The sequence below is a fragment of the Scyliorhinus canicula genome, chromosome 11 (genome assembly GCF_902713615.1).
Source record: "Scyliorhinus canicula chromosome 11, sScyCan1.1, whole genome shotgun sequence".
Classification (NCBI taxonomy): domain Eukaryota; kingdom Metazoa; phylum Chordata; class Chondrichthyes; order Carcharhiniformes; family Scyliorhinidae; genus Scyliorhinus; species Scyliorhinus canicula.
The window spans coordinates 40,458,114-41,034,829 of NC_052156.1; the positions used below are offsets into that span (position 1 = coordinate 40,458,114).

Here is a 576,716-nt window from a genome sequence, read left to right on the forward strand (position 1 = left end):
TCTGAGTGTCCTGACTGCCCATTGGTTGTGTCCTATTCTGAGTGTTCATTGGTTGCACGTTTGCATATCATGACACTTCTGAAACCTTCCTACATTACACCAGTGAGTGTGAACGTGTTTCATTGGCTGGAGAGCACTGAGACATCCAGTTGCGTGCAAAGCACTGTCTTTCCTCTCTATTACATTTTAAAAATTCATTCATGGGATGTGGGCATCGCTGGCTGGGCTAGCATTCATTGCCCATCTCTAATTGCCCTTGAATGGAGTGGCTTGCTAGACCATTTCAGAGGGCAGATAAGAGTCAACCTCATTGCTGTGGGTCTGGAGTCACATGTAGGCAAACCAGGTAAGGATAGATTTTAGGATGTTAGTGAACCAGATGGATCTCTTTACAACAATTCACAATGGTTTCATGGTGATAATCATAGACTTTTAATGTCAGACTTTTATTGAATTCAAATTTCACCATCCACTGTGGCAGTTGTGTCGCTGTCTCTGGATTACTAGTTCAGTGTCAATACCATTGCACTGCCTCCCTTGTACATCTTCCTAATGACTCCACTGGTCTCGCAATTAACTACATCATAATATCTTTGCAGCAACTCTTCACAAATCAGAAAAGGCTTCAAATACTGATTCAATCTTCCTGAACAGGTTTTCTATTTGCAGATTCCTGTTCAGGTAACTGCAGAGTGTATGAGAAACCAGCAGCTCTGAAATTTGTTTATTTCTTTCTTCACGTGCAGTAGGAAGGAAATCACCGGCCACATAAATCTACTTGTTATCAATGTCACAAAGCTAGCTTCAAACCTTGTGGTTGGTAATGACCTGTTTGTAGCCAAGTACCTTGGGCCTGATCATTTGCAACATAAACCCAATCAATTATCTGGCTAGGCTGATACGTTTTGTCATTAGACAAAAGGGCAAAGATAAAAAAAAGAGAGATGACATTATTTGATATTCCAAGTTACTCATGTATCCATGCTATTGTGTGACATTCAACATGAGACACCAAGGCACAAAATGCTCATCAAAAAAACAATGATTTTGTTGGATTCTACCAGTAACATTGTACTAGTCTGCTGGACTACAGCGCCACTCAAATCTCATTAAATACAACCAAATCAGGCTTACAGTGCTGATCACCCACCGGTAGAAATGATTCAAATCACGCAGTGGAACTTGACCACTGCATTCCGTATTATGCATCCCAGTGCATGTATTGTCTGTGCTTCCAATCGCATTCCATACATCTTCAAAAATAGTGATCTGTGAGATCAAGTTATTGAAAGATTCGCCTTTGGAAAAAGAGTATTGGAAGGCTTTTATCATCTCTCGCCCTGTCCTCAAAACTAAAGTGAGAACGTGTTGAGGAAAGCAACTTGCTGGGGAACTTCACCTCTCAGCACAGTTAAATGAACAAAGAGTCTTCCTCATTCTCCCAACCACACTCCAGGCAACATACATTTTGTTTTAAGAGAAAGAGTTTTCATCCCTTTTTTTTTCCTATTATCAGTTGCCGGAGGGTTAGGGTTATGTCACCGGGAAGAATCCGGCAAGCACTTGAAAGAGTCCAGGCTATCCATGAATATCATCAATGCCGCTCCTTTTCTTGCAGCTCCTACTCCGTTGGAGTGAGATTGAAACTACATCGGTATCAGGTAGGAGTTCAGCTAGGGGATGTAATTATCCTTTTTTAAAAGAAAAGATGCAGATTAAATTTTTTACTATTTACATGAATGAAAGGGCAGCACTATGGCACAGTGGATAGCACTGCTGCCTCACAGCATTGAGGTCTCAGGTTCGATCCCGGCTCTGGGTCACTGTCCGCGTGGAGTTTGCACATTCTCCCCCATGTTTGCGTGAGTTTCGCCCCCACGACCCAAAGATGTGCAAGCTAGATGGATTGGTCATGCTAAATTGCTTATTAATTGGAAAAAATGAATTGGGTACTCTAAATTTAAAAAAAAAAATTTATGTGAAGGAAGTCCCATTCAGATAAATTCATCACATTGGGGAGCATCTGATCTTAAAATTGGTTCTGCTGTATATCCTTGAATATTGAAAGTCACCAAAGTCCCAGAGAACCATAGGTTACTCTCCCCATTCCCCTTTACGAGAGAGCGCGGACTGGTGGTGATTTAACCCAAGGGTCACCAAACCTCAGGGGGGGGGGGGGGGCAAAGTCGAGAAGGCGGGGCCCTTTAATAGGCAACTTCAGCCGGTACAGAATTTGAACCCATGCTGTTGGCATTGCTCTGCATCATGAACCAGCCGTCCAGCCAACTGAGCTTAACTGGCCCAGTCTTACCAATCTATTCACAGGGGCAGCACGATAGCGCAGTAGTTAGCACTGCTGCCTCCCAGCCCCCGGTCACTGTCTGTGTGGAATTTGCACATTCTCTCTGTCTGCTTGGGTCTCACCCCCACAACCCAAAAAGATGTACAGGGTAGGTGGTTTGGCTGCGCTAAATTTCCCCTTAATTGGAAAAAAAGAACATAGAACGTACAGTGCAGAAGGAGGCCATTCGGCCCATCGAGTCTGCACCGACTCACCCAAGCCCCAACTTCCACCCCATCCCCCTAACCCAATAATCCGTCCTAACCTTTTTGGTCACTAAGGGCAATTTATCATGGCCAATCCACCTAACTTGCACGTCTTGGCGCTGTGAAACCACAGTGCTAATCATTTATGCTAAGGTGGTGCCCAGTCAACCAATCAGCAATCTTTTCTCTGGTAGTATAAAGAGAATTGGATACTCTAAATTTATATATAAAAACACAATCTATTGACAGACCAATTTAAAATAAATTGCAGAAATTGTGGCCTAATAATTTCTCAATTTTTTATGATAAGTTTAAAGCCTCAATATTTTAATTACATTAGTTAGAATGCAACTCTATTTACTGTACACCAACACACACTCTTCATTGCTCATCACATCTGTTCATAACCAAATGGTCACAGGAGTACCAGGGCGCACGGTAGCACAGTGGTTAGCACAGTTGCTTCACAGCTGCAGGGTCCCAGGTTCAATTCCTGGCTTGGGTCACTGCCTGTGCGGAGTCTGCACGCTCTCCCAGTGTCTGCATGGGTTTCCTCTGGGTGCTCTGGTTTCCTCGCCCAGTCCAAAGGTTAGATGGATTGGCCATGCTAACTTGCCCTTATTGTCCCCCAAAAAAAGGGTAGGTGGGGTTACCGGGATAGGGTGGAGGTGTGGGCATTGGTAGGGTGGTCTTTCAAAGGGCTGGTGCAGATTTGATGGGCCGAATGGCCTCCTTCTGCACTGTAAATTCTATGATTCTATGACTACAAATTTAGATTTTCTTTGACTAACGTGCATGTGGAACTGGATAGGAATAAAATTGAGAAACCACTCCTTTTACAAAATTACTGTGTCTGAGTTTATTCCTTCAACTGCCATGTCCTTGCTTCTTGTAACTTCTGAACAGAGCTTTCCAAATGAATATTACCTCCAGGACTAAGCTCCCCCTGTTGGTTATATATGTAATTACATTACATCACATACTCTCAAACATTGCAATAGCCTTTTTAAAAACTATTTTGCAGCTATTTCTCACCTGCCCATGGCCAGATAGCTGCAGAATTTGTTTTTTTTTAAACAAAGCATTTCAAATAAATCACTAATGGTCAAATAGAAGTTTTGCAACTTTTGTAGAAACTATAAATACAGAAAAAATTTAACTAGATAAAATTAAACACATTGCTTTTTCTCAAAATAATAAAAGTATATGCTTTGGCTTGACCATTTTTCTTGCTGCTTTAACCAGTCATTCTGATACCTCGTATACTGTACAGATGTAGCACATTAAGTACAAAAGAAGACATGACACAGACTAACAATTCGCCGTAAGCCCATCCAGTAGAATTGCAAACAGATTAGGCAACATATCCATGATTTGGCAAATTCAGTAGTTATATCTGTGCTACTGAAAGTGATGGAATCTATTCAGTCAGTGTAAAGTTTATTAGGTAGCTTTCTAGTGAAGAAATTACCTTAATGAAATTCCATTAAATTATAATGGTTAATAATGCATCCTTAGAATGAACAATGAGATTTTTTAGTTAATTTCTATTAATATTTTGAGTATTTTGTTCAGTTTTGCTCAAATGCAGTAAAATGTTGCCTGATGTTCTGTATAATCACCTGAACAGCTAACTTAAATGGTTCCAAGTGTATCAATCCAGCTAGAATTGGTCCAAACAATAACAGCAGTCAAGAAGGCTACTGTCCAGCAAGGCTATGTAGACATTAATCAAATATTTCATTCAACAGCATGATGTTAGAGAGAACACATTAAACCAGAAACGGTGGAGACAGAAGATTCCAGCTTACAGACACATTTGGCAGTATTTGTCAAGTATACACAAAAGACCAAGGACACCATCACAAGGAATAAAAGTGCTTTTCCAAAATGCTCCTTATGGAATGCAAATACTGTACAGGTAAAATGCCGTGGACTTCTACGAATTTTATTGATGATGTCAAACATCTGTCTCTATTCTTTTCCGATTTACACAACAGTCCGTTTCTTCCATCTGTTCATAGTCCCCACTAATCTCACTGGTATCCATACTGCAGTCAGATTCATTGTCCGATTGGTCCATTCTTTCAAGCTTTGGTTCTTCATGGGACATCCTGATCCCATTTGGAGTTAGGTGCGTGTGCCTGTCACACCCCAAAATTCCTGCATCACCTAACGAACGTCGCACAGCCTCTTTAGCCTGTCTGATGCAGTTCAGCCACTGCTGCTTGTTGAAGGCATCATTTGCCTGAAGTGAGTGGGACTGCCCTTCAGAAGGATCTACAAAGCTGACTCTGAAGAAGTTTTTTGCTGAGATAGAAACAAAAATAAAATTTAAAAATAACATTCAGTAAAAAGTAAAAGTCTACATACCATAGCTTCCGCTGCTTTTGCATCCAGAGGAACATGTAACTGGGGCACAAACCAGTTTCATGGCTTGTTTGGGGATGGGGGGAGTGAGAGTGGGAGGCTCCCTCTTAGATTATGACCAAATTTTCAGGTCCAGCATGAAAGGTAGTTATTTTAGTTAATTGTCTGTATCTAGTTACAATTTTTGAAGGTTTTTATTAAAAAAATTATCCTCACCGAAACCTGCTTTGTATTTATTTGAATGGATTTTCATGGCAAAAGTACAAATTACACTTGTGTCTAATTTGATATTGTTAGAATCTATGTGAACATGTAGTATATTTTTGGGTTAAACTTGGGGGTTGCACACAAGGAAGAAACTCCATGCCTACATTAGCATTGTCACTCAATTTCTGAGAAATTAATTTTAGAATCCATAGAATCCCTACAGTGAGGGAGGCCATTCGGCCCATTGGGTCTGCACTGACCCTACCAACAGCACCCTATCTTGGCCTGCTCCCCCGCCCTATCCCTGGAACCCCACCCAACCTGCACATCTGGACACAAAGGTGTCATTTAGTATGGCCAATCCACATAACCAAAGCATTCAAGCCAAACACATTCAGGTCTCCTTTCAAAATAGCAAGTTTAACTGAGAAAATAGTTTTATCCTCTCCTGTTCCATCTTATTTCTTTCTCAACAATTTTCTCCTCTCTCCTGATGAGCTGACTCAATACTGGGGTCAAATTTCATGATACAGCTCCTTGTCCAAATAGCTAATTTTCTTGTGCCAGCTTTGACCAGAAAGCAAATTTTCAAACCCAATTTGCTTCTAAATTATGGTCTGTGTTTAGGGATAGTAATGAAGCTTCTCTGAAACTGACAACAACTTCTGGAGTCCACACATGTGCAGCTAAACATGGAAATCTAGAATTTGTTGTCAGTTCTTCTATTCTTCGCCATAGGGTGCGCTGTTGAGGGCTCAGTGGAAATGTGAACAATTGGAAATCTATAATCTGGTATAAACTTCCACTGTTAAATTCTTTGTTTTGCTATAAAAACTCAGTTACACCGTGCTAAATGAAGTGCAACTGACTTTTTTAATGTCCCAAATGTCTTAATTGTTGCTAAATAACTTTATTGGTCCTGAAGGAATAATTTTATATTTAATCGAATGTTAAATACCCAAATTTCACCTTTGTTTTATAAAACATTGATATTTTATCTTCCATCTTCATTCCATGTGACTGTCCCAATCATTTATCTCACTCTCTGTAAAATTAAACAAGATGATAACCACGCCACAGAGAGCTAGATTTTTGTGGGGCGGTCTGTGGTGATGCCCTCTGTTCGCTGCTGTTTTCAAAATCTAGCTCTTATATTTCTTAATGCGCCTGACACCATTTAGCTTTGCAACATCTTCAGTGGAAGTTAAGTGTTTGGTGTGAATGGCAGCAATTTCTCTCCCGTGGGCAGCAGGGTAGCACAGTGGTTAGTACTGTTGCTTCACAGCTCCAGGGTCTCAGGTTCGATTCCCAGCTTGGGTCACTGTCTGTGTGGAGTCTGCACGTTCTCCCCGTGTCTGCGTGGGTTTCCTCAGAGTGCTCTGTTTCCTCCCACAGTCCAATGATGTGCAGGTTAGGTGGACTGGCCATGCTAAACTGCCCTTAGGTTAGGTGGGGTTATTGGGCTATGGGATGTGTGGAGTTAAGTGGGGTACTCTTTCCAAGAGCCGGTGGAGACTCGACAGGCCGAATGGCCTCCTTCTGCACTATAAATTCTATGAATCATATATGAATTATGCATAGAAACACACAAATAAGTACACACAGAGTACAAGGTAACGGAATCATTTTGTACTTACTTCTCTCATTATTGCTGAAGGCGCCTCTAATAGATCCACCTAATCGTACCTCCCCATCCTGTAGGTCATCCAGCACCAGATCTCCGACAGGGATGGGCTGCCTATACAGCTGGTAGCAAAGCTGCTCACTGCATGTCACCACTCTGGTAATTACAAGCACCTCTTGAAACAGGAAAACATGGAGCTTCTGTGAAATGAAGTAAAAATCAGTTTTGACTTTCCTTTTAATTCTCCACTTTTTAAATCACACAACCAGGATACTTTGTGTAATAATAGTTGCAGAATTAACGAGTTAAAAAAGTGGTGAAGAACAACCAACAGTTACATGAATATGATTTTGCCTTCCACCAGGTGATGACAAATAGTTAAGCAGTTTTAATTCTGATATAAACAGCCCATTTATATATGGTTCACAAATATATTATATGATTGATCTACAGAATCATTGTACAATAAATCATAATACTGTACATTGGCAATGATCTGCCTGCTTTTCAAATTAAATTAACTTTGCCAAGGGGGAAAGAGGTCTTGTTTTGATCTTTAGGAAGTCCCATCTTAGGGATGTATTGATTCATGCAAATCGTTGTTTCCTGCTTTATGAATTGGAAAACGAGACCAATAGCAACTGGTTATCTTTATCTTGATGGGAGGCATCAACTCTGAATTACAAAATATCTATACTTTAATGACATTTCATAAAAAAAATACATGTTTTTTGACAAACAAAAAATGTCTTCATCCTTCTAAATTTCACGTTAACCTCAATCCTCTAAAGGTCAGCCTGTGTGTGACTGATCTGTGTGAAGTGAGAAAGAAAGGAAGCATCATCAAACGGGAAGGCCTGGTCGAAAGCTGGAATATTAAAGTGAGACAGCTTGAAAGAGCAGGCTGGCTTCAAATCTATTAACCCTTACTTAACTTACACAACAGATCACACCATCAATCTATACCACCTAAACCACCTTCCAGATGCAGTGCCACCTTCAAAGCCCAAACCAATTCATCTGGTCCAAAACTACTCAAGTTTCTTATTTATACTTGTCAATATAATTTTTTACAAATTTTTTAAATTTAAGATAGCAAATTATAAAAATTTGGATTCTCTATTGTTAAACCATATAATTAATCCAATTGTAAACAGGTTATTTCTAAATCACTAATGGCTAGGTTTTCTCTGTCAAAACCCAGTTTTTCTGAGTCAATCTTTTGGCAAGGTAGAGTTTTGGTCATCAGGGTTTAAGATAATTGAAAATCTTACTGTTCATAAATAATCTCAAGATAGCTCAAGAGGAACAAGAAATCAGAGATCACTTACTGCTCCTCTATTGTTCTTCAAGTCTCCGTGACAGCAGAGCACTTTTGAATTTTCAATCAGTGGATCTTTTTGACTCTCCTCAAGGAAAACAAGCCTCTCCTTATAATACTGGCATTCTGACTCCCCCGTCTTCTTGTTGATTTCAGCGACAATCCCTTGAACAATGCTAATCTGGAAGCAAAATAAGAATGGACAATGATTCATACAAGCTCCTATCTCTAGAGATAACATTAGCAATTGGGCTAAGAAATCAGTGGTGCAGTAATATTCCACTGTGGTTGAGGGGAACGTTCTAGCAAGTCAAAAGAGCCAATGTGCATTTGTTAAGTCAGCCAAAGCCGAAATTTGAAACCCCGAGTACCCTGGACTGGGAATTCCAATAATCACATCACACGGATATAGAGTCCCTTTAACTTTTGCATGAGCTTGTACATTTTTCTGGACTTAACTGCATGTGTGATTGTAAATTAAAAACTGTCCAAAGCTTTGCATTTCTCCTTCTCACCATTTAGCTACAACATGTTTCCATGCGAGGCAAAAAAACTGCATATAAAGGTTTCAATTAGTGCAAATACATTCAGTGGACACGCAGACATTCTACACAGCTATTTTGAGCTTTGTGCACTCTCAGAATGTATCAAGTCTCTCTAAGTCTCAACATTGTGATCTGTTTTTCCTGAAGGTCAGATCACTCTGCACAAACAGCAGCTGCATCAGACCATTCTCCGCACTTGACTTTCATTAAGCTGCTGTCTGAACAAGTGCTTCCAGAATCTGCGTCCCAATGAATTTAGGCATTACCGTCCTTAGCCTCGCACTGAGGGGATAATTAAAATTCAAATCGGAGGATACAGTATGTTTTGCACATTCTAAGTGTCATTTGGAAAGGTTTTGCTGGGAGATTCCCGCCGGCTCTGTCGGCGAGTTCCCCACCGCTATTTAACAGTCATTTTTTTGGGCCCTGGGGAGTTTCTCCCCGGCCAAGCTGACACTTTGAATTGTTCCCATCACTGGAAGCTGAACGTGCTGGCCAGACCGGCTCCTCAGAGCTCGGCTCACCATATTGAAAGGGTGCCCTGAGCTCTAAGTGAGCTTGAGGGCCCCCGCCACCCATGGACAATGCCACCCCACACACAGATCATAGAACTTACAGTGCAGGAGGCCATTCGGCCCATCGAGTCCGCACCTGCCCTTGGAAAGAGCACCCTACCCAAGGTCCATACCTCCACCCTATCTCCATAACCCAGTAACCCCACCCAACACTAAGGGCAATTTTGAACACTAAGGGCATTTTAGCATGGCCAATCCACCTAACCCGCACATCTTTGGACCGTGGGAGGAAACCGAAGCACCCGGAGGAAACCCACACAGACACGGGGAGAATGTACAGACTCCGCACAGACAGTGACCCAAGCCGGGAATCGAACCTGGGACCCTGGAGCTGTGAAGCAATTGTGCTATCCACAATGCTACCATGCTGCCCCACATGGGCATTACTGCCCACCCCCAAAAGTGATAACACTCTGCTATGGGATCACTGAGGGCCCCTCTATTCAGTCCTTCCCACGCCCCCTTCCAGAACCCCAACCTTCACGTCCTCTCCAATCTTCCAGAGGCCTCTTCATATCTGCTGTGCATGTCCCCTTCCCCCACCCTTATGGCCGGGGACAAGTCCCAAGTGAAGTTCTGCCTGGTCCACATTTGTGTGGACCAGTACTGAATGGTGCCCGGCTCGGGGACTCCTGGCGAGGCTGTTAGATAGTGGAAGCTTGGCAGATCCTGGGCGAGCATGGCTAAGTGGGTTCAAAATCGACTTAGGTGCGCGAGGTTTGGTCGTGCCCATTGTGGCTGGGATCCTGATCGCAAAGGCCCGTGAGGTCAGGATAGATCTCGCAGGGCGTACTGGCTGCCAGGGAGTCAGCAGGAGGCTTTTCCCGCCACTCGTGTTTGAGCACGACATGGCCAGTAGATTGTGCCCACAATGTTTGAACCAGGGGCACACTGAAAAAGATTTTCTTGGTAACTCTGGGAGGTGAAAATGTTGCGAATAATATTTATTTCAACATTTAATTAAGGTGAAGATGTTTGACGGTTCTGATTTTGCGAAAACATTAAAATCCCCTTTGCAAAACCTGAGAAGTAAAGCAAATGCCCCTAAAAAAATTACATTCGATGTTTAATAGTGATTAGTTTGTCGTCAGGCAGTGAAACTTCATACCGGTTGCCAAATGGCAATGGAAGAGTGTTTATCACATTGCCTGATGGAATCCTAGCAACTTGTCAAATTTCAACGCTGGATTAATGAAGGTTTAATAAAAAGCTCGATCTGGTTTTAATCTCATAGCTGCTGTCTAGATGTTTTGAATGCACTCTAGTAGTTTTGGCATCATCCAGTAAGTGGCTGGTAACAGAATAATCTTTCATTCAATTGAGATTTCATCACATAGCAATGGAAGGGGAGAACAAATCACTATTTTCAGATCATTTTTTCCAACTAAAATCTATACATAAGTAAATACAAAGGCATTTTATTCCACATTTTAAAGCTAACGCCTCAACAATATTTGAAAAACGTTCTGAAAGAACAAAAATTTAAATTAATTTCAAACACATTGCTACTGTCATTATGCAAATCAGTGAATGCGATTTGGAAAGATTGCTTTTTTTAAAAAAAAACCTTTAATCATCAAGAATCAGTGGGTAGGTTAATTACTTTAAAGAAGGTTTTGCATTAATATGCAAATTAGAAGAAACAAGCAGGTAGATTCAATGCTACTTTCCCTCCTCCTGTTTAGTGTCAAATCTTTCATCCTTGAAAGACTGGGCTTTGTACAGCAGCAGGGGTGTATAAATCAGAGCAAGGATGTGAAGAGGAACTCATTAATAAATTATAGCATGGGAGCACGTACGACTACAGAAATTGGATGAATCGATTTCCCAAAGACTCAATATTGTTTTTAACCAGCTTTCTTAAATGGAGGGGGGGGGGGCAAACAGATTCCTTTATTGAAGGGGATCGGGAATGTTTTAGAAATTCGTCTGATTTGTGCCCTGCCCAGTGAAACCCTGGGAACAGGTGGCACTTTAGCATTCATAATTCCACCCAAACACAGAAACCTGGTAAATTGTGCAAAGAAATTTGAAAAATAAATCAAGTGGGTCTTTCAGTCATATCTGCTGGCACCACAGCATTTAAAAGGTTGCACAGGAGTTTTCTGATGGTTTATCTGTACCCAGCAGTTTTATAGGGACCTTCAGCACCACAAGACATGATCAATTTATCATGGAAAATGGAGGCAATGCTCTCGAGGGGTGTTCCACAGTGATGGCTGGTTTCAGGCCAACCTTTCCCCCAATCGCTAAACAAATAAGCAGATCCACAAAGTTGTACTTATCTCCCTTTGGGAGGTTATTGTGGATCTAACAAGTTAAAAAAGGAAAAGGTTTAGCAGCTGGGGCAAGTCATTTCAAGGAAATCTCAGGCCATAATGACAAATTTAAAGCCAAAATATTAAAGGTGGGATTGGAGATATAAGCCTGGATTCAACGACTCTGGCAATGTTAGTTAAAGCCCCCTCCCCCCAAAAAAACACATTTTTCCAGCTGGAAACTTCTACTTAAAGCAGGGTAACCCTTGCTATCTCTCTGATATTATAGGAACGTGAGGAAAACATGCCCCCAATCCAAGGTAAATTGTACCTTGCCTAGAGATGCCATTCCCTATTAAGTTTAATGCTCTGCATAGAATCCCAATGAAACCTGATAATTGAACATACTGGGAGTGACATCCCTGTGCTATAAGCTTGAGATCTTGTGGTTGTAACTCAAGCTCAACCATCTGAACTGCAAGGAAGTTTGCAAAGCAAAGCTTTTATTCTACAGTTCAGCCAGTCTGGATTCATTTCTGTCCAAAGGGGGAAAATCACAGCGTTAAAATTAATTCTCTTTTGCTACTTACTGCTTCTTCCAAGTGCTGCTTATCCGGGTGGTCATTTGGAGTATGCCTGAGGATTTCTTTTAAGAGCAAAGGATACTTCACCAGTCGACTACGCGGGATATCCAGAAAATTCCAGAGATCCAGCTTACGACTAAAAGGAGATTCTAAACAGCGTTGTAGAAAGTCATGGACTCGATGATCTTGTTTCTTGTGATCCAAAAGGGCTTTGGCTGCCACCTGGTTGCTGCAGTAACTATCGTAGGAGTTTAAGCAAGGGAGCTAAATGGAAAAAATAAATAAATGTAAAACGCATGGCAGCTTAAATCCCTGCAGCACTCCATGGCAGTGTCACTGAATCATTGTAAAATATCGAAAAACTGAAAATGCTGAGAATCTACATAAAAACAAACTGGAAATGCTGGAAATACACAGTAACTCACATTTAGCAAACAGAGGAAACAGGTTAAAGCAATGCCTGCGAGTACCCTCCATCAATTCAGTCCTTTATCTCACAGATGCTAACTGACTTGCTGTGGATTTCCAGCATTTTGTGACTTTAATCAGTTACTGGTGCAATTTAGGACAGTTTCCCCAAGTGTGCAAAATTTCACAAACTTTATTCATAATTTTTCACCGGCAAAAGTCCGTTTTCTATCACAATGACAAGAGTTTTCAAACAACGACTGCCAAGTTCAATGCTCACCAAAAAAACCCATCAGGGAACTTTTGAGTCTAAAAAGAGGACTCTATTGAATGAGCATCTGAACTAACAGGCTGTAGTGCGGACCCATTTGCATGGAGTTGTAAGACTGTCTGAACCGTTTGCATGGAGGTTTAAGAAGAACAGCGAAACCGCATTCAGCAAACACCAACAAACAGCAATTTGAAAGTGACCAGTTAATCTTTCTTTATGTTGTTGACTGAGGAGTAAATGTTGCCCTGAAGGTAAATAAAATCAGTTCAGACCAGGACAAGATTGAACTGGCAGGAACTGCCTCTGAACTGGTCTCATTTGGATTTTACTGCAAGTGACCAATGCCGTGGTAATTCTAAAGGAATTCTAATTCATCAGGATGCCAAAAGGGCCTACCAGTTGCTGAGTAGGCACTGTTCAGCTAACTTCAGCTGCACTGTGGCACCTGTTGTAAATTTCACTAAGAGTTAGAACAGGACTCGGTGCTAAGCTGGGTACTGGGGCATTAAATCTCAGTCAGTGGACAATGGGGTCGGAAAGGGTTTCGGTGATAGGCTGGGGTACTGGGCATAAACTTTGGTCTGGTAGGTTCAGGAGTGAACTAGACCGCTGTCCCCATGTCTGACAATGGGTGGGTTACCCCAAGCACCCTCCCTCAGTGGATGTGTGGCCATAGGTCCTCCTCCCTCAGTCTGTGACTGGGGCCAAATATCATGCCCCGGCTTGGGTCACTGTCTGCACGTTCTCCCCATGTCTGCGTGGGTTTCCTCCAGGTGCTCCGGTTTCCTCCCACAGTCCAAAGGTGTGCAGGTTAGGTGGATTGGCCATGCTAAATTGCCCTTCGTGTCCAAAAAGGTAGGTGGGGTTACTGGGATAGGGTGGAGACATGGGCTTAAGTGGGGTGCTCTTTCCAAGGGCCGGTGCAGACTCGATGGGCTGAATGGCTGCCTCCTGCACTGTAAATTCTATGATTCTATGCTGGAAGCACACAGTGTGACTGGGGTTTATGCCTTGACGCATCTGGTGTTGCTGTTTTGTTAGTGTTCATGTGTTGCTGTTTTTTTTTAAACAAACAATTTTAATGAGGTATTTTTGGCATTACAAACAGCAACAGTATAAAAACAATGTACAAAGAACAATAAACGTAATGCAAACACCGACTCCCATCTCTCCAAGACCCGCCTATTTAACCCCCAATTCTTCACTACCCTAGCCCCCCCCCCCCCAAGCGGAGAAGTCGATGAATGGTTGCCACCTCCGGGCGAACCGTAACACTGACCCTCGCAAGGCGAAGTTCATCTTCTCTAGGCCGAGAAAGCTCGCCATGTTGGTTAACCAGGTCTCTGACTTCGGGGGCTTTGAGTCCCTCCAAGCTAATAATATCCGTCTCCGGGCTACCAGGGCGGCAAAGGCCAGAACATCTGCATCTTTCTCCTCCTCGATTCTCGAATCTTCCGACACTCCAAAAATCGCCATCCCTGGACTCATTGTCACCCTTGTTTTCAATACTCTGGACATGACGTCTGCAAACCCATGCCAATATCCCCTAGGTTTTGGACATGCCCAGAATATGTGGACGTGGTTCACTGGTCCTCCCGCACATTTCACACACCTGTCCTCTACTCCAAAGAATCTACTCATCCGGGCCATTGTCATGTGGGCCCGATGGACCACCTTGAATTGGATCAAGCTGAGCCTTACGCATGTAGCGTTGACTGCTCAATGCGTCCGCCCATAAGCCATCCTCCATCTCACCCCCAAGCTCCTCCTCCCATTTACGCTTCAGCTACTCGGTCTGCGTCTCCTCCGCCTCCATAAGCTCTTTGTAAATGTCCGAGACACTCCCCTCTCCCACCCACATCCTAGACACTACCCTATCCTGGATCCCCCTTAGTGGCAGGAGTGGGAAGGATGACACCTGCCTGCGCGGGAAGTCCCGCACCTGCAAATATCTGAATTTGTTCATTCTTGCCAACCTAAACTTCTCCTCCAGCGCCCTCAAGCTAGGGAAGCTCCCTTGCAGGAACAGGTTCCTATCCTCTCAATTCCCGCCTTCGCCATACTCGAAACCCCCCAATCCAAGCTCCCTGGAGCAAACCGGTGGTTTGCACATATTGGGGACCAAACCGACATTCCCACTGCTCCAACATACCTCCTCCACTGACCCCAGATCCTCAAGGCCACCGCGGGCTGGTGGAGCATCTCACCGGCGGGAACGGTGGAGGTGCCGTTATCAACGCCCCCAAGCTGGTGCCCCTACATGAAGCTGCCTCCATCCGCTCCCAGACCGACCCCGCCCCCACCACCCACTTCCTTCTCATGGCTATGTTAGCCGCCCAGTAGTAATTACTGCAATTTGGCAGGGCAAGCCCCCCTCCCCCCATTCCTCTTGAACATCACCTTCTTCACTCGTGGGGACTTACCCGCCCAGATAAAGCCCAGAATGATTTTGTTAACCCTCTGAAAAAAGGACCATGGGATGAAAATTGGGAGGCATTGGAATACAAATATAAATCTCGGTAAGACCGTCATCTGCACCCTCCCAGCCAGCGACAGCGGTAGCACATCCCATCTCCGAAACTCGCCCCTCATCTGCTCAACTAACCGGGACAAGTTTAACTTGTGTAACCGGCCCCAGTCACGTGCCACTTGTATCCCCAAGTACCTGAAACTGTCCCCCACGAACCTAAACGGTAGCTCCCCCAGCCGACCCTCCTGACCCCTTGCCTGGACTACAAACATCTCGCTCTTTGTCATATTCAGTTTATATCCCGAAAACCGTCCAAATTCCCCCAAAGTCGCCATAATTTCACCAATCCCTGCCCCTGGATCTGTTACATATAAGAGCAGGTCGTCTGCGTACAGCGAGGCCCTATGTTCCACCACCCCCACAGAACCAGCCCTTTCCCGCCCTTGAAGCCCTCAGCGGCTCTATAGCTAACACAAATAGCAGTGGGGAAAGGCATACCTGTCTTGTCCCCAGGTGCAGTCTAAAATAGTCCGAGGTCGTCCCATTCGTCCTTACACTAGCCTCCGGTGCCTGGTACAACAGCCTAACCCAGTCGATAAAGCCCCTACCGAACCCAAATCGTCCCAACACCTCCCATAGATAGTCCCATTCCACCCGGTCGAACGCCTTCTCCGCATCCATGGCCACAACTACCTCAACCTCCACACTTTCCGGGGGCATCATAATCACGTTGAGCAGCCTTCTTATATTGGCCACTAACTGCCTGCCCTTGACAAACCCGGTTTGATCCTCCATAATCACATCCAGCACAGAATCTTCAATCCTGCAGGTCAAAACCTTGGCCAGCAGGTTGGTGTCCACATTAAGCAGTGAGATCAGCCTATATGACCTGCATAGCTCCGGGTTCTTGTCCCGCTTCAATATTAAACAAAATAGTGGCCTGTGACATTGTCGGGGGCAGCACCCCTCCATCCCTCACCTCATTGAAAACCTTAACCAGCAACGGCATCAATATCCCCGAGGATTTCTTGTAGAATTCCACCGGGTACCCATCCGGCCCCGGGGCTTTACCCGACTGCATTGCCTTCAAGCCCTCCCCTATTTCTTCGGCCCACATCTGGGCCCCCAGCCCATCCACCAGCTCCCTGCCCACCCTTGGGAAGGTCAGTCCGTCCAAAAAGCATTTCACCCCTCGGGCCCCGTGGGGGGTTCCGAGCGATAGAGTCTGCTGTAAAAGTCCCTAAACGACTTGTTTAGCCCTGCCGACTCCCCTACCAAATTCCCATCCCCATCAACCACCCTTTCTACTTCCCTGGCCGCCACCCTCTTCCTAAGCTGCTGTGCCAACATTCTGCTGGCCTTCTCCCCATGTTCGTAAAACACACCCCTCGCCTTTCTAAGCTGCTCCACTGCCTTGCCTGTGGACAACACCCTGAACTCAGCCTGCAGCCTCCGACGTTCCCTTAAAAGCTCCACCCCTGGGGTCGCCGGATACCTCCTATCCATCTGTAAGATCTCCTTAACCAGTGGATCCGTCTCTGCCCTATCCGTCCTGTTCCTATGAGCTCGGATCGAAATCAGCTCCCCTCTCACCACTGCTTTCAGCGCCTCCCAGACCACCGCTGCTGAGACTTCCCCCGTGTCGTTGACCTGCAGGTAGTTCTGCATACACTTCCTCAGCCTCTCGCACACCGCCTCGTCCGCCAACAAGCCCATGTCCAATCTCCTTTGCAGGCACTGGAAGCTCTCTTCACCAACCTGCAGTTCCACCCAGTGTGGGGCAAGATCCGAAATAGTGATGGCCCATGCCCACCACCCCCGCCAGCAAATCCCTGCTCAAAATGCAAAAGTCAATCCGGGAATAAAACTTTTGCACATGAGAATAAAATGAAAACTCCCTCCTCGTCGGTTTCCTAAACCTCCCTGGGTCGACCCTTCCCCCCCCCCCCCATCTGCTCCATGAACCCTCACAGCTCCTTTGCCATTGCTGGCACCCTCCCCGCTTTTGAACACAACCGGTCCAGGCCAGGGTCGATGACCGTATTAAAATCCCCTCCCATCACCAGCTTGTATCTTCCCCAGCACCCTCTTTATGAATTCTACGTCGTCCCAGTTTGGTGCGTACACGTTAACCATGACTACCTTCCTCCCCTCCAGCTTGCTGCTCACCATGACATAACGGCCCTCCTCGTCCAAGACTATACGGCCCACCTGAAATTGTACCAGATTATTGATTAAAATTGCCACCCCTCTAGTCTTGGTGTCCAGCCCCAAATGAAAGACCTGACTGACCCAAACCTTCCTTAGCCTGGCTTGATCCACCACTTTCAGGTGTGTCTTCTGCAACATCACCACGTCCACCTTCAGAGCCCTCAGATGCGCGAACACACGGGCCCTCTTGACCGGCCCATTCAACCCTCTAACATTCCAGGTGTTCAGCCTAGTTGAGGGGCACCGCCTCCCCCCTCCGCCGATCAGCCATCCCCTTTCCTGGGCCCACCTCCAGCCCATGCGCCGTGTCTCCATCGGCCCGCCTCCTGGCAGCCCCCACCCCCGACCTTCTCTCTGTCCCGAAAGCCAAGTCCCTCCCGCGTCAGCAGAGCAACTCCCCCCCCCCCTCCCCCCAGCAACACCACTTTGTAACTTATCCCCTGCCATATATTGAACATAAACACACCCCCCCCACTGTGCTCCCGTAGACTAGCTCACCCAGCTAGCTTGGTGGCCCTCGCCTCTGGCGTCAAGATGTCTCCTACCTATTGGTCCCTACCCCCCTCCCCCACGCCCATCAAAACCACTTCCCTCATCAAACAACCCCAAACAATCTTCCAATTACCATAGGAGACAACCCAAAATGAAAAACCCACAAAGAACCCCCCAATAGTGCAAAACAAAATAGTAAAAAGCCCCCACCAGCCACCCCCACCAAAACACCGAAAACCCATAGAACTGAATAACTTTTACTTCTCCCATCTTAACTCAAACTTAAAAGCAGAAGAAAAACAACAATCAAAACACATAAACATCACTCAGAAAAGTTACAACTTAAAACCCAAAAGTTCTCAGTTCAGCACCAGCCCGTTCTTCTTGGCAAAGTCCATCGCGTCTTCGGGCGACTCAAAATAATGGTGCTGATCCTCGTGCGTAACCCAAAGACGCACCGGGTATAGCAGCCCAAATTTCACCTTCTTCTTATGCAGGCTCGCTTCACAAGCCTGCCCTCCTTCTGGCCACCTCCACACTCAGGTCCTGATAGACATGCAAATTGCTATTGTCCCATTTGCAGCTCCGTGTACGCTTGGTATGCTGGAGAACACACTCCTTGTCTCAAAACTCTGTGGAACCGGACCACCATTGCCCTTGGGGTGTCCCCCAGCCGCGGCTTCCTCGCCATTGCCCTGTACGCCCTGTCCACCTCCAGCTCGACCACCATTTGGTGCTCCTCCTGGTCCATCAGCGCTTTCTCCAGCTTCTGAATCATCTGATCCTGGACATCCAGCCTGCGCTCCAGCCGATTGATCGACTCCTTTATCGGGTCAAGATAGTCTGGCAAAGCCCTCTTGGATGACCTGCTTCAGCTCCTCCATCGATGATTGGGCTGTCACAGCAGGGGTCCGGACATCAGCCATGTTGTCTTCAGCCGCAGCCTCCACCCAGCCCTAGCTTATCTTTTTATTTCTTCCTTTTCGGTCCCTTGGGGTTCTTCGTTCCATGCACCAATGTGCGGATCCAGAGCCAAATTATCTGCGCCTTCAAAGCCAAAACTTGAAACCACAAAAAAGTCGGGGAAAAAGGTCCAAACGTCCGGCCGGCCAGAGCGGGAGCCACCAAACTTACTCCCTCATAGCCGCCATCAGAAGTCTTTCATGTTTTGCTGTTTCTCCATCTCTCTCTCTGTCTGACGTGTTTGTGTTTCAGGGTTCATGCCCTGGTGTGTGCGCGCACATGCATGTGTATTGTGGTGGTGTTTTGGAGCTCATGCTCTGATATCCCTCTTATTGTGGTATACATGCTTTTGGGGCTCATATTCGGATGTCCCTCTCTCTCAATTGCAGCAACCAGCAATGTCACCCCCCCTCCCGCCCCCAACCAGTTCTCCCCCTGGTTGCAGTAACTGCCCTCAAATTCACCCATGATTGCAGCAATCCCTTCTACCTCCCGCAGTCATTGCAGGAAGGTTCTGCATGATTGCTTCCACCCCCCCTAAATTCCCGCAAGCTTCCACCATCTCCTCCCCAACAGCCCAGATTGCAATAAGAGTCAGGAAAGGCGGTGGAGAGTCAATCAGTTGTGATATATATTTCAACATATTTTATATTGGACACCAGTTATGGAAATATTAGTGCGGCACTAACTGTTGTGTCTACGGCTAGGGTACTATGGAAAAGTCACCTACTCTTCTTGGAATCGTTAACACCTACCCTAGCAGGCAGATAATGTCTCGGTGTAACACCTCACCAAAAAGAGAGTGCAGCGCTCCATCAGCACTGTGCTCGAGTGTCAGTGTAGATTCTGTGTTGTGTTCAAGCCCCAGAGTGATTGGTGTGCTACTAACTGAGTCATGAGTAACACTCATTGAAAATAGACACATGTCAGACCTTTAGCAAGCTGCCATGGCCATCCATTAATTCAGCAGCAGAAGTCAGAGACCTTTTTGATCGGAAATGCCCCCCCACCCAGCTCTCCCTCTGTTCGCTCAGTTTGGCTAACACATAATTGCCCATAACCACAGCAGTTTATTTGTGTATCTAGGGAGTCTGTAGTTAGAATCATATAATCACTATTGTGCAGAAGGCGGCCATTTGGCCCACTGAGTGTGCACCGACCCTCCGAAAGAACACCCTACCTAGGCCCACAACCCCACCCTATCCCCGTTACCGAGTAACGGGACAATTTAGCACGCCCAATCCACCTAACCGGCACATCTTTGGAATGTGGGAGGAAACCAGAGCACCTGGAGGAAACCCACGCAGACTCGGGGAGAATATGCAAACTCCACACAGTCACCAAAGGTTGGAATTGAATCAGAGTCCCTGGCGTTGTGAGGCAGCAGTGCTTACCACTGTGCCAACCAAAGTTGCTTTCAGAAATTTAAAGTAAAACATATTTCTGCACAATCTTAGACAGAACTTCAAAATTAATGTTTTATTTTCTATTTCTATCTGAGGCTTAAGCATACATGGTTAAATTCTAATTCTTTCTACAAGACGAGTACACAATTTTTAAAAATGTCATTCCATTGAAAGTCAAGGACAAGAATTAACCAGATTGTGCAACTCATGCAATACACAGCAACATATAACGATAATGCATTTGGCAGTGCAAAACTATTAATAGATACAGAATGGTCCTGCCACTTAAGGATTCTATCATGAATACTGCATTGCAGCATTAATAATACCACTGCTGGCGACAGTTGGTGCTGTGGAATCCATGCTGCAATGTAAATGTAGTAGGTTTCACCACACTTAATATTGTGACGATTGGAGGATATTAGGAATATTGGCTTCTAAATATTGGGACAAAAAAGTGTTAAAAGACTAGGGGTATAGTGCATAAAAGGGATTTTGTTTGGCTTCTCGGAAACAAAGGTGAAATTGACGAAGGAATGGATTTTTCAGTCTTGCTTAATGGACTGTGGTTTGACTGGGGAGGTCCCTGGGGAAGTTAATGTGCTTTTGCAGCCTGCAGATATAATTTGTTTTTTTACTTTGGAAGATGAGGTCATTGCTGGGTAGAGCCCAGAAAGGCAGAGAGGCATTGAGGCTTGAGAGAGAGGAGCTGAGATCTGATCTACGTGACTCTTGAGTCCACAATTCTTTCCAAGTAGGATAGTTTTTTTAGAAAGTAATATTTTAAAGCAGAGCAGTCTAGTCTGAAGATAAAGAAGAGGCTGAAATAACCTAATGGATGCAGCTATTTGATGATATTCAGCCAGAGTCTGAAGGGGTTCTGACTGGAGCCAAATCTGTTTTATAAAGCAAGTATTATTCCAAGACTTGCTAATTTTAAGCTCGATTAAGAGCGGAATGTTTCTTTTCTTGGTAATGGGAAATTGTATAGTTGTGTTAAAGGGCCATGTGGGCTTTCTTGTAAGCTGTTCTTTTTGGGTGTGAAGTTAAAAATGTAATATTGTATTCATATAAAGTTCTGTTTTAGAAATACCAAACACTATTTTTTTCTTGCAATCACTCCTGGAACGAATCATTTTCCACAGTCGTCCAAAATAAACTAAACTATTGGGGATTTGGTCCAGTATCCTAGCCAATGTCGGGGTCTAGTCTGGGACCATAATAATATCCAAAACTATTACAAAATCATTTTTCTTGTGGTAAAAAAATAGAATTAGTAGACCTGTAACAGAAATGGCAACTGGGGTAGGTGAAGAGGGATTCAGTCAGTCCTTAGTAAGGTCCTCAGGAATGACTTTCTCCTCACGTTTTACAAGAGATCTGCGAGTCTCTTGTTACAGAAACGCAAATTAAATCACAGGCAAATTCAGTGAAAGGGAGAATCCCAATGCTGCCCATCTCCATTAGTAATTGTTTGCTAGATGGCTAGACAAACCACAAATGGAAATTCTCAGCAGGTCTAGTAGCCTATGTGCAGAGGGTAAACAGAGTGAGGCGTCAGATCAATGACCCAGATGAAAGGTCACAGACCAGAAACACTGGGAAGAAATTTACTGGCCTCCAGGTGGCAGGAGCAAAGGGATGAAGCCAGTAAAATGTGAGGAGTTGCATCAGGATGGCTCCCGGCTGCAGTCCCACTGCTCGGGAAATTTTCCAGTGGCGGGCTGCATACTAGATTGGCTTCCCAACCCATGCATGCGAGCAGAAAAGAGAAGCACTTAGAAGTCACATTAAGTGGGACTGCTGGCACATTGCTAATGGCGGTGTGTGCCCCCCCCCCCCCACCCCCACCCCCCACCCCGGAGGGGTCATCAGTTTCATTCAGATGGCTTCGCCCCAGGAGCCCTGAAGTGGGGGGTGAGCAGATAGACGTCGGAGCCAGAGGTTCCCTGGTCCAAAGAAGGGGCACAGGGAGGAAAGAAAGCCCATGTGGCCCCGACAAGTCCCCCAACCCTGGGTTTTCCTCTGCCAACCGCAGGGCATACCAGCTGTGTCAAGGGCGGCACGGTGATGCAGTGGTTAGCACTGCTGCCTCACAACGCCAAGGTCCCAGGTTCGATCCTGGCTCTGGGTCACTGTCCGTGTGGAGTTTGCACATTCTCCCCGTGGGTTTTGCCCCCAACACCCAAAGATGTACAGGGTAGGGATTGGTCACGCTAAATTACCCCTTAATTGGAAAAAATGAATTGGGTACTCCGAATTAAAAAAAAAATTTATTGTCCAAGGGTGCCTCCGTTTTGAGGCAGCCTCCTGGTCTCCTGCTTGCATCGGCATTTTGACAACCCCTCTCTTGGTGGTGCTGCTGAGCCTTCAGATTGGGCCAATGGCATGGAGGGCCTGTGGGCCCAGAGGCTGCCAATTGGGGACCGGGTAAAATCGCCAAACAGATTTCGCCGTTAACAAGTGTGGCCTTGGCACCTCAAATTAGACCTGAAGCCCCGGGTCCCCGTTTCTCTCTCCACAGATGTTGCCTGACTTGCTGAATACTCCCAGCATTTTCTAATTTTCCGATTTCTAGAATCCACAGTACTTTGGCTCTTGAATTTCAGCCAGTTTTCACCCAATGGAAAGCCTTATTTAGTCTATTCAGTTTACTGTCAATTTTAAGATTAAGGCTTCATATTTGTTTCTTTAAGGTCGGTGATAATTGCTAGCTCAATATCAAGTTTTTTTGTTTCCTCCCTCATAATGACCTTTCACCATGGAAGGCCTTTTAGAACCAGCAACCTATTTATATGAACAGCCAAAGGAGCCTGCCATTCTTAATGAATTAATTCACTTCAAAATAATCCAAAACAATGGTCACCTTTACTATTATAAACTGTGATAAATGCCCACCATGGATTGCTCTCCACTTTTCTGTTTACTTGTGTTGACACATATACGTTTGAATCCAAGTCCTGTTAACTTCACACATCTTCAGTAGTGAGTGATCACTGACCAAGAAGACTCTTGTAAACATCGAAACAGAAGTGCTATATTTCCATAAATGTCTTCGATCACATAGGCATTGGAAATAATACCAGTTTTGCCATGGGAGTCTAACCGCGAGGTATATTTACATTGCTGTTGATGCTCCAGAAGATTGGATTGTAGCAGTGGCAAACAACACCGTGTTCTTGCTATATTTGTATGCCACATATCTTCGCTGGAGGACTAGCAGAAACAGTCCTGCCCTTTCTGAGGCTGCTCAGAATTCAGCGCACATGAAAAGCAAAACCATGGGCAGTTGGAAAGACTGAGATTAACTCATTCATGTGGCAATATGTTCTTCATAGGAGCAGGACCCGAATGCCACTACCAATAGCATGCAATAGGCAAATATATTTTTCTATTCACTTTGTTTCAAAAGTCATTTCAATTTCTGGGTGTTGAACTGTGGGAAAGAACTCCCTCAATCAACCCTATACTAGTCTGTACGACCCTTGCAATTTAATTTACAGTAGTTCAGATTTGCCCTTTCTACTCTAAACTTTTTTGTATCCCCCTACAAGATGACATCTCAGCTATGTCCTTTTCAGACTGAAAAGCCCATGTTTTACTAATCATTAATCATAATCCGTGACCTTTTGCACTAGCAATTGGCTTGTGGTTCTTCTCTTCACAGCTTCCAGCACTTGAATGCCGCCTCTGTATCTTGGCAAGTACAAACTAGGGCACTGCGCAGTTTGATCCCAACCATCTCCGACCGTTATTCCACTGGCTATGTAGTTCAACATTCAACTGAGTTTGTTTATTGCTGCTGCGCAAGGGAGAATGCCAAATCTACTAACAGTCACGGGTCGCTTGCAACTTCATCCGTGCTTATTTCTAGAGTGCTGCACCCTGCTTCTAACGCTATGTGAATCCATACTTAGCTGTGAATCAAACTGGTAGTTCTAAAGAGAGGTCTGTAAAATTGCAGCAGAGTAACCATCAGCCAGCAGGAAAGGGAGAAGATAGGGGAGACAGATAAATTATTTCGGCTTGTTGGGGGGAGTATAAAGGTGGAACAGTATAAAAATAAGATCTAAACCTTTCAGGAGTGAAATTAGCAAATACTTCTACACACAAAGGAGAACTCTCTTCCACAAGCTAGAACTGACACTTAATCCATTTTTAATTTTGAAGCTGAGATTGATAGATTTCTGAAAACCAAAAGGTATGAAGGGGTATGAGACAAAGGTGGATATATGGAGTTAGGTCACAGATCCGCCTTGATCTTAGTAAATGGCAGATCAGACTAGAGAGGCTAAATAGCCCAACTCCTGTCCCTGTGTTCCTAACAATTCAGCAGCATTTCTATGCATATCTGAGGTGTTAATTTTCTCCATAGTTTGTTTTAAAACAGTTAGAATTGAAACATGATTTATTTTTAATTGAAATCATCGCCAGCCTCTAGAAAATTGGAAATCTAATAAGAAAGAGAAGCTTGATTAAGTAAATTTTGTATAAAATAGGGGGCAGCACGGTGGCGCAGCGGTTAGCACTGCTGCCGAAGTCCCAGGTTCGAGCCCGGCCCTGGGTCACTGTCCATGTGGAGTTTGCACGTTCTCGCTGTGTTTGCGTGGGTTTCGCACCCACAACCCAAAGAAGTGCAGGTTAGGTAGACTGGCCACGCTAAATTGCCCCTTAATTGGAAAAACTGAATTAGGTACTCTAAATTTTTTTTAAAAAATGACATTTTGTATAAAATACAATATCTGAAGAAATGTTTTTCTGTTATTTCATGTATACACAGGCATATGGTAGTGGTTACCCGCAACTTTCTACATCAAGAACAGGGCAAGGTGGTAAAATGTCAAAGTATGAAAAGCATAAATTAAATCAATCGACTCCTGTGGATATTTAAAAGGGATGTATTTACATTATTTCATGTCAATGTTAACCGCCTTCTTTTGGTGTCAATGGGATCTTTGTGCTGTTCAGGTTAGGATTCGGCTCAGCTGACACCAGCTGAATTCAAAGCTGCTGGATTTGTTATTGTCAGCTGTGGGGAGGATCTTATTTTAACCAGACTGGCTCTGCATGGTAGCTGGGTTTTGCAAATCTGTCAAGTGTCTGGGAGGGTTATCGTGGCCTGTACGAGATGGCACTTTTGGGAACTAACAGCACAAACATACCAATGAATCAAACATAAAAGCAGATTTAAAAAAAATAATTGAAACAATTTCTTACCCAGCCTACAAGGATATTGCCAACGTGCTCTGTCGTGCCATCTGGTTTCCTGGCTTCTCGGAGTCGACTCAGAAGATCTGACCAAAAGTAAATGAGGAAATATATGGGTCACAGCAAAGACGCTTTCCCCAAGAGGAAGTGCATAAACGTTTACAGAAACATGACATTGTTCCATGTGAACCATTAAGCTATTTATTACATTTGAGGCAACCTTCACACAACCACTGTCTGTTCAATCGGAGAAGAAAGCCGTACCTTCATGCAAGGGAATAAGGGAATCCAGTGTGCCAAATATCTGATTCAGCTCCTGTTCAGTCATAATGGAGAGTTTGAGCATTGGATCATGATAAGCCTGCATGAGAGAAACCAACATCGAACATTTAATAATGCATATTTTTGCAACTTAAGTGCATTTTGCAGAGAACATGTAACTGACTTGTTCATTTATTGTAATGCTTCTGACCGACACATGGGAGATCCAATGTCTTTTTGACAGTTGCAATTTCGTAAGTAATATTTATCAGGTTAATTTCACAACAGGATTTATTTTAATGAAATTTAGCTGGTGGGTACAAAAAAAAAGCTTAAAACAGCAAATTCATTGATCCCACAATTAATTCAAGGAGATTTAAGAGCTGCTTGCACCTGGGGCCAGTAGTCCCACAGCATGGTGCGCTGTTGCAGCAGAATGCTTATTCTGCAAAAATACAATTCACATCTTCAAAAATAAAATGGATTGGGGGTACCATTTGACTAATGGCCCTGGTAACACTCTGGAAATAGAAATGAGCACATGGCAGATATTTAATTAATGCATAAATCCAATTGCTAATAAAATAGATATCAAAAACCAATAATGTTCAAAATATGATTGTTCAACAGGATTAAAAGAAGCAAAAATCCCAAATTCATTTTTTTTATCTGACAGCTGGAAATAAGGCCTGCATCACCTTTTTTGCGAGCTTCAAGTCTTCAATTAAAACTTGTTCTCCCTGGGAAAGTTCAAAAATTGCCTGCAAAAGAAAGATTTGGCAACTGAATCATTGAGGAAACATTGGTCAAAATTAGACCAGTGACACGTGCGCAATGTGATTACGTTGACACTGGTTGAACCCAATCCCAAGCAATCAATCTAATCTCTCCAAGGCAAAATGGTATTCCCAGTGTGTTACTTCCCTGAATTTATCTTATAAACATTTCCAAAGTAGAGTTGTGGAAAAGGTGTATATTTGAACAAAAACATGGAGAGAAGAACAACGTTTAATAGTTTTCAAGTCTTGAATTATGTGCAGAGCCCAAATGTCATCTGTTTTAAAGTTGCTTGGCGTGATATATATGAGAGGAGCTTTGTGCCATCCATACAATATATAATTCATTATTAAAAATGCACATACTTCCTACACAGTTGTCTGTTGCCATGATTCTGGTGGTCACACAGTTTCATGTTATATTTAAACATTTAACCTGTCATTTTGAACATGTAGGTTACAAATCCTCCATGTAACGGTTGGCAGTTCACAATTCATTTGTGGCCTTTGGTCAGGAGCCAGAGCTTTGAAGTAAATTTTTGAAATCTTTCAAGTTCCTTTGCCACCTTGCATATTAAATAAAAACCCAAACATGGGAAATGCCACAGGAAACTTACTAACACTTCCTTTTAAATAAATTTAGAGTACCCAATTTTTTTTTTTCCCAATTAAGGGGCAATTTAGTGTGGCCAATCCACCCAGCCTGCACATCTTTGGGTTGCGGGGGTGAAACTCACGCAGACATGGGGAGAATGTGCAAACTCCACACGGACAGTGACCCAGGGCCGGGATTCGAACCCGGGTCCTCATCGCAGTCCCAGTGCTAACCACTGGCCCACGTTCCGCCCCCAGAAACTTACTAATACACTTAAAAGAATTTTGCATCTCGCACAACTGTCGACGAGTCCACATATCCTGATGCAGTGCTACAAAATTGAAATTATAGTATCTTGAGCACGTGAACATCATTCCGCCCAACTGTTCTATGTCAATACGTGGGCCTCTTACTAAGATAATTATCTCTTACCACTTTTCCCCCTATCACTCTAGATGCCCTTTCCCATCATGTGTCAAGCCTCCCCTTAAATGCATCAATGTCTTCTTCAACCACCCGCTTGACGATAAGTTCCATATTCCCACCACTCTGAAAATAAGTAGCTCCTTTGTTCGCCATTTGATCCGTTAGTGACTATCTTACACTTGGATTCCTTCATGAATGGTCTTCACAGCCATATTATCAAGTCCCTTAGTCTAACTGCAGGTGCAATCCAGGAGCAAAACATTTAAATAAATAAACTTGAAGCACTGAAAACACCAACAAGTACAATTATCTTCAGATTACCCTCAGGATGCTATACAGAGAGACAATATTTAACTAAGTGACACTGAAGGTACGGGTCACTTTATCGGCAAAATTCCACCACTGTGGTCCAGAACACCAATACGTATTGCATAGGAGATCTACTGATATCTGAAAATTCCTGGAAATCGGCCCAAGTAAGTTTCCTTCCCAGGTTCCTAGCCCCAGTTCCTTTGTATTCACCACCAATAAGTTCAAAACTGTCTTAACTTTCATTTTAGTAGAGCTTTAGGCAATAACAAAAACCAATACGATATTAAACAATTTTCAGACATCAACACATTATTCTGTTGATTCTGTTTTGATCTTAAAATGTGGGTGATGGTGGAAAGGTCACATATATTTTTCAATTCTTAGCTGCCCTGAGGTACAGGCTGGGAGTTCTTGAGTACAATTTCCCAACTGTACAGTTCCGGTCTTATTACTTTTTTATGAAGAAGTTTTCCAGTTTGACTATGTATTCTGGAAATTTATATTGCAGTTTCCGTGCTGATTTGTAAATTAGTTTCACACAATCACTAATTGATGGCAAATTAACATTTAAACATCTGCTTTTACTATAAACGTGTATGCTATGATAACAGAATTCTTTTACCAGAAGCTAATTTTCTTTCGTATTATTGCAACCAGTGTCTACGTGGGTTTCCTCCAGTTTCCTCCCACAGTCCAAAGATGTGCAGGTTAGGTGGATTGGCCGTAATTAATGTGTGGGGTTACAGGGATAGGGCAGGGGAGTGAGCCTAGACGGAGTGCTCTTTTGGAGGGTCGGTGCAGACTCATGAGCCGAATGACCTCCTTCTGCACTGTATGGATTCGAACTTAGTTACTTTGGTGTTACAGGTATATTCCGCACTCTTGATATTAACACAATTACAAATATTGTAGGAGAAAGGACAGATTAAATGATACCCACATTGGACAGAGGATGGTTAAATGATCCAATCTCTCACAAGCAAAAGAATATGATAGTGACATTTTTCAGTGGGAGGGTTCCCTATATTGAAAGGTTGGCAAATTGTTGAAAAAGTTGACATGGTCAGTCATACAGCTACTATAGGGAATCAATTAACTCAGTGACGTTGAAGGTATGGGCCACTTTATTGGCAAAATTCCACAACTATGATCCAGAACACCAATAAGCATTGCATAGATCTACTGATATCTGAAAATTCCTGGAAATCGGGCCCAAGTAAGTTGCTACTTACTGACAAAATATTTGGTTCTCTACAATTTTGATAAGTTAACATTTCTGTAATTTTGCAATAGAATTTACAGTACTTTTAAAAATAAACTCTATGCAACAAATCAACAGCTGAGCAGGTTTCTCCAGTGTTGGAAGAACAATTTAAGAATATCTTTACTGGTTAGCTTTGCAATAAGAATGTTTCAAGTTGCTTGCACTCTCATTCTTAATCTATAAGGACATGGATGTAAATACTTGGGGGTCAGAAACCACATTTCCAAGCCAGGGGATAGTCATTACTGGGAGCGAAGCCCATCATTGATTAAATGAATAAAATGTTTTATTTTTTGGCAAAAGAATAAAGCTGCTTTGCACTCATTCGTACCTCTTGCCTTTTGATTTCCTTAGCTGTGAGCATTTGATTGACACGAATGTCAAATGTTTCACTCCAGAGTTTGCTATCTCGACGCTTTGCAATAGCAGGGGGCCCATGTCTAGAAGAGGGTCTCGGGGTGAAAATTTCAGGTCGGCTGTCACTTCGAAAGCTAATGGAACGCTAGAACGAGAGAGAAAAGAATTGCTACAAATTCTGCACACAAAATACACATTGAAGTAGGGCATTACGTAACTGTAATTGAATGATTTGCTGCAAATGTCACTGTAATGGAAAACTGTTTTACAAAATGCAACACTCAAGAGGATTTGCAATTTGACACCTTTGATTTAAAGTGCACTGTTGCTCATAAAATTGCTTAACCATGTGAAATAGACTTGCTTTAATGCCCTGCAATAATCACTGGTTCCATAGTACTATGAATGAACGATAGTTCTTTCAGCCAGAAATATTATGCACTGGAACAGGCCCAGTTAATACACAAGAATATAAGGTTAAGACTGTTTTCAGCACAATGCAAAAAACGCTGACACTCAAGTAATGGAGAACTTCTGCTGCATGTATAAACTAAGGTTCCCTTGCATCTATGTTATCTGTAACCTTGAATTGTGCTATTTACATTTACACTTCAGGTTGCATTCACACTGCAACTGCAGCACTAACTTTGCTTCACATAATTTCTAAGAGGTGTTAATTTGATTGAAGATGAAGTGTCACCACAGTCACAGATGACCATGGGCTGCTCTCCCCTTTTGAGAGAGAGCTGACTGGTAATGATTTAACCGGAGGATCACCACACCTCAGGCGAGGGGCAAGGTTGAGAAGGCGGGGCCTTAATGAATAACCTCAACCGGTACAGGCATTGAGCCCATGCTTTGGCATCACGCTGCATCACAAACCAGTCATCCAGCCACAGCTAACTGTCTCCCTGAATGCATGCAAGTACCAGAATAAGAACATAAGAACATAAGAACTAGGAGCAGGAGTAGGCCATCTGGCCCCTCGAGCCTGCTCCGCCATTCAATTAGATCATGGCTGATCTTTTGTGGACTCAGCTCCACTTTCCGGCCCGAACACCATAACCCTTAATCCCTTTATTCTTCAAAAAACTATCTATCTTTACCTTAAAAACATGTAATGAAGGAGCCTCAACTGCTTCACTGGGCAAGGAATTCCATAGATTCACAACCCTTTGGGTGAAGAAGTTCCTCCTAAACTCAGTCCTAAATCTACTTCCCCTTATTTTGAGGCTATGCCCCCTAGTTCTGCTGTCACCCGCCAGTGGAAACAACCTGCCCGCATCTATCCTATCTATTCCCTTCATAATTTTAAATGTTTCTATAAGATCCCCCCTCATCCTTCTAAATTCCAACGAGTACAGTCCCAGTCTACTCAACCTCTCCTCATAATCCAACCCCTTCAGCTCTGGGATTAACCTAGTGAATCTCCTCTGCACACCCTCCAGCGCCAGTACGTCCTTTCTCAAGTAAGGAGACCAAAACTGAACACAATACTCCAGGTGTGGCCGCACTAACACCTTATACAATTGCAACATAACCTCCCTAGTCTTAAACTCCATCCCTCTAGCAATGAAGGACAAAATTCCATTTGCCTTCTTAATCACCTGTTGCACTTGTAAACCAACCTTCTGTGACTCATGCACTAGCACACCCAAGTCTCTCTGAACAGCGGCATGCTTTAATATTTTATCGTTTAAATAATAATCCCGTTTGCTGTTATTCCTACCAAAATGGATAACCTCACATTTGTCAACAAAAGAAACTGGCATCATAAAGCTTTTGTACATCTTTTTTTTTTTTTAAATCTTCATTAAAACTCATAATAATGTCATGTGACAGTGAATGTGCTTCAGCAAGATTCACTTTATGATAATATTTGATAACAAGTAGGAAATGGGGTTTGTGAATAAACTATGCATTAATTAATCAGATTACACAGGGTCAAAAATAATTTAATTATCACCTATTTACTGTAGGATTTATTAATATTTTCTTTCAAGTTAACAAAAGTATTTTTTGATACCCGCTGAGTGAACGCATTTTTTCTAATCTATTCCTTGAAAAGCACTGTGCAACCTGGCGGGTCCAGCTAGCCTCATGTCTCAGCCTCTATCATTGACTTCAATTAAGAACCACTAGAAGGTGCTAAAGAGCAGCTTGAGGTTGCCAGCAATATTCCATTTTCGGGATGTGCTTAATAGTGACCGGTAGTTTGTGACATAGATTAGATTGGAAAGTTATTGTGTGAGGAATGGTATTTTAACTCCATTGCCAAGTGGCTCCATCAAACTGCCCTGAGGGCATTTCAAACAAAGTTTAGTCAGTCACACTTTTTATGTTTACCAGATATCAACAGTAAAGACTTCAACTTAAAACTGCAATCAATGGAAACTTGGACAAACTTCTTGGTATTAGTCAGCCTTCAGCTGCCTTGCCATATGCAAGCTTTTAAAGACACGAGCTGAACTGTGCTGTACACGTTTTCAAAACTCGCCGGGATTACCAAGGTACAAACTGGTTTTCTCTGGCCGTATTTTATTGACAGGAGGAAATACAGGGCTCAGTGACTGCCATCACTTCCACTTTTTATTACAGTACGCAGGAACTGAAATTGAAAGCCAGTTGACAATTTCCATGGCCTTTTAGCATTCTTTCATAAAACTGGTGAAAAATACTGCAAGTTTACGCCTGTTACTTGCGAGAGTGACTCTCCAAGGGAAATTAGAAATATTTGTGTTTGAAAACAGTCTTTATATTCAAGTTCCTGCAGGTTAAGTGCTGCAAGTAATAAAGTCTCACAACAGCTGTACAAATATACTTGCAGCAGTAGACAGGGTGCCAGGCACAGCTTAAGTCTAGCCAAAGCATAATTTGCTTTCACGCTCAGCACAACTGGAACTAATGCAGCTCTTTTTCAGAAACATCAGAAACTTTTCACATATAAATTCTGGGAAGAGATTTATCACCCCCAGGGAATGCAAGAATCTCAGTGCAGTCACGCTATTTCCCTACCTTCTGGATCAAACATTAACTGAAGTAAATTAGTAACCTTCCTTCCCCCGCCTCTCCAGGCAGGGCCTATTACTGGTACAACATGTGCAGCACAGCACAGAAAGAAGCACAACAGAGCCTTATTCTGCTTTTGACCAATGGTAAAATTCTTCAGCACTTCATGGCTGCATTTGTATTCCTGACTGTATTTGTATTCCTGAAAATAACAATCAAGAGTTAACATGATCCGTGAGATGCTGCAACTTTCTCTTCTAGCCTAGCTGAAAGTGCTGGCAAACTGGGCCACAATCTCACTGATCCTCTCGCACCGTGCCCAATGCTAATAGTTAACACTGAAAGCTCACAATCTCATTTAATCACATAATGGAAAAATTGTCTTATGTTCCTTCACAAAACTAATTAAGATTTTATTATAAAAAGCTCTGTTTTACAGTTTGACAGTATTTTAATTAAATCCATGACTAGATTAAAGAACGTTCTTGGAAGAAAATTAATCACATAGCATCAGTGCGGAGGAAACCCTGGGACATTGCAAACAGGGATTGCTGTATGAGAAAGGCTAGGCTGAGTCCAGGAAATGCAGCTTATGTCGATTCCATATAAACTACAAGAAGTGCCACCATCAGGGACAATCCGTGCTAGGAATCAGAAATAACGGTTTGTCTCTAGGATTATTTGCATTACTCTTTCGTAAAGTATTATATTGACCATGTACTCCTTGGAAGACTTGCTTTAGATTTAGAAAGTATCATCTTTTAATTACTGTACCATCTTCCCTTTGTAACATACAAAATTCAAACATGAGCTATCACAATGGTGTGATGCAGCTCAACATCTTGTAGATTTCAATACTCAACATTATGTAGCGTCTTTGCTGAATTAAAATTCCAACGGCAATGGGAATTTCCTTTATTCTTTCGCAGGATGTGGGCATCGCTGGCTAGGTCAGTATTTATTTCCCATCCCTAACTGCCTTTGAGAAGGTGGTGGTCAGCTGCCAATTTGCTGCAGTACGAGTGATGTAGGTATATCCACAGTGATGTTAGGGAGGGAGTTCCAGGGTTTTAGGAATGGTGATATAGTTCCAAGTCTGGATGGTGTGTGGCTTGGAGGGGAACTTGAAGGCGGTGGTGTTTGTATCTATCTGCTTCCCTTGTCCTTTTAGATGGCAGAGCTGTCAGGTTTGGAAGGTGCCGTCATGGCGAGTGGCTGCACTGCATCGTGTAGATGGTACAAGCTGCTGTCACTGTGCAGCGGGGGTGGAAAGAGTGGATGTTGAAGCTGGTGGGTGAAGTGTCAATAAAGTGGGCTGCTTTGTCCTGGCTCAGGTTGAGGTTTATGCGTGTTGTTAGAACTGCACTCATCCAGACAAGTGGAGTATTTCATGACTTGTGCTTTGGAACGTCAGGTGAGCTACTTGCCAGGCTCTGACCTGCTCTTGAAGCAACATTATTTTTTATAGCTAGTCCAGTTCAGTTTCTGGTCACTGGTTACCCCAAGAATGTTTTTTTTCCTTTTTTTTTAAAAGAATGTTGATGGTGGGGAATTCAGTGATGGTAATGCAATTGAATGTTATGGGAGATGGTTGGACTCTTTCTTGTTGGAGATGGTCATTGTCTGGCACTTGTGTGGCGCCAATGTTACTTGCCACTTATCAGGTCAAGCCTGAATGTTGTCCAGGTCTTGCTGCATATGGGCACAGTCTGCTTCAATATCAGAGGAATCACAAATGGTGCTGAACATTGTACAATCATCAGTGAGCATCCCCACTTCTGACGCTATGACGGAAGGAAGGTCATTGATAAAGCAACTCAAGATGGTTGGGCCTTGGATACTACCCTGAGGAACTTCTTCAGTGATGTCCTGGGACTGAGATGATTGACCTCCAACAGTCACCACCATCTTATTTTCTGCTACATATGACTCCAACCAGTGGAGTTTTTCCTAATTACCATTGACTCCAGTTTTACTATGGCTCCTTGATGCCACACTTGGTCAAATGCTGCCTTGATGTCAAGGGTAGTCATTCTTACCACACCTCTGGAATTCAGTTCTTTTGCCCATGTTTGGACCAAGTCTCTAACGAGGTCAGGAGCTGAGTGGCCCTGGGGGATTCCAAACTGAGCATCAGCAAACAGGTTATTGCTAAATGCCGCATAATAATAATCTGCAGTGGTTTGCACTGCTGCCTACGGCGCTGAGGACCCGGGTTCGATCACAGCCCTGGGTCACTGCCGGTGTGGAGTTTGCACATTCCCCTGGGCGGTGCGGTGGATTGGTCACGCTAAATTGCCACATAACTGGAAGAAAATTAATTGGGTACTTTAAATTTATAATAATAATCAATAATAATCTTTATTAGTGTCACAAGTAGGCATACATTAACACTGCAATGAAGTTACTGTGAAAATCCCTTAGTCGTTACACTACTGCGCCTGTTTGGGTACAGGTGGGGGGAGAATTCAGTCTGTCCAAATTACTTAACAGCAAGTCTTTCGGGACTTGTGGGAGGAAACCCACGCAGACATGGGGAGAATGTGCAGACTCCGCACAGACAGTGACCCAAGCTGGGAATCGAACCTGGATCCCTGGTGCTGTGAAGTAAAAGTGCTAACCACTGTGCTACAGTGCCACTCATCACACTGTCGATGACACCTTCTTCCCTCAACCCTAACTTCCCTCACTTTTGTGCGTTTTTGACCAGATATGAACAATAACAGATCACCTGTCCTAATTTTAACCTGAAAACAACCATAATGAAATGCTTCTGCCAAAGTGCAGTGGCCTGAAACATTCATACGTTTTCTCTTGGTTAATACTATTTCACTTGCAGAGCAGTGCCAGCATTTTCTGTTTATATTTCGGATTCCAACATGCACAACATTTTGCCTTTGCATCACAACATAACGTCTAGCGTTTCTAAAATTGAAGTTCCAACATTTGTTTCCAACTTTTTCCTTCCTACCCCCCCTTTCTCTTCCTCCCCTGTTACTGGTGTGGATATGCAGCTCCATAGCAATCCTCACAGCAGTCCTCACTCAACGAGTCTGAGCAGTAAGTGTTCATGAGCAATGTAATCAGTGGAGGGGAGGTCACAATTCAGATTCATTTTATCCTCACTTAATGACCTTAGCTGCATATGTTCTGCATCAGATGGCACAAGGCCGAAGTCACTGAAGGCAACACTGGACAATATTTCCCTTCCCCAGTTCAGGGTGCAAGCAATTGTAGTGAGCCCACCAATGTGCCATGAAGCTCAGCTACTCGACTTGGTTCCTTCCTGCGTGCTACACCTGCTGAGCCATTAGGTACAAAATCGAATTCCTGATGATATCCATGTCACCAGTTGTCTGTAATGCTAATTGTATGTTAATTATAGCATTAGCACACAATTATATTGTCTTCTAAATTACATTATTTAATTAAGTACTTTGACCACATATAAATAGGGGACAGCTGGGACGAGAGGAAAGCTGGGAGACTGAACAAGATCAATAGACTCACTTAAAGCGTGGATTCAATTAACATGTAATGGTATATAACCTTTCTCTATGTTGTTGATTATTACTATTTTGTATTTTAATGCTGCGTGAACAATTGAGGTAGATTTAGAAAATAATTTAAAGACCAGCTCCAACAAGCAAAGGTAAAACTATTAGTCATTACCCTACTGGGCTGCTATCTGGAGATTCACATGCTGACTAGCACTGAAGCAGAAGAATGGTAACTCTCCAGTATTTATTTGTTATAATAGGAAAAGGGGTCTTTTGTTACAGAAACACCCCGAATTATGAATATGGAAAGTAGTAGAAGAAATAAGTTGCCTCATTTGCAAATAGATAGAGAACAGAATCATAGAATCTACAGTGCAGAAGTCTCCATCGAGTCTGCACCCGGCCCTTGGAAATTGCACCCCATCCAAGTCTACGCCTCCACCCTATCCCAGTAACCTAACCTAACCCTTTTGGGCACTAAGGGCAATTTAGCATGGCCAATCCACCTAACCTGCACATCTTTGGACTGTGGGAGGAAACCGGAGCACCCGGAGGAAACCCACGCAGGCACGGGGAGAATGTGCAGACCCAAGCCAGGAATCGAACCTGGAACTCTGGAGCTGTGAAGCAACATTGCTAACCACTGTGCTACCGTGACCCCAAAGAAGAGATAAAGACAAGGAATTTAGCAAGAAAGGAGTGAATTAAAATCTGGCACGTTAACTTGAATGCAAAATGTCAGAAATTTAAAATGTGGAACTGACAGCATTATCTTTAAAGCATTCAGGCATTGGATTTCTAGGGAGAACCAAAAATGTTCTTTTTGCACATTCTGACATTTGAACATACATTAGAACAGCACTGGAATTTTGCTCCTTTGATGTGATTCGTTCACTGTTAACTTCAAATTATTAATTTGTATTCTTACCTAATCAGCTAGTATATGGGACAGCTTCTAAAAGATATATACAACTGATAGATATATGGTTTGGAAAATATTATGAATCATATTCAGTAACTGTTGGCTTGGGATAAACATTATGAATGCGAACGACATCCTTTGATGGATTTCCGAGTGCAAACCAACTAATACTCAACTGTGCACCTTTATAATTCTTCTCAACATGCTACAGCGATAATAAATCCCACTGAGGGATCTTACCTGTAATGTCTGGCTGAATCGTTTCAGAGGTGTGGCTTTCACAGGAGGAATGAGATTAGCTAAAGATGTGACCCGGGAAAGCGGCTTCACCCGTTTGTTACTGGGTTCCTAAAAAAAAAACAAGAAGGAGTTGGTGAGGATGTATCGGAATAATTCTTCATTTGTTCCAGCCTATGAATTATTGCTGGGCTAACCCAAACACAATGATACCCTCTATGCCATTGAGGCTGAACAGAGCTCACTGACAAGATGCTTATTGTTTCTCATGACTGGTCACAGGCTGCATCTCTTTATCCTTGCACATTATAATTCTACATTGAAAAATTCATGTTCACATAATAATGTGCCGTGTCCCCAGAGTAAATTTACACTAATCAATAGCCAGCAGTCTGGAGGACAAACACCTCTGCTGTGCATTAGGAATTTTCATTAGACAAAAAACATTATACTTTCAGAAACACCACACATTATTTCAAAATTTATATCAAGCTGCAAAGTAGGAAAGCTACATGCAATGCAAGGGGGTTAATTCCTCCCGGTTGAATGGACATGCATGTACCTTGTATTTTTTAATCTCCATTCCCCAAGCTGTAGAAGGCAGAGGCTCAGTAGAAAGAATTCCAGGAAATTATTTCGAAAAACCTCCATAAAGAACCCCAAAATAAACATCTCTGTATCTCAATCGATTCCAACAGAAAATTCTGTTTCTCCTCCTCAGACCCGTGAAGCAGGTTTCTGCAGATGCTCTGGGGTTTCAGTGCATGCAAGCAGTCCTTCTAGAAGAATCATTCTCTGATTGCAGTCCTATATTTGACAGCGCGCTGTAGCATCCACAATTAGGTAGAGATCAACACAGCACAACGCAGCTGCTTTAATAAAATTCCAACAACATGCATCTTTTCTGTCACCCCTCTCGGGACCAGTTGTATCAGGGTTATGATGTCTGCAAGATCAGTAAACATTTCTCTTTCCATCTTAACCGAGGTGGTAGTGAAAAGCTGCTTGCAATATTTTCAGACATGAATAGTTTCACCTTTGAACTTCAAAAAGCACCATTGCCTAAAGTATCAAGTGTTCATTTGCAGAAACATTTTTCAACAAAGGATCCAGAAACATCTTGCCGTATTTCCTTCTGTAACAGCAGATACCTTTTGCAACATGCCAGGTTTCACTCTTACCCCCCCCAGCTTCAATGACTCTCAAAGCCTCGTCCTCAATTACCTTCTCCTTGATATCAGCACTCTGAGGCCTTCTGACGTCAATGTAGTTGCATTCATATTCTGATCAAACCTTCTACTCAAACCCCTGAATAATCCTCCTATACAAAAACACCTTGCTTAATAACCTGCACTACCAGCTGACTGAACAGTAGCTGTGCGCCAGGCTTTCAGAATGTTATCCAGACATAAGGCCACAATTTACATCTTTGCAATGTTTCTCAGGCAAATACGTAGATTTATATTTTAACAATACAAGTGATTTAGCACCCCATTGTGTGCTCAGTGACTTTCACATCTATGAACTCAGTTTTCAGTCAGATTACTGTAAAGTTACCTCCGTTTAAAGGTACAGTAAGTAACCTTTTCCAATTTTCTTTACAGGTTGAATTTATAGATAGGCGACACCCTTACCAAAATTTATTATAGCTTTTGATCAAAGAAAAAGACAGAGCTTAAAGACATAAATAACATAAAGATATGTTAAAGTTGTTTATTGCCATCTTTCAAATGTTTAAATTATTCCTGTGTATGTACAGAAAAGGTCAACTTTACTATTTCAGGTTTGTTCATGAGTTGCAGCTTCAATACTAAAGGGTACACTAAAACAAAAAGGGTGTGGCAAATAGGTGGGCAGACTGTAAGTTTCAAATATTTCTTCTGATGTCCTATTATAGCTGTAGGTTTGCCTGGAATGCATGTCTTGGATCTGAGACTTTGCGTTTAGAATATTTCAGCACCGCAAGGATTTGACATAAAATCAAAGTTTTGTGCACAAGCAATGGAAGAGTTTCAACACCCAAGACTGGCAAGATTGGTTAACAGCGCTAAATTAAATGACGTTAATGCCAATAAATTTCAACTGTTATTTAAAGCTGCAGTGCATTATAAATTGCACCTGTATTATTATATTCCCAGCATCCAGTGCTCCTAATTTTCTTTTTTTACAAATCAAGTTTTGATGCCAATTATCCTAAACAATGTTAAAGCTGGGAAAGGCAAACAGGTCAGATTATTCTCTCACAGTCAATCAAGAGCACACACCACTAGTTTACAAATTTATGTTCAAAAGGGTATGAAATGATTGGTTAAAGCATAATTTGACCATGTCAGAGCAGAAGGAAGTGGGTCACTTCCATGGTGCTTTAAACTCCAGATAAGAGCAAGTTTTCATAAGTCATAGAGGTTTACAGCTCAAAAACGCCCTTCAGGGAGGCACATGGCGCAGTGGTTAGCACTGAGGACCCGGGTTTGAATCCCGGCCCCGGGTCACTGTCTGTGAGGAGTTTGCACATTCTCCCAGTGTCTGCATGGGTTTTACCCCCACAACCCAAAGATGTGCAGGTTGGGTGGTTTGGCCATGCTAAATTGCCGCTTAATTGGAAAATAAATAATTGGGTACTCTAAATGTATTTCAAAAAAAGAAAAAAGGCTCTTTGGCCCATCATATCTGCACCGGTCTAAAACAACCACCTAACTATTCTAATCCCATTTTCCAGCATTTGGCCCATAGCCATGGCATCGTAAGTGCACATCTAAATGCTTCTTAAATATTATCAGGGTCTCTGCCTCCACCACCCTTTCAGGCAGCAAGTTCCAGACTCCCACCACTCTCTGGGTGAAGACGTTTTTCCTCTCAAAATCAAACCATTTTCCTGTCTTTGTTTTGGTAACTAGAATTACAAAAACATTTCTGCTCAGATTCAAAGGAAACAGAACCTGTTTGAATTCATGGTTTTATTTTAATTTGCAGTTAGTTTGGAGACCTTGATGGGATCACTGTATTGTGCATAAATTATTTGCCTAAACAAAACAATAATTTAAGTAACAATGCCTAGAACTAATCAAACAGAAGTACTCCTAGAGCAAAAATGTGCAGCTAGCAATCAAATCAGTCAATAGCCGGTGTGGACAGTATGGAGATTAGTGACTTTTGGAATAAGCTGACCACACAAAAAAATAATGTACTAAAAATATTTCTCTCGAAGTAACAGATAAACATTTTTAAAAACAATTGAATTTACTGTTGTGGGTTCTGCCATTTGAAATCCTTGGTGTGATTACAAACTTGGTAATTATTTTCAGCTAGCCTCCATTAACTATATGTATTGTATTCAAAAATGGAAAGATTAAAAGAAACAATTCCCCCCCCCCCCCCCCCCCAGTCAATTTTCACTTCCTCTTTCGAGCAACTTTACTTCTCTGTTGCTCCTCGTCCCCCTGCTTTCCAGTCTATGATGGCAACACCCTTTCAATTCATTGGTGCTGATTGTTCAAGTGGTTTCGATAGCGTATCAGCTGACACGGCACGTATGTAGTGACACATTGCATCATTTTCCAGCCACTGGATGCTCCATGAAGGAGAAAAGTGGTAAAGTGCCCTCCAATTCCAATATGCCACCTGGGAATGGAATGCTCCATAATCACAAGAAGAAAACTGGGAGAGCTCCCTGCAATTCCAAAAGGTACGTTTGAGTGGCAGGCTGGGAAATTAGCAAATTCTTTCATTGTATTGGTTACAGATTTTAATGTGAGGCAAAGAACTTAAGAAACAGGAGCAGAAGTAGGCCATTTGGCCCTTTGACCTGCTCCACCATTCAATCGGATTGTGGTGAGCCACGTACGGCTCTTGTATATTATTGTATTTACTCACTGTTACTGTTGTTGTGTTGATGTCGTTGTTGGCTCCGTCTGTGGCTCTGCCCCTCTGAAAAGGTCTATAACCCATCGATCCGGGACAGCCTCTCAGTGCGGGAGGAGCTACTGGTGGGCACATTCCAGCTGATTAAACCCACAGTTCTTGTCAACTACCCGTTCGACTGAATTGATTGGTATCAATTTAATCAGCTAGATTTTTTTCCGATGGAAGTCGTTTTAAAACCAGAACGCCTCAAACTTGACCCGCAGGCGCCGGAGGCTACAGCAATATTTGAGCATTGGCTTAATTGCTTTGAGTCCAACCTCAGCTCCTTCGCCGCCGAGGTCTCCCCGGAAATTAAACAGCGTCTCCTGAACACCCGGGTGAGCCACAGGAATTTGGCTTCATACACGGAGGCAGTGGAGCTGCTCAAACGACAGTTCGTAAAGCCGGTGAACAAGGAACTCGCTCGACACCTCCTGACCACTCGGCGTCAGCGCCAGGGTGAGTCACTGGCTGAATATCTGCATGAACTGAGAGTACTCATCCGCAGTTATAAGTGCAGGAGTGTCACAGTGGTCGAGCACGCGGAGCTGATGGTCCGGGACACCTATGTGTCCGGTCCAGCTACATCCAGCAGCGGCTTCTAGAAAAGGGGGCCCTTGACCTCGAGGAGACTGTGAAACTGGCTACCTCGCTGGAAGTGGCCTTTCAGAGCCTGAATGCCTTCCCATCTGACAACGCGGCATCCTCGGGGATGTCGGAGGCACAGCCATCACCCGACCCAGACGTGCCTCATTCCTGTGCTGCGCGGCAGCCTTCCAGCTCCGGAGGACCATGCTGTTACTTCTGCAGTCAGGGCCAGCACCCCAGGCAGCGTTGCCCGGCTCGCAACTCCACGTGTAACGAGTATGGCAAGAAGGGGCACTACGCTAAGGTATGCCTAGCTAAGCCTAAAAATCAAAATCAAAAACCAAAAGCCTGTCAAGCCCGGTGGGGGTTTTGTTTGATAAAATTTTACAGGAAAGAAATGCAGAACTTTGGACAGATGAAGACTCCATACTTTCCGACACAGGAAGGCTTCACCTTCATCCAACAGGTTCCATTGGAGGAGCATGTACGAGGGCCAAAGGGATCCAAAATAATTTCTTCCATTTTTATCAGCAGCAAACAAGGTAAGAGAAAATGGTGGGTCGCTCAGGTCAGCCGGCGTGGGTCGCTCAGGTTGGCCGGCGTGGGTCGCTCAGGTCGGCCGGCGTGGGTCACGGCGGTCGGCTGGGTTGGGTCCCGGAGGTTGGCCGGTTGATAAAAATGGGTCCCCGGAAAAAAAGTTTGAAGAACACCGGTATAAGCTACCAATGAAATCAACAGAAAAGCACTCTTAAGGGCCTGTCAAAGCAGTGATTTTCTCCAACATTTCAAAAGAGTTAATTTCACAAAACACTGATCGCATAAACAAAATATGTTCTGCCAAAGAGCTGGTGAGAAAAAGCATCACCCAGTGTAACACGCGGCCAGATCAGATGGTCTTAGATTAACAGATCTCAGCCAAGGCAGCAGTTGGTATGCTGCATATAACTTCAGCACCCTGGCTAGGAGTGGGGGAGGATTTCAACAAAAGGCCAGTGTTCCCACTTCAAATCACTACCCAATGATTCATAGTAAGTGATCATGCACAGTTGTCAGCTCAGGATACTCTCACAAGCCCTCTACAGTTCAATAGTTAACGGAGATTCACTATTTAGGTCAATGTAAAAAGAACTGTCTAATTGAACCAGGTATCAGATGGTGCCAGGTTTTCATGGAACCTTGTAATTTGCATTTAAAATGCTGTTAGGTAGAAAAACGTCCCAAGGCATTTTACAGAAGTGTGAGCAGACAAATATTGAGAATGCATGAGAGAGAGACTTATTGGTAAGAAGGTGAAGTTTGGTCAAAAAGATGGGTTTAAGAGAGGTGGACAAGGCAAGGTTTTTAGGGGGAGATCTTGGAGAATGCAAATCAGAATTATGAATAAGAGATGCCGAGTGACTGCGATCTAATTTTGACCAACAAGGACAATGAGGTAATTGAGACGAATCAGTGGAGCAATTTTGAATGAGCTGGAAGTTTATGGAGAATGGGAGGCTGGCCAGGAAAGTAGTTGAACAGTTTTAATTTTTTTTAAACGGAAACCGGAGCACCCGGAGGAAACCCACGCAGATACAGGGAGAACGTGCAGACTCCGCACAGTGACCCAAGCCGGGAATCGAACCTGGGACCCTGGAGCTGTGAAGCAACATTGCTAACCATTGTGCTACTGTGACAAAGTGAAGGATAGAGGTTTTAGCAGATGGAGTGAGACAGGCGATAACATAGAGGTGGAGGTAGATGATCTTTGCCATGGAGAATATTTAGGATTAAAGGTCTGTTTGGGGATGGATAAGGCCAAGGTGATAAATGGTCTGGTTCAGCCCGGGGTATTCCTGGGTAGAGGAATGCAATTGGTGGCAAGGGTGAAAATGATAGCTTCCATGATCCCAACGATTACTTGAAAGAAGTAGCGGCTCATCGAAGACTGTATATCAGACAACAGGGAAGTAAAGCGGTGGATGGGTAGGGTTCAGCGTCATCAGCATAGATATGGAAACTAACTAAAGTCTGCAGATGATGTCACCAAGGAGCAGCAAGTAGATGAAAGGGAGGAGGGGCCAGAACCAAACCTTGGGGACGCACGGTAATTTTTATTTATCTTTGTTGTCATACAGTGAAAAGCAGTTGGCACAGTATTAAAAAACAAGATCAACATTAGACAATACATAATAGAAATCACATTATGTTTTTAACAAGTCTTCTGAAAGTCAGTACATTTCCAGTAAATTTAAAAAAATAAATTTGAAGTACCCAATTATTTTTTTTCCAATTAGGGGGCAATTTAGTGTGGCCAATCCACCTACGCTGCACATCTTTGGGTTGTGGGGTGAAACCCACGCAGACACGGGGAGAATGTGAAAACTCCACACGGACAGTGACCCAGAGCCGAGATTTGAACCCGGGTCCTCAGCGCTGTAGGCAGCTGTGCTAACCACTGCACCACCGTGGCGTCCTTACATTTTCAATAATGGCACAGGATTGGATACAGAAGCCATTTCAGGCAAAGCTGTGTCATGACTGGATAGGTAAGAGTGAAGCCATGAAAGAATGGAGTTGGATAATGGAGGAAAAGGACTGAAGAATGGCAAGGCTGAATATCTGAATACAGACATCAGGGAGGTGATGTCATCGCTGACTCTGGTTAAAGATGGAAAACTAATTGGAGAGATTTAAACGTGGAGTTACAGTAAGGATAGCTACAGATTTGGATGGCAACAACTCACTCAAGAACTTTGGACAGGAAAGGAAAGTTGAATATTGGGTGGTAGTTTGCAAGGAAAGGTAAATTGGATGTTGGATTTTTGAGGAGGAATTGATACAGTTTTGAAAGCATTGTGAGCAGTATCCGAGGAAAGAAATTTGTTCACTGTGTTAGCTAGCATGGGAGTCATAGAATTTACAGTGCAGGAGGCCATTCGGCCCATCGAGTCTGCACCGGCTCTGGGAAAGAGCACCCTACCCAATCCCACACCTCCACCCTATCCCCATAACCCAGTAACCCCACCCAACACGAAGGGCAATTTTGGACACTAAGGGAAATTTTAGCACGACCAATCCACCTAACCTGCACATCTTTGGACTGTGGGAGGAAACGGGAGCACCCGGAGAAAACCCACGCACACACTGGGAGAACGTGCAGACTCAGCACAGACAGTGAACCAAGCCGGGAATCGAACCTGGGACCCTGGAACTGTGAAGCAATTATGCTAACCACCATGCTACCGTGCTGCCCAATGGAGTCCAATGATCAGGGTGCCAATCAAGCGGGCTGCTTTGTACTGAATGGTGTCAAGCTTCTTCAGTGTTGTTAGAGCTGCACTCAGCCAGGGAAGTGGGAAGCAATCCATCACAGGCCTGACTTATGCCTTGCAGATGGTGGAAAGGCTTTGGGAGACAGGTATGTCGCAACATACCCAGACCTTGTAGACCTGCTCTTGTACTCACAGGGTGGAATTTTCCGTGCAACCCACTGCATGTTTTTCGGCGGCAGCCGGCACGTGGGGTTTTCTGGTCCCGCCATTGTCAACGGGATTTCCCATTGACTGCATTCTTGCTGCCGGGAAACCCGTGAACCGTCGTTGGGACCAGAATATCCAGGCCGTGTGAACAGCCAGTAAATCCCGCCCACAACCTTTGTGGCTGATCTAATTAGGAAGAAATAATGGGAACTTGAGAAAGGTACGGCAATAATTATGGGTGATTTTGATCTATCTTTAAATTGGACAATCAGAGACACAAATGATGTCTCGGAAATAATTGTGAATCAAGAGGTGAAAGGGAGAAACTGAAAACAATTACAATCGCCAAGGAAAAGGGTACTGAGAAAGTTATCAGAACTAAAGACTGCCAAGTCCCAAGGACCTGAAGGACTTCATTCTAGGGAAGTGGCTGCTGAGATATTTGATACATTGGTTTTAATTTTTAACAATTCCCCAGATTATGTAAAAGTCCTATCAGATTGGAAATCAACAAATGCAACTCCTCAGTTCAAGAAAAGAGAGAGCTAGAACGCAGGAAGCTACATGCCAGTTAGCTTAACATCCATCATAGCAGATATTAGAATCTATTTTTTTAAAAATAAAATTAAAATGCCCAATTCTTGTTTTTCAATTAAGGGGCAATTTTGCATGGCCAATCCACCTACCCTGCACATCTTTGGGTTGTGGGGGTTGTAATGTTCGTGTCAAATGGCCTGATTTATTACAAGAACATTTGTAGTTAGTTATAAACGATTTATTAACTTTAACTGTAGGTCAACTACATACAAGACAACAGATGAAAAATAGTAAAATAATGCGAAGCAACCTCTCTCTTCAAATTCCTTCAGCCAGTCTGAGGTCAGCTGACTTTAACATTCACTTATATACCAGTGAGACACCTAATGGTCAGTCAGTGAATTGCAACACAACCATGCTATCACTACAGGGGTGAGACCTATGCAGACATGAGGAGAATGTGCACACTCCACATGGACAGTGAGCCGGGGCCGGGATTGAACCCAGGTCCTCGGCGCCATGAGTCAGCTAACCATTGCGCCACTGTGCTGCCCTAGATTCTATTATTAAGAAGGTTATGGCAGAGCGCTTAAATTTTAATGCAATCAGGCATATTCAACATGGTTTTGTGAAAGGGAAATTGTGTTTGGCTAATTTATTGGAGTTCTTTGACAAGTAACATGGTTAAAGGGGAACCTGTGGTTGTGGTGTGTTTGGATTTCCAAAAGACATTTGATAAGGTGCCACATCAAAAGGTTATCACATAACAGTTCATGATTTAGGGGGCAACATGTTAATATGCAAAGGATTATTTAGCGAACAGGAAGCAGTTGGGATAAATGGGTCATTTTCAGGTTGGCAAGATATAACCAGTGAAATGCCACTGGGACTACTGATGGGGCCTTAACTGGTTACAATCTATATCAATGACGTTTCCGAAGGGGCTGAATGTGTGGTCGCTAAATTTGTTGATGACACAAGTAAATTGTGAACAGATCATAAGGGGTGAGATTTTCCAGACGTTCACGCTAGCGGGATTTCTGGTCCCACCGACAGCACAGGTTTCACAGCGGCAAGGGGTGCATTCAACGGGAAACCCTGGTTTCGCTGCCGGCCAAACCGCAGCGAAACATGCGCTGGGTTACTCAGTAAATCCCGCTGAATGAGTGTGTAAAGGGATATAGATAGGTTAAATGAGTGGGCAAAAATTTGGCAGGCGGAGTATAATGTGGGAAAGTGTCAACTTGTCCACTTTGGCAGGAAGAATAGAGAAGCAGTATATTATTTGAATTAAGAGATTGCAGATCTCTGAAGTACAGAAGGATCTGGTGTCTTGGTACATGAATCACAAAACATTAGTATGCAGGTAGGCAAATAGAATGTTGGTGTTTATTGTAAGGGAATGGAATATAAAATAGCAATGTTTTACCATAATTGTACGAGGCATTGGTGAGACCACATTTGGAATGCTGTGTGTAGTCTGGTTTCTTACTTAGTAAAGGATATAATTGCATGAGAAACAGTGCAGAGAAGGCTTACGCAACTCATTTCTGGGATGAAGGTACTGTCTTTTGAGGAAAGGTTACACTGGTTCGGCCTGCTCCATTGGAGTTTATAAGAATAAGAGGTGATTTTATTGAAATATGCAAAATCCTAATCGGACTTGACTGGGTGAATGCTGAAAGGATGTAGAGTTGAGATCACAATATGATCAGCTATAATCTCATCAAACAATGGAGCAGGCTTGAGGGGCCAACTGGTCTACTCCTTCCTCTAATTCACAAGTTTGTATGCACTTCCTATTTACTGTTACGTTTAGTGAATAACACAAATTGGTATTGCCTAAAAGTATCCACACATAGTCTACCGGAGGACCTTAAAAGTTTAGAAACTTAGTGACTGAGTTAGCACCCACTTCATCCATCTGTGACCTGGCTTAAATTTTGTTCAGAGGAGAAGAAATTAAAGTCTTTCCTGCGCTCCTCGGTTTGTCAGTTGAAACAACCATATGTAAAATGAATTCAGCCAATATCAACCTATCTCCTGCTGGGCATGAATCTACAGCAGAAAGCTGTACATAAATCAAAACACATTGGCACTGGACAGGCAATTCACTCAAGTTGTCAGCTTTTTGAAATGGAAATGTCACATTGGTGTAGCACTTGTTCTTTGGAGGTTGGGGTTAACATTGTTGGAGGGAGTATATAGGAAACCTTATTCTGTATTTGGCTGAACTACAAAGGATGCCAGTAAAAGATTGATTTCCTCCCCAGTGCTGACAACTCCCACCCTGAACATTTGAAAATCAAAACAGAAAACTCTAAAACAAAATAAGAGGCAATATTCAAAACTACAAATGCTTATGCTATAAATTAGATACTGCATATATTGATTATTGTTTCCTTCATTTCAGACATTAGGGGGGCGATTCTCCAATATTCGTGACGGTGTGAACCGGGCCCAGGTACGGCAGAGCACGGTGCTGGAGCGGTTCATGCCGCTCCAGCCTCCTTTCGCGATGCCAAACGGGCGCCGTGTCAACCCCCGCATGCGCTGTTGGGCCGCGCCAACCTGCGCATGCGCGGGGGACTTCTTCTGCACACCGGCCTTGACTCGAGATGGAGTCGGTGTTCAAGGGCGGGGGGGGGGGAGAAAGAGGACGGCCCACCGATCGCTGTGGTCCCGATCACGGGCCAGACCCCATCGGACCCCCCCCAACAGGCCGCCCCTCCGACCGTTGGCACAGTGTTCCCGCCGGCAGCGACCAGAGGTGAACGGCGCCAGCGGGACTCTGTCGTATCGACGCGGCCGCTCGGCCCATCTGGGCTGGAGAATTGGCGGCCCCGCTGATTCCAGCGGCCCGCGCCGCACCAAACTCGCCGGCGCAAATGGCACCGATTCTCCGCACCTCTGAGAATTGCACGCCAGTGTCGGGGCGTCGTGGCGAGGTTGCGCCGATTCTCCGGCCCCAGGCTCAGAGAATCACCCCCTAGATTTAGGAATTAATTAAATCGGTCACCTTATTTTGAACCAAATTGTGACCCCCCTATTTTCTTGGTCAATGTAAATGGGATGGAACATTAAAGAGCCTATTAGGTCCAGCCCATAACTCAAAACAATTTTGAATTGGGGGAAAGAAACACTATTTATTCTGTTGGTGGGCATTTTGTGATACTGGACTATGATATAAATTATAGGTGGCCCTGTAACTACATTTGTGCTCCTATATTACTGTTGAGTTCTGATGAAACAAAAGGTACTCTTTGGCTTGGATGTCCATTTAGAAGAAGCAATTTGTAGAAATAGATAGTGTGTACACAATGCTGTTAATATCAGAAAAGACACAAAATGGCTGTTAGCTATTTTGTAATATTAATGACACAAAATGACTGAACAAATCACATTCCCTGTAAACTGTCTCATGAAAACCAACCATGGGTATATATAGGGAGCATCCTAACAGCCACTGATAACAGCCTCACAGAACAAGACATCCTTGATAAAGCTCAAGGACTATAGCTGGAGACAGGACATATCATGTTAGTTTTGAATGACTTCTGTATGAAGTTAGGGGTGGGTAAGACAGCACCAACTTTAACCATTATGTGATAACTCAGATGCTAGGAAAATTGATTGACTGCATGTAATAAGTGTGATGCGATTATAGTTGATTGATTGTATGTAAACCAGAATACAACTAATTCTGCCCCTTGAATCTGTATGTTAACCCGTGTGAGCCTTAGCTTAAGTGAGATAAGGTGCCGTCAAAGGCTGCGGAGTCGCAGACCTCGTCTCCCAGAATTCTGACATAATAAACTACATTTTAATTTATACTCAGGCCTTCGTGTGAATATTTTCACCTCTAACAATTCCGATCAAAATCTCAACTTCTTGACACTTCTGTCCATCAGTATTCTTCAATATATCTCTTCCATATGGTTGAAGAGAAAAGTTATCAAACTCTTACAACTACTTCTCAATGTTTTGTATTGATGATTTCCCCATTAAATTTTGGCATTCAAGACCAACCACAGTGTTTATAATAGGAGGCCATTATCACACAGCGTTTCAGTGAAAATTAGCTCTGATTATTAACTCATCAAGGAGAAAGAACGAGGCAAGACAGTTGCTCCATTGTCTGCTTAGGATTGAATCAGTGACCTGAACAAATCTCTAAAAGGGGCTGCAACACACAGACCTGAAAAATCACAATGAATTCCCTTATATTGCTCCTCTTATTTAGTCGCATTAGCATTGTTCCCAAAGCTGTAATCCTTTGACTAAGGCCACAGGAGAATGAATAAGGATTGGTGGCTACCATAGTTCACACAAAGGTTGACTGCAAGACCCTGCTGGACCAGTCCGGCTCCAGCATTTCCAGAGATGCAACTAATCCTGACAAAGACATGTAAAATGCAGCAACTGAAAAGTATGGAGCACGGTCTAGAAATTAAAACATTACGCCAGATTTTACTAGATTGTCACCGTTAGAAGCACAGAAAGGAATTCCTACTGACGGATTTCAGGGAAAAAAAACATCTGTCAATTGCACTTATCTGTGATTCACAGAGCGGGTCTTTGAATTTTGAGTTTCAGATTTTCTCCTTTTTTGTGCCGATAGCTAACTAGCATACTCTTACAGCTAATTATCTTGTTGGAATTCACAGTATCCACAGGCTAGGATAAAGATTATGCTCTATCCTTTTGCAGTATACAGAGGAATGAAGGATGAGGTTGGGAGTGGTGGATCGTGGCAGAGAGACGCTGTTGGGAGATTGTGGTGCAAAATTACTACTGGGAGGAGCAGGATGATCATGAGTGATCAACTTGGCACTGATATGGCTAGGAGGGCCAGACTTCCATTGGAGGTACTGGAGTTCTACAATTGCCTTGCTTATTTTATTCATCTCCTTAAATCAGGTATTTTAAAAGACAATGTGTGCATGATCTGCTGTATTGGATTTCATGGAAGAGTGGGGGTGGATTAACAAGTCTCATGTAGGATGGGGAAAAAAACACTACTGCACCAGATATAACAAAGGCATGCATTGATACGTAGGTGTCAGAGCTCCAAAGTATAACAATTATACATATCACCCTAATTACCATTTCTATTCTATGTCATTTAACTGAACATCAAAGCTCTAAAGAATCGCCACTTCCACAGTCGTTCCTAATGTTTTCCAGAGTAAATTTCTGCGATAACAACTCGTAAGTATACAACACATTTAGCATAGAATAAAACCTCAAGATATTTCACAAAGGCCTAGGGAAAAATGAATGCTGAGCCAAAGAAATACACATCAGGAGAGGACAAAAAAAAAGCTTCTTTCTGGCGGCATGGTGGCGCAGTGGTTGACACTGCTGCCTCACGGCGCCAAGTACCCAGCCCCGGGAAACTGTCCGTGTGGAGCTTTCACATTCTCCCCGTGTCTGCGTGCGTTTCACCCCCATAACCCAAAGATGTGCAGGGTAAGTGGATTGGCCTGCTAAACTGCCCCTTCATTGGAAACACGTTTTTAAAAGCTTCTTTCAAGAGGGATCTATGACAGTTTTAAAGGGAGAGGGAGGCAGGCAGGGAGAGGAGTTTAGGGAGGGAATTTCAGTGCATAGTAAGCTTGGTGGCCAATTACATGACCTCCTGTGGTAGGGCAAAGGGAGGAGAGGTGGCACAGGAGGTCAGGGGAGGAGAGTTCTGATGTTTGGGGTGGAGGAGGTGTTGAGGTTGCTGCAACAGATAGATGAGTCTATGAAGGGATTTAAACACCAGGATGAAAATGTTTAATTCCAACTGTTGGATGACTAGAAACCAATGCAGGTGAGCAAGGACAGTGGTCATTGGTGAGTGAGACCTTGTACACAATAGAAGAATGATTTGGAATTTTTTTTTAATAACTATAATGATTTATGGACATGCATTTAAAGAATATCATCGAACATCTGGAAAAATGATGCAGCATTGATATGAAATGGCAATTATTCAGTAGATTCAAAGCAATGTATGGAACGACAGATCAAAACTTCAATCATAGCTTCCTTTCATAGTCTTCAAAGAATGACTGCATTGGATTTCTTGTCCAATGATTAATCTGTGGTAGATTCTGATGCCCCAAATATAGCAGCTGGACATCCTAATGGATCTTAATGTACTGAACCCTGTAGTTTCAGCTGTCTGTACAATAATCTGAAAGACAATCTGTACTTTGAGTTTAAACTAATTATATGGTATAGTACACCATGCCAAGTTTATTTTTTTTTTTTTTACAAAGAGATACGCCTCATTATCTAATATAAACCTATAAAGAAAATAAGGATTGCTTCCTTCTTTAACACCAGATATTCTTGAAGGCGAAGTGTATCTTAATTTAAAACATGTAATTCAAGAGTCTCTCTCGCTGTAGGATTTTTTTTTAAAGGATTTTTAAAAAATGCTAACCACATTCATTGCTTCCATAGCTACACATCTGTGAAGATTGAACTACCTTCTAATTTGCAGCTGTTGTCAAGGTCTCTCATTGAACCCGCTATTAAAATCCACAAATGCTACATAAAAGAAAGTTTGAGTATGCCAACTTGAAACCTATTGAAATATCTCAGATAATCAAAGCAATTTTGCTTTATCACAGCAATAAAACCTGTTTCGTGTAATATTTTGGATAGAACCAGCAACCAAAGCCAAATTAAAACAACTTTGCACCATTAATTGGGAAAGCAAGAACCAGCAAGAATTATTCGTGATCTGGGTATCAAAGATAAGTTTCAAATTGCTTGTGTACTCAGACTAGAACTGTCTGAAAGATTAATAATTTAACAAGTACAACTGACTTCTGCTTTAGGACTATATAAAGTAAGGCATTAATCTGCATTAAAATCTGCCTGCCTGGTCTGGTTAGGTGCTAAGTCAACCATTCAAGACCATAACACACAAACATTAAAAAAATACTACATTTGACTAGAGGCCGATTGTGTACAGTTCATGTCAAATGTTTCCTGCTGCAAACTAACTGGATTGAGAAGTTGGATTCAAGCATTTCCAAAGCCTTAAATCTGGTTGGTATTAAATTATGCCAGAGACAGAGGAATCTTTGTGCTGTGCATGTTAGCATTTCTTTTGAGTGATTCACAATAACCTGAACTATTTTTACCATCACACACCCAAGAGGAAGACTCCTTCAAATAATTAGTGATTTAATAGTTTATTGACCTGTACAAAGGTATACTAAATATCATCCTTCGGACGAGAGGAATTGTTCTAGGATCTTTGAATACTTTGTAGTGATTGGCAAATCTTGTTGTTCGAAATGTAGCTGATATGTTGTTTAATGTTTATACTTTTTTTTTTAAGCTCTTCCGATTTCCTCAGGATTAGTTAGTACTTGATATTGTACAATGCCAGAAGAGACCTGAAGGTCCATACAAATGTCATCTTAGAAAACTTATAAAAGCTGAGTAACAGCTTCACAAATGTAGACATAGCCAAAGAAAGGTGGTCAACTCAAAGACAGCTGATTACACATGATAAGGGATCGCACTGTAAATGCAGTGCGACACTGGCAGGCCAGAACTTATGGCAAAGATACATGCAACAGGGGGCAGCACGGTGATGCAGTGGTTAGCATCGCTGCCTCACAGCCCCGCGGTCCCAGGTTCCATCCCGGCCCTGGGTCACTGTCCGTGTGGAGGTTGCACATTCTCCCTGGGCGTGATTCACCGATCGCAGGACTAAGTGTCTGCGCCGTTGTGAACGCCGTCGCGTTTCATGACAGCACGGAACGGGCGCGGGCAGTAGTGATTCTGGCCCCCACGCCGCTCCAGCCTTACATGCGCAGTGGCGAAGCGCCAACAGATGCATGCACGGTAGACTCACGGAACACTCTGACCCCGACGCAACATGGCACGGGGGTTCTTGGGCCGGACGCGCAACGAAGTAGTCCTGGGGGGGGACAGCCCGCCGATCGGTGAGCCCCAATCGTGGGCCAGTGCCCATCGGAGGCCCCTCCCCCAGGGACGGAGCCCTCCTGCCCCCCCCTCCCCCCACAGGCCGGCCTCTGACCCTTCGCGCAGAGTTCCCACCGGCAGCAACCAGGTGTGGACGGCGCCAGCGGGACACTGCTTTTTCCGTGCGGCCGCCCAGGCCGGAGAATCGGCAGCCCTGCCGCGTACAGCGGCCCTTGACCGGCGCCGCGCCAAAGGCGCCAATTCTCCACACCTCGGAGAATCGCGCGCCGGCATGGCGCGGTTGCGGCGATTCTCCGGGAATCCCGCCCCCTCTGTTTGCATGGGTTTTGCCCCCACAATTTCAGACCGTAAGCAATTTCTAAATTGCTTTCAAATGCACCGTTTTGTAACTACAACACCAGTGACCAAATGTTGCATGTATCTTTCTTTTAATAAATTTAGAATACCCAATTCATTTTTTCCAATTAAGGGGCAATTTAGTGTGGCCAATCCACCTACCCTGCACATCTTTGGGTTGTGCGGGTGAAACCCACGCAGACACGGGGAGAACGTGCAAACTCCACACAGACAGTGACCCAGGGCCGGGATTTGAACCCGGGTCCTCAGTGCCGTAGTCACAGTGCTAACCATGAGCCACCATGCTGCCTTCCCAAGCGGGATTTGAACCTGGTACCCTGGTGCTGTGAATTTACAGTGCTAACCTTTGTGCTTCAGTGCCACATGGGGATGGGAAACATATCAGCCATGAATGAATGGCGGAGCAGACTCGATGGGCCATATGGACGAATTATGCTCCTACATCTTATGGTCATGTGCACTCCCTCCATAGCAAGATCAGCCTTCCACAGACGAGGCCAAAAACTGCACACAATATCCAGGTATGGTCTTACCAAAGCTCAGTATAATTGCAGAAAGAGATCTCTGTTCCTGTACTCAAATCTTCTTGCTATGAAGGCCAACATACCATTTGCCTTCTTTACTGCCTGCTGCAACTTCATGGTTACTTTCAGCAGCTGGTGTACATGGATATCCAGGTCTCGTTGCAGCTAGGGCAAGGGAGTGGCCTAGGTAGGGTGCTCTTTTAGAAGGTTGGTGCAGACTTGATGGGTCGAAAGGACGCCTTCTGCTCTGTAGGAATTCTATGGTTCTTCTTCACATTCCCATCTCTCAATCTCATTCACATAATAATTTGCCTTCTTGTTTTTGCTGTCAAAATTGATAACCTCACATTTATCCATATACTGCATCTGCCATGCATTTGCCCACTTAATAACTGGTCCAAATCACACTGAAGCATCTCTGCATCCTCCTCACAGCTCACCCTCCCTCCCAGCTTTGTGTCATCGGCAAATTTGGAAATATTACATTTAGTTCCTTCATCTAAATCATGAATGTACATTGTGATCAGCAGGGGTCCTAGCGCTGATCTCTGTGGTACCCCAGTGCTCTCTGCCAGCCATTTGGAAAAATGGCCATATATTCCTACTCTTTGTTTCCTGTCCCTAAACCAGTTTTCGATCCATATCAATACACTACCCTCAATCCCAAGTGCTTTAATTTTACATGCTAATCTCTTAAATGGGACTTTGTCGAAAGTCTTCTGAAAGTCCAAATAAATCACATCCATTGGCTCCCCTCATCAACTCTACTAATTACATCCTTGAAGGATTCCAGTAAATTTGTCAAGAGTGATTTCCCTTTCATAAATCCATGCTGTTTCTGTTTGACCCTGCCACTGTTTTACAAGTGCTCTGCTATTAAGTCTTTTATAATGGACTCTAGCATTTTCTCCACCAACATCAGCTGACTGGTCTACAATTCAGTTTTTTCTCTGCCTCTCTTTAAATTACATTAGCTACCCACCAATCTGTAGGAACTGTTTAGAGCCTACAGAATCTTGCAATATGACCACCAATGCATCCATGATTTTTAGAGCCTCTTCCTTAAATACTCTGCGATGTAGATCAGGCCCTAGGGATTTTTGGCTTTCAGACCCACCAATTTCTCCAGCACCGTTTCCCTACTCATACGGATTTCTTTGTTCCCTATTATAAATTCTCTCGTTTCTGACAGTGTGAAGATATCAAGTATTTGCAACTAAAGTAATAATAATTCCTATCTCTTTAAAACTGTTGAAATTACTAATTTCTTTAATTGAAAGTAGCGATAATTACACACTAATGTTAATTTTCCCATTATTAATTATAAAGTAATTTAGTGTTTAACTGTATTCAGGCGGTAGGCATTATCTGTGGATTCAGTTAACTGAAACGGTGGTTGTTGGTTTTGGAGGTGTATGCTCATACTGTACATCTCTAAATAAAAATTTATAAAACGTATAAAGATTAGGCTCCTATTGCATCCTTCACTGCTATCTGGATTATAACACCCATGAATGTTGACCGCTTTAACGCAGCTGAGGAAGGTTTCTGCAACACCTATGTTATGGTAACAAATGGGATCCCAACAATTTTTGCTTAAACTAATTGCAATCAGCTCATGTACAGAACATAGTTAAACATCCTGATTCATATGCAAACAGGCCAGTGGTAAACATAACAGTGTACCAGTGAATTTCTAAATATGGAAGGCTCATTGTAATTTATCAATATTGAGTTCATTACCACTTCAACCCGGGCAGCACGGTGGCACAGTGGTTAGCATTGCTGCCTACGGCGCCGAGGACCTGGGTTCGAATCCCGGCCCTGGGTCACTGTCCGTGTGGAGTTTGCACGTTCTCCCCGTGTCTGCGTGGGTTTCGCCCCCACAACCCAAAGGTGTGCAGGTTAGGTGAATTGGCCACGCTAAATTGCCCCTTAATTGGAAAAAACAATTGGGTACTCTAAATTTAAAAAAAAAATTACCACTTCAACCCCACTCTATGTTCAAATCTCAGCAATCCCATCAGGAAGTGGAAACAAAATCCTCAATAATGCAAATTAATGTATCCACAAGAGGAAACATCCTCAGCTCATCTTGAAACGGTGTTACAATTAGACTTGAAGAAAATAATTCTGCATGTAAGAAATTAGCCAGAAAGTATGAGGCAAATGAAAAGTTTTTAGAAGCTGCAATTTAGCAGCTTGATTACATGCAAACTCTATTTGTAACTCTGTTTCTCAAGAACCATCAACTCAAATTTTCCTACCTCAAATTTGTGTACAACCAACAGTGGGAAGAAAATAGTTTTAACAGGCTTCAGTTCTGCTCCTAATTGATTTGATTGTTTTGAAAACCTCCAGTTGTGCCTGCTGACTGATCTGAATGGTTCATATTAACAACCCCCAAGGCCACTAAAAATAAACACGAATATATCTTGTAAAATGCTGACAAGTTGACTTTCGGAATGAAAAAGTGATGACTTGCGTATGGGTTTCTGGCATTTCACACCTGGGACAGCACTTGGGCCTTACAATTAGTTGCTGTGACCTTGAGCTGGGGAGAGGAAAATCCTGCTGCCTACAGAACATATGTTCAGTACAAGCAAGTGAGGAAGAGGGAATACTCATTTTTTAAATCAGTAAAGTGATAAATATTGTATAGTTTTATACTGAAACTAATTAATAACACTGGAATCAGAAGTACATCATTACTGTTAAAAATCTGAACTATCTCCCTAGTAACACAAGTACTAATGTATCCACAGCAAGGAAAGCCTGAGAATAAAAAGCAGCCAAAGTCTGCTGACCCACGATAATACCCGAGGCTAAATGAGCTACAGTTTGAGATACAGGTGTGCCACCACCACAATTCCCTCCCCATTGAGTCACTTTCTACATCCCACAATTTTAAGCAAACTGAGAACCTTAGGTAACCTGGGCAACAAAGAATACATTTAAACAAACCAAACAAAAATGCATTTTTAGTCATTGTTACTTAACCTTCCAGTCACATATAATGTTATCTCTAAAATGAAATGAAATCCTTTTACAACACTGCTCCTGTCATGAGAATAGGAGTGAGGCAGGTATCCATTTACTCTGTATCTATTCTGTACTGTTTGTTTCAGTTCTTATCTGAAAAATAATTAATCTTGGAAAGGACCCGTCAAGCACAAAATATTTTACTGCAAAATGTATTTTTTGATGTAGAAAGCACCACTGAAAAATGGTCTTGAAATGTTTCAACTGTAAATTCCATCTGAATTAATTTTTAGACTGCACATTTTCCACGTTTTATTATAAATTACCCTTTCTCCACACACCAACCCATCCACCCACAAGTGGCTGGCTGTGCCAATGCAAATTAAATTAATGAATTAGCATTAATTACAATTTAAAAACCGATAACCAAACTTGTCCTAAACATTGACATCCTGTCTTAATGGGAAAATGAGAAGGTCAATCAAGTTTAACTTTTAATAACTAAAGCCAAAGAGACTAGTTGGAAGACTTGAATGTACCCAAACAGATAGAAGTCATAACCACTGTGAGCACTGTTGCTGTTGCAACATGCTGAAGCTAGAAGGCGTCCGAGTCTTGTTTGTTCAGAGCATAAAATTCTGGACAGTCTGAAAACTCCTCCCTCATCCAAAAATACAAATGGGGGTTTGAATCAGCAGTGAATGCCTTAGCGACGGTTGTGTAGTTATGAACTGCACATGAAGCTCATTTTGTTGAAATTTCCTCTAACAGCAAAGAAATACATTGAGTGATTCATAGTGACCTGAATCAAAAGACAATACAAAGACAGACTTGCAGCTATCTGTATCTTCACATTTAACAATCAGCTTTGACAGGAAGTGGCTGTTATGTAAGCACATGATTTATTCTGTATTTGACAAAAGAGTGCCAAAACGTCAACACTACTTGGAAGACCATGTGAAGACAGAGGAATTGATTTAACAAGAATACAAAGTTACAAAGTTGCTTAAAAGGCAAGTAGTGACAATTTTAATTAGAAAGATTGGAGAAGGCAGCTTTTTAGTTATTTTGGGATGATATTGTGGGTCTAAGAGATTCTCAGGTAAAGTGATAGACGTAATTTCAACTTGTATCTGTAGGCTAAAATTTGACTGGCTGAATGAGACAATTCAGTTCACCATAAAATAAAATTGTACTAAATCAGGTTTCTCCACAGGGGCACAGTAGCACTGTGGTAGCACAGCTGCTTCACAGCTCCAGGGTCCCAGGATTGATTCCCGGCTTGGGTCACTGACTGTATGGAGTTTGCACATTCTCCCCGTGTCTGTGTGGGTTTCCTCTGGGTGCTCCGGTTTCTTCCCACAGTCCAAAGATGTGCAGGTTAGGTGGATTGGCCATGCTAAATTGCCCTTAGTGCCGAAAAAGGTTAGGTGGGGGTCACTGGGTTAGGGGGTTACAGGGATAGGGTGGATGTGTGGGCTTAGGTAGGGTGCTCTTTCCAAGGGCCGGTGCAGACTCGATGGGACGAATGGCCTCCTTCTGCATTGTAAATTATATGAATTCTATTCCATCTAGAACTGACAAAAACTTAAAACACACATGCAACAGGTTAGCAAACACTCATTTTCTAACATCTGTAATCAGATTTATCAGACTGGTTTTTTTATTATAATCTGTGATACCTTTTTCCTCCCTGTCAGCCTGACTTAAATCAGCATAAATTCACTCATAGCTCAGTGAGTAGCTGTTGAATGAAACTGACAAGTAAATCAATGCCATTGGTTTGAAATTCCAATCAGAAGATACCACCCTATAACAGGTACATTCCCCATTTAAAGTCTCAATTCCCATTGAGAGGTTGCATGGACAAAAGCAACCAAAGATAAATTGTGCACTGCAAGTAGATTCAAACAAATCTATTTGGGATCATCTGTAAATACAGGGATGGAGTCTTGAGGTTCGTCTCTCCTCGCCAGGGTGTGTGCACAGTTATATCCTGCTTCAGTATTAAAAAAGAGCACACACCCATATGGAAACTACACTGTAAAGGTTCACACAATAAAATTCCTATACTTTTCCCGAGTCCAGTAGGGCTAGACAGCTCTCCCTCCCCCTCTGCCAGGCCTAATCCTCAAAGGGGTTGCACATTACTGTATCAACAAAGCACAAACCGCTCAGCGAAGCAGCCAGGATGGAAGTGGCAGACTTTGGAAATCAGAGAGGATTTCACATCAGCTGTTGTCTGGATCGGAGACTTCAAAAGACGGGGGGGGGGGGGGGGGGGAGGGGGAGCAGTTTTCATTCTTAACAATGGAGCTGGTCCATTTACTACAGCGAGTTAGTGAGGGGTCCAAATGATGGGAGAAAAGAAGGCGTCTGACAGCTAAAAGGCTGTCGCTGTGAGGGGAATACTAAATCGGTTTGTCATCCCTCCAACATTGAGAATTTATTTTAAAATAAACAATTGCAAAATTATGCCAAGTTGAGTAGTTTTATAAGTGACGGGTTTGACTGAAGAAAGGTGTTTCTGAAGTAACAAGACAGTTTACAATAGAAAGAGGGAATCGTACAAATCATTTTCAATGCTGCGCCTCATATTCGGAAGCTTAACAATTTACTTAACCATCTTAAAGTTGGTCAGCACAAAGCAACTGCTATCGCATGCAGACAAAACACAATACGGTACCTCGGTTTCTTTAATGCTCGAGCTCACAGTCTGCACTTCCAAGGCACAGTTTGTCCTCTTGGCTGCAATACAATATGGGTAATCCTTGGCCACCATGGTGGCAGGTGACGATATCTTGGAGTTCACTGTTGAGGACAGTGTAGTGCGGAACTCGAGAGTCAGGCTGTGCCTTGCAGCCACGGTGCTGCCGAGCGCTGTAGCAGTCGGTGCTCTCTGCTCTGCTCTCCTTCCCCCTCCGCGCCTGCCCGCATGGCCCGCCCGACTGGAAGTCAGCAACGGGGGGGAGACAGGCTGCCGCTGACAGCAGCCCGAGAGTGGGAGCGCCAGTCAGTCAGAGCGAACAACCCGCCCACAGGCAAGCGAGCCACTCACTGTGGAACCGGATCGACGGAATGGAGCAAATCGCCTAACCGCACAAAAAAACAGCTTGGACGGAGAGAGAAGACGCAAACTTTCCGCCTCGGTTAACGAAATTCTGCTTCTTTTGCACTTTCTCACCCCCTCCCCTCCCCAGAAGTGACTAAAGTTTGATCTGCACGGTAAAAAGGGGGTTCCCTGATTTGTTAGTTTCAGAATGTAGTGAGCCTCGATACAGAACGTTGTAATTGCTGGTTTTGTTACCCTCATTGGTGGGGCTATTACATTTTGTCTATTTTTACACAAAATCAGAGGTAGACGCAATGTTTCTTCTCCAGCACTGAATGTTAAGCAGCTCCCAGTTCTCTGTAGCCACGGCATGCCACCCCGGTGACTAGGAAACGTGAAGGGGAGCCTGAGGAAATCTCTGTCTTTCCCTCCTACTTCCAATCCAAATCCAGCAATTCAAAACATGGAGCCTGTGGTGTCAAACCATTGGTTTGAATCAGCACCATTTAACATTTACTGTGTGCCACGCTCTCGGGCCACCCTCTTCAGCCCAAATTGAGAAGCTTGTCAACAGGTTTATTTTGAGCGACCCGCACTCGAAAGACCCAGCGATCGGGGCGCCACAATCACCTGCAGCAAGTGCGCGTTCGCCCAGGAGAGAATTAGCCCAAACCCTGGTTGCCGCCGCTTGATATGAACTGAGGGAGGTCAGATTATGACTTTCACTGTGATGCCTAACATTCATGATTAAGTTTCAGGTCCGTCGAGTGGCAACTTGGGACCGCATGAACGGCTACAGTCCAGGAATGAGGAAAAAAATAACCAAATTGTATTGTTCATCCCATCTCCACACCTTCTGCTTTCTCCTCATCCTTCAGTAAACCGCCTCCTCTCAAATCTGTGGCCACTGTTCCCACAAACCCCTCTCTGAATCAGGTTTCCACCTCGAACAAAGCATCGAATTGTTCCACATCAAAGTCACATTTGACACCCTCTGTGACTATGATGTATTATTCCTCCACAATCTGCAGCCTTTCACACAACATGCCCCTCTAGTATTTTCTAATTTATTCAGCCTCTGCTTGGTTTCACACTTATCCAATTGTAGTCAATCTTCAGCCATGGCTTCTCTTTTCCACCCCCACACCATTATCTGTGAAGTTCCCCATGGATCTTTTTCTTCATTCTTTCATGTGGGCATCACTGGCAAGGCCAACATTTGTTGCCCATCCCTAATTGCCTATGACCTGAGTGACTTGTGAGGCCATTTCAAGGGACAATTAAGAGTTAGCCACATGGGCAGAACGCTAGCACAGTGGTAGCACTGTTGCTTCACAGTGCCAAGGTCCCAGGTTTGATTCCCGACTTGGTCACTTGTCTGTGCGGAGTCTGCACGTTCTCCAGGTGTCTGCGTGGGTTTCCTCTGGGTGCTCCGTTTCCTCCCACAGTCCAAAGATGTGCAGGTTAGGTGGATTGGCTATGTTAAATTGCCCTTAATGTCTCAAAAAAAGGGTAAGTGGGTTATCGGGATAGGGTGGAGGTGTGGGGATAGAATCATAGAATTACAGGGCAGAAGGAGGCCATTCGGCCCATCGAGTCTGCACCGGCCCTTGGAAAGTGCACCCTACTTAAGCCCACACATCCACCCTATCCCCGTAACCCAGCAACCCCATCTAACCTAAGGACAATTATTTTCCTATTAATAAATCCACAGCAAACCTGAGATAAGATGAACTCAGAGTGTTAGTTTATTTGCACACACTGAAACCAAGATTTACAGGGCAAAGACCAAAGGGAAAAGAATTACTGTTTCACGTGAGACCTGAATCAAACTCCATTCTTGTATTCCTTCACAAAGGGTGGCAGGTTAAAAACCAATGCTGGATAATTCACTTTTCCAGGAGGGATGACTTTCAAAATGAGATAGGCACGCAGAGATGAATCAGTCTTTTAGGCGATAGTACAGACGTTCCGTAGAAAACGGCATTGATGTGACCCGGCATTCAAAGCTGGACAGAGCCCTTTTATGAACTGCTGCTAGGTAGATGGAAAAATGTCAGACTGAGGTTTCTAAGTAGCAAGCGGCAATATTACTGGTTCCACCAACTGGGTGGGGGGTATGGGGGGGGCGGCATATGACATGACTTCACCCCTCCATTTTCCATTTTGGCTTTGACAAAGGGTATGTATCCCTTTGTCTGGGTCCATGAGATTGTTAATGTTTCAACCATTAAGTCTTGAAGAGGGGTTGCTGGGCCCTTTCGCCCAGCAGATGAATCCGCTCTGCTTGGCTTGGCATGGCATGAAATGTAGGTTGTATAATTCCCATTGGACTTGGTCTTGTAGACCACAGAGGATCTTCAGAGATAACGAGGTGTCAGCTTCTGCGAAACTGACAAATTAGTACTTAGAGAAACATAGAAACAAAGAATATAGGAGCAGGAGTTGACCATTCGGCCCATCATATCTGCTCCACCATTCATTATGATCACGGCTAATCATGCAACTCAGTAACCTGTTGCGGCTTTCCACTCATATCATAGAATCCCTACAGTGCAGAAGGAGGTCATTTGGCCCATTGAGTCTGCATCAACTCTCCAGAAGAGCAATCCACATCCCCCACCCCTCAACCCAGTAACCTATTCTACACATCTTTTGACACTAAGGGACAATTAAGCATAGCCAATCCACTTAACCTGCACACCGTAACCAACACATGATCCCTTTAGCTCCAAGTGCTATATCTAATGCCTTCTTCAAAACATACCTCAACTGCTTTCTGCGGTAGAGAATTCCATAGGCTCACTACTCTCTATGGAAAGAACTTTCAAATCTCAATCCTAAATAGTTTACCCCGTATCCTTAGACTGTGACCCGTGGTTTTGGACTCCCCCACCATCGGGAATATCATTCCTGGATCTACCCTGTCTAGTCCTGGTAGAATATTATTGGGATCCAGGAGATTCCCCCCTCATTCTTCTAAACTCCAGCGAATATAATCCCAATCGATACAATCTCTCCTCGTATGTTACTGCCGCCATCCCAGGAATCAGTCTGGTGAACCTTCACTGCATTTCTTCCATAGCAAGAACATTCTTCCTCAGATAAGCAGACCAAAACAGCACACAATATTCCAGGTGTGGTCTCACCAAGGTCCTGTATAACTGCAGCAAGACATCCCTGCTCTTGTATTTGAATCCTCTCGCTGTGAAGGCCAACACCTTCATGCCTTCATCACTGCCTGCTGCACCTGCATGCTTACTTCCAGTGACTGGTGTACAAGGACACCTAGATTTCTTTGCACATTCCCTTCTCCCAATCTATAACCATTCAGATAATAATCTGCCTTTCTGTTTTTACTACCAAAGTGGATAACCGTACATTTATCCAAATTATACTGCATCTGCCATACATTTGCCCACTCACTCAACTCGTCCAAATCACACTGCAGCATCTCTGCATCCTCCTCGCAGCTCACCCTCCCACCCAGCTTTGTGTCATCTGCAAATATGGAGATATTGCATTTAGTTCCTTCATCTAAATCATTAATAAACATTGTGAATAGCTAGGGTCCTAGCACCGATCCCTGCGGTTCCCCAAAAGACATTACCTGTCACTGGCAAACAGATCCGTTTATTCCTACCCTTTGTTTCCTGTCTGCCAACTAGTTTTCTATCCACCACAAAACATTATCCCCAATCCCATGTGCTTAAATTTTGAACGCTAATCTCTTCTGTGGAACCTTGTCAAAAGCCTTCAGAAAGTCAAATAAACCACATTCCCTTGCTCCCCCTCATCAACTCTACTAGTTACATCCACAAAGAATTCCAGTAGATTTGTCAAGCATGATTTCCATTTCATAAATCCAGGCTCTGTCTGGTCTTTCCACCGTTTTCCAAGTGCTCTGCTATTAAATCTTTTATAGTGGACTCTAGCATTTTTCCCACTATCAACGACAGGCTGACTGGTCTATAATTTCCTGTTTTCTCTCTACTTCCCTTTTGAAATAGTGGGGTAGCATTCGCTACCCACCAATCTTTAGGAACTGTCCCAGAGGCTATAGATTCTTTAAAAATGACCTCCAATGTACTCTGGAATGTAGATTATCAGGCCCTGGGTATTTACCAGCCTTCAATCCCATTAATTTCCTCAACACGCTTTTCCTACTCAAGTTCCTCCCCCTCACTAAACTCTTGTGTTCCGCAACAGTTCCGGTGCGTTATTTGTGTCCTCCATTGTGAAGACAGAAAAAAGTATGTATTTAGTTGGTCAGTCATTTATTTGTTACCCATTATAATTCCCTTGTTTCTGACTAAGGGATCTACATTTGTGTTCACCGATCTTTTTCTCTTCACATATCTATAGGAGCTTTTGCAGTTAGTTGTTATATTCCCCACTTGCTTACGCTCGTACTCTATTGTCCCTTTCTTAATCATTCCCTTTGTCCTTGTTTGCTGAATTCTAAACTGCTCCCAATCCTCCTGCTGTTTTTTTCTAGCCAATTTGATTACCTCTTCCTAATACTGTCTCTAGTTTCTCTTGTAAGCTATGGTTTGGCCACCTTTCTCGTTTAATTCTTGCAGGAATAAACAATTTTTTCAGTTCACCCATGTGCCATTTGAATGTTTGCCATTGCCTATTCACCATCATCTGTTTAAGTAACGTTCCCCAATCCATCATAACCAACTTGTGCCTCATACCATTGTAGATTTCTTTATTTTGATTCATATTATGGTTGCTAATCCCAAGGGGCCTCGCACAAATAGATTGCCAATTATTCCGTTCTCATTGCACATTACCCAGTCTAGGGTGGCCTGTTCTCTAGTTGGTTCCTCAACATATTGGTCCAAAAAACCATCCCGTAATCCAGGAATTTCTCCTCTACGGTATTGTTACTAATTTGATTTGCCCAATCTATATGCAGATTAAAGTCACCCATAATTACAGATGTTCCTTTATCGCATGCGTCTCTATTTTCCTGTTTAATGCCTTTTCCAACATCGCTACAGCTTAGAGGTCTACATACAACCTCCACTAACAATTTTTGCCGCTTGGTGTTTCTCAGCTCTACCCATAGATTCCACATTGTCGAAGCTAATATCCTTCCTCACTATTGCATTAATTTCCTCTTTTACCAGCAATGCAACTCAATCACATTTTCCTTTTTGTCCGTTCTTCCTAAATACTGAATACCCCCGGATGTTCAATTCCTATCCCTGGTGACCCAGCAGCTATGTTTCCGTAATCCAGACTATATCATTACCGGTTACACCTATTTGTTCAATTAATTCATGCACTTCATTCCGAATGCTCCGCGCATTAAGACACAAAGCCTTAAGGCTTGTCTTTTTAACATTCCTTGTCCCATTACCATTATTTTTCATTGTGACCCTGTCTGATCCTGGTGCTTGATTTATCTGCCTATCACAGTTCTTATTCCCTTTTGCCTCTTTAGTTCTTGTCCTTGTTTCTACTCCTCTGACTCTTTGCATAGGTTCCCTTCCCCCACCATTTTAGTTTAAACGCCCCCCCGACCAATCTAGTAAATACTCTCCCAAGACATCAGTCCCGGTCCTGCCCATGTGTAACCCATCTAGTTTTACGGTCCCAATTCCCCTAGAACCGGTCCCAGTTTCCCAGGAATCTGAAACCCTCCCCCTTGCATCATTTCTTCAGCCATGTATTCATCTTATTCTATCCTCCGATTTCTGATCTGACTAGCATATGGCACTGGGTAGTTCACTATCTTTGAGGTCCTACTTTTCAATTTACTTCCAAACTCCCTATATTCTGCTTTTAGGACCTCATCCCTGTTGTTCCCTATGTCGTTTGTGCCAATGTATACCAGAACCACTGGTTGTTCACCCTCCCCCTCCAGAATGTTCACAAGTAGCCACTCTGAGACATCCTTGACCCTAGCTTAAGGAGGCAACATACCATCCTGGAGTCTCATTTGCAGCCACTGAAACACCCCTTACAATTGGATCCCCTATAAGTGCTGCATTTCAACACTTTTTACTCCTCTCCAGTGCTGCAGAATCAACTGTGGTGCACAAATGTGGCTGTTGCTGCTTTCTCCAGAGAGGTCATTCCCCCAACAGTATCAAATGTGGTATATCTGTTTTGCAGGGCAATGGCCACAGGAGATTCCTCCACTGGCTGCCAAGTCCTCTTCCTCCACCCTTATTTGTTGAGACATGCATAGTTTCAAACATTTTAAAAGGTCTTTGTCCAGTTTTTATAATATTACAAATTAGCCATGAGGATATCTCTATATATTATAAAAATATAGAGTGTGAGGTCTTAATGCCCTGACATGAACCAGATTATTTTTTCCCTAAACAATCAATGATAGGTTCAAGGTCACCATCACGGAGACTGGTTTTCAATTCCAGATTTATTAATTGAATTTAAATTCCACCAGCAGCCATGGGTGGATTTGAACAGATGTTCTCAGTACATTAGCTTGGGCCTCTGAATCACTATTCCAGTGAGACTATCATTGTACCACTGTGTCCCCCATCCTACCTTCTTTCCTCTTGTTCATTTACATGCTTCCATGAGAATGTTTTGCAGACATGGAACAGTTTCTACAAAAACATTGATGATGCCAAGCTGTACCTTTCCATTACCTCTCCTGATTCCCTCCACTGCCTCTAGTCTGTCTGCTAGTTCAACATCCAGTCTTGGATGAGTCACAGTTTTGCTCAGCTAAACATTGAGATTCAACTGTAATTATCACCTATTGGTAAACTCTACACCCACACCACTGATTCAATTTCCCTCCCCAGCCACTGTCTCAGATGAAACCAGGCTGCTTCCAACCTTTGCATCCTATTCAATCCAGGCCGAGCTGTTCACCCCATATCCTGTCCATCGCATAATGCCTACATCCATCGCCATTACACTGCTCACCTTCATCCCTACGGTAGCCAATCTACTATTGAAAAGTTCATTTAAGGCCTTGCCATCTCTAGACTTGGTCATTCCAATGTTCTACCAGGTCTCCCAGTCTCCATATACTTCAGTTTATCAAAATCTCTACTTCTTGTACCCTAATCCGTACTTAAAGCTCTCTCACATATCACACTTGTCCCTGCTGTTATGATTAGCTTTTATTGTCCTCTGACTAAGGAAGGGAAAAAAGAACTGCAGCTCTGAATCCTGATCTCTCTGTAGCGCAGAGTTATTGAATAGCAGGCATATAATCAGGTTAGAACTCAGCTCTACGAGATTTTAAGTTTGGGTTGATGATTTGTCGCAAAAAATGCTGAAAATAACATAGCAATTGCGAGGCAGGACCATGTAGACAGTTGCAGGAACTTCCTCAACTATGGAAATGGTGATTGAGATGCAGAGATAATCTAAAACATTCCAAACCAAGTGCGAAAACTGAACTATAAAACAGATTCTGCCAGTGGACAATGACGGGCAGTGCTCAAAACCAGCGCAAGTCAGAAGAATCTAAGAAACAGAAGCATGAGCTGGTCATTTGGCCCTTTGATCCCACTCTGCCATTCAATAAGATCGTGGCTGATTTTTTTTACCTCAATTTTAAGTTCTTGTACTGTTTCGATATCCCTAGATTCCCTTAGTATCCAAAAGTCTGTTTGATGGCTGTTTTGATTTAGTCAATAACTAAGCTTTCAAAGCTCTTTGGATAACTCCAAAGATTCACATCACTTTGAGAGAAGAAATTTCGCCTCACCTCAGTCATAAATGGAGCTTGCGATTACACATTTATTTTAATTTGTAGAAAATCATGAGATAATTCGTTAAACATTAGCAAAATATCGTAAGATGCTGGAAATCTGAAATAACAGAAAATGCTCAGCAAGTTAGGCAACATCTGTGAAGAGAACAACAGTTAACGTTTCGAGCCTGTCACAGTTACATTTATCTATGTCAGTATTGTTAGGAATGATTACCCCATAGTCCTTGTTGAGACAAAGTTCTGTTATCATAATGAAAAAGTAACTTCATTGAAGCCTACTTGTGACAATAAAGGATTATTATTATTAGTGAGGATACACTCTATTGTGAAATGTGACACTATTGCTGTGGTAATGGGATAGATTTGGAATAGATCTCTTAGCATGGTGGTTAGCATCAATGCTTCACAGCTCCAGGGTCCCAGGTTCGATTCCCGGCTGGGTCACTGTCTGTGTGGAGTCTGCACGTCCTCCCCGTGTGTGCGTGGGTTTCCTCCGGGTGCTCCGGTTTCCTCCCACAGTCCAAAGATGTGCGGGTTAGGTGGATTGGCCATGCTAAATTGCCCGTAGCGTAAGGTTAATGGGGGGATTGTTGGGTTACGGGTATACGGGTTACGTGGGTTTAAGTAGGGTGATCATTGCTCGGCACAACATCGAGGGCCGAAGGGCCTGTTCTGTGCTGTACTGTTCTGTGTTCTATCTATCAGTTCAAACTGGTCATCCATTGGATATTCTGGGTCATCAGCAGCAGAATTCTATCTCGCCACCATTTGTAACCTTACAACCCGGAATTTCCTTACTCTACTTTTATCGTCAAGCCAGGAGGTCAATATTGGTTCAAGGAGTGTAGAAGACCTTGCCAGGCGCAGGAACTATCTAAAAAATGTGCCTAACTGCTGAAGCTACCACCCAATATCTCACTTATCTCCTTTCATTATGACCTTGGCAGCATCTTCCTTGGTAAAGAGGCATGGTAAGCCATGCCTTCAGCCTCCATGAACATAAAACCCCATCTTTTGATCCCTAATCAGTGCCACCTTTCCTCTTCGCTTTTCTGTATTTATATCCCCATGGAAGACCTTTGGATTCCCTTTCATGTTAACTGTTGGTCTTCTTGGTAGCACAGTAGTTAGCACAGTTGCTTCACAGCTCCAGGGTTCCAGGTTCGATTCCTGGCTTGAGTCACTGTCTGTGCGGAGTCTGCACATTCTCCCCGTGTCTGCGTGGGTTTCATCCGGGTGCCCCGGTTTCCTTCCGCAGTCCAAAGATGTGCAGATTAGGTGGATTGGCCATGCCAAATTGCCCTTAGTGTTCAAAAAAGGTTCGGTGGGGTTACTGGGTTACGGGGATAGGTTGGAAGTGTGGGCTTAAATGGGGTGCTCTTTCCAAGGGCCGGTGCAGACTCGATGGGCCGAATGGCCTCCTTCTGCACTGTAAATTCTATGATTCTGAAGAATGCACCAAGCATTCCATACTGAAAGCTCTGGACGCCCACAACTAATGAATTGGATTACAGCTCTGCAATCCAGCAAAATTGAGTTATGAATGAGTGTGGAAAATTAAACAAGTAGCAAGATGAGTAGGTTCCAGGAAACATCCTTAACTTCAATGATGGCAGGGCCCAACCTATGACTGTAAAAGATAAGGCTGAAGCAATTGCAACCATTTTCAATCAGAAGTGCGAGAGGATGACCCACCTCAGTCTCTGCTGAAGGTCTCTACCATTACAGAAAATTTTATTCACTTCGTAAGATATTAGGAAATGGCAAGCCACACTGGGTGTAGAAAATACACCTATTCTCCTGGTTGTTGTGCTGATGTGTATCCAGAACTAGTTGTGGATACAAGAGCAAGTCAGAAGCTGGTTATTCTGCTGCGAGTGACTCACCCTCCTCACTACTCAAGCCTGTCCACCATCCACAAGACACAAGTCAGTAGTGTGATGGAACACTCTCCACTTGGCTGAAGTGCAGCTCCAGCAACACTCAAGAAGCTTGACACCATTCAGGACAAAGCAACCTGCTTGATTGGAACCTCGATTGCCCACTCTCTCCATCACCAATGGTCAGTGGCAGTAGTGTGCATCATTCTACAATATATGCTGCGTCAACTTGCTGGGGCACCTTCCAAAGCACCTCCCAAAGTCCACTTCACTATTCTCGGACAGCAGACACATGGGATCACCACTACCATCAGTTTCATCTCCTAAGTCACATACCAAGTTGTCTTGGAAATATAATTGCTGTTCCTTCAAAATCTTGAAAGTTCCTCCCTTACAGCACCATAGGAGTACCTTCACCACATAGACTGCATCTGTTTAATAAGGTGGATTATCACCACCCTCTCGAGGGAAATTAGGGATGGACATTAATTTCTGGCTTTGCCAGCGATGCCCACATCCTTTGAGTAAATTAAAAAGAAATCATTCTTATATTCCATGTCAGGCATTACTATTTATTTATGTCTGCGAGGGCAAGAGGAAAAGACACAAACTTTGGACCAAACTATGGGGGATATTTTTTTCTATGGGAATTCTTTGGCTCGTTATCCTAAATTTGGTATGAGAGCCACCAAAAACATGAAGAATCGTTTAAGTTCAACTTAAAGTCACACCAGGCGAGCGGGAATTCATAACTATCTAGCTTGATTTCAGTTCACAGAAATGCCAACTAGTTGCATCTGCATTCATCTCAATGAAACTGCAGGGGTGAGCAGGCCGATTATGACAACCCCTACCTCTCCTGTTCATAGCTGCATCTTATTACCCTGATCAGAAAATGACAGAAACAAGACCTTATGTTATTTTTGGAAGCAACAAGAAAATCACATAACTAAGTGAGATCATGTCTGTAATGGTGGGCTGCACAAATCAAGGGATTCATTATGACACTGGTTCATTGCTAGATAACCTGCTTCTATTGCTCACTGCTCAGGCTCAAGTATAGACACCAGAGTGTACCTGTGTGAACAAGACCGTGGCACACATTATTGATTTCAGGAGAGTAACAATTGAGGACAAGATAAAGCAAACATTTGGTTATCTCTATCTTTGGGGGGTTTCTTTCCTTTTCGACCCTCCATTGTTAACAATACTTCTAGGGTCAGTTGAGGTGCAGCCCGAAGTCTAGTCTTCCAACTTTTGCCCTGATGGGCATTTCATCAGCCTCAATATTAACCCATCCTCCCCACTGCAATGGAAAGAGGTTGGGGGGGGGGGGGGGGGGGGGGGGGTGAAATTCCATAAACAGTGAAACGCACCCCAACCTGCCATGTCTGCACCTGTTGCGAGTAGCAAGCTGTGCAAGTACTGTGCCTCGGAGAGGTCGGGACACTTCATTAACTTGTTTTAATCTGGCTCCCACAGCATAATTTGAAAAGTCCTTTCACCCAAAGGGTGTTGGGGTTCTGCAACTCACTGTGTGAAAGGGTGGTAGAGCCAGAAACCCTCATCACATTTACAAAATACAAAAACCTGCAGGATTACAAAGCAAGAGCTGGAAAGTGGGTTTAGGTCGGATAATTCTTTCCCAGCCAGCAGTCACAATGGATAGAACAGCTTCCTTCTGGGCAGCACGGTGGCGCAGTGCTTAGCACTGCAGCCTCATGGCACCGAGGTCCCAGGTTCAATCCCGGCCCTGGGTCTCTGTCCATGTGGAGTTTGCACATTCTCCCCGTGTTTGCGTGGGTTTCGCCCCCACAACCCAAAGATGTGCAGGTTAGGTGGATTGGCCTCGCTAAATTGCCCCTTAATTGCAAAAATAGAATTTTTAAAATAAATTTTTTTAAAAAAAGAACAGCTTCCTTATGTGCCATAAACCTTCTGTGGCACTGGATGTTTGGAATATTGAGAAAATAGGGCATGATCCACATTGTATTTCCCTGAGGATTACTTCTAAAGAAAATTAGCCCGCCCAAGAGAATTTAATCAACTCTGTGATTCTATTCTATCAAGCCAACTGAAAATCTTTTTTTTCAATTAGGGGGCAATTTAGCCACCATCCCCCTTTCTTTCCCTTCTGTTGGTACAGTGGCGAGGCTATCTGGTCTCTCCAGCGCACAGTTTAGTGCTTGTACCATTTGTTTTTGTAGAAATGTGTTGTGAACTGTTTTAATAATTAGAGTATCCTACGCCCCCCTCCCCTATATTGGTACTGAGGGGAGGGTACCCTGTTTCTCCAACACAAAATTAGTGTTTGTAACGTTTGGCCTTGTATATATTTTTTACTGTTTTAATAAAAAGATATGGCCAATCGACCTACCCTGCATATCTCAAATCCACAAGCCACATAAAAATCTAATGGTTAAAAACAAATACACGGGGGCGCACGGTGGCACAGTGGTTCGATCCTGACCTCGGGTCATTATCTGGGTGGAGTTTGCACATTCTCTCCGTGTCTGTGTGGATCTCACCCCCACAACCCAAAAAAGTGTAGGCTAGGTGGATTGGCCATGCTAAATTGCCCCTTAATTGGAAAAAAAATGAATTTGGTAATTTAAATTTATTTAAAAAAAACAAATACACATACCACTTTTTTCATAAACACAGCAAAGGATTGATCAATACTTTTTCTCCTCCACCCTATTCGCACAGTAGAACTTTTAGTCTTCTACTGTATTTCAGTACACAACGCTAATGTTTCAGAAGCTACTTTGCATTCATCAAGGTGTGTAGGATGATAACTGGCCACTTTCACAGAACTGATGAGCTGGCCTCATCATCGAAACCAAGAATATTTCAATAATCCCTATTAAAATCATTACAAAACAAACATTTTGGGCTGTGTCAAAAAACTATCGTGGCCTTCCTGCTAAGAGCTTTAACAAAGAGATTCTTTTGTGCATTTTAAATCCTCAACTGTTATGCAGTTTACTGAAAAGACAAAGAAACACAAATGATCAATTCCAATCAAACTGATAGTTGACATACTTTGAAACTAAATCTATACAATAATGCTGGAAATAGCTAATGATTGTAGCAGACCTGGCACTTCTTAACTATCTTGTCTTATGTGTTAAAATATTGGCATAAATATTATGCAGCATGAAGATATGGTCCACAGCTGGAAACATCAATATCACTAGCCACCAGCAGCTATGATCACCCACCACACGTCCGTGCACATTGCACATAAGGTTAGCTGCCTGTGACTACTGAATAACAGGTTTCCACAGGACTCATTTTTAATATTTACACCGGTGATATCTGGTGAACCCTGTCAAGGGAATATGGGTCAGTGCCTATCATTCAATCGAGAGTTCTTGCCAAGCAGAAACCACAATTGCAGAAAATGTGAAAATACTGGAGTCTATTTATTACAAAGCTATGGGCGTGTCCGAATCCTCATAAAATGCTCATCCCTATTCTTTATTTGAGCACCTGGCACGCAATCTCCTACCTGTGGTACTGAACTCGGGCACGAGAACTTCATTAAATGCCCTTGTGGTCTCATATATTGTCAGAATCGGATGAAAACTGTGGCCAATTTAAAGACTAGGCTCAACAGTCCACAAGCTAGCAGAGTCCAGCTTGAGTTGTCAAGCCCTCCAAAACAACCATTTTAATGCTTGTTGGCTCAGTAGCTAAATGTTGCACACAAGCATGGACAGAAAGTACACATACAAATCGTGTTGACGTACAGCTGAAGATTCCTGTGGCAGTCATTACAGAAGTGTTGAAGGCACACAGAACGTCTGGCTACCTGACCTCTCATTCATCTTCCTACCATCTTTTAGAAGAGAAGTCACATTAAGCAGAAAATACAACCTCTTTCTCGCATACTTATATCTGCTAAAGATTTCCACAAGTACTCAAAATGGTGCCTTACCAAAAGAAACTCCTTCTCGTTAATTACCAAAGCTCAAAACCGTGGCATTTTCACCGAACATCAATGAAGTCAAGTATCAGGACCTGATCATAGACACCCGGTTCAATCACACACTTTCAGCATATTATGGAAAATATGGATGACTCGGGAGTTGCAGCAGAGCTTCACAATGGACAGGGCACATCAACCACCCACTACATAAACAGAAGATGAAAGGTAATCTCATGTGCAATTGCAGAGACATTATCCAAAAAAACAATAAAACAACAACAGTGGGCAGCATGGTGGCACAGTGGTTAGCACTGTGGCTTCACAGCGCCAGGGTCCCAGGTTCGCTTCCCGGCTTGGGTCACTGTCTGTGCGGAATCTGCACGTTCTCCCCATGTCTGCGTGGGTTTCCTCCGGGTGCTCCGGTTTCCTCTCACTAGTCCCAAAAGACGTGCTGTTAGGTAATTTGGACATTCTGAATTCTCCCTCTGTGTAACCGAACATGCACCGGAATGTGGTGACTAGGGGCTTTTCACAGTAACTTCTTTGCAGTGTAAACCTACTTGTGACAATAAAGATTATTAGATTTTATTATTCCAGTGAATCGAAGGGGGTAGCAATTTTATGAAAGTGTTTGGGAGACTACTTTTGTTTTTATAAATTTAGAGTACCCAATTCATTTTTTCCAATTAAGGGGCAATTTTGCATGGCCAAGCTACCTGCTCTGCTCATCTTTGGGTTGTGGAGGCGAAACCCACACAAACACGGGGAGAATGTGCTAACTCCACACGGACAGTGACCCAGAGCCGGGATCGAACCTGGGACCTCAGTGACGTGAGGCTGCAGGGCTAACCCACTGCGCCACTGTGCTGCCCGTTTGGGAGACTACTTGAAGTTTGGAGAATTCTGTGCTAATTATACAACAGACTTGGGATATAATCATATTGCACTGTGCATTTACAAATGAAAGAAGATGACTCCATAATGAACAGCTGTCATTAAAAATCCAATAAATGTCAGTTCCTAGCATTACATCCATGGGAAAGATCTTTCGAACATCAAGTTTCCCCATTTACAATTTCTTTGCACAGAGGAAACCCCAATCACAGATCTCAGTCGCAATGTACTTGCTACAAATACAAATGATTGGAAGTTTTATCACAGTGGATCAATTAAAAAGTCTGACAATCTTGCACTGACTATCAACTTTTTCCATCATAAATTCCTACATCCATATCTGTATTGAAATTGTGAGCGCAAAGTTATCACACTAATACACCATCACCCCAGTTGAGGCACTGCACATCCTAATCCAGTTATTTGCCTATCTCTACTTTAGCTACACATTTGTCCGCATTCCCCATTTGCAACGTCACAGGAGACTGATTAGTAATACATTAAAAGATTAGTATTTGACATGGGGTTATTGTCCACAAAAAGCCACTTCCTCTATCAAAAACATTTTGGTTAGATTTGTACGTTGAGGGTTTACCCTCACAACCCAAAGATTTGCAAGTTAGATGGATTGGCCACACTAAATTGCCCCTTAACCAAAAAAAAAATAATTAGGTACTCTTTAGAAAAAATATCAAAAAAAAAGATTTTTACGTCATTATTTTTATGACACAAATTAACAATGGGAAAGCCCCTCTTCTGCTGCCCTATTTCGCGGCTTCTGTAGTTTGACTGTCAACCTATCCACCTCACCCACCTGGTTTCCTTACTTCAGCAGAGCGGTGGCTGCTCCTGAACCTAGTGCTTGGGCTGATCGGCCCAGTGGCATGCAGGGGGGGGGGGGGGGGGGGGCAACGGTGCATTGGCCCCGGGCATCCATTGGATGGGGGCATCCAATCAGAGAAGGAAATATATATATATATATATTTTTTTTAAAATTTAGATTACCCAATTATTTTTTTCAATTAAGGGGCAATTGAGCGTGGCCAATCCACCTACTCTGCACATTTTTTGGGTTGTGGGGGCGAAACCCACGCAGACACGGGGAGAATGTGCAAACTCCACACGGACAGTGACCCAGAACCGGGATCGAACCTGGGACCTCAGTTCCGTGAGGCGGTTGTGCTAACCACTAGGCCACCGTGCTGCTCCAGAGAAGGAAATAAGATAGTAATTTTAAAATTTCAGCGGTGATAAATCAATTTTTGGAGGCTCACCACACTGCAGAGGCAGTTGTTAGCCCTTTATTCCTTTAACATGGTGTACCCTTTCTGTCTTGAGAAAATGGTGCTTCTCCCCATCCCCCCACACGCATGCGCATGATGTACGTGGTGCAACCATCAAAAGCAACAAGCAGACGTGGCTGTTGGTTCCTGCGTTTCCTCGAGTCATAACTCGTCTTTTCTTCAGCTTTTTGTGCATCTAGATTAGTTCTTTTACCTACTCAGGTCAGTGAATAGCTCTAAAACGGGTGCAACTACATTTTTAATAGGTTTTTTGGTGATATTTAATGAAATATTTACGTGGGATGTAGTAAGAGTGAAGCCTGGATGATCAGAGGACTGCTATGGCATTTAATCTCGGAATAGGAGACATTTATTCCTTAACATGCTAATATTCGAATACAGATACCACTAATTTGCAAGTCTATGATATAAATTGCACAAAATTATCAGTGGAGAATCAGTATGAAATGATTTGATGCAAAGGAACAAAGAAATGAAATATGGTTTATCCGTCTGCAACTGACCGATTGTTTACCATTTTCTTCCCATTTTCTCATGCGTCTTACGGTTTTTGAGATAGAAAATGAAATGTTACGAGTATTTTGTGTACAACCGAGTGGAGCACGGAACAGGAAAAAAAAGAGGGCCAGAGTCGAAGAAGAGTCCCATCAAAGAGGGGCATTAGATGCATGGATAAAAAGAAGTAAAGAAGAAGTATGAGAACCTGGAGAAGTAAAAGATGATGTGGGTGCAGAGAAGGATTTTTCTGATACGATTCAGCTCGGTCAGAACATAATACTCTCTCTCCTCAGTCTCGTTGTCAGGATGATGATCCATGTGAAGAAAATAAAGGAGATTTTAGCATATTTTTGCAAAGAAGCGATTTTGGCTGTTTGAAGAAACCGATTCCAGATCATTTGAAGATGACAATATTACAACATGGCCCTGAAAGATATCAGAATAAAAGTGGTCCATTTGCTGAGAAGGATGGGAGATCATTTTCCAAACAGTGGTTTGATAAAGTTTCCACAAACGGAGAAATTGTGGAGAGAAAATGGTTGTTATACTCTCCATATCGGAAAGCATGCTACTGTTTTGTTTGCTTTTTGTTTTCAAAGGAGCATTTGTCGTCTGTGTCAAACTTTGGAAAGGAAGACGGTTTCTCCACTTGGAGAAAATTAAATCCAACAATACCTGACCATGAGAAAAGCCCTTCTCATAGAGCTCACATGAGGGAATACCTGAACCTCGTAGTTCGACTCCATCATTCAACTACGATAGATGCTGAACTTCAACAGCAAATGTCTGCTGAAAAGAAAAGATGGAAAGCTATAACTGAACGGATTGTCGAGGTTATATCCTTTCTGGCAAAACAGAATCTGGCCTATTGTGGACATCGAGGAGAAGGAATATCTGGGTTATCAGAGCCAGGGGAGACAGTCAGTGAAAATACAGGAAACTTTCTAGCAACAATCAGACTTTTGGCCAAATATGATGACATCTTAGCAAAACACTTGCAGAGAGGGAAAGAGAAACCAAAAAGTGTCACCTACTTGTCCAACAGAATTCAAAACGAAATAATCAATCTTCTTGGTGAAACTGTCAGGAAAAATATAATTTCCGAAATTAAGGACGCAAAATATTTTAGCATAATGCTGGATTCAACTCCAGATATTGCCCATGAAGATCAGGTTTCTGAAATTCTGCGTTACGTTCATATTGATGAAAACAGAAAAGTAGAAATAAAGGAGACATTTCTGGGATTTTTTCAAGTCAACAAGAAAGATGCAGTCAGCCTGGTAAATAAAATTCAGGAAAAATTGGAAGTAGACAAAATTTCCATGAATGACTGTCGTGGTCAAGCATATGATAACGCAGCAGTTATGGCTGGAGTGAGAGGAGGTGTTCAACAAAAAACTCTTGAAGTTAACCCAAAAGCTGTGTTTGTGAACTGCGAGAACCACAGCCTCAATTTGGCCTGTGTCCATGCAAGTGAGGTGCAACCTGTTGTTACATTTTTTGGCATTCTAGAAAAACTCTTTACTTTTTTTTCTTCATCTACTTCTCGTTGGGAAGTGTTAAAATCATTTGTCACTCGGACTGTGAAAAGACAGTGTGACACAAGATGGAGTTCCAGCCATGATGCTGTGCAAGTAATCCACGAAGAGTGTGACAACGTTATTGCAAGCCTTCAACACCTGCTGGAAGGAGAATTTTCAAGGGAAACTAAATCTGATGCAGGATCGCTACTGAACTCTATTCAACAGTTCCCGTTTATAGCTTTATTAAATTTTTGGTACTCAGTTTTATCATCAGTGGAGAAAGTCTCAAAATATTTGCAGGATCCGAAAATGGGGTTCCATGAAGCTTCTTGTGATCTGAGAGGACTTATTCATATCTTGAATTTGAAGAATGACAAAATTATCCACAATGCAATAGATGTAGCCAATGAATATTGTGAAAATTGGGGAATACCAATTGCACGAACAAGGAGAAGAAGAATAATGCCTGGAGAGTCAGCAAGAGATAGTGGACTGACGGCACAAGAAGAAATGAATAGAGTAATGGTAGAGATTGTGAACAGATTAAAAACTGAAATTGAAGACCGCAGTGTCCGTCTTCAAAGACTCAGTGACCGATTTTCTTTTCTTCTGAACGTGAATTCAGTAGTGATTGAAGATGAACAAGAAAGAGAGAAATTAAAAAAGGAATGTTCAGACTTTGCAAATTATTATGACAATGATGTGGTTGCAATTCAGTTATATGACGAAATTATTGATTTTGTGATGCTCCTTCGAGCTGGAGGGAATAGAGTTCCCCCTGATCCTAAAGATGCTCTGGAGTCTTTATTGCAGTATGGGAGGGATGTCTTTCCGACGCTGTGTGTTTCATACAGATTACTGCTTACAATTGCATTTTCAGTCGCAAGCTGTGAAAGGTCATTTTCAAAACTGAAATTAATAAAAACATATCTGAGGTCTTCTATGTCACAGGAGCGACTGACCAACCTGGCTTTAATAAGCATTGAAAAAGAATTTCTCACAGCTGATGTAAAAAGTGAAGTAGTTCAGGTGTTTTGTGACAGGAGGTATCATTTGGGGAAAAGAACTTAATAAATTTGATTGATTTATATTAAAATCGAATAAAGCGTTTAATTCATGTTTCATCTGTGTTTATATATTCAAAATGTTTTCCTTTCTCATAATATTTCTCAGTATATTAGGCCTTATACTTGAGTCTTTGGGGCATACAATCAAGATTTGCCCCGGGCATCACCAGACCTCTGCACGCCACTGGATCGGCCTGACCCATTTTTCACTGCTGGGTTGCTTTTCTGGTCGTTTCCTTCCCCCGTTTCCTGTGCTCATTAATATAGTGGTTGCACCTTAAACCTTGGGACTCCAACTCCCCACGTTGTTACCTCTAACCCATAACTCTGCAAACTGACTCAAATCCCGACCTAGAAACAAAATTAATTCCTAACTTGTACTCAATCTCATTTTTAAAAATATTAAATTTAGAGTACCAAACAAATTTTTTCCAATTAAGGGGCAATTTTGCATGGCCAATCCACCTAGCTTGCACATCTTTGGGTTGTGGGGGCGAAACCCACGCAGACACGAGTAGAACGTGCAAACTCCACATGGACAGTGACCCATGGCCAGGATCGAACCTTGGACCTTGGCGCTGTGAGGCAGCAATGCTACCCACTGCGCCACCGTGCTGTCCAACTCAATCTCATTTTACAACATAAATGTATAATCTTTAAAAGTGTTAACAAATAACTGCCTTTTTTCAGCTCACATATAACAGTGTGCTTAGTTTTTTCCCCCTCTTAACCTGTTCAAGTGATATAATGAAATCTGTTACAAGGGCACCAAATACTTAACTGGGTATTCTATACAAGTACAGAGAATTAAATCTCCAAGCATGTAGGCAAACCGAGGGCTTTTTAAAAAGTGGCTCTTATATATTTTGAAAACTTATCTTGGTATGTCAATGTGTGTACGATGACATCATGTCTCGGGTATCTGTGCTTAAAGTGATTTTTGAAAATATTTAGTTACATATTTGTAAAATAAGAGCCGTAGCAAACTAAAAGCCTTCTTAAAACTTAACTACTGTACACATTAAGCTTGTAGTGTCTTTAACTTATCTGTCAGTCGGTGTGGGCACTGAAATGAGACTTGCCACAGTAGGGACATTTAAGTGGTCATAGGGATGGTGAAGCAGTAGATCCTTGAATCATCATGAATAATGCTTGAGGAGATCTGTTCGTCATCAAAACCAAAAACAACACACCCAGATGAAGATGCTGAGACAGGTTTGAGTAACTGTAGAGCTTTAGTGACCCCCCCCCCCATCAGTAAAAACTTCATTTGCTGAAGGAACAAGATCACTTAGTGTAGATTTGTGTAGTCCTTAAAAGCAAGAATTCTCCGATAGACCAGGACAGTTTGAAAAAGTGCACCATTATAGCGTTATGTCTGAAGGTTTTAATTTTGTTTGCTTACTTCCTCAAAGATTTTACAAGATTGGTGATTCTGTTCCAGCACAGGAATATCAATTTTGTGATGTTCGCTCCCAATTTATCAGTAACATACCCAGAAATCAGCAACACAAACTTGACGCCCCCCCCCCTCCCCCCCAAGAACTGTGAACCACGCGTGTGGCTAACTATGCCCACTCTGTGTCTCCTCAGGAAAAGCTATCCCATAATCGGCAGGAGGGCCCCCAGACTGGTGGTTGGGTGTTGGATTCGAGAATCCTCACCTCCTTCGTGGAGCGGTCCCTGGAGGTGACTGGTGTGGCCAAGGACAGGGCGGTCACCAACGTGGAGGCTGGCGGATGCCACAGAGGTGAGGGACCATCAGGCTCTGCCCGGAGGACCTGTCAAACGTGAGTACTGATTGCCTTATTGACTGACCCATCTCTCCCAATGACCACATGTCCGTTCCCCCGTAGGTCCAACGGCACCGTCCCATGCCGGGCAGAATCCTCTCCTGACCCCCAGGAGACCACCTTGTAGGAGAGCTCCGTGGATGTAACTGTTATAGTCTCGGCACAGCTGTCAACCCCACCCTCTAACATCGCAGATACACACACCTTGGTGGGGAATGTTAGTGATCAGGCTTCTGGGGCACAATCTGGTGAGTACCACACTGCTGATGATGCACATCAGGTGGAGGCAGGAACCTCCAGACAAGACAGCAGTTGGAGGTCTGTTGGATCCCTGGACCCAGCTGGATGCCAGCTATAATAATAATGATCTTTATTGTCACAAGTAGGCTTACATTAACACTGCAATTAAATTACTGTGAAAATCCCCAAGTCGCCACATTCCGCCGCCTGTTCGGGTACACTGAGGGAGAATTCAGAATGTCCAAATTACCTAACAGCACGTCTTTCGGAACTAGTGGGAGGAAACCGGAGCACCCGGAGGAAACTCATGCAGACACGGGGAGAACGTGCAGACTCCGCACAGTTACCCAAGCTGAGAATCGAACCTGGGATCTTGGAGCTGTGAAGCGGCAGTGCTAACCACTGTGCTACCGTGCTGCCTCAGGTTGATGCTGAACCTCGGGAGCAGGGTTACCTGGAGCTGATGGAGACGATAGGGGGCGGCTGGGACATTCAGAGGGAGATGACAGCGTCACTCCGGCAGATCCACTGCCAATTGGAGGAGTCTGAGAGGTTACGGGTGCAGGAGATGGCGCCGGCAATGAGTGGCACCGAGGCCAACACTGCTAGGGTGGCGACCACAGTGGGGAGCCTGGTGCACAACATCATAAGTGAAGGTGCCCAAGGTGTTGCGCAGTCGGTGACGGTCATGGCTGAGGGTCACGGCAGTATGTCCGCCTCACTGGGGATGTACCAGGCCGATATTGATGAGGTTCTGCGGGACATGTCCCGCTCTCAGATGGGTAAGGCCTAGGCGCTGCAGAGCTTGTCCCAGTCACAGGTGGGCATTGTCGAGGCGCTGCAGCGCATGTTCCAGTCACTGAGGAACATTGCCGAGGGCGTAGACACAATGGTGCAGACCATGGGGAATCGCCAGGGCTGGCAAAGCCAGATGATGCAGGGGCAGCCAGGGCTCGGACCAACAGCCCCTCCATCCCAAGGTGAACCCCAGGGCCTATGGGCACTGACCGGGAGAAGGGGACGCTGATTGCCAACCTGGACCCGTCCAATGGGGTGGCGACGGTGGCCTCCAGCTCTCCTAAGTTCCACCATTCTGATGGATCAACGCACAGGACTGGGCGGCACAGCTGTGCATGTGCCGTTGACATGTGAGCCGGGGCCCTACGGTCCCAGGGCCCCCAGGGGACGCCTGGCAGGGGCATCGAAGGCCACAGAACGAGGTAGGCAGCTGGCTGCCTCCACCTCAGATGTGCATCCTGGGGGGACACTTAGACTTAGTGGTAGAGCTAGGAGGGCCAAGCACATCGAGGATCACTGAGGGCAATGTGGAGGGGGGAACTGGGTAGATAGGGGGTGAGAGGTGGGTCGGGGGCTGAGGGGGATGGGGGGGGCTGCACAATCTTTGGAGAGAGGAACAATATTAACGGGTATAATTTTCTGGTCCTGCCCACCACAGGGGTTGTCGCAGCTGGAACAGTAAATTGGGTGGATCAGCAAAAGGTCCGTTGTCTTCGGACGAAAATTTTCGGTCCTGTGGCAGGTCAGGTGGGAATGGAAAATCTCAATGAGTGCTTTGGGTTAATGATCTTTCATTAGAAAGAAGCTGTAAGAAGGATGCAAAGAGACTGCAAAGGGATGTACTTCAATTTGGTGACTGGATAAGAAGGTGGTAGATATGCTGAATAGTCTCATTCTGTGCTCTACTATTCTATTATTTTATAACATGGAGAAGTGTGAAATGCTCCACTATGGTTGGAAGAATGGAAAAGCAGGGGCGCGATTCTCCGCAAATGCGGAGAGTCGTAAAGGCTGCTGTGAAACCGGCCGTGTTTCACGGCAGCCTCCGCGCCCCCTCCCGGGACCCGATTCACCCCCCCGGTCGGGGCTAGCATCGTGGCCCCGGGAAGAACGGCAGCGCGGGCTTAGCGAACATTCGCTAAGCCCGGTCGCCAAGACTCACGGCGGCTGACGCGCACGATGACGTCAGCCGCGCATGCGCGGGTTGGACGGCTCCAACCCGCGCATGCGCAGATGACGTCATCGCGCATATGCGTCAAACCCGCGCATGCGCGGTCCGTCATGCCCCTCAGCCGCCCCGCGGAGCGGCGGAGGGACAAAGAGTGCGCGGGAATTGGACCCGCTACCCGCGATCGGTGCCCACCAATCGCAGGTCCATGCCACCCTTGGCACGGCCGTGGTGCGGCCATGCCAATCGGTGGCATGGTTGTGCAGAACAGCACTTTGCGGCCGTTTTCACGAATGGTGAGAGCAGGTGTGTTTAAATTCGTGAAAACGGCCGTAAAGGCCTGGGAACTCGGCCCATCGGATTGGGGGGAATCGCTGTTCGCCGTAAAAAAACGGCGAGCAGCGATTCGTGTCATGGGGCGGCCGTGGGGGGGGGGGGGGGGAGAATAGTGGGAGGTCGGGAAAAATGTCGGGAAGGCCCTCCCGCTATTCTCCGACCCGTCGTGGGGGGCGGAGAATCGCGCCCCAGATTTTTTTTTAAAATGTGAGACACTAGAAAATGTTGATGTGATAGTGGCACAGTGGATAATGCTACTTCCTCACAGTGCCAGGGACCTGGGTGTGATTCTGGCCTTGGGTGACTGTGTGAAGTTTGCATGTTTTCCCTGTGGCTTCCTCCCACAGCGCACATAGATGTGCAGGTTAGTTGGGGGTTAGTGTGTTTTTCTTTTGGTTGTTGTTAATACTGGTTTCTTGTTGTTATTTTCTGTTTTTGATATGTTTTGGAAAATCTCAATAAAAATTATTTTTTAAAAAATAGATGTGCAGGTTAGGTGGATTAGCCATGCTAATTTGCCCCTTTGTGTCCAAGGATATGCTAGGGTTAGGTGGATTGGCCATGATCAATGCACAGAGTTACGGGAATAAGGCAGGGGTGTGGGCCCAGGTAGGGTGCTCTTTCGGAGCGTCGGTGCAGACTTGATGGGCCAAATGGTCTCCTTCTGCACTGTAGGGATACTGTGAGTTAAAAAAAAATTTAGAGTACCAAATTTATTTTTTCCAATTAAGGGGCAATTTAGCGTGGCCAATTCACCTAGCCTGCTCTTCTTTGGGTTGTGGGGGTGAAACCCACGCAAATCCGGGGAGAATGTGTAAACTCCATACGGACAGTGACCCAGAGCCGGGATCGAACCTGGGACCTCAATGCCGTGAGGCAGCAGTGCTAACCGCTGAAGCACCGTGCTGCCCCGGGATTCTGTGATTCTATAAGGAATTTGAATATCCTTGTACTCAAACGACAGTAGGTTGACATTTTTTTTAAAATTTAGAGTATCCAATTAATTTTTTGCAATTAAGGGGCAATTTAGCGTGGCCAATCCACCTACCCTGCACATCTTTTTGGGTTGTGGGGGTGAAACCCACGCAGACACAGGGAGAATGTGCAAACTCCACACGGACAGTGACCCAGGGCTGTGATTCGAACCCAGGTCCTCGGCGACACAGTCCCAGTGCTAACCACTGTGCCACGTGCCGCCCTTACTGTAGGTTAACATGCAGACACAGCAAAGAATTAGGAAAGCGGTTAGAGTATAAAAGCAAGATGTTTTGCACAATTATACTGGGCTTTCATGGGCCCATACTTGCAATATTGATCATAGTTTTGGTCCCCTTACCCACCTACCTGTTAATATTGTTCCTCTCTCGAAAGATGCTGTGACTTGCTGAACTATCACGTATTGAATTGCAGAGCAGGCGTGAGGGGTTGCCTGGCCTATTACGGTTCCTGGTTCTTAAGTTGTGACGCGGTCACATTTCATTTAGCAACACAATAGCTACACCATCGCTCCCTCAGCCCGCCACCATCTCAAAACAGTCAAATACTCAACGGAGCCAGTGCTAGAGGGAAAGGACAAGACATAGAAAAAGGAGGAAGTAGGCCATTTAGTCCTACGCGCCTGCTCCGCCATTCAATATGATCACGGCTGATCCTCTACCTCAACACCATACTCCTGCACTCTCCCCATATCCTTTGACACCTTTAGAGTCTAATCTATCTATTTCCTTCTTGTGTGTTCAGTGGCTCCACAGCCTTGTGCATCAGAGAATTCCATAGGTTCACCACCCTCTGAGTGAAGAGGTTTCTTCTCATTTCAGCCATAAATGGCCAGCCTCATATCCTGAGCAAACTCACAATTTTTTACACTCCTATTATAAGCCTAGTAGAAACTGACTGTAAGCTGTGGCTTTAATGACTCCGTTTCAGCATTATGTTCCTCCACCTCAGGATAAGAATGTCTACTCTAATGTTGTATCGTTGTAAATATGAGTTAATGGAACATGTTCATAGCTGCAGAATGCTGCTATTAATACACCTGTGCTTTTGTAACTTGTTTAAGATGATATTCTTTAGTAGAAAGGATGGATGGCACGGTGGCACAGTGGTTAGCACTGCTGCCTCACAGCGCCAGGAACCCGGGTTCGATTCCAACCTTGGGTGACTTGTCTGTGTGGAGTCTGCACGTTCTCCCCGTGCCTGCGTGGGTTTCCTTCGGGTGCGCTGGTTTCCTTCCACAGTCCAAAGATGTATAGGTTAGTAGGTTTGGTCATGCTAAATTGCCCTTAGTGTCCAAAGGTTCGGTGGGGGAGTGGGCCTAGATAGGGTGCTCTTTCAGAGGGTCAGTGCAGGCTCGATGGGCCAAATGCACTCTTTCTGCACTGTAGGGATTCTATGATGAATGCTCACTGGTCCTTAGCTACAAACTGAAGTGGATTACTTTGGAAAAAAAACGCATTGTCTGATTTAGAGCTCAACTCCTCAAATTCCAGCCAATATCTGGAATTTTGGGATCAGTTAATTGGAAAACGTTAAATTCTGACAATCCCAGGCTTCCGTTACAAAAACATTGTTCTCTCTCTATGCCAATAAATTTGAGCCTACTGTATGAATATTATAACCCCCACAAATGAAGAAAGTAATTCAAAAACTAAATATATTAGGCAGAATTTTTGAAAGAGGTCAGGGTCCAGATTGGAAGTTGGTGAGTCTGCAATCTGGTGCCACTGGCCTCAGTGCCCATTCCCCACTATTTCCTAACTATTTTGGGAGAGGCCAGCGCGGGGTTGGATTGACTGCATGTGGCAGATGGCCAATTACTACGAGTTAAATATAAGTATTAAGGCCCTGTCCCTACACTGACTGGGATTTCCAGTTGGCAGATTGGCCTGGAACCTATCCAGGTCAATACAATGGGCTCAAGGAAGGAGGGGGTCACGGTTGTTCATGTAAGGGACACCCACCCTAACCTCAGTTGTACCCGTAATGGCTACTGGACCATAAATGCAGCGTCTGGCTATTCCCTGAAAATAAAATAAACGTATGTGCCCTCGTCCCTCACTGTTTACATCCTCACATCAAAATCCCCACCAGTGGGGTTGCCAGGCTCTAAGTGCTGGAAGTCTCCCATCGGCCCTCCAGTATTGGGAGCTCATCTCCCATTCCTGATTGGACAGCAAGCCTGATCCCTGTTCTTTGATTAGCTGAAGCTTCCAAAATCATGGTGTGTGTCTGAAATATGCTGTGCGGGATTGGGACCCAGGACTAACCGCATGTCCAGTTTCTGATAAAAAAATTCAGGCCCTGGGCAGCACAGTGGCGCATTGGTTAGCAATGCTGCTTCGTGGCCCAGGTTCAATTCCGGCTCTGGGTCACTGTCCGTGTGGAGTTTGCACATTCTTAGCGTGGGTTTCGCCCCCACAACCCAAAACGATGTGCAGGGTAGGTGGATTGGCCACGCTAAATTGCCCCTTAATTGGAAAAATTGAATTGGATACTCTAAATCTAAAAAGAAATTCAGGCCATTATTTCACAACTTTGAGGTTAACAAGAATAATTAGTTACAATTAACCCTTTTAAAGAAAAAGAAACTAATCGTGGAATACCCATTACACAAAGAAAGAGAAGATGCATTGCCTGGGGTAAATCTGTAGTCAATCACTCTATTTTTCAAATACATGGATGAGGAGATCAGTTGGCCCATTCTTTAGAAAACCATTCTTTATAAAAATATATCAAAATACTTTCACTCTTTCCTATGCATCAAATTGATATTAGGATCATTCAGCACAAAACGTTAGGCTCTAAATTTGCTATATTGATGAGTATTTAATTGTTCAATTATGATAATCTTCTATGTCCTAGCATCCCAACTAGTATTATGATTACAATATTGCATCTATATTTGCAGCAAACATCAAGTATGAAGGTTCAGATTTGAGAACAGGTTTGAATTCATTTATCACAATTATAAAAGAGAGCAGTTTATACAAAAATCCACGTGGAACTGTTTTTTATTTTTTCAAATTTAGAGTACCAATATTATTTTTTTCCAATTAAGGGGAAATTTAGGGTGGCCAATCCCCCTATCCTGCACATCTTTTGGTTTGTGGGAGTGGGACCCACGCGGACACGGGGAGAATGTGCAAACTCTACACGGGCAGTGACCCGATGCCGGGATCGAACCTGGGTCTCAGCGTCATGAAGCAGCAGTGCTAACCACCGCAGTTACAAAGAAAATGCTTACCTGTTAATTTGAGAATATATTTTAGTTAAGAATGAACACTCCCTCAAAAGATATAGGGCGGGATTCTCCGACCCCCCCCCTGACGGGTTGGAGAATCGCCGGGGGTCAGCGTGAATCCCACCCCGCCGCCGGCTGCAGAATTCTCCGGAGCCGGTTTTTTGTCAGGGGCGGGGATCACGTCGTGCCGATCGGGGGATGTTGGCAGTGGCCCCCCGGGCGATTCTCCGGGCCCCAATGGGCCTAGCGGCCGCCCGTTTTCGGCTAGTCCCGCAGATGTGGATTAGACAAGGTCCATACCGGCGGGACCTGGCTTTGAGGGCGGCTTGCAGAGTCCTCAGGGGGGCTCGGGGGGGGGGGGGGGGGGGGGGGGGAATCCAGCCCCTGGCCCCCCCCCCCCCAATGGTGGCCTGGCCCGCGATCGGGACTCACCGATCTGCGGGCGGGCCTGTGCCGTGGGGGCACTCTTTCGCTCTGCGCCGGCCTCTGTAAAGCTCCGCCATGGCCGGCGCGGAGAACATACCCCCTGCGCATGTGCAGGGATCACGCCAGAGGTTCTGCACATGCGCCAGAACACGTTTTTGATCATCTGACCTGGTATTACCTTACGTGATTCGGCGTTGTATTTTGTTTTACAATGCTCCTGTGATGCCTTGGGATGTTTTATTAGAACATAGAACATAGAACAGTACAGCACAGAACAGGCCCTTCGGCCCTCAATGTTGTGCCGAGCCATGATCACCCTACTCAAACCCACGTATCCACCCTATACCCGTAACCCAACAACCCCCCCTTAACCTTACTTTTTTATTAGGACACTACGGGCAATTTAGCATGGCCAATCCACCTAACCCGCACATCTTTGGACTGTGGGAGGAAACCGGAGCACCCGGAGGAAACCCACGCACACAGGGGGAGGACGTACAGACTCCACACAGACAGTGACCCAGCCGGGAATCGAACCTGGGACCCTGGAGCTGTGAAGCATTTATGCTAACCACCATGCTACCCTGCTGCCCCTATTAGGTTAAAGGTGCTATAGAAATATACGTTGCTGTGCCTGAAACTGAGACCCCTAATTTCACTTTTAGTCACCCTCACCATGAAAAGCATAATATTCAAGTTAAAAATTATGGCCGGGATTCTCCCCCAACCGGCGGGCGGGCTGTACGCCAGAGTGGTTCCTGCGCATGCGCCAACTCGCACCGACTGGCGGAGGCCCTTCGGCGCCGGTTGGAGCTGCGCCAACCACTCCAGCGCCGGCCTAGCTCCCGGAAATGCGGAGGATTCCGCAACTTCCGGGCGGCCCGACGCCGGAGTGGTTCACGCCACTCTTTGGCACCGGTACGGCCCGCCCGCCGGTTGGGGGAGAATCCCGGCCATAATTTTTAACTTGAATATTATGCTTTTCATGGTGAGGGTGACTAAAAGTGAAATTAGGGATCTCAGTTTCAGGCACAGCAACGTATATTTCTATAGCACCTTTAACCTAATAAAACATCCCAAGGCATCACAGGAGCATTGTAAAACAAAATACAACGCCGAATCACGTAAGGTAATACCAGGTCAGATGATCAAAAACGTGGCCAAAAATGGCATGTTTTAAGGATGAGGAAAGTGAGGTAACGATGGGGAGAGGTGTAGGGAGGGAATTCCAGAGCTTTGGGCCCATAGACAACTGAAGGAATGGCCATCCATGATGGAATTATTAAAATTGATGAAGCTAAAGAGGCCAGAATTAGATGCAAGCAGAAATCTAGGATGATTGTGGGGCAGGGGGAAGTTACAGATATAGGAGGGGCTGAGGCCACAGAAAGATTTGAAATCAAGTACACAAGACATTTCTTGACCAGAAGTCAATGTATGTCATTAAGTACAGGGGTGATAGGTGAATGAGACTTGGTGAAGTTAGGACATGGGCAGTAGAATTTTGGATAACCATTCTGTTTAGGGAGTGTGGAATTTTGGAAGCTAGCCGAGAGTGCATTAGAATAATGAAGTCTGGAGGAAAAAAAAGCAGTGGGTTTTAGTAGCAGATGTGTTGAATCAGAAGTGAAGTCGGGTGATGTTATCGAGATGGATATAGGATGTCTTTGTGATGGTGCAACTATATCGTTGGAAGTTCATCTTCAGATTAAATACAACATCATCAAGGTTGTGAACAACTACATCAATGTTAAATGCTCACTTTACTCTGTTTCAGTACGTCTTATCCCAGCCTCAGAAAGGCACCCCCTATTCCACCAGTATGGCACGTTTCCATTTCCCACTTCAGCCATCCTGTGATCTTTGATGATTGCCCAAAGTAATTTTAGCTAAAAAGCATGTTTATGCAGGAATATTTTAAAGCAAAAAAAGTTTTAAAAGTGCATTCAACTGCAAAGTTGCTGCTTGGCATGGGGTTCCTGGAATGTGGAAATGCACCTGTAGATCATAGAGCTGGAATAATATAAAGAAATATTCAGCTAATAATTGGTAAGAATGTATTCTCATACAGTCAAACAGCGGTAATTACCGTGCATGAGGGCTAATTAGAACCATCCCCCTGAACAGCTGGAGTACAGTTTGTGGCAGACACAGAAACCTTTGAATGTTTTTCATTCCAGTTTTCTTTGCGTGACTACATCGTGTTTCTGTGCACAACACACGGGAGGCTGCGCAAATCTTTCCAAATCGCAGACCCAACTGCCTTTGAAAATGGTATTTTTCCTAATAATACACCCAAACCAATTTTTAAAAAATGTAAAAAATGAAATTGCTTTCTCTCATTTGTACATAATTAGACAGAGAGTGTGCAAAATATTTGACGGGAAAAAGTCCCCAGTATTTAAAACATCTCTGTGAAACTGAACACCAAGGCTGCGATCCAATGGCCACTCTGCACCTGAAAAGCAGCTCGCCACGCCGCAGCCTGTCCGATGAAAGCCGAGAGACCCCGCTCCTGGGATCTACCTGGCTCGCCGCACCTTGCGAGATTCACATTTTGGCAAATCTGCATATTAGAGCGAGGCAGTAAACCTCACTAATGTGCAGGTTCCCAAGGTGCCCGAGGCTTTGGGATTCAACCCCTACGCCTTGGAGAACTCGGGCGTGCGCCATTCAGCACTGGTCCCCACAAACGGGAACAAGACAGAACGGCGCTTGTCTCCCAGGGGATCGGAGGACCCAGCTACATGCCCTTTGGGCAGGGTGGTGCCCTGGCACTACTGATGCCACCATGCCACCTTGGTAGTGCCAGCCCAGCACCAGAAAGGTGGTGCCCTGCTTGAGTGGGGGTGGGTTGGGATGTGGTGTGGTGGGGTGGGGAATGGGAACCCTCCCATAGTGCTCTCCCGTAGTGCATTCAGGCCTGTGTGGAGGTCGGGGATCAGCCATGATTGAATGGTGGAGCAGACTCGATGGGCCGATTGGCCTAATTCTGCTCCTATGTCTTATGGTCTTATGGTTTTGGCGGTCTTGGAGATCGGGACGCTATTTGATCTCCCCACTGTACTAAACAGGGCTATGTGTGCGCTCGGCCACGCATTCCTTGTTCAGGCCCCTTATTCAATGTGCTCACTAGGGGACTTTGTTCCCTTTTGGCAGAATCGTGCCCCAAGAAACAACAACCGTTTTCTTTTAGTGACAATCATTGCAGTTTAAAGGATGGGGAGAACCTCAAATCAGGCCTCCAGTTAACTGCCCGACTTCGAAATGTCAACAGGAAAGATCTGTCTGGAAATCTTGCTGTTTTGGTTTTGAGTTTTGGTGTTAAGAGTCCAGCTATATCTCATCAATCTGGCCATAGCTGTTAAAATTCATGCCTGTCCTATTCATTGCTAGAGTACAAAAGAGTGAGACAGAATCTCCTATTTTGATGGTTATCAAGATCGTGATTAAAAGCAATCCAAATAGGAAACTATGTTAACTTTGCCACAGGGCTTTGTTCAACAACGTAAATGGACCTTAATTAGGCTGCTGCAAGTCTTTAAGGTGACACTGAATCTTCTGCCTTTCCTGCTGGAGTTAATTCAGCAAAACATAACCCTTCCATTTAGATAGGCATTCCTTCATAGGCCTCATGATTAAAGTGAATAGATCGCTCCCTACTTCAACTAACTCACTTATTTCCAAACACATGGGGCTGGATTCTCCACACCCTGACGCTGAAATCACGTTCGGCAGCGGGGTGGAGAATCCATTTTCGAATTCGGGACCGGCGCAGGTTCCGCTATTCTCCGCGCCCCCCAAAAGCGGCTTAATCGGGGAGTACACCGCAATGAGTATCCACCGCCTCAGGCCATTGGCTGAGGCCTGCCCCACTATTTTCTGTCCCCGACCGGCTGAATTCCTGACGGTGTGTTTCTTATGTCCTGCCGTTCGGGAAACTTGCAAGGCGACTGCGGGCTCAGTCTGGGGCCGCCACAGTCGGGGGAGGACCAATCGGAGGGTAGAGGGGGTCTAATTTGTTACTGTGGGCTATGTGTGCGGTCGGTCAGGGTCGGGCGAGCGGCCGATCGGGAGCATTAATTCGGCGAACCATGTTGCGGGCTGATTCTGTCTTGGAGCATGGTGCAGCCGCTGGAGGCCACCCCCGTGCACAAGCACGGCCTCTGACCCGCAAATGCGGGGAACCGTATTGGCAGCTAGATCTGAGAGCTGCACGACAGCTGCCTGCTAGCCCCCTGTAAGAGGGTGAATCTGTGGCCTTTTGATGCCAGTTTTCCTGGCGTAAAAGACCACAGTTTTCACGACGGCATGGGGACATAGTCCCTGAAACAGAGAATCCAGCCCATGGTGGGAGTTTGTTAAAAATCTAGGGCTGGATTCTCCGCCATGGGGATGCTCCGTTTTGCCGCCAGCCCAGGGGTTTCCCGAAGGCGTGGGGCTGCCCCACAGTGGGAAACTCCATTGACCAGCCGTCGTAAGGGAGCATCCCGCGGCATGTTGCACCAGAAATTTGGTGCGGTGGGACGGAGCATCCCGCCGGCAGGGTGAAACAGAAATCTGGCCCAGCGGGGCAGAGAATCCTGCCCCCAGTCCTTGATGCAGGATGGATTAAAATATTTTGCTAAATTATCCAAGAGAACGCTCAGTTTAATATTCACACTCACAAGGTGTTCCAACTCTGAAGAAAAACACACACTAAATTTCACCCAAGACCGCTTCCCTAATCCTCTGGAAGACACAGAATGGGGCGGCTAGTTTTGGGTGGGGTGTCTCTGCCACCTTCCAACAGCCATGGTCAGGGAGCGCTTTTAGGTTTAGGTCATCAATTTATTCCAGTCAGATTTACTAAGAGATGGATATCAGAATCAAACCAGATCACCTGCAGCTGGATCCACACTCACCCGATGCCAGAAAGGACTTTAATCACTGGCTGACTTGTTTTGAGGCCTAAATCCACGCTGCGAACCCCACACCGACGGAAGCTCAGAAGATTCAGGATTTATACTCCAGGTTGAGCTCCAACGTGTTCCCATTGATCCAGTTCGCCCCGAGTTACGCGGAAGCGATGGCACTCCTAAAAGAGAACTACGCACAGAAAGCAAACACGCTCTTCGCCAGGCACGTACTCGCCACTCGCGGTCAACTCCCTGGTGAGTCTATCGAAGACTTCTGGCGGGCTCTAATCCCACTCGTACGGGACTGTAACTGTCAGGCCGTTACAGCCACTGAACATTCCAATCTCCTCATATGCGACACATTCGTAACGGGGAATGCGTCGGACCCCATCCGACAACGACTGCTGGAAGGGGCCATAGTCGACCTAATGGAGACAAAAGCTTTAGCGCTCTCCATGATGGTCGCATCTCGAAACGTCCAGGCCTACCCCGCTCGCCGCGTGGCCCGCCCGTCCTATCCCTCCTGGATCCCGCAAACGACGCCCCGGCTGGGGCCCTGCTGACACAATATGCCTGTGCTGCTCGCCAATCCGCGCACCCCCGGGTCCCCGTTGCTACCTCTGCGGTCAGCAGAAGCACCCCTGTCAATGCTGCCCGGCCCGCGCTGCCACTTGCAAGTCCTGCAGTAAAGAGGGCCACCTCGCAGCTGTGTGCCAGGCCCACGCAGTCACCGCTATCGCACCCGCAATCGCCCCCTTCCCCCTTCCGAACGCACAATGGGCGCCGCCATCTTCTCCTCCTTGGGCCACTTGCGACCAGTGGGCGCCGCCATCTTCCCCTCCCAGGGCCAGGTGCAGCCAGTGGGCGCCGCCAACCCCCCCCACACTCCACGTGCGGCCCATGGGCACCGCCACCTTGCCCCGCCCCCGCATGTGCGCTCCATGGGCGCCTCCATTTTGTTCCCTCCAGGACCCCCGGACGCCGCCATTTTGTCTCCCACACGGGGCTGGAACGCCAGATTGGGGTCGCCGACACTCTACATCTGAAACCTCGGACGACCACCCGCAGCTCGCCTCGATGACACTGGACCAGTCTCGTCCTCACAACCTGGCCACCGCTTCGACGATGGTGAAAATCAACGGCCACGTGACCTCTTGCCTGCTGGACTCCGAGAGCACCGAAAGCTTCATTCACCCAGACACGGTAAGGCGCTGCTCCCTCGCGGTCCACCCCGCCAACCAACGGATCTCCCTGGCCTCTGGATCCCACTCTGTCCCGATCCGAGGGTTCTGCGTGGTCAATCTCACTGTCCAGGGCGTAGAATTCAGCGGTTTCCGCCTCTATGTCCTCCCCAACCTCTGTACTGCACTATTGCTGGGCCTGGATTTTCAGTGCAACCTCCAAAGCCTCACCCTCAAATTCAGCGGGCCCCTACCTCCACTCACGCTTTGCGGCCTCACGACCCTCAAGGTTGACCCCCCCTCCCTCTTTGCCAATCTAACTGCGGATTGCAAGCCCGTCGCCACCAGGAGCAGACGGTACAGCACCCACGACAAGACCTTCATCAGGTCCGAAGTCCAGCGGCTGCTTCGGGAGGGTATCATCGAGGCCAGCAACAGCCCCTGGAGAGCTCAAGTGGTAGTAGTAAAAATGGGGGAGAAACACAGAATGGTTATGGACTACAGCCAGACCAGCAATTGGTACACGCAGCTCAACGCGTACCCCCTCCTACGCATATCTGAGATGGTCAACCAGATTGCGTAGTACCGGGTCTTCTCAACAATTGACCTGAAATCCGCCTACCACCAGCTCCCCATTCGTAAATCGGACCGTCCATACACTGCCTTCGAGGCGGACGGTCTTCTCTATCAATTCCTTAGGGTTGCCTTCGGCGTCACTAACGGGATCTCGGTCTTCCAAAGGGAGATGGACCGAATGGTCAACCGGTACGGTTTGCGGGCCACGTTTCCATCCTAGACAATGTCACCATCTGCGGCCATGACCAGCAGGACCATGACGCCAACCTCTCTAAATTCCTCCGCACCACCACTCTCCTCAACCTTACGTACAACAAGGAGAAGTGTGTGTTCCGCACGACCCGCCTAGCCATCCTCGGCTATGTAGTCCAAAACGGACTTCTGGGGCCTGATCCCGACTGCATGCGCCCCCTCATGGAGCTTCCCCTCCCCCACTGCCCCAAGGCCCTCAAACACTGCCTGGTGTTCTTCACCTACTACGCCCAGTGTGTCCCAAACTATGCAGCCAAGGCCCGCCCACTCATACAGTCCACTCAATTCCCCCTTGCGGCCGAGGCACAACGCGCCTTCGCCCAGATCAGAGCAGGCATAGCCAAGGCTGGGATGCATGCAGTAGACGAGGCATTCCCCTTTCAAGTTAAAAGCAACGCTTCAGATGTCACCCTCGCCACTCTAAACCAGGCAGGCAGACCCGTGGCATTCTTTTCCCGCACCCTTCATGCCTTTGAAATTCGGCACTCATCCATCGAAAAAGAGGCCCAAGCTATCGTTGAAGCTGTGCGGCATTGGAGGCATTACCTGGCCGGCAGGAGATTCACTCTCCTCACTGACCAACGGTCGGTAGCCTTCATGTTCAACAACACGCAGCGGTGGAGAATCGAGTTCTCCACCTATAATTTCGAGATTTTGTATCGCCCCGGAAAACTCAACGAGTCCCTCGACGCTCTTTCCCGACGTACATGTGCCAGCGCACAAGTAGACTGACTCCGGGCCCTGCATGACAGCCTTTGTCACCCGGGGGTCACTCGATTATACCACCTCGTCAAAGCCCGCAATCTGCCCTACTCCGTCGAGGAAGTACGGGCAGTCACCAGAGACTGCCAGGTCTGTGCGGAGTGCAAGCCGCACTTCTACCGGCCAGACCGCGCGCGCCCGGTGAACGCCCCAGCGCGGATTTCAAAGGGCCCCTCCTCTCCACCGACCGCAACACATATATCCTCAGTGTGGTCGATGAATACTCAAGGTTCCCCTTCGCCATCCCATGCCCCGATATGACGTCTGCCACCGTCATCAAGACCCTCAACACAAACTTCGCTCTGTTCGGATTCCCTGCCTACATCCACAGTGACAGGGGATCCTCATTCATGAGTGATGAACTGCATCAGTTCCTGCTAAGCAGGGTAAGTTACAACCCCGGGGAAACGGGCAGGGAGAGGGGGAGAACAGGACGGTTTGGAGGGCTGTCCAGCTGCCAGAAACCTCCCAGCTTCTCACTGGCAGGAGGTCCTCCCTGATGCACTACACTCCATACGGTCACTACTGTGCACCGCCACAAATAATATACCCCATGAACGTGTTTTTACCTTCCCTAGGAAGTCCACATAGAAACTGAATAAGATTGCTGTTGTGCCAAATATTCTGAAAGTAGGCTGTATTCAACTCGACTGTGAGATTTATTTTAACAAGCATTCAAAATTACTTTTGCCTTGGTGCATTTTTGAATAGAGGTCGTACACAGACAAAATGCTCAGCAATGTGCGGACGAGCCAGATTTCAGACAAGGCTGGAAGAGTCTGCCCACGTTATAAGTACTGTCATGGCTGTGGCATATGAATGCTTGTTCACTTCCATGGAAAGGGGGGCGACCACCTTGGAGAGTCAAATCTGGAGGAATGCTCAGTCGCCGCCAGATATGTGCTCGAACCTGCACTCCATTGTGCTAGCCAAGAGGGGGGGAGGCACCGTGACCATTCTGCAGGTGCCCCTTCTCCTTAAGGAGCTAAGGAGGTGCCATCTCACACTGACTACGGGAGCGTCAGCAAAAAGGCTTCATCTCAGGACATTCCACAGGCGTCCTGCCTCTCCACCTTCCCTCTGCCAGTGACCCCATCGCTTCCAGCAGATCAGGATGAGGAGGGTGCACTTGTGCAGGAGACCCACCACAGGCATTGGACCATCAGAGGACAGTCGCCAATAGGTCCTCTCAGGCAACAGGGCATAGCAGTCAGCCTCCACTTCAGCTGTGAACGTCAGGGCTGCATCTTGGCGTAGTAATAGAAAAAGAAAGATTAAGAAATGAAAAGGCACCAAGTTGGCACAGGGGTCTAATCACTTGATATGAAATACACTTGTAAATGTAGTTTAATTTCACTTTATTCATGTACATTGTATTTCCATGATGTTGCTAGTTGCTGCAATGGTCATGCGCATTTAAGGACATTACACTTTGTCTCCGATCAGTCTTGGATCATATGGTCCTATGGATACACCATTGATTGTGTCACATCATCAGTAGTGGCTTCTCTGGGCCGAATGGCCTCCTTCTGTACTATAAATTGTATTAATTAAGTCCATCTCTGAGTATTCTGACATGTGTAGGATTGAACCTTGGGCATCAGTTGTAAAGTTGAGGCCTTAGAACGTAACTGACACCCATCAAATAGTGTTTGCCTGGTTTTCATCCCTCAGAAGCTGCTGACCGAGCAGCATCTACAGCAGGGTTATTGTTTGCTTGATGGGATCTGCATGACAAGAGTTCTTTGCAAAACCTTGCCACCATTTGGAGAATGTGTCAGAGAGTCATGAGGGCGTCCCTGCCAAATTAAGGGTGATGTATCTTCCAATGTAGGGTGCATATGGGCTTGCTTGTGCCAAATGTCTGCAGCATTTTTACTTTCAGGTGCCAGAGGACAAAGGAATATTGCAGTGTTATACAAACATATGAATCAGGAACAGGAGTGGCCATTCAATCCCTCGAGCCTGCCCGGTCATTCGATAAGATCATGGCTGCTCTGATTGTAACCCCAACTCCACATTCCTGCCAACCCCCGATAACATTTGACTTCTGGTTAGTCAAGAATCTGTGTGGCTGTGCTTGAAAACTATCCAAAGATCTGCCTCCACCACTCTCCGGGGAAAGGATTCCTGACTCTCAGAGAAAAAAACTTCTCCTCATCCCTGTCTTATTTTTAAACCATGTCCCCTAGTTCCAGTCTCTCCCACAAGGGGAAACATCCTTTCAGCATCCACCCTGTCAAGTCCCCTCAGGATCATATATGTTTCAATAAGGTCACCTCTCATTCTTCTAAACTCCAATGGATACGGGCCTAGCCTGTCCAACCTTTCTCTCCCCCCCCCCCAACTCCCTATCCCAGGTATCAGTCAAGTGAACCTTCTCGGAACTGCTTCTAACCCATTTATATCCTTTTTTAAATAAGAAGGCCAAAACTGTACATTGTACCCCAGGCATGGTCCCATCAATACCCTGTACAACTGTAGCAAACCATCCCCACTTTTATATTCCATTGCCCTTGCAATAAAGAGCAACATTCCATTTGCCTTCCATCCACTTGCTGCACCTACATACCAACGTTTTGTGATACATGTACCAGGATACGCAGATCCCTCTGTACCTCAACAGTTCTTCAACGTCTCTCAGGACTCCTGCAACACTCCAAAATATTCAGCTACATGTTTGGGAATAGTAGGCTTCATCTCATGCGAAGCCGGCATCCCATCAGCAGTTCCGCTGGGTGATTCATGTTGTTGCGTGAGGAGTGGTCCTATAGTCGAATCGAAATTGTGCCAATTTGGTCTCAATGGATGTCGCAGGCCGTTTCTTCATGCCCGTTTTAAATGTCTACATTGCCACTTCCGTCAGCCTATTTAACTATGGGTGATAATCTGCTGTTATGATATGTCTTATGCCATTGGATAGCATGACGTTTTGGAACTCACTACTAGTGAAGGCAGTGCCGTTATCAGAAACCAGGCCTTCAGCGATCGCATTGTGCCCAGTGGGGATCTGGGCTCACCAGATGAATCCCAGAGATCCCCAAATCGGGCTCTGTTCCGGGCGCTGGGCTGATTGTGAGTCATCCGACTTGTTCCGCCTGGCACAATCTGGATATCGCCTTTGCTGGGCGAGATCCAGATCTGCATATTTAAATTAACTATTAGGCACATTTAAATATCCGGATGCCTGATTCACCCAGTGCCCGGGAGTCAATGGCCGTGCCTGCAAGACCTCGCCAGGGTACCATTTAGTACTGGTCTCTACAAATGTCAACATCGGGGGGTCTCGTAAGCCATTAGAGATCCCCGCGTGGTTGGAGACAGGGCAGGGTGGTACCCTGGCACTCTCCATAGCACCTGGGCACTTTGGCACTGCCAACATGGCACCCTGGTAGCGTCACCCAGGCACCTTGGCAATGCCAATACTGCTGTTCATAATGGTACCCCGATCTGCGAGCAGCTATTCCTGCTAGCAAGATCAGCTCGCCAGTAGGGAATCTCTCCGTATGGCCTTGGCGGGGAGAAACTCAACGATGCCAAAAAACGGCAAGTGCCATTGAATAGTGGAGTGATTCTCATCTCAGCAGATGCCGAAAAACATACTGTCAAATCTGCCCAAAAGCAGACGTTAACTTTCGTCCGCTGAATCGTGCCCCTAGTATTCTGTGCTTGCAGAAACTCTGTCATAATATCTAATAGTGTGAGGGGTAGTGGAGCCGATGCGGTGTATCTCCCTCCATCTGGAGTGTGCATCTACCAGGATCAATAACATGGAAAAAAGGCCCGGCAAAGTCCACATGCATTCACACCCAAGGCCTGCCTGGTTACTCCCATGGATGAATGGAGGCCGAGGGAAGGAGTTTTTAATGTTTTTGTGTCCAAGTCCTAACTTACTTTGTAGACACTGACAAAGTTTCCAAAAGATTTAGGATCATCGTGACCTCTTTGAATACTGGTAAAGGAGCTGGGCTTGTGGGAAGATTGAGGCAACTGAACACATTGGCGTTAGCTATCCGGATTCCAGGGTGGTGCTCTAAAAGGTATTCATAAACTGCAAATAACAGGGTCCAACCCTGTATCAGGGCAGAGGCAGTGGGGGGGGGGGGGGGGGGGGAGAGAGAGATTGCCTGGGGTGGTTTGGCTACATTAAAGGAGCTATTGAAATGCAAGTTAATGTTTAGACCGTATAACCTGCTTTTCTTTTGTATACGAGGCAGAGGGAGAAAAGAGAGGAGATCAGACAAAATATTTTGAATCCATTTATAAATTGCAAACAGCCAATGCCAATATTATGTTGACAGGAAGGAGTGTCTGTTATGTGAGAATGAAGGTTGCATTAATACATCTCAGTACCAGTTTGCTTTACCCTCAGACAGCCTCTAGCTGTCTGAAATGACTAGGCGGGAGGAGTGAATTAAATGTAGAATGGATGACTTCAGAAAATGTTAATGAATAATTGCTGCCACTCCAATGTTCAAAGGCATGTGTGCAGAGCATGTGGGTGTGTACATGTCAGAATAATGTTCTTTGCATTTCAAAAAGTTGGTGCTAATCATATGTTGCAATTGCCTGTGGCTCCTCTCGGGATCCAAATGCTTCTGCTATTTCTGCTCATAGTCTGAACATTGCCAAATAATCCCAGTGCAAAAGGTACAGTGCTGCCACAGAATACAGTCTGAAGAGGGCAAAGAGACACTCTTGATGAATAAAAACTTGCATTTGTGTAGTGCCTTTTACATCCGCATGATGTCCTAAAACACTTTACAGCAATGCAATACACTTTTTAAAAAAATTACAGTTGCTATTGTAATGTAGGAAGTGCAGCAACCAATTTGCACACAAGACCCCCAGTTCAGATAATCTGTTTTGTGATATTGATTGGGAGATAAATGTTGGACAGGGCACCAAGGATAACATGCCTACTCTTATTTGAAATAGTGCCATGGGATCTTTTACAGAACCATTTTGTGGCAAAGAGGGCCTCGGTTTAATGCCTCATCCAAAAGACAGCACCTCCGACAGTGCAGCATTCCCTCAGCGCTGCATAGAATCCCGACAGTTCAGAACGAGGCCATTTGGACCATTGAGTCTGTACTGACCCTCTGAAAGAGCACCCGACCTTGGCTCACTCCCTCGCCATCCCGTAACCCCATTTAATCGTTGGGACACCAAGGGGCAATTTAACATTGCCAATCCATATAACCTGCACATCTTTGGACTGTGGGAGGAAACCGGATAAACTGGACATAATCCACATAGACATGGGCAGAAAGTGCAAAATCCACAGTCAGTCAACCGGTCAGAATTGAACCTGGGTCTCTGGTGCTGTGAGGCAGCAGTACTAACCACTGTGACACCCCACTGTACTGCAGTGGAGGGTCAGTCTTGATTTTTGTGCAAGGTCTGGAGTGGGATTTCAATCTGCATCTGGCTCCAATGTGAGAATGTTAACAGCTGAGCTGTGGCTGGTAGTGTTGTAACTGCAGACTGTCAAGCAAAGCTTTAATATTAATCAGGTGCCACATTTAAAGTCAGCAGCTGTGATGGGTAAAGAGACTATAACAAGAGCCAAACAGGTGCCAGCTTTGGCTCCAAAGCTATCTATGTAGCCGCTTTGGAGCCAATCTGAATTAATGTTGAAGTCCAAATGCACATTATGATGTGAGACTTATGATCAGAGCTAAACTTGATTAAAAACAAAAACAGAAAATGCTGGAAATCCTCATCAGGTCAGGAAGAATCTGTGGAGAGAGGAAAGAGTTAACCTTTCAGGTAATGACCTTGCATCAGAATTGGAATATATTTTAAGTAAGTGAAAGGGGAAGGAAGAGTGGGAAGAGAACAAAAGGGTAAATCTGTAATAGAGTGGAAGACAGGAGAGATTAAGTGACAAAACGATTGGTGGGCAGAGACCAAAGGGACTGGGAATGGAACCAGTAAAGGACCAAAAGATGCGCCTGGAGGAGGTGTGATTGGCAGATGATGGAGAGCTGCCATCTGAAAGCGGCAACAAGGAAAGATTGTTGATCTTCCCAGCCAGTAAAATTGCTGTCCAATAGCAATCTCACATTATTGGTAGTGACACCATGATCCATCATGATATCATTATGAGTACACAAAATGTAATTCCCTGCAGTGGCACAGTGATATCTCTTGTGGCTTAAGCAATGAGACCAGTAATTTGTGCAGACGCACTGGGTAAACCATTAGAACCATTAGAGTTGATCTGTGCACACAATATCGGGGTCTACATAGCACCTGGTTTACAGGGAAACTGACTGGCCTACGAAAGTATGGAAACAGGAGATCAATGCACTGGGGTTGCTTTTCCAACACCCAGCTTGCAATATAAAAAAGCAGCTTCAGTCTAGGCTCACAGGCAAGGATTGGCCACTTGGGAGAGAACTGGAGGGTGACTGTGGTCGGTTGGAACGACTGCCCGGTGTGAGCTCCCAACTTCAGGAGAAGGTGCAGAGGGAATGAACTAAGTACTTATGGATGAAAAAGGTGAGACTGGTCATTTTGAAGAAAAATTGGATGTATTCTTGTCCATGCATTTTAAAAGGAAGATCAAGTCACCAGTAACACATAGACCCAGATAACAAATGTTTTCAAATCGTACACATACCATCAAATTTAGACAAAACTATGGCATCATATCAAATATCCCATTCTTCATTGGCTCTTTCTAATGTTTCAGTGTAAGGCAGATCAGCGATTTTTAAAAGACCGTTAAATAGATACATCAGTTGAAGAGCACGCTTTTTTTTTCAAAGCAGTGTCTAGCTCTTCAAGTGAAATATCAGAGTTGTTCCATTTTGGATCAAACAGCCTTTATTCATCATTAGCTCATGAAACTGGCTGATGGTGGGCTTGTAAAATGGCTTTGAAAAGTAATCTGTCGGTACTCGGGCCAATTTTCCTTTTATCTCACTGAAAAGCAAAGACCTGTGTGTGTTGGTGTTCTGGCACACCCGATGGTATGCATTACTGGCTTGCCTGAGACGCAAGTTGCTATCTCAGGCAGCTAGCTACCAGCTCTGTCAGTGGCCTCCAGGCTTTTTTTGTGAAACCTCAGCTGTGTTCAGCTGCAGATCTCACGCTATTCCCTGTGGAAAGCTAATTTACATCAGCTTGAGTTATACATCAGGTTACTCAAAATATTTTAGCTGCTCACATTCTAACTTTCTGAAGGTAGTCCCGGGTTTTCTTAAAAGCAAGTCACATTTTCCAGGATAAAATGTTGCTGTTAAACAAAGCTGGCAGCCGCCTCAGGAATTTCTATTCCTATGGTTACTAACTGAAGTTCTTAAACGACTTTCTTTTAACTAGAGTAATATGTAATACACTAAAACTTTTGCACTTCTTTTTAGCAATGACCAGATAAAGAATATCTTTACACGCTGGGTAAGTATTCAGCATGGCACTTGGTCATTACAAATCAGAAAATATAAGATCAATCTCAAGAAGACAACTATTCTTAACTTTTGTTAGAATAATATAAACTCCACCCCACCCCACAAAATTCCATGGCTGTTTCAATGTACCCCTGCGATATCTTTGGGCTGAAGATTGCAGGAGCTGCCAGATCTCTGCACAGGACCTGGTATTACTGAGTTCCAGTCTTCCTGAAGTGTTTCCCCTTTGGCCTGTAGGGTCCCCACCCACCCTGGGATGCCCCCCTGGGTCAGTGGCAAACGTTCCTGGTTTCTAGCATTGATATCCTGCTGATTCTCAAGGTCCAGATTTTTAACATATTGATGATTGATCAGTATTAGGAACAAGGGTACAAGGTTCCCTCTAGTTACTGGGACAAACCGCAGCTAGGAAATAGAATTTAAAAACTAAACCAGTTAAGCAGAACAGTCGAAGACAATAAAAATTAATTAAAAAGAAATGCATGTCAAATTAGTACTTAAAGATAAAGTATGGTAGGTTGCTAAATACAATGGGGACCAACAAGCTGTGTACACAAAGATTTGATGCATAACCACATTAAGCTACTGTTCGCAACTACTGTTCTGGGATGGCACTGAGAAGGAGCCAGGCACCTCCCTCTAAGTAAAAAGCAAATTACTGCAGATGCTGGAACCTGAAACAAAAACAGAAAATACTGGATAACCTCAGCAGGTCTGACAGCATCTGTGGAGAGAGAAGGGAGCTAATGTTTCGAGTCTGGATGACTCTTTGCCAAAACCTCCCGCTAAGTGGTGGGGAAACATTCTGAGAGAAGAGTTAATATTTTTCATTCTAAGCTTCACATTATTTTAGGAAGGTCTGGGAGCAAGTTACAGGCTGCAGGGAATGCATGACTCAGAACACTGGAAAGTCGACTTTATAACAATCTCACATTAAAACAAAATGCACTGCACCCTCAAGACATGTTAAAATCAATTGCGAAGAATGATGACTAACATCAATACCACTTTGTTTTATCCTATTCAATCCAGTCAATATTTTCTATTCAATATTTTCTTACTGTGTGAGCTAATAGCTTCACTGGGGTATTAGTCAGAAGGTTGACTGAACCGGACAGTGTGAAAAAGTTGAACTATTATGCACCGCTGAATCATTCCTGACCTATGACTATATCTCCTTGTGTTAATTCAGCTCCCTAACTGTTCATCTTTCAGATCAATATCCATGATGATGTCATCACCATTCACTGTTGAAACAAAAACATTAAAAAGAAACATCCAACATGCAACAAATGAATCCTACTGTTAATCAAAATGAATTGTATCTATACTTTTCATTCCACCGTGCGACTAGGCAGGGAGGTCCTATGTCCTCCCTGTTGTTTGTACTCGTGATTGAGCCATTGGCCATCGCGTTAAGAAGTTCGAGGGTATGGAACGGGATAGTGCGGAGGGAGGGGGGGGGGATAGAGCATAGGGTGGCCTTGTATGCCAATGACTTGTTATTATATGTGTTGGAACCAAGTGTGTTAATAGGGGGTATACTGGAACTGCTTCGGGAGTTTGGGTCTTTCTCGAGGTACAAATTAAAACTAGACAAGAGTGAATATTTTGGGGGCAGCAGTGGTTAGCTCTACTGCCTCACGGCGCCGAGGTCCCAGGTTCGATCCCGACTCTGGCTAACTGTGTTGAGTTTGCACATTCTCCCCGTGTTTGCGTGGGTTTCGCCCCCACAACCCAAAGATGTGAAGGGTGAGGTGTTCCAGAGGGTGAATGCCTCCACATCGCGCGCGAGGTTGGGACTGATACAGCTGAAGGTGGTATATAGAGCGTGTTTTGTTATGCTTCTTCACGTAGCATAAGCTGCTTCCTTGATGTATACTCTGACAAAGGAAAGTTCAGACTTGGAGATAGGTTTAATACATCTATTGAACAGTTAACAATTCTCCTACTTGAGTTTGGCTCTCCTGCTAATCTTACTATAGTAACTCAGTCTAAATAACCAGTCTGCTCTCGTCCATGCAGTGGGTGTGATGCTTCCTGATCTGCCCCGTGTCTCTGAGTGTCACCTATGGAAAGAGAAAAAGCTTGTGTGCCCTGTCCCATTACCCCTTGTGGTAGTGTCACCCCTGGGTGTGTCGTGACTGCCCATTGGTCGTGTCCTATCTTACTGACCTATTGGTTGAATGTGTGTGTCATGATGCCTCTGGTGCTCCCTCTAGTGTTTATTTAGTCCTAGTGTATCTACATTAACCCCTTGTGTATTTACAGTGTCCTAGTGTATCTACATTTACCGCTTGTGTATTTACAGTGATGCATATAACCACAGAGTGCACCTCACAAGGGCGAGATTGAGCCGGCTCTGTGAGGGGGTAGACGATGTGTGTAAACGTCGTGGGGTTGGGGGGGGGGGGGGGGGGGTCCGCAAACCACGTTCATACGTTTTGGTCCTGTCCAAAGCTGGAGGATTACTGGAAGGAGGTTTTTAGGGTAATCTCTAAAGTGGTGCCTGTGAAACTAGACCTGGGTCCTTGGGAGGCCATATTTAGCGTGTCGGACCAGCCGGGATTGGAAACGGGTGCAGAGGCAGATGTTGTAGCCTGCGCCTCGTTGATCACACAAAGGTGGATCCTATTGGGATATAGGTCAACCTCTTCACCCTGTGGGGAATTCTTGATTCTTGAACAGGTCAAGTTTGAACTGAAGGGAAAGGTGGAGGGGTTCTACAATTCATGGGCATCATTCATTATGCACTCTCGAGAATTGGATTACATCAAACATTAGCGGGGGTTTGGGAGGGTTGGGGGTAGGGGGACTGACTGTATGTGTTAACGGTGACTATGGGCAGCACTGTGGCGCAGTGGGTTAGCCCTGCGCCTTCACGGCTCCGAGGTCCCAGGTTCGATCCCGACTCTGGGTCACTGTCCGTGTGGAGTTTGCACATTCTCCCCGTGTTTGCGTGGGTTGCGCCCCCACAACCCAAAGATGTGCAGTCTAGGTGGATTGGCCATACTAAATTGCTCCTTAATTGGAAAATATTAATTGGGTACTCTAAAAATTATTTTTTTTAAAAATGGTGACTATGGGTGATTCCTGATTCCAGTTTGTCATTTGTTTATGTTAACTTGCGGGCTACTGTTTGGGGGTTTGGTGGGAGGATGGGATTATTGTTGTTGCTATGGGGATTGACATTGCATTCATTACTGATTATTGTTTATTGTTGGTGGGTGTAAATTTGGGAGAAAATGTGAAAAAGGGGGAGAATAAAAATATTTTAAAGAAAGAATTAATTGTAGCTGATTTTTTAAAAAATCCTTCCTTCAGTTTAAGCCCATTAGTGGTCTTGGCAGAGCTTTTCCTAGCGAGAATGAGACCAGGAGTATACAGCAGTACATTATAGGGAAAAGTATTCTAAATTTGGGTAATCGGAACTCGGGGGCATATCAGATGGGAGTAGGCGAAAGAATAGCTGGTTCAAGGTCTCAGCCTTTAAAAACTCTGAATACAACATTCAAGTTACTTGCCAAGTGATACGGTTACAATGGATGAAAGAGCTGTCTAATTTCTTTTCATGTGAAAATACGGGGGAGTTGTGGTCCATACGACTCAGAGTAAAAGGAGATGGTGAGGAGGGTGGGTGGGACAGAATACTGTGAATACAATTTTCCTCACTGGTGAGTGTGACCAAAACTGATCTTCGGTTGTGGGAGGGGGATGTCATGTGACTCTCAGTACCCACCCACAGATGCAATACTGTGATAATGGCAACATTGCACTCACTCACCACTTTTACAGATTACTAATTCTACCTGCTTCTTAACAGCATCTCTCTGGTAAGTGCCAAGAAAGTACATTCTGTCCCATCCTTATTACTAAACAATATATGTTTCTAATACAAAATTTATAAAGCCACAAAGTGGGAGAAATAACAGTGGAAGCACACAGAACAGCGTGAAAAACTGCAAACAATAAACATTTCCCCAACCAAATTGAGCTAATCTGTAATATATAAATAACTTTAGCTGCAAAAATCTAACCAATATCGGGAAAAATAACATCAGATGAATCAAATCAACATTAACTGTCAGGCACACTGCATTCCTTTATGGAGAAGAATAATACCGAATTTCAGAATGTCCATTAGGGATGAGGGAACCAAGATACAAATAAAAATTACCACATTTTAGAAATCCTCCCCAAATTCCTTGGATCATGAGCTCTCTCTTCTACTGCACTTCCTTTCCCACTGTTAATCATCACTGGTTGAATTTATACACACATGGTTGACCATCTACTTAATCCAAGTCAGTACTGACTGCCATGTAACAAAGCATGCTGCCTTTTCAGAGATGAGCAGTACAATCCATTCTATAAATGTTATTATTATCCTGTCGTTCCTGAATTTGAAATCTGCAGCTTGCTCGGTCAAACCCTGTTCCCAACAGGTTCAAAATGAGCGAGTGATTTACAACTCAGAATATTCGCTCCTGTAATTCAGATGAGTTCACACTTTCAGTCGATACAATAGAGGATAAATTCAGACTTGCTTTAAATCCAGTTCAATCCCAGTTGCCCAATATGACACAAAATAAACAAACAATGAAAAACATTCCTGTGGTAGAAAAGAATAATTAAACTTTTAATTAGAAAACATAGAAAGATTATGGTGCAGAAAGAAGCCCATCCTGTCTGTGAAGGCCAAAAAAAAGGGGAAAAAGAAACTAGCCGCTCATTTTAATCAATTTTCCAGCACTTGGTGCGAAACCTTGCAGGTTTGAGCAGTTTGTTGCAGATCCAGGTACCTTTTAAATGAGTTGAGCATTTCAGCCTCAATCACCAAATTAGGCAGCAAATTCCAGATACCCATCACCCTCTGCGTGAAGAAGTTTTTCCTCATGTCCCCTCTAATCCTCCTTCCAATCGCCTTAAATCTATATCTCCTGGCAACTGACTCCCGCAGCCAGGGGAAACAAGTCTTTCCTGTCCAGCATGTCTAGGTCCCTCATAATTGTTTACACCTCAATTAGGTCAACCTCAGCCTCCTCTGTTTTTAAGGAAGCCGACCCTAGTCTATCCAATTTCTCCTCATTGTTTGCAATTCTTCTGAAGATTTAAAAAAAATCAATGATTCATAGGTAGAGAATTCAATAGATTTAAAAAGGTTGCTGCCCTGGTTTAATTCTGAGCTTAAATTTAACCGTCTGATTCCTTTTCCGCAAGCACACATATCCCTTCAATGAATTTCATTAATGCATTTTGCGTTGATGCTTTGTCGGTTTAATGAAAATGTAAATTTTGATTCTGAGCTCTTGCTCGAGAGTTACAATAACCTGACCCACCAATTTCAGATCCTCATTATTAATACAAGGAACTCGTCTGAAAGATGCAGTGTCAGCAAAGTGAGATGGTATCCATTGTATCCATTACAGATTTATTGTGCAGATTTTATTACAGGTTGTTTTTTTTTTAAGTGTCGTGTACCCAGCAGAAAGGAAAACTATATTTGTAAACTATATGAAAAACGTATGGAGTTTCTTCCTACAACTGAAAGCCAGTTCTGTAAAATCAATATGGCCTGAAGCATTTTCCTCCTCATAATGGAACAATAAGCCCTGTAATGATGAGTGGTTAGAGATTGTTCAAGTCAGTGTTAGACAGGGACATTTGAGCTGCCTGATGTGTGTTCTAATATCAGTGTGACAAAGCCAGTTAAGCAATAACCTTTGATAGTTCACTGAACATGTCCCAACATCACCACTGCCAAAGGCAACAGGACCGAGATGTTACCCTGAGTATCAGCAATTGATAGGTTGATTGTACAGTATTCTACAATTCCTACAAGATAAAGAATCGGGATATTCTTCAACCGACATGAAAGCCAGGATTGACTGTCACCCCAGCATTTCAGGACCTTTTGTGTTATGATAACATCTGAGTGTTCAGTTTCATACACTGCATTTATTCGATTTTCAATGTTCAGTCTAAATTGTATATTTTGAATGATTATTTTTAACAGACGTAATTTGACATCTGCTTTGCTTAAATTAAGCAAGCCCTGAAATGCTTAATATGCGGTCTGACAATCGTTTGAGATATTTTCATATTTGTTACACAGTAAAGTTAGATCTATCATTTATAGACTACAGCAAGCTATATGCACCAGCAATAGGGTACTACGGTCCTTAGATGCTTTACTTACTGCAAGCTAAGCAACTAGAGATGAGGTTTTACATGAGAAAGGGGGCAAAAGGCCACTTTTATTGGAACTAACATCATCTGAAAAATCAAATTGGTGTGACAGCCCACAAATCCCTAACATTGCAAATCAGTCCATTACTCAAAAAGGAAGCGTATGACTGTTCCCAGGTGATGAACACATGTAATGCACCAATGATTCTCCACATGAGAGGTTGCAATGTGTGATTGACCTGATGAACTGATATGATAGGTCTCTTTTTTACAAATTAATAAGTCATTAAGAATTGCAGAATTAATCAAAGTTAGAAACTACGTAATGTTTTCATTTTTTAAGGGGGGGGGAAACAAATCTATGGCTTTTCTCAGAAAGAGTCTTGCGCTTCCCCTCCCTCAGCCTCTCACACACTGTACTAGTAGCCAGCACTATATACAGTTCTCTGCTTATTCATGTGATGAGAAGGAAAGCCCATTTTACAAGCCTGGATGCCTCTGGATGCCTCATTGGCAGTGACATTCATTCAAATAGACTAAAGAACAATTGCTGTATGAGAGAGGAGGCACACACATAATTATTTCATTAAAGTGAACAACCAAAACTGTCAGAGCTAATTTATCAAGTAAATAATGAAAGGCCACAAGTTAATTTTCACATCAGGGTGGATAAAAAAAAACAACAATGTTTACCAGCGTAAAAACTATGCAAAGAAAATACATACAAACAAGGAATAACAGGAGGCCATTTGGCCCCTTGAGCCTGCTCTGCCTTTTAATAAGATCCTGGCTGATCCAATAGCAGCCTCAGACCTGCATCCCGCCTGCCCCCGATAACTTCTCATCCCAAGAATCTATCCATCTCTCCCTTAGATGGTGCACGTAATCTAACCAAACTGGAACAAAATCGCGTGATAAGCGCGTTTAGCCAGGTGCTTCCCTCAGGGTCTAATATAATTCAATCAAGTCACCTCTTACTCTTCTAAACTCTGATGGGTACAAGCCTAACCTGTCCAACCTTTCTTTTAATTTTACAGTCCCTTATTATTATAGTTAACAAGACGATAAGGGCATCAACATTATTTGAGGCTTTTTTTTATCCACCCTGATGTGAAAATTAACTTGTGGCCTTTCATTATTTACTTGATAAATTAGCTCTGACAGTTTTGGTTGTTCACTTTAATGAAATAATTATGTGTGTGTCTCCTCTCTCATACAGCAATTGTTCTTTAGTCTATTTGAATGAATGTCACTGCCAATGAGGCATCCAGAGGCATCCAGGCTTGTAAAATGGGCTTTCCTTCTCATGTTTTAATGTCATTTCTGTAATATTCTTTGATTGGGCTGTTGTTGAATCTTGGTATTGTAGTGTGAACAAAGAACATTAAACTTTGCTTTATGAACAGTGACCCAAGGCTGGGATTCGAACCCGGGTCCTCAGCGCCGCAGTCCCAGTGCTGACCACTGCGCCAACCACTGCGCCACATGCCACCCCGCCATTTTTCTTTTGTCTGAAGCTTCTTGGAGACCAAGAGCCTGCATGTAAAAAGTGAACAGTTGCTTGAAAGCATGCCGTTCACATCTACATGACCAGTCGTGAGCAGTTGGTTGGGAGTCTTCAATGCTTCCATCTCACTTCGACGACCCTGGTAGTATTTCATTTTACAGCCGATTTTCTCGAGACTGATTGTTCTCTTGTGTCTTCTCAATGTATCTAACTGTCCATGACTGTTCGCTTTCAACTCCCCACTCCTGGTACCATGAGGTTTTCTGATTGGGCTGATGTTTAATCTTATTGCAGTGTGAACAAAGAACATTAGACTTGCTTTATAAATAAAGTTACTTTTTACTAATACTACACTAATGAATAACTAAGATGTCTAAGATCAATACAGTTGGAAATAATGGTCTAACACTAACTTACACTAAGATACTACAGAGCTACTCTAATATGCGACTGCTACAAACTCCTTACTAACGCATTCTCCTGAAGACATGGTGCGTCCGGGTCATGTGCCTGCATATTCGCACCACCTGCTGGTCGGATGCTGGAACTGCCACAGTTATATACATATTATTATTTACATAAAGATGATAATACAGATGACAATCTACTTATCATCACAGTTTCCCATGTGAAAATACCCCTACTCTCTATGGTGGTTTCTGGAACACGCTATATTCTAACTGGACATAAGGCAGTAAAGACACATAAGTCTACTTATAATAGATAACGATAACTTTCATCACATGTGAATATTTAGTGCAAGAAGCCAGAAATTATCACATCTTCTTTGGGCATTACACTGTTTACTTCTTTCCTTTATGGGTTCGGAGTAAAATTCAATCCCAACCAGGTTGAAAAATACATGGGAGCAGCGTGCTCACCTATCTACACTCCACCTGCCACCTGTAACGCACCCTCACCTGCCATGTGTAATACACCTCACCTGTCCCTCTGAAATACTTGTCTTCCTATAATTAAAAAATATATAAATTTAAAGTACCCAATTATTTATTTTTTCCCAATTAAGGGGCAATTTAACGTGGCCAATCCACCTACCCTGCACATCTTTGGGTTATGGGGGTGAAACCCACGCAGACACAGGGAGAATATGCAAACTCCAAACGGACGGTGACCCAGGGCCGGGATTCGAACCCGGGTCCTGAGCGCAGCAGGTGTCTTCCTATAAATACCCCCTTTGTTATATATTGCCTGTCGCCCATAATACCACCTGACTGTCCCACAATACATTCCGCCTGTCCTCCTGTAATACAACCAAACAGTTCCCTGGTAATAACACCCGATTGTCCTCTTGCGATATTCCCTGTTTACCACCTGTAATAAACCCCGCCTGTCCGTATTTCATAAGCACACCTACCCCATAATAGCCATTTTCTGCTCCCAGTAATACCCCACCTGTTACCCTGTAATCCACCTGACGGTCCTCCTGTTCCCCTATAATCCACTTGACGATCCTGGTGTGACACATCCTGTTTCCTACCTGTAAACCTGGTCTGTTTCCAATTAATATATGCACGTGCCCCATAATAGCCCCCGTATAGTCATCGCCTGACCCCTTGTAATAGTCACCGACTGACCCCTTGTAATACTTACCGCCCGACCCCTTGTATTTGTCACTGCCCAACCCGCTGTAACAGTCACCGCTCGAACCTTGTAATAGTCACCACCCATCCCTAGCAATAGTCACTGCCCGACCCCTTGTAATAGTCACCGTCCGTCCCCTTGTAATAGTCACCACCCATCCTCTAGCAATAGTCACTGCCCGACCCCTTGTAATAGTCACCGTCCGTCCCCTTGTAATAGTCACTGCCTGGCCCCTTGTAATAGTCACCGTCCATCCCCCTGTAATAGTCACCGCCCGTCCCCTTTAATAGTCATCGTCCGTCCCCTTGTAATAGTCACCGTCCATCCCCTTTAATAGTCACCGTCCGTCCCCTTGTAATAGTCACTGCCCGACCCCCTGTAACAGTCACCGTCCATACCCTGTAATAGTCACCTCCTGTCCCCTTTAATAGTCACCGTCCGTCCCCCTGTAACAGTCACCGTCCATCCCCTTTAATAGTCACCGTCCGTCCCCCTGTAACAGTCACCGCCCGTCCCCTGTAATAGTCATCGTCCATCCCCTTTAATAGTCATCGTCCGTCCCCTTGTAATAGTCACCACCCATCCTCTAGCAATAGTCACTGCCCGACCCCTTGTAATAGTCACCGCCCATCCCCTTGTAATAGTCACTGCCTGGCCCCTTGTAATAGTCACCGTCCATCCCCTTTAATAGTCACCGTCCGTCCCCCTGTAATAGTCACCGCCCGACCCCCTGTAACAGTCACCGCCCATCCCCTTTAATAGTCACCGCCCGTCCCCTGTAACAGTCACTGCCCGTCCCCTGTAACAGTCACCGCCCGTCCCCTGTAACAGTCACCGCCCGTCCCCTGTAATAGTCACCGTCCGTCCCCCTGTAATAGTCACCGCCCGTCCCCTGTAACAGTCACCGCCCGTCCCCTGTAATAGTCACCGTCCATCCCCTGTAATAGTCACCTCCTGTCCCCTTGTAATAGTCACCTCCTGTCCCCTTGTAATAGTCACCGCCGACCCCTTGTAATAGTCACCGTCCGTCCCCTTGTAATAGTCACCGTCCGTCCCCTTGTAATAGTCACCTCCTGTCCCCTTGTAATAGTCACCACCGACCCCTTGTAATAGTCACCGTCCGTCCCCTTGTAATAGTCACCGTCCGTCCCCTTGTAATAGTCACCGTCCGTCCCCTTGTAATAGTCACCGTCCGTCCCCTTGTAATAGTCACCGTCCGTCCCCTTGTAATAGTCACCTCCTGTCCCCTTGTAATAGTCACCACCGACCCCTTGTAATAGTCACCGTCCGTCCCCTTGTAATAGTCACCGTCCGTCCCCTTGTAATAGTCACCGTCCGTCCCCTTGTAATAGTCACCGTCCGTCCCCTTGTAATAGTCACCGTCCGTCCCCTTGTAATAGTCACCGTCCGTCCCCTTGTAATAGTCACCGTCCATCCCCTTGTAATAGTCACCTCCTGTCCCCTTGTAATAGTCACCTCCTGTCCCCTGTAATAGTCACCGTCCGTCCCCTGTAATAGTCACCGTCCGTCCCCTTGTAATAGTCACCGTCCATCCCCTGTAATAGTCACCGTCCATTCCCTGTAATAGTCACCGTCCATCCCCTTGTAATAGTCACCTCCTGTCCCCTTGTAATAGTCACCTCCTGTCCCCTGTAATAGTCACCTTCCATCCCCTGTAATAGTCCCCGTCCGTCTCCTTGTAATAGTCACCGCCCGACCCCTTGTAATAGTCACCACCCACCCCCTTGTAATATTCACCGCACGCCATGTTGTAATATTCACCGCACGCCCCCTTGTAATAGTCACCACCCACCCCCTTGTAATATTCACCGCATGCCCCCTTGCAATAGTCGCCGCCTGACACCTTGTAATAGTCACTGCCTCTCCCCTTGTAATAGTCACTGCCCTCCCCCCCCCCCGGTAATAGTCACCGCCTGTCCCCTGTAATAGTCCCCGTCCTTCCCCCCCTTTAATAGTCACCAACTGTCCTCTTTTAATAGTCACCATCCGACCCCTTGTGATAGACATGCCTGTCCCCTCTGTCATAGTCACCACCTGCCCCCCTGTCATAGTCACTGCCTGTCCTCCCTGTCATAGTCACTGCCCAACCACTTGTAATAACCACCGATTAACCCCGTGTAATAGCCACCACGCGTCTCCTTGTAATAGTCACCACGCGGCTCCTTGTAATAGTCACCACGCGTTTGTCTCTAATTATCACCGACTATCCACTTGTAATAGTCATCATGCGTCTTCTTGTAATAGTCACTGCCCATCCCCCTGTTATAGTCAACGCTCGTCCCATGTCATCGTCACTGACCGTCCTCTTGTAATAATCACCACCTGTCCCCTTGTAATATTCACCGCCCAACTCCTTGTAATTGTCACCTGAGGCACTCTCAATTACGACGCGAAAGCGAGGTCAGTAATCAAAGGCTTTAATAAACAGAGAACAGGGCAGCATCCAAGAGAAGTGTGCTCGCAAAATGGAGTCTCATCTTAAATACTGTTTCCAGGGGGCGTAGCCAGAGGCGGAGTCCCCAGGGTTCCAAGCCTCTTAAAGGGGCAAAGTATTAAAGGTAAATAACAATCATCATATCACCACGCGTCTCTTTGTAATAGTCACCACCCGTGGTGGAGGGATAGAATAGGGCAGCACAACAATTCTCCACAGGGTTATTCACAGAAAAATCCAGTTAGCTCCACTGTCCATGTTCCTCCCCATATTCCTGCAGTTTCTTCTTGGTGAAGTGTGCAATCAATTCCCTCTTGAAGGCTACTATTGAATCCACTTTTTGTCCTCCTGTTTAACAAATTTGTTTGCCCCTTTCTACACTTACAAAGGGTCTGTGTTAACAAAATGGTGGTGGGCGAGAGGGGTGGTGGTGGAAGAGGAGCAACGGACTGTCACAACCTCAGTGATTCCCCAAAGCCAGAAGGATTTTTTTGGAAAGCATATTTGGAAAACCTTTTTATTTGTAGTGGATCTCATTCTCAGAAGTCTTGAAATCTGGCTTTCAGAGTAAACCAAAAGGCTTATTATAGGATTCAATAGGTACCTTGTGCAATGAGCATGGTGTTATATAATGCTTTATTCTTATTGAGCACGCTGGAAGCTGTGGCAGTTCCCTTTAATTGTCCCTATATATTAATATGGAAACAACTTCAAAGCATTGATGTATATCAGCCAAGTAACTGCACTGAGCAAGTCTGTTCTCCGTCAGTGCTGCTGGTGTCTGACTCTTCACTGAAGGATTGAGGGAACAGAGCCTGCTCTACATTGCTGCCAGGCACAATATTATATATATGTTCATTTATAAGTTCTACATTATGTGCTGCCGTGCTTTCAAGACTTGAATAGAGTTAACTGATTACTAGTAATCACTCTTCTTCACTAGTCCTAGTGCCTCAATTCTATAAGGAATTCTATTTATAGCTGTTGAAGTACGGGGAAGGACTTGCATTCATAAGAGGACAGTTAAGCTTTCAAATTTTACTTATTAGCAAGAATATCCCTCTCAGAATTTGGCCTGCCACCGTTTGCCAAGTCTAAACTGTTACGTACCATTTACAGCTTAATTTCTCCTTTATTCTAGCCTGTTTCTGATGCTGGTCAGAACATAAACACAGCTCAAACATTGTAGTCTGGCCAAAACACCAGCAACTCTCTTAGTTCTGCTCCAGTCCTGTTATTACAGGGGGAGTGATTGTTTGATCATTCCAATGTTGCAATGGGGATTATGACATGAAAAAAAATCCTCATCAAATTTCCCATCAGCCATGGTTTTCAGCTGAACTGTGTCTAAAACCAAGCTGTTTATGTGTTTACCCAATATTGCCAAATGGGATTAAATGTTCCACTAGAAGGTGGCCTTCAGAATATCAATATTATTAATATGGTTGAGTGATTTTTGAAATCTCCCATTCAGCATTCTTTCCACCTTTGGATTTTTGGTATTTTGAGTGTCACAGCATAGATTACGTATGACCATGTTGGCAAAATGAATGTAATTAAAGACAATATTTGGAACTTTTATATGGTTAATAAAAGTGATTTATTATAGATGAATGCTTCTGAAAACGGCTTTAAACTTGGTCATCTCGGTAACACTAATTGTCTGCTTATTTTCTTTGCAACTGCCTGCAGTGATTCGGTTACAGTTTATGATTCAGAAGGAATCAACCATGTAGCAGAAGGTGGTGTGTTATGATTTTTGGAAACGGAATGCCCAGGCTGTGCGTCCAATGGTCATGCTGCGCCCGAAAAGTAGCTTGCCGCAGCACAGCGTGGCCGATTACAACTGGGAGCTTCCGGGATCTATCTGGCTCGCAACACCTCACGAGATCTGATGTAATCTCGCGAGTTGTTGCGGTGTGAATCCTGCCCACATCTCATATTAAAGCGAGACAGCTAGTTTCACTTTTAAGTGCAGAGTCCTGAGTTACCTGTGGCATTGGATCAATCTCCTTTGCCTCAGTGATCTCAGGCGAGCGCGTTCAGCACTTGTGTGCAGCTGCATCAAGCTGTGCGTGGACCCCCGGTATGCAAACACCAAGTGTCACTACATACTGAGGTTCTACCTGTCCCTGGTGTTACGAAGGTTGGGCCTGGCCTCATTGTCGCGGAACGCTCCAAGTAGTTGGACTGTGCCGTACCACTGTCCTTTGACCACAAGGCAATGAAGCAGTGGTCAGCACGTAATGTCCTTGAGGCCCTCAGGGAAAAGGAGACTGTGGAGGACATTGGATGGTTCCCTGAGCAAACTGTCAGCCATCTGGCAGAACGCCTCATCACCAGAACTTACAAACAAGCACCAAGACCTAGCTTGGCTGGTGGTGAGAAGGGCCCTCCCCATCAGAGTCTTCATGTACACCCAAAGGCTCAGCACCGTTGCACGCTGCCCTCGGAGTGACTGTGGGGGAAATGAGATGGTCACCCACCTCCTTGTGGAATGTGCCTTTGCAAAGAAGGTCTGGAGAAAGATGCAGTGGTATTTGTCAAGGTTCACCCCGAGCAGCTCGGTGACACAGAACTCTGTGCTCTACGGACTGTTTCCAGGGACAGACACCGAGACAAACATCAACTACTGCTGGAAGGTCATCAACTCGGTGAAAGACGCTCTTTGGTCTGCCCGAAACTTGCTGATCTTCCAGTGCAAAGAATTGTCCTCGACCGAGTGTTGCAGACTGGCACATTCCAAGGTCCAGGACTACATGCTGAGAGAAGCACTCAAGCTTGGGGCAGCTGCCGCCAAGGCGCAATGGGGAAAGACCACTGTGTGAGGTCTTCCAACAAATGTACACCGAGGGGTGGGTAACAGTGTAAAACCCCTCGGGATAGGTCATCAACACTCCAATGTATAAAAGAAACATGACAATGTAAATATTTAAGAAAGAATTGTAATGCAAAGAAGGATATGTGTGTAATGTCATCCCAATTGAATGGAATAAAGTCAAGGGAATATGTAATCTTGATGGAAATGTACAGTCAAGACAATTAGGAATGCTCTGCAATGTTTATTAGAAAATTTATGAATAAAGTATATTTTTTGAAAAAAAAACTTGTCTCCAGAAATGGGGACAAATGGGAACAATGCTTGTGGGGATTTCCCAGTGGATTGGAGGCCCTCATGTGCATTCCCTTTGGGCAGGGTGGTACTCGGGCACTCGCTGTATTGTCCGGGGGCCTGGGAACTAATGGCCGTGCCTGGGAGGCCTCACCAGGACACCGTTTAGTAATGGTCTAATAAATGTGGGCCAGGCATAACTGCACCTGGGTGGTCTATCAGGTCTTTGGAGATCCCTAGATAGTCTGGGACAGGGTGGTATCCTGACACTCCCTTTGGCACCCAGGCACCTTAGCACTGACAGGGTGCCTGGGTGGCACTGCCAAGGGTCTGGGCCTGATTGGGCCATGCCTGAGAAAGGAGGTGTGAAGGGTTGGGGGGGTGAAGGTGGTTTTAAATGGGCCTAATAAATGTTGGGGGAGGTGAAGGGTGGGGTCCTGAAATGGGGGATCCATAAGTGGTGTGGGGAAGCCTGAATAGGGAGGAGGCCCTCAACGACCCCATAGCGGGGCATCCTCACCTGGGGGGTGGGGGGGGGGGGGGCTAATGCCCATGTGTGTGGGGTGTAATATTGCCTGTGGGTGTGAGACCCAAAGGCTCACTGAGAGATTAGGGCATTCAAAATGGCTCCTCGATCTCAAGGAGCCGGTCTCACCAATGATTTCAGGTCCACAGTGTTGAAAACATTTCTCGGGCAGAAACTCCCCAAGGCCCCAAAAAAGATTAAGTGTGGTTGAATAGCAGTGTGGACCTCACCCAAAAAGACAGCAAAACACCAAAAACGCCCAAAATGACACTTAGAATTTTTTTGGTTGAATCGCGTCCTCTATCTTAAATAGTCAGTTACATTACAGATATACAGTTACTTGAATTCTAAACCAAACTTCCTCATTCAAATTTCCTTCTGCACCCATTTGATTGCACCTCTAAAACTCAAATCAGGTACATATCAGAAATTGGAAGATCAATTAGTCTGAGTACTGTTTCAAAGATTCAGAAATGGGATGAAATTTCCAGGGCCTTCAGGCTTCTTCCAGTAATGTTATCCCTTTACATCTCCTCCAACTGTCCCATTGTTGTAGACTCCCATTCAACTCAAGCATCGCTAGCATATTAAGCATAATCATCCAGGTCAGAGCTTTCCTGGTTCTAATATTCTTAAAATCTAGAATCTTCTGTTTATGAACTCCCTCTCTTTTTAGCTTGGCAATGCTAGAGGTCCATCTTACAGTTAGCAGAGGCCTTTAATTAACTATATTTTTAACACACTTTTGGCCAACTCACAGAATTTCAACTGAATCCCGCTTACAGGTGTCAGAAGGTGAACATTCATTTATCACCGGAGACTGAATAACGTTTGACGGGGACCCGACTTGCTCCACTCCAACCTGCTCCGTTGTCATAAAGCGCTGATCTGATTGGCCCCAGCTCCTACAATCAGGCGCCCAACCTATTTTAAGTGCATTCCTCCCCCCACCCCCATGGGAAACATGTCTGCCAGGAGCTCGTAAAATTCAGCCCGATCATTGAAGAAGTCTGATTTACAGTTTAAGATCTTCCCAAACGTATTACAAGAAGTCAGTTTCTCAATGAGATTAGCATGTCCAACCTTGTCAAAATAAGAGTCCAGAAATCTTGAGGGTTAATGGTCTAAATTTGTGTTGTTGATTAAAGGAATCATTCTATTGTGAGCCATGAGATCAACAATGCTACATTTGAAGCCAAGTTAGTGATTATATTCCACCAGTCAAATGCAACACCAAAAGGACACTCTTCTCCCATGTTAAGCAAAGAGAATCCTCTTCCCATGGTAGACTACCAAGGATCAGACACATACTCGATAAGAAGCAGGACACCTTTGACACTAATATAACAGCACTGCTAGGAAGGGGGTTTCTTTTCTACCATTATTACAGCGCAAGCTTTTTTTCAATTTAGTTATTTCTCTAAGAAAAAAGAATACTTTCTTGCTCTAGAACCAAATGTGGTGGGGTCTATCTTCCAGCCTCAGAATGTTCCTGGTGATCAATCTTCTTTCTCAGGAGGTCCATCGTCCCACCTCGCAGTGCTCCCAGAGACACATCTTCATTTTCCGGAGGTCCACCTTCTTTCTTCAAGAGTGGGTCAGTGATATTGTGAGTCTTTTCAATACGGCACCCAGATAAATTGGCAGACTGTGTATCATCAGGCCTGCCCTGCTATGGAGTATGACACAAAACACCAGTTGCATAATTAATGGGGTCGGGGCCAGAAAATGTGGCATGTTTTCCTGCTGGCCTCTGCTGTGGGAAACACTCCACGTTCCTGTCGCTGCCACAAGACAGTCCCAGGATGGGAGAAGTCCACTCTAAACCTCACACAACTTCCACGGGGACAATGATGAAGTTCATGTTTAGCTCTGCTTACAGTGCAGGCCAGTTTAACTATCAATTATTTCAGCTATATCTTGGAGAGCTGTAAACCACATGAGGTCCAAACTGCACAAAAAACCTCTCCTAGAGAAGACCCAGATAAATTCCAGGCTATCCTCAAACTGGCCTTTTGGTCAATTATGCCTAATTCTTTAATTTATTTTTTAATCTGATGAAAAAATTGTAATTTTTAACCTTTCAGATTTTACTGAATAGATTTAAAATTAATTTAGCTCTAATACACCAAGCAAAAACAGTGTTATAAGCAGTGTAGTCATCGCGTCTAGAGCTAAGTTTTATGATCTTACCTATTTAGCTGTTAACCTCTTAAAGCAACATGACCCCACACGTTTAAGTGCAATAGACTGCAAGCTGCTTTAATCATATTTATCGTATTTCCTACAGTTAAACTTTAATTTATAAAACTAAAAATTATATACTAAAACTATGGTCTAGAAATCTGCAACGAAGGGCAACAGGCATGACTGGAATAAAAACTGCATAGGAGAAAATAACACATATTTAACACTGCGTTTTCAACATAATCTGTAATCGCATACAAAGTGTGTAGTTCACAGAGATGGGCGTTGCATAAAATAAGAAAAACTATAATTCTGTAACTAATTCTAGAAAATCACACTCTATAAATACTAGCTGTTAATTGAGACCTATCTGCGCTTTGCCACTGCTATTCTCAATTCTTAGTGTGAGAATACTGCATTAACTGCTTATTAAAAAACAACTTGTGCTATCAGCCAAAAGGGGAACATCTCAAAATGACATGTTTTTTCATGAGAACAATGGAAGTACTAATTCTACATGGGAATAAAAATATACAGCAGATGATTGCAGGGTATGAAATCTGGACTGACAAAACTAGAGCATTGCATGTGTTTTTATCATTTCACTTCAGATATTCAAAATTGGGTGTGAAGGGCAAATGGTATTTTGTGGAATTTAAATAACAATGAATTCTTTCAATACGGTGAATAGGATTGATACTAAAAGGGTTCAGTTTATTTTTCCCAATTCTAGTTTTGCATCAATCCAGCCCCACCTGCTGAAATCCTTTGCAGAATCTGTAATCCTACAGAAACTGCCAAAATCCTATGTCAGACAACAGAATATTCTTTTCATAAGAAGCTGAATGCAGCTGATTTTCCATGGCCTTTCTCAAAGTCTTGTTGGTTACATTGAGTGAAGGTTGTGTCTTTTGTTGAGCACAGGCTACCACTGACCTTTCGGCCACTTGGACCTGTTTTATTGAAACAGAACAGCCATTCCATTTAAAAAACAAATGAATTGCTTTCCATCTTGCTGAGGTTGTGAGCAAATGGCAGGTTCAAGTGAGCTTCGCTGGGCATCTCCAAAGAAAGAAAGAATGACACTGATGCTGAGCATTGCTGCCTCACGGCGCCGAGGTCCCAGGTTCAACCCGGCTCTGGGTCACTGTCTGTGGAGTTTTCACATTCTCACCGTGTCTGCATGGGTCTCGTCCCACAAAACAAAGATGTGCAGGTTAGGTGGATTGGCCATGCTAAATTGCCCCTTAATTGGAAAAAATGAATTGGGTACTCTAAATTTATTTTCAAAAAAGGATGACACTGATGCAATTATGTTAATCTTTTTGACCATGCATTCTGTCTTACTCTAAATGTCGCTTTATACTTTTAAAAAGCTTATGTACTCTGACATTTTTAGTCCTCTGATCTGCAGGACAGGGCAGAGTTTCCACCTGCGCTAATGGCTCTGGTACGGGCCCCACCAGAAAGTAGAGGCTCAAAAGATTAGAGTATTTCTGGGAACAAACAAGTCCTGGGTTCACAGGAAACTGGTGAGATGTGGCTGGGTGAACCTGTGGGGAAACATTTTTGAGGACACATCAGCACTATTTAAAACTGCTTAAACCAGAACTAATTAGAGGAAGATAGTTATGCTCTCTCTTTCCAGTGCAGTAGGCTTATTGGCCTCACAAGGTCAGCAAAGGTAAGTTTGATGGCAGCAAACTGTCATTTATCTGTATTTAAAACATTACAGACTACAGACCAATATTATCCCTAAAATGTAGCAACAGATTTAATGGTTAAAGCGTAGGGAGAAAATGGAAAGTGTATGCTTCTATGTCATATCATCAAAGAATCAATAAAAAGTATGCATTTCCTTGGATGAGAAGTGAAAGGCGTTCTCCCAAAGTTGTCAAATATACTAATGTGTCACTCACTCTGTTCCCTTAGGTATAGAAAAAGGAAGGACATAGATATTTGTCCATTAACAGAGCAGGAGGAGGAGGCAATTGACATTCAGGATCCCACTCAGCTGGCACTGGGTGCTGCATAATGTACAAGGAAGCCAGAGGAAGAGGCCATGGAAGCAGACAAAGGAATTCCTGAAAGAAAGTAAGGAAATGCTAGCAGCTGGCTGAAGAGCTTCGAGATGATGATCGTAGAAACCCTGCCACGTGAAGCCGCAGCATCAAGGTCACTTGAAGGACAAGCAAGGTTCTCTGAAAAACTGCATTACCTGGCATACTTTGTCGGAATATCAGAGTGAACTTTTAAATGGTGCAGAGTAGACTTTTCAATGGTGCAGAGTGGCCAACAATGTGAGTGGTAATGCAGGAATTTTTGCTTACATGGATACAGCAGAAAGGTCTCGAGGCAAATCATCACCTCAATGCGCAAGATTTGACTGGTGGCATTTAGAGCTCAAGTGGTAAAATGAAAATCTATGGATTCAAGGTCTCCATGACACAATTTTGGAAGTTGCAGGATATTCAGCATACCTACCCCCAGGGATTAAGAAATATTCATAATTCCATGAGGTCTTTTTCCCTGCAGGACAGTGGCAATCAATATCCATCTCTCATAACTAGTGGGAGAGCAAAAGATGGTTCTGAGAATCCAGGCATTCCTCAGCACATAAGCACCAAGGTGTACTTTATTCAGTTCTTTCAGAGGTTTCTAGAGATGGAAGAAAGCCTGCAGATCAAGGGTGTGGAAAGATCACACTTGGAAAATAAATATATTGAAGGTCCTTCCTCAGACTCTGCAGCCCTTAGAAAATAACCACATTCATATAAAGAGGTTCATGGATAGATATAGCAGTCATCCTCTTTTCAAAGCACAGGCATCAGATGAAATCAGGTTAAAGGGTTAAATGGGACTGAGGAAAGGGCAAAAGTCATAAAGGTGGAATTTAAGGCGAAGTGTAAATTGAGTGTAACAAATGGCAGAACCGCTCTTCCCAGAATTACATGTTCCCCACCTACTCAACAATTCCACCTCCCTGTTTAAACTGTTTCTGAAATTATGCAGAATGACAAATTGTACATTAAACCTACGACACCGGTTTCTCCATCACAAATAAAAAAAAGGCAACACTGGTAGGGAAAGATCAGTGCTACCCTGCTTAGCATTAATCTAAAACTTTACATACCTATTTGGCATATTGTTAATTGCAAGCACACAGAGCAATTGTACACAGAACAATGCCAAATAAGGCATGGTTTTGCATACGCTTAGGAAATACTGGTTCACTTTGGACATTGTGACCTGTGAGTTTTAGTAGCCGAACTATTGGAGTTTCCAATAGTTTCTCAGCTGTGCAAAGTGCGGGGTCAAGTTTGCATTCTGATCAAAGATTCAAGGCTGCCCCATGGTTGTGAACCCTATCGAAATTTACTGAAGGCCAACAATTATGTCACAATGCTCCTCCTCCTTTATGCTGATCTATGTAAAGGAGCATTTTCCAGGAAATGCACACTGCTAGATATAGGTTACATTATATGTGTTGCTTTCTTTTTCTTGACCTAGTTTTACATTTTTAATTTAAGCCATTCAAAGCCATGAACGTTTATTTCTCAGTCCTGGTCTTGTTGAAATGTTAACATTCAGAGCACAGCAACAATTGAAAATCGCTTAAAAATAATCCCATTTTCAAGTTTCATTTTCTCAAAACTCTGAAGTCATCCACGATGAATTTATTTTATATTTTGATTACAAAAAAACAACACTGCAACAAAGAATAAAACTAGGACTGGACTTTGCTTTGAATTTTTCTTTGGAGAGTTGAATTGAGAGCGGGGAAGCCAAAATGGAGACTGTTTTTAGCAGACTCAATTCTGTAAAGCCCATTTCCCTCTGATAGACAATATTTTGTGACATTTATCTCAAACTCCCATCATTTTCCACTGCAATAACAACCTGGGAGTTTCATTTTCTCTCATAGCTTGTTTGCATAAAATACCTTTCTTTGCATTTTTGACCAGTTGTTTTACAAAAAAAGTTAATAATTGGAGGTAAATAGCACATAAAATAATGTTATATAAACAGTGCACGCCAGAAGTAATTACATTTAGAGTTTTAATCAGGCCTTTTAATCTATAATTGGTCTCATTTACCCACATTTTCTTGCACTTATCCTGTTACTTGATGCAAAGTGGTTTTGGGTGTGCATCAACACAAGGTGACAATATAGCTGAAAAGTATGAAAGCTGTGGTCTCGAGTTTCCTCCTCTCTGCTCCTCCTGGCCCAACAAAGAAAATAAAACTTTGTTTCTGATCATCTTCTGACAGGCCTTCGTTGACTGAAAGTCACAGAGGTTTTCTATTAGGGCCAGAGTCAGAGTTGCAGTCAGGGCCTGATGATCTAGTTGGATTCTGACCAGTAACATTAGAGAAGGTTGCCATGGGCTTTGAGCACACCTACGCAGATCATAGATCATAGAATTTACAGCGCAGAAGGAGGCCATTCGGCCCATCGTGTCTGCACCGGCTCTTGGAAAGAGCACCCTACCCAAGGTTAACACCTCCACCCTATCCCCATAACCCAGTAACCCCACCCAACACTAAGGGCAATTTTGGACACTAAGGGCAATTTATCATGACCAATCCACCTAACCTGCACATCTTTGGACTGTGGGAGGAGACCAGAGCACCCGGAGGAAACCCATGCACACACGGGGAGGATGTGCAGACTCCGCACAGACAGTGACCCAAGCCGGAATCGAACCTGGGACCCTGGAGCTGTGAAGCGATTGTGCTATCCACAATGCTACCGTGCTGTTGGTAAAAGTTGGAAGTGGTGGGATCCAGCCCAGGCAGGAAATCAACAGGATTTTACCGGCTTGCTCAATTTCTGCTGGTTTGAATAGGGTTAAATCGACATCTGCATTTTTGGTGTAAGTAAATCTCAGAGCAAAATTAGTTCAGGTGATTTGAATACCTTTTTACCGTTAAGAAAGCCTCTGGGTTATAGGGCGGCACGGTGGCGCAGTGGTTAGTACTGCTGCCTCATGCCACTGAGGACCCGGGTTCGATTCCGGCTCTAGGTCACTGTAGTGTGGAGTTTGCACATCGCCCCCCCAACCCCCGTGTCTGCGTGGGTCTCACCCCCACAACCCAAAGATGTGCAGATTAGGTGGATTGGCCACGCTAAATTGGACAAAAAAGTGGGTACTCTAAATTTATAAAAAGAAAATCTCTGGGTTTTAAATTTCTGGCAATAATCTACTGCTTATTTATTCAATGTAGTCAAACACTATAATCTCTTTACCAGCAACAAGCACCCTTTCTGGTAAAGTCATGTAAATTGTTTTTTAAAACCATGGGCATGATTCTGCGCCTCGTTACACTCTCGCTCAAGTGAAATGAGGCCGGTGAATAGCAGTTGAGGCCAAAGATGAGAACCGAGTCAGGGGCCAAACAGTTTGTGATGCAACCGATCCGCTCCCGTAGGCGAAATAAGGATCTCGCCATAGCGTGGCGAGAAACCAATTATCAGCACTTAAGCCCAATTTCCACGCAATTGATGGGAGCCACCCCATATCCAACGGCCTCCTGTCATTCAGTGGCCTCTCCAACAAGTGCTCACGCTGGTGCCGATTAGTACTCCTTTTGAAAAACGCGAACCTGGTGGAAACGCTTCTGTGGAGAGCCGAGGAGGTGATTAGCCATCATTGCCCACATGCAAACAGCCCGGGGCACTGGTCTTGCCACCCAGAGCTCGGTGGGGGAAGGGAGGGGGGCGAGGGACCCTCGGCTGAGGAACCTTCCGCAGGGGTGGGCCACCATAGGACGGTGGGGGGCATTGCAGGGGCAACGGGCGTGCAACTGCTCACGATGCAGCTTAAGTGCTGCTCGACCTTGTTAATGGGGGCTGGCGAGTGCGGTGTGGGTGAATCAGCTGGTGAGCCTTCATGTGCGGTGAGAAGCCCGTGAGGCCTCGTTAAATAGACCAATTAACATTGAATTGCTGGGCCGAGCGCCGGTTAGCTTGCGGCAATTCCCGCTCGCTACCACGCTTGGAAATGTTACCGGAGAATTGCGCCACATGCCTTTCTTCGATGATTTGTATTGCATATGTTTCTCAAAGTATTGAGTTACTTCTGCATGCTAACTGTAAACTTCTTTTTCTATTTCACCCTTTATTTGTCTTTCTCTCTCAATTTTTCTTTCCCTTTTACTCTCACCCTCGAGTACTTCAGTGATCTGTCCACTGGCCTGACCTCAAAGCTAACATACAGCATGCAGGGAGCATTGAAATGTTTGAGAAGGTAAAAAAGTACATAGTTTCCGCTGCATTTCCTCTGAGGGCCTTATTGAGCATTCTATTAGCCTAGAAAGCACACAGAAGTACAGACTGATGGAAAGTTATCTCTGGTTGGATAGAAACCCTCCACATATAGGAATGGAAAGTTATATCTGTTTCTTTGGCAAACAGGCAAGGTTGTTTTTCTTGCAATTTTGAACGCATCGTAGTCTTTATGCTCACAGGTTTCTATAAAAACAAGACCTAGTTGTTCCATTTTGTGTTTCCTGATTTGCAGGCATTAAGATTTCAGTCACTTTTTTGAAATCAGCATTGAAGCAAACATCAGAACTCGAGGCATGCTGCAATTCTCTGCTGCTTTCATTCCACCTTCCAGTTTTAGATTTGGGAAAATATAAACTGATGAGGTGAGGTTTCTTCCTGCACCAGTTGTCAATTTCAACTTTGAGCAGTCTAGTATAATCTGAGGAATCCATGTTCAGAATTGGTATCTTAGTTAAGGTAATGACGACCTGAATGGTAGCCTGCGTCAGCTTCTTTGAACTCCATTATTGTATCAAACTGGGCCTATTAATGTCATCTGCTACCTTCAGAATAATAACTATGAAGCTATGACGCTTCTTTCTGACATGAATACTCATTTAGGTAAGGTACTGAGGGGCAGGTGCCCGGGATTTGCACTGCAACAAGAGTCCACTAGGGAGAAATTTACTTACATAGTGCTATACTGTTGGAACCAACAATTCTACGGACACGTGCTTGTAGGATTAGAATAGCGGTTTTAATATACTTACAACAGAGCTAGTCTGTTAGCCGTTGAACTTTCGGTGAACTGGCTGGCTGACTCTGTGGCACGGATCTTTATACAGCAGCTCCAGGGGGAGGAGTTCTGGGCGGAGCCAAGGGAGGAGCCCAGTACAAACTCTCGAGTACTCCCAGAGCTACTCCCCCTGGTGGTCAGGTAGTGCAACTGCACTTACAATATTGATACATGTATCTACTTGGAACAGAGTGTCATTGGTAACTATAATGCTGTGTGAATCTCATTCACCACATTTACGCAGGCTTACTTCAATTCCCCGGGCAAATAGCCCTGCAGGCTGCTACTTATATGACCCTTGTAGCATTCACCATTGATATCACTGAAGAAAGCCACCTGGACCATATAGGTAGCAACCTGCAGCACTGCTTGCCCCAAGGAATCGAGGTAAGTTTGCACAGTGCTGCCAGAAGTAGTGCTCAGCAAACAAAATTTCTCCCCCAGTGTCTTCATGAAACGGAGAAAACATTGGTGAGAAAAATGCTGAAGAAAATCTAAATAAAAACAATATTGTGCAATTAAGTAGACATTTCCAAGAGCAGGAAAATACTCCAAACTGCTGCTTTTATCTACCTGAAAAAAATTAGAAGACCATTTTCAAAATTCACAATGCTGCGATGCCACAAAACCTGGATGAGCCAATCATGTAATCAGATTATTGCAAAATTTCCAAGCATTGAAACGTTGCAATGGAAACAGATTGCTGCATTTAAAGAAAAATAACACCATCATGTGATGCGTTTATGATGCTTTGATACAAACTGCATTTTGGGTATATAAATAACCTCAAGGAGGAAAATATCCATTCTACTCCGACAATTGTTAAGCTGTATCAATATTAATATAGTTACAACAAATGCCCATGCAGTCCATATATGATGTGTGTATCTAAAAACCGCAGCTCAAGGAAAACGATTGTCACCCCAATTGAAGACATCAATCATGTTAATGCTACACGATGTGGGACAAAAGGTTCACTTACAAAAGGGACCTTTAGCCATAAGACTCAATGGCAGTAAGCAGGAATTTTTAGGACACTTCATCCCATGTGATGTAACTCAGCAGCAATTCCATCTCCCCCGGCTCGTGTGCGAAGCAGTAAAACATAACAATTTATTCCGAATCAATCTTAAATAATATTTCACAGCAATTGGAAGAGTTTATTTCTGCCCCTCATGTCACTGGAAAAAGATAATTGAAAGGATCTACTCCAGTGTGTTTTACTCAACATAAGCAGAAAGAAATGTCTTTGGATTTAAGCCAATGGAAGCGCAGTTTGTAAATGGAGGAGCTATGGAATATATCTCCTATCTCTCCGAGGGCACATAAAATTAAAATGCACAGGATATTTTATAGCCATTATCTTCAGCTCTGAATAGCAATAGTCAAATCTTAAATGAAGTTACGTCTGAGCATGGAATGCCATGCTGCTGCGCAGCACCGTTCATGTGAGGCTCTTGTGTAATTTAATCAGCACATTATGGCTAGGACTTTCAATGCCTTTTAAACCCTTTATCTTTCACAGACACAATGTTCTGTGCTCTGGTTTTCCACAGACAACAGTGCTTTTTGTACTCCCACAACATTGCAGTCTTTGTGACTCATTATCCACCATGCAATGAAAAAAACGTAACCATTTGTGGTCAATGACACATGAGGTGCTAAGTTGCATTGCCCTGAAAATGGGCATGGGACCGCAATGGGCGATTAACTGGCACCTGTTTATTGCAATGCGAGTAATGCACCAACATGGGGAGTCCACAACGGGATTAAAATAAAGACATAAACATGAGGCCTGGTCTACCTCACTGGGTACACTCTCTCTTGCCGGTCGGTTCCACACTGGCCAACCTTTTATACAGGTAAACTACCCACCCCTGGGGGGGGAGCTAATACTCCCCGAGGAGCACGGGGAAACAATCATCCCCACACCGCATGTCCGGGGCTGGTTATTACACAAAAATCGTGCTGCCTACTCATTTGAATTATCTCTGCATCCAGTCAATGGTAATTGCTCTGCTCATTGGTTGGATGAATCAGCAGGGAGACAATATTGTGAGTAGCTAGCACCCCTTAAAGTTAGTCTGCATCACTTAAAGCTAGCCTCCACCGCTTAATGGGGCAGTGTATTGTGGCAGGAGTCAGTGTTTTAGAACCATGATTGAATTTGAGTGAGGAATTGCAGAACATGGGAGAGAGCTGGCTCCAAGGTTTCCGAACACTGTACTGGAGATCTTGGTGGAGGAGCTGGAACACAAGAGAAACGGCATGTAGCTGCAGGGGGGAATGAATCCCTCCATACTTGAGCTCAGAAGGCAGTGGGAGCAGATAGCCGTAGGGTGCCAGCAATCTAGCCCTAAGGACTTTAATGCAGTGTCACAAGAAGATCAATGACCTCATGAGTGGTCAAATTCATCTTCAAATGCCCATTCCAATGAACTGCAGCCTCATCTACGGCTCAAATCACCATATTCCCATCACTCCCCTACCTATAATCTCTATGATTCAGGCCTCATACCCAATTGTCACAGCTTTACCTCACCCTCCCACACTTGGCACTGCTGCAGGCCTCACATCCACATCTCACAATTGTCACATGCTGACAATTATTCAACCACAACATCCATATCAGCAAAACAGATTGTGTGGCACTCACTGAAACAATTTATTGTCTTGCGGTATACAACTGGAGGTAACAGAAGGTAACTGTGGGTGTGTGTGTATGTGTGTGTGTGTGTGGGGGGGGGGGGGTATATTGTCATACCTGAGCCCCACTTTTCCCATCCTCACTTGTCCCTCACCCAACAATCCCTCCTGATTTACAAGCAGAAGGTAATGTAAGCATGCTGCTCTTAATTTACTCCCGCCACTCACTCTTGTGCCTTTTTCCTTTCAGTTACTCAGGAGATGTAACCCGGTTAGACAGTGAGCGGCATAACTTTGCACTCACAGCCACCAGCTCTGATACCAACACTCACTGTATCTTATAGACCAGTGGCAGGATTTGCACCTGGAAAGACACCTGGCATGAAGGAGCTGCAGCCAGGGCAGAGATGGTGCAGAAGCCAATCCACTGGAGGTTTAACATGGTTTCCATTGCAGGCGTCTCAGGTGAGAACTTCAATGGGACAGAGTGTAGAAGTATGTAGATGGATGGGTATGAATAATGATTAGTTTATATTTACATGCAATATGGTATGTCCTCCCAGTTTCTGAAGAAATTTTTCCAGAAAACCAGTGTGACTAAATTGTGGAAAGGCAGACACTATTTTCACTGCTCGTCAACTCGAAGAGAAAGGCTTTTGAGTCCATCAACCGGGCAGTGCTATGGAAAACCCTGTCAAAGGCCAGCTGTCCAGAAAAATTCATCAAGATCCTCCGACTCCTCCATGACAAGATGTCGGTCACAGTCCAAACAGACAGAAATAAGACAGAAACCTTCGAGGTCAGGACTAGAGTAAAGCAGGGATGTGTTATCGCCCCCACCCATTTCCTATTCATTATCACCACCATCGAAGCTCGTGGAGCTTCAGTATGCGGATGATATCGTCATCTACGCTCTCTCAGAAGAGAATCTCCAAACCATGGTTGACACCTTCACGGTTGCAGAACAAATAATCGGTCTCAGCCTCAAGAAGATTCAAGTCCTTTACAAACATGCCCAAGGGCAAGGTTTCATCTCTCCCTCCACTAAGATCAATGGAGAAACCCAACCAAATGTGGAACATTTTCCATTCTGGGGGAACTACCTCTCCTCTAAGGCTGACAGAGATCCAGCATTGTATCCAATCTGCAAGTGCCTCCTTTGGAGGCCTAAGGACAAGATTATTTTACGACTGCGACATCCATGCTGACACCAAGGTCTTTGTGTACAAGACAGACGTCCTCCCAACTCTTCTATATGGCTCAGAAACGTGGACTACACACAGACCTCACCTTAAGGCTCTGAAGACGTACCATCAATACTGTCTAGATGGATTCTCCACAATCAGCTGAGAGGACAGGTGTACCGACATCAGTATCCTTGAAGGGGTCAGGAGCACCAGCATCAGCGCCGGCCCTAGGGTTGCTGGCGCCCCGGGCAAGCTGAACTACGGCGCCCTTGGGGGGGGGGGGGGGGGGGCGGACCCGAGTGGGGGGGCGGACCCGAGTGGGGGAGGCGGACCCGAGGGGGGGGGCGGACCCGAGGGGGGGGGGCGGACCCGAGGGGGGGGCGGGGCGGACCGAGCGGGGGGGGCGGACCGGGGGGAGCGGACCGAGCGGGGGGGGGGGCGGCCGAGGGGGGGCCGCCCTGGGGGAGGGCGGCCACCGCGCATGCGCTGGTTGGCACCTGCCCAACTGCGCATGCACGGGACCCGAGTCTCTGGCGCCCCCTAGCGCATGGCGCCCCGGGCGACTGCCCGAGTTGCCGGTGCCTTGAGCCGGCCCTGACCAGCATCGAATCCACGATCATCCAAAACCAACTCTGCTGGGCCGGCCATGTGCTTAGGATGTCAGAGTTCCCTCTGCCAAAGCAAATCATCTTTGCCCAGCTCAAGGAAGGCTTCCGAACAAGAGGTGGACAAAAGGAGCAGTTCAATGATACCCTGAAGGCTTACCTCAAGAAATGCAACATAATGCTAACCACTATGCCATTGTGGGGCAACACGGTGGCATAGTGGTTAGCACTGCTGCCTCACAGCGCCATGGACCTGGGTTCAATTCCACCCTTGGGTTACTGTCTGTGTGGAGTTTATACATTCTCCCTGTGTCTGCATGGGTTTCCTCCGGGTGCTCTGGTTTCCTCCCACAGTCCAAAGATGTGCAGGTTAGGTGGATTGACCATGCTAAATTGCCCCTTAGTGTCCAACGGTTAGATGGGGTATTAGGAATAGGACATGGTGCTCTTTCAGCGGGTTGGTGTAGACTCGATGGGCTGAATGGTCTCCTTCTGCACTGTAGGGATTCTATGAACATCAGCGTCAATGCTTGGGAGACCCTTGCTCAGAAGAGACCGACTTGGAAGAACCTCCTGATTGAAGAGACACAATCCTTTGAGGACACCCCACAGCAGGGACAGGCCTGGAAAAGGAGCTTGAGACAGGAATACCAGCGATCTAGGGTTCAAGGAAAGTCTCCCAGAAACATCTGCCAAGTGTGCGGCTGAAAATGCTGCTCTAGGATCAGGTTCATCATCCATGCAAGGACCACAGAATCCATGACCAGCAACACAGAGTTTCTTAGGTGGATGATCTTACTCGTTAGCGAGTGATAGCCGAAGAAATACAAGGTATGGCCTCACTTATAATTTTGCTTTGGAATGTTTACTATGTGGGGTATTTATTGTTGTATTGTGGCCAAGCAGATGCTGCGATATCAGTGACAGAGGTTAGGTAAGATGTCGGACTGATAGCAAATTGGGATTGCCTATTGCTGGTACTGTACTCAGATGAGTGCTTCACTGACAGCCTGGGAGGAAAAGGGCTGTCTAGATTGCCTTCGCCCTCCCTCTTGCTCTCTTTTTGCCCCTTAACTGCTCGTCATTTAGCTAATGGCAGGGGCTGTCCATTATGGCAAGTTTGCACAGCATGCAGCAGACCAAAGTATATCTTGACATCTGCTCTGCTGAATATTACAGGGCCCTTCCAGAGAGTCTAGGCAGCAGAAACTTTGTTTCAGCCATCTATTGGTTTGATCTACCACATTTTGTTCACCAGCACGACTTTCATTGAATGAATGCTGGGCAAATGCGTGTTATATTGCACACCAGAATCATCAGCCAGGTTCTTGCCATCCAGTAGCCACTCTTTGGTTTTCTGTTGTGGCCCAAATGCAGGCGGCACAGTGGACTGCTGGAGAATGAGGCATCATGACTGCTGCCAGGTTACCAGGCATTGCCCTGCATGATTCAGTGCGTATGGCCACACACCAGCTAGACACGAGGAAGTGGAATCCTTTTCAGCTCAGGTAATACCATAGATTTGACATGCGATGCCCATAAAATGATATATGTGAAGTCATTGGCCCTCTGCACCAAGGGGAAGCCTGAAATCCTATCAAGGTCATGTGCTCACTCTGCACGCATTTGGTAAGTGTAATGTAGTTAGCTGTCTTTAGAGCACTTCAGTGACCTCCTTTGCACAACAGTGGACGGCAACTGCAAAATGTTGCAATTTTATCCAACTTCAGCATTAAAGTTCATGGCTACAGTCAACTTCCTGGCAACTGGCAATGCTGTCCTTTCCCCTGCTCTGATGTTGCAGTTGTAGCAAATGCCAGATTTCAGTAAGGATATTCTTTGTGAAGCACGGACATATCACATATTGTTCTTCGCTGAGGTCCAGAAGGAGAATTGCAGATATGGCCTCTAATGAAAGCATTTGTTGCTCTCTTCTGATATCTTGTCCTGCTCCATCTGGCTTCTGCTCATTCTCCCAGTCATGCTGGATTCCAAGATGAATGTCCACTAGTGCAGCCATGTCTGGCAGCAACTATTTTATGCAGAAGCCTTGAATTCAGGAAAGAGTCCTCCAGCACCTGCCACACCACTCCCCCGTGGACTGAGTCAAGTTGAGTCAACTGTAGAAAATACCAAACACTTGTAGGATCATAGCAAGAGTCAGAGGGAATCAATCAGCAACCTACCTGTATGCAGTTGATGATCATTTTAAATTGCAATGGTGGGGGATTTCTTCCTGCTTCTGAATGCAAATTCAGCTGTTTGAGGTTAACAGAAGGCTTTGGGTGCTACATGATCCCCAAAATGCCAATGGCTCGCATTCATTCAACATGTGACTTCATGATATGCATTCACTCCCGAGTCCTGGTGGACATTCATTGCATCCATTCTTTTTTTCCAATTTAGGTGTAATTTGGCGTGGCCAATCCACCTACCCTGAACATCTTTTGTGGGGTTGAGAACCATGTAGAAAGAATATGAAAACTCCACACGGACAGTGACCATTGCATCCATTGTAATGTATCCATCAGCTTGGCATGCAGCAGAGTTTGACCCATAGGTGTCGTGTGCACATGCTGCAGACACCATTTTGAAGCTCTAAAGGCACTTGCCATGCCAAAAAAAACTATTGAAAAATAACCCAATTTCTTGCCCATGCAATGTGATTGAATGTAGCAAGTACTATTAACAGTTATTTTGTGAACTGTGGAGGATCAAAGTAATTGCAATTATATGTGACATTGTAATCCACGGACACACGGCGTATTCCCGTAACAGCCTCCCCGAACAGGCGCCGGAATGTGGCGACTAGGGGCTTTTCACAGTAACTTCATTTGAAGCCTACTCGTGACAATAAGCAATTTTCATTTCATTTCATTTCGATATGAATTCTCATACAGCCCTTTAGAGCAACAAGCCAGACTAAAAAAGGTCTCCTCGAAATGCTTATTTGTCCATCTCTGTTATGATCTTAGACCAGACCCCCAAGTTTCTGGTACAATCTGGTTCAAGACCAATAGTGTTTTGTTTAAAGTAGGCAAAGTTTGAGATTTAAGAACATTTATTGAGTGAATAAAGCCACATGGTTCAGTGGGATTTGAATAAGCAAAAATAATCTTTTACTATACAAAGTCAGAAAGATAAAACAATTTACAATATCTATTTTATACTATAACATTCAGTGTATGTATGAGGTACATGTGAACTAACAGGCAAACTGGTTGAACAGATCATGCTGCAAGTTGGCATGATCTTCCCAAAAGGGAACAAAGTCCCCCTGTGAGCACGTTTAGCTGCGTGTTTCCCAACGCTTGCAGTGCCGAGAAACACATGGCTTTGAATAAGGGGCCTGAATGGGGAACGCACGGCCGAGGCCACATACTGCCCCATTTTGTACATTCGGGAGCTCTGCTCGCCAGAACTCCCCATTGTAGCGAGAGGTCGGGATGCCATTTTTAAATGGCACCCCAATCACCGAGGCCCCCAAAAGAATCCTCAACCTCCACCACAGCCCAAACACAATATGAGAGGGTTCCTGGGCCACCCGAACCCCCACGCTGGGCAGCCATGGCCCGATCACGCGTGCGCGAAAAATGCCAGCTTGGCAGTGGCCAGGTGGCACTTCCAGGGCACCAAGCTCTCACTGCCAGGTGGCAGGAGTGCCAGAGCACCACCCTGCCAAATGGGCATGCAGCTGGGAGCCTCCAATCCTCTTGGAGACACCCACGAGTACCGTTCTCTCTGGTCCCCGTTTGTGAGGACCAGTATCAAACAACACACGCACGACAATCCCCAAGCAAAGGGATTGAATTCCAAAGCCTCAGGTACCTTGGGAATCTGCACATTAGAGTAAGGCTTACTGTCTCGTTCTAATATGCAGATTTGCTAAAAGGTGACCCCACCCATTGTGGGCAGGATTCACCTTGCAACGTTCCATGTTGTATCTCGTGAGGTGTTGCGAGCCGGGTAAATCACAGGAGCGGGTTCTCCCAGCTTTCAATGAGCTGTTTTTCCGGCGCAGCGTGGCCGGTGGATCGTGCCCTGTGTCTTCAAATGTATATTATGAATGCACTGGGATTTACACACCTTAAAAGAAACAATCATAAAATAATATATTGCTTAAGAGTTGGTGGTGTTCCATTTTATTCTGTATCCCTGTGCATTGTGCATATTTTCAAATGAGTGGATTTGAAAACATGTATTTTCGTGTCTTAATACTAGCTTTGGCGTGTTTCATATCTCAGGTACATATTTGTGTCCAGTTCACATATTTGTGGTGAGGCGTTCTAATGTTATTTTATCATGCAGAACATTCCGAAATCCAGAAATGCCTCGGTCCCAATCATTCTGCCCTGGAGAGTGTATCATGTACAAATGCTCAATTGGAAATACTACTCTGCGCAACTGTACCATTTCCATTGGAGAGTTTGAAAGTATATTAACATCTGAATTTTGGCGGAGAGTTTCCAGTGCAGACACAACATCATTTATATATACAATATAATAACATCCTTCGGGAGGAGTGGAAGCATTTCCCACATCACGTTGGGATTAAACGGTACAGATTACAGTGAATGTGAAATAACACATCAAATTTAGTGTATGAAAGTGAAATCATATGGTAGGAATACATTTGACTAGTATTCCCTTGAGTTTAGAAGGTTGAGGGACAATCTAAATGAGGTGTTTAAGATGATAAATTTTATTAGGTTTATTAGGTTAGGAATGGCAAAGCTTTTTCCCCAAGTGGGGAAATCCAGAACAACGGGACATAATATTAAAATTAAAGCCAAGTGAAATCAAGCCCGACACTATCCCACAGAAGGTAATGGAAACCTAGAGCTCTCTTCCGAAAGACTGTACATGCCAGGTCAATTAAGATTTTCAAGACTACAATTGTTTTGTTAGTTCAGGCTATCAAGGGATAAAGGCCGATGAATGGTGTAAAGATCAGCCATGACCTACTTCAATAACAGAACCAACTTTTATGTGGTGTGGGGGTTGGTAGTTGCTCAATGGCCTACTCTGTTCATATATTTGTGAAGCAGAAGATAGCAACATTGGGATCTGAGGTAGGGAAGGCATATATGACATAGGGTGGGATTTATCAGCCCTTCCTGCCCACAGGATCTTCCAGGATCTTCCCTGCAATGGTTCCCTGGCGGTGGTGCGGGCGAGCCACGTAGAACTCCATAGATATCGGCGAGACCAGAAGATCTCGCTGACGGGACTGGGGGCATTCTGGCCAAGTTTGCCGATGATACAAAGATAGGTGGAGGGGCAGGTAGTATTGAGGAGGTGGGGAGGCTGCAGAAAGATTTAGGCAGTTTAGGAGAATGGTCCAAGAAGTGGCTGATGAAATTCAACGTGGGCAAGTGCGAGGTCTTGCACTTTGGAAAAAAGAATAGAGGCATGGACTATTTTCTAAACGGTGACAAAATTCATAATGCTAAAGTGCAAAGGGACTTGGGAGTCCTAGTCCAGGATTCTCTAAAGGTAAACTTGCAGGTTGAGTCCGTAATTAAGAAAGCAAATGTAATGTTGTCATTTATCTCAAGAGGCTTACATAGAACATAGAACGATACAGCGCAGTACAGGCCCTTCGGCCCTCGATGTTGCACCGACATGGAAAAAAACTAAAGGCCATCTAACCTACACTATGCCCTTATCATCCATATGCTTATCCAATAAACTTTTAAATGCCCTCAATGTTGGCGAGTTCACTACTGTTGCAGGTAGGGCATTCCACGGCCTCACCACTCTTTGCGTAAAAAACCCACCTCTGACCTCTGTCCTATATCTATTACCCCTCAATTTAAGGCTATGTCCCCTCGTGCTAGCCACCTCCATCCGCGGGAGAAGGCTCTCGCTGTCCACCCTATCTAACCCTCTTATCATTTTGTATGCCTCTATTAAGTCACCTCTTAACCTTCTTCTCTCTAACGAAAACAACCACAAGTCCATCAGCCTTTCCTCATAAGATTTTCCCTCCATACCAGGCAACATCCTGGTAAATCTCCTCTGCACCCGTTCCAAGGCTTCCACGTCCTTCCTATAATGAGGCGACCAGAACTGTACGCAATACTCCAAATGCGGCCGTACTAGAGTTTTGTACAACTGCAACATGACCTCATGGCTCCGGAACTCAATCCCTCTACCAATAAAGGCCAACACACCATAGGCCTTCTTCACAACCCTATCAACCTGGGTGGCAACTTTCAGGGATCTATGTACATGGACACCGAGATCCCTCTGCTCATCCACACTACCAAGAATTTTACCATTAGCCAAATATTCCGCATTCCTGTTATTCTTTCCAAAGTGAATCACCTCACACTTCTCCACATTAAACTCCATTTGCCACCTCTCAGCCCAGCTCTGCAGCTTATCTATGTCACTCTGTAACCTGCAACATCCTTCCGCACTGTCTACAACTCCACCGACTTTAGTGTCGTCTGCAAATTTACTCACCCATCCTTCTGCGCCCTCCTCTAGGTCATTTATAAAAATGACAAACAGCAACGGTCCCAGAACAGATCCTTGTGGTACGCCACTCGTAACTGAACTCCATTCTGAACATTTCCCATCAACTACCACTCTCTGTCTTCTTTCAACTAGCCAATTTCTGATCCACATCTCTAAATCACCCTCAATCCCCAGCCTCCGTATTTTCTGCAATAGCCGACCGTGGGGAACCTTATCAAATGCTTTACTGAAATCCATATACACCACATCAACTGCTCTACCCTCGTCTACCTGTTCAATCACCTTCTCAAAGAACTCGATAAGGTTTGTGAGGCATGACCTACCCTTCACAAAACCATGCTGACTATCCCTAATCATATTATTCCTATCTAGATGATTATAAATCGTATCTTTTATAATCCTCTCCAAGACCTTACCCACCACAGACGTTAGGCTCACCGGCCTATAGTTACCGGGGTTATCTCTACTCCCCTTCTTGAACAAAGGGACCACATTTGCTATCCTCCAGTCCTCTGGCACTATTCCTGTAGCCAATGATGACCTAAAAATCAAAGCCAAAGGCTCAGCAATCTCTTCCCTGGCTTCCCAGAGAATCCTAGGATAAATCCCATCCGGCCCCGGGGACTTATCTATTTTCACCTTGTCCAGAATTGCCAACACTTCTTCCCTACGCACCTCAATGCCATCTATTCTAATAGCCTGGGTCTCAGCATTCTCCTCCACAAAATTATATTTTTCTTGAGTGAATACTGACGAAAAGTATTCATTTAGTATCTCGCTTATCTCCTCAGCCTCCACACACAACTTCCCACCACTGTCCTTGACTGGCCCTACTCTTACCCTAGTCATTCTTTTATTCCTGACATACCTATAGAAAGCTTTTGGGTTTTCCTTGATCCTACCTGCCAAAGACTTCTCATGTCCCCTCCTTGCTCGCCTCAGCTCTCTCTTTAGATCCTTCCTCGCTTCCTTGTAACTATCAAGCGCCCCAACTGAAACTTCACGCCTCATCTTCACATAGGCCTCCTTCTTCCTCTTAACAAGAAATTCCACTTCTTTGGTAAACCATGGTTCCCTCGCTCGGCCCCTTCCTCCCTGCCTGACTGGTACGTACTTATCAAGAACATGCAATAGCTGTTCCTTGAACAAGCTCCACATATCCAGTGTGCCCAACCCTTGCAGCCTACTTCTCCAACCAACACATCCTAAGTCATGTCTAATGGCATCATAATTGCCCTTCCCCCAGCTATAACTCTTGCCCTGCGGGGTATACTTATCCCTTTCCATCACTAACGTAAAGGTCACCGAATTGTGGTCACTGTTTCCAAAGTGCTCACCTACCTCCAGATCTAATACCTGGCCTGGTTCATTACCCAAAACCAAATCCAATGTGGCCTCGCCTCTTGTTGGCCTGTCAACATATTGTGTCAGGAAACCCTCCTGCACACATTGTACAAAGAATGACCCATCTAATGTACTCGAACTATATCTTTTCCAGTCAATATTTGGAAAGTTAAAGTCTCCCATAACAACTACCCTGTTACTTTCGCTCTTTTCCAGAATCATCTTCGCCATCCTTTCCTCTACATCCCTAGAACTATTAGGTGGCCTATAGAAAACTCCCAACAGGGTGACCTCTCCTTTCCTGTTTCTAACCTCAGCCCATACTACCTCAGAAGAAGAGTCCCCATCTAGCATCCTTTCCCCCACCGTAATACTGTCCTTGACTAGCAGCGCCACACCTCCCCCTCTTTTGCCCCCTTCTCTGAGCTTACTAAAACACCTAAACCCCGGAACCTGCAACAACCATTCCTGTCCCTGCTCTATCCATGTCTCTGAAATGGCCACAACATCGAAGTCCCAGGTACCAACCCATGCTGCCAGTTCCCCTACCTTATTTCGTATACTCCTGGCATTGAAGTAGACACACTTCAAACCACCTACCTGAACACTGGCACCCTCTTGCGAAGTCAAATCTGTGCTCCTGACCTCTATACTCTCAATCTCCCGTACCCCAAAACTACAATCCAGGTTCCCATGCCCCTGCTGAATTAGTTTAAACCCCCCCAAAGAGCACTAACAAATCTCCCCCCCAGGATATTGGTGCCCCTCAGGTTCAGATGTAGACCATCCTGTCTATAGAGGTCCCACCTTCCCCAGAAAGAGCCCCAGTTATCCAGAAATCTGAATCCCTCCCGCCTGCACCATCCCTGTAGCCACGTGTTTAATTGCTCTCTCTCCCTATTCCTCATCTCACTATCACGTGGCACGGGCAACAACCCAGAGATAACAACTCTGTTTGTTCTCGCTCTGAGCTTCCATCCTAGCTCCCTAAAGGCCTGCCTGACATCCTTGTCCCCTTTCCTACCTATGTCGTTAGTGCCAATGTGGACTACGACTTGGGGCTGCTCCCCCTCCCCCTTAAGGACCCGGAAAACACGATCCGAGACATCACTTACCCTTGCACCTGGGAGGCAACATACCAAACGTGAGTCTCTCTCGCTCCCACAAAATCTCCTATCTGTGCCCCTGACTATTGAGTCCCCAATTACTAGTGTTCTACTCCTTTCCCCCCTTCCCTTCTGAGCAACAGGGACAGACTCCGTGACAGAGGCCCGTACCCCATGGCTTACCCCTGGTAAGTCGTCCCCCCCACAAGTATCCAAAACGGTATACTTGTTACTCAGGGGAACGACCGCAGGGGGTCCCTGCACTGACTGCTTCTTCCCAGTCCCTCTTACAGTTACCCATCTATCTCCAGTCTTTGGTGTAACTACTTCCCTGAAGCTCCTATCTATGACCCCCTCTGCCTCCCGAATGATCCGAAGTTCATCCAGCTCAAGCTCCAGGTCCCTAACACGGTTTTTGAGGAGCTGGAGTTGGGTGCACTTCCCACAGATGAAATCAGCAGGGACACTGACGGCATCCCTCACCTCAAACATTCTGCAGGAGGAGCATTGTACTGCCTTCCCTGACATCACCTCTAGATTTAAAAAAAAACAAGAAAAAGAAAAAGAAAGGAAGAGCTTACCTGATATTACCTCAAACCCTGCTCCCGCTGAAAGTTAAGCAAATTTAAAGGCACTCACTCACCTTCACGACAGGTCCCTGCTCCCGCTTCCCAACCACCGTGGGGTGGGGGGGTTGGTTAGAGGAGGAGGTAGGGTGGGAAACACTCACGAAGTGTTTCGGGTTTAACTGTCAGTTGCCAACAGCCCTTTCACAAACCACCTTCAACTTAGGCTGACCGCACTGCACGTATGCAAATTTCCCCAGAACAGCTGATCAGTAGCTCTGCTCTGCTGCCCTCTGCTGGAATATAAAAGCAGGGATGTACTTCTGAGGCTTTATAAAGCACTAGTTAGTCCCCATTTAGAATACTGTGAGCAATTTTGGGCCCCATACCTCAGGAAGGACATACTGGCACTGGAGCGGGTCCAGCGGAGATTCACACGGATGATCCCAGGAATGGTAGGCCTAACATACGATGAACGTCTGAGGATCGTGGGATTATATTCATTGGAGTTTAGGAGGTTGAGGGGAGATCTAATAGAAACGTACAAGGTAATGAATGGCTTGGATAGGATGGACGTAGGGAAGTTGTTTCCATTAGCAGGGGAGACTAGGACGCGGGGGCACAGCCTTAGAATAAAAGGGAGTCACTTTAGAACAGAGATGAGGAGAAATTTCTTCAGCCAGAGAGTGGTAGGTCTGTGGAATTCATTGCCACAGAGGGCGGTGGAGGCCGGGACATTGAGTGTCTTTAAGACAGAAATTGATAAATTCTTGATTTCTCGAGGAATTAAGGGCTATGGGGAGAGAGCGGGTAAATGGAGTTGAAATCAACCATGATTGAATGGTGGAGTGGACTCGATGGGCCGAATGGCCTTACTTCCACTCCTATGTCTTATGGTCTTATGGTCTTATCCTGCCAGCAGTCAATGGTGAGTTGCCTCTGCCAGCGGAAACCACGTTTCGGGGCGGGGAACCCTGGCCCTGTTCCAGAGCTTCACTGCGGCCTGGAAATGGTGGTTCTATCTATTTGAGCGTGCTGTCTTCAAGCTCACGCAACAATAGTCAAGGAAACGTTTAGCAAGTGCCTATAGAGACAATCAGACACATGACAGTGAAGAAAGGGGGCACGGTAGCACAGTGGGTAGCACAGTTGCTTCACAGCACCAGGGTTCCAGGTTCCGAATCCCGGCTTGGGTATCTGTCTGTGTGGAGTCTGCACGTTCTCCCCGTTTCTGCGTGGGTTTCCTCCGGGTGCTCCGGTTTCCTCCCACAGTCCAAAGACGTGCAGGTTAGGTGGATTGGCCATGCTAAATTGCCCTTAGTGTCCAGAAAAGGTTGGGTGGAGTCACAGAGATGGGGTAGGGTTATGGGCTTAAGTAGGGTGCTCTTTCCAAGGGTCAGTGCAGACTCGATGGGCCGAATGGCCTCCTTCTGCACTTTAAATTCTATGAACTTCTACGAAGGATGTTTTTGTTTGCTAAACTCAATAAATGAATGCATTTAATTTCACATAATTTACATAAAGTTAAACACTTCTGTAATTTGAATTCCAAGTACAACAGACATGACCAGTTCTACAAGGATAATCCTGTTGGGTCGATAAATGTAGTTAAGATAAATGTTCAGTGTTTTTTCACCAGGATGTGGAGATGCCGGCGTTGGACTGGGGTGAGCACAGTAAGAAGTCTGACAACACCAGGTTAAAGTCCAACAGGTTTGTTTCAACCACGAGATTTTGGAGCGCAGCTGATTTCACCTGAGGAAGGAGCTGCGCTCCAAAAGCTCGTGTTTGAAACAAACCTGTTGGACTTTAACCTGGTGTTGTAAGACTTCTTACTTTTTTCACCAGGTCAGCTTAGTCAGCCTGTCAACAGCTGTTGAAAGGAAGTAAGACTAAACTGCTCTGAATGATTAGAAAGTTTTCTATCTTGTAATGTTTCTAATTGGTGCAGGGCGAGTCTATCAATTATCTGAAAACTCACTGTGTAAACCAGGGGTGGGCAAACTTTTCCGTGCAAGGGCCACATTCAGAAATTCACAATTTTAAAGTGCCGCATAGTATATTAAGTAAAATAATTACTTCACCCGGTTATGATTCTGGGCGCCTCATATAGAACATAGAACAGTACAGCACAGAACAGGCCCTTCGGCCCTCGACGTTGTGCCGAGCAATGATCACCCTACTCAAGTCAACGTATCCACCCTATACCAGTAAGTAACCCAACAGCCCCCCCATTAACCTTAAAAAAAATAAAAAATTAAAAAAAAAATAAACCAACCTCACATATCCCTTCCATCAGGTGACACCATTGATCAATTATGTCAGCTCGCAAACCTCTTGCAACCTCCTCTGTTAATACCTAAGTTTAACCTTCACCATGCCTGTGGTGAACTGTCCTGTTCTCCAAACTCTCAGCCAAGATTCAGACATGAACATACCCTCCAACTCTGATAGTAGTGATACAGAGGCACTAAAAGGGATATTTAACATTTCCAGTTGAGCACTTTCAGATTATACAAGAAAGCAGCTCACTATTTTCAAGGGTTCGGTGCATAAATATGAAGGGCAGGATTCTCTGATCCTGAGGCTAAGTGTTGACGCCGTCATAAACGCCGCTCCAGCTGCTGATCCCGGCGTCAATTGGGCGCCGCGAGGTCTGCGCATGTGCAGGGGCACCGGCGGCAATTCACACATGTGCAGTGACTCCTTTCTCCGCACCGGCCCCGACGCAACATGGTGTAGGGCAAAAGGGAGCCGGCGCGGAAGAAAGGAGGCCCCCAGCCTGAGATGCCGGCCCGCCGATTGGTGGGCCCCGATCGCAGGTCAGGCCACAACGGAGGCCCCCCTCCGGGGTTGGATCCTCCCACCCTCCTCCCCACAGGCCGCACCCAGACCCTTCCACGCCGAGGTCCCACCGGCTAAGAGCAGGTTAGAACGGCGGCGGGATGACTCAGGTTTTTTGTTACGGCCGCTTGGTCCATCCTGAGCCGAAAATCACCCGGGGGGGGGGGGGGGGGGGGGGGGGGGGGGCACACCTGTAGAGCGGCCCCCAGCTGGCGCCGGCCGATTCTCCGCTCCGTGGAGAATCACGTCCCAGCATCAGGACAAATTTGTCAATTGTGATTATACTAAACAAATGGAATCAAAGGCGATGGCACAAATATTGCAAAATGAGTCAAGCAAAATATCTGGGTGGGCTAAACAGCACATGGAATTGTAGTTCAGCCCAAATAGCAAAATATTCTGGATCCAATGGAAAAATTGGTGCACAGTTCTTGAATACTGATTCATTAGTTAAGGATTAGACTGCAAGAGATCTTTTAACCTTAACAGATTTGATGGTCAAATGTGTCCAATAAGCACAGTGCAGAAATCATCACTAGAATATTGTGCTACTTTGCCAAATGGTGGAACACAAGTCAGGAGATATCGCAATCAAACTCGACAGAACGCTGGCCAGGCTACATTTCGAGGACTGTGTCCAATTCAGAGCAACAAGAAATAGTGTGGTTATTCAAGAACTGGAAGATTTTCAGAGTTATGAGGAAAGAATGGAGTGACTTGGGCTATTTAACTTGTAACAGAAGTGCCTGAAAGGAGATCATGCGGAAGAGTGTAAAATAATTAAAGGAATGGAAAAAGGATCTGGAATTGCACTTTAGTTTTAACAAATGGGAGTAAGACAAGGAGACACAGGTTCATGCACTCAAACTAAGGACTGATATCAAGGCCGGAATTCTCCGACCCTGCCGCCGGCTTCCCTATTCTCCGACGCCGTCAGGATTCTCGGCACGCTGGTCGGGGACTGTTGACAGCTCCCCCCCACCCGGCGATTCTCCGGGCCCCGATCGGCTGAGTGGCCAACAAGTTTTGCCCAGTCCCGGAAGTGTGGATTACTCACCTCATATGCGCGGGACCTGGCAGGTGTGCAGGGGCCATCCTGCGAGGGGGAACCGACTGCGGAAGGGGCCCCATCGTGGCCTGGCCCGCAATTGGGGCCTACCGATCTGCAGGGGGTTGGTTCCGTAGGGGCCTTCTTTCCGCCGCGCCGGGCCCTTGTAGGGCTCTGTATATTACCCGGGGGCCGGTGTGGAGAAGGGAACCCCCGCGCAATACACAGAAATAGGCCGGCAATTCCGCACATGCGCGAGATCACGCCGGCCGTTCCCAGCGCGGGCCGTTCCCCGCCGGCTGGAGCTTTTATTAGGGGATCTTGTGAAAAGTAATTTTGTCATGTCTGAGATGAGGCTTATTCAATATTCCCAGTAATAGAGTATATTATCTGCTGTTATAGAATCCATAGAATCCTTATAGTGCATCAGGAGGCCATTTGGCCCATTGAGTCTTCACCGACCTCCGAAAGAGCACCCTACCTGGGCACACTCCCGAGCCCTATTCCCGTTACCCCCCGTATATTAATCATGGCTAATCCACCTAACCTTCAAATTTTGGGCTGTGGAGGAAACCCATGCAGACACTGGAAGTACAGAGAACAAAGAACAAAAGAACATACAAACTCCATACAGTCACCCAAGGTCGGCATCGAACCTGGGTCCTGGTGCTGTGAGGCAACAGTGCTAACCACTGTGTCACCATGCTGCCCATTAATGCTTTTAATATGTTTATCAAAGCTTGTAACTTTCCAAAAGCTTTGTCCAAAAATTATGGTGGATGTACAATCGTGTGAGAAGTATAATGTAACAAAATCCTTTTGAAAAATGCACTATTTCATTAAAATATGTCAAAGTTGAACCCCGTTTCCCTTTGTTCACTAACAAACAATGTAGGGAGGTAAATTGGACTGAAATCATTCTGTCACTTGTGCATGGTGCTAAACTGATGAAGATGAAATAAGAAACTCTGACTCCCCACACAAAAGTTAGCCAGACAATTTTTTATGAAGCTGTGACAGGAAACAACTATATCTCCATTCCATGAGTGGGTGGACAATAATTTAGGTGTTGATTGGTACAAGGCAGGGCTTACACCCTCACGAAGGAGGAAGTCCCACCCTATGGGACAGCAGCCAGGCCCTGGATGCAATACTTCTCGCATTGGCCTGCTGCCATACTTCTTCACTGGTACAGTGCACCATGTCTGGGAATCCTGGATAAGGATAGTTCACTCCTCCTGGTGACCAACAATTCCAGTGCAGCAAAGGAAAACGAGGAGACCCTCCTGATACACCATACCTGCTATTTTGTTTCAGACAACGGCCAGTGTACACTTCCCCTTTAAGGGAAGTAGGTTGTCTATACTACTCGCTACTGACACCTGATTTTCAATTCCCCTATCAGTAAGCTGCCAAGAAACGTGATAGCAGGCTCACCAATCTTAATTAAATGAGTCATCAGTACCAATTTTGATCATACCATACCCTTATGTGATTAGGGGTGTGCTCAAAAGACACCACCTATTTAGTAACAAACCTGCCTCCACCGCCCCGCGCGCGCCCCTCACCTCTCAACCCAATGTTGTTGTCTAATCTTAAGAAATACATGTTTGCAACCATGAATTGTAAATGATTAAATGGTACTATTAATGACCCAGCCTAAGTGCTTGAATGAGCTTAAAACCCCCAATTTCTGACCTGAAACCATTGTAATTGTGAAGAATTGGCCCTTAAGATACGACCCTGACCAGACTCCTGCAGAAATTAGTTCTTTAGCATCAAAAGTTAAAGGATGCATTCCGTGAACACTTCCGCAGGGAGACTAAAGGCAAGTCCATAAACAATGGGAATGAGGCAACAGATGTCACATCATTTCCTTTTACAAAATATAGTTTCATTGTAAAGTCTATTCTTAACTCTGTCACACTCTTAACATTTTTTACTTGTCCTCTAGAGATAGGAATATTGCAAAGAAGTTACGGAGGCATCAAGGGAGAGAAATTCTCACCTCTATTCTTATCTTATATATTCTACTTAGATCAAATTCCTTTTTTTATCAAATGTTATCAATTATTTTGTCAAATTACCATGCAATAAATTCTGAATTGTGAATTTAGTACGCAATCAGACTAGAAATAATAGGCATCACAATGCAACTGAGCTCCCCTCCCCTGATAGCCATACATGTCAGGGTTTTTGATAACAGCTTCGAGCTGGCTGGCTGATTTTCTTCTAAGACGCTGAGGATAGCTGGGGGCTCAAATTGCTGGTCCAGCTGCGATTGGTCACTCAGCACAATAGGCAACTGAATTTTGGGACCCTTTGTTCTGCAATGCCTTTACTGACTGGGCCAATGGGAGTATCCGCGTGCATTGACAACATTTGGGTCATTCATTTAGTTCACTGAACAAAAAGCATACTCAGTGAGTGAGGAATCTAAAGTAATATCAGAATGAGGGTGTTTTGTGGAGATATTGAATGATGTCTAGCAATCATTGCTGGACATATATTGAACAAGTGCACACAGAAGTGTAATACGACCCAGTGAACACTCAAGTTATTAAAAATCTCCACTTAGCAGTGTGGTGTACTGATTGCTGCACCACAACCTCACTGGGAGCTAAGACATCGCCTCCAAATGCAGGTTACTCATTGACTTCTTTCTCCAATACTTTTTGTAGCATTTTGCTTTTATGACCCATCGTCAGTGTCCTAAGTGATTCATTTCTATTCGGCTTGTAGGTCAGCCAGTTCAAGCTCAATGAAAACGTTAGTACTAAGTTTCATACTGGCAGATGACCATGTTTATCATCTGCGGTGTTTAGTGGGGTTTGAGCCTGGAAGCCTATGCTGTAAATAGGACAGATTGCTTCAGATGACTGTGTTTTAGATGAGTTGAATGAGTTGGGATTTCATCCTCTTGCATTTCTCTCTGTTTCTAATATACATTTGCTTTCCAAGACGATCAAGCCATTTTTTATTTGATTGTCCCAGATGCAGCAATCCGAGGCGATTTCTCCCAGGACTCGAAGTGGATATCAAAACACCTAAGTGAAACCTTTAGAGTGTCATCGCTAGCACTTCCTTTGATTGTCATGAGAGTGTACCCCAAACACGGGTTCCCCATTGAAGATGTGCCTTGGTTGGCTGATGTCAGGCATTCTGAGTATATGATCAGCTCAACTAGTTGTGACTGTCTCAATATGATATGGATGCCTAGCATGCCAGCTCAGGTGAGCACCTCTCTGTCTGGTATTACTCTGGCATCGCTCTGAACTACCCCAAAGTCGTAGGATGGGATTTTCTACTCCCACCCTGTCTTGTTTTCAGTCAGCGGACGCTGCTCTCCATTGTTTCCAACTGTTTCCTTGTGAACTATGATGAGGTACGTCCACAGAAGTACAGATCATGGTTCTGGTAGCAATAGGGGAAAGAATATAGCACACTCTTTATTCTGGTTGCCAGACTATGGGCCCAATTTTAACTCCGTAACTGAATGGCTTTTGCTTGCTCTATGTTGCCGTTTCACAGAGCTTTTGGCATCTGATAGCTACCATCAGGTGATCTATTCCATCGACAAATGAGGTCACAGATCCAAGGCTCAGTTGGAGCTGGCCGCCCTGATAATTTCTAGGCCAGTAGCATATATTAAATCTACAGCCATTCCCCTCAGTGCCCCACATTAGTGGAACAGAGGTGTAAATCAAACTGCCCCGGAATAAGTGAATATGATCTCGATCAAGACTAGTAACGTTTTTTTAAAGATGAAATCCAAAATCCCGGTTCTTTACTGAAAGAATGAATCCACAAGATTCCATTTATTTTACTAAACAAGAATCAAGCAAAGCAAACACTAAATACCACCTTGGGTAACCGCCTGTTTTCTAAAACCCAGAATCAACATAATTCCTATTTAGCTTAACAGGAAAATTGTGGTTGGTTATGAACTATAAATTTCAATATTGCTGAAAAAAAGAGACATGCTGTCAAAGCTTCTCATCTTGCACTCACAGGACAGAATGGTAAAAATACCAAATCAATTTACACTGCGTGAGCCAAGGGACCTGATTGGTTAGCAAATGGACTTTGATTGGCAGAGGTGTTGCCATGGGGAATGCACCAGGGAATAATTAACTGTCAAGAGTTTTAGCAAAACTGTCAATCCTCAAGTTTTATACTACCAAGCAACAATAAACTACAAATTACACATTACACAGCAGATATAACAAAGACAGTTCTTACTAATTGGCTTGGCAGTCCACTCAAGAGATATGCCATTAATCTAAGTCCCTCAAAACTCAGTCTTCCTCATGAAGAATTTCAGTACCTCTGCTTTTAGGATTTAGCCTGATCCCCAGTCGAAGGAAGTGCACACCAACCCAGGTTCCATGGGCAAATCTTCACCAAAAATAGCAAACGTCTTCAGAACATCCTCAACTCAAGTTACAACATGGCTTCAGATCCATGCAGGAGATGGCAGAGCTATATTTACCGCCTCTTTTGTGAAGTTCACTATTCCTATTCACGTCATCTTACGACTAATGTCCTCATCATCGTGTTGCCTGTATATTCCATGGGGGAGGGGAATATCTGGTGAGGTCCTCCTTAAATACTGCCCAATTTTTTTTTTGCTCCATCCATGCTACTTCTCTGACATGGTAATGAGATCTAAGGATATGCCTGCAGGGAGTACCATACCAGCTCCTGAGGGGAGCTTGTCAAAATCTCTTGGTGGACTTTCACTTTGAGAAGCAAGTTCAGGTCTGTGTTGGCAGAGGGAAGGAAACAAAAATGGTTGTTAAAAAGTCACTTCTAGCAGCATAAAATTATTTTTGAACCCTCCACAATCTTCAGGTTGGCAAACTCCTCATCTTCGTTGATCCTGGTATCAAATGTATCGGTTATTTCTTTTTCTTGGAGCAATTTGTTTAAATGTATGACCCCTTTAATTTTCCTTTGCGCACCCACAAAAGGGGCTGACTTTTGCACAACCTGCAGGAACATTGGGTTGCTGTGCAGCAGCTTCACCTCATAATTCACAAATTTACTGTGAGTGTATAGCAGGAGTCAAAGTAGGAAAAATATCACAGCTATACCATGGGCCCTCAGCTTCAAGGGGTTTTACTATTGATACAGCTGTTATTGTTCTGTTACTGCGATACTTTCCAGAACACCCAATACCCAGCTGAGTGCCTAAATATGCTGCTGACTCGTGTCAATTTAAGAGACTGAAACTTGACAGGCTGTTATTTTACAAAATTGTCACCATTTCCCTTCCACTTCACTGTTGGAAAACATCAGCAAATGAAGTTTGATGTAATTGAAACTAGTAACCTGAAACTACCTGCACGAGGAAACTCAATTTAGCCGTGTCAGAGGAGCAAAGTGATGGTGTGAGGTTCACTGAACTGCCACACAATGCAAACAGTTACACTGAACTTGTGGTCGCTAATGTTGAAAACTGAATGGAATTCCTGAGAAGAACCTCATAATTGCATAGTCGAGGATAACATGACTGATTATAGATGTACTTTATGCTAAGATATTCTTCCAAAACAAATAATTTAACAAATTGTCTTCTTCCTAGAAGAAGGCATTTTCAATTGTATCCATCAGACAACAACCTGCTGAACCCATCATTTTGGATCTCCTGCCCAGATCTGGATCTGCCTGGATCAAATACATCTGTGGCCAGTTGCTGTTCCGCCAGGGATCAATATCCTTCCGGTCCGGATCTGACGGTAAGAAGTTCCATAAGAAATGGGAATATAGGTCAACAGGACAAGTGCAGCTAGAGGGAGAAAGATTGTAAACTGGGGTTGTTTGGTAATGTTCCAGTGTGCCTTTGACCATGGGATGTAAAGTATGAATGAGAGGAAGATATGCATCCACAGTCGAGTCTATATAACTTTTTCACTTGCTGCTAGTATAATGAAATGAGATGCTACCACCAGATTTGTTTATGTATTCTTAATATGTCCTATAATTTTATTAATATTTCCGTAAAGTTGCATCTAGTTCATTTTAATCTGGTCACAGAATGTAATACCATCATGTTTGGTTTCATTCAGCAAAAAATCAAATGGGCAAATAGCTGGATAACACAATCCAAAGGGCTGTAAAACCAGTTCTATACTTTGGAAGAGTATTTATTTTCAAAAAATTTTTTTTCGAGCGCCCAATTCTTTTTTTTCCAATTAAGGGGCAATTTAGCGTGGCCAATCCACCTACCCTGCACATCTTTGGGTTGTGGGGGTGAGACACACGCAGACAAGGGGAGAATGTGCAAACTCCACAAGGACAGTGACCCAGGGCTGGGATCGAACCGGGGACCTCAGCACCATGAGGCAATAGTGCTAACCACTATGCCACTGTGCATTCATTTTTCTTTCCCCAAGTATAGTCAGGTAAGAAAATAATTTCAGCTATAATTAGATAACGTTAATGCTTTAATTTAAGTCTAATCTTGTTGGGCGGACAAGTGTGCATCATGAAATATCTTGGAAATAAAGTTTAAATCATTGTTCCTATGAATTTGAATATATTCTAAGCTGCTGATGCTGACAGACCTTTAGTGTTTTGAGTTTGGATTTTATCACCAATGAGTCAACAATGCTAAAAACAGCTTTTATCTAAACCTCCAAACAAGATAAACTGCGGAATAGAAATAGCATCATTAAATTGACGGAGTTTTAAGAGCAGGATTGCCATGTCTGGGGGGCCTGGCTTGTAATCCACAGCTGTAGTTAGGGTACATTCAGAGTGAATTAACATTATGCATCTCTGTAGTGGTAGTTCTTTACAAAGCTGAATATAGATGCTGTTAGAACTGTTGCAGGACTTCTGTAAGTTACAAACCAAGACTGGGGAAGGAAGACACAACAAGACATCAGCTTCATACACGGTGTACAATTAGTTCTCGAATTTAAAATGTTCATTGGTAGTTTCTTAGTCATAACTACAATGAACCAAAATACAAATCTTGAAGTTTGTTTTAAAATTGATTGTACGCTGCAAAATTATTAACTTCACAAGAAATGTGATTTTCCATTCGGCGCCTCAGCTGATAAAATGCTGAATAAAGTAATCCCTTTTTTATTTGAATGTTACTCAAAATAGCACATTAATTTGTGCTATTAGGTTGGAAACCACAGTCACTCTTTTGTAAGACTATGTGCACCCCACACATTGTAGATTTATTTTTGTGAACTATGTGTACACATTGCTTTATAATATATTGCTTGTTGTTTATGTTTAAAATTAAAGGAGAACTGAAAAGAGGGAGTACATATTCAGGGTGTAAAATTGTTATGGATTGACTGTCCATAATATAATGGATGTAGTATATTTGGACTTTCAGAAGGCTTTTGATCAAGTCCCCCACATGAGGTTGATTACCATAATAAAAGCACATGGAATAGGAGGATATAAGCATGGATTAAAGATTGGCTAACAGTCATAAAACAGAGAACAGGTGGTGCAGTGGTTGGCATTGCTGCCTCACGGCACCAATGTCCCAGGTTCGATCCCGGCCCTGGGTCACTGTCCATGTGGAGTTTTCACATTCTCCCCATGTTTGCGTGGGTTTCACCTCCACAACCCAAAGATGTGCAGGTTAGCTGGATTGGCCATGATAAATTGCCCCTGGAAAAACTGAATTGGGTATTCTAAATTTACAAAGAAAAAAGGAAAACAGAGAACAGGAATGAACGGGTCATTCTTGCGTTGGCTGGCTATGGCTAGCTGGGTACCACAATGGCCCCAGCTGTTCACAATATATATCAATGATTTGAATGTGGGGACCAAATGTAATACTTCCAAGTTTGTGGATGATACAAAGCTTGGTGGGAATGTATGTTGTGAGGAAGATGTAAAACGGCAATAGGAGAATTTGGACAGACTTAGTGAGTGGGCAAGAACCACCAATAGATGTCTTGTAACTGGATGTGAACCATCCGCCCATTATAAATGGTGACATTTCATACGATTGTGGCTAACAGGACACTTGGTGCATTTTACCCACACTATCCATGTAACCCTTTACATTATTGTTAATCAGAAATCTACCAATCTCTACCTTGGAATATTTATATTTGTGCCCTGAGTAGAATGGGCATGTTGAGCCAAATAGCCTTTCTTCTTTTTGGATTTAATGTTCTTAAAACCTCCACCTGTTCTTGGATTGTATTTAATTATGATTCTGGACCAGAGCCCAACAGTGCCTCGGACATTGGACAGAAACTCCAATACTTTATTTAATTTGTAAGACTGTGAAGTAAAGACACTTCGCGTCAGGAGTGCTTTCACGCACAAATAGGGATGTGAAATAGCGAAACAAACTTTATTACTAACACATTATTATTAACTTTAAGATCAGAAAGATTGGTACAGCCAATGTGCCAAGTTGGTATATTTTGCGCATTGCCGATTGGGCCAGAGGTGCCCTATGTGGGTGTTGCGGAGGGGCGGGAACCCTTCAATAGTGCATTGGGGATTGGGGGGGGGGGGGGGTCAGGGGTCGCATTGGGGGGCTTCGGAGTTCGGGATGTCAAGGTCTCTTGCTGCACTAAAGAGTTTTGGCAAGCGAAGCTCCTCAGTGCACAAAATAGGGCTATGTGCAGCCTCGGCCGCGTGTTCCGCACTTAGGCCCCTTATCTAACGCAGGTGCCGTTTTATAACCATGAGTTGGCTCATTGGTGTGAGCGCCGGAAAACACGTGGCTAAACGCGTACCCTATGGGACTTTGTTCCCCTTTAGTTGAATCTCACCCACTATCTCTAATTTCCCTTGTAAGTCATGGTTTCGCCACCTTTCCCATTTTACTTTTGTGCCAAGCAGGAATAAACAATGATTACAGTTCCCCCATATACTCCTTGAATGATTGCCACTGCCTATTCACAGCCACCCCTTTAAGTAACGTTTCCCAATCGATGATGGCCAACTCGCACCTCTTATCATCACTGTTTCCTTTATTAAGGTTCTCCTCTCCCCTCACCTCACTACTTTTATTGCTTATTTAATGTGAAGCTCTTTAATTTGTACTGCATTAAGACTTTGATCATGGCTTGTGATACTAGTGGCAGATCATACCTGTGGTGAATAGTCTCATCTACTTCAGTATTAATCAAAACCTCACTCAGTTTAGTGGAGCTACACTAATGCAAATAAACAAGATTACAAATATCATTAACATAGATTACGGAAATTGCAGAGCTAGCTATTAAATAGGAAAAGGGTACCATAACTCACACGTGAGTTATACCCTGCTCAAATGTCAATTTGACCTTATTTTTCTCAAGAACAAGCTGAACTGATCTTTAAGCCTGAGGTATAACAGTCACTTGACACTGAAGTTTGATTCCTTTGTGGAAGATAGATATATACAGAGGAAGTCAATGTGTCATTGCCTATGCCACATACCGCAGACCAATTAAACTGATTCACATGAACGAGAATAGCTCATAGCTGTAGATTCACACAAAAAGCAGAAACCAATATTTTGGGTTTGGGCCAAATGTTCATCCTTTGCCATTCATTTTTTTTTCTTTGTTTTTTAAAATAAATTTACTGTACCCAATTCATTTTTTTTTAATTAAGGGGCAATTTAGCATGGCCAATCCATCTACCTTGCACATCATTTGGGTTACGGGGCAAAACCAATGCAAACATGGGGAGAACTTACAAACTCCACACGGACAGTGACCCAGAGCCGGGATCGAACCTGGGACCTCGGCGACGTGAGGCCGCAGTGCTAACCCACTGCACCACCGTGCTGCCCGAGTCCTTTGCCATTGACAGCTGCTTCTCAACACAGTGGAGGTAGCAACTCAAATTATTGGACAGGTGCTGCTGTCCTTCTCCTTCTAGGCAATGGAGGTTGTGGCTGTCAGAAATCTTGAAGTTGCTGTAGTAAATCTCGATATTGACAGGTTGCTGCAGCACATCCAACAGACAGAACACACAGTAGCCACAGCATGCTGGTGATGGAGGGAGTGGATGTTTAGGGCGGTGAATGGATTGCAAATCAACAGCACTGTATCATCCTGAATGGCATTGAGTCTCTTGAGTATTGTGTATGTGTGATTACGGCCTGCCTCTCACAGATGTCGAAACAAGTACTCCCACCTCATAAAAGTCATTGTAGAAATGCACTGTACTATTGGGACACCATTTTCTAGTGCAACAAAATTTATGAAGAGATCTCAAGTGAAATGGTATAACACGGATGGGAACTTTATAAATGTGAAATATATAGTCAAGAGAAGGAAGACAAAAATGCATGTTGTAGCTTTTCTGAAACCTTTAGTTCCAGGTATCTTTTGTATCGATTCCACAAGTTGTTCACTTCACAATCAAATCCACAATGTATGGGACCTCCAGGAGTGACAGGGAGGGCGGAGAAGGTCGCACATAAGGTAGCTCCTGCCATGGTCTTTGATTTTTGGACTTTTTAACTCGGGGATTTTGGTTATCAAAACCCGCCCATCGTATGGGATAAGGAAGTTGTCGGCAAAACTATGTCGAAATGTATGAAGAAGGTTGGTGGCAAGAAGATGACTACAGGGGGTAATCCTTCGCGAAGCCAGAATGTCCATGACGCTCAGCAGGAGGGAATGTGGCCTTGGGTGTGGCTGCTCATGTCATGTGGCAATACTGACTGGGGTGATGGTGCAGGAATTTTGAAAAACATTTTGCGAAGCATTTTGAGGAGTAGGGCAGGATGATGATGGAAACCTTTTATGTGGTCAGTTGAGGAGGCACCTAGCCCGATTCGGGAGAAGCTGGAAAAAACCTCCTGGGCTGTGAAGGAGCATTGCGAGGTGATGAAGGGTGTGGAGACGGACTCATCATGGCACTGTGGTTGAATCATCTCATTGGAAGCTGAGATGTTGCTGGAGGAGAAAGGAACAAGACCCTGAGGACAAAGATGGATGACTTGGACAACACGTCGAGGAGACAGAACCTCAGAATTAAGGGGTTTCCGGAGGGGGTTGTGGGCCCAAAGCTGACTGAGCACTTTTCTCAGATGTTCAGATGTTCGACAAGCTTTTGGGCTGGGGGCGGGGGGGGGTGGGGGGGGGGTGTGTGTGGGTGGGCACGCGAATGGCCCCTCCAGAGTTGGATCGGGCCCATTGAGTACTCTGGTGGAAACCTCAGGTTAATGAGCCGCTGCGGGCTGTGATTATTGGATTCCACTGCCTCCAGGAGAAAGAGCGGGTTTGGCAATGGGCCAAAGTGACTCTGGACTCAAGGTGAGAAGGAAGCATCATCAGCATATACCAGGATGTCGGAGTGGAGTTGGCCAAGTGGTGCGCAGCTGGTAATAAGTCAAAACCAGCGCTGTTCAGGAGTGGAGTCAGGTTTGGAGTACTGTACCGGACCAGGCTGAGAGTTACTTTTTGGTCGAAAGATTATTTTTTCAATATGTCGGAGGCATCGGAGGCCTTTGTCAAGGAGCATGGACTTGGAAGGGCAGCACGGTGGCGTGGTGGTTAGCACTGCTGCCTCACAGCGCCGAGGACCCGGGTTCGATCCTGACCCCGGGTCACTGTCCTTGTGGAGTTTGCACATTCTCCCAGTGTCTGCGTGGGTCTCGCCCCCACAACTGAAAAAGATGTGCAGGGTAGTTGAATTGGCCATGCTAAATTACCCCTTAATTGGAAAAAATAGAATTGGATACTCTGGATTTATTTTTAAAAAGGAGCATGGACGTGGACTTGAATGGATTGGATTGGGACTTTAATGGGGACAGTTGGGAGGGGTTGGTTTGAGATGTATTGTAGTTGATATCTGTTGTATGTTTGAGGGGGCTACGATTGTCGAAGGGTAGTGGTCAGGATAACAATATCGGGAATACATGGCCCCCGGGGAGAGTTTAGGTACTGTAATTATGTTGGGTTTTGGTTACTCTTCTGTAGCTGGGAAGGGTTGAGGAGCGTTGTTTTCTTTGTTCTTTGAGCATACACCCTGGGTGGGGGGTTACCGCAGCTAGCTGCAACGTTTCAGCTAGTGAATGGGAGTGATGTGGAGGGAGGGACTAAGGCTTGTTGGACCTGTTTGAACAAGGTTCAGTAAGCCTGGCTTGTTTGTTTGGATGGGGAGAGCCAGAGGGGGAGATAGGAGGGAGTTATTTCTCTGCTAAGTTATTTTCAGGTGTATGAGGGGCAGGGTTGGTGGCTGACTTGGATGGGTCCTGGGCCTGGGTCTACCGGAGTTGGTGACCTTTGTCTTCTATCTTTAGGAATTGGTCACAGTCAATGGTCCAGTTTGGGGCGGGACCGGGTGGGGTAAGGGGGGGGTCTGTGGTTTGGGGTTTTTTTTCTTTCAAGGGTAGGGGTTTGTCAATGGTATTTTGCTAGTATGAATTTGTTTAGATTGCATTTTAATAAAAATATTTATTTCTAAAAATCCACAATTTATTTCAACTGTTTTGAAAACAGCAATTATTCTTGCTGTATTTTGCACATAATATCATTTAAACTTTTCTGGTTTCCTGTTTTCCAGACAAGGTGGCTTCAGCCCTTGCGAATGATCATAAATTAAACCAGAAAGATATTTGTATAGCCTCAGCTCGTCAATATATTTTGAGAAGTTAGCCATCAGAACCAGAGATACATCATCGTTAAGCACTTGGGATTAACTTAATTTCCTTCCCATTTATTACATTACCTAAAGTTCTAAAATAATCTAGATAATAAAATGACCTGATAGCTAAAAACCTTTAATTCTGAGGAGGGCCAGCTCGATGTGCTCATATCCTACTTCCTCTGGTGACTCTCTCAAACCTCTGTTATTGACTAAAGTTGTCGTTCTCCCACAGAAAGTCCTTAATTTAAAATGTTACATAGGAAGTGGTTTTGTTTGAACAACTTTTACACTGATTGAGGAAACTTTTCCAACTATTATATTGCCAGATGTCTTTTAGCATTTCTACAAACCATTGATAATAGTAAGCAAATTACAGTCCAAAAATGTAACAAATTTTAGAAAACGCTAAAGATGCATTAATGGGAACCATGCACAAAATAAATAGAACAAAGTAAATATTTGCTATGAAGCCAAATGGCATTACAAAGGTAACACCCACATCTGACCAAAAGGACCTTCGCTCCTTTTGAATAGGTCACTGGAGGTGTAAGGATGGGTGGCAGGAAGTGGGGCTACAATTAGAGAAAATAAAATTAAAGTTCAAAAAAACCCTGTAGCTCAGTGGTCTTTTTGCTTTAGGGAAGAAACATTTCACCCACACCAGTGAAGGAACTCACATCCTGGAAAGTTTGAAACTGTCACATTGTTCATCCAAGGTAAACTTTCCTCTGTTAAATTTCATCCTGCTGAAGTTTTACCATAATAGAAATGGGAGTGTTAGCTAACATCCCAAGTACAGTTTGTGTTGGCATAGTGACTTTAAAAAAAAAATTTACAAACTTAAATCGAAGATACAAGTTACACAAACTCTGTGAACTCTCTAAATAACATCAACCTAGCCAAGGACAAGGCAGCAACTGGCGAGGAGTAATTGTGAGACACAAACACTTATTCTAGTAGTCACTCAGAGTGAAATGCGTTGAGTGAGATTTTTGGATGAGGTGGTACCAACTGTAGAGTATAGACTACTTTGGAAATCAAATGAAGAAATCCAATGGTTAAAGAGCTTGCCTGACATTATTAGTGGTCACTGCTAAGTTGAACTTGAAACTCTGGTTGAAAAATAAACTATACACATACATCAAGTGATAATCTAAATCACTGAAAATAACCTTTAACTTTCATAAAGACAGGAAGATTATAAAACAAGGTATTGTTTAGGTCTGGGATCCAAAGTTAATTCCAGCCTGCACTGATGGGTGAAACTTTCTCCTTTCTGATGATGGCTGCCATTGATATTAAGAAGAAAATTAGGTTGATGTAGTCTACATGGACTTCAGTAAGGCTTTTGACAAGGTCCCGCATGGGAGACTGGTCAAGAAGGTCAGAGCCCATGGGATCCTGGGCAATTTGACAAATTGGATCCAAAAATAGCTTAGAGGCAGGAGAAAAGGGATGATGCTCAAATGTTATTTGTGTGACTGGAAACCTGTGTCCGGTGATGTACCGCAGGGATCGGTGCTGGGTCCCTTACTGTTTACAGTGTACATTAATAATCTGGATGTGAATCTGGGAAATAGCTCAGATTTAGCTCACTGAGCTAAATTGCTGGCTTTTAAAGCAGACCAAGCAGGCCAGCAGCACGGTTCGATTCCCGTACCAACCTCCCCAGACAGGCGCCGGAATGTGGCGACTAGGGGCTTTTCACAGTAACTTCATTGAAGCCTACTCGTGACAATACGCGATTTTCATTTCATTTCATTTTCATATGATCAGCAAGTTCGCAGATGACACAGACATTGGTGGTGTGGTAAATAGCAAGGAAGAAAGCCTTAGATTGCAGGATGATATAGACGGGTTGGTCAGATGGGCGGAACAGTGGAAATGGGAATAACACTGAAATTGTGAGGTGATGCATTTTGGGAGGACTAACAAGGCAAAAGAATACATAATGAACAGTAGAACACTGGGAAGTACAAAGGACCAGAGGAAGCTTGGGGTGCATGTCCAAAGATCCTCGAGGCAGCAGGACAGGTAGATAAGGTGTTAAGGTGGCAAAATGGATACTTGCCTTTATTAGCTGAGGCACAGAAGACAAGAGCATGGAGGTTATGATGAAGCTGTATAAAACTCTTATTAGGCCACAGGTAGAGTGCTGTGTGCCGTTCTGGTCGGCACACTATAGGAATGGTGTGATTGCACTAGAAAGGGTGAGAAAGAGATTCAACGGAAGTTACCTGGGCTAGAGTGTTGCAGCTATAAAAAAAGAGGCTGGTTAGGCTGGGGCATTTTCCTTTGAGCAGAGAGGGTTAGGGGGGACATGATTGAGGTGTACAAAACTATGAGGGACATAGATGGGATAAGTAGAGGGATCAATAACCAGAGAGCATAGATTTAAGGAGATTTAGAGGGGATCTGAGGGAAAACATTTTCACCCAGAGGGTGGTGGGAATCTAGAATTCACTGCCTGAAAGAGTTTTAGAGGCAGAAACCCTTGTAATATTGAAGAGGTATTTAGATGAGCACTTGAAACACCATAGCACACAAGGTTACAGATGAAGTGCTGGAAAATCTGCTTGATGGCTGCTGCAGACACGATGGGCCGAATAGCCACTTGTGGTGCTATAAAACTCTATGATTCCATGATTTAACCAATCCCCAGTGGGAGCAAACTGTATCACATTGTTGTCCACGATTCAATAATAACCGATCAAGCTAATTTCAGTGAGGCTTTTACTATGACCGGTGAGGGAAATGCTTTACAATGTCATATTGATGGAGTCCAGGATGCTTTTTGGGTTAGCGCTGAGCACATTGGGGCCACTTCCATTCTTTTCCAAGCAGCAGAACACTGATCATTCATCTTTGTTTTGCATTAGGGCAGCACGGTGGCACAGTGGTTAGCACTGGGACTACGGCGCTGAGGACCCAGGTTCAAATCCCGGCCCTGGGTCACTGTCCGTGTGGAGTTTGCACATTCTCCCCGTGTCTGCTTGGGTTTGACCCACTCGACCCAAAGATGTGCTGGTTAGATGGATTGGCCTAGCTAAATTGTCCCTTAATTGGAAGAAAAAATAATTGGGTACTCTAAATCTAAAAAAAAAATCTTTGTTTTGCATTGAGCAGTTTATGATGAATGTGAATATTGTTATACATTATATTTCATATCTGTGGCAGTAATGTTATTAAAAGCCTAGGTTAAGGTATATATTAAGTTTCTGCTAAAGCTGTAATTAAGAAGTCAGAAATGGCGAGGTCATGATTGATTCTAACTATTTACTTGTTTACGTATAAAGGATTAATTGGATATTGTTATGATTGGTGGAGAATCCCCGGAGAGTAGATAATTAATGAGGGATTATATTTAGTCCTAGTTAAGCAGGTCATGTGGCATTTTAATGGGATACAGATGGGGAGCCAGGTCTGTAATTTTACAGTTTGCCACAGGATTTGAGTCCGATAAAAAAGAAGGATTTTAAGTTGAACAGCAGTTTTGCCAAATGCTGTTATGTTGAAGAGAAATGTACTGCTCTGCTCTTAAAAGGGTCTCTCTCTCCAAAAGTCCACATAACTAAGCAAGCAATCTGTTTACTAATTTTAACTATAAGTGGCATTTGAACTGTACTGGGTTGCTTAGTTGGAGTTAATAGCAGGCATTGATAGTAAGTTTATGTTTTTCCTTGTGTTTAAGAACTTTTTAATTGATAATTGTGAAGTTATTTTCTTTCATGTTAATATGGTTAATTCTGTGTTTAAATTACAGTTTGTTTTAAAATAAAAGATACCTATTGGTCAGAATCATCATTCCTGGGATGAACTATCCTTTCCTCACAGTTTTACAAATGGAACAAAAATGTTTGGGGTTCTTATCCGGTACCCTAATAACTCTTGGGGTCTGGTCTGATATCCTAGCAAGTTTACAATATGAGCAACCAATTGGATAATGAAAATTAATGAAATAATAATGTTGCTAACAAAGCAAACAATGCCATAATTTGGACTGCAGCATAATCAAACAGCCAAAGATGGCAAGGTAAATTCAGGATCTATTTCAGGGAATTTCAGTTTCAAAACAAATTCACTCGCGAGACACAGGCCCATCAGGGTACAGGGTTAGCACTACCACACCTCTGCTATTGGTTTGCTGCATGAGTCAGTGAGGGACGTGACATGACATTACTTGAAACCAAATGATAGCTCAGGAGGCAGTGGAAGCAGTTGCATTTCCATCCTAATGGTCATGATATGCAGCATACCACAACAAACCTTAATACAAGCTCAGCTGAGTCCTGCAGGGCTCCTTAGGACAGGTGCATCAGTGGAACCATTGCTGCAAGATGTCAATGGTGTGCCCTAGAAAGTTCCTTGCGACAGCAAGTCTCACATTGTAGCCTGCTGTATATTTGTGCCTGATGGGAGTCAGAAGCTGTGCCATGAGAGTTAATCCTGGTCACGCAGTTGTCAGCCTTTGACTTGTAACGTTGGATCAAATACAGCTGGATCAGAGGATTGCTGCAGAATGAATGGATCGTGATTGCTGCCAGGACAATAGCATTTTATCACACAGTGCATAGTCTCTGATTGCATTCCAGTTGCATGGGAAGGTGGTGGCAATGGGGTATTGTCACTGGTATAATCATCCAGGGACCTGGGGTAGAGCTTTGGGGACCTGGATTCAAATCCCACCAGAGCAGATAGTTAAATTTGAATTCAATAAAAAATATGTAATTAAAAGTCTAATAATGACCATGAAACTATTGTTTAATGCCCTTTAGGGAAGGAAATTTGTCATCTTTACCAGGTCTGATCCACAATAACGTGATTGACTCTTAAATGCTCTCTGAACTGGCCTAGCAAGTTGAAGGGTTAATAGAAATGGACAACAAATACTTGTCATGCTAATGACGGCCACATCCCATGAAATAATAAAGAAAAATGTTCAGGGTGTAATAAAATTGGCTAAGTTCAGATGAGAAGCACACAAAGTCATATATGTGCAGACAATAGTACTCGGCATCATTGAGCAATCTGCAGTCCATGGAAAACCTTGCGTTCACTCTTGCTGTTTTATCTGTGGCAAGAAAGAATGAGATGAAAGCAGCTTGAGGCATAAAAATTATGATCACGGTCACCTCGACAGCCGGAGATAACACTGTGCTTGACCTGCTTTGAGTTCCTCAGTCTTCAGCCAATTCAATTCACTACAAGTGATATCAAGAAATGGCAAATGGCCGCAGGCACTGGACACTGAAATGACTATGGTCCCTGACAACATTCCCACAATAGTCCTGAAGACTTGTGCTCCAGAATTTGCTGCACCTCTTAGCCAAGCTGTTTCAATACAGCTACAACACTGGCATCTATCCAACAATGTGGAAAATCGCCCATATATGTCTTGTGCACAAAAGCAGGACCAATCCAACTCGGCCAATTACCAGCCCATCAGTCTACTTTCCATCATCAATGAAGTGATGGAAGGGGCTATCAAGTGGCACTTGCTTAGCAAAAACCTGCTCACTGACCTTCAGTTTGAGTTCCACCAGAGTCATTCAACTCCTGCCCTCATTATAAAAATGCTATTTCTTACAGTCAAAATGCTCAGCACAACATTGCCCCCAACCCTTCGCAAGAGGAAGGAACCTGAAGAAGATGATGCTGAATGCCCTGTAGAGAAATAAAACATATGCTTTCCATGATTCCCTAGTTTCCAATTTCAAACTTGCTACCAGAACTAACCTGGCAAAAGTCAGCCATCTTGCCACAAGGAGAATAGATTTGTTTTCCGATCATAAGGCAATCTGCAACTCATTTGATTATTACTGTTGCTGTTATTTGGAAATTCTGGGCCAATAAATCTACAATATAAGAGAGTTTGCCTCTTGTACACACTTCCTGTTTGCACATTTCTTGGAAAGTTACACTTTGTACTTTAGTGGAAGTAAAATAGCAACAAACTAGAACTGAAGAGATAGAAAACATAAGATTCAAAAATGGGAAAAAAAAGTATCAAGAAAACTCCAGTGAGAATCTATGAAGAATTTTTGAACATAACAAAACATAAACAACTTGTCAGGAGGGCTGGTACAGGCAGAAAGGAGAACCAATCAATACTTCAGTTGGTTAAAATTTGTCTTAGGGACCAGCGTTTCTAGGTGCAAAATAAGGTTTCATTCACTCTAAGATGAAATTCTTCACAATAACTTTGCCACTGTCCTGTCTTTTGTGCCTTGCCCAAATTTAGCACAACACCCTTCTAACATGCAGTCAACTGGTTAGCAATATGATTAAGAATTCTATTTGTTTGGTCATGCAGACAAATAAAGAGCTTTGCATAATCAACAGAAAAATTAAAGTGTTGCTTACACTTCCATCGAGGCTACATAGACTGAGTGAATCTTCATCTCTCTTTCTCTGCTTCCGTTTCTTCTATAAAAATAGAACAAATTAGACCAGTTAGACAATGTAAAGAAAGATAATAACAAATTTCAATTGATGTAGTGCCTTTCAGAGCCTCCTCTCTAAAAGTGCTTCACAGCTACTACTGTTAAAGTGTTAATGTTATAACATAGGAAAATCCATGATGTACATGTGGAAGTTGACAACATTAGTGGAGGAGATTAAGGGGGATTTTAAGAGGTGGGACACTGCACTTGACGTTAGCAGGGAGGGTGCAGGTGGTAAAGATGAATATGCTGCCAAGGTTCCTGTTTATTTTTTAGACCTTCCCGATCTTTCTCCCAACGCCTTCTTCCGGAGGGTGGTGCACTGATCTTGGAGTTTATATGGGCGGGGTAGGTACTGAGGGTGAAAAGGGCTCTGCTGGAGAGGCAGAGACAGAAAGGGTGGTTGGCGGAGACAGAAAGGCGAGCCTGAGCCTGCTGTATTGCTACTGGGCGGCGAACGTGGAGAAGGTGAGGTGATGATAGGGGTACGAGGAGCCTGGTGGTGCAGTCAATGATCAGGTATGGAACCAGTTGAAGAGGCATTTAAGTTGCAAAGAGTGTCAGTGCTGACACCACTGTGCGGGAACAGGTTCAAGCCGGGGGAGATGGATGGGATGTATGGGAAGTGGAGGGATGCGGGGCTGAAGTGGGTTAGGGACATATTCTCGGAGCGGATGTTTCGGGGATTGGATGAAATGCGGGGGAGGTGGAGCTGCCGAGGGGCAGTGAGTTTAGGTATATGCCGGTGCGGGACAGGAGTGGAGGACGTTTCCCAAGCTATCGGAGTACACGCTGTTGCAGTGATGCAACCATCAAGTCACAAGAGACGGAGAGTTGAAGTGAACAGTGGTTTTCTAGGAAAGAAGCTAGAACTATGCTTGCCTGCGACTGCTCTGTACTGAGTGCCGCCTACAGGCTGCAGATCTATATACCTCACCTGAGGGGGCGGAGCCACAGGCGGAGTCCACAAGGGCATCAACTTAATACAATACAATGTAATGTAATACAATGGTGAATGGTAGCAGTAATACATTCACCACATGCAGCAACTGCTGCTTCCTGATGACTTGGGCGAGGGTGGGATTGGAGATATATTTGGGTGGTTGGGGAGCAGGGCGGGGCACAAGTGGTGAGGATTAAGAGTAAATGGGAAGAGGAGCTGGGAAGGGAAATAGGTTGGGGGCTGTGACGTGAGGTGATGCAGCAGGTTACCTCAACCTGTTCCTGTGTGAGAATGAGCTTGATTCAGTTCAAGGTGGTGTATGGGTACACATGATTTGGGCAAGGATGAGTGGGTTCTTCCAGAGGTGGCCAGCGAGTGTGAAAAGTGTGGACGGGGGCCGGCGAATCACGCACACATGTTCTGGGGCTGTGAGAAGCTGGAGAGCTATTGGTAGGCGGTGTCTGGGACGCTATCCAAGATAATGGGGTAGAGGTCAGGCTAGACCCTGTGTGGCGATTTTGGGGTCTCGGAAGTGCTGGAGCTGCTGGAGGGGAAGGAGGCCAATGTTGTGACCTTCGCCTCTCTGATTGCTCGGCAGAGGATCCTGTCAAATTGCAGGTCAGATGCGCCGCTGGCGGTAGTGGCTTGGCTGGGGGAATCTGTATGACTTTCTCCGGTTGGAGATGTTTAAGTTCGAGTTGAGGGGGTCGGAGGAGGGCTTTGAGGTGCAGTGGTCTGTTCATTTGAGGAGTTGTTTGTCGCAGAGGGTAGAGAGGATGGAATAAAAGGGGGAAAATTGTACAAACTGTGGATTGTGATTTGATGGACTCTGTATTTTGTTGATGTTACATGTATTTGGAATAAAATACCAGCAAATCTGTGCAGAACAAAGTCCTACAAACCAGCAATGAAATAAGTGATCAGATGATCGCATGGGATAAATGTTGGGCAGGGAACTGAGGGAATTATGTTCAGCTGAGAAGACAGACACACCTCCAGAAGACAGCACCTTCAATATTTAACGACTACTGAAGTGTCAGCTTAGGTTAATTGCTCATGCCTATCGAATGAGTTTAAACCTAAAACCTCCAGACATCGTAGTTCAATGGTACCATTCAATAATCTGGATGGCAGCACGGAGGTATCGGAGGCCATGCCCCACTCCCCACCTACAATCTTTGACAGCACTCTACTCCTTTCCCACCCCCGACATCCGCCGCTGGCATTGAATCCCTGCCCCCCACCTGCCGCACCTACAATACCCTGGAAGCATAGCCAGCAGTCCCTCTGCACCACACATCAATGCCCCCCACAACAACCATGGGGTTCCCACTAGGCCTGGCCTCTGACACTTTATCTGGCACTGGTTACCAACAGGTGGGGGGGGGGGGGGGGGTGCACTAAAAACATTTTAATCCATTCAGATTTATTATCTCGTGACGTTGCTCAGGAGGGATGGGGAAAATCTCGAAATGCGATCTCTTCGCCGAGAATCGCGCGTTTCCTGATTCTCGCGAGATTTCCCGCCACGCCGCCCGATCCCACGGACGGTGAGTGCGGGCTCAAGGCCATGCCCACTATCAAAGCACTGGAATTTATTTCTAGTGGTATATAATTCAAAAGTAGTGAAACAATATTAAACCTGTTTAGAACCTTGGCCAGTACCACTTTGGTCCCCGTGGTATAAAAAGGACAGAGAAACAGATTAAATATGTAACTTAGATATTTGTGATTATATTAAACAGGTTTCCCTCTGATAAAATAACACATTTGACATAAATGTTTGGAGAATAATAACGAACTGCACAATTTCCACTTTTTTTCCTGGATTTTGAGTTTATTTTCCTCCGTTATGTGTCAAAGCCGTATTCCTATTTCCCAGCTGGAGTCAGGTGTCTGGGTTCCAGTTTAAACTTTCATCATCAAAATATGAACCTTTTTGGTTCTACACAGCAACACGTTTATTTTTATGTACAAATCTAAGAAAGATGGAAAAACAGTATCAGGTAAGAGTGCAACACGCGTTTGAACACTCCCTTCCCTTGGGTAAGCAAGAATCTTTCTGACAAAATTGTTCCGACTGTAATCTCCATCTCAAATTGCTGTAACTCACTCCAGTAGATTTGTCGAAAGGATCAATGCCGACTTCGGGGAGCGGGGGGGGGGGCAATCGTAGTTGGTAAGTTTACTCACTGAAAACCTAAGATTAGCCTGCATTTTCTTTCTTTCTTTCTTTATTTTTCTCTTTTTAGAAAATTAATTTAGAGTATCAATTCATTCTTTTTTCCAATTAAGATTAGATCCAGTGGACTTCTGTTTCACAACCATCATAAATAGTTTATTTTAAAGTGTGAAATTGTTTTCTTTGTATTATTGTTATCTTGCTGCTTGGCATCTATATTCAGAGAAACCCACCTCGAAGTGTCGATGAGGGTTGACTTGGATAACACGCATCATTAGACTGTCAAGGAAGACAGCAATTGGGAATATGTAGGATGCGTGGTGCTGATAATGTGCAGGCTAAAACAAGCACTGAAAGGGACTGGAGCCTCCAAAATTGGTGTTCAGTTGATAAAGTTGTTGATAATTGAAAACGCGTTGAAGAGAGAATACTAATAAACTGGTCAAAATAAGAAAGACATATTGATGGAAAATTTGGCTCCCCCATCAGGAAAGGAGCAGATGGGGAAGAGCAGTGGCCATGAGAGTTGTTTTATTTTCTGCCTGTTGCCACAACATTTTGTACAGAAACATATCAATAATGAGACAGAAGTAGCCTTCCATGTTAGCGAGCAGTATATGAGCCACAGATTCTTTGCAACATCAGTGTCCTGTTGGACCTAGAGAAGAACTCCTAACTCCACATCCTCTCCATCATAAAGGTCATCTACCTCCAGCTCCATAACATCAACTTCCTGCGCCCTGCCTCAGCACTGCTGAAACACTAGAGCCTTCATTCCCTTGAGACTTGATATTCCCACTCTTCCTATGCTCTTCCAGTCAGCTTCTCAACTTCCACACTCCATAAACATTAACTCACCCTTTGCTGCCCCTATCCTAACCCACCCCATCTCCCAGACATCCATCATCCCTGCATTGGCCAACAATTTATTAAAATGTTCATCCTCATTCAAACGATTCCATGGCCTCACCCATCTCTGTAACCTCATCCACCCATACAACCCTCTCAAAAACCTTCAACCTGATCTCTGCTGCATTCCCAGTTTCCTTTGTATGATGAAAGATGGGTTCATATTTCAGTCAAGAACCAAGCTGTGCACAAAGTATAGGGAGAATGGAAAAAGGAAACAATAGGAGCTAAGCTAGTTTCTGAGGAGATCCAAAGATATTTTATAAATATTAAATAGTAAAAGGGTAGAGGGAAGGGTGGGGTCAATTAAGGACCAAGAAGGAGACCATCATTGGAGGCAGAGTGCATGGCTGAATTACTAAATTAATGTTTTAAAAAATAATAATTTACAGGATGTGGGTGTCTCTGGCTTGGCCAACATTTATTGCCTATCCCTAGTTGACTGTAAGACGGTGGTGGTGAGCTGCCTTCTTGAACCACTGCAGTCCCTGAGGTGTAGATGCACCCACAGTGCTGTTAAGGAGGGAATTCCAGGATTTAGACCCAGCCGCAGTGAAGGAACGCAATATAGTTCCAAGTTTGAATGGCGAGTGGAGACTCAATGGTTAGGAGAAGAGATGGGAGATTCTGTGGTCGCGAGCGAGACTCCCGGAAAATATGTTGCCTCCCGGGTGCCAGGGCCAGGGATGTCTCGGATCGTGTCTTCAGGATCCTGAAGGGGGAGGGTGAGCAGCCAGAAAGTCGTGGTGCACATTGGTACCAACGACGTAGGTAGGAAAAGGGGTGCGGATATAATAAATGAGTTTAGGGAGTTAGGCTGGAAGTTAAAAGCCAGGACAGTCAGAGTTGTCATCTCTGGTTTGGTGCCACATGATAGCGAGGCTAGGAATAGGGAGAGAGTGCAGTTGAACACGTGGCTGCAGGAATGGTGTAGGAGGGAGGGCTTCAGGTATTTGGATAATTGGAGCGCATTCTGGGGAAGGTGGGACCTGTACAAGCAGGATGGGTTGCATCCGAACCAGAGGGGCATCAATATCCTGGGAGGGAGGTTTTCCAGTACTCTTCGGGAGAGTTTAAACTAATTTGGCAGGAGTTCCTTTAAAATACTTGGTAAATACATAGACATATGTGTCGTTCCGTCAGTGCAAGTGTTTCCGCAGCTAAGGTACTTTTAACTATTCTCTATTTTCTTCGATACCCAGGCTAATGCTAATGCAGTATGGGAACTGGATTTGTAGTCCAGCAACTAAGGTAGCCGATGTTCAGGACGTCAAAGCGTGTAGTGAGACAGTGGGGAAGGTAACACTGACAAAGGAGAGTACTTGCAGGCACGGAGATGGGCTGAAGTGTGTATACTTCAACGCAAGAAGCATCAGGAATAACTTAACGCATGGATCGGTACTTGGGACTACGATGTGGTGGCCATCACGGAAACTTGGATAGAAGAGGGGCAGAAATGGTTGTTGGAGGTCCCTGGTTATAGATGTTTCAACAAGATTAGGGAGGATGGTAATAGAGGTGGGGGGTGGCATTGTTAATTAGAGATAGTATAACAGCTGCAGAAAGGCAGTTCGAGGAGGATCTGCCTACTGAGGTAGTATAGGATGAAGTCAGAAATAGGAAAGGAGCAGTCACCTAGTTGGGAGTTTTCTATAGGCCCCCCAATAGTAGCAGAGATGTGGAGGAACAGATTGGGGAACAGATTTTGGAAAGGTGCAGAAGTCACAGGGTAGTAGTCATGGGTGACTTCAACTTCCCAAATATTGAGTGGAAACTCTTTAGATCAAATAGTTTGGATGGGGTGGTGTTTGTGCAGTGTGTCCAAGAAGCTTTTCTAACACAGTATGTAGATTGTTAGACCAGAGGGGAGGCCATATTGGATTTGGTACTTGGTAATGAACTGGGGAGTTTCTTGTTGATTAAAAACAATTGGGAAACATTAATTACTAGCCTGTCAAGTCATGAATGATGTTTAACAGCATGCACGTACAGTGTCTCGTTTCTGCTCCCCAATGCCAAACCTAAGCTGGTGCCTGTGACTGTAACAAGCTGCAAATAAGTTGGTAACAAAGAATCTGGTTTCAGTAAAAGGCCAGAGCTGAGCTCCCGGCCCCATTTGTTTATATGTGAAAGGCTGAAAATTAAAGAGTTTCAAAAAGAGATTTCCCTGCCCCCCCGAACTGAACTCACACCAAACAGTCAGAAGTTTCACCAAAGTTCCTATATTAACAGGTGGGGCTGAGAAAGACGAGTAAAATGTTGTATTACGGATGACCATGTTAAAACAGTGCTAGGTTTTGGAAAGTAATATTTACATAAAAAACCAGAATGAGCTGCACATATTACGTCAGCTAAATTTTGGATTTTCAACAATTTAAGTTCTTAGCCTGGATTTTACACTGGTAATAACCGTAGGATCGCCAACTCTGGCTGGACATATTCCAGGAGATGTCGGTGAAAGTGCCATCACGGAAAGCTGGCGAAGTTGCGTGAGTGGGTGAAACCAGAGAAAAGACCTGTGACACTGAGTGAGCAGGAATGAACCTGTCTCAACTAAATTCCGCAACAGAGTCTGAACAATTCATTCTCCTGTCAGTTGTTCTCGGGCGACGGAAATCACAGTCCGCCCGGTCACCATCTATTCAACACTAAATAATAACATTAATGAAACTAATTAATTACTCTACCAGCATCCGATCAATGTCAGCCAGGCCGAGGTTCACGGACTCCCAAGAACCCTGCCATTTGTGCATTCTTGAGGAGCCTGTGTTCCGTGCCTACGTTCAAAGTTCTATGCTGCACTCCCTTTTTATTTTCTTGACTGCCCTTTCGTTGAAGTTTTGTTTGCACTTCAATCCCACGCTCCTGATCCACGGTCACCCAGTGTGGATAGGGGCGGGAAAGGAGGAGGACCTCCTCATGAACCTGCTCCAGGGCCTGGCAAAACTCGCCATCAACAGCTCCAGGCAGCGGGCAACCAAGGGGGTCACCCGGCTGGACTCTCTGCCCCTCTTCTACGGCTACGTTCACGGCCGGACATTCCTGGAGAGGGAGCATTCGGTGTCCACGGGCACCATCGACGCCTCCCGTGTCCGGTGGGTGCTGCAGGGGCTGGAGAACCTCTGAAACACATTTTGATTTGATACTTGGCAAGTTTCTGTTGCTTTTTTTTCTTTGGGCAGTGACCCTACCAGGTGTGGCCCTTTTGAAGTTGTCCCCGAGTTTGTTTCTGTTCATATATTAAGTTGATCAACCCCAAAAGACCGTCAGCCAAGCCAAACTTTGGCTCATTTTCAGCATCCTTTCCTCCAACTCTGCAGCCCGAGTGGGCATTGCCTCAACTGATAGGAGCACTGATCACATGGTCTGTAGGCTGTGCAGATATTTCCGCCAAGTGGCCTCTGCCAACGTTGAGCTGGACTTTTCCGTAGTTGGGGAGTAGGTTCCTGAGGTGGGGTAGGTCAGGTGGTACAGGAGACCAGGCCATGATTGACAGGCGGCTGACCCTGCCCGCCATTGCCGGAGCAGACGTGTTCCCAGAATCTTTTGTTTAGTCACTGGGAGATTAAGGCAGATTCTATGAACTCTCAGCAATTCCGGAAGGGTTGGCAACCCTCAGTCATAGTGAGATTTTCAGCAGTCACAGTTATTCAGAAATCCATAAGTTGTTATTAGCGATATCCTGCTCCTGCAGAGTGCCAGAAAACTGGCAGATAGCCAGTAATTGCTACTTTACGTTGAGGGATTCCTCACTAAATTTGAAAATAGAAGAACATGTAGAAATAAGAACTATAATAAAGGAGTCAGCATGGATTTCAAATGGGAAAATATTGCTTGACCGACCTTATTGAATTTTTTGAGGAGTTAACAAAGAGAGTAGACAATTGTAATGTAGCAGATGTAATTTATCTGAACTTTCAAAAAGTCTTCAGTAAAAAGTCCCTTAATAGACTAATGAAAAATGTTGGAGAATTTGGAGTTAGGGGACAAGTGGCAGAATGGACAGCTGGCTGACCCCAAAACAGTGGGAGTAAAGGGCATTTATTCAGAGTGGCGGAAGTTGGGAAGTGATGTTCCACAAGGATCAGCATTGAGACCAGTGCTGTTCACGATTTACATTAATGATTGGGACATTGGAATCAAAACACAATTTCTAAACTCGCGGACAACTCCAAATTAGGATGGATAATCAATATGGAGGAGGATTGCAACAAACTGCTGGTGGACATTAATAAACTTTCAGAATAGGAAAATAATTGGCAAATGTAGTTCTTTTTAAAATAAATTTAAAGTACCCAATTATTATTTTTTTAAATTAAGGGGCAATTTAGCATGGCCAATCCACCTACCCTGCACATCTTTGAGTTGTAGGGGTTAAACCCACACAGACATGGAGCGAATGTGCAAACTTCACATGGACAGTGACCTGGGGGCGCGATCAAACCCGGGTCCTCGGCGGCTGAGGCAGCAAATGGTGTTCAAAGCAAAGAAATATGAAGTAGTACATTTGGAAAGAGGAATAGTGAGGTCATTTATTACTCGGAAGGTCCTAGTCCAGGTGCGTTGGGGAATAAAGGGATCTCAAAGTACAAACACATCAATCACTAAAAGTTGTGCCACTTGTTAACAAGGCCGTACAATGAATTGACAGACTGAGTTTCTTCTCTCTTGAAAAAGGGTTGAGGGGCGATTTAATAAAGGTCTTTAACATTGTGAAAGGTTTTGATGCAGAGAGAATATTTTCTTTTGTAGGGAATAGCATAACCAGAGGCCACCAATGTAAGATATCCACCAAGAAATCCAATAGGGAATTCTTTACCCAAAGAGTGGTGAGAATGTGAAACTCTCTACCACAGGGAGTGGTTGAAACGAACAGCATTGATGCATTTAAGGAGAAATCAGACAAGCAAATGAAGAAGAAGCAAATAGAAGGTTATAAATAGTCGATTTAGAACAGAGCAGGTTCAAGGGGAATATAAACATTGGTGTGAGCTGGTTGGGCTGAATTGTCTCTTTCTGTACAATACATTCTATATAATCTACAGGCTGCACCATAACATTTATTTCAGTGGTAATTCTATCAGCAAGAAATGGAGTGGTGTGAAGTTCTGTACTTACCCATTGTATACCCACTAAACATGATGGAAAACCTAGATCTGATGCATTCAAGAGCAAGTATATTTTTAAAATATATATATTAGAGTACCCAATTCATTTTTTCCAATTAAGGGGCAATTTAGCATGGCCAATCCACCTACCCTGCATACCTTTTGGATTGTGGGGGCGAAACCCACGCAAACATGGGGGGAATGTACAAACGCCACACGGACAGTGACCCAGAGCCGGGATCGAACCTGGGTCCTCCATGGTGTGAGGCAGCAGTGCTAATCACCATGCTGTCTCCAGGAGTAAGCAAATTCTTAATCACAGTATGTAATAATTACTGCCAAACAAATGTCTGGTCTTGAGAATTTAATTTGATTAGTACTGGGATTTCATTCCTTCAGAATTTAGGGTTGGAGATTTATATAAATAATACTCTATCTCTCCTTTTATCTCACTTTCTTAACCCCATCTTTCTTTCCCAATCTTTATGTCACTTTCAGTACATGATTTAAATCTTTTTTTTTTATAAATGTTTTTATTCTCCATTTTCACATTTTCCTTCAAAATTTATATCCCTCCCACAAACAGTAAACGGTAACAAATACAAAATCAATCCCCTTAACAATAACAATGATCCCATCCTCCCACCACCCCAAACAACGGTCCACCTGTCAATATATGCATCCAATAAAACAAACCCTCCCACGGTGGAAACAAAAAACAAAGGAGAAAAAGAAAAAAGGAGTCTGGGACCCCCCATGGTCACCATAGAGTCCACTCCCCCCACACTCAATGCCGTCCAGCCTCTGAAAGAGTGCCATACATGATACCCAAGAGTTGTAAACCCCGCCCCCCCTTCCCAACTCCTCCTGTCCACTGCCTCTTGTAAAACTCCTTCCCCCAACCTCGGTTCCTTCCCCCCAACTTTCCACCCCGGCTAGACCACTCGGACCCTGTTTTGCCAGGCTCCGATGGCCGCAGCCCCTCCCCCCACCTCACTCCCATTCACTGGCAGGCTTAGACTGGCCAGTGTGGAGGCCCCCGCCCGGGTCCCTTTCCCTTTTGCCCGGCCCTAGGAAAGCCCAGAAATCCCCTTTTAGCGCACAAACCCCACATATCCACCTACACCCCAAAGAGCCCTCACTTTGAGTAAAAGTCCCATCACTTCCCTTGTCCAAATATATACAACATCGGCTCCTTTAGCCCATACACTCGCACGCAGTGAAACAAAAAAAAAGAAAATACAGTCATGAAGTTACATCGGCGCATGGCCATTTCTCAATTTCTCAGTTCTGCCACAGTCCTTCTGCCTTCGCAAACTCCTCCGCTGCCTCCGCTGTTCCAAAATAAAAGTCCTTGAGCTTGTAAGTCACCCTCAGCTTCGCTGGATATACAATGCCGCACTGCACCTTGCTAATGTACAGTGCCCTCTTCACCCGGTTGAAAGCAGCCCACCTCCTTGCGAGCTCCACTGTAAAGTCCTGGTATACACGTATACCAGCTCCAGCCCACTGAACCACCCGCTTCTGCTTGGCCCAGCACAGGACCTTCTCCTTCACACCGTACCTACGGAAGCAGAGTCACTACCCTTGGCGGCTCACTCGCCTTTGGAACAGGCCTCCACGGCTGATGAGCCCGATCCAGTTCATATCGGGAGGGATCATCCCCTTCCCCCAATAGTTTCACCAGCATCGCAGCAAAATACTCAGTCGGCCTCGGCCCTTCAACTCCTTCGGGCAGCCCCACAATCCTCAAATTCTGTCGCCTGGATCTGTTTTCCAGGTCTTCCATTTTTCCTCGCAGATCCTTGTTAATCTCCATCACCTTCCGCATCTCTTTCCCCATCGAGGTAAGTTGATCACCGTGCTGCAATAATGTCTCCTCCACGTCCTTCAGCACCTCTCCCTGCTTCCGCACCTCCGCCACTGTGCTCACCACCGCCGTTGTCACCGGGGAAATCACCTCCTCCACCAGCACTTTCAAAACTGCCCCCATCTCCTTTCTCATTGTCTCCATGTATTTTGTAACCTGCCTTTCGAATTCCGCAGCCATCACCTTAGTTATTTCTTCAGCTGTAAGCAATGCGGCCTCCCCTGGTGCTCCAGCCTCCATTTTCCTTGGTGACCCCGCGGTGACCTTTCTACTCCCCGATGGATTTTCAGCTGTTTTCAGTGCCGTTTTTTTACTGGTCCTCGACATATCCCTTCCCTGTGCTTTCTCCTGGCCTTCACCGCCTTCACTGCCCCTAGGACCAGGCGTCAATCCCCGACAATGCTCTTCCCTAACGGGAGCCCTCCAACGCGTGGCTGCGTCCCGCCCGCTGTCACCGGAAGTCTATATGATTTAAATCTAATTTATACTTCCTGATTTAGACTCGGTGTAGATTGTTCAATTAAATCCGTTGAAGAGCCTCACTGTCCTGCTCATAGCCTGTTCATAGAAGCCACAGGCACCCAGTAAAGGCTGTCCTATTAGAAAGGCCCCATCAGATGCCTAATAAAAGCGAGTCTCCATCCCAAGGCTTGCAATAAGTTATTCCTTAGGAACTGATTTCAAAATCCAAAGGCCATTTTCTTAAGTATTGACTTAAATAGTAAATATTGTCCACATGGAGAGCCCTGCTAGTCGGCATATAGCATCGCAATTTTCAATGATATACACATTAGATGTAGGCTGATAAAATGTGAAGACTGCGTCCTAAACTTTGACCGTAATACTGGAACTCAAATAGCCAAAGGTAAACATTAAAATATTTTTCTCTGGAATATCTCGTATTGTATTGGAGTTAGTCCAGCCGTCTAACTTAATTCCTTGAAATAGCATAGAAATAAATCCAAGTACAAGACAGCCTTTTTAAACAATCTCAATGTAGATGTGTGCTGTTTCTCACAAACCTGAAAGTCTCTTTCAAGTCATTCGGACGTCCTGGACAATATTTGATGAGTACGGGGCCAATGAAAGTTTCCATTACCTTTCTTCGTGGTCAACCTTTCCAACTGGACTAGAACCAAGAACAAGTCAATGTCTGAAACTACGATATTTGCACAAGAGGTGCAAATAGTGTGGAAGGGAACATTTTGAAAAGGAGGACAGCAATGCTTGATTTTAGGAGGGTAGGTATGTGTGTGTGTGTGTGTGTGGGGGGGGGGGGGGGGGGGGAGTGGCGAATACTACTTACTAGATGTAGATTGTAAAAAAAAGACTGTCCCACGGCAGTGATTCTTGGTTGCTGTCGCCAACAGCGCAAGTGTAGGACTTCCATCCCTTGGTGGGGTTGCTCAGTAACTCTTGCAATCCCAGCAGTACAAGGTCTCATATTAGGAAAGGGGGAGAGGGGATGTCGGTAAAACCCATACGAAAATAGTACCTCCGTTCCTTCCTGCTCTTGTAAAATTTGTTTGAAAGATCAGGCTACCCTCTCTCGCCTACCTGACCATATCAACAGTGTTATGGTGTAAATAAGCTCATTGACCGGTAATTATTTTAATACATCTGGTGGGTGCCCGCCCAAATGCAGGCTACTCAGTAGTCGGTGAGAAGAGGGTGGGTTTGCTATCCTTCACATTTTAAATGCTCCCCCCCCCCCCCCTCCCCCAATCGCACTGCTAAAACATGCCTGGAGGGGCACGGAGGAGATAAAATCCAGTCCATTAAAGATAACTGGAGAATAATGACCCAGATCCTCCAGTCTCCAAATGGTTGGGGATCGGATATATCCCAGAAGATGCTCTCGGGACCCATCAGAAGTCCCAATGCAAGGACTCTGTGGGAACTGCCCAAGAAGTTTCAACTGGGCCATTCCCCTGCTCCCCATGACTCTCTTAGAAGCTCTCCACCCCTGAGCGAGAATCCAAGATTTCAGACGGTTCTGACTCACTTACCTGGGTAAGTAAGAACATTCTTACACAGAAACATACCTTGTGTAGCACCTGGGTAACTATACAATTGATACCCCCTATTCCCTCACCGACTACTGACCTTCCATCTATCCCCAACATCCCTCCAACCTGGCCCATCTAACCCCCCAACCCGACTCTTCCTGACCCCACCACCAAACTATTGCCCCAAACCCCCCAACTAAGCCCATGAACCCCCAACTACCCTCTGATCCAACCCCACAACTTCGTTTCTCCAACCTGACTTGACTAGCCTCTGCCAAGGCAACCCGACCCACCTACCTCCCTACCCACCTCACCAATATGCCACCCTGCCCACCCCACCTGCCACCTCACCCACTTAGCAACTACCCTCCTTACTCACCCTACCCCTTTACGTCACTCAGCCTACCCCGTTACCCATCCAACCTCCTCACTCACGTACCTTACCCCCTTACCCAGCCTACTCCTTCACCCACCCTACCCCTTTAAACACTTTACTTACGAGAATACAGCACCTGGTGCAGTAAAAACGGGACATGGATTCTGCACTGCTCTACGAGGGTTGCTGCGTTCAGTCAGTTTTGAACCATCCTCCATCAGAAGATTGTTCAGAAAATTCTGAGGAAAGAAAGTGTGCATTTTCTTCCTGATCAGGGTCAGAGGTAGGGTTTCCAATCCTGATTGGATCGGAAGAACTGGGCCTTGATCATCATTCAACTAGTTTAATGACACTGTATTTGTTAGTAGCTCCTTCTCCATCACAACCTCTTTTTTGTCTTTCTCTAGATTTTGTGATTACAGTCTTGTGTTCCTCTTACATTTCTTCAATTTATCCCCATTTATAGACTTGATAGATCCTTATTTCCATTTCTGCTGAAGTAGTCACATTAACCTGGCATCAAGAGCAGATCCTGTTGTTTTTGAAAATGAATTTATGTCTAAGATATGAGTAACACTTGCTTTTTGGAGCTATTAAGATTTATACTTTGTAGAATTTTCTTTACGTCAACTAGTTTCCTGGAAAAGGATAGGGATATATTGATAACATTCCAGAGAACCAAGGTTCCATACCAAGAGAACGGATTGAAACAAACACTGAAATAAGCCATCATTTTGGAGCAGAAAATGCAAACACTGAACACTGCAAGGCAACTTCAATATGCTTCAGTATAGGTTGCTGCATGTATAAACTGTTCATCACTGATCACATTTGGGTCATACATACAAAAGAACACAAATCTGGCTGGAATCAGCCAAGTCTAGATTATTTTATAACTTTTAGTATAATAGGTGCTGTGGCTGTCACTATGGAAAGTTACACAAAGCTACATATCCAAGATGTAGAATCTGACGGGCGCGAACATTCATAAGACGCACGGTAGGATACAAAGAATGAGAATTATCAAGATATACTACTAAACTCCCACACTCGAGGGGTCACTTTCCCCAACCTGCACCCAGGCTAGGGTTTTTATACTGTGGAGCAGAGCCGTCCCTGTTAAGAGGAAAACTCCATCCTGAATCTCCGGGGGAGTTCATACTCGTTATGAATTAATGGGAACTGGATGGTGCAGATTCCACTACTTCCCAGGGGTTCATAAACTCTCCCCCCCCCCCCCCCCCCAACCTCTGGCCGATCCACAGGACTCTGTATCCACTTTGCCTGGTGTTGGCGTTCTGCCATTCAAAGGGTTGGCCCTGGAGGTGTATACCTGATTGGTGAGTGGCCCTTCCACACAGAGCGTCAAGGCTGGAGCGATGGGGCTGGTGTTGGAGGAGGAAAGGGTGCAGGTATCACCGTTGGTTCTGGATCTCTGTCTTCCTGCGGCATGGTGTCCATGTTGGAGTTTGAAGCAGGATCAGAGAAAACGGCATCGGGTATCTCGACCTCCTGGCCGGTTGCGGAGGAGATTTTGGCTGGGGGGTCTGCGGACTCTAGGCATCTGCGGGCGGACACTGGCAATGTTTAGAGGCCGCCGCGGTGCGGTTCACATGGCCGTTAGATTTCTGGCCCAATACCCGTACAGAATAAGATACCGGCCCTTTCTGGGGTACCATGATCCCTGGGATCAACGAGGCTCCATCACCGAAATTCTGAGGTTCTGAACAGACTAGCAGCTAAACTGCTGCCACAGACCTGTCTCCTCCCATTAATTACATCATTTCTATTCCACTAACTGGGTTATGACTATCTTACTAATGCTAAACACAGCCCCTCAATTATCTAAACCCCAGGGAACCATAAACAAAGTCCATTAGCCCGATATAGATAAACAATTAAATGGTTATAATCAATGATTCGTTAAGTGGGGTTACAGGGTTATGGGGATAGGGTGAGGCGCAGGCCTAGGTAGGGTGCTTGTTCAGTGGGTCGGCGCAGACTCGATGGGTCAAATGGCCTCCTTCTGCACTGTTCTGATTCCATGACTATATTGGGTTTGTTTGTGATTCGCTTCTTCCAATAGATACAATACATTATTGACACTCACATCAAGGCTCATGAACAAACAAAACAAACTCCGATGAAGCACTGGATAACAATGTCAACGGATGGTTAAAAAAAGCAACCGATCACAATCCAACAGCTAATCCAACCCCCCCCCCCCCCCCCCCCCCACCAAACTCTGCCAGTTGAAATTAACAGGACTTGTTTTCAGAGTGGTGGGGGTTTTCAACGTCTCAGCAATTGTATCTTTTGACAACTACATTGTTAAGCGAATTGAATAGTTAAAGACAAGTCATGAGCATTGGATCACTGGAAAAATGGAACGTTTTGGTTATTTGGAGAAGGGGAGGAGGTGGCGGCAGAGGGAGATGGGAAATGGATAACCTATTGATAGTTAGGATAATGCCACAGGTAATGATCAAGCAATGGCAGAAATATTCATTTCTTTGCTTCAGTGTTTACCAGAAAAGGACAGTGAACATTATATTAGAGGATGAGATTAGAAAAGAGTTAACTGCATTTAAAATAAAGAGATGAGAAATATTAAATAAACTAAATTAAATTAACGTAAAATAAAATGCTTGGGCTACACTTTAAAATAATCTAGGGAAGAGATAACAAACGCCTCATTGCACATTTTTAACAATATTTAGAGAAAGGTGTAGTGCCAGAAAACTGATGTATAACTAACGTATACCAATGTTTAAGAAGGGAGGTAAAACTCGTCTGGGATAATATAGACCAGACAACTTAACACTGGTTATCAGAGTTCATACTATAGGAGAAAGTGAAAATGGATGAACATCAAGAAATTAAAATGATTTTAAAAAGGAAAGTCTTCTTTGACAAACATGGTTGATTTTTTTTCTGAAAAAGTAACATTGAGAGTAGACGAGGGAAATGTAGTAGATGTAATTTATCTATATTTTCAAAAGGCCTTCAATAAAATACAACATAATAGACTAATGAATAAGGTCAGAGACTGGGAAGGCATTGCCAAGTAGCAGAAAGGATAGCTGATCCATTCAAGGTAGAAAACAAAGAGTGGGGATAAAGTAAAGTTATGTAGGGTGGCAGAAGTTGAGAAGTAGTGTTCTACAAAGACCAATGCCAGGGTCACTTTTATTCACAATTTATATCAATGGTTTAAATTTTGGAATCAATAGCACAGTTTCCAAATTTGCAGATGACACCAATGTGGGATTGGGTGCAGAACAGTCAATACTGAGGAGGACTGCAATAAATGACAAGACAATATTAACTTGCAGAATGGACAAATGAATTTCAATATAGATACATTTGAGGTATTGCTTATTGGCAAGAAAAAGGAGATGGCATATTATTTAGAAAATAAGACTCTAAACAGGGTAATGAACAAAGGAATCTGAGAGTACAAATATAGAAATTAACAAGGCTTAAAATTAAAAGACAAACAAAACACTAGAGTTTATTTCTACAGGCTGTGATTAGGTAGTACAGAACTTGAGTATTGCTAACAAGAGAGACATGTTGCTGAAGCTTTTCATCTTGCACTCATCAGTGAATGACAAATTTCAAATGATCACAACAATTTCTACTGCAGGAGAAGAGGGTCCTGATTCATTGCTACGTCAAATCAGATTGGCTGAGGCATTGCTACAGATAAAGCAACGGGGAACAATAGGCTCCACAAACCTGAGAGTAATTCAAAGGGGCTTGAACATATTCCTTTTGTTTGCAGAGAATGGATCCCAGCGTACTAATGTATTTTGTGTCTGGCAAGGATCAGGATTATTCACCGATTGCTGGAATGATCTCATTTCAGCAATATTTCCAGAGGCACAGAATTGAAAAATAAGGAAGTTATGTATAAAACCTGTGTTGAGTCTCAGTTAGACCACACCTGGAATATGGTGTAAAATTCTGGTTGTCATGTTCTATATTAAATATAGATATTGAGGCACTGGAGAGCGTGCAAGATTTACAAGGATGATACCAGAGAAGTCTCAATATGCCTATCGGGAAAGGACTGACAAACTGGCCCTCCTTTTCCCTTAAAAAGAGACGGTTAAGGTTTGACCTAATAAAGGTCTTTTGTTGGAGTAGACACACAAGCAATATTTTCACTTCTAGGTAGGAACATAACCACAGGGTGTCAGTGTAAGATAGTCACCAAAACAAAAACAAAAATCAAACAAGGAATTCAGAAGAATCTTCTTTACCCAATTAGTGCTGAGAATGGGATCCTCACTACCCATTGAAGTGAACAGGATACATGTATATAAAAGAAAGTTCGATAAGCATGCGAAGGAGAAGGGAATAAAGGGTTATTCTGATAGAATTATACGAGGAAAGATGGAGAGAGACAAGATTGAAGCTTAAACGCTGACATGGACTGGTTGGGCTGAATGGCTTGTTATTGTGCTGTATTTCCTCTGCTATTTTATGTAATTCATGCAGATTATGCACAGAACATTTTATAGAAAGTAATCATGGAAGCTTTTCAATTTTTAATGTAAGCATTCTAATGCCATAAAACTGAATCAAAGATGTTCAAAATAGAATGTAAGCCAAAAATGCTCAGAAAGCACTATAAAGCTCACGGATATGACTCTGGTTCCGGCCGCACTTCAATTCTTAGGCAGAAATATACCGTCTGTTCAAAATGGGCATAGATGCTGGAGACTCGGGCAGCTCGGTGCTGCAGTGGTTAGCACTGCTGCCTCACGGCGCCGAGGACCCGGGTTTGATCCCGGCTCCGGGTTACTGCCCATGTGGAGTTTGCACATTCTCCCAGTGTCTGTGTGGGTCTCACTCCCACAACCCAAAAAGATGTGCAGGGTTGGTGAATCGGCCACGCTAAATTGCCCCTTAATTGGGAAAAAAAAAGAATTGGGTACTCTAAATTTATCTTAAAAAACAAATAACTGCTGGAGACCCCATAGAACCATAGAAAAGTTACAGAACAGAAGGAGGCCATTCATCCCAACTTGTCCATGCCAGCCCAAGGACACCCAGGTGCCCTTTCTAATCCCACCTTCCTCCACCCGGTCCATCGCCCTGTAGCTTAGAGCACTTTGGGTGCAAATCCAGGTACTTTTAAAAAGAATTTAGGGGACGGGATTCTCCCTTCAGGGGACTTAGTCCCCATGCCCACCTGAAAACAGCCGAGAATCACTCCGGACTTTTTCCTCGAAGGTCCGGGGTGATTCCCCATTTTCCAGGGGGCTACCAGAGCCTCGGCGTGCGTCCCGCAGCTCTTGCTGCCAGCGGGACCCTGCTAGCCAGACTGCACGGGCGGCATGCGAACGGCGGCCGCATGCGGGACCGCGCATGCACGCGGCAACCCACCTCGGCGAGGCGCTGCCGACATGGCGGAGCCACACAGCATGCCCGCACGGAGGAAGGTAGGTCCCTCCCAGATCGCAATGGCCCGCCAATCGGTGACTCCCAATGGCTTGGCCATCGCTAAGGCCTCCCCCAGGAGTCAGATACCCCCCTATCCCCACCAGGACCACCACTGCGGTCGCGGATCCCAGCTCCTGTTGGGTGGTAACACATGTAAACCACGCTGGTGGGAGTTTGGCTGGTCAACCGCGGAGAATTGATGCGGGGGCCTGTTCCAATGGCCCCCAACCTGCGCCACGTCGACCGCGCGCGCAGGACTGGCGGGTCCGGGGAAGCGCTGTCACGCTGGATTTCTGGCATGAATGGCTATTCTCCGCCCCGGCGCCGGGTGTGATTCCTGCGCGGAGGGTCGGAGAATCTCGCCCAGGATCTCTGCCTCCACTACCAACTCGGGGCAGCGAATTCCAGACTCCCACTACCCTCTGCATAAAAAAGTTTTTCCTCATGTTTTTCCTAAAACTTCTGCCACGTATCTGAATCCATGTCCCCTGGTTCTAGAATTCTCCACCAAGGGAAACAATTTTATCCTGTCCATCCTATCTCTTCCCCTCATAATTTTGTATGCCTCAATGAAGTCACTCCTCAGCCTTCTTTGTTCCAAGGAAAATAACCCCAACCTATCCAATCTCTCCTCATAGCCACACTTTTCTAGCCCTGGCAACATTCTTGGAAACCTTCTCTGCACTCTCTCCAGAGCAATAATGTCCTTCCTATAATGTGGTGACCAGAATTGCACACAACATTCCAGTATTCCAGTTGTGGTCTCACCAGTGTTTTGTACAATTCTAACATTATATCCTTACTTTTACATTCTGTACCTCTGCCAATGAAGGAGACCATTCCATATACTTCCTTAACAACCTTGTCTACTTGAATTGCTGTATTTAGGGACCTGTGTACTTGTAGGCCAAGATCTCGCACTTCATCTACCCCCTTAGTATATTCCCATTTATTGTGTACTCCATGCAACTATTCAACCTCCCCAAATGCATGACCTCACGCTTCTCTGTGTTAAATTCCATCTGCCACTTTATCGCCCACTCCACCAACCCATCTATATCATTTTCAAGATTATAGCTATCCTCTACACTTGGCCAATCTTTGTGTCATCTGCAAATTTCCCAATCATGTTCCCCATGTTCACGTCCAAATCGTTAATATGTAACACAAACAGTAAGGGTCCCAACAACGAGCCCTGTGGAAAACCACATGAAACAACTATCTAATTGCAAGGGCAGCCATCGACCATTACTATGTTGGGGAGGGTTTAAACTAATGTGGCAGGGGGATGGGAACCAATGCAGGAAATCGGAAGGTAGTAAAACAGGGGCAGAAACAAAAGGCAGTAAGGGGGAAAGTGTAAGGCAGAGAAGCAATAGTCAAAAATCAAAAAGGGCAACAGTACAAGGTACAGTGACTGAGGGAAGCTCAGTGAATAGGCCAAGTAATACTAAAAGGAATAAAACGGGATGTAAAAACATTATTGGTAAGCGATGAGGCAGGTTGTTACATGAAGATATGGCTTCAACGAAAAGGAAAATTAGAAGAAAAGTTAAGAGGAAATATAACTCAGGAGAGGTTACTGATCGAGGTGTTAAGATTCAAAACAGAGGTATAAAAGCCAACATAAGTGTACTTTACCTGAATGCTCGTAGTATTCGGAATAAGGTAAATGAGTTGATGGCGCAAATCATCGTGAATGACTATAATTTAGTGGCCATTACTGAAACATGGTTAAAGGATGGTCAAGACTGGGAGTTAAATATCCACGGGTAACAAACTATTCGGAAGGACAGAGTGGATGTTAAGGGAGGTGGTGTAGCTCTGTTATTTAAGGATGACATCCGGGCAATAGTAAGGGATGACATTGGTGCTATGGAGGATAAGGTTGAATCCATTTGGGTGGAAATCAAGAATAGTAAGGCGAAAAAGTCACTGACAGGAGTAGTCTATAGGCCACCAAATAGTAACATTATGCTGGGGCAGGCAATAAACAAAGAAATAACTGATGCATGTAGAAATGGTACAGCAGTTATCATGGGGGATTTTAATCTACATGTCGATTGGTTTAACCAGGTCGGTCAAGGCAGCCTCGAGGAGGAGTTTATAGAATGTATCCGCGATAGTTTCCTAGAACAGTATGTAATGGAACCTACGAGGGAAAAAGCGGTCCTAGATCTGGTCCTGTGTAATGAGACAGGATTGATTAATGATCTCATAGTTAGGGATCCTCTCGGAAGGAGCGATCACAATATGATGGAATTTAAAATAAAGATGCAAGGTGAGAAGGTAAAATCAAACACTAGAGCTAGCTAAGGTAGACTGGGAGCAAAGACTTTATGGTGAAACAGTTAAAGAACAGTGGAGAACCTTCCAAGCGATTTTTCACAGTGCTCAGCAAAGGTTTTTACCAAGAAAAAGGAAGGACGGTAGAAAGAGGGAAAATCGACCGTGGATATCTAAGGAAATAAGGGAGAGTATCAAATTGAAGGAAAAAGCATACAAAGTGGCAAAGATTAGTGGGAGACTAGAGGACTGGGAAATATTTAGGGGGCAACAGAAAGCTACTAAAAAAGCTATAAAGAAGAGTAAGATAGATTATGAGAGTAAACTTGCTCAGAATATAAAAACACATAGTAAAAGTTTCTACAAATATATAAAACAAAAAAGAGTGGCTAAGGTAAATTTTGGTCCTTTAGAGGATGAGAAGGGAGATTTAATAATGGGAGATGAGGAAATGGCTGAGGAACTGAACAGGATTTTTGGGTCGGTCTTCACAGTGGAAGACACAAATAACCTGCCAGTGACTGATAGAAGTGAGGCTATGACAGGTGAGGACCTTGAGATGATTGTTATCACTAAGGAGGTAGTGATGGGTAAGCTAATGGGGCTAAAGGTAGACAAGTATCCTGGCCCTGATGGAATGCATCCCAGAGTGCTAAAAGAGATGGCTAGGGAAATTGCAAATGCACTAGTGATAATTTACCAAAATTCACTAGAGTCTGGGGTGGTCACGGCAGATTGGAAATTGGCAAACGTGACACCACTGTTTAAAAAAGGAGGTAGGCAGAAAGCGGGTAATTATAGGCCAGTCAGCTTAACTTTGGTAGTAGGGAAGATGCTGGAATCTATCATCAAGGAAGAAATAGCGAGGCATCTGGATGGAAATTGTCCCATTGGGCAGACGCAGCATGGGTTCATAAAGGGCAGGTCGTGCCTAACTAATTTAGTGGAATTTTTTGAGAACATTACCAGTGCAGTAGATAATGGGGAGCCAATGGATGTGGTATATCTGGATTTCCAGAAAGCCTTTGACAAGGTGCCACACAAAAGGTTGCTGCGTAAGATAAAGATGCATGGCATTAAGGGTAAAGTAGTAGCATGGATAGAGGATTGGTTAATTAATAGAAAGCAAAGAGTGGGGATTAATGGGTGTTTCACTGGTTGGCAATCAGTAGCTAGTGGTGTCCCTCAGGGATCAGTGTTGGGCCCACAATTGTTCACAATTTACATAGATAATTTGGAGTTGGGACCAAGGGCAATGTGTCCAAGTTTGCAGCCGACACTAAGATGAGTGGTAAAGCAAAAAGTGCAGGGGATACTGGAAGTCTGCAGAGGGATTTGGATAGGTTAAGTGAATGGGCTACGGTCTGGCAGATGGAATACAATGTGACAAATGTGAGGTTATCCATTTTGGTAGGAATAACAGCAAAAGGGATTATTATTTAAATGATAAAATATTAAAACATGCTGCTGTGCAGAGACACCTGTGTGTGCTAGTGCATGAGTCGCAAAAAGATGGTTTACAGGTGCAACAGGTGATTAAGAAGGCAAATGGAATTTTGTCCTTCATTGCCAGAGGGATGGAGTTTAAGACTAGGGAGGTTATGCTGCAATTGTATAACGTGTTAGTGAGGCCACACCTGGAGTATTGTGTTCAGTTTTGATCTCCTTAACTGAGAAAGGACATACTGGCGCTGGAGGGTGTGCAGAGGAGATTCACTAGGTTAATCCCAGAGCTGAAGGGGTTGGATTACGAGGAGAGGTTGAGTAGACTGGGACTGTACTTGTTGGAATTTAGAACGATGAGGGGGGGATCTTATAGAAACATACAAAATTATGAAGGGAATAGATAGGATAGATGCGGGCAGGTTGTTTCCACTGGCGGGTGAAAACAGAACTACGGGACATAGCCTCAAAATAAGGGGAAGTAGATTTAGGACTGAGTTTAGGAGGAACTTCTTCACCCAAAGGGTTGTGAATCTATGGAATTCCTTGCCCAGTGAAACAGTTGAGGCTCCTTCATTAAATGCTTTTAAGGTAGAGAGAGATAGTTTTTTGAAGAATAAAGGGATTAAGGGTTATGGTGTTCGGGCCGGAAAGTGGAGCTGAGTCCACAAAAGATCAGCCATGATCTCATTGAATGACGGAGCAGGCCCGAGGGACCAGATGGCCTACTCCTGCCCCTAGATCTTATGTTCTTATTACCCATGTTCTACAATTTTGGTGCATGGGAGACAGAGTTATGTTAAGGAGGACTGGACACTATTGTGGTGTGAAAGCATGTGAAAGTTGCTTGCGCCTGAAAATTCTGATCTTTTGTGCTGCAGATCACATTTACACCACATTTGTGTCATTGTTGCAGCGTAATGTTTCAGGGAATTCCATACCTATCATTCTAAAAGGGCAGGTTGTATCAGTGGTGGGAGAAACCGAGTCAACCTCCGGTCAACAACCTTTCATCAAGACAAGAGAGGCTGTGAACCTGGAAAGTCAGCCCTGTCCCTCTCTTCACAGATGCTGCCTGATGTGCTGGGTCCTTCCAGCATTCTCTGTTTTTATTTCCTATTTCCCACATCTGCAGTATTTTACCCTTATCCTATAATTTTAGAGGGAGGGTGCAAATTGGGAGCCTACCAGATTCAGTCTGGGTATTAGCACAGAAGCAGTACAAAATACTAATCTCAGGGCAAGAGGAATAACGCAGCACTGCAATGAGGGGAATTTCTGTTGTTGTTAAACAGATAAACTAATAGGCTTACTCAGACCCTTGTAGCTTCAGCATTACTAAAGCATCTGACAACAAATTGAGGTCCAAATGTGATTGCAACACAAGTTGTCATTAAACCAAGGGGCTGAATATCCCAATCCCACCAGCAGCGGGACGTTTGGCAGGCACGGGAACTTAATTTGGCGTAAGGCCAAGAATCAATTTCCTGACGAAGGGATGAACTTGAGCAATTGTGTCCTCGAGACCAAGTGGGGTGAGCTACCCCACAAGGAATGTCGGGAAACCTTTTTGCATTCATTAGCAAGTCAAGCGTACTCATTTAAAGGCCGGCCGCAAGAATTAAATTCTCCATCAGTGAGGAATTAGCATATTCACATTTACGACTGCATGCACCTGGTGAGCTTCACTTCTCGCACAACTTTGAAGTGAGTGGTTGACGTTTTGGAAATGACATTAACGCAATAGCGTGCATGAGGTGTGGGACCGCCCAATTCCGAAAGAAATGCCCTGCAAAAGGCAAACAATGCCTCCAATGTGGGAGACTGAATCACGATGCTGCACACTGCAGATCTGCACTCCAAGTTAAAACTCACAAACAGAACTTCAGGAAGAGTAACATTGGCAGTGTACAATGTAAAACAGATGAGTCTGATCAAGATAGTGCAACATATCCTGAAGATTATTGCCTGGATAAAACATTCCAAGAGGGAATTAGTGAAAAGTTTGAAAACTCCACAGAGAATACATCGCAAGTGAAATCAATCCATGCCATTGATTCCGAAGCTGAATGGAACAAAATGTTGGATGTCAACAGATGCCCGATTAAATTCAAGCTGGGCACCGGTCCCACCACTAACCTGCTTTCGAAGCTCGACTTCTCGAAGCTCAAACAAGCTCCCAAATTCCTTCCAGCTGCCTGCAAACTTCAAGACCACAATGGCAACGCAATCTCGTCATTGGAGTCATGCCATAGAGTAGTGTCCAACAAACACAGAGACAAGCCTGAGATTTGAGATTATCCGATCAGACAAGTCGTTGGTCTTAGGTGCGAAAGCCTGCAAGCAATTGAACCTTATTCAAAGCATTTACACACTGACGTAGTCTCATGAAGCTCTTCAGAGCAGAATTGAAGGAATACTGGATCAATATCCAGATGCCTTCAGCGGAATGGGCGCACTTCCATTTGAGTACAAAATTTTGCGGTGTGCTGATGCAAAACCTGTAGTTCAACCACCAAGGAGAGTCCCTGCACCACTGAGGGAACGGTTAAAATCAGAGCGAACAAATCTAAGAAAAAAGGCATTATCTCCAAAGTAATTGAACCACCTGACTGGGTCAGTTCAATGGTGTGCGCAAAAAAGCCTTCGGGTGATTTAAGAATCTGCATAGACCCAAAGGACCTAAACAAGAATGTAATGCAGGAACACTACCCGATCCTAAAAAGGGAAGAAATTACAAGCGAGATGGCACACACGCGCATCTTCACAAAGTTAGATGAATCTCAAGGATTCTGGCAAATACAACAAGAAGAATCCAGTAGGAAGATCTGCACCCTCAATACATCTTTTGGCAGATTTTGCGACAATCGAATGCCTTTTGGAATCATTCCAGCGTCTGAAATATTCCACTGCATCATGGAACAGATGATGGAAGGAATAGACAGAGTTCGTGTCTATGTGGATGATATTATCATCTGGTCTTCGACTCCAGAGGAACATGTGTCGACTGCAGAGAGTCTTCAAACCCATACACAAGCATGGCCTCAAGCTAAACAAATCCAAATGTAGCTTTGGAAGGTTCACGCTCAAATTCCTGGGTGACCAGATATCAGAACATGGTGTAAAACCGGACACAGACAAGATAAAAGCCATTGAAGCCATGAAAGTCCCTGAGGACAAGAAAGCAGTTCTTCGCTTCCTTGGAGTGGTGAATTTTTTAGGCAAATTTATCCCAAATCTGGCCAACCACACAACATCTCTAAGGAATTTAATCAAAAAATCAACCTCGTTTGAGTGGACGACAGAACATCAGAAAGAGTGGTTGGAGTTAAAGGTGAAACTCACAACTGCACTTGTCTTAGCATTCTTTGATCTAGATCGTGAAACCAAGATTTCGACTGACGCAAGTCAGGATGGAATTGGAGCAGTGTTGTTACAGAAAGACGACACCTTGTCATGGGTTCCAGTAGCATATGCATCATGTGCAATGACACCGACAGAGTCTCGGTACCCTCAAATTGAAAAGGAATGTTTTGGTCTCCTCATGGGTATCTTAAAATTCCATGATTACGTTTACGCCTGCCAACATTCACCGTTGAAACGGATCATAGACCGCTGGTGCTTATCATTCAAAAGAATCTAAATGACATGACTCCTCGATTACAAAGAATACTACTCAAACTTCGGAGATATGATTTCAATCTTGTATATACGCCTGGTAAAGATCCAACCATTGCAGACCCATTGACTGGTTCAGTCACTTCGTCAAGTGAACCACTAGAGATAATCCAACACATTGAGTCTCAGGTACAAATGTGCACAGACAGTTCTAAACAGCGCAATGTAAGGACACCTCACCTCAAAGACCATGATCAGAGCATGCAAAGAAGCTTTCTCTCATCATGGCATACCGAACACTGGTATGACTGACAACAGACCGTGCTTTCACAGTCAAGACTGGACTGAATTTGCAAAACGCTACAACTTTAAGCACATCACCTCTAGTCCATACTACCCACAGTCCAACGGCAAAATTGAAAAGGGGGTCCACATAGTCAAACAGCTAATCAACAAAGTCTCGGATTCAACATCTGACATTCACCTAGCACTTCATATCATGCTACTCCATTATCGACTGGCATGTCACCGGCTCAACTTCTGATGAACAGGGATCTGAGAACAACACTTCTGGCTCTGCAACTACCTAATCCAGATCATCTGCCAGTAATACAGAAGATGAAACAGTTTCGTAATGCTCAAACACACTACTACAACATGCAACCACTCTGGGATCACTATCTCCAGAAGATACCATTGGAACCAAAATTCCTGACGGAGGTTGGTCTGCTCTAGCTGTCATCATTAGACAAGCCGCACCCAGATCATACATTCTCAAAACTTCTGATGGCAACATCATTCGTAGAAATCGAAGGGCACTTCAGAAAATCATACTCCCACAATTGTTTTTTCCTCAAGTTCCATTTTGTGAAGAAATATTTCAGGACACCAGAACCAACAACTCTACTAGTTGTGATTCACACACAACTATCAAAACATCGATGTCTCCACCGCAATTTCTAAGAAGGTCATCAAGAACAAGAAGACGACCTAAAAGACTGAATTTATGAACATTTTGTTGAACATATTTGCTGTGTACATATCATTTTCTTACCTTTAATCTCACTATCAATTTTTACTTGTTACCAAGCAAGAAATGTAAAAACAAAGGGGGGGGGGATGTAATGATATGTAGACAGATATATAACTAAATGGTTCATCACAACACCTAGCTGTAACACTACGACTAGAAGGCATTACAAAACCCACTATATAACTGAACTCCCAGAAGCTCTAGCTCTCTTTTCCATGCAGGATTTACAAGATAGCAGCAGTAAGATCACGGCCTAGACACCAAGTGTGGCTTAGATACAGTTTGTACAGTTATTTATCCTTACTTTATTGCTAGAGTTGGTTCAGTGGAGTGTCAAACTCATTTATTAGTTTTATCGTTACTTAATAAATTCTTTCAGTTTACTTCAAAGACTCGAGTGTTCATCAACATCATCTACAATTAGTAATGGCATATGTTACTTAAACTCAGTAATATAACATTGGCCTTCTTGGGGGTGTGGTGAGATAACCACTGTAGTTATGTGTACTGCAGTAGGGGGATGTATGCCTGTACCTGTAATACAGGTTCCTCCGGTCAGCCCCTGCCGGCTAGCTCCGCCCACAGGGAGCTTATGTATAAATGTATGAGAGCTGCTCAGACCCTTAGTCTACTGTTGCAGATGGAGGGACAACATCGTACAGCAATAAAGCCTCTATTGTACAAGTCTCTCGGCTTTGAGTATAATTGTTAGCGCCACAATTTATTGCTGTACGATTTCCCAGTCACCATGGACATCAGAGTCAAGCCTGACCGTCTGCAGCTGGATCCGCATTCGCCTCACGCCAGAAAAGACTTTGATCACTGGCTCGCAGTCTTCGAGGCCTACATCTCTTCAGCAGACCCTCCCCCGACGGAGGCTCAGAAAAAGCAACTCCTGTACTCCAGACTTAGCTCCAGCGTCTTTCCGCTCATTCGAGATGCGACCGACTACACCGCAGCTATGGAACTGCTCAAGGAGAACTATGCACCATCAGCGAACACCCTGTTTGCGAGGCATCAACTTTCTACTCGCGTCCAGCAGCCGGGTGAGTCGATTGAGGACTTCTGGAGGGCCCTTATACCTCTGGTACGAGACTGCGACTGCCGGGCCATCACAGCCACGGAACATTCTGATTTACTCATGCGCGATGCCTTCGTTACAGGCATTGCATCGGACCCCATCCGGCAACGACTGCTGGAAGGGGTCGCCCCCGACCTCGCGGCCGCAAAGGCCCTGGCGCTCTCCATGATGGCCGCCTCCCGTAGTGCGCACACTTACTCCGCTAGCCACTCGGCCCACCCGTCCTACCCCTCGTGGACCCCGCAAACGGCTCCCCAGGCCCATCCGTCCTACCCCTCGTGGACCCCGCAAACGGCCCCCCCAGCAGCCGCCCCTGCGCACTATGCCTGCGCTGCCCGCCGCACCGCACCCCCTGGGGGTCCCCACTGTTACTTCTGCGGCCAACAGAAGCACCCTCGCCAACGCTGCCCGGCCCGCACAGCGACCTGCAAAGCTTGTGGCAAGAAAGGCCACTTTGCAGCGGTGTGTCAGTCCCGGACGGTCGCCGCTATCGCGCCGCCGGTCCCCACGCCTCAGCCGCTCCCTCAATGGGCCCCGCCGTCCGCTTCCCCCGACCCCACGTGCGATCAGTGGGCGCCGCCATCTTTTGCCGCCCCCGCCACGTGCGCCCCATGGGCGCCGCCATCTTCATCCACCACAGCCATGTGCGTTCCATGGGCGCCGCCATTTTGTTCCGACCCCATAACGTGCGCTCCATGGACGCCGCCATTTTACCCACAGGTACTGCGGATGCCGCCATCTCGTCTCCAGGGGCCGCCATCACGGGACACGGGTCGCTACCGCTCCTCGTCGGACTCATCTGACTCAACCGCCGACCAACCACTGCTCGCCTCCGTTACGCTCGACCAGTCCCGTCCTCGCAACCTGGCACCCTCTTCCACATCGGTGCTGGTCAACGGCCATGTGATCTCCTGCCTCATCGACTCCGGGAGCACCGAGAGCTTCATCCACCCGGACACGGTAAGGCGCTATTCCCTTGCGATCCATCCCGCCGACCGGCAGATCTCCCTTGCCTCCGGTTCCCACTCTGTCCCGATCCGGGGTTTCTGCCTGGTTAAACTCACTGTACAGGGTGTGGAATTCGACCGTTTCCGTCTGTACATTCTCCCCGACCTCTGCACTTCACTCTTACTAGGCCTGGATTTCCAGTGCAATCTCCAGAGCCTCACCCTCAAATTCGGTGGACCCCTACCTCCCCTCACCGTTTGCGGCCTCACGACCCTCAAGGTCGAGCCCCCCTCCCTCTTTGCTAATCTGACTGTGGATTGCAAGCCCGTCGCCACCAGGAGCAGACGGTACAGCACCCAGGACAAGGCCTTCATCAGGTCCGAAGTCCAGCGGCTGCTTCGGGAGGGTATCATCGAGGCCAGCAACAGCCCTTGGAGAGCCCAGGTGGTAGTGGTTAAGACCGGGGAGAAGCACAGGATGGTCGTGGACTACAGCCAGACCATCAACCGGTACACGCAGCTCGACGCGTACCCCCTCCCCCGCATTTCTGATATGGTCAATCAGATTGCACAGTACCGGGTCTTCTCTACTATTGACCTGAAATCCGCCTACCACCAGCTCCCTATCCGTAAATCGGACCGTCCCTACACTGCCTTCGAGGCGGACGGTCGTCTGTACCAATTTCTGAGGGTTCCCTTCGGCGTCACGAATGGGGTCTCGGTCTTTCAGCGAGAAATGGACCGAATGGTTGACCGGTACGGATTGCAGGCCACCTTCCCGTACCTCGACAATGTCACCATCTGCGGCCATGACCAGCAGGACCATGATGCCAACCTTTATAAATTCCTCCACACCGCATCTCTCCTTAATCTCACGTACAACAAGGAGAAATGCGTGTTCCGCACAGACCGCTTAGCCATCCTTGGCCACGTAGTCCAAAACGGACTACTGGGGCCCGATCCCGACCGCATGCGCCCCCTCATGGAGCTCCCAATTCCCCACTGCCCCAAGGCCCTCAAACGCTGCCTTGGGTTTTTCTCTTATTACGCCCAGTGGGTCCCGCAATACGCAGACAAGGCCCGGCCACTTATCCAGTCCACACATTTTCCCCTCTCGGCCGAGGCACAACAGGCCTTCGCCTGCATTCGATCTGACATAGCCAGGGCAGGGATGCACGCCGTAGACGAGACTCTGCCTTTCCAAGTAGAGAGCGACGCTTCAGATGTCGCCCTTGCCGCCACGCTGAATCAGGCCAGCAGACCCGTGGCATTCTTTTCACGCACCCTCCACGCCTCCGAAATTCGGCATTCCTCTGTCGAAAAGGAAGCCCAGGCAATCGTTGAAGCGGTGCGGCAATGGAGGCATTACCTGGCCGGCAGGAGATTCACTCTCCTCACTGACCAACGGTCGGTAGCCTTCATGTTCAACAACACGCAGCGGGGCAAGATCAAGAATGACAAAATCTTGCGGTGGAGAATCGAGCTCTCCACCTTTAACTACGAGATCTTGTATCGCCCCGGCAAGCTCAACGAGCCCCCAGACGCCCTCTCCCGAGGTACATGTGCCAGTGCACAAGTGAACCAGCTCCGTGCCTTGCACGACAGCCTTTGCCATCCGGGGGTCACTCGCTTGTACCATCTGATCAAAGCCCGCAATCTGCCCTACTCCGTCGAGGAAGTACGGACAGTCACCAGAGACTGCCAGATCTGTGCGGAGTGCAAGCCGCACTTCTACCGGCCAGATCGCGCGCGCCTGGTGAAAGCATCCCGCCCCTTTGAACGCCTCAGCGTGGACTTCAAAGGGCCCCTTCCCTCCACCGACCGCAACACCTACATCCTTAGTGTGGTCAATGAATTTTCTAGGTTCCCCTTTGTCATCCCATGCCCAGATATGACGTCTGCCACCGTCATCAAGGCCCTGGATTCCATTTTCGCCCTGTTCGGTTTCCCCGACTATATCCACAGTGACAGGGGATCCTCATTCATGAGCGATGAGCTGCGTCAGTTCCTGCTCAGCAGGGGTATCGCCTCCAGCAGGACGACTAGCTACAACCCCCGGGGAAACGGGCAGGTAGAGAGAGAGAACGGGACGGTATGGAGGGCCGTCCAGCTGGCCCTACGGTCCAGGAACCTCCCAGCCATTCGCTGGCAGCAGGTCCTCCCTGACGCGCTCCATTCCATTCGGTCGCTACTGTGCACCGCAACTAACAGTACACCCCATGAACGTGTTTTTGCCTTCCCTAGGAAGTCCACATCCGGAGTGTCGCTCCCGACTTGGCTCACGACTCCGGGCCCAGTCCTTCTCCGTAGGCATGTACGGCACCACAAGGCGGAACCCCTGGTGGACAAAGTACGCCTTCTCCACGCCAACCCTCAGTATGCCTACATGGAGTTCCCCGACGGCCGCCAGGACACAGTCTCGCTCCGGGACCTGGCTCCCTCAGGTGCCGATCCCATGCCCACACCCCTTCCTGCGCCAACCCCAGCGCCCCCCTATTCGTCCCCATCAGGTCCATCCCTCATCCCCCTGCCCACCCTGGAGGACACGGAAGATTTCGGCTTGCTCTCGGAGTCATCCCGCCAGCAGCCAGCACCAACACCGCCAGCACCTGCACCATAGGGGCCATCACCACCTGTGCCGACGTCACCACCACAGCTACGCCGATCACAGCGGAACGTCTGACCACCGATTCGGCTGAACCTGTAACCTGCTAACCGGATGGACTCTTGATTTTCCTTGTTGGACCCTCTTGTAAATAGCATCCTTTGTATTAGAGTTACATGTCACCCCCGCCGGACTCATTTTTTACAGGGGGTGAATGTGGTGAGATAACCACTGTAGTTATGTGTACTGCAGTAGGGGGATGTATGCCTGTACCTGTAATACAGGTTCCTCCGGTCAGCCCCTGCCGGCTAGCTCCGCCCACAGGGAGCTTATGTATAAATGTATGAGAGCTGCTCAGACCCTTAGTCTACTGTTGCAGATGGAGGGACAACATCGTACAGCAATAAAGCCTCTATTGTACTAGTCTCTCGGCTTTGAGTATAATTGTTAGCGCCACAGGGGGACCGCTCATCAATGTCAGCCTCTTGATTGAGATCAGGTGCTGTTGGCCAAGCTGTGCAAAAGCTGGTCTGGGGAGGCAAGGCCAGCGGGGAGGGGCACAACAGAGACTGGATACAAGATGCAGGCTAAGGGTGGAAGGGTTATTATCATTAGGGTGTCCCAGAATGCGGTTGCTCACATCAGCCTTGTGGCCACAAGGAATAGGGAGGCAATCCCAAGCCGGTGGCATTAAAGGTCACCATTGTCCAGAGATGTGCAGGTTAGGTGGATTGGCCATGATAAATTGTCCTTAGTGTCCAAAAATTGCCGTCAGTGTTGGGTGGGGTTACTGTGTTATGGGGATACGGTGGAGGTGTTGACCTCGGGTAGGGTGCTCTTTCCAAGGGCCGGTGCAGACTCGATGGGCCGAGTGGCCTCCTTCTGCACTGTAAATTCTATGATCTATGATCTTTGCCGGTGATTCCTTCTAGGGCTCCAAGGGACCTGTGAGGATTCTCCCAGTTAGCAAAACACATGTACATCCAGGATGTGACAGATGCCCTGTTCAGGAGAGCGCACCAATTTTTCCAATTCTATCTGGATATGTAAACCTGGCTGCAAGAGTGTCAAGGCTTTTCAGCAAATGCAGGTTTCCCACAAGTGCAAAGGGCTTTTGATTGTACATATGTGGCCTTGAATAGAAAAGGTTTCCACTCCTTGAATGTGCAGCTAATATGTGGTCACAGAAGCATGTTTGTGCTTGGTTCCCTGGGAGCTCTTACGATGCCAACATTCTGACCCACTCCAAAGGGCCACATGTTTTTGAAGGACCTCAGCAATTGTCGGTCTGGCTCCTTGGGTAAAAGGGTTACTCCTAGAAGACTTGGCTGCTGACACCAGTTCGACTTTTACAGAGTACTGCTGAGGAGAGGTACAACGCTACACATGCCTCCCCAAGTTGCACAATTGAGCAGACAATAGGCCTCCCTAAAGATGAAGTTCAAATGTTTGGTATTCACAACAGTGCGTCTGGAAACATAATTGTGCGTTCCCAGCACAATATCGCGCTACAAAGTGGGGGGTTAAAAATACTGTGTAGAGCTTCACTCTTTAAACCATGAGACTGCATCTAGAGTGTTCCTTGCCACTCGCACAGCCGTCCGGCCCCTGTGGCTGGGGGCCTCCTTTCCTACGCGCTGGCCCCTGTAGTCCTGCACCATGTTGTGTCGGGGCCGGCGCATTGAAGGAGGCCAGTGTCACTGAGCATGTTCTCGTTGGCGCCAATTCCGCGGCCCACAGTTCGCGCTGGAATCTGCAGCTGGAGCGGCGCGAACCGCTTCAGCACCGTGCTGGCCCCCTGTAGGGGCCAGAATTAGTCATGGGAGTGACCCGTTAACACCGTCGTAAAACGCGACAGCGTTTACGATGGCGTGGACACTCTGCCGTGGGATGGGAGAATCCCGCCCAGGATGCTTGTTAATCACACTGGGGAGGCCTCAAGAGCTGGCATAGGCATGAACATCAATAAAATGAACATCAATTTATAGAAGTATATTCAATGGCTATACACCCATGCCACCTGTGCACCTTTGAAACTTTGGCCACGATCCAATGGCCACACTGCACCCGAAAAGCAGCTCGCCATGGCACAGCATTGCCAATAAAAGCCGGAAGACCCCGCTCCCGGGATTTACCCGGCTCGCAACGCCTCGCGAGATCTAACTCAATCTCGTGAGACATTGCGATGTAAATCCTGGCCATTGTGGGCGGGGATCACCTTTTTGCAAATCTGCACATTAGTGCGAGACAGCTAGTTTCACTGTAATGTGTAGATTCCCGAGGTGCCTGAGGCTTTGGGACTCATCACCTTCGCCTGGGAGACCTCAGAAGAGCACCGTTCAGCACTGGTCCCCACAAACAGGGGCAAGATTTAAAAATGGCGTCCCTATCTCTCGCTGCACTGTGGCGTTCCGGCGAGCGGACCTCTCCAGTGTACAAAATGGGGCTATGCGCGGCCTCAGCTGCATGTTCCCCACTGAGGCCCCTTATACAATGCGCATCGCGTTGTATAATCATGTGTTTCTCGCCACTGCGAGTGCTGGGAAACACATGGCTAAACGCACTCGCTCTGGAACTTTTTTCCCAATTAGATGAATTGAACTCTTTATCTTTCTTTTTCGATTATTACATTTAGGTGCAGCCCCAACATCTACAGCTGAGGTGAAGGCAGTTTGTTGACTGCTATGCTCTGTTGAGTGTGATGACTTTGGCGGACATCCTCTGCTGGCCTGAGGCCTAGAGGGCCCTGATCTGCTCAGGGTCTCCTGCTCAGGTGCAGGTGCACTTTCCTTAGTCTGACCTGTTGGAGGTGATGGTGTCATTGACAGGGGAAAGGTGGAGTAGCAAGGTACTCTTGAAGCGTTCTGGGATGAAGGACAGAAGGCAAGGTGCCCTGACCCCCTTCCCGCCTAGCTGCTGTTGAACTGTACCCATGGCTAGAGCAACAGAGTGCAGGTCCATATTTATATCTTTTCACAGTAACTTCATTTGAAGGCTACTTGTGACAATAAGCGATTTTCATATCTGGCAGCCACTGTGTTACACTGGACCTGGATCTCCAGGATCGCCGCTTGCAGGCCGGAGCCACAACAGACAGAAGGTGGATGGACCCCTCCAGCTTTCAGTCCAGTCTGCGCATGGCCTCTGGCATCTCTACCTGATGATCCCTTTCCTGTCTCTGCATCTCCACTCTGAGGAGACATAATCCTCAGTGGTGGTGTTGGGCTGGTCTCTCTCGTGGGCTTCCCACTTTTCTTGCTGATACCAGGAATGGAGAAAATAACAATTTAGTGGATGCCTAAGCAGGTTCCTTAATTAACGTGTAACTCTGTTGACACATCTGAAAACTGGAGGCACCCTCACTGACTTCCTGTGGGCTTCCTATCCCGCCTTCAGCACAGGCATTATCCTGGCCCTCCATGGCTAGCTGACTGCCTGACTCTCGAAAGAGGTAAGGACTCAAATGTCCCCTCCGGTCTTGACCTACTCCCTCTGGTCATGTCTGTTCTTGTCCTGCAACCAGACAGAAGGACATGGGTGCATGAGTAGTTTGGGTACAAGCATGCCTATGCCAGCTCTTGAGGCCTCCCCAGTGTGATTAACAAGCAGATGCCCTCTAACTGATAGAAGAGAGCATCAAGTCGGTGCAACATCGAGGGCCGAAGGGCCTGTACTGCGCTGTATCGTTCTATGTTCTATGTTCTAAGTGTTTGGCAGTGTACATGTCCCATCTGCTGCTCAGTCCTGCAACCCAAACTCCTGTCCGACACCCCTGTGCACGCAAACACTTACCCGATGCCCTTATTAATGTCACTTTGCAGTGAGTAGACAGTGCCACTTATTTTGGCAGAATGCAGCAAATCATTCATCCTCTTCCTGCACTACTGGCCGGTTCTCTGGTGGGTCCCATGGTTGCTAACCTCCGCTGTGACCTCCACCCAGGCTGCAGTGGTCAGATGGGAGAGTCTCCTGCTGCCATCTCTGGGAACCAGCACCTCCTGCTTTTCCTGGATGGCCTGGAGGAGAACCTGCTTGGAGACTTTGCTATAGTGTGTGGTCACACGTTGTCTGTTCTGTCATTCTGGTTGGTGCAGAATCCAGAGCTCCTGGTCTGTAGCCAGTGAATGGCTGTCTGCGTGCCCTTTAAATATGGCGCTCAGACCTGCAGCAACACTTCTAATTTTCTACATACTCACCACTGGATGTTCCAGAGCAATACACCATGTTATACTGGAGCTTAATTATCCATTTTATCACCGTCTTGATATGGCCAAAGCTGACAGAACAATGCCTATAGGGTCTTACAGAACAGCTACTTTTACAAGAAAATCTGTTAGAAATTATCAATCTACCGCAAATGCTTAGTTGTAAGTATTATCTGCACAGATACAGATACCGAGCAAGCTCCCCACTCAAAGAGTTAAACCACAGAGGGTGCTGCAAATAAACGAGTTCCTGTTTTCAGCTAACATAAACCACTGCCTAAGTACTATTGAAGACTGTAGTTTATTTCAGAGTATCTGTAACAATTTCCTCCATTTGCTACTGCTCTTTGCCAACATATATTCATTAAATATATTAAAAGTATACATGGTTCACTTTTACACTGTAGCATCACTCAACCTGTAGAACACCCCACCAAGAATGAACAAGCGGCAGGCTGCACAAACCTCGTATGTGATTCAAACAACGTGCACCGCAGCTTTAGAAAGCCAGAATGCTGATTAACGTGTATTTTAATTTCTCAAAGCTTGCAGCATCATAGTAAGTATAAGTTTTTAAAATGTACAACTACTTTGAGGAAACATTTTTTAAAAAATTCGAGATGTACTTAACATAATGCAACTTGCCTTTCATCATTCTATTTGCAGGCTCAATTTCTTAACTGATGACATTTCCAGCTACCCAACTGAAATTGCAACAAAACCATTCTGCATTTCTTACCTGATGCACAAAGAAGCAACACCACACCATGAGGCACTTGTAAGTGTTCACCAGCGAAGAACTTCAAGATTCTTAAATTCTTTGAAGTAATGTTTCAGAGCTTACTCTCGGCCAAAATTGCCCCTAGCTTCCCTCTTAGCTGTACTCCTCCTGAAGCAGCCGGAACAACAGGAAGTGAGACAGGAGCCTTTCACATCTTTGGTTATCTGTATCTATGCAGAGTGCAGATGGACTGCAGAAGCCAGTAATGCAATTTTAGTGCTTTGCCAGGTGCACTTTAATTGCGTAAATGCTACTGCTGTGGAGACTAGATTGAATATCCTTCCTTGAAGTTGCTGCATCCTTTGTATTGTTGGGCTGGACAGGCCTATATGAAGCAACTAAGCAAGTTTCAAATCTCCCAAGTCTTGATTCCTAACAATTGAAAGGAAGCTGAAGCCAGGAGCAAACAATTTGCTTTGGGATCGTTTGAACATGGATCTTTTTAAAAGTCTAATCCCTGACGCAACAAGCATTACTAATCGTACTTATTGATAAGCAGCACTGCTATGTTGCCAAGGAAATTAATAGATTTATTTTCCAAGATTCATAGAATGATTACTGTGCCTGGAATGATATCTGTTCCTGCAGTTGGTGCATCACTTCCTCGGAGTCCTGGATTACTCGTAGGTCAATTGCTTTAGGAAAATCATGTTTGAGCCACTCTTCTCCAGTAATTAACAAGTGAGGCAATTTGGTGTTAGATTGATGCTGAATGTCTCCTTCTGGATAATTTAGTGGATGTTTTACATTGACATAAAAGACCTAGCAAAATGTGTTCTTGTAGTTTGGACTGCGGCATTATAGGGAATATACAAATCTATATGCTAAAAAATATATATGTCTCCAAAGTTCCGAAGTTCAAATGAGCAAGTTATGTTTTGGCTTCATGCAAACTTTCTGGAGAAAAAGTTACTTATTCTGAATCTTTGGCTAGGACTTTCAAGTCCTACCAGGGGGAGGAATGGAGGCAGACGGAGCCTGAAAATCCTGGGTTTGTTGAACTTGGTCAGGGCCGACATTGTTGCCTGTCCTCATGTGGCAGGTAGCCGATTAGGATTTTCCAGTTGGCTTCCCAGTTTCCGCACTGGCAGGTAACAGTTTAAACGTCTGAAGGCAGGCACCTGACGGCAGGCCAGTGCTCGAGTGCACCAGGCCGATCTAGAGGCCCTCCAGTTTGAGGGCCCTGAATCGGACAGGGAACTTGTCTCCATGTCAATCTGCGAAAATCCGGACGAATGACCATTCCCTGCCCCCAGATGCAACCTCAGGACCCGGAAACCATCCACAATTCCGTTTTCTGCCCTGGGATGGAAGACCCCGTCCTCTTATTTTATTTATTCTTTTCAATTCAGGAAATACTTGCCTCAAATGTCTCAGGACAAATGATAGTCCCAAAATCTTCAACAATTTTCTTAAACATATATGACTGCATAACTAATAAGCCAGTCTTAGAACCAAGGCTCAAACATACTGGAATCAATCCCAAATATAGCAGTCCACATGATTTTGAAACAAATCTTGGCCTAAACAAGTCAGTCATCACTGGCAAGAGATGCTAGAACAGCCAGCTTTAACCTTTGCCCACCAAGTACTTTCATCATATTTGTAGTCGGCGTTTCCAACTCTGGGTGAATGTGTTCCTGGATGTTTGATCACATGACCTCTTACTTCTAACTGACCCTTCCTCATGCTCCCCCCATTAGTCAACCAAAACATCCGTTCTCATGGCACACTGCCTTCCCACATCAAGTGGAAAGCAAGTTTATTACCTAGCTGGATGATTCATGGTTGTCAGTCAAACAGCCTTTTTCCCTTCGACTTCCAATAATTTTATAACCAATAAACAGAGACAAAGAAAACGAGAAAGACACAATTAATTTTAATGCTTCTCTGATTTTCATCAGGATCACTCACACTGTCCTTGAGATTAACCTTTAATTCCTGGAGACTGCAGGCCAATCCTGGGGGGCTAACAAGGCTAGCTAGGGTGTAATTCCTACATCCACTGTTATCCCTAGTACCCTAACCTAAGCCGTGTTTGGAGAATAGGTTTTTCAATTGCAGCTAGAGGTTTAAAACTATGCTGATCGAGGGAGGATACCGTGCCTCATGATTCAAGTAACCAAAAAAAACCCAACTCAATCTGGAAATCTCAGTCTAATCCAGTCAACTCTTAATGGAATGAGATATTAAAGCAGGCAACTTTCTGATGAGGGGGAGATACTAAAGATATAAGAACTGTTCCTTTTCCTTCACAGATGCTCTCTGACCTGCTGTATATTTCCAGCATTTTCTGTTTTTGACTTCAGTTTTAAAGTTTGCCTTTCAATCTATTGCATCAGAGGCAGGATCCTTTAGCTAGGTCCATTGTTATTCCCAATATCCTGGATTATGTATAGGGAGTGGACCTTTCCTTTAGTGGCAAGAGATTTGGAACTGCCCCAATCTCATTGTCCCTGAATTTCCTTCCATTATCTTCTATACAGCAAGCCTTTGGGAAAAAATAGTCTATTCAATGTTTGAAAGCTATTGAGAAACTTCAGAGCAATATTTGGTCCAGATTTACTATATAAAACCCCAGTGATTTGAGTCAGAAGACATGGTTGTACTGCACGCTCACATGACTATTAACAGGGAAAGGCATAACCGCCTGCAAATTCCAGTAGTTATTTAAACAACCCTCAATAGCTGGTCAGACCCTCATGATTGCCACGATGTTGCAAGATAGGATAGAATAAGATGTGAGAGTAGAGTTAGGGGTGCTATCTCACAATTTATTGAAGAAAAACAGGAATAATACCGCAATTATTCAGCAAAATCTCCTTAGGTTAATGCTATGTAAGCTCTGACCCAAAGGAGGAAATAGTTCCGTACTTGTTCCAGCCTTTGGCTATGAGGCTCAAACAAATGTTTTTAAGGCTGCGTTTTCTGCTAAGGTGTGCCTGCGCAGTTTGTTGCACGGCCCCCATTTTTATAGGGGCAATGTGCCACGTGACCCAGCTTATTTACTTTCAAGAAATGTGCATCATGCATCAAAACAATGTGATTGTCAGTACTTTGTAAAATCATATTTAGTTCTGCAATGCTATTTATTCATTGATCCTTCTCAAACGGAAGAGATTTGTGAACGTGCGGATGTTTTAAGGCAGGATTTCGCACCTTTGCTAAACCCCTAGAATTATTGAGCTCAATACAACATTGCAGCAGTTTGTTTTTCCTATCTTGACTGAATCTTTTGGATCACTGAATATTTAGCTACATGTGTTCGCTGTTGACATAAATTGCTAGATGGCAGAAGTCATTAAAGTGAGTTGAAGCATTGGCATTCAGTAATGATTCTGGATTGTCCCCGTTTCTCCTCATAAAATACATTCTCCAAGTCATTAAAATGCTTCTGAGCTAGATATTCCGAGCAACCTTCTAACTAAATAATGGGGGTCCTTAAACTAAGATCATATTTCAGTAACCGAGTTAGAAAGAGAAATGTGTTGGGTGAACTGATTTGTGTACATCATTGGATTTCTGTGCATGCATGGAGCAGTAAACATAGGCAGATTGGTATTGGCAGCCATCTTGCATCGCCATATTGCAAGAGACAGTGGGTGGAGACAGTAGGGCGGCACGGTAGAATTGTGGATAGCACAATTGCTTTACAGCTCCATGGTCCCAGGTTCGATTCTGGCTTGGGTCATTGTCTGTGCGGAGTCTGCAGATCCTCCCCGTGTGTGCGTGGGTTTCCTACGGGTGCTCCGGTTTCCTCCCACAGTCCAAAGATGTGCAGGTTAGGTGGATTGGCCATGATAAATTGCCCTTAGTGTTCAAAATTACCCTTAGTCTTGGGTGGGGTTACTGGGTTATGGGGGATACGGTGGACGTGTTGACCTTGGATAGGGTGCTCTTTTCAAAAGCCGGTGCAGACTCGATGGGCCGAATGGCCTCCTGCACTGTAAATTCTATGAATTCTATGAATTCTCCAATTTTGAGAACATGTGATGCAGCCAGGGTGCTGCGGAGGCTGGTGGGAAAACATAATAAATCCTCCTGTCCCTACCAAATTAATTATTCGGTAATTAAATTACGAGGTGATTTATGCCATATTCAGTAGTGGGGCAGGCCTGGGTGGCACATAGTCTGTCGCCATGTCTGGGTGCCACACTGAAAAGACTTCCAGCATCACTGAGCCAACATTGCAGAAAGGTGGATCCTGTGAAAACGCAGATAGATCACCGGGAGCACTATGGGACTGGAGATGGATCTCCTGGGAGAGAAGATGGATCTCCAGGAACATTTGGAGGCTGGAAGATGGACCCACTCCAGGATAACCTAGTTGGTGTTCCTTGGTCCAAGGTTGCAGGCGGCCTCTATTCCGAACTCCAAAGACAGCCCCAGGCATTGTTCGGGTGAGTCCTAACATCTGCACGCCATATTGTTCCAAATGTGTTTCATGCCACCATGTTTTCCCACTATCATGGAGAATTTGGCATGGGACGTTGGGCTTTCATCTACAACTCATTAATGGATGCAAATGAGGTTCACACCAGCCTCTGCTGGGTTTTCACCCACCATGGCAGGTAGCAGTAGAAGATCCCACTGTTAATCCTGTCTGCCGTGAAACCCATATTTGGGCCTCCAACCAAATTCTCCCCTACGCCTGCCGTTGAACCCACAGGTGAGGGCTGGGGAGAATTCCACCCAGTGTATTTTATTGCTTCTATTCATCAGGTATGCTCTGCCTGAAGGCAGTCTGTGGCTTATAGTACTCTCTATCCTGTACCAATTTTTTCACTTGCCAATAACTTTCAAGCCATCTTGCATTGATATTTTCTTTCTTCCTCTTAATCCATTTGAAATCTTCCCTCCAAAACATCTCTTACAAGTCATCATTGTCTCTCAATATATGCCCTACCTAGACTCCCTGTCTGTTCCTAATTATGTTCAGCAGATGTCTTTGTACACTTTTCTCAGTACTTCAACATTTATTACGTTTTCTTACCATTTTCCACCAAACTTACATTTCAAAGCTTTTTAGTAAGCTGGTGTCCTCTTTCTGTAAGGTTCAATATCACATCCAGACAAAACAACACTCCAATCAAGCCCTGACCAAATGTCTTCTTGAGTTGTCTATTCAACCTTTCAGTATAGTGCCATCGCTTCTTACCAAATATGGTCTTTTACATTGCTAACCTTGTTCTTATTTCCTTGTTGCATCTTCCACCTACAGTTATTATGCTTCATAAATACCTAAAATCTTGTACATGTTCTAGTTCTCTCCCTTTTATGAATGTGAATATTTATTGGTGATTTTGGGATATGCATTACTTTGGTTTAGCCAATGTTCACTTTCATTCCAAAGTTCACGCCAGCTGTTACTAGGTAGTATCTACTAGCTTTTGTAATCCTACTTCTATGCTTGCTACAAGCAAGCCGTGCCAGATGCAAATCTAACTGATGTTATCGTTTCCCTCCCTCAATCTTAATGTCAGATTCTGTGTCTTCAAATGTTCCTTTGATGGATGTTTCTGCATTAAGCAATGTTGAAAAGCAACATCTTTCTAAACACCTCTTTCAATTACACATGGGACAGGATTTCCCATCATGCCACCCGATGAGTCGATGAGAACGCACCCCAACCAATACTGACAGCCCCACAACCATGAAACACTGGAGGGGTGTTAACTGGCTAAGCAAGAGACTTCCTCCACCATTTAAAGAGGAAGTCCTGCCTTGGATAGTCAGGTTAAGTGGTGACCACCTGTTGGGACTACAGGCAGTTCCCAAAGAAGAGGAGGTTATGAATGCGGAACTTTAGGTAAGTCTGGGGTATCATTGGGGCCATGCTGTCAGGCACCAGTGGCAGCGGAGTGAGGAAGATGAGAGGGAGAGGCAACTTTGAAAGGCCAGGGGAAGAGTGGGTACTGTCTAAAATGGGCACAGGAAACCCCCAAAAGAGAATTTCCCCTCCCCCCATCGACCCCTTGCTCGACAGCAGTAAAAGCTGCCAGGCTACCCACCTGGTGTTGGCTTTCCTCTAACACAGGTTATATAGCAGCAGGGCGGATGAAGTGCTTAAGTGGCCATTAGTTGGGCAATTAGTACCTCAATAGGCCTAGGGACAGGTGGGCTGCCCGTACTTCCACTGGCTCTGTGAAATGAGAGACAGGTCAGATGACGTGCAGGCTACGCACTGCATTTCACAAGCCCCCTACCTTCAAGACCACTGGCAACAGACGGAAAAATGTCACCTATGATTACAACTCCCTGCCCTGTTGTTGTCTGTCCCTTGTACAAAATTCTTATGCGTTGTCTATCTCTCCATTCTGATCCAAAGATCTTTCAGCAGTGTCAAGTGCTGAACCCAGTCAACCCGATTGAATCCTTTTGAAAATCTAGAAAACATATCATTCCTGTCCAAACCCTAAACAGTGCTCACTCATATATTATACCGTATAATGTTGAGTGCTGCTTCTCTAGTGCATGGTAATCAAACTAATTATATGATTGCCTATGCATCGAAGGTCGCGTTGAGAATTATAACAAAGCAAGTGGATGGGAAGGTACAGAATTACATTGGCGATGACAAGTCTGGATTCCAGGAAGAGGGATGGGAGAAGCAATCGGTATAAGATTAATGAGTGCCAAAGCAAAGCTATACATAATTTCTATGGAATTTTTGTATATTTTAGTATGTAAATTAGAACAAATAACAGATATTTTAACATTAGTCTACCAGTAAAAGGAACACTAAGCAAAGGAAAAACTTCAGCTATTTCATCCAAAGTTCAAATTCATTATATTTACAGTTACTTAGAATTTACAGCACCGCGGAGGCACAGTGGCGTAGTGGTTAGCACTGCTGCCTAACGGCGCTGAGGACCCAGGTTCGATCTTGGCCCCAGGTCACTGTCCATGTGGAGTTTGCACATTCTCCCCCTGTTTGCGTGGGTCTCACCCCCACAACCCAAAGATGTGCAGACTAGGTGGATTGGCCATGCTAAATTGCCCCTTAATTGGAAAAAAAAGAATTGCGTTCTCTAAATTATAAAAACATTTTTTACAGCACCGAAACTAGCCATTTGACACAACAGATCAAGTCGCCGTTTATACTTCACTCGAGCCTTCTCTCAGCCTACCTTATCTAACCCGCATGTATTTATTTAGCCTCCCATGGAGTGCATCTATGCTCGTCACCTCAACCACTCCAAATGATAGCAAGTTTCACATTCCAACCAGTCACTGGGTGAAGAAGTTTCTCCTTAATTCTTTATTGGATTTATTAGTAATTATCTTATATCTGTGACGATGATAACTCATAGCGTACTAAGTGGTTTGTGAAAACTGCAATCTTCAGGTCTAAGCCTTTTTCAATCTGAAGGTGATTTTGCACTTGTTTAAATTGGATTGGGAGAATCTGGTGACCTTGAATCAACTTTCTGCTTTTATACTTTATCCCCGAGACAGAAGCACAGCCCCGGTTTCCTGTGGATCGACAGTTCTGCCATCGGAACGAAGCTGCAGAATTTAGTAAATGCTGGAAGCTCCCTCATGGAAGGTGGTCTCCCCAAATCCAAACAAAACAAGGTCAGAGTAAAAAAAAACCTGCCTTTTTTGAAAACAGATTGCAAAGATAAGCATTTTTATTTTTTTTAATCCTTTCTGCTCATGTGACAGCAGTTCAATCACGTATAAAGCATGTTTGAACATATTTTTGCCGAGTGCGCACAAACATAAAATATGTACAGATTTGTGACATCCATGAAATATTCTGCTTTGAAGTGTCATTTGTTAGGGTTCAGCAGAGAAATCTTCAAATTCTTCCTTATGTCAAGGGGCTTTCATGATCGGATAGGCCACAAAAAGGAAGTTATCAGATGTTGAGAGCCTGATACTTCAGAAAGCTTAGAGAGCGCATGCGTGAAATTTAAAAGGGTATAAGGAAAGCAAAGAGAAAGCATGAAAAATATTGAAAAGTAAAATCAAGGAAAATCCACAGATGATTTCCAGATACAGAAAGTGTCACAGGGTAACTAAAGGAAAGGATGGGGCCTACTACTACCACAAAAATAACTAGTATGTGGACGTAGAAGAGGTGGGTATGGTTCTTCACAAAAGAGGGGACGATACAGATTCTAATTAAGGAAGAGGAATGCAAAATATTTGATTGGATTAACATAGTGAGTGAGGTAATACTCAGGGGATAGGCACCTTTCAAAGTAGACGAGTCATCAGGCGCAGATTGAATACAATCCAGGGAGGGAGAAAACAGTACAGGCTGTGGTCTTTCCAATCCTGTCTAGTGGCAACCATGATGCTGGAAGGGCAGATGACTTCTAAGATGGCATTGATGTGACCATCAATTCACAAGACACGAGATTGGAAGTGAACAGTGGTTTTAATAGTCTTACAACTGAGCCTGCATGACGAGGTGAACTGGCAGCAGGCTCACAACTGCAGATCTTTATACTTCCGGTTAATGGGAGGAGCCATGGACAGAACCATGGGCGGATACAAGGGTGGAGCCCAGCACAAACTCCTCATCTCCCCCTATGGGCAGAGCCGTGCAACTGCTCGTATACCGAGCTTACAAGGACACAACACATACAATATAACAGTGTGAATTACTAGGATTGTGATTCACCACATTCACCCCCTGTAAAAAAATCAAGTCCGGCGGAGGTGATGGGTCTACAAATTGAGTCGGTCCGGCAGTCGAGTCGTCCTCTGAGATCGACGAAGCGCCGGGGTTGCAGCCTCTTCTGGTGGCGGGTGGTGGCGGTCGGCGAGGGTACGATGGCGGACTCCGGGGATGATTCGGTCAGAGCTTCGTACCCGACTGGTTCGACTGGTGACGGGGAGCGCCGGAAACCCATAGGCGCGGGGGCGCAGAGCACGGGCAGTGAACCTGCAGGCGTGGGGGCGCCGGGCGCAGGGGGGTTGGGTGGGGTGTAGTGTGAGGGGCGCCTCGGCAGTAGTAGTGTTGGAGTTGGATCCTGCAGGCGCCAGGTCCCGGAGGGAAACAGTGTCCTGAAGGCCGTCAGGGTATTCGATGAAAGCGTATTGGGGGTTCGAGTGGAATAGTCGCACTCTTTCCACGACCGGTTCAGTTTTGTGTGGCCGGATACAGAGCCCACAAGGACAACACAGATTAGGGCGAGAGAGGGCGACGCCGAGGGCGAGGGAGGGCGACGCCGAGGGCGAGAGGGGGCGACACCGAGGGCGAGAGGGGGCGACACCGAGGGCAAGAGGGGGCGACACCGAGGGCGAGAGGGGGCGACACCGAGGGCGAGAGGGGGCGACATCGAGGGCGAGAGGGGGCGACACCGAGGGCGAGGGAGAGCGCCACCGAGGGCGAGGGAGGGCGAGAGGGGGCGACCCCGAGGGTGAGAGAGAGCGACACCGAGGGCGAGAGAGTGCGAGAGAGCGAATGCAGGAGAGCGAGTGCGGGAGAGCACCGAGGGTGAGAGGGTGCGGCACCGAGGGCGAGAGAGAGAGAGCGCGAGCGTCCGAGAGCGGGTCCGAGAGCGGGTCCCCGAGCGAGCAAGTGCGAGAGCGTCCGAGCGAGTGAGTGCGCGAGCGTGAGAGTGCGGGTCCGAGAGAGCGGGTCCGGGGGTGCGGGTCCGAGCGAGCGGGTCCAGGCGAGCGAGTGCGCGAGCGCGAGAGCGCGGGTCCGAGAGCGGGTCAGAGAGCGTGGGTCCAAGAGCGGGTGTCCGAGTGAGCAAGTGAGAGAGAGCGGGTCCGAGCGAGCGAGTGCGAGAGCGTGAGCGCGGGTCCGAGTGAGTGGGTCCGAGCGAGCAAGTGTGCGTGAGCGCGGGTCCGAGAGAGTGGGTCCAAGCGAGCGAGTGCGAGAGCGTGAGCGCGGGTCCGAGAGAGTGGGTCCGAGCGAGCGAGTGCGAGAGAGCGGGCCCGAGAGATCGGATCCGAGAGCGCGGGTCCGAGCGAGTGAGTGCGAGAGAGCGGGTCCGAGCGAGCGAGTGCGAGAGAGCGGGTCCGAGCGAGCGAGTGCGAGAGCGTGAGCGCGGGTCCGAGGGAGTGGGTCCGAGCGAGCGAGTGCGTGAGCGCGGGTCCGAGAGAGTAGGTCCAAGCGAGCGAGTGCGAGAGCGTGAGCGCGGGTCCGAGAGAGTGGGTCCGAGCGAGCGAGTGCGTGAGCGCGGGTCCGAGAGAGTGGGTCCAAGCGAGCGAGTGCGAGAGCGTGAGCGCGGGTCCGAGAGAGTGGGTCCGAGCGAGCGAGTGCGAGAGCGCGGGTCTGAGAGAGTGGGTCCGAGCGAGCGAGTGCGAGAGAGCGGGCCCGAGAGATCGGGACCGAGAGAGCGGGTCCGAGCGAGTGAGTGCGTGAGCGCGGGTCCGAGCGAGCAAGTGCGAGAGCGTGAGCGCAAGTCCGAGAGAGAGGGTCCGAGAGAGTGGGTCCGAGCAAACGAGTGCAAGAGAGCGGGCCCAAGAGAGCGGGTCCGAGAGCGCAGGTCCGGACGAGCGAGTGCGAGGGCGCGAGTGCGAAGGAACGGGCCCGAGAGAGCGGGAGGGGACACCGAGTGAGGTTAGCAGGGAGTGGAGGTAGGGGTCCGCCGAAACTGAGTGTGAGCCCAAGGTGAGGGAGATAGTTTGCCGTGCAGGGAAGATAGGGAGTGAACAGCGTCTTACCGGATCAGGAAGTACAAACCTCTCGGTGCTCCCGGAGTCGAAGAGACACGGTGTACTGTATCCATTGATTTTAATGGCCATCATCGAACTCTGGAGGTGCTTCGGGCACGATTGGTCCAACGTGACTGCGTTGAGTTGCGGGTAGTCGGCGGCTCAATCAGCTGTGCTGGAGTGACCCCATGATGACTGTCCGCTGAGGTCGTAGTCTTCGAGGTGAGTATTAGAGGTTGAAGAGGATGGAGCCCAAGATGGCCGTCCCCATGAGTTGCACATGGCCGGCCGTATGGAGGAGGATTGCCAAGATGGCCGCCCCCATGAGTCGCACATGGCCGGCTGCATGGAGGAGGATTGCCAAGATGGCGGCCCCCATGAGTCACACATGTCGGGTGGGGGCGGAGTCGGCATACAGGCTGCAGCATTTTGGAGCCTGCGGGCCTGTGAGTTTTGGAAGCGAGTGCTCTGGGCTGCGGGAGAGTTTGGAGAGAGGGATTTCTTCACCAGGCAGACCCGGGCACAGTGTCCTTTGCGACCGCAGCTGCTGCAGGTCGCGTTGCGGACTGGGCAGTGCTGCCGCGGGTGCTGGGGCTGTTCACAGAAATGGCACACTGGGGCTGCGTAGTGGGTGGGTTGCTGCGCGGCGCAGGCCTGGGGCAGTCGCTCGTCGGGGGCCCAGGATGGGGTCGCTTGGTCCGCGGGGAACGAGGTGAGGCTGCGGAACGAGACCTCCGTGGTGGTAGCCAATTCTACAGTGTTCTCCAAGTTCTGGGCCCCTTTTTCAAGTAACTGCTGGCGCACATAGTTTGACCTGAGCCCTGCCACGTACACATCCCGGACAGCGAGCTCCATATGCTGTTCGGCTGATACAGCTTGATAATTACAGTCCCAAGCTAAGGCTTTGACTTTTAAATCGCGCAGGAATTCATCCAACGGCTCCGCGGGGCGCTGGCGGCAGGTCGTAAAAATGTGGCGCGCGTAGACCACGTTGATGGGCCTCACATACATTCGATCTAGCATGGCTAGGGCCTCCGTATACGAGGTAGTACTGTTAAGTTGAGTAGAGATACGGTGGCTCACCCTTGCGTGCAGTAGGCTGAGTTTCTGCTCCTCTGTAGTTTCTGATGTGCTTGATTCAGCCAGGTAGGCCTTGAAACATCTGAGCCAGTGTAGAAAGATTTATTTTCCCTCTGCAGCCTGCGGGTCGAGTTCTAGTCGATCTAGTCGTTTTCTTCAAGTTTCCTAACCATCAATTCACAAGACACGAGATTGGAAGTGAACAGTGGTTTTAATAGTCTTACAACTGAGTCTGCCTGCAACGAGATGAACTGGCAGCAGGCTCACAACTGCAGATCTTTATACTTCCGGTTAGTGGGAGGAGCCATGGGCAGAACCATGGGCGGAGCCAAGGGTGGAGCCCAGTACAAACTCCTCATCTCCCCCTATGGGCAGAGCCGCGCAACTGCTCGTATACCGAGCTTACACAGACACAACACATACGATATAACACAGTGTGAATTACTAGGATTGTGATTCACCACAGGCACCATTGTTTAAAAAGGGAGAAAGAGATTAATGGACTAATTACAGGACAGTCAGCCTAACTTTGGTGGTAGGAACGTTAGTTTTAAAACTCTGAAGAACCAGTACTAATCATCATTTATAGATGCATGGATTAATCAATAACAGTCAGTATGGTTTTGTTGAGAGAAAGTCTTGTCTGATCAATTTGATTGCATTTGTGGAGGTAACAATAAGGGGATTGATGAGGTTAGTATGTTTGATGTCATATACATGGATGGTCTGACATGGCAGATTGATCAGAAAAGTAGAAGCTCATGTAATCCAAGGGACAGTAGGGAGTTGGATAAAAATGGACTCAGTAGCAATAAGCAAGAGGCAATGATCAAAGGCAGGTTTTTTTGACTGGAAGGATGGTTCTGTCGGACTCAGTACTGGGTGCCTTGTTTTTTCAGTATACACCAATGATTCAGGTTTAATTCTAGGGTGACCATGATTAATGTTTGTAGAAAAATTAGTCATGTGTTTGAAAGTGAGGAAGAAAGTTGCAGGGCAGAATCTTACCAGAATTTGGCAAAGTGTCAGGCACACACAGAAAACTGACTTGGAACTCTTCAGTTCATCAGACAGTCTTCTCACAAAATCTCGAGCCTCATTGCCAAGAAAAAATTGATTGCGGGCACGGTTTATGCCATCACTCTGGCGGGGCGGTGCAGGGCCTCATCGTGCCGGGAACCAGCTCCAAACAGATCAGGCACCTTCTTTATAGGGCGCCCTGACTAGAGCTGCAGTCAACGAGCTCCCAGCACACATCACGGAGGTCTCAAGGGCTCTCTCGTTTCCCCCCCAGCCTCCCCCCCCCCCACCAACATTCATCGCTGCTATAACACCCTAATCTCCGTTATCCCCCCCCCCCCCCCAATAGGGTCCACCCTGCACTGCTCCTGGCAGCACAGGTTGGCACTGCCAGGTTGGTATTGCTAACCTGTGTCAGGGACAGTGCCAGGGCGGGGCGCAGGCACGTCCTTCTACCCCTGCCGAGATATACTTATCAATGCGCCCCCAGAGTGATCCCTCTTGACTGCCTTACACCTGGCCAAATCTGTTGTAAACTTTGGCGAGGTATGAATTTTTAGTGAGTGCCGGAGCATTTGGCAGGAGGCCACTAATAAATATTGCAACTCATTCAAATTTATCAAAATTAGGTTCATGCCCACAAGGTTTGAATCTAGTGACGTTGCCAGTGAGGGCCGGAGAAAATCGGGAAATGCGATCTCTCCAGCAAGAATCATGCTTTCCGATCATTGCAAGATTTTCTGCCCAAGGCTGGGCTCAAGATCCTGCCCGTAGACTGCAAGGTGATATCAATGGACTGGTCAAGTGGGCAGAAAAGTGGCAAATGGCAGCCAATCACTTTGAAGAATTCTCACAGACAACAAACCAGTAAGTAAAATGCACTGATTATCCTTCACTACTTTATCATTTTACAGGGAAGGAAAAAAATGGGACATGCGTACGGATTAGGAAGCTGGATTTTCATAAAGTTTAAAAAAACAATTATATTGAAGATAAGCAATTTGATCATAATGGTGAAATATGGGGCTGGATTCTCCGTCAGTGGGATCCTCTGTTTCGCCAGCAGCGCACTCACGCCCCCAGATTTCCTGATGGCGTGGTTTGCCCACAATGGGAAACTCCATTGGCCAGCTGCCAGGACGGAGAATTCCGCTGCCGGCGGGGGCGCGCTGCACCAGAAAACAAGTGTGGCAGGATGAAGAATCCCACCCATGATGTTCCATAAATTAGTGGTAGATGGGGAATGGTTCCGAATCCTGGGTGTCTTTCTCCTGTTGGCGGGGGTTTGGGGGGTGCCTGGGCAGGGACTCTCCGAGGAGCGGAGATGAGGAGGTAGTGTGGGGGGGGGGCAGTTTGAGCGGTATGAATGGGGGCCTCTGTGTCGATCTCCAGGTGAAAGTTGCCACACTAGCAAGGATGCTGGTGAACTGGAGCAGTAAGAGGGACGGGGGTGGGAGGGGAGTGTGCTGGTGATGCAGGTAGTTTGTTGGGTGGAGGAAGGGGAGAGAGGCGTGGGTAGCCATTATGAGTGGGCCTGGACATGAAATGGAATTGGGGGAGGGATAATTTTGCGATTAATTGGGATTATGGCCTCAAATGGGGGGCCAAGGAGAGATGGGGTGGGGGGGGGGGGGGAAGAACCCCGGGTGGGGATAGTGACTTGTAATGTGCAGGGGTTGAATAGTCCGATGAAGTAATTGCTGGTGTTTGCGCACCTGAAACGTTTAATGGCGGAGGTAGTTTTTCTGCAGGAGACACACCAGCAGGTGAAGAATCAGGTGAGGTTCAGAAAGGGGTGGGTGGGGCAGACGTTTTACTTTGGGGTTGATTCCAAGTCTAGAGGGGTTGCGATCCTATTTAGTAAAAGAGTGGCACTTATGGCCAGCGAGGTGCGGGTCCCAGGGAGCTGGTAAGTGATAGTGAGTGGGGTTTTGTGGGGAGTGCGGCTGTGTTAGTAAATGTCTATGCGCCCAATTGGGATGATACAGAGTTTGTCAAGAAGGTGGTGGTGGCCATCCCAGACCTGGATTAGCATCAATTAATAATGGGGATGATTTCAACTGCATGACCCTCAGATGGATCAGTCGAGCCCAAATTCACCACTCCGGTCGGGGGTGGCGAAGGAGCTAGGGGTGTTCATGAACCAGATGAGAATGATAGACCTGTGGAGGTTTAGGCATCCGGGAGAAAGGGAGTTTTCCTCCCATTTTCTCCCATGTGCACCGTGTATATTCCCGTACAGATCTTTTCATGGTGGGGAAATCGGTGCTCCCAGGGATAGTGGGGGCAGAATATGCGCCGAGTGTGGTCTCGGACGACATGCTGCACTACATGGATGTACGGCTTGATTTAGGCCGGGCGTAATTTTGGAATCGGACCGTTGGTATTCAGTAGCTGCCGGCAGAGCAGAAGACGTTGCAAGGGAACTTTGGTCTGGTAATGGTAGGGAAAGCAGTGGGCCAGCTTCAGCAATCACGAGGTATTCTGTATGAGTATGGGGAGAAGGCCAGCCGCCTTTTAGCACATTAGTTGAGATGACAAGCAGCCACGTGGGAGATAGTGCAGCTGAGAGTTTGGTGGGGGGTGGAGTGAGGGAAGAGTTAGTGACGATGCCGGAGAAGATTTATGACGTATTTGAGACCTTTTACAGGGGGGTGTACAGGTTAGAGCCCCCGGGGGGAGGGGGGGTGTGGAGGTGGGGCACATCTTGGATGGGCTGGTGTTCCAGGAGGTAGAGAGGGGGAAGGAACAGGGACTGGAGGTGCCACTGGGGCTACAGGAGGTAATGGAGTTGATTGGATTGATGCAGTGAGGGAAGGCGCCGGGGCCAGATGGCTTCTCGGTTGATTTTTACAAATAGTTTTCGGCCTTGCTGGCCCCATATCTTTTAGGGATGTTAAATGTTTTGTTGGTTGGGGGGGGGGGGGGGGGGGGGGGGGGGCTGCTCAGTACATTGGCTCAGGCATCAATTTCTTTAATCCCCAAGAAGGATAAGGACCTGGCTGAATGTGGGTCATACAGGCCCATCTCCCTTTTAAACACAGATGTGAAGGTGGTGGCTCAGGTGTTGGCTAGGTGGCTGGAGGGGTGTGTGCCAGAGGTGGCCTGTGAGGATCAAATGGATTTCGTGAAAGGGTGGCAGCTGTCAAGCAACATTAGACGATTGCTGAATGTGGTTATGACTCCCGTCATGGGATAAGGTGCCAGAAGTTATTGTATTGATGGATGCGGAGAATGCGTTTGTTGGATAGAGTGGAGGTATCGGTTTGAGGCCCTGGGGAGGTATGGGTTAAGGCCTCAGTTTATCCCTTGGGTGCTGTTATTGCATGTTGCCTCCACGGCTGGCATAAGGAAAAACTCAATGAGCTCAGGAGATTTCTGGCTATATAGGGGCACGAGGCCTAGGTGCCCACTGTCCCCACTGCTGTTTGCACTCACTATCAAATCTTTGCCATTGCTCTCTGGGTATCGAGGGAGCGGTCGAGCAGCGTAAGGGGAGGTGGGGAGCTTAGGGTCTTGCTGTATGCGTTGCAGTATATTTCTGTTATCATGAAATGCTTCGAGCGGCTCGTCATTAGACGGATCACTGACAGCCTCCCAGACGGTCTCGATCCACTGCAGCTTGCCTATCACTGCGACTGGTCCACAGCAGAAGCTATCTCACTGCCTCTGCAATCAGCACTCGAACACCTCGAACACCTCGACAACAAGGACACCTATGTAAGACCGCTGTTCATAGGCTACAGCTCCGTCTTCAACACCATTATCCCAACAAGACTAATAACCAAACCAATCTTGGACTTGACCCCTCCCTGTGCAGTTGGATCCTCGACTTCCTCACCAACAGACTGCAATCTGTCAGGATAGGCAACAGCACCTCCTCCACAATAATCCTCAACACTGGGACCCGCAAGGATGTGTGCTCAGTCCTCTACTGTACTCCCTGTACACACATGACTGTGTGGCAAGATTTAACTCCAACTCAATCTATAAGTTTGCGGATGATACGACTGTGGTGGGCCGCATCTCAAACAATGACGAATCAGACTACAGGAGGGAGATAAATCACTTGGTTGCATGGTGTACCGAATACAACCTCTCTCTAAATATTGGGAAGACCAAGGAACTGATCATCGACTTCAGGAAGCATAGCACAGCTCACACTCCCGTCTGCACCAATGGCTCCAAAGTGGAGATGGTCGATACCTTTAAGTTCCTGGGTATCACCATCACCAACAGTCTGTCCTGGTCCACTCACGTTGATGCAACAGTAAAGAAAGCCCAACAACGTCCCTACTTCCTATGGAAGCTAAAGAAATTTGGCATGTTTGCATCGACTCTCACAAACTTCTACAGATGTGCGATAGAGAGCATCCTATCCAGCTGCTATTCAGTTAGGCCCACGCCCCATCCTATCCCCATAAACCCACCTAACCTCCTGGACACTAAGGGGCATTTAGCAGGGCCAATCCATCTCACCTGCACATCTTTGGATTGTGGGAGGAAGCAGAGCACTCGGAGGAAATCCACCTTGACACAGGAGAACGGGAAAACTCCAAACAGACAGTGATCCAAGAATAGAATTTAACCCGGGTCCCTGGCGCTGAGCAGTACTAACAACTGTGACATTGAGCAACCCCCCCCCCACCCCCCACACACACACACACTGTGCCACCTTGTTGTTCCAAGACGATTTGGTGTTTGTATTGTGGCAGGTCAGATCCAGGTCCCAGTGATAGACTCCCTTTCAATCTATGTATTTGTTTTTATTGCTGTTGTTTCCTGCCGTATATTTCCTCCTAATGCTAATCTTCCTGGTTTGTGCATGCATTATGTCAGACGGTAATACATTTAGCAGCAGTTATGTAGAGTTATGAGATCATTTTAATTATAGCACTTGATAGTCATGCAGACATTTAACTGATTAATTTCCTTCAACTCAAAACTACAGTGAACATGGTTGATGTAATGTGGTGTAACCTAATATCATGCATATTGAATAAAATCAGCACAATCATCTTATTAGGTACATGGAAGAATGGTCGAAGGATAATAATATGCAGAGCAACAAAAGAAATTGCGAGTGAAATAGGCCGAAGATTATCTGCAACATTTTCAGCGATACAGGATTCTCAAAATGTGCTTATAATGGATATTGGATATGATTGTTGTAAAAGTGTTCCAGTCGATTCTTGAACAAGGGCAATCTGATACCTTTGGAATCTTTTGTAGAATGCTTTTTATTCGAATAGCCTTGAGAAGTTGTCATAGCGGGAAGGTTGTTGATGTAATATCATAGGCGGAGAATTCTTAATTGTCCAGGTTAGTCAAAGAAATTCTTGCATTTATAGAGTATTTTTATGACCTCTAATCACTTTACTACCAATGAAGTACTCTTTAAAGTGTGGTCACTGTTGGAATTTAATAACTGTGGCAGCTAACTTGTGTTCGGCAAACTCCCCCAAACAGCAACACAATAATAACCAAATAATCTGTTTTTTACAATGTTGATTAACAGATAAATATTGACCAGATCACTGGCGACACTCCCTGCTCCCCTTCAAAATAGTTCCATGGGACCTTTTACAACCACCCGTGCACGAGGATGAGGCATCGGTTTAACGTCTCAACAGAGACACGACATCTCCAACAGTGCAGGACTCCCTCAGTACTGCACTGGAGTTTCAGCCTTGATTTTTGTGCTCCAACCCTGGAGCCAGACTTGAACCTGGAACCTCGCGATTCAAAGGGCAACATAACAGTAACCGAGCCATGTCGGCACAATTTTAACCAACAATGTGTTATTATGGCAGTAAAGTTATGGCGTGTACATGAGGGAGAGATGATGAGGTAATAAACAGTCACACAAAAATACATGGAGCAGGTCACATCCAGGTGGTATGGTAATGTTAACGTCCAGTTCAAATATTGCACATATCCAACTTTCAGCATGACTTCATGATTGCGTCCGCCTGCTATTGCAATGTTAATCATACATAAAAGACAGCAGCTACACTAGTTCAGGTTATACATGTATAAAATTAGCAGCACTAGGGCTCATTAAAGTCCATTCACAATGGGTCCCAACGTGATTGGTTTTTGAAAAATATATAGCACAATGCCTAATTTTGGAAAGAAGTTATTGTAATACTTGCAATAACCAGGGTTTCCCCTGCCCCACTTTCTTCCAAAATTCAGAGCCCAACTTGTCAAGTAGATGGAAGAAGCTTTCAATGATTACCAGGATGAATCTGTTTTGACTCCACTTAACAGACTGAAATAAACACAGTTCCAACCTACTAAAGCTGTCTTCTTAAGTAGGATACATGCAGACACTGAAGCCAAATCAGAGTTATGGCTGTTCTTTCCAACTTTCACAACTGTCTTACTTTACAATAATAGCACGAAACAGCATTACGGAGGTAAAACATTGTTAAATGCTACTATAGACTGGTCATTCTTAACTTTAACCTCTGGAAAAATCAAGTTCCATGTGCTTTTAGCCTGTTGCTCATGATGACCTTGTACATTTTAGTTTATTCCGGTGACCTGTGAATTATCCACTCAAAACTTAGATAAGTAAGTAGATTTTACTTAATTTAAAAAAAAATAAAGGCCAGTAGACCAAAATAAAACCAGTTGGAGATTTAACACGTTTAAAATAGTTTACAAAAATATCCAGTAGTAGCTGAATGTTATGGGGCAGGTTCTTGGTGGTGCTGGAATCTTGTTTCATTCAGTGTTCTTTGTCTTCACAATGCAGAATTCATAAGACCATAAGACATAGGAGCAGAAGTAGGCCAGCAAAAGTAGGCCATTCAGCCCATCGAGTCGCTCCACCATTCAATAAGATCATGACTGGCCTAACATGACAATCTCCAACTTCATTCCCACCTGTTCCCCATAACCTATGACTACCTTCCTGATTAAAAATCTATCTCAGCCCCGGGAGGCAGATTTATTATGGTTAGCGGGAAGCTAGAGGGAATGGCAGTAATGCTGGTGAATGTATATGCCTCAAACTGGGATGATGTCGCGTTTATCAGGAATGTGAAGGGGTAGATCCCAGACCTTGACTCGCACTGGCTGATCATGGGGTGTGACTGATGTACCATCGATTGCACGCGAGGCGAGTGATTTACCAAAGTCTGGCTTTAATTGACTAGAACACAGCTCTGCGATTGTCTCCAGTGGAAAGGGACGATCGTCAGGCGTCTGAACATTTATACCTCGTTAATAGAGGCGTGGTTAACTCAGCCTCTCGGTCAATCGGTCGAGAGGCACATGACCGACCAGGGCCAATGGTAAGCCGACGTTCTGGCCCAATGGCAGACGAGTATGCAGATCATATCACCACAGTGACTTTAATATGGTCCTGGACCCGAGGTTGGACCGGTTGAGTGCTAGATTGGGGAAGCTATCAGCAATGGCAAAGGAACAGCGGGGGTTCATGGAGCGCATGGGAGGGGTGGATCCGTGGAGATTTGACAGACCAAGGAGCAGGGAATATTCATTCCACTCCCATGTACAGAAGGCGTACTCCAGGATAGATTTCTTTGTGCTAGATAAAACACTGTTAGCAGGGGTTGAGGACACGGAGTACTCAGCAATTGGTTTCAGATCACGCACCACAGTGGATAGACCTACGGGCAGTCACGGGACTGTCCCAGCGCCCACAGTGGAGCTAACAAGCGGATGAGGAGATCTGTGAGCGAGTGAGAGAGGCCATTTGGGGGCACATAGAGATCAATGACACGGGAGAGACTGCAGCTGGGGTAGTCTGGGAGGCATTGAATGCGGTCATTCGAGGGGAATGTATTTCGATTCGAGCCCCCAGGGACAAAATTGAGCGGTCGGAGCTGGACAGGTTGGTAGGGAAAATCTTACAGGTGGACAGGAGATATTCAGAGTCTCCAAATGATGAGCTCCTGAAGGAGTGTCAGAGACCATCTGGACCCATGTGGCCCCACCTTCGTGACCCACGCTGGCCGACCTTCAGGACCCACGCTGGCCGACCTTCAGGACCCACGCCGGCCGACCTTCAGGACCCACACTGGCTGACCATCTAGACCCATGCCGCCCAACCTTCGTGACCCACCATTATTTCTTACCTTTAATGTGACAGGTGGGCCTGCTTGGACCCCACAATCTCACTTGCTTTGTCATTCACTGTTAAATTTATGCTAAGGACGTCAGCTGATGATTTAAGTTCTCACTACATCCTTCGAAGAAAATCAAGAGGTTTGTCCTCGGCCTTGCCATGCTTAATCTTCAAACGGCTTTGAAGTTTTGAGAGTTTGAAACTTTAATTTGCTCGTACTTCCCAGCATAAATCACGCATGAGCTTTGCGTCCTGATTTGCAATGGGACAATTAACAAAGCCACACGTCAAGAAATCATCTTGCTTTGTTCCTGTTTTCAGTTTTTTTCTTTGTTTAAAAAGATCCATCTCCACATCTTGGATCAGTAAGTTTGCAGATGACACAAAGATTGGCCGGGTGGTTAACAGTGAGCTTGAGTGTCTTGTGTTACAGGAAGTTACAGACAAGATGGTCCAATGGGCAGGTAAGTGGCAGATGGAATTTAATCCTGAAAAGTGTGAGGTGATACACTTTGGAAGGAGAAATATGACAAGGAAGTATTCAATGAACAGTATGACACTGGGAAGTTCCGAAGAACAAAGGGACCTTGGTGTGTTTGTCCATAGATCTCTGAAAACGGATGGGCAGGTTGATAGGGTGCTGAAAAAGTCACATGGAATACTTGCCTTTATCAATTGAGGCGTAGATTACAAAAGCAGGGAGGTCATGTTGGAGTTGTATAGAACTTGGGTGAGACCACAACTGGAGTACTGTGTGCAGTTCTGATCGCCACATTATAGGAAGGATGTGATTGCACTGGAGGGAGTGCTGAGGAGATTCACCAGGATGGTGCATGGGATGGAACATTTAAGTTATGAAGAGAGGTTGGATAGACTTGGGTCATCATCCTTGGAGCAGAGAAGACTGAGGGGCGACCTGATCGAGATGTACAAGATTACGAGGGGCGTGGACAGGGAGGAAAGGGAGCAGCTGTTCCCCTTAGCTGAAGGGTCAGTCACAAGGGGACATTTTTAAAAATAAATTTAGAGTAGCCAATTATTTTTTTCCAATTTAGGGGCAATTTAGCGAAGCCAATCCACCTACCCTGCACATCTTTGTGTTGTGGGGGTGAGACCCACACAGACACTAGGAGAATGTGCAAACTCCACATGGGACAGCAACCCAGGGCCGGGGTCGAACCTGGGTCCTCAGCATTGTGAGGCAGCAGTGCTAACCACTGTGCCACAGTAGTCACAAGTGGACATAAGTTCAAGGCGAGTGTTAGGAGGTTTAGGGGGGAATGCAAGGAAAAACATTTTTACCTCGAGGCCTGTAACGGTCTGGAATGCACTGCCTGGGAGGGTGGTAGAGGTGGGTTGCCTCACATCCTTTAAAAGGTACCTGGATGAGCCCTTGGCACATCATAACATTCAAGGTTATGGACCAAGTGCAAATGGGATTAGGTAGGTAGGTCAGGCGTTTTTCATGTGTCGATTCAGACCCGATGGGCCAAAGGGCCTCTTCTATACTATATATTCTGTTACTCCTGACAGTCCTGTTGCCTTGTTTGCTCACAGCTTGAAAGTGGAGGAATGTCTCATCTGTGATTTTGCATCAAAAGCACCTAAAGGGTGCGTAATGACAGTGGCCGGGATTCTCCCCTACCCGGCAGGGCGGGGGGTCCTGGTGGGATGGAGTGGCGTGAACCACTCCGGCGTCGGGCTGCCCCAAAATCTACGCACCTTTAGGGGCCAAGCCCTCACATTGAGGGGCTAGGCCCGCGCCAGAGTGGTTGGCACTCCGCCGGCTGGCGTGGACGACCTTTGGCCACATGCCAGCCGGGGCCGAAAGGACTTTGCCGGCCGGCGTAAGTCCGCGCATGCGCCGGAGTATCAGCGGCTGCTGACGTCATCCACGCGCATGCCTCCACGGCACAGGCCCTCCCGCCGATCGGTGGGCCCCGATCGCGGGCCAGGCCACCGTGGGGGCACCCCCCGGGGCTAGATCACCCCGCGCCCCCCACAGGATCCCGGATCCCGCCCGTGCCACCAGTCCCGCCGGTCAGGTAGGTGTTTTGATTCCCGCCGGCAGGAGAGGCTTGACAGCGGCGGGACTCCGGCCCATCGCAGGCCGGAGAATCGCTGGGGGGGTGCCCGCCGACCGGCGTGGCGCGATTCCCGACCCCGCCGAATCTCTGGTGGCGGAGAATTCGGGACACGGCGGAGGCGGGGTTGGTGCCAGCCCCCGACGATTCTCCGACCCAGCGGGGGGTCGGAGAATCCCGCCCACTGTACTTGCCGGACTGAAGACCTGCTCTCTGCGGCCACATCTGGCCGGAAGACTGCATTGTTCTATTTAACAGCGAGTCGCGGCCGGCATTCTCCATTTAAAAGCCGGTCACGACCATTGGGCGCTTCTCCTGCGATCAGGAACGCCGCAACCGATTGCTCCGCGACCCCCATCGACACTTGCTCACAACCCACCCGCAGGTTGTGACCAGCAGTTTGAAACATTCACTGCTAAGCTTGCTTTAGTACTTTAAGAGTTAATCATGGATGACCATTTAAGGTTTACCTAGTTATTTGTTTATTACAGTGTGGTAATTTTGGAACAAAACCGTAGTGCTAGGGAACTCCTAGTCTCCGGGTGCAGCTGCCATTTATGGTTCATGGTATTCATCATCTTTTCCACAAGACCTCACCGGGTATTGTACAAAGTGAAGCTTTTGAACCCTGGAGGAAGCAGGTTGACAGGAAACATACAACGCAGTGAAGTCTACAAATTAAGCAAAGGGACAAGAATAGTTACTTGGGCGGGGGAAACACCACATAGAGGAGGAGGCTGGAAATATGATGGTCACAAAGTAAAGTTGATTACCCAAAAATATTTCATTTTTTTAAAAAACGCGACACTCATGTCCAAATGGGCAAATGAAATAACAACAGGTCTGTCAGCAGTTTGTATTCGTCTGTTCAATTTTAAAAAGCAACATTTGTTACAAAAAAAGTCTGCAGTAGCCAAACACATGCAACAACAGGAAATCTTACAAATAAGAATAGGAGCAATTCTTGCCAGGCAAAGTTTATCAAACGCCAATGATTTCTTGGGAGGAAAAAAACAATTTTGCCCAACAAAGAAAATGCAATTTTCATTCTCATTCGTTTTTATCAGCAATTTGTCATATCTTCAAATAACAGCAATGCCACCCGTCAGAAATCACACAATCAAGGGCGGCACAGTGGCGCAGTGCTTAGCACTGCTGCCTCACGGCACCGAGGACCCGGGTTCGAATCCCGGCCCTGGGTCACTGTAGAGTTTGCACATTCTCCCCGTGTCTGCATGGGTTTCATCCCCCCAACCCAAAAATGGACTGGCCACGCTAAATTGCCCCTTAAGTGGGGAAAAAACAGAATTGGGTACTCGAAATTTATCAAATTAAAAGAAATCACCACAACCTGTAAAAAAAGTTTGAGGGCCAAGTTTTAAGTTAAATAAATAAATCACAAACTCTGGATATCTTTAGCTGCACAGAGGAATGGGACAGGGGTGTCCCACGTTCCTCCTTTTGTTTGTGCTGGCGATAGAGCCCTTGGCCATTGAGTGGAGGTGCTCGGAAAAGTGGAGGGGAATATTTGGGGAGGAGGGGAGGGGTAGAGCTTTACATGTCATTGTATGCAGACAACCTTTGGTTGAATATTTCTAGCCCGGGTCCCAAGGTGGCCGCTCAGGCAATTTGGGGTTTTTCGGGATACAAATTGAATTTGGAGAAGAGCGAGTGGTTTTTGGTTTCCTCTCCGGGGGCGGGGGCTGGTTTTGGGGAATTGCCGTCTCAGGTGGCAACTACTCACGTCAGGTACCTGGGGGTGCAGGTGGCTCAGGACTGGGCCCGGCTCCGTAAATTAAATTTCACAAGCCTGATGGGTATGGTCAAGGCAGAATTGTTGAGGTGGATCAGCCTCTCCCGATCACTGGCAGGCCAGGTGCAGCTGGCAAAGATGAATTGTCATGTGAGAGTACCTTTAGGAAATGGGTGTTTCAGAAATGTACCTTTAAGAAATGGGCGTTTATCAGTGATGTCAGAGTGTGGGTAGAGCTGGGCTGTCTATCAGCTTTTTACTTTTGTTTTAGGCTGTTTGCTGCAGGGCGTGTTTTAGTTTTGTTTTCAGTGTTGGAGCTGAAGCCAGACAGAGCAGGTGTACTGTTGATCTCTCTGCCATGAAAAGACAATCTCTTGATCATTTGGTGAAATCAGAATTATAAATGTTCTCAGTAGTGAATATAAACCTAATGCGCTTCTGTTAAAAGGTGTTTCTTTTGTCTTCTAGATGTTGTTTGGGAACGTATTAAGCATTACTTAGTGTTGTATTCTTTGGGGGTTGTATGTGAATTAATGGTTGCTATGACGTTCACTGTAAGTTTTTAAAAGGTTAACTTGAGTTCATAGATTAAACATTGTTTTGCTTTAAAAAATACCTTTCCATTTCTGCTGTACCACACCTGTTGAGTGGGCCATGTGCTCCCCATACCACAATCTAGCAAAAGTGGTGGGTCAGGTGAACTCCATGATACACTTTGGGGTTCTCTAAACCCTGGCCCATGACAGAATATCTTGCCACAGTTTTTATTTTTATTCCAGTGCTTACCGATCTTTTTGTCGAAGGTGTTTTTTATGGGGGAACGGTTGATTTTGTTAATTGTGTGGGTAGGTAAGGTGGCATGAATTCGGAAGGCAGTGCTTCAGACAGGGCGACAGGCGGGGGATTTGACTCTTCCGAATCTGATGTATTACTAGTGGACGGCGAACGTCAAGAAGGTGCAGGGCTGGGCCAGGGAGCCAGAGGCGATGTGGTTGAAGATGGAGGCAGACTCTTGTAGGGGGTCAGGCTCCGGGAGCTGGCAGCGGCGCCACTCGCGTTTGCACCAGGCAAATTCCCGGGGAGTCCAGTGGTGGTAGCCACACTGAAGATGTGGAGGCAGTTTCGACAGCATTTTAAGTTAGGGGCGGTGTCGAAGCTGATGTCGGTGTGAGAGTCATGTGTTTGAGCCTGCGAGACTGGATGCTAGGTTTCAGAGATGGGCGGTGTGGGGGCTGATGGAAATGGAGCATTTATTTTTGGAAGGGTGGTTTGCGAGTTGGAGGAGCTGACGGAGGAGTTTGGGTCTGTAGGGGAGGCCTTTAGGTATGTAGGTGTGGAACTTTGCAAGAAAGGTTTTCCCGACGATTCTGGTGACACCTCCCTCCTCATTGTTGGAGGGGCTGTAGTCGGTGTTCAGTTTGAGCCATCTCGGCAATTTATGGGAAGATTATGAAGGAGGATATGGCATCGCGGGGGAGGGGGTAAAGACCAAGTGGGAGGAAGAGCTAGGGATAGCATTGGAGGAGGGTGTGCAAGACTGGGGTTGATACAGTTAAAGGTGGTCCATAGAGCACATTTGACGAGGTCGAGGATGAGCCAGTTGTTAGAGGGGGTGGAGGATAATTGCGAGCAGTGTGGGAGGGGTCCAGTCCAACATGTACATATGCCCTGGTCCTGCCCAAAGGTGGAGAAATTTTGGGGGTCGTTTTTCAGCACCATGTCAGCCATTTTGCACTTGGATTTGGAGCCCAGCCCCTTTGGGGGCCATATTTGGGGTGTCGGAATTGCCGAAGCTACAGACGGGCATGGGGGCAGACCTTTTAGCCTTCGACTGGCTGATTGTTCACAGGCGGGTCCTGTTGTGGTGGAGGTCAGCCTTTCCGCCCAGTGCCTCACTATGGCTCGGGGACCTGTATTCGGAAAAGGTTCAGTTTACTTTGAGGGGGGGGGTGAGCGATTGAGGGGTTCCACAAGAGATGGGTCTGTTTATTCTTCAATTTAATGAGTTGGTTACCGTCAACTGCTGGGGGGGGGGGGGGGGGGGGGGGAATGCTGAGAAGGTTTTGCAGAACAAGTAAAATACACAAACAAACAATGAAATTGATTAAATTACTCATCAAAACTATTTGTACATTCCAAACCCTATTATAATATGAAGAGATCTGAGTGGAAAGTACTTGATGTTCAGATTCGGACACAGTCACCACCCATGTATTTCTAAGATGTGACCTTCAGGAGATTCAGTGAGATTGTCTACTAGAGCTCAATCTTAAAAATTCGGGGGTTAAGGATTTAAATTAGACCCAAACTAAATGGAAGAACAGGAATATGAATTTGCAGCTGATTTACATTGAAATTCTCAATCTAAATGGCAAAGAGATTTCTCTGACGGAAGCCATGTGCTGACTAAAGCACTAGAGTCTGAGGGCGCAATTTAAACAGAGTCACTACAAGGTCTCCCAGGCGCAGGTATTCCGTCCCAGGTCTTGGGAGACTCCGGCACCAACATATTTAAGTGAGGCTAACCCAGCGAGGGCAAGATCCAGATTGCGACGTCTCGCATGTCGCAAATCCCACGAGAGGTCCCAATTCAGGCCACTAAATCGGGCCCGTACAGTTATTTACTGCACAGAAGGTGGCTATGAATCTATGGGTGAATCTATTTTGGATCTTCATGGAGCAATCCAGTATAGTTGTAGAGTAATTCATTAGAGGTAGACCTAAGTTTTTTCTTTTAACAGCATGGCATTTAATTGTTCAAGCTTAACATTATCATCGAACAGTTTTCCAATGTAGAGAAATAAAGACAAATTTGGCCTAACTCAGCTTCACTTTCCATAGATGGATTAGTATACAAACTGGATATGGGAAAACTCTTAGAATTTTAAAGGTGACACTGAAGGCAGCAACTCCACGGTCTACGATTAAGCTCTGACAGGGGATATTGTAAATATAACAACATGCTGTTCTGCTTGTTTCTAGTCAGATTTTCTCTGATATCATTGACTCTTCACTGTGGATTAATGGGTGTTAGATACAGCCCAGTATTTCACCAAGTGTACGTATTTCACGCGGAAACATGGACTGAGTACTGACTGCTGAGAAGGGGGTAGTGTAAGGGCATGGCACATAATAAATAATAATAATCATCATCATTACTTATTGTCACAAGTAGACTTCAATGAAGTTACTGTGAAAACACCTAAGGGTTAATGTGGGACTGAGCACAGTACTGCCCAATGACCGATGTCAGAGAGCATATGAGCTGCAACTAGGGGTCATTGTAGTGTTGGACAGAGCCATGTGTAGAAGCAAGCATGGAGACAGCTAGGACCTTTACTGTGCTTATGCATATAATTTCTAGTAGTTAATTAATCCTTAATGCTGAATTAACTCTGACTACAAATACCTTAAGACCTACTGAACTATGCCCATTGGGCGGCATGGTGACACAGTGGTTAGCACTGTTGCCTCACAGCTCCAGGGACCCGGGTTCAATTCCGGCCTCGGGTGACTGTCTGTGTGGAGTTTACACATTCTCCCCGTGTCTCCGTGTTTCCTCCCACAGTCCAAAGATGTGCAGGTTAGGTAGATTGGCCATGCTAAATAGCTCTTTAGTGTCCAAAAGGTTAGTTGGGGTTACTGGGTTACGGAGATAAGGTGGAGGCACAGGTTTAAGTAGGGTGCTCTTTCCAAGGGCCGGCGCATTCCCGATGGGCCGAATGCCCTCCTTCTGCACTGTAGGGTGCTATGATTCACTTTACAACATGGTGTTGGAGAACGGAACAATTCAAAACCACGCAGGGACTGCAGAAGACAATTCAAATCCTGCAAAACTGAAGGGAAAATTAAAGAAGCACTCTAACCTGAAGAAAAAGTCACAAAAGCAAATTGCCAGATAGAAACTCCGAAGAAAGGCTTGGAAGCGGAGATCTAATAGAAACTTACAAGATAATGAATGGCTTGGATAGGATGGACGTAGGGAAGTTGTTTCCATTAGCAGGGGAGACTAGGACGCGGGGGCACAGCCTTAGAATAAAAGGGAGTCACTTTAGAACAGAGATGAGGAGAAATTTCTTCAGCCAGAGAGTGGTAGGTCTGTGGAATTCATTGCCACAGAGGGCGGTGGAGGCCGGGACGTTGAGTGTCTTTAAGACAGAAATTGATAAATTCTTGATTTCTCGAGGAATTAAGGGATATGGGGAGAGAGCGGGTAAATGGAGTTGAAATCAACCATGATTGAATGGTGGAGTGGACTCGATGGGCCGAATGGCCTTACTGCCGCTCCTATGTCTTATGGTCTTATGGAAATAACATTTCTGAATGCAGAAGATGCCACTAGCAGGGGTAAACTAAAAATGTAAAATTTGTATTATGTTCTGAAATTGTCATTTACAGCACAGTCCCAGAAAACCGATTTCCAACTCGAAGCCTGAACACGTGGGGCGGGATTCTCCCGTACCCGGCGGGGCGGGGGGTCCCGGCAGGACGAAGTGGTGTGAACCACTCCGGCGTCGGCCCGCCCCAAAGGTGCGGAATCCTCCGCACCTTTAGGGGCTAGGCAGGCAGCGGAGTGGTTTGTGCCCCGCCTTCCGGCGTGGGAGGCCTTTGGCACAGCACATTTAAACCCACTTAGCCATGAGAGACTGAGTCCTGCCCATTGTGGACAAGACCCAGATTGCAATGCCTCGCGAGATCCACAATGGCCGTTGAGAAGCCCAGGGGAGGACTCTCCCGGCATTTAGCGGCCACGCCCGCTCCGAATCCAGCAGGACACGGACAGTAGATCACACCCTAAATCTTACAACAGATGGGGTATGGGAGGGCAGTTTATATCAAAGCCCCATCTTGTCCTGTGCTGACATCCATACACTCACCCTTTCATTAGATGCCAATTAGAACTGTTGTACCCCTTCAATAATTCTCTAATATTGGTCACTAAATAGAGACAGGAGCAGTAGCCTGACCAGAGTGCTCTTCCTTAACTCATGGTCAATTGTATTCTGCTTTAGCTAAATTTGACGGAATGTAGTGGTTCAAAAATATGGCTCAACACCATCTTCTCATAAGTAATTAGGGTGAGCAACAAATACCAGCCTTGCCAGTGATGCTCACATCCCATGAAAGAATAAAACAAACTAGCAATATAAATGATTTTAAAGGATTGGAATTATAATACATATACCTCATAAATAGGAAACATGCTACTATGCATTTGGAATGTATTACATATGAATTCTGGCACTGTTTTTGCTGATGTACTATCTTTCCTATTTGTGTTTTGATCAGTACTGCCAGTACTAACAAAGTTGACCATTAATGAGCATCATAAATATAGGGATGTGTACAATGCCTCAGATGGATGCTGAATAGGCAATACAAGGTTTGAATGAAAAGAAACACACTCAGCAAAACCAAACTCAAAGACAAAACAAAGGTAGGGATGAACTGAGGCTTAGCAGGACTAAAAAGAAAAGGAACTGTGGCTCGGTGCAAAACAGTGCAAGCCAACAATATTTTAAGCACTCAACACCTTTCATTATAAATCATAACCAGTTAAACACTATCCAAGTAATGTTATCTTGCATGTATAATGCATGCTGTTGGATGGAGCAGATGACACTGAGATGTGGGCCTTGAAATTGGATTGAGCCTGAAGTGAGGTGCAATCCACTTATAGCACTGAAACGGATGAAGACCCAAAACTGGTCTGTTGCCCTCTTTAGTACAATGCAGGCAAGCTGCAGGCACTACTTGCAATTTGCCAATCACAGGGGGTCAAGTAGGTTAGAGCCTAAGGTAGGTGCAGCATGCAAGGCAGCAACCTGCAGTTTTAATGTGTTCTTCTGGGTTCCACGGTAAAACAAGGAAGACTGGAGAAATATCAAGTAATCCTGAAGGTAAGAAACACAATTCTTTCTGTGTTCAATGCAACTATACTTCTGGTTCAGGCGCTAAAACAGGCCTAGGGCCTCTGTCTAAAGGGAAAAAATGCATTTACATAGCATCTTTCACACCTTCCCAAAGTAATTTACAGCCAACAAAGTACCTTTGAAATATATCCACGGTTATAATGTAGAAAGTTAGAAAACTGAAGGGATCTAATGCCGGTTCAGGGTGGCTGGGACAGGAGCTGGACCCTAAATTGAGCATCCCAGCATCCATTTTCCACATGGAAAACAGGCATAATGACAAGAAATCCAATAGGAAATTCAGAAGAAACCCACTTACCCAAAGAGTAGTGGAACTCACTACCACAGGATGTGTTGAAGTGAATATATAGATTCATACCGGGGAGAAGGGAATAGATGTTTAAACTGATAGATTTACGAGAAAAGACAGGAGGAGGCTTGAGGGGAGCATAAACTCTGGCTGGGCCAAATAGCCTTTTGTTCTGTGCCATAGGTAATCCTTTGTAATTAGCGTCACCACTTTTTGGTTTTGAAAATTGAAGAATACCAGGGTAAAAATATTGCAGTCCAGCTACAAAAGACATATCCTGGTAATATTACTATTCTCTCTCTCTAGGCCCTGGTTTCCTTCCTGCACAGATCTGGGGTGCGATTCGCCGCAAATGCGGCGAATCGTAAAGGCTGCCGTGAAACTGGCCGTGTTTCACGGCAGCCTCCGCGCCCCCTCCCGGGACCCGATTCTCCCCCCCGGGCGGGGCTAGCAGCGGGGCCCCGTGAAGCACGGCGTCGCTGCCTTAGTGACCGTCGCTAAGTCCGCGCGCCAAGCGTCACGACGGCTGACGCGCACGATGACGTCAGCCGCGCATGCGCGGGTTGGATGGCTCCAAACCACGCATGCGCGGATGACGTCATCACGCAGACGCGTCAAACCCGCGCATGCGTGGGCCGTCATGCCCCTCAGCAGCCCCGCAGACTGATCCTGCGGGGCGGCGGAAGAACAAATAGTGCACGGGTATCGGACCCGCTGCCCGCGGTCGGTGCCCACCGATCACGGGCCCATGGGAACCTTGGCACGGCCGTGGTGCGGCCGTGCCAATCGGTGCCATGGTTGTCCGGGACGGGCACTTTGCGGCCGTTTTCACGAATGCTGAATGCAGGTGTGATCGCGGCCGTCAAAACTGGCCGTAAACTCCGCGGTATTCGGCCCATCGGCCTGCGGAGAATCGCTGTTCGCCGTAAAAAACGGCGAGCAGCGATTCGTGTCGGGGGGCGTCCGGAGGGGGGGGGAGAATAGCGGGAGGCCGTGAAAATTGTCGGGAAGGCCCTCCCGCTATTCTCCGAACCGTCGTGGGCAGCGGAGAATCGCGCCCCTGTTTTGGCACCTGCTCAGAATCAAGTATTTTTTTCACCAATTAAGGAGAAAGTGTGCATATGATCTCATGTTTATTTCCCTTTGCATATTGCTCAATTAGATGTCAAATCAAATTAAGCACATCTAACTGTGCTTTCCCAGCGCAACTATATCTATCTAGATTCAAAATCCAGGAATATGTTTCCCCAGCGTTCACACATATAAGATTTTGTTGCTCGCCGTATCAATTTAAATGCAGAATGATTAAAGTCTGTGATATAAAATATACATCATTGACTTAAGGTATAATTTTCACTGTTCGTATTCTCAGAAATCTGCTCCTATAATGTATTGCAGCATTCTCAGTGTCTTGTGCGGAGAGAGTGCAATGGGAGGGTCATTCTGAAAATATTCCTGTCCAAACATGGATCATTACTTTTGATTGGGAGCAAACATTTAAACGTATTGGCCTGGAGCTCTCCTTGACCGTACAATTCCACAATAGTATAGCATCGCAAAGAATCAATGAATTTAAGCACAAATTGTGTCCAACGCAACTCGGGTTCCTGCAGTTTTTGTGCTAGATTTTAAAATATTGCACTTGAAACAGAGCCCACCCACAAAACTGGAAACACCCCAAAGTGAATTACTACCATTAGGAGTTTCCAGAATTATGTTCATTTGCAGCCCTTTGAGGAGGTGCCAAACAATAAACTTTAACTTTTGGATGCAAGATCACTACTGTTTTCAACATTTTTTAAAGTTTCAAATAAACCTTTGTTTGAATTCACTAAGTAACTCACTACTGTATTCCAATCTAACAAGAAAAGAGTTTCTTTTAAAAGTCCTTTTTCAGCCATTTAAAATCAAGTTACTCACAGGCAGTGGATTGACACAGATTTTAAAAGTTTTTTATGCCATACCCATTTTCAGCTATATTAATCAAAATTTCCTAAGTCACTACCACTCTTCCCTGTATCGAGGAATGTTTTAGAGCAAACCTTTTCTGAAAAAAATGTTGGAAAAACTTTTTTTTATTAAATATTGCTCGACTGGGCTGGTACATGACAGCATTTGGTGATATGCAAGTGAGTCAGAGCAGAAACACAGGATGAAAGAAGCACTTGCAAGTCACGCCCATTCTGGCGTGACTTCCACCCTAATTGCCGATTTTACTCAAAGTGGAAACAATGCCCCAATAATAAAAACAATAATCTTTATTAGTGTCACAAGTAGGCTTACATTAACACTGCAAGGAAATTACCGTGAAAATTCCCCAGCCACACTCAGGCACCTGTTCCGTCCGGTACACAGAGGGAGAATTCAGAATGCCCAAATTACCTAACAGCTCGTCTTTTGGGGCTTGTGGGAGGAAACCGGAGCACCCGGAGGAAACCCACACAGACACGGGGAGAACGTGCAGACTCCGCACAGACAGTGGCCCAAGCCGGGAATCAAACCCGGGTCCCTGGTGCTGTGATGCAACAGTGCTATCCACTGTGCTACCAATATATATTCGCTGTAAGACATTGAGCTGAACAATGTGGAGATCCACTTTGGGTGATTGCCAACACGTTTACTCAAAGTTACCCTCCCATGTTCAGTGCATAGCAATCTATCGGATTGCACAGCTGGGCAGTGTTACAGGGATAGGAGGGGTGAGGTCATGGATGGATATAAACACAAGGATGAGGATCCTGCGTAGAAAGATATACTGACTGGGAGTGCGAAAGATTAGAATGTACCCAATGAGGATAGATATGGTAACACAGCCACTCACTCTTCCTTGGAAACCCTGGACACCAACATATACTTAAACCTCTAAAATTAAGAATTGGAAAATTAAACTTGGTTATTTGTCCGATTGGAATCTCTGGTTAAGGAAGCTCTAACTCAGGATCTAAATTGCTTTGAAACCATGATATAAATGCAAAACATTTTTCAGAATGCACCAGACAGAAACAGGCCATTCAGCCTAACTTATTTGTGACAGCGTCTATACTCCACGTGGTCTCCTTTCACTCTAATTAGTTGTTCCTACACTGTCCCCTTCTCCCTCATGTATGCATCAGCTTTCCCCTCATGCACATCAATGCTATCTGCTTCAACCACTCGAAACGACAATAGTAAAAAATTGATTTTTTTTTTCTGTGTAAATTTAGTTGCTCGCATGCAAAAACTTAAAACACTTCAGGGTGATACCAGAAGATCACTTATATCAGCCTTCCAGGCCACATGAAAAATAGCCCTCAATTGTTAATCTTTCCCAAATGCTGTCAATTATCTTGCAGGAGAAGTGTGCAACAATGGCCGAGAAAAGAAGGGCCGCGGAGGAGCCTGACATTAAAGCTTTGAAGACACAGGCCACGGAGATATGGCACTGTAACCATGGAAACTAGTGAAGTCAATGACACAGCACAGGTAGGAAATTAATAGGTGTGCACCTCGACACCCTCCATGGTACCACTGTGAAGCCATATACAATCACAAACTGCCACACTCATCTCTTTCTTCTTCGTGCTTAATTTGCTCAACCATTCTCAACTTGTACCCTCTTTTAATGTGTTCATGAAGGGAGAGAGACTAAAGGGGGAAAATTAGCAGTGGAGCATTTCATGATGGTAAATTCCCCCCTCCGCCTTTCCCCCATCAAAGAATATGCAGGGAACATTTGTTGGTGCGAGGATGATCCCAGCTTTTTGCAAAATGCCCTGGTATCCTAACAATTTTCTCCAAATTGCTCAAATGTTCCAGTTTTCAACTCTCCCGAGTACCCTCCTCTTTAACTCACCTCTTGCGTTCCATTTACTGTTGACAAACATAAACCTTCTTGTGCTGCACAGACTTTGTGACTTTCTTTTCTTTGGGAATTGCAGCATCCAGTCATTTCATGCAGTTTTCCGGTTCGAATGTTTATTTTGTTCTCAAACTCGTCGTCATCTTCTAGCTTATGAATGTTTGATTTAGTTTTCTTCTCATTCACCCGGTGCTCCATCTCTGCTAATTAATTTACGAAGTGACTGGGCCTCCCACAAACTCTGCACGATCCATACGTGGGGTATTTCTTTCTGTTTGTGAACTTGTATGGTTGTCCACAACTCTTGAACATCTTGAACTCTGCCTGGTATGCATTCTTTGTTGCTGTTTGACTACATCAACCTTTCTTTAGTTTCCCTGAATTTACATTCTCTTTCAAACTTGTTTAAAAAACTGTCAACAGGCTCACCTGGTTCCTGCCTCAGGCTTTTGTTAAGAATACTGGACCAGGCCCCAACATTTGTTGGTTTACTGGATAAGAAACAAAACCAATTTTTCAAAATTTGTATAACTGTGAGGAAAGCATACTTCACCCCAGGAGAGTAGTGATGACTCTGATCAATGGGTATTTTTAAAGTTAAAACAAACTTTAATTTAAACACAGAATTAACCACATTATCAAAGAAATAGCTTATAATTATCAGTTAAACAGTTCTTAAACACAAGGAAAACTTCAACTTGCTATCCAGACCTGCTACTAACTCCAATTAAGCAACTCAATACAGTTCAAATGCCACGTATAAATAAAGTGAGCAAACAGATTCCTTGCTTAGTTGTGTAGAGACTTTTGGAGAGAGACCTTCTTTCAGGAGCATTTGGTAAAACTGCTGTTCAACTTAAAATCCTTCTGTCTTATCAGACTCAAACCTATGTCAAACTGCAAAACTGACATGCATACCTGACTCCTACCATTAATTAAATCATCGATATCCCACTAAGATATCATAGAACCTGCTTAGCTAGGGGTAAATACAAGCCCTCATAAGTTATCTATTCTCCAGGGAATCTCTAGCAGTCATAACAATGCCCCATGAGCCCTCTATATCCAAACAAGGAAATGGTTAGAATCAATCATGGCCTCACCTTTTACAACCTCTTAACTGTAGCTTTAGCAGACACATAGTCTGGATAACTTAAACTAGTTCTTTAATAATATTACTGCAAAAAATATATATCTTAACCCAAGCTTTTAAAAATATTACTGCAACAGATATAAAACATAATGGGCGGAATTCTCCGACCATCCGCTAGGTCGGAGAATCGACGCGGCGCCTCGCGAATCGCACCATGCCGCCCTGATGCAGAGCGGAGAATCGGCGCCACTGGGGCCGGCGTGGTCGGCGCGGCGCTGGTCAGGGTATGCGCCGACGGGCCTGCACGCCAATTCTCCGGCCCAGATGGGCCAAGCGGCCGTCAACAAAAAGCCGAGTCCCGCCGGGGCCGTTCTAACATCCTCTGAACCGACGGGACTTCGGCATGCAAGGGTCCGGGGAAGGCCTCTGGGGGGGGGGGGGGGGGGGGAAGAGAAGCTGGGGTCCAACCCCGGGGGGGGGGTGGTGGGGGGGGAGGCCTGTGGGGGGAAGGGGAGTCCGACCCCGGGGGTGGGGGGGGGGGGCGGCCTGCGGGGGGAAGGGGAGTCCGACCCCGGGGGTGGGGGGGGGGGGGGCGTCCGTAGTGGCCTGGCCCACGATCGGGGCCCACCAATCAGCAGGCCGGCCTCTCTGTCTGGGGGCCTTCTTTCCTCCGCACCAGCTCCTGTAGCCCTGCACTATTTGGCGTTGGGGCCGGCGCTGGGAAGTAGGCCACTGCGCATGCGCTAGTTGGCGCTAGCCCAATTGCGCTTGCACGGACCCCGCGGCACCTGGTTCACACCGAGATCGGCAGCTGGAGTGGCGTGGGTGGAGAATCAGAACGGGCGCTGACGCCTGAGTAAAACACTCCCGTTTTTACGCCGGCGTCGGCACTCAGCTGCCCGATGGGAGAATCGCTCCATATATATCAATTTCTACATTCATCACACTTTGAAATTCATTACGGTGGATTCAATTATTTGACTTTGGCTGCTGATTCTGAATGTGTGCTGAGTTTTTCAAACATTTTGTTTGCATTTTTACTGTCACCTTCATTCAGCTATTAAATATATCTAACCCCTTCTCTCCTGCCCACAAAGTTAGCTGACTAACTTTCCCTTTGCTACTGCCTTTTTGAAAGCTACTGTTACTTAACTTCTCAAATGTCTCTACGGCATCATTCACCATGGGCTGAAGCTGTGCATTAATTGTTGCCACAGCTACAGCGGCCATTTCATTTCTGTACAATCAACTCAGCTTTTCTCTCTCTCTCTCTCTGGTACTAACTTGGGTTGATTTTTCTCAATCTAATTTAGCATTAAATCGGATTAAAATGTTTGGAAATCGTTCACAGATACACATTGCCAACGTGTCATGTGCTCTGGTTCCCAGAGTTTGAAATAATCTCAAAACACTGGAGCTTCAAGTGCATTTCTTACAGTTCTCCATGTGACTGGAGGACTGATACATTGTCGCTCGGCACCTGACTGCAGTGCAGAAGTAAATGTGGCAACATGGATGTACATGTACATAACAATTAGTTCCTATTTCTTTACAAGTAATATAGTAGTATATAGTAAAGAAGCATATTTTCCCATCAGAACACTGCTTTCATACTGATGTGCGATCAATGAACACAGAAACGAAGGAGTAGTCCGAATCGAAGGCTTTAATCTACAGGTGTGCCCAGCAGCAGGAGTACAGAAATGACCTGGCTGCTGGGAAACCACGGGTTCTTATACTCAGCCTCGTAGATGGAGCTACCTTCCTCCCGACCAATGAGAAGACAACACTTGGGCCAATGGGCAGCGAGCCTTCTACACCAATAGCAGCTCACACTCTCAGGTACCGTAATACCCCTAGTCATACTACCACACATACATCATGAGCGGCGCGGTGGCACATGGTTAGCACTGCTGCCTCACAGTGCCAGGGACCTGGGTTTGATTCCAGCCTTGGGAGACTGTGTGGAGTTTGTATGTTCTCCCTGTGTCTGCGTGGGGTTCCTCCGGGTGCTCCGGTTTACTCCCACAGTCCAAAGATGTGCAGGCTAGGTAAATTGGCCATGCTAAATTGGCCCATAAGTGCCCAAAGGTGTGCAGATTAGGTGGGGTTAGATGTTAGGGCTTGGGAGTGGACCTCAGTAGAGAGTGCTCTTTCGGAGGGTCGCCGCAGACTCAATGGGCCAAATGGCCTTCTTCTGCACAGTAGGGATTCTATAGTTGAAGTGCTGAAAATATAAGATGTAAAATGTTGATGAGATTTTGTTGTTGCTGGATGGGAAAGTAACCTTATAATTGATTACATCGCGGCTAGGAGGGGTCCTAGCCTGGGGGTGGGGGGGGAGGGGGGTTAGGGAGGGATACCGGGTTGCTGCTGAAAAGACCAGAAACGGGAAGTGGAGGACTGGAGAGGTGGGGGGAGGGGGACATCGCCATGGGGAGCGGGTCAGAAGGGGAGGGCCGACCCGGGGCGAGCAGGGAACAGGACATGGCTAATCGGCAGGGGAAGGGGGCGGGTCGTCCCGCGACCCAGCTGATCACTTGGAACGTGAGGGGGTTGAATGGGCCGGTCAAGAGATCAAGGGTATTCTCACACCTGAAGGGACTGAAGGCTGATGTAGCAATGTTACAGGAGACCCATTTGAAGGTAGTGGACCAGGTTCGCCTGAGAAGGGGGTGGGTGGGACAGGTGTTCCACTCTGGATTGGACGCAAAGAACCGGGGGGTGGCGATTCTGGTGGGAAAGAGGGTGTCGTTCGTGGCGGAGGAGGTGGTGGCGGATAAGGAGGGTAGGTATGTGATGGTGAAGGGTAAGCTGCAGGGGGAGAAAGTGGTGATGGTCAACGTATATGCCCCGAACTGGGATGACGCGGGTTTTATGAGGCGCCTATTGGGCCTCATTCCGGGTCTGGAGGCAGGGGGCTTGATCATGGGGGGGGGACTTTAACACAGTGCTGGACCCCGGGCTAGACAGATCGAGCTCAAGGACCAATAGGAGGCCGGCAGCGGCAGAAGTGCTGAGGGGGTACATGGAGCAGATGGGAGGAGTAGACCCATGGAGGTTTGGTAGGCCGAGGGCGAGGGAGTATTCCTTTTTCTCCCACGTCCATAGAGTGTACTCCAGAATCGATTTCTTCGTGTTGAGCAGGGGGCTGATCCCGAGGGTACGGGAAGCTGAGTACTCGGCCATTGCGATCTCCGATCATGCACCACATTGGGTGGATGTGGAAATGGGGGAGGCGCGGGACCAGCGCCCGCTGTGGCGGCTGGATGTGGGGCTGTTAGCGGACGACGAGGTGTGTAAAAGGGTCCGGAAGAGCATTGAGAGCTATCTGGACTTGAATGACACGGGTGAGGTGCAGGTGGGGATGGTCTGGGAGGCCCTGAAGGCAGTGATCAGGGGAGAGCTGATCTCCATAAGGGCGCACAGAGAAAGAAAGGAGAGGCAGGAGAGGGAGAGGCTGGTGGGGGAGCTATTGGAAGTGGATAGGAGATATGCGGAGGCACCAGAGGAGGGGCTGCTGGGAGAACGGCGCAGCCTGCAGGTCAAGTTCGACCTGCTGACCACCAGGAAGGCAGAGACGCAGTGGAGAAGGGCACAGGGCGCGGTCTATGAGTATGGGGAAAAGGCGAGCAGGATGCTGGCACACCAGCTTCGCAAACGAGATGCGGCTAGGGAGATTGGGGGAGTGAAGGAGAGGGGCGGGAAGGTAGTGCAGAAGGGGCAAGAAGTGAACGGGGTCTTCAGGGATTTTTACAAGGAGTTGTATCAGTCTGAGCCGCCGACGAGGAGAGGGGGAATGGAGGACTTCCTAAACAAATTGAGGTTCCCAAGGGTCCAGGAGGGGCTGGTAGAAGGGCTGGGGGCGCCAATAGGGCTAGAGGAGCTAGTCAAGGGAATAGGTCAGATGCAAGCGGGGAAGGCGCCGGGGCCAGATGGGTTCCCGGTGGAATTCTATAAGAAAATGTGGACTTGGTGGGACCGGTACTGGTACGAGCCTTTAATGAGGCGCGAGAGGGGGGGGGTTCTGCCCCCGACAATGTCGCAGGCTCTGATCTCCCTGATATTGAAGCGGGATAAAGACCCCGTGCAGTGCGGGTCCTACAGGCCTATCTCGCTTCTGAACGTGGATGCCAAGTTGCTGGCAAAGATCCTGGCAGCTAGAATAGAGGATTGTGTGCCAGGGGTAATCCATGAGGACCAGACGGGGTTCGTGAAGGGGCGGCAGCTCAACACGAACGTGCGGAGATTGCTGAATGTAATTATGATGCCGGCAGTGGAGGGGGAGGCTGAGATAGTGGTAGCGCTGGACGCGGAGAAGGCATTCGATAGGGTGGAGTGGGAGTACCTGTGGGAGACGTTGGAACGGTTTGGGTTTGGGGAAGGGTTTATTAAGTGGGTGAAGTTGCTCTACTCGGCCCCGACGTCGAGTGTAGTGACAAACGGGAGGAGGTCGGAGTATTTCGGGCTCCACCGAGGGACCAGGCAGGGATGTCCCCTATCCCCCCTACTTTTCGCACTGGCGATTGAACCGTTGGCGATGGCACTGAGGGGTTCAGGGGGGTGGAGAGGACTGACTAGGGGAGGGGAGGAACATTGAGTATCGCTGTATGCGGATGATCTACTGCTGTACGTGGCAGACCCAGAAGGGGGAATGCCGGAGATAATGGAACTATTAGCAGAGTTTGGGGACTTTTCGGGGTACAAACTAAATTTGGGCAAAAGCGAGGTTTTTGTGATACACCCGGGGGACCAGGGAGAGGGTATTGGGGGACTCCCCTTCAAGCGAGCAGGAAAGAGCTTTAGGTACTTAGGGGTGCAGGTGGCAAGGAACTGGGGGACCCTCCACAAGTTGAACTTTTCCAGGCTGGTGGAACAGATGGAGGAGGAATTTAAGAGGTGGGACATGGTACCGTTGTCGCTGGCGGGGAGGGTGCAGTCAATCAAAATGACGGTCCTCCCAAGGTTCTTGTTTTTATTTCAGTGCTTGCCCATCTTCCTCCCTAGGGCCTTCTTCAAAAAGGTGACGAGTAGCATCATGAGCTACGTGTGGGCGCATGGCACCCCAAGGGTGAGGAGGGTCTTTTTGGAGCGGAGTAGGGACAGTGGAGGGCTGGCACTACCCAATCTCTCGGGGTACTACTGGGCGGCAAATGTGTCAATGGTGCGCAAGTGGATGATGGAAGGGGAGGGGGCAGCTTGGAAACGAATGGAGAGGGCGTCCTGTGGCAACACAAGCCTGGGGGCCCTAGTAACGGCACCATGGCCGCTCCCCCCCACGAGGTACACCACGAGCCCGGTGGTGGCGGCCACCCTCAAGATATGGGGGCAGTGGAGGCGACATAGGGGGGAAATGGGAGGTCTGTTGGCGGCGCCAATAAGAGGGAACCATAGATTCATCCCGGGGAACATCGACGGGGGATTTCAGAGCTGGTACAGGGTGGGCATACGGCAGCTGAAGGACCTGTTTATAGAGGGGAGGTTTGCGAGCCTGGGAGGGCTGGAGGAGAAGTTTGAGCTCCCCCCGGGAAACATGTTCAGATATTTACAAGTGAAGGCATTTGCTAGGCGGCAGGTGGAGGGGTTTCCCCTGCTCCCCAGTAAGGGGGCGAGTGATAGGGTGCTCTCGGGGGTCTGGGTCGGAGGGGGGAAGATATCAGACATCTACAAGATAATGCAGGAGGCGGAAGAAGCATCAGGGGAGGAGCTGAAAGCCAAGTGGGAAGGGGAGCTGGGAGAGCAGATAGAAGACGGGACGTGGGCGGATGCACTGGAGAAGGTCAATTCTTCCTCCTCGTGTGCGAGGCTGAGCCTCATTCAATTTAAGGTGCTGCATAGAGCTCACATGACGGGGACAAGGATGAGCCGGTTCTTTGGGGGTGAGGACAGGTGTGGCAGATGTCTGGGAAGCCCAGCGAACCATGTGCATATGTTCTGGGCATGTCCGGTGCTGGAAGGGTTCTGGAAGGGGGTGGCAAGGACGATGTCGAAGGTGGTGGGGTCCAGGGTCAAACCAGGATGGGGGCTTGCGATCTTTGGGGTCGGGGTAGAACCGGGGGTACAGGAGGCTAGGGAGGCCGGAATACTGGCCTTTGCGTCCTTAGTGGCTCGACGAAGGATATTAATTCAATGGAAGGACGCGAGGCCTCCAAGCGTTGAAACTTGGATTAACGATATGGCTAGCTATATTCAGCTAGAAAGAATCAAATTTGCCCTGAGAGGGTCGGTACAGGGATTCTCCAGGCGGTGGCAACCTTTCCTTGACTTTTTAGATCAGAGATAGACGTTCGGGGTCGTGGCAGCAGCAACCCGGGGGGGGGGGGGGGGGGGGGGGGGGGGGGGAGGGGAGGGAGGGGGGGGGGGGGGGGGAGGGAGGGGGGGGGGGGAGGGGGAGGGGGGGGGCAGCAAGGGTCGTGGGGGGACATGCACGACTGTAACGCGGGCAAGTCTGCTCGCTGCTCATGTCTGAAACTGTAGGCTGCCTTGTTTGTTAAGGTTGCCTGGGGGGGGGGGGGGGGGGGGGGGAGGACTGGTGCGCGCGATGAGGGCGGGCGAGGGAGGGACATTTGCCTAAAGGGATTGTGTTGTAAATAATTTAAAAATTAGTAGGGGTAAATGTTTGTATGGAAAAACTCTTTCAATAAAAATTATTTTTAAAAAAAAACCTTATAATTGATATAGTTTTTCAACCTCCCATTTATTTTGGGGTAGACATCAACAATTTTACAAGTGGTAGAAATACAGCAAGATTTAGCTTTATTTCTGTCAAAAAATACTGGCCAGGACTTTCTGGGGTGGCGGGACCCATCACATTCGCCAGCCAAACCTCCAGTGACTTCCGGCAGGACAGGAAAATCCCGGTGGTGAGTGGGGCCAGTAAACCCCTCCCACTGAATGCGTGTGGTTTGATTTTATTGTTCTGCATCATGCCATTTTGCCTGAAAACAAATTATTGGCAGGTATCCTGCCGGGCGTGATTTCTAAGCATTTTCAGTTGTTTCAATGAAGGTTCATCGAGTTCTTGCACAGGAACAAAGTATCAGTTTTGTACATGGTCACTGGAGCAAGATTTTATTTTGTTGTCTATTGCAAACACCAGAAGCAGGAATTAAGATGGAAGGAGAATGAGACACACTTCCTCCTGTTTTCTGTTTGTTGTGCTGGCTGAGATTCTGACCAGAATACTCACGTTAGTGGGGCAATGTCAGTGTTTGCCAACACTGAGGCACCCTCAATTACGATGCAAGAGCGAGGTCGGTAATCAAAAGGCTTTAATCTACAGAGAACTGAACAGCATCTGAGAGAAGTGTGCTCACCACATGGAGCCTTATCCTATATACCGTTTCCTGGGGGCGGAGTCCCCCAGGGTTCCAAGCATCTTAAAGGGGCAAGGTATTAAAGGTCAGGCACCGTTTACAGCAGTTATTAATACTGTTCATCACAAACACCAACAAATCTGGTCGAGAGGAAACCTTAAAAGATAGAAATAGGTGGCAAATATAGAATACAACAGTCACACTCAAGTATGGAAGAGGGTTGAAGGAGTTTGAAAAGAATTCCACATATAAAGATCAATTTTGAACGGTACGTTTCAGTATAAACTTTGGTGATCCTTTAGACAGTTTTAAAAGGTGCTGGATTAACTTTTTATGAAAAAGCAGATTTGATTAGTACTACAATTTTTGTTGCAAGACGAATTTTGATTACAAATGTAATAAATTAGTCTTGCAAGCGACACCAGAAAGCAAATATAACACGAGTGCTCTGCAGTGTTGCAAAGTAAAATGCCAGTATGCAGCAAAATAAATATTTGGGGTCTGTTTTTAATCCTGTCTGCTCCAGGGGAAGCCATTCAGGCAGTTAATATCATCCAGGAGGCTGCTGCTCCCTTCCCATTGCACTCCATTTTTGTCTGTCCTTTCAAGCAGACAGAAAGGCCACGTTCCAGAAAACTCTGGAGTCCTTCTTTCAATGTCACTGGAGACCCAATTTCCCACTTCAGCAAATGGCTCAAGTGGAAAGTCCAACGTGACCTCCCTGCCTGGTAAGGTAGCTAAAGCAGAGTTGGAGCTAGAAGTAGCCCAAACAGCAAACTGTTCAATAAATTCCATGTGGGGCCAGAAGGATGACGCTCTCCACAAGAAAGGTTTAAGTGGTCCCTGCCTTGGGTGGTTGCCCCATCCTGGCCACAGCCCACCCCTCACAAATTTGCCAATCGCTATGTCCCTGCCAAACATCCTTGTCATTGTACGAGTGCCAGGGAGTCCATCTTTGGGTTCCAATGGCAGGTTCCTGCCTGACATTCTGCTCCTGCCCACCGGCCAAGTGCCACTACTGGAAGGATCCTTCTGTTTAACCCCTGTCTGTTCCCTTTTCCCCCTTTTAATATCCGTCAACCTATTCGCTTTTGCCATTTTGTGTCCATGGATGGTTAATGCCTTTAAGACCAAGCAGCTTGGGCGGAATTCTCCGCAGGGGGCCGAATTCGTGAAGGCCTCGGAGCCCGCTCCCCACACCTAATTCAGCCCACCCGGGGGGCTAGGAGCAGGCCTCCGTCTTTCCCGGCCGCGACCCTGTCGCGCCGAGAATGTGAAGTCATCCGTGCATGCGCGAGTTGCCGGTTCCAATCCGCGCATGCGCGGATGACTTCATGGCGCGGACGGCACGAACCCACACATGCGCGGTGCCGTCTTTCTCCACCGCCGCCCGGCAAGACGTGGCAGCTTGATCTTGCCGGGCGGCGGAGGGGAAAGAGTGCGTCCGTTTTGGACGTTGGTCCGACGATCGGTGGGCACCGATCGCGGGCCTGTACCCTCCCGAGCACAGTCGCGGTGCTCCCGTCCAAATCGGGCCCCTAGATGCCCCAAACGGGCATCTGGTGCCCGTTTCACGAATGCAGCGACCAGGTGTGGTTGCTGCCGTGGTGAAACGGGCATGAAGGGCCGGCCGCTCGGCCCATCGGGCTCGGAGAATCGCCGTTCGCTGTGAAAAACGGCGAGCGGCGATTTCTCCGAGCCCGGGGGGGGGGGAGAGAGAATCGCTGGGGGCGCCGGGGGGGGGCGTAAACAATGTCGGGAGGCCCTCCCACGATTCTCCCACGCCACGTGGGGAGCGGAGAAATCTTCCCATCATCTTTAATTTAAAAACAGGAAACTCCAGCGGATGTCCTGTTTGGTCTTCAGCAGTGGTGACCCGGATTGACTGGCTTGGCTGGAGGTAAATGAGCGATTCCCAAGAGCTGGATTCTTCTCAAGGATGAGGCAGTAGGGCAACACGGTGATGCAATGGTTAGCACTGCTGCCTCACGGCACCGAGGTCCCAAGTTCAATCCCAGCACCGAGGTCCCAAGTTCAATCCCAGCACTGGGTCACTGTCCGTGTGGAGTTTGCACATTCTCCCCGTGTTTGCGTGGGTGTCACCCCCACAACCCAAAGATGTGCAGGGTAGGGGGTTTGGCCACGCTAAAGTGCCCCTTTTTAGGAAAAAAAATGTCACTAGCCTCAGTCCCACCAGTCTGATTTTTGCTCCCTGTGAAAATCCAAGCGTATATAAATGTTTTATGGATGAATATTTGACACCTAGCTTGTACAATGTTTGAGCACTCACCACAGATCATTTGGTTTAAGATAAGTAGGAAGGATCGAGGTTGTGGGGTTCAGATTATGTGATGAATCAATTAGATTATGGATGTACTGAACACATGCTCATATTTTCATTTGATTTAGTTTTTCTGCAAAATAACAAACTTTCTATATTTTTTGTCTATTGGTTTGCTGACTTTCAGAAACTCTTTGTTGCTCCACTCATCTGATGATACTTAGCAATACATAGTATTGGTTTAGGATGTTGTTAAAGTATAATGTGTTCCATCAGTAATTATGTCCGGGAAGAACTTATTTGATCACATCTGGTATGGTCCATAATTGATGGTTGTGATTAAACCAGCCAAAACCAGACTATCTATTGTTTCATTTAAAAAGTAGCAGATTAAATCTCAATAAAATCCAATTCTTCACATAACACAAGAAACATTTTTCCTGATCTTTATCTCCAAGGGATCTACATTTTCTAGAATTAGGGGCCTCACGGTAGCATGGTGGTTAGCATCAATGCTTCACAGCTCCAGGGTCCCAGGTTCGATTCCCGGCTGGGTCACTGTCTGTGTGGAGTCTGCACGTCCTCCCCGTGTGTGCGTGGGTTTCCTCCGGGTGCTCCGGTTTCCTCCCACAGTCCAAAGATGTGCGGGTTAGGTGGATTGGCCATGCTAAATTGCCCGTAGTGTAAGGTTAATGGGGGGATTGTTGGGTTACGGGTATACAGGTTACGTGGGTTAAGTAGGGTGATCATTGCTCGGCACAACATCGAGGGCCGAAGGGCCTGTTCTGTGCTGTACTGTTCTATGTTCTATGTTCTATGAGGGAAAAGGGGAGGACACTTATTTTCCTCGGTGTGTGTTCTTTTATATTGCCACGAGATTGACTTGCCGAGGGTATCAGGCTACAAACCCAATGCAGAGATGCAAATGATACAGGAAGGGACATGTCTGACCTCCGGTCTCACTTACCTTTACATCATTGGTGCATTGACCCTCCCATTGAAAGGATGTGTAAAGAAAACTAAACCTAATGCCATATGATCCCCCACAGCAAGCTCAATGGAGATCCTGGAGGTAACTCCAAGAGAAAAATAAGTCAAGTTGGGTTTTTCTGCATCCCACAAAATGATCTTACGGCCTGAAACCTTTTTATTGTAGTTCAGTCAGGGGATAGGTCATCCTTGGGACTTGATTATTCCCAGAGATAGGAAATAGCTGGATTGTTGGCCCTCAGCAAGTTCAGCTTTTTCTTCGAACCAGATAATTGGGCCCCATACAGTTTTCAATTTGTTTTCACCTTGTACTACTTTCAAAAGTCCCTGTTTAGGATGAGTCAACGCTTACTCCACTGGTTACACAGCCAATTCTCCTTTATTGTGACATTACAATTCATAAAGATTTATAAAATCAGTACAATACAGAAACGGGCCTCTCAGCCCATCACATCTTACATACCAGCCAGTCTTCAGAGGGCACATTATAATGCCAGGGCCAGATGCAGTTGGGCAGAGCGTGGTTGGAGATCAGTTGAGTGGCCTCTTACATATGAGACTAGAATAGTTAGCATTAAAAAAACACGGGTTATATCCTACAAGTGAACCTTGCACAGTGTAAGACAGTGCTTGAAAAGTTACAGCTGAATCGGGAGAATAGGTGAAGATTGGATATGGTAATTTACCGGTTGGGTAAGAAGGATTTTATTCATTTAAAAGAGAAGTTTTATTCAGATGAAAAAGGCAGAAAATGACAAGAATATTCAGTAGGTCAGTCAAGATTTATGGCGATATGTTGCAGGTAAAATCCTCTACAAAACAGTCTGCTAAGATATCTAATTCCGTTGACGAGCTCAGCATGCAGCAAACCTTGCACAATTGTGGAGAAACTAGCTGTATTTATGTAATGAGTAAAATGAAGAGTGAGAAATCTACCATATAGGGTAGACATTGAACTACAAATGAGTCAAACAATACGTCTGTGTCAACCACACAGATCTGATAATAGTGGTAACTCACTTCCTTTACACACGTTTCTTTTCAGTAAAAGCATTAAACTATTTTATTTTAATTTTCAGATCCTTGAGTCGAACATTTGCTCATTCAAAGGTGAATACAAGACATGAATGAAGCTTCTGCATGCCCTCTGAAAGGATGCCATTAATACTATCAACTTTACAGCAAGGGCTGCAACGTTAGCATGTGTATGGCACCTCCTGCATACGAATCTACAGCTGTAGCAATTTTTGTGAGTTTCTGTTCATGTTAAAGATTTAAAACAGTGCAGTGGTCGGCATGACACATTCCGGCTGAATAGGCAATGTAGGTGGAGGTCGGCGCTGAAAGAGTGGGCAGGAAGAATTCAGCTCACGTGCAAGAGAGTTTTCTTCAGGTAAAAAAACAACGGTTGAGCCTAACACCAGATAATTCCATAGAAAACATTACATACAAACCCTTCACGGTGCCATAGCAGACCATTCCTGGTCTCTTTTAATTTGTGCACGTAACTATTGCCCGAACAGAGACATCCCCCAATATAGCATTTGTAGCGCATATGTATCTTCTTCAAATATGCCATGTCACACTCACAGTCTGAGAGCTTCCCTAAAAATTGCTGCTCTCCTTTTCATAAAATAATTGTCTACAAATCTGAAGTAAGATTATCTTGTGTCTTTTCAAAGGCAAGAATAGAATGAGTCTCCTTCCATCATGAACGCAACATATGGCACAAGCTCCATTTACAAAAGAAAACAGCTGCTGTCTCAGAACCTCATTGGCAATAGTACAGGATTTTCATGAGCACCAGTCCAACAGACAAAGACCCTCTCTTGTGGTGCCTCGAGCATTTATATTTCCTTGGTGTTGCAATGTGGTGGCACCTATCACTCCACATGTATATTATGCAGCCCTGGGCTGAATTCAACTACAATGAGAACTTACCTTATTTCTAGACCGAACTCCAATGGGAAGAATGATTTACTGCAGTGAAGTTCTTTTCACAGGTGAACACAGTTAATCAGGGTATTAACAAACAGTGCATCTGCGGGGGGCAGAATGCAGCTAAAAATGCTGCTGAGCCTGTTACAATGTTCTTCTTGTCACAGATTGGGGCAGCCGTGTTCACCAGGTACACACTTTTCAGTTTCAAAGGGCAATCTATTACGGTTGACTGGATTTAGTTGAAGCCATTGTCAAACCTGTTGAATGAGTAATACTCACAGCAAATACAAATACTGCACAATTGAGGAAGAAACCACCATCTTCGCTGGCCAACAGTCAGGCAACAGCGTTCTCACCTATTACTTCCAAACATTCTCTCATGATTACTATGAGAAGCTGGGGAATAGTGTCATTGCATGTTTCCAGAATTTGAATATTGATGGAAAGAGGGAATTGTTGCCGTCTTGTACACATCAGGACAGGGGCAACACGGTAGCATGGTGGTTAGCATAAATGCTTCACAGCTCCAGGGTCCCAGGTTCGATTCCCGGCTGGGTCACTGTCTGTGCGGAGTCTGCACGTCCTCCCCGTGTGTGCGTGGGTTTCCTCCGGGTGCTCCGGTTTCCTCCCACAGTCCAAAGATGTGCGGGTTAGGTGGATTGGCCATGCTAAATTGCCCGTAGTGTCCTAGTAGTAAGGTTAAGGGGCGGAGTTGTTCTGTTACGGGTATAGGGTGGATACGTGGGTTTGAGTAGGGTGATTATTGCTCGGCACAACATCGAGGGCCGAAGGGCCTGTTCTGTGCTGTACTGTTCTATGTTCTAAATGCAAGAATATAAAATTTCAAACTAACATAACAATTTATACTATAGAACATAGAACATACAGTGCAGAAGGAGGTCATTCGGCCCATCGAGTCTGCACCAACCCGCTTAAACCCTCATTTCCAACCTATCCCCGTAGTCCAATAACCCCTCCTAACCTTTTTTGGTCACTAAGGGCAATTTATCATGGCCAATCCACCTAACCTGCACGTCTTTGGATTTGGGAGGAAACCGGAGCACCCAGAGGAAACTCACGCAGACACGGGGAGAACGTGCAGACTCCGCACAGATAGTGACCCAGCAGCGAATCGAACCTGGGACCCTGGAGCTGTGAAGTCACAGTGCTAATCTCTTGTGCTACCATGGTGCCCAGTCAACCAATCAGCAATTTTTTCTCCGGTAGTATAACTTATCGTGAGCGCTTGAAATTTGAAACTCTTGCATTTGACCAAGATGTAAAGCTTTGGCAATTGTGTCTCTCTTTTCAACAGTATTCAAGTTCTGTATGGGAAAGTGACTGTGGTTATAAATTAGCTGTTAATTTATAGATATGCAGTTTAAATCCAGTATTGGTTTATCATTTGTAAACTCTCCCTTGAAATTATGAAATAAAGCCTGCCCTCTTCAGAATGTTTATAGTTAACACATTATAGTCACTTGTATGCTAAAATAAATTGTATTATAATAGCCAGTTCGAATGGACAGGAATACCCAAATTGCTTCCCTCGTCCGCTGAAGGCACTGACACTTAGAGGATATTGGTAATTTTCCATGTGTGAATCTAAACAATCAGTTGATAGACTATTCAACCTTGTGGGGAATCATGTCCTCCTTAATGTCTTTCTGTGAAAACTGTCCCATAAAATGTCAGCCTGTTGAGAAGAGCATTCATTGTGGATTGGCCTCATTGGATTTCTACTCTCATCTGGCACAAGAATCCTATTTTATATCTCCCCTCCATGGTCCATGGATGCTGGGATTAATTGTAGCAACTAATATCCTATCAAGATACTTTGGAATGGGGTGGAGGAAAATAGAACAAAATAAAAACATTTTTTACAACTCCATTTGTAAAATATTTTTGTGTCTCAACTTGACTCTTTTAGTAGCACCAATCTTACGTCAAAAGACTTTGGTTCAAACCTCACTCGAGTGCATAATTTAGGCAGTGATGCCTAAGCTACTGGCCGTGGGCCATATAGAGCTCCTCAATTCTAGGCTACCTAGCCCAGAGCCCGGACAACCAAGCGTTGATATTTCTTATTATCTGGTTTGTCCAATTTGCTGTGGCCTGGAAGATTGGGGGAAAAAAATATTGTTTTATTGTTCTTAGTGCAATTATCTGACTAGTGGGTAATTCCTAAATTGGAACATCAGAGGCCTGTTGATATCCAAAACTTAAGCTACAGACAAATGAATGGATGCATGGTTTGAATTTAAGGATGTCTTTATAACTGAACAGTTTTCTCTGCATACTGCAGAGAATTCAGCTTCAATTCCGGTAACTGTTTGTATGGAGTTTGCATTTTCTCCCCATGTCTGCATGGGTTTCCTCCGGGTGCTCCCCCCCATAATCCAAAGATATGTAGGTTAGGTGGATTGGCCATGATTAAAATTGAGGGATGTGTAGGTTCGATGGGGCTACAGGGATAGGACGAGGGAGGGGGCATAGTTAGGGTACTCTTTCAGAGGATCGGTGCAGACTCGATGGGCTGAAAGGCCTTCTTCTGCACTGTAGGGACTCTATTTAAAAAATGCATTCCCCCCTCCTCAATCAACACTGAAATCAGAGTAATTGGTCATTCACTTAATTGTGTGATCTTGTTAATTCATTGTATGTGCAGCATTTGAACGACGTGGTGTAGGCATACATTTATATACAGTCCCATACCCAGCCTCTTGGATTAAAGTGCAGTTAAGGTTAAGAGACACTTACCCCCTTGAAATTCCAACCGCTGACTGTAGAAAGCAGGGAGGAGGTGCTACCTTGCTGTAAGGTAGACCTGGGAAACAAAAGAGAAAATAGAACTTTTATTTCAGAACCTTTTCCAAACATCTGTAACAGATTTAAAATCCACAACTGTCCATGGATGATTTGTCAATTACAATAGAGCTCATCTGTATTTCAAAGGCAATTAGGGATGGCCAATAAATGCTGGCCTTTCAATTGATGCCCACATTCCAAGACAGAATTTTTAAAAATCCATTATTTCTCCTTATATTTGGTACTACACATGATCATGTTAAATTTCACATGCTCTTGTTCCATGTCCATATGTAGCAAGACCTGAACAACATTCAGATTTGGGCTGATAAGTGGTAATTAATTTTTTCACCACAAAAGAGCCATATAAATGGCCACTTTCAACAAGAGTCAATCAAACTACCTCCCCTCAACATTCAATGACATTTTTTTCACTGAATCGCCAACCATCAACATCTTGGGGGCACCATTGGCCAGAAAATTAACTGGACTAGTCATGTAAACATTATGGCTACAAGAACAGGTCAGGAGTTGGGAATTCTGTGGCAGGTAACGCAATCTCCTGCCTCCTCAAAGCATTTCCTCCATCAGCAAGTTACAATTAAGTAGTGTGAAGGAATACCGACCCCATACTTGGGTGAGTGCAACTCCAACACTAAAGAAGCTTGACGCCATCCAAAATAAAGCAGCCAATTGATTGACATCTAATACCTTAAACATTCACTGGTGCCAAGGCTGTAGTGTGTAGCATCTACAAGATGTGTTGCAGCAACTCATTAAGGCATCTTTGGCAGTACGTTTTAAGCCTGCGACCTCTACCACATTGGATAACAATGTGGGATGGTGGGAATACCAACAGATGCAAATTCCCCGCCAATCACACACCATCCGGATTTGGAATTATGTCACCGTTCCTTCACTGTATCTGGATGAAAATCCCCAAATCCCTCCCTAACAGCACTGTGAATGTGCCTACATCAGATGCACTGCAGCAGTTCAAGACGATAATGCACCACCACGTTCCCAAGGGCAATTAAGGATAAGAAAACAAATGCTGACCTTGCCTGTGACACCAACTGCCCTTGAATGAATAAATAATATATATACATTGGTGATATCTGAAAATTGGACCAACTTTGTTAGCTTTTGAATCCAAAGGCTGGATTTTACATGCAAACTTATTCCCTGCCGACCACTTCCGGTTGCGGCTATGCCTGGGTAGGTCGCACGGTCGGCACCTCCCGCCGATAACGGACTTTTGGGCCCTTTTAAGGAGCCTCAGCGGCATTTGTTCGACGATTCCCGGTGTGGGAAGGTAGCAGTGAGGGTCCTCCAGCACTGTATGGAGTGGACCAGGAGCGGAGCAGTCAAAAAGTGGCTTGATGAGCCATCAATTGCACGAGAGATGAGTTGCTATACAAAAGTTAGGCTTTAATAAGCTAGAACTTCGCCCTGTGGTCGACTACAATAAAATGGACGACCGCCGGGCGTTCTGACTATTTATACCTCGGTATGGAGGCGTGGTTAACTCAGCCTCTCGACCAATCGGAGAGCCGTCATATAACTGGTCTCAACCAATCGGTCGAGAGGCACATGACCGACCAGGGCCAATGGTAAGCCGGTGTTCTGCACCAATGGCAGACAGCTATGCAAATCATACCACCACATTCACCCCTTGCGGAGAAAGAAGCCGGGGGGGGGGGGGGGGGGGGGGGGGGGGGGTATGAACGAGAGCCCGGGGGGGGGGGGGGGAGGAGAGAACTGGTGGTATGAGTAGCAGCCGGGAGAACAAACATTTTCTCTCCTTTTCTTTTATTACATTTTTGGCTTCCCACTGGCCCAGACAATTAGCAATATTACACAAAGTCCCAACAAAGTCCATGGAGCTGTAGAAATTTAAATCGATTCGATCAGTCTTTTCGTGGCCCGTGACGTCCTGGCAGACCGCCGCAGTGGAGTAGGTGACGTCGGTTCAGCCGATGGTGGTGGTTCCGCTGACGTCCTGGAGTCCGGGAGCGATGGTCCTTGAACAGTCTCCGTCACCCGAGCTGGCTGTGGAGACGCCATGTATGGGAAAGGGGTGGCCTGGGTGGGGCGCTGGGGGTAAAAAAACAGGGGGGGGTCTGTGGTGAAGGGGGGGAAGGCCGCACGCCGGCGGGTGCCAGGTCCCGGAGGGAGACCGTGTCCTGCTGACCGTCGGGGTACTCCACATGTGTATACTGCGGGTTAGCGTGGAGTAACTGGACTTGTTCCACCAACGGGTCGGACCGGTGCACCCGCACATGCTTCCGGAGCAAGATGGGTCCGGGGGTGGGCAGCCACGTCAGGAGAGGAGATCCGGAGGATGACTTCCTGGGGAAGACAAGAAGACGTTCATGAAGTGTCTGATTTGTTGCGGTACAGAGGAGTGAGCGGATAGAATGTAGGGCATCGGGGATAACCTCTTGCCATCGGGAAATAGGGAGATCTCTGGACCGGAGGGCCAGTAGTATGGTCTTCCAGATGGTACCATTCTCCCGCTCGACCTGTCCGTTACCCCGGGGGTTATAGCTGGTCGTCCTGCTAGAGGCAATGCCCCTGTTGAGCAGGAATTGACGCAGCTCATCGCTCATAAAGGAGGACCCCCGATCGCTGTGTATGTACGCGGGGTAGCCGAACAGGGAGAAGATGGAGAGGAGGGCCTTAATGACGGTCGATGTGGTCATGTCGGGGCAGGGTATGGCGAAGGGGAAGCGGGAGAATTTGTCAATTACCGCCAGGAAGTAAATGTTGCGGTTGTTAGAGGGAAGGGGCCCTTTGAAGTCAATGCTGAGACGTTCGAAGGGGCGGGATGCTTTGAACAGGTGTGCGTGCTCGGGGCGGTAGAAGTGCGGTTTACACTCGGCGCAGATGTGGCAGTCACGGGTTACTGTCCTGACTTCCGCGATGGAGAAAGGCAGGTTGCGGGCCTTAATGAAATGGTAGAGACGGGTCACCCCTGGATGGCAGAGGTCCGCGTGGAGGGAGCGGAGGCGGTCTATCTGCGCGCTGGCGCAGGTACCACGGGACAGGGCATCAGGAGGCTCATTGAGCTTCCCAGGATGATACAAGATCTCATAGTTGTACGTGGACAACTCGAGCCGCCACCGTAAGATCTTGTCATTCTTAATCTTGCCCCTCTGTGCATTATCAAACATGAAGGCTACTGACCGTTGGTCTGTGAGGAGGGTAAACCTCCTGCCGGCCAAATAGTGCCTCCAATGTTGCACCGCTTCGACTATGGCCTGGGCATCCTTTTCCACAGAGGGTTGGCGGAGTTCAGAAGCCTGGAGGGTTCTGGAGAAGAAGGCCACGGGTCTGCCCGCTTGGTTCAGGGTGGCCGCCAGAGCTACTTCTGATGCGTCGCTCTCGACCTGGAAGGGGAGGGACTCGTCGATGGCGTGCATCGTGGCCTTTGCGATGTCCGCTTTGATGTGGGTAAAGGCCCGGCAGGCCTCCGACGATGGCGGGAAGGTCGTGGTTTGAATGAGGGGACGGGCCTTGTCGGCGTAGTTGGGAACCCATTGGGCGTAGTAAGCGAAGAAACCCAGGCAGCGTTTGAGGGATTTGAGGGTATTGGGGAGAGGGAGTTCCATCAGGGGGCGCATGCGTTCGGGGTCGGGGCCTATCACTTCTTTACGCACTACGTAGCCGAGGATGGCTAGACGGTCGGTGCTAAACACGCACTTATCCTTATTGTATGTGAGGTTAAGGAGTTTTGCGGTTTGGAGGAATTTCTGGAGGTTGGCGTCATGGTCCTGCTGATCGTGGCCGCAGATGGTGACATTATCAAGATACGGGAAGGTAGCCCGTAATCCGTACGTGTCGACCATTCGGTCCATCTCCCGCTGGAAGACCGAGACCCCATTTGTGACACCAAATGGAACCCTAAGGAAGTGGTAGAGGCGCCCATCTGCCTCAAACGTGGTGTATTTGCGGTCACTCGCGCGGAGGGGGAGCTGGTGATAAGCGGACTTAAGGTCCACAGTGGAGAAGACCTTGTATTTCGCGATATCGTTTACCATGGCGGAAATACGGGGGAGAGGATACGCGTCCAGTTGCGTAAACCGGTTGATGGTCTGGCTATAGTCGATGACCATCCGGTTTTTCTCCCCAGTCCGGACCACCAGCACTTGGGCTCGCCAGGGACTGTTGCTGCCCTCGATGAGCCCTTCCGTCAGCAGCCTCTGGACCTCGGACCTGATGAAGGACTGGTCCTGGGCGCTGTACCGTCTGCTCCGGGTCGCGACGGGTTTGCAATCGGGGGTGAGATTAGCAAACAAGGAGGGGGGGTCCACTTTGAGGGACGCGAGGCTGCAGACAGTGAGGGGAGGTATAGGGCCGCCGAATTGGAAGGTCAAGCTCTGCAGGTTGCACTGGAAGTCCAGTCCTAGGAGTGCCGGTGCGCAAAGGTCAGGGAGGACAAGGAGTTTATAATATTTTAAAACCTTCCCTTGGACCGTGAGGTCCGCGATGCAGCACCTGGTGATGCGGACGGAGTGCGAACCTGAGGCTAACCCGATTTGTGTGTTTTACAGGATGGACAGGGAGCGCGCAGCATCTTACCGTGGCAGGGTGAACGAAGCTTTCCGTGCTCCCGGAGTCCAGCAGGCAGCCCGTCTCATGGCCGTTGAGGTTGATCAGCGTTGTCATTTTGGCGAGCGTGCGTGGACGTGACTGGTCTAGCTGAATGGCCGCGAGCCGTGGAGAAAATCCATATTCGCCGTCGTTGTCCGAGTAGATGCTGGAAGTACCTTGCGTGCCAGTCCCGGAAGGTGGTGCCCAGGATTCGCACGTGGAGTCGGGGCCCCAAGATGGCGGTGCCCAGGACCCGCACGTGGAGTCGGGGCCCCAAGATGGCGGCGCCCAGGACCCGCACGTGGAGTCGGCGCCCCAAGATGGCGACGCCCGTGGGGCCCTCGTGGTTGCTGGGGGCGGGGTTAGCGGTGCCGGCGGGCCGATCGGAGCGGCTGGGAGCGGGGGCAGAGAGGCGCGCAGGCCAGGCGCGGGGGCGGTGAGTGGAGAGTAGCGCGGTGCGCTGGAGGGACCCTGAAGGGCCCGGAGGAGAGAGAGAAGCACGCAGTCGAGTGCAGGGGCCCGGGGGCGGAGGGAGGGGGGGGGGGGGGAAGAGAGTTGCGCGGCATCCAGGAGGGGACCGGGAGGGCCCGGAGGAGACTGAGAGGCGCGCAGGCCGGGCGCAGGGGCCCGGGGGGAAGAGTGTTGCGCAGCGTCCAGGAGGAGCCAGCAAGGGCCCGGAGGGGGAGATCCCTGGTCTCTGCGCGGAACCGCAGCGACCGTTTTGGCCTGGCAGACAGTGGAGAAGTGGCCCTTCTTCCCGCAGCTCTTACAGAGGGCGGTGCGGGCTGGGCAGCGCGGGCGAGGGTGTTTCGCGAACCCACAGAAGTAGCAGCGGGGCCCCGTGGGCTTGTCGGGGCGTCCCGCGGCGCAGGTCTGAGGGAGGTCGGGAGTGGCAGATGGCGGTGGGGAAGCGTGCCAGGAGGCCCAGGGTGGTGCAGCGCGGCTGGGGACATAGGCGCAGGCGTTTAGATTGGCGACCTCCAGGGAGGTGGAGAGAGTCCGTGCCTCAGTTAAGCTGAGGTCGTCTTTCTCCAGCATCCGCTGGCGGATAGCGGCAGACTGCAGCCCAGCCACGTAAGCATCTCTGATCAGCAGTTCCATGTGTTCCGTGGCTGAAACTTGGAGGCAGGAGCAATTCCTCCCCAGGACAGCGAGGGCCTGGTAAAATTGGTCTAATGACTCACCGGGGAGCTGTTGTCTGGTGGCCAGCAGATGTCGGGCGAATACTCTGTTGACTGGTTTAAGGAATTGTCCATTCAGCTTTAGCATGGCGGCATCGTAATCTTTCTCCTCCTTGATTATCGCGTAGGCTGCTATGCCCACGCTGGAGTGGAGGATGTGAAGCTTCTGTGCCATGGTGGGGGGGCTGGTTGCAGACTCCAGGTATCCTTCGAGACATGCCAGCCAATGTTGAAAAAGCTCTGCAGAGTTCTGAGTTTGCGGGCTGATGCGGAGGCATTCGGGCTTGATCCGGAACTCCATCTTCAAAAATCTAGCTTATTAAATTGATGAGCAATCAATTGCACGAGAGACGAGTTGCTATACAAAAGTTAGGCTTTAATAAGCTAGAACTTCGCCCTGCGGTCGACTACAATAAAATGGACGACCGCCGGGCGTTCTGACTATTTATACCTCGGTATGGAGGCGTGGTTAACTCAGCCTCTCGACCAATCGGAAAGCCGTCACATGACTGGTCTCAACCAATCGGTCGAGAGGCACATGACCGATCAGGGCCAATGGTAAGCCGGTGTTCTGCACCAATGGCAGACAGCTATGCAAATCATACCACCACATGGCTTTAGAGCAGAGAGGAGAACGGGCGTGAAAAAACAAGATGGCGGCAGGCGGGGACCAGGCAGCGTGGGCCCAGTGTTCTTGGGAGCAGCAGGAGTTTTTAAAAAGCTGCTTTGCTGACTTGAAGGCGGAGATGCTGGCCCCTATGAAGGTGCTGATTGAAAGGTTGGTGAAGACCCAGAAGATGCAGGGGACAGCGATTAAGGAGGTGCAGCAAACGGTCTCTGACAACGAGGACGAGATTCTAGGCCTGGCGGTTAAAGTGGAAGCGCACGAGGTGTTTCACAAAAAATGGCAGGAGAAGCTGGAGGACCTGGAGAATAGGTCGAGGAGGCAGAACCTGCGGATTCTGGGTCTACCTGAAGGCATGGAGTTGTCGGATGCAGGAGCGTATGTGACCACGATGCTGAGCACGCTGATGGGTGCGGGGGCCTTCCCGAGGCCCCTGGAGCTGGATGGAGCGCATAGAGTCCTGGCAAGGAGGCCGAGTGCGAACGAACCGCGGAGGGCGATGGTGGTGAGGTTTGACCGCTTCACCGACATGGAGTGTGTCCTGCGATGGGCGAAGAAGGAGCGGAGTAGCAGGTGGGAGAATACCGAGATCTGTATTTATCAGGACTGGAGTGCAGAGCTGGCCAAGAAGTGGGCAGGATTCAACCGGGCTAAAGTGGTCCTCCACGGGAAGGGGGTTAATTTTTTTTATCACAGAATTTACAGTGCAGAAGGAGGCCATTCGGCCCATCAAGTCTGCACCGGCCCTTGGAAAGAGCACCCTACCCAAGGTCAACACTTCCACCCTATCCCCATAACCCAGTAACCCCACCCAACACTAAGGGCAATTTTGGACACTACGGGCAATTTATCATGGCCAATCCACCTAACCTGCACATCTTTGGACTGTGGGAGGAAACCGGAGCACCCGGAGGAAACCCACGCACACATGGGGAGGATGTGCAGACTCCGCACAGACAGTGACCCAAGCCAGAATCAAACCTGGGACCCTGGAGCTGTGAAGCTACCGTGGTGAAGTTCGGGCTGTTACAGCCGGCGAGACTGTGGGTCACATACCAGGACGGACACCGCTATTTTGAAACGCCGAATGAGGCGTGGACTTTCATCAAAAACGAGAAGCAGGACTTGAATTAATGGTTTGCAGTATGTTATGGGGGATGTTGGTGAGGGAGTGGGGGCCATGCTTGTCTGGGTGAGGTTTTTTTTTCTTTCCCAGTGTTTTCTTGGGAATGGGTGGGCCCATAGCCCGGGGCTCTCGGGGACTGGGGTGAGGTTGCAGTTAAAAGGAACTGCGCCACAGGGGGCGGGGTCTTTTTCCCGCGAAATGGTGGGGACGGTACCTGAAGCAGGGGGGGGGGGGTTAAGCAGTTGCTTGGCCGGGGAAGGGGGGGTTGGGAGGGGGGAACTGGGTTGCTGCTGTGCTGATTGAGGGAGAGTTGATGGTAAGAGGGAGAGTCGGGGCGGGGAGCCTCCGCCTGGGGGGCTGGAGAGTGCGGGAGGAGCGGGCACATGGCTGGCCTAAAAAAGGAGATGGCTAGTTGGCGGGGGGGGGGGGTTTGTAGCCCCCCGATCCGGCTGATCACGTGGAACGTGAGAGGCTTGAATGGGCCGATCAAGAGGGCCCAGGTGTTTCCGCACTTAAAGGGGCTGTAGGCAGATGTAGCCATGCTACAGGAAACACACCTGAAGATCGCGGATCAAACCAGGCTGAGGAAGGGATGGGTGGGGCAGGTTTTTCACTCAGGGCTGGATGCGAAAAACAGGGGGGTCACAACCCTGGTGAGTAAGTGGCATTTGAGGCGGTGGGTATTGTGGCGGATAAGGGGGGTTGATATGTGATGATGAGTGGTAGGCTGCAGGGGGCCCGGGAGGTGCTGGTGAATGTGTATGCTCCGAACTGGGACGATTCAGGGTTCATGAAGCGGATGTTGAGTTGGATCCCGGATCTGGAGGCAGGTAGTTTGATAATGTGGGGGGTCTTCAATACGGTCTGGACCCGACACTGGATCAGTCTAGATCGAGGTCGGGTAAGAGGCCGGCAGCGGCTAAGGTTCTGAGGGGGTTTATGGACCAGATGGGGGGAGTGGATCCGTGGAGATTTGCTAGGCCAAGGGCGAGGGAGTTTTCCTGCTTCTCCCATGTACACGAGGCTTACTCGCGGATATATTTTTTTGTGGTAAACAGGGTGCTAATCCCGAGAGTGGAGGGGGTGGAGTACCCGGCCATTGCGATCTCGGGCCATCCCCCGCACTGGGTGGACCAGAAGATGGGACAGGAGAGAGGTCAGCGCCCGCTGTGGCAAATGGACGTGGGATTACTGGCAGTTGAGGTGATCTGTGGGTGGGTCCGGGGGTGCATCCAAAGATATGTGGAGGCCAAAGATAATGGGGAGGTGTCGGTGAGTGTGGTCTGGGAGGCGCCGAAGGCGGTGGTCAGGGGGGAGTTAATCTCAATCAGGGCCCACAGGGAGAAGAGGGAGAGGATGGAGAGGGAGATGCTGAGGGTGGATAGGAAATATGCGGAGGGGTTGCTGAAGGAGCGCCGGAGCCTCCAAACGGAGTTTGACTTGCTAACCACGGGGAAGGCTGAGGCCCAGTTGAGGAAGCTACAAGGAGCAGTATATGAGTATGTGGAAAAGGCAGCTGCGGAAGAGGGAGGTGGCCAGGGAGATTGGGGGAATTAGGGATAGGAGGGGGAACACGGTGCTGAGTCCAGCTAAAATAAATGAGGGGCGAAATTCTCCGACCCCCAGCAGGGTTGGAGAATCGCCCGGGGCCGCTGAAAATCCCGCCCCCGCCATGCCCAGAATTCTCCCACCCGAAAAAAGTCGGCGTGCCGTCAATCCCGCCGCCCGCCTCGGAGAATGGCGGGGGCCGGCGGGAGGCTACGGGTTTCTGTGCTTCCGTTATTCTCCGGCCCGGATGGGCCGAAGTCCCGCCGCTGAGAGGCCTCCCCCGCCGCCGTGGTTTGAACCACCTCTGTGCTGGCGGGATCGGTGGCGCGAGCGGGCCCCCGGCGCATAATGCAGGGGCGAGAATGAGTACGTTTTTTGGGGTGGAGGACAGATGTGTGAGGTGTTCGGGGAGCCCAGCAAACCACGCCCATATGTTCTGGGCGTGCCCGGCGCTTACGGAATTTTGGAAGGGCTTTGCAAAGGTCATGTCCAAGGTCTTGGACACTCGGGTAAAACCGAGTTGGAGGATAGCGTTATTTGGGGTATCGGATGATCCGGGGGTGCAGGAGTCGAAAGAGGCCGGAGTTCTGGCCTTTGCCTCCTTGGTAGCCTGGAGAAGGCTCTTGTTATTGTGGAGGGACGCGAATCCCCCAAGCGTGGAGGCTTGGGTCAGTGATATGGCGGGGTTTCTCAGGCTGGAGAAGATAAAGTTTACCTTGCGAGGATCTCTGCAGGGGTTCTCCAGGCGGTGGGAACCGCTCCTTGACTTTCCCGCGGAACGATAGGTGGAAGTCAGCAAAGTCAGCAGCAGCTGCAACCCGGGGGGGGGGGGGGGGGGGGGGGGGGGGTTGTTTTTACGTTATTTGTTAGGGGCAGATGCCCCATTTTGTTTTGTTAAATTTTTGAGCCGGTTAGATGGTTAAGTGGTTTTTGTTGATATTTTGCTTTGTTCTCTTTGCATTATTTTCCTTTTTTGTAGTGTTTTGTAAAAAATTATTGAAAAATTTGGAATAGTGCTGAGGATACCAATGTTAGGCCAGGTATTTGAAAACATAGCCAAGAGGCAAGGATTATAAAGGGTACTTCAGTGAGCTCCATGGAGCATGCTGGAAGGAGTCATACAGAGAATAGCTATGGATTGATTGAAGGGGCAATCAAGTTTAGGATGTGGCAACAGAGTGGGAACTGGAGGTTGGATTGCCTCAGAATGGAATGGGGAGGGAAAACAATTCAAGTGGAGTCAATGAAAAGGTAGAATGGTGATGTGACATGGGGGAAGAGAGAGAATGGTCCAAGAACGGTTGAGGATAAAAGAAGAAGAATGAAACTTGGATTTGGAGTGACAACCTAACCACACGTGTGAATGGTCGGAGAGAGGATTTGAGTGAAGCAGACATGGTAGCACAGTGGTAGCATTTTGCTTCACAGCGTGAAGTGCTCCTACTTGCTTGGATTTTTTTTTAACACTTGCTGCAAATTTATGCAGAATATTTATTTCACTTAAATCATGTAAACAGGGAGGAAATTTAATGTACTCAGGATTTTAATTGTTTGAAATCATTTAGAATATAAAAGATTCACTCTGAAGTCAGACCTTTGGTCGTTGCCCATCTACCATAAATTAGAAACACCCAAACCACTCATCATAGCCACACAGGGGCCTCACGGTAGCATGGTGGTTAGCATCAATGCTTCACAGCTCCAGGGTCCCAGGTTCGATTCCCGGCTGGGTCACTGTCTGTGTGGAGTCTGCACGTCCTCCCCGTGTGTGCGTGGGTTTCCTCCGGGTGCTCCGGTTTCCTCCCACAGTCCAAAGATGTGCGGGTTAGGTGGATTGGCCATGCTAAATTGCCCGTAGTGTAAGGTTAATGGGGGGATTGTTGGGTTACGGGTTACGTGGGTTTAAGTAGGGTGATCATTGCTCGGCACAACATCGAGGGCTGAAGGGCCTGTTCTGTGCTGTACTGTTCTATGTTCTATGTTCTAACTGAAGTGAGGGAAGGTGAGCAGTTTCCAACATTTAACACTGAGCCATCAATTCTGAAAGCATTATGATATTATGTATCTCGCTGCAATTTGAGAGAGTTCACTGGGCGCATACTAGATGGCATATTTCCCTCCACATATCAAAAGTGCTTAATTCATTGTGAAGTGTTTTGGCCTGTCCTGAGGTCATGAACAGTGCTGTATATGTACAAATCTGTTCTTTATTCTTGATGTTTGTCTTCACAGATACAGGAACTTGCAGGCGGACTCCAGTGAAGCATATTTCAAAGGAACACATTCTTCTGCGTGGAGGCTACTTAGGAAAATTGTCAAAAAGCCTTAAAGCCAATTGTGAGTTAACTGAATGTGACTGTTTCGCAATGTTGGTTAAGTGGTCCCAAACTATAAGTTACTTGGAAACGGTATATGGTGAAGGCAAACATAATCAATCTGTTTCAATTGTCAACTTCAAAAAAGAAATGTTCAGAAATTGGACGTACAAAATCAAACTTCCTCTGCCATACAAATGAAACAATGTTCCATGATTAAATATACAAAATAGTGACACTTCTGGCCAATAAGAGAATTACAGCATGAGTGGAACCGAATGATCATTTCTGTGAAAATAATCATTTCTTCAATTCATTAAAAAAAACCTGGAAATATCTTGCACCGATTTTGAAGTAGCATTAGTAATGATCTCGACAGACCAAGTGGCCTTGTTTGGTACAAGTCAGAATTTGGAAAAGAGGACTCTCTGGTAACAATTTCACAACATGCTGCCATACATAGTGAAAAGTTGCTGCACTGTTGCTTCACAGCTCCAGGGTCCCAGGTTCGATTCCCGGCTTGGGTCATTGTCCGTGCGGAGTCTGCACGTTCTCCCCGTGCCTGCGTGGGTTTCCTCCCACAGTCCAAAGATGTACAGATTAGGTGGATTGGCCATGCTAAAGTGCACCCTAAACTGCACCTGGATGGGCTGAATGGCCTCATTCTGCACTGTAAATTCTGTAAATCTGTAAACAGTCTTTTCCTCTGTGCTACTCCAGACAGCATTTGAGGGATTTTTCCTTTCTGAAAACTTTTTAAAAATCAGATCCTGATATCCCTGAACCATGATCAAAAATTAATCAATTGCACTGGCCCCGCACCTGCGGGAGATGTTCACAAACTCACTAGCCAGGGGCACACTGCCACCCACGCTAGCACAGACCAATCTCACTACTGAACGTGGATGCCAAAATACTGGCCAAGATTCTAGCCAAAAGGCTGGAAGACTGCGTGCCAGAGGTGGTAGCAGAAGACCAGACGGGCTTTGTCAAAGGTAGACAGCTTACTTCGAACATTAGGCGCCTGCTGAACGTGATAATGACCCCATCCGAGAGAACACAAGAGGTGATCGTCTCCCTCGATGCAGAAAAGGCCTTCGACAGAGTCGAATGGAAATACCTCATAGAAGTACTGGAGCGGTTCGGGCTTGGAACAGGATTCACCGCCTGGGTAAAACTCCTATATAGCGCTCCCATGGCGAGCGTACGGACAAACAACACCAACTCCCAATACTTCCAGCTGCACAGGGGCACCAGGCAAGGATGCCCACTGTCCCCGCTGCTGTTCGCTCTAGCGATCAAGCCACTAGCAATTGCGCTCAGAGCGGCAAAAAGCTGGAGGGGGATCCAAAGGGATGGCAGAGAGCACAGAGTCTCACTCTATGCAGATGATCTGCTCCTCTACATTTCGGACCCACAAAGCAGCATGGATGGAATCATCGCGCTCCTGAAAGAGTTTGGTGCCTTCTCGGGCTACAAACTCAATATGAGCAAAAGCGAGATCTTCCCAGTACACCAGCAAGGGGGGAGGGGGGGGGGGGGGGGGGGGGGGCAGCACTAAAGGGACTGCTGTTTAAACAAGCCCAACACAAATTCCGCTACTTGGGGATCCAAATAGCCCATGACTGGAAAGGGATCCACAAATGGAACCTCAACAGTCTGACAGAGGAAGTAAAAAAGGACCTGCAAAGATGGAACACACTCCCACTCTCCCTCGCGGGGAGAGTCCAGACGATCAAAATGAACGTACTACCCAGGTTCCTCTTCCTATTCAGATCCATCCCGATCTACGTACCCAAGGCCTTTTTTCAAAGCACTAGACAAACTAATCATGGCGTTCGTATGGGGTGGGGGGGGGGGGTGGTATGATTTGCATAGCTGTCTGCCATTGGTGCAGAACACTGGCTTACCATTGGCCCTGGTCGGTCATGTACCTCTCGACCGATTGGTTGAGAGCAGTCATGTTACGGCTCTCCGATTGGTCGAGAGGCTGAGTTAACCCCGCCTCCAGAGCGAGGTATAAATACCCAGAACGCCCGGCGGTCGTCCATTTACTGTAGTCGCCGCAGGGCTAACTTCTAGCTTATTAAAGCCTAACTTTTGTACAGCAACTCGTCTCGCGTTCGATTGATGGTTCATCAGGGGGAGAATGCTAGAATCCCAAAGAAGGTCTTACAAAAAACAAAATCTAGGGGGGGCTTGCCCTCCCAAACCTACAACTCTACCACTGGGCGGCGATGGCTGAGCGTGTAAGGGGATGGATCAAAGAGCCAGAAGCCGAATGGGTGCGCGTGGAGGAGACCTCCTGCAGGGGGACCTCACTCCGGGCCCTCGCCACGGTGGCACTCCCATCCCCACCCAAACAACACTCCAGCAGCCCGGTGGTAATAGCCACCCTCCAATCCTGGAACCAACTACAGAAGCAATTTGGCCTGACCAAAATGTCAGGTAAAGCTCCCCTCTGCAACAACCATAGGTTCACGCCACGCTGCCTGACGCCACCTTCAAAAGGTGGGGACAGGACAGAGGGACACTGACAGTCAGGGACCTATACACGGACGGCAGGATCACAACACTGGGCGAACTGACAGAGAAACTCCAGCTAGCCAGGGGGAAGGAGCTAATGTACCTGCAACTAAAAAACTTCCTTCGAAAGGAGACAAGGACATACCCACAACCACCACGACAGACACTACTGGAAAAGTTACTAGACGCAAGCATATTAGATAAAGGAAACTAGTGACATATACGACCGACTGGTAGAAGGGGCCGACACCGTACTGGATGATACAAGAATGAAGTGGGAGGAGGACCTGGGGATCGAAATAGGGTGGGAACTCTGGAGCGAAGCACTGCATAGGGTCAACTCCACCCCCACGTGTGCAAGGCTGAACCTGACGCAACTAAAAGGCAAGGCCGTCCACCATAGAGCCCACTTAACAAGAACCCGTATGAGTAGGTTCTTCCCGGAGGTGGAGGACAGATGTGAACGGTGCCAAAGAGGCCCGGCCAACCACGCCCACATGTTCTGGTCTTGCCCCAGACTTGTGGAGTAATGGACAGCCTTCTTTGAGGCCATGTCCAAAGTGGTGGGGGTGAGGGTGGTGCCATGCCCGAAAGTGGTGGTCTTCGGGGTTTCAGACCAGCCAGATCTATTCCTGGGGAGGAGGGCGGACGCCCTTGCCTTTGCCTCCCTGATCGCCCGCTGTAGAATCCTGTTTGGCTGGCGGTCAGCAGCACCGCCCAAAGCTGCAGACTGGCTGTCCGACCTCTTGGAATCTCTCTAAATGGAGAAAATCAAATTCGCCATCCGAGGGTCAGACGACGGCTTCCACAGAACGTGGGAGCCATTCATGCAACTGTTCCGGGACCTGTTCGTGGCCAACAAACAAGCAGAAGAACAGCCAGGTAGCCAAGAAACGGGAAAGTAGCCAAAGCATGAGAGGGAGAGATAGACCGGGAGAGGGGGGGAGGGACAGCTAAATCTAAGAGGTAGGAAAGGCGAACCACAGGGCTGGGGGGGGGGGGGGGGGGGGGGGGGGGGACAGGGAACAATAGAGGAGAGCCAGGGAAGGGGAGGGGGGAGGCAGGGAAACGTTAACAAACTTGGCACCAACAGGAACAGAGAAAATGGGGAAGACGGGAGGGCCGCAGAAGCGAAAGTGCGCACGAGACAACAACGTCAGCGAACTCCGTCCGGGAGAAGCAAGGGACAACACCACGAACGGATGCCTACATATGTGTGTAAATAACTTTGCCAAGGGTACAGAGCTGCCGCTGTTGAGCAGGGGCACAATACCGTCCGCTGACTTCGCGGGGAAAATTAAAACATCATCAGCAGCAGCGACCCATGGGGGGGGGGGGGGGGGGGGGGGAGGACTGAGGCGCGTGGGGTAACGTCTAGTGGATTGCTGATGTATATTCTCTTTATGCACTATGTTAATGTTCACTAATTTGCTGTGTTAAGATTATTACTATTTAATATGGAAAGCTTTTGCAAAACCTTAATTTTTAAAAAAACGGCAGCAGCAACCCGGGGGGGGTTCCTTTTTGTAAGGGGTGCAGGCTCTATCCTGTTTTGAATTGGGTGTTAATTTGTTTATCGTTTAGAGGGTTAAGTTGTTCTATTCTGTTGGCATGTTGCCCTTCTTTCTTTGTATTATTTTCCTTTTTGGAGTGTTTTGTAAACTTATTGAAAAACTTTGAATAAATACATTTTTTTGAAAATTAATCAATTTAAAGAAATATTAAACTAGTTTGCATTAACACAGATTACACCAACTTAATAAACCAAGCACATTACAAAGTTGTCTTTGCCCAAAGAGAACTTCCTCACTTGGATGTTACAAGCAGTAAACAGTGTGTTTTTCATACAAATGTGTAATAGTCTTCATTCTTATTTAAGCAGAATTTAGACACCTCCTGGGGAACTTCAAGCTCTTAATGATTACTATTCACTGCAGTAAGTAATCTTATTTTGCGCCACACTCAGTTAGCACGAACATACATTGTCAAATTATTTCATTTTCTTATTAAAAGATAACTTAAATAATAAATGAGTACTTCTGGCATGGAGGAACTTGGCAGGTCATATATGGTAATCATTCCTAATCTTAAGACAGTAGTGGGTGATTTTAAGGCGGATGACTAATAACGTACCACCCATGAATTGCGTGTAAGTCCATATGATACAGTGATGGAGAGGCGCCCACACTAAATGGAGAATTCTGATTGAATAAACAGTGTGCCTTGTGCTCTCCAAGTGCTATTAATAGCTTCCCACCCCCAAAGTACGTTAATTACATCTCTAAAGGCTCTGCCCACCACACATTTGCTGCTCTGACATCCGAGCAAGACCGAACTGTACTGTGGAGAATCAAGGTCTGCTGAAATTAATCAGGCAACACAAACATCACTAGCGTACTTCAAACCCCTCGATACGCACTCCATTATTTGGATGGTACAAACTTGTGGACTACCCTCCCCAATAATTCAAAATTATATCCCTGGGGGAAAGAAAAACTACAAAAGGAGAAACAAATTGGCTAATTTTAGGCACAGTTCTTGAACATTGATCATTGATTTCCTGCAGCAATCAAGCAAGTTTCAGGATAGCATGGTTAATGTTAATTTTTGGGTGTTTAAAGATCTGCCACCTGAATATAAATGACAGCATCTCAGACATCCCCCGGTGACACACTATTCCCACAATTATGAACCTTGCTGTTAATGATTGTAAGAGATATTTCCTTTGTTCAATAGCATATATTAACACTCAGTCACATCATGCAGTGGTCCCATCATGTCTCAAGTATTGTTTTGGGCAGCAGGGTAGCATGGTGGTTAGCATAAATGCTTCACAGCTCCAGGGTCCCAGGTTCGATTCCCGGCTGGGTCACTGTGTGGAGTCTGCACGTCCTCCCCGTGTGCGTGGGTTTCCTCCGGGTGCTCCGGTTTCCTCCCACAGTCCAAAGATGTGCGGGTTAGGTGGATTGGCCATGCTAAATTGCCCGTAGTGTCCTAATAAAAGTAAGGTTAAGGGGGGGGTTGTTGGGTTACGGGTATAGGGTGGATACGTGGGTTGAGTAGGGTGATCATGGCTCGGCACAACATTGAGGGCCGAAGGGCCTGTTCTGTGCTGTACTGTTCTATGTTCTATAAAACTATACAAAATAATCTAATTAAGGAAAGTAGGTGGGAAAGAACTTAAAGAATGTACAATTACATTGAATACAATAAGAGTATATCATGACCACATAACAGGTGTTTCCATAAAAAGTGGTCTGTGTACAAAGAATTTGTGCATTTGTGTGTGTGTGTGCATGCAGGTGTGTATGTGTGTGTGCGTGCACACGTGTGTGTGTGTATGTGTGCGCATGTAGCCCCTTTTTAATTTATGAATGGTTCAATTTAAAAATAATCCAGCAAACAAGCTTCTGTCTTAAACCAGATAAAGGTCAGTTTATTACAAAAATTACTGCTGAAATTCTTTAGGCAAAAGTGATGTGATGAAGTTATGAACTAAAATATAGATACATAGGGTAAAGGCAGATAAGACGAAAAGATACTTGGAAGATGAGATTTCAAATCAGTCTCTCTGAGATATTATTACGAGATGGTTACTTGAGTTCCATTCTTTCTGAAGAGAAGGGGTTGAAATTGAAGGTTCGGTTACCAGTGGTGATGGCTTCTGGAGTGCACCAGTTAGTGTTTGCCTCTCTCGGGTGGATTCAGCAGGTCAGAAGGTTTTTGGGAGAGCGAGGGAACCGTGGTTTACTAAAGTAGTTGAATCACTTGTCATGAGTAAGAAGGAGGCTTATGTAAAGATGAGACTTGAAGGTTCAATTAGGGCGCTCAAGAGTTACAAGTTAGCTAGGAAGGACCTAAAGAGAGAGCTAAGAAGAGCCAGGAGGGGACATGAGAAGTCTTTGGCAGGTATGATTAAGGATAACCCTAAAGCTTTCTATAGGTATGTCAGGAATAAAAGAATGACCAGGGTAAGAGTAGGGCCAATCAAGGTCAGTATGGGAAGTTGTGCGTGGAGTCTGAGGAGATAGGAGAGGTGCTAAATGAATATTTTTTTGTCAGTATTCACGCAGGAAAAAGCCAATGTTGTCGAGGAGAATACTGAGAATACGGAGGCTACTAGACTAGAAGGGCTTGAGGTTCATAAGGAGGAGGTTTAGCAATTCTGGAAAGTATGAAAATAGATAAGTCCGCTGGGCCGGACGGGATTTATCCTAGGATTCTCTGGGAAGCTAGGGAGGAGATTGCTGAGCCTTTGGCATTGATCTTTATGTTGTCATTGTCTACAGGAATAGTGCCAGAAGACTGGAGGATAGCAAATGTTGTCCCCTTGTTCAAGAAGGGGAGTAGAGACAACCCCGGTAACTATAGACTAGTGAGCCTTACTTCTGTTGTGGGCAAAGTCTTGGAAAGGTTTATAAAAGATAGGATTTATAATAATCTAGAAAGGAATAATTTCATTAGGGATAGTCAACAGGTGGACGAGGGTAAAGTAGTTGATGTGGTGAATATGGATTTCAGTAAAGCGTTTGATAAGGTTCCCCACGGTAGGCTATTGCAGAAAATACAGAGGCATGGGATTCAGGGTGATTTAGCAGTTTGGATCAGAAATTGGCTCACTGTAAGAAGACAGAGGGTGGTGGTTGATGGGAAATGTTCAGCCTGGAGTTCAGTTATTAGTGGTGTACCACAAGGATTTGTTTTGGGGCCACTGCTGTTTGTCATTTTTATAAATGACCTGAAGGAGGACGTAGAAGGATGGGTGAGTCAATTTTCAGATGACACTAAAGTCGGTGGAGTTGTGGACAGTGCGGAAGGATGTTGCAGGTTACAGAGGGACATAGATAAGCTGCAGAGCTGGGCTGAGAGGTGGCAAATGGAGTTTAATGCAGAAAAGTGTGAGGTGATTCATTTTGGAAGGAGTAACAGGAAGACAGAGTACTGGGCTCATGGGAAGATTCTTGGTAGTTTGGATGAGCAGAGAGATCTCGGTGTCCATGTACATAGATCCCTGAAAGTTACCACCCAGGTTGATAGGGTTATTAAGAAGGCATACGGTGTGTTAGCTTTTATTGGTAGAGGGATTGAGTTTCGGAGCCATGAGGTCATGTTGCAGCTGAACAAAACTCTGGTGCGGCCGCATTTGAGGTATTGCGTGCAGTTCTGGTCGCCTTATTATAGGAAGGATGTGGAAGCATTGGAAAGGGTGCAGAGGAGATTTACCAGGATGTTGCCTGGTATGGAGTGAAGACCTTATGAGGAAAGGTTGAGGGACTTAAAGCTGTTTTCGTTAGAGAGAAGAAGGTTAAGAGGTGACTTAATTGAGGCATACAAAATGATCAGAGGATTAGATAGGGTGAACAGTGAGAGCCTTTTTCCTCGGATGGTGATGGCTAGCACGAGGGGACATAGTTTTAAATTGAGGGGAGATAGATATAGGACAGATGTCAGAGGTAGGTTCTTTACTCAGAGAGTAGTAAGGGCATGGAATGCCCTGCCTGCAACAGTCGTGGACTCACCAACATTAAGGGCATTTAAATGGTCATTGGATAAACATATGGATGATAAGGGAATAGTGTAGATGGGCTTTAGAGTGGTTTCACAGGTCGGCGCAACATAGAGGGCCATAGGGCCTGTACTGCGCTGTAATGTTCTATGTTCTAAGAAAGTTTCCTATTCCTCATAAATTCTGTGGTTATGTATTTGCAGGTTGCTATGACTTTTCTGGCAGAAACAACACTTGATTTCTTTGAAAAAAAAAACCTCTCTTGGCTAAGAACCCTCTTTAAGTTGTTTCTCAGAGTGCTTCCTGGGGTTCTGCACACAAAATAGCTATTCACAGCCTGTCTTTATACTGTTCATAAACTTAAAATGGTTGCTAACATGTGATCCGGGCAAAATGCCAAGTTATCTCCCAAATAAAGCAAGTGCTAATCCCATTTAGCAATCCCAAGTCCCCTAATCAGCTGTAATGTTCAAAAGTGGCCAAGGTTTTCACACATTCATGGAAAGCCATGTCTTTTGGGGACTCAACGAATTTCAAAAGTCTTTTCTTGTCTGGGTATGTCTACCTATTCACTTGAAGCTTAAAGACAATGCAGTTGAAAAGGACAGGTGACTTTTGGAAGCCATGTTATATGGCTTTGAGATGTCCATTTAAAAATGATAAGTTTGCCTTTTTTACAAAATCTACAATATCACAAGAACGTATTTGTGACAACAGTCAAACTAACCCCTAAAAAACAAGTTGTTTACGGTTGGCAGTGGCGTTGTGGTATTGTCACCAGGCTAGTAATCCAGAGTCATGGGGCGCGATTCTTCGCAAATGCGGCGAGTCGTAAAGGCTGCCGTGAAACTGGCCGTGTTTCACGCAGCCTCTGCGCCCCCTCCCGGGACCCGATTCTCCCCCCCGGGCGGGGCTAGCAGCGGGGCCCCGTGAACCACGGCATCGCGGCCTTAGCGACCATCGCTAAGTCCGCGCGCCAAGCGTCACGCCAGCTGACGCGCACAATGACGTCAGCCGCGCATGCGCGGATTGGACGGCTCTAACCCGCGCATGCGTGGGGCCGTCATCTCCCTCGGCCGCCCCACGGACTGATCCTGCGGGGCGGCGGAGGGAGAATGAGTGCATCCGTTACGGACGCACTGCCCGCGATCGGTGGGCACCGATCGCGGGCCCATGCCCCCCCTTGGCACGGCCGTGGTACCGCCGTGCCAATCGGGGCCCTGGATGCCCAGAACGGGCATGTTGCGGCCGTTTTTACGACGGCAGCAAGCAGGTGTGTTTGCTGCCGTAAAAACGGCCGTAAAGGCCTGGGAACTTGGCCCATCGGCCTGGGGAGAATCGCTGTTCGCCGTAAAAAACGGAGAGCAGCGATTCGTGTTGTGGGGCGGCCGTGGGGGGGGGGGGGGGGAGAGAATAGCAGGAGGGCGTGAAAAATGTCGGAGACGCCCTCCCGCTATTCTCTAACCCGTCGTGGGCAGCGGAGAATCGCGCCCATGCTCTGGGGAACCTGGTTCAAATCTTGTCATGGCAGATGGTGACATTTGAATTCAGTAAAAATCTGGAATTAAAAATCTAAAGGTGACCATGAAACCATTGTCAATTGTCATTAACACCCATCTGGTTCACTAATGCCCTTTAGGGAAGGAAATCTGTCATCCTTAACTGGTCTGGGCTACATGTGACTCTAGACCCACGGCAACGTGGTTAACTCTTAATTGCCCTCAGGGATGGGCAATAAATGCTGGTCCACCTAGCGATGCCCACATCCCATGGACGAATTAAAAGAAAACTAAAATTTTAAACCATCTGACTCAAGCAACGATTGTTATATTAGAATGTGTATAGGACTCAAACCCTTATTTCTACACAACTCAGTATTCAAAGGCTTGGACATACGGGTGGTGCCGTGTAGGTGGAGGCCACACGTTGGGTGGCTCCTGCTAGAGCTTTTGCTTTTGGCTCTTTTCACCCACATTTGGGGGGAAAATGTTATGTGATTGATCTCTAGAAAAGTTGAGGCAACTAAAAGATTTCAAAACACCAGAAGAAAAATACGGGGCAAAAAGGTGCGAGCGATAGTCTGCCTGACAGCTCGAATTTGGTGTGGAGTTCTGTGGGAGGAGGCTCTGGGAAAGACATCGACGGCAGTATGGGAACAAGGAGAGGTGTTGAAGGAAACATTGTCATGGCACAGTGACCACTTCATCTCAATGGGAGAGGAGCTGCAGAAGGTGCAGAGGGCTAAAGTGGAGGATCTGCAGAACAGATCACGACGGCAGAACCTGCGGATCGTGGGACTGCCTGAGGGGCTGGAGGGCTGGAAACTGACGGAATATGTTGCGGAGATGTTCGTTAAGTTGTTGGGGAAGAGGAGGACCTCTCCCTCTGTGACCTGGATAGGACTAGGGCTTATCGGTAGCTCCGAAGGTGAAGCCGAAGGTGAATGAACTACCAAGAGCTGTGACAGCCTGTTTTCATAACTACCAGGTGAAGGAGAAAGTTCTGAGATTGGCAAAGCAGAATCGAGAGGCGAGGTGGGAAGGTGTTGGTATTTGTATATACTAAAATCTCACGTCAGAACTGGCAAGATGGCGGGTGGCCTTTGGTGAGACGAAGGCAACATTGTACAGGAGCAACTTGCGGTTTGGGGTGGTCGACCCGGCGAAGCTAATCGCTACACACAACTCCAGGGACTATTACTTTGAGACGTCAAAGGAGGCGGAGACGTTTGTGAAGGCTGAAGGACTGGGACTGAACAGAGTTTGAACTTTGTTTTTCTTCATGTTACGGTTGAGGGGGGTTGGCTTTGGGAAATTGGGGTAATATGTTGGGGTTTGTTTCCCTATGTTTAAGGGTCTATTTTGTGGGAATGTTTGGAGAGGCTGGGAGTGTGGGGGGGGGGGGGGGGGGGCTCTTTATGTTGGTGCTTTTTGGTATTGAGCCTGTGGGGAGAGGGGGGTCTGGCAGGGGCTTCCCCGCCATCAAACGCAGGTTGGCAAGTGAACAGGAGCGAGGTAGGGGGAGGGGCCGGCCTGTTGGGACCTGTATGGACAGGTTTCGATTGGACTGGGAGGGCCTCTGCAGGGAGAAGTGGTTTCAAGAGGAAGTGGCCGGGGAGCCTTCTGGGAAGGGGGGAGGTGGTGGGGGGAGGGGGGGCAGTTGGCTGACGGTGATCAGGGGTTGTGTTGGGTCCTGCTCGCAGGGCAGAGCCAGGAGCAGTGATCATGGCAATGGGGGGTGGGAGGGTCGTATGGTGACATGGAATGTGTGAGGGTTGAGTGGGCTGGTGAAGCGAGTGAGAGTCTTCTTGCATTTGAAGAGCTTGCGAGCTGACGTGGTGCTGCTGCACGAGACCCATCTCTAGGTGAAGGACCAGGTGAGGCTTCGGAAGGGCTGGGTTAGTCAGGTGTTCCATTCGGGATTTGACAGCAGGGCCCAGGAGATAGTGATACTGGTGGGCAAGGGAGTGGAGTTTCAGATAGAGAAGCTGGTGTCAGATTAGGGGGGCAGGTATGTTATAGTAGCGGGTGCTTTGGAGGGGAAAGCCGGTGCTGTTGGTTAGCGTTCATTTAAAAAAAATATTTATTTAAGCGCATTTTATTCAAGCTTGTATCAACGCCTGTTACAGCAAATAAACACCCTGAGAAACATTCTTCCCAACAATCAACTATACAGTTTGTACAGATTTTTCTCCTTTTTCATCCCCCCCGGCGACGAACAGCTCCTCAAACACGGTCACAAACATCCCCCACCTTTTCTCAAACTCCCCTGCTGAGCCCCTTAACTCAAACTTTATCTTCTCTAACTGCAGGAAGTCATACAGGTCACCTAACCATGCTGCTACCCCCGGTGGCGATGCCGACCGCCACTCCAGCAAAATTCGTCACCATGTAATCAGAGAGGCGAAGGCCAAGACATCGGCCTTCCTCCTCCCCATGAGCTCCGGCTTTTCTGAAACCCCAAATATCGCCACCAAAGGGTCCAGGCCCACTCCCTCCTCCACCATCCTGGCTAGGACCGCGGACACTCCTGCCCAGAGTCTTCCCAATTTTTCACAACCCCAAAACATGTGCGCATGATTCACTGGCTCCCGCCCACACCTCTCACACTCATCTGCTACCCCCTGAAAGAACCAACTCATTCTCGCCCGAGTCATATGCACCCTGTGCATCACCTTAAACTGTATCAGACTCATCCTTGCACAAGAGGAGGTCCCGTTTACCCTTCACAATGCCTCACTCCATACTCCTCAATTGATCTCCATTCCCAACTCCGCTTCCCATTTCTCCTTGATCTTCACCTCCTGCTCCCCCAGCCACTTGTATATATCCCCAATTCTTCCCTCCCCTTCCACATCCGGAAGCAGCAGTCGCTCCAGCAGGGTGTATCCCGGCAACCTACGGAACCCCTTCCAGACCTTTCGTGCAAAGTCCCTAACCTGCAGATACCTGAACTCACTCCCCCTCGGCAGCTCTACCCTCTCCCTTAGCTCCTCCAGACTGGCGAAGCCTTCCTCCAAATACAAATCGCCCACCTTGACCAGCACAACTTCCCTCCACCTCCTGTATACACTATCCATCCCCCCTGACTCAACCCCATGATTCTCACACAGCGGCGTTGCACCGACATCCCTTCCATCCTAAAATGCCTCCTCAACTGATTCCATATCTTCACCGTGGACTGCACCACTGGGTTCCCTGAATACATAGTCAATGCCATTGACAACGCTGCTGTCATCACCATAGCCCTCAAACTAGACCCCTTACAAGATTCCTCCTCCATCCTAACCCACTCTACACCTTCGCCTTCCCACCACCGCCGCACCTTGTCCACATTCATCGTCCAATAATAATGAAGCAAGTTCAGCAATGCCAACCCCCCCCCCCCCCCCTCCCCCCCCCCCCCCCCCCCCCCCCACTGCCTCTGTAGCAGGGTCCTCCCCACCCTCGGCACCTTCCCCGCCCATACAAAGTCCAAAATAATCGTGTCCACTTTCCGAAAAAAGGCCGTTGGTCGAAAGATCAGAAGAGCTTGAAAGATAAACAAATCCTAGGCAGAATATTCATTTTTTTAAAAATAAATTTTGAGTACCCAATTCTTTTTTTCCAATTAAGGGGCAATTTAGCGTGGCCAATCCACCTACCCTGCGCATCTTTGGGTTGTGGGGGCGAAACCCATGCAAACACGGGGGAATGTGTAAACTACACGCGGACAGTGACCCAGAGCCGGGATCGAACCTGGGACCTCGTCAGCGTGATGCTGCAGTGCTAACCACTGCGCCACCATGCTGCCCTGAATATTCATTATCACCACTTGGTCCCTCCTCACCAACGTTAAGTGCAGTGTATCCCACCTCTTAAGATCATCGCTGGCCCTCTCCACCAGCTTCATTAAGTTCCACTTATGGAGCCCCGTCCATTTCCTCGCTACCTGAATCCCCAAATACCTAAAGCGATCCCTCGGTACCGTAAATGGCATCCCGTCTAAATTAGCCTGCTGTCCCAGCTCATTGACCAGGAAAACTTTGGGGGGAATTCTCCGACCCCCCGCAGGGTCGGAGAATCGACCGGGGCCGGCATAAATCCCGCCTCCGCCGTGGCCGGAATTCTCCACCACCTGGGAATTGGCGGGGGCGGGAATCACGCCCCGCCGATCAGTGGGCCCCCCGCGGCGATTCTCCGGCCCGCGATTGGCCGAAGTCCCGCCGCTGACAGGCCAATCCCGCCAACATGGTTTCAACCACCTCTGGTGGCGGCGGGAGCGGGGCCCCAGGGTCCTGGGGGGGCGCGGGGCGATCGGACCCCGGGGGGGTGCCCCCACGGTGGCCTGGCCCGTGATCGGGGCCCACCGGTCGGCGGGCGGGCCAGTGCTGTGGGGGCACTCTTTTTCTTCCGCCACCGCCTCCACCATGGCGGAGGCGGAAGAGATCCCCTCCTACCGCGCATGCGCCGGTGGTGACGTCAGCGGCCGCTGATGCACCGGCGCATGCGCGAACCGGCGAAGGCCTTTCGGCCAGCCCTGACGCCGGGCGTCAAAGGCCATTGGCGCCGGTTTTGGAGCCAGTCGGCGTGGCGCCTACCACTACGGCGCGGGCCTAGCCCCTGTTCTCCGCACCTTTGGGGAGGCCCGACACCGGAGTGGTTGGCGCCACTCCGCTACGCCGCGACCCCCCCACCCCGCCGGGTAGGGGAGAATCCCGGCCCTTGTTTTTCCCTACGTTCAGTTTGTACCCCAAGAACCCTCCAAACCTCCCCAGCAGGCCCATGGTCCTTCCCATACTCTCCAACGGATCTAAAACATACAGCTAGGAGGTCATCGGTAAAGAACGACACCCAATGGGCCACACTGAAGATAAGGAGGTAATTTCGGCAGCACTTTAGATTAGGGGCAGGGTTGATGCTGATCCGAGGAAATCATGTGTTTGAGCCGACGAGGCTGGATGTTAGGTTTCACCGTTGGGAGGTGCGGGCGGTGATGGAGATAAAGGACTTATTTCTAGAAGGGCAGTTCATGAGTTTGGTGGAGTTGAGGGAGAAGGTTGGGATTCCGCCGAAAGGCCTTAAGGTCTATGTAGGTGCCGGACTTTTGCAAAGGAGGTTTTTCTGACTTTTCCGGTGGCGCTGCCTTCCTTCTTGATGGAGGGGGTATTGGCAGTGATGGGGCTGCAGGGGGAGGGGTCATTGAAGGGGGTCAAAGTGAAGTGGGAGGAGGAGCTGGGGATGGCACTGCAGGAGGAGTTGTGATGTGAGGTGCTGCGGAGGGTGAATGCCTCAACCTCGTACGCGAGGCTGGGGCTGATACAGCTAAAGGTGCTGCATGGGGCGCACCCGACAGTTGAAGATGAGCCGGTTGTTTGAGGGGGTGGAGGACATTTATGAACAGTGTGGGAGAGGAACAGCCAATCACGTATATATGTTCTGGTCATGACCAAAGTTGGAGAGATTTTGGAGGTTGTTTTTTTAGCACCATGTCAGTGATTTTGCACATAGATTTGGAGACCCCACCCCTGGGTGCCATATTTGGGGCGTCAGACTTGTTGGAGCTGCAGACGGGAGCGGGGGTAGACATTTTAAGCTTTGCCTCGCTGCTTGCTGGCGGGTCCTGTTGGGTTGGAGGTCAGCTTCTCCGCCCTGTGCCTCGATATGGCTGGGGGATTTGATGGAATTCCTTGTATTTGAAGAAGGTCAAGTTTATTTTGAGGAGTGCGAGAGAGGTGTTCCCCAAGAGCTGGGGTTTGTTTATACTACATTGTAAAGAGTTGGTTGTCGTTGGCTGCTGGGGAGGGGGGTCTTCTGTTGGATGTTATTGGGATCTTGGGGGGGTCAGGGTTTTTTGTTGTTGTTTTGTTTAGTTGGGTTGTATGTTTAAAATGATAAAAAGCAAATAAAAATATTTTTTAAAAGTATTCAAAGGCGAGGGCGGAATTCTCCGCTCCCGCGATAAATCGGGAAGGCTGTCGTGAACTCGGCCAAGTTTCACGACAGCCTCGGAGGCCGCTCCTCTCACCTTATTCACCCCCACCCGGCGGGCTAGGGGCGGCGCTCCGTAACTCTCGGCCGCCGGGTCTTGACGCTTGCGTCAAGGCGACGCGCTGAGAATGATGCGACGGCGGCGCCTAAGTGACGTCAGCCGCGCATGCGCAGGTTGGGCGGCTCCAACCCGCGCATGTGCGGCTGACGTCACGACGACTGATGGTTCAAACCCGCGCATGCGCGGTTGCCGTCTTCCCCTCCGCTGCCCTGCAAGACGTGACGGCTTGATTGTGCGGGGCGGTGGAGGGGAAAGAGTGCATCGCTTTGAGATGCCGGTCCGACGATCGGTGGGCACCGATTGCGGGCCAGTTCCCTCCCAAGCACGGCTGAACCGGTCAGGAACGGCAGGCCGCTCGGCCCATCCGGGCCGGAGAATCTCCGGTCGCCGTGAAAAACGGCAGGCGACGATTCTTCCGAGCGGGGGGTGGGAGAATCGCGGGGGCGCCAGGGGGGCGTGTCGTGAGTCGCCCGGCCCTCCCGCGATTCTCCCACCCGGCGTGGGGAGCGGAGAATTCCGCCCTCTGTCTCTGATGATCCTTCGCACCCTGTGAGGAAGCATCTGTCCTCTGCAGCTTTGACTCTGAATTCCCTACCTAGACTCCTTGCAATCATGTCCTGTTGCAGATCACACTGAAGCACCAACATGCCACACATCCTCCTCTCAGTGGCGATTGCTACAAGGCACCTGATCTTTAATTATGTAATGCTATTATTCTGACACACTTAGTGCGAATGCACCTTTTCCATAAATGCATGGGTGCTTTTCCCAGTGTATTTAAAAAAAATTAAACATCACAAGCAGCAGCTATAATCCAATTTAAATCAAGAAGGCAGAAAAAAAAATCTTTAAACCAAAAATGTTAACACTATTTTGACTTGCAATTAGCAAGAAGATTCATTATTAAGAGATTATTATTAAAAATGCAGCTCCAGCATGAGCAGTCACTACCCATGTCATTTTGCAACATCTAAAGCTGAGTAATTTGGTTCCATTAGATCTGGAGATACAGCATTTGACCTTGTGGCTTGATTGCCCTACACTACATATAGCCTGTTACAACACCCTGAGTTTGGAAGTACAAGTGAATCATATCTCCAGTGCACAGTATTATTCTTCCGTTCCTCCTACATAGTGAGTGATACATCATTCATTTTTGCTCATTATCACTCCAGGGGGAACTCTGCATTTACCAAGTCAATCACACAGCCAGAAGCCAGTTTTTCTCCCAAGTAAAAATATTAAAATCAAGAATGAAAATCAGGCATCGCTTCTCGGCCTTTTGGCTAAGATTGAGCCTTTTGGCTCAGATCTGGTATGTCTCCTTTATGAGGACCATAAATTGGATTCAATTTGAATAGTTTTTTGGAGCAGGCAAGGAGCTGGATTAGGGGTTCGCCTCTGTCCACACTCCGAGCCCTGGCTGTATAACTAAGATAAAGTAATTATTTTTTAAAAAAGAATGAAAATCAGGCAAAAACTGCTGATTTCAGGTTAATAGACTGATCCAGGTAAAAAGGATGCCATCGTTTTTAAAAATAAAATGAAGAAATATATTTGACAACCAATCAAAGTCAGTCCCAACCAATGCTGCGTGGAAATTCAAACATATTAGTCTCAAAACTTCTAACTATCCAACATGTATGCGCCCGCACTCGAAATAGAAACATTCTTTACCAAAACAGAGTGACCTACTTTCTGAAAGGTACTTCAGAGAAAACCAGCCCTGCCCTCACCCCAATCCCCACCACTTGTCCCCGGTGGAGGAGTTCTCTGTAAATTTATGTCTTGGTGGTGAACTGGCTCAAGAGTCATTCGCACATCCATGAAACAACCTGTATCTATTTATTATTTATTTTAGACTTACGCTGGACCCCCCCCCCCCCCCCCCCCCCCCCCCCCCCGCCTCACTCTTTTCGAGAGGTGAGAAAAATATCTTGGGAGGGGGTGGGCCATAATTGAGGCCTCGTGATTTGTGGAGGTTCACATTTCCAAAGGTCAAGGGCGATTGGGAAGTTCACCTCCAGTAGCTGCCAGGTTGAATTATGAGTAACACTTCCTGCTTGAACAATATATTTCTGAGAACATATGCAGTGTTTCAGTTTTACCAATTAACACTCAGCATCCAACAAAATCTGGCAAGACGCAGGGGGTGTAATTTTTCAAATATCTGCTGCAATCTAAAACTGGTATCGCATGTCCTGCCATAGACAGAAAAGCTAACAGTTCTATAACTGAGCCAAACCCAAAACATCCATCTGGTGGTGTTAAGCCCCACAAATAGGAATTAAATGAAATAAATAACAGATCATCCATTTTAGGTGCAGTTTGTGGAACAAAATATTGCTAAAATTTACCCTTTTCTGCTTCGAGAAATATCATTCAGATCACTTCCATTTACCTGACAGAGCCTCAGTTTAATATCCTCTCTCTGCTGTGTGCCCCCTTTATGGGGCCATCTGCTAAGACATATGACACAGGTGGGGATCAGCCTAGCAACCGGGGGGTTCTGCATCAAGCTGACTCGCAGTCACGCGGCTGAAAGCCTCTGCATTGTAATTATATGTAAATAAGTATTACAGTTGTTATTTACCTAACTGATGATTGGGAAATATGTTGGCGATGAGGCTAAAAGAAAAAAAAATTGGTCCCAAGATTGTGACTATTAGTCACGTTGAAATTCAGTTTGAGTTGAGAAAAAGAGAGTTTGCAGACATCATTATTTGGACGGATAAATCCTTTTGATGCCTCTGTGGAGGATGGACAATAATTATAATTGATCCCTTGGTACTATTTTAGAGAAGAACAAGGGAGTCCACTCTGGGGTGCTGGCCAATATTTCTTCCTCAATCAACATCACTAAATGCAGATTCTTTGCTGGAGAAGCAGGGCTTGTTCTCCTTGTTGCAAAGGAGACTGAGGGGATTTTTGGTAGAGGTGTTCAGATAAGGTGTGCTTACAGCGGCGGCCATGAGCTGAGCAGTCACACCAAAAGTGGCTCTTGTCCAAAAACATCGACTATAGCCCTTTAACCCCAACAAACGGACAGAAGTACAGGAAACCCCCCCCCCCCCCACCAAACTAACCCCCCATCGACCGCACTGCCAACCAAGATTGAAAAGAATCAGCTGCCCAGCCAAAAAGCTAGAAGGGACAAGGGGAGGGAAACCTCAGCCTCGCAACAGTAAACACAGGTGGAGGCACAGAGCCGACGAGGGTCGACCCCGCAGAGTTCTCAGCACAGGCGCTGGTGGACACCATCTCCGAGATCCAGAAATATAGGGAGATGAAAAAATATCTCTTGACGGCTGTTGAGGCAGCAGTGGAAACTGCGACGGCCCCCATGAGGGAGGCAATAGACTATATGGGGCGGAGGCTAGAGGCCCAGGAGCTGACGACACTGGTACAGCAGCTATGGACCAAGTGGACTGGATTGCAGCACTCGCGGCCGAGGTGGCGAGGCTGGTCATGACCCAGAAGGGGTTGAAGAACAAAGTCGACAACCAAGAAAACCAATCAAGCTGGAAAAACCCGAGATTCGTGGGGCTGCCGGAGGGAATGGCGGGGAAAATCCCCATGGAATATATTACACGATGCTCGGGAAGCTGCACGCCATTCAAGATGGGAAAGAATCAGTCGCTCAGCTGAAAAGCCAGGAGAGATGAGGGGTGGGAAACCTCAGCCAACAGGGTTTGGGAGCACTCTACCCTTGCCCCTCTGCTTCTCCCCCTCTACCCTTTTTCTCACCCTTCTTAGGACGCTTCGGCAGGGGCCCAGGACTGGGGAACCACTGTGGGCTGTAATTGTGAGGCTCCACAGGTATCAGGATAAAGAGCAGATCCTTAGTTGGGCAAAGAGCACGAGAGGGTACAAATGGGAAGGACATTCTATCTGCATGTACCAGGAATTTGGGGCAGATCTGGCCAAGTGCCAGGTGCAATTCAACGGCGCCAAATCCGTGCTGTATAGAAGTGGAGTGCAGTTAGGCATACTCTATTCTGTCAAACTGTGTGTCACGTATCAGGACAAAGAACATTACATTGACGTAATACTCCGCAACTGTAATCTCCGACTACAATACGGACATGAAGTTGGAGACGGGCCGGGCTCAATGCCCCCCATGGAGGCTGGATATAGCTCTCCTTGCTGATAAGGAATTCTGTACAAAGATATCCCAAGCCATCGACGGTTTTGTAATCTGCAACCAGAATGGGGGGAATTCATAGCTTTTGGGCCCTTAGGGACAGGAAAGAAAGGGCAGCCAAGTAACGGCCGATCCCACTCAATACTGGAGGTGGATCGGCAGTATTCCACCGCCCCAACTATGGAATTGTTGATGGAGAGGAAAAAGCTGCAGATGGAATTTATAAGAACGTAAGAACTAGGAGCAGGAGTAGGCCATCTGGCCCCTCGGACAAATACTTTGCAGCATCGCTGTCCCCGTGGGAGTTATTCAACAACTCACTATCGTTGGGTGCCCTGCCTCCCAGGCTGCCCACCCTCGATCTCACTGACCCCCAAAAAGGACAAGGACCCGACAAGAGTGTAGATTATACAGACCCATCTCTCGCTTAAACACTGATGCAAAAGGGGCCGAAGGGCCTTTTCTGCACTGTACTTTCTGAAAAGTTCGAGCAAAAGCTCTGGCAAGGTGCCTGGAGAGCTGCCTGCCGGAAGTGATTGCAAAAGATCAGACTGGGTTTGTCATGGGCAAACAGTTAACAGTGAACATCAGATGCCTGCTGAATGTAATAATGATCCCATCTAGGGAGAAAGACTTTGATTTAATAGAATGAAGGTGAATCATGGATTTGATTGAACGGTTTGGGTTTGGAGCAGGGTTCACCACCTGGGTGAAGCTCCTGTACAGTGCTCCTAAGGTGAGAATACAGACGAGTGCCACCAGCTCGGAGTACTTTCGGCTGCGTAGAGGGACGAGGCAGAGGTGGCCGTTATCCCCTCTCCTGTTCAGACTGGCAATCGAACCACTAGCTATCACCCTCAGATCAGCAGAATGGTGGACGGGCATTCAGAGAGGGTGCAGGGAGCACAGAGTTTTGTTCTATGTGGATGACCTGCACCTCTATGCATTGAACCCCCGAGCCAGCATAGGAAAGATAACTGGACTCCTTGGGGAGTTCGGTGCCTCCTCAGGTTACAAACCCAACCTGGGGAAGAGCAGAATCTTACCTGTGAACCCCCGAGAAGGAGGAGTGGAGCTGGAAGAACTACCGTTTAAAGTGACCCAAACCAAGTTCAGGTACCTGGGGATCCAAATGGCCCATACCTGGACGATGCTCCACAATTGGAACCTCTCCAGCCTGGTGGAGGAGGTGAAGAGGGACCTGCAAAGATGGGAATCATTCCCAAGCTGTGATGCAGCCAGATGCTAAGAGTCAATGTGGACATGCCAAATTTCTTTTATTTCTGGAGGAAGTGCAGGCGTTGTTGTGCTTTTTTGGTCGTAGCGTCGACATGGGTGGACCAGGACAGATTGTTGGTGATGTGTACACCTAGGAATCTGAAGCTGTCAATCATTACTATCTCGACACCATTGATGCAGACAGGGGTGTGTATGACACTTCGCTTCCTGAAGTTGTTGATCAGCTCCTTAGTTTTGCTGACATTGAGGGAGAGACTGTTGTCGTTGCCCTATGCCACTAAGTTCTCTATCTCCCTCCTGTGCTCTGACTCATCATTGGTTGAAATCCGATCCGCCAGGGTCGTGTCATCAGCAAATTTGTAGATGGAGTTAGAGCCAAAGTTTGCCACACAGTCATGTGTGCATAAGAAGTATAATAGGGGGTTAAGTACGCAGCCTTGCAGGGCCCCGGTATTAAGGATTATCATGGAGGGAGTGCCGCTGTTTATCCTTATTGATCGTGGCCTATGGGTCAGGAAGTCGAGGATCCAGTTGACAGTAGACTGGTGACCCTGGGGGAACACTCAGATGAGCTCCAACTCCCGAAAGGGACCGAGCTCAGATACCTGCAGCTGTGCTGCTTTCCCCATAGGGAGACAAAAACGTTCCCCCAGAGATCTGGACACACACTTTGGACGCAATGGTAAGGCTGGACTGGTTAAGGGATAACAAATGTGGCAATATTTACAGACGACTTATAGAAAAGGTCAGGACCCCACTGTACGAGGCCAGACCGAAACGGGGGGAGGAGCTGGGCAGGGAGATAGGGGGAGGATTCTGAATCGAGGCACAGCTCAGGCTCAACTCCAACTCCTCTTGTGCCGGGCTAAGCCTGATGCAGCTCAAGGTGGTGCACAGAGTGCACCTCACTACGAGACGCATGAGCGGGTTGTTCCTGCAGGTGAAGTGAAAGTGCAATCAGTGTCAGGGGGGCTTGGCCAACCAAACATACATGTTCTGGTCCTGTCCCAGACTTGGAGTTCTGGATGGCAATTTTAGAGGCCATGTCCAGGGTTGCGCGGGTCGAGATGAAGCTGTCCCCATCTCTGGCGGTCTTTGGGGTGTCAGACCATCCAGAGCTGTACACAGGGAAGGGGCGGGGGACGGACGCCCTGGCCTTCGCCTCACTGATCGTCAGGCAGAGACTTCTGCTAGGTTGGAAATCAGCAGCGCCACCCAGTGCGTCTGAGTGGCTCTCAGGCCTGACTGAGTTCCTGAAACTGGAGAAGGTAAAATTCTTGATCAGAGAGTCCGAGGACAGATTCTACGACACATGTCGCGGGGGGGGGGGGGGGGAGTAGGAGCAGCAGCAGATAAAAAGGGAGGGATAGATAAGGAGGAGGGGGAATAGGAAGGAGGGGAGGAAGGGTACGAGGGGGGGGTGACAGAGAGTACCGCCAGGATGAAAGGGAGCCCGCATACTCTGCAGGTAAGAGATGGGGAGGAAGGCCATTCGCTGGAGGGGGGGACGCAAACCCCTTCCACCATGTAAACCGAGGAGGCGGACCACCTGAACCTCCCTCGAAAACTCCCAACAGCAACTTGGATGACAGCAATTGACTCCAGGCACAAATTTGTTCCATTCATTTCTATTGCACTGAATTCCTGACAGGAGGAGACGATTCTGGTGAAACATAAACTATGCAGTAATACTTTTCTACTTTTCTTGGAAGAATGTTCTGGAACTTTGTTAGTGGGGTATTTTATACCTGCTATTCCTGCCACACTCTAAGCTATTTCAGACAGACACAATTTACAGTGCAGAAGGAGGCCACTCGACCCATCGAGTCGAACCCTACCTAAGCCCACACCTCCACCCTATCCCCACATTTCCACCCTATCCCCGTAACCCCACCATACCTTTTTTTTTCTGGACACTAAGGGCAATTTGCCATGGCCAATCCACCTACACATGCACATCTTTGGACTGTGGGAGGAAACCGGAGCACCCTTGAAGAAACCCACGCAGACACAGGGAGAACATGCAGGCTCTGCACAGACAGTGACCCAAGCCGGGAATCGAACCTGGAACCCTGGCGCTGTGAAGCCATTGTGCTAACCGCTATGCTACCGTGCTGCCCCAATCCAACAAACACTAATGAAAGTGGCCGACCCTCCATTTCCTACACCTGCTGGGTGTTACACAAAGTTACAAGCATGAATTCTCCCAATCACTAATGAAAATATTGGGATAACCTTTGTTTGGATAACCTTTTCCTGTTTCTTTAAGATGTTGCTGTATTCACATGAATAATCAAGGCTAATCAATAGATATGTAGAATAGTAGATGTGCCAACATCTGCCAAAGAGCTAGTTCTTTCCACCAAAATAAAAATTTATACGGACATTTTCTTTTAATTCCCTCAGAATACAGAAATGCTGTGCACTATAAAATGTCATTCCCATCTACCTGGATCTATTCACCGTCTCCAAAGAATACATTGGTTCAGATGGTGTAGTTCATGGCAAAATGAGGACTCTCACTGCTGACCTGGAGGAAGGCCACCCACCACGATACAGCCACCATTATGCTGCAAATTTCACCTTTCACAATGTTAACTTCATTCAACCTGCATCAAGCAGGAGAACCTCCAGCATCCAACAACAGTGATGTCATCAGCCTATAAGTACTTTCAGACGGCAAGGCAGGAAGTTAATAGTGTTGTGTTAATCACCCAGGATAACATAGACTGCAACTGGATGCAGTTGTACTTGAAAGTAAACTCCAAACTTTGGTGTTGGTTCAATACGCTTTATTGAACTTGTTAAGCAGTGCACACAGTTCGCTGTGGGTTTGAAACTCTACTAATCTAAGCGTGCTTACTATAACTAACTAGACCAGACTAGCTCTGAGCCACGTGTAGAAGTTGTTAACTGATACATACTCCCTGACTGTCACTCCAGTTGTCACCAGTGGAAAGAGGCAGAGTGCTGATGCCTCGTGTGTTTTATAGTGGGAGACCACCTTCTAGTGTTCTGCCTGGTGATTGGTTGTGTTCTGTCCTGTGTGTTGATTGGGTGTACTGGGTGTCTGTCACTGCCTGTCTGTATCTCATTATGTACATGAGTGCAGACCATGACAAAAAGTATTGATTATCCTTCATTTCATATTCATCTCACAGAGAACAAAATAATGATTGGGGCACACACATGGGATTAAAGTAGAAGCTGAAATTTTGCCAACAATCTTTTAAAAAAGACATTTTAAACGTTTATGATATTATAATGGAAAAAAATTACATTCCACAAATATAAGATTAGTTTTTAAGGGTCAGAGAGCTTGTTCAACAATAATTGTGACTTAGTACGCCCTTAAAAACCCAGGGCTGAACTGTATGGGGCATATTTTTTTAATACTAAAATGTTGGAAGGTGTTGTACTCAGGTGAAGAAGGGCTGCCCTGCAGTCAATGATTATCTGGTCATCGGGGAAGCACGGTCCCGCAGTGGTGGCACTGCAGTCTCACGGCACCGAGGTCCCAGGTTCGATCCCGGCTCTGGGTCACTGTCCGTGTGGAGTTTGCACATTCTCCCCGTGTCTGTGTGGGTTTCACCCCCACAACCCAAAGATGTGCAGGGTAGGTGGATTGAACATGCTAATTTGCCTCTTAATTGGAAAAATGAATTGGGTACTCTAAATTTATTTTTTTTTAAATGATTAACTGGTCATTAATAAGCCAGAGTTGGTATTTCCACCCCTCAAACTCGGGAAGTCACGATTTAGAGAGCTGCTGTTGGATACTGGCCGCTCTTGATATACGGGTAGGAAAGCAATGGCCACAGGTACTACACTCGAGCGACCATGGGCTGCTCTCTCCTTTGAGAGCTGACTGGTGGTTATTTCACCCAAGGGTCATCACACTTCAGGAGCAAGGTTGAGAACAAAGAACAAAGAACAATACAGCACAGGAACAGGCCTGTTGGCCTTCCACGCTTGTGCCGACCATGGTACCTGCCTAAACTAAAACCGTCTGCACTTAGGAGTCCGTAACCTTCCATTCCCACCCTATTGATCTATTTGTCTAGATGTCCCTTAAATGCCACTATCGTACCTGCTCCCGCCACCTCCCCAGGCAGCACGTTCCATATATTTACCACAAGGTGGGGCCTTCATGGATAACCTCGGCCGGTACAGGAATTGAACCCATGCTATTGGTAACGCTCCGCATAATGAACCAGCCGTCCAGTCAACTGAGCAGACTAACCCCCCCTTGGTAAGTGTTCGAGGTTTGTTGAGGGAGTGTGGGAACTAGAATCTGAGAGGCCATAGGAGGTGGGCAACACGAATAGTTTACATCTGAGGGGGCCCTCCACTGGGGCCAGCTAGGGAGGGATGCTCCCTGCCCACTAACAGTCCCCGCAGGGAATCAAGCCAGGCTGGTCACTTGGCATGGGCTCTCACACCAATAGGCAAATGCCAGTGGCAGCAGAACGATGCCATTCAGTGAACATTAATTGATGTGATGATAATCCCCCCCCACTAAGCACTCCAGAATACCGGCAGCCTTCCATGTCCAATGGGTCCCAGCCTGCTAATCTTTATCTACCGGAGAATAAATATGCAGAATATTTTGCTCCCTCATGACCAAAACAGCACAAATTACTATTTGACCTACTGAATTTATGTTTAGAAACTGGAAGACACTTCAAGGTTTTCTTCACTACTAACTATTACACAAATGTTCCATATAATGAAACCAGTGGCTCATTGTTAAATGAAGCAGGAAGTCACTGAATATCAATCACACTTATTAGCTTTACAATTCACACATGAGACAGCTGCTCTATTGACTCAGTGAGCAAAGACTAATTTCAGTGAAGGGTATATCTTTGTATATAACGTGCCTGTGGCTCTTTCACACTTCCAATTTTGTCATGTGTATGTAAAACGCTTTATGTGAATATCAAGGACAGGTTATATTAAGCAGCATCCCAAATGAGTAGATGGTAAGCCTCAAAATATTCCGTTTGAAAGATTCCTCCTCATAAATATACCTTTGCGTTCTCCTTCCTAACCATTCCTCTTTTAAAACAGTATTATAATTTAAGCAGTTAACATCTGTCTAACAGCTGTCGCCTATAGAAAAACAGATCAATTACATGCTGCATCCTCCAACTGGAATGACACAACACAGAGGGCGTCATGGCAACAGAGCATTGCAACTAGTCTCTTGTCCCTGTCGACTCCAATGAAATGGTGCGTTCCTGAAAATACTTTCCCCCATGCTTCTCCAGAGACTTTCCTTTCTGTTGTTGAGAAGACTCCAGATAGTCTATACAGTAACACCCATCAGCAATCATTAATGTTATACACACTGAAAACACAATCACTCCATTTCCCATTCTGCTAAATGGTAAATGGTGCCTTGGAAATGGCATTACCCAAACATGATGATTTGATGACTACCAGTACACTATGCTCACAAACTGGTCAGAGGCTGGTCAGGACAAGCCTGCGAGGAGTTTGGTAAGTAAACCAATGTAGGATATCTCAAGAGGCAAGAGTTTAGCTCACAGGGCTAATCGCTGGCTTTTAAAGCAGACCAAGCAGGCCAGCAGCACGGTTTGATTCCTGTACCAGCCTCCCCGGACAGGCGCCGGAATGTGGCGACTAGGGGCTTTTCACAGTAACTTCATTGAAGCCTACTCGTGACAATAAGCGATTTTCATTTTAATTTTCAACTGATTGCATTCACTTTCATTGGCACAGTAAGCTTCTCAAAGGGAACATTTGTGACAAACGCAAACCTCCCATTCCCAGTAGCAAATTCAAGTGAAAAATCCCTATTATGGTCCTAACCATCGGCCACATGCTAGATTCGATCAATAGGTCCTTAAATTGTCCAAGTCTGGTATGATTTTGGTTTACACCAGCAGCACAACAGGCTTGTTGTAAACCGCTGTACTTTCATCACACTCATTCTTCTTTACATTGCAGTTGAGAGGGTGATAGTCAACTCTTTTGCAGACTCATTTCCGAGCCTCCTGTTGCTTTAATTTGGGTTGGAAACGAAAAACAATTACTAACTTTTCCAAGCCATTGCAAAACTAAAACTAGTGAGTGAAGAATCAGCTGCCAATTCACTCCCAGCCCGTTTCACACTTCTGATGTGGACACATTTCACGATTTATTAGTTCATTTCTAATGACAGTCTGTGAAAGATGTAAACATAGTCCAGAGCTCCTTAATAGTGGCTGTATAATGAAGCGAGGGAAAAAAATTATGCAATGTTTATGACATTTTCCATGTGAGCTGTGTTCCTGTTATTTATGCTCAGAATAAATTTACAGCTCCATCAGCTGTTATAAAACAGTGTTCATTACCCCACGATCATTTTTTAAATTCTTTCAAGAGATGTGGATGTCACTGGCAAGGCATGTGTTGCCCATCTCTCTTTGCCCTTCAAAAAGGTGGTGATGATCCCATATGTCTGCTGCCCTTGTTGTACCAGATAGTAGAGATTGCAGGTTAGGAAGATGGTCAAAAGTGGCTTGGGCAAGTTATTTCAGTGCTGTTCGTAGATGGTACACAGTGCTGCCACTGTGCACTGGTGGTGGAGGGAGAGAGGGTGGATCGTGTGTCATCAAGTCGGCTGTTTCATTGTGAATGTGTCCCTTTTCTTGGGCATTGTTGAAGCTGCAATTATCCAGGCAAGGGGAGAATATTCTACCGCACCCCTGGTTTGTGCTTTGTAGATAGTCGATATAGTTTGGGGCATCAAAAGGTAAGTTATGCTTTGCAGCATCCCCAGGCTCTGACCTGCTCTTGCAGCCACAGCATTTATATGGCTGGTCCAGTTAAGTTTCTGGCCAATGGTAACCTCCTCCCTCAGGATATTTCGACGACGGTAATGGTTATAACCTGCCTGCTTACCATTGGCTGGGGACTAATAACAATCCCACAATCCTTTGGGAATATGAGCTTCCCCAACGATGGGGGTGGAGAAATCATTTAGCAGATTCCCTGCATAAATAAAGCTGGCCAGTTTGGAACCAGCCAGAGAGGAGAGGAGCAGCAAAGGAGTTGCGGCTGCGTATATATGTTATTGTAAATAATTGTTATTTCTTTCCATCCTACAACTCGTGCTGGATTATTTGTGGCCCTCACAGTAATGCCATTGATTGTCAAGGGAAGATGGTTAGATTCTGTTTTCCTGGTTTTAGCCGGGCACTTGTGGATGGTTACTCTCTTCTCCAGTAATATTTGGCTGATGTTTCTCGATGAAGATTGCTGTTGCACCTGTGCATTCCGGTACTTTTCTGGAGTCGTTCTGGAGGATCAACTTCTCAACAACGTATACCTACTTAGTACCTTTAGCATGGTAACACACCCCAATAAACTGTGAATAGCTAAGTCAATGGGAAGCCTATTCTGGAAAGTCAAGAGGGGAGGCAGAATACACAAGCAGTTTAGAAATCAAGCCTGAAACTTAAACTGAGTATGCTGTTAAAATATTACAAGTGCAGCAAAGTTAACTGCAACCCCTATCAGCATATTGATCTGAGGAAGGGGTTGCCATCCAAATGCTAACCTGTGTCTATTTCCTCTGGTCACCAATAGCTACCTCATATCTGCAGCAGTCTATCCTGTAGAGAGTGTGGAGATAGAGCAAAAGTTTACAATTACTCAAATCAATGTACACATTAGAAGGTTGCAGAGCATCAGGAGATCAGCAATACACCATTTCTGAGCCTTGTTTGAGCTTCCCCCCCCCCCCCCCAAACAGGCCAAAAGCCAGAGTGGGAGTGGAAGTGAGAACAACAGACATGGATGTTCAACATCACACTTGCAGGTAGAATGGAGTTGTTTGACAAAACAGTCACCCAATTTATATTCAGTCTTCCCAAGAGAAATGTAATCACACTGTGAGTAATGATCATAGTATACTGGGAGAGAGAAGAATTTAATGTAAATGCACACAATCACAGAATTTCTTTCTTTCTTTTTTTTAACAGTGCAGCCCACCTTCTTTTGCAAATCACCTGAAATCTGCACTCTCCCATTCCCAATCCTTTCATCAGTGGGATCAGTTCTTCCCATCTGCTCTGTTCAGACCCCTCTTGATTATGTATTGCACTCTCCTCACAGCCTTATTTTCTCCAAGGAAAGTAATCCCAATTTCTTCATTCCATCTTCATAACTGAAGTATCTCATCCCTGGAACCATTCTAGTGACTCTTTCCTGCACTCTCTCCAATGTATTCACATCCTTCCTAAAGTGCAACACCCAGTACTGGATGCAATACTCCAGCTGAGGCTGAACTATTGGCTCATACAAGTTCAACATAACCTCCTCGCTATTGCACCTAATGCCCCTATTAATAAAGCCTAAGAAGCTGTATGCCTTTTTCAAACACCTTCAGTGACTTCTGCACATATGCCAGGCCCCTCAGTTCCTGCACCCCATTTATAGGTGTGCCTTTTATTTTACACTGTCTCTTCATGTTCTTCCTCACAAAATGAATTACTTCACATTTCTCTGCATTGAACTTGATCTGCCACCTGTCTGTTCACCAACTTGTTTTTGTCCTTCGAAGTTCTACACAACAGATCACAATACTTACAGGTTTTGGATAATCCATAAATTTGGAAAATGTGCTCTGTACACCAAATTTCAGATCATTAATACGTATCAGGAAAAGCAAGGATCCCGACACCGACCCCTGGGGAACAAATCTTCCTCCAGTCCGGATAACATCCATTCATCGTTGCTCGCTGTTTCCTGTCACTCAGCCACTTTTGCATCCATGTTGCTACTGTTCCTTTTATTCCAGGAGTATAACTTTGCCCACAAGTCTGTCATGCAGTGTTGTATCACATGCCTTTTGGAAGTCCATGTAAACCACATCAACAGCACCACCCTAATCAACTCTCATTGTCACCTCTTCAAGGTAATTGTTGTCTCTCACAGAAGGAGTTAAGATCCCCCCCCCCTCCCCACTCTATAAATCACTCATAAATGTTTGTAACATTTGATGTTTGTACTCCTGTTGCCATTGTGTCGGATTTCACGGGCCTCCCTCCCCATTCTCATTTCTCATCCATTTTAGTGCCATCATCACAGGAACCTATCGAGAACAGCATAAGTGAATTTCATATTAGGAGTGGGCCAAGACAGCAACTTATATTGGTTATTACTGTTCTCTCTATTATCCTGTATTATGATCAAGTTACTAAGACCACAAGTTTAACTAATTCAACAGACTCACTTACTGTGGCAACTGTGCACTTAATCTTGGACTGAGACAGCACATTTACCAGTTCAAATTACACTAGTAATTAAATTGTTCTCTAATACTTATTGGGAATAGAATTATATTACATTGAACTATTATTTGTGCATCAGGCTTGGCCATGTATACCATGTATACAAGTGGAAAACTATTGTTTTCATTTCGAGAATTTGTATGTATTATTTCAATAGCAGATTTTTATTAAGTGTTAACCAACAATCAAGCCTCGAAGGCAGACGGTTACAGACTGATACAGACTGTTCCTTCTGTCCAGTAATCAAACTATGACAATATACAGGTGTAGGCAATTGAATCTACATGTCAGTTTTAAAAATTCTTCCATGCAACTTTTCAATGTTTTCCACTAATTTCAAAAATATTGAATTCTTTGTGGTAGCAGAAATATGTAACAGATTTTTCCTTGTGGAGAAGCCATTTGCCTGTCAAATTGGTGGTCAAAAACGGGCTGGCAAGGCCAGCATTTGTTTCCCACCCCTAATTGCCATTGAACTGAGTGGCTTGCTGGGTTTTTTCAGATGGCAGTTAAGGGTCAGCCACATTGCTGTAGGTCCAGGGTCACATGTAGGCAAGGCCAGGTAAGGACAGAATATTAACTTCCATAAAGTGAACCAGATGGGTTTTTACAATAATTGATGGCAACTTCATGATTACAAGAGGCCAGCTTACCCATTTTGAACCTGACAATGAGGTCCTGGAAACCTGTCATACATTTGTGGCATCACAAAGAATTCAATATTTCTGAAGTTAGAGTTAAAAATTCAAAAGTTGCCATTTTTCCATTCTTTTGTAATGTGTAAACGTCCTATGTTCAGAGTGAGGAAGATCGATGGCCCAGAATTCTGCTCGCGGGTCCGCTGTGCAGAGGCGGGAGAATTTCCATTTCTGCAAACGTGATCTTTTAAAGATGACCGCTCATAGGTCAGAATTCTGATCCATGGGAGGTGGCAGACTGGATTGAACATTGGGTCCGCTGCCCCCAGAATTAGTGTAAAGGCTGCTGAGTGGTAATTGTTGAATTAAATTTAAACAACATTGTCCCCTGTTACTGCCCCGCAAACTTCCCATGCTCCATCCATGCCAACCTATGCCACATTGTGTCACCCCATGACCCTCATATCTCTATGCCAACCCAAGCCCCCTCCACTCACTACACTTTCCCCTTTCCCCCTCCACGTCAACTCAGCGAGTATCGTTTGGTCACTTGACAGTTCCTTGATTGCTTGACAGTTCCAAAGGGTTTATGCACAAGTGTTTACTTTTAACAATCCAATGGTGCCTTACCTCCCCAAAGGTGCCCCAGGACCAGATTCATAAGGTTACCTTACCTCTCCAAAGGGGTATCCTGGCTATCCAAAACAAATCCGCCAAGTTCAGACCTCCTCCTACTTGTTCTAATATGCACATTCCAGGTCTGACACTCCTGGCCTACCAAAATTCCACTTCAGTGGAGGGAGGTGGTGATTCTGTAAACAGCGCAAGCGGGAACTGCAGCCCAACTGCACTCATCATGAAAGTGGGTCACGACAAGTTTAGGAATCGGATTTCCTGACGGCAGGATGAAGGATTTTTCTATCTCGGTGAAAATCTAAGACTTAATTTCTGTTTCTGAGTTAGTGAGCTGGAATTCACTGAATAGCCTTCCTCAACTATATGCAGCTTGATCACAATAACATCAAGCAGTGGAAGTGTTAAAGTGCCCTGTATAAGGCAGGGTTAAAACAGTATATAAAACAGTATATAACTTTGTTAACTTCTGATCATCTTGGCACCAACATAGATCGTTACCGTTGATATTCCAAGTATTAAATACTAGATGGTTGCTCGACAATTACATAATCTGCACAGTTCATTTTCCGAAGCAAAATTAGAAAGGACATTTACTTAAATGATTTCTTTAACATACTGGAGTGCTCAATTGCTTCCAAAACCTCTCCAAAATTAGATAGAAGGAGCTTTATTCCTATGTTCACTTTCTTTGACTGACAATGATAACAGAAACAACCATTTGTTAACAAGTTTGGCCTAACAAAAATGCCTAGAAGTGATTCTGAGCAGCGGATGGATATAAAACGATAACTCAGGGAAGATTTAGGGAAAGTGTTTGGACAGATGAGGTTTGTTTGTTTTTTGTACAAAACATAATTTACTCCTACAATCTATAAAGGGACGTCACATCGCAGCTCGAATTTGGCATTACAACCCCTTTAAGGGAAATGAGATTTGATGAGTCTTCAGTAGCTGGGTAGGGATCAGGCAAAGCAGAGGAATATTGGAATAGGATTCTACAATGTTCTGCAGGAGTCTGAAGTTTTCATGTAGTTTGATAGGAAAAGGCAGAAATTGGGCAATGACATTTAAGTTACTTGTAATGGTTCAATTTTTTTTAAAAGTAAATTGAACCACTGTGATCAAGATAAATTTTTCTTTCAAGCGAGGTGTTTATATCACACAGCTTATGTTTCCCAGTCTAAAGTGCATTATTAACATCTGAATTCATCATACATTTTAATGCAGCTCTGTTGAGGGTGTGAGCAGGGAAGATGCCCTTTATGTAACATGGTAATACTGCAAACAAAATGAGAGCTGGACAGATGTGGATTCTTAATCAGCACACGGGAATTGCTGACTCAGACTAAAAGACAAATCTATTCAGTCATAGTTTATCCCATATTCCCCAAAAATAATGTAGCTATTACTTCAAATTCTGAGGCTGAAAGATTAGATCCTTATTTGCTTATTACAGGTATTCAAGAGGAAAATTCAGGTTAGTGGGGAATGGTGGTAATGTAACACAGTGCTTCAATCACAAACACAAGGTCAAACTGTGATAAGCAATTTGGGTGTTGACATATCTTGGGGACCACGGCCAAAAAAGTGCAGATAAATTCGAGAAACATTGGGCTGCGTCCGTCAGCAGCAGCCTGTGAGTAAACCAAAACAAGTCTATCACCCCTGTGGCTGAATGCTTTGGTAACACTGGATCATGTGCCAAACTGATGCATTTAAAACTATCTTGGGATAAACATTGGCATTAGCTAATACGGTAACTAATTAAGCTGAAAGGATCAAAAGGTACATTTTACAGGTTTACATGCTGCCAATTTTGCTGAGAAACTGTATGCCCTTTTAACCTGTATCACAATTTGTTTCATTTTTCCATGCATGCACAGAAGGAAATATCAACTTTATTGTAACAAGATACTGCTTTATTTAATCTTCAAAGCGAGCAAGTAAAATGTTAGCTCAACTGCATTTGCCAGAGAACCAGACATTCTTTTGGATTACTCTTCCCCCTGCTGGTGGGAGTGAATATAACCCACTGTCTGTTCACATTTGAAACTAGAAAAAATATAATACAAAGTATATACATTTTCATATGTTCTAACTCCTTTTAAATGATGTGTACAATCTTACTATATATCAGCCTGTATGGCCTCTAAATATATTAATCACCTATAATTAGACTATCTATATCAACTTCAGTGCTGCAAATAGAAACAAAATGTTCCAATTAGGCCTAATCAATGAAACCCGTGCGTTTCCACGATGTACATACAGTACAGCTGGAACATCTGCACAAAAATGTTGGCTTCTCAACATTAGCGCAACATTGTAAACTAGCTCCCTCAAGGAGCCTCAAACGATGATCAGGCCTGGACTGAATCCACATTTACACGATAGTTTTAGTGGCAGTGCAAGACATACAAAGCACACTTTGCATCGATGTTAGAGTTGTAGGGCCTGTGCAGCCCAAGAATAATCTTGCTGAGCTCAACACAGGATATAATCCAAATTGCTCAATCACCAGCGCTTTGCTCTGCACACCAAGCTTTGCTTAACTCAGGCTCTGATACGTTCAGGTTTTCAAACTTCGGTTATAAATTTGGAACAAGGTTTTTTTTCCCCCCCATTTTGTCGTCATCGGTTTACCAAAAACAGGCAAATACACGCACAATATTTCCCACTGCTGGGAGAGGATGAGATTAATTTTTCAATGTGTTGGTCTGTTTAAAGAACCAATAGTATTTTAAAGCACCTTCAATACCCACATTTTAAAGCTACAGCTGATTGGCTTCAGTTCTGGACATTTCTGTCCATTTTGTTCATCAGCCCAGGTTGGTTTGTGAAATTACTGTTGTCAGCAGTTTATTATTTTATTTTTCTACATCTAGAAATATACTGATGCGCTGCTCACTTTCAGCAAGCACTGTGAAATATCACATTTCCTTTATTGCATTTTATTTCATTTTGATTGATGCGTTACATCAGACTGATTAAAGAAGCACGATTGACTATGAAACTCAATCTTTGCAGATCCATCGGGCTGTATCAAGTATTTCAAAGTCTACTATCTGGATTTGCCACTGCTCTCTGGATAAAAAAGCCTCTGTGCTCTTATGTCCTTGCTCACAGAAAAGGCCTCTTCAGACCACCTCCTTGCAACCTTCAACCCTGCTCCCTTGCTGATTCATTCCTCTTTGTTCACATGGGCAAAACACTTATAATTGTACTTTCAAGTTACCAGCTGCCAGGTTTTGGGTCTTTCATCCTCCATGATACTGTAGCAGCTGTTTGACCACTCAATCAACCCATCTCCTGCACCTTTGTTGACCTTGTCCCCAGTAAAAATAAACATTGTGCAAGTGGATTGGTTTTGAATTATTAAAATCAGACCCAATATTCTTTGTTTCCAGCCTGCTCATTCCCCTTGGTATGCATCACACCTTCAAATCCAAGAGACTCCAAATGAAATGCATCAGACACACAGCTGGTTCGGCCACCCATCTGCAGATATAGCTGGACAATGCTGTGCACGATTGAATTTCACCCACTACTCCCCTGGGGATAACCCTGGAGAGCAAAAATGACCCCAGATTCTTTTCACCACTACCATTGTCCCCTGCTGCCTCCAGCTTTACCTCCAACAACAAATATGAGGAGCTCATGGACTTTCTTAGTCACTGAGATCAAGACCATTCATTCTCTGCAGTCTTTCCACCAAGCCAATCCTCCCAGCCTCAGCCCCCCCCCCCCCCCCCCGCCTCCCCCCCCCCCCCCGAGTTTACTAGCCTGGCATTCAACAGTGGATGAGTCAAAAAGTTTCTTCCAAGTAAAGATTTGAAAGGCTGAAGTCATTGTCTTCAGCCCCCAATATAAAATCCTATTTTTGCCACTGATTCCAACCCCCCTCGCCAGCCAATAAGATTGAACTTAACTGTCCATATCCCTGGTCTCCGAAATGATTCTAAGCTTGCCTTCTGACCCCATTTCCTCTGCATTAAAAAATAACCACAAAATAGATGAACCAAGGTGATGAGACCATCAATTCAAGAGACACGTGCTTTAAGATATGAACAGTGGTTTTAATCTACTTACAACAGAGCCAGCCTGTAACACGATGAACCCATGAGTCGCACATGGCCGGCCGCATGGAGGAGGATTGCCACGATGGCTGCCTCCATGAGTCGCACATGTCGGATGGGGGCGGAGCCGGCATACAGGCTGCAGCATTTTGGGGCTTGCGGGCCTGTGAATTCAGGGAATGAGTGCTTTGAGCCGTGGGAGGGTTAGAGGCTGGGGCGGAATGAGTGCTTTGAGCCGTGGGAGGGTTAGAGGCTGGGGCTTTCTTCGCCAGACACACTCTGGCATAGTGTCCTTTTCGCCCGCAGCTGCTGCAGGTCACATTGCGGGCCGGGCAGTGCTGCCGCGAGTGCTGATTCTGGCCGCAAAAGTGGCAAGCTGGGGCAGCATTGTGGCTGGGCGGCCGCGCGGCGCAGGCCTGGGGGAGTCGCTGGTCGGGGGCCCATGATGGGGTTGCGGGGTCCGCGGCGAATGAGGTGAGGCTGCGGAAGGAGATCTCCATAGTGGTAGCAAGTTCAACAGTCGCTTCAAGATTTAGGGCCCCCTTTTCCAGCAGTCGCACGTAATTCGATCTAAGGCCCGCAACAAAGGCATCGCGTACAGCAAGTTCTCTATGTTCTGCCGCGGTATCCCCTGGTAATTACAGTCACTAGATAAAGTTTTTAGCTCTCTCAGGAATTCTGCTAGCGATTCCGTAGGCCGCTGGCGGCGAGTAGTAAACACGTGTCGTGCATAGACCTCATTAACAGGCCTCACATACATTTTGTCGAGTAGCTCTAGGGCTTCAGTATAGGAGCCGGTACAGTTTAGTTGAGTAGAAATTCTGTGGCTCACCCTCGCGTGCAGTAGGCTCAGTTTCTGCTCCTCCGTTGTTTCGGCTGTGCTTGCTTCCACCAGGTAGGCTTTAAAACACCAGAGCCAATGAGAAAAAATGTCTTTTGTCCTCTGCATCCTGCGGGTCGAGTTCCAGTCGCTCAGGCTTGAGGGATGATTCCATGATTGATCCTGACTGTTTCTTAAGTAGATTAAATTGATGAGACCATCAATTCACGAGACACGTGCTTTAAGATATGAACAGTGGTTTTAATCTACTTACAACAGAGCCAGCCTGTAACACGATGAACCCTGGATGAACTGGTCGGCTGGCTCTGGGCATCGATCTTTATACAGCAGTCCAGGGGGAGGAGCCATGGGCAGAGCCAAAGGTGGAGCCCTGTACAAACTCCTATGCATTCCCAGTGCTACTCCCCCTAGTGGTTGGGCAACGCAACTGTGCTTACAATAATATGGTATCATATATATTACAGTGTGAATTACATTCACCACACAAGGTAGGGTCAGAAGCTGGCAGTGCTACACAGGTAGAACTAACAGTTCATTCCTCTGTCATGTCCAGGCTAAATACCCAATGCTCTCTTGGCTGGCCTCCAATCTTCACTCTCCAGAAGCTTTATGCCATCCAAAGCCCTGCTCTCCATCGTCTATCCTGTTCAGCCAGCATTGTCATTATGACTGATCAACATTAGCTTTCAATCCCCAATGCCTATTTGTGTTTTAATTTCTTCATGGTCTCACTCCTCCTGGTCGCTGTAAATTATTTCATTCCTACAATCTCTACCCCTCAAGAACCCTGCATTCCTCAAATTCTGAATTCTTGTGCATCCTTCCTCTCTTTTTCCTACCGCCTCCTGCCATTCCCGCAGTTGTCTAGGCCTTGCACCCAGAAATTGCCTCATTAAACACCTCTGCCACTGCACAGCCCTCTCTTCCTTCAAGATCCTCCTTCAAACCCACTTCTGACCAATCTCACACTATCCACTTCTTTGGTGGTGTTCACTTTTGCCTGATGTTTAATCTGGAAATGCCCTTCTGGACAGGAAAGTAAATAAATTAACACAGACACAGCTCTGTGTTTCAAAGAGTGGAGCTCAAATGCATTAACCACATGTGCAGTGAGTTTGTCAGTCCACATCGCCTAGGGGATGATATCCATACATTGTTTAGCGCTTTGGGAAATCAGGTTTCTAAATGATGTTCAAAGAACTGCTACTGAAGATGTGTCTGTAACAGGCAAAGCAAATATCATGCTTCCTTAATGAATGTTCTCTGCTAATGCATTCAACTTGTGGGGGCCACAGGAATCAGATCTCACCATTTCTCTATAACTTACACTTTGAAGAAGGATATACTTTTCCAACTATAGGATTTAACAATGTTGTCACTTGTCACACCAATTGGGTAAATGTGCCATTGGAGGCATGGGTATAATCCAGTCAATGCTCTTTGTTGATTTCAGCTGGGGCCACAAGTAGGTTGTTTTATCTCGCTATAAAAGTGCCAGGCATTTCATTATTCATGGTTTCTGCAGGAAACTGTCTACAATGGCACTGGATGAGGAGAAACCGGAGAGGGAAGAAAAGGTATTTATTATTTGGATCCCAGATGTTTGAACAGTTTTTGGATGGCACAGACGGAAGCAATCAATGTGAGCCACATCCCAGGTTTAAGAAGGTGACTCCAATCATTCTCACAGCCCAGCTAATTCCTCAAAATTAATTTTCACAACTTAATCTTCAAAGCATCAATTTAAAGTTTCTTGGGTATTGTAACTAGTGTGCTCCAAATGATTGCATCCATAATCACAATAAACATCTATAAAAGCAAAGAAAGTATATCAAAGCACATTCAGAAATAGAATATGTACAGCTACATCTGGGATCAGATCCAATTCTATGTAAATTTCTTCATCAATGTGGCTTTCAGGCAGCACGGTGGCGCAGTGGGTTAGCCCTGCTGCCTCACGGAGCCACGGTCCCAGGTTCGATCCCGGCTCTGGGTCACTGTCCGTGTGGAGTTTGCACATTCTCCCCGTGTTTGCGTGGGTTTCGCCCCCACAACCCAAAGATGTGCAGGCTAGGTGGATTGGCCACGCTAAATTGCCCCTTAACTAGAAAAAATGAATTGGGTACTCTAAATTGGGTACTCTAAATTTATTAACAAAGGCCAATGGCGCGCCTCCTGACAGCAATATCGGCTTTTCCCGCCATATAGTGCATATTATGATCCCAGCCTAGACCCCAATAGTGATAACGATAGTGGACAGAAACCCTAATATTTTATTTTAATCTTATAAGACTGTGAGGGAAGAATACCTCACTCCAGGAGTGATTGCACAAAGAAATAAGTCTATGGTATTTTAAAACAAACTTATTATTAACACAAATTATCTTTAACATCACACCAAAAAATAATACCCTTCAAACAATCCTACTCAATAGTGAACACAATACCCTTAACTGCTATCTTTATTCCCATTCAAATAACAAAAAAAATCTAAATACCATTATCACATAGGAATACCTGCTGTACAGAGATGTTCTTTGAGAAAGAGAGATCATGTGCCACTGCTTTAAAGAAAAGCTCTGACTCCTGTCAGACCCATGCAGAAATCTGGCTGTGTTCCTTCAGAAGCTTTTTCAGTTGGTTTGTTCACCTTTCCAACTGCACTGCTCTTCTGTCTGCAGACAGATATTTTAACTGACTACTACAGGCCCCCAAATAGTGCAAGGAGATAGAAGATCCAATATGTAGGCAAATTCCTGCCTGTAAGAACAAGAGGCCAATAATACCAGGAAACTTTAACTATCCCAGTATCAACTGAAATTCAAACAATATAAGGGGAACAGAGGGATAAAAATTCATGCAGTGGGCCCAGGAAAATGTTTTCAACCAATTAGTGACAAATCCAATGAGAGGAGGTGCAATTCGGGACCTAGTCTTCGGGAACGAAGAAGGGCAAATGGGCGAAGTGACTGTTGGCAACCATATCGGGGATACTGATCACAATTCAGTTAGATTCCGTATTATCATGGAAAAGGACAGAGATGAAGCAGGAGTAAAAATTTTGAACTAGGGTCTGGGGGTGGGGGGGGGGGGGGGGGGGGCAAGTTTTGCAGAAATGAAAAGAACTTGGCTGACGATGATGGACAGCACTGGTAGAGGATAAATCAGAGGGAAGCACTAATAAGTGAGATCTTAAATGTACAAATTAGACATGTCCCCTCCAAGAATAAGAGGGGCACTGCCAAATCTAGACCCCGTGGTTGTCTAGAGGAATAAATGGGAAGATCAAACAGAAAAATAAAGCGTGCAATAGGCACAAAGAACTAAACACTGCAGATAGCCCAGACGAGTATAGGAAGTGCAAGGACAAAGTAAAAAAGATAATAAGGAAATCAAAGAGAGACCATGAAAAAATGTTAGCAAGTAAAGTTAAAGAAAACCCAAAGAGGTTTTACCAATATATTAATGGTAAAAGGGTAGTTAAGGAAAAAGTGGGACCTATCAGAGATGAAGAAGGGAACTTGTGCGTAGATGCAGAGGCTGTGGGAAGGGTTTTAAATGAATATTTTGTCTCCGTGTTTACAAAGGAAATGGATGATGCAGATATAGTAGTCCAGGAGGAACACTGTGAGATATTGGATAGGATAATCATAAAGAGAGAGAAAATACTCAAAGGGTTGGAATCCTTGCAAGTTTGTAAGTCACCAGGGTCAGTGGATTGTTTCCGAGGCTGCTGAAGGTCAGGAAGGAGATAGCAGATGCTTTGAGGATGATTTCCCAATCCTCACTAGATGCAGAGGATGTACCGGAGGACTGGAGAAATGTAAACGTGGTTCCATTGTTTGAAAAGAGGTCGAAGGAAATGCCAAGCAATTATAGGCCTGTGAGTCTGACATTGGTGTGGGCAAATTAATATAATCAATCCTGAGAGATAAGATTAACTGTCACCATAGAAAGGCATTGACCAGTCAGGGATAGTCCACATGGATTTGTTAAAGGACGGCCTTGCCTCACAAATTTGATTTAATTCTTTGAGGAAGTGACAAGAAGGGTTGATGAAGGTAGTACAGTGGATGTTGTGTACATGGATTTTAGCAAGGTGTTTGACAAGGTCCCACAAGGCCAATTGGTCAAAAAAGTAAAAGCCCATGGGATACAGGGAAATTTGGCAACTGGATAAAAGGGTAATGGTTGATGGCTTCCCTTGCAAATGGAAAGCTATTTCACGTGATGTTCCACCAGGCTTGGTGTTGGGACCCTTACTGTTTGGGTTATATATTAACGATTTAGATGTGAACGAGGGGGCACAATTGGGAAATCTGCAGACGACACAAAAGATTGGTTGAGTGGTGGACAGTGTAGAGGATTGCTATAATCCCCAAAATGATATAGATGGGTTGGTGGAGTGGGCAAGAAGGTGACAGATGAGGGCAGCACAGTGACGCAGTGGATATCACTGCTGCCTCACGGTGCCGAGGTCCCAGGTTCGATCCCGGCTCTGGGTCACTGTCCGTGTGGAGTTTGCACATTCTCCCTGTGTTTGCGTGGATTTCACCCCCACAACCCAAAGATGTGCAGGTTAGACGGATTGGATACGCTAAATTGCCCCTTAATTGGAAAAAATTAATTGGTACTCTAAATTTATTTAAAAAAAAGAAAGTGACAAATGGAATTTAGGGCAGAGAAGTGTGAGGCCAGGCATTTAGGGAGGTCAAACAGTTATAGGGAGTATAGAATAAATGGGAATGAACTAAGAGGGGTAGATGAAGTGAAAGATCTTGGCCTACAAGTACACAGGAAGGTGGAATTATAAAGTGCATAGTGCATCTGAATACTTCCCTCTCCATGTTCGCATAATCAAGGGCCAGGATAGAGATTCCTTTGCTGTGGATCTGGTTGCTTCCAGCCCTGGGTACTCTTTGTGGAGTTGCTGGGGAGAGTATCTATGCTGAAGGGTCGCAACCATTCTCTCTCGCCCGCACATCTTTATCTCCCCTGCGGGTTTTGTTCTCATCCCTGCACTCACCACCCACACATGCCAAGCATTCTTACCATCTTCCCTGGCATGGGTCCTGCATACACTCTCTCCATCTGTATTCATGCAGGACAAGCTAGTACACAAGAGGGAGAGATCCCAGGTGGGCGGAGGGATGCCAGAACTCAAGGTCCTCACGGATTTCAAGGACAGATCTATTCCGGCTGGCCGGGAAGGATGTTGACGACTCCTGTGCTAATTGTGATGTCGGCGGTGGTAAAGCAAGTGAGGATCCAGCACTGCATCATCCATCAAACAACGATGCTGCAAGTCAGGCCTCCTGTTTCTCTAGGCCCCAGCCGTGCACTAATGACCTCTCCTTTCTGTCGCAGTCAGGTCCTCGACTCCAGCCCCAAGAACAGTGCAGAAGAGGAATTTACAGACTCTGACATTGAAGGCCTGTCACAGCCCCCTCCACACCCTCCAACAGTGCCGAAACACACACCTCAGTAGGACCTAGTTCTAGAATAGCCTCAGGGTCACAATCTGGTGGGCACATCACACTTCCAGAGCCACAGCAGGTGGAAGTAGGGACTCCCCAGGGTGTTGGCACTCGGATCATTGCTGGAGGTCAGGAATCTGCTGAGTCCCGGTCAGATGACGAGCTTCTGGATTCGGCCATGTCTCAGTTGCTGGAGCTCCAAAAGCAAAGTTAGGAAAATCAGGAATGGATGTCTGGTATGCTCCCCAGATTGAAAGGCTGTATGGAGGAGTCCGTCCACCTCATGTCCGATTACGCCGACACTCCAACACAATGAGATTAACACAGTGAGGGTGGCAGCCACCGAGGAGACCTTGGCATTGTCCCAAGCTTCAATCCAAGGCCTTGTACTCAACCTGGTCTATGAGGGATACTTATCAATACACACCTCAGCACACAGCCAAGTATTAGGAGCGTTTTCCTCGGGCAGTGTGCCATTGTAAACTGTTTAAGGGAATATATTTGTTTTCCCAGTCGGTGCAGGCACACCATGGAAGTTAATACTCCAAGGGTTAACTGCGAAGCAGCAATCAGTGGCACTCTCGCACAAGTGATGCATTGAGTGAGCTTAAATGTGAGAGTAATTAGACTCCAGGCATATCACCGGAGTTACGGCTGAATGGTCTCAGTAGCAAAGGGGTTATGATAACTGACATGTCTTTCAATCAGCCTTGCCTTTGTCAACATTCCGCCTCCAGAATCCCCACCCTTGCCAGATTTGAGTAGAATTGTTGGTCCATGATGGCTGCTTGTCCACCTACTGCATTGTCCCAGGCTGTGAAGCTCCTTCGAGACCCAGCAGCAGACGGCAATATCAGGACTGGTGCTATTCACAATTGACAGCCTTCACCCCTCAATCTCCCCCCCAGGTCAACCGCCATGATTTCCCCAGATTCACTGCCCCCCTGCTCTCCCCACAGTCACTGCCCCCCCCCACCCCCCCCCCGGTCTCCCCAGAGTCACTGCCCCCCTGCTCTGCCCAGAGTCACTGCCTCCCCCCCCTGCTCTCTCCAGAGTCGCTGCCCTCCCCTGCTCGCCCCAGAGTCACTGCCTCCCCCCCCGCTCTCCCCAGAGTCGCTGCCCCCCCGCTCTCCCCAGAGTCGCTGCCCCCCCCGCTCTCCCCAGAGTCGCTGCCCCTCCCGCTCTCCCCAGAGTCGCTGCCTCCCCCCCCTGCTCTCTCCAGAGTCGCTGCCCTCCCCTGCTCGCCCCAGAGTCACTGCCTCCCCCCCCTGCTCTCCCCAGAGTCGCTGCCCCTCCCGCTCTCCCCAGAGTCGCTGCCTCCCCCCCCTGCTCTCCCCAGAGTCGCTGCCCTCCCCTGCTCGCCCCAGAGTCACTGCCTCCCCCCCCTGCTCTCTCCAGAGTCGCTGCCCCCCCCGCTCTCCCCAGAGTCGCTGCCCCCCCCCGCTCTCCCCAGAGTCGCTGCCCCTCCCGCTCTCCCCAGAGTCGCTGCCTCCCCCCCCTGCTCTCTCCAGAGTCGCTGCCCTCCCCTGCTCGCCCCAGAGTCACTGCCTCCCCCCCCCCCCCGCTCTCCCCAGAGTCGCTGCCCCCCCGCTCTCCCCAGAGTCGCTGCCCCCCCCCGCTCTGCCCAGTGTCACTGCCACCCCCCCCCGGGGTTGGATCCCCCTCCCCCCCCCCCCCCCCCCAAACAGGCCACTCCTGGACCCTTCCACGCCGAGGTCCCGCTGGCTCAGAGCAGGTTAGAACGGCGGCGGTGTGACTCGGTTTTTGTCTTGCGGCCACTCGGCCCATTCGTGCCAGAGAATCGCGGGGGTCCGTGTAGAGTGGCCCGCGACCGGTGCCGCGCCAACTACGTCGGCGCCAATGCGCAGAGCGGAGAATCGCGTGATGGCGTCATGGCCCGGTCACGGGGATTCTCCGACCCGACCCTGGGCCACATACAAGTTACAATGCGTAGAAAGTGTGAGGAAGAACATGGGGAGATTTTGGGCGGGATGGCCCGACGCTGGCGGCAAAAACGCGCGAACCACTCTGGCGTCGAACCAACCAGAAGTTGCGGAATCCTCCGCACGTCCGGGGGCTAGGCCAGCGCCAGAGGGGTTGGCGCCTCGCCAACCGGCGCAAGTTGGCACATGCGCATAATCGCCGGCGTGGTAAGTGCATGTGCAGACTGGCCGGCGAACTGCGCGAGTTCTCTGCGCTGGCCATGGCGGAGCCCTACAGAAGCCGGCGCGGAAGGAAGGAGTGCCCACATGGTACAGACCTGCCCGCAGATCGGTGGGCCCCGATCGCGGGCCAGGCCACCGTGGGGGCCCCCCTGGGGCCAGATCCCCCCGCGCTGCCCCAAGGACTCCACTAGACGGCCTACCAGCCAGGTCCCGTCATGTGGGACCATGTCCATCTCATGCTGGCAGGACTGGCCAGGAACTGACAGCCGCTTGGCCCATCGGGGCCTGGAGAATTGCCAGGGGGGGGTGGGGCGCTGCTAACGGCCACCGACCGGTGTGGCGTAAACCCCGCGCCCGCCCGAAAACCGATGCCGGAGAATACGGCAGCCGGCGTCGGAGCGGGATTCATGCCGCCCTTCGGGAATTCTCCGACCCGGCGGGGGATCAGAGAATCCTGCCCAAAATTTTTTTAAAGGGTAAAATTCTTAAAAGGGTGTAGGAGCAGAGGGAACTGAACTGGGTATACATGTGCATTGATCATTGAAGGTAGCAGCATAGGTGGCAAGAACAGTTAATAAATCAGGTAGTATTCTGGGCTTTATTAATAGGAACATAGAGTGCAAAAGCAAGAAGGTTATGCTGAACTTGTGCAAGACACTAGTTAGACAGCTGGAATATTGTGGGCACCATACTATAGGAAGTAGTGAATGCATTGGAAAGATGCAGCAGAGGTTTACAGAATGGTTCCAGGGATGAGAAACTTCAGTTGTGAGAATAGATTGGAAACTGGGATTATTCCATTGGAGAAAAGAAGGCTAAGAGGAGCTTTGATCGAGAGGTTCAAAATCATTAAGGGGCTGGACAGAGTAGATAGGGAGTAACTGTTCCCACTCCTAAAAGAGCACACAAATTTAAAGTGATTTGCAAAAGAAGCAAGTTTGATGCGAGAAAAAACCTTTTCTTGCAACGAGTGGTTCAGGTCTGGAATGGTCAGGCCTGGTCAGGTGGAAGCAGCTTCAATCGAGGCATTCAGGAGGATATCAGATGATTACTTGAAAAAAACAATGTGCAAGGGTACAGGCAAAAGGCAGGAGAATGGCACTATGTTAGAATATCCAGCACAATAGCACAGCGGATAGCACTATTGCTTTGCAGCGCCAGGGACACGGGTTCGAATCCCAGCTTGGATCACTGTCTGTGCGGAGTCTGCACGTTCTCCCCGTGTCAGTGTGGGTTTCCTCCGGGTGCTCCAGTTTGCTCCCACAAGTCCTGAAATTGATTGAGATTGATTGATATTTATTGTCACATGTACCAAAGTACAGTGAAAAGTATTTTTCTGCAGCCAAGGGAACATACACAGTACGTACATAGTAGACAAAAGAATAATCGACAGAGTACATTGACAGTGGTGCATCAACAAATAGTGTTTGGTTACAGTGCGGAACAAGGCCAAACAAGAGCAGCATAGGGCGTCGTGAATAGTGTTCTTACAGGGAGCAGATCAGTCCAAGGGAGAGTCGTCGAGGAGTCTCATAACTGTGGGGAAGAAGCTGTTCCTATGTCTGGATGTGCGGGTCTTCAGACTTTGTATCTTCTGCTTGATGGAAGGGTCTGGAAGAAGGCAATGCCTGGGTGGGAGGGGTCTCTGATAATGCTGTCTGCCTTCTTGAGGCAGCGGGAGGTGTATACAGAATCAATGTGGGGGTGGCAAGTTTGTGTGATGCGTTGGGCTGAGTTCACCACACTCTGCAGTTTCTTGCGATCTTGGGCCGAGCAGTTGCCATCCCACGCTGTGATGCGGCCAGATACAATGCTCTCTGTGGCACATCTGTAGAACTTTGTGAGACTCGATGCAGACATGCTGAATTTCTTTAGCTTCCGTAGGAAGCAGAGATGTAGTGATGTAAAGATGTAGGAAGTTTGAGATAGATATAGGACAGATGTCAGAGGCAAGTTCTTTACTCAGAGAGTAGTAAGGGCGTGGAATACCCTGTCTGCAACAGTCGTAGACTCGCCAACATTAAGGGCATTTAAATGGTCATTGGATAAACATATGGATGATAAGGGAATAGTGTAGATGGGCTTTAGAGTGGTTTCACAGGTCGGCGCAACATAGAGGGCCATAGGGCCTGTACTGCGCTGTAATGTTCTATGTTCTAAGTTCTATATTCTATGTTCGGTGAAGTGGGCACTCTGAATTCTCCCTCAGACGCTTGAGACGAGGGAATTTTCACAGTAACTTCATTGCAGTGCTGTGAGCCTACTTGTGACACTGATAAAGATTATTATTATTATGCTTGCTTGAAGAACTGTGCAGACACAATGGGCCAAATGGCCTCCTTCTGTGCTGTAACAATTCTGTGAAATCCTCAGCTGGAGGCTTCTAGTTACAGAGCCGCCAATTAAATCACCACAATGATTCACTGACTTCGACAGGCCTCCGACACAGCTGCCAATCAAAACCACTACAGCAAAATGCTTGATACTTATGCATTAATGCTGTGTCAGAGGAATTCACCATCCTGATTCAAGATCATGTGAAGACATATCAGAACAAAAGACATTAACAAATCAACCAGATTAGCTTTCATGTCATAATGTTCTAACATAGACAATGCTTGTGAAACAAGCCAGGAATCAGCAGAAGCTTCCAAATGAAATGTTCTGCCATTTAAACAATTAATGTGTTAACCTCTCGATTATCCAACAGGACTCATGTATTTTCCTGTGTATCTAGCCTGTTAGGCTGGAGTATGCTCTGGTTGCGGTCAAAACAATTAACAGAAACCCAAGTACTACAGCAAATGATAAAAGCGATCAATAAACTAACGGACAACATGTTTCATTTTGTTACATGTATGATATTTCCACTTTAGGATTAACATCAACATCAATCAAAAAGCATCCAAAAATATTTGAGTTCACAGGAACAGGTAGCAGGCCATTCAGCCCCTCACGTCTGTTCTGCCATTCAGTTATTAGATCATGGTTAATCGGTATCTTAACCTGTCAGGTTTCAAAAGCCATAATATCCTTGGCAAACAAATAAATCAACCCCCAACCTCAACAGTTTCTTGGGAAAGACAGTTCCCAATCTCCACTACCCGTTGTGTGAAGAAGTGCTAGCTGACATCACCCCAGATAGCTTAGCTCCACAAGGTCATATCTTCTTGCGCTGGATACTCCCACACGAGGAAACAGATTATCCAATCAATCCCATCAATCACCTTATCACCTCAATATATCACCCTTCATCCTCCGTGCTCAAGAGAATGCCTAAGCCTTGTTTAGGCAACCTGGCCTCATAATTTAGCTCTTTTATCCTCAGGATCATTCTGGTGAATCTGTACTATCTCCTCCCAGCCCAGTATATTCGTCCTGAGATGTGGTACCCAGAACTGAATGTACTACTCCAGATTGCATCTAACCAGGGTTCTGTACAGCTGTAACAGAACTTCTTCCCCTATGTATTCCAGCCTCCTTGGGCTAAAGGCCAACATTCGACCGGCAGTTCCGCTGACTATATGGTACTGGAGAAGCCTGAGAATATGTGCTTAGATGTATTGCCCGCACTTCAGTGGATAAATGTAATCATATTACTGTAAAATAAATATACTTTATTTTTTTAAGCCTTCTTTTCGGGACATGGAAAGTTTAATTATTGAGAATAAGCGTGGTCAAATTATTTTGTGGAATTGATTTTGTGTGATTTGGGGGGAAAAGATAATATGGCAGCACCTGGAAGAATGTCAGGTAATCATAACAGATCACCACTGTCATCTAACATTGTAACGGTCATGGACAGAAGCCATTAATTGGTACAATGGTCAATCGTTACAGTACATCCAACCAGCAAGTGTTGACAATATATTACTGAAATTCCCATAAGAAATGTTTACACAGCAGGTTTCAACTGAACACAAAACCAATGTCTAAATTTTAATACACGAGGCCAGATTTTGCTGTCAAAATAGTGATGATCACTGTTATTTTAGCAGAAGTGGTATTGCAAGTTCAGGCAAGGAGCAGATAACATGGTTAAATGTCATTAGCTACAATTTGCTGTTAGATATCCCCACTCCACTGTTAGATTCACAAAAAACATTATTTTGCTGTCTGCCCCACCATTTACAAGCATTAATTGTCATTAAATGCCATAATCATGTGTGCTAATACAAACTAAGCTTCCCACCGAAAGTTAATCCTTGTCATTACAAGGAGCAAGCATGCTTTTAACAATACAATAAGTGTTAATTATAGCTAATCAACTGCTCTGGTTCTAAAAATTAACACGTGTTATAAGTCTGGAGTCTCATTTCTTCAGCTATAGTGCTGGAGATTTTTCAAAAAGGCAGATTTGGCACACAACTATTTTCACTTTTCCTTGTCTTTTTTTTCTCTTCATCAAATTCTTGTTTCTCTTTTTCTTATTCTGTACCTACATTGACATTAAATTCACCCGTTCTAACTTACATTTCTTTCTGAGTCCATAAGATAAAAGAGCAGAATTCGGCCATTCAGCCCATCGAGTCTGCCCTGCCATTCAATCATGGCTATTACGTTTCTCAGCCCATTCTCCTGCTTTCTCCCAGTAACTCCTGATCCCCTTATTAATCAAGACCTATCTTGGCCTCCACAGCCTTCTGCGGCAATGAGTTCCACAGATTCACTACGCTCTGGCTGAACAAATTCCTCCTCACCTCAGTTTTAAAGGATCGTTCCTTCGTTATGGAGCTGTACTCTCAGGTTCTAGTTTCTCCTATCAACGGAAACAGCTTCTCCACATCCACTCTATCCAGGCCTCTCATGATTCTGTAAGTTTCAATAGGATCCCCTCTCATCCTTTTAAACTCCATCGAGTACAGACCCAGAGTTCTGAGCACTCCTCATATGACAATCCCTTCATTCCAGGATTCTTGTGAAGCTCCTCTGGACCCCCTCCAAGGCCAACACATCCTTCCTTAGATATGGGACCCAAAACTGCTCACAGTATCCCAAATGGGGTCGACCAGAAGCTTACACAGCCTCAGCAGTACATCCCTGCTCTTGTATTCTAGCCCTTCAGTGCTTTTTTAAATTATTCTTTTTTTTAATTTAGAGTACCCAATGCTTTTCTTGCAATTAAGGGGCAATTTAGCATGGCCAATCCACCTACCCTGCAGATCCTTTTCGGTTGTGAGGGTGAGACCTACACAGACACGGGGAGAACGTGAAAACTCCACACAGACAGTGACCCGGGTCTGGATCGAACCTGGGTCCTCGGTGGCATGAGGCAGCAGTGCTAACCAACCTACTATGCTTTTTTGAAATGAATGCTAATGTTGCATTTGCCTTCCTAACTGCCAACTGAACCTGTAAGTTAACCGTAAGTGAATCTCGAACTAGGACTTCTAAGTCCCTTTATGCTTCATATTCCTGAAGCCTTTTCCCATTTAGAAAATAGTCTATGCCTCTATTCTTCATAGCAAAGTGCATAGCTTCACACTTTCCCGCATTGTATTCCATCTGCCACTTCTTTGCCCACTCTCCTAGCCTGTCCAAGTCCTTCTGCAGCCTCCCCTTGTAACCCCAAGTGAGATTAGTGAAGGAGATACACAGTCGGTTGCTTCTTCAATTAACTTGGGTTCTCTCTTGCTTTACCGTCTCTCTTGCTTTACCGTTACCAGCTCACATTTTTAGCAACTCAATAGACAAAAATGTTTTGCGCCTGAAGGTTGTAGGAACCAGTCTAGCTAACAACAGAATCTGCTACAGCAAATTCTATAATTTTATTTCAACATCTGCACCTCATGCACACAACACAGGCGTGTACTCAGCCTGAACACTGCAAATTCAGGTATTTTATCATTTTATGTTACTCCAGTGGCTGAGCCATAAGTGAATTAAATAGAACAGGGAGCCAAAAATTGAAGTTTGTGCTTAGAGGTGTTCCAAATTCTCCATTTTTCATTCAAGCACAGCAGTTCAATGCACAGGGAAAATAAAACTTTGATCAACTCCAGATTTGGCTTCAATTGGTTCAACAATTGCGGACAACTATTTTAAGTGGATTTTTATACTAAATTTGAATTATTCATTTTATTTTGTTCGTCATGTGTATGCACATTGGTAAGACAGTTATTTATGTGTACAGGTCTGTAATATAAAGTCACACCTTATAATCTTCAGTGTATGTAGCACCCAGCAGAGAAGGCATATGCTTCAAATCATTCCTTCAAGCAATATTAGAAGAACTTCCACGGCGTCCTAGCTCCTGCAGTACTATTAAAACGAATGCTGCTTTAAAACTGGGGATTTAAAGAAAGTTGGTTCAGGAAGTCTGCTTCCCTTTTCCAACGGCTTTAAGAAAGGGCTATTATAAACCCATTATTATTTAAAAACCTCAAATAAATCCCCTCTTAACCTTCCCCATTAGAAATAGTCGCTGAATATCAAATCTGTCCTCTTAATTATAGTTTCCTACTGCAGGGAGTCTTTCCTGCAAGTTCTCTATGTCTTTAAAGTAATTATTATAATGGGATACCCAAAACTAAACACAATACTTGAATTATGGCCTAACCCCTACCTTGTTCAAATTTATCATTAGTTTTTCTTATTTGTTCGTGTAATCTATTTATAAATGATGTGGAGATGCCGGCATTGGACTGGGGTGAGCACAGTAAGAAGTCTTACAACACCAGGTTAAAGTCCAACATGTTTGTTTCAAACACTAGCTTTCGGAGCACTGCTCCTTCCTCAGGTGAATGAGAGTCAATGAATGAATGAATGAAAGAGCCACATATTCCTAGCCCTGCAGGGGGCTAGCAGGTTACCCACCGTAAATATAGCAGCTTTTGCTGCAGATACCGGCCCCCGCACTTCCGGGTCAGAGGCCGCGCATGCGCACTGCAGCAGCCTCCAGCTGCTCCATGGCAGACTCAGACCGCGGAGCTGGACCCTAAAATTAGAGCCCCCAATCGACTGGGCGCCCGACCGTGACCGCCCGCCTGAACATTGCCCGGCCCCGTATAAGGCCCCCCTGCCCTCCGATCGGGCCCTCCCCCGGCCAGGGCGGCCACGGACTGAGTCTGCAGCCGTCATGCTCGTTTCCCGACCAGCTGGACCACATTAGATCCACGCCGTCGGAACTTCGGCCGGTCAGGGGCGGAGAACGGCGGAGCGGGCCTCCAGCAATGGACACAGGTAGGTTCTCGGTAGAGTTCTAGGTACTCTGAGAGTACCCCGCCTTTCGGGACCCGCAGAATCAGCGCCGGTCCCGATTCCGGGCGAGGAAATGGATTTTCTGCTCCGTCGGATTCCGGCGTCGGGGTGCGGAGAATCCTGCTCATTCATATCCACTGCATTTCCTTTCTAACTAATTGGTCACAATTTCAAAAACAAGTATTAGGTTTGTCAAGCGTGGTACAACTCTAGCAGGTCTGTGCTGGCTGCCCCTAATTGAGTGAATCATTCATTTTTAAATTCTAATGCTATCCAAATTATGAGTGCAAACTCAGCGGTAATGGGATAGAGCAGGGGAGCAAGCATACCTACACAAAGTCTCCTTCACATTAAACTTTCTGTTGACTGAAAGTATTCTGCAAGAGAAAATTCCAGAAAATATGATCAATTTTTGGGTCCGGTGTTTTCACAACACAAGCAGAAGCAATAGCAACTGTTTTCATAACACAAAAGAACTTTATCATTATGTAAATGATGGACTGATTGAACTTGTTTATCCAGATCATTCTGAAGATACATGCAGCTTTCATCTACTCAACCATGAAAATCAATTGAGTATGACTTAAAGCCATGACCTAAGGGGGCCATGGGAGAAATACTAAAAAAAGCTTGACTGGTCTCTTACCATGATTTGCAATAATGTTGTTCGCTAATACAGGATAAAGCAAATACAAGACAGAGATACAAGTCAGAGTAAAAATAACTTAACGTCATACACTGCAACAGCAGAGTCCGAATAGTTGGTGCAGTTCATATGAACCTTGCAACCATTGTTAATTTGAGTCTCAGGGTGTGGGCACTATATTAGCAACTGTTAGTTGTGCATGAATCTGTTCCCTGTAATTTTTTTTTACAGTATCGTTTATCTGCAACAATTTGCATAATCTACAATCCAAGTGTAAATTTTGCCCGCTTCACTTATCTCTAACCCACGTTCAACAGGGGCCTGCCCTCAGACCTGAAACAGGAACAGAGGCAGGTGGAATTTGGAACAGGTAGAGCGGGCCATCTCTGTTCCTACTCTTAGGTAAGAAGTCTGATCATTTAATGCTCAGAACCAAAGACATCAAACCTCAGAAAAAATAATCATTGAGTAGAACTGTGCAGAAAAACTGTCTCGAAAATAAGTATAGAAGGCTTGTTGCAAGTGATAGGCATCTGATCAATTGTGTGAGATATCCATTTTCATATTTACAATGTTGATCTGTTACTCGACAGCTTGCCAACTGTCAGGATTCAATATAATTAACAGGAAGAATCTTTCATGAGAAAAACTCTCCCATTTTATTGTCAGACAATGTCAAGGACATTAATTACTCACTTAACATCCCAGTTGTGTTCCTGAACAGTGCAACTTTAAGTGACACAACTTTGAGTGAATTAGGTTTTCCCATTACAACCAATGTGAAAGTTGTAGTTAGATTGCATATGATCATTTTGGTCAGAAAAGCTGAAATTCTTTGCATTCCTAAATTCATTTTTAAATTTTCAAGGGGTGTCAATCAAGCAGGCTGCTTTGTCCTGGATGGTGTCAAGCTTCTTGAGTGTCATTGGAAAGGCAATAAATGAAATATCTTAAAATAAAATTATATATCAGAATAACACCAGTGGCTGGTGTAAAATCCTGTGTTACACAATGAGGAGTGTTTTGCAGGCTTTTGTGGAGTTCACCATTGTACCCTGTTTGAGCATCATCTTGTAAATAAACCCCTTGCACTGTTATACAAACATGACGTGTACCATCTCTGGATCTCTCTCTTTGTGGCAACAGGGCAGAACATAACAAAAATACATTTTTAAAATTTAAATGTGCTAATTGTTCCTTTCTACCTCCCACTCCCCAAATCTCTTTTGCTTGCTGCTTCCTTTTCCCGCTCACTGCCTCTCCCATTCACCACTTTCGTCTCCTGCTTCCACTCATGCTTTCCTCTCTCAAACTCTTGCAGTGAGCAAGAATTCAGGAGATGGGCGATGAGTAGCAGACATCAGGGGCGGGATTCTCCGCTGGCGATGATTCTCCGTTTTGCCAGCGCCCGAAGGTTTCCCGACGGTGTGGGGCTGCCCCACAATGGGAAACTCCATTGATCAATCGGCATAACGGAGAATCCAGCTGGCGGGTTGGGGCAGAAATGTTGCGCAGCAGGGCGGAGAATCCAGCCGCGGGTGAGGGGAATGATGAGCAGGATGGCCGGAGAAGGAGTCGTCAAGTGAGAGGATCGGGGCGGGAAACAACAAGTAGGAGGGCTGGGGAGGGGCATGGCAAACTGGAAAGAGGCAGGCAGGAAGGCCATCCCAAAATGGCACTGATCAGGTCAGATGATGCTACATCAGTCCCCACGCTAAACAACGCTTACCGCAGAAATCCCAATACAGGTCCCATTACATCCATATGCTAAAGCAGAACGACGCTGATTGAGGTACATACAATACATGGCCAATACATTGTTTAATGGGTAATTAACACTTCCACAGTCATGACCCACCTTAATGAACACAGCTGCAAATCATGCTACTGATCAGGGAAATGGAAATTTCAGCCAAGTTTGGCTGGTACAAAGTACCAGTAAGATTAACAAATAGTCAAAATGATAATGATAATGAAAACTTCATTGCGACACGGAGGTCTCTTTGGTAAAGAGAAATGTATATTTCCAGCTAACCTTTGGAGCCTCTCCAAAACTTGTGGATCGACGGTGGCACAGGGTGTTCCTCCCCTCGGAGGCACTTTGCCCCTGTGTCAACCAGTGCTGAGAGCAGTGCCCAGTGAACAAAGGTGGCACAGTGGTTAGCACTGCTGCCTCAGCACCAGGCACCCAGGTTCGATTCTGACCTTGGGTGGGCTGTCTGTGTGGAGATTGCACATTCTCCCTGTGTCTGCGTGAGTTTCCTCCAACAGTCCAAAAATGAGCAGGTTAGGTGGATTGACCATGACCAATGTATGAGGTTACAGGGGTAGGACAGGGGAGTGAGCATAGGTAGGGTGCTCTTTCACAGGGTCGGTGCAGACTCGATGGGCCAAATGGCCTCCTTCTGCACTGTAGGGACTCTATGGGCACATTTCAAAACGAATACAGTTTTCAAAAAGATACGCTAACAAGCAGGTCTTTATTCTCTTTAGCAAAAATCACAAAGGAAAACAAAAAGGGAGCTTTCCTTTGCCAGGCACAAAATATCGCGATAGTTGTGAAACGTGATTCTCACTGGCGAGGACGCATTTACCGGTTTTCCACACCCCTCACTTATGATGTAACAAAGTTCCCACCCACAAAGGACAAGAACCTCATTCCAATACTTTTGAATGCATTTCATAGAATTTACAATGCAGAAGGAGGCCATTTGGCCCATCGAGTCTGCACTGGCTCTTGGAAAGAGCACCCTACCCAAGCCTACACCTCCACCATATCCACATAACCCAGAAACCCCACCTAACACTAAGGGCAATTTATCATGGCCAATCCACCTAACCTGCACATCTTTGGACTGTGGGAGGAAACCAGAGCACCCGGAGGAAACCCACGCACACACGGGGAGAACGTGCAGACTCCGAACAGACAGTGACCCAGCGGGGAATCGAACCTGGGACCCTGGCGCTGTGAAGCATTTGTGCTATCCACAATGCTACCGTGCTAATTTTAATATAATTAACAAGCCTCCCCGCACGTGACACCCCCCCTCACTTAATATTCGTGGTTTAGAATAGGTTTGTGAAGACGGAAAACAGTCGCGGGGATCCTGCAGGGGGCACCAAGGTAAGTAGGGGGAGATGGACATGACTATAAATTATTCCAGGCAGAGGTTGGCATGGGGGCGGGGGCATTTATTTTGTCCTCACTGGTGCGTCCTTTAAAGATGGCGCCAGCCTCGCCAGCTCCATCAGGCATCCCCCCCTCCCAGACTGATAGTGAAAACCACGCCGACTCAATTTTCTTTCGAGAGTGTCAGAAAATCCGGTCTAAACACTTGGCTGGGCAGCTGGAGAGCTACACGGCAGGATTCAGTCAGAGCCAGACACACTGAAAAATATGGGAAAATTCCACCCATGGTGTTAGAGTTCTCTGCTTACCAATGTGGTACAATTTTTACCAGCACTTTACGCTACACAATGTTCTTTATATTTACACTTGCTGGGAGGTTCTCAAGGTAGTGCAGGCAGGAGACAGACACTGAACCATTAGATAGTCACGAGTGGAGGATCACCATGGTTTAATTGAGAGGGTATGTGATCCCTCAGTTGTTTTCCCAGTTTGGTGAAGTCTTTCCTTGGCATTCAGCAATGCCATTCTGAGCTTGCGGAATAGACAGGAGGTGGGACATCAGGAGAAGTGGCCCACCTTTCACTTTTCCATCCTCTTGTCGGAATCTCTGGTCTTTGCTCCGCCCACTCACAGCAGCAAACCTCAGATACAGCACTCAAGTTATAGGTGAGGAAGATAACATTAATTTCACCTCACTACCCAACAACGGTGACACGGTGGTTAGCACTGCTGCCTCACAGCGCCAGGGATCCGGGTTCAATTCTAGGCTTGGATAACCGTCCGTGTGGACTTTTCACTTTCTCCCAGTGTCTGTGTGGGTTTCCTCCGGGTGCTCCGGTTTCATCCCACAGTCCAAAGATGTGCAGTTTAGGTGGATTGGCCATGCTAAATTGCCCTTAGTGTCCAAAAGGTTAGGTGGGACTACTGGGATGGGGCAGGGGCCTAGGTAGGGTGCACTTTTGGAGGGTCGGTGCAGACTCAATGGGCCAAATGGCACTGTAGGGTTTCTATGAAACGCTCTAATTTTGTTTTGCAGTGTGCAGATGATCTGTTTAAATGTGTGGCCCCTTTTAAGTTTTTATGCACACTTTCATAGTTCCAGACGCAGCTCACGAGCAATCTGAAGAACCTCCCATATCAAACTCAAGTCCAGAATAGTGGGATCAAATAAAGTCAGCTGCACTGCACTGCTTTGTCCGGACAATTGGGTATCAATGTCATGGTCATCAGGATTGAACTATGTGACCACCTTAAACAAAAACAAGCAGTCTTCATTTCCTGTCAGAACAAACCAAGGTCACAAGCCAAGAAGACAGCATTCCAATGGCTCACGTCTGACACCCAAAGACAAGTCCAAAGATTAAGATCAAAGGTGAGAACAGAAACCCAAGATATTCAACAATATACTGAACATCATGATATGTGAAACCTTTTTGATGCCACCAGGGCCAACTATAGACTACGGTCAAATGGACAAAATCCTCTCCGCTAACTGAATGGTGTTTCTATTCTCAAGGATGACAAGGTCATCCATCAATGCTGGAAAGGACGTTTTCAGCAACTCCGCAGCCATGAATCCACAATGGCAGCTGACCCTCTCCAGGCTATTCGCCAAATACCCTGTGGCAGAATCTATTGGTGAAGCACCATCAATAGGAGGGTTACAACAAGCAAACAAACAGATGAAAGTCAACAAAATCTGCAGTCCCAATTGTTTTCCAGCTAAGGTAATCAAACTGGTGGGCATTTCTTCACATCAAGACTTCATATGCTCATCCTACAGATTTAGCAGAGAAAGGAACTCCCCAACCATGCTGCGCGTTGAATTCGGGAATGCACAATTGTAATTATCTTCAAAAAGCGAGCTAAATCCTGCTGTGGAAACTATCGAGGTATCTCCTGCCTGCCCATAACAGGGAAAATCTTGACCCACATTCTCCTGAATCATCTACTTCCTGTGGCTGAGGAAATCCTTCCGGAGACACAGCATGGCTTTAGGTCTACAGGAGGAACCTCATGGTCTTTGTTGTCAGGCAAATCCAAGAAAAATGTTGGGAAAAGCATAAACCTCTAATTGCATTCATTCGTCAACCTGATCAAAGCATTTGATTCAGTTGATCATGAGGCTCTGTGGATGTGCTTCACAGTTTTGAATGTCTATGAAACTTCATCACAATCTTGCAAGTGCTTCATGATAATATGGCTGGAACTGTGTTGAGTGCAAGATCTGAAACAAATGACTTCAAAATCTGGACTGGTGTCAAACAAGGCTATGATAGTCCCCATACTATTTACAATCTACCCGATAGTGGCTATTCATACCATCAAATATTAAAACAGCCTAGATAGAATACTCTAACTGTAGTTGCCTCCATGCCATGACCAACTATAGTTTGCACTGTCATTGCCCATTCTGAATAAGATTTGCAAGCCACTCTCAATCTCTTCAATTCTGCATACAAGAAACTCAGCCTTTCCTTGAATGTTGCCAATACTAAACTCATATCAACCCAAACTTGGTTATTAAATATTCCATCCCCATATATGTCAAAGGAGAGACTCTGGTATACGATGAGCACTTCCCATATCTTGGCAGGTACCTCTCTCAAAAGACCAACATTGACATTGACACTGGACCATTTGTGCCAGTTCAAACTTCTATAAAATTTGGCAGGGTGTATTCCTCTGTAAATCAACAGTAGTCCTGGTGGATAGAGCAATGGTCAGCACCACACTCCTGTACTGCAATGAGGCCTTGACTCCTTATCAGCGACACTTTAAGCCCTGAAGCCCTGATTGACTTCATCCTCAGGTCTTAAAGGAAATGTTAATGAGATAGTTGATGCATTATCTAATTTTTTCAATATTTTCCACATTTGTGGAAGGTTCTATTGGATAGAAAAATAGCGAATGTGGGCAGCATGGTGGCACAGTGGTTAGCACTGCTGCTTCACAGCGCCGAGGACCTGGTTTCAATCCCGTCTCTACGTCACTGCCCGTGTGGAGTTTCCTCAGTTTTCCCCAGTGCTTGCGTGGGTTTCGCCCCCACAACCCAAAGATGTGTAGGGTAGGTAGATTGGCCATGCTAGATTGCCCCTTAATTGAAAAAAAAAGAATTGGGAACTCTAAACTTATTTTTAAAAATGAAAACAAATAGCAAATGTAACTCATTTATTCAAAAAGGGAGGGAGACAGTAAGTAGGAAACTATAGATCAGTTAGCTTAACATCTGTAGTAAGGAAAATGTTGAAAACTATTATTAAAGATGTTATTAAAGGGCATTTAGAAAAAAATCAAGGTAATCAGGTTGAGTCAACATGGTTTTGTGAGAGGGAATCATGTTTCTTTTATATTGTGTTTTTTTTTTAAATGTACAGTGCCGATTCATTTTTTCGAAGGGGCAATTTAGCGTGGCCAATTGACCTACCCTGCACATCTTTGGGTTGTGGGGGCGAAACCCACGCAAACATGGGGAGAATGTGCAAACTCCACACGGACAGTAACCCAGAGCCGGGATTCAAACCGGGGACCTCGGTGCCGTGAGGCAGCCGTGCTAACCACTGTGCCACCATGCTGCCCTAGAGGGAATCATGTTTCCCAATTTATTGGAGTTCTTTGAAGGAGTCACATGTGCTGGGGAACTGCTGGATGTATTGGACTTAGATTTCCAGCAGGCATTTGATAAAAGTACCACATCAATAGCTATTGCGGAAAATAAAAGCTCATGATGTAGGCGGGTAACATATTAGCCTAGATAGAAGATTTGTTAGCTAACATGAAAAAGAGAAAGCATTTTCTGGTTGGCAAGATGTAATGAGTTGTGTGTCACAGAGATCAGTGCTGGGGCCTCAACCTCTTACAATTTATTTAAATGACTTGTATGAAGGGACCGCACATGAGAACATAAGAACTAGGAGCAGGAGTAGGCCATCTGGCCTCTCGAGCCTGCTCCGCCATTCAATAAGATCACGGCTGATCTTTTGTGGACTCAGCTCCACTTTCCGGCCCAAACACCATAACCCTTAATCCTTTTATTCTTCAAAAAATGATCTATCTTTATCTTAAAAACATTTAATGAAGGAGCCTCAACTGCTTCACTGGGCAAGGAATTCCATAGATTCACAACCCTTTGGGTGAAGAAGTTCCTCCTAAACTCAGTCCTAAATCTACTTCCCCTTATTTCGAGGCTATGCCCCCTAGTTCTGCTTTCACCCGCCAGTGGAAACAACCTGCCCGCATCTATCCGATCTATTCCCTTCATAATTTTATATATTTCTATAAGATCCCCCCTCATCCTTCTAAATTCCAACGAGTACAGTCCCAGTCTACTCAACCTCTCCTCGTAATCCAACCCCTTCAGCTCTGGGATTAACCTAGTGAATCTCCTCTGCACACCCTCCAGCGTCAGTACGTCCTTTCTCAAGGAAGGAGACCAAAACTGAACACAATACTCCAGGTGTGGCCTCACTAACACCTTATACAATTGCAGCATAACCTCCCTAGTCTTAAACTCCATCCCTCTAGCAATGAAGGACCGAAGGTATGGTTACTAAATTTGCTGATGACTGAAAGGTAGGTCGGAAAGTAAATTGTGATGAGGATGTAAGGAGGCTACAAAGAGATATAGATAGCTTAAATGAGTGGGCAAGGATCTGGCACATGGAGTGTAATGTGAGAAAATGTGAATTGCCTATTTTTCCAGGAAGAATAAAAACAAAGCATATTACCTATTTGGTGGGAGATTGCAGAGCTCGGAGGTGCAGAGGGATCTGGGTGTCCTAGTGTACGAATCACAAACAGTTAGTATTCAGGTACAGCAAGGATGTTTTCTCTTGTGGGACAATCTAGAATCAGGGGGTCACTGTTTAAAAATAAGGGTTTGCCCATTTAAGACAGATATGAGGAGAATTTGTTTTCTCTCACAGGGCGTCTTTGGAACTCTCGTCCTCAAAAGGCAGTGGAATTAGAATCTTTGAATATTTCTCAGGTGGAGGTAAATAGATTTTTGATAAGCAAGGGGCAAAAGGCTATCAGGGTTAGATGGGAATGTGGGGTTGAGGTTACAATCAGATCAGCCATGATTTTATAGAATGGTGCAGGAGGCTTGAGGAGTCAAGTGACCTACTCCTGCTGCTAATTTGCATGCTCGCTCGTAATAGAAATTCCAGCAGCAATGCCTCTGCAATGCTCCAGGTGCAGTCTCACCAAGGATCTAATTGCAGCAAAACTTCTTTACTAGGCTTTTTTACTCCTGTGCTCAAACCTTCTTGCAAAACAGGCCAACATACAGCTTACCATCTGAATTGCTTGTTGCACTTCAATGTTAGCTTTCAGTAACTTATGAACAAGAATACACAGGTCTTTTGGACATCAACACTTCCTAATCTCTCAGCATTTAAGAATTGCTCTGCATTTTCCTACCAAAGTGGACAACTACACATCGTTCCGCATTATATTTCATCTGTACTGATGAAAGAACCGCCCACTCACTTAGCCTCTTCACACTCTCCTCACAACTCACATTTCCCACATTGTCTTTTGTCATCAGCAAACTTGGAAATATGACATTTGGTTCCCAAATCTAAATCATTTGTATAGATTGTGAATAGCTGTAACCCCAAGCACTTGCTGTACTAGTCGCAGCCTGAGAATGACCCATTAACCCTACTCTCTGTTCCCTGTCCGCTAACCAGGGCCGGGATTCTCCCCTACCCGGTGGGGCAAGGGGTCCCGGCATACAGGAGTGGCGAAAGCCATTCCGGCGTCGGGCCTCCCCAAAGGTGTGGTATTCTCCGCACCTTTAGGGGCAGGCCCGCGCCAGAGTGGCTCCCGCTCCGCCGACCGGCGCGAACGGCCTTTGGCCCCCGCCAGCTGGGCGAACGGCTGGCCAAAAGGCCTTCGCCGGCCGACGTGAGTCCACGCATGCGCCGGAGCATCAGCAGCCACTGACGTCACCCCGGCGCATGCGCAATGGAGGGAGTCTCTTCCGCCTCCGCCATGGTGGAGGCCATGGCGGCGGCAGAAGAAAAGGCACAGGCCCGCCTGCCGATGGCGAGCCCCAATCGCGGGCCAGGCCACCGTGGGGGCCTGCCATTCCCGGGTGGCGGAGAATTCGGGCCATGGCGGGGGCGGGATTTATGCCGGCCCCGGGCGATTCTCCGACCCGGCGGGGGGTCGGAGAATTCTGCCCCAGTTCTCAATCCCTGCCAGTTTATTATCCCACTATACCTCTTGTGTGGGACCTTCTGAAGCCTTCTGAAATTTCAAATACACTTCATCTATTCTGCTAGTTACATCCTCAAGCAACTCCAACAGGTTTGTCAAATGTGATTTCCTTTCATAAATCCACAGTGACTCTGTTCAATCCTACCATCATTTTCTAAGTGCCCGGTTATCAGACCCTTTAAAATAGATTAAAGCATTTTCCCTACTATTGATATCAGGCTAACAGGTGTGTTGTTCCCTGTTTTCACTCTCTCCTTTCTTAAATAGCGGGATTACATTTGTTATCCTCCAATCGGCAGGAACTATGCATAGTCCATAGAATGTTGGAAGCTGAGCACCAATGCACCCATGATACCCAAAACCACTTCCTTCAACACTCTGGGATGTAGATCAACAGGGTCCAGGGAATTTATCAACTTTCAGTCCCATTAATTTCGCCACTACTGCTTATTTACTAATACTAGTTTATTTCAGTTCCTCATTCTTGCTAGTGTCTTGGTTCTCTGGTATTCCGGAGAATTGTAGGGCTGAATTCAACCGCCCCGCCCGCCGCAAGAACGCCACGGGTGAACCATGTACAATGGAGAACTCCATTGACCTCAGGCGGGATTCTCCGGTCGCTGGGTGGACGCGGCCAAGGAATCCCGCCCGAATTTTTGCACTTTCCTCCATGAAGAAAGACACAAAGTATTTGTTCAGTTTCTCTACCATTTCCTTATTCCCCATTATAAATTCTCCTGTCTCTGCCTGTGATGAGCCCACATTTGTCTTTGCTAATATTTCCTTTTTTACATACCTATAGAAGCTTTTACATTCCATTTTTGTTTCTCGTGAGCTTGCTTTCACCTTCCCTATTGTGTTTTTTAAATCAGTTTATTGGTCTTACTTCGCTGAATTCTAAAGTACTCCCAATCCTTCAGTTTATTATTTATTTTGGGACAGCAATTCCACTACAAATGAACCTTTCACTGATGCGCTGGAACTATGAAGGTCAATAAATTCCCCGCCGAGGTCTGGAAATGACTCGGTTCATTATGTGATGATGAAAATGCAGCAGAATGGGTTAGTGGCCACCAATATCACAGAAGGTTGATTCGAGCAGGCTTTCTCAGGTCAGCTGACTGAAATAATGCAGTTGGAACAAGGGAGGGGTCCCTGAAAACAGGCGTCAGATACACCAGGTGAACCCAGAAAATTAAGAAATGGAGCAGAGCAATATCACAAATACCACAATTTTAAAAACTACACATTAATGGACTAAGAAAGTTAATCGAACATGGATGGAAATGGCTGATGCGAAAAAGGGGGCAAAGGGTTTATCACAGGGGTGGTCAAACTACGGCCCGCGGGCCGCAGGTCTTTATGCGGCCCACCAAGATCAAGTCATTAAAAAAAAAAAAGGGGGGCTGTTGGGTTATTGGTATAGGGTGGATACGTTGACTTGAGTAGGGTGATCATTGCTCGGCACAACATCGAGGGCCGAAGGGCCTGTTCTCTGCTGTACTGTTCTATGTTCTATATGAGGCGCCCAGAATCATAACCGGGTGAAGCGCCATTTTTGAAAAGTAGAGAAAAAGAGGGCTAAAGGCAGGATGCCGCCGGGGGAAGCGCTGAGGTATATGCCGCACGCTAATTGGTTACAACCGGGACTATTAATTAATATACTATGCAGCCCTTTAAAATTGTGAATTTCTGAATGTGGCCCTTGCACGGAAAAGTTTGCCCACCCCTGGTTTATCATCTGACTTTATAGAGGCAGAGGTGAAAATGTTACTGGTTCAACTGGTAGAACGGAGAGGTGGCGTAATAGCTGAAGGAACAGAGAAGAAACAAGGCAGCGTGATTCATGTGCAAGGCGGTAACCCGATGAAGGACCATCCATAATCCTGGTGTTACATCTCAAGGTCAGCAACAGTATAAGTGTATCAACATAGAACATACATACAGTGCAGAAGGAGGCCATTTGGCCCATCGAGTCTGCACCAACACACTTAGGCCCTCACTTCCACCCTATTCCCATAACCCAATAACCCCTCCTAATCCTTTTGGTCACTAAGGGCAATTTATCATGACCAATCCACCTAACCTGCACGTCTTTGGACTGTGGAAGGAAACCAGAGCACCTGGAGGAAACCCACGCAGACACGGGGTGAACATGCAGACTCCGCACAGACCCAAGCCGGGAATCGAACCTGGGACCCTGGTGCTGTGAAGCCACAGTGCTATCCACTTGTGTTACCGTGCTGCCCCCTATTCATCAAGATGAATAACTGAGAAGATAACTATATCACCACAAAGCAAACAGCTATTGCTTAGCACAATAGTGAAGCATTAATCTTTAGAGCACCACAAGGCATTGTGGCCCTTATCCCAGAAGCAAAGTGACTTGGCAGCACTCACGTCAGTTGTCTTGCATCCTGCAAAACAAGCTAGCACATTGTGACCTCTCACACTGGTTCATTAACTGTATCTTTTGTATTTTGAAAGAATTTAGAGTACCCAATTCCCCTTTTTTTCCCCCTCAATTAAGAGGCATTTTAGCATGGCCAATCCACCTACCCTGCACATCTTTGGGTTGTGGGGGTGAAACCCATGCAGACACAGGGGGAATGTGAAAACCCCACACGGAATGTGACTCGGAGCCGGGATCAAACCCAGGTCCTCAGCGCCGTGAGGCAGCAATGCTAACCACTGTGCCACCGTGCCGTCCTCTTTAACCCTTTTACTTACAATAAGCACCAACCATTCCATAAGCTCTGACTGATTGTGACTGTAGGATTGGGAAAGTATTGGAGCCAGTGAACACTGTGCACTCCTCCTTCAGGAAATGACAGCACACAGGGCTGAGGAACACTAGGGAACTGGAGGAGGAAATGCCAACATCTGTGGCTGTGTAACAGCGCATAAATAGGAAGAATTGACAATATTGGCTTCAATTTAGCCTGGCAGTGGGGGTGAATACTTGTGATTCACTGTCATTCAGTGGGCTTGCGAGAATCTTTGGGCTGAAGGTTTTGTGGAGGTGGTGACCCTGTCCACTAGCTGAAAAGTCAGGGGCAGGTCGGTCTTTGCCAGCCCAGGAAACCATAGGAAAATATATTGGATAGAATTTGATGTCCTCATGCCCCTGGGAAGTAAGCTGGCAGGTGGTGGGGGGAGTGGCTGCCATGCCTGTAGTCAACCCGCTTCTAATATTTTACCAGGGGGGTGCATGCCCACACCCCGTGACTACAGACTCATATGGCAGACCCTCTATTTCTTTGTTTTTCAAACTTTTTTCCGGGGACCCATTTTTACCAACCAGCCAACCTTCGGGACCCAACCCGGCCGATCTTCAAAGCGGTTGGCGCCACTCCTCTACGCCGGGACCCTCCGCCCCGACGAGTAGGGGAGAATCCCGCCCAGGGTCCTTAAGTGGGGCCATAAGGGGAAGTACAAGTTGTTATTTTCAACACTTGCAAAAAAACTCCTGTCATGAAATCAATTTGTGATGGTTTTAGGAATTAGAATGATGTTACAAAAATAGAATCGGTCATAATTAGTGCAAAATTTGTTAAAATGTTGCAGTTTATTATTGCCAGCTGCCCTCTAACACAATTTCAGGCACCTTTTCACGACCTTTGAAGGGTGTATGCATTTATGGTAAATTGTGATGCAATACTTATAGTGATACTTCCAAATTATACTTCCTGACCTTATAAATTGGCATATATATGGGCATCTAGGGTAGAAGAGTATTAATACCAAACACAATCACAATATGCTTCAGCAGTTTCGTCAATCCAAAAATGTTGCATTACAATAAGCTGATTAGTTAGACAAGTTAATTTCAAAAGTTTGATCTTTGATACAGAAAGTCACACATTTATCCTGGGAGTGCATAGAGTATTCCTTTATTAAATATGTTTTCTTGGAATATTTTTCTGGAAAAGATTGTAAATGGCTTTGCAGTTTATTTGAAGTAAGCCTTTGAAAACATTTCTTTGCCAATGTAAGGTGTTTAAAGACACACATTCAAAACAAAGATTCAGTTCCAAAACTTTGAAGAAAACAAGTTTGTTATCAGTGCACATGGCATATTTTAACAGCATTTTTACCACATGGAAGAGTAGTCAAATACAGATGGACTGTTCTCTCACTGTTGCCTGTACTCACAAATATAAAGGTAGCAATTCTATAATTCCAGCAACGTCACAGTTCCAGTTTTCATGGATCTTAAGAGCTGCTAGTAAGTTTAAAACATATAAACTAGAAAGAATTGGCCATTTGGCCCTTCAAGCCTGTTTTGCCATTCAATATAATCATTGTTACGTTATGTGTTGTGGCTGTAGTACAGATGCACACAGAGCATCTAGTTCTTTGACTAGTAACATAGTTTTGTTAACAAGGTGGACACGTGGAAAGATAACTAATAAACCATGATACAAAAGGTAACAAAATAAAACAATTCAGTGAGTTCTCCTGGAGCTACTTCTAGTGAGACCATCCATTGGTACGACTTACTACCAACTGCCGAATCGCTCAAGTTACAGTGTATCTCTATCGCCACCTGCTGGTTGGAGGTCGTACCGATAACTATATGCATTGATAGATAACTATATACATTGTTGTGCACATGCATATCACCACAATTATGGCTGATTCTTCCATTTTATTACCCTATTCCCACTTTCTCCCCATAGCCCTTGATTCCCTTAAAATCTAAAAAATTATCTTATCTCTTTCTTAAATACATTCAATGACTTAACCTCCTCAGCCTTCTGTGGTAGAGAATTCCACAGGTTCGCTGCCATTTGAGTAATTTTTTCTCTCCAAATCTCAGTCCTAAATGGTTTACCCCGTATCCTGAGACTGTGTCCCCTGGTCCTAGATTCGCCAACCATCTAGTCTGTTCAGCCCTGTTAGAATTTTATATGTTCCAATCAGATTTGGGTACTTTTGTTTTGGGGGTGATCAAATGCTTACTACCAATGAATGCACTGTTGTCATGTTGCAGATACAAAGAACCATTACCATGCCAATTCCTACAGGCATCTGTCTACAGGTGTTATAAAATTCTGTTAGAAAATGCAAGACATTACATTTCTCATTAATCCATATTATTAGTATGATCATTTAATCTGTTTTCAATGTGAAATGTAAAGCTATAAATGGAGAATTGCTGTTTTGAAGATGTAGTAGATCGCGATACACAGCAATAAGCCACCTACAATAATGCAAGCTTAGGTTGTGAAGTTCCTTTGTAGAAATTGTTCAATGTTTTTGTATCTTATTAAAATTACATCATATGAATGAGATTTTCTTCAACCAATCTGTAATATATTTTTCTATTCTCCTCTTCGATTCTAAGTCCCTTTTCCCTATTCTCAAGTTAAATCCCTTTTTAAAAACTGCAGACCAATAGCGTCGCAGAAGTCAAATTGAACATCTCTTGATAAATTATGAATATTGGGAACTCTCCGCCTGTTGCCTGTGGTTTGATATTTGGCCCATAATATTTTCTTTGTGTGGTGGTGCTGTGGTTAGCATTGCTGCCTCATGGCGCCGGGGACCCTGGTTCGATCCCAGCCCCAGGTCACTGTCCGTGTGGAGTTTGCACATTCTCCCCGTGTCTGCGTGGGTTTCACCCCCACAGCCCAAAAGATGTGCAGGATAGATGGATTGGCCACGCTAAATTGCCCCTTAATTGGATAAAAATGAATTGGGTACTTTAAATTTATTTTTAAAAACCTTTTGCTTGTGTACAGGATTGATTCATGAGCACTCTGCACTCATGCACAAATATATCTAGGCACACTTTAAAGTGGAATCTGTCACAGAAAATGTTTTCTCTGTTGTCAATGTCTTGTCTTTGACTGAAATCGTCTAAATGTAAAACTTTTCTGAAATACACAGCGGATAATTTCCTCTGCCACACAAAACGGACAGTCATATCCAGGGATGAAAACGTCACAAATAAAAAAGATGGAACTGATGATGACCTCTGTTGAATTGATGGAAATGCCACTTTTACACTATTTACTGCATTCCCGTCTCCAATAAAACTAACTTATGTTCAAATATGTCTGATCAAAGACCTACTTGGGAGGGTCTTGCGCTGATCTTTTTATATTTCACACATCATTTGGGTAATCTCATATCACTAAAACTTAACTTCAACTAGATTTAACTCAACTTACTCATTAAATTGCCCATTGGATAGGCATTTTGTAGGTTTGCTCCTGATGGCCTAATCTTTGTCAGCAGCCTGGGTTTGAGTTTGGTTCCGCGCTCATTGGCTTTGGCCCATTGCCGTTTTCGAGCACACTGGTGCAACCACAAGAACCAACACCTGAGATCCACTATTTTCTTTTAATTTAAATTTAAAGCATGCCTTTATTCACAAGGAGGTGCATCCCAAATGTTAATTTAAAGTCAAGTAAAAAAAGGGAGCGGATGTTGACTTGCTGATTACTTGAATACATATAAAGAGACACTTCCCCTTGAAGGGACTGTTAATGAGTTCATTTGTTTATTTTACTGTTCTACTCAAATGAGTACAGAGGGTCTTGTGGTGCAGTGGGCAGCATCTCTCCCTTTGAGCCAGATGTCTTAGGTTCGAGTCCCACTCCAGGACTTGATGGCCATGGAAAACACATCTATAATGTGGGCAAACATGTTAGCAACAATTATCAGTATGTAAATCCTTCCAAAAAGTCTGTGGCAGGTGGTAAGAGCAAGAGAGACTCCTGATCAGCATGCTTGATGTAGAGTTTTCCCTCTGAAGCTATAGCCTCTGGTGACAGACTAGAGACCTAGTCCAGGAACAAACTAACCATAGAAACAGAGATGAGGGGCGGGATTCTCTCACCCTGGGGCCTGGCCGGAGAATCGCCGAGACCGGCGCGAATCGCGCCACGCCGTCCCGATCCACCAATTCTCCGGTGAGCGGAGAATCGCCGCCATTGGCGTCAGCGCGCCGCCAGTCGGGGGCCACTCTACGGGAACCCCCGGCGATTCCCAGCCCAGGATGGGCCGAGCGGCCACGCTAAAAAAGCCAAGTCCCGCCGGCGCCATCCATACCTGCTCTTACGGGACCTCGGCATGGTGCATCTGAGGGCGGCCTGGTGGGGGTAGGTGGGGAGGGGGGTGTGCGATCCCCGGGGGGGCCTCCGCTGTAGCCTGGCCATACCAATTGGCGGGACGGCCTCTCGGGCTGGGGGCCTCTTTTGTTCCGCGCCGGCCCCTGTAGCCCTATGCCATGTTGCGTCGGGGCTGGCGCGGAGAAGGGAGACGCCGCAAGTGCACGCATTGGCGCCAGTCCGACTGTGCATGCACGCACTGGCGCGGGACCCACTGCGCATGCGCCGGCCCGTAGCGCCCATCTGACGCCGGGGATCGGCAGCTGGAGCGGCGTGGGTGGCTCCAGTGCTGTGCTGGCCCCCTGTAGGGGTCAGAATTGCTGCTCCTCAGGCCATGTTGACGCCATCGAGAAACGCAACATTTATGACGGCGTCAATACTTAGCCTCAGGATCAGAGAATCCCGCCCGAGATTCTTGGAGACTCCCTTATGTGGGATTCCTCCTTTATCCAATCGTGAATTTGGTGTGGAATGCATTGCTCGCCGCAGTTCTGTGCAAGAAATGGTTAAGATGGTTCAGACTCCCATACTGCCGGTCTCTTCTGCAGCATCAAAGAGCCCGTGTTCTATATTATTCAAGTTGCAGCCCCTTTTTGATTATTTGAGGGAATTGCTCCTCAAATCCTGGTTGCACTTCATCCCCAGCTCCTGAGCTTCGGTTCACCCATTGCAGAGGGGGTTGGTGGGAAGAATGGTGGGAAGGTGGCAGGACCTCTTTATAACCATGCTCCCAGGCCTGGTCAAGGTGGCCATTAACAGATCCAGGCAGTGTACTTACGTCCACCCTCAGGAGTCCTTGGTGAGGAAATACACACTGTCCACCTGCACAATTGAGGCCTACAATGAAAGGTGGGTGTCACAGGGGCTGGAGTATCACCTGCCCCCAAAATATTATTTTAATTTAAATTAGATATGTTTCCTTTCAAGATTTGTTTTTTGTTACAGTGCCCCTTTAAGTTCATTTGTTTATTTGATTTTTACTCAAGAGTATAAAGAGACACTTACCCCTCTAAGGGACTGGTCATGAGTTAATTTGTGCATGTAGTTTATTGATATACTCAAAAGAGTATAAAGAGACACATTGATACTGAGAGCAGAGTTAAGGGCTGTACTTGTAGAAATATAGAACTAGCTGCTTGGTAGTACAGACCTTAGCCAGAGCTTTCCCGAAGCTATCGCCACCGGGATCATCCAGTCCCACCAATGACAATCCCCCGCCATGGGTTTCCCGACAGCAGGGGATGCGCAATATGGGAAACCCATAGAAAGCAGTGGGATTAGAAGACCCCGTCATCAGTCAATGGCGGGCCACCTCCTTCCGCCAAGAAACGTGCCGTGGGGGCGGCGTTGAAGATCTCACCCCATAACTATTGCTGAAAAGAGAGACTTGATGTTGAAGCTTTTCGCCCTCACACATTAGGACCGATTTGCAAGAATATCAAATTTCAAAGGGAATAACAATTTGTACCCCATGAGAAGGGGAAGCTGATTGATTGGTAAAAGAATTCTGATTGGTAGAGGCGTAGCCATGGAGAATGTACCACGTAACAGTTAACTGCCAAGATTTTGTTTAAATTCAAAATCGGGCAGGTCAACTGTGGTCAAGGCGTTGCCATGGGGAATGAACCAGGGAATGGATGTCCCCCAAGCTTTTGTTTAGATGAAAAAGGCGCAACGTGTGAACATGTTTTTTATGTTTAGAAAGCACAGGGATGTGTGTGAGAGTATGTATAGCTTCTAGCAGGCATAGTTAAGCCACACTCGAGCCTGACTGATAATCTTAACTTGGTGTCAGTGTAATTTTTAGCACAATCAGGATTGTTTATCAAGTGTTGTCCAACCATGGAATCACATCTAATGTTGGATACTATGTTTTAAGTTAAAGCATATATACAGTCAGTACTTTGTCTGTTGCGCACAACCAAAGGGACGTGCTGTTTGATATGATCCCCAGTCATTGGGACATATGGTTTACATACGTGGCATCACACCGGCACTGAAATTCATATACTATATTACTCATTTGTGTGGGAGGTAGAACGTTATTTTAGCAGGACAGCAGCCCCCTGTTAGTGGAGAATATCACTTGTGTTGCTACTGCATTGTAGCAGCCTAAAATAGCAACCTTCACCTGTTTCCCAAACCTTAAGGCACCTGATCCTTACAGAGTAATGTGGTAGACTGGGCATATTGGAAAGGATGGAAAGTTGCAGCATTAGGTTCATTCATGAGTTTCTGTGATATACAGTGAACAATGATCTGACTGGGGTAACCATTATCCCGCAGGAATGCTTTGATGCGTAATACCCTAGAAATCGCAATGCATAATATTGACCAGTGAAAATGGGCTTGCGGTAGAGAGTGCAGCATAAATAGTTTTCTCTTTGTTGCTTGGTATTCTTGTGAATCTGTCCTGATGAGTGCAAGATGAAAAAGCTTTGACAGTGTGGCTCTTTTTTCAGCATTATTCAATATCTAAAACTGAGTCAAGATTAGCTTCTGGTCTGCTACTTCAACTTGCTGTCAGGCATTTGACATCAAACATGACATTAAGAGAAATAAGACAAGAAAAGTGAATAACACCGAGCACCTTTGTAGCTGCCTCATGAGTGCTTCATCGATTGTCCTCTTCCCCCATTAATACCTTCCAAGTGTTTGCCAGCCATAAGTCGAGGGAGGCCCTTAATTTTTGCCAATAGATTTGAAGATGATATTATATTCATTTGCTACAGATAAAAATTAAATGCAGTACCCCATTTCATTTAGTTGTATCTTGCCCATTCATAGCATGCTAATCACCAATTAAATTTTACTTGGCTGCACCCAAAGAAAGGGGGAAAATGAATGAAAATCACTTATTGTCACAAGTAGGCTTCAAATGAAGTTACTGTGAAAAGCCCCTCGTCGCCACATTCCGGCGCCTGTTCGGGGAGGCTGTTACGGGAATTGAACCATGCTGTTGGCCTGCCTTGGTCTGCTTTCAAAGCCAGCGATTTAGCCCTGTGCCAAACCGTACAGGGAATATTTTTGGTAAGTGCCCTGTATGTTAGAGCTGATTGAAGTCCATGCCTATATTCTGTCACTGTTTAGAATCAATGGGTTTATTTAGAATTCCTGTTTCAAGATTTATTTTTCTGGCTTCTCTGTGTACTAGAATGGTATTTATGAAAAGTATTTTTCCACTAAAATCTCTTTACTTCATGCATCAAAACATCATTATTGATTATTTTGAAGACTACTTGAGTATTTGACGGACTTTTAAGGAAAGAAAATAAATAGTTTTAAAAATTATTAGATCTTTCCACTGGATTTTGAATTCTGTTTATTTGGAATGGTGTGTTTGTTGCTGAACGCCATTTAGTATTGGCTGATTATGACTGAACAGATGTGGTCATAAAATCCCACCTGATTCACTACTGTCCTTTAGAGAAGGAAATCTGCCATCCTTACCTGGTACGGCCTATATGTGACTCCAGACCCAAAGCAATGAGGTTGACTCTCAACTGCCCTCTGAAATGGCCTAGCAAGCCTTTCAGTTCCAAGGCAGTTAAAGATGGGCAACGAATGTTGGTCTTGCCAGCGATGCCCACATCCCGGGAATAAATTATACAGTTTCAGTGAGTGCTGTCTCATGGGCACATTTCTATATTATGTTCTTTGTGTTGTGATTGTAAATGAACAATGTTTTATCTCAGCCACCTCATCTTCGAAAGATTGCTCCATTGGCCTTGCATCAAGTAGTGGCCAATCCATACACTGGGCGAGATTTGTTTGCTTCCCTGCAGCATGTTTCTCCGTGGCGGGGTGTGGCCAGCTGTTGGCCAGCAGCAGGATCTTCTGCTTCTGCTGCTGTCAATGGGATTTCCCAGTGACCCCACCCCATGCAGCCAGGAAACCTGCGATAGGGGTGTTGACTTGGCAGGACCAGATAATCTTGCCATTGCGACCTTCGGAAGATCTCGCCCAAGATCTCTAATGGTTGATCATCAAGGCAGTTTTGTTCAAGAAGATCAGCTTGTGTGGATTAAAAGCATTGCCATCTATGTGAGAACTGGACAAGATGCTATTTCAATGACTGCTAGGTGTCAAATGCATGCTATCCAGGAGACTACTGTTCAAATTTTATCCAGTTAGCCATTAGCAATGGTTAACATTTTAACTGCCTGACCTTTGTGAATAAATTGTTTGATGTTCAACCTTGCTGAAACATTAAACCAAATAAATAGGAGTGAGGAATAGGCTCCAGTCTCCTGCTTTGCACTGGTTAGATAATCCCCCCTTGCAATGTAATGTTTATCACAGACTTGGTTGAAAGCTTCTGAAAAGAACAGCAATAACTCAGACAATACCTTTGCTTCCACAATAAGGCCATGAATGGCAATGCCGAGTGAGCAGATAGCGTGAAGGAAAATGCAAAGAGACGGTTAATCTGCTGGTTGGTCATTATAGGACTCTGGTGGATGGAATGAGCAGGATGAGAAAGAGATTGGAGGGACTGTTCATGACAATGTTTAAGGAATTGTTTGTCGCGGGTGGGGTGGTGGGGGAAAGAGGTGAAAAGGAGGAAAAACTGAACAAACTGTGGGCGTGTTGATCATGTTATTGATGCGTGTTTTTGTATTTTTGAATATGTATTCAATAAAATAAAAGAGAAAATGATTGGTGAAGTTGGCCCTCAACAGGCACACTGGCCAGAAAGGTCAGTGAGAGGAGGTTGGGACAATTAAGGTTTCTGCTTGAATGAAGGCAGCGATGGATACCTCCAAGGATCCTTTGGAGAATACCAAGAGAGCCATCCTCTTATTGCTCTGGACTTAGTCAAGGTAGTGTCAAGCCTTGTACAGCAGCAAGACAGTGGGAATAGTGATGAGGGGGGTGGAGTGATGTTGTTGGATTTGGTGGTGGCAATGTACCAGTCTAAAGTAAGAGCAAGCCAAGGGAACTGGTGGCGGTGGTGGTGCTTGGGGGGGGGGGGGGGGGGGGGGGGTTTTAGAAGATAACGGATTCAGATCTGAGGCAGCAATCTAAATGCAAATGATTACAGAGGAAATTCAGTTTCCATGGACATTACTGAGATTAGGAGAGACATGTCCTGTTTGATGCTGTGAGAGAATCCAAAGTTAAAGTCTTAAGATTCTGTAATAAGATTAAATTGACCTGGCAACAGTGTGGAGTTTACTTGAAGTGCCCGCGAGCCACCGATTAGGTTTGGAGACAGTTGTTGGCAGGAAATTGACCTCGGCGCTGTTTGACTGGCAGAGTGTCTGCTAGAGGTTATCCAGTGGAATCAAAGAGTCAAGGAGGTGTGGAGAGGCAACTATAAGGCAGAAGAGGTCGATCCAGGGGACCAGCAAAGATGCATAGTGGCCTTGAATGGCAGCACTCTAATTATTAAAGCTAAACCACAAGGAATTTTGATACAGTTCCTAACAAAACTGCATTGCAACTAGTGGAGGAGACTAAACTTCAATGTCAGTTGATTTTCAGCCCATCTGCTTGGAGAAAATTTGTAATTTCCTCTATTTTGGATAATGAGGACATAAAATTCACAAAAATAAACAAAAATAGTACAGCTGAAATAGGCCATTTGGCTCATTCAGTTTACCCTTCCATGCAAACCTATGGCTCTACCAACAAAACATCGTACTGCTTTTTGAATAATTCCAGATGTTTTGCATCCACTAGCCTAATCAGAAGACTGTTCCAAGTAATAATCACTTGTGTAAATAATTTCTTCCTGATGTTGGTCCTGAACTTGCATTTTACTGCTTTATACCAGTGTCTTCTAGTCCTATGGTTATGGTTTAACTTGTTATACTGCTTTGCAATAACCTTTTCCGTTCTACCCTCATTCACTTTTTAGGGCTGAAGAGTCTACATTTTTCAGTCCTTTCCTAATAACTCAGTTCTCCCACATTAGGATCAGCCTTCTGGGTTTTTTCCTGCAATACTTCCAATACTTGGATACAGCTTCAGAGGGTAAACTTTGATGCATGAGAAGATCATTGATCCATACAGCCAAACCTTTCAAACCTACTGGATTCTAGAGGTAGTACACCACGGGCGGGATTCTCCGACCCCCCCATCCCCCCCGCTGAGTCGGAGAATCGCCTGGGGGTGGCGTGAATCCCACTCCGCCGCGCCGAAGCAGCCCGCGATATTCTCTGGCAGCCAAAGATTCGCGCCGATGGGAATCCCGCTGCACGCCTCACAGAATAGCGAGGACCAACGCTATGGGCCCTGGGGCTGTTCCAATTCTCCGGGCCGGATCGGCGGCGTAAATCAAACAACCTTTTTAATGGCGTCAACCAGTCGTGCTGGTTAACGGCGGCCAGCGTGGGGGTAGGGGGTCAGCGTGGGGTGGCCACCGGAGAAGTGAAGGCACGGCCATCGGTGGGGGGGGGGGGGGGTGCGGGTCGCAGGTGCCGGTGGAGGGTGTGTGCCGGTGATCGTGGTTGGTGCCGGAGGTGGGGGGGGGGGGGGGGGGTGAGTGCCGGGAACGGTGAGTGCCGGGGACGAAGGGGCTGGGGAGGGTGAGTGCCAGGGATGGTGGGGCCGGGGAGGGTGAGTGCCAGGGATGGTGGGGCCGGGGAGGGTGATTGCGGGGGAGGGTGAGTGCCGGGGAGGGTGGGGCCGGGAGGGTGAGTGCCGGGGATGGTGGGGCCGGGAGGGTGAGTGCCGGGGGGGGGGGGGGGGGGGGGGGGGGGGGTGAGTGCCGGGAGGGTTGGTTGCCTGGCCAGGTGCCAGGTAGCAACAGCCACGACCATGCAGCCCATGGCACCTGGCTGAGGGGGAGAGGGGGAGGGGGGTGTACAATGATGATATGCCATCTATCCCCCACCCCCCACAGACCGTAATGTTTGGGCATCACCCAATGTTGGCCGCCATGGTGGGAGCCGCCTTTCTACATGTTGCCCTGCGGGACCTGGAGCAGGAGCGTGGCAGGGAGACAGCGGAGGCTGCTACAGAGGTGTGTGCCGCAGAGAGGCAGGTGGCAGCCGCCCAGGCTGGAGGGCCACCCGCCCGACAGGACGAGGAGGAGCAGGAGGAGGAGGAGGTGGTGGTGCCACGGCAACAGAGACGCCCGATGAGGCCCTGTGTGTACCAGCGTTGCACATCGTACCAGGACCTCACGGAGCAGGCATGCAGGAGGCGACTCAGGATGAGCCGGGAAACCGTCACCCATATCTGCCATGTCATGGCACACCTGGCACTGAATGGCACTGGGGGAGGACACCCTCTCCCGGTGGCCGTCAAGGTTATGGTGGGCCCTGAACTTCTACGTGACGGGGTCATTCCAGTCGCCGAGTGGGGACCTGTCCGGCATCTCGCAGGCATCGGTGCACCCGTGCAGTGACAGACGCCCTGTATGCCACTGCGGACTGCTACATCCAGTTCCCTGTGGACCGGGCCAGCCAGGATGCCCAGGCAGCGGGCTTCGCTGCCATGGCCAGGATCCCGATGGTCCAGGGGACAATCGCTGGGATGCACGTCGCCGTGCGGCCACCAGCTGATAACAGGGCTGTGTTCATGAATAGGAAGGGGACCTACTCCATGAACATTCAGGTGGAATAGAACCTGGGACACTGGAGCTGTGAAACAACTGTGCTAACCACTGTGCTATCATGCCGCCCATTTTCTCCTGCTCCTGAGCAGAGTGGCATGTTGATCTTGGTTCAATTACTGTTCTCTTGAACAGTTCAAGCCTTTACTCAGCCCACAATTGAACTGGTGTTTGCTCTCGGGTTGTATGACTTCCAGTAAGCTTAGGAAGAGACTAATGGGGAAATTCCCAGAGTACCCTGGACCGTCATTGAATTGGCCCTCAAAGAAAACCTAGGCTATATGGAGAGGATTTACCTATTCCAATCTAGATGAGAATTTAGTCCAGACTTTACAGCGGGTGTCAGGGGAAAATATTTTGGATCAGGATTTGCAATTTTCCTTTCTTCCCTGTTACATTGAGTTATGTGTTTGATCTTTCCATTTCTCTTTACTATCTTGTATACCTCGCAGTTCACCTTCCGTCACTTCCGTTTGAATTTGAAAGGTCCCAGGTTTATCACTACTTTCCCCATAGCTTACAGGGTTCCAATTTGTTACTCTGCCATTTCCAGGCAATGAATGTTTACATTGGTGTCACTGAAAGGTTTTCTAATGCATGGGTCTTGCACAACCTATGGATAATCCAATATCAATCTTCTAGATTCACTGAAGACAGCATTAAGAATACATTTAAAAATAAAAATTGCACCACCCAAGGAACCAGCCTTAACCAGACTGACTGGTTTACATTGGGATTGTCATTGGCTGTGCCCTTCAGGAGCCGGAATCACAATCTGACCGCCCACAAACACCAGTAAAGAAGCAGCTAGCGAATAAAACATTATTCAAGGTGGAATGTGGTTAGAGCACTGTACAGGTAACAATTACACGTTGCAATGTACAGGTTTGGCAATGTCGTTTAGCATTATATTTTTGCTTTGCTGATTACCACTCATTAGCATGAATCACAAAGATACCCTCCACCCTTGGAACTGACATTACGTTTAACGCAATCCAACTCCGGTTCACCAAATAAACATGAAGGGATGAAAGAAGTGCCAAGAATGAGAAAATGGTGAAGTCCATTTGTACATAGTTGCAGTAAAATTGAATCTTAAAATCTGGACCATGGAAAGAATGAGTTATGTTGGAACCTTCTATATGGAATTTCAGAGTAATCCAAAATGCAGTTCAATATGGAGAAAGAAAATCATTTCATGACAAAACCTTTTTGGGGAGACATTTTCACATTCATTACTCACTAGCTATCAAATACAAAACGTAATTATTCTATAACTACTTCATTGAAAAAAGGCATGCTGGGAGCATAGCTTCTGGTCTGTAACACATTTGTAAAATTAAGTCAAAACAGAGCAATTCCTCTGTGCATAGGAGTCTTGGTAAAAAACACATTTCAGAACTAAATATGCTGGGGTCACACCCTGTGCATAAGAAGTTGCAGACAGAGAGAATAGTCACCAGTACTCAGAAATGGCTCATGCAGTTCAATATTAAATCATCTTTGAAATACACCCAGTGCAGGAGTGATGACTCAAGAACGCTATTATCAAAGCAAAGCTGGCTGATGTAAAAGTGCAACAATTTCGATCCAAGGTACAATGTTTCAAAAGATTATCGCAGTTTACAAATGGCCACAACTAGGCAGCTCTGACTCGCTAATTTAGCAAAAGAAGAATGCATAGAAATTCCAGCTCAACATCTTTAATTCCATTCTGGTATGGCGATATTTCAAAGCAATAGACAGATAAATTTATTTCATTGATTCTACGTCAAGGGGGGTTAATATAAACATATACTTTTGCCCAACAAAATAATCTAAGCATGACATTCTTAAAACAAAATTCACTGTATTATTTTCTGCATGCCTCAATGGAGCTTTGTTGCTGCAAACAGAACTTTACCTCTGGGACAGATTATGTATTTTACAGCTTGGGTAAGTTACACTGTATACTGAATATTTTTGTGTACAATTTTGTGCAATATATTCCTTCAGCCATGCCAAACACAATCAATATATGCTCATTCCAGGGATTGGCCCAATTTTCAAAACCAACCCATTTGCTTTCAGCAGATTTCAATATTGTTTCTTCAATTTTAAGCCCTTATTATGTCAATCTTCAAAAAGAGTGGCCTGGCTATAGACTCCTATGTAGTACCATTCATTTGAGCTTCCTAGTCTGAGAAGCTTATTTTTACCCCAATGATTTCTCTTGCTCTCCAGCCATCTATTCTATCTCTGGGACCACATTCCCCCTAATTCCACATTCCATTATCTTTGCCAAACCTTTCATGTGGCACCTTGTTAATGCTTTTCGAAAATCCACATTAAGGAGCACCTTCTGCAATTTCTTTATCTCTATGTTACTGCTTAAGACATCTTATAGGATGGCAAACATTACCTATCTTTCGAAAGTAGAACAGCAATCTAACCATACCAGATCTTGAATAATGTTTTGTTCACTAGCTGCTTCTATATTGATGTTGCTGGGGTATTTGGCATACTGGGCATGATTAACTCTCATGTGTCCAAGTATAAAGTAACTTCATCCAGTCTGATAAACTGTGGGGGTGAAACTGTTTACGGACAGTAGCAAATTGGCAGTCTGCATTATTTTGTTCCACCAACAAACTGTCTCAACTATATTTTTCTAAGAGAAGAAATGCAATGATGAGGAATCGTTTAATCTAGAATTTATTATCATTGAAATAAAAATGAATGAAATGTATAGAAAAAAAAATCTTGCTATCAGTCGCATTTGATCTTATTAAACACCCTCCCCAATGTTGTTTAAAGTGACGAGGAAATGACAAAGGCAGCATGGATCGACAACAGCAGGGCCATGAACCTATAGAGGCGTAAGGAGGTCACATGGAGAGAGATGGGAATAGACAGTCTCAGCTTTGGACACATTCAGTGATTCCTGCGCTAATTGCGCCCAGGATATGCACCAAATTTAAAAGTGCTTTTCTCCCCTTCCCCAAGCCACTCAAATTCTTTCGCAAAAATGTGTCTGGATACACACCTCAAGTGCCGTAACCTGCAAGGCTACAGATCAATTGTTGGAAAGTGGGGTTAGGTTGGTGACTCATTTCTCGGCTGGCACAGGCACCTTAGGCCAAAAAAACCTCTTGTGTGTGCTTACATGATAACCCTGAATACAAAATCCGACATGAACCAGTGCAACTGGGCAGCGTTTAAAAATTCTTTTTAAAAATTTTGCTTTTAAAAATAGTGATTTATAATTTATGAAAATAATTTATAAATAATTTATAAAAATTTATAATTTATAAAATAGTGATTTATAATAAAAATAGTGCATAAAAGGTTGGGGTGGCACAAAGATGTGCAGGGTAGGTGGATTGGCCATGTTAAATTGCCCCTTAATTGTAAATATTGAATTGGGTACTCTAAATTTATTTTTAAAAAGACAGTGACCCGGGGCCGGGATAGGGTTGGTGCAGGCTTGATGGGCCGAATGGCCTCCTTCTGTACTGTCGGGATTCTATGATTCTATTATATTTTTTAAGAATGGTAACTTGATAAAGTTTGATTAATACTGCTGAAAATGGATTTAATCACAAAAAATAAACATTTTTCAATGTCAATCCTTCTAACTGGATTTTAAATGATCAAAAACGATTTTAAAAAGATATAAAACTATTTTGTAGGTAGACTGGCATAGTCAGTTCCTTAGATTTAAAAAATATATATAATTTTAAATGTTTCAAAATGAATCTATTAGTGTTCTTGCACCCAAAAGATTTGCTTAATTTTTGACGCTTGTTCAAAAGGCTGTAAATGAACATAATTAGTGGATGCTCCCAAATGTGATTAGTTCATCCCGGGGGCATAACCAGTGACTGATTTTAATGTGATGCTTTTAAAACAGTGTTTTTCAAACTTTTTTCCCTGGGACCCACATTTACCAACCGCCGGACCTTTGGGACCCATGCTGGTCGATGTTTGCAAGACATGCGGGCTGACGTTAGCGACCCTCGCTGGCTGACCTTCGCGACGCACCATTATTGCTTACTTTTAATGCGGCAGGTGGGCCTGTTTGGTCCTCACGATCTCTTGCTTTGCCATTAATGTTACATTTCTGCTAAGCACTTCAGCTGATGATTTAAGTTCTTGCTGCATGCTTTGAAAAAAATCATGAGGTTTGTCCTCAAACTCTTCATGCTGAGTCTTAAAATGCCTTTGAAGATTTGAGGGTTTTAAACTTCATGCGTCAGTACTTCCCTGCACATAACACACATGGGCATTACAGCCCGACTTCCATTGGCACAATTAAAGCCACACTTACCTCAAGAAATCATCTTTATACTGCTTTGTTCCTGATTTCAGTTTCTTCTTAATTGTTTGTTCACCAGAGACCCTGGAGCTCGGGATACAGCTCACATCAGCACTGCCTTCTCCTGCCGTGGACTCTCCTGGAAGCTCTTTCCAGCAGATTTAGTTGCGAGGTCCTGGTCTGTTTGCCACTTTCTTGCTGGCAGCTACAAAATGGGGGAATCTCACCTCTATGATTTTGCACCCAAAGCGTTGATGTGCCAGACGCGTGACCTTCTCTCTGCTGCTGCCTCTTGCAAAAAGACTCATCGTTCATATCGAAAGGCCGGATGCGGCCGGCATTCTTTTTTTTAAACTTTAAAACTTTATTTCTAAGACGTAATGTCTCCAAATTTATGACCTTTTTACTGCTAAAAATTAAAACAACTTCAGTTGAACTTGTGCATCCTTACATTTACACAAAAACTTTGTTTTATATATATTAACATTTCTTTAGAAATTTAACCAATTATAGAAAAAAGTACAATCCTGTTTTTACTTAACAAACTCTGACTTTAGGGGAGATGAAGCAGCTTGTCAAACACACTCAATGTCACTCTATTTCTTACTGGTACCACTGCATTGCACTATCCAAACATCCAAGTCACCTCCTGCTCCATTCTCACCAAAAGCTCTGACTTCCTAGTTTCCGGAAAGTGTCGACACAAAGTTATGACTGTAGGTTTCTTCCAGTGTTCACATAGGTCAGCCCTTTTGACTGGCCTCGTTTAATCAGTATTCCGACAAAACTGGCCTGGTTTCGTCTCACTGTACCCACCCTAGTCACGGACCACGTCCCAACCAGCACTTGCCATCGTGTGAGTGCAAACGGATGTTGTTCTAGCCGTTGAATGGATTGGCCAAATAGCCGCAGGTTGCATACTGCCGATCAGTGGCAGGGGACAAGCCAGGCAGCGCACAAAGGAAGAGCACCAGAGCGGAGCTCCAAGTTGGGACCAGCACTGTTAGCATCACATCCATGTGGGCGCCCGTCAGCCCAATCCCCCCCCCCCCCGCCCCCCACCGCTCTGCGTGCGGTGACCAGCACACAGCCCAGCCTCGCGCCACCTGCCCCCTCAAACACGCAATCGATCGGGGACTGCCCGCAGTCGGCATTCTTAAACACCGTCCTGGCAGTTGGGAACTTCTTCCCACGATCGGATACCCTATAACCGATCGCTCCACGACCCTCAGGGCGCCCACCCCTGACCCATCTGTGGGTTGCGACCCTGAGTTTGAAACCTCTGTTTTGCTCTTAAACCCCTGAGATCTTTTCTGTCAGTTATGCTGGTATCAGGTGAATTGTCAGGTGAAATAAACAGTCGAGTGGAAACTCCAGGCCCATGCATTCAGAAACATAATGAGAAGAATAAAGGGCCTAGGCTCAGTGGAGTAAGATAGAGTGAGAGCAACAGGAGTTCCAAGAATGGAGCAGGAGAAGGGTGAATCTGCTGAGCGAGTTGGCCTCCAGAGGTACAAGTTTAATAATGTGTAATAGGCAATCGTCTGTTCAATGTGGTATTTACTTTTCAGAATTCTTGGATTTTGTAAATATTTTATTACGTTATTTGTTGGTGTCATAACCCCCTGGACCACTGGGAAACCTTCACTGATCTCCCCATGGGACTCAAGGAGTACGAGCTCCCCAGGTAGAGGAGGCCTACCACCGGGGGTTCGTTATGTGCAAAGCAGGCCCAGATCAGGGCCTGGTGAGATAAGTCCCATCAGCGAGGATTGCACTGGGAGTGAAATGCTGTGTTATGCAGACCATTGTAAATAAATCCATCTTACGTTTACCTTCAGCCTCATTATACTGGTGATGAAGATTAACGGAATCTCTGGATTTGCCCACTGGATGGCCTAGCTGCCAGAAGTTCGCTGTGAGGAACGCCAACGTCGTATCGATTAAAATGTCATTATTTTGGAAACTGGAGGCTTTTGATGCCGGTCTGGAGGATTGGAATCAGTATGTGGATGATACTTCTTGAAGACGATGGAATATTGGCGGAAGAACAGAAAGTTCTCCTTCTGACCGCCTGTGGGTCCCAGACGTTTAAGAGAGTTTGCCAGACCAGGCTGCACTGGACTGCAGATCTTTTGATGAATTGGTAACGATGGTTTCTAACCGTGCCTGACGAACCTGTTAGAATTCTTTGAGGAGTTGACAAGTAGGTTAGACCAGGGAAACCCAGTGGATGTGGTCTATCTGGATTTCCAAAAGGCCTTTGATAAGGTGCTACACAGGAGGCTGCTGAGTAAGGTGAGGGCCCATGGTGTTCGAGGTGAGCTACTGGCATGGGTTGAGGATTGGCTGTCTGACAGAAGGCAGAGAGTTGGGATAAAAGGTTCTTTTTCGGAATGGCAGCTGGTGACCAGCGGTGTCCCACAGGGTTCAGTGTTGGGGCCACAGCTGTTCACCATATATATTAATGATCTGGATGAAGGGACTGGGGGCATTCTAGCGAAGTTTGCCGATGATACGAAGTTAGGTGGTCAGGCAGGTAGTGCTGAGGAAGTGGGGAGGCTGCAGGAGGATCTAGACAGTTTGGGAGAGTGGTGCAGGAAATGGCTGATGCAATTCAACGTGAGAAAATGTGAGGTCTTGCACTTTGGAAAAAAGAATCCCAGCATAGACTACTTTCTAAACGGTGAGAAAATTCATAATGCCAAAGTACAAAGGGATCTGGGAGTGCTAGTCGAGGATTCCCTAAAGGTAAACATGCAGGTTGAATCTGTGATTAAGAAAGCGAATGCAATGTTGTCATTTATCTCAAGAGGGTTGGAATATAAAAGCAGCGATGTGCTACTGAGCCTTTATAAGGCTCTGGTTAGGCCCCATTTGGAGTACTGTGTCCAGTTTTGGGCCCCACATCTCAGGAAGGACATACTGGCACTGGAGCGTGTCCAGCGGAGATTCACACGGATGATCCCTGGAATGGCGGGTCTAACATATGATGAACGGCTGAGGATCCTGGGATTGTATTCATTGGAGTTTAGAAGGTTAAGGGGAGATCTAATAGAAACTTACAAGATAATACATGGCTTAGAAAGGGTGGACGCAAAGAAACTGTTTCCGTTAGGCGAGGAGACGAGGACCCGTGGGCACAGCCTTAGAATTAGAGGGGGTAAATTCAGAACAGAAATGCGGAGACATTTCTTCAGCCAGAGAGTGGTGGGCCTGTGGAATTCATTGCCGCGGAGTGCAGTGGAGGCCGGGACGCTAAATGGCTTCAAGGCAGAGATAGATAAATTCTTGATGTCGCGAGGAATTAAGGGCTACGGGGAGAATGCTGGTAGGTGGAGTTGAAATGCCCATCAGCCATGATTGAATGGCGGAGTGGACTCGATGGGCCGAATGGCCTTACTTCCACTCCTATGTCTTATGGTCTTATGGTCTAACCGCTATGACCCCAGGCGTTCTGTAATTGTGCTGAGATGTCAGTTCAACAGAGCGGTGCGCTCTCCTAGTGAATCAGTCACAGACTTTTTCAACCGTCTGCGGCGCCTGGCTGAACACTGCGGGTTCGGCCTGTCTCTCTCTGAGATGTTGAGGGACTGGCTCATGTGCGATATTAACAATACGGCCACGCAGAGGAAGTTGTTGGCGGAAACTACATTGGATTTGAGGTGGGCCGTTGAGTCTTCTCTCTCTTCTGAGCACGCGGAGGAGTGTGCAGGAGCTGCTGGCCTCCATGGACAATTTGGTGTCCATAGTTTGGGCCGCCCTCCTTTTTGGACTCCCTATCAGTCCTGGGATGGTGCAGGACCAGCCAGGCTTCCTCCAACTCAGCAACCTCTGAGGCACCACTGCGGCAGAGTTCAGGTCTCAGGCGCGGCCGCTATCAATGGGATACTTCTCCCGAGGATGAGGGTAAGAGCCGATCATCTTGCCGGCATTGTGGTCGAGGAACCCATGAAGGCCAGGGTTGCCCTGCGCAGTGCACACTGTCCGTGACAACCGCTGAGGTTGCCCTGGAGCAGGGCCTTGCACGTGGACGCCCTGGAGGAGGGCAACTGTTTGATGCAATTGAACTGAGTTTCGGATCTGAGAGTTGCTCCAATCTGTTGCTCCGATCGGCACTGAACGCCACATTGCGTTTGCCTCAAGGACCCTGGCAGACACTGAGCACCGCTCGGTGCAGATAGTGAAGGTAGGCTTGGCTGTGCTTTTCGACGTTAAGAAGTTCCATCAAATTTGGACCTGTTGGGCCCCCTGTTGGTCCGGACCTTTAACAAGGCAAGGGAGGGGGGGGCTTTGCCCCCAACTATGTCACAGGCGCTGATTTCCTTGATCCTGAAGCGGGACAAGGACCCTCTGCAGTGCGGGTCATATAGGCCGATTTCGCTGCTGAACGCTGACGCTAAGCTGCTGGCAAAGATCCTGGCCACAAGAATAGAGGATTGCGTGCCCGGGGTCATTCACGAGGACCAGACGGGGTTTGTGAAGGGAAGGCAGTTGAATACGAACGTGCAAAGGCTCCTCAATGTCATTATGATGCCGGCCATGGAAGGGGAGGCGGGGATAGCGGTGGCAATGGATGCGGAGAAGGCCTTTGATAGGGTTGAGTGGGAGTATTTGTGGGAGGTGTTGGAGAGGTTTGGGTTTGGGGAGGGGTTTATCCGGTGGGTGAGGCTGCTCTACGAGGCCCTGATGGTGAGTGTAGCCACAAATAGGAGGAGGTCGGAGTACTTTCGGCTGTACCGGGGGACGAGACACGGGTGCCTCCTGTCCCCCTTGCTCTTCGCGTTGGCGATTGAGCCCCTGGCCATGGCACTGAGGGAGTCAGGGAACTGGAGGGGCCTGGTGCGGGGTGGGGAGGAGCATCGAGTGTCGCTGTATGCGGACGACCTGTTGCTGTATGTGGCGGACCCGGTGGGGGGGATGCTGGAGGTGATGAGGATTCTTAGTGAATTCGGGGGTTTCTCGGGGTATAAGTTGAACCTGGGCAAGAGTGAGTTGTTTGTGGTGCATCCGGGGGATCAAGAGGAGGGGATTGGTAGGCTCTCATTGATGCAGGCAGGGAAGAGCTTTAGGTACCTAGGGGTCCAGGTGGCTGGGAGCTGGGGGGCCCTGCACAAGCTCAGCCTCACAAGGTTGGTGGAGCAGATGGAGGAGGAGTTTAAGAGGTGGGATATGTTACCGCTGTCACTGGCGGGGAGGCTGCAGTCCGTTAAGATGACGGTGCTCCCGAGGTTTTTGTTCCTGTTCCAGTGCCTCCCCATCCTTATCCTGAAGGCCTTTTTTAGGAGGGTCAACAGGAGTATCACGGGATTTGTGTGGGCGCATGGGACTCCGAGGGTGAGAAGAGTGTTCCTGGAACGAGGCAGGGAATGGGGGGGGGGCTGGTGTTGCCCAGCCTCTGTGGGTACTATTGGGCTGCCAACGCAGTGATAGTGTGTAAGTGGGTAATGGACGAGGAAGGGGCAGCATGGAAGAGGATGGAGGCGGCGTCATGTGTGGGCACGAGCCTGGAGGCGCTGGTAACGGCGCCGTTGCCGCTCCCTCCATCGAGGTATACCACGAGCCCGGTGGTGGCGGCTACCCTCAAAATTTGGGGGCAATGGAGACGGCATAGGGGAGAAGTGGGGGGCTCGATGGAGGCCCCGATACGGGGGAACCATCGGTTTGTCCCAGGGAGCATTGATGCCGGATTCCTGGGCTGGCACAGGGCAGGGGTTAGGAGGCTGAGGGACCTGTTTGTGGAGGGGAGGTTCGCGAGCCTGGGGGAGTTAGAGGGGAAGTTTGGGCTCCCCCCGGGGAACATGTTTAGGTACATGCAGGTGAGGGCGTTTGCCAGGCAGCAGGTGGAGGGGTTTCCCCTTGCTGCCCCCACGAGGGGTGCGGGATCGGTTGCTCTCGGGGGTGTGGATCGGAGGAGGGAGGATTTCGGACATATACCGGGTGTTGCAGGAGGTAGACGAGGCCTCGGTGGAGGAACTGAAGGGTAAATGGGAAGAGGAGCTGGGTGAGGAGATTGAGGAGGGGACGTGGGCGGATGCCCTGGAGAGAGTGAATTCCTCCTCTTCCTGTGCGAGGCTCAGCCTCATACAGTTCAAGGTGCTGCACAGGGCCCACATGACTGGGACGAGGATGAGTAGGTTTTTCGGGGGCGAGGACAGGTGTGCTAGATGCTCGGGGAGCCCAGCGAACCACGCCCATATGTTTTGGGCGTGCCCAGCGCTGGGGGAGTTTTGGAAGGGGGTAGCAAGGACGGTGTCGAGGGTGGTGGGATCCAGGGTCAAGCCAGGCTGGGGACTCGCAATTTCTGGGGTTGCAGTGGAGCTGGGAGTGCAGGAGGCGAAAGAGGCCGGTGTTCTGGCCTTTGCGTCCCTAGTAGCCCGGCGGAGGATTCTTCTTCAGTGGAAGGATGCAAGGACCCCAAGCGTGGAGGCCTGGATCAATGATATGGCGGGGTTCATTAAATTGGAGAAGGTGAAATTTGCCCTGAGGGGATCAGTACAAGGGTTCTTTAGGCGGTGGCAGCCTTTCCTGGACTTCCTGGCAGAACGGTAGGGAAATAGGCCGGCAGCAGCAGCAACCCGGGGGTGGGGGGGGGGGGGGGGGGGGGGGGGGGGTTTTGGATCGAGGGGAGGGAGAACTGTGTACATGGGTCTGTGGGATGTGGCGGGTGCTATCTCTTTCCCTTTTGTCGTTGGGTGTTCTTTTGTTTGTTTTTTCTCTTGTTTGTAGTTGCTTTTGAAGTTGGGTGGGTATTGTTCTTGGGGAGTTACCGTGGTTGTTTTGTTAATAGAGTTGAGCTGTTTATATTTTGTAAAAATTTCAATAAAAATTATTTTTTTTTAAAAAGAAAAAAAAAGTTCCATCAATACGTGGATGGCGGACATTTCTTTATCATAAAGGGCCACAAGCCGTGGATCGGCCTCTTAAGGGAGGATAAGTGCATTCCGCCAATTACATCGATCAGGATCCAGCATTGGGTGCTCCTCCTAGCTGCGTACAAATACTCTTTTCAGCACCGCCCGGGTACTAAGTTGGCCGTGAGTGCCCCCTCCCCGCCTGTGGCGGATGAGGTCACTGCGACGCTACATTTTATGGACACCTCACCGGTGATGGCTGCACGGGTGCGTCTTGGACACAGCGAGACCCGGGGGTTGGCGAAGCTTCAGTTCATGCTGCTTAGCAGCAGCATATATGAGGCCCTCCCAGTGACTCTTCAGCCTTTCGCTCAGACGTTCTCAAAGCTCAGTTTGGAGGATGGAGTTATATTGTGGAGCGCTCGGGTGGTCATCGCCCCACAGGGTCAGGTGACCGTGCAGCAGGATTTACATAGTGGTCATCCGGAGCATTGAAAATGTTGGCCCGGAGTTATGTTTGGTGTCTGGATATCGATGGGGACATTGAGAGAGTTAGAAGCAGGCCCAGATCAGGACCTGGTGAGATAAGTCCTCCCAGCTAGAATTGCACTGGGAGTGAGATGCTGCATTATGCAGACACTTGTAAATACTTGAAAATAAATCTATCTATCTTACTTTTCCCTTCAACCTTCTCTGCGTCTTTATAGTTGGGATGCTACGACGTGCGTTAAAACAACATGGCCACTGACAGCTATTCAGAACAATTTACATATCCGATAGTTATTGAAACATGTAACATGTAACATTGACAGATTTAGAGTGGGACATACGCAAAATGTAAAAATAAGTATGTAAATAAACATGAGGAAATAAGGTAACCTGTGTATAATAATAAGAATCAAAAATAGCATGACACATGACGGGTGAACTGCAAGATGCATTAATGTACAGCAGGTGACCTAACACTGTAAAAATATGTTCAGAAAGTGCAAAGAATAGTGGATACAATCAAATACAGCAAGTGACACATGACAATAAGTCTATGACCCAAATCTTCTGAGGAGTGGGAATCACCATTGGTTTAATGCTCCAATCCTACTTTCCTTCACCATGTTTCTGGCCTCAATCCTAGCTGCTTCAGATATGCGGAGCTTACCTTTAAACCAACTGCTTTCTCGTAGAACTGGATCATTGTCGGCGATGGGGGGGGGGGGGGGGGGGGGGGATGCCTCCTTTTTATAGCACTACCTATCATATTCTGGCCAGTGTCTAAAAGTCCCAAAGCCTCTCTGTGTGCTAGTGAATGTGTGTGAGAGTTGGTGAATGTGCAAGTGGGCATGGTTTCAGCTAGGTAGCTGAGTGAAGTAAGGCAGCAGGTGGGCAGGATGGTAGCTAGGTAGGGTGGAGGCTGGGTAAGTGGCAAGTGGATAGGGTGGCAGTGGGTGAGGTGAGTAGATGGGAAAGTGGATAAGACCATAAGATATAGGAGCAGAATTAGGCCTGAGTCTGCTCCACCATTCAATCATGGCTGATACGTATCTCATCCCCATTCCTCTGCCTTCTCCCGATAATCCGTGATCCCATTATTAATCAAGATAAGTGGATGGGGGCGGGAGGGGTTGTCATGTTGTGGGGAGTTAGTCAAGTTGGGGCGGGGTCAGAAAGTAGTTGGGTGGCGAGGGCTAGTCAGGTTGGAACGAAGTTGGGGGTTGAGTGAGAGGGCTAAGTCAAATCAAGTCAGGGAGCAGATGTATAGTTACCCAGGAAGTAGATTAGGATTTTTCCGCCTGGCATTTCCTGAGTAACTATCCAGGTAAGAAAGTCGGAACTAACCAAAGTCCTGGCACCTAGGCACTGCCAAGGTTTCCAGTGGCACTGCCAGGCTGGCAGTGGCAGCACCAGAGTGACCAGATGGCACAACCAAGGGTCAGGGCCTGAGGGGGGGCTTCATAAAGGTTGGGGGGTGAAGGGTGGGGGTCCTGAAAGGGGCTGCCCAAATAGTAGGTGGGGGGTAATGCCGATGTGGGTGGAGGGTGACTTTGCCGTGGGTGGTGGTGGGGGTCAAGATCACTTAGGTAGCGGGAAACTTTGCAAAATGGCGGCCCAACCTCGGAGGAGCCAGTCTGCCGGCGGGTTCAGCTCCCCAGTGCTAAAACGTTTCAAAGTGTGGGCTAGCCCAAAGAGGAACCCCCCCAAGACCCAAACAAATGACAAGTGTGGGTAAGTACCAGTGTGGATCTCATCAAAAACCCAGCGGAAAATACCCTACCAAACATGCTCAAAATTACACTTTGGGTGCAGTTCTCCAGCCTCCTTACGGTCTCGCTCAAGTGAAACGAATTGGTGAATGACAGGCCAATAGAGGCCAAAAACAAGAACCTCGCCAGGCGCAAAAGTTTGTGATGCAACCGCCCCACTACTGGAATCTCGCCGTAGCATGGCGAGAAACCAATTATCACCACTTAAGCCTAATTTCCAGACAATTAATGGGAGCCACTCCATATCCAACGGCCTCTTGTCATTCAGCGCCTCCCCCCCCCCGCCCCCCCAGCAAGGGACGGCACAGTGATTAGCACTGTTGCTTTATAGTGCCCGGGTCCCGGGTTCGATTCCCAGCTTGGGTCACTGTCTGTAGAGTCTGCACGTTCTCCCCGTGTCTGTGTGGGTTTCCTCCGGGTGCTCCGGTCTCCTCCCACAAGTAACAAAAGACGTGCTTATTATGTGGATTGGACATTCTGAATTCTCCCTCAGTGTACCCGAACAGGCGCCGCAATGTAGCAACTCGGGGATTTTCACAGTAGCTTCATTGCAGTGTTAATGTAAGCCTACTTGTGACAATAATAAAGATTATTATTATTATTATTATTATTATTATTAATAACTTTGACAAAGAGTCATTGGACTCGAAACATTAGCTCTTTTCTCTCCCTACAGATGCTGCCAGACCTGCTGAGATTTTCCAGCATTTTCTCTTTCGTTTCGCGGTGAATAGCCATCATTGCTCACAGGCAAAGAGCCCGATGTGCTGGGGGTGGGTTGCCATAGGAGGGTTGGGGGGGGGGGGGGGGGGGGGGGGAAGAGATGTTGGGGGGGGGGTCGACCATTCGCAGCACTCATGCCAAACCCTGGATCGCGTGCACCATTCTGGTGGCAACCCTTGTCCCTGCCCGTCTGCCCCAACAACCACCCATAATCCCCGCCGATTGCCGAGGCCTCGGGGCATGCGGCTGAAGGATATCGCTAATAGGGAATTAGCAATGGTGGTTAAGTGAGCTCTTCACACATCCCAAATGGATTCCCATGGGTGGACGGGCCAAATAGCATGTGGGAGTCATTGTCTAGAACACCAATCACACCTTGATGCCTGGACACTGTGGCCTGAACACTGAGGGAGGCAACACTATACATGCAGCAGTCAACTTCCGAACACCCAATGGCTGGGTCACAGCTCCAGGGATAGGTCCATGGCTGGAGGGTGGGTGGGTGCCACGGGAAGGGGGAGATGCCTGGGACAAGGGTTCAGAAGTCGACCTGCAATGCTGAAGAAAGTGACAGAGGCATCATATTGGTTGTGCGCAAGGGTGCTTAATGTGCAATACAATACCCCACTCTCCCTACAATACCCCACTCTCCCTACAATACCCCCTTCTCCCTACAATACCCCACTCTCCCTACAATACCCCACTCTCCCTACAATACCCCCTTCTCCCTACAATACCCCACTCTCCCGATGACGCAGCCCCCTCTCCCTACAATACCCCACTCTCCCGATGGCGCAGCCCCTCCCACCCCCCTCTCCCCACCCCACCAACCCCCACCCTCCTCCCCCAGTGATCCTCGATGTGCTTGGCCCTCCTAGATCTACCACTACATAGAACATACAGTGCAGAAGGAGGCCATTCGGCCCATCGAGTCTGCACCGACCCACTTAAGCCCTCACTTCCACCCTATCCCGTAACCCAATAACCCCTCCTAACCTTTTTGGACACTAAGGGCAATTTATCATGGCCAATCCACCTAACCTGCACGTCTTTGGACTGTGGGGGGAAACCGGAGCACCCGGAGGAAACCCACGCAGACACGGGAAGAACGTGCAGACTCCACACAGACAGTGACCCAGCAGGGAATTGAATCTGGAACCCTGGCGCCGTGAAGCAACAGTGCTATCCACTTGTGCTACCGTACTGCCCAACACCTTGGTGTTTCCCCAGGATACACATCTGACGTAGAGGCAGCCAGCCACTTATCTCATCCAGTGGCTTTCAATGACCCTGGCGAGTGCCCTTTCCCATGTGCTGAGTACAAGACGGAGCCTCATCAGAGGGGTGGAACCTGGGGGAGCTTGTGGCCACCATCGCCACTCCATGGGACAGGTCCAGGTTGGCATTCAGTGCCCTCTCCTCCCGCTTGGTGCCCATAGGGCCCTTGGGTTTACCTTGGGACGGGTTGCAGCTGGTTCGAAACCAGGCTGCCCCATCATCTGGCTCTGCCAGTTCCAGCGGTCATAATCGTCTGCACCATTGTGTGAACGACCTCGGCGATGCTCCTCAGTGACTGGGACATGCTCTGCAGCGCCTCAGCCATTCCCATTTGAGAGCGGGACATGTCCCGCAAATCCTCATCAAGTTCTGGTTTAGCACAGGGCTAAATCACTGGCTTTGAAAGCAGACCAAGGCAGGCCAGCAGCGCGGTTCAATTCCCGTACCAGCCTCCTTGAGCAGGCGCCGGAATGTGGCAACTAGGGGCTTATCACAGTAACTTTATTTGAAGCCTACTTGTGACAATAAGCGATTTTCATTTCATTTTCATTTCACAGGCGGCACGTGGCACAGTGGTTAGCATTGCTGCCTATGGCATTGAGAACCCAAGATCGAAACCCGTCCCTGAGTCACTGTCCGTGTGGAGTTTGCACATGTCTGCGTGGGTTTCACCCCCACAAACCAAAAAAATAATTGGCTAGTCTAAAATAAAAAATGTTTTATTTTAAAATTCGATCAGCCTGGTACTGGGTCACATCCTCCAGGTGAGGCAGTCTTTCGGTTGAGACCCTCATCCATGGCCATCACCAATTGCACAACGCCTTGAACACCTTCACTCATGGTGCAGACGTCGTGCACCAGGCTCTCCACTGCGGTCGCCACCCTAGCAGTGTTGGCCTCGGTGCCACCTATTGTCAGTGACATCTCCTGCACCCATAGCCTCTGGGATTCCTCCAAGCGGGTATGGATCTGCTGGAGTGGCATCGCTCTCTGAACATCCAGGCTAATCCCTATCTTCTCCACCAGCCCCAGGTAACTCGGTTCACAGGCTCAGCATCAGGCTGGGACCCAGCTGGGTCCTGGGATCCAGCAGCCCTCCGACTGCTGTCTCGCCTGGGGGTTCCTGCCTCCACCTGATGGGCAACATCAGCAGTGCGGTGCACACCAGATTGTTCCACCGAACGCTGTCCACTAGCATCTCCCACTGTGGTGTGTATATCTGTGCTGGTGGAGGGTGGGGATCACAGCTGTGCTGTGACTATAACGGTGTCATCCTCGGCAGTCTCCTCCAAGGTGGTCTTCTGGGAGAGGAGAGGGTGCCGCCCGGGATGGGCCGGCGCCGTCGGCTGGAGGACCTGCGGGAGAATGGACATCTGGTGAGTTGGAGGGATGGGTCAGTCAGTAAAGCAATGACGACTCACGTTTGACAGGTCCCCCAATGGAGCCCGGTGATTCCTCACCTCTGCGGCGCCTGCCAGCCTCCGCGTGGATGACCACCCTGTCCTTGGCCAACTTGGTCACCTCCAGGGCACACTCCTTGAAGGAGGTGAATATTCTTAATTCCGGCACCTCTCCGCCAGTCTGGACCCTCTCCTGATGATTATAGGAGAGCTTTTTCTGAGGAGACACAGAGGGGGCATCAGTAGCCACATGGGTGGTTCACAATGGTGGGAAGGTGGGTGTGAAGGGAGGGTTGGGGGTTGCATGGGGAGTTGTGGGTGGACCCTCCCATTTGGAGGGGGACGGGGGACGGGGGGGGGGGGGGGGCTGTTGGTATCTACTCACTCGTGCTGCCCAGTGCAGATCGTTGGCCTTTTTTCGGCACTGGAGGCCAGTCCTCCTGGTCACACTCCCTGAGCTCACAGGTGTCGCCACTTCGTCCCAGGCAACACTGGCTGCCCTATGGCTCGCCCTCCAGGATCCTCAGGAGAACAGGACATCCCTCCTGGCCTCCACTGTGCCTAAGAGCCTTCCCAGGTCAGCGTCCCCAAATCTTGGGGCTGGTCTCCTTGGCGCCATTGTTACGACCTGGCTGGGGTTGGCGGAGCGAGTGCAGCTTAAGTGCTGCTCGGCCTTCTTAGCAGGGGGCTGGCGAGCGTGGTCCCAGTGAATCAGCTGGCAAGCCTTCATTTGCAGCGAGAAGCTTGTGAGGCCTTGTTAAGTGGACCAATTAACGTTGAATAGCATTGCTGGCCTCGCTGGGCTGAGCATTGTGAAGATCACGGAAATCCCGCTCACTAACACACTTAGAAATATTTCCATGGAATCGCACCCTGAGAAGTATTTTGGAAGAATTGCGCCCCAACTGCCAGGACAAATACTGATTACTCTCACCAAACATCTGCATTCATGAAAGCCTGCTCCTAATTTATGAAGCGCCTTTAATGTGGTAAAATGTCCCAAAGCACTTCACATGAATATTACAAAGCAAAATTTGAGACCAAGCCACACAAGGAGATATGAGTACGGATGACTTAAAACTTGGTCAAATGGGTAGGTTTTAAGGCCTATCTTAATTGAGGAAAAACATGTAGAGAGGTGCACATGTAGAGAGGTTTAGGGAGGGAGTTCCGCAGCTCATGGTCAGGTGACTGAAGGCAAGGCTGCTAATACCAGCTGCTGATGTCAAGCTTGAAGTGTAGAGTTCCAACCATACTAACTCTTGGGGCGGCATTCCATTTGTCATAAATCAGTTAGAAGCTGGTGAGTCCTATTGTTTTGGGAATAAATGTCTTATTTAAGTGAGCTTTATGCTGACTGGAATAGTGACGTTACAACAAGTAGGTATCCCCAAGAACAAATACTTGGACTACTCTGTAAATAATATCACTCCCACTGTAGCAGCTCAGATTGCCTCAGGAATAGCTGCAATCATGCAACATATCATTATAATTATAGTATTAAAATACAGAGTAGAACATTACTTTATTTCTTATCTGAAACCAGATATAATGCTGCTGTGTAATTAGCACCATGCATCAGACCACACACTTCCTCCGAAGAGGAATCTCTGTCTTATCCCATTGAAAAATGCTCCAGAAAGTTGAGAACATCTTTGCCACAAGGCAGAAAATACTTTTCACGCAGATGATTCCATTTTCTCAATGTGTAGAGCCACCGTAATCGGTGTAATGATGTCAAGATACTTAATGTACTATTATGCACTTACAAATACTGTGCAAACAAAATGTACAGCAGCTAAACCAAATGTACAAATACGCTTAAAATCCAGCTAAATTCACAGTTGGAGTGGTACATTGTCTCACCGAACAAAGAATCTTAGAAATGAGTCACTCATACTGTATGCTAAACATCACAGGAATGCGCCAGCGACCGGTCCACAGGAGCAATGACCGACACCAAGGCAAAGGATTTCAGATACAGTGACAGAAATCCCCATTGCTGGTATTTGCTCACTACTTCCAATGCATAAATAGTGCATCTCACATCATTCTTCTTCACTTCTTTCCTCAAAGATTTGACTTGTAAGTTGGATTCGGTTCCATCTGTGCCAGCAGCCCTGCAGTAAATTATACTAAATGATCATTCATTATATATGGGGCAGCACGGTATCATTGTGGATAGCACAAATGCTTCACAGCTCCAGGGTCCCAGGTTCGATTCCGGCTTGGGTCACTGTCTGTACGGAGTCTGCACATCCTCACCGTGTGTGCGTGGGTTTCCTCCGGGTGCTCCAGTTTCTTCCCACAGTCCAAAGATGTGCAGGGTAGGTGGATTGGCCATGACAAATTGCCCATAGTGTCCAAAATTGCTCTTAGTGTTGGGTGGGGTTACTGGGTTATGGGGATAGGGTGGAGGTGTTGACCTTGGGCAGGGTGCTCTTTCCAAGAGCTGGTGCAGACTCGATGGGCCGAATGGCCTCCTTCTGCACTGTAAATTCTATGATATAACCAAGGTTGGTCAAGAATAGGGTTGGGCTCAACTGGGGCATCCTACACATGATGGAATGACCAACCTTGCCACATCAAGTGCTTCTTCCAGCAGGATCAGTGAATAGGAATTGGCAAAATATTCTCCTCTTTACTTTAGTAATCTTAAAAACCATTGTAACACCTGACTACAAACTGCAATTGGTATCAGCTAACTTGACACCAACCAAAGGTTGAACTGAAAACATTCCCAGTCTATTTAGTTTGGCACCAGACTATACTGTACATTTACCCACCATTGAAAATGTACGGTTTCTAGGTATGCTATGTAAACTTCATGAACCCAAGTACAATAATCTTTAAGTATTTGACCAGGTAACACACCTCGTAAAACAGAATTCGGTGGAAGAGGAGGGCAGATCATGGATTGAACAGGAAACTGGCTTAATTCATGAAGACAGAAGGTTGTGCAATGTTGAAAAGAGGCCAGCAGGGATTAATGTTAGGACTGATGCTCTTTGTGAAGTATGTTAATATTCTAGTCAAAGTGGAATACTGATGACACAGAGTTCTTCCCGTGTTGGAGCCCTCAGTGTTAGAGCACGACTACAAACCGACCTAATGTGATGTGAACATAAACTCACATCTGGCAGCTATCACTTAATGTAGATAAATATAGTGTCATGCACATGGCAAGATCTAATGCCAAACATGTGTAAACCAAGCTTGCTACAGAATTAAAGTCTGTGGATTTTTTTTTTAAATTGCGTTTGTATAAAACCTCACGCAAATCCAGAATACCTTGGAGAGAGGCGAGTGCTTTGCAATCAATAATATGAAGTGTGGCACTTGTAATGCAAGATACATGGCAACCCCAATGCTTACAAGATCTCATAAACAGCAATGAGTTAATAATCAGATCATTTGTTCAAAGTATATTACTTTAGGGCTAACTCTGGGGAGAACTCCCTTGAAGAGTATTGGATTTTTAACATCACTTGAGACGGCAAACAAGGTCCGGGATTCTCTGAAAACGCAGCTGAGTGTTGATGCCGGCATAAACACCGGAGTGTTTCACCCTGGCGTCAACAGGCCTCTTGGCCCAGCGATTCTGTTGCCCACAGGGCGCCAGCGCGGTACTGGAGTGCTCCGCGCTGTTCCAACTGCCATAAGTGGCCTAACACTGCTTGCCGCGAGTCTGCGCATGCTCACAGCAGCCGGCCGTGGGTCCGCACACGCGCGCGGTGGCCATGTTGCGCGCTGGCGCCGCACAACATGGCGGAGCCACACAGCTGGCTGGCGTGGAAGAAGGTAGACCCCTAAGATCGCACGCGCCTGCTGCCCAGATCGCGGGCCTGGCTGTCGTAGAGACCCCCCCGGAAGCTTGGTCTATCAGCGTCCAGTGCTACAAGAGGCCTTTCTCTGATTGGCCCATTTGATTTATTTCATCACGGTGTTGCTGGCCAAAACATCCAGCAGCCAACAGCAAGGCCGAAGTGATGCAGGAGCCGAATTGGCTAAAAGCGAGGTGGCAGGGGAGAGAGGCTGCACGTGACCTACAGGCAGCAGCAGGGCCTCAGGAAAGGAGCAGGGAGTATTCAAAATGTTGGAACGGGAGAGTGGAGGTGGGAAGGAGAGGGGCTAGGCACATTCAGACCTTGGGAAAGGTACGGGCGGGGGGGGGGGGGGGGTGGCGGCTTTGGGTAGAGGCGAGTGTGTTTGTGTGTGAGGATGTCTGTGTGTATGAGGATGTGTGTGTGTATGAATGCTTGAGGTTGAATGTGTGGAGTGTGAGGGTGAGTGTATGTGTGTTAGAATGAGAGTTTGTGAGAGAGACATGAGTGTGTGTGAGCATGTGTGATGAGAAAGAGGTGAGTGTGTGTGCGAGAAGGGGGTGAGTGTTTGGGTGAGTGGCTGAGCATCTGCCTGTGAGAGAGGGGGGTAATTGGTGGCACAGTGGTTAGCACTGCTGCCTACAGCGCTGAGGACCCGGGTTCAATTCTGGCCCGCTGTCTGTGTGGAGTTTGCCATTCTCTCCATGCCTGCGTGGGTCTCGCCCCCACAACCCAAAGATGTGCAGGTTAGATGGAGTGGCCACGCTAAATTGCCCCTTAATTGGAAAAAATAATTGTGTACTCTAAATTTATTTTAAGAAAAGAGAGGGGTAGTGTGAATGTGAGAAAGAGACGTATATTTGCGTATGAAAGTGAGAGATATATGCTGATATTAGAATTGGTTTCCAGCATCATTCCTCCTATTAAAATGATAAAGGGTAGAACTGATATATTTTTAATCAGAGATCTTATAAATTGTTACCAGATTAATAAATGCATAGATATAGCTAGAAAGGCTTGTTTGCACTTGATTTCTGGATTCGCAAGTATATTGTGGGAAAAGAAGGGGTGTTGACATTATGAGAATGCTTGAGGTTCCCTTTGTTACTGGGAGGTCCCTGGGGTTCTGCGGCTCAGAATGTTTGGAAAATCGTAAACTAGATCATGTCTCAAGTCTCTGGAAGGAACTTGAATCCACAATCTTCTACCTGAACGGCAAGAGTATTACCACTAAGATAAGGCTTTATAGTACATGAGTTCCTGTAGTTGTACAATCCTTACCACCAGGTTTTTGCAAATGTAAATCGAGCACAAGAATGTATGGCACGTATTCTACAAAACAAAAAGAACAATTAAACAAGACCCTGGTGGAATGTGGAAGCCGGCTCTACTGGGAAGCTCTGTATCTCCTTTCTGGCAAAGTCTCGAGCCTGCATGTATCTAAATATTTCCCCCTGCTCCAGCCCATACTTTGCTCCCAGCTCCTTCAATCCTGCAAACCGATCCCCAAGAAACAAATCTTTTAGTGTTCTAATTCCTTTTTCCTCCCATCTCTGAAAATTTCCATCGCACTTCCCTGGCTCAAATCTATGGTTCCCCCGAATCGGCATTGCCCTTGACCCTGCCCCCAATCCAAAGTGCTGGCAAAACTGCCTCCAAATTCTCAACACAGCTATTACTACCAGACTCCCTGAGTATTTTCCCGGGGCCGTCGGGAACTGCGCTGTTGCTAGCGCGTTCAATCCCAACCCCCTAAACAAACTCTCCTCCATTCTGACCCATTGGGAGTGAACCCCTCTGACCCAGCTCCATACCTTCTCCACATTTGCCGCCCAGTAATCCAATTTATTTTTACCCTGAAAGGGTCGTTTTGCTTCTCTCAGGTAACTATGTTATGGGCAGGGTCACAGAGGGTCATGATGCTTAGTTACGTCTTAATTGTTTGGGAAAGGCTCAATTGGCTAACCAATCTTTTCTCATCTATAATTACACTTATGGTTTCAATGACTTATGAGTTAGGATGTTTATGATGCCTCTATAGCTACCAGCTGCCTGGTGAGCACTTGAAGGAGGTCTCAACATGTTCTGGCAGAACATGACTAAACTTTTCAACAATAAATGACTCTGCTCTTTCCCACCCAAAAAAATCAATGGAGTAATATGTGAATTCAAACTATGACTAGCACAGAGACTATGGGGTTAATGTTACCCTATCGCACCATCGAGAAACGCATGGAATTGGTTGGAATACTGATTTTACACCCAAATTAATATTATTCCTCATTTGACTTCAATAAATAATAAAATTAGTTGGATTTGAAAACCAGTGTTCCACACAATCCTATGAGTTTCCTGGTGGATGGGTTAGATTAAAATGACTCCCCAAGACTATAGGGTCAACCTGTTGAAGATACGTCTTTCCTTTGTGATCCATCCCCCTGTTACATTATACGGATGGATTGATCAAAGGTTTAACGTTTGTCTCACCGAGTACAGTACAGGTATTAGATTAGTAATATTCATTTTCATCAGCTTTGCAAATAGCTAGTAAGTTATCGTTTAACTACTACTTCTACCCTGCAGAACACAAGCCTGGAAACTGACATGGGACATTATTACTGGTGCTGGGCGGCACGTGGCACAGTGGTTAGCGTTGCTACCTACGGCGCTGAGGACCCGGGTTCAAATCGCAGCACTGGGTCACTGTCCATGCGGAGTCTGCACATTCTCCCCGTGTCTGTGTGGGTTTCACCCCCACAACCCAAAGATGTGCTGGTTAGGTGGATTGGCCACGCTAAATTGCCCCTTAATTGGAAAAAAAAAATAATTGGGTACTCTAAATTTATTTTAAAAACAAAAAAATTATTACTGGTGCTGAATATTGCAATTTCTATGCACTTCACTTCTTAACTAGACAGCTAGAATCCTTTTCGAACTGATGGCATTAGCATTATTCACGACTAGAATTCACTCATTCAGAGAAACCCAATACATGGTTCATTAGTTCCGACCCAGAGGCCTCAAATGATTCACCAGCTCCAAACTAGCTTCCAAAAAGCCAGTGTTTAAAAAGGTCCATTTCTGTATAAGTATTCAGCACAATGGGGCTTAAAATTTTCAAAGACTGATTGATTACACAACCCATAAAGGTCCTATTTCTGTAAATGTTTCTGGAGGCTAAACTGTCAATGAACTTAAACACAGGGGGTGGGATTCTCTGATCCCGCAGCAGAGTGTCCACACAGTCGTAAACGCCGTCGTGTTTTATGACGACGTGCACGGGCTGACCCCACGACTTATTCTGGCCCCTACAGGGGGCCAGCGCGGCAATTGAGCAGTTAACGCTGCTCTAGCTGCTGATCCTGGCGCAAACTGGGCGCCGCAGGATCCGCGCATGCGCAGTGGCACAGGCGCCAATGCGTGCATGCGCAGTGGCTTCCTTCAACGCGCCAGCCCCGATGCAACATGGCACAGGACTACAGGCCGCCGGCACGTAGGAAAGGAGGCCGCCAGCCAGAGAGGCTGGCCCACCGATTGGTGGACCCGGTCGCGGACCAGGCCATATCGGAGGCCCCTCCCCCCCCGGGGTCGGACCCCCCCCTCCCCCCCCCCCCCACCCCCCCCCCCCCCCCCCCCCCCCCCCCCCCCCCCACCCCCAACAGGCACCCCGCCCCAACCCTTCCACGCCAAGTTACCGTCGGCTGAGAGCAGGTGTGAACGGCGTCGGCGGGAGTTGGCTTTTTCACGACGGCCACTTGGCCCATCCTGGCGCTTTGCGGAGAATCACGTGCCAGCGTCAGGGCGGCTTAGCGCGATTAGCGCTGGTCGCAGGGATTCTTCCGGGCCGAGAAAATCCCACCCAGGACTTCAACAATAATCTCTAATTTTATTCATAATACCCAGACACTTGGTCCAACGATATTTAATATCCTTTTACATTATAGTTGTAGGTCTGGGTGAACAAAGCCTAAGCAGGGACCTGTGATCTTCAAGTGCCAGTCTTCCTCTTTTACTGTCGGCCTCCATCTAAAAGCAAATATATTTTCAAATTCCAATTATTTTATCATTAATTACATTCTTCCAAATCGCTGTTCAATTTTGCAATCCATTGGAGCACAATTGGAAACACAGATGTGCATCTGCTTCACATTATAGGATTGCCTTGTCTTTCACAGTATAACACCCTCTCTGACAAATGTTGCAAAATAACACAACGCATGCATTACTTTTCGAGAATAGTGACTGTTAGACAAGTAGAGCTCCATGTTCCTAACAATAGAGGATTAAATTATCAGTATTAAATAATCTTTGTTAGGCTGGATCTGTATTCCAGTATACACAAACTAAACAAATGGTCCAAGTTTGCATCCCATTTACATTCTGGGCAACACAGTAGCACAGTGGTTAGCACAGTTGCTTCACAGCTCCAAGGTCACAGGTTCGATTCCCGGTTTGGGTCACTGTCAGTGTGGAGTCTGCATGTTCTCCCGGTGTCGGCGGGGGTTTCCTCTGGGTGCTCTGGTTTCTTCCCACAGTCCAAAGATGTGCAGGTTAGGTGTTCAAAAGCATTAGTTGGGTTACTGGGTTACGGGGATAGGGTGGAGGCGTGGGCTTAAGTAGGGTGCTCTTTCCAAGAGCTGGTGCAGACTCGATGGGCCAAATGGCCTCCTTCTGCACTGTAAATTCTAGGATTCTGGACTTGGACTCAATGCCTGTAAGTACTGCTGGTAAAAGTGAGCCCTGATGTAAGATGTCAGTTTCACCATACTGATTCCCTCTCTCCAATTTGAATAATTAGCCATAAAAAGCTGGCTACAGGAATACTATTCTACCAGGAATTTATCATAAAATGAGTCTATATTGCCACGCCTTCACTTCTACCATCAGCGTGCAGTAGCTACAATGCATACTGTTTACAGGGTGCATCACAGCAACTCAACAATGTTCCTTCAACAAAGAACAGGAACAGGCCCTTCGGCCCTCCAAGCCTGTACCGGTCATGATACCAACCTTTGCCAAAAGCCTCAGCACTTCCTTGTGCCAAATCCCTCTATAGCCATCTTATCCATGTGTTTGTCAAGATGCCTTTTGCGCTGTACTCCTTCGACAGCACCTTTCAAATTCGCAACCTCTACCACCTAAAGGAACAAGGTCAGCTGACGTATTGGAACACTACCAAATGCAAGTTCCTCTCCAAGTCACACACCACCCTGATTTGGAAATACATCACTGTTCCTTCACCATCACTGGGTCAGCTTAATTTTTTCCAAGAACAACGAAGGATGGTAAATAAATGCTGGCCTTCCCAGAGAAGTTCACATCCCTGAACAAATAAAAAATATACACATGACCCCCAGGAACCATCCTCTTTTGGGCAGAGTTCCAATTCTGCCACCACCCCAATTTATTTCAGCGGGTCACGGATCATTATTGAGGTGGAGCAGGCTCCATCAAGGTGGAGTCCAGCAATGGAAACAAGGAAGTTATCAACTGTACCGGAAGTGCTACCAATAACTGGGACCTAAGACTGCCTTCTCCATGGTAACTCGAAGATGTAGCAATAAGGTATGCGGATCTGGTGGGCCCCCTGTTGGTGCGAGCCTTCAATGAGGCATGGGAGTGGGGGCTTTGCCCCCGACGATGTCGTGGGCACTGATCTCTCTGATCCTGAAGCGGGATAAGGACCCCTTGGAGTGTGGATCATACAGGCCTGTCTCGCTCCTCAATGTTGACGCTAAGTTGCTGGCGAAGATCCTGGCCACCAGAATAGAGGACTGTGTGCCAGGGGTGATACACGAGGATCAGACAGGATTTTTCAAGGGACGGCAGCTCAACACGAATGTGCGGAGACTGCTAAATGTTATTATGATGCCGGCAGTGGAGGGGGAGGCTGAGATAGTGGTGGCGCTGGATGCGGAGAAAGCGTTTGATAGAGTTGAGTGGGGGTACTTGTGGGAGGTGCTGGAGCGGTTCGGATTCGGGGAGGGATTCATCAAATGGGTGAGGCTGCTCTACGCGGCTCCGATGGCAAGTGTAGTTACCAATGGAAGGAGATCGGAGTACTTTAGGCTCTACCGTGGGACCAGGCAGGGGTGCCCCCTGTCCCCCTTGCTCTTTGCACTGGCGATTGAACCTTTGGCTATGGCGTTGAGGGAGTCAGGGAGATGGAGGGGTCTGGTGCGGGGTGGGGAGGAACATCGTGTATTGCTGTATGCGGACGACCTGCTGTTGTATGTGGCGGATCCAGAGGGGGGAATGCCGGGGATGATGGAGCTGTTAGCGGAATTTGGGGGCTTCTCGGGCTATAAGTTAAATTTAGGCAAGAGTGAGGTATTTGTAGTACACCCGGGTGATCAGGAGGAGGGAATTGGGAGACTCCCATTTAAGAGGGCAGTGAAGAGTTTCAGATACCTGGGGGTGCAGGTGGCCAGGAGTTGGGGGACTCTCCATAAGCTTAATTTTACCAGGCTGGTGGAGCAGATGGAGGAGGAATTTAAAAGGTGGGACATGGTGCCGCTATCGTTGGCGGGTAGAGTGCAGTCCGTCAAAATGACGGTTCTCCCGAGGTTCTTGTTCCTTTTTCAGAGTTTGCCCATCTTTATCCCTAGGGCCTTTTTTAGAAGGGTGACTAGCAGCATCATGAGCTTTGTTTGGGCGCATGGGACCCCGAGGGTGAAGAGGGTCTTCTTGGAGCGGGGTAGAGATGGGGGGGGGGGCTGGCATTACCCAATCTCTCGGGGTATTATTGGGCGGCCAATGTGTCGATGGTGCGCAAGTGGGTAATGGAGGGGGAGGGGGCAGCATGGAAACGGATTGAGAGGGCGTCCTGTGGAGATACAAGCCTGGGGGCCCTGGTAACGGCGCCGTGGCCGCTCCCTCCTACAAGGTATACCACGAGTCCGGTGGTGGCGGCTACCCTCAAGATTTGGGGGTAGTGGAGGTGACATAGGGGAGAAGTGGGGGGCTCGATGGAGGCTCCGTTAAGGGGGAACCATAGGTTCGTCCCGGGGAACATTGATGGGGGATTTCAGGGTTGGCACAGAGCGGGCATCAGACAGCTGAGGGACCTGTTTATTGATGGGAGGTTTGCGAGTCTGGGGGAGTTGGAGGAGAAATTTGGGCTCCCCCGGGGAACATGTTCAGGTATCTGCAGGTAAAGGCATTTGCTAGGCGGCAGGTGGAGGGATTCCCTTCGCTTCCCGCGAGGGGGGTGAGCGACAGGGTGCTTTCGGGGGTCTGGGTCGGAGAGGGGAAGATATCTGATATCTACAAGGTTATGCAGGAGGCGGAGGAGGCGTCAGTAGAGGAGCTGAAAACTAAGTGGGAGGGGGAACTGGGGGAACAGATCGAAGACGGGACATGGGCTGATGCTCTGGAGAGGGTTAATTCTTCCTCGTGTGCGTGGCTTAGCCTCATCCAATTCAAGGTGCTGCATAGGGCCCACATGACTGGGACGAGGATGAGTAGGTTCTTTGGGGGTGAAGACAGGTGTGTCAGATGCTCGGGGAGTCCAGCGAACCATGCCCATATGTTCTCGGCATGCCCGGCACTGGAGGAGTTCTGGAAGGGGGTGGCGAGGACGGTGTCGAGGGTGGTGGGATCCAGGGTCAAGCCAGTATGGGGACTCGCGCGATTTTTGGGGTTGGGGTGGAGCCGGGAGTGCAGGAGGCGAAAGAGGCCGGTGTGCTGGCCTTTGCGTCCCTAGTAGCCCGGCGAAGGATCTTGCTACAATGGAAGGATGCGAGGCTCCCAAGCGTGGAGACCTGGATCAATGACATGGCTGGTTTCATTAAGCTAGAGAAGGTCAAATTCGCCCTGAGAGGGTCGGTACAAGGGTTCTTTAGGCGGTGGCGACCTTTTCTCGACTTTCTGGCTCAACGATAGGGTACAGGGACAGTAGCAGCAGCAACCCGGGAGGGGGGGGGGGCGGGGCGGACAATTACTATGTTTGTTTATTTAATTTTAATATATTTTTAAGTTCATTTGTTGTTCATTGGGGTTGGGGGGGTGGGGGGATGTAATACATGCGTCAATACGGTCTGGGGGTGTCACAGTTATTATGGGTTATTTTGTTGCATTTCATTGTTTGTCGTTATGTTTTATATTTTCTGTAAAAAATTCCAATAAAAATTATATTTAAAAAAAAGAAGATATAGCAATAAGTAAGGCTAATAGGAGGAAGTGCTCTGGGGACGCAGGCCCCACTTTCTCACATGCAGTGGACGACACGCAAAAAACCACCATGGAGGAGAATCTCAGCTCAATTGACAGTTCTGCTTGGGGAAAGACCAAAGAGGAAGCATAAAAATAATAGAGAAGGAGTATCTGGGTATAGAACCTCTCGGCAGTTTTGATTTGAGTCTAGCCTTCAGGAAAGAACTAGCTCCAAACAGAACTTCTTGGTTTGATATAGACACAGAATCAGTTACAACTGTGGCTGTCAGAATGACGTGTATGGAGCAACCCTTAGTTTTCCAGAAAAAGTAGCATGTTGTCATTGAGTAGATGGTGCACCCAATTGTATAAGTTGCATCAGAACAGGTCATTTTAGAAATGTACAGCTGTAAATATAGCTCAATCTGAAAGGCGCATTCCTTCATAACTGAGCTACCAGATTTGGAAACCATTACTATATATAGTGACTTTGAAGCTCGGTCAAAAGAATAATTAAGCAGCATTGCTCTCACTGTGGCACATTTGCTACATTGTTGCTGGGCAATAGTTCCATTCTTTAAACTCATCTTGTTTACTGAAACTAGCCACCAGTGAGCACAGGATCAGAATCTCAAAAATCAATATCAGAACTTGAAGATAGAAACAATTACGATTTAAACTAATCTATTATCATCCATTTCTAACAATACTTTTACCTAAGCAAAAGCTGATTTAATCGTGAGGGTACTTGTTGTTTTGAAAGAATCATCAATATCTGCAATGTGAGGGAGCTGAATTTTCAGGCATGCTTTTCATTAATGTTCATTTCACTGCATCATCTGATCAACCCGAGTTCCTTCAAGCCAGTACCTCTAAGAGTGTTATTAGGACTACTTCAACAATTCTTTAAAAATTGAATAAAGATAAATAGTGCCATTTTTCTTTGGGTAACCATTTTCTTTCCAATTTTCAGAAAGATTTTCTGGTATAGTCTGAGCAGGATACTGTGCTCCAGTATCAAGCTTCAGCTTCATTGTTGTGGTTTTTTCTTCACCCTCTTCCTGATCTGAATGATTGTGTGAATTTATTTTCTCTGGTAAATGTCACCACCTGCCATTTCATGCACATGTCTATTTTGTTCTCAAACTCATCACCACCCTCCTGGTTACGGATGTTTTAGTTTATTTTCCTTCTTATTCACCCTGTCGCTCTACCTCTGATAATTTGTTTACCATCTTCTTTCTTAGCTCGGCACATATTGTCCCAGTGATTGAGCTTTCCACAAGCTCGGAAGTTTGATCCATATGAGGAACATTTCCTTCTGTCTGTGAACAGGCGGTCATCCACAGCTCTTGCACATCCTTCTCTCGGCCTGACATGTCTTCTTCCATTGCTGTTTCACTGCATCAACCCTGCTGCCTTTCTCTTTACTTAGCTGAAGGCTAGCCAGTTGGGTAATCAGTGTCTTCATCTGTCTGCTTGTGGTGTGTTCTGATACTGGCTACTGCCTGTGATATTGTGAGTTTGTCCTTTTTATCCTTCAGGGTATGAAGAGCCACAAATTAGCTGATCCATCAGCCTTTTATCGGTTTCCTCAAATTTACTTTGTCTCGCTGCATTTTTTGTATCTTGTTAACAGTGATCGCGGCCCCGGGGCATCTTCATGAAGAAAACCATGGCTGAAATCCCTGACTTACACCGACTCGTCATGTGGTGGTGGTTGGGGGGGGGGGGGGGGGGGGAAGAGACTTTTAATTGCGTACAGGACCCACGGACAGACAGATCAAACCCCAAGTCGGGGGGAAAGTCAAACATGGCGAAGGAACTGGGCGTGTTCATGAAACAGATGGGGCAGTGGACCCACGGAGCTTCACACACCCAGGGGAGAAGAAGTTCTCCTTCTTCTCCCTGGTACACAGGGTATATACTAGGATCGAGTTCTTTGTATTGGGGAAAGCGGTGCTTCTAAGGGTAGTAGGTGCAGAGTACTCGGCGATCGTAATCTCCGACCAGGCTCCACACTCTGTGGATGTGAGGTTGGAGATGGGCTGGGCACAACGTGCGCCCCCCCCCCCCCCCCCCCCCCCCCGCCCCCGTGCAGGCTGGATACGGCCCTCCTGGACGATAAGGCATTCTGCAAACAGATATCACAGGCCATAAACGGATATGTCACCAACAACGAGAATGAGGAGGTATTACCCTCAATGTTTTGGGAGGCTCTGAAGGCTGTGATAAGGGGGGAAATTATTGCGTACAAGGTGCGCTAAGACAGGAAGGAGAGGACGGCTAGGCAAGAGCTGGTCGACTCTATACTGGAAGTGGACCGGCGGTACTCCTTGACCCCGACCGTGGTGTTACTGGCGGAGAGGAAGAAGCTACAAATGGACTTTGACTTGCTTTCCGCTGGGAGAGCAGTGCACCAGCATAAACATTTTGCAATCACCGGGTCTTTCTAATTTATGGAGATACTGCAAGAGATCATATGTAATCAAACTACAAGCTACAAAATCAAATTTAAGTCGCTTCAATGTAACTGAAGACAGGCGGAAAGTCACAACACCTCTTGCTTCATTTTATTAGATATCTGCTTGGTGAGGGTCAAAATGTAGTGGTACCCACTGATTTTACTCCTCATGCCCAAATCCACTCAGTCTACTGGAGCCTAGTCTAAAGATATTAAAGCCAATTTAATGTTCCTCTCCAATCTTTGGACATGCTATAGGGGAATCTTCTGCCCAAGATTATCATAAAATAGTTATGAATAGGAAGCCATCTTAGTTTAACCACTCAAAGACCCTGAAATCCTCATTTCACAACTGTTTCTTGTAAGATTGCAGTTTTCACCTCTGTCACTCCTTCTCAAAGTCTATTCCGTACGTTGATCTCTCTGTCTCGAGGAATTTACAGAAATCAGTTGTAAATTTAACTTCTATCAGTTCTAATCTAACCCTATCCTTGCTCTTACTGCTTTTAATTAAAGTTTCATCTATGTGCCTTTTCCCCACTCTGACTATTTTATATTCTATTATAATTTCCACTCCCTTAATTATTTTTTTTTTACATTATTTTTATTCAAATTTTCACAACATATCAATAACAGAAAATACTAAGAACAGAAAGAACAAACCCCCCCCCCGCATGCAAAAAAGAAGAAATAAATTAACGCCCGACATTAGAAAAAAACAAATATACACGTCCCTTCAGACCAAAACAAAGGGACGCCCCCCCCCCCCCCCCACCCCTCCTCCTCCCATCCAGCCCTCCACGCTTGGGGGGTCTCGCATTCTTCCACTGAAGAAGAATCCTCCGCCGGGCTACAAGGGACGCAAAGGCCTCTTTCACCTCCTGCACTCCCGGCTCCTCTGCAACCCCAAATATTGCGAGCCCCCAGCCCGGTTTGACCCTGGATCCTACCACCCTCGACACCGTCCTTGCTACACCTTACCAAAATTCCCCCAGCGCTGGGCATGCCCAGAACATATGGACATGGTTTGCTGGGCTCCCTGAGCACCTAATACACCTGTCCTCGCTCCCAAAGAACCGGCTCATCCTTGTCCCGGTCATGTGAGCCCTATGCAGCACCTTAAACTGTATGAGGCTAAGCCTCGCACAAGCAGAGGAGGAGTTCACCCTTCCTAGGGCATCCGCCCACGTCCCCTCCTCAATCTCCTCACCCAGCTCCTCCTCCCATTTACCCTTCAGCTCCTCCACCGAGACCACTCCCTTAATTATTTAACGAACCTCTAGAAGTTGAATTCTCAGATGCCTCCTGAAAAACCTCATGGTTTTCCATTCTTCCCTCGCTACTCAGATCTATGATACTACGGGCAGAATTTAGAGGGCCGGTTCTCTGCGAGTGCAAATCCCGTTCTGGCTGCTAAATCTCGCGAGATGGCCATAGCAGGATATTTGCCGACAAGATGTTGGTTTGAGATATTCCCTGCCTTTCCTATGAATTGTAACAAATTTAAATATAGTTAAATAGCTTTACCCCATAGAGTCCACCCATGCCTTACCCTCCCACCCAGTTGCCGTGACGCAAGCCAGCGTGAGTCACCATTGGTTTCAAAACTAGAACACGTCATGATGAAGATGGGGGGGTGCAATGAAAGAGGGGAGAGCCCGGTGACAATGCCAGGAGGGTGGGATGAGTGGCGATCTCTGATGACAATGCTAGGGAGGGGGCAAAAGAGGGGAGAGCCCGATGACAAAGCCAGGGGAGTGGGGAAGAGAGACTGATGACAATGCTGGGAGGGGTAAAGAAAAGGGGAGCGCCCTGATGACAATACCGGGGTTGGGGGAGTGGGGGTAAGAGAAAGTGGAAAGCACCCAAAAGACAATGCCGGGGGGGAAGGGGGGGAATAGGGAAACACCCCCCCCCCCCCCCCCCCCCGATGACAATGACGGGGGAGGGAAGAGCACCGATGACAATGCCGGGAGGGGGAATAACGGCGATGACAATGTTGGAGAGTTGGTGGGGGCCCCAATGACAATGCCGGGGGTGAGACGGATGCCTGAGGGGGATAGTGGCGGGAGGAGGGATTAGAGTAGCCCCTAATAATTCTTTGGAGGTGGGCGGGTCACCCCAAAGTTTATGGAGGTGGTCATCCATGTCCTTGGGGGAATTCAACAAACTTACTTTAATCGCAGCTAGCGATGCACACCAGAGTGACAGCACAAACCACGCCTCTGAAAATTCGGTTGTTTCTGGAGGGAAACACGGCGATTTTCAGTCAGATCGTGAAACTTTGACATTTTGGGGAAAAATTCTGCCTTAGAGGTTAGCTTTGAGATTCATTTCTGCACTTCCTCGAAGTGCTGGACATCGCATGTGCCTTGACATCCTGAATAGACTTGGTACACAAGGTTCAGTATAACCAGAAAAGTAAACAGTTTAATCACAAATTTGATTATGTATCCAACTGTTTTGTATGCCTGCTTCTACATTTGATTGTCTTTGTTGATTGCAGCATAGATAGACATTTTGAGCATTGGGCATATTGAACATTTGGGGCCTTGATTTTCAACACAACAGACTGCCTCTCCATCGAGGTGAGAATGGCAGAAGTGCTGGAAATTGTAAGACCATAAGACATAGGAGCAGAATTAGGCCACTCAGCCCATCGAGTCTTCTCTGCCATTCAATCATGGCTGATATTGTCTCATCCCCATTCTCCTGCCTTCGCCCCATAACTCCTGATCCCCTTATTAATCAAGAACCTGTCTATCTCTGTCTTAAAGACACTCAGTGGTTTGGCCTCCACAGCCTTCTGCAGCAAAGAGTTCTATAGATTCGCCACCCTCTGGCTGAAGAAATTCCTCCTCATCTCTGTCTTAAAAGATCATCCCTTTAGTCTGAGATGATGTCCTCTGGTTCTAGTTTTTCCTACAAGTGGAAATATCCTCTCCACGTCCACTCTATCCAGTATCTATTACACTCTATTACAGTATCCTGTAAGTTTCTATAACGTCCCCCCCATCCTTCTAAGCTCCAACGAGTACGGACCCAGAGTCCTCAACCGTTCCTCATACGACAAGCTCTTCATTCCAGGGATCAATCTTGTGAACCTCCTCAGGACCTTTTCCAAGGCCAGCATGTCTTTCCTTAGATACGGAGCCCAAAACTGCTCACAATACTCCAAATGGAGTCTGGCCGGAGCCATATACAACCTCAGAAGTACATCCCTGGTCTTGTATTCTAGCCCTCTTGACATGAATGCTAACATTGCATCTGCCTTCTTAACTGCCGACTGAACCTGCACGTTAACCTTAAGAGAATCGTTAACAAGGACACCCAAGTCCCTTTGTGTTTCTGATTTCCTAAGCATTTCCCCATTTAGAAAATAGTCTAAATTCCTCTTTCCAAAGTGCATAACCTCACACTTTTCCACATTTGTATTTCATTTGCCACTTCATTGCCCACTCTCCTAGCTTGTCCAAATCCTTTTGCAGCCCACTTGCTTCCTCAATACCACCTGTCCCTCTACAGATCTTTGTATCATCTGCAAACTTAGCAACAGTGCCTTCAGTTCCTTCTTCCAGATCATTAATGTATATTGTGAAAAGTTGTGGTCCCAGCACAGACCCCTGAGGCACACCACTAATCACCGGCTGCCATCCTGAAAAATACCCCATTATCAACGCTCTCTGCCTTCTGCCAGTCAGCCAATCCTCTATCCATGCCAACATCTTACCCTTAACACCATGGGCTCTTAACTTATTTAAGTCCTACCCCTGAACCTAGCACTTGCAATTTTTGTGGGCCAGGAATAGGGGTGGTTCGTGGTTCACGCATGCACGTTTCATGAAGGAAGATGGCCATTTAAATCAGCAGCTGCCGATTGATAAGGCAAGTCAGATTTTGGTAGCCTAGGAATGTAAAATCCGATGTGCGCAAAAAGTAGATCTGTAACAGCGTGTCTGAACTTAGTTCATTTCTTCGAATAGACAGGGTACATTTTGGAGAGGTAGGGTGCCCCTTTGGAGAAAATGCTGTATAATCTCAGCACATCTGGCAGCATCTGTAGGGAAAGAAAAGAGCCAATGTTTCGAGTCCAGGTGACCCTTTGTCAACAAAGCTTTTGAGCATTGAGAAAGTGTCATCTGGACTTGAAAGGTTAGCTCTTTTCTCTCCCTACAGATGCTATCAGACCTGCTGAGATTTTACAGCATTTTGTCTTTGGTTTCAGATTCCAGCATCCGCAGTAATTTGCTTTTATCCAGTGCCCCTATGGATATGGTCCCAAGACACCATTGGGGTAGGTCAGGCGCATTTCAGAATTGTTAAAAGTAGGCATGAATGTGCATTAACTCATTTACTTTCAAGCTTTTTGGTCAACGGACCTGTCAAAATCAAATGACAAAACTGTAAAGAGCAACTGTCACGAAGACCTGTCAAAATGTCAAGACAACCTGTTAAAAGTGTCACAAGGGCATGTCTAAAGCAACTGTCAAAGGGAACTGTCAAGGCATTTATAAGTCCTGGCCTTTAAATCTTTGAAAACATGTCTGGGATGTTTATTTTAAAAAAACATTGCTTACCAGCTCACTCTTGTCTGTTGACATAAACCGGAGGGTTTCATTTACTGGATTACTCCTGCATTACGGATTTCACAACCATCCATTATTACAGTAGGGTGCTTGCCATTTCATAGGATAGGTTGATTGACAGTTTAGATATGGACTAAGGCTATGAATTCCAGTGCTTGTTGTTATAGGGCACTATGTAATTGGAGTAATGTAAATGTTTTTTTTATGAATGAATGTTTTTTATTGATATAGTGAAGTTTGCACTCGAAACTTCAAAATGCATTTTATCCCAACTCTGCATGGAACCCGAGGTCTGTCCGTGGTGGATATTGGGGGTGGCATGATAGGTATAAGGGCAAAGGGTGGTAGATGGAGACATGAGTTGGCAGAGGGTTATAAGGGACCATGGAGGTAGGGACATGGAGGATATGAGGTGCTTTGAAAGTACAGAGGCATACGTTAGCCTGGAGGATATGAAGGACCATGGGAGGTGGGTGCAGGAACAAAGGTTGGCATGAAGGGGATGAGAGACCAAGGAATGTGAGTACAGGGAGAAAGTTAGCCTGGAGGAGATAAGGGGGTCATGGGGTGGGTACAGGACATGAGTTGGCTTAGCTCGGTATGGATTGGCATACGGAGTGTTGGGAGGGCAGTGAGAGCTGGAGGGATGTTTCATGTTTCACATTTTGGAACCTTGCGACAGGCTTTCTCCCAGCCTGCCTCAGCACCCAGTATCCGCTTCATTACTTCCAGTGTCAGTCGTCCCAACGGACCAGAAATCTGATGTCCAGTCAGCCATCTTTAAAAGCTGGGTCAGCAGAGCCAGGAACTCTGGACAACCAAGTTCATTGAATCCCTACTGTGCAGAAGGAGGCCATTCAGCCCATTTGGTTTGCACTGACCATTTGAAAGAGCCACCCCACACTGGTTTACCCTATATCCACACCCACCTAACCTGCATATCCTTAGACACTAAGGGGCAATTTAGCACAGCCAATCCACCTAACTTTCACATCTTTGGGCTATGGGAGGAAACCGGAGCACCCGGAGGAAACCCACGCAGACACGGGGATAAAGCACAAACTCCACACAGTCACCCAAGGCCGGAATTGAACCCGGGTGCCTGCCGCTGTGAGGCAGCAGTGCCACCGTGCCCCCTTTGCTATTTCAACACCATTCATTGAATTTATGTTATGGAACAAACTTAGAAATATAAGCAAGTTGGGATGGGTGCACTTTGAATATCCTCAGTATGATCAATGCCCAGCTGCTGAGTTAGTGAGTTAGTGTTGGTCATGGGGACACAGAGAAACCATCACTGGAATCTCTTTTGAATTAAAGAAATCCCCGTGTCTAGGGATGTAAATGAAAAATATATTTTTACACTGATAAAACAATAAATGTTAAGACTTCTTTTTATAGTTAACAAGAAATGAGGAGAATGCCCTTAACTCTCGCAAACCACCTCAATGCTTTTTGCTACCTGAGTAAATGTGGAAGTCATTGATAAAACACAGCAGTGTGACTATGCTGAATGCAATTTAATATTGATTTCCAAACAGACAAACTGGTTAATGGTTCACACGAGAGAAAATGAGTTACTGGATTGTGTCATAAGACCATAAGACATAGGAGCAGAATTAGGCCACTCGGCCCATTGAGCCTGCTCCGCCATTCAATCATGGCTGATATGTTTCTCATCCCCATTCTCCTGCCTTTTCCCCATAACCCTGATCCCCTTAGTGACAGAGATTCTAAATGAAGTGCGCTTTAATTTCAAAGCACTGATTAGAAAAAGAAATGCAAATCATTTAACAGCATTGAATTTGGCAGTAGGCTAGTTTGAATTCCATTTCGGCTGATATTTCATTGACCAGAATAAGAGGACCAAAGCAATACGAGTAAGTCTGTTACATTAAATCCACTAATTTGAAAGGTAACACACCATGGGGTTTCAAATCTTCATAACTTGTTTTGAACAAGGGGGCAATGTTTGCAATTCTCCAGTCCACTGGCACTTTCCCCGAGTCCACGGAATACCGCAAGTCTTGTTCCCCTCCAATTTCCACTCTCACTTTGTTCAATATCCGTGGATGCATCTGACCTGGTCCCAGTCAACTTTAAGTACCAACAGTTTACCCATTACCTCATCCTATCAATATTGGACCCTTCTGATGACAGTGTTTCCTCCTCTGTCACCATGGCCTGGGTAGCATCTGCTTCCTTGGTAAAGACAGATGCAAGAGGAGGGGCGGGGGGGGGGGGGGGGGGGGGGGGGGGGGGATGGGTTCTACGGAAGATAATCTCATCATAATGTATAACATAAAAAACAAGAAAATAATTACTTACACGTTTCTGGCGTAAGCTGCAGTCACAGATGGGCTTATTTTTTGTTACATTTAACAGCACTGAATTTAGCAGTAGGCTAGTTTGAATTCCATTTCGGCTGATATTTCATTTACCAGAATAAGAAAAGCAAAGTAAGCCTGTCACATTATATCCACTAATTTGAAAGGTAACACACCATGGGGTTTCAAATATTTTGCAGATACAGTGCCTGAATACATTTTCATAGCTGTTAGTGTATCTAAATATATCTCACTTTTATGATCCATCAGAGTTAAAGCTCTTTCAGGAGGTATATGTAGAATGTAGAGTATTGTTCAAAACTGTCCCCACACCCTTCTGAGATCATTCCATTATGACAGGCCTTGATAAAATCTCCTGTGCATAACCCTCAATATGGAAAGAAACCATTTACTAATATGATAATAACCCAGCTTTGTTCAGACCAAAGTTACACGTTTGATGATTAACAGCCTGTTCCTGAAACTGTGCAGTAACTCTCACCCTGAACCTGCTGGAACCAGTTTCTATTATGCTCCATTGTGTATAACCAGAAGCCACTGAAATATTCGGAACACCTGAACACAACTGAAACTGTGCTACACCAAACGCCGTAACACAGAGGAATCATTCCCAGATAACAATACAGAACTAACATTGTTTAGATTCCCAAATAGCTTATTTGTAAATCATGTCACAAACTAATCACTCAACAGTCTGCATTCCTGACTAAATTTAAAAAATGTTAAATCACTGTATTAATATAAAGGCTATCAATAGGTAATTATTGACGTAATTATATGACTACCTAAAGAGATTTTCAGTGGGAATATTGTAGAAGAACAAATATTTTCTGTTCAAAACTTAGCTTTAATCAAAGTCAAACAACTGCTTTAAGATTTTACAGCAGGCTTTCATACATTAAAGAATGGACATGGTTCAAATCAGATCAGCCAGATTGTGATGAACACATTAAGTCATTTCAAACACATTTTTATGCAATTAGTCATTAACTACTTGAAGGCAGGCTGTATCAGTGGCCTAATAGGAAAATACATCATCCAATATTGTTATGAACCATACTGTCACAATCTGATTAGGGACTATTAATATTTAAATAGAAATCCAAACACCTTGTATTTTTAAAAATAAATTTAGAATAACCAATTCATTTTTTTCCAATTAAGGGGCAATTTAGCATGGCCAATCCACCTAACCTGCACATCTTTGCATTGTGGGGGTGAGACCCACGCAGAGAATGTGCAAACTCCACACGGACAGTGATCCGGAGTCGGGATCGAACCTGGGACCTCGGCGTGTGAGGCAGCAGTGCCAACCACTGTGCCATCCCCACCCCAAACACCTTGTTTTAACCAACAGAATGTTTCCACCTTTCTCTTGAGCAAAACAAGCTTTATTATATATATAACAAAATAAACAAAACAAGCACCATTAATAATTATGGACGCGATTCAACTGAAACTTTCTGAGTTCATTTGTGGCAGGTTTGTCAGGGAATTTCCCACCAGAGTTCCCCACCGCTATTCAATTACATTTACGTCACTTTTTTGGCCCTGGGGGCCTCTCACCAGTTTAGCCGACACTTAGAATTTTTATCAGCACTGGGGAGCTGAACTCAGAGATCGGGCTGCCATTTTGAAAGAGTTCCCTGATCTCTAAGCGAGCTTGTGGGTCCCTCACACCCCCCACCCATGTGCAATGTGACTTTACCACACACATGGGCACTACTCCACACCCAAGTGAGGACACCCAGCTATGGGATCCCTAGGGTCCCCCCTCTTCAGGCTGCCCCACACCTTCTTACAGACCCTTCCCCCTTCTAGAACCCCCACCCATCACCACTCCTAACCTCCCAGAGGCCCTATTTATCTGCCATGCACATACCCCACCCCCACCCTTCATACCCCCTTCCACTTTCCTTTCATGGCCAGGCCCCCCTTGGCCCCCGAGCCTTGACAGTGCCACCCTGGCACCCGGCTGCGGCCTTGCTGGGGACGTCTGTAAATCCCAGGAGGCCAGTAAATCCCGGGAGGTTGGTAAATCCCGGGAGGCCAGTAAATCCCGGGGCGCTGGTAGATCCCAGGCATGTTCGCTGAAGTCAGTTTAAATCTGACTTTGGCGTGCGCCGTTTGGTCTAGCCCCTTTTGGGCGTGCTTTAGATTCCGAAGCTTCATGGGATTTGGGTAGAGCCCGCGATGCGTGAAGGCTTCCAGGAAACCCGCGAGATACCTCCCCTGGCATTCACCGGCTGCACTGCACTCGAGCAAGGGCATAACAGAGCCGGTGGATCGTGCCCTGTATATGTTATGCACTCAGATTTACTTCTTACCTCCCCCAAGAATTTTCTTTTACTTTGTGATATCTTAGAGTAATTTATTTCTGTAGGGATCACCCATAAGTATCCCATAGTCCTCTCATGAATTTTCCTCAGCTCCAGCTACCACAGGTAAAACTTTCATTCGCCATCTCCTGTTTGTGGATGCCTCAGTCCTTTATTCTGATTTCTTTTTAATACTTCTAAGCTAATCTACCTGTTGTTTTCTCCAGACTCTGTAGGGATCCCCACTGTGGGTTCTCACACTGGTTTCAAACGAGGCAATCTTCCAGCATCTGTTCCCTCACAAAATTCAAACTGAGACTAAGGGTGTGATTCTCTGGAAAGATTTTGAAGTGTTGAGGCGAGTGGGAACTGTGGCGAGCGTCCCGGTGCTCAGTGCAGCGATGGTGGCAACACTATTCAAATGTTAATTGGTCCACTTAACGCGGCCACAAATGAAGGCTCGTCAGCCGATTTGCCAGGACCCCGCTCGCCAACCCCTCAGTAACAAGGTCGACCAGCTCTTAAACAGCACCTACACAGCCAACCCCACTCAGCTCACAGCCAGGGCGCGTGAAGACGACTGGCCCCAAGGGTGGAGACCTGGATGTGTTATTTCTTGTGTCTGAATAAAGCTCGTAGTCTTACAGTTGAAGTAGATGCTTTATTTGTATGAGTTCATTCTCTCTCCAGCGCTTATACTATGTTACATTTGAGGTGCCTGTCTGGATCCTGCTCACCAGCTGCTGTTCCTGTGAAGAGTGCCTGACTTCTGTCTGTATTTATACATCTCCCATGCTCGCTCTAATGATTGCTTAGTTGTATTGCATTTATATTGATCCTTTGTGTATATACACTGGAAGTGCATGCCAGTGCACCAGGGCTCTTTGCCTGCGAGCGAAGGTGGCTACTCATTTCCTCGGCTCCCCACAGAAGCCCTTCCACCAGGTTCACATTTTTAAAAAGAAGTACTAATCGCCGCCAGCATGACTCCCTTGAATCAAGGGAGGCCGTTGGATATGGGGTCGCTCCCGTTAATTGTATGGAAATAGGACTTAAGTGGTTATAATTGGTTACTCTTCACGTGAGATCCCAATTTTGCCTACGGGAGCGGGCTGGTTTAATCCCAAACTGTTTGGCAGCTGGTGTGGTTCTCATTTTCAGCTTCTCCCGCTATTCACTGGCATCGTTTCGCTCGAGCGGGAGCGCAACAAGTCCTGAGAATCGCGCCCACACCTCATCGGCGTTCCACATGTTAATAGTGAAGTTAGTTTGTTGCTCTGCTAATATTGTAGACCGAGATAACCATCATTTACTTTGGCTACCTGTTATTGAGCTGCAAACCACAGGAGGTTCAAACTGTAACTAGTTTTTCCAGCAAATATCCAGATAAATTGAAACCAGAGAACTCCAGTAGCCCGCTGTTGACTGTACTTAAAAACTCACCTTTGGATTAATTATCCCTCATTTACAATTCCTTCTTTGATCTGATGAAGTAAATGGGTTGTGCAACAGCCTTGCAGTGTTCACTGAAAGCTTTTAAACTAATTTAGTTTTAACTCCCAAAACAAAACCATCTCTCCGGACTGTCTTCTTGCAAACACTGCAGATATCACATTGCCAACTCCTCAGCTAAGTAAGCCCACTGCTGTTTCATAGCTCTATCTCTTCTTTTCTGACTTTGTTAAACATGGGTCAACTTTTGAACTGCCAGTTTGTGAGTATTTTGGGAATATAAAGCCCAGCTTTTTAATTATCTTACCTGTTTCAACTTTAATCTTCCCAAAACTAACAAGTTACTCTGTAACAAGAACCATGAACTAGAGAGAAAATGTTGCAAAATCTCAGTAAGTCTGGCAGCATCTGTAGGGAGAGAAAAGAGCTAACTCTTTGTCAAAGCTGTAATACAGAGAAAGTGGGAAATATTTATACTGTGGAGTGAGAATGAAAGATGAGTATCACGAACTAGATATTTGCAACAAAATATACCAGGCGGACGTAAGTTTACTGATGCGTAGTTAGTCTTTCCAATTGGACTCAGTTACCTTGGGATAAAGTACAATATTAAACAGATGTGTGCATTGTGGGTGTATATTAGGTGACACTCCAGTCTTACTGTGATGGCTTCACACAGGGGGGAGGCAGGGCAGAGGCTTATAGAAGGTACAATTTGGCTACTGTACTTTACAACTTCAAACCTTCAATAAAGTCTCACATGAAAGACTGTCATATGATCTTCTGTCAGTATCATAGCAAATATTTGGTGATAGATAAAGAATTAGCTGAAAGAGAGGAAACAGCACATGGTAGTTTGGGGAATGGGACTAAGTGCAGTGACCCAGTAATAATATTGGAGAGATATTATTGTCCTTCGTCCAAATAAATAATTTTCAAACCAACCTGTACATATAACTTACACAATCAAAAAGATTGAAGCAAAAATTTAAGGCATGGTCACTGGGTCTTTGAACATGGGGCGGGTGTCTGTCATCCTGAGGCTAAGTGTTGACACCGTTGGAAACTCCGCCGCTCCAGCTGCTGATCCAGCCGTCAACTGGGCGCCGCACGATCCCCGCATGCACAGTGGCACCAGCATCAACTCACGCATGCGCAGTGGCTTCCTTCAACGCACCGGCACCAACGCAACATGGCACAGGACTACAGGGGCCGGCGCGGAAGAAAAGAGGCCTCCAGCCAGAGAGGCCGGCCTGCCGATCGGTGGGCCCGATCGCGGGCCAGGCCACGTCGAATGCCCCCCTGGGTCGGACCCCCCCCCCCCCCCCCTCCCCACAGGCCGTCCCCCCACCCTTCCATACCGAGTTCCTGCTGGCTGATAGCAGGTGTGGACGGCGCCGGCGGGACTCGGCTTTTTTACGACGGCCGCTCGGCCCATCCCGGGCCGAGAATCGGCTGGCCGGCCGTGTAGAATGGCTCCCGACCGGTGCCGTGCCAACCATGCTCTGCAGAGAATCGCATGTCGGCTTCGGGGCGGCGTGGCACGATTCGCACCGGTCGCAGGGATTCTCGCACATGATACTTTTCTAGATGCTAAATTTATTCTGTAAACAGTTCAGCTCATAGAATCCATACCCAGTTTAGTATCAGAAATGCACAGATGGATGACTGGAGCATATTTAAAGGGAGGCACACTTGCCGATGCCTAACCAAACCATCCTGTTAATATGACAATGGATCCTATGAGCTCTGAGCATCAACCTTATAAACTGATTATTATTCTTTCCTAACTGAATTATTCAACAGTTGTCTTATTTTAAACTTTACATCCAGGATTACATTTTTTTAAAAGCAACTGTTTTACAAAATTTTGCTGCTCAAGGTTCTTTTTTAAAATTTTATCTTGGATGAGAGCACTGGCTAGGACACCATTGCTTGTCCATCCATAATTGTCCTCAAGAAGGTGATGGTGAGCTATTTTCTTAAACTGCTGCAGTTCATGTGGTGTAGGTACATCCACAGTGCTGTTAGGAATGCAGGTCCGGGCAGCACGGTGGCGCAGTGGTTAGAAGTGCTGCCTCAAGGCACCGAGGTCCCAGGTTCAATCCCGGCTCTGGGCCACTGTCCGTGTGGAGTTTGCACATTCTCCCGTGTTTGTGTGGGTTTCACCCCCCACAACCCAAAGATGTGCAGGGTAGGTCAATTTGACACTAAATTGCCCCTTAATTGGAAAAAATGAATTGGGTACTGTACATTTATAAAATAAAAGGAATGCAGGTCCAAACACAGGAAGCAGTAAACCCAACTTGGGATATTTAAATTGGGATATGAAAGTTGGGAGGCTGATCCAAAATTAAATATCAGTAATTTTAAGGTGGGAGTTCCAGGTGAGGAGGTCTGGTGAATTGAATTGACTGAGTCTTCCGTCATTGAAAATCATTATCATCTGCCTGGATTTGAATATGGGGTACTAGTGTTTTGTGTTTAAACAAAGGAGATTACAAGGGGATGAGAGAAGAACTAGCTAAGGTAGACTGGGAGCAAATACTTTATGGTGGAACAGTTGAGGAACAGTGGAGAACCTTCCAAGCGATTTTTCACAGTGCTCAGCAAAGGTTTATACCAACAAAAAGGAAGGACGGAAGAAAGAGGGAAAATCAACCGTGGATATCTAAGGAAATAAGGGAGAGTATCAAATTGAAGGAAAAAGCATATAAAGTGGCAAAGATTACTGGGAGATTAGAGGACTGGGAAATCTTTAGGGGGCAACAGAAAGCTACTAAAAAAGCTATAAAGAAGAGTAAGATAGAGTATGAGAGTAAACTTGCTCAGAATATAAAAACAGACAGTAAAAGTTTTTACAAATATATAAGACAAAAAAGAGTGGCTAAGGTAAATATTGGTCCTTTAGAGGATGAGAAGGGAGTTTTAATAATGGGAGATGAGGAAATGGCTGAGGAACTGAACAGGTTTTTTGGGTCGGTCTTCACAGTGGAAGACACAAATAACATGCCAGTGACTGATAGAAATGAGGCTATGACAGGTGAGGACCTTGAGAGTCTTGTTATCACTAAGGAGGGAGTGATGGGCAAGCTAATGGGGCTAAAGGTAGACAAGTCTCCTGGCCCTGATGGAATGCACCCCAGAGTGCTAAAAGAGATGGCTAGGGAAATTGCAGATGCACTAGTGGTAATTTACCAAAATTCACTAGACTCTGGGGTGGTCCCGGTGGATTGGAAATTAGCAAACGTGACGCCACTGTTTAAAAAAGGAGGTAGGCAGAAAGCAGGAAATTATAGGCCAGTGAGCTTAACTTCGGTAGTAGGGAAGATGCTGGAATCTATCATCAAGGAAGAAATTGCGAGGCATCTGGATAGAAATTGTCCCATTGGGCAGACGCAGCATGGGTTTGTAAAAGGCAGGTCATGCCTAACTAATTTAGTGGAATTTTTTGAGGACATTACCATTGCAGTAGATAACGGGGAGCCGATGGATGTGGTATATCTGGATTTCCAGAAAGCCTTTGACAAGGTGTCACACAAAAGCTTGCTGCATAAGATAAAGATGCATGGCATTAAGGGTAAAGTAGTAGCATGGATAGAGGATTGGTTAATTAATAGAAAGCAAAGAGTTGGGATAAATGGGTGTTTCTCTGGTTGGCAATCAGTAGCTAGTGGTGTCCCTCAGGGATCCGTGTTGGGCCCACAATTGTTCACAATTTACATAGATGATTTGGAGTTGGAGACCAAGGGCAATGTGTCCAAGTTTGCAGATGACACTAAGATGAGTGGTAAAGCGAAAAGTGCAGAGGATACTGGAAGTCTGCAGAGGGATTTGGATAGGTTAAGTGAATGGGCTCGGGTCTGGCAGATGGAATACAATGTTGACAAATGTGAGGTTATCCATTTTGGTAGGAATAACAGCAAACGGGACTATTATTTAAACGATAAAATATTAAAGCATGCCGCTGTTCAGAGAGACTTGGGTGTGCTAGTGCATGAGTCACAGAAGGTTGGTTTACAAGTGCAACAGGTGATTAAGAAGGCAAATGGAATTTTGTCCTTCATTGCTAGAGGGATGGAGTTTAAGACTAGGGAGGTTATGTTGCAATTGTATAAAGTGTTAGTGCGGCCACACCTGGAGTATTGTGTTCAGTTTTGGTCTCCTTACTTGAGAAAGGACGTACTGGCGCTGGAGGGTGTGCAGAGGAGATTCACTAGGTTAATCCCAGAGCTGAAGGGGTTGGATTATGAGGAGAGGTTGAGTAGACTGGGACTGTACTCGTTGGAATTTAGAAGGATGAGGGGGGATCTTATAGAAACATTTAAAATTATGAAGGGAATAGATAGGATAGATGCGGGCAGGTTGTTTCCACTGGCGGGTGACAGCAGAACTAGGGGACATAGCCTCAAAATAAGGGGAAGTAGATTTAGGACTGAGTTTAGGAGGAACTTCTTCACCCAAAGGGTTGTGAATCTATGGAATTCCTTGCCCAGTGAAGCAGTTGAGGCTCCTTCATTACATGTTTTTAAGGTAAAGATAGATAGTTTTTGAAGAATAAAGGGATTAAGGGTTATGGTGTTCGGGCCGGAAAGTGGAGCTGAGTCCACAAAAGATCAGCCATGATCTAATTGAATGGCGGAGCAGGCTCGAGGGGCCAGATGGCCTACTCCTGCTCCTAGTTCTTATGTTCTTATGAGAGGTAAATGACAGCATAGTAATTCACCACACCAACCTAAAGTCTAGATTATTTAAAAGAAAGAACATGTTGCCTTACATATTTGGTGGGATTCTCCGTCCCGCCGCCCCCGCTTTCTGGTGCAGCGTGCACCCTGCCAGCAGCAGGATTCTCTGTCCCGGCAGCCGGCCAATGGGGTTTCCCATTGTGAGCACCCCCACGCCATTGGGAAATCCACAGGCATGAGTGGACTGCCGGCGAAACGGAGGATCCTCCGACGGGGAATCCACCTCACTGCCTTTCCAACTTTCCCATCTCAAAACTCTCAAAGCCACCGAGCAGGACTTTCCATGTAACCCACCGCCTGTCTTGCCGTGGCAGAGGCAGCCCGTCATTGGTCCGTCATTGGCTGGGAAATCTGTGACAGGGGTGCGCTGTCGGTTGGACCAGAAGATCCTGCCAGCATGAAAGGCTATAAAACTCCGGCAAATAAAATACCTTTCAGAGGTGAAGTCTCTGTTGTAATGTGGAGCTAATGCAGCAGCTGCTTCCATGCACAGCAAAATCCAACAGAGAAGTTAGAGCAATAAACCATCTAATCTGTTTTTGTGATAGTGATTGAGGAATGAAGATTAACGAGGATGCCATGTTCTTCATTAAAAAAGTGAGATGGGTGATTTCAGAGAGTGGATGGGATTTGAGTCTAACAATGCAGTGTTCCCTCAGTTGTTCACCTAATTATCAGCTAAGATTTGGTCAAGTCTCTGGAGAGGGGCTTCAATCCCAAGGCTTGCTTCCTTAAGACGAATACTGTTGGCATGGAGGGACTCAAATCCCCTGAAGTCTGAAGTATGGTTTTTGGACATGGCGAGCTTTATCGGGCTGGAGAAAATGAAGTTCGCCTTGAGAATATTGCTGTCAGGGTTCGCCCGGAGGTGGCAGCCATTCGTTGACTTCTTCGCGGAGAATTAATCATCAGTGGGGGGAGGGGGGTTAGGGGAGCATGGAGTAGGGGGTTCCTTCGGCAGGTTCTTGCGAGAGAGGAGCCGATGCTTGCATTATGTCTTATTTGCTTTTTGTACACTACGGTATAATGTTTCTGTTTATTATGCCAAAAATACCTCAATAAAATTGTTTATTAAAAAATAGATGTAGGCACACCCATAGTGCTGTTAGGGAGGGAAATCCAGGCTTTTGACCCAGCCACAGTGAAGGAACGGCTATATTTTCCAAGTCAGGGCGGTAGTGACTTGAACGGGAACCTCCAAGTGGTGGAGTTCCCAGCATTCTGCTGCTCTTGTCCTTCTTGATGATAGTGGTTGTGGATTTGGAAGTTGCTGTCTAAGGAATCTTAATGAGTTACTGGAGTGCATCTTGTAGATGCTACACATGGCTGCCACTGTTCGTTGGTCGTGGAGGGTTTGAATGTTTGTGGAAGGGGGAGCAATCAAGCGGGCTGCTTTGTCTTAGATGGTGTCAAGCTTCTGGAGTGTTGTTGGAGCTGCACTCATCCAGGCAAGTGGAGTGTTCCATTACACTCCTGACTTGTGCCTTCTAGATGGTGGACAGGCTTTGACAGGTCAGGAGATGAGTTATTCGCCGTAGGGTTCCTAGCATTGGACCTGCCCTGGTAGCCACAGTATTAATATGGCTAGTCCAGTTCAGTTTCTAATCAATGGTAGCACCCAGGCTGTTGATTGTGGGGGATTCAGCGACAGTAATGCCATTGAATGTCATGGGGTGGTGGTTAGGGTAGCCACCTGAGATGGCCACTAACGAACATAAAATGGAAGACTGCAAAGAGTGCAGGGAAAACGGACATGTTAAAGAGCAAACAGCTTGCAGAGCAATTATGTATTGGGACAACTGCAGAAACCGGTTTCTGACTGCTGCAGAGACCAGGCAGCGCTGTGAAAGAGAAGTCGTTAGCATACTAATGAGGTGATACCGGGCAAGTCCCAGATACAATGGACACAAATTAAGTATCAATTGATACATTCTATAGGAGACCAGACCCAGTGGCGCCAGAGAAGCCCAGGACAATAAGTCCTAAGAACCGCCCCAGCAACCAAGGAATGGCCCTATGATTGGGGGGTTCAAAACATATCGATTGGGAAGAGGCCCAATCGATCCCAAGCAGGTAAGGGAGTCCGCCCAAAGGGGCGCGGACCCCCTGGGACCTATAAAAGAAAGGTCCCACACATGGTTCAGTCTCCTGTCTCCGGCCTCCGGCTCCAGCCTCCAGACCCCTGTCTTCTACATCAGCCGTTGAGCAGCAGCCACCAACAAGTAAGTGCCTAAACGACGACCGCTACCTGAAACCGGCATTACTGACACCCTTGCCAACTGATAGCGATCCGAAGCCTGCAGACCAGAACAGAGCAAAGACCGTGTTCCCTGACCTCGCAGTTCCTTCTTAGCTAAGTATTAGTTGTTTAGTGGTAGAAGTAAGTTTAATCTTTAGCGTGTGCATGAGTGTTATTATAATTGTGTTATAATAAACTCTAATTGTTTTGGACTTACTAATTGGTGTACAGCTTTATTGCTTTGAACTTCACCGTGAAACTTGTGGCGGTGTCTTTACGGCACCTGGCGACTCCAGAGCTTAGAACGAGAAACAGAGCCAAAGCGAGTGTTAAGCACACTCACCCAGAACGACCAACATTAGATCCTCTCTTGTCAGATATGGTCATTATCTGGCACTTGTGTGGCACGAATGTAACTTGCCACTTGTCAGCGCAAGCCTGGATATTGTCCAGATCTTCTTGCATTTAAACATGGACGGCTTCATTATGTGAGGGGTCACAAACATTGTCCAGTCATCCGCAAACATCCCCACTTCTGACCTTATGATAGAAGGGAGGTCATTGATGAAGCAGCTGAAGATGGTTGGGTCTACTACCCTGAGGAACTCCTGCAGTGATGTCCTGGAAATGAGATGATTGACCTCCAACCACCACAACCATCTTCCTCTCTGCCAGGTTTGACTGTAATAAGACTGTTGTAAGACCGTTATAAGAGTCAAGATACTAGCATTTTTGAGTCAGCCTCTTTCTGACCCTCAAAAACAACACTTTCCGGGCTAGATCACATTGCTAATTGGCGAGCAAAATGCTGATAAGCAGTTGTTACATTTCTGAGAATGCGTTCACCATTAACAAATACCATTCATGAAAATTCTGACCACATGAGGAATTACATTCACTGGCAAAGACTTTAATTGGAATGAAGTAGGTCAAAATAAATTGTTGTGCACAAGCATTTAAGGAACTCTGAAAATGTTACCTGTCACATAGAAAAGGAAATCCAACCCTTTCTTTAACCCTACACTCTCTGGTTGCTCTCACTGGTTTTCAGCCAGTTGCACAATAACTTTAAATATCATCCTCAATTTCATTACTGTCTGTTCTTACAAACAGGTACGATTATGACTACCTTTGATGGTGCTGGTTGCAATTTAGGGAAATAATATTTTAGAAAAGGCTAATGCTTTGAGCACAGGAATTTATCCAGTTATTTCCACATAGCGAGTTCAGTTTTTTGTCTGGTACACACACCTATGGAAGGAGCAGTCGTATGATATGAATGTATTGTTCTTTTCCTATGTAAGGAAATGGAACGTTTGCATACACCTCCTCCCCTCTTTCTCACGATCCCCACCACCACCCCAAACGTACATATACACATGATACTTAGTTCCAAAAACTTAACAATTCCTGAACAAGCTATGCAATTAATGATTTTGTTTCTGTAACATTTTAGTGTTTGAGTCAGTGTGGGGGACTTCTTTGTTTAGGCTGTACTCAGGAAGTTTCACAGCAACTAATGGGAGCGCTGCCATGGAATTTCTACTTTACGCTGTGCCATAATCAAATCTGTTTGAGTGGCTGAGAAATTATCTTTACAAAGAATTGCCTAAGGAAGTCACTAGAAAGGTAGCAGCCAATAACTAATTTAGATAAATGTAGGAGTACATTTCAGCCTCTTTAATAATTGTGCGGCCTTGAAGGTTTACAAATAGGCGTTCTGTGGATCGGTAAATTCCATGCACAGAACTGAACTAGAATTTGGTCTTTAAAGTTATGATAGTTAGGAAGATCAGTTATTTTGATTAGGCAAGAAGCCTTCCCAACGATATAAAATGACCATCTTTTGTATATTTCAAAATAAAGATGGGTGGCCTGCCAAATCTTGGGATAACAATGCTGGACTCACTGGGGTGAGGGATGCCAACTATAGGTGAGTTTCATTGGTTTGTCAAGCAGGTTACTCTATGGATCATCTCATGTTGGTGGAGAACTCCAACTTCATTAAATCAGCCTATTTTGGAGAAGACTAAGAGATAAAGTAAACCTGGATAATTTCAAAAATGTTAGCTATTTAACGTGATCAGAGCAGGGTGAGGAATCTCGATGGATGGTTTGCTAAGTTTATCCAGTAACCTTCCTGCTTTGAGAGAGTCTGGCTGCTCATTGAAGTAAACTCAGTAGGGAGAGCAATGGGGCTTTTTATCGTTAAAATAATTAGAAACTAGAAAAATTAATATGAAGAAGAACCCTCTCCCCTCTGTGGGGCGCAGTTTTAAAACCCAAGACCCACAAATGTCAATATTATTGGAAATTGGACATTTAAATAGTTAAAGCTGGAAAGAACATGAAATCACTATTTTTTTTGTTACTTACTTTTCATCTGTTCAGTGTGGGCTGAATTTTACTGGGGGGGGGGTTTGTTCACATCTCCCCTACCCCAGTTAGAAAAGTTGGTTGTTATTTTTATTAAAAAGTGGCCACCCTGAGTGATATTACGCTGCTGGCACCCTTAACAAACAGAGTGGGGTGTCCGCCCTTCAGTGGAAGGAAATACAACCCTCGAGAGTTGTTGGACAATTTGAATGGCTGGCAGCTCTTGCAGTTCCGGCAGTGTCAGAAGTGGGCAGTGGCCGTTGCTGAGACTGTCAGCAGTCCCATGAAGAAGATAGCATAGATCCCAGAAAAGGGCAATTTTTTGGTGAGAAGGGATTGGGCACCCTGGGAGAGCAGGGGGGTGGCACAAAGTGGGTGGGAGAGCGGGTTTTGGAGTTCAGGCAGGGAGGCACAAAGAAGGTTACAATTTTAAGGGGAGCTGCCGGCTGAACACATGTGGGGCAGTGCACCCCCCCCCCCCCACCCCCCACCCCAACCTAAAGAATGTGCCCACTTCCTTCCCACCTCCCATTAATTGGCCACCTAAGATCTTTGTCAGGCCTGAATTTGGACTGGCTTGCCCACCCAACATTTTTGCATGCCACCTATCAAAAGCATGCCTGGTTTGGGGGGGGGGGGGGGGGGGGGGGGGGGGGGGATGAAATTCTGCCCATAGTATTAAAAGCTCAGTGTTATTGAGTGTGGTCAATCACATTCCTAGTAATTCACACTGTGTTATCTGGTATGTGCTGTGTTCTTGTAAGCTCGGTATACGAGCAGTTGCGCGGCTCTGCCCATAGGGGGAGATGAGGAGTTTGTACTGGGCTCCACCCTTGGCTCCGCCCATGGTTCCACCCATGGCTCCTCCCACTAACTGGAAGTATAAAGATCTGCGGTTGTGAGCCTGCTGCCAGTTCATCTCATCGCAGGCAGGCTCAGTTGTAAGACTATTAAAACCACTGTTCACTTCCAATCTCGTGTCTTGTAAATTGATGGTCACATCAATTTAATAGTCTTAGGAAACCTGTACTCCGACTCCGCCCCCAACCGACACGTGCGACTCATGGGGGCCGCCATCTTGGCAAACCCCCTCCACGCGGCCAGCCATGTGCGACTCATGGGGGCCGCCATCTTGGGCGCCATCTTCTTCGCCGCCCGCCACGTGCGATCCACGGGGGCAGCCATCTTGGGATCCGTCCTCTTCAAACTCAAAGACTCATCTCGAAGATTACGAACTCAGAGAGCAGTCATTACGGGGCCACTCCAGCACAGCTGATCGAGCCGCCGACTACCCGCAACTCAGCATGGTTACGTTGGACCAGTCGAGTCCTCCGCAACTCAATGATGACCGTTCAATTCAACGGGTACAAGACACCGCGCCTCTTTGACTCCGGGAGCACCGAGAGCTTCGTACACCCAGATCTGGTAAGACGCTGTTCGCTCCCTATCTTCCCTGCACGGCAAACTATCTCCCTCGCTTCGGGCTCTCACTCTGTTCACCTCCAAGGGCGCACCGTCGCGACCCTAATGATCCAGGGCACTAGCTACTCGAACTTCCGGCTATACGTACTCCCCGAACTCTGCGCCCCAATCCTACTGGGACTCGATTTGCAGTGCAACCCGAAAAGCCTTACACTCAGCTTCGGCGGGCCCTTGCCCCCACTCACTATTTGCAGCCTCGCTACACTAAAAATCGACTCCCCTCCGCTTTTTGCCAATCTCACGCCGGGCTGCAAACCCGTAGCCACTCGCAGCAGGCGGTACAGCCTGCAGGACAGGGTGTTTATCAGAACCGTGGTCCATAAGCTTCTACGTGAGGGGGTCATAGAGGCCAGTAATAGCCCCTGGAGAGCTCAGGTGGTGGTCGCCAAGACCGGGGAAAAATTCCGAATGGTAGTGGACTATAGCCAAACCATTAATCGGTTCACGCTCCTCGATGCGTACCCCCTCCCCAGGATTGCAGACATGGTGAATCAGATTGCCCACTATCGCGTCTTCTCCACGGTGGATCTGAAGTCTGCATACCACCAGCTCCCAATCCGCCTGGAGGACCGCCACTACACGCCGTTTGAGACCGACGGGCACCTCTTCCACTTCCTCCGGGTTCCCTTTGGTGTCACGAATGGGGTTTCGGTGTTCCAATGAGCAATGGACCGAATGGTGGACCAGTACGGGCTGCGGGCCACGTTTCCGTACTTGGATAACATCACCATCTGCGGCTATGGCCAGCAGGTCCACGACACTAACCTCCATCGATTTCTCCAGACTGCCCAGAAACTCAACCTCACGTAAAACACGGAGAAATGCATTTTCCGCACGACCAGGCTAGCCATCCTCGGCTATGTCTAGGAAAACGGAGTCCTGGGCCCCGACCCAGACCGTATGCGCCCCCTCTTACAACTCCCTCTTCCTCATTGTCCCAGGACCCTCAAGAGGTGCCTGGGGTTTTTCTCACATTATGCCCAGTGGGTCCCTCAGTATGCGGACAAAGCCCGCCCACTATTTAAGGCCACACTCTTTGCTCTCTCAGATGAGGATCGTCAGGCCTTCACCTGCATCAAGGAGGACATCGCCAAAGCGGCCATGCGGGCGGTGGATGAATCCGTCCCTTTTCAGGTAGAGAACGATGCCTCAGAGGTCGCTCTTGCAGCCACACTAAATCAGGCAGGGAGACCAGTCGCCTTTTTCTCCCGGACCCTCTCCACTTCGGAACTTTGACACTCCTCGGTCGAAAAGGAAGCACAAGCCATCGTGGAAGCTATACGTCACTGGAGGCACTACCTCGCAGGTAGGAGGTTCACCCTCATCACCGACCAAAGATCGGTTGCCTTTATGTTTGACAACTCACAAAGGGGCAAAATTAAAAACGATAAGATCCTACAGTGGAGGATCGAACTCTCCACCTACAAGAACGATATTATGTACCGACTGGGGAAGCTTAACGAGCCCCCAGATGCCCTGTCCCGTGGCACGTGCGCCAGCGCGCAAGACGACCGCCTGAAAGCTATCCACAATGACCTCTGCCACCCGGGGGGTCACCCAGCTCGCCCACTACCTCAAAGCCCGAAATCTGCCTTTCTCCACCGAGGAGGTAAAAGCCATCACCAGGGATTGCCCGATCTGCATGGAGTGCAAACCGCACTTCTATAGACCAGACAGGGCCCACCTGGTAAAGGCCTTCCGGCCCTTTGAACGCCTGAGCATCAATTTCAATGGGCCACACCCCTCGACCAATCAGAATGTGTACTTCCTAAACGTAATAGACGAGTTCTCCCGCTTCCCCTTTGCTATCCCGTGCCCCGATATGACCTCCCACACAGTCATTAGGGCCCTGCACAGCATCTTCACCCTGTTTGGTTTCACCAGCTATGTACACAGCGACAGGGGTTCGTCCTTTATGAGTGATGAACTGCGTCATTACCTGCTCCATAAGGGCATTGCCTCGAGCAGGACTACCAGCTATAACCCCAGGGGGAACGGGCAGGTGGAGAGGGAGAGCGTGATGGTCTGGAAGACTGTCCTACTGACCCTCCGGTCCAGGAAGCTCCCGACCTCCCATTGGCAGGCGGTCCTCCCCGACGCGCTCCACGCTATTAGGTCCCTCCTATGTACGGCCACCAATCAGACCCCTCACGAGCGGCTATTTGTTTTTTCCAGGGGCACTACCACGGGGTTTTCGCTCCCAGCATGGTTGAAGACACCGGGCCCGGTTCTCCTCTGGAAGCACGTCCGGACCCACAAAACTGACCCACTCATGGAGAGAGTGCTTCTACTCCACTCAAACCCCCAATACGCGTTCATCAAATACCCTGACGGCCGTCAGGACACTGTTTCCCTCCGGGACCTGGCGCCTGCAGGATCCAACTCCAACACTACTACTACCGAGGGACCCCTCACACTATACCCCACCCAACCCCCCGCGCCCGGCGCCCTCACGCCTGCAGGTTCACTGCCCGTGCTCCGCGCCCCTGCGCCTTTGGGTTTCCGGCGCTCCCCGTCACCAGTCGAACCGGTCGGATACGAAGCTCTGACCGAATCATCCCCGGAGTCCGCCATGGTACCCTCGCCGACCGCCACCACCCAGCCACCAGAAGAGGCTGCAACCCCGGTGCTTCGTAGATCTCAGAGGACGACGCGACTACCGGACTGACTCAATTTGTAATTTGTAGACCAATCACCCCCGCTGGACTTGATTTTTTACAGGGGGTGAATGTGGTGAATCACATTCCTAGTAATTCACACTGTGTTAGAACATAGAACAGTACAGCACAGAACAGGCCCTTCGGCCCTCGATGTTGTGCCGAGCCATGATCACCCTACTCAAACCCACGTATCCACCCTATACCCGTAACCCAACAACCCCCCCCCCCTTAACCTTACTTTTTAGGACACTATGGGCAATTTTTCATGGCCAATCCACCTAACCCGCACATCTTTGGACTGTGGGAGGAAACCGGAGCACCCGGAGGAAACCCACGCACACATGGGGAGGACGTGCAGACTCCACACAGACAGTGACCCAGCCAGGAATCGAACCTGGGACCCTGGAGCTGTGAAGCATTTATGCTAACCACCATGCTACCGTGCTGCCCCTTATATTGTATGTGTTGTGTTCTTGTAAGCTCGGTATATGAACAGTTGCGCAGCTCTGCCCATAGGGGGAGATGAGGAGTTTATACTGGGCTCCACTCTTGGCTCCGCCCATGGTTCCGCCGATTGCTCCTCCCACTAACTGGAAGTATAAAGATCTGCGGTTGTGAGCCTGCTGCCTAGTCATCTCGTCGCAGGCAGGCTCCGTTGTAAGACTATTAAAACCACTGTTCACTTCCAATCTCGTGTCTTGTGAATTGATGGTCACATCATTGAGCACAACAACTCATTAAAGGAAATCACATTGAATAACCTAAACTGTTACTATAGCAACAGGTAATAACAGCAGCCTCTTAAGATGTCAAATGAATAAGGAATGAGAGATGACGATGGAGAATCCTAGTCTGAATTTATGCCTGCGTGGAGGAAGAGGGGGTTTATTGATCAGATCAAAAGATTGCAACTCGATCACCTTGATAACATACTTAAGCTGCTTGTATTTTCTACCAGACTCCTTCAATATGCAGCATGCATAGCCAAGAAAATAATGACAGCAGCCTGTTTGAGTGTTTGTGATCAGAACAGACCCATTGGTAACCAGAAATTACTGATCTCAAATAACCTTTAAAAGATCTTTATGTGAATCATGTTCAAGTACAAACCTTAATTTTCTTTTATAAATCTGGCAAAGCAGAAATGTTTGCTTCCTCATTTCAGTTTACTGCAAGAACACTGCTTCATTCATTGAAGAACCAATATAACATGATTAATCATTGAGTTGCCCATTTTAAAGTCACAAGTGTTTTCCCACAGGCTGTTTCAGTAATCCCTGATTGTTCCTACCAGTTGCTGCACCTTTTTATTATGTCAGTGCAGTAAATACAATCAGGCTGAAGACAGATGTGGTGTCATTCCATTGAGAGTTTGCAAATGCAGTTTGCCTAATTAAATAAACTAGTCATCAAATAGAAAGTCCCTCCCACCAATTTCCTCCGCTCAATCATTTTTCCTTAAGGTCTCCTCCCTCTTTATGGGTTCAGTCCCAAATTGTGGCAGTACCCTCCCATACTTCGCTCAAACAGCAGTTTACTACACGTGAGCCTCAGGGAATCAGCGCTCCCAGATTGTCCTCGGTCTCGAGGAATGCAAAGTTAACCTCCCCAGGCAGTGTTAGGGCAATTCAGAAGAAAGTAGTGAAATAGAACTTGCAACTCACATTGTGCCTCTAGCCATTGCAATGGTGATAACTGATGCTCCTGTATCCTGGGAGTTATTTTGACAACATTAATTTTGTCATTTAATGACTTCGTCCTCCACCCTATCACAGGCACCTTTGCTTCTCCACTTCCCTACCCCACCCCATTCCTCTTTCTCTCGATCTATACTTGCTTATAAAGTGTTAAGTTTCTAACTTCTTCCAGTTCTGATGTAAGATCATTGGCCTGCAATGTTAACTCTGTTCCTCTCTCTCCACTCGTTCTGCCTGACTTGCTGAGCATTTGTAGCATTTTCTGTTTGATTTCACAAATTCAGGATCATGGAAGTTCTTTCTGCGGGGGCAGCAGTACAACTCCCACCCAATCTGCTCCATGGGCACGCAGAAGTAGAAGGTCAAACGTGGCAATCTTTGGGGTGTTGCTCAGGAGCTGGTACCTGACCTGGTGATGTTAATATAGACCACGGAGGTAGAGCACAGCAAGGCTTCAGTGCTGGAAGTGTTTTTACCAAAAATAAAAATGGACCAGATAATTTAGCAGAATTGTGTTCAAAATTCAGTGGAAATTCACTTGAAACAATGAACTTTTTTAAAATCTAGGTTCTCCCAAAACTTCTCAGTCTTGCTACCTTTGTCCAACTTCAACAACTGCCTTCAATCATGCCTGGAATCAATCTTCCCAGTTCATTTATTGCTGCTGATTTGCTTTATTATTAATATTTCAGGGGCCTACTTCTTCATGCATTGTACTATATTTGGGTTTTAAGGGACCAAAAGGGGAAGATGTGTGTCAGTGTGTAGGGGCCCCAAATATTTATGGTGCTCAAGGCTTGAAGAATTCCTAATACAGCTCTGAGCTTTTACTTGACTCAGTTTTGATTCAAATCAGTGTAAAACATTTGAAAGCAGTAGGTCAATGTCATGTGATGAAATCTCCATGAATACATTTCACCAGAGATAGCAAACTTGATGAGCCTGTATATCGATTGAATTTGGAGGGGGGAGGGGACAATTAATAGTACAGTGAAACTCAATCTTAACCGTATATGCACACAGGCACTTTGGGCAGGGATCAGTAAATAGTATCAGGTGCATGAATCAAAGCTTATTTTTCTACTTTTCCTCTCCCTAACCATTTTAGTTAATAAATGAATTTTAGGAAATGCTAGATTTAATCCATTCAGGGTCAGCAGTCTTAGGCTAAGTGGTTATTAATTCAAAAACAATGACTTTCCTGTATGAGGGTTCATGCCTCTATCGCTTCTCGTTTTTATGTTTATATAAAGTTGGGTCTTAATCTCAAACCACGGATTGAAATTGCCTCAATATGTCATTAACTGTAGCAGTTTCTCTCTTCCATCCTCCTTGAACTTGTGTACATAGATGACTCATACACCTCCCCCCCCCCCCCCCCCCCCCCCCTCCCACCCAAGAATAAAAGCAGGATAAAACCAAAAGCAGCATTTCCATTGTAAGCAAACAGCTTGAAACACAGCAGGGAAGCTTATTTGAGACATTTGCTGCACAGGGCAACATTTGCTCAAATCCTCGGGAGAAAATTCTCTTTGTCAATCTAAGTATTACTCTTTCAGTGCTTACTTTAAAAGACATGGAAAAAGTTATAGAACTCTAAAGATTTAAAGAGATTGAAATTGTCTAAGCTGAAATGCTATTTTTAAAATCCAAATATTCTCAGATAACTTAAAATTCCACTTGTGAGTGTCTCTCATACAAGGCTGCAGCCCAAGTTCTGGAAAATGGGATTAGAGTAGGTAGGTGCTTGATGGCCGGCACAGACACGATGGGCCAAAGAGCCTCTTTCCATGCTGTAAAAATCTTCTGACTCTAGTTGTAAGCAAGATCCTGTATCAACCAGAGTGACCCAATAGTGTATCAATCATTATGTTGTCAGAGACACATTTTAGTGTTTCCTTCTATTTACCGGTGATCAAGAGGTTTGTACGCGGGTCGATACATTTTCTTATCCTTGGAGTGACTAACTCAATTTTAATAACCCAGAAGCAAGTTTTTGTGTATTAAAAAATGACAAAAGGTAATTTCCTTCTGCACACACTTGATCCCAGAGGTTAACAAAAACGTGATATTGCACTCACTTCACTCATACAAACTGTCACAAAGACACAAATAGATACAGATCAAGATAAAACATTCATTATAAAAATAGAATTTAACACAGTCTCGATATTGTTGCAGGTCTGATGTTTCTCTGTTGAGTTGGTGCATTGGTTGGAGTGAAGGTCCCAAGAAGTTAGAGATTTCTCAGTAGCTGCAAAGATTCTTGTTGATATGCCCTGGTGTGGATTTCTCAGGTGAAACAGGCAAGAGGAGAAAGTCATTCTGTCACTTCCAATATGTGATGGCAATGGTTAGCACTGCTGCCTCACAGCGCCAAGGGCCAATGTTCGATTTCGGCCTTGGGTTGCATATTCTCCCCGTGTCTGCATGGGTTTCCTCTAGGTGCTCTAGTTTCCACCCACAGTCCAAAGATGTGCAGGTTAGGTGGATTGGTCAAACTAAAATGTCCTCTAGTGTCCAGGGATGTGCAGGTTAGGTTACAGGGTTACGGGGATAGGGTTGGGGGGGGAGGGGGGGGGGGTGGAGTGGACCCGGGAAGAGTGCTCATTCGGGGGGGTCGGTGGAGACTCAGACTCTATGGGCCGAATGGCCTCCGTCTGCACTGTACGGATTCTATTAGATATGACAGGTAGTTACTTGGCTGCTTAGCCTACTATGGTGGTCTGATGGCTTTTTTGCAGCACTCTGTGATGGAATTCTCCTGGAAGTCTGGATGTTAGCTTGAGTTTCTGAGGTATTTTTTTAGCTGAGAGCAAAGATGGCCACCAAGAGGTGACCTGACATGAAGTGTCAAGTCATGGTTAAAATAAAGTACTTTGACAATTCCATCAGCAGGCCGGATTCTTCTCCCATCTGTGGTTTTAGTTGGCCAAAGTCTTTTGTGTTTTAAAAGGCAAATCTACAGTTTTAAAATGAAGGTGTTGCTGATACCCTGACCTAACCAATAGGGAGTCACAATCAAAGACATCCTTGTCCTCTTGAGAGAGAAGGCAAATTCAATCCACAAAAACACCTGGTAGTCCACAGAAGCCATCTTGACATTGCCTTTTTAAAATGAAACTCCATAAAAATATAGTACTTATCGAATCATGATAGTACTGGCATGACAGTATTGACTTAGATCTTTGCACACGCAATTCCAGGAAAACTTGTGACTAAATAATTTCAAGCAGTTTCTCACACAAATGTTCAACTATCTCCACAGCCTCAAGAGAGGAATGTAGTTTTGGGAACGAGTGAGCATCCTTTAAAGATATGTTGATTAGAAATGTAAAATTGCAGTTTTTAGCATAACTGTGTAATCATACATGGTTAATTCAAAAAAGCATTTTGTTATGTTTTATCCTCCCCTTATACCTTCATTTCATGGTTATAGGATACTAAGGGCAGTCAGTCTGGAATTGCTTTACCAGTCTCTGTTATAGAAATTATGAACCTGCAAAATCAGACGTCATAATTTCTAGACCGTTATAATGGATCTGTAAATCATTTCCTTCCCACACACACAGCATTCAGACCCAGAGCATAACACAATAATTAGCATCATAAACTCCATTGCACACAATTGGTATACACACACAACTCGCAGAAGAGAGACCAGACATAGGACAGGGAATTAAATCGTACTCAATTTGAAATCAAATAACTGACCCCCAGACAAAGAAACATCAGAGACCCCCCCCCCCACCCCTACCCATCCCAATTAAGCCCTTAGGGACCAAGTGCAAACAAATAGGCTCAATCTTCAAGAACATGCTGGCTCCACCTGTGTCAGTTGGATTGGTTAATAGTACAACACTTCACTCCAGAGCGAGCGAGCAGATTATGAGTTCATGCTCCGGTCACTTTTGGAAATGGAGATAAAACATTAAACGCAGGTCCTATGAAACTTTTCATGTCCGCGTAAAAGGATCTTGTGGCATTATTTGAAGATCAGCACACGACAGGTTTCATAAATTATGTAGTTACATATAAACTTGTAAAAGTCATTTCAAATATAGGAGGGGTGAGCTCTTTATGAAGGTTTCCATCTGAAATTACAGAGTTATGGGAACATAATCCAAAGGAGTTTACTGTTATACTCTGGCCTGGTGACAAATACCAGCAAACTATACAAAAATGAGTTTATACTGGACCTGTGAGATGGTTTTGAAAGTCATGACAAATCTCAAGACGCACATTTTTTAAAACTCAGGTTTTATCAATGTGCTCTACTTTCCTTTGTTACCCTCAGGATAAAATCCAGGGTAAATGGCTTTTTTTTTTGGAGGGGGTGGAGTGCACGAAGGTAGAGTGGGAAAGAGGGCATTATCACTTTATAATATTGTACAGAGAAAAATCAAGTGAAATGCATCAAACAGTCCAAATGATTGCTTCTTATTCCACACTTCCATCCTCTAAATAATGGTCCCTTATGTTATTGAGGGGAAATATTTTACAATGGTATTTTGCATTTTAATTTTCAATATGTTGGTGGACAAGTAATGCAGGAGGCCTGAACTAATAATCCAGCGAGTTCCAATCCCGGCATGGCAGCTTGAAAATTTGAATTCGGGTTTTTTTTAAATGATATTAAAAGCAACCAGGCTAAATTCAGCGGGGCATTAACCCAGCATCTATTCCGACCCAAAGCTAAACCTTTGAAAAACATATCCGGTAAATTGTCACATCCCCGCCCACACTCTTTATTCTGCAGCCTCCCAAAATAATGCTTGGTCTGCACTGCTATCTTTCTCCACCGTTGGGTCTTCTTGCTGCCCCCTCCATATCTTAACACACTTGACAATGCCTTCCCTTTTCCCCATACCTTCCATCTTTCTCCTCCCCCAACCTGGTGTCACCTTTTGTTCTAGCTCAGCATCCAGGTTTCTTCCTTGTTAAATACTAAAAACGCAAAGCATTTAACACAAGAAGCATCTACATAAGTGCAAATTGCTCTTGAAGAAACAAAGGGCATTTATCAGATTAAGCACCAGAAAGATTTTAAACCCAATCTATGCAGGCCAGGATATTAAATTCCTGACAATTTTCAGTGTGTAAAATACCTGGCAGTTTCATCATAACTAAGAAAGTTATTCCAATAGTTAAAAATGTGCCTGGAAGACTCTTTGAAAAAACAAATTCCAGCAATACAACAGCCCATGCAAGGGTTTCCCTGCCAGTCCTGGGAAATGAGTGTTTACGCCCAGCTATTGTTCAATAGCAAAGTCTTGGCCAAAAGTTGATTTGTTACACTATTGAATTTTGCCAAGCCCAATTTATCAGCTTTGCCTCCAGCCCAGCATGTTAAATGGTGCTGCAATACAGGTATTTGAAATCTATATATTAAAACCCAATATTCATACCAATTCATTTTTGATCCCTTCATAATTTTGAAAAAATATTACATATTTTGTTTAATATTTCTCCCTATATAACCTGAAATAATATTGTTTCTGTCTGTCCGTATTTCCTTGTTGTTAGTTATTTGATTTGCAGGGTGGAGCCTGACACCTCACTTACCAAACCCCCAGTCCCTGTTGCTCCCTGGCCTCCCTTACTAGAGATGGGGAGAAGCAATTGAAGGGATGGAGGGGAGCAAGAGAGGAAGAATGATAGCGTAAGACAGAGGCTAGGCAGCCTTGGAGATAGAATAGCAAGGGAGGGGGGATGGGATGAGGACAGCATAAGAAGAACAGAAGGGATGGGAATGGGATGTGGATGATATGAAAGGAATAGGATGGGTATGGAATGAGAGGAATGGCATCGGAAAGATAGAACAGGATGAGATGGGGATTTACTGTTGCAATAAGGATACTAATTTCACCCCAAATGTTTTTTGGCTCTCTACTAGTTAAAAGATAATTAGTTTCCAACTGAAACAATATCAACAGCTGAAGGAATATAAAACTAGAATTAAACATGGAGTTATTGCATGCTACATTTATCCATTAGGCAGATCCAATTGAATAATACCCAGGACTACCCAACAAACAACTATCATATCCAACACTCCCAGTGACTTTTGTTTCTACATATTAATTCTCATTTCAAGAAATACCCTCCATTTTTAAATTAATAATCTCTAACAGAAACTTACAGGTTAATTCACTCCTCCTGCCCAATTCATTTTCATCATTCATACTTAGGAAAATAGTTTTGCTCCCTAATCAGATCCCACATTCCTTATGGTCAGCTTACCTTGCTTCCTAACATCTAGAACTATGTCAGCATAACTAGGTTAGCATAACTTGAGGGTTACAGTGACTAAAACAATGGCGTTGATGTCGGCAGTTGTTCTCTACCGCAGGGGCAAGATCGTGGCAACAGATCTATAATTATTGCTACTACAATGGCTTATGTAGCACCTTTAACATAAAATGTCCCAAGGTGCTTACAGCAGCATTATCAAACACCATTTGACACTGAGCCATATAGGAGACATTCAGGTGGATGACCAAACGTTTGGTCAGAGGGAGGTTTTGACTAGTGTCACAGGAGAAAAGCAAGGCTGAGAGGCTTAGGGAGGGAATTCCAGAACTTCGGGCCCATGGCAGCTGAAGACACAACCACCAAAGGCAGAGCAGTTAAAATCAAGGATGTTCAAGAGGCCAGAATTGGAGGAGTGCAGAGATTTCAAAGGTGTGTGGGGCTGAAGGAGATTACAGAGATAGGGAGAAGCCAGGAGTTGGAGGGATTTGAAAATGAGGATGAGAGTTGTAAAACTGATAATGGGGGGACACAGCGGCACTGCTGCCTCAGCGCCAGGGACCAGTGACCCGGGTTCAATTCCGGCCTTGGGTCTCTGTCTGTGTGGAGTTTGTACATTCTCTCCGTGTCTGCGTGGGTTTCCTCCAGGTGCTCCGGTTTCCTTCCACGGTCCAAAGATATGCCTGTTAGGTGGATTGATCAATTGTCCCTTAGTGTCTAGGGATGAGCAGATTAGGTTGTGGGCAGCACAGTACCACAATGGTTAGCACTGTGGCATCACAGCGCCAGGGTCCAGGTTTGATTCCCCCCTGGGTCACTGTCTGTGCAGAGTCTGCATGTTCTCCCCGTGTCTGCATGGGTTTCCTCCGGGTGCTTCGGTTTCCTCCCACAGTCCAAAGACGTGCAGGTTAGGTGGATTGGCCATGACAAATTGCCCTTAGTGTCCAAAAAGGTTAGGAGGGGCGATTGGGCTACGGGGATAGGGTGGAAGTGAGATCTTAAAGTGGGTCAGTGCAGACTCGGTGGGCCGAATGGCCTCCTTCTGCACTGTATGTTCTATGTTACGGCGATAGGGTGGAAGGGGAAATAGGTTGAGCGCTCATTCAAAAGGTCGGTGCAGGCTTGATGGGCCAAATGGCCTCCTTCTGCTCTGTAGGAATTCTATGAGTGGGAACAACATGAGAAGAATATTAACATGGGGCCAATGTATGTCAGCAAGGACAAGCGTAAAGGATGAAAATTACTTGCTGCGGAATTCAATTCACCAGGGATTTGGAATGAAGATTATTATGACCTTAGTTTCCAGGGGACTGAATGGAGGGGTTGGTAGGAGGAGTGAAACAAAAATATAATTAGCAATATTACCCAAAGCAAGTATGGTCAAGACAAATCAACTTTAATAAGTGATAAAATAGAATGCTTCCCCATGAGAAAATTTGAATATATTGGTCCACATGACGACTGGTGGTCATCCCTGGCATATTTACTTCCGTTGCTCCATACTACACCCTGCATGCACATGGCAGTTGCTTCTCTCGATTAGTGTCACTATTCTACCCCTTCTCTTGACTTTCCTTTTTGAGTTCCTGTGTTAAGTGAGGCGTCAAAACAAACATTTGTGAGCCGTCACAGCAAACAACTGATGATTAACACTAAACGCGGTGCCACAGCACAAGGATGACGGGCGGAGTGCATGGACCGAGTTTGAAAATGAACATTGAAACAGTTTGCTGAAGTTCCACTTTGAGATAAGTACATCCTGAATTACTTCCGAGCCTGGCTTTCCCAGTCAAAACGTAGCTAGTGCCGGATAAATAGCTAAATAAGAGCATTCCCCCGACCCAGATGCAATCAGCCAATAACTGGAAATACATTGGGAACGAATTCAATCACGGTTTGAAAACGTGGCTGACAGTGAAGCCCAGCTAATTCCAGACTGTAGGCAGTCCCCAGTCTCAGGCAAGTCATATGATCCAAACTGGAGTGCAGCTGAGCACTGGTGCGAAGGGCAATGACAGAAAGACATAGGAGCAGCCCGCCCAACATCAGCAAGAATGTAACAAACTGTTGAAGCAACATGTCAAACTCAATCCTAACGGGTTTAGCAACGATTTGCCATCAAGCTGTCAGGAAACAGACATATTCAATTGCATTTCAATAAATGTCATTGAGACTGAATGAAGTTTAAAAAAAATACCTGGTAACGTCATGTTTGGAGTTTACAGTTTGCATGTGATGTGTTACAGGCAGGGATTCCTCAAGAGACTTAGAGCAAAGCCAGCAGATTTCAGTAATGGGGGGGGGGTGCAGACCGCTCGGCGTTTCTCCACCTTGGTCGCTCCTTCCGAGGTGGCCCTGCAAGAAACTTCCGACAAGAAATCAAACTTTGGCGTCCTTCCTCAGCTCGAAGCGACCGCCGTGCTTTGAGCAGCTTTCAGCCTGAAAGATAGCCCCGCGTCTCGGTATTGGATGAACGCCTCGTCCATTTGCCTGAGCGCAGCCTGCAGCTCCGCCCATTGGCCGTGGCAGTGACAGCCCCCCCGCCCATTGGCCGTGGCAGTGACAGCCCCCCGCCCATTGGCTGTGGCAGTGACAGCACCCCCCCTCCCTCCCCTCCCCTCCCCCCTCCCCGGCCGCGAGCAACCCGGAGCCAAACTTCATTCAGCTCGGCAAACCGGGAAAACCGCTCCACTGAACGACCCACAAGGTTGCGACGCAGTGAATGAGAGCCCTGTACAATCGGCACTTCCACATCTGCACGTTCATAACACGGTGAGAGTGTTCGGGGCTGGTGTAGGGGGGAATATTTTGGGTTTTATTTAAACATCGATTCAGGTCACAGTCCTAGATCAGGACACAATCACGAGCAGCACAAACTCTCCCAGACATTTCGACATGATTTATAGCTGAAACCGTCTTTCAAAAAACAACTAAAATAGGGAAAAGTCGTGATTATGTTGCCTCTGGCCCAGTCTTTCTGTTCTAAAACAGATCTGCTCAGCAGTTAGTTTGTGGCCAGTTTCATTGCAGTAACATTGTTACATTCTGAATGTTCTCTTTTCCGTTACATTCTGTGAATAAAGATGGACCCAGCGGCAAAATCTCATCCCTGTGGCTAGAAACCTGCCCCAATGTTTTCTTCAGATTTGCATGAACACTGGTTTAATTACACGTCCGCCCTTCGACGTAGTAAAGGCCCTAGTGGTGAAATGATGGAAGAAGAGGCAGAGGGGACGGGAGAAGTACTCCGGGAAAGGTGTTTCCAGAGAAAAGCGATGCTGCAAGCTGCCGTACTGGGAGGTTAAAATGGAACGAGGTCAGGGTAGGATTTATAAAGCAGAGTGACAATTTGAATTCATAGAATTGTGGACCAGGGAACAAATAGAGGTTGGCTGATGGGCTAAGTTGCACTTAGTCTGAAGTTTTGGACAAATTGGAGAGCAAATCAAAGAGGTCTTGAGATAAATAGAACGCGAATACAGTAAATCATTGTTGAGAGTTTAACTGGCCTAGCAGGTAAGCCAAGCATGCAAAGGTAATTCTTGGTAATGAATAGGATATGGGGTTTGTGAAAAGCCCCTAGTTGCCACATTCCGGCACCTGTTCGGGTACACTGAGGGAGAATTCAGAATGTCCAATTCACCTAACAGCATGTTTTCATGACTTGTGGGAGGAAACCGGAGCACCGGGAGGAAACCCACCCAGTCACAGGGAGAACGTGCACACTCCGCACAGTCACCCAAGCCAGGAATCAAACCTGGGACCCTGGAGCTGTGAAGCAACAGTGCTACCCACTGTGCTACCGTGCCGCCCATGGATGGAGCTAGATGTTACCTGCCTATTTAGAAACAGACTCCATGTCTGTAAAGGGAGGAGGCTGGAATGTGCCAGGATGACTGTGTGTAGGTTGCAGTATTACAAAACGGTGCTGCATCTTTAGTGAGAAATTAAAAAGTTATGCCGGCAGCTGCAAATTAACCTTAGGAAAAGGAGGGCCAATTCCAACTAAAATATTCCTACGATGAGGGATAAGATCCATGACACTATCACATAATAAATTGATTAATATAAATTCTGTAGAGGAAAGGGGGCAAAACAAGATACACTCAATGGTGGAGCTCTCTAGAACAGCCTGTGACCTTTTATCAGGTGCATCGGATCGAAACTATTTTTGTTTTTGTTTTCCATTTTCAGCACAATGGCACAGTGGTTAGCACAGCACCAGGGTCCCAGGTTCAATTCCAGCCTTGGATGACTGTGGAGTTTGCACATTCTCTCCATGTCTGCATGGGTTTCCTCCGGGTGCTCTGGTTTCCTCCCACTGTCCAAAGATGTGCAGGATAGGTGGATTGGCCATGCTAAATTGCTCCTTAATGTCTAAAAGGTTAGGTGGGATCACAGGGATAGGGTGTGGAAGTGGGCCTAGGTGGGGTGCTCTTCCAATCCAGATTATAAACGTACCTAGTGATCAAGGTTCACAATGGGTATAATTTGGTACGAAGACTCAGGACATTAGAAATAGATAAAGTAGCCAGGATAAATATTAATTTCATGAGCTCAGTAATCCATATTCTCATGGACTGTCTTAAATTGGCATACCCCAGTACAAATACAAGGCAAAGCAATCCATGCCTACATCCAAGCTTGGGCTGATAAGTGATAAGCTCATTTGTGCCACTCAAGGACCAGGCAATGTCTATCTGCAACAAAAGGAGAGTTTAACATCTCAGTCTGACATTCAACAGCATTACCATCAACAGATTCCCCATCATCAGACTTCTCACAATATCAATTGATCAGAAACTAAACTGGACCAGCCACATAAATGCTGAGGCTAAAAGAGCAAGTCAGTGGGTTGGTACTTTGCAACAAATTACTCACCCGCTCACCAAAACCTTTCCACCATCTACAATGTATAAGTCAGGAATGTAATAGCATACTCTCCACCTACCTTGATGAGTTCAGCTCCAGCAACATTCAAGAAACTCAACATCATCCAGGCAAATTAACCCACTTGTATGCCACCCCATCCACACTTCAAACAATCACTTCTTCCTTACCTTCAGTGCACTGTGGATCATCTACAATATGCACTGCTGTAACTCGCCAAAGCTTCTTCAAGAGCATCTCCCAAATCCATAACTTCTACCATCTGGAGCAGTGTTGTGCAATAAGTTTTCAATTCTTGCCAAACTTGTGTTAATCAAGCCACTATATTGCAATATTAATAAAACAAATGCACAATGTTTTCAAAATGGGTGTGAGCAATCAAGACCAATACATCCCCTGCCACAGCCAGGAAAACAGCTTTGGAAGGGTTTTGCAATCCAACTGTTCTGCAAAGCACTCCAGCTGTATACACCCTCAAAGTGTGGTGACAATGATTGGTTGGCAAACAAAATTATGGGAGGAATAACACCCTGGTGCATTTGCCATGGCAACCTTTCAACCAATCTAAGCAGACTCGCCAACCAATCAGCACGCATTTTCTCATGCAGTATAAATTGTTCCCTTTTAAATTCTTGCACTGTAATTTCCAGTGGTGACCATGAGCTGATTGGTTGCACACAAGGTGGCTCCCGCTTGGAGGTTTAGGTTTTGGCCCTTTCTGCCTGGTTAGCGGGCACTTTGGTGGGAAACAGAACAAAGCATTTGAAACTTGTTGGTTTCTTCTCCGATCTGGGATGTCGGCAGGCTATAATACCAGGTTCAAATCGAATAAAGCCACTGCTCAAGAGTTGGATGATCCTCGTGGCGCAGCAAAGGAAAGTATGGCAGAGCTTGCTGTGTTGTCATCGTCGCCTACCAATTGACTTTAATGGAGTTTATTACCGGGGAAGTTACGAGGCAAGAAGCACTGGCAGGAGGTGCAAGAGGACCACTCCAGGGTGATCGAGGCAGCAGTACTTCCTCATTGCAGGGCTTTGGAGGGGGTGGAGAAATGCATGGAGTCGGAGGGCGGGACGATTTGGGAGGTGCACAAGGTCTTGATCACACACTGACTGGATCATGTCTCTGGAGGCAAAGGTAATAATGTTGTCAGAGGGCCACAAAGTGTTGAAGACCAGAGTGGACGATCAGGAGAATCGATCCAAGCATTAATACTTAAGAATTGTTAGACTGCTGGAGGGGGTCAAAGACACGAGCGCCACCGACTATGTGGCGAAGATGTTTGGGAAGCCGGTTGGGGATGGGGTCTTCAAGAAGCCCTCGCAGGTGGATCTGGCCCACTGGTGGCTGCGTCAGAGGCTGAGAGCTGGAGAACTGCTGCAGGCTGTGATCATTTGGTTGCACGCACCAGAAGTAGCAGATTTTATGGCGGGCGAAGTCCACGCGAGACTAGCTGGGAGGGTCATCCAATACACAATTATCGGACAATGGGGTCAACGTGGCCAAATGTTGATTGGGCTTCAATATGGCCAAGGCTCTTTAGGAGCAAGGTTCACTTCGGGACGCAGTACCCGGCAAAACTGTGGGTCGCATTCAAAAGAAGATTATTTTAATACACCAGAGGAGGCAAATGCCTTTGTTCGGAAGAATGGTTTGGGGGAGGACAGATGTTGAGAATGTACTGTTTTGATGTTTTTGTAATTTGAGTGGAGATTTACGATTGTGTGTTGGTTTTTTTCACTAGGGTTGATGTTGAGCTTGTTCCAAGTCTTGCGTACATAACCTGCTGGGAAATTTGGGAAGGGGGCTTGGGCAGGAGGGGATCTGGATCTGTTTTTCCAAATTGCACTAATTTGAGTGGGGGGGGGGTGGGTATTTTGGGCTGTGTGGGTTGTTCCCTTTGTGTGGGGTCGCCAGACTAACAGGGATGCTAGTAACCGGAAGCAGTGTGGGGGAGGGGGTTGCAGCGGGTAGCCAGGGGTAGGGGGTCATGTTTGCGAGGGGAGACAGAGTGCCCGGGATGGGTTGATTGTCTTTGTTCGGGGGTGGGGGAGAGGGTGTACTTGGGAGGTGGCTGGTTGGGTGAAGCGTTTGAAGGGGAGCAGGGATCAGGAGGAGGGGTGGGGGGCTGGAGGAAGTTGGGAGGGTAGTATGCTGGTGATGCAGGTGTCTTTGTGGCTAGGTGTAGGTGGGGACCGAGGCGACAGCCATTTTGCTTGGGCCTGATCTCGAGGTGGGCCTGGATCTAGCGAGATCTCATTACTAGGTTGGGATGGCAGAACTTAACGGGGGGGGGGGGGGGGGGGGGGGGGGGCAGAAACCCAGGGTGAGGGGGGTGAACGGCCCAGTTAAAAGATCTTAGGTGTTTGCTCATTTGAAGAGCTTGAAGGTTGACGTTGTCTTCTTGCAGGAGACACATTTAAGGGTGAAGGATCAGACGAGGTAAAAGTTGAAACGGTTTGCGATTCTGTTCAACAAGAGGGTGGCTTTTGCGATGGCCAACATAGTGCTGGCCCTGGAAGGGTGGGTATGTGAAGGTGAGTGGGGTTTTGGCGGGGGCTTCGATATTGGTGAGATTGTTATTTCTACTCCCATGGCGAGTGTTAGGATGAATGCAGGGAGCTCGGGATATTTCCGTCTGCATATGGGCACGAGTCAGAGACACCCATTGTCCCCGTTGGTGTTTACACTAGCTATTGAACCCTTGGTATCTCACTTAGGTCGTCAAAGGAATGGAGAGGCATTGAAGGGGGGTAAAGAGCATACGCTGTCCCTTTATGCAGACAATTTGTTGCTGTACATTAGGGACCCTCTCATGTATGGGGGAGATAATGGGTTGTTATTTGGATCCTTCTCAGGGTACAAACATAATATGGCCAAGAGTGAGGTCTTCCCAGTAAATTCCCTGGGTAAGTGCGCAAACTTGGGAACCTTGTCATTCAAGCTGGCCAAAAATGAGATTCAGGTATCTTGGCATTCAGGTGGCTCGTGAGTGGGCCATAATGCACAAATTGAACTTGTCCAGCTTAACCTGATTTGATTTTGATTTTATTTGGTTTATTGTCACATGTACCGAGGTACAGTGAAAAGTAATGTTCTGCATCCAGTCCAGATAGATTGTTCCATACATGAAAAAAAACATAGGACTTACATAATGAAGGAGGTGAGAGGGAACCTGAGGAGGTGGGATATCCTCCCATTTTCCCTGAACATTCTCCTGAGGTTCCTGTTCGTATTTCAGTCTCTCCTGATCTTCCTCCCAAAGGAGTTTTTTATGAAGGTGGATAAGTTCATTTTGGCCTTTGTGTGGGCAGGTAAGACACGCAGGATGCAGTGACCAATCGGCGGGAGAGGGGGCGGGGGGTGGTAATGGGGTTGCTGGCTCTGCCAAATTTATTGTATTACTATTGGGCAGCGAATGTGGAAATGGTGCGGCAGTGGTGAGGAGAGGGGGAGTCGGGGTGGGGGCAAATGGGAGGAGGCTTCTTGCGTGGGGGCTTATTTAAAGGCATAGGTCACTGCCCCTCTCCAATTCTCCCCAGCCAGGTGTACACCCAGCCCGGTGGTGGTGGCATCCCTTAAAATCTGGAATCAACTTCGGCGGCATTTCAGATTGGGGATACATCGGTCTTGACGCCAATCTGTGAAAATCATAGATTTGCATCATCAGGGATAGACATAACTTAATGGAGCTGGAGGAGGTTGAGAGGGTCAGGGGTCGGTTTGTGGAGGGTAGGTTCGTAGGGCTGGAGCAGTTGAGGATAAATACCAGCTCCTTAGGGATGGATAGATTGTTGTCATACGATGAGCTGGGGAAAGAGAGAAGTTGGATATTTATGGAGACGGGTAAGGTTCCATTCAAAGAGGTAAAGGGGAAGTGGGAAGAGTAGTTATGAGTGGCACTGGGGGAGGGGCCTGGAGTCAAATACTGTATCCAGTGAACTCGACTTCCTCCTGCACCAGGATGAGCTGATTCAATTTAAAGTGGTTCACAGGGCTAATATGAGTAGAGTGCATGTGGTGAATCACAGTGCGATCCATGGGGGCCGCCATCTTGGCAGACCCCCACCACGCGGTCCACCACGGGCGACTCATGGGGGCCGCCATCTTCCTCTCCGCCTGCCACGTGCGATCCACGGGGGTGGCCATCTTGGGCCCCACCCTCTCCACACTCAGAAAACTCGATTGAAGACTGCAACCTCAGTGGGCACTCATCGCGGGGCCATCCCAGCACAGCCGACTGAGCCGCCGACTACCCGCAACTCAACGCAGTCACACTGGACCAATCGCGCCCAAAGCATCTCAACAACTCTATGACGACGGTCCAAATCAACGGGTACAGTACACCGTGCCTTTTCGACTCCGGGAGCACTGAGAGCTTCGTACACCCAGATCTGGTGAGACGCTGTTCGCTCCTCGTTTTCCCTGCACGGCAAACTATCTCCCTCGCTTCGGGTTCCCACTCTGTCCATATCCAAGGGCGCACCGTCGCAACTCTAACAATCCAAGGCGCTAGCTACTCTAATTTCCAACTATACGTCCAGCCCGAACGCTGCGCCCCACTCTTATTGGGACTCGACTTTCAATGCAATCTCAAGAGTCTCACCCTCAGCTTCGGCGGTCCCCTACCCCCACTCACTACCTGCAGCCTAGCCACGCTGCGAACCTCCCCCCCTCCTCTCTTTGCCAACCTCACTGTAAACCCATAGCCACTCGCAGCAGGCGGTACAGCCTACAGGACAGGGTGTTCATTCGATCCGAGGTCCGGAGGCTTTTACATGAGGGGATCATAGAGACCAGTAACAGCCCCTGGAGAGCTCAGGTGGTGGTCGTCAAGACCGGGGAAAAATTCCGCATGGTCATAGACTATAGTCAGACCATTAATAGGTTTACGCTCCTCGACGTGTACCCCCTCCCCAGGATTGCAGACATGGTGAATCAGATCGCCCAGTATCGGATTTTTTCCACGGTGGATCTGAAGTCTGCATACCACCAACTCCCAATCCGCCCTGAGGACCGCCACTACACGGCATTCGGGGCCGATGGCCACCTTTTCCACTTCCTCCGGGTCCCCTTTGGCGTCACGAATGGGGTCTCGGTGTTCCAAGGAGCAATGGACCGAATGGTGGACCAGCACGGGCTGCGGGCCACGTTTCCGTACTTGGATAACGTCACCATCTGCGGCTCTGACCAGCAGGACCACGATGCCAACCTCAACCGATTTCTCCAGATGGCCCAGAAGCTTAACCTCACATACAACGAGGAGAAATGCGTTTTCCGCACAACCAGACTAGCCATCCTCGGCTATGTCGTGGAAAACGGAGTCCTGGGTCCCGACCCGGACTGTATGCGCCCCCTCTTAGAACTCCCTCTCCCTCATTGTCCCAAGGCCCTCAAACGGTGCTTGGGATTCTTTTCGTATTATGCCCAGTGGGTCCCTCAATATGCGACAAAGCCCGCCCACTCTTTAAGGCCACACTTTTTCCCGTCAGCTGAGGCTCGCCAGGCCTTCAACTGCATCAAGGAGGAATCACCAAGGCTGCCATGCGGGCGGTGGATGAATCCGTCCCTTTTCAGGTAGAGAACGACGCCTCAGAGGTCGCTCTCGCAGCCACACTAAATCAGGCAGGGAGACCAGTCGCATTTTTCTCCCGAACCCTCTCCGCTTCGGAACTTCGACACACCTCAGTCGAAAAGGAAGCACAAGCCATTGTGGAGGCTATTTGTCACTAGAGGCACTACCTCGCAGGTAGGAGGTTCACCCTCATCACCGACCAAAGATCGGTTGCCTTCATGTTTGACAACTCGCACTACCACGGGGGTTTCGCTCCCGGCATGGTTGAAGAAACCGGGCCCAGTACTCCTCCAGAAGCACATCAGGGCGCACAAAACTGACCCACTCGTAGAGAAAGTGCTCCTACTACATTCAAACCTCCAGTACGCCTTCGTAGAGTTCCCTGACGGTCGTCAGGACACTGTATCCCTCCGGGACCTAGCACCTGCAGGATCCAACCCCCCCCCACTACCACCGCCAAGGTACCCCTCACACTACATCCCACCCAAAGCGCCCCCTACGCCCCCGCACCTACCAGATCGCTACATTTTTTTGCGCTCCTGCACCAACTAGCTCCCAGAGCCCCCAGTCCCCAGTCGAACTAGACGGGTACGAAGCTCAGGCGGAATCACCCCCGGAGTCCGCCATCGTACCTCAACCGACAGTGCTCATCCAGCCACCAGAAGGGCTGCAACCCCGGTGCTCCGCTGATCACAGCGGACAACTCGGCCACCTGACGGACTCAATCTGTAAGCCACCACCCCCGCCGGACTTGATTTTTTTTACAGAGGGTGAATGTGGTGAATCACAGTAGCGTAATTCACACTGTATTACACATGTTGTACTATGTCTCTGTAAGCTCGGCACACGAGCATTTGCACTGCTCTGCCACTAGGGGGATATGCACTGGGAGTGTACGGGAGTTTGTACTGGGCTCCACCCTTGGCTCCTCCCCCTATCCGGAAATATAAAGGTTGATGCTGAGAGCCTGCCTGCCAGTTCATCTGGAGTTCACCTTGTCACAGGCAGGCTCTGTTGTAAGACGATTAAAACCACTGTTCACTTCTAACCACGTGTCACGTGAATTGATGGTCTCATCAGTGCATATGAGTGGGTTTCTTCCAGATGTGGAGAACAGGTGTCAGAGGAGAGCATGGGGGCCTGTGAATCATGTGGCTATGTTTTGGTCCTGCCCGAAATTGGTTGAGTTCTGGGGATCGGTGTTTGAGGCTTTGTGGGGTGAGATTGGAACCCTGTCCTGTTGTGGTAATTTTCGGTGTGTTGGAGCTGCTGGAGGGGGAGGAGGCCGATGTCGTGGCCTTCGCCTATCTGACTGCCCGCCGACAAATCCTACTTGGGTGGAGGTTCCTCTTAGGGCGTAGGCTTGTTAGGGGATGTGACAGAATTTCTGCAAATGGAGAAAATTAAGTTAGGGGATGGGAGGAGGGAATCCATTTGAGGTGGAGGTTATTCATCTCCGTTTACAAACATCTGTTTATCGCTGTCAATTAAGGGGGGGGTGGGGCAGAGGGACTTGGGAGTTGTTTTGGAGGTAAAATTAGGTTATAGAGATTAAAAATAACAAACTGTTATTTTGTTATAATTGTATGTGTTTTATATGATTGTGGAATCTTTTGTGTTTGTAATAAAATATATTTTTTAAAAATTCTTGCACTTCCTTATAAATGTAAGACAAAATCTTTGTCATCATCTCTCTTTTTTCAACAATACTCAAGTTCTGTACTACCAAATGACTATTCTTGACTTACTTACACTCTGTCACTTGCTATTTTTAAACACAGCATCCAGACATTTAATAGAGCTTTCCCTCCTGGCCAGTGTCTATGGAGAACACAAAGCAAGATCAAATAAGAAGCTGCTATCACAACTTACATGGAGAAAATGCCGCTATTGCATGATCACCTCTGCTGATGAAAGTAGAATTTTAAAAATAAAACATTACTTTTCAAACCACATTAATTGTGAAGAGATTGTACAATAATAGATTTAACAATAAATAAATAATAGAGTGGGTGTAGGAAGTGAAATGGCTTTGATTTAAGTTATAATTTCAAGATAAATGGGTGGCACGGTGGCGCAGTGGTTAGCATTGCTGCCTCACGGCGCCGAGGTACAGGGTTCGATCCCGACCCCGGATCACTGTCTGTGTGGAGTCTGCGCATTCTCCCCATGTCTGTGTGGGTCTCACCCCTTCCAGCACAAAAGCTGTACAGGGTAGGTGGATTGGCCACGCTAAATTGAACCTCAATTGGAAAGAAATTTAAATAAATAAAACATTTTTAAAATTTGCGATGAACTTTAGGGTGGAACTTTCCACTGTTCCTGTGGTGGGTGTGGGAAGGGGAAGATATTCCTGCCGTGGAGGCTGGTGGGAATTCACAGCGGATTGCACAATGCAAGCTTAATTAATTATGCAGTCAGGTTTTCTGCTGTTAGTGTGGCAGGGCGGGCTGGGTGGCTCATGTCACGCCATCGTATCGAGGCACCATATTGAAAAGGCGCTCGGACACAATGGAAGACAGACCTCTTGGAAGATCCTGAAGATAGACGGTCCACTTGATAGATGCTTCACGTGGTGTTTCAGGGTTAATGGTCTCCGCAGGTTGCCTCAGAACCTCTCCAGCCTTGACATCTCCACACCATATTTATCCAGATATATTCTGGACAATCGGACAGGGGAGGACAATCCTGGTCGGATCTTCATCTGCATCCCATTAACAGGTCGCAGAACGGTTTAATTCCTGTCTCTGGTAGAGGTAGATTTTAAGGGGAGGAGGTCTAAAAGTAGAAAGAGGAAGATAAATTTTTGGGGGGGTATTTCTTTTTTGAAAATCTTTTTATTGGCTTTTCTCATATAAGAAACAGTTGTTGCTTATATACATTACATTTTTCTTGCCCGCACTAATTTGCTTTATTTTAGAGAGGTTTGTTTTGTCCTTCATTTGACTAACTATACGCACATTTTGCTGCCCTCTGGATCGGTCTACCCGGGTTGCGCAGTCCTTTGGTTCTTCATCTTTTTTTTTCCCCTGGCTTACTCCTCGTTGCTGGCCTCGAACAAGTTTTTGAAGAGGCCGACAAACTGCCCCCAAGTATCCAGGAAGCCTTCCTCTGACCCTCGGATGGCGTACTTAATCTTCTCCAGGTGGAGAAATTCCGAGAGGTCAGTGAGCCAGTCTGCAGCTTTGGGTGGTGCTGCCGATTGCCAGTCGAGCAGGATTCTCCGGCGTGCGATTAGGGAAGCGAAAGCAAGAGCGTTGGCCCTCTTCCCCATGTGTAACTCTGGCTGCTCCGATGCCCCGAAGATTGCCACTATTGGGCATGGCTTCACCCTCACCCCCACAACCTTGGACATTGCCTCAGAGAAGGCTGTCCAGAACCCAGCAAGCTTGGGGCAAGCCCAAATCATGTGGGTGTGGTTGGCAGGACCCCTCTGGTACCGCTCACATTTGTCCTCCACCTCCAGGAAGAACCTGCTAATTTGGGTTCTGATCAGGTGCGCTCCGTGCACCACTTTGAGCTGCCTTAGGCTGAGCCTTGCGCAGGAAGAGATGGAGCTCACCCTGCTCAGTGCTTCGCTCCAGAGTCCCCATCCTAACTCTGTCCCCACTTCATCCTCCCATTTTTGTCTGGTCTCGCCCAGTGATGTTCGGGCTCTGTCCATTAGCTGTCCGTATATTTTCCCACATAGCCCCCCACCCCCCCCCCCCCCCCCCCCCCCCCACCCCTTTCTCACTGCCTGTGCTTATCAGGTCCTCTAGTAGTGTGCTTTCTGGGGCCCCGGGGTACCCTATTGTCTCTTTGCGGAGGAAGTGCTTTATTTGGAGGTGTCTCAATTCCTGTCCTTTTGCTAGTTTCCACTTCCACATCAGTTCGTCCAGTGAGGCCAGTCTGCGCCCTACGTAAAAGTCCCCGACTGTCAGTGTGCCCCTGTCCCGCCTCCATCTTTTGAAGGTGGTATCTAGCATGGCTGGGGGGAATCTGTGATTGCCGCAGATGGGGGCTGTGGTAGTCACCACTAGTAGTATTACATGTATTATAGTATGGCCCGTATAGTAGAGGTACATAGGTAAATCCCTGCCTGCTGGCTCCGCCCAATAGGCGGCGTATAAATGTGTGTGCTCGCCGGTGCTGGAGCCATTCTGGTTCCAGCTACAGGAGGCATAACATCTTTGTTCAATAAAGTCTCGATTATTCCACTACTCTCGTCTTTGTGGTAATTGATAGTGCATCAATTTATTGAGCAAAGATTTTTTTAAACGATGGATCTCTGCATCAAGCCTGATCATCTGCAACTGTGCCCTCAAGCAGCCAATGCTATGTCCACCTTTGACCACTGGCTAGCCTGCGTTGAAAGCTACCTCCGGACATCCACAGAGGAACCCTCGAACTCCCAGAAGCTCCAGGTCCTCTATTCACGGGTGAGCCCTGACATTTTTCCTCTCATCCGGGATGCGCCCACCTACTCCGAAGCTATGGAGCTTCTGAAGGGACATAACGTTCGTCCAGTCAATCAGGCACCTCCTGGCCACGAGACAGCAACTCCCCGGGGAGTCTCTGGACGATTTCTGGCGTGCCCTGCACATTCTAGGTAAGAACTATGACTGCCAGGCAGTTTCGGCAGTCCAGCACACTGATCTTTTAATCCGAGATGCTTACATTACGGGCATTACTGGATAGAAATTGTCCCATTGGGCAGACGCAGCATGGGTTCATAAAGGGCAGGTCGTGCCTAACTAATTTAGTGGAATTTTTTGAGGACATTACCAGTGCAGTAGATAACGGGGAGCCAATAGATGTGGTATATCTGGATTTCCAGAAAGCCTTTGACAAGGTGCCACACAAAAGGTTGCTGGATAAGATAAAGATGCATGGCATTAAGGGTAAAGTAGTAGCATGGATAGAGGATTGGTTAATTAATAGAAAGCAAAGAGTGGGGATTAATGGGTGTTTCACTGGTTGGCAATCAGTAGCTAGTGGTGTCCCTCAGGGATCCGTGTTGGGCCCACAATTGTTCACAATTTACATAGATGATTTGGAGTTGGGGACCAAGGGCAATGTGTCCAAGTTTGCAGATGACACTAAAATGAGTGGAAAAGCGAAAAGTGCAGAGGATACTGGAAGTCTGCAGATGGATTTGGATAGGTTAAGTGAATGGGCTAGGGTCTGGCAGATGGAATACAATGTTGACAAATGTGAGGTTATCCATTTTGGTAGGAATAACAGCAAACGGGATTATTATTTAAACAATAAAATATTAAAGCATGCCGCTGTACAGAGAGACCTGGGTGTGCTAGTGCATGAGTCACAGAACGTTGGTTTACATGTGCAACAGGTGATTAAGAAGGCAAATGGAATTTTGTCCTTCATTGCTAGAGGGATGGAATTTAAGACTAGGGAGGTTATGTTGCAATTGTATAAGGTGTTAGTGAGGCCACACCTGGAGTATTGTGTTCAGTTTTGGCCTCCTTACTTGAGAAAGGACGTACTGGCACTGGAGGGTGTGCAGGGGAGATTCACTAGGTTAATCCCAGAGCTGAAGGGGTTGGATTATGAGAGGTTGAGTGGACTGGGACTGTACTCGTTGGAATTTAGAAGGATGAGGGGGATCTTATAGAAACATTTAAAATTATGAAGGGAATAGATAAGATAGATGCGGGCAAGTTGTTTCACTGGCGGGTGAAAGCAGAACTAGGGGACATAGCCTCAAAATAACGGGAAGTAGATTTAGGACTGAGTTTAGGAGGAACTTCTTCACCCAAAGGGTTGTGAATCTATGGAATTCCTTGTCCAGTGAAGCAGTTGAGGCTCCTTCATTAAATGTTTTTAAGGTAAAGTTAGATAGTTTTTTGAAGAATAAAGGGATTAAGGGTTATGCTGTTCGGGCCGGAAAGTGGAGCTGAGTCCACAAAAGATCAGCCATGATCTCATTGAATGGAGGAGCAGGCTCGAGGGGCCAGATGGCTTACTCCTGCTCCTAGTTCTTATGTTTATGAAGTCTGCGTACGTCCGCCAGCGACCCAGGTCCGGCGTTCCTACACTCCCCATGTGCGACCCAGGGGCGCCACCATTTTCCTCTTCGCAAGCCACGTGCGGCCCGTGGTGCCGCCATCTTCTTCACCGCAAGCCACGTGCGGCCCGTGGGCGCCGCCATCTTTGATGCCACCCACCATGTCCGCCCACATGGGCGCTGCCATTTTGGATGATGCCTCAGGATCCCTGCTCATCTGGCCATTCATCGTCGGCCGCTACCTCCACCACCACTGACCAGCCCGGGACCTCCCAGCATCTGCCGCAGCTCACATCGATCACCCTGGATTAGTCCCAGCCCCACAACCTCGCGACCGCAACAACGACGGTGAAGATCGATGGCCATGAGACGACCTGCCTTTTTGACTCCGGGAGCACAGAGAGCTTCATCCACCCCACTACGGTAAGGCGCTGCTCCCTCGCAGTACACCCCGTCACCCAGAAAATCTCCCTGGCCACCAGATCCCATTCCGTGGAAATCTGGGGGTACTGCATCGCGACCCTCACCGTCCAAGGATAGAGTTTAGCAACTTCTGGCTCTACGTCCTCCATCACCTCTGCACTGCCCTGTTACTTGGCCTGGACTTCCAGTGCCACCTCCAAAGCTTAACCTTGAAATTCAGCAGATCCCTACCCCCCCTCACCGTATGCGGCCTCACGACACTTAAGGTCGATCCACCTTCCCTGTTTGCGAACCTCACCCCGGATTGCAAACTCGTCGCCACCAGAAGCAGACGGTACAGTGCTCAGGACAGGACCTTCATCAGGTCGGAGGTCCATTGAGACCAGCAAAAGCCCCTGGAGAGCTCAAGTGGTAGTAGTAAAGACTGGGGAGAAACACAGGATGGTCATTGACTACAGTTAGACCATCAATCGGTACATGCAGTTCGACGCGTACCCACACCCACGCATATATGACATGGTCAATCAGATTGCGCAGTATTGGGTCTTTTCCACAATGGACCTGAAGTCCGCCTACCACCAGCTTCCCATCCGCCCGGAGGACCACCAATACACTGCGTTCGAAGCAGATGGCCGCCTCTATGACTTCCTTAGGGTTCCCTTTGGCGTCACGAATGGGGTCTCGGTCTTCCAGCGAGAGATGGACCGAATGGTTGACAGGTACGGACTGTGGACCACCTTCCCGTACCTAGATAACGTCACCATCTGTGGCCACGATCAGCAGGACCATGACGCAAACCTCCAAAAATTCCTCCAGACTGCCAAACTCCTTAGCCTCACGCACAATAAGGAGAAATGCATGTTCCGCACCAACCACTTAGCCATCCTTCGCTATGTCGTGGAAACTGGAGTTCTAGGGCCCGACTCTGACCGCAAGCGCCCCCTCATGGAACTCCCACTGCATCACGGCCCTGAAATGATGCCTGGGGTTTTCCTCCTACTATGCCCAGTGGGTCCGTAATTTAATTTATTTTTTTCAATTTGAGAGTACCCAATCAATTTTTCCAATTAAGGGGCAATTTAGCGTAGCCAATCCACCTGGCTTGCACATTTTTGGGTTGTGGGGGCGAAACCCATGCAAAGACGGGGAGAATGTGAAAACTCCACATGGACAGTGACCGAGAGCCGGGGTCGAACCTGGGACCTCAGCGCCATGAGGCCGCAGTGCTAACCCACTGCACCACCATGCTGCCCCGGGTCCATAATTATGCGGACAAGGCCCGCCCACTCATTCAGTCCACAGTTTTTCCCTGACGGCGGAGGCCGGCCAGGCTTCAACCGTATCAAGGCAGACATTGCCAAGGCCACAATGCAGGCGGTCGACGAGTCCCTCCCCTTTCAGGTTGAGAGCGATGCATCGGACGTAGCTCTGGCCGCCAACCTCAACCAGGTGGGCAGGCCCGTGGCCTTCTTTTCCCGCACCCTCGATGCCTCTGAAATTCGGCACTCCTCTGTCAAAAAGGAGGCCCAAGGCATTGTGGAAGCTGTGAGACATTGGAGGTATTACCTGACCGGCAGGGGATTCATTCTCCTCACTGACCAACGGTCGGTTGCCTTTATGTTTAATAACACACAGCGGGGCAAGATCAAAAACGACAAGATCTTGAGGTGGAGGATCGAGCTCCCCTCCTATAACTATGAGATCTTGTATCGCCCAGGGAAGCTCAATGAGCCCCCGGATGCCCTATCCAGCAGTACATGTGCCAGCACACAAGTGGACTGACTCCGGGCTCTGCACTATGACCTCAGCCACCCGGGGGGTCACCCAGTTCTTCCATTTTATCAAGGCCCTCTACCTGCCCTACTCCATTGAGGAGGTCAGGGCTGTCACCAGAGGCTGCCAGGTCTGCACAGAGTGCAAGACGCACTTCTACCGGCCAGATCGAGCGCACCTGGTGAAGGTCTCCCTCCTCTTTGAACACCTCAGCATGGACATCAAAGGGCCCCTCCCCTCCACCGACTGCAACGCGTACTTTTTGAACATGATTGATGAGTACTCCCGGTTCCCTGTCGCCATCCCCTGCCCCAACATGACTTCTGCCACGGTCATCAAAGCCCTGCACAGCATCTTCACTCTGTTCAGTTTCCCCACCTACATCCACAGCGATCGGGGATGCTCCTTTATGAGCGATGAGCTGCGTCAGTTCCTGCTCAGCAAGGGCATTGCCTCGAGCAGGACGACCAGCTTTTGGAATTCACTCCGCCTACCTTAGACCTTATTTGCCTTGATCTGAACGGGCAGGTGGAGAGGGAGAATGGGATGGTCTGGAAGGCCGTCCTGCTGGCCCTCCGGTCTAAAAATCTCCCGGCCTCCCGCTGGCAGGAGGTCCTCCCCAACGCGCACCACTCCATCCAGTTGCTCCTCTGCTCTGCGACTAACGAGACCCCTCACGAACGTGTGTTTGCCTTCCCCAGGAAGTCCACCTCCAGGGTCTCGCTCCCAACATGGCTGACAGTTCCTGGACCCGTCCTCCTTCGGAAGCATGTGCGGACCCATAAGTCGGACCTCTTGGTCGAAAAAGTCCACCTCCTACATGCGAACCCGCAGTACGCCTACGTGGCACACCCCGACGGGCGCCAAGACACAGTCTCCCTCCAGGACCTGGCACCCGCTGGATCCCCACCCACCACCCCCGACCTGATACCGCCCCCCCATCCCGGTTGCCTCATTCACCCCTGCGTCACTCACCCTCCCTCCAGCGAACCTCACCGCAGCCCCTGCCCCAGTAGGATTCGTCCTCCCACTGGTTCCATTTAGGGGTGCCGAAGACGAGGACAACACGCTCCCGGAGTCACAGGTGACCAAGTTGGCGCTCACATCACCACCAGGACTGAAGCGATCACAGAGGAGGGTCAAGGCCCCCGACAGACTGAACTTGTAATTCTTTTTCCACCACCCCAGCTGGACTGTTTTTTAACATGGTGTGAATGTGGTAGTCACCACTAGTAGTATTACATGTATTACGGTATGGCCCGTATAATAGAGGTACATGGGTAAATCCCTGCCTGCTGGTTCCGCCCAGTAGGCGGTGTATAAATGTGTGTGCTCGCCGGTGCTGCAGCCATTCTGGTTCCAGCTACAGGAGGCACAGCATCTTTGCTCAATAAAGCCTCGATTATTCCACTACTCTCGTCTTTGTGGTAATTGATAGTGTATCAGGGGCCATAGGGGACTATCCTGAAGTGCTGTCTCAACTGGGTCCACGTTCTCAGCGTGGCCGCTACCACTGGGCTCGTTGTGTATTTCTGGGGTATTTCTGAGCTTTGGGCCCAGATGGCTGAAAGCATGGGTACAGGTGACATAGAACATAGAACAGTACAGCACAGAACAGGCCCTTCGGCCCTCAATGTTGTGCCGAGCCATGATCACCCTACTCAAACCCACGTATCCACCCTATACCCGTAACCCAACAACCCCCCACTTAACGTGACGGGCTGAATGAAGTTAGGGAAGCCCGAGTTAGAGGAATACAGAGTTCTCAGAGGGTTGTGCTGCTGGAGGTTACATAAATGGGGTGTAGCAAAGCCAAGCAACATTTTAACCAAATGGGAATTTTAAATTTGAGCCATCAATGAATGTGAAATCCAAATGTAAGTCAGCAGCAACAGATGGAACAGCATATTGGCCCTTTACACTTAACCAGTTAAATCAATTAACCGGCAACTCGATCATAATGCCATTATCTGTTACAGATTTAAAATATTACAACTGAGGAAATTGTCTTTTCACAATTGAGAAGTACCATTAAGATGATCATCAAATCTACTTTGTGCTGGGGGTCGGGGCTGAAGGCATTAGCAACAGCCCCGCTCCCGATAGCCCCGGGGGTTTGTGCTGGGGGTCGGGGCTGAAGGCATTAGCAACGGCCCCGCTCCCGATAGCTCCGGGAGTTTGTGCTGGGGATCGGGGCTGAAGGCATTAGCAATGGCCCGGCTCCCGATAGCTCCGGGAGTTTGTGCTGGGGGTCGGGGCTGAAGGCATTAGCAATGGCCCCGCTCCCGATAGCTCCGGGAGTTTGTTCTGGGGGTCGGGGCTGAAGGCATTAGCAATGGCCCCGCTCCCGATAGCTCCGGGAGTTTGTGCTGGGGGTCGGGGCTGAAGGCATTAGCAACAGCTCCGCTCCCGATAGCTCCGGGAGTTTGTGCAGGGGGTCGGGGCTGAAGGCATTAGCAATGGCCCGGCTCCCGATAGCTCCGGGAGTTTGTGCAGGGGGTCGGGGCTGAAGGCATTAGCAACAGCCCCGCTCCCAATAGCTCCGGGAGTTTGTGCAGAGGGTCGGGGCTGAAGGCACTAGCAATGGCCCCGCTCCCGATAGCTCCGGGAGTTTGTGCAGGGGGTCGGGGCTGAAGGCATTAGCAATGGCCCGGCTCCCAATAGCCCCGGGGGTTTGTGCTGGGGGTCAGGGCTGAAGGCACTAGCAACAGCCCCGCTCCCAATAGCTCCGGGAGTTTGTGCTGGGGGTCGGGGCTGAAGGCACTAGCAACGGCCCCGCTCCCGATAGCTCCGGGGAAATACTCAGGGAGTCCGGTAGTAATAGCTTCATTGAAAATCTGGAGGCAGTTTCGCCAACACTTCAGGTTGGGGGCAGGGTCGAGGGAAATGCCGGTCCGGGAGAACCACAGATTTGAGCCAGGGAGGTGGGACGGAAGCTTTCGCAAATGGGAAGAGAAGGGGATTAAGACTCTAAAAGATTTGTTTCCTCGGGGTCGATTTGCAGGATTGAGCGAGCTGGAAGTGAAGTATGGGCTGGAGCAGGGAGAAGTGTTTAGGTATTTGCAGGTTCGGGACTTTGCCAGGAAGGAGATTCAGAGCTTCCCGGAGGAACCGGCCTCCACGTTGTTGGAGGAGGTGCTGGCGGTAAGTGGACTGGAGAAGGGGACACTGTCAGCGGTATACGGAGCTATGTTGGGAAAGGATAAGGCACCACTGGGGGGGATCAAAGTGAAGTGGGAGGAAGAATTGGGAGAGGTTATAGAGGAGGGGTTCTGGTGTGAGGTACTCCGGAGAGTGAATGCCTCCACCTCGTGTGCGAGGTTGGGGCTGATACAGCTGAAGGTGGTGTACAGAGCACACCTCACGCGGGCAAGGATGAGCCGATTCTTTGAAGGGGTAGAAGATGTGTGTGAACGTTGCGGGGGGGGGGCGCTAATCACGTTCATATGTTTTGGTCCTGTCCAAAGCTAGAGGATAACTGGAAGGAGGTATTTAGGATAATTTCCAAGGTGGTGCATGTGAAGCTGGACCCAGGTCCCCGGGAGGCCATATTCGGGGTGTCAGATCAGCCAGGGTTGGAAACGGGTGCGGAGGCAGATATCATAGCCTTCACCTCGTTGATCGCCCGAAGGCGGATCCTGCTGGGATGGAGAGCAGCCTCTCCACCCTGTGCCCTGGCGTGGCAGGGGACCTGTTGGAATACTTGACCCTTAAGAAGGTCAAGTTCGAACTGAGGGGAAGCTCGGAGGGGTTCTACAAGTCATGGGCACTATTTATTATGTACTTCCAAGAACTGGATAACATCGAACATTAGTTTGGGGGGGGGGGGGGGGCTGTGTATGTTGAAGACGGCTATGGGTAATCCCTGATTCCTTTTTTTTTCTTTGTCATTTGTTTATGTTAACATGCAGGCTGATGTCTGGGCATGGTGGGAGGATGGGATCGTTGTTACTGTTATGGGGTTTGAGATATTTGTTGTTGGTTATTGATTGTTGTTGGGTGTAAATTCGGGAGAAAAATTATGAAAAAGGAGGAGAATAAAAATATTTTTTTTAAAAAGATGATCATCAAATCAGTACTGTATATACTGATCAGGACAGAAAAATTGCAAGTTTATTATCAGGTCAATTAAAGTTTTGGAAAATTTTTGAAAATATATTCTTAGTGACTGTTTGCTATAAAGGCCAATTAGGTTGATAGGATTCCACTACATCCATCAGAGAACCCAGAGGGGAAGAAAATACTCCAACCACCAGCACCAAAGTAGCTGAAATAAAAATGCTCTCAGTACCTTGACTACTCATTGACTGTGCAGGAGAAGTGAGAGAATCAATATGTATCTGATCCTTTCAAAATGAGCAAACAAAACATCAAATTCAATCTGAATGGCCCAACCCAATATTGAACATGTTATAATCAATTTTTGTTTGCACATCTTAGGCAGAGCTGAACCACTATTTGTCACACAATATTTATGGATTAGGAAGACCATTCAGATCATCATAATTCAATTATGCAGAACAAACCCGATCTTCCTCCATTGCTTAATCTAATTGTTTCTTAAATGATTTTTTTTACCTCCATCACTGTGCTTGGAAATCCATTCCAAGTGCTAATCACTCCCTGTCTGAAGAGGAACCTCCTGATATTAATCCAAAAATTATCTTTTTATAGTTTGAACCTGTATATCTTGTCCTACTCGCACTGTTTAATGTAATGTTAAGGGTTAATCTTTTACATACCTTGAACTATTTTATACACTTCGATAAGATTACCTCTCAGATGCCAAATCTCTCCAGACTGTCTTCATAAGAATAGATCCTTTTGCATCTCAAACCAGACCTGGAAACAATACTCAAGAGATGGTATGACCAGAGAACGAAGCAGTTTGATCACAATTTTGTCCGATTTGTATTATATAGCTGTTTCTTTGTGGATCAATATTCTACCTCAGATGCTGGAGATCTGGGGAGAAAAAAGGTGCTAGAAACTTCAACAGATCTGGCAACGCCTAGGCCCAACCATTTTCAGCTGCTTCATCAATGACCTTCCCTCCATCATTGCCATAAGTGGGGTTATTTGCTAATGACTTCACAGTGTTCAGCACCGTTTGCAACTCCTCAAAAATAAAAGCAGCTCACATGGAATTGCAGCAAGACCTGAACAGTATCTGATGAGTGGCAAGTAACATTTGTGCCACACAAGTGCCAGGCAATGACCATCTTCAATGAGATAATCTAACTACCATCCCGTGACATTCAATGGCTTTACCATCTCTGAATCCCCTACTACCAACATCCTGAGGGTTACCATTGATGAGAAACTGAACTGGACTAGCCATATTAATACTTTGGCTACCAGGGCAGGCCAAAGGCTAGGAATCCGATGGCTAGTAACTCACCTCCTGAGCCTCCAAAGCCTGTCCACCATCTACAAGGCCCAAGTTAGGAGTGTAATGGAATACTCTCCCCTTGTTTGGATGAATGCAGCTTCAACAACTCTCAAGAAGCTCAACCCTATTCAGGAAAAAATAGCCCGCTTGATTGGCACCGAATTCATAAACATTTACTCACCCCATCACCGACGCACAAAGGCAGCGGTGTGTATCATCTACGAGATGCACTGCAGAATTTGCGAAGCCTCTTTAGATAGCACCTTCCAAACCCTCGACTACTACCATCTAGAAGGACAAAGGCAGCTGACACATGGGAGTTCTCCCAGCCACAAACCACCCTGACTTGGAAATATATCACTCTTCCCTCACTGTCACTGGGTCAAAGCCCTGGGAACTTCCTCTCTAACAGCATCAGGAACTCAGTTCAAGAAGGCATCTCACCACCACCAACTTCTCAAGGGCTATTACGGATGGGCACTAAATTCTGGCCGAGCCCGTGATGTCCACATCCCAAGAATAAATGTTTTGGAGAGAGAAACATAGGGTGGGATTCTGAGGCCGCACCCACCGGCAACTGGAAATTCCCACCCGAGGTCAACGGACCTTTACATGGTCCCCATCCGTCCGTGGTGATGTTGTAGCAGGAGCAGCCGAAGTATCCAGCCCATAGCTGACATTTACAGTCCAATATGATACATAGTGAGAACTGAAGAAAGATAGGGATATGATGTGTTTCATGCTGTTGAAAAAGAGGAGGGGGCAGGCGGAACAAAAGAGAGTAGGTCACAGATAGATTAAAGGACAGGGGAGAATAAATGCCAAAGGTATCATGGAACAAAAGGCAAATGGGGTGGCAATAATAGTATTCAAAACACAAAACATTGGTCCAGAGTAGACGTTTATAGCAGAATAAAGATCAGCTCCATCTGAAATCAAAATACCAGAATAAAGATCAGCGCTGTGTGAAAGCAAAATAGCAGAGTAAAGATCAGCGCTGTGTGAAAGCAAAAAACATGAAAACAAAATACAGAGTGGCACTTGGGGGAACAAAATTCAAAATGTGGGACGGAGTTCATGCTCTGAAGTTCTTGATCTTAATGTTGAGTCTAGGAGGTAGTATAGTGTCTAATGGGAAGCTGAGGTGCCGTTCCCTCAGCTTGTGTTGGGCTTCACTGGAACACTGTAATAGGCTGACGTCAGAAATGTGAGAATGAGAGCAAGATCGTGAATTGAACTGACAAGTAATCAATTGGCCAGGATCATGCTTGGGGGCTGAGCGAAAGTGTTCCGCAAAGAGATCACCCAACCTGCATTTGGTCTTTCTAATGTAGAAGGGACTGTATTGTGAGCAGTGAATGCAGTAGATTAAATCACTCCTTCACCTATTGGTGTTTGGGGGAACCTGGACAGCGAGGAGAAGGTAAAGGGAAAGATGGTATACCCCATTCATTATACACGAGGGTGCCATGGGAAGGGGATGAGGTGTTAGGGCTGATAAGTGGTGTGGACCAGGGCGTTGCAAAGGGAATGGTCCCTTTGGAATGCTGGTAGGGAAGTTATGGGGCAGATGTGTTTGGTGGTGGCATTATGCTGGATTTGGTGGAAATGGCAGAGGCAGAAAGTGAGGACAAGGGGAATCCCATCACGATGCTGGGAGGGAGGGGAATGGGTGAGGGCTGAAGTGCAGAAAATGTGTAAGACATGGCTGAGGGTCCTGCCAACTGTGGTTGGCAGGAATCCTTGGTCGAGCAAAAGGGAAGAAATGTCAGAAGCACTGTTGTGGAAGGTAGCATCATCAGAACAATTGTAATAATAATAATAATAATCACTTATTGTCACAAGTCGGCTTCAGTGAAGTTACTGTGAAAAGCCCGGAGTCACCACATTCCGGCGCCTGTTCAGGCAGGCTGGTATGGGAATTGAACCTGCGCTGCTGGCGTTGTTCTGCATTACAAGCCAGCTATTTAGCCCACTGTGCTAAACCAGCCCCCAGCAGAGATGGAGAAACTGAGAGAATGGAACGGGGTCCTTACAGGAGGTGGGTCTTGTAGCCAAGCTAGCTGTGGGAATCGGTGGGTTCGTAATGAGGTCAGTCTATCACCAGATGGAGACAGAAAAGTCAAGGGAGGAAAGGGCAGTCGGAGCTGGACCATGTGCAGGTGAAAGGTGGAAATTGGAAGCAAAATTGATGAACCTTTCCAGTTTCAGACTAACATAGCGGCACTGATAGGATTCATCAATGTACTGGAAAAGTTGATGGAGGTATTTCATCATTGTGTTGGGGTTCTTTGGGGCCTGACTGTTCTCCCAGAGGACGCTGCTCAAGACTGTAATTTGGTAAAATCATTGCTCTTAACTTTTTTTTCCACAAGTTTATTATTTGTGTGGATATTCTGTTTTGCAACAGCGTAAGCAAAATTATCAAAGCACAGATTTGCTTTTCCCCTCAGAAAGGAAACTAAATTTTGACCATCATATTCTTAAAACATATTTTGCACATGGGGTTCCGAGCGAGCATAGAAAGAAATGCATTATGTTCACGGTATCTCATGTCCATTGGTCAGGAATGCCTCATTTGGAAGGTTGCACCATTATATCCAGGTCACTCTGCACTGATGACAATCTGTACCCACTTTACACAGACTGCAAAAATAATTGCCAACTGCAAGATAATGTCAGTTTTATTAAAAAAGTAGTGATGCCTATCATGTTCTAACATGAGAAGTTAGCAATCACGTAGTGACATAAGATCTACAAAAACCACCAGCAAAGAAAATGGGATGAACTGCATGACACAAAAAATCCTCACTGCCTTTGCCATTGGAAATTTCACATAAAATATTAAATAGGCAATCATAGTCCATCATTCTGGAGCCCCTCCCTTGGAAGGCTGTGTCTTTAAAAAAATCAGCTACCTACAATTAAAACAGTACAAGGCCTGGCTACGCAGTGTAAAAATGCAACATTAACTATACACAGTTTTGTACAAATTCTTTCCATCTAGGCTATTGATCCAAATTACAAATCAGTTCACTTTTCCTATCTTTGCAAAAAAAAATCAAGCTTAGACAAAGATTTTTTTTAACATCTGGATTTATTTAATCGTCTTCCTCATCATTATCCTCTTTTTCCTCATCACCTAACTCCTCTTCATCGTCCTCCTCTTCTTCCTCCTCCTCTTCTTCTTTGTAGCCTGAGCTGGCTTGGCAACAAGTTTATTACCAGCTTCACCCTTGCACTTGGCATGATAGGCTGCAACCTCCTTTTCATACTTCTCCTTTAACTTGGATGCCTTCTGCTCATATGGTAGTTTATCCTTGGGTTGCACCATAGGCCACATCTCTCCCAGCTTCTTTGACATCCCCAATGGACATTCCTGGAGATTGACTCTTGATCTTTGGACATTTCTCAGAGCAGAAAATGAAAAATGCTGATGGTAGTCTCTTGGGGGCATTTGGATCCTTCTTCTTATCCCCCTTTTGACGGACATCTCCCGATCATTGCCAAGTCTTTAAACTATGACTTCTCTTTTCTTGACATGGTCATCCAACTTCATAAACATTTCTTTGAGAACTCTGCAAAGTTGATGCTGGCTTCAGCGTGTTCCTTCTTGTGCTCCTCTTGACAAGCCTGCGCAAAGTATGCATGGGAGGATATCTTGCCCCGAGGCTTATTGGGATCTCTTCAAACCATGGCTGGTGCGTGTCGGGCTCACACTACACAAGGTGTCAATGGACTACCCATTGCTCTTTATTTGCAGCCAGATGTATAAAGGGACCTCGGCACGAGATTAGAACTTCTGCTCCCTCCAGATCCCTGTTACTCAATCATGTGCTGTTACATCATCACTGCATCAACAGTATGTGCACCTGATGTTAACCCTTTACTCTTCAAGAAGGGACCTGAGTGTCAATGTTCCACATACCCCACAAAAAGATTTGCATCACTGGGCCCATGGGGTACCCATTGACACATCTTTTTATTTGAAGGAAGTGAGTCAAGCTAAATGAGAAACTGTTCAATGTGTGAACAAGTTTAACCAGACTGAGGAAGGTGGTGGTGGATGGGGATTGTTCAGGTCTCCATTCAAGGAAGAAGCAGAGAGCCCTCAGACTGTCTTCCTCAGTGATGGAGGAGGAGAAGGATTGGAAACCACAGTGAAGAGACACCCGTTAGGGTCAGGAAAGTGGAAATTAAAGGAATGACTTAGTGCATGAGGAGAATCACAAATGTCAGTGTGAAGAGACTAGACAATTGGAGAAAAAATAGAGTCAAGAAAGGAAGAAATAGATTCAGTGGGCAGGAACAGGCTGAAATGATGGGTTCTACCAGGACAGTCCTCTTTGTGGATTTTGGGAAGGAAGTAGAAGTGAGTGGTGCAGGGTTGGGGGAATACAGCAATGGAAGCTGTGGAGCAAAAGTCACCAGAGGAGGTGATACCAATGGCAATCTTGAAAACAGTCTGCAATCAATTTACATTGTCTTTCAGAATCCAAGCTACTTAACATAAATTAGAAACTACCAGCTCTCTCCCAGGAATACCTGACATGACTATTTGGCACAGTGGACAGTGGTTAGCACTTCTGCCTCACAGTGCCAAGGACCTGGGTTCAATTCCAGCGTTGGGTGGCTGTCTGTGTGGAATTTGCATGTTCTCAGTGTCTGCGGAGGTTTCCTCTGAGTGCTCCGCTTTCCTCCCACAGTCTAAAGATGTGCCAATTAGGTGCATCGGCCATGATAAATTGTCCCTTAGTGTCCAAAGATGTGCAGGTTGCATGGGGTTAGGGGGATAGAGTGGGGGAGTGGGCCTCGGTGGGGTGCTTCTTCAGAGAGTCGGTGCAGTAACAATGGGTTGAATGGCGTCCTTATAAAAATCTTTATTGTCACATGTCAGCATACATTATCACTGCAATGAAGTAACTGAAAAGCCCCTAGTTCTGCATTGTAAGGATTCTATGGTTTTCCCACCCAGTATTTCCCCATTCTGATGTGATTCCTCTAATCAGTACACCGTTTACTACACGTCAGCTAGTTTCATATTCATTCTAAGACTTTGTGTTGAACTCCCATAGCTTTGAAATGAATTAGTTTAGGCTAATGAGTCACATTATGGGAACCACCAAATTAATTTTGCCATTCCTAGTGCATTGAGCCCAGGACAAATGTATCATTTCTCTCATGTCTTAGACTATATTTCATGGAAATAGGACATTCCTGGAATATCTTTCTCCACTTTGAAAGAATGTTCTGGCTGGATGGTAATTGACAAAAGAAACAATGATGACGAGAAGAACATTTTTCACCTAGTGAGTGGTTAGGCTGGAACACACTGCCTGAGAGGCTGGTGGAGGCTACGTTTAGTTGAGACATTCAGGAGGGGATTGGATTAGTACCTGAAAAGGAAGAATGTGCAGGGCAGTGGTACCCTAGGTTAATTGCTCCTTTAGAGATCCAGCACAGACACAATAAGAATAATCATCTTTATTATTGTCACAAGTAGGCTTACATTTTTTTTTAAAAATAATTTTTATTCAAATTTTCACATTTTCACAAAAAAGAAAACAATAACAGAAAATTCTAAGAACAAAAAAAAACAGAACCCCCCCCCCCCCCACGCCGTAAATACAAAAGAGAAACAATAAATTAACGCCCGTCATTGGCAAAAACAGATATTCAACCCAAAACAAAAACAAAGAGACAACCCCCCCCCCGGTGTTCCCCGGGGGGAGCCTGAACTTCCCTTCCAGCTCACCCAGGCTCGCAAACTTCCCATCTATGAGCAGGTCCCCCAGCCTCCTGACACCTGCCCTGTGCCAACTCAGGAACCCGCCATCAATTCTCCCCGGAACAAACCGGTGATTCCCCCGTATCGGGGACACAATCGAGGCCCCCACCTCCCCCCTGTGCCGTCTCCATTGCCCCCAAATCTTGAGGGTAGCTGTCACCACCGGGCTCGTGGTATACCTCGTCGGCGGCAGCGGCGCCGTTGCAAGCGCTTCCAGGCTCGTACCCACAAGGATGCCATCTCCAGCCTCTTCCATGCCGCCCCCTCCCCGTCCATTACCCACTTATGCACCATCGCTGCGTTGGCAGCCCAATAATACCCATAGAGGTTGGGCAACGCCAGCCCCCCCCCCCCCCCCCATCCCTGCCCCGTTCCAAGAACACCCGTCTCACCCTTGGAGTCCCGTGTGCCCACACAAACCCCGTAATGCTCCTGTTAACCCGCCTGAAAAAGGCCTTCGGGATAAGGATGGGGAGGCACTGGAACAGGAACAGAAACCTCGGGAGCACCGTCATCTTGGCTGACTGCACCCTACCCGTCAAAGACAGCGGCAGCATGTCCCACCTCTTAAACTCCTCCTCCATTTGCTCCTCCAGCCTTGTGAGGTTTAGCTTATGCAAGACCCCCCAGATCCTGGCCACCTGAACCCCCAAGTACCTGAAGCTCCTCTCCGCCCTTTTCAGTGGGAGCCTCCCAATCCCCCCCTCCTGGTCCCCCGGGTGTACCACAAACAGCTCGCTTGTCCCAAAGTTAAGCTTATACCCTGAGAAATCCCCAAATTCCCGGAGAATCCCCATCACCACCGGCATTATCCCCACCGGGTAAGTAGGCTTACATTAACACTGCAATGAAGTTACTGTGAAAAGTCCCTAGTTGCCACACTCTGGCGCCTGTTCGCAGCTCCTCAGATACTGAAGCAGTCGAGGTGCATATTCAGCAATTCCTGGACAACACTCTAGCTGGGGCTGATAAGGGGCACGTAACATTCGTGCCGCACAAGTGCCAGACAATGACCATCTCCATCAAGAGAGAATCTTTTAAAAAATAAATTTAGAATACCCAATGATTTGATTTCCAATTAAGGGACAGTTTAGTGTGGTCAATCCACCTACCCAGCACATCTTTGGGTTGTGGGAGTGGGACCCACACAGACACGGGGAGAATGTGCAAACTCCACACAGACAGTGACCCGGGGCCAGGATCGAACCGGGGTCCTTAGTGCCGGAGGCAGCAGTGATAATCACTGTGTCACTGTGCCGCCCACCATCTAACAATCTTTCTTTAATATTCAATGGTATTTCCAATGCTGAATCCCCCACAATCAACATCCTAGGGCGTTAGCATTGAGCAGAAAATTAATTGGAACAGCCATATAAATACTGTAGCTACAAGTGCAGGTCAGAGGCTGGAACCTCTGTGGTGTGAAACTCACCTCCAGACTCCACAAAGCTTGGCCACCATCTACACAGCTCAAGTCAGGCATGTGGTGGAATACTCTCCACGCGCCTGGAAGAGTGCAGCTCCAACAACATTCAAGAAAGTTGACACCATCCAGAGCAAAGCAGCCTGCTTGATTGGCACCCCATCTACCACCTTCAGCATTCACACCCGCCACCACTGACTTACAGTAGCAGCAGTGAGTACCATCTACATTGCAGTAGCTCACAAATAATCATTTAACAGTACCTTCCAAACCCACAATCTCTACCTCCTAGAAGGACAGCGTATGTATGCATGGGAAAACCACCACCTGGAAGTTCCCCTAAAAGTCACACACCATCCTGACTTGGAACTATATCGCTGTTCCTTCACTGTCGCTGGGTCAAAATCCTGGAAATCCCTCCTAACAACACAGTGGGTGTAACTACACTAGATAGATTGGAACAACTCAAGAAGCTCATCACCATCTTCTCAAGGGAAATTAACGATGAGCAATAAATGCTGGCTCAGCCGGCTACATCCGTATCCCATGAAAGAAAACAAACCAATGGCACATGTTTTGAAAAGTGTATCTTGCAGGCTGTCCAATACTTACTCAAGGACAGGCTCCAGATTCTGAAATCAGACAATCTCATATGAACAGAAATAAGTGACTTGATTTGCACCTTGTCTGAATTAAGGTAGGCTATGATTAACACTTAACCCCCAGGACTGTAATCAATTTACTGGAGATTATATTTTATCACCACAGAAGACAAAAATTAACACTTTGCCAGATCAGTAAATATCGGCTAAATTTGAATACATGGAAGCAAAAGTATACAACAACATATTAATGCAGTTCACGGCCAGACCAACAAAATACACAAACTGCTTAAAAACAAAGACTAGTCCAAAAACATTACTGTTCCTTTCAGTAAAATTTCAGTGACAGTCTCTGCTAGCACGAGGGCTCCATGCTTCAGTTTCCATTCATCGTCCCCATGTAGACTGCTGACATAGGAGACTGAAGAACATAGGGTAGGATTTGGTGTCCCAGAGGAATCTACTCAGGCCTCAACTATTCACTTAGCTGATGGGATAGAGAGCCACATACCCAAATTTGCCAAAGACACAAAACTAGACGTACAAAGATACGTGGGTTAAGTGGATTGGCCAAGCTAAATTGCCCCTTAGTATTCAAAGCTGTGCAGGTTAGGTGGTGTTACAGGAATAGGGTGGGGTACATTGCTCTTTCAGAGGGTCAGTGCAGACTCGACTGGCCGAATGGCCTCCTTCTGCGCTGTAAGAATTCTACGGTTCTATAGCATTATAAGCAATTACCTAGATATCAGCAGGCTCAGAAAATGAACAATATCTGGCAAATGGATTTAAATGCAGGCAACTGTGAGGTCATACCTTGGACCTAAAAGGGATAGATCCAGTAATTTCCAAATGGTGATAAGCTAGAAACATTTAAGATCCAAAGGGATTTAGGGATCTATGCACATGGTTCATTAAAATGAGGTACATATACAGAAAATAATCAAAAAGACTTTCCCTGGGATTTTGAAGATGTGGTAGTCACCACTGATGTATATATTGTATATAGAGGATGTCAATGTAGGTGCTTTATGGTAAGGCCCCTGTACTACAGGTACAGGGGTAGTTCCCTGCCTGCTGGCTCCGCCCAGTAGGCGTAATATAAATATGTGTGCTCCCCGTACAGCAGCCATTTCGCCAGCTGCTGTAGGAGGCCACACATCTTAGTGTAATAAAGCCTCAATTGCATCCAACTCTCGTCTTTGTGTAATTGATCGTGCATCAGAAGATTAAGGGGTGATTTGACCGCAGTTTTCAAGATGTCTGATAGTATAGATATAAATAAACTATTTTTGATGGTTGGGGAATCTGGGACTAGGGGACATAGCCTAAAAATTATGAGGCCGACCTTATAGTGTTGAGTTAGGATAAACATCTATACGTAGAATGCTAGAAATTTGGAACTATCTCCGCAAACAAAACTTGATGCCAGGTCCATTGCTAACTTTGAATCCGATTGTAATGTTTTTTTCTAACTGCAGGTTTAGGATATATGGGGTAACAACAGGTATGAAACTAGGTCACAGACCAGCAATGAATTCACTGACCAGCAAAGCTGAGGGGGGCTGAATGGCCTACGCTTATTGTTCCTAAACTAAGGTGTCTCTTTCTTGCATCAGAAAGAAAGGATTTCTGAAGAGCCTAATGTGCTATTTTTAACACTCATCAATAGACAAACACCAGTGTGTCTGGCTGGGATGTATCAACAGTTGAAATATCTCTTGCCCTACAGACAATCTGAGACAGAAAGCGACTTAGCACCACTACAGCATTCTTAGCAATAATTTAAACATTGTATAAATATTTATGCCACTCAGTGAAAAATCTAGGCAACTTAGCAGGAGTAAGAAGTGCTGAAACACAGTGCAGAGTTACTCAGCTTTTCTTTCCCCCACCACAATCTTTATGCAGAGAGCTTTTCTTGATAGTCCCAGTTTGCAGTTATTGCCTTCTCTGCAGTTCTAATTTGGAATAATTCTTTACCTGTGTTCACTCTCTGATGTCTGGAATTGGCTGTATGAGGTGCTCGTACTCTTTCGTCCCATGACACCACTGGAAGGAGTGGAGGTTGTGCTACTGTCTGTGTCCAGACTCAGATTCAGAGTGGATCCAACTGCTACCTCATGCAGATAAACGCACTGTGACCTCCGAGCACATAACCTTTGCTGTCTTTGCACTGACAGTCATTATTGAGAATGCTGCAGTGTCGGAGAGCTGCTCTGCCGTAGAGTCAGCAGTGAGGGAGTGCTGCAGTGTCAGATGATCATTAGCGGGGAAGTGCTGCAGTGTCAGAGGGTTAACAATGAGGGACTGCTCCATTGTCAGAGGGTCGGTAGAAAGGGAGTGCTGCAGTGTCAAAGAGTCAGTAGCGAAGGGAGTGCTGCACTGTTGGAGGGTCAGTAGTGAGGGAGTGCTGCACTGTTGGAAGGTCAGTAGCGAGGGCCTGCTGCATTGTCAGTCAGCAGTTAGTGGGTCTTGCACTGCATGGGTGGCAGCACCGAGGCAGCACTTGTCAGAGGGGCAGTGCATAGGTAGCACTGCAGTCTCAGGAGCTCACTTCAAAAGGAATTCTGCAAACTTTGAGATTTTGTTTGGATGAAACGTTAGGCTCGATCTGCCTTATCAGGTGGTTGTAAAAAGATCCCGTGGCATTAGTGGTCGCCAAATTCTAGCGCCTGTTCGGATACACAGAAGGAGAATTCAGAATGTCCAATTCACCTAACAAGCACGTCTTTCAGGACTCATGGAAGGAAACCGGATCATCCAGAGGAAACCCACGCGGACACAGGGAGAATGTGCAGACTCCACACAGACAGTGAATCAAGCCGGAATCGAACCTGGGACTCTAGCGTGTAAAGCAACAGTGCCAACCACTGTGCTACCGTGCCATCCCATAATGGGCCAAATGACCTCAGTGTTGGAATCATTCTATATGGGAGCACCACAGTGATTTATAACAAGCAGTAAAAAAGGGTTGGATCAGATGTTCAGGAAAGCAGAAGAGAACATATTGAAGAATTGGAACTGGACTTATAAACTTAATTCTTAGGCAGTACGATGGCACAGTGGTTAGCACAGCTGCCTCACGACGCCGAGGTCCCAGGTTCGATCCTGGCTCTGGATCACTGTCCATGTGAAATTTGCACATTCTCCCTGTGTTTGCGTGGGTTTCGCCCCCAAAACTCAAAAATGTACAGGGTAGGTGGATTGGCCATGCTAAATTGCCCCTTTAATTGGAAAAAATGAATTGACTGCTCTAAATTTAAATAAAAATTATAAACTTATTTCTATTACTTGGCTGTTGCAAATTTGTTTTGATTTTGCATTGACGACTAGATGAGCATAGAGTTTTCTGTCTTACTTAATTTGTATTTAGTATAAACAAATCACGGATATAGCAACAGTGATAAAGAGGGAAGATGCATATAATTAGGCTCAACTAAAAGAGCCCCACATTACTTACTGTCCCCATACTTGGCATAAAAGCTTATGTACAAACAGACAAAATATTTGCATGCTCACTTCAGAGCAACCAGTTTGCAAATATCATTTAGTTTCTCTGGGATTCTGTACTTGAATTCTGCTCCTGGGAAGGAACACAGGAAAGTGAGATTGTGCCCATCTAGGAGCCACAGAAAGATCTAGCCAGTCTCGATAGCTGGGTATCATTTGTATGCAGCTTCTGGAATTTGTGACCAAAATGCTTGGGTAGTTGGCACAACTGCTACAATCACGCTGGCGGGAGGTAGCCACCGGGGATAAGGGGGGAATGGTTCCTAACATTAAGGTAAGTGCATAGCTTGGATGGATGGGAATCTGGTCAAAGGGCACATTCTGTACCAGGGAAGGCCTAAAATTTCCTTGAGGGGCTCAGTGGAGCACTCCTGTTCTTCCCTGGTCAACAAAGAAACTTTAAAAAAACATCAATAAATATTGCAACTTGTTGCCCTGGCTCATGTTACCTTCAGCCTCAGGCACGGACATTACTACTGCTCAGGCCTTGGGTTCAAGTTACAGAATGGACCCCAATGATGTCACCTGGTTCAGTGCAGCTGTTCTTGCCGCCTGCAATTTGTAATTGCAGCAGTTCAGATCTAGGTGGAAAGGGAGTGGGCACATCCTTAACTGTCTGGGCAGAATAACAATTATAATCTAGATGTTTCCCCAGTTCCTTTCAGAAGTAGAAGATGCAAATTGTATTGTTGTTACTTTTTGCAATTCTAAGAATAACTCAAAAGATACGTGCTGGCAGCAAATATAAAGCTTAGAGCCTAGTTCTGCATTGGAAAGTATTAAGCTCTAATTGAGCGGAACAGCCTGGTGGGAATTCTGATTTTGACTGACAATTATTTTACTGGGCATGTTTGCCAATTTCAAACGGGTCATATAAATCAAGTGCAGGAAACAAAATATTGCCCAGAAAGTAACCTCTTTTCCTCTATCCAAGCACACTCCCTTGAAGGTCAGTAAAGGAGGTGCAAAGATGTAGAAATCTCAGGCTAATGTATGCCCTTTCAGCCAAGGATAACGTGGTTAATGAATAAGGAATGATTCTGTGTTTTTGTTGTTGTTGAATTTGGCTGCTGGCTAGGAAATAAAATCAATGAGACACCTGTAGTCAGGAACTTCCTGATGGAAAGTAATTAAGATCCAGCAGGAAGGAGAAAGAAGTGTTTTGCTTGAAAATAAAAAGCTTGAGATGGATGTTAATTCTGTACAAAACGTCTCACAAATGACCTTTCTTTGGTCATTTCTGTTCTTTATTCCTGATTTTTGGATTCTCTCCACACAGCATACATCCTACAAAGAGGAGATTGGGCTAGAAAGCTGCTTTGTCAATATCATAGTTATATGTGGTGCCCAGAGAATGTAAAGACCAACATGGCTTTACTCTGTTGGATTTTTCATCCCCTCAACTCATGGCTTCATCATCCACTACAAACAACCTTGTTGTATCAAGATCAGAAAGACGTGAACCTGTATCCTGACATGAAAGCAAATAAATTAAAAAGATATGCACAGAAGCCGAGTGGGTGCATGCGGAGGAGGCCTCCTGCATGGGGACCTCCCTCCGGGCCCTCACCACGGCGGCACTCCCATCCCCACCCAAGAAACACTCCAGCAGCCCAGTGGTGACAGCCACCCTCCAATCCTGGAACCAACTGCGGCAGAAATTTGGCCTGACCAAAATGTCGGACAAGGCTCCCATCTGCACTGACTGACGCCACCTTCAAAAGGTGGAGGCAGGACGGGGGGACACTGACAGTCAGGGACCTATACATGAACGACAGGATCGCAACACTGGACGAACTGACAGAGAAATTTCAGCTAGCTGGGGGGAACGAGCTACGGTACCTGCAGCTCAAAAACTTCCTACGAAAGGAGACAAAGACGTACCCACAACCGCCACGACAGACACTACTGGAAGACCTACTGGACGCAAGTATCCTAGAGAAAGGGAACTGTAGCGACATGTATGACCGACTGGTAGAAAGGGACGACACCGTACTGGACGCAACAAGAATGAAATGGGAGGACGACCTGGGGATGGAGATAGGGTGGGGACTCTGGAGCGAAGCACCGCATAGGGTCAACTCCACCTCCACGTGCGCAAGGCTCAGCCTGACGCAACTAAAAGTGGTACACAGAGCCCACTTAACAAGAAACCGTATGAGTAGGTTCTTCCCGGAGGTGGAGGACAGATGTGAACGGTGCCAAAGAGGCCCGGCCAACCACGCCCACATGTTCTGGTCTTGTCCCAGACTTGTGGAGTACTGGACAGCCTTCTTCGAGGCTATGTCCAAAGTGGTGGGGGTGAGGGTGGAGCCATGCCCGATAGTGGCGGTCTTCGGGGTTTCAGACCAGCCAGATCTATTCCTGGGGAGGAGGGCGGACACTCTTGCCTTTGCCTCCCTGATCGCCAGCCGTAGAATCCTGTTTGGCTGGCGGTCAGCAGCACCGCCCAGAGCTGCAGACTGGCTGTCCGACCTCTCGGAATCTCTCCAAATGGAGAAAATCAAATTCGCCATCCGAGGGTCAGACGACAGCTTCCACACAACGTGGGAGCCATTCATGCAATCGTTGGACCTGTTTGTGGCCAACGAACAAGAGGAAGAATAGTCGGGTGGCCAAGAACCAGGGGGAAATGGACGGGAATCGGGGGAAGGTAGCCGGGGGGGGGGGGGGGGGGGGGGGGGGGGGGGGGAGAAGAGGGCTACGGGTTCGTTATGGGGGTTTGATGGCTAGCTAAGGCCCAAAACCAAACTATAAATAAATGCCTATAAACATGTGCCCCGGCCATATTGGGGAATATAAAATATGTATGCCGGCTAAAGGGGGCGGCCACAGTTGTTATTACGAAGATGCTTACCTGTAAATATACATGTTAATTTTTCCGTGTTTTTTTTCTTTTTTTTTCTCTCTCTAATAATTTGTAATTTGTTGGATATAAAATTCAATGAAAACTCAATAAAAAACATTTATTAAAAAAAAGATATGCACTTTTAAGTGTTTTATACTTGCTATCCTATCTTCTCTCCATCCTTGTTCTGTTGGCATGGGTTGGATAATACACATCTGCACAATGTTATTCTCAATTGCCTGACAGGTAGCGTGCACAACAGGCAAAATAAATGAAAGGATTTGCCAACCCAAATGATTCCATCCAGTAGTCTGGTAAGGAACTAGTTAAGCTCACATACTGAATAGAATTATATTCATACGCTAGTCAAGGTTGTGATCTGAATGGCAATTAGCACTTGATTTCCAGATCTGAGATGTTCACAAGTATCACATGATTAATCTATTTCTTCAATGTCCGCTGTCTCTTTTTACGATAATAATCAAATGTTCCGTCTTAAAAAAATAAGTGTCTGAATTCAACAAGTCAGTTTCATCTCTGCCATGTTGATCTGCTGGCATTAGCTGCTGAAGTGAGTATTTACTCGTTCTACAGTCACTAGCTTTCCCAACAAGACTGTGCTCCTTTTCTGCTGCAGCACTGCCATAACTTTAACTTTAGCTGAGGCCAGACATTTTGACACTGCCCGAGCTACTTAATTTGAAAATCAGTCATAAAATTGGGCTTCAGTTTTTCATTCTTCCTTTCAATCTGAACATTGTGCTTTAGACGTTGTCAAACCAACTAATATCCTGCCGCAATCTTGGAGCTAATGGCCAAAACTGCAGTAAATAGAAAGATTACTGAATTGCCATGGGTTGCAAAGATCTTCTGTTGTTGGATTCTCTATGGATGTGACCTTTTTTATTAACTATACTGGAATTTCTGAATAACAAGCATTACAAGCTTTTTTGTTTAAAAGAACATTGCTAAATAAAAGTTTCTACATCTCCCTAACTTTGCCCAACACATTGGGTGCGATTCTCCCAAAAAATGTTGAAGTTCACTTGTGGCGGGTTTTTCACAGATTTTCCCGCCAGTTCTGCTGGCGAGTTCCCCACCACTATTTGAATGACACTTGGTCACTTTTTTAGAACCTGTGAGTTTCTCACCAGTTTAGTCCACACTTAAGAATTTATTTTCACACTGGGGAGCTGCACTCAGAGACTGGGCTGCCATTTTGAAAGTGTGCCCTGATCTATAAGTGAGCTTGTGGGTCCCCACCCATGGGCAATGTCACCCTCACACACATGGGCACTATCCCCCACCCCCCCCCCCCCCCAAAGTGAGGACACCCCACTATGAGGTCCCTGAGACCCCCCTCTTCAGGCCCCCTTAGAACACCTGGAGAAAAAAGGGAGGACAGTGGTATCGGGTAGGGAGGTCTTAAGTAGGTTTATGAAGTGCAGCATGATGGCGCAGTGGGTAGCACTGCTGCCTCACGGCGCCGAGGTCCCGAGTTTGATCCCGGCTCTGGGTCACTGTCCATGTGGAGTTTGAACATTCTTCCCGTGTTTGCGTGGGTTTCACCCCTACAACCCAAAGATGTGCAGGGTAGGTGGATTAGCCTAGCTAAATTGCCCCTTAATTGGGAAAAATGAATTGGGTACTCTAAATTTATAAAAAAACAAAAAAGTAGGTTTATGGTGGGTGACATGGTTAGCAGTGTTGCCTACGGTGCTGAAGACCCAGGTTCGATCCCAGCCCTGGGCTACAGTCTGTGTGGAGTCTGCACATTCTCCCTGTGTCTGCGTGGGTTTCACCCCCACAACCCAAAGGCTGGAATAATAAAATTTGTGGTGTGAGGCCCAATTGTGGGCCACCCTGACCCCCAAGTAACGAACAATTGTACTGAAGAGCGAAAGGGTAACATGCCTAAATGGGCTCGTCTCCCAGGGGGGTTGACTGGAAAACATTCACTCTTACCAAGATTTAATTTATAGCCAGTGAAAGAGCAGAAAGTATTAAGTGTCTTCATTATGTCATTGATAGAGGGAAATGGGTCTATAATATATACAAGTTAGCCATCTGCATGAAGAGATACTCGATGATCCACCCATCCTGATTAATACCTCTTCATTGATTGGAAGCTCTCAAGGTTGGAGAGAGGCTCTTTTGCCAGGGCGAATAAAAGTGGAGAGAGTGTGCAGCCCTGCCTCGTGCCCCTAGTCTGAATACAAAGTATTTGTGTGAACGCTGTCAGTAGGGGCATTGTACAGCAAAAGGGTCCATGAGACAAAATTTTGGCCGAATCCAAATCTTCTAAGAATTTCAAACAAACAGTCCCATTCAATTCTGTCAAATACTTTCTCTGCGTCTGGAGATACTATCATCTCTGGCTCAGGTGCAGACAAGAGAGAGGAAGTTTATAATATTCAAAAGGCAACATATATTAGCTGATAACTGATGGCCCTTTCCAAAGCATGTTTGGCCTCTGAAATTATGCTTGGCAGGCAAGATTCCAACTGGAGCACCGGAACCTGAGCGAGTAGCTTAACAGCTGCATTTAAGAGCAAGATAGATCGGTATGAATCGCACTCAGTCAGGTCCTCGTCCTTCTTAAGGAGCAAGGAAATAGAGGTTGGCTCAGGTAAGGACTGGAGGCAATGAACCACAGGATAGGGAGTCATTGAACATATCTAACAGCAAAGGTTTAAGTTGTTCTTGGAATTTCTTATAAAAATCGAACGGAAAGCCATCTGAACAGAGGCCTTTCCAGCCTGCATAAGACCAAAGCATTTTAAAATCTTGTCAGGGCATAACAGAGAATCCAACTCACCAGCCTTGACTGTTTTGACAGATGGGATGGGCAGGCTGTTCAGGAAATCAGCCATTTTTTAAAAATGTTTTTTTTTTTTAAGGCATTTATATACATACATCAAACACAACTAACACCAAAAAGAGAACAAACAGGAAATCGGCTAACAAATAAATAACTGACAACCTACCACCCCACCCTCCCTGATGTTCCCCTCCACCCTCCCAGCCTCCATTTTTTAAAGCCAAAAGTCTTCCCCACCTGTTGATGTTTAAACTATCCTTGAAGAAGTCAATAAACGGTTTACATCTCCGGGCAAATCCCTTCACAGACCCTCTCACGGCGAACTGAATTTTGTCCCGTCTAAGGAATTCCGCGAGGTCGCTCACCCAGATTCCTGCCAAAATCCCTCCAGTTTAAGATAGGCTCAGAACATGCGGACATGGTCATCCCCCCCCCCCCCCCATGCACCATCCAAACCAGAACATTCGGACATGGCTCATGCCCCCCCCCCCCCCCCTCCCCATGCACCATCCACACCTATCCTCCACCCCTGATAGAAATCTACTTTTCTTATAGGTAATAACGTTTAAAGGAAGAAAGGATTTAGTGACATTATACTATTAAAAGTCATATATTTACCACGACAACAGAAAATGCTGAGAGCATGGGAAAGGATCAGATAAGGAAGTTAGTTTGAAAACTGCAAGGCCACGCTGCAGATTAAACTCATTGTTATCATTACTGGGCAAAGATCCCAGTTCTAGAAAACATGGTGGGAAACAGGTGTTTTGATCACACAGACATTTTGCTCGAATTGGATGAATTAGAATTAATTAAACCCAATCACAGCCAGAAAGGGGACAGAACCTTAAAGATTATGATTTCCTGAAGAGACCGGAGAGAATCTCTTTCCTTCTCTCCGAAATCATCTTTAATCTAACCTTTGAAACCTATTCTTTCACTTTGCAAACCACTATTTCCTTTCGTTTCATTTTTGTATTGTGTATTTTTAGCTGAAGAAATTACCACAAACTGAATTGTATTTTGAATTCAACTCAACCATCTGTACTTGCGTTGGTCAAATGAACTTTCTAAATTCTGTACGCGCATAAAATTTGACTTGATCAGTAGACTTTAAAACTAACACAATTAAAGCTATACTTTACTTCACCCAGGAAGCTCAAATTCTGTCAATTAATATATAGTGCGATGACACATAAATATATTAACAAAGTACAGATCCATCACCCCTCACAAAACCTGCTCATTCTGGCCACCGTCATATGCGCCTATGGACTACCTTAAATTGAATAAGGCTAAACTTAGCACACGAAGAGGATGCATTCACCCTCTTCAGAGCCTCCTCCCATACCCCAGCCTCCACCTCTCCCCCCAGCTCTTCCTCTCACTTCCACCTGACCATTCCAATCGGGGTGCCCTCCCAGTCCATTAACTCCTTATAGAATCTCCGAACCCCTCCCTTCACCAATGCCTGTTTTCGAAACCACCTTGTCCTGCAACCCAGGGGGCGACAGGACGACATAATCCCAAACCTGTAATTACCTGAACCCATTCCCACTAGGCAGCTCATACTCCTCTATCAACCCCTCTAAGCTTGTCAGAATGGAGGAGAGTTTGTGTAGGGGGTCGGGATTGAAGGCGCTAGCAATGGCGCCGCTCCCGACGGCCTCGGGAAAATACTCAGGGAGACCGGTAGTAATAGCTTCGTTGAGAATTTGGAGGCAGTTTCGCCAGCACTTCGGGTTGGGGGCCGGGTCAAATGAAATGCCGATTCAGGGGAACCATATGTTTGAGCCATAGAAGTGGGATGGAAATTTTCAGAGATGGGAGGAGAAAGGAATTGGGACACTAAAAGATTTGTTTCTTGGGGGTCGGTTTGCGGGATTGAAGGAGCTGGGAGTGAAGTATGGGCTGGAGCAGGGGGAAATATTTAGATACATGCAGGTTCAAGACTTTGCTAGAAAGGAGATACAGAGCTTACGGATAGAGCCAGCTTCCACATTGCTGGAGGAGGTGCTGACGACAGGGGGATTGGAGAAGGGGGTAGTGGCAGCAGTTTATGGGGCTATATCAGTAGGGGAGAAGGCACCGCTGGAAGTGATCAAGGCAAAGTGGGTGGAAGAGTTGGGAGAGGGTTTGGGGAAGGCGTTCTGGTGTGAGTTGCTCTGGAAGGTGAACGCCTCCACCTTGTGCGCGAGGTTGCAGCTGATACAGCTGATGGTGTATAGAGCGCACCTCACAAGGGCGAGGTTGAGCCGGTTCTTTGAGGGGGTAGAAGATGTGTGTGAACATTGCGGGGGGGCCTGCAAACTACGTTCATATGTTTTGGCCCTGTCCAAAGCTGGAGGATTACTAGAAGGAGGTTTTTAGGGTAACCTCTAAAGTGGTGCACGTGAAACTGGACCCGGGCCCTCAGAGGCCATATTCGGGGTGTCTGACCAGCCGGGGTTGGAAACGGGTATGGAGGCAGATGTTGTAGCCTTCGCCTCGTTGATCGCCGGAAGACGGATCCTGTTCGGGTGGAGATCAACCTCTCCAACCTGTGCCCTGGCGTGGCGGGGGGACCTGATGAATTCTTGACTCTTGAGAAGGTCAAACTTTAACTGAGGGGAAGGATGAAGCGGTTCTACAATTCATGGGCATTATTCATTATGCATTTGCGAGAATTGGATTACATCGAACATTAGGGGGGAGGGGGGACTGTGTGTGTTAATGGTGACTATGGGTGATTCCCAATTCCATTTTGTTATTTGTTTATGTTAACATGCGGGCTAATGTTTGGGGGTTTGGTGGGAAGATGGGATCGTTGTTATTGATATGGGGATTGACATTACATTCATTACTGATTATTATTTATTGTTGGGTGTAAATTTGGGAGAAAATGTGAAAAGGGAGAATAAAATTTTTTAAAAAAAAAAACCTCAAGCTCGAAAAGCTTGCCCCACAAACAGATCTCCAAACCGCTCGATCCCTCCCGCCACCACCCCCGGAACCCCGCGTCCAGCCCCCCCCCCCCCCCCCCCCCAGAGCAAACCTATGATTCCCGCTCAAACCGCAGCACCCTCCCGCCTCAGGTGCTGCCGCCACTGTCCCCTCAGGGCTGCCACCACCACCGGGATTGAGGAGTACCTGGCTGGCAAGAACGGCATAGTGATGCCCTTACAAGAGGCTGCCTCCATCTGCTCTGACACCGACCCCTCCCCCACTGCCTGACCATGGCTATGTTTGCTGCCCATCAAATTTGACAGGGCCAGCCCCCCTGCCACCCGTGTCCCCATTCCAACAGCATCTTCTGCACCTTCCCCGCCCACACAAATCCCGAGATCAAAGCATTAATCTTCCTAAAGAAGGCCTTTGGAATAAAAATCGGGAGGTTCTGAAACATGAATAAAAACCTCAGGAGTACCATCATCTTCACGGACTGCACACGCCACAGCAATGGGAGCATGTCCCACTTCTTAAAATCCCCCGTCATTTGCTCCCACCAACCGGGCCAAATGCAATTTGTGTAGTTGCTCCTATCCCCATGCCACCTGGATGCCCAGACACCTGAAACTTGCCCCTACCACCCTAAATGGCAGCTTGCCCAACCTCCGCTCCTCGCCCCTAGTCTGGATCGGAATGACCTCACTTTTCCCCATGTTTAACTTGTATTCAGAGAGCCGGCCAAATTTCTCCATAATGCCTATGATCCCCCCAATACTTTCCAATGGGCCCGAATGGGTCCGATATGTAACGCAACAGATCGTCTGCGAGACCCTGTGCTCCGCCAACCACTATCCCTTGCCAACTCCTTGGCATTCTAAACGCCATTGCCAGTGACTCAATCACCAAGGCAAAAAGCAACGGGAAGTGTGGGCATCCCTGCCTTGTCCCACAATGCAGCCCAAAATGCCCCAAACTCACCCGATTCGTCCTTGCACTCGCTACCGCCGCCCGATACAAAAACCAGACACAATCCACAGACCACTGCCCGAACCGCCACGGTATCTCCCAAAGATATTCCCATTCTACCCGATGAAAGGCCTTCTCCGCATCCATAGTGACCACCATCTCCACCATCTGTCTCTCCGAAGGCATTATTATAATGTTCAACAGACACCTACTGTTAGCTGACTGGTGCCTCCCCTATATGGGTCCCATGCAACAAAAAAATAATCAGAATTTAGGGTCTTAAAAAAAGACATGCAAATGTTCTTGATCATTTTACAAGGCCATTCAAACCCCTAACATTCCAGGTACTTTGTTGGATTGGAGGACTCCCACCACACAGCAAACCGGACTCAGGCATTGCCAAGGAGGGATGTTAAACAAGGGGCTCTGAGAAGACAAAGCAAGATCAACCCAAGATGGCCACCGAGCTAAGTCAGGTGACTCAACAAAGGGAGATCAGCAGACACCATCAGCATGCTAAAACAAAACGGTTTAGTCTAAACCCCACCCCCCCCCCCCCAACCCAAATACGCCATCGCTGTAGAGCACACTCAAAAGCAAATAGAACAGTGGCAAACAACTGAAAGCTACAACAGAACAGAACTCAACACAAACTCTCGACTCATTTTAAAAACTGTCAGCTGCAGAATAGCCTTTAATATCACTCCCATTAACTAACACACCTTGTTAGCAGGGATTCTCCCAACTGGGGATTAAAAACTTATTTAACTTAGGCACCATTAGGGTGACTGAAACTCACGCCAAATGGTAATTCCGAAAAGAACGAATACAGGCTTTAATAAGCAGTGAACAGTAGAAATCTTTCATACACAACTAAGGTAATCAAGAATACGCCCATGCGCCTTCCGGTGGCGGCCATGGAGTGAAAGGTCGCACGTTTGGCAGCTCCCGCTCTTGGTGGTCTTCTTGTGGCTCTTAAGCTGGATTTCCACAGGAGTTTTTCAAAATAAAGGTGTAAAAGCGAGAGGAGAAGGAGGTGACCCCTCGAGCCCGGGTGTTCACACACTTGAGGCAGCTGAAGGTGGGCGTGGCCATGTTGCAAGAGACGCACTTGAAGCTAGGAGACCAAGTTAGACTGAAGAAGGGCTCCTGTCCACAGGTAAGGCAGAGGGGCAGATGAGGAGGGTAAAAGGGGCGATATACGAATATGGGGAGAAAGTTAGTAGGATGCTAGCACATCAGCTGAGGAAGCAGGAGGCAGCAAGAAAAATTCCGAAAGTAAAGGATATGAGGGCGAAGGTGGTGGTGGACCCGAGGCCGATAAATGATGGGTTTCGCGAATTCTACAGTCGACTTTATAAATCGGAACCCCCAGCTGGGGAGGAGGGTATGAAGCGATTTTTGGGGGGGTTAGAGTTCCTGTAGGTGAGGACATGGTGGAAGGCCTGGGGGGGCCAATTGGGCTCGGGGAGGTGATAGACGGATTGGGGGCGATACAATCAGGTAAGGCCACGGGACCTGATGGATACCCAGTGGAGTTTTAGAAAAGGTTTTCTAGGTTACTGGGGGCACTCCTGCTAAGGTCTTTAATGAGTCTAAGGAACTGGGAGTGCTCCCCCCAACGTTATCACAGGCACGATCTCTCTCATCTTGAAGCAGGGTAAGGACTCAGAGAGCTGCGGATCATACAGGCCGATCTCCCTTTGAACGTATACGCTAAATTGCTGGCAAAGATCTTGGCCACACATATAGAGGGCTGTGTCCTGGAAGTAATCGGGAAGGAGCAGACAGGATTGGGAAGGGCAGGCACCTGACGTCCAACATTGGACGGCTTTTAAATGTTATAATGATGCCAGCAGAGGGGCGTGAGGTTGAAGTGGTAGTAGCTATGGATGCAGAAAAGGCGTTTGACCGGGTAGAGAGAAGTACCTATGGCATATTCTAGGCAGGTTCAGGTTTGGGCAGGGATTTGTGGATTGGGTCCGGTTGCTACATCAGGTTTCGGTGGCAAACGTAAGAATCAACCGGGTCCGGTCAGACAAGACAGGGATGCCCCCTCTTCCTACTACTGTTTGCCCTTGCCATAGAACCCTTTGCAATGGCGCTTAGGTCATCGACTGTCTGTCGGGGAACAGTGAGAGGGAAGGGTCTCGTTCTACGCAAACAATTTACTTCTTTATATCACAGACCCGTTGGGGGAGAGGGATGGCTGGAATCATGGAGACGCTGGAAGAATTTGGGCAGTTTTGAGGCTACAAGCTAAATATGGGAAAGAGGTGTTTGCGATTCAGGCACGCGGGCAGGAAAAGAGACTGAGGGAATCTACCTTTTAAAGTGATGGGGAGGAGTTCCAGGTATCTGCGGATTCAGGTGGCTATGGATTGGGAGCAGCCCCACAGGTGGGACATGCTCCCGCTGACACTGGCGGAGAGGGTGCAGACGGTGAAGATGACAGACCTCCCGAGACTGCTGCTCTTTTTTCAATGTCTCCCGATTTTTTGTCCCAACGGCCTTTTTAGGAAAGTGAATGGGGTGACCTTGGGTTTTGTGTGGGCTGGTAAAACCCCTAGGGTGAAGAAGGCACTTCTGGAATGGGGCCGCGGAGAGGGGGGTTTTGGCCCTCCCGAGCTTCATCAATTATTACTGGGCACCCAACATATCGATGGTCAGGAAGTGGGTAGTGGGGGAGAGGTCGGTTTGGGAGCGAGTAGAGGAGGCATCCTGTCAGGGAACGAGTTTGGTGGCTTTATTAACTGCGCCCCTGCCATTCATGCTGGCTCAGTACTGCACAAGCCCAGTGGTGGCAGCCCTGAGGGTGTGGGGGCAATGGAGACAGCACATGGGATTGGAGGGGTCACCAATCTGTGACAATCGCTTTTTGTTTCGGGGGGGGGGGGGGTTGGATGGGGGCTTTAGTAGGTGGCAGTGGGCAGGGATTGAGAGATTTGGGGATCTCTTCATTGAGGAGGGATTCCCAAGCCTGGAGGCATTGGAGGAGGAGGTTGAGTTGCCGGGTGGGAACGGGTTTGGCAGGTTCCAAGCTTTCCTCGCCTCCCCAAGGGGACTACAGGATAAGGTAATGTCAAAAACGAGGGTTGGGGATGCGAGAGTATCGGAGATATACAAGGAATTGATGGCGTGGGAAGGGATCCCAATCGGGGAGGTGAAGAGGAAGTGGGAGGAAGAGTTGGGAGGGGAGTTGGAAGACGGACTATGGGAAAAGGCCTTGAGAAGAGTCAATTCATCCTCGTCGTGTGCCAGGCTCAGTCTGATCCAGTTCGAGGTGGTTCAGAGGGCCCACATGACGGTAGCACGGATGAGTAGGTTTTTTTGAGGAAGTGGAGGATAGGTGCAGACGCTGTGGTGGAAGCCTGGCGAATCATGTACAGATGTTTTGGGCGTGTCCGAAGTTGAGGGGGTTCTGGCATGTCAGAGGTTCTGGAAGGGAGGGTGACTCCGAGTCCAGAATTGGCAATGTTTGGGGTATCGGAAGATCCGGGGGCCCTGGGGAGGGGGGGTTGGGGGGGCGATTTTCTGGCCTTCTCATCCCAGGTGGCCCGGAGACGGATTTTGCTGGGATGGAGGGATTCGGAGCCTCTAAAGTCAGGAGTGTGGGCCAGCGACATGGCAGGGTTTCTCAGGCTGGAAAAGATTAAGTTTGCCTTGAGAGGTTCAATTCAAGGGTTGGCATTTGTTCATTGACTTCTTCAAGGAAAGTTCAGCAGCTGGGCGGGGGGTGGGGGGGAAGAAAATGGGCGGCATGGTAGTGTAAGACAAGGACAGGGAACTTTGTATAGTGGTAATTAGGAAATAGGGCGGGGGTAGTAGGGGATGTTATTTTTATGCTTTTTGCGTGCCTGCCCGTGCAGTTTTTAAAGAAATGTTAAAGTGTTCAAACTGTGAATATTACAAATGCTTCAATAAAATATTTTCTAAAAAAAAAGAATGCACCCATACAACAGGCATGAAAAGTGCCCACACAACGAGCCACAGGTCAGATTAAACGGAGTTCTGAACAAAGGAGCCTGCAACTTCCAGTGAGTCACAAAAAGTATTTTCACAGAATGTTACACAAAGGCTGGCTGGATAAATCATTCTAAAACTGACTCCATTTTTACACAGAGAAGATATCACCCAATTAAAGGTGGCCTTTCCTTGGCTAGCTCTATACTCATGTCCAAGTATAATCTAATAGAGTGGCCTTGCCACGTAAAATCCTGGTGCTCCCCTGCTCATCAAAACACCAACTTGTTCTCCATAAAGCTGTGAAACTTTGCAATTACTGCAATAGGAGGGAGGATCGCCAGAGTGAGGCTTAGGTCAAACCGAATGGTGGACCCAGTGCAATTCGGAGGGGGATGGGGGGGTATATTCTCACCCACCATTTTGCAGAACAGGTCTAAGAAATAGGGATTGGGGTGTGGCCTTTGATCCCCTCTGGTAACCCCAGAACATGAATATTTTGCCTTCTGCATCTGTTCTCCAGGTTGTTCAGCTTGGATGTTAGTGCCCTGTTATCCTTGGTCACGTGATTATGGCTTCTTGTGCTTCATCAGTCTAGCTGGTGATCTCTAGAACCGAACGAATAGGAACCAAGGGATTCTCGATTGATCTTTTAAGATCCAAAGTATTTTTTGAGTTCAACAGTTAAGATTTTGCTGTGTGCATTTGCTGTTAGTGGAGTGGCTGGAGAAGCTGCCATCCCGATCTTTCCTCCAATTGATCCATGGGAAGCTTCAGAGTCTGAGTCTATTGTCGAAATTCAGGCCGAGTTTGTTTCCAGCTTTGCCTCTCCTGGGCATAACAGAGAAGAGGAACTCTATCCAGATAAATTCAGAGTTTTTTCAGTCATTTAAAAGGCCTGGCTGCTGGGAAAGAGCAGACGGGTCGTCTTTCCAGTGGGAGACAACTTGTGCGCATCTTGCGCCACTAGAAGTCTCCCCCTGGCCACTAGTTTTTTTTAAAATTTAGAGTATCCAATTATTTTTTTTCCAATTAAGGGGCAATCTAGCGTAGCCAATCCACCTAACCTGCACATCTTTGGGTTGTGGGGGTGAAACCCCCATGCAGACATGGGGAGAATGTGCAAACTCCACACAGACACTGACCCAGGGCTGGGATTCGAACCCGGGTCCTCAGCGCCACAGTCCCAGTGCTATCCATTGGGCCACATGCCGCCCCCTCTGGCCACTAGTTGACCAATCCAGGGAAAATGGCTGTCAGGTAATTGTTTCCTTCACAATGCTAAGTTGGAACAACTATTTGACCTTGATGTCGGGGTCCCAAAACATTCAGGGAAAATCCTGCCCTTGGACTGGTAACATTTTTAGCTAATGGAACTATCGTCATACTAATTAAATACCTGGTGTTGAAGATGATTTCTCGTTTGAACCTCAACTTTCTTTGCACTTTGTGACAGTGAATTGTCACTGAAGTGGGAGGGATTTATCTTTCTTTGGTTTTCTGTTCGCACCACATTCTTTAACATAGACCTGTCATAGACATCATGTGCAGGCAGCATTAGCGCTGCTCTAGAATCAGCTGCCACCACCTATTTTTTTTACCTAAAGCTGCAACATTCCACATTTGCCTCTTTAAAAGAGTCACGGTGCTTCTAAAGTAATCAATTGTCTAAAGCTTTTTGAAACATTAACATAAGTCACAAGCACAAAAACTTTCAAATCTAACAAGTGGATCACAATTAAGGAGAACGCACATAAAAATCAATTTGACTCAATCAAATTAAAGAAATAGAAAGTACTGAAAATTACAACCCAGATCTCAACAGTATCACTGAAGTGCTATTGTTTTCCGTAATCATTTATCTCAGGTCCTCTATAGTGGAGAATGGGTAAAGTCCCAAACTCCAATCACAGCTTAGAAGCTATGTATAAACAGTTTCCCTGTACTTATCTCCAGTAATATTCAGCAGCTATATCTTTTAAGTTTACAACCCGGGCTTTCTATTTTCCTACAGTTTAAACAGCCCACATGCCACGTTCTCGTTTACCAAATAGATCACCTTTTTCTCAACCATGTCCCAATAGGAAGTGTCACCAATCCCAACATTAGGCATATTTGGAATTTCAGGATTTATGAAAAGAATTTCTTTCAAAGACTGTCTCCATAGATGGACCTCCTCAGTTCTCAGGAGAATTTTATATAATTAATATTTCTGGTTTAGTGTCTTATGTCCTTGGAATGGTCCTGTTTAGTACAATGTGTCCTAGCTAACTGTGACTAGGTTCAGATATTCACAACCTTGCACTCAGAATATAAACTGCCTGAATATGCATTCAGAGTTCAAGGATACAATTAGGTAGCATAGTGGTTAGCACAGTTATTAGTACAGGATACAATACGTTGGCATAGTGGTTAGCACAGTTATTAGTACAGGATACAATGCGTTGGCATTGTGGTTAGCACAGTTATTAGTACAGGATACAATACGTTGGCATTGTAGTTAACACAGTTGCTTCACAGCTCCAGGGTCTCAGGTTCGATTCCCGGCTTGGGTCACTGTCTGTGCGGAGTCTGCACGTTTTCCCGGTGTCTGTATGGGTTTCCTCCGGGTGCTCCGGTTTCCTCCCACAGTCCAAAGATGTGCAGGTTAGGTGGATTGGCCATGGTAAATTGCCCTTGGTGTTCACAAAGGTTGGGTGAGGTTACTGGGTTGCGGGGAGGGTGGGGGTGTGGGCTTGGGTCGGGTGCTCTTTCCAAGGGCCAGTGCAGACTCGATGGGCTGAATGGCCTCCTCCTGCACTGTAAATTCTATGAAATTATCCAATTCTAAATATAGTTAACCAGCACACGTCCCAGTGAAACGATCACTCCAAAAACATCAGATCATTAGCTGTGGAATAAATGTTGGCCTGGATAGCAGAGCACCCCTGCTCTTCAAAAATGTTTTGGGACCTTGTGTCCAACTGACCTGACAGACGAGGCCGTCATGAACACTTAATATCCCAAACAGCACCTCTGACAATGCATTTGTTCCTCAGCATGGCTTCAAAGCATTAACTTAGATTATGTGCTCAAGTCTTATTGTGGGACCTGAACCTTTTGACTCAGTGGTAAGACTGTTAATGCGGAGAGAAGTATCACTAGTCACTGATGATGCATGTATCAAAGACAGCTGGACTCTTGCACTGTGACTTGTGCATTTGATGATTGCTATATGGACGGGTACAGAGAATCCACTTGCATATAACTCAGATGTAAGTGAAGTTAAACTTGATACTATGCTGTAAATATTTTCCATAAACCACTGTATGAAATTGAAATGAATATTTGTGTAGAAACCTTGTGTGTGCAAATAATTTAAACATTGGGTTATCCTTCACTCTTCCTACTTCAAGTTTAATTTAGGATTTTAAAAAATCTCTTATCAAGTCCAATCAAGCCAACTGTGACATTTCACTGCCTCCCCAACATAAACTGACATTTGATTAAATCAAATAACTCCGATAAAATTTGAAATTATCAGGCATTACCTTTGTAATTTCAATTCTGCATAAATATATTAAACATATTTGTCACAGTTGTTTAGAGCATAAAAAGTGGAAAGGATACAATTACAGGTTTTTACATTCACCATTATCAGTTTTAGTGTCAATCCTCTTGCTTCTAGATGGAGTGTCTACATTCTGCAGGGTGTGATAATTATCCACATTGCCTGAAATGTAGCTCTTAATGCAAACCTAAGGCCAGAAATTTTCAAGCGTGAACTGGTGTTCTTCTGAACAGCAGTCAGATTATTAGCTGCTTGAACTTCCAAACTGTTTCCTATTAAAGCAGAGTTTCTTTCATTTCAAATACAGATCATATTTGTAGTGTTAACTTAACGGCAGATTTGCTCTAACCTCTTTCCCCATTCTATTCACCTTAAACATAGAATTGTCCAGCCTGCAGCACAGTAGCGTTGTGGATAGCACAATCGCTTCACAGCTCCAGGGTCCCAGGTTCGATTCTGGCTTGGGTCACTGTCTGTGCGGAGTCTGCACATCCTCTTCGTGTGTGCGTGGGTTCCCTCCGGGTGCTCCAGTTTCCTCCCACAGTCCAAAGATGTGCAGGTTAGGTGGATTGGCCATGATAAATTGCCCTTAGTGACCAAAATTGCCCTTAGTGTTGAGTGGGGTTACTGGGTTATGGGGATAGGGTGGAGGTGTTAACCTTGGGTAGGGTGCTCTTTCCAGGAGCCGGTACAGACTCGATGGGCCGAATGGCCTCCTTCTGTACTGTAAATTCTATAAGCTGCATGGACATTTTCTCCAACTGCTACCATGGTCATTTCACAATTGGCAGCATGAGGCATGCTTTTTCAGAATCAGGTAGCAATGCTACACTGCATTGCATCCCCATCTCTCTTAACTGTGGCTTAAGTGAAACATAGCTGGCCGCATTGGGCCCAGTCAGTAACTTTGATCTGTACATGTCTCCAAGAGAAGCAATTGTAAAACCAAGGCCAGCATGATTAGGTCACTGGTCCCCCACCAAGAGCAGAAATAAAGTTACTAAATTCACCAGTTACATTTTCCCCAAGATGAGACAGGCAAGTGCAATGATAAAAACAAAAAAAAACGGTACGCATATTAATTGCACTTGAGGGACAATTCTAGGTGAGCATTGGTTATACACGTGTAATATCAGAGGGCAAATTATGCACAATTCACACCCCAAGCTACAGCGAAACCATTCCGACACATCCCTGTTAAATTCAGGTTTGTTATGATGTGATGAGGTGCAATAATCTTGAAAAAAAATGTTTTAAATATAAATTTAGAATAACCAATTCGTTTTTTTCCAATTATGGGGCAATTTAGCATGGCCAATCCACCTACCCTGTGCATCTTTTGGGTTGTGGGGGCAAAATCCACGCAAACACGGAGAGAATGTGCAAACTACACACAGACAGTGACCCAGCACAGGGATCAAACCTGGGACCTTGGCGCCGTGAGGCCGCAGTGCTAACCACTGCACCACCATGCTGCCCAAAGCTTGAAAATTTAGTATTTGATGAATGAAGATTGAAATTTTGTGAAGCTGAGCATAATATAGAGTTGAATTCACTGCAATAAAATATCATTTTGACTCTGCTGTGCTGTATTTGGAATCTACCAGATCACAAGATGCACGGACAAGTCTTTATTAAGAAGCATTTAATGGTTTCGGGATTATTTATTTACTTTAAAAAAAACACCAGTACAAAAAGACAAACAGCAGAACATTTTCTCAGTCAGCTAAACTTATAGCTGGTATAAAATAAAAAATACATCGGGTATTTTGTAAAAGTTCATAAAAGCACTCTACAACAAAATATTTCACAATAACCAAAATAACATGACAAAACACAATATGATCTACAAAAGCTAGGTGTGAACACATATTAAATAATGATGAGCTGACTGTAAGAAACTAATAAAGGATATACCAACTGCTTACTTATTTATGAAAGTAGCAAAAGACACAATGTTCATATTTCCTGTAACATTCGAGATGTTTGACACTACAGAAACCTTCACTGAATTCTTGCCCCAATCACCTGGGCAAGTAAAAGTAGTGAACCCAACCCTCAAAATGCCAAATGAATGAAGGTGATAAAAAAATCCACTTCCTATCTATTTATCTACCAGATTTACATCAAACCCTTCATCAGTAGGATTTGGTCCATAAAATTCCATGATCTGAAACATATTTGAAGAATTGTCAAACACATTCCGTTATAAACGTGGCACTACAATATGGCAAGAGGTTTATCCAGTAAGGTACCAGGTTTGAACTCCAGCTCGTACTAAGTTGTTGATGACCACGACCGGGGGTGGGGGTAGGGAAGAAGAAAACAACCAGCTGTTACTCCTGCTCGCGATCCAGTCATCATCTACTGGATTGGCATATCTGGACAAGTTCAGCTGGGATATCCCATACTGGAATAATTTTCCAACACAGCATCATGCTAGCAGGGCAGTGAAAGGGCCATAGTTTTGCAACAGATTTACACCAATAACTGTTAAAAGAGACACAAAATTCTTCTAAGTCGAACAATGTGGGCCTCAAACAAAGTGGTAATTTGTTAAGAACATGAAATTATTCGGAGGGACTTATGGGTGTGTACGGAGGCAGGTTCCTGTAAGGGCTTGGGATTATGGGCACTGGCAATGGCGCTGCTACCGTTTGCCCCAGGGATGTATTCAGGGAGTCCTGTGGTGACAGCCATGCTTAAGATTTGGAGGCAATGCCAGCAGCACTTTTGAGTTGAGGACAGGCTCGAGGGTGATGCCTAAAAGAGGAAATGATGGGTTTGAGCCAGGGAAAATGGATGCAAGGTTCTGGAGATGGGAGGACAGGCGAAGTAAATGAAGGATTTGTTTTTGGAGGGACGGTTCGACAGCTTGGAGGAGTTGGCGGGGGTGGGAGGGGGCCGTGAAGTTTGGGCCCCAGTGTGAGGAAGGCTTCAGATACATGCAGGTGCTGAACTTCGCAAGAAACATCTTCCTGAATATTCCAGCATATGGCCCTCCTCATTGCTGGAGGAGACACTGTTGGTGATGTGGCTGGAGGGTGGGGTAGTTTCGGCGATTTACGGTAGGACCGTGGAGGAGGATAAGGTGTGCATGGAAGGGATTAAGGCCAAGTGGGAGGAGGACCTGGGGATGGTGTTGGAGTAGGGATTATGGTGCGAGGTGCTGTGGAGGGTTAATGCCTAAACCTCGTGCATGACCAGATCCCCAGTGCAAGATAAACAAACCTTGTTTCTCGTGGAACCCCTTACCTACCCCTCTCAGAGCAAATTTCACCGTTTCCAAATACAGAAACTCCATTAGATCTCCCAGCCACGCCGAGGCACAGGTGGGAGAAGCTGGGGTTGATTCAATTAAAAGTGGTGCACTTAACAAAGGCTGTTTGAAGGGATGAAGGATAGCTGAAAATGGTGCGGGAGGGGTCCAGCTAATCATGTTCATATGTCTGGTCCTGCCAAAAATTGGAGACATTTTGAGAGTTATTTTTTAAGCACTACATCAGAGGTCCTACATGTAGATTTGGAGACAGGTCCCCTGGAGGCCACATTCGGGATGTCAGACCTGCTGGAGTGGAGGATGGGGGCGGGGGCAGATGTCTTAGCCTTTGCCTCGTTGATTGCTTGCAGGCGGGTCCTGTTAGGGAGGAGGTCAGCTTCTCCCACCTGTGCCTCGGCATGGCTGGGGGATCTAATGGAGTTTCTGTATTTGGAAACGGTGAAATTTGCTCTGAGAGGGGTAGGTGAGTGGTTCCACGAGAAACAAGGTTTGTTTATCTTGCACTGGGGATCTGGTTGCTGTCAAGGGGCAGGGGAGGGCGGGGGGGGGGGGGGGGGGGGGGAAGGGGGGGTTGTGTTTAATCTTTGTAAAAATGTTAAGATATTGAAAATTTCAATAAAAATAAAATTAAAAAATCAAATTATTAAAATGACGTCAGCCCAAAATTGAACTCCATGACATAAATAACTAACAATGCCACAACTATGACTGGTGACATACAATAAATCATTATTGTGTAAAATTAATTTATCAAAACAGAGTAATTTCAAAATTTATTCTTAGTGAGGAAATAAAACTAAATGAGAACACCAATAGGCAAAGGCCAGCCCTTGGTATAGATCACTCAATATGCTGCATCTGGTAACATCCGGCAAGCCACCACCACCGCCAACCACAGCTGCACGGCAGGATGGACTCATGTCCCAAGTTGGGGAGCTGAGTTTATTTTGCAGCAGGAAGTGCAACAGTGTAGTTATTTTGCAACAGGTAGCGGGTGTCCCGGTAGCACAGTGGTTAGCACTACTGCCTTACGGCGCTGAGGACCCAGGTTTGATTCAGGCCCTGGATCACTGTGTGGAGTTTGCCCATTCTCCCCGTGTTTGCGTGGGTCTCACTCCCGCAACCCACAAAAATGCACAGGGTTGCGGTGAGAACCACGCAAACACATGGGTCTCATCCCACGCAAACACGTGGGTCTCAACCCACGGTAAATTGGCCCTTAATTGGAAAAAAAATGATTGGGCACTCTAAATTTATTTTAAAAAATATTTTGCAACAGGTCACCATTGTTCCAGGTGACCAGAGGAGGATCACCACACCTCAGGTGAGGGTCAAGGTTGAGAAGGCCATGCCTTCATGATTAATCTCAGCTGGTATGAAAATTGATCCGCGCTGCTGGCCTTGTTCTGCATCTCAAACCAGTTGTCTAGTCAACTGAGCTAAACCAGTCTCCATTTTGCAGCAATGAGTGATGTGGCTGAATTATACGGGAGATTGGATTATAAATCAACATAACAAACGTTTGAGTGGGTGACAGCAGTGTACAAATACAATTATACAATTACCCTCTCCCCAGTGGGCATAGTATTCAATAAACAGTCACTAAAAACTTAAACATCATTCTTTTCTTAGCTGCATCTGACATTTAAAAAGTAGCATTATTTTGTAGTTGGAAAGATATTAAGTTTAAATGTTTAAAATCAGAATCCAGGTTTGAGTGCATTACAATCCAGGTTTGAGCACATTACAATCCAAGTTAGAGCACATTACAAGATCAGTGAACATCAGTTGCATTTTCTTTTTTAAATTATTCTTCCAACTAAAATTATTATACAATTACCCTCTCCCCAGTGGGCATAGTAGTGCAATTATCTGCAATACGTCATCAGTAAACATGTGCATGTCCAATGTTAATCTAAATCTAATAACTCTGGTCTCTACAACATGAAATAGTCAGATAAATGATAAAAGTTTTTACAGTACTGCACCTGTAATGTTCTTTCCCAAGTTGTCATTCATTCTATCTTAACAGGTGTAAATATTGGTTAACACATCAGGTTTGTCATTAATCACAAAGATCAAGATATTAATTTCTAATGATCAAGATGCACATATGGTGCAAATCAGTACATACAAAATAAATATCACATTAAACAGTTAAAAGCATCAAGTTAGTGTCGCAATTCAATGATATAATTGTTGAAATTAAACACTGATCCCAATCAAATTGACCAGCCCTTGTACTGAAACAATGCCACTTGCTTAACGCCTGCCAACCTGACCTTTCAACCATAATAGTGGACTAAATATATAGAAGATTCAACTTCCATAATATATTGAGGATCTAAGTGTGGCTTGAACAGTCACAATTGCAATCTGTTAGTGAATATAAAGCTGAGAAGGTAAAGTGGCAATGCATACTCTGTGGTATAGAATGTTATAGAGTTACTGCAGTGTGTATGTGTCTATCTATTTCCACTTTACATGGTTCAGAAATCGACGATTTTCTTGTGAGGCCTGGTGGTTCGTCTTCCCCTGTGAAGAAAATCATGCAACAAGTTACTAAAAAAGGCGTAATTATCAAGATTAAAGACAAAGCAAGCTTTTGGCACAGTCTGGCCTGGGGCTCAGCAGTGAGAAATCCATTCTGATGAGTTATGTGATGAATAACCCATGTACTGTGGAGGAATTTGGGAGGTGGGTCATGTCGGCTTGAGGCAAGAGCTCAATATTGCGACTCGTTTAAGTATTTTCACAATGTCTTTTTTTTTAAAAACAGCACAAGTGAGCATGAAAAGAACATTCTTCACCCTTCCAACTCTCACTCAATCTTCCCCAGTGCTTTTCTAGGAATGGAGAGATGAGATGGGGGAGTGGCTTTGCATTCAAGAAGATTCGGCAAGTCTGAAATTGGTCATCGGGACAACCCAATATTTCCATTGATCGTGGAGTGTTGGCCATGAGTGTTGACAAAAAAGAGAGGGACGAAGGTGAGCGGCAGAAGGGTGCATATCATATATGTCTATCTGACATTACAAGTGAGAACCAGGCCGAAATTAGAATGTTCATACGTGACGTTGAAAAAAAATGTGAAGCAAAGCAAGAGTACGAGAAGAGACTTGCAGCAAATATAAAAGGGAATCCAAAGATGTACTGAGGGCACCAAAACATGGATCCGCACACAAAGAGGCAGAGGACATGGTTGAGGTACAAAATTAGCATTTTGCATCTGTCTTTACCCAAGGAAGAAGATATTGACAAAGTTATGATGAAAGAGGTGGTGGTTGGGACACTGAAGGGGATAAAAATTGAAGACTAAGTTTCAGAAAGATTAGCTGTTGATAAATCACCAGGGTTGGACCAGATGCATCCCAGGATACTGAGGGAAGTAAGGCTGAAAATTGCAGAGACACCGGCCATAATCGCCCAATGCTCCTTAACTACAGGGATGGTGTCGGAGGACCGGAGAATTGCAAATGTTACATACCCTTGTTCAAAAAAGGATGCAAGGGTAAGCCTAGCAGGTGCAGGCATGTCCGTCCAACCACAATTCTTGGAAACCTTTTAGAAATAATAATTTGCGACAAAGTTAACGTTCACTTGGACTAATGTGAATTAGTTAAGGAAGGTCCACATGGATTTGTTTCAAATCGCGCTTAACTAATTTGATTACATTTTTTAATGACGTAAGAGAAAGGATTTGGTGAGGGTAATGTGGTTAATAGGGCACACAGGTTTCCTGGACTATATCAATTGAGGCATTGAGTGCAAAAGAAAGATGTTATGGTGAATCATTATGACTACAGCATCAACTGGGGCTGGTTTAGCACAGTGGGCTAAATAGCTGGCTTGTAATGCAGAACAAGGCAGCAGTGCGGGTTCAACTCCCATACCGGCCTCCCTGAACAGGCACTGGAATGTGGTGACTAGGGGCTTTTTGCAGTAACTTCATTGAAGCCTACTTGTGACAATAAGCGATTATTATTATTATAACGGACATATTGTTGAAGTCGGTGTAAACACCGGAGTGGTGTACACCGGCGTCAATGGGCCTCCTGGCCCAGCAATTAATCGGTCTTCAGGGGGTTAGCGCGATGGCGGAGTGCTGCACGCTGCTCCGGGGCCGAAAGGCGGCCCGGCACGGGACCACGCATGTGCGCCCGCTGGCCGTCTCTGCACCGGCGTATGGTTGCCATCCCCACTCCGGCGTCTGCGTGTGGTTGCTGTCTCGGGAATTGCACCTGCACTGTTGGGCTCTCTCTGCATCACTAACCAGCTGTCCAGCCCGCTCAGCTAAACCAGCCTGAGCTAACAGCAACTTGCATATGTATCACAATTTAATGTAGCAAGATCATCCCCGAGGTGCCAGACAAGGGTGTCCTCAAGCAAAACATTTCTGACACTGAGCCATAGGTCACATTATCAGGGCAGATGACCAAAAGCTTGGTCAATGGTGAAGGTTTTAAGGAGCACCTTAAAAAGAGAAGTGAAAGAAGGAGAGGTTCCAGGACAGAATTCCAGAGTTTATGGACTCGACAGCTGTAGGTATGGCCACCAATGGTGAACGAATTAAAATCAGGGTGTGGAGGTGACTAGAATTAGATACCTCAAAGGGTTGCATGGATGAAGGAGTTACAGAAATACAGAGAGGCAAGGCTGTGGAAGGATTTAAAAGCAAGGATGAGGATTTTACAATTGAAGTGTTGTTAAACCAGGAGTCAATGCAGGTCAGTGAGTACAAGGGGTGAATGGGACAGCTTTAAATACAGGCAACAGCTTTGTGTAAGTTTATGGACTGTGAAAGATGGGAGACCAGCTCACAGAGTATTAGAATAGCCAAGTCGTGAGGTAACGAAAGCCATGGATTTCAGTGCAGATGAGTTGGGGCAGGGTCCGATAGGGCAAGGGTACAGAGCAAGAAAAGCTACAAAATAGCCAACTGCAATCTTAATCCCGATTTGAAGGTTTGATTAACCTGAATACGGAGTTCCAAATTATAATGCATCTATCGTTGTCATCCAAGACTTTTGTTAAGTACGTGTGTGTTTACTTAACTTACAACTGCAAAGTATATTAATAAGAATCTGATTTAATAAGAATTCTGACCATTATTCTGACCATAATGTTTCTTATCAATTATGAGGAATGGATAGAACGCACATTATAAACAAATGCATCATCTAATAGACAAATTACAGTTCAGGTGAAAGATCAAAGAGATGGAGAATCAACTGTACTTCTGTTGGCACCAACGGTATAAAATGTTACGGTGACTATTGCAGTGTTCAAGGATGCATCAAATGCATATTAGCCACATTCCCACAGGAGGGGATGGGGAGAGTAAACTGTGCCAAGACATTAAAACAATGGAATCAAGGACTTGCGGGTGCAATTTTGACTTTATATTTGTAATTTAAACCTGGTTATATTGAATCCAATGAAAAACTGCATTTTAAAAATTTTATTCGTTCATGGAATTTTATTCATTCAGTGGCACTGGCTATGCCAGTGTTTATTGCCAACCCCACACTGCCTTTAAAGGTGACGGTGAGCTGCCTTCTTGAACCGGAGCAGTCAATTTGCTTTGCAACATCCACATTTCTGTTAGGAGCGTACTATCAGAATTTTGACCTAGTAACAGTGAAGGAACAGCAATATACTTCCAAGTTACAATGATGTGGAGGGGAACTTGAAGACGATGGTGTTCCCATGCATCTGCTGCCCTTCTCCTTCTTGGTGGTACACGTCATAGGTTTGCAAGATGCTATTGGAGAAGTCTTGGTGAATTGCTGCAGTGCTTCTTGTAGATGGTACACACTGCGGCCACTATGTGTCGGTGGTGGATAAAGATTGTATGGAGTGACAATCAAGTGGCTGCTTTAACCATAGAAAGAACCATAGAATTTCTACAGTGTAGAGGGAAGGCATTCAGCCCATTGAATCTGCACCGACCCTCTGGAGGTGCACCCGACATAGCCCCATTCCCCATCTTATCCCTGTAACCTGGTAACTCCATCCAACCTGCACATCTTTGGACACACTATGGGACAATTTAGCATGGCCAATCCACCTAACCTGCACATCTTTGGACTGTGGGAGGAAACCGGAGCACCCGGAGGAACGTCTCGCAGACACAGGGAGAGCTTGCAAACTCCACACAGACAGTCACCAGAGGCCAGAATTGAACCCAGATCCTTGGTGCTGAGGGGTAGCAGTGCTAACCGTGTCACTCTGGATGGTGGTGAATATCGAGTGTTGTTGGAGCTGCACTCATCGAGGCAAGTGGAGAGTGTTCAACCACACTCCTGACTTATGCCTTGTAGATTGTGGCAGGCTTTGAGGAGCCAGGAGGCGAATTACTATCCACAGAAATCCCAGCCTCTGACCTGCCTTTGTACTCTTTCAGAGTAACTTTGAGTATAAAAGCGGGCAGAACCTTCCGAAGTGAGCGATTTAAATCACTTTGTCGGATGGTTCCGGGCCCAGCCCAATTGTTCAGAGGAAACTAGCGCTTCTGGACAATGCCGAGTAAACCCTTACCTGGGAACATCGGAGGGGGATGCCACCCAAATTCCGCACTGAGCCAGGAAGTTACAAGCCAATAGACCTTCTTCATTACCCAGTGGCAACTAACACAATAACTAACAGAATACTTGGTGAGCAGACACTTATTTTTAAAATTAAATTCCCTTCTACTTTGTTCAGAATGCGGGTAACGATTCCTGCTACTGGGTACTTAAAAATGAAATTGTATCAATGTTTTGATGCAATAGCACCCTCTTGAGGTTTGAGAAGGTTGGTGCACCATTAAACTCAAACAATGGAATAAGATTCTCCGCATACAAGAGGTGCATTCAAAGTTTTGCTCAATTACCTATGGTACGGTGAAAGAAATGCCACACATAATTTCACCTAGAGATTGAGAACAGGGTAGAGTCTGAATTGTACAATGTTTGTAGAGGCTGTCTTAACAGATTAAATTGCAATTTCTGCCTCTACTTTATGTACAGCTTCAAAAGTGCAAATGAGTGGTTTTGTGAATTTTGATTTATTTTTGCAGCATCGAGTCTCTTCTTCAGGTTTTCATTACTGCAGCAAGTATTCTTGTTTCTTGATTTTATTCACATTATATACGGGGCATGATGACTGATCTTAAATAGTTCCCAGAAAATGAACAGTCCACTTTGGATATTATACAAGTTGCTCTCTGCATCAAGTTCACAATTGGCCGAAGACCTTTGCAACAGATTTTTATTTTTAGCTTGTTCTATCTTTATTAGTCCCCAAATAAGAATAGCAATTGGTTACAATGAATATCAAACTGAAGGGTAACTTTTCCCCCAATACTGTAGCAAGTGTACTCGGTATCTAATTAATTTCACTGAGGACCCTCCTCATCTCTACTCATTCTTTTTTCCCCCTTTTTTTCCCCAATTAAGGAGCAATTTAGTGTGGCCAATCTACCTACCCTGCACATCTTTGTGTTGTGGAGGTGAGACCCACGTAGACGCTGGGAGAATGTGCAAACTCCACACCGACAGTGACCCAGGGCCGGGATCGAACCTGGGTCCTTGGCGCCGTGAGGCAGCAGTGCTAACCAGTGCACCACCATGCCGCCTTTATTTGGTGCATTCTAATACAAAACAGTATGGTACTTTGGTACAAGCTATAATGCATACTGCTGTCTCTAGCAAACCTTAGGATATAGTCGGTACTTGCAAGATATCTTACCTAACCCTGAGGATGAAGAGACGCTGTCTGCAATGGAGCCGGTTTCTGTCTGGTCTGAAGACAGGCCATCCATTAAAGGCAGTGATAATTCTGATGAAGGAATGGAAGAGTCATATATCCCAGAGTCACGGGGCATTTCGGGCAAGTTCACAGATGCCACCATTCGTGGCAAGGGTCTCAGCAGAGAACTGGCATCTTGACGATCAGAAACATCTGCATCTCCAATGATGCTCAAGTGCTGAATTATGGAATAGGAGACTGAATTAATAGGGGTGACATCTGCAATGGTCTTCAAGTGAAAATCGTGCTCAGTGACTGGCTGCTTAAAAACTACTTCATTCAGGACAAGTCCAGAGTCAACTCTAACTGGTCCTTGATGATGAGAGAGACGGGGAAGACCTGGCAATAGCTGCTTCTCAAACCAGTCAGGCTCTAGCTCGATAAGTTGCTTCATATTAGAAATGGCTATGTACAGCGAGCGACCAGATTTAGTTCTGAAGTAGTTGCTTTTACGAATGTTCACTTCACGCGGGTCCCGGTCTGGGTGGCTGTGATCTCGAGCATGTAAATGAGAATACAGCTGAGGGAAATGGTCCATCAGTTTGTACTTGCAAGCCAAATCTAAGATACCAGGAATGTCTGCTTCACAGGAGTAGTCAAAATAAATGGCGATGAACTTGGAGGGGTTGCCTGAATTTAGTCGTGCTTGGCGCAGCCTCTCTGCTATCATAGAAACAGCCACAATAAAAAGTTCTCCCTGCCCACCATCTCTAAAGCTGCCTTTATGTTTACGATGCTTCTTTTCTACAAAGAACTTCATTCCTTTCGAACAAATAACAATGATATAATGGGACTCCATGATCTGCCGACTGAGCCAATCCATTTGCCCCTCCTTACAGATTTCCAAATGCTCCCACAAATCCAAGGCAACCTATTTAAAAACAAAATAAAACAAAAAAAACTCAGTTTCTATAACAGATAGGACAATCCATTCCTCAAATGCATTTTTTTTTAAAAACACACCAACTTTCCCCTGCATAATAATAATGTTGCAAGTGATTTTAATGCAAATCCATTCTCTCCAAATAAAGCCAGAAGATTCCATTTCTCTTTAATCTTTTAGTCAGGAGGGTACTGACCATTTACAGACCATGATCAATAAGTTAGTAATCATTGCTTGCTGTTTTAAGAATACAGAATGCAAGCAAATTACTTTATCCAGCAGTGAGTTTGATCTGTAAATTCAGGATAAAAGATATCCACTTGGGTGAACAGATAGACTGCAGAAATGTGCTATCTTCTTACGCACAGGAAAACTGATTGCAGTTTGGAATCAGAAAATCATTCTAAAGACTTCATAGTGAAAAATTAACACATGTGAAAATGTGATGTTATGTTCACCGTTCTGAATTCAGGTGACCTTTCTGATTGGCTTCCAGTCTGTTAGTTATAATCTGCGAGGACTAATGTCCAACTAAACATGACAGTAGCTCTTGCTCCAGAATCACGCACGGCTAGATGACAGCTATGGTGACACTGACAAGTAGCAGCAAGCAAACAGATGTTATATCTATACTATTGAACTTGGAGACAGACAGACGCAGCATGAAATTGGATAGCCCAAAAAGATGTGAAGGGAACTCCTAATAGTCTTTCTAGGGTTAGCTGCTTTCAGTTTTGCTGTGCGGAATATGACATTTGTTCAGGTTTTGTTGAAACCATAACGTTTTGTGCTGCTTAAAGCAAGGTATAAAGACAAAAAAACTCAAATACAGACAGCAGAGTATTGGATGTTCTCAAGTATACGTAGGATGCTAATTGAGTCTTGAGGGGGGAAATAAAAGCATAGATGAGGGATTCTGATCATCTAAAAATATACTCTAAAACTATAAATTTATGTGCAGAAAGTGGTTCACATCATTCATTAAGGGCAAAATTCATAGCAAGTTGCAACCTCTTTCAGCAAGTGTCTGCTTCATTAAACATCTTCAATATGCAGACACCACTTTAAAACTGATCAAAACCTCCTCACAGTATAATGTTTGACAGACTTAAAATTATTCCCCCCCCACACGTAGTTTTACATAGAGTAAGCAAATTTACCTCGCAGCCACAGAAGTCCTGCAGGAAGAATGCAAAGCACTGAACAACACTGAGGTGTTTCTGACAGTCCTTACTAGAATAACAGATGAAAACTTTTGGCTTGGACCGAGGAATTGGCAATGATTCAGAATTCTCCTCATCCAGTTCCGAATACACCGGATCTAAAACAACACAAGATCAATCTTAATATGCAAGCAGTTCAACCCAAACACAATTCCTCAACAAGGCACCAAAGTATCCTTGCCCTGAATAGCAATACTTGATATGAACCTCAAGTATGCAGGATGGTTTAGGGCTGTCAAAACAGAATAATATTCCAATGCATTAGATTATGAACAAAATAATCCTATCAGATAATCGTATCAATAGTCCCCCAGGATTCGGTTTTCGTTTTTAAAAGGCTCATTGCCTAGACGTGTTTTGTTTACAGAGGACAGTGCATTCTGACAATGCCTCAACCAGGGTTGAAATGCCAACCATCAATGCCCTTTTTTCATATCATGTAACATTTTGATCCCTTTGAAATTTGGCATTCTTGCACCTGTACAGATGAGTGCAAGAAGAAAATCTTTGATAGCATTTTTCTTTTTCAGTAATTCTCAGTTCTGCACGACCAAGCACCTAAATGTACTAATTATTTTTGGAAAATGTAAATATATATAGCACTGAATATAGTCACATAACAACCCTCATCTAGTTCAAAGAAAATAGTGAAAATTGTGACAATCCCATGAGGGAAAGCATCTGAGACCCAGGACTTAACAAAAATTGTGCTTTATTGCGAATTTCTAAATAGTGTAATCTGCACCATCCATTGTATTTCAAAAACTCAATGTTAAATTTCCTACAATCATTCTACATCACTCCATTTCCAGGCCCCTGTCATTGCTGCTCCGTAACTAGCCAGGAAACCCATGAGAAATGCCAGTGTGACCTGCTCACTGATTTTCCTCTATTGTTGAGCACAAACAGATAAAATTACATGACACAACAGCAAAACTAATTGACACATTATAGGGCTGGTTTAGCTCAGTGGGCTAGACAGCTGGTTTGTAATGCAGAACAAGGGCCAGCAGGGCTGGTTCAATTCCCGTGCCAGCTTACCCGAACAAGCGCTGGAATGTGGCGAGTAGGGGCTATTCACAGTAACTTTATACTTGTGACAATAAAAGATTATTATTATTACTACTACATTTGATGGGGTATTTCTAGCCCCCCCCCCCACGGGCCAACACTTTTTATATCCCCATTCCATTAATTTTATCTCAGCCCAATCAAATATCTGCTGATTCGAATTTACATTAGAAGGGGTTAACCTGTGGACTGGCTCTAGTCTTATTTCCAGATGAGAAAATGTTTACAAGATGCAGACAGTGGGATTTATGTATCTTCATCCGAATCTCACTCCAAAACTTTTGAGAGAAGAGTTAGTTTGGTATATGCTTTGAGAGAATAGTTAGTTTGGTATATGCTATAAATTCTTGTATTCTGAAGCTCAATAAAAAGATCAATTCAAAGGGTGTGTGCAGATCTCACTCCAAAGGGTGTGTGCAGATCTCACTCCAAAGGGTGTGTGCAGATCTCACTCCAAAGGGTGTGTGCAGATCTCACTCCAAAGGGTGTGTGCAGATCTCACTCCAAAGGGTGTGTGCAGATCTCACTCCAAAGGGTGTGTGCAGATCTCACTCCGGAGTTTGAGCACAATACAGATGGGCACTTGGTGCAGTCTCGAGGGGAGTGTTTTACTGTTGGAGATACAATCATATGAACATAAAGATCCCATTGCATTATTTAAAGAGCAGGATGTTCTCTGGCTGTTCGAGCTAATATTTGTCACTCAGCCAGTACTATTTAGAACAGATTGATTGGTTAATCGTTTCTTTTGTTGCTTCCAACAATTTGACTGCTATGTTCGTATGGTTTCTGCTCGATTGTTATTGGGTAAGGACTGGATTAGCATAGTCCCTCTATAACTGTTAACTCTATCCGGAAAGTTTTGGGAGGGGGGGGTGATATTTGAGAGAAAAAATTAATGGCTACTCTAGGATCAGCCAGCTTTCATAGAAGTCATCCTGGTTTTGACAACAATCAAGTAATACGCTTCACTGGATTATTGTCAGACAGCAAAGACCTTCTAACTATTGTCCACCAATATTCCTCGTCTAACCTCACTGTCAATATGCATGTTTACTTTCTTGTCCCCAAAACAATTGCTAACCCCTTCCACTTTCAGAGAATTGTGCAGATTGCAACTATGCAAACCTACTCCCATGCTCCGTCACTTAGTATCGCATAACGTGCATTAGGAAGGGGCGTTCCAATCACTCGAGTGGGTATTTGTTGAGAACTTCTCCAGGACGGAATAATGACTTCCCTATTGTTCCTGATAGTCCTAGAAGACTGCAGTCTGGCTTTAACCCACATTCTCTGAAAAGCTGAAACTCGTGGCCTTCCTTCTTAAACCTGTGCAAATGCCAACACTTCAAAAAGTATTTTTACCCCTCCAATTCTTTTTTGTTTAGTTTTTTAAAAATAATTTATTAACCCAATTCATTTTTCCAATTAAGGGGCAATTTAGCATGACCAATCCACCTAGCTTGCACATCTTTGGGTTGGGGGGGCGAAACCCACGCAAACACGGGGAGAATGTGCAAACTTCACACGGACAGTGACCCAGATCCGGGATCGAACCTGGGACCTCGACGCCGTATGGTCGCAGGGCTAACCCACTGCGCCACCGTGCTGCCCTCCCTCCAATTCTTTTCTGTGGACAAACAATCAAAAAAGATCCTGGAACATGACTTAGAAAAAAGTTCAAAATTGACCTTGAATTTACTTCAGAAAGTTATTTTTTTTACTTCAGGGAACAAAACGGCAGCGTGTTGCTTACTTTGCTGCTTCTTACAGCATAGCACTGTGAGGAGAGTGATGATGGCGGAAACGATCACCAGCGGAACTGTGATGGCAATTGCTCGAATTGGCCCAGCCCATAGATAGTGCACTAATGGAAGAGGAGGATAAAGCAGAAAACATGTTAGTTTACTGAACAGAAACTTGATACAAAGCCGAGTCGTGGCACCAATAGCTGGTTTTCATAAGCTTGTACCTATTTTCTGTTGCCATCCAGAAGACAAATTGAAAATTACATTTTTCCACAACGAAAGTGGAGGCTCATTAGATAAGTTCTTGACTTTTGACAAGTAGTTTGGATAAATAGAAGCTCGGCTATTTCAGTCAGGAAGACCGCAGGATCGATTCCTATTCTGTGCCAACTTGCTGATACCGGCGGGAATATCAGCAAAAACATCATAGACAATCTGGGATTAGGGATTTCTTGCCTAAACACTTTGGTGAATTTCTACTTTTTTTAAAACATTATTTTATTACAAACATGTATCAAAACAGGTTGCAGCAAATAAACACCCTAGGAAACATACTTCCCAACAATCAACTATACAGTCTGTACAGATTTTCCCCTTTTTCAGCCCCCAACGGTGAATCTGTACTTGATGACCAACTATTCAAAGCTGTTTTTCCCCTTGTAACGTGCCGACATTCTGTTTTTTTAAAGCGCATCTTCGCAAACATTTTTTCCCCCCTTAGGGAATAGTGGGCAAGTAGTGGACGGATTCCAAGCTGATTGTCAATCCGTTGGACCACATTATGAACCCTCCCTCTGTGGCCCACAAGTCCTGTAGTTGGGCTTGAACCCGGAGCTTCTGGCCCAGACTGTGCCACAAGACCTCCTGACATATCTAAATAATGGTTATAAGGAGAAGGTACACGAAGGATCTGAAGCTTTACTTTAGAAGAGAGTGAGGAAAATGTATCAGATTTTTAAAACCCATACAATAAGTCACAACAGTGGGTATCCCTAGTAATTGAAGCATCCACGCCATAAAAATCCACAGAGCTAATATTCAAGGAGAGGAACCTTTTATATATGAATCCTCTGTCTTCTGCTTTTTATTCATAAGGCCATCACTTCAATGGAAAATTTTCTTTCTTACAAATCCAGTGTGATGAAATTACTTTTGAAAATTCATAAAAAACCCAGCTGCTCAGTCCTCTAAAGATGGCAGCCATCGATATGCTCTGATTCAATAAGGTAACTCTGATCCCTTCCCTCAAGATAATTTCTTTGACCTATGCAAATAAATTATTTGTTAACCATTTCTAAATATGTTTGAGATTAAACATACAGATCCTGAGGTGCCCATTATCATCACAATCCAACCTTAAAATAGACGCTACCTGGCCTCACTGTGAAATTGATTTGTTTGCCAGTGGTGTTGCTAGAATCGGTCACCTGTAGGAAAAAATGTACAAGATGATCTTCAGTTACATAATTGACAAAAACGTGCAAGGTTACGAAGAACAAGAAGGCACTTGACATTAAAGTGATCAACTACCAATACATTAAAATGAAATCTCTGTTTTAAGGTCTTCTCTCTCAATATATACAGGGTAATGTAATTACTTGGGGCTCTCATTTGGGTCATGTTGCAAAAAAATAGGGACAAGGAAACAACTTTTGTAAGACACTTATCTAGAGGGAACTAGAGAGAAAATAAATCATACTCCTGACATAATTTGAGTGTGTTTACAAATGGCAGTCTATAGATACTGATTCTGAAAAACGTTTAGCTCAGATATTCCCGCGACTGTGTGACTGGCAAATTAATAATAATAATCTTTATTGTCAAGAGCAGGCTTGCATTAACACTGCAATGAAGTTACTGTGAAAAGCCCCTCGTCGCCACATTCCGGAACCTGTTCGGCTACACAGAAGGAGAATTCAAAATATCCAATTCACCTAACAGCACATCTTCCGGGACTTGTGGGAGGAAATCGGAGCACCTGGAGGAAACCCATGCAGATGCAGGGAGAACGTGCCGACCCCTCACAAACAGTGACCCAAGCCAGGAATCAAACCCGAGACCCTGGAGCTGTGATGCAACAGTGCTACCCACTGTGCTACCGTGCCGCCCATTATAAATCAGTACAAAGATCTTGTTGTCAATAACGTCCTGCATGTTTTCCTGAATTTCTTATTAGAATATGCGAGATAGGGCGAGATAGGGCATGACAGCAAATTGGAAGCAGGCGGCCATTTTCTTACCAGAAATTCAACAAGTACGTCATTTAGAATGAGAACGTAAAGACTTAAAAACTGAATTTATGGAATGAATGGGAATGGCACTCTTCGACAACACACTATTGTCAAACACCGGCATCATCACTTCTTAATTTAAGCAACAGCAATATGAAAGCTGGCCATGATGTAACAAAATTGCAATCGCATTAGTTTTTACTGAGGACTAAGGTATTAAAAATATCTTCCAATTGTTTTTGTAAGGGTCAACGGTGGATCAGCATTAAAATTGTTGAAAGCAGGGTGTCCAATAAGTTATGGCATTATCACTTACTTCATAACTTCCTCTTATTTTGCATTGTACTAGGGCCCTTCCACTTAGATGTTCCATTACAACGGTACACATCCCCAAGAAAGTCTGACCATTGAACCATAATAGGTGGAAGAGAATAAGTTTGGCCGCAGTGTTGTATGACACACACACACGCACACACACACACACACACACACACACACACACACACACACACACACAAATGCTTTGCACCCAAACTAATAATTGAGATGCAGCAATATCATGGCGCATATGCACTAACCCACAGCTGCAACTTGTTTGTAAACAGATGGGAACGAACTGGACTAAAAAGATTTCACAAACAAATTAAAGTCTCATTTGGAAGAATGAAATTTGAACCAAGCCATTTCACCAAAAAGAATTTGAGACCACAGATAACAGATTTCACAGACAAAAAAGCAAGCTTACAGAGCACAAAGCCATTAAAATCGCAGAGAACCAATCTGATCCTTCTCCCCATATATGGAGATGGTTCAGCAATCCCCTGCTGAGATACAGCCAGATGCTGTGTTCTACTTCATGGAGGAAAGCTGCAGTCTTCCGTAGTCAAGTTCAGACATCAACAATTTGCATTGGTCAAAGAGGCAGGTTTTAAGAAATGTTTTGAAGAATGAGAGTGAGACGGAGATACTGAGAGCCCAGGGCCTGGGAAAATGAAGGCAGGGTCACCAATAGTGGGATGAAGAAAATCAATGGTGGACAAGACATCGGAATTGAAGGCGTGTAGACACTTGTGGGTTGTAGTTCGGGAGGGTTAACATTATAATTACTACATTGAAAGCAGAATTTGAAACATGCCCAAATATAAAAGAATCATACCTCAATGGTGTAAGTGCCTGGGTAGAGATCATGAAAAACGTAACTCACAACGGTCATATTATTGTCCTATAAAGGAAGAAAATAAACATCTCTTACTGAATGCGTTTGCAACATCCTGGCACAGTTGAAAGTTTCATGAATATTAAGGAATGACAATTGCTTCAACAGCAGTTTTTGTAGCATTTTGGAAGTGGGCCAAGTTGGGTCCTGGGATTTGTGGTGGCCAAGACACTGTCCTATGAAGGGAAAGTGCAGGACAAGTTTCTGAAGAATCACATAGATCATTTGCGGAGTCGGAAGCCATCCCAAGAGCCAGTGTTACTGCCTGATCCAATTGTGCCAGCAAGTAGTGTGTTGTTTTTCCAAGGAGTGAAGCATTTAATCACAGTGCTATCCCCAGTGAGACCGAGCATACAGTGGAAAACGATGTGCCGGTACCAGGAGAGAGTCCCAGTGAAGCAGGTCCAACAGAAGCTACCACTACAGCAAAACCTCAACCAATTGAGCTATGCCGTTCGCAGAGAAAGAAAAAGTCCCCTGACAGCCTGGGTTTCTGATAAACTGTGTTAAAAAATTGTTCATTATTGCTAATGTTTTGAAAGTTGTACAAGTTATTAATGCACTGTGTACTAAGGGACGCACAGGGGAGGGATGTAGTAGCTAGCCCCTTTAAAGAGGCACATAGCGGAAGGGTTATGTGATCCAATCGTCCAATTGGGAATGGCCATGGGGATCTTGGTGCAGAGTGTGGGTTTTTGCAGCCCGTTTTGAGCCCATTGTGTTGAAAGTGAAGGTTGGTCTTGATAATAATCCCGTCATTGTTAGTTAGTGAACTGTTGGTCGCCAATTTGTTACATCGGCAATGAGGAAAACAACAAAACTACTCAGATAGCAATGAGGAAACAAGTTGGAAGGAAAGTTCGGTTACAAGAGTTGTAGAACAAGTCAAATCGAGTCCAGCTTGCAAAAGAGCAAAAAGTAGTCATGCCTCTCTGAGAAAAATTAGAAGCTTCAACGATACTACAGAAGACTGGATACAGTATGTGGAGCATTTGGAATATTTTTTCCATGCTAATGAAATAGAGGAGGAGGATAAGAAGGAAATTATATTGCTGACTGCATGTCATACATGATCCGAAGTTTAACATCCCCGGATGCTCCCGACGCAAAGACATTTGCAGAGTTTGTTGAGCTAGCAAAGGGGGTGTTACCTCACTAAGTCCTCAGTAATAGTGCGAAGGTACAAATTTAACTCCATAGGGAGAAGCCAAGGGAGATTATTGCACCTTTGACAAATCACGGAGCATTGAGATTTTGAGTCAGCGTTGATTGATATGTTAAGGGGTCGATTGGCATATGAAAACAATGCAGATATATAGTGAGAAATTTGTTAGCTGAATCGGAGTTGCTGAATCCGTGTAAAAACAAACAGGGCTTGCCCAATACCAGCAGAGTAAATAATCCAGCCCCAGTGCATATTATGGAGGATAGGCCTGCTGCCGTTTTGTCACTTAATAATGTGCAAGCGGGCAAGGTAGCCGCCATCACAGTGGTGTTGTTAGTGAACGGCCAGCCACTGAAGATGGAAGTAGACATGGGGGCATCAGCGAACAGATCTACTGGTATCCCAAGATGGGGTTCAACCCTTGGAGCTGGAGAGTACTGCAGCTACATTTACCAGAGGGGCTATATAAATAGTAGAGGTGACCATGACTCCAGTGAGTTATAGACAGCAGTCTGCATAGCTACTGTTGATAGCACTGTCGAGCCAAGGAGTGAGTATAATAGGGTTTGACTGCCGCCAAAAGATCAAGTTGAACTGGCTGGAAATGTTTAAAATGAAAAGAGGAGCCTGCACAAAGTCATTAGAGGAACCAAGATGTGTCCCAGGAGAAATTAGGAAAGATCAAAGGATTTCAAGCAAAAATCCATGTGACCTGGAAGCCACCCCGAGATTGTTTAGTGCAACAGAGTTTCTGATAAACTATGTTTCAAAATTGTTCATATCAATGTACTATATAAGTAATTAAAGGGGGGTATGTATTAGCTAGCACCATTAAGAGAGGGGGGATTGTACTGCAAGGATCATGTGACCCAATCACCCAATGGGGAATGGGCACGGGGAGCTCGGTGCAGACGCAAGCTTTCCGCAGCCTGTTTTGTGATCCTAGTACTGAGAGAGAAAACATCAATTGTAGTGCTCTGAATATAGTTTCTTTTTTTTAAATTTAGAGTACCCAATTCATATTTTTCCAATTAAGGGGCAATTTAGCGTGGCCAATCCACCTACCCTGCACAACTTTGGGTTATGGAGGGCGAAGCCCACTGAAACACGGGGAGAATGTGCAAACTCCACACGGACAGTGACCCAGAGCTGGGATCGAACCTGGCACGTTGGCGCAGTGAGGCAACAGTGCTAACCACTCTGCCGCCGTGCTACCCACATGTAGTTTTAAAAAAAATAATAAACCTCCTGTCATTAGTTAGCTAACTGGCGATTGCCAATTATTGCATTTACTACATTATGAAAGTGGCCTTAAAAGATACAGGACAAGTGCAGTACAGTGGCTAGCACTGCTGCCTCATGGTGTCGCAGTCCCAGGTGTGATCCCGGCTCTAGTGGAGTCTGGACATTCTCCCTGTATAGCGTGGGTTTCACCCCCACAACCCAAAGATGCGCAGGGTAGGTGGATTGGCCACACTAAACTCTCTTAATTGGAAAAAATAAATTGGGTACTCTAAATTTTTTTAAAAACAAGATACAGGGTATCAATCCTGAAAGTCACCAACATGCATTTGTTCCTATCTCAGTTCAAGACATCAAACTTAGTATCTATCATAGATCCTGAAGACTTAAACATGGACTGTGTATTGTTGTATTTAATAAAGATGAGGCAGAGTGACTGATGGTATACAGAACAACTGTGTTACTCCAACATCATCCTGGCAGCCAGCACACAGGGCAGCCATTATTCTCTGCTGAGGAAATGCAGTGAGGTCGTCCACAACAGATGCTACTTATTAAAACAATGTAAAGCCACAAAAATATTTCAAGGAGCGATCATGTAACATTATCAGTTTTAAATAGATTTTCCTGATTTTGTTTAAAAAGAAAAGCAATATTTTTGTTCTGTGGCTGCAGTAGCTCTGTGGGTAGGTCTCCCACCACCCAGAAAGCCCTGGGTTCAAGTCCCACTCCGGAATTGCTGGCTACAAAAGAAACCAGCCACTGGTACAGCCAGGGAAATCACCGGTACCGGTTCCCAGCCCCGATAAATGGGAAGTTTTAGCGGCAATAAAGGCATATCTAGCTGTAAAACCACCCACCAAATCCTACTAGCATTGCAACAATCCCTATCAACATGGGGAAAATCGAAAGAGGAATAAACCAAGCCTTGTTAATGTTTCGTCTCACTGCCCCCATAATGGGGAAGTTTAACGCTGAACCTCATCAATAATTTCTACAGCTTTAGAATTTTTATTAAAATTGGTTCCAAAGTTAACCTTAGCTTAAAGATTAACTTTAAGTCAAAGGTTTAAATGGTTCAGTGAAATCTATAAAGAGATTTTCTGTCTTCAATTTGCATAAGAGCAGCACCCTACACCCCCCCCCAACCTCAAAATATAAATGATGCTTCAGCTGAAAGAAGCTATGAGGCCTCGAGAAGGGGGCCAGCTATCTGTACAGTAAATAGCTGGTTTAGGGCAGCTGGTATCATCAAAGGCTTGGGATATAGGTTGCCCATACTTCCTCTTACCCAGCTTTATAATTAGGGCATAGCCTATAGCATTGCAACATTACCCAGCACTCCAATTTGCTTACCACAAATATGTTTTTGTCCTTGTGGAAACCGGTGTTCACCATCTTGCAGCGGATGTGATAGGACTTGAATCCAAAAAGTGAAGGAGCCAAGTCAAAGGTCACATTTAAATTTGTAGACTGGTATAGTTGGTTGACGTCCAGATTCTTTGGAGACCAGTCTGTTGGTGAAAACACAAAAAATGAAAATTAGCAACTAATGTAACATACTACAGTTCAGTTCCAGGAAAAGCCATGCTCATTTTTTTTTTGCAAGTTACATTTGGCCTGGGTTTTACAATCAGTGGCACTAGCCTTTCATCACATTAACACTTGCCCTCTGGGCCTTTACATTGGAACTCTTGTGATTAGAGAGCCAAAGAAGCATGGTGCTCTTGACAGGGGATCTGGGACCTGTGTGAACAGGGCAACAACTGTGTATCTCCTTCCAGAGGCGGTCCTACAATAAAACACACCACTCAGCATGGGGCCTGGCCAATGGGGGTCCCCATACTGAAAAATGGCTGTGGTGTGGGAGCACCAGTGCCTGGTACCTCCGAGCTCAAGAACGAGCCTATCAGCAGGCAATATGTAACAACATCAGGCTCTGATGATTGGTGGACTGCTCTTTAGAGCGGGAAAACAGTGTGCCAGACGTTGAGAGGTGGTAGAGACTTAGAATAGTTCAGAAGAAGGTTTCCAAACTTTTATCGAGTGAAGCAGCAGCCATGTTTCTGACATCTGGCTCGGAAGCCTGAGGCAAGAGTGATGTCGCCAACCTTACATTGGCAAGTGAGCCTGCAAAAACTTTCAGTGAGCTGGTGGCTCGGGCCAATGTTCATCGAAGGGAGCAGCAGGGTGACTCTCAACCCTCAGACCAGATAGCGGGAGGACAGGCAGGCATGCAACCACAGAAAGAAGAGGCCAGGTAAAGTAGCGAGCCAAGAGCACACGCAGTTGTCGAGGCTCGAAGCCTGGCCACTGGAGTGAGAGGTGATGTGAGAAGGTTAGGCAAGCACCGGTGTCGTAGATTGCAGGGAACAGTAGACAGTGGGGCATTTCAACCAGAGGCCAGGGCTGAGAGTGAGAGGGCTGGGCGGCAACCAGACCAGTGAGGGAGAGAGCAGAGGCCAGGCCAGATAACCAGCAACAGCAGTCAGTCAGCCACCAGTAGCAAACATGCGAGCTTAGGTCGTCGAGAGGAGCAGCTACAGGGATAACTCAATCCGAGGCCAGGGCTGTGGAAGGCAAAGAAGCCTGCTTTCTGAAAACTCATTCATTGAAATCAAGACAGATCAGTCTGACAGCCAAGAATGAAGAAAGATGAAGGCAAGGCAAAACGACGAAGCTAGGCAAAAATTTAGCACTTTACTTTAAGCAGCGTGCAAACTACACATTCATCCTCAACAACAACATCCAACGACGACTTTTCTGATGATTCCGTTCTGCCGATTTCCAGAGACAACCACCTGAAAAACTTGAACAAGAAGAAGTGGACTGAAATGGGAATGGAACTACAGGCTACTGGTCAAACCCATTGTTCTGCAAAACTGAAATGAGGGAAGAAATCCACATTGCAGACATTGCTTTCTGTCCAAAATCTGTTCCACTGGGTAGGATTGAATATTTTCTAATAAATAGACCAGAGAACATAGGTCAAATGAAAAATTTGAGTACAAGGTTTGAAGCCGAACACAGTTTAAATGTCTTCATGCGTCCCATTTTAGAGAATGCAGATAAATGGCAAAATGAAAAGGAGAAATTGGTTGATTTTTTTCGGAAATCTCTGCAAATTATTCCCTGCCCTAGTAGAGGAAACAATCATTTGTCAACAGGTTCTGTAATTGGAGAAATGTTTGAGGAGATATTTCTGATCATGAAACTTCCAAAATATATATTAAGGCTATGCGGGTGTTCGCTGGAAGATGTAAATTACCTGGAAGAATTAGTTTTCCCCAATTAAGGGGCAATTTAGCATGACCAAACCACTGCGCCACAGTGCTGCCTGTATTATATGGAAGAATTGATTCTGCGTTATCAGCGCAGTTTGAAAAGGAGCATTCTTTTCACTGGAGGGAAGTGCTGAGTTGTGTTGTTCCCAGTCAAACTTCTGTCTTCCTTGGGACTACCTCTAAGAGGACATGATGAGTCATCAGTGTCAAGTAGAAGAGGTAATCTTTTAGCCTGCCTTGAATATCTCAGTGCATTTGATCAGCTTTTCAAAGAACATTTGAAAATTTAGCAATATTGTGGCTCAGGGAAGACCAACTTTTAACGCACAGAACCTACGATGACCATCACTATATGGCGGAGCTGCTCAGAAACCAACGCACTAATGAAGTCAAAGATGCCAAATGCTATTCCATATAGTTTAACCAACATTAGCTGTCAGTCATGTGGACCAATTAACATTATTTTATGCGATCAGCTATGGTGAAGTTGTAGAGCATTTCTTTCTTGTCCAGCTACAATCCCACATTCCTGAGTGCCTGGAGACAACTGTTTCGGAAATCATTGCAAATTTAGGTTCTGACATCAAATATTGCCACAGGCAGAGCTTCCATAATGCCGCAAATATGGCAGGAAAATAATTCAGGTCTGCGAGCAAGACTGAACAATGCAACCCCCTGTGCATTATTCCTCTCATGTTCCAGTCACTCCTTGAATGTCATCTGCAACGCTGCAGCTTGTGAAATAGCCATATTATGTTTTGACTTCATTCAAAACGTGTGCCTTTTTTTCAGTTTCCACACATCAGTGGAATATACTGCAATTACTCTTAAGAGCAGACACATGGTCAAACAAATATGTGACACCAGCTGGTCCACCTGTGATGCTGTTCTGGCATTGAGATAACTTTTTCAATATAAAGGAATGCTCATCAGACATTGCCACACCAAAATCAGAGAAAGCTTTTTGAAAAGTGTTTTCCAATTAAGGGGCAATTTAGCGTGGCCAATCGATCTACCCTGCACATCGTTAGGGTGGTGGGGTTGAGACACATGCAGACACGGGAGAAACTCCACACGGATCGTGACCCAGGGCTGTCAAAGTATGATAAATACTATGTTAAAGTATCTGAACACTCACTGTGTCGTAGTGAGAAGCCAATGTATACTTTACCTGCAAACCGTCTCATTTTTTGCTTTTCCACATCTGAGAGGGGAAATCCTGAGGTTTTCATCGACTCTTTAATAATTTGTATTTTATTTAAGAAACAATTTGGTTTAGCAGCCTATGATATTAGGCTTGGACTGGGCACTCTCCTTCATTGCACTATTTGCTCCTACACTGGACTTCTTTTGGCCCATTCTGTCCTGCACTGTGCTGCAGTCATACTTGGGGCAGCAGGGTAGCATGGTGGTTAGCACAAATGCTTCACAGCTCCAGGGTCCCAGGTTCGATTCCCAGCTGGGTCACTGTCTGTGTGGAGTCTGCACGTCCTCCCCCTGTGTGCGTGGGTTTCCTCCGGGTGCTCCGGTTTCCTCCCACAGTCCAAAGATGTGCGGGTTAGGTGGATTGGCCATGCTAAATTGCCCGTAGTGTCCTAATAAAAGTAAGGTTAAGGGGGGGGTTGTTGGGTTACGGGTATAGGGTGGATACGTGGGTTTGAGTAGGGTGATCATGGCTCGGCACAACATTGAGGGCCGAAGGGCCTGTTCTGTGCTGTACTGTTCTATGTTCTATGTTCTATACCATTTGGCTGATTTCTCCATCCCATTGCTCATCAGGCAGTTCATGTTTGCCTGATGAAATAATTCTTACTGAAGTTTAGAAGAGTTTGAAACATAAAGTGTAAATTAGAAATGTAATTCAATGCCAGGTCATATGCAGAACACAAAAGAGAGGGAAATAAGATGGAATTGAGTGTTGGGAGAGAGAAAATAAACAAAGTTTTAAAATTACAGGTAGGTGGATTGGCCATGCTAAATTGCCCCTTAATTGGAAAAAGAGAATTGGGTACTCTAAAAGAAAATATTTAAGTTTTAAAATTACAATTCAAATTATTATTTTTTAAAATAAATTTAGAGTACCCAATTATTTTTTCCAATTAAGGGGCAATTTAGCATGGCCAATCTGCCTATCCTGCACATCTTTGGGTTGTGAGGGAGAACGTGCAAACTCCACACGGACAGTGACCCAGGGCCGGGATTCGAACCCAGGTCCTCAGCGCCGTAGGCAGCAATGCTAACCACTGTGCCTTTGTGCTGCCCACAATTAAAATTATGACGCACTATCAATATTTTAATTTCTGAGAGAATAACGCACCTTTCTTGTAAAGTAATTTAGTGTCAGGACATTATTTGGCAATAATTAAGATTAATGTCCCGGTAATTTATTTTCGGTTGTACACAGACTGTAAATTTCAATTAAATTCTATTAAACCTCTGTGTGGCCAGCACTCATTTATTTTTATTTTGTTTTGTTACAATCGGCAACTTGTGCAACCTGCGGATATCTTCCAGGTTGCTGCACACCCTGTACCTTAAAGGGGACACTGATTAAAAATTACCACACCATTAGATATTTATTTGCGTTGGAATTAGCAAATCCTAATGTTTTCTAGTGAGTATAGGGTGTCTCTATTAAACAAGTACAGCAACTTCATATTGTTCAATGGACAACAACTTGGACAGCAACTTCCCAATTTCTGTGTTTAATTGCACATGTGCGATCATAGGAAGTTGCTATCAGATTTATAGTTCAATAATGGTGAATACCAAAACCTCATTATTATTTTTTTTTAAATAAACATTTTATTGAGGTATTTTTGGTATTACAACAACAACAAAATAAACAATGTCCATGAATCTATAAACATAGTGCAAAAGACATCTCCCTCCCTTACAGGTCCCACCTTTATTAACCCACTACTCTCATTATTATTTATAACCACAAACACCAGGCCATTATCTTCTTTAAAATGTTTCCACAAGTTGTGAGAGGGAAATGATTTTCAAATCATGGGAATTATTCTGTCACGATATAGTATGCATTTCATTCTTGCTCTCAAATAATAACATACATCTTAAATGAAAACTAACACAAAGCAGATTTTAAAATGCAGCAACTGAAAGCTTTAACAGAAAGTAGATGATGGGCGACCTCATCCTAAAATGGCAAAAGTGAAGAAAACCGCAACTGTTTTTTAATTAAACATTGTGAAAAATGATAACAGTTTGACATAAATGTGAATAATCTCAACTCTCTCATCTATTAACAGACTTTTTTTTTACCCAATTTTTTTTTCCAATTAAGGGGCAATTTTAACGTGGCCAATCCACCTAACCTGCACATCTTTGGCTTGTGGGGGTGAAACCCACGCAGACACAGGGAGAATGTGCAAACACTACACGGACAGTGACCCAGTGTCAGGATTCGAACCCGTCCTCAGCGCCGCATGCAGCAGTGCTAACCACTGTGCCACGTGACACCCTCGACTCTGCTTAAATAACTAAAAGGAATGTATGCATTCAACTAGCAGCAAATACTCAGAAATAAATCTCTTTTCAAGCAATCGGACTCAGTATTGAGAACGGCAATATTGCTCTTTCCTAGATTGTAAAGATATTCTTAAAAAGTAGGAGATATCACAAACTGGCATTCATTTAGAACTGTTTGTAATTGCTGGAGGAATTCCATTTCAAAGTGCTTTTCATAAATTTGAGATTTAAAAATTTTGTATTCTGAATATTTATGATGTATTAGCGTTTTGCTCATTAAGATTAAATGCTTCAGTGAAGTTATAAACACTGGTTTAGGAGCCAGTTTAGAAATCTTTGCTATCATTCTCTCGCACATTACGGATTGGTTATGCTAGATGAAAATACTTCCTTAGGTCTTTCCTGTTTATCACTAAACAAATTAAACAAGAGCAGAGAGCTGCCAAATGGCCATTTGCCAGCAATTAAATTTATCTTTAAACCGAGAGCCCAGGGATTTGTAGAAGTAGATTCTCTTCGACCTGGAAAAAAAAAACATGGAATCCGACTTTTTCCACGAAATACAGGTGGGTGCAAAGCATGTGTTGTCATGCTGGACCAACTCAGGTTTATTAACCCTTTGCAACAGGTCAGCAATAGTATTGCTGAAATGTGGTCGTGTTAATAAATGGAGACTTAGTTCCGAGCTTTGTACTCGGAACAATTCTCTTCAGTTATTGTATCAGTTACACTAATCAGTACTTACGTTCAACCTCAAACTGAAAGGTATTGTTTTCTTCCACAAGGTTCGGAAAGGGTAAAATCGTCACGTTATATTGTGTCTTAAGCTTCAAACTTCGAAATGGATGCGATTTCAAAACCTGAAGATAGAACCAAATTAAGTGGAGCACTGACAGAAACACAGGAATCCTGCAGACTGGAAAAGTTATAGTTTACCCTCTATTTGTCCTGGGAGCTGTAGCTGACAGTGCATTTTTCTTTAAAAGGTACTTGTGCCATTTAACCTCGAGAGGTTCGAAGGGTAATCAGTAATTATTTTGAAAACATACCACCCACCACCAACTTACATTTGTATAGTGTCTTTAACATAGTTAAACATCCCATGGTGCTCCACATGCATTACCAACAGATTTTTATGTCTATCATTGATCAAAACAAAACTTGCATCTGATAAAAAGTAGTGTTTAATCCACACCCACTTCAGGAGGAAATGTTCCCCCTCCATGTCATCCAAAAAATGGAACTCATAGGACCATGGCATTTTCACCTAAAAGTATCTCCCAATGGCTCATCGGGTGTTTATTCCTCTGTAAAGTGCGAGGTGAAGCAATGAGTGGCCAAAGGTTATTTGTCTGTGGAACAGATGCAGTTCTTACCCAATACACATCCATGTTCCAGCAAGAATTACTGTGACACAACCCAGGATCAGGAACCCAAGGTAGCATCTTGCCTTTCATTGCATCAAAGATACTGAACCAATTACTCAAGCACCACATCTGTAACTCAGCACCGACGAGGAATCAATGAAGAGATCAGGGAGAAACAAGGGCCAGGATTTTCAGACCTGCCGTTTCCAGAATTTGCCACAGTGATTTGGGGGGGGGGACACCAGCTTAGGGTCCATTCACTTTCAGTGGGACCAGGTGATTCTGGCAATGTTCAGGGTCAGAATATCCCGCCATGGAGCATTTCCTCCCAAAGTGAGGGAGGGTTATTACTGATAGTATTTTTGCATAAGAACATCAGAAGAATAGAGGAGGCCATTCACCCCTTTAGGCCCACCATTTAATGAGACTGTGGTTGATCTTCCACCTCAAACTTTCCTGCCTGATCCCCATAGCCATTCGAGTCCATATATTTATCAATCTCAGCCTTTAATTTCCTCAATAGCTGCATATAGACAATTGCGGGGTAGAGAATTCCAAACATTCACAACTGCCAGTGAAGCCATTTTTTCCCCAACTTAGTCCAAAATAGATTAATCCTTATTCCCAGACAATGCCCCCACTTTCTAGACAGTAAAGCCAGGGCAAGAAATACTCTAGCATCCACTCTGTCACGCCCTCTCAGAATTGCAGATGTTCTGAACGAGATCACTTCTCTTCTTCCAAACTCCGAAGAGTATAGGCCCATTCCATCAATCCCTCCTGACAGGAGAACCTTCTCATCCTATGAATTAATCTACTGAATCTTAACTGCACCCCATCTAATGTTAGTATATGCTCCCTTTGGTATGGAGACCAAAACTGCACACAGTACTCAGGTGTAGTCTCACCAAATTCCAGTACAATTGCAGCAAGACTTCCTTGCTCTCACACTCCAATTCTCTTGTAACAAAGGTCACCATGCCATTTATCTTGCTAACTGCTTTTTGAGCTGCATGTCAACTTTGTGTTTTGTCTACAAGGATGCTGAAATCCCTCCAAAAACCAACATTTAATGGTTTCTCACGATTTAAACAAATGGCATGGACAGAAGATTGGCTTGCTAACAGGAAACAGAAGGTGGCCATAAATGGGTCTATTTCTGATTGGTGGGTGGGTTAGCCCTGCAGCCTCACGGCGCCGAGGTCCCAGGTTCAATCCCGGCCCTGGGACATCGTCCGTGTGGAGTTTGCACATTCTCCCTGTGATTGCGTGGGTTTCGCCCCCACAACCCAAAGATGTGCAGGCTAGGTGGATTGGCCACGCTAAATTGCCCCTTAATTGGAAAAAATGAATTGGGTACTCTAAATCTATTTTTTTTTAAATGTTTAATTAAACATTCTGGTTGCTGGGATTTTACAAGTGGTGTGCCACAGGGATCAGTACAGGCGCCTCAACCTTTTACAATTTATATAAATGACTTGGATGGATGGGACAAAAGCATGTTTGCAAATTTGCTGATGATACAAAGTTGATCGGAAAGTAAACTGTGAAGGCAGAAGGAAGCTACAAGGAGATTTGGATAGGACATGCAAATGGGTAAGTATCTAGCCAATGAAGTATAATGTGGGAAACGGTGAAATTGTCCATTTTGGGGGGGGTCGCTTTGGGTGCCACTCCACAACGTGGCGTTCTGGCAGCCCAACAAAACACTAAAAAAGGGGCTATGTGCGGCCTCGGCTGCACGTTCCCCATTTGGGCCCCTTATTCCACACGAGTCGCATTGAAAAACCATGGGCGAAATTCTCCGACCCCCCGCAGGGTCGGAGAATCGCCCGAGGCCAGTGAAAATCCCGCCCCCGCCAATTCCCAGGTGGCGGAGAATTCCGGCCATGGCGGGGGCGGGATTTTCACTGGCCTCGGGCGATTCTCCGACCCTGCGGGGGGTCGGAGAATTTCGCCCATGGTTTTTCAATGCGACTGGCGCATGCGCGAACCGGCGAAGGCCTTTCGGCCAGCCCCGACGCCTCCGGTGGGCGTCAAAGGCCGTTGGCGCTGGTTTTGGCACCAGTCGGCGTGGCGCCAACCACTCCAGCGCGGGCCGACGCCGGAGTGATTGGCGCCACTCCGATACGCCCGGACACTCCCCCCCCCCCCCCCCCCCACCTGGTAGGGGAGAATTCCGGCCCATGTGTTTATTGGCACCGCAAGTGCCAGGAAACACATGGCAAAATGCACTTGCTATGGGACTTTGTTTCCTTTGGGAGAATTGCGCCCATAGAATCTAAAGGGCGCGATTCTCCGCTGCCCACGACGGGTCGGAGAATAGCGGGAGGGCCTTCCCGACAATTTTCACGGCCTCCCGCTATTCTCCCCCCCTCCGGCCGCCCCCCCGACACGAATCGCTGCTCGCTCCTGCAGGCCGATGGGCCGAATACCGCGGAGTTTACGGCCGTTTTCACGGCCGCAATCACACCTGCTTTCAGCGTTCGTGAAAACGGCCGCAAAGTGCCCGTCCCAGACAACCATGGCACCAATTGGCATGGCCGCATCACGGCCGTGCCAAGGGTGGCATGGGCCTGCGATCGGTGGGCACCGATCGCGGGCAGCGGGTCCGATACCCGCGCACTATTTGTTCTTCCGCCGCCCCACAGGATCAGTCCGCGGGGCGGCTGAGGGGCATGGCGGCCCGCGCATGCGCGGGTTTGACGCGTGTGTGTGATGACGTCATCCGCGCATGCACGGGTTGGACCCGTCCAACCCGCGCATGCGCGGCTGACGTCATCGTGCGCGTCAGCCGCCGTGACTCTTGGCGGGTGGAGTTAGCGACGTTCGCTAACTCCGCGTCGCCGTGATTCTCCCGGCCCCGATACTAGCCCCGCCCGGGGGGGAGAATCGGGTCCCGGGATGGAGCTCCGAGGCTGGCGTGAAACACGGCCAGTTTCACGCCAGCCTTCACGGCACGCCGGATTTGCGGAGAATCGCGCCCAAAGTTTTTTTTTAAATAAATTTAAAGTATGAATTCTTTTTTTCCAATTCAGGGGCAATTTATTGTGGCCAATCCACCTACCCTGCACATCTTTGGGTTGTGGGTGTACGACCCATGCAAACACGGGGAGAATGTGCAAATTCCACACATACAGTGACTTGGGGCCGGAATCGAATCCAGGTCATCGGCGCCGTGAGGCAGCAGTGCTAACAACTACACCACCATGCCGCAACCCCCCCCATAGAATCTAAATGATGACAGATTGCAGAGCTCCAAGACAGAGGGTGTTGTAGTGCATGGATTTCACAAAGATGGTATGCAAGTACTGCATGTAATTAGGAAAGTTAATAGAATATTATTGCTTATTGTGAGGGGAACTGAATATAAAAGTAGGGAGTTTATGCTTCAGTTGTACAAGACACAAAGAACACAAGCATAGTAGCACAGTTGTTAGCACTTTGCTTCACAGCTCCAGGGTCCTCCTAAATGACCCTATTTTGGACTGATCTGATCTCTGCACACATCTTCTTTACTGAGCAGTACTGCACTCCTGTATGCTTCACCTGTATGCCTGTGTCTATGTATTTACATAGGGCAAACAGAAAATGCACAATGTATTTTCTTTTCATGCACGGGATGATCTGTCCGAGCTGTACACAGAACAATACATTTCACTGTACCTCGGTACAAGTGACAATAAAAAAATCCATTCCAAACCCTAGACCACTACCATCTAGAAAGATAACAGCAGCAGATATCTGGGAGCACCACCACCTGGAGGTTCCCCTTCAAGTCACTCATCATCCTGACTTGGAAATATATCGCTGTTCCTTCACAGTCGCTGGGTCAAAATCTTGGAATTCCTTAACAGCACTGTGGGTGTACCTACACCTCAGGGACGGCAGCAGCTAAAGGAATCAGCGCACCACCACCTTCTGAAGGACAACTAAGGATGGGGAATAAATGCTCGCCTAACCAGCGATGCCCACATCACGTAAATAAGTTTTTTTAAATTGCATGTGCATAGGCAATTTAACATGTATCTACAAACTCAAGAGCAAAGCAGAGAATGAAAAATGGAAATGTTGAATTGATTTGCAAGATGAACCACAGTTGGGAACCAATAAAAACTAATCACACGTTTTCTGAAAATTTTGAAAGCAACAGATTAACTTCAGGTTCAAAGGACTGAAAGCAGTTGTTCTAAATTGCAGTAAAGGTTAAGTTTACTTACAAGAGTTTTATTGAAATATTTGAGTTGTTTTCTTTCTTCCAAAACTAATGCCTGACATAATCTTTCAGCCCCAACGGCTTTAGCTTCTTGAAGAATTATTTTGAAGCCTCGGATATATTCAATACCTGAGGGAACATTCCATACAAGAAAATATATATGTAAACACAGTGTACAAAGAAATGGAGCATAATAATAAACTTTAAAAGTCACAAGTCGGCTTACATTAACACTGCAATGAAGTTACTGTGAAAATCCCCTAGTCGCCACACTCCGGATGCTGTTCAGGTAACCGAGGGAGATTTCAGAATTTCCAATTCACCGAACAAGCACGTCGCTTCTTTGCAATTATACGGGCAGAAACCATTTTAATTATTAGATACGGGAGCAAGACACCCAAATCCCACTCATGGAAGGTACTGGCAAAGAACACTGCACAATTTATTTATAAAACTGTCATCAGGAAGTACACACAAGTAAATGTTATTATAAAGTAAAATGCCCCAAGTTTTCCACAGCTTGTTCACAAAAATAGAGTTGAAAGAACAAAATAAGCTTTTGTTATTTCATTAATGTGCATTACACATAACCTTCATCTTGGGCAGCCCCTCAGGGTTGAGGATGACTTAACCACATAACCACCAAAACGTGGAAAGCACCATCATCTGAATATTTGTTCCACAGGTTGACTTGCTTAGAAAGCACAGATCTAAAAACTGGTTGGGCCAGTGTCTAGATGGGCTTGTTGTCACAGTGTCCTAAAACTGTGCGTGCGCGCGCATATTTATTTGTGGCTCAAACGTTTGAATGTTTGTTCGTGTCTACACTTGCCCTGCTATTTTGTAAGCTCCATTCCTTGCAATATACAATTTCAATTGAATCCCCTTTTAAATTGATCTTCTGTTTGCCAAAAATTAAGTTCCAAATATAAAGGTCTAAATGGCAAACGTATGTCTCTGGAGAGCCAACAATGCTCGTGGAAAGACGCATTAGTAACTCCTTGCCATGCTTTCAGAATGAGAATGTTACTATAGTTTTCAACTGGCATTGTAGGAATTAGTTATTTCAGTTGAACAGTCTCTCCATCCTCTTTCAATATAGTCATTGTTCTGTAGTTCAAATTCATTGCACCATTCTGCTAAATACTGCAGGAGGTGGATGATTTCAGTCTGAATTACTTTGAGAGCCCAGGCAACAACATCAAGAGAAATTAACAGTAATGACCAACACAGAAAATGGGACACAAGTGTTTAAACTGTCACAAAAAGTTTAACATTCTTTCACATGAGGAAATAGGACTATTTAAATAAAAGATAATCCTGCGGTCACGTAGACAATCAAATCTTTGGTTACAGCAAGCTGTCCAAAAGTAAATGCAAGTTATATTCAGCTCTTTCCACTCAGTGATCAACTCCACATCAGCCCTCAAGCATAAATCTGTACCAAGGAGATGGATCCCCTAAATTAAAGAAATATTCAATCATCCTTAAACATGGGAGTCATGTGGAAGATAATAATAATCTTTATTATTGTCACAAGTAGTCTTACATTAACACTGCCGTGAAGTTACTGTGAAAATCCCCCAGCCACTAATGTCTGGTACACAAACCTTGGAGCATCAGTGTTAAGACTGGTGAGGTGTTGATTTTTTTTTTAAGAAGGCTGATCACAAAATATGAAAGAAGGATGTTGGTCCAACCATTGAATATTTATCAATAGAAAGGGAAAGAAATGGGGCATTTCTAGCATCTTCGAAGTGATTAAATATAACTTTATCTTCTGGGTTCTGCAATCTTCTGATATCATCACTAGATTCACCGAAGTCAGATGCCTTATCCATTAGGCCACGCGGCCACCTGTTGTAGTTATAATTAACAGAAGAAATGTGCACATTATGTAATTCTTTTTTTTTTTTTTGTTTTTTTTTTAATTTTAGATTACCCAATTATTTTTTCCAATTAAGGGGCAATTTAGTGTGGCCAATCCACCTACTCTGCACATTTTTGGGTTGTGGGGGCGAAACCCACGCAGACACGGGGAGAACGTGCAAACTCCACACAGACAGTGACCCAGAGCCGGGATCGAACCTGGGACCTCAGCGCCGTGAGGCGGTTGTGCTAACCACTAGGCCACCGTGCTGCCCTCACATTATGTAATTCAATGTACATTGAATATTTTGTGCAGTTTTTCAATTGCATTTTTTCTAATCATTTATATTTAGCAAGGCCAATGTTTTCCTAATTATGTCTCTGAGCCATAAAATTACTTTTTAAAAACATGCTGTCATTGTTCTGTAGTTCAAATTCAAAACAGCAGCTGTAAGGTGATGAGTAGGTACATCTCCAAATAGAGGAGGACAATCGCACCAGCTTGTATTTAAGGATTTCAAGGGGAATAATGACTCTTGCACAAATATCTATGAAAAGAAAAACAGCCAAACAGAACATAGAACATACTGTGCAAAAGGAGGCCATTTGGCCCATCGAGTCTGCACCGATCCACTTAAGCTCTCACTTCCACCCTATCCCCCTGACCCAATAACCCCTCCTAACCTTTTTGGACACTAAAAGCAATTTAGCATGGCCAATCCACCTAACCTGCACGTCTTTGGGCTGTAGGAGGAAACTGGAGCACCCGGAGGAAACCCACGCAGACACGGGGAGAATGTGCAGGCTCTACACAGACAGTGACCCAGTGGTGAATCGAACCTGGGACCCTGGTGCTGTGAAGCCACAGTGCTAACCACTATGCTACTATGTTAGGGAGTTGGATACCTCAAGTACACTGCAGCATTGTATCACTGCCCTCATCTACCCTGTGACTTTTGAGGGGGATTAAAAGCCAAGGAATAAGCTGCAGGGGTAAAAGAGGACAAGCAGGCACTTAAAACTTTTCAATTCCTTTACACCTCTCCTGCTGGCTAAAGTCACTCACTAGATTTGGGTCGCGGTATCTTTTGAGAGCCAAGTATGCAGAGCAGCTTTCCAAAAAGACATTTCTAAGGAATCCCTAAGTCTGAGTAACGTATTCCAAGATTGCAAGATGGGATCAAAACCAAAATTGTTGTCATGCCTCTCGCTCTCCATTTATTAATTAATAAAGTATATTGAGAAACCTAATAGAAGAATAGAAGTGTATTCCAAAAATTTTCAGTTGTTACTTTATTTTTTTAACATGCCTGTTCCATTATGGCCCCTTGTAAACAAAGACCTTTTATTCGTAGTTTGTTTAATGATATTCAACCTGCAGCTACAGTGAAGACATTCCAATTGATTCATATTCCGAACAGAGGCCTGAAAGATCTTTCATTCAAATTCAGGTAATCCCACACGGTCTCCTGTAGATCCAATCTCAACAGCACAGGGAAGGTTTCAAAGCTCCCAAACCAGTTTTGCACGCTCCGCTATATAGAACCTGACTTCTGATGGTGTGCAAACCACAAAGGGAAGAGCTTGGACCTGTTATCACCTGAGCCCTCCAGCTGCATTCCAACTTCCTACAGTCAAAAGGATCAATGTCAAAGGTGCATGCCTGAACATTGTCTAATTTATCACGTTTGTGTTTGGTGTGTTTCTGGTAGGCATCACATTACCAAGTCCAATATCACAGCATCAAATGAACCAAAGAAGACTTGTTCCACATTCTTTAGTTAAAAGGCTACAAAACAAATGTATGTTGCTTTATTTTTCTTTAAAGAAGAAACAGAACTGCAGTTTAACGAAACAACTGCATTTGGAACAAAAGTTCAATTCACTTAAATAATTTTAAATTTAAATAAAATAACTATGAATTCATCGAGAATAAAAGCTGGTAACAGTGTTCATTTTGGAAGTTATACCAGTCCTGAGCACCACAATGTAGGAAGGATGTGAAGGTTTTGAGAGGGCCTAGAATACATTTACCAGAGTGGTGCAGGGCGAGGGAATTCAGTTACAAAGTAGGGCAGCACAGCGGCGCAGTGGTTAGCACTGCTGCCTCACACCGCCAAGGTCCCAGGTTTGATCCCGGCTCTGGGTCACTGACTGTGTTGAGTTTGCACATTCTCCCCGTGTCTGCGTGGGTTTCACCCCCACAACCCAAAGTGCAGGTTAGGTGGAGTTTTTTTTAAAAATAATTTTTAATCAAATTTTTCAACGACAAATTTTCTCCCAACATTGAAATAAACAGAAAAAAACCAGAAAGAAAACCCCCTCCCCCCAATACAAAGCAATAAATTAACCTAAAAAAGAAATTAACAAACATATATTTGCAAAAATAGATGCCCTTAACAGACCCCTAATCCGCACCCCCCTCCTCCTTCCCCCCCTTCTCCCCTCCCTTCCCTTCCCCCCTTCCCCCCTCCTCCCCCTCCCTTCCCTTCCCCCTCCCCCCTTTCCCTCCTCCTCCCCCTCCCTCCCTTCCCCCTCCCCCCACCTTCCCCCCTCCCCCCTCCTTCCCCCTCCTCCTTCACCCCCTTCCCCCCCTCCTCCCCCCTTTCCCCCTTCCCCCTCCTCCTTTCCCCTCCTCGTTTCCCCCCTCCCCTCTCCCCCCTTTCCCCCCTCCTTCCCCTTCCCCCTCTCCCCCTTCCCCCCTCATTCCCCTCTCCCCCCTTCCCCCCCTCATTCCCCTTCCCCCTCTCCCCCTTCCCCCCTCATTCCCCTCTCCCCCCTTCCCCCCCTCATTCCCCTTTCCCCCCCTCATTCCCCTCTCCCCCTCCCCCCTCTCCCCCTTCCCCCCCTTTCTCCCCTCCCTTCCTTCCCCCTTCCCCCTCCTTCCCCCCTCCCCTTCCCCCCCTCCCCCTTCCCTTCCCCCTCCCCTTCCCCCTCCCCCTTATCCTTCCCCTTCCCTCCCCCTTCACCCCCTCCCCCCTTTTCCCCCCCTCCCCCTTCCCCCTTCCCTCCCCCTTCCCCCTCCCCCTTCCCCTTCCCCCCTTCCCCTCCCCCTTCCCCCTCCCCCCTTCTTCCCCTCCCCCCCCCTTCCCCTTCCCCCGGGTTGCTGCTGAGATTGACCACCCCCTAACACTTCGCCAGGAAATCAAGAAAAGGCTGCCACCGCCGGAAGAAGCCTTGCACCGACCCCCTCAGGGCAAACCTGACCCTCTCCAGTTTGATGAACCCGGCCATGTCGTTGATCCAGGATTCAGGGCTCGGGGGCTTTGCGTCCCTCCACTGTAAAAGAATCCTGCGCCGGGCTACTAGGGACGCAAAGGCCAGAATACCAGCCTCTCTCGCCTCCTGCACTCACGGCTCCGATGCTACCCCAAAGGTAGCGAGCCCCCAGCCCGGTTCCACCCTGGAACCAACCACCTTGGACAAGATCTCCGCCACCCCCTTCCAGAACCCCTCCAACGCCGGACACGCCCAGAACACTAAATTGTCTTAATTGGAAAAAATGAATTGGGTACTCTAAATTCTTTTTTAAAATGATAGTGCAGAAAACTTGTAACATCCAGTGAACTATGTTATAGTTATATTATCCTTCTAGAAAACGATCTAATGGAAAATAATGACAGAATTTATCATCTTTGATATACAATGGATATGGTCATAGTACAGTGGAAAAATCCATGAAATCTACATGAAATGAAAATGAAATGAAAATCGCTTATTGTCACGAGTAGGCTTCAATGAAGTTACTGTGAAAAGCCCCTAGTCGCCACATTCCGGCGCCTGTCCGGGGAGGCTGGTACGGGAATCAAACCGTGCTGCTGGCCTGCTTGGTCTGCTTTATAAGCCAGCGATTTAGCCTTGTGAGCTAAACCAGCCCCCCTTGATGCATTCATCATAAGATTAAATACAACCTTTTGTACAAAGTGTTGAAATTTAATGTGCTACAAATGAGGCACATATTTTCATGGTCACTTTGATCCTCTCCAAGAAAATCAACAATGCTTTTGTTACCTCCAACTCTTACATAGAACATAGAACAGTACAGCACAGAACAGGCCCTTCGGCCCTCGATGTTGTGCCGAGCAATGATCACCCTACTCAAACCCACGTATCCACCCGATACCCGTAACCCAACAACCCCCCACACCCTTAACCTTACTTTTAAGGACACTACGGGCAATTTAGCATGGCCAATCCACCTAACTCCTATCCATCTTATTCCCACAAATTCAGAGGAACCACCGATACTCATATAGATCTCAATTTTAAAAAATAGGGTAACTGTTGAAATGTCTCCCAGGATAAAGAGCTATGGTGGGACTGCGGTAAAAAGGGAATTATTACAAGTAATTTGGCATAAACTTTTAATGGTAAAACACGTTTTCAATTTCCAAGATGTCAGCAGAAAACCTCTAGCGAACACTCACCTCCCTTCCTCCCTCCCTCTTCTCTCTTCCCCCCCCCCCCCCCCCCCCCCCCCCCCCCAAACTGGCACGTTACACCAACAGCCAAGTGGATATCTACTAAAATCATACTTCAGGAAATGTTGAAACCTTCTTGGGCTGTTTGACTCGGTACACCAGGGGGCCTATTTATACATTGATTCTCACTCAGCATATGTTATGGGTCAGGGTTTAGAGAACCCCAAAGTGTGTCATGGAGTTCACCTGACCCACAACTTTTAATACATTGTGGTATGGGGAGCACACGGCTCACTCTACAGGTATGGTTCGGCAGAAATGGACAAGTATTTTTTTAAAACAAAACAATGTCTATTCTATGAACTCAAGTTAACCTTTTTAAAACAAACAGTGAATATCTTAGCAACCATTAATTCAAAGATAACCCCCAAAGACCACAACACTAAGTAATCCTGAAAGCTGTCCTTTTAACATCCAAAAGACTTAACAAACCTTTAAACAGGAGCACATTAGGTTCACATTCACTATTGAAAATATTTATAATTCTGAATTCACCAGATGATCAGAGATAGTCTTTGGATGGCAGAGATCAACAGGACAGCTCTTTGTTTAACTTCAGCTGCAGCTCACTGGAAAACCAAGACACACCCAGGTTTTTTCTCAAAGTGAAACTAAAAAGCAGAACCAGAGCTCAGCTCCACCCACTGCAGTAACATGAGCGGCTAACCATTTCTTAAAGCGAGATTCCCATGACACCATAGATTTGCTCATTAACACTTTGAAGGTATGGAACACTCAAAGATAACATAATCCACAGCTTTACATCAGCTGTGGTATGATGGACCTGAACACATCTCCTTTACAGGTGTTTTCTTTCATGGCAGCTACTTTGTATGCTATTGGCTTCAATTGGCCTTTTCTTTCACCAAAAGGACATTTAGTTTAATTGCCCAACAGAGAACTGATGAGCAAAAAAACATGATTGTGGCTGACATTTATTAAAAGCGCCTTTGCAATAATGACAGATAGTATGAGACATTTTTTTCTTTCCTCTTTCTTGGGGTGTGGATGTCGCTGGCAAGGAAAGCATTTCATTCCTAATTTCCCTTCAACTGAGTGGCTCACTTTGCCACTTCAGAGGAAGTCAGCCATGTTGCTGTAGGTGCGGAGTCACATGTAGGCCAGACCAGGTACGGTCGGAAAATTCCCTTCCCTAACATCTAGTGAACTAGATAGGATTTTACGACAATAGAGGATACTTGTCACGGTTACCATTACCGAGACTAGTTTTGTATTCCAGATTTATTAATTGAATTTAAATTCCACAGGCTGCCGTGTAGCCAACAACAATGTTGCATGAAATGTTGTTTTCTATATAATTAGAAAAGAGAAAATCTGGGGAACCTTCTGGGCTGTGGGAATTGCTCGAAGTTTCACATTTCCGAACTTATTAATTTCTCAGAACACTTGGCTAAAATATTCCTTTAACCTTCGAACGCAGGTTTTACATCACTTCTAAATTGACTGTTTGGAATGAGTTCAGACGTCCACTCACCCAATGGGCTTGGATTCCACTGAAATCTCACAGCGACCAAGTCATCCTGTACTGATTGGCTGAAGCAGAAATTTCGAACTCTATCAATTGCATGCTCCCCTTTCAGATCCCCGATGGATGAACAAGCTGTAGAAAATGTAACAATATTTAATTGTTAGCTCCTCAAAAACTGCTTAAATTACTTGTGTGAAGATCTGTCAAAGATCCAATAACCAGAACTCCAATTAAACTCACCATTACTATAAAATGTGTCCAAAGTTAGAAACAAACTGGTACAGAGGGTGGGGAAGCAGGAACCCCCACGAAGGCCGTGGGTGCATGGGCAGGCACGTCGGATGGTGGGGTGGGGGACCAACTGGGGAATGGGGGGGATTGGGAGGGGAAAGTAGCATCAAGGACCTCTATGTCCGGGGAGATGGGGCATGGGATTGGTGCTCGGTCTGCATTGCAGAGGAAAGTGCCAGAGGAGACTTATTGGTCGAAGTGAACGATTTTTAATAATTTACGTGTCCCCTATTGCCCCAATCCTCCGATGATGTTTTCCCACTCTCCCCACATCTCCCACCTCCCCACCCCCAGTGCCCTGTCATTGATCCTCAACCTGCTTAGCCTTCCGTGATCTACCGCTGCGTCCAGATGCGTCTCGAGGATGCACATCAGATGTGGAGGCAGCCTGCTGCCAACCACGTCCCGTAGCCTTGGATGCTCCTAGTGGATGTCCTCTGGTGGCTCTGGGGCTGGAGGGCCCTGGGGCACTTTCTGGCAGAATATGCCCTGCCGTTCTGGGTGCTGACTCCGAGACCTGCCATTGTCAGTGGGTTGGGTGTCGGGGGAGTGGGTGGGTGCCGACTCTGTAGGGTGGCTCCAGGATGGCACATAGCACCCTGTCCTCCCGGTTCAGTGCCCATAGGGCCCGGGGTTCACCTTGGGATGGAAGAGAAGTTGAATCGAGCCCCAGCTGCCCCAGTGTCATCTGGCTCTACAAACCCTGGCCACTCACCAATATCTACAGCATGTCATTAACACTCTGAGCATTGCTCCTCAGTGACTTGGACATGCTCTGGAGCATCCCGCTCTGCCCACCTGCGACTGTGACTGTGACACGTGCTGCAGCGCCTCGGCTCTGCCCACCTGAGACTGGGACATGTCCCACAGCACCTTGGCTATGCCACATGGGACTGGAAGACCTCCCCTAGCGACCAGGATGTACTCTGGACAGCATCGGCAATGCCCACTCATGCTCTGCAGCACCTCATTAAGACCCACCTGGTACTGAGTCAGGCTCCCTAGCGACTGGGACATGCTGTCGAGGTGCTCAGCCATGGCCGTCACTGACTGAACCATATCTTGGACACCTCTGTTCATGCTGCCGACATCGTGCAGCAGGCTCCCCACTGCAGTCGCCACCCCAGCAGTGTTGGCCTTGGTGCTACGCATTGCTGGTGCCATCTCCTGCGCCCATAGCCTCTAGGACTCCTCCAATCGGCTAAGGACCTGCTCGAGGCACACTGATATTCCCCTCTGAATATCATGGCTGCACCCCAGTGTCTGCATCAGCTTCGGGTAAACCTGACCCAGCTGAGCATCCAACTGGGACCAAACTAGGTCCTGGGATCCAGCAGACCTCCCACTGCTGTCTTACCTCCACCTGATGCGCATAGCAACTGTGTGGTGCTCACCAGAATGTGCCCCAGAAGCATGTACACTACAATTGTCCACCGAGGTGTGAGTGTCTGTGCTGGTGGAGGGTGGGGGAATGATAACTGTGACGCATCGACAGTGGCATCCTTGGAGCCCTCCTCAGAAGTGTTCAAGCAAGGGAATGGATTTATGGTAAGTGGGAGCGATGCGTTATTCTGCAAGGCATTAACAACCCACATGTGACAGTTAATCTGGGTGGGGGCCGATGGATCCTCATCTCTGCACCATACGTCAACCAACGTTGGCGACAGATCCACCCTCTGCTACCCCCGTGACCTCCAGGGCCGGTTCTTCTTACAGCACTGGGAGCCGGTCCTCCTGGTTAGGCTCCCCGAACTGACGGCCACTGCCACTTCCTCCCAGGTGGCACAGGGTGACCCTCTGAGAACTTTGGGGGACGAGAGCATCCATTCTGGCCTCGACCATGTTCAATAATCTGCCCAGGTCGGCAACCCCGAATCGTGCAGCTGGTCTGCATTGCTGCGAGCTGAGTTGGGGTTGGCTGTGCAGGAGCAGTTTAAGTGTTGATCTCCCCTGTTAGCAGAAGGCTGGCGAGCATGGTCTGGTGAATCAGCCATAGGGACCATCTTTTGTAACGTGAAGCCTGTGGAGCCTCGTTGATTGTTCCAATTAGCATTTTGTAGCAGTGTCAGCCTCGCTGGTGTCATGTGACAATACCTTTAAGGAATGGATTTTATTAAATAGCTGTGGATGTACCTTTAAGAAATGAGTGTTTATCAAATAGATGTAGTGATATCAGTGTGTGGGTGGAGCTGAGCAGTGACTCTGCTTTTACTTTTGCTTTGAGCAAAAAGGCTGGTGTGTGTCTGTGTGTATTGGTATCGTTTTTAGAGTTGAAGAAGCTGCAGTCACAGCAGGAAGGTGCATTGATCTCTCTGCAATCTAAAGACCGTCTCCAGATCATTTGAGGATTTCAAAGTAATAGCTGTTTCTGTAGAGAATTTAAACCTGCTGTATTTCTGTAAAAAAGGTCTTTTGGTCTTATGGATGTCGTTAGGAAAGTTATGAAGGAATACTTATAGAATATTGTATCGGTGGGGATTATTGGTGTTGATAGCTATTAAGATGTTTACTGTGGGTTTATAAAGTGTTAACTGGATTAATAAATGAACATGGTTTTGTTTTAAAAGCACTTTAGATCTCTGTTGCATCACACCTGTAAAGTAGGCCCTTATGCTCCCCATAACCACAATCTACTAAAAGTGGTAGGTCAAGTGAACTCCATGATACACTTTGGTGTTCTCTTAACCCTGGCCCATAACACCGGTCTGAGCGTCGGGAAGCTGGCGGCATTTCCCGCTCCCTACCACACTTTGAAACCTTTTGGTTAAATCGTGCCTAATATGTTTTGGCACTGATAGGTAAATTAATGACAAACACAATGCAAATTTTCATGCTTTTCATGATTCTCATAGAATCATTACAGCACAGGGAGGCCATCCAGCAAAATCAAATTTTATGGTTCTTGGTCTGTAGCCTTCCTTAAATGTTATGAGAATTTCTGCCTCCATCTGGAATGTGCTGCCTGGAGCGTGGTGGAGGCAGGTTCAATCAAGTATCATTAAAGTGTGATTAAATGATTATTTGAATAGGAACAATGTTCAGGGGTACAGGGAAAAGACAGTAGGACGACACTAAGTTATGATGCTCGATTGGAGAGCCAGTACAGACATGATGGTCCAAATGGCCTTCTTTTGCACTGTAACTAATCTGCGATCATCCCTTTGGGCAGCCAATTCACCCACTTTTTGGGTGAAAAATTGCTCTTGGAATGTCCTCTAGTCTCCTTACTCCTTCTTGCTTCATATCTACACCCCCTAGATATGGATCTCCTACATTGCATATTGGCTGGATTACTCAAATTGGCACAGGTAGCGTCGAGGGAGATTCAATAGAGTGTATGAGGGATGGTTTCCCAAACAGAGAGCAGGGTATTTTAGATTTAGTATTACGTAACGAAGAAGGGTTGATAAATAATCTTGACGTTAGGATCCTCTTGGAAGGAGTGATCATAGCATGCTTGAATTTTTAATTCAGATTGAACGAGAGAAGACCGATTGCTATACTAGAGTTTTAGCATTGGGCAGAGGTAATTATACAGGCCTGAGGAAAGAGTTGGCCCTCGTAACTGGGCACAAATAATTGAGTGTAGGACAGTTGAGGAACAATGGCGGATGTTCAGGGAGACATTAAACACTTCTCAATTAAAGTATATTCCTGAAAGGAAGAGGAATTGTAAAAGGGAGAAAAACGTTCCATGGCTAAACAAGTCAAGGATGACATAAAGGCAAAAACTAGTGCATACCACACTGCAAAAAGCTGGTGGTAAATCGGAGGATTGGGAGAACTTTAAGGTTCAGAAAAAGGCTACTAAAAATAAAATCAAAAGAGCCAAGATGAAAGGAAACTGGCATAAAACATAAACACTGATACCAAGAGCTTCAATAATATATAAAAGAGGAAGAGAATAGCTAAAGTAAATGTTGGCTCTTTAGAGGACGATACTGGTGAGGCAACAATGGAAACACAGAGATGGCAGAGGCACTGAATCAATATTTTACCTGTCTTCACAGTTAATACAGAGGAACTTGGTGCAATAGCCATCACTAGAGAGACGGTATTGAATAAACTAATGGTATTAAAGGCAGATAAGTCTCCAGGACTTGATGGGCTGCACCCTAGGGTATTAAGGGAAGTGGCAGCAGAGATAGTGGATGCATTGGTTATGATATTTCAGAATACCCTGGAGTCTGGAAAGGTCCCAGTGGATTGGAAACGCACTAATGTGATGCCCCTGTTCAAAAAGGGAGAGGGGCAAAAAAGTGGGAAACTATAGGCCAGTTAGCTTGACCTCTTTGGTGGGGAAGTTGCTGGAATCAATCATTAAGGGGGAGATGACCGAACATTTGGAAAGACAAAGCTCAATCCACCATTGCCAGCGTGGTTTTATGAAGGGTAAGTCATGCTTGTTTGACTTCTTTGAGGACCTAACTAGCCAGGTGGATAATGGGGAGCCTGTGGATGTGGTATATCTAAACTTGCAGAAGGTGTTTCACAAGGTGCCGCATAAAAGAATGATCTAGAAGGTGAGATCGCAGTTGATTGGAGAAAGAATACTAGATTGATGCGGCATGGTGGAATAGTGGTTAGCACTGCTGCCTCACAGCGCTGAGGACCCAGGTTCGATCCTGGCCCAGGGTGACTGTCCATGTGGAGTTTGCACATTCTCCCTGTGTCTGCGTAGATCACCCGGCAACCCAAAGATGTGCAGTGTAGGTGGAGTAGCCACACTAAAAACAGTCCCTAAAAAAAATACTGGATTGGATTGAGGATTAGCTGACTGAAAGAAAGCAGAGGGTTGGGAGAAATCGGTCCTTCTCTTGCTGGCGAACTGTAACTAGAGGGGTGCCGCCAGTGTCGGTACTCGGACCACAACTGCTTACAATCTGTATAAGTGATCTGCAAGCAGGGACCGAGTGTAACATAGCAAAATTTGTGGATGATACTAAAACAGGTGGGAAAGCAGGCAGTGAAGAGAAGATACAGATTTGATTTGATTTTGATTTGATATGATTTATTGTCACATGTACTGAAGTACAGTGAAAAGTATTTTTCTGCGGCCGTAGGAACGTACACAGTACGTACATGAAATGAAATGAAAATCACTTATTGTCACAAGTAGGCTTCAAATTAAGTTACTGTGAAAAGCCCCTAGTCGCCACATTCCGACGCCTGTTCGGGAAGGCTGAATGTTTCAAGTAGAGTGGTTAAGGATGTGTTAATGGCAGTTGATAATGCGACTTTAGCTGGTAAAATGCTTATTGTAGTAAAACTGCATAGGCAGTTTGCACATCTGTCTCCTCGGAGGCTGAAAAATTTATTAAAGGATGCAGGAGTAAGGGATGACTACTATTCTAAGCTGATAGAACAGATTAGTGATCGCTGTGAAGTTTGCAGGAAGTACAGAAGGACACCAGCACGACCGATAGTAACCCTACCTTTGGCCAGGGATTTTAATGACATTGTGGCCATGGACCTTAAGATCTGGAATAAAGCAAATAATATATTTATTTTGCATTTTGTAGATTTAGCAACCAGATTTAGTCAATCAACGATTGTACGAAGTAAAGAAGAGAGTAATTTTGGATAAAATTGTGGAAAAATGGATCGGGACAGGAATTGGTCCACCAGCAAAATTCTTTACGGACAATGGGGGAGAATTTGCAAATGATGAGTTTAGGGATATGTGTGAAAACATGAATATCAGAGTCATGAACACGGCTGCAGAAAGCCCGTTTAGTAATGGTGTCTGCGAAATAAATCATGCTGTTATCGATGGCATGCTTCGGAAAATTTTGGGAGATTGACCAAACTGAACGCTAAATTCAGCTTTAGCATGGGCAGTACATGCAAATAATTCATTGCAGATGGTTGGGGGCTATAGTCCTTATCAATTAGTGTTTGGTAGAAATCCTAAAATTCCCTCCATTTTGGATGACCAGCCTCCAGCTTGGGAAGGGACTACAATTAGCTCAGGTTTTGCTGAACATTTAAACGTGTTACATAGCAGTAGAAAAGCTTTTTTGGAAGCAGAAGTCTCTGAAAGAATTCGCAGAGATTTAAGACATAATGTACGGCCTTCAAATGCCATTTTTGAACAAGGAGAAATGGTATACTATAAGAGAGACAATTCTAATGAATGGAAAGGCCTAGGGAAGATCATAGGCATAGATGGCAAAACATTTATTTTGCAACATGATAATCAAACTGTTAGGGTACATTCATCAAGGATAATGGGTACCGATTACAAAGTTTCAAATTTAGACAGAGCAGACAGACATGACGAGGAACCAGAGTCATCTGGTACGCATGTGTTACAGAACTATGAGGACCAGTTAACTGATATAGACAGGGTTTCTGTAGAGGAACACGACACTTCGGATAAATTAGATCAGGCCATTTTTCTGAAAGGGCAACTGCCAAAGTTTGGTACAAAAGTGACATACTTGCCTGAAGGGTCTAGTCAATGGAAGGATGCAACTGTTATTAGTAGAGCAGGGAAGGCCGCTGGAAAGTATAAACATTGGTTGAATGTACAGCATTCAGGGGAGGAAGTTAAGACAATGGATTGGGAAAACGAAGTTCAAAAATGGAGGGCACAGAAACACAGTGCCAGTTCAGATAGTACATCGGATAGTGAACAGGTTCGCAGGAAAAGGTCGAGAACTATTGAAAGGACATCCCGCTACAGAAGAGAAAGATCAAGCAGTAGCAGTACAGAACGAGATACCAGGCAGGAAAGGGGACGTAGTTTATCAAGATCTCGGAACAGGAGTAAGACTACGAATACTAATAGAAGTAGAAGCCCACATGCACGTGAGATTTTGGTGGCTTCAAATAAATTAGATGAAAAAGTTATCAAAGATGCTAAACAGCAAGAATTGCATAGTTGGAGTGAATTTGGGGTATACACGGAAGTACCGGATAGGGGACAAAAAGCTCTATCCCACAGATGGATTTGTACAGAAAAGGTTCTTCCAGATGGAACTTATAAGGCAAAGGCCAGGCTTGTGGCAAGGGGATTTGAAGAAAACTTAGACGATCAAGACTTAAGGGTAGATTCACCTACAGCAGGAAAGGTTATTTTAAAGATCTTCTTGGCTCTATTAGCTTCAAAGGCATGGGAATGCAAATCTATAGATATAAAAGCTGCTTTTTTGCAGGGGCATCAGCTCCAGAGAGACATTTTTCTCCGTCCTCCTAAAGAAGCAGCTAACACAGAAGGGGTACTGTGGAAGTTTAACAAATGTGTATATGGATTAAATGATGCATCTAGAATGTGGTACTTTTCGGTAAGGTCAGTCTTGTTAAAGTTAGGCTGTTGCCAGTTGAAAGCAGATCCTGCAATGTTTTACTGGCACTATAAAGGAAATCTTGCTGGCATCTTCATGATGCATGTTGATGATTTTTTGTGGGGTGGGACTAGTGATTTTGAAGCCATTGTAATCTCTGGTTTGAGGAAAGAATTCAGGGTTGGAAGTCAGGCTCCAGGTGCATTTAAATATATTGGTTTGGAAATCGGACAGACTCAGTTAGGGGCAACTTTACGTCAGTAATCTTACTTGGAAAGCATCAGCCCAATAGCAATTAGTCGTGGCCGGGTTTCACAAAAAAACGTAATGGTTTCGGAGATAGAAAAAGAGCAACTGCGAAGTTTAATTGGGCAACTGAACTGGTTAGGAAGACAGACTAGACCGGACATGAGTTTTGATGTTTTAGAGTTGAGTACAAAGATGAATGATCCCAAAGTGGAAGACATAATAAGAGCAAATAAAGTGTTGGCCAAACTAAAAATGCAGGAGTGTGTTTTGAAGTTCCGTGTTTTAGGTGATCCTAGGCATTTGAAATTTAGAGTGATGCGTCCTATGCAAATTTATGTGATGGAGTTTCAAGCGCAGGTTTTATAATTTTCCTTTTGGGGAACAATGGTAAATGTTGCCCTCTTGTGTGGGAAACAAAGAAAATAAGGAGAGTGGTCAAAAGCACTTTGGCTGCTGAAACGTTAAGCTTAGGTGGATATGGCCTTTTATATAAGTCAGATATTGACAGAAATTTTGGGATTAGGGGATTTGGGTAATATACCTATTGACTGTCACATTGACAATAAATCCCTGTGGGAAAATGTGCACTCTACAAAAAGTGTCAATGAAAAGAGGTTACGGATAGATATCGCAAGTTTAAAGCAGATGTTGGACAGAGGGGAAATAACAAAAATTAAGTGGGTTGACAGTAGCTATCAACTGTCAGACTGTTTCACGAAAAGAGGGGCCAGTTCACAGAAACTTTTAGATATTGTGAATGAAGGGCGCCTGTTTCTGTGAATGTATTTTTTTCTTCTACTTAAAAAAAAGGGGGGGGGAAATCAGGTGTGTGTTTTAGTTTCTTAAAATTTTAGTTTCTTGAAATGTTGTTTTCACTTAATTGTTTTTTTTCTCCAAGGAAGGGGAGACTGTTAAGTAATGGGTTAAGAGACATTGCAATTAGTTGTCTCATTTATGTTAAATGTTCAATGGTTGTCTCATTTATGTTAAGTGTTCAATGATTGACACTGATATGTAAAGGGGCTTCAGGTGGACTCGGGATCTTGTGATGTGATGATTGTGTTTAGTGTAGAGTCTGTTAAAGTGAAATAATGGTGTTTGTGAAAAGGAGCTGGACTTTTGTTTCTTCATACCACAGCATCCATTCGTTTAAAACAGTGATTGGTTACAGTGCGGAACAAGGGGCCAAACAAAGCAAATACATGAGCAAGAGCAGCATAGGGCATCGTGAATAGATGTTGATAGGCTAGGAGATTGGGCCAAAATTTGACAAATGGAGTTTTACATAGAACATAGAGTGCAGAAGGAGGCCATTCGGCCCGTCGAGTCTGCACCGACCCACTTAAACACTCACTTCCACCCTATCACTGTAACCCAATAACCCCTCCTAACCTTTTTTTGTCACTAAGGGCAATTCATAGCCCTTAGTCAATATATATCATAGCTAATTCACCTAACCTCCACGTCTTTGGGCTGTGGGAGGAAACCGGAGCACCCAGAAGAAGCCCACGCAAACACGGGGAGAACGTGCAGACTCTGCACAGACAGTGACGCAGTGGGGAATAGAACCTGGGACCCTGCCACTGTGAAGCCACAGTGCTATACACTTGTCTACCGTGCTGCCCTAATATGTGGATGTTTATGTGGATAAGTGTGAGGTTATCCATTTTGGCTGGAAAAAAACAGAAAGGCAAATTATCTAAATGGAAATCAGATTCAAAATGCGTCTAGGCAGAGGGATTTGGGTTTCTTTGTTCATGAATCGCGGAAAGTTAGTATGCAGGTACAGCATGCAATTAAGAAGGCAAATGGCATGTTAGCATTTATTGAAATGGACTGGAGTATATAGAGGAGTGTTATTGCAATTGTGTAGGGTGTTGGTGAGACCACATCTGGAGTATTGTGTCCAGTTTTAGTCTCCTTATTTGAGGAAGGATGTGGTGGCATTGGAGGCAGTTCAGGAGGTTCACCAGGTTGATTCTGGGGATGAAAGGGTTGACGTATGAGGAGAGATTAAACAGTTTGGGCTTATACCTACTGCAGTTTAGAAGGATGAGAGGAGATCTGATTGAGTTATATAAAGTAAACGTAGACCATATGTTCCCCCTTGTGTGGCAATCTGGAATGAGAGGTCACAGATATAGACTGAGAGGCAATAGATTTAGAGCAGAGATGAGGAGGAGACTACTTTTCACAAAGGGTGGTGAATTTGTGGAACTCAGTGCCTCATAGTGGATTCAGCGTCATTAAATATTTTGAAGAAAGAGATAAGACATATTTCTGATTGTCAGAAATGGGTTAAAGGGATATGGGGAAGAGGTAGGGAGGTGGATTTGAGACCAGGAAGAAATCAGCCATGATCTGATTGAATGGCGGAGCAGATTCGAAGGGCTGAATTGCCTATGTTGATCCTTCAACCAACGGAAGTAAGGCTTTTCAAATACTCTACTGGACCCCTCAATGTTATACATTCCAATTAGGCATCCCCTCAGCTTCCTCTGTTCTATAGAAACAGCCCTAGGCTAATCCAATTTTTCCTCATTCTCTCCTTATGAATTTTTGAGGAGGATTTTAGACATAAACATATTCAGCAACAAGCGGTTTATTTTTGTGTGTGTGGTGGTGGTGGGGGAGGGAGAAGAAGAGTACTTGTGATGCTGCCAAATGACTTATTTGCAAAATCTGCCAACCACAAAGGGCTCCCTTGTTTCTTTGTAGTGTAAATTTAATACAATAAACTCTAACAGATGAGGAAATATTTTAGTAATTAGGATAAAAGTTTTAATTAATACACTTTGCCACTGAAATAAAGGGAAATGTGGTTTAAATAAGACGACCTCTCTGCCTTATGTAGATGTGAACCAGCAGGTCACCTTGGAAACAGATGCCTCAACTCTAACTTGGATCGCTGAACACAGCTAAAACACAAATCCTCAAACAGATGTAGATTAGCAGTCAGCATAAAGGAAACCGTGGTTCTTTATTTCCATTTAATACAGACTCATTTCAGCTTTACATCGCATAGTTAAATGTTAGAATGCTTTGGGGAATTTATTTACCTGATCTCAGCAACAACGCAAGGCTATACTCAGCCACGCTATTTGTCAAAGATCCAGGAGAATGAATTTCAAAATTTAAAAAGAAATAACTGAACTGGAGGGGGATTAACTGATTCTCTGCATCGTGTGGTTTTAGTTAAACTCAGTGTGAATATTCCTGCATCATGTAGAGTGTAATAGGAAACAGGACGGACCCTGTGGGCAAAGCCCATCTCTACATCCGATGCTGGTTTAGCGGGAATTTATGGTCCATTTTTATTTGCAATGTAAAGTGCTATAAACTGCACAGACTTTAAAAACTACAGTTTGGCCGTGTTTTCATTCTACCCTAGTTATTGTTAAAGTCATACCACATACTGATCAACAGGACATGGGGGAAACAGTGTCCCAACTGCTCCTCACTCTTTTTGTGCACGCAGTTGGCCAATATAGAATTCTACCTAAGTACTTTCGCAATGAAGTCTTCAGTTTGACTGCTTTTCATGTATCAGTTGATGACATGATGATTCACTCGAAGAACTACTTGAATACCCAATGTCTTTTTTCTTATTAAGTGAACCTGCCATTGTGGATTACTGTTACAGTCAGCCCAATGAAGGGACTCTCAATGTTGAGGGCTCTGGATGAAATCAAAATAGATAAAGAGGAATAATTCAATAAATAGCAGTACTTAAAAGTGGATACGTTATCTGGTCCGGAAGGGGTGCATCCTAGCTTACCAAGGGAATACGGGTACAAATGTAACAGATGCTGGCTATAATCCTCCAAATTACCTTAGATACAGGAAGGTGCCAGAGGTTTGCAGGGTTACAAATGTTCAAAAAAGGGCAAAAGATAAACCTGTGACTTGACAATTGAAGGCCAATCAATTTATTATTGGGGGTGGAAAGTTTTAGAAATAATAATTCCGGTGAATTTTAGCTGCCACTTGGACAAATATGGAATAAATGACAACCGGTGCAGATTTCGTAAAGGCAAAGCATGTTCTGGCTACCTTGATTGAATTTTAATGGGGTAACAGATAAAGTGAATGAAGAGAATGCATAAATGAATCAGTTCATGTTGTGTATGTGAGCTTTCAAAAGATGTTCGATGGAGTACCACTTAATAGGGTTGTGAGCAAAATTGACCCATGGAAAAAAGGGTTAGAATAGCATTTCTTCCTTTCTCTTTCAGCTTTGCTCATGTCACATGAAGAACAGGGGTGGAACCATAATACTAGTTGATCACCCTTCATATCAACCATTCTTTGTTTTTAGATTTGGTGGGTGGTTTTTCAAGCAGATGCCCTTCCTGCTGCAAACCCTCCCCATTTACCAGGGGACCAGCACCAATACACGCTGGCTTCCTTGCACCAGTGGCTGAGTTGAACAGTAGCAGCATGGGTGCAAAATTGGCTACAGAATATAAAAGGATGAAATGAAAATCGCTTATTGTCACAAGTAGGCTTGAAATGAAGTTACTGTGAAAAGCCCCTAGTCGCCACATTCCGGCGCTTGTTCGGGGAGGCTGGTACGGGAATTGAACCGTGCTGCTGGCCTGCCTTTGTCTGCTTTAAAGATTTAAAGAGTTTAAGAGTTGTGCTTTAAAGAGTTATGGTGAATGATTTCTTCGTTACGTTTATGGGTTCAGTATTATGGATGTACCTGAGAAATTTGTCAGGGCACAGTTTCACAACTTGAAGATGACACAGCCCGTGAAAGCGTAGCAAACAGTGAGGAGGATGGCAATAGACATCAAGGCACATGGTAGGCAAATTCAATGCAATGCATTTTGGCATGAAAAATGAGAGGAGATAGTACCTGCCAAATGGCACAATTTTTAAGAGGGTTCAAGAAGAGAGAGACTTGGGGATGCACCTGTCCACAAATCTTTGATGGTGGCAGGACAGATTAATTAGGACTTGGTCTTTTGGTCTTAGTGTACAAAAGCCAGAAAATGAGCTTGACTTTGTATGAGATACTAGAATTCAGCCTAGTTGGGGCATTGTGTCCAATTCTGGAAGTATGTGAAGGTTTTTGCAAGACCATAGAAGAGATTTACTAGAATTTATTAATTTTTATTCATTCATGGTATGTAGGCGCCGCTGCCTCGATCAGCGTTCATTGCCCATCCCTAACTGCCCTTAAACTGGCCACAGTCAACCACATTGCTGTGGATTTGGAGTCACATGTCGGCCAAACCAGGCAAGGATGGCAGATTTCCTCCCCTAGAGGGAAGGATATTAGTCAACCAGATAGGATTTTATGACAATCGACAATGGTTGCATGGTCATAATTACACTTTTTTAATTCCAGATTTTTAAAATGGAACTCAAATGTCACCATCTGCTGTGGTGGGATTCGAAGCCAGGTCCCCATTACCCTGGATCTTTGGATTACTAGTCCAGTGGTAATGCCATTACGTCACCACCTCCCCCCATGGTTACATATACGAGGCAGAGTGAAAAAGCTGTCATTCGTCACCTTGGAGCAGAGATGGCCACGGTGAAATTAGTAGAGTTGTTTAAAATCATGACTGGTTTTGCCAAAGTAGATAAAGAGAAATAGCAAACCCATGGGAACATCACCTGCAAGCTCCCCTCCAAGATACACATCACCCCGATATGGAATTATATTGCCGTTCCTTCACTATCACTGGGTCAAAATCCTGGAACTCCCCAATGGCACTGTAGGTGTACTTACATCAGTTGGACTGCAGCAGTTCAAGAAAGTAATTCACCATCACGTTCTCAAGGTCAACTACAGATAGGCAACAACATGCTGGTCTTGCCAGTGACGCTCAAATTCCATGAAAGAATTTTTTAAAAACTCTCTTCAGCCATTAAAGAAAGTTATCGTGGCTGAACACGGCTTAGATTAAATAAAGATTGTTAGGAAGCTGGAACTTTTAGGGATTGAACACATGAGCATTTTCTAGCTTGAAACCCAGGTCTGAAAATGCTTGTGAAAACATGGCATTCCCCTGCAGTTTTGATAAGTGAAATGTTTAAAAACACACACATTCCTACTCTTCAATATTAGGCCATAAATTCAATGGAATTAAGCAAATGTAGGTGCAAAAAATAAAACAACACTAGCTCTGATATACACCTTGGGCCATACTATACCAAGCCTGTACATAGGTAAAAGCAAAACATTTTCACGGTAAATGCAGCAACATCAGCACCGTAAATCGATCAGCATGTTGCACAATAGCATTGTTTGCAAATATCAGACTGAGCAGGAGTTTAAACTGCGCTTCAGAAAAATCTGGGTTTTCTTTTCCTCTATATCATTATAATTCCAACAATCAACATTTACTTTAAAGCTTTAATGCTTGGAATTTCAACATTTTTCTTCAAAAAGGTAGAGTGCTAAGCTGAGTTAGCCAATTTCAACTCGAAATGTGGTAAAAGGTCTCCCAACTGGCCATACTGCCCCTGCACTTTGGGGTAGCAGCCTTTGATCGCTATGCTCTGACTCCTGGTTGAACAACGTATGAATGGACATTGGCCCAAGGGAATCGAGACTCGATTAAACAGCCTGCTGTTAAATACCATCAATGTTCACGCATAAGCAATCGCCATTAGTGTAGGGTACCAGAAGTTGCCCAATGCGCATAGAACCATAGCCAAAAAAGGAGGAAGTGTCGAGGAGAAGAATGATGAGCAAGAAAAGGGAGAAATTAAATATAAAAGGACATTGTTGAGAAAAGTTGCCTTATAATAAATCAAACTTTAGCTATGAACAGCCTTACCTTCATATCGGAAGCCGGATTGTGTTCTACCATTATCCTGGAAGATAAAAAGTTTACTGTGAGGCCTACCAAAAATGTACATTCTTGAAATGATTCAATAGTTCAACGTGAAAATTGTTCTGTGTTCATAGGTCTGCCAGCAAGTTATGCTTAGTGGGTTACAGGAATAACTCACTCCAGACCTTCACAATTACCATGCCCTTTGAGAGAATTGAAATCCATTGAAAATGTTATTCTTCAGCCAGTGAAAAGTAGAATCCTTTAGGTCTTCTCATTTGGGTCAATATTAATTTTATTCTGCCATTCCACATTCAGCCCAAACTGTAATTTAACGCCCAAACTGTAATTTAACACTCAATGTTCAGCAGTTAATGCAGCAAGAACAAAATCATATTAGCAGTCTTGGAGATGCCAATATACTCGAGGAATGGGAGGTTGGAGATAGGGCTATAGCTTGTGAGATTGTTGATTCCCATTTCTGAGCGTGGTTTCACGCTACGTTTAGGATGCCCTGAGGTGCAGCTTCCCGTGCTCAGCTCGTTGCAGGTGAAACCAAACCAGGTAAAGAGGTATCAGATCAGAGAACCAAACGCTCAGTCAAAGTAGTAATTTTTAAAGGAGTGTCAGAAAAGAGGAATGCAAGGTAGAGGGGTGGACCGATATAGTGAGGAGTTTCTAGAGCATAGGACCAAGGCAGCTGATGGTGCTAACACCAGTGGTGGAAAGATTAATATCAGGGATACTGAAGGGGCCAGAATTAGATGAGCACAGTTATACTTGCCAGTTGTGGGGCTGGAGGAGATTAGAGATGGGCAGAGGCAAGGCAATGGCAGGACTTAAAAATAAGGATAACTTTTTTCAAGTCAAGACTTTGCTTGAACATGAACCAATATCATTCAGTGAGCACAGGAGTAATAGGTGAACAGGACCTGCTGCATGTTAAGATGTGGGCAGAGGAGTTTGGAGAAGTTCAGGTTTACGGGGGGGGAAAATGTGCGACACCAGCCAGGAGTGTGTTTGAATTGTCAAGTCTAGAGGTAACAAAGGCATTGGGTGAGGACCTCACCCCTGCTGTCACAGTTCATGTTTTGCTGATGTCGAGTGATGTTACATTGGTGCACACAAGTGGTCTTCGTGATGACACAGGTTATGTGCAGAAGCTCACCTAAAGGTCAAATTTTCTTTTAAAATTTAGAATATCCATATATTTTTTTCCAATTAAGGGGCAATTTAGTGTGGCCAATTCACCTACCAGGCACATCTTTGCATTGTGGGGGTGAGACCCACACAGACGCAGGGAGAATGTGCAAACTTCACATGGACAGTGACCCAGGGTCAGGATCAAACCTGGGTCCTTGGCGCCGTGAGGCAGCAATGCTGTCCACTGCGCCACCGTGCTGCCTGGGTCCTTTGTATTTTGATGCAATGCAATCTCTGGGTATCAACTGTGAACATGGAACAATTTCAGTACATTATACAGTCCTACTTCTATAAACCAGGTTATGTTTCAGACTCATGACAAGAGCTATTATGCTGGATTCTTATGACAGATGTTTTCACACTGTTGTATAACCCACAAAACCCTGCCTTCTTCCAATAATTCCTTGAATAATCTTACCAGTTGGTGATCTATATGAAGATCTTTCTCAGCTGGATAACGTCATGGAAGCTTCAGGTAATTTGTGACATAATTATGAATCGTATTTTAATGATTTAATCCAGAAGCCATAAAGCTGCCAGATAGCAGTGAGAAAAATCTGCCATTTCTCGCCGAAAATGTACTTTTTTTTTAGTTTTTAAAGCCGAAGCATGTCGGAAAATCCTCAGGGGTCAAAAATCCGGAGCTCAAATGTGTCTCGCGGCATAAAGTCAGGCACTGCAGTTGCTTCAGTTCTTTCAACAGCCACAATTCTTACAAATTGCCATCAACTTCTAGTGTTGCAAAAGTGACAAGTTTCTTTCAGTCAGTGGCAGCTGAGTTACTGCTCAATTTGGGGCAGATTTCAAAGGGTACGGAGCCTTCCATTATTATCTGCCTAACTGTCTTGCTTCCAGAAGCTTGATTATATTTCAGAGTCAGCATAATAGCATATTTCTTGCTATTGTGTCGTGGCCTGATGAACGAGTTTTCTCACACTGCTGTGACAATCATATGCTAGAGAACAGGAAGAAACGGTTGCTTTCATTGTGAGAATCCTTACCATTTGGTGACATACCGAAACACATAACCCAAGAGGTTACAAGGGGAGGGAGGGAATACTATAATAAATATCAAATTACCATTGTCGAAAAAACTTACAAGTGAGCATGAGCATCCTCAGTTAAAGGCAAGAATTCAGCTGCGATACACTTCAGTTCACTTGTCTTCTGCTATCCGCCCCCATATAGGCTCTCACAAAAATAGATGGCATTTAGGAAGCGTCCCTGGGGCCATGGATCGGGAGCTCTTGTCTCCAGCAACACCTTTACTTTTCCAGTTGCTCCCCCATCTTCACCAAACTATTTGCAACCTTAGCCCCGTTTGCTGAGGCTTCAGTCATATAATCTTTTCCATGGCAATGAATACCTACACCCTCCCACCTTAATAAGATCCAAGTTGCTTCCACTGCTAGCTCAGATCTGCTACCGAAACCCTTTGCCTGTAGATTTGCTTATTCCAATGCCCTCCTGGCCAGCACCGCATGCTCCATCCACCAAATACAGCTCAGCTAAGCCTTTGTTGCACATATCCTATCCTGCACCATCCAGCTCACCTCTCACACTGATTTAATCTTTTTGCTTACATCCTTTCATAGCCTTGCCTCTCCCCATCACCAATTTCCTCCAGCCATACATCACTTGTGCGATCCCTCCAGCCTTTGCCTCACCACTGGTGAGGATATGGTGAGGGCTATGCCTTCAGCTGACTACGGCTGTGATTCTCCGGCCATGCCGACCCGACAACCGGAAATTCCCGCCAAGGTCAATGGACCTTTTCATGGTCCGCGACCCGTACATGGCGATCTTGCGGCGGGCTGGGTGGAAGAATCCTGCCCTATGTCCCATGTTCAGAGTTTCCTCTTTAAACCCTTTCCTCACTTCCTTTTAGGCCCTCCTTAAAATGGAGACGGCATTGTAGGATTAGTGATCTGGTCACTCCCCTGCAGTCCAACCTTACTTCTGTGTTAACAGAACATTAACATCCAAGCCAAATGACCTGGGGAACATATACAGAAGACAGAATGTTGGTATTGTGGGGTTACCAGAGGGGATCGAGGACCATACCCCTACTCGGGGGCTGGTTCAGCACACTGGGCTAAATTTCTGGCTTTTAAAGCAGACCAAGGCAGGCCAGCAGCACGGTTCAATTCCTGTACCAGCCTCCCCGAACAGGCGTCGGAATGTGGCGACTAGGGGCTTTTCACAGTAACTTCATTTGAAGCCTACTTGCGACAATAAGCAATTTTCATTTCATTTTTTCATTTCAGTTTTTCTCGTATCTGTTCCTCAAGGTGGTAGGTGAGGGTGTACTTCCATCCCCCCAGAATAAGACTGGGCCATCGTTCGCTTTGACACAAGTCTCGCTCTGGAGATCCTCTTTGTGTTGTGATTGCAAACTTTCATAGTTTCAAAGAGAAGGTGTTGGTTCTTCAATGGCCAAGGGAGCACCAGGACTATAAGTGGGAGGACCACTCTATTTGACTGTTCAAGGACATGAGTGCAGACCTAGCTGAGAAAAGAGTCACTTTTAATAGAGTGAAGTCCATCCTGTACAAGAGTGGAGTCAAGTTCGGAATGGTTTATCCAGCTCGAATAACATAGGTTGTGCTCCGTTTGATCTGCCATATGGCTTTGTATTTTGCTTTTCATGTTGGTTGTTTGGTTGTATTCTTCATGCCCTTAATTATACTTGAGAGATTTCTGCTGTCTGTTCCTTAGATTAACCTATTCTTTGCTTTCTCTTTTCATTATTATCACTTGGTGCGACCTTTAGTCGCAAGCATGGCGTTGAAAGTTAAATACGTTTTTACTCTCCAGTTGGGAGTCTCCCTGCTAACAAGGTGTATTAGTAAATGGGAGTGAAATGAGAGAGTTTTCTACAGTTCACAACATAGTTTTTTAAATGAGCTCAGAGCTAGAGGTGTTTAGTTATCTTTCATTAATTGTAGGCTTTAAATAAGTTATTCTTTGCCACCGTTGCATTTACTTTTGGGTATGGCTATACTCAACTGTGATGGCGTTTTTGGGATGGGGAGGGTTTTAGTTTTAGGTTGCTGACGGTGTCTGCTGGTCTCTCTTTGTTGATTATCTGGCTTGGCTCAGTGGCTGTATTAGCTGTGTCCCTGGTTTAATATCTCGCCTTGGGAATGGCTGACCCCAGTTTGAGGGGTGGTGGGAGACCTGCAATCTATATATGATTGATATATAATAGTCTGCGGCTCCCTGTGGAACACCCCAGGAGTTCTGGTCAACATTCATGCCCCGAACTGGAATGATACATATTTCATTAACTCGGTTAGCTTCCCTCCCCAACTTTTACTCACACCACCTTATTTTAGGTGGTGATCTGAATTGTGTTTAGGACCCTAAATTGGATTGTTCTAAACCCAAATATTTTATTCCATCAGAGATAACCATGGCTTTGTCCTTTTTTATGGCTGAGTGGGGGGGGGGGACTCCACTTTAGAGGGTAGACTCCATTTTAGAGGTAGAGCACCAGTGCTCCCTTGATCCTACTCCAGAGCTATACAAAGGTTGTAGACCCAGTCCGAGCTACTGACCACTAATAAGGCTGTACGTCAGTTACAACGTTCCAGGGGTACTTTTTACGAATACGGGAAGAAGGCCCGTTGTCTTCTGCTCACCAACTTAAAATGCCAAGAGGCTGCCCATGAGATCCCCCAGATACTTAACCCGGGCGGCAAATTCGTTTCCGCCTCTATTCAGGTCAATGCGGCTTTTAAATTGTATTTCTATGACCTGTATAAATCTGAGCCTCCCTGCAGACAAGTCGAGCATGTCTGATTTTCTGGATAGCCTGCCCATGCCAACTATCAAAGCAGACAAGAGTTGTGAGTTAGATTTCTTGTTACACCCCAATGAAATTTTAGAATGCATTGGGCTGATGCAGGCTGGTAAGGCCTCTGGTCCAGATGGCTTTCTGAATGAATTTTATAAGAGGTTCTCGAAACAGCTCATTATGTGTTTAATGACTCCCTCCCTATCCCACGATTCACTGCCTCCCACCCTTACTCAAGCCTCTATTTCCTTGTTCCTGAAGAGAATTAAGGACTCAACCAAGTATGGTTCATGCTGACCCATCTTACTTCTAAAAGCGGATGTTAAGCCGCCAAGTATAATTTTGGAGGGTCAAACATTTTGTAAAGGGCCGACAATTATTGGCGAATATATGTTTCCTTTTAAACATTATTCTTTTCCCCTTCCTGCACTCAAACGAGAGGTGATGGCATCACTCGACACTGAGAAAGCATTTGTCAGGGTGGAATGGGACTATTCTATTTGAGATTTGCGGGAGATTTGGATCCGACATAAATTTGGCTAATGGATCCGCTGGTTATGCGATGCCCCCACGGCCACCGTTCACAACGAACACTTTACACTCGGACACTTCCCCTTGAAAAGGGGCCCTAGGCAGGGCTACCCACTTTATTCACCCTGGCAATGGAGCTGCTCTCTCCAGCCTTGAGGCTTCTAATCAAAGGAGGGGTATTAATCAGGTCTCGCACTTTACATTGCTCAAAGCCACTTTGTAAATTACTGCTTTCATCAAGCTTTTGGTCACCTGCCCTAATATCTCTCAAAGTAGCTTGGTGCCATTTGTTTATAAGGCCCCAGTGAAGAACTTTAGAACATTGCTCTTTCCAAGGGCCGGTCAGACTCGATGGGCCGAATGGCTTTCTTCTGCACTGTAAATTCTATGATTCTATGATTTCATATTAGTCATGATATAAACGCAAGTTTCTGTTGGACTATTTGGCATTCCATGAAAATTAAAAGAAATACCCATTAAAATAGGAAATCCCAGCAAAATCAGACAACCTGTGTGTGTATTCAGTCACTATTCTGGAACATGTTCCTGTAGGTCACAGAGTGCAAGTTGATGTTTGAAGCTTCCAAAGAACCCTTTCAAAAACAGAATCCACTTCTATATAAAAAGTGAACTGCCGGTTTAGGAGGTCACCATTTCGAAATGTGAAAAATAAGCATAACACCAGTGAGTTCATACTAAATTAATGTGGCATGTTTACTGAAAGAATTAATTCTACAACGATACCTTTAACCACAATCAAAACTTTTTTATGACCTGTCAAATCAGTTGTCTTCAGCATCCGACACAAACAGTTCATCAAATCCATTTGGCTGTGGTATCATCACAACATTCCTACACTGGATCAGCTGTTACGCTTTCAGTTCTATAATCACCTCTCTAGAACAAATCTTCTTCCTCCGTTGCCATTGAATTGGATATCCTGCATGTTTTGAACAAATATTTGCCTATGTGCACACAAATAATATCCTATAATTTGATGGCAAGACTACACAAAACATGCATATTTCCACTGTGAAAACGTCAAGCCTAACTTATTCCATTCAGCCTGAACATGATCCTTGAATGGCTTGTTGAGACACATCCAAAGGGTGAACAAGATGTTAGATCCTCAGCATAACTGCAATTTGGGAGTTATTTCTTCGCATAGATCCCTTGTTCTCATTGGTTATATGGGATCTGAACATGTCCCACACCAATAAGCTGTGTTTCAGCATAGTCCACCGAGATGCCTACTCCACACACTATTGATCCACAAGTTCACGCGATCCTCATCCATCCAACCATGGTCATGGGCATGGAACAAAACTCCTCCAGGAAATTGGATTTTCAGCATGGTTTTACAACTGAAAATTATCATAGGCTTCAATTTTGTCCTGTCAGCCATGCAGGTGCGTACCATCGTGAATGACGTCTTCTGAAGTTCTGTGGTTTTCATCAAACTATTTTTGAACTTTTTCCATTCTGCATTTCAGTGGCTGGGCAATTTGAAATCCCATGGGTGTTTCATCCATGTTGTATAATGGGTCCTCATGTTTTTGCCGCTATCTGATCGTAAACCACCAGGCACTGGTCATTTTGGCATTGCAACACTAGACACTTGTATTCTGTAAAGTGACTACACCAACTAGCAGCTGCTCCACAAACTTTGCTCGACTCATGGTTTGATTTGGTTCACTCAAATCTCTAAATACTCGCTGCATGTCTGGTGGCGATGTAATCATTCTGATGATTTTCAAGGACCCATTCTCATAAACGCTTCTCAAGATCAGGCAAGTGGCTGCTCCCTGTTCTCGTGGCCCCATTTGCTCTTGGGCACCTTCTTCAAAGTGGATTCCTTCTTCTATCTCACACCAGATTTTTACTAACATATCTTAAATTCCCACACAACTTCGCAACACAGCCCATATCACCAGCTCAATTGCTTGTGCCCAGTTATAAAGTACCAACAAGTAAAACATGCATTTGTTCAGTGAAAAAGTGAGACTGACTATTAATGCAAATATAGGGCGCGATTCTCCGCTCCCCACGCCGGGTGGGAGAATCGCGGGAGGGCCGGGCGACCCACGACACGCCCCCCGCGAGTCTGCCCCCCCCCCCCCCCCCCCCGGGCTCGGAAGAATCGCCGCTCGCCGTTTTTCACGCCGACCGGCGATTCTCCAACACGGATGGGCCGAGCGGCCTGCCATTCGCCACCGGCTCACGACGGCGGCAACCACACCTGGTCGCTGCCGTCGTGAACATGGCGCCAAAAGCTGGTTTGAAGCTTGTAGGGGGCAGAGAGGGGAGTGAGCACCAGGGCCATGCTCGGGAGGGGACTGGCCCGCGATCGGTGCCCACCGATCGTCGGGCCGGCGTCTCAAAGGGACGCACTCTTTCCCCTCCGCCGGCCAGCAAGATCAGGCCGCCACGTCTTGCGGGGCAGCAGAGGGGAAGACGGCAACCGTGCATGCGCGGGTTTGAGCCGTCAGCCGTTGTGACGTCAGCCGCGCATGTGCGGGTTGGAGCCGGCCAACCTGCGCATGCGTGGCTGACGTCACTTAGGAGCGCCGGCCGCGTCATTCTTGGCGTGCCGCCTTGACGCAAGCGTCAAGGCTTGGCGGCCGAGAGGTACGGAGGGCCACTCCTAGCCCCCCCGGGTGGGGGTGAATAAGGTGAGAGGAGCGACCTCCGAGGCCGTCACGAAACTCGGCCGGGTTCACGACGGCCTTCCCGATTTTTCGCGGGAGCGGAGAATTCCGCCCATAGCATGTCATGCTGTTGGGGGGACAGCGGGGGAGCTGAATTATACACCTGTTACATATGAATAAGGAGTGGGGGTAGATCTTTCTGCCCCTTCAGCCTATCCTGCCATTTAATAAATCATGGCTGATCCTACAGTAAACTCAAATCTGCATCCTGCCTACCCTTGGTAACCTGTCACCCCTTTGCTTACCAAGAATCTAAAAATATTTAAAGATTTTGCTCCCACCACCTTTTCAGGAAAAGAGTTTCAAAGGCGCCAGAGTGGTGCAGCGGTTAACGTTGCTGCTTCACACTGCCGAGGACCTGGGTTCGATCCCGGCCCCGGGTCCCTGTCCGTGTGGAGTTTGCACATTCTTCCTGTGTCTGAGTGGGTCTTACCCCCACAACCCCAAAGATGTGCAGGGTAGGTAGATTGGCAACTCTAAATTGCCCCTTAATTGGAAAAAAAGTGGGTACTCTAAATGTATAAAAGAAAACAAAACAAAGGAAGAGAGTTCCAGAGACTCACAACCCTCAGATAAGTTTCACCTCATCTTCATTTTAAACATCCAAAGGTGTTCAGTTTGGTGGACTGGCCATGTTGAATTGCCCTTTAGTGTCCAAAACGTTAGGCACGGCACTCTTTCGGAGGGTTGGTGCAGACATGGTAGGCCAAATGGCCTCCTTCAGCACTGCAGAGATTCTATGATTTTACGAAATGGGCGGCGCCTTATTTTTAAAAAACAGCGATCCCTAGTTCTAGATTTTCCCACAGGTGGAAACATCCTCTCCACATCCACCCTGCAAGACTCCTGAGGATCTTATATGTTTCAATCATGTCACCTCTGACTATTCTAAACTCCAGCTAATACAAGCCTAGCCTGTCCAACCTTTCCATACAAAGCAACCCAACCACTCCAGGTATTAGTCTGGTAAACCTTCTCTCAACTGCAAAAACATGACTTTTGGGATGAAAAAAATGAGGCCACCTTATATGCCACAATCTACGGTAAGTAATTGAAACTGCTAACCACGGAAAAAGATTAACTTTAAATGTTGAAAATTACAATAAAAGTTCTGATGGAATGCGTTACTCAAGAGAAACTCTGAAGTTTTAATCACGAGTGTTTGTCTAACACAGGGGTGGGCAAACTTTTCCGTGCAAGGGCCACATTCAGAAATTCACAATTCACAAAGGGCCGCATAGTATAAAAAGTAAAATAATTACTTCACCCGGTTATGATTCTGGGCGCCTCATATAGAACATAGAACAGTACAGCACAGAACAGGCCCTTCGGCCCTCGACGTTGTGCCGAGCAATGATCACCCTACTCAAGTCAACGTATCCACCCTATACCAGTAAGTAACCCAACAGCCCCCCCCCCCCCCCCCCCCCCCCCATTAACCTTTAAAAAAAAAAATGTTTATTTTTTTTTTTAATTTGTTTTTTTTTTTTAATTTTTTTTTTTTTTTTTTAATGACTTGGTGGGCCGCAGAAATACCTTTGGCGGGCCGCATGCGGCCCGCGGGCCGTAGTTTGCCCACCCTGGTCTAACAGCAAAAGTTCTCGTTCGTTATTACCACAACACTTCTTCAACCAGCCACAAATGATCCAGGTGAAAATCACGTTTACATTTTTCTTTTTATCTTCAAGGGATGCAAAGCAGGAGTAAACCTTTGAAATGTGATAGTTCTGTTCCTACAGATGTACCATTTAGTTTCAGACTTCTTCCATAATTATCTTTTAGATCTTTTGCAACAGCTGGACATTTTTGTTTTAATTTTAAAATTTAAAGTGCCCAATTCTTTTCTTCCCAATAAAGGGGCAATTTAGTGTGGACAATTCGCCTAACCTGCACATCTTTGGATTGTGAGGATGAGATCTAAACAGACATGGGGAGAATGTACAAACTCTACCCGGACAGTGACCCGGGGCCAGGATTGAACCCGGGTCCTCGGTGCCGTGAGGCAGCAGTGCCACAGTGCCACCCCACAGCAGCTGGAGATGTTCTCAATTGGGGATAGAATTGAACAGAATCCCTACAGTGAAGGAGGTCCATTGGATCCTCACTGACCCTCTGAAAGGGCAGGCCCACTCCCCGCTCTTCCCATTACCCCATGCATTGATTATGGACAACCCACCTAACCTGCACATCTTTGGAGTGTGGGAGGAATAGACAAAAGAAATAAGTTTAAGATCACCTAGGTTTTCATTTTTTTTTTAAATTAGTGTCATCTTAAAAGTGAATGACCTAATTAAATTTCATTACACCTTAAGACTCTGTTGTTTTTTTTGCCTCCTGTCTTGGATGCTTATCTGTTCTTGCCCAAAGACAATGGTTAGCTGAGGTGACCAGATACAGTGGCTATTTGATAAGAGTCATAAAGGTCTGGAATATGGACAGCACAAAAAATGGCAACGTAGCCCATTGAATCCATTCATGCCAGCAATCCAGCCAGTCCTGTTCTCCCCTGCTCTATTCCTGTACCCTCCAATGCTATTTCCATCAAATGCCCATCCAATTTGGACTGATTGTCTCCACTACCACCAACCGTGTAGTAAGTTCCAGGCCATGACCACCTGCTGCATAAAAAATTCTTCTTCACAACATTTCTTCCCCAAAACTTTAAATCTGTGTCCCCTCTGCTCTTTGCATCATTCCCATTTGCCACGATCCATTTTATTTGTATTATGCGATGTTTCTCCCTTTCAACCACATTGAGCTCAAACACATTATGATCGCTATTAAATAAATGCTCACACACCATTAAGCTGTGAACTAAATCTGACTCACATTTTATTGCCAAACCTATTATTCTGCCCTTTTTGGTTTAAGATAACAATGGGCCAGACCTTCCTTGGAGTGCGAATCAGTGTTGGATTGCCATTCCAGATTGGCTCACCTGCTCTAAAATTCTTTTTTTAACTATAAATTTAAAGTACCCAATTCATTTTTTTTTCCAATTAAGGGGTAATTTAACATGGCCAATCCACATATCCTGCACATCTTTGGGTTGTGAGAGTGAGACACACGCAGACACGGGGAGAATGTGCAAACTCCACACGGACAGTGACACAGATGCCTGGTAGTGTGAAGGTGTAGTTAAGATGAATGCATTAAAGGCAATGAAAAAAGTATTACCCTTCAGCAAAGTAACTTCATTGTGAACTTCAAAGTACATCACTAGCATTGTGAGCCAGATGTACAAAACTTGGCATCTCTGCAGTGACATAATCAGAAGAGGCCACCATATGTACTACCCATGTATTCACAGCAATTCAAAGAACAATTCCTATTTAATCAGGTCCTCCCAACCAGCTACATTAAGCTGGGGAGGGCGAGGGGGGGTTAGCCCTGCGACCTCAGGGCGCCGAGGTCCCCGGTTCGATCCCGGATCTGGGTCACTGTCCGTGTGAAGTTTGCACATTCTCCTCGTGTTTGCGTGGGTTTCACACCCACAACCCGAAAGATGTGCATGTTAGGTGGATTGGCCACGCTAAATTGCCCCTTAATTGGAAAAAATTAATTGGGTACTCGACTTTTACATTTTTTAAGCTCATGTGATAGTCAACATTCAGAGGCAATGAGCACACGACCAAACTGCCCACCCCAGCTGAGCGTCCGCACTGCCAAGGTGCCCGCCCCAACTGCCCACCTCGCTGGCCCCCCGCCCCAACTGTCCACCTGCCGTGGTGCCTGCCCCAACTACCCACCCCGTCCAGGCACCCGTCCCAGCTTGCCCGGGTGCCCAGCCCCAGCTGCCCACCCCATAGAGGCACCCACCCCAACTGAGCAACCGCTGCAACTGCCCACCCAGCCGGAGTGCCCTCCGCAACTCCCCACCTCATCAGAGTGCCCTCCGCAACTGCCCACCTCATCAGAGTGCCCTCCGCAACTGCCCACCCCCGCCAGGCAGTCCATCGCAACTGCCTGCCCCTGCTAGAGCACCTACCGTACTCTGAGCTTCAAACATTGCGTGGCATCGAGAAAGGGATAACGTCGCCGAGGTCCCAGGTTCAATCTCAGCTCTGGGACATTGTCCATGTGGAGTGTGCACAATAACCCCGTGCCTGCGTGGGTTTCACCCCCACAACCCAAAGATGTGCAGGGTAAGTGGATTGGTCACACTAAAATTGCCCTTTAATTGGAAAAAATTATTTGGGCCCACTAAATTATAAAAAAAAGAGAAAGGGATAACGTTACCTGGTAACTTTATTTCAGAAGGCAGTCACACTTCTTATGTCAAGTAGAACTTTCGAGTTGGTCTGTGGTCAGGAGGAGGAATATGAGACGACCAGCGCAATCTACCAGCTGTTCACCCCAGCGGGATATTCCGGTCCTATGCAGGCGCACAGGTTTCTCGGTGACATGGTGTGCAGTCACCAGGAACTCCCATTGATAATGGCAGAGTTGGCAAATCCCATTTGCGGGCCACATCGCCGCCAAGAAACATGCGGAGGGTTGGTCGGTAAATCCCGCCCTGGGTCAGGTGGATTTTGGGATCCAATATGTAGTAATGGAGGTCCTTGCCTTTGACCAATTAGATGAGAAGAAGGGCTGCAGGGTCGATTGAAAAATTGGTCACTGCAACCATGAACACAATTCAAGTGGGGTGGGGATGGACAGAAGTAAAAAGGAAAGTGCAAGTGACAAAGGATGGTATAGTTAGGGAGATAGATACTGTTCTCTGAAGCCATGGCCAGGAGTTCCAAAGGCTATGTTGCCAGCCAGGGTTAAAGACAGTTCCTTGCAGTTGGAGAAATACTTGGGATGGGGGGGGGAATCAAATTGGCATGGTTCATATAGGAGCGAACAATATAGATAACTAGGAATAATGTACTGCTCAGAGCTTTGAGGAGTTAGGGTCCAAATTATCATCAAAATGCAATCTCTGTATTGTTACCTGTATTGCCAATTTGCATAGGGTGAGTACAGTAAGAAGTCTTACAACACCAGGTTCAAGTCCAACAGGTTTGTTTTGAATCACTAGCATTGGGTCCAGAGGGTGATACTGATTGGAGAATTAAAAATGTAGCTCAAAGAATGGCATGAGGAGACAGGGTTTTGATACGTGGGAAACCGGCACCTGTACGTGGGAAAGAGAAAGCTGTTCCATTGAGGAGGGTTAAGTTTATCCAGACTGGAACCAGTATCCTGGTGAATTGAATAAATAGTGCTGTGGATGGGGTTTTAAACTAAAAATAAAGGGAAAGTAGGTGTAGCAGGTAAGGGGAGATGGAGGAATGGACAAGATGAATAGGACAGGAAGGGGCCGAGAGTTTCAAGGTAATAGTGCATCACATCAATGACTCATGTCCATAAAAAAGTTTTAAAATTTACAGATTCTTTATCATCATAGAAGACATATTGTATACCAGAATAAGGCGTAACTAACGGGCCAAACAAGTGTGGAACTTAAGGGAATTGGTATCCGCAGAGAAAAGTTACCAGAGACACTTGGGGAAACGAAAAGCCGGCATATCCCCAGGACCTGATGACCTGTATCCTAGGGTTCGCAAGAAGATAGTAGATGCACTGGTTATAATTTTCCTAAATTGCCACCATCCAGAATATACTAGTGAATTGGAAGATAGGAAATATAACTACACAATTTAAGATATGAGGGAGAGAGAAAACGGAACTGTAAGCCAGTTAGCCTGATACCAGTTAAGTCTTAACAATGGAGAAAATCATAGCATTGTTTTATTAAAGAGAAATTGCACTTTCACAATTTTTTTGTGGATGTAACCATTAGGTTAGACTGAGGGGATACGATAGCTGTAGTATACTTCGATTTCCAAAGCATTTGATAAGGTGCCAAAGAAAAGGTCAATAGACAAGGTCAGGGCTCAAGGAGTTTGGGGTAACTTTAAAATTGTGCACTGCAAGAGTCCTTCCTGTTTATTTCCTTTGGTCCATTTCTTTTATATTATTTTATTATTTTGTTCTGAGGACCCATAATCAGAATGAGTCTTTGAGCAGAAGACTCAAGGTTGAAGCAGCCTGCTTGTCAAGACACTGTGTTCCCAGGTTTTGTTTTTGCAGGGGAGAAGCCAGACTCCTCGGCGCGGAGTGGGTCTAAGGAACATTCTACCTGAAAAGGTGGTGGAAACCAATTTAATTTAAAATAATTGCACAGGTGTATGAGGATAAGGAATTTACAACATTATGGACATAAAGCCAGGTTGTGGGACTAAGAATGGTTGCTCTTTCTATAAGGGTCAGCAAAGACATGATGGGCCAAATGGACACCTTATGTTCTGTATGTTAATTTGATTCTATGCACCAGGTCTCAGGTTTCTAGACTAGCGGCTCTCGATTCCAGGAAACCATCTTGGATGCTTTTATGTTGTGGATACTTATTGTGCAAATGATGAGAGAGTATTTAATAAACAGTGGCTCCCTTCTCCTCATGTCATATTAAAACTCCTAACTCTTCACAGAAAGTTTCTGCTATGTGTGTGAATTGTGCAAACATATGAATTGCACAGTACCCATTCATAGCTGCTATCCTTATCTGTCTGTATTAGTTCCACATCACAAGTCAGACGAGGCACCTTTTGCAATGCTAAATGCTTCAGGTATGGAAGGAAGAGCAGGCTGTACAGCTTGTTGCTCTGAAATCCAGAATGTATTTACATGCTGCAACTGTAAATTGCAGTTTCTCACAGGGCTATCATAAATATGCAGTTACATTGAACAACGCAACAGAAATAACATTTCAAAAGTAATTCATCAGACATTGAAGTGCAAAGGCATTATAGTAAACTTTTTAAATATTTAAATTTTGATTAAATTGATGCTAGTTTCTCATTTTAAATTAGCAATTCAAATTGTTTATTAAAGCAGAATTAACAATGTTTTAGCTTGGCTTAGTTAGCATCATTCTTGTCTCTCTAAGAAGGTTCAAGCCCCAATCCGGGACTTGATGGTCAAAATGATTCAAGAGCACCTTAAAAATTCCATAACACGAGGGCAGCACAGTGGGGCAGTGTTTAGCACTACTGCTTCAAGGGGCTGGGACCCGGGTTCGATCCCAGCCCCAGGTCACTGACCACGTGGAGTTTGCACATTCGCCCAGTGTGTGTGTGGGTCTCACCCCCACAACCCAACTGTGCAGGGTAGGTGGATTGGCCATGTTAAATTGCCCCTTAATTGGAAAAAAATTGGGCATTTAAATTTTAAAAATGATTCCATAACACAAATGCAAGAGAAGCATGGAATTCCTCCCAGTCTTTGAACCAATATTATCCTTCAATCTACACTACCAGAAATAGAGTAACTGGTTAAATATTTCATTGCTGTTGCCAGATGCAACTGCAGACAGAAAGTACATTTCAAAGTAATGCATTGTACACAAATTACTCTCAAGCACCATGCAATGCATCTTTTCTCATCCTTTGAAATACAAACAAAAACCCTTCTTGATCAATTTTTTGTCCCTCTTGGGAAGGTGTTGAGTCATGCTAGGGCAAAGGTTTACAATTGGCAGCAATCTTTCAGTTCTTTGTCCAGCTAAATAAAGAATTTTAGTTTATATGGTGCTCATGAGGTCTCCCAGGCTTCCCAAAGCACTTAACACTCAATGGATTACTATTGAAATGCAGGCACTGTGTTGTGTAGGCAAATGCAGCAGCCAATTTGTGTACAACAGACTAACAAGCAGCAAATGATGAAATGATCAAATAATCTAATTTATTATTTTGTGAGACTAACGAATCCAGGTTGCAGACTATTGAAACATAGTGGTATCACTTCTGAATTCCACTCTTTCCTAACCCAACTTCCACACATGTGCAATACAAACTGAAAATGCTGAAAATACTCAGTAGTCAGACAGCACCCATGATTAGAGGAATCAAGTTCATGTTTCAGGTCAATTACCTTTCATCAAAGTTGTTCCATAAACGTATTCAGCAGTGATCATGTGACCTAGATCACAACCCCGTTCTGAGTTTCCCTTTCTCTAACTAAAATTCACGTTAACTCATTATAGAGTTATTTCCAACAGTGGTGGATTACACGCACCATCCCACCCGCCCCCTCCCCAAACCTTCTTGAATTGGCATGAGACTGTTGTGGAATAGTTTGGATTCACTCAAGAATTTCTTGAGAGAAGGAAGTGGACAAACAATTAGGTTGCCTGCTTGAGTCAAAAATTGAGAAAGTGAATCGGTCACAACACATATAGATAGCTTTATTCCCCACTCTCTAATGGCTGGTGAAATTTATTTTGTGGGCATAGCAGCCTAGCATATCTGTCTTTTAAATCAGATCCGAGGAGCCCGGGGTTTAAGCCGGCTTGCATAAAACACGGGAAACCCCGCTGACAGAGGCAAGACCAGAAGATCCTGCCGCCAGCCAATTTCGGGCCACCTCCATTGCCACGAAACATGCAGCGGGAGGCGTGGAAAATCCCACCCAGTTATATTCTCCATTATAAACCTGATGCAAAAATGGATTGATTATGTTGCTCATTAATTTGTACAAGATTACTTGTTACTAACTCGGTGTTATTCTTGACTCGAGACATTTTATGGTCAAGCTCCATTCCTGGACTCAAAACAGGCTGACAATGCAGTACAATTACTATTGGAAGGATTATGCTTCAAATGGAATGCAAGATCAAGGTTCTATGTTGCATGTTCTGATTGACATCAAAAATTAAATGGATTATTTGAAGCACAGCAAGCTGCCGTCCTGGCAAAGTTGCTATTCTCAACCATCACCACCAAGACACATTCACTGGACAATCATCTCATTGCTGTTTGAGGGGCCTTAATGTGGACTAATTGACTGTTGCATAAATCCACATAGAATCATTGTACAGTGCATTGGAAGTAGCTCATTGCATGTGATGCACATATTATTTTAAGCAATGTGAAAAGGCAACATAATAATCTAGATCTTTATTTTTCTTTCCAATTTACTTCAAACTCAAAGTCAGATCAGCTAAAAACCGAAAGTACTCAGTGCTCAGCAGCCCTGCTGGCATCTGTGGAAAGAGAAACAAGGTTAATATTTCAGGTTGATGATCATTCAAAAGTTAGAGATATGACAAGTTTTAAACAAATGCAGTGGCAGGGAAAGGAAGCTGGGTGGAATAACAAAAGGCAAGATCTATGACAGGGTGGATGACAGGAGAGATGAAATGACAAAAAGCGCTGATAGTGCAAAGCAAAAGGAGATAAAACAAAAAAAATAGAGAAACAAAACATGGCTCTAGAGGAGGGGCTAATTAAAAATAGACACATAATCGCTCACAGCCCACCACAGAAAATTAGGGCATATGTCAAGATCGAAAATGTAATGTTGAGCCCAAAAGACTGCAAAAGTGCCCAGTCAATAAATTAGGGGCGGCACGGTGGCGCAGTGGTTAGCACTGCTGCCTCATAGCGCCGAGGACCCGCATTCGATCTCGGCCTGGGTCACTGTCCGTGTGGAGTTTACACATTCTCCATGTGTCTCACCCCCACAACCCAAGGATAGGCAGCGGAGGCAAATTGGCCAGGCTAAATTGCCCCTTAATTGGGAAAAAAAAATTGGCTATTCTAAATTTATTTGCAAAGTCAATGAATTAGGTACTGTTTCTCAGCTAACATTGAACATCATTGGAACAGTGTACGAGGCCAAGGACAGAAACTTCAGCATCAGGAGAACTAAAATTACAGGTAACTGGATGCTCAGGGTCACTGATACGGATTGAATGGAGCTATTCCACAAAGCGATCACCCAAGCTGCTTTGGTCTCACCAATCTAGAGGGGACCACATCGTAAACAATGAATACAGTGTTCCAAATTGAAATAAATACAAGTAAATCCATGTGTCACTTGGAAGGAATTCCAAGTGACTAGATGGTGGAAAGGGAGGAAGTGAAAGAACAGGTGTTGCAGGCCCTAAGCCTGCATCAGAAGATGCGATGAGGATGGCAGGGCATGCTAGGGGTGATTTGGAATGCTAAAAATAAAGACGTGCTTGGTGGTGATATCGCATTGTCGTCAGAGGTGGCAGAAGCGACAGTGGATGACACATTCAATGTGGAGGCTGGTGGGAGGGATGGTTCTAGAATGATGGAGAGGAATCTTCAGTTAAGGAGAAAGGAAGACCTAACAGAAACATTGGTATGAAAGGTGGCATCATCAGAACAAATATGTTGGAGACAGAGAGCTATGGGGAATGGAATAAAATACATTCATTCCACACAGGTGATCCAATGTTAGCTTGGCTCAGCAAGAACTCGCTTCCCATTCCCACTCTGACCCATCATTGGTTATACACATAATCCTAAATATGTTGCAGCCATTTAGTCAGAAATTTTACTTGAATATCTTAAAAATTAGCTTCAAAATGGTTCCAAGTCCACATTTGTCTGCCAGGGTTTCCACTGCTCTCATTCTCGTATGCTTCTTGCTGCCTTGGCTATTTACTCGTCCTTTGGTCTTTTTGTGCCCTGTATTACTGTCCACATCCCCATCAGGGTTTTTTTCTTTAAATTCTACCTACCCCCCAACCGTTTCCTTAGATTGTTTTAATAAAAACATCCATCCATTATTTTTAGCTTCAGAGTAGCCCGTGTAGAAAACGTTAACTTATCTGTTCTCCTCACAAATGCGGATTGGCCTGTGAGTCTCTGTGATTTTCTGTTTTTGATTGTGAGCGTTACACAATCTTACTAAAGCTGTGCAGTAACTCCTCTTACATTTGATTTTGACAATGTTCTAAAGGATTATTTCTTCCTGGTTTTGGATTATAGTACATGATCTGGAACCACATCTGGGGATCTTTAATTATGCGCAGCCTTCTGTGTGGATGCTCAAACAGTTACAGCTGTGTATATTTATTACAGCTGGGTTGACCCTCATTAGAGGCAGCCTGAAGTACCAATAAACTGGTACGTAGTAGTGGGGGTGACACAGCAGTAACACAATAAAAAACTGCTCTAATTATGGTTTTTAAATTATGATATTTAAAATGTATTTCACTAATGGTTTAAGAAATTATTTTGTTGATTGAAAAATCTAGATATTCTCTTACTTGGACTTTTAAACATATGAAAACAAGGAAGGACTTTTTATTGTCCAAAACTGTCAATGAACCATTTTCCGGTGGATTTTTACTGCTTGGACTGGGAGCCCACTGGCCAGGGTTCAGTCACCTACTTGACAACATTAATTTGCAGATTTCCAAGTTAGAATACTTGCTTTAACAGGAAGGAGGATTGCTGTCTCCCTCGGAAGCTATCCAAGTCAGACTGTCGCCCACATGTTGAATGTCAGCCCTGAGAAATTAATTCCTAAGAGATTCACACCACATTCACTGAAGTTATTGACTGGATTGTTGATCTCGACATCAGACTATAACTGCTTCCCCAACCATAAGACCACGAAAAATTGCCAAAGCCTTGTTGGTGCACACGCCTATGCCATTGTTTGATTACAAAGTAGCATTTTGTTAACAGTACATTGGTCTGCACTGTAGGGATTCTATGATTCTATGTGGCAGAGTACAGTCAAATAAAGAGTACCTGCCCTGAGGGCCTGTTGGAAGAAACAAATCTGCAGCTGCTTAGAGATGTTAATTGCCAGGAGGATGGAGAGAGATATTGTAATGTGCCATGTAAAACAACCAGTACTTTTATATTTACAGATCTGCCATTAATGGCTCTCAGTAATGTAAAGTTAGCAACTTACAGTCACCCATACCAGCCTATACTTGCCTCCAAATGGATAGACAGTTACCAACTCTGTTTCGTTGGATTGTAACACCCCAATAACCACATGCAAATCTAAATTCTGTGAACATAAATAAGAATTAATACAGGAAATGCACCTTTATATCGAACAAAATTACCTCAACACATTTTGAATGCTGCATAAATGCAGTGTGATGTTACTGCATTCATTAATGCACAGCTGTAAAATTCAAAGTAAAGAAAGAGTTCCCAATAAGTCCCAATTTAGGTTGACAGCACCAAGTAAAGCAACAGGGAAGTGCAGTCTATGAAGATGTATGGTTCTCAAATAGATGCCTCGGTCATGGAGCTGCTGCTTAAATGTAAAAGCAGCTCATGGCAAAGTAATTCATCAGATAGTGAAAATCACTAAAGTACATCAACACAGCAGCTTGAATTTTTTGCCCCTTCAATACAGCCGGGATTTAGAGAGGCTGGACTGTGCTACAAAAAGCAAGATGGACTCAATTAGCCAAATGGTCTCCTGCGCAATGACAACTCCATGAATATTTTATCCTTCACTATCTCCTAAAACCACTGATCCTTTGTAAGTTTGAAGCCTTGTGGGTGTCAGCCATTCGTCGATACATTAGCCAATTGGTTTCTCTTCACCCATGAAAAATGGCACTTGGATAAGGTGCCAGAGGATGACTAACATCCACAGAATTCTACCCAACAAGGAACCAACATCTGCAAAAAAGGATAAGGGAACGCCATCAAAAATTGAACCATCTAAATCAACAGCGAACACGACTTTGAGGACTGTTTTGGGAAAAGGGATTATTTTTTTAATTGTGCACTAATGTTTTAATATTGGGCTGGTTAGGGAGTCAAGATAATGGCAAGCATGTTATCTTCCACGCCAACATGACTCCAGGATGACATTCCCTTCCTGATAGTTTAGAACCAAGACAGCCATCTGTGGGGTAGACATTGTAATCCATTATATTACTTGAACCAACTAGAGCCATTCCACACGAGTGCATTGTTGATGATTCGTCAACTAACTCTCTTGACTCTTTGATTGAAACTTCAAGGATAGTAGGGGAGACGGGGGCGTCGGTTTGGGCGCCAATCTGCGACAACCATCGGTTTGCCCCCGGGAGTATGGATGGGGGGGTTTTGAGCATGGCGGCGGGCGGGGGTGGGAAATATGTTCCTGGAAGGGAGCTTTGCGAGTTTGAGAAGCTTGGAGGAGAAATTTGGGCTGGTAAGGGGAAATGATTTTAGGTACCTACAGTTGCGGGACTTTGTTCGTAGAGAGGTCCCATCTTTCCCACGCCTCCCGCCAATGGGGATCCAAGACAGAATAGTCTCTGGGGGGGGAAGAAGGGGAGGGTAGAGTCTCTGATATTTATAAGGTGGGAGGAAGGGTCCCAGACGGAGGAACTAAAATTTAAATGGGAGGAGGAGCTAGGTGGGGAAATGGAGGACGGGCTGTGGGCAGAGGCCCCGAGTGGGTAAATTCGACCGCGACATGTGCCAGGCTCGGGCTGATTCAATTTAAGGTCGTTCATCGGGCCCACATGAGGGTGGCTCGGATGAGCAAATTCTTTGGGATAGAGGATAAATGCGCTAGGTGCGCGGGAGGACCAGCGAACCACGTTCACATGTTTTGGGCATGCCCTAAGCTTAGGGGGTACTGGGAGGGATTTGTGGGCATCATGTCCCAGGTGCTAAAAACAAGGGTGGCGATGATCATGGGGTGGCAATTTTTGGGGTTTCGGAAGACCCGGGAGTCCAGGGGGAGAAAGAGGCCGATGTTTTGGCCTTTGCTTCCCTGATAGCCCGGCGACGAATACTATTGGCATGGAGGGACTCAAGCCCCCGAAGACTGAGTTGTGGCTTGTGGACATGTCGTTTCCTGGGTATGGAAAAAATTAAGTCGCCTTGAGGGGATCTGTACAGGGGTTCGCCTGGAGGTGGCAACCATTTATTGACTTCTTTGCGGAAGAGTGAGCGTCAGCAGGGGGAGGGTAGAGTAGAGTAGGAGGGATAAAATGCAGGTAGTACCGGTGGGAGGAGCGAGCTTGCGCAGTATGTTACGATTGAAGTATTGAATGTACGTGGATGTTTGCACATTTTGGCCTTTTTTGCTTTCTTTCTGTTGATGTCTGTAACTGTTTACAAAGCCAAAAACTACCGCAATAAAATTGTTTATTAAAAAAAAAGAAACTTCAAGGATAGATCGGTACTGGGATTCCTGCCACTTGGATTTAGATAACCCCTGAAAGCCAATACCCTAACAAGTAAATTAATTCTAACTGGGGAATGAACAGGATGTTTAAATCCAACAGCATTCCTGCATGTACTTGGGGACATTAAGTCTTGGCCCTGTCAACTAGCAGTTTATCAACCTGCGCTAGGTTTGTGGGATGGGTCCTCGTGTGACAGGGTCTGCATATTATATGAACAGAACTTTCTCACTGGCTTGATTTGGGGACTCAAAACATGGTGGGTGTTTTCCATGTGTAGACACCAGTTGACCACCCTTCCCATCCCCCCCCCCCCCAAAAAATGTTTTAAAGATATTGAACCAAGGGGCGGCACAGTGGCACAGTGGTTAGCACTGCTGCCTCACTGTGCCGAGGACCTGGGTTCAATCCCGGCCCCAGATCACTGCCAGTGTGGACACTGCACATTCTCCCAGTGTCTGGATGAAAGCTTTGACAAAGGGTCATCTGGACTCAAAACGTTAGTTCTTTTCTCTCCCTACAGGTGCTGCCAGACCTGCTGAGATTTTCCCGCATTTTCTTTTTGCTCCCAGTCTGTGTGGGTCTCAGCCCCACAAACTCAAAGATGTGCAGGATAGGTAGATTGGTCACGCTAAATTGCCCCTTAATTGGAAAGAAACAGAATTGGGTACTCTAAATTTATTTTTAAAAAGATATTGAACCAAAAGTGCTTGTGTAACTCCAAATGTTATTGCAGCCGCCTATTTCAGATACTGACAGCTGTCACTTGGAAATCAGTGCATACATACCAAGATCATAGCACGGGTGACACAATGGTCAGCACTGCTGCCTCACAACGCCAGGGACTGGGATTCAATTCGGGCTTTGGGTGACTGCCTGTGTAGAGTTTGTACTCTCCCCCCGTATCTGCGTGGACTGGATGGGGTTACGGGGATAGGGCAGGGGAATGGGCCTAGGTAGGGTGCTCTTTCAGAGGGTCGCTGCAGACGCCATAGGCCAAAGAGCCTCCTTCTGCACTGCAGGGATTCTACATTCTATGTTGGATCACGACTTGATGGATTTAGGCTGTCTAATTTAACCTGTAATTACCGAGCAGATTGTTGGTAAAGGGATACTGCTTCTTAAAAAGTCCTGAAGTTACATACATACAAATTCAAAAAGGGAGGAAGAACAGCAAACAGCAGCTGTCAGCAATTTGTGCCAGAAATCAGGCACATGTAGCATTCGCCATAAGCTTGAACTGATTTTATACGGAGGTATTTCCTGCTCAGTCTGCAGCAGTTTATGCTGCTGGAGTGATATAGCAGATGACATCCAGTACAATAAATTCTATTATTTCCACCGCTCCACCCTCCAAATGAAAAAAATATATAAAAATGCTTTAGGGACTTTGTCTTGGGTTTCCTGCTCCAACAGAGTAATGACAATCACAGACAAGAGTGAACAAAACCAGCAGTCACAGTTGAAATGGAAGCCATTTTGTCCTCAGAAGGATTAGAACCACTACTGGAAATCATAAGTGCCAGTTCTGAAAGAAAAAATGACTTTATATCAACATCAAGCCAGTGAGTGACCCAAATTCAGAACTTAAATAGCCCAGATCACTCCCCATTAACTTGATGAGCCACAGAGCTTTCTCGGATTGCTGTCAGATTTTAACTGCTCACTACACAAAAGCAGGTTTCTCTGCAAATGAATAGTATAATCCAACCACATATCATGGTGCCAAAACACTCATTTATGCCTTCCTTGCCTCCTTACCTCTAAACTTGACGATTCCAGCTCTTACCTGGTCTTCCAAATTATACCTTCCATAAACTTACGAACATCCAAAACTTTGGTGCCCCTGTTTTAACTCATACCAAGGGCGGGATTCTCCGGCCACGCTCACCCCGGCGACCGGAAATTCCCACCCGAGGTCAATGGACCTTTACGTGGTCCACGTCCCACCTCTGGCAATCTTGCAGCGGGCCCAGCCGAAGAATCCAGCCCCAAGTCTCATCACCCCTGTGCTCACTGACCTACACTGTTTGACTGGGAGTAAATGGCTTGATTTTTAAATTCTCATCTTTGTTTTCAAATACCTCCATGGACTCGTCTCTCCCTATCTCAATAATCTTTTCCACCCCACAAGCCTTCTTGTAAGATATCTGTGCTTTTCTAATTCTGACCTCTTGTACATTCCCAATTTTAATTGCTCCACCATTGGTGGGTGTGCCTTCAATTAATTGCCTAGGCCCTGGGCTTCTGAATATCCCCTATACCTCTGCTTCTGTTTTGCTTTCTTGCTTCAAGACAATCCTTGAAATATATATCCACGATATCTTTCTATGGCTCAGTTTTGTACTTTGTTTCATAATATCCTTGTTTTGGAATGCCTTGGAATTTTAACTTATAACATGGCCAATGACCATACAAAAACACAAGTTATTGTATATTGCCCAAATAAGCGGGCTTGGCTGTACTACCCCACACAGCGAAATACCCACAACCACTTGGCATAGCACAGAGAACTGTCAACACTAGACCTATGCCTCGGCACCCTTCACAATGCGGAAAGCATCACGCAGCACCTGACTGAACTAAAACAAATACACATCTTCTAAAGCCTAGAAATTCAGATTGCCCAAACCTTATAGCACGAGAACTCCCTGACATCCATCCACTGGCAGCTCAACAGTGCTTCCACATGAACAGATGGCAGAGAAACTTTCCCCACCAACCAATGAATCCTAATTCGGGGGAGGGGAGGGGGGGGGAATGGGCAAAACTGAAAAGGTTTGTCCTTACGGAAGTCAAACCAGGGAAATTTTTTGTGGTCTCGTCCCCATCCTTGAACTACTGCCAAAAGCAGACATAGAACATAGAACATTACAGCGCAGTGTGGGCCCTTCGGCCCTCGATGTTGCGCTGACCTGTGAAACCATCTGAAGTCTATCTGACCTACACTATTCCATTTTCATCCATATGTCTATCCAGTGACCACTTAAATGCCCTTAAAGTTGGCGAGTCTCCTACTGATGCAGGCAGGGCGTTCCACACCCCTACTACTCTCGGAGTAAAGAAACTGCCTCTGACATCTGTCCTATATCTACCACCCCTCAATTTAAAGCTATGTCCCCTCGTGTTGGTCATCACCATCCGAGGAAAGAGACTCTCACTGTCCACCCTATCTAACCCTCTGACTATCTTATATGTCTCTATTAAGTCACCTCTCAGCCTTCTCCTCTCTAACGAAAACAACCTCAAGTCCCTGAGCCTTTCCTCGTAAGACCTTCCCTCCATACCAGGCAACATCCTAGTAAATCTCCTCTGAACCCTTTCCAAAGCTTCCACATCCTTCCTATAATGTGGTGACCAGAACTGCACGCAGTACTCCAGGAGCGGCCGCACCAGAGTTATGTACAGCTGCAGCATGACCTTGTGGCTCTGAAACTCAATCCCCCTACTGATAAAGGCTAGCACACCATATGCCTTCTTAACAGCCCTATTAACCTGGGTGGCAACTTTCAGGGATTTATGTACCTGGATGCCGAGATCTCTCTGTTCATCTACACTACCAAGAATCTTGCCATTGGCCCAGTACTCTGCATTCCTGTTACTCCTTCCAAAGTGAACCACCTCACACTTTTCCGCATTAAACTCCATCTGCCACCTCTCAGCCCAGCTCTGCAGCTTATCTATGTCCCTCTGTATCCTATAACATCCTTCAGCACTATCCACAACTCCACCGACCTTCGTGTCATCTGCAAATTTACTAACCCATCCTTCTACACCCTCTTCCAGGTCATTTATAAAAATGACAAACAGCAGTGGCCCCAAAACAGATCCTTGCGGTACACCACTAGTAACTGAACTCCAGGATGAGCATTTGCCATCAACCACCACCCTCTGTCTTCTTTCAACTAGCCAATTACTGATCCAAACCGCTAAATAACCTTCAATCCCATATTTCCTTATTTTCTGCAATAGCCTACAGTGGGTAACCTTATCAAACGCCTTACTGAAATCCATATACACCACATCAACCGCTTTACCCTCATCCACCTGTTTGGTCATCTTCTCAAAAAACTCAATAAGGTTTGTGAGGCGTGACCTACCCTTTACAAAACCGTGTTGACTATCGCTAATCAACTTGTTCTTTTCAAGATGATTATAAACCCTATCTCTTATAACATTTTCCAACATTTTACCCACAACCGAAGTAAGGCTCAGAGGTCTATAATTACCAGGGTTGTCTCTACTCCCCTTCTTGAACAAGGGGACAACATTTGCTATCCTCCAGTCTTCCGGCACTATTCCTGTCGACAAAGACGACATAAAGATCAAGGACAAAGGCTCTGCAATCTCCTCCCTGGCTTCCCAGAGAATCCTAGGAAAAATCCCATCTGGCCCAGGGGACTTATCTATTTTTACACTTTCCAAAATTGCTAACACCTCCTCCTTGTGAACCTCAATTCCATCTAGCCTGGTCGACTGAACCTGAGTATTCTCCTCGACAACATTGTCTTTCTCCAGTGTAAACACTGACGAAAAATATCCATTTAACGCTTCCCCTATCTCCTCTGATTCCACACACAACTTTCCACTACTATCCTTGATTGGCCCTAATCTTACTCTAGTCATTCTTTTGTTCCTGATATACCTATAGAAAGCCTTAGGGTTTTCCTTGATCCTATCCGCCAACGACTTTTCGTGTCCTCTCCTCGCTCTTCTTAACTCTCCCTTTAGGTCCTTCCTGGCTAACTTGTAGCTCTCAAGTGCCCTAACTGAGCCTTCATGTCTCATCCTAATATAAGCCTTCTTCTTCCTCTTGACAAGTGCTTCAACTTCCTTAGTAAACCACGGTCCCCTTGCTCGACAACTTCCTCCCTGCCTGACAGGTACATACTTATCAAGGACACGCAGTAGCTGTTCCTTGAAAAAGCTCCACATTTCGATTGTACCCAACCCCTGCAGTTTCCTTCCCCATCCTATACATCCTAAATCTTGCCGAATAGCATCATAATTGCCTTTCCCCCAGCTATAATTCTTGCCTTGCGGTATATACCTATCCCTGCCCATTGCTAAAGTAAACATAACCGAATTGTGATCACTATCACCAAAGTGCTCACCTACGTCTAAATCTAACACCTGGCCGGGTTCATTACCCAGTACCAAATCCAATGTGGCCTCGCCCCTTGTTGGCCTGTCTACATACTGTGTCAGAAAACCCTCCTGCACACACTGCACAAAAACTGACCCATCTATAATACTCGAACTATAGTATTTCCAGCCAATATTTGGAAAGTTAAAGAACATCAAGAACATCCCGCCTTAAAAGACTGCCATCACAAAACACCAGGCGATGCACCAATCTAACAAGTTACGAGAACATAGAAGGGTAACATGGCTCATTTAAAACAAACTGGGGGGGGGGGGGGGGGGAGAGAGAGTGAGTGGGACAAATGGTCTCAGGGGTAAACACACTCAAACACCATCTGGGAATCAGAGACCATAAACCGCCTGGAATGTCCACCAACTATTCTGAATAGCATATCATTTGGAACATGTTACCAAATACAGCTCATCAATATAATCCATTTCCAAACACTAATCGCAAGCAAAGGACAAAATGTTGTTTAAATATTAATTACAACTCCATCCACGCCGTTTAGGAATTTGTCAAACTTTTTTAAAAAAAGAAAACCTGACCAAGTTAGTAAGACCTAAAAAAGTAAGCACCCCCGTGATTAAAACAGTTCTTTTTGCTGTTTGCAGACTCGAAAGTTACAACCAGCCAGCTGGTCTGTGTGCGAAGTGGCCTGCGGTTAAAAAGAGGAAATACCAGGGAATTTAATGCAGTCGCAAATGGGCCACTTTACTTCCGACTGGGTTCTCAGTTCAAAGGCAATCCTGTCTCACAAACAATGCTTTCGGGGGCGTTCGGTCATCCATCACTACACCAAACCCTGCCTTTAAATCAAGGCTCCCCGCAGATTCATCCTTTGTCGGGGGGGGGGGGGGGGTGCTGCCACAATCTTGCAATGTGAATCTCTCCAGATTACACGGCCTGCGATGGGGAAATGAAACTGCTGAAGAAAAGCGGTTACACTTGTTGCTAACACTTTGATCAATCGGAGGTAAAAAGGTCGAGCTTTATTCATTAAAATAACAAAACAAAAAGGCAGCCCATCACTCAGCAGGTCAGGTCAAATAACCCTCCAGAGATAAAGGCAACCTTCCTGACGGCTGGTTGGTCTGTCTTTAATGTAAAGCAGTTCGCTGGCTGGCTGGCCGGCAGTGCAGCTCGCTGCTCAGACAAACCCCTCATTCCGCCGCTAACCTGCATCCGCTTTGTTTCCAGTCAATTAAAAGTTTCGATTGCGGCTTCACTCCCCCTTCAGTAACTCGCTCCGCTGGGAAGCTGCCTGGGATTCAACTGGTTTGTGTGTCAGGAAATATCGACATCCCACAGTAAAAATCAACAAAGGGTTGAAACAGGAAAGGGGTTTCTCTCCCCTCACACACACTCACTCACTCATTCACCTCTCACCTAGCCACTCACTCACTCACCTAGTCAATCACTCACTCACCTACTCACTCACTCACTCACCTAGTCACTCACTCATTCACTCGCTCACCTAGTCACTCACTCACCTAGTCACTCACTCACTCATTCACCTCTCACTCACTCGCTCACCTAGTCACTCACTCACCTAGTCACTCACTCACTTAGCCACTCACTCACTCACCTAGTCACTCACTCACCTACTCACTCACTCATTCACTCGCTCACCTTGTCGCTCACTCACCTAGTCACTCACTCACCTAGTCACTCACTCACCTCGTCACTCACTCATTCACCTCTCACTCACTCGCTCACCTAGTCGCTCACTCACCTAGTCGCTCACTCACTCACTCACTCACTCGCTCACCTAGTCACTCACTCACTCACCTCTCACTCACTCACTTAGTCACTCACTCACCTAGTCACTCACTCACTCACCTAGTCACTCACTCACTCACCTAGCCACTCATTCACTCACCTAGCCTGTCACTCACTCACTCAGCCTGTCACTCACTCACCCTCTCACTCACTCACCTCTCAACCACTCACTCACCCTCCTTCACCCTCTCACTCACCCTCCTTCACCCTCTCACTCATTCATCTTCCCATTCACTGACTCACCCTGTCACTCACTCACCTCACACGCACTCACAGCCCCGGACGGATCAAATGCTGCAGCTCTCTCGCCGCCTCAAGCAGATTTTTTTTTTAAAACCCTCTCATCTTAAACATAAGAAAACGCTTTCCTTACTTTGGAAGTGCACGGTGAAGAGCCCCGCTGCTTGGACCTGGCGGCGGCAAAGACCTCGCTCCCCCGGAAAATCAAGCCGAAAGTCAGCATCGAGACGCAAACTTGCAGCCAGGCTGCCATCGTCCCGATCCCATGGGCAGCCCCACCGCGCATGCGCGCTCTCCCCCCCTGCCGCCCGCCGTTAAAAGTTCCTGGCTTCCCACCTGAGCACATTCACACACACAGCCCAGTTTTCCAGCCTCCTGGACATAGAATATACAGTGCAGAAGGAGGCCATTCGGCCCATCGAGTCTGCACCGACCCACTTAAGCCCTCACTTTCACCTGATCCCCGTAACCCAACCTAACCTTTTGGTCACTAAGGGCAATTTATCATAGCCATCCCACCTAACCTGCACGTCTTTGGACTGTGGGAGGAAACCGGAGCACCAGGAGGAAACCCACGCAGACACGGGGAGAATGTGCAGACTCCGCACAGACAGTGACCCAGCAGGGAATCGAACCTGGGACCCTGGCGCTGTGAAGCCGCAATGCTATGCACTTGTGCTACCGTGCTGCCCTTGTGCTACTGTGCTGTCCTAGTTAACCACCTTTGCAAAGCACTAGCCCCTGTTTCAAGCCTATTGCTGTGTTTCCAGCATTTTCCCGGTATTTGTTAAAACAAAATCCCTTCAAGGGATCAAGGGAGGGGAAGTGGATAAGGCTACTGAGTTGGATGATCAGTCATGATCATATTGAATGACGGAGCAGGCTCGAGGGGCTGAATGGCCCCCTCCTGCTGCTATTTTCTATGTTTCCCCCTATTGACCTTGAACTGTGGCCCAGTTGGCATCACCCTCATCCCTGATTCTCTAGCTTCAGGTCCCACCTGAGTGCAAACATTAAGGCTGATACTCCAGTTCAGTACCGAGGGAGTGCCGCTCTGTCAGAGCTGGTTTTTTAAACTGAAGAAGCCCTGTCTGCCTGCTTGGGCAAATGTGAATTTTTTAAAAAAACATGACATGATTCTGAAGAAGAGCAGGGGGAGCTATCCCCGGTGTTCCGGTGTTCATCCCTCAACATCACAAAAACAGATTATCTGGTGGTTATCGCATTGTTGCTTGTGGGAATTTTCTGAATGCAAATTAGTTGTCCCGTTTCCTACATTAAAGCAGTGACTACACTTCAAAAAGTACTTCATTGGTTCTTGGGTGCATTGAGATGTCCAGTAGTTGTATAATAATGATCTTTGTTAATCTTTATTATTGTCACAAGTAAGAGCAGCACAGTGGCTAGAACTGGACTACGGCGTTGAGGACCTAGGTTCAAATCCCGCCCCTGGGTCACTATCCCGTATGGAGTTTGCAGATCCACCCTGTGTCTGCGTGGGTTTCACCCCCACAACCAGATATGCTGGTTAGGTGGATATGCCATGCTAAATTGCCCCTTAATTGGAAAAAAATAATTGGGTACTCTAACTTCCAGTTTAGCAGAGCTGGTTTAGCTCAGTGGGCTAGACAGCTGGTTTATAATGCAGAACAAGGCCAGCGACGTGGTTTCAAGTCCCATACCGGCTTCCCAGAATGGGTGCTGGACTATGGCATTGAGGGGCTTTTCACAATAACTTCATACTTGTGACAAAAAAAAGATTTTATATTATTGTTAAATTTTTTTTTTTAATTGTCACAAGTAGTAGGGCAGCACGGTGGCCTAGTGGTTAGCATAACCGCCTCACGGCGCTGAGGTCCCAGGTTCGATCCCGGCTCTGGGTCACTGTCCGTGTGGAGTTTGCACATTCTCCCCGTGTCTGCGTGGGTTTCGCCCCCACAACCCAAAAATGTGCAGAGTAGGTGGATTGGCCACGCTAAATTGCCCCTTAATTGGAAAAAATAATTGGGTAATCTAAATTTAAAAAAAAAAAAAAAAACAATTGTCACAAGTAGGCTTGCATTAAAACTGCAGTGAAGTTACTGTGAAAATCCCCTAGTTGCTACACTCTGGCGCCTGTTCAGGTACAGAGGGAGAATTCAGAATGCCCCATTCACCTGTGAAAAGTACCACATAAATGAAAGTCTTTTTTACTTATTCACTTATCTATCTGGTTCCAGGGCAGTATGGTGGCCCAGTGGTTAGCACCGATGCTGAGGACCCGGGTTCGATCCCGGCCCCGGGTCACTGTCCGTGTGGAGTTTGCATGTTCTCCCTGTGTCTGTGTGCGTTGCACCCCCACAACCCAAAGGTGTGCAGGTTAAATTGCCTCTTAATTGGAAAAAAGATAATTGGGTACTCTAAATTATTTTTTAAAATCTATATGGTTCTTAATGTATTTTCATGACTCAATCTCCCCAGTGTTGTTTTGGTCTCCCCTACCCAGGATTTCTTTTAAAATTGCTGTTTATCTTGTGATGTAACAAATACAAATCTGAAGTTGGAGGTCCAGTTCCCAACAAACCTTGAGTCTTTTGCGCATGTGTTGGCCGGGAACTGGCCTCACACATGCAGTTCAACGTTTTCGCGTCTTTAAGCTAGGGACTGGGCCTGCGCACATGCAAAAGAAAAAAAACAGTGCAAAATGCAGGTCTGGAGACCTGAGTTGGAGCACCATTATTGAGGAAGTTGTCCCAATGAGCAGTGCATGGGGTGGGGGTTGTAGTGATCTGTATATCTGCTGGTATGTAAAATGTTAACATCTGTATTATAGTGCTAGACAACTACTAGACGGCAGCCCAAGATCCATGTATATAAACTGTACTCAGAGGAGATTCCAGCCTCCTCATATCAGGAGTGATTAGTGGGGGCACCAGGGTGGCACAGTGGGTAGCACCGCTGCCTCACGGCACTGAGGTCTGTTGCTCGTTTTGCTAAGTGTGCTTTACACTTAATTGCTCTGTTTTATAACCTTTGCTCTAGAGTCACCAGGTATCTTTATGATACCACCACGAGGTTCAAGTTCAAGTGCTGATCAATAACTCAATACACCAGTTAGTAAGGTTCAAATCAAAACACATTTATTATATACACAGTCAATCGCTATTCATGCATAAAATACTATTCACTAGGCTATTTCTAACACTAACAGGCCAATACCTAGCTTTGGAAAAGGGACCCACTAGGTCAGGAGAACAATTGGCCTCTCGTTCGATCCTGAGTCTGCAGGCTTCCAGCTGGTATGGACTAAGGTTAGGAGTGCCTATCTCGTAGCGTGCATTGACTGGACACTTACTTGGTTGGTGCAGCTGCTAGGCAGGTCACAGTCAAGAGTTGCTTCGTGCTGCTGAGAGACCCTGCCAAGAAGGACGAATTGAACTTAGGGACTCTACTTTATAGTCCCCAGGGGCTTCGTGCCCTTTTGGGTGGACCCCGAACCTGGTTCCAAGTGATTGGACTGAGTTCTGATCACTTGGATCGATTTCTCCAATACTGGAGCTGTTCCCTGATCGCTGGGCGGTTCCTAAGTGTCCGTTGGCCTTCCTTTGTTTTGGCTCCTGCTGGCGCTGAGGAGTCTGGCTTGGCCTCGATTATCTTAACTGTTTCTAGGGCAGCACGGTGGCCTAGTGGTTAGCACAACCGCCTAACGGCGCTGAGGTCCCAGGTTCGATCCCGGCTCTGGGTCACTGTCCGTGTGGAGTTTGCACATTCTCCCCATGTCTGCGTGGGTTTCGCCCCCACAACCCAAAAATGTGCAGAGTAGGTGGATTGGCCACACTAAATTGCCCCTTAATTGGAAAAAATAATTGGCTAATCTAAATTTTAAAAAAAAAAAAAAAAAATCTTAACTGTTTCAATTGTTCCCGTGGATCGCTCATCAATATGTAGATGGTTGTCAGTTTCAGTGCTGTCTGGATTATGCAAGTTCTAATATACAGGAAACTTTGCACCTGCTTGTTTTTCTGTCCTTGGCTGAATTTCCCTGCATGCCTCACGGCACTGAGGTCGCAGGTTCGATCCCTGCTCTGGGTCACTGTCCGTGCAGAGTTTGCACATTCTCCCCATGTTTGTGTGGGTTTCGCCCACACAACCAAAGATGTGCAAGCTAGGTGGATTGGCCACGCTAAATTGCCCCTTAATTGGAAATAAAATTGGGTACTCTAATTTATTCAAAGAAAAAAGGAGTGACTAGTGAACAGAGTGTTAGAGATATAGCTTAGTTAGCCAGTGTAGTTAAACATTATATATACTTATTCTTATTTACCTAATCTTCAGTTTTGGTTTTTGAAGAGTGAACAAACTCATAGATATTTAAATTTGTTATTCAATAAACAGTATTTGCTTGATTTAAAGGCTGATAGTTTTACTGAACATCAACCATCAGACCATTCTGGAAGCAAGCAAAAGAGTAATGAGATATTACTATAAGGTAATATAATAGGGATCAGGGTTATGTTCCAGAGGAAAGTCCCAGACAGGGATCAAAAAGAGGATCCAGAAGTCAAGTTGAAAGAAAGGACCTGAGCAATAGGCTCCAAGTTAAAGAAAAGGCTGCAAGGGGCAGTCTTGAATTGATGCAGGCTCGAGGGAAACTCTGAAGATTTTAGGAGTCAGCCAAAGGTTGGTGACTCCTTACCGCAGACATTTTGGTGCTACGTGGCAAGGCACGTATCTGAAATTGTGCTTGGAAAGTGAAGTTTAAGTGTACTCTGGGATCCTAGGGAAAGGAATCTCGGAAGGTGAGACTGAAACATTGGAGGTGGATCCTTGTAGAAGCCATCTGAGTGGGAGACACCTTTGGAGACAATTCCAAGGCAATATCTTCAAATGTGGAGATTGGAAACCTTTGTGAGAAAGACAACATTTCAGTGAGACTGGTTGGCTCACAATGTGACAAATATCTGCTTGGCCACATGTGTCATTTACTTTGAAGTGTTGTGTGTTTGGCCACAGTTCGCCTGTTAATTCATATGTACTTCATACTTACCTTGAATATTAGAGTAAAGTATTTAGGGAGTGTCAGTGGCACAGTGGTATTGTCACTGGACTAGTAATCCAGAGACCCAGGGTAATGCTCTGGCGACACGGTTTGTATCCCACCATGGAACATGGTGAAATTTGAATTCAATAAAAAAATCTGGAAATAAAAGTCTAATGATGACCATGAATTGTCGAAAAAAAACCATATGGTTCACTAATGCTCTTTAGGGAAAGAAATCTGCCATCCTTAGTCTGGCCCACATGTGACTCCACACCCAAAACAATGTGGTTGAACCCAAGTGCCCTCTGCCACTCAGTTCAAGGGCAATCAGGGATGGGCAAGAAATGCTGGCTGAGCAACAACACCTACATTAAATGAATAGAAAAGAAATGTGGATACAGAAAATTGTTTTATCTTTCTGAATTTGATGTGCCTGTAAAGATGTTGCTGAGAAAAATGAAATGGTGTGAATTTGAATTGTCGTCTTGTGTTTGCATTGAGACATTTGCAATCTTTTTACCTGGTTGTTTGATAAATATTTTATTCTTTGGTGTTAAAATTATCAGCAGACCCCTGTGAATTTGTTCAGTAACTTTCCTCCATTGTGAGGGCAGCACGGTGGCGCAGTGGGTAACACTGCAGCCTCACGGCACCGAGGTCCCAGGTTCGATCCCGACTCTGGGTCACTGTCCGTGTGGTGTTTGCACATTCTCCCTGTGTTTGCGTGGGTTTCACCCCCACAACCCAAAGATGTGCAGGGTACGTGGGTTGGCCACGCTAAATTGCCCCTTAATTGGAAAAATGAATTGGGGGTACTCTAAATACAAAAAAAAACTTTCCTCCGTTGTTTCAAAACAAAAGTTAAAATCTATCAAGCCAGGTTTCACTCTGGGCTCTGACGAAGAGTCATCCAGGCTCAAAACTTTATCTCTGTTCTCTCTCCACAGATGCTGTCAGACCTGCTGAGATGTTCCAGCATTTTCTGTTTTTGATTCAGATAACTCAGTTGCCCCCACACCGTATTAGTTTTAATACGGTATTATTTAATACAGTATTATTTTTATTCCCCAAAAATCCCATTCCCATCAAGGTGGCCCATTTGTATCCCCATTACCCTAAATATGAAGAAGATATCTTTGAAGTACAGTAATATCCTTTGGCATGGTATGAAATAAAAATGATGAATTCTGCATGAGTTCATGTTGAGTGGAGTTTGGAAGACTGTTGAGGAGGGCATCGGTCAGGCAGAGTCTGGAGTTTATGATGACTTAGATGAAGATTCCCATCTCTTGCAATTTGTATGAACTCAGTCTCTCCTTAAAGTCTCCAAGTGATCTGCTGGCAGACTCTCCACTAAATATATCTAAATGAGTGTCTCTAGCATTGATGAGTGGAAATCCCAGTAGTTATATTTGCAGCAGGGATAAATATAAATACAATGGCCTCCACAGCTGAACAGTGTGCTGACATTCAAGAAGTAGGCTCATCCTCATGATAATCGATCATTTTTTTGAGAACCACTGTCAGCTCGGGATTTGCACCATTGCTTTCCACAGAGGGATAAAACGAGTTAATCGAAGGAAAAGAGAGAGATTTCCATTTATATAATACTTTTCACAACCACAGGATGCTTCAAGGCAAAGTTTTTTTGGGAAGTATAGGCACTGATGGAACACAGAAAAGGTGTTAAATTTTCACATGGTGGGGGCCTCCGGTGTGCACCATGGAGTAAGTGTTCACACACAAGGCAGCTCCTGCCTAAGGTTACAGAAAAGAGCTCTTTGTTAAGAAATACGGGGTGGAATTTTGATGAAAAGGTGTAGGTGAATGTTGGAGGAGTACTTTCCCCCAGGAATGGTATGTTTCTTGGTTACCAGGCCTGCAGAAACAGTGAAAGATTTGGCTGAAGCTACAGTAGAGACAAAAGCCTCTTCCAGCATGCAGGCGGCGGAAGGGCGAGCTTAAAGGCCTCAAGCTGACTTGAGGGCCTTTATGAAAGCTGAATTCTAGCAGCAGAGGGAACAACTGTGAAAAGATCTCACAAAGGCCATTGAAGAAGCGGTGACGGCTGACTTCCGGTGATGGCGGGCGGGAGGCAGCCGCTTGTTGGATGGCTCCCGTTCGGGAATGGCCTTGTCGGGGATTGACGCCCGGTCCTAGGGGCAGCGAAGGTGGTGAAGGCCAGGAGAAAGTACAGGGAAGGGATATGTCGAGGTCCAGTAAGAAAACGGCTCTGAAAACAGCTGAAAGTTCGTTGGGGAGTGGAAAGGTCACCGCGAGGTCACCAAGGAAAATGGAGGCTGGAGCATCGGGGGAGGCCGCATTGCTTACGGCTGAAGAAATAACTAAGGCGATGGCTGCGGAATTCGAAAGGCAGTTTACAAAATACATGGAGACAATGAGGAAGGAGATGAGGGAGGTTTTGAGTGTGCTTGTGGAGGAGGCGATTTCCCCGGTGACTACGGCGGTGGCGAGCACAGTGGCGGAGGTGCAGGAGCAAGGGGAGGTGCTGAAGGAAGTGGAGGAGACATCATTGCAGCATGGTGATTAACTTACCTCGATGGGGAAGGAGATACGAAAGATGATGGAGATTAACAAGGATCTGCGAGGAAAAATGGAAGACCTAGAAAACAGATCCAGGCGACAGAATTTGAGGATCGTGGGGCTGCCCGAAGGAGTTGAAGGGCTGAGACCGACTGAGTATTTTGCTGCGATGCTGGCAGAACTATTGGGGGAGGGGGAGGAACGCTCCCGATATGAACTGGATCGGGCTCATCGGCCGTGGTGGCCTGTACCAAAGGCGAGTGAGCCGCCAAGGGTAGTGACTCTGCTTCCGTAGGTACAGTGTGAAGGAGAAGGTCCTGTGTTGGGCCAAGCAGAAGCGGGTGGTGCAGTGGGCTGCAGCTGGTATACGTGTATACCAGGACTTTACGGTGGAGCTGGCATGGAGGCGGGCTGCTTTCAACCGGGTGAAGAGGGCACTGTACATTAGCAAGGTGCAGTGCGGCATAGTATATCCAGCGAAGCTGAGGGTGACTTACAAGCTCAAGCGGAGGCAGCGGAGGAGTTTGCGAAGGCAGAAGGACTGTGGCAGAACTGAGAAATTGAGAAATGGCCATGTGCCGATGTAACCTCATGACTGTATTTTCTTTTTTTTTGTTTGTTTGTTTCACCGCGTGCGAGTGTATGGACTAAAGGAGCCGGTGTTGTTATATATTTGGACAAGGGAAGTGATGGGACTTTCACTCGAAGTGAGGGCTCTTTGGGGTGTAGGTGGATATGCGGGGTTTGTGCGCCTAAAGGGGGATTTTTGGGCTTTCCTAGGGTCGGGCAAGGGGGAAAGGGACCCGGGCGGGGGCCTCCACGCTGGCCGGTCTAAGCCGGCCAGTGAACGGGAGTGAGGTGGGGGGAGAGGCTGCCCCCATCGGAGCCTGGCAGAACAGGGTCCGAGTGGTCTAGCCGGGGTGGAAAGTTGGGGGGGCAGGAACCGAGGTTGGGGAAGGGGTTTTACAAGAGGCAGTGGACGGGAGGAGTTGGGAAGGAGTGGGGGGGGGGGGGGGGGGGTTACAACTCTTGGGTACCATGTACGGGACTCTTTCAGAGGTTGGACGGCGTTGAGTGTGTGTGTGTGGGGGAGGGGGGGAGAGTGGATTCTATGGTGACCGTGGGCGGTCCCGGACTCCTTTTTTTTTTTTCTCCTTTGCTTTTTGTTTCCACCGTGAGAGAGTTTGTTTTATTGATGCATATATTACATAGACATAGAATATATTGACAGGTGGGCCGTTATTTGCGGTAGTGGGAGGATGGGATCGTTGTTATTGTTAAGGGGATTGATTTTGTATTTGTTACCGTTTACTGTTTGTGGGTGGGGTGTACATTTTGGAGGAAAATGTGAAAATGGAGAATAAAAACATTTATTTTTAAAAAAAATTCACATGGCAAGCTCCCAACGAACTGCGATCTAATAAGGCCCAGCTAATCTGTTTTTGTGGAGTTGATTGACTCTTGGCTGGGGCTTCTGGGGGTAACTCCCACTCTTCAAAATAATGCCATGATATATTTTACCTCCATCTTCGAGGACAGATACAGCCTCCATTTAACCTTCCACTGGAAAGGTAACACCTTCAACAATGCACCATTCTTCCACCACCACACTTGAGTATTTTTGCACTCAAGTTCTGGAGTGGGCCTTGACCCCACATCTATATGGCTCCAAGGGAAGATTGCTACCAACTGAGTCATGCTTCAATGCTCATCATACAACTCATGCCCTTGACCTTTTACATAATTATATCATCCACCAGTCTCAGTCCATCTGCTGCTGGAACCCTTATTATAGGATCGTAGAATCCCTTCAGTACAGAAGGAGGCCACTCGGCCCATCAGGATTGCACAGACTCTCTGAAAGAGTGCCATTGAAAGAGGTCAACTCCCTGCCCTACCTCTATGACCCCACAACCCCACCTAACCTTTGGAGACTAAGGGGCAATTTTAGTATGACCAATCCACCTAACGTGCACATCTTTGGACTGTTGGAGGAAACCGGAGCACTCAGAGGAAACCCACGCAGCCATGCAAACTCCACACAGACAGTCACCCAAGGTCGGAATCAAACCCAGGTCCCTGGTGCTGTGAGGCAGCAGTGCTAACCACTGTGCCACCGTGCCTCTCTTATGTTTGTATTAACTCCCAGGCCTGACTCTCCTGGCCAGCTTCCCATTTTCGGTCTGCCAATAAACTTTAGTTCATCCAAAATTGTGATGTCTATATCTTAATTCACACCGTCCAATTCACCCATCACCCCTGAGTTCACTGACCAATATTGGCTCCCAGTTCATGAGTGAATTTTAAACATCATACCTTCATTCTCTAAAATCTCCATAGCTTTGTTCCATCCTAGATCTAAAACCTCCTTCAGCTCTGCAACCTATCAGCAAGTCCAGATTAATCCAACACAAGCATTTTTATTCACTTCCACTAATAACCATTCCTTCAGGTGTCTAATCCCCTGGAACACCCTCTGTGGACCTTAACAATCTCTCCATTTCACTCTTTTTCTTTTAGAGGCTCCTTTAATCGTGCCTGCCCTTATTTTTCCTTCTTTGGCTTGGTGTCAAGTTTTGTCAGTGAACATTTTACAACATTAAAGGCACTAATGTAAATCACTGGATGTTGTAAATCCCTTGAATTCAATTTTATCATGTTAATGTTTAATCTTCAACCAAGATGCATTTTAAAATTAATTTTCTTTTTTGTCATTAGAAACAGGAGTGTTACAGTTTTAGAATTAGCCAGACTGAAATATGAACGCACAGCACTTATTTGTTGAACTTTATTATATATTTTAATTCAATACATTGAAAGCAAAAATACATATAGTATTGACTTTATACCCACATTGTACAGTAAACACAAGGAACTCAATATGAAGTTGAATATTATGGATGTGCAAGGGGAAGCAAACAGCTATAATCCAATTGTATTAATTCAATTAGCGATGCGGGCAAAGTTCAGGCACTTTGTGAATGCAACCTGAACCCGAAAATTGGATTACTTTTAACTCCCTCCCAGTGATTTGTATTTTTGTACAATACAGTGCCTGCATTTAAAGTGTCCTGACCATAGGTGTAGTGGAACAGGAGAGAAATACATTTGACCGGTAGTCAAATGGGACTTTTGTTTCCACAAGTAAAAGAGACAGGATATGTCATGAAAAGAATTGCAAGAGATAAACACTGCTATTGGAAGTAAAATCAGTAAGGTATAACAATGGGCATTTCTATTTGTTGCAGAGGACATTGTGTGATAAGATTTGTGATATGTTGAAAGCTGGAGCTACTGCAGAAGCCATTTTAATAGTTTCTGCCTGGGTATTCACAGCAGGGAACATGTGCAACATTGCTCTTTGTAAAGGAAATGGTTGTTTGCTTTAGGCCTGAAAGCAAATCACCATTCTTGAAGAGACTATGTGTAGAAATATATTAAATTGGAGGGTCAGAAACCTGCAGGCTATTCATCCAGTTCATGTGCCAAGGATTACCAGCCTGTGATTCCAGTACTAATCCAATGTAATTAATTTGATGCCATTCTGCCACACTCCTACCAGACTTAGAGCAGGAGTGCATCAGAAGGAGAGCAGATTTTCAAACCTTGTGTCTCAGTGAGTGTAAATATCAAACCTCAGATGTACATTTTGCTGTAGATAGAAAACTATTTATAAAATGTTATGTATTTTTGAACTGGTGCGTGAAATGGTCAAGCGCATTTTTTTTTAAATTTAGAGTACCCAATAATTTTTTTTCCAATTAGGGGGCAATTTATTGTGGCCAATCCACCTAACCTGCACATCTTTGGGTTTGTGGGGGTGAGACCCACGCAGACATGGGGAGAATGTGCAAACTCTACACGGCAGTGACCCCGGGCTGGGATTCAAACCCGCGTCCTCAGCCCTGTAGGCAGCAGTGCTAAGCACTGCCCCACCGTGCCGCCCTATGGTCAAGCGCATTGTAGCTTTACAAAGATACCTTGTCAGGAAAAAATTAATCTTGAAATGAGCTGACAGTTCTATTTTGTGGTCTTAGATACGAGGTTACATTAGCAGCAGGTTAACACCTTGGGCGAGATTCTCCAATAATGGGGCAGCGGCAAAATGCAGGCATTTCATTCTGGACTTTCCTTAAGAAAGTCCAGAGTGATTCTCCAACCTGCAAGGGGCTAGCAGGGCCCCGGAATGTTCCTCGCAGCTCTGGCTGCGGATACGGGGCCCTGCACTTCCGGTCGGGAGTCCACACATGCGCACGGCGGTGGCCTGCGGCGGCCTGTGCGACATGGCAGACTCGCACTGCGAACCCTGATGCAAGAAGTAGATCCCCACAAGATCGTGCGCGCCTGCGGTTCTGCGCTGCACGATTGCTTGCCTGGCCGTCCATGAGGCCCCCTCCCCCCGCTCAGTGAAGGATGCCCCCGCCCCGCACCAGGGTGGCCGCAGACTGAATCCACAGCCATCACCGGCCGTTCCCGACAGACAAAACGTGGTTAGATCCACGCCGTTGGGAACTTGGCCAGTTTTCCTTGGAGAATTACTGGGAGGGCCTCTGTCAATGACCCTCTACCCGCGCCGGATAGACCACGCTCACAAGATTTGCGGCGATTCTCCGGGGACCGGGGAATCGTGGGAGCGGCGGCGAACCAGCTTTCGTCATTGACGTCCGTTCTCCGCCCCTGCGCCGATCACGATTTTGGTGTGGAGGCTCAGAGAATCCAGCCCCATTGGGCGGAGTCGGGTTCTTCATGTAAAAGCACTCAGGCACTGATTGAGAGTCCTGGCATCAGAACGGGGGGGGGGGGGGGGGGGACACTCATTGACAGCCAACCCTGGCCCTTTCTTCTCACCACCTTGCCCACCTCACCATCGGCGAATTCTCTGTGACCCTCATCCCGCCATCATTTATCATTTTCCACGGATTGAACAATGAGCCCTGGCAAAGTCCCAAGTCTATTACTGGTAGCATCTGCCACTCCCGGTAATGGAAAGCTGCTCGCCTCTCATTGGCCAGTAGCTCTCAGCGGGGTGGCATTTCTGCCATACTGGGGAAAATCTCGCGAGTAAAGGTTACCTAAGTGGCCAGGATTCCCAGCGGCAGGGCTCCCACTGCCATATAGGGATCTAATTCCCTCGGGGCTCTGAGAGATCATGTTGGCATCAGCCACCATCCCACCATCACCCTCATTAAAGTTTGCCCATGGAGTAGGGTGCGACCATGGAGGGATTTTAATTTTAAGCTTTGTGACCTGATCTTAATTTCCTGGGGGCCAGGAATCACATAAGTCAGTGAGAACATGAATTACTGAGACTCGTGTGCAACAGGGTATGTGGCTTCATTTTCAACAATTTGGAATTTATGGTGGTGGAAGGGTGAAGGCCTGAGAAGGCGCTGTGATGCACAAGCATGGATAAGGGGAAGCTGAGCGAGGAGCAAATCTGATGGGAAATCATGAAAATTGGCAAAAGATGATCTTAGTAATGGACAGAATGTCAAGCTAGAAGCTGAGTTGGGTTGAAGAAGCCACCAACAGCTTGCCCAGTTTGTTTCAGCCTGCGTGAACAGCTAGGGAGGATGTGGAGGAGTCAGTGGGGAAAGAATGGATTTCGCGGAGGAGTCTGCAAATTACTTTTCAGCGTTGTCATGCTTTGTGAAAGGTACTGATGCAGCTTATACTTTATATCATCTAAAGTTGCCTTTGGAATATAGTGTAATGTAATTTTAGGTTAGCAGATAAAAAATGAGACATGAGGGTTCAACTAAACACACAAATGTTTCAAACTAACTATAAGCGAAGGAAAAGTGACTTAATAAAAAGGGTGAATTTTGGATTGTGGTCTATGGAATTTACATCCTGACCAGCTCAGGAGACTCTCCAATGCTTGTAGCAGCTATTTCCCTAATCCAGAGAGTTCCCAACACTACTGGCAGAAGGACTGCTAATGGGACACATTGCCTTGGTTCAAAATAAGTGACTGTAAATGCTCATGAAATATTATGATAGTTATGCCAGCCAAGTAGATTTGCTTTGATAAATTCATTGAAATTACAAGAGGTCTCATTTATCCAGCACCTTTAAACAAGGAAAATACCCAATGCACTTCACAGGAGTATCCTCTGGACACAAATTGTAACTGAGCAATAAAAAGTAGATATAAGGACAGGTTGCTAAAATCCTTTAGCTGAAGAGATAGGCTTTAAAGAAAGAGATCAAGGTTCAGCAAGAGACTTGGAGACTTTGGAACCTGGACAGTGGAAGGCACATCCACTAATGTTGTGAAAGGAATGGGGGATTGATAGCGTCCAGAACACAGGAATTCTTTGAGGGTTGTAACATTAGAGGAAATTACAGAGATAGAGAGAGAAGCCTTGAAGGCATTTGGAAACAAGGATGAAAATTTTGAATTCGAGGACCTGGATAAAGGTTCGCGAGCACATGGGTATGGTTGAATGGTACTTGCCGTAATTTAGGATCAACATATCAAAGCTGAGATGAACAGAGTTCAGACAGGATAGAAGTTAGAAGAGAGAGTGATGTAAAAGTTGAGATGCAACGGAAAGAGCAATTTCCCAAATCACTCTCTATTTAAACTGCTACTCCTGAAAGAAAGCACCATTTCCTCACACACTCACTGAGCACGATTCTCTTGCCGCGTGAGAGCACAACGCGGCTGGAGAATCTCGGGAGAGCCCTCTCACGGGTCTCCCGGCAGCCTTCACGCCTCGCGGGTTTCACCCAAGTCCCGCAAGATGTTAGAGTCGGAACTCCGCCCAAAAGGGGCCGGACCAAATGCCGCTCGTGGAAATAGGTTTTAAACCAGTGGTTCTCAACCTTTTTTAACCCATGGACCCCTTTTCCTCTTAATTTTTTTTTGTGGACCCCCATAGTGAGTAATTAAGAAAAAAATGCAGATTTATTCAATGAGATCCCTGTGGTTGATGCTGCTCAGCGAGTTTTTTTATATTCGGCTCCATCGAGGTCAATGATAGTCGAAGATCACCCTTTTTCACAATGTCGAGTCTATTACGAGCTTTTGATAATAAGTGAAAAACACGACTAAATCCTGATTCAACAAGGTAAGATTGTGGAAAAGCTATAACGTAGAGCTGTGCTTTATCCCAGAATAGTGGGTACTTTCTAGCAGTGTCATTTGTTTTCCATATATTATGCTTTCCATCTTTGAATTTTGCGTGCAATATTTCATCACTTTGTAATTCAATGAGGGTCTCCTGTAAAGAAATGTTATTCATAACTTGAGTTAGGATGAAAAATCTGAAAGAAAAATAGTTTGAATCGAACTATGAACTTTATTAAACATATGAAAACTGCGTTCCAGGCAAAGCAAGGCATATTCTCTTCACCCATAAATTTATGAATCCCAAGGGAGATTAGTGGGACAATTAGGGCCACAGCAAATGCACCTTATTGGTTCTGAGCCCCTTCAGCCCTCAAGGTAAATTAGATAGATTATAATCTCTCTTTGACCTTTGTCAGAGAGAGAGAGAGAGAAAGGTGAATATTCATCATGAAAACAAACATCAGGGCAGCACGGTGGCCTAGTGGTTAGCACAACCGCCTCACGGCGCTGAGGTCCCAGGTTCGATCCCGGCTCTGGGTCACTGTCCGTGTGGAGTTTGCACATTCTCCCCGTGTCTGCGTGGGTTTTGCCCCCACAACCCACAAATGTGCACATTAGGTGGATTGGCCACGCTAAATTGCCCCTTAATTGGAAAAGATAATTGGGTAATCTAAATTTATAAAAAAAAAATGAAAAAAAAAAATGAAAACAAACATCTAAGGTTGCTGTCTGCTACCTGAGAAAAGATGGGTGATTTTCACCTTCGTTTGTTCTAGGTAACTTTAAATTTACGACACTGTCAAATGTAAAGTTTTTTTCTTCTACTTGATTGCCATAAAAAATTCATAGCTACATGAATATTTCTACTTTTAGTATTTTAATATGGCGTAGATTACTGTAAAAAATTTATTCTCAGTAATAACAATTGTTCTGAAGTAGAATTGCTCTATGGACCACTAAAATATCACCGTGGACCCCCAATTCGGTATTTTTTTTGTGTGGACCCCCGGTAATGTTACATGGACCCCCAGGGTCCCCATGTGGACCCTGGTTGAGAACCACTGTTTTAAACCTACTTACGACCTACTTGCCCGATATCCTCCCTCGATTCTCTGGCCTCCCCAGAGAGAAAACAGCCTGCAGATTGTTGTCAGACCACAGCTTTTTCCAGGAGCTGCTGTTCTGTTCACAGCCAAATCTAAACTCACTGACTCAAAACCTGACTGTTTCAGCGCCTGGCTCCTCCAATTACTAAAACATCCCTATCCCACTCAAATCTCATGGCCTGATTACTTAAAACAATGTCTCAAATTATCTACTCCCCAGAAATCACAACAAAAATCCATTAGGCTTGCCCTTTAAACATAAGCATGGTTTGAAATAAAGATGATCTCATTTTTACAATTCTTAATTACACCTTTTCTAGCCACGACAAATGCCTGTCTTTTAAACCGAGATTTTTAAAAACATTACTACAGCAGATATATACACACAGTAACCCAGGTGTTTAACTATTGCTGTACCGGATACATATAATACAAATATATGTGAAATTACATCACAAAAGGCAATTGTCAGATTTTACCAGCACCAAAACTAATTTAAAATTAATGACCAACAGAGCTGCTTATAGTTACTCTTGATATTTCCTCACAAACAGCGTTAAAGCAGGCTGCAGTGGAGTGTGTGTGTGTGTTGGGGGGGAACAAGGGGCTGGGGAGAGAGGAAAGAAATGAGAGAGCTGAGGGAAGACAGAGGGCTATATTTTCCCGCCCCACCAGCCACAAGAACACCATGGCCGAGCCGCGTAGAATGGAGAACCTCATTGGCCTCGGGCGGATTTTCCATTCGCTGGGTTGATGCGGCAGAGTCCTACCAGAATTTCAATAGCAAAAGATCTTGCTTTATTCCTTCTCCCCTATCAAGAGCTTGCATGAATCACCAGGTTTCATTCATCTTTGAGGGCTTCTGAGGGTAAATGGGTAAGAGGGTGGGATAGGAACTGGGGAGGGTGGAGAGGTCGGGTCAGTTTGGGTAGGGGGGTGAATGTGGGGGGAGTCGGGTGGTGGGGTCTAGTCAGGTCAGACTGGAGGGAATTGGAGTGTCGGTGGTGGGGGGGGGGGGGGGGATGGGTTTGGTAATAGGGGAGAGCCAGGTTAAGTTGGGAGGGCAGTCGAGGGTCTGGGGGAAGGGGAATCGGTTGTGTCAGTTGTAATGTTTTACAAGTGCTTTCTATCGAACATTTCCTGGGTAACTATCCAGGTAAGGATGTCAGAACCGTCCAAAGTCTTTGATTCTAACTCAGAGTTGGAAACTTATTTGGAGAGTCCTGGACAGCTGAGGAATTACGTATTGGAAGTTCAAACTTGCGCTCAAGTGTAATGAGGCCGGTGAATAGCTGGAGAGGCCAAAAATGAGATCCGCGCCGGGTGCCAAACAGTTTGCGATGCAATCGGCCCGCTCCCATAGGCGAAATCGGGATCTCGCCGTAGCATGGTGAGAAACCAGGGGCGCGATTCTCCCACACAGGGAGAAATCATAAGGCTGGCGTCAAATCCGGGCGGGTTTGACGCCAGCCCCCCCTCCCCGACCGGGAACCAATTCTGGTCCCCGGTCGGGGCTAGCATGCCGCCGCCGTAAACTCCGGCATCGCGCGCTTAACGAATTTCGTTAAGCCCGCTTGCCAGAGTTTGCGCCGGCTGACGCGTCATATGACGTCAGCCGCGCATGCGCGGATTGGAAGACTCCAACCCGCGCATGCGCGGATGACGTCATCGCGCATTTGCGCGAAACCCGCGCATGCGCGGGCCGGGATGCCCCTCAGCCGCCCCACGAAGTGATACAGCGGGGCGGCGGAGGGACAAAGAGTGCACGGGCATCGGACCCGCTGCCCGCGATCGGTGCCCACCGATCGTGGGCCCATGGCACCCTTGGCACGGCCGTGGTACTGCCGTGCCAATCGGTGCCATGGTTTTAAAAATCGGGAGTTTACGGCCGTTTTTACGAACGGCCAGACCAGGTGTGTTTGCCGTTCGTAAAAACAGCCGTAAAGGGCTGGGAACTCGGCCCATCGGACAGCTGAGAATCGCTGCTGGCCGTAAAAAGACGGCGGCAGCAATTTGTATCGGGAGTCGGGCGTGGGGGGGGGGAGAATAGCGGGAGGGCGTCGGACTAACGTGGCCGTAAAATTTTACGAGCCACGCTATTCTCCGCACCGTCGTGAGTGCGGAGAATTGCGCCCCAGTTATCACCACTATATTAAAAAATATTTTTTATTCTCCTTTTTCACATTTTCTCCCAAATTTGCACCCACCAACAATAAACAATAAGGAATGTAATGTCAATCCCCATATCAACAACAACAATCCCATCCTTCCACCAACCCCCAAACAACTGCCCGCATGTCAACATAAACAAATAAGAAAAAAGAATCAGGAATCACCCATAGTCACCATTAACACATACAGTCCCCGTCCCCCAACCCTCCCAACGCCCCCCCCCCACTAATGTTTGATGTCATCCAGTTCTTGAAGGTGCATAATGAATAATGCTCATGAATTGTAGAACCCCCTCCATCCTTCCCCTCAGATCAAACTTAACCTTCTCAAGAGTCACAAATTCCAACAGGTCCCCCCACCACGTCAGGGCACAGGGTGGAGAGGCTGCTCTCCATCCGAACAGGACTCGCCTTCGGGCGATCAACGAGGCGAAGGCTACAACATCTGCCTCCGCGCCCGTTTCCAATCCCAGCTGACAGTTATCACCACTTAAGCCCTATTTCCATACAATCAACGGAAGTGACCCCATATCCAACGGCCTCCTGTCATTCATCGGCCTCCCCAGCAAGTGGTTACGCTGGTGCCGATTAGTACTCTTTTTGAAAAACCTGAACCTGGCAGAAGGGCTTCCGAGGGGAGCTGAGGAGGTAAGTAGCAATCTTTGCTCACAGATAAAGAGCCCGGGTGTGCTGGACTTGCCACCCCAGTGCTCGGCGGGGTGGTGAGGGACCCTCTGTAGGGGTGGGTCGCCATGGGAGGGTGGGGGGAGGTGCAGGGGGCAATTGGGGCAAACCATGACAAATCCTGGATCCCAACCCCATTCCGGGGGCAACCATTGTCCAGGCCCATCTGCCCCACCGATCACCCATAACCCCCACCAACTGCTGAGGACTCTGGCTGCGCGGCTGAAGGCAATCGCTAATAGGGAATTGGCAATTGTGGTTAAGTGAGCACTTCACACAACCCAATTGGATTCCCGTAGGTAGGCAGGCCATGTAGCATGTGGGAGTCATTGCCGAGCACTCCAATCGCACATTGATGCCTGGACACGGTGCCTGAACACTGTGGGAGGCAACATCACACATGCAACATCCAAACTCCCAGGGAATGGGACACAGCTCCAGGGACATGGCCACAGCCGGAGGGTGGGTGAGCGCCATGGAGAGGGGGGTGAGGGGGTGCCCAGAGAGATGGGAATAAGGTCCGAGGATCAGTCTGCATTGTGGAAGAAAGTGACAGAAGCATCATAATGGTTATGCAAAAAGTTGTTTAATGTGCTGTACAATACTCTATTCCCGATAGTGCCGCCCCAACTCCCCCCAACCCCCAAACTCACCCCCCCCCTCCCCCCCGCACCCCTCCTCCCCATACCCCAGTGACGCTCAATTTGCCTGGCCCTCCTCCCTCCTAGCTATACGACTACGTCTTGGTGTTTCCCCAGGATGCACATCTGAGGTGGAGGCAGCCAGCTGCAGACTTGTCCCATGGCCCTCGATGTCCCTGGAGGGCATCCTCTGGGGCCAGAGGGCCCCGGCTCACTTGTCGGTGGCACATGCGCAGCTGTGCTGTCCTGTCCCATGTGCTGACCCCGAGACACGGCCTCATTGGAGCGGTGGAACTCGGGGGAGCTGGTGGCCACCATTGGCACTCCATGGGACGGTTCTGGGTTGGCACCTAGTGCCCCCTTCTCCCGATCGATGCCCATAGGGCCCTGGGGTTCAGCTTCGGGCAGAGGGACAGCTGGTTCAAGCCCCGGCAGCTCCTGCATCATCTGGCTCTGCCAGGACTGGCGACCATGGTGTCGATGCCCTCAGCGATTCTCCTCAGTGACAGGAACACTCTCTGTAGTGCCTCAGCCATGCCCTCCTGAGACTGGGACACGGTCCCCAGCACCAGGGCAGCATGGTGGCACAGTGGTTAGCACTGCTGCCTGATGGCGCCGAGGTTCCAGGTCCAATCCCAGCTCTGGGTCACTGTCCGTGTGGAGTTTGCACATTCTCCCCGCGTTTGTGTGGGTTTCACCCCCACAACCCAAAGATGTGCAGGGTAGGTGGAATGCCCACACTAAATTGCCACTTGATTGGAAAAAATGAATTCAGTACTCTAAATTATTTTTTTTTCAGAAAATATTTTATTGAAGCGTTTGTAATTTTCACATTTCAACGCATTCACATTTCTTAAACAGCCACGCGGGCCGACACACGTAAAAATGACAAAAAAAAACAACCTACAGAACAACACCCCCTACTCCCACCGCTCTATTCCCTAGCTGCCCGTAAACTGTATTCTCTGTCCCGTTGTAACATTGCCATGCCTCCTGTTTTCCTCCCCCCCCCCTCTCTTTTACCCTCCCCCCCCTCTTACCGCTTAAATTATTTTTTTTAAATAAAGCTCCACAGTGCCTCAGCCTTGCCCATCTGAGAGCGGGACATGTCCCTCAGAACCTCATCAAGGTTAGCCTGGTACTGGGTAGCATCGCCCAACGAGGCAGACATACTGCCGCGACCCTCAGCCATGGCCGTCATCGACTGCGCAACACCTTGGAAATCTTCACTAATGGTGCCGATGTCATGCACCAGGATCTCCACTACGGTCGCCACCCAAGCAGTGTTGACCTCAATGCCACTCATTGCCAGCGCCATCTCCTGCACCCAAAGCCTCTGGCAATCCTCCAAGCGGCTATGGATCTGCTGGAGTGATGCTGACATCGAGAACAATAATAATCTTATTTGTGTCACAGGTAGGTTTAGATTAACACTGCAATGAAGTTGGTTCCTCACCTCTGCGTTGTCCGCTAGCCCCCGCTTGGTGATTGCCCTGTCCTCGGCCACACTGGTCATGTCCAGGGCCCGCTCCTCGAAGGAGGTGACGAATCTCAGGTCTGGCACCCCTTGGGCAGCACAGTGGCACGGTGGGTTAGCCCTGTGAGTTAGCCCTGTGGATTAGTGCTGAGGTCCCAGGTTTGATCCCGGCTTTGGGTCACTGACCGTGTGGAATTAGCACATTCACCCCGTGTTTGCATGGGTTTTGCTCCTACAACCCAAAAGATGTGCAGGTTAGGTGAATTGGCCACACTAAATTGCCCCTTAATTGGAAAAAATTAATTGGGTACTCTAAATGTATTTTTTTTAAAGTATGCCGCCCTTTCTTGGCCCTCTCCCACCAATTGTGGGAGATTTGTTTCTGAGGAGACACATAGAGAGCATCGTTAGCCATATATGTGGTTCGGTGGTGGGAGAGGGGGTGTGAAGATGGGGTTGGGGGGGGGGGAGGAAGGGAGGGCTGGGGGTCACTTGGAGAGTTGGGACGTGGATGCTCCCAGGAGGTGGGGAGTTGGTGTCTACTCAGTCGTGCTGCCCGGTGTAGGTCTTTGATCTTCTTCCTGCATTGCTGGCCAGTCACCTTGGTCACACTGCTGGAACTAACGGCAATGCCACCTCATCCCAGGCAGCACTGGCTGCCATGTGGCTCACCCTCCGCGTCCAGGAGCCTCCCCAGGTCAGTGTGCCCGAATCTTCGGGCCGGTCTCCTCAGCGCTATTGTTGCGAGCTGGCTGGGGTTGGCTGAGCGAGTGCAGTTTATGTGCTGCTCGAACTTGTTAGCGAGGTCTGGCGAGCGTGGTCCAGGTGAATGGCTGGTGAGGCATTATTTGCGGCGAGAAGCCCGTGAGGCATCAAAAAGTGGACCAATTAACATTGAATTGCTCTGCCGGTTTCACTGGGCTGAGCGCCAGGAAACCCGAGGCTCATCCCGCTCGCTACTACACTTGGAAATTTTTCCGGAAGATCGCGCCCATTGTCTTGGGTCTTCTGACTATCTGGAGGTTGGAGGTTCTGGGCTGTACATATGTCAAAGATTGAGCACTTCCATTACATTTTCAGATCAAGGTGATGCCAAATTAAGATTCAATCCAGATTGAATTATTAATTTCAAAATTTCCAAATTAAATTAATTTTGGTAGTCACAGCCTACCAGAACCATTTGACAAAAAACTGGCAGTGTTACACAAGCAGGGGTGACTCATTTGCTTATTCTTTAAAAAAAATTTAGAGTACCCAATCATTTTTTCTAATTAAGGGTCAATTTAGCATAGCCAATCCACCTACCCTGCACATCTTTGGGTTGTGGGGGCGAAACCCTCACAAACACGGGGAGAATGTGCAAACTCCACACGGACAGTGACCCAGACCCGGGATCGAACCTGGGACCTCGGTGCCGTGAGGCAGCAGGGCTATAGTTTGCTTATTTAATAGGAACAGCAGTGCTCTCTTTTGAGTACAGAAGCATAACAGAAACATTTTTCATTTACCATTGGCTGTTCTCTGTCTGACCTGGGTGATGGTATGAGCTGTATGAAATTAAAAGCTGTTACATTCCCATTGATTAATATAAAGTTGCAGCAAAGGAGGGGTTATTGGGTTACAGGGATAGGGTGGAAGTGAGGGCTTAAGTGGGTCGGTGCAGACTTGATGGGCCGAATGGCCTGCTTCTGCTCTGTATGTTCTATGTTCTAAAAATGTCTTTAAGATCAGAGGTGTGGGTGACAAATCAATCCTGCAGTTTGAATTAAAACATATTGCCCTCCGGTGGTTATGTTATGAATGACTTCCTCTTGAACAATTTAGAAAGGAAGAACTTCACAGAACCACACAGTGCAGAAGAGGCCCTTTGGCCCATCGAGTCTGCACCAACGCTTGAAAACACCTGCCCTGTCTACCTCGTCTCATTTTCCAGCATTTGGCCCATAGCCTTGATTGTTATGACATGCCAAGTGCTCATTCAGGTACTTTTTAAAGGATGTGATGTAACCTGCCTCTACCACCCTCCCAGGTAGTGCATTCCAGACTGGGTAAAAAAGCTTTTCCTCAAATTGCCCCTCACCTTGAACTTGTGTTCCCTTGTAACTGACCCTTCAACTAAGGGGAACAGCTGTCCCTTATCCACCCTGTCCATGCCCCTCATAACTTTGTACACCTCGATCAAATCACCCCTCAGTCTTCTCTGCTCCAGTGAAAACAACCCAAGCCTATCCAGCCTCTTCATAACTTAAATGTTCCATCCTAGACAACATCCTGGTGAATTGCCTCTGAACCCCCTCCAGTGCAATCACATCATTCCTATAATGTGGCGACTAGAATTGCACCCAATACTCCAGCTGTGGTCTCATCAAAGTTCTATACAACTCCAACCTGACCTCCCTGCTTTTGTAATCTATGCCTCGATTGATAACGGCAAGTGTCCCATAAGCCTTTTTCACCACCCAATTAACCTACCCTTCTGCCTTCAGAGGTCTATGGACAAACATTCCAAGTTCCCTTTGTTCCTTGGAACTTCCTAGTATCATTCCACTTATTGAATACTTCCTTGTCACATTACTTCTTCCAAAGTGCATCACCCCACACTTTTCAGGGTTAAATTCCATTTATCCACTTATCTGCCACTTATATGCTCATTTGACCATCCTGTCTAGAACATAGAACATAGAACAGTACAGCACAGAACAGGCCCTTCGGCCCTCGATGTTGTGCCGAGCCATGATCTTTGGTCTATGTCCAAAGATGTGCAGGCTAGGTGGATTGGCCACGCTGAATTGCCCTTAGCATCCAAAAAAGCTTAGGTGGGGTTACTGAGATAGGGTGGAAGTGTGGGCTTAAGTAGGGTGCTCTTTCCAACGGCCGGTGCAGACTCGATGGGCCGAATGGCCTGCTTCTGCACTGTAAATTCTATGAATCTATGAATATCTTCCAGTAACCAAGGTACTCAAGCTGACTGTTAACCACCTATCCAATCTTTGTGTCATCCGCAAACCTACTGATCCTACCGCCCACATAGTCATCTATGTTATTTATATAAATGGCGAAAAATAGGGGACCCAGCACAGTCCCAGTGGTACGCCCCTGGACACTGGCTTCCAATCATTAATGCATCCGTCTGTCATCTCCCTCTGTCTCCTGCAGCTAAGCTAATTCTGTATCCACCTTATCAGGTTACCCTGTATCCCATGTACATCTGCCTTCTTTATAAGTCTCCTATGTGAGACCTTGTCAAAGGCTTTGCTGAAATCCATGTAAACTGCATCAACTGCACTACCCTTATCTACACACCTGGTCACATGCTCAAAAAATGCAAACACATTTGTTTAGTATGTCCTTCCTCTGACAAATCCATGCTGACTATTCTTGATCAAACCTTGTCTCTCCGGGTGGAGATAAATACTCTCCTTCAGAATTTATCTAATAGCTTCCCCACCACTGACATGAGACTGACTGGACTGTACTTTACTGGCTTATTGCTACAATTTTCCTTAAATAGTGGAGTACATTAGCTGCACTCCAGTCCTCTGGCACCTCCACTGTGGTCAGAGCGTGATTAAAAAATTTGGGGCAGAGTCTTTGGGGCAATACGATGGCACAGTGGTTAGCATTGCTGCCTACAGCGCTGAGGACCTGGGTTCGAATCCCGACCCTGGGTCACTGTCTGTGTGGCGTTTGCACATTCTCCCCATGTCTGCGTGGGTTTCACCCCCACAACCCAAAGTTTTTTTTTTGTTTGTTTTTTATAAATTTAGAGTACCCAATTCATTTTTTCCAATTAAGGGGCAATTTAGCTTGGCCAATCCACCTACCCTGCACATCTTTGGGTTGTGGGGGTGAAACCCACGCAATCACGGGGAGAATGTGCAAACTTCACACGGACAGTGACCCAGAGCCGGGACCGAACCTGGGACCTCAGTGCCGTGAGGCAGCAGGGCTAACCCACTGTGCCACCGTGCTGCCCTCCCACAACCCAAAGATGTGCAGGGTAGGTGGATTGGCCACACTAAATTGCCCCTTAATTGGAAAAAATAATTGGGTACTCTAAATTTATTTTTTAAAAAGGGTTAGAGCCCCTGAGTCTCCCACCTTGCCTCCCACAGCAGCCTGGGGCACAATACATCCAGACCTGGAGATTTATCCACTTTTAAGCCTGCCAATGCTTCCAATACCTTGTCACTCCCTAGGACAATTTTCTCAAGAACCTCACAGTCTGGGCAGTACAGAGGCATAGTGGTTAGCACTGCTGCCTCATAGCGCTGAGGTTCGATCCCGGCCTTGGGTCACTGTCCGTGTGAAGTTTGCACATTCTCCCCGTGATTGCGTGGGTCTCACCCCCACAACCCAAAAAGATGTGCAGGGATGGTGAACTGGACATGCTAAATTGTCCCTTAATTGAAAAAAAAAAGAATTCGGTGAGACCCACGCGGCAAGACCCCGCAAACAACCAGAAGATAATGAGTAGATTTGTGATGTGATGTGGGTGAGGATTAAATATTGGCCAAGACATCAAGAGACCACTCCTTTTAAAATTTTTAAAAAATAAATTGAGTGTACCCAATTATGTTTTTCCAATTGAGGGGCAATTTAGCATGGCCAATCCACCTAGCCTGCACATCTTTGGGTTGTGGGGGCGAAACCCACACAAACACGGGGAGAATGTGCAAACTCTGCATGGACAGTGACCCAGAGCTGGGATTGAACCTGGGACCTCAGCACTGTGAGGCTGCAGGGCTGACCCACTGCGCCACCGTGCTGCCCAAGAGAGTACTCCTGCCCTTCATCAGACAGGATGGCATTTTTTATAAATGGACTTTATTTTGATCATGACAATGTTGGGTAAAGAATCAACTGATCCGTGTGGAGTTTGCACATTCTCCCCGTGTTTGCGTGGGTTTTGCCTCCACAACCCAAAGATGGTAAGAAGTCTTACAACACCAGGTTAAAGTGAATTCACCTGAGGAAGGAGCAGTGCTCCAAAAGCTAATGATTTGAAACAAACCTGTTGGACTTTAACCTGGTATTGTAAGACTTCTTACTGTGCTCACCCCAGTCCAACGCCGGCATCTCCACATCAACCGAAAGATGTGCAGACTAGATGATCGGCGACGCTAAATTGCCCCTTCATTGGAAAAAGAAATTGAGTACGCTAAATTTATATTAAAAAAAGAAAAAAAGAATCGACTGTCTATTTTCTTGATAAAACATTTAACTTCAATTCATTATTTTTAGTCTCTCATAACAATGGAGGTCACTCGGTGTCCTATTTCATCTGGGGGCGTGGAGAAATTTCTGCCGCAGGTTTCTCGGTGGCTAATGCCAGTTCTGCCATTTCAGCAGCTACCAGGAGCATTGTTTGCAGCTGGTGAGCTAACCATCATTATCACTTCCATCTGCTAAGGTGAGCAAAGATCTCAGCTTCGGAACTGTCAGAACTTACCCTCAACGGTAGGAGCCCAATTTGAATGACATTGTGCCTTCGCTCTTGGACATGCTATACTCTAGTTGGGAAGAAGGTGCCCTACTAACAAAACTACTGGATAAATTACAGAATTTACAGCGGTCTTCAACAACCATTAAAATGATTATAAATAAGGATTAGCAGCGAAGAAAAGACTCCAACACAAGAGAGTCAGCATTAGCACATTTGATAGCATTTCCCTACATTACTCAAAAAGATGAAAGCAATCGCTACAAAAGATGTAAGTGAGAGCATTCGGTCCCAGAGAATGTAAATGATACGAAGTGATGGATGGTAATAACCTGGGGCGTACATTATGTTAAACAGTGCCAAAGCTGCCAGTGAATGGGTGTGGCAGCTCTATTCATTCACAGGTATTACATTACTAACAATGTCATAAAGCAAATCAATAACGGCAGTGCATCCCAGACTAATTATTTATCTGATGATGGCAGAGGACAGCCAAGGTGATTAAACTGTGTAAAAGTAGCCACTCTCCTGTGGGGTGATGGTGGATGGACATTGACAAGAGTGGCAGGGAGATGGTGATAAGAGGATAAGAGGTAAATTATGGGCTTATGGCAGTCCTGCTGAATATAGTACACAACCCCTTTTGTTTCTGATTTGATATCTTTAGCCCAGGCAGATCCTTTGTGATCTTCCATCTCTACAATTCTTTTTTCAAAATAAATTTAGAGTACCCAATTAATTTTTTTCCAATTAATGGGCAATTTAGCGTGGCCAATCCACCTACCCTGCACATCTTTGGGTTGTGGGGGGCGAAACCCATGCAAACCACCTCCACAATTCTGACCATTGTGGCCTCAGATCCAATGGCTGTAGGTTTAAGGATACAGCACAGGGTTAGCCTCATTGACCACTGTCAAAGCTGGGTTGGCATTCTGAAAGTTCCATTCCCTCTCCCTCTCTTCCAACAAATTTCAAACTGCTACAAAATCATCCTTGAGGGAAAGACTACGCCACTTTCTCCTCTGCAAAATACTGCTTCCATGATTCTTGCTTGTCAACCTGATCTATCTTTAGGAGCTGTTCCCCGTGTCAGGGAAGGAGTGTTCGAGACATTGATAGTGCAGATTTGGACCATATATCAAAAGATCCAAAGGGATTGCAATGCAAGATTATATAATACCCATAAGATCATAAGACAGAGGAGCAGAATTAGGCCACTTGGCCCATCGAGTCTGCTCCGCCATTCAAACATAGCTGATATTTTCTCATCCCCATTCTCCTGTCTTCTCCCCATAACCTCTGATCCCCTTATTAATCAAGAACCTAACTATCTCTGTCTTAAAGACATTCAGTGAATTGTCCTCCACAGCCTTCTGTGGCATAGTGTTCCACAGATTCACCACCCTCTGGCTGAAGAAATTCCTCCTCATCTCTGTTTTAAAGGATTGTCCCTTTAATCTGAGATGGTGTCCTCTGGTTCTAGTTTTTCCTACAAGTGGAAACATCCTCTCCACGTCCACTCTATCCAGGCCTCGCAGTATCTTGTACGTTTCAATAAGATCCCCTCTCATCCTTCTAAACTCCAACGAGTACAGACCCAGAGTCCACAAACGTTCCTCATACGACAAGTTCTTCATTCCAGGGATCTTTCTTGTGAACCTCCTCTGGACCCTGAAGTTAAAACTCACCACTATTCTTAGAATTCCCCCATACCAAAAAGGGTCGATATTCTAAATGGTGAACAGGGATTCTCACTCCCTCAGGTCAAACTATATTTTCAAGTTATCCCCCAGTATAACCCATACCTTCACTGAAGAATTTTACCTACTTACCCGTTAGTAGCATCGATGTCCTGGATCCTGCATTGCTAAGTAAGTAAAGTAGGCTAATAATCACTGTTTCAGGTTAAAACTTTTAAGTTAATTTATTATTCTAATTTTTCTTTTAAAAGCTGCAAACACTTTCTTTACAGAAAGGTAGAAAGATCTTGCTTCTGGATCCTTCTGGCTGGTTGAAGGGACCTTCAGGCCCAACTTGACAATCAATCTTCTTTTTAAAATCTGGTCTTCTTTAGATGTATTCGCTGGTGAGCTCGGTTGCTGTGTCCTATCCTTCCCATGTACCGAGCTGTGAGAGCTGGCTCTGCTAGCTATCTCTCAGCTGACTCTGACTCCTATATAAATTCTAGTCTTCCTTAGATGTATAGCTGTTTAAGCTCGGCTGCTTGTCTCATCTTTCCCATGACTGAGCTGGCTAAGCTGAATATGCTTCTCTCCTCTCTCCTCTCTCTGAGTTCTCCTCTGCTTCTGCTTCTGCTCCCTGGGTTTATATTCTCTTTCTGACAGTTATTCAGTTTTTATGACCTTATTGTCAATTAACTTATTTCACTTTGATTGTTAAAAAGTATCTTTGATCTAAACATTCTAATACAACTAAGTATTCATTTTGGGCATAGCCTCACCTCTCAGATCTGATTACATTGTCCTTTGTGATATTCAAAGTTCCTTTGTGATATTCAAAATATGCTTTGGTTTCAATAGAGGTGTTACTTTTAATACCTGTCATTTCAATAGTTTAATTTTCCAATTGTCCCCAGCTCATAACTTTGCCTTTGACTAAACTATGTTTCTCGTAGACAGGTTGTCTCCAATTTTCTTTAATTTACTTGATACTGTATTAGCAAAATTTCACACTTAGACTTGTTAGCAAATTCAATTGAACCTCATCCTTTCCTTTCCAGCTGCTTACTAAGAGAGTTAATTTCAATGAAGGTGTGAAACATTGCTTTTAGCTGTATGCTAAAATTCACTTGGTTATGACTTGAAAGACTTGCCTGTTTTAAACATTCGTCACTTAATTCAATTGAAACTCTCATCCATGCTTTTCCAGATGCTTCCTAAGATAGTTACTTTCAATGAAGGTGTGAACCATTGTTTTTAGCTTAATACAAGAATCCTGTGTGTTTACTAAACTTGCTTGTGAGAAAGAATCTGCATTTTATAATCCTGCTCTTTGCAGCTGCTATTAACCCTTTGTGGGATCTTTCCCTGTATCCTCTCATGTTTCTCTTAGACCAGATATTGCCAGACCTCCATGTTTCAAATTACACATTTTTCCGTATTTTCAACAACAACCCTTTCCAAGGCCAGCACATCCTTCCTTAGATATGGGGCCCAATATGGGTTGTGGGCGTGAAACCCATGCAAACACGGTGGGAATGCGCAAACTGCACATGGACAATGACCCAGAGCCAGGATTGAACCTGGGACCTCAGCGCCGTGAGACAGCAGTGCCAACTACTGCGTCACCGTGCTGCCTTCACAACCCAAAGATGTGCAGGATAAGTGGATTGGCCATGCTAAATTGCCCCTTAATTGGAAAAATGATTTGGGCACTCTAAATTTATTTTTTTTAAAGGAGAGCTGCATTGCGGCTGAAGCAAGTGTTAGAAGTCATTGTAAGAGTAATTTTGACATGGGAATGCCCAATAGCGGCAACACATGGGGAGATGGTGGTGTAGGAATAATGTCACTGGTCTAGTATTCAGGAGGGCCAGGATAATGCTTGGGGACATGGGAGCAAATCCTACCATGACACTTAGAATTTAAATTCAATTAATAAAAAAATCTGGAATATAAAGTTAGTCCCCTGCTGGTCACCCACCATAGTGACCATAACTATCATTGATTGTTGCGAAAACCCATTTGGTTCACTAATGCCTTTTAGGGGAGGAAATCCACCTTCCTTCCTGGTCTGGCCTACATGTGACTCCAGATCCACAGCAATGTGGATGATTCTTAACTGCCCCCTGAAATAATTGAGCATATCACTCAGTTCAAGGGAAATTTGGGATGGGTAACAAATGCTGGCCTTGCTAGAGATGCCATATTCCACCAATTACACCACTGGCCTCATTCACTACTCCAAGCACAACACCCTCATCACTCACCCACCAACAATCCCGATTCATCACAACTCATTCACAAAATGCAAATTTTCGTCTCAGCCTCAAACACGTAACTTGTTGCAACCTTTACCACTTTAACTATTTTTAACTATCTAAGCCACATTGCTCAGACCTTTCTCTCTCTCTCTCTTGCAGAGAGGCATAGCCTTTGGTGATGGATAACTAGAGGCAACAAGATCTGACCAGCATGTGTATGGCTTGGCAACATGTCTTTGTTTTGTTATGCTCTTGACGTAGCATAAGCTGCTCCCTTGATGTGCACTCTGACAAAGGAAGGTTCAGACTTGGAGATAGCTTTAACACATTTATTTAAACTGCTAACAATTCTCCTACTTGGATTCGACTCTCCTGTTAATCCTGCTATAGCTACTCAGACTGACGAATCAGTCTGCTACAATCCACATGGTGGGTGTGATGTGTTTCAAATCAACCCTGTGTACTCACTGAGAGTCTCCACTGGAAAGAGGAAGACCATGTGTGCTGTGTCCTTTTATATGGGTTGGTGTAATGACCTCCTGTGGTCGTGTCACCTCTGTGTGTGTCGTGAATGCCCATTAGTTGTGTCCTATTTTACTGATCGATTGGTTGAATGTCTGTATGTCATGTCTCTGGTGCTCCCTCTAGTGTCTAGCTAGTCCATGTGTATTTACATTAACCCCTTGTGTATTTACAGTGATGCATATCACCACAGTCTTTACCCCAATTGAGAAGACAGTGGCTGGCATTGCTGAGGTTGTTGCCAGTAATGGAGTTTAAACCATTGATGAAGGTGGTATCCTCATACATACTCCTCCCTCTCATACCACTTCCCCCTCAACTCATATCTCTCTTGATTTACCAGCTGCTGATTGTGTGAACATGCTTATCTTCTCCTCCACATCCCACTCCTCCCCTCCCTACATTCTGATGTTTTTCTCCTCTTAGATATCCAAGACCTGCAATCTGGCCAAGAAAAGGTGAAAGAACGGGCAGCACGGTGGCACAGTGGGTTATCCCTGCAGCCTCATGGCGCCGAGGTCCCAGGTTCGAACCCAGCTCTGGGTCATTGTCCGTGTGGAGTTTACACATTCTCTCCATGTTTGTGTGGGTTTCACCCCCACAACCCAAAGATGTGCAAAGTAGGTGGATTGGCTACACTAAATTGCCCCTTAATTGGAAAACATGAATTGGGTACTCTAAATTTATATATTTTTTTAAAATGGTGGAAGAGAAAGACGAGAAAGACCATGCTGAAAAAGAAACATTGCCACTCGCAACCACCAGCTCAGCTCAGCATGGACACGTACTTTGGAGAACAGTAGGATGTGTATGCGGTGAAACATCGGGTACAAATGGCCTCTGACCAGGACAGGGAACAAGAGTAGAACAGGTGGCAGTTTCTCTGGTGAGTGGGCCTACGCTTTGGCAATATTGTTAGCATTGAGGTGATGGCTGTCATCATGTGTGAAGTTGAGGGCAGCACAGTGGCGCAGTGGTTAGCACTGGGACTTTGGCGCTGAGGACCCGGGTTCGAATTCCGGCCCTGGGTCACTGTCTGTGTGGAGTTTGCACATTCTCCCCGTGTGTGCGTGGGTTTCACCCCCACAACCCAAAAGATGTGCAGGGTAGGTGGATTGGACGTGCTAAATTGCCCCTTAATTGGAAAAGTAATAATTGGGTCGTCTAAATTTATTTTAAAAATCAAGTGTGAAGTTGTGGACGACGGTCTCGGCTCCCTTGACAGATTATTGGTGCTTACATTGATGAACTGCGAGATATCTTAAAGAGAATCATAGAACCCCGACAGTGCTGAAAGAGGCCATTCGGCCCATCAAGTCTGCAGCAAAGCAGAGAAGAGAATCCTGTCAGTCGATAGGGCAGTTTCCTCAGTGGGGGCTGCCCTTTAGTTCCAGGAGATACTGCTGTATGCTGTTTTTAAAAAAAATCATTCTTAGGATGTGGCTATTTGTTACCCATCCCTAATTACCCTTGAACTGTGTGGTTTGCTAGGCCTGTTCGGGTACACAGAGGGAGATTTCAGAATGTCCAAATTGCCTAACAGCACGACTTTCGGGCCTTGTGGGTGGAAACTGGAGCACCCGGAGGAAAACCACACAGACACAGGGAGAACGTGCAGACTCCACACAAACAGTGACCCAAGCCAGGAATCAAACCTGGGACCCTGGAGCTGTGAAGCAACAGTGCTACCCAGTGTGCTACAGGAATGCTAGCTTGTCTCAAAGAACAAAAGAACAAAGAAGAGTACAGCACAGGAACAGGCCCTTCGGCCCTCCAAGCCTGCGCCGACCATGCTGCCTGTCTAAACTAAAATCTTCTACATTTCCTGGGTCTGTATCCCTCTATTCCCAACCTATTCATGTATTTGTCAAGATGTCCCTTAAACGTTACTATCATCCCTGCTTCCATCACCTCCTCCGGCAGAGAGTTCCAGACACCCACTACCCTCTGTGTAAAAAACTTGCCTCTTACCTCTCCTCTAAACCATGCCCGTCGCACCTTAAACCTATGCCCCCTAGTAATTGACCCCTCTACCTGAGAAAAGGTCTCTGACTATCCACTCTGTCTATGCCCCTCATAATTTTGCAGACCTCGATCAGGACACCCCTCAACCTCCGTCGTTCCAGCCAGAGCAAACCGAGTTTATTCAAACTCTTATCATAGCTAATGCCCTCCATACCAGGCAACATCCTGGTAAATCTCTTCTGCACCATCTCTAAAGCCTCCACATCCTTCTGGTAGTGTGGCAAATGTAAATTTGCATACATTATTTTACAGCAAGTGAATTGCATTTGATCAACAGTTAATGCATTGATTCATTTGGGTGCTACTTTATAAGTTCCATTTATGCATAGGGCCCTGGATCTATGTGCTGCAGCGGGGGCTGGTTTAGCTCAGTTGACCCTCCTATGAAGGTACAGATGGAGCATGTACCCTGGAGAAGACTGGGTTGTGTTTTTTTGCTTTTTCGTTGTAGTTGCCACACCTGGTGTTGTTGGAGTAGGGGGGATTATGTACTGGTACAAGCCTCGGCATGGTCAGCTATTCCTTGGATATTTAGCCTTCTTTGGGTTGGTCTTCTGTATTTACTTGGCTACGCAGGTAGTGACTGTCGTTTCTTGACTACTTGGCTCATGGAATATACAATGGGTATATCATTCTGTTGTTTGGTCTCTTTGATGAGGGGAAATGGGTGGAATCTTGTTGGTGGCAGGGCCTAAATTAGCTCGATGAGTAGGCTCGGGCAGCAGTAATGGTGTTGATCTGGGTCAGGTGGGGGTATGTTGGATGGTGGAGTAAGTCACCCTCCCCCATGATATCACCTTTTGGGGGCTTATGGACTGTTCTCCTTCTTGAGATTCCCCTGTGGAAGTTGACTGTGGGGCCTGAGTACGAGTCTGAGTTCAGCATTGTTAAGAGTCTTTCTTCAGTTGGAGATTAGGCTGGATGGAGGAGTAAGTCAGCCTCCTCTGAGTGGTCTTAAATAGGGACTTCCAGACTGTCCTTCTTGAGGCTTGTGCTCTCGAGGGGTGGGGGGGGGGGGGGGGGGGGGGGGGGGGGATTATCCTGTTTATTATGAGGTTATGCTGTTCTGGTATCATTTTTGTGATATTGTACATTGTTAGACATGTCTGCCACCTATTGGCTAATCCTGGTACTTCTCTCTCTCTCTTTTTGGGTTTCATTTCTTTATCTGCGTCGGTGAGGTGCTCATACATGATCTGATTTGTTATATTTAATTCTAGGGAGTGTCCCTTATTGTGTCGGGAGAAGGAGAGTTGTATCCCTTCCTGGGACTTACCGTTGATGGATGTCCTGATAATTCTTTCTCTCCTTGTCGGTGGAGTTTCCCTGTTAGAAAATGGTTTTATTTTCCTGGCGATGGTGAGGCCTGAACGGTTCCTCTGATTTGGCTAAAGAGAAGTGAGGTTTATTGTGTAGCGAGTGTTGGCGTGGTGCAAGACTCCTTGGCTTACTGGCTCTTGAGTGTACACTGCCAGGCCATGTCTTGTACCTGTTGTTTCCCCTTTTTGGGGATATCCTTCCATTGTTTGGCGGTCTTGAGTCAGGTCCTGATTGATTGTATTTTACCCCTTGCAGGATCCCGCATATTGTGTAGCTCTGTCTTTGATGTCCTGTGGAGGAGGGCTTGCACCATAATGCCATGTGCTCATGGCTTGCGCCTAAATGGACAATGGAAAACTTTCAATAAAAATATTCTTTAATAAAAACACATGTGCACCCAACCATAATGCAGTGTCAGCTGGCTGAAGTCTCAGCTTCATTAGCTGCACAAGCAGAAGCCATCCAAAGGTGTTGTACAGGAAACTCAGGGAAAGGTCAACTTCCTGCAATGCAAGCTCAGACTGCTGCCATCAGGGCTGTCATTACTAATACTCTAAAGAATGTGCAGAGTCTCACAGCAG

General features: G+C 46.0%; 2 protein-coding genes and 1 pseudogene across 6 annotated transcripts; all 3 read right to left on the reverse strand.

The window, feature by feature from the left end:
• Nucleotides 1-3,381: 3,381 nt before the first annotated feature.
• Nucleotides 3,382-405,938, reverse strand: arhgef3 (Rho guanine nucleotide exchange factor (GEF) 3). Of its 4 annotated transcripts, XM_038812815.1 has the most exons (12): nt 405,854-405,938; nt 252,842-252,908; nt 164,810-164,872; nt 37,123-37,230; nt 29,426-29,596; nt 26,420-26,482; nt 25,725-25,821; nt 25,470-25,546; nt 12,038-12,295; nt 8,080-8,250; nt 6,762-6,948; nt 3,382-4,857 (listed from the first exon to the last, which is right to left on the reverse strand). In XM_038812815.1, exons 1-12 carry the CDS (start codon nt 405,886-405,888, stop codon nt 4,508-4,510), a joined length of 1,647 nt encoding a protein of 548 aa, XP_038668743.1. In that variant the 5' UTR covers nt 405,889-405,938; the 3' UTR covers nt 3,382-4,507. The 4 variants fall into 4 exon arrangements, with proteins under 4 accessions (XP_038668743.1, XP_038668745.1, XP_038668744.1 ...); XM_038812817.1 differs by lacking the exons at nt 252,842-252,908; nt 405,854-405,938 and adding an exon at nt 201,698-201,840 and having other exon boundaries at nt 4,508-4,857; XM_038812816.1 differs by lacking the exons at nt 164,810-164,872; nt 252,842-252,908; nt 405,854-405,938 and adding an exon at nt 60,114-60,470 and having other exon boundaries at nt 4,508-4,857.
• A 24,882-nt stretch (nt 405,939-430,820) lies between these two features.
• On the reverse strand, nt 430,821-431,415 carry LOC119973645 (annotated as a pseudogene).
• Nucleotides 431,416-459,974: 28,559 nt separating this feature from the next.
• Nucleotides 459,975-542,424, reverse strand: il17rd (interleukin 17 receptor D). Of its 2 annotated transcripts, XM_038812821.1 has the most exons (13): nt 542,295-542,327; nt 512,793-512,829; nt 503,893-503,938; nt 498,173-498,298; nt 490,332-490,456; nt 485,490-485,604; nt 479,325-479,482; nt 475,502-475,567; nt 473,487-473,541; nt 472,123-472,233; nt 469,233-469,393; nt 467,130-468,060; nt 459,975-461,933 (listed from the first exon to the last, which is right to left on the reverse strand). In XM_038812821.1, exons 2-13 carry the CDS (start codon nt 512,823-512,825, stop codon nt 461,836-461,838), a joined length of 2,025 nt encoding a protein of 674 aa, XP_038668749.1. In that variant the 5' UTR covers nt 512,826-512,829; nt 542,295-542,327; the 3' UTR covers nt 459,975-461,835. The 2 variants fall into 2 exon arrangements, with proteins under 2 accessions (XP_038668749.1, XP_038668748.1); XM_038812820.1 differs by lacking the exon at nt 503,893-503,938 and having other exon boundaries at nt 542,295-542,424.
• Between the last annotated feature and the right edge of the window lie 34,292 nt (nt 542,425-576,716).

Bases quoted from the DNA above. Each gene is read 5' to 3' on its own strand.
- arhgef3 (XM_038812815.1), bottom strand. From the start codon at position 405,888: ATGCAAACTGTAAACTCCAAACATGACGTTACCAG. The intron at 252,909-405,853 runs GTATTTTTTTTA...TTTGTTTCCCAG, and splicing joins TCCAAACATGACGTTACCAG to GTCTACCTTACAGCAAGGTA. The intron at 164,873-252,841 runs GTAAGTGTCTCT...CTATTTTTATAG, and splicing joins GCGGTTGGAATTTCAAGGGG to AAGAAACGGAAGCAGAGAAA.
- il17rd (XM_038812820.1), bottom strand. From the start codon at position 542,414: ATGGCAGCCTGGCTGCAAGTTTGCGTCTCGATGCTGACTTTCGGCTTG. The intron at 485,605-490,331 runs GTAAGTAAACTT...TTCTATCTTCAG, and splicing joins AATATTTCAATAAAACTCTT to GTTTTGAAATCGCATCCATT. The intron at 468,061-469,232 runs GTAAATTTGCTT...GTTTTTAAATAG, and splicing joins AGGACTTCTGTGGCTGCGAG to GTTGCCTTGGATTTGTGGGA.